The sequence below is a fragment of the Plectropomus leopardus genome, chromosome 9 (assembly GCF_026936395.1).
Source record: "Plectropomus leopardus strain MGB_pleo_1.0 chromosome 9, ASM2693639v1, whole genome shotgun sequence".
NCBI lineage: Eukaryota > Metazoa > Chordata > Actinopteri > Perciformes > Serranidae > Plectropomus > Plectropomus leopardus.
In genome coordinates this window covers 21950700-22382737 of record NC_142184.1, presented here as the reverse complement: position 1 = coordinate 22382737, position 432038 = coordinate 21950700, and the positions used below count along the sequence as shown (strand labels likewise).

Sequence of the window (432038 nt, the reverse complement as noted above, 5' to 3'; positions counted from 1 at the left end):
ATTTTTCTCTGCATGTTCACAAAGCCACTAAAAAACAACTTTATTTTTAAAAAGACGAACATTAACAGGAGCTTAAATCAGACATTAACTTTTAAACATATACACAGAGGTGGTCTGGATCACAGAGGTCACCGGCCACCTGATCTAACCATGACATCAGCCGCAGGTCCACACACTGTGTGTTTTATCTTCTTCTTGTGTGTCTAAATTCACCCACCTATTTGTTATACTCCACCTACAGTGACACCACCTTGCCCTCTCTCCCACAGCTTTCACTCACCTGCTGCGGCCTCTTCAGCAAGCCTTAAACTCTTCCACAGTGCTGTGTGCAGAGCTGTCAGTATTACCTTCTACATAAAGCTGTACATAAATGTCTCAGAACCTGAAAAATTGTTGTATTTAGTTTTTTAGGGCCTTCTTTCAGAAGTGCACTGTGAAACCTATTGATAACGAAGTAGTGGCAAAATTATGTTTCTAATTACAAAAACCTACAGAAAGTAGGTGTGATGCTGTATGCTGCTTACAAAAAGGGAGATGTTTTTCATTGAAATGGCAAAATGTTAAATCAGAATGGAGATGTGCTGTAGACTCTTAACACCGGGGGTGTGAGTCCTGAAGTTATTTTAAGAAATGAACTATGGGTGCATCCCACAGCTTGCTTGTCGGAGCGTACACCCTATGTACAAAAGGCTGAGTCCTTACCGCAGCGGCCTGGGTTCAGTTTCGGCCTGTGGCCCTTCACTGTGTGTCATTCCCTCTCTCTCTCTCCTGCCTCTCTTGTCTTCAACTGTCACATCGAAAAAGGAAAGAAAAAAACTTTGAGCAACATTTTGGCTCAACTTTAGTGCTTTGGTTGTTGAACAAGTTGTAATTTTACACTAACTAAAGGAGAAAGAAGAGAAAAACCACACTTCACACACTAGATTATCAGATATGAAGAGCATGTGACTCGAAACGTCACCGCTGTGGTAATTATGTTAAATATTCATGGGAGCATAATCTAGTGTGCAGACTCTTTTTCTGTAGTTTTAATAATAATACATTTTATTTATGAAGCACTTTTAAAGGAAATCAAAGATATTTAACACTGTAGTCTTGTGTCGAGCACCTAGCCTTTCGTCGTCTAGATGTGCGTGCTTTTGTGAACTTTTTGTACTAAAACCTAACCTTTATCAATGTTCCTAGACTAGTATTTAGAATAATTTTAAGTTGCAAGCAGCTGTAGACATAGAAAACTTCAAAAGAACATATAAATATGTGCAATAGTTGCTGCAGGTTTGTTGCTGTAGCTGAAGTAAAACCCCCTCAGCTAGGAACTGCATTTTCTGAAAGCACGTTCTCTGCACGCTGTCTGCAGAGCATGTTCCCCTGAGCTCCTGGAGCTCCTGAGCAGCACCACATCTGACCCCCATCAGTGGAGAACCACCCAGGTGGATCCACCACTAACACATGGAATAGCCATTCCAGCAGCCGAGGTGGGGTCCAGAGCGCCGTGTGTCGGGGGCCTATAAATCAGGCCAAACTGCCTCTGACATACACAGGAAGGAGGTGCGCCACACCGCAGGCGGAAGCGGTGCACGAGAAGGCCAGAGACCACAGCCTGGCCAGAACTGGTATAATGCCTACAGCCAGAACCAGGCGGGCAAACACACACGGCAGACATTTACAAAAACACATGCCGGCTACCTCACCAAAGACAGCGACGGGCCGTAGATTAACATTTTTCCTTTTGGAACTGAGGAGCTGAGTTGTCTGAGGGGAATGTAATGGAATTAGTGGCTTTGTGGATGAAGACGAGACCAAAACAGATTTCACACGAACAGCCAAGAAAAAAAGGTGACCTGAAATCACTTACCCAAAAGCTACCTTTAACGTGAGCGCCGTCTGAAAAATTCAAATTGAAAGGCAACATTTTTCAACTAAACAATCTAACCTCCCACATGTTGGTGAGTACACTGAACAGAAGCAGTGACATAAATCATGAGCCGCTGACATTTACAGCGTGTGTTTACAAAGTCGTTTCTAGGAAGTGGAACACTACATTTCAGATGAGAAGCTCTTTGATTCTCTCTTTATCAAACCAGCCCTCACCACAACGAAATGTCTCGATGGAAACCTTGTTGATGCGTGCGTTGGCGCTTCAGGTTGCACCATTGGGAGAGCCCTGATGAAACCAGTCATAAAGGGGACACCCATGCCCACTCCTACACCCACTCCCCTTCCCTGATCGTGACTCATTCTCAATGGCTCAGTGCAGAGGGGTTCCCCAAACTTGTACAGTGACGACACTTCGACTTTCATATCTTCAAAAATCGGTTCATTGTAAACTGAGTAGATTTTTCCATCTGGCTTGTGTCTCTTTCTTAAAAATGTTTGATGTTATGGGGAAACCTTGTTTAAACTTTCTACCGCAACCTTTTCTGACTTTTTGCTTCTTTTAATAGTGGGACAGAGTCCTGTGAATTTAAAAAGAAAGACAGAGTAACCACAGACACGCCCACACCTCCTCGTAAACCCCACAAAATTAAAATGAATTAGGAAATATCAGCACATAACTATATAACATTAAACAGGTAGCATACTACTTCTGTAGCCAGTTACTTCTCATTGCTAATGTGTTCTCACATGTCACAAGTGAAAGGTTTTAATTTTATTCCAATCTAAAACAGTGGGGAAAAAAAACTATAAACATAAATTCTTATAATCCATATATAACAGTCTGTTAGATTTAATATTATACGACGTTTTAACAGAACAGGTGTGTACTTACATTTTACTGTAAAACTGATGAACCTAAAGGGAAAATGTGAGACTATTACTCAAAATGCAAAAATACAAGCCACTCTGGACAGAGCCACCAGTGTCTCCTCTTTCTCTTTCAATTACTGAAAGCAGTTTCAAGTGTGATTCATCTGGTAGGTCTAAAAACTCCTAACTCTGATTCGCAGGGTCTGTAATCAAAGTCATCAGTTTGAACTTTTTTTTTGTTTTTAGCATTGTCATATCATATATTATGAATATCTATAATAAAACTAATCTATGAAGCAAAAAAAAAACAATTCATAAGTATAAAGGTTTTTAGGATGAAGTTTTTAGGTGTGACAAATAATCAGTACTAAGAGACATCATAATACTGCTTATCGACTCTGGGTGTCAATTTCATTGGAGGCGCAGGGGGCACATCCCACTCAGTATTTAGAGCATGTGCATTTCCCCCCCAAATAAAAACAACAGAGAAGCAGTAAGTATCATTAAGACCTATTTTGGCAAATTTTAAGGCATTAACACCATAAATTGATGCAGAAAAGGCATACATATGTAAAAAAAAAAATCAGCAGACTGCAGGAGATTAAGTTTATATTGCTAAAAAATTTCCATGAGAGGATCATTAAACCCCACGTTTCATCAGCACATAGATACTGAATAATAATAGTTCACATAGTATATAGCTGTCTTGCAGTATTATGGAAAATGTATGGTGGTATCATGAATATTATCATGGATAGAGATACACAATCATATCGCCATGTTATCGGTATCAGCCGATATTGGCTTTCAAATGAAATATCGGAATTGGACAAAATGCTGATTTCATGCCGATATAGCAAACTGACATTTTATTTTAATTCAAAAGGAAAACATGTACAAAGCATCATATTATTGTTATTTTGCACAATAAATGAATATTACAAAGCTTACTGTATGTCTGTATCTGCTGGTGGACCATCAGGATAAGAGTATGTATCATATGATGTTAATTCCACTTTGCAGGAGACGTGATCATCACTGAAATTAGGTGGAGAAAAAAGTGAGTATATCAATATTGGTATCAGTTATCAGCCAAACAAGCTGATATAAACCGGCATATTGGATATCGGCAAATAATGCAATATACTGTATCCCTAATTATTTCCATTATTAATTAATTTGTTGATTATTTATTTCTCATTCAGCCTATAACTTGTCAGCAAAAAGTCAAAAATAGTCATTGTAATAAATGCTTGTTAAATGTAACCAATTGTTCAAAACCCAAGATATTTAATTAATAGAAAACAGAGTAAAGCGTCAAATCCTTCCATTTGATCTTAATGACTAATTAAGTATCAAAACTGTCTGCAATTCATTTTCTGCTGTTTTAACAGTCAGTTAATTAAATTGCTGTTTCAGCTCTAAATTAATACTATAACCCAGATATACTATGTTTCAGTAGTTTCAGGTAAAAAAATTAAAAAAAAAAAAACAGGACTAAAGTTAATACACAAACAAACAATTCAGTCTCGTTTACTCCTGGTTTTGACATCAGTCTGCAAACTATAAAGGATGTTGACTAAAAATGTCGAGGACGGTTACTCTGCCATGTAATAAGCCTGAAATTCTGTCCGTCCTCAAAATGCATTTCATGTCCTTTCCCTTCCCCTCATCGTCCGATGGGAACCCCCCTAATGCGGCCCCCGCCTCTGCGCCGTTGTTGGCAGCGGCCCCGGAGCCGCAGCGCTGCCGGCGGGGGAGAGAGGTAATAAATAACCCGGGGAGAGGAGCGGAGACCGCCGGGCGGTGCACAGTCTGACCTGACAAATACTCACTGGAAAACCATCAGAGAGCGAGAGCCCACCCCTAGCGCTTGGAGCCAGCCTTTCAGACATGAGCTGCAAAATATATAGGCCTGCCCCTATTGGAAAAAAAAGAAAGGAAGACAGACAGAAGCGTCTCCGTCTCTCCCCCCATCCACATCCAGACACCGCCGGAGACACGGCGAGAGTAATTAACTATTTAAAGCAGAGTATTCTTTAGAAAGCCTACGCAGTAAGTCTCCCCATAGAAGTTAAAGAGATGATGAAGACGCTGGAGGAAGTTCAAGAAAAGGAGAGCAACTTAAGTTTTGTGTGAGGTGTTTAGCCAAAAACTGGAGATTGAATCCAATTAGAGTAAATTTAACCCATGAGTTCTACTTTTCAGGAGCCTAGACAACATCCAGACAGCTTTTCTCCAGTTCTGCTCTGCCAATCAGATCCTAAATTTGAAATCAGTGCTTGAGGAGTTAACACTGATTAGGAATTGGCATGTTTTCTGGCCTTCCGGGCTGTCTACATATATGAGACACTTACATTTATTGCTTTCTAAGACCTTTTCAAGAACTTTCTTTATTTTTTATTTTTTTATTTTTTTAATCAAATTGGGACTGATTTTTGGATGGTAAATGGACTGTATAGAGCTTTTCTTGTCTCATTGACCACTCAATTAATCATTATTTTTTAAATTTAGGTACTGCATGTAAATATAAAGGTAAATAGCTTAATACATATAATGTCTGTGGATATGTAGTCCCATGCAGAGGGAGCTTTTATGTGGGAATATGGTTATTAGAGTGACTTAGGTTAATCTACATTTTGCCCACTAAAATTAGAGCAAAGTATTCGGTTCAGAGGTAGATTTAAAGATTTGTTACATCAGAAATGTGCACTTCCACACAGAAGAGTATGACTCAAAAAGAAATTAAAAGATTGATGGATGAAATTAGATTTTAAAAATATCTGTGATATTTAAGACCTCACAAATTCAAATTTGAGTATATTTAATTACTTCTAAGGACGAATATTTACTAAATTGAATTCAAGACATTTTAAGACTTTTTAAGGACCTGCAGACACCCTGCTTCCTCCAGTAGAGATATCTTATCTGGTGAAAATCACAAATCCTGATTCAGATCACTTTGTCCAAGGGTTGTGAAATACATCCGTGTTATACCGATACAGTGATACAAGACTAGTTGTTGTCTTGGATTTTGGATATCGATCAAGGTATTTGGTCATAAATATCAAATTTGATTTTCTTTATATTGCCCAGCCCTATCCCTCCATTTCCGCTTCGTAGCCAAAATGCTGACCATTGGGGGTGAGACATGTCCAGCTTTCAACACTCAAATTTTTTGATCGTCATGAGCAGTGAGCAGCACTGCCGGAGCCTTTTTATGTGAATCTACCAGAAATGCCCTTCGTTGCATATATGTATAATCGAGATTCCACATTGGCAAGTTGGATTTGAACATTATTACGTCAGTGCTTATGTTGCTAATGTATGTCAACATCAATATTATCATGGCATCGGCCGTGAACATCTCGGAACTGACTTTGCAAAATTGGTCTCTTGCATGAACTGGACACGCTACAGCTCATCCATCACTCAGACCTCTACAGTCTACTTCTGCCATACATGAGTTCCTGTAATGGGCATGATGCACCAAATATCTGGGCCAGGATGAAGATGTCACATGGTTAATTTACACATTACAGTGGATCACCTTCATAATTTATGGATCAACATTTCATCGTTCTCTGTTCCTTATACCACTTCTCATTTCAGCACCATTTGATAAAATCAGAGTATAAAGAGCTAGACAACACTTCTCACTTCAGATCAGCCTTCTGTTAGTCATTAATACTGGTTAAATCTATTAGCTCCCCTGCCTCTTTTTGCTGACTCATTCTCATTTCATCTAGACATGATACTTCACAGGGGTCCTGGAGGGAGTTTAGCTCTCCTAAGTTGGAATTTGTGGAATTTAATATCACAATTTTTTTCAGGGGATACATTCTTTGGGCTTTGAGTGTACTATGTTAGCGGACATGGAGAAACATCACACATTAGAGGGGGGGAAAAATGAGGATCAGAGTGCTGAATTTCTGACAGGAGTCTTTGGAAAGCACCAAATTTGGCATTTCAATACCCTCCATCTGGTAGTAGTGCTAAACACCACATCGTATTTCAAAACTTTTTTATGCTCAGTATGTGTGTCTAATTGCTCACCAGGCTGTGTTTTTTTGGCCACTATGTACAATCTCTAAACACCAGCAACCGCACCAGCCCCTTTTCAATAAGGTTTAAGTCAAATTTCCCCTTCGAATTAAGTTTCAAAACATTTTTTAACAGTGTACAGCCCTGGAAGCACAGAGAGACCTTGGTGCTATTTTTGTGGTATAACCTAGGCCTTAAGCTAAATCTTTGCTCAAGCACTCTTCCAAAAATTCCCCCCAAATCTGTTTTAAAACTGAACTAGTGTGGGACCAACACAGTCCTCTAACTCCAGAATTTCAGAGTTGGCAAGCAGGCAGAGTAACATTAGACCCCGGAGCTGGTGGGGTGGTGGGGTGGGGGGCTGAGGGGGGGTTATGCTGTCGTGCCGGCGCCCTTGGCCTCCCCCGTCGGATCTGGGGGGTCAGGCGGCTGTCTGTGATCCCACACAGCGGCTCTTCCACATGGGATTTATTTTCTTGCTGGATGGGCAGGCAGGCGGCCCAAGAGGATTCTCATTTTAGACCAGCGTCTGTAGCTGTCAACGCCAGCCGACAGAGGCGAGCGGACACCCGACCCCGAGTATCCTCCCTCAACACTCCCCTTTGGACTCCCTCCCCTCCTCCTCCTATTCCCTGTTCACACACAAACACACAGCACACCATCAGCACACACACACACACACACACACACACACACAGAAAATAATGGTTTTCACAGCCTCTCATTTTGTCTAAATGAAACTTTCAGTCACATTATGATGAGGCTGGAAATTATAAAATTAAAAATCCTTCATGATTGTTTATTCAGTTTTCACTTCAAGAGTCCTTATCTTTGATTATAAAGCACTGTGGTGAACTCAAAGCTTCAACAAGCAATGAGCCAGGTCTATCTAGCAAAAAAATGCACAGCGTCTACCCTTCCTCCCCAGTGCCGTTAATAATTTGTGCAGTAAAAGATAGCGTGCCTCTCTGAGTTTGTGGGAGTTATTGGCACAGTATTCCCCACCATATTTGTGCGAGGCAGTGATAGGAACATAAATTATTTCTTATCTCTTCCGCAATCCATTTTTCAAAGGGCTCACTCTGTGTTTGAAGGGTAGCAGCACCAGCAGCCAAAGCCCAGATAGTAGGCTACATTAGCCTTCAGGAGATCCGACTTAGTGATTTCAAACAATGCAATAAGAACAGAACTCATTGATATGGGCAGTGCCATATATGACAATCATTTAATACCAAATTAAGCCCCTGGAATCCAACAAAAGATCAAAACAATGGCCAATATTGCCACCATTACAAAGGCAGCAGACTTTGTTGTGGGGCTATTTAGTTAAATGCATGGCAGTATAATTGAGGATCTAAGTGGAAAGGACTTGGATGTTAAATGACGTTTGAAAGATTCAATGATATAAAGTGGTAGACCAAAGTGGACAGAGTGAGTACCAAAAAAAGAATTTTTTAATGTATTGTAGAAGTTAACATTTTCTTTAAATTGGAAATGTTGAATCAGCCATCCTCTGTCACAGAATTGCAGGATTATCACATAATACAGAGTTCTAGTAGCCACCAATCTACACTAAAATAAAAAGTCTACAAGCAAATTAAAGCCTTTGGAAAACTGCAAAAGTATCAGCCTTCTGAATTGTGCTGCGCTGAAAGCAAAGTCCCTGTAAATCACATGAGCCACTTTTCCATAACGAGGCCCCGTTGGCGCTCACCAGAGGTCAAGAGTGTTTCTCTCTGTTAAAAACATGTGCCGAAAAAAAAGTTTTGATGGGAATTTAAAAAAAAAAAAGCTGCACAGTGACTTGGCTTGGCCAACTCTGTGAACACTGTTCTGGACATTCAAACCACACTCTTTTTTGGAAGCTCCTCACAAGCCGTGTCGGCTACCACTCTCAGAAATTTAGATATATTCTACAGCTCAGGATGATTTGCAGAGACAAAATGACAAATGATAAATATCAAACCCTCCTCTGCAAAGCATTAATGTCTGCTTGCAAAGAATAAACCCTAGCTCTCCCAGCTACTATTGATTTTTTTCCCTGTGTGATGTGAAACCAGCAATCAGCACTGCGGTTCGAAATAGCCCTGAAACTGGAGCCGAGACGTCGATGAGTCGCCAACACATTTCAATTAGCGAGCCGCCCTGGCCGATCTCTCCCCCGGGGCACAAAGCACAGAGGGTCGGGCACGCCCAGTCCAAGTCCACATATGGTCCTGGGTTGGCTCAAATGAATCTGATAAGACACCAGGGGAGAATTTATGATGCTACAGCCGACTATTTGTCTTTTTCTACATCTTTTCTATTAAGTGCAAAACACAAACTTATGAATTTGCAAGTCAAACCAACCTCAACCTATAAAAAGTGTGGTTTGTTTGACACTGGCTTTTTCTGGTGGAGAGAAACAGACGGAGCAGCGGAACAGGACTTCACTGCTGCAATATGAACCAGTAGCTTCTCACATTGCATGATTTTGAGATTTAAAATAATGGTCTGCCAACTGTTTAACTTTTGTTTATTTAAACAGCCCATCCAGAAAATGGTTTTCACTTATAGTGTGCCCATGGCAATACCATCTAACGCCTACAGGAGGAGGGACCACTTACAGCTTAATGTTCTGTACTTGTGCAGATTTTCAGTGTCAGCTACTTTTGTAAAACTTGACTTTTGCTTCTCCTTCAGTATTGCTGTGAAAAACTTTGTTTATTTTGTCACATATGTGTACCGAGTATAAGGACATCTCACATTTGCAGTACTGAATTTGGCTTTGTTCATGCATTAAAGGTCCAGTGTGTAGGATTTAGGGAGATATATTGGCAGAAATTGAATATAATAAAATAAGTATGTTTTCTTCAGTGTATAATCACCTGAAAATAAGAATCATTGTGTTTTTGTTACCTTCGAATGAGCTGTTTATATCTACATTGGAAGCGGGCCCTCATCCATGGAATACGCAAGGTGGCACTGCCATGTTTCTACAGTAGCCCATAACAGAACAAACCAAACTGGCTTTTGATAAGGCCATATACGTTTAAGCATTGGCCCTCCTAGCCAGCAGCCCCTCCAAAACAAGCAGCATTGGGAAAACACTGATTTGCAACGAGAAACTGCTTTATTTAGGGTTTTTAAGGTTTGAATTACCAGGTGTGTTTTGGAAAGTAGGAGACCTCTGCGGATAATTCAGCTCCCCCTAAAAACCTCCTGAAAGTCTGGATCTTGAGATATCAGAGAAAGAAATGGAGCACATATTAGCAGGTGCTGGGCTAGCGGCCCATTGGCAACGAGCCAAACAGCATCGAATATATACTGATTTGTAACATGACACTGCTTTATTCAGTGTTTTAACCAGTTCAATCACCTGGTCCATTTGTTTTGGGAAGGTGGAGACCTTTGGGGATTATTCAGCTCCTGGTAAGCCTCCTTCTAAGCCTCCTAAACAATAAACACTCAAGGAAGTCCAAGCAATATCCCTTTTCCACTCAGATTAGCATGTGTACGTGGGTTTTTAAACATTGGAAAATACACAAAAATAGGCTTTATACTCCTATCCCATTGCCAGTGGACCAGAGCTGTGTACACAGCTCTGCAGCAGACAAATATGCCTGTCTGTTTTTTGTTTTGTTTTTTTACTGGTGTATATTATTTGACGTCACTGGCTGGAAAACAGGTTAGTAAACAACAGAAAGCAGCATGGAGGCCAGTGAAAATGTTACAGTGGTCAATTCTTTTTTATATCTCATAATAATTCAGTGTCTCTTTCAAACTCGGTGCAGACCAATTTGGAACAATGTTTTATCACTGTATCGAAAGGAACTGATGGCATTTTGTGTCACTGAGTCTCACAAGTAAAGGGGTTAAAATTAGCACGTACACACAGGTGCTGTCTTTCCATCACTGCTGATTGGAGCCATACCCATGTCTACTGCAGTCATTTGATCCAGGTGTAAATGCCAACTGTAGCCTTTTCCATTACACACAAAAGCCAGATGTTAGCAGGTGTTAGTGGGTTTTTTGTGAAGTGGGAAAGAGGCTCAAGACTTCAGCATACAGGAGAAGTTATAGTCTGAAATCCTCACAGCTAAATGCCACTAAATCCTACACACTGTTCCTTTAAAAGGGGATAGCATACCACAAGTCTGTTGTTTGAGTATTTAAAAAAAGGTCAACAAGTTTAATGATTAATGCTGAAAATTAAAATATGAAAGGGAAATGATTGTTCTATGCAATCATCAATAATTCATAACAGTATTGTTATGGACGGTCTCATCGTTTAAAAGAAAATTAACATTATGAAAATATAACATCATATTAAAGCAAATCCTGTTTTAAAGTAACTGCGACTAGTAATATTTATCTTATATTTTTTTGGGTGTTCGGCAAAGTTCTTGTAGTGCTTGCGTTTAGCAAATGTTAAAAGAACTTTTGCTTTTGTTGTTACAGGTTGGTTTTGTGGAAAAAACAAAGCAAGATGTTGGGAAAAAAAATATATGTGCAGTAGTATAAAAAAATTTCAAATGATACACAGTCCTAAAAGTAACACAAGATAACTGGATGAAAAATGTTTTGTGTGTTTGTCTTGCGCTCTCTCGCTTTCACTCGTAGCCTTGGTGTTTCATTCTCTGACAGCTCGCATCAACAACTGCAGACTGGTGTTGGTGGTGTGTGTGTGTGTGTGTGTGTGTGTGGGTGCGTGTGTGTGTGTGTGTGTGTGTGTGTGTGTGTGCATGCGTGTTTGGGTGTGTGTACGTGCTGTACATTCTCCACTGAGGGGCCAGGGGGTTATGGTGGAGCCACGGGGCCACAGCGACAACTCGCTGCCCCCCTCTCTCAGCCCCCGTACCCCTCTGGCCTTTTACTCCTCGCCTGGCTGGCAGCCCTGCATCAGGCAGACACACCACAGGCTCTGCCCCCCCTCCACCAACACACATACAACACTCGCTCCACCACCACCCCCACCTCGCTCTGGGCCGATCGATACAGCTCTTCGCCTTTCATCTGACCAGAGCTTTGGAGGAGCCGCACTTCCTGAAGAAAACCCAATACAGCACTCCCTCTCTGGGTAGCTTATTCTGTGTGTGTAAATGTGTGTGTGCATTGATGCTTGTGTACATGTTCATGTGTTTGTGAATGAGAATGTGTGGGTGTGAGAGACGGAGAAGCAAAGGCTTTGTGAGAGTTGGCACATGATAAATCAATTAAAGGACAAAAATAGGGTTTGCTTGATTGGATGTAAATTTGTATGAGAGACATATGACCAAGTCTTGTGCAAAAACATGCACAAGCTTGAAGGGATGTTAAGGTGAGAAAAGTACTGTTTGATCGGTGCAATATGAGAGTTGCTCTGTCAGGATGCCCTGAATCACAGAAAATCTTCCTTGCTCATTTTATGGGTTAATTTTTCGCTGCCCTTAATGTTATCGAAATATGAATATCTTAAAGCTCCAGTGGGTGAAATAATTCTACCTGGGCAGATGCTCACATCTGTGAGAGGGGAGTTCAGTCTTAGTGGATGGTCCTCATAAATACTTAAAAAGCAGGAGAGGCAACATTCATTTCTTTTTCTCAATTTCTCCTCTGCTTATCCGACAGCTTCCTGTGTTGTTTGAGGATTGGGAGTCTTAACTCTCTCTCTCTCTCTCTCTCTCTTCTTTGCTTATCCTACAGATTTCTGTGTTGTTTGTAGAAAGGGAATCCTAACTTCCTGTGTGGGAGAGGGAGAGACTGAACCTCCTCACTCAGCGCCCAGGTGTTAAACAAGAGAGGCTGCTCAGGTCATGCACAGGTCAAGTAAAAACACCACCTCCCAGGACGAAAACGTGCCATGTGTGGAAAGCAGCTTAGAAAGGCTCATAATATTTTACAAAAAGACAGGTTTATGACGGAGCTCTTCATGGGTCCAAAAACACGTATCCAACTTGAATTGTGCTCTACACTTACTCAAAGTCTAGATGGATTCTGAAAACTGCTCTCAAACTTGAACTTAACTCGAATGAGACCAAAATCTGAAAGAACTTAGTATATTTGCGCTAGTAAGTTTCAACCTATTGAAATTGAGTTGTATTACTCAATTAATGTACAGAAACAGATCTAGCAAGTAGAGGGTCGGATAAAAAAATAGGCTAAACTATAGTTCTAGTTAAGTTTGAAATCAGTCGTCTGCACTGTCACACTCAAGTTTGTGCTTGTTGTCACAGCAAACTGTCAGTCAGGGAACTACTCCACTCACTGCTGGTGGCTAAAAGACAAAACCACTTCAGCAGTCAGAACAAGCCGAAAATTCACTTCACGTTGATGTTTAATCTAGACCTGGCCACTAACAAACTCTGTTTGAGTGCCAACGACACTGCCATCCACCTTCCAACTCCATAATGCTAGTCATTTTTTTCAAATGTTACATATTTTATTACTATATTAAGGCTGCCCCTAAAAGTTGGAGAATTGATTCATCAGTCGGAGACCCCACAGTTGATTGAGATTGCTTAAAGATTGCTTCACCTCCTCCTCTTTTTTTTGTTTGTTTTGTTTGTATTTTGATTTTGTTTTTTTTGCTAGTCAGTGTGTACAGCCCCTCTGGGGATGTTTCGGTTCCCAGAATTTGCGGTGGAGTGAGCACTCTTGACTTTCATGCCACTCTTTGGTACAGGGAACTGCAGACATGCAGACATTGGCACAAAGGACGAGGAGAGTGAAAACATATTCTCTCCTCAGTAAATTTACAGCTCAAGGCAACTTCATACGAAACAGTCTCTGGCTTTTGTTTGATATACAGTGTCGGTAAAAAATGTTGTTGCACATTTCCCATCATTAGCACAATTAGTTTGCTTATTGCATGAGGTGAATGTCTCTTTCACATTCAATGTCCTGCTGAGCCCGTTTAAACTTTAAAACTTCATATTGAAAAATGAATCGAATATTTGTATTGAATGGCCAAATCTGATTCGACTGTCATAATTCTTAATTGGGTACTGCCCTACACTATAAATTGTTAAAGCCCTTATTATAAGTGCTTCAGAGATAGTTAATAAACCATAAAGGAGCAAAAAATATTTTAGCATAACAGGAACTTAAATGAATTTTTTTTGTATCAGCTTATTTTGTCTGTTAGAAACAGGCAGAAACAGACCGAACTACCACTGTAGAAGCTAAGTTTTGCAATAAAACGGACTTTAGCCACTTAATAAAAATAGCCTACCTAAAAAAATCATTATCAGTCTAAGTGGACACTCTATTTGCACCGCTTTACTTTGCCATCAGACAGCCCTTTCCTTTGGTGCTACATTTTCTCAACCACATAAGTTCCATATTCCTACGCAAAAAGACCCAACTGTGTTGTGCACTGTATTACGCCAGTATGCTGCTGAGTTTATTTTATGACAGGTTATTTTCTAATGTAGGCTGAAAATGCAGTCAGGCAGGGACAGACAGGAGTATCATGTTCAGACGTTAAGCGACAGACCGGTCATTCCAGATGTTATTTTCTTCCGCAAATTTTGATTTAATACTTATCCGCTCTCGAAAGTATTTTGGGTTTATTATTTCACGTCATTGCAAGCATGTGAAATGTAATGTATGCATTAGAGTGGGGTGTGCACAGAAATACGGGACAAATGCGTCCCGTATTGATTCAGTAAGGGACAGGGCAGTGGAAAGCACACCCAAACTTTGTCAAAAAAATATTGTCGCCTCATCTTTCCACCAAATAATAGAAAAAAAACGATAGTTACATCAATAAGGAATTGCATCGTTAAGGACTCTCGATAATAGTATCAATATCAATAAAAATTAACAGTCCCCATTCCTAACCATGATTGGACAAGACAAATTGGCAGCAAGGTGATGGCACTATATCCCAGCTCTCTTTATACATCCATGTTTGGATCTGACAATAATAAAACCCAAGTCGTGTAGATATCAGAAATTTCAGACAGCTGCATTAACTTGCAATCAAAATTCGCTGGCACAAAGAGCATCCAAAGTTAACACTATTGAAATCAATGAAGTGGATTAAAAAGGAGCTGTTTGCATCTGGTTTCACTTGTTAGAAAACTATAAATACAGTATAATACAATAAAGCCAGATAATTCAGGCATAACCACAGGGCGAGCAATGGGGATAACTTTTTGTGATTAATGCATGAAGTTTCCAAAGTTTGAACAATAATGGGTTTTCCCTTTCTTTCCATTATGCTGATGTAACATAATGCATTAAATAAAGTGATAAACGCCCCTAAAATCCAATTCACAATTGTAGAATTTGCTTACCAGTCTGGATCTACCAAAAACAAAAAATAAAACCTAACTGGTATCTAAAAAAATGGATTTCCTTCCATTTTGCTGGAAAAGGTGCAAGCTGTTTTTATGCAGGTGCGTGTGGATGCACATGCTTGCACACCAGCCACTCAGAAAAACTCAGTCAGGATGTTGTCCGAACAGATGTTTAGTCTGCTCTGAGCAGCGGACTACCTTGTGTTTTTATTGGCCCTCTGAATCTCCTGGCTTTCCACAGACGCACCATTGCCTTGGTCACTACGTCCCCCCCAACCCGACCCACACATACGTGCCAAGCCTTTGAGGTAGAACGTCAAAGGGTGGAGGAGCACAGACGGGGACAGAGGTAGGAAGCAAGTGAGCTGCTGCCAGATCCACAAGGCCGTGGACGGGGCCTTATAAACAAGACTGAGTATGGCCACCAGGGATTGGTACATTGTCCCAGTGGAAACGTCTGGCCCCGGATGACTCAGCCTCCGACACAGCACAGGAGGAGCGGAGAGACACTGTTCTGTCCCAAACAGTTTCCAGACTATCCAAAATAGGCCTGTTAATCCCCAACTGATGGTAACTAAATGTCAAGTGGTGGATAAGAGTGTTTGTCGGTTATAGCATAATTTCCTAGTCAAGGCAGAAAACTTCCAAACCTGTGTTCTTCACTGCAGTACATGACCAGAGGCCATAAATATGTAGCAGGCATGTTCATCCTGTAGTTATTTACAGTGAGCATAAATCAGCTGATAGCATGGCATCTGATTTATGCATTTATATGTAGGTGTGTATCCTGCATATGTGTTTGCAAGCAGGAACATTTCTAAATTCTGCATTCCTCAGGATCAAATATAAGAAAATTTAATTATACTGTACTGGGATCGTTTTGGTGTTCTTATAAAACTACAGCTGTCGTGCATTTTTCCAAAGGACCATCTGCTCATTTCACATGATATATGAGTGCCAATCAGACGCCCCAGCACTGAGTTAAGTGCAGCCCTGCTCCCTGGTCTGAGTCAGGTGCGAGTTAAGGACACCCACTGTTCCCCACAGTCAGAGGAAAGGAGGACAGGGTTTTGGGAGGGGAGGAAGAGGGGAGGGGATCCAGGAATGCATGGCAGGGCGGCTGCCTTGGCAGGTAGATGAAGTGAGGATCACACAGACCGGCGTCGGGGTGATTAATGCGCAGGGGAACGCATGGGAAGGAAAACAAGGCCATAAATCAGCCGCTGGGCCTCCATGCTAATTGTAATTGAAATGAATTTGTCTGGCCCATAGAGCAGGGAATTGCAATTGCTATTGACCAATAGGGCCCAAGTGGTCCGAGGAAAATGAAACAGGGAGTGTGGCGTGTATGTGCCAAGATCAATGCGTAACCCAGCGTTGGTATTTGTGTCCCGTAAATAAAGGTGGTTTGTGGAGGAAAACATGAAACAGGTGAGTTATTATGGCTGCTGTGGTAACTTTGGTCAGTGTGATGATGAAGCCGTTACTCAGGGTGGAGGCTTCTCTGACTTTTGGCCACAATTTAGATGTGAGCTGGAATTGTCTAAAAAAAACTAATGTGAAAAACAAAGAGGTAAGGCAACAAAGGGGAATCACTCCTGAGATTGCTTTAACCCAGCTGATTTTTTTTCACTGTTGCCTAAAATTAAAAAGTATGCAAAAATGCCCTTTAAGGGCAGAAAAAACTTCATGTATTGGCATCTATAAAGCCTGCATGTAGAAATGTCAAGGCGTCAGCCTTCCAGTGTGTGTTTTTAAAAACCCCTACCCCCCAGTTCACCTCTCACAAACACGCAGGTAGTTCCCCATTCATTACCAAACCACTCACTAACTAATTAGGACATGCACAGGCCTGTCTGTGTGTTGGTGTGTATTTAAACAAATCAGAAATCAGAAAGCAGAAAAGAAAAGAAAAGAAAAGAAAAGAAAAGAAAAGAAAAGAAAAGAAAAGAAAAGAAAAGAAAAGAAAAGAAAAGAAAAGAAAAGAAAAGAAAAGAAAATTATGGGACAGTTGCTTACAAAATAGTACATTTTTACAGACAGAATCATTTGTCTTTCAGTTAAAGTAACAATATATTTCTCAAATTGATTAGATGACTGTCATGAAATTAAACTCTAAATTAAAAACTTTGCTCAAAGCTACAAGCAAAAGTAGCCTTGGATAAGACATAAGAGAGATCCATGTTGTGTTGAGCACCCAGCAGAGTATTCCCTGCTCTTTTCTCTCTGGGATTCGGTCTGCTTGTTGTGATCCAATGACATTCCCCCATGAGACTGCAGATAGCATCCCAACCTCGCTGCAGGAAAATAACATCCTCTTCCATTCATACACAGAGGAATACTGAGTTTCATAACATACCCTCATCAGGACACGCTTAAATGAAACCATAACTACACAGGCTACTCATTCACACTGGTATTGAAGATGCACTTTCAGAAACACAACGTGAGCAGGAACTGTAGTGAGTTTTGCGCTTCACATTCTCCGATTCTGCGAAAACGCTTTAGAAGATTTCACATGTTTGGTGACAAACTACACAACAAGCATTCACCCTGGCAATTCATTACTCTTTGAACCATGCGGGTGCAATAGGAACAAAGCACTGTTTTTCAATTGTCTGTGACAGTGTGGGCTGCTCAGCGCAGAGGCCTTCGCCCTAACTACTGGGGCTGTGTTTGCTAAACGAGCCAGAGCAACACCACGGAGCCCACAAGGCTCCACGCTCTCTGATACGACCAGGGGCTTTTCTCTGCCTGCACACTCCCTCCTCCACCACCTTGCCTCCCCCCCCCCCTCCATCCTTCCCCTCCGTCAGGAATCTATATTTCATAAGCGAGCTGTGGAGCTCCAGTGCCCAATTATCAGCAGATAAGGCGCAGGAAGCCCTGGAGCGCCGGCACGGCTATTTAGACGGGGAGGGGGGAAGGAGCTGGAGAACGAAAGGCAGGCAGGCAGGCAGGCAGGGACCCAACCCCCCAGGGGCACTTCGCCCTCACCACGCTATTTTTTTTCTTCCTTCTCTTTTTTTTTTCTTTTCTCTCCCTCGCTGACAGCCTCCTCCTCCCCCCCTTACCTTAGCGGCAGGGTTCAATTAGTGCCGGCGGCAGCTAGCACCCGCAGCCCCACTCAGCCCGGGAGCTGGAGCCTCTATCAGCACACACCAACAACACGCAAGGCTGAGTCCAACTAGCAAACTAACGTCAAGGCAAGTTCTGTGTTCACACATACACATGATCGCACATGTACGTATGCACACACACACGCACAATCTGAGAGGCTTTTAGTATCTCAGCCACGAGCACAACAGGGCCATCCATATAAAATTTTAAGTAAAAACTGAGGTAAACTTATTTTTTGGTGCTTTTTTTTCCTGAAACCACAACATGGAGGTGTGATTCCACTGCTAGCTTTAAAACTACAATCTTTCCAAGTAGATTCATTACTGATATTCATTGTTGTATTTTATAATCATATCGGAATAATCTCTGGGGCTATACTTTGAACTATACTTTGACCAACTGGCAACTACGCCAAGTATTTCGTGTTATTTCACCATTTCTCAGCTATGTTGTTGTTGCTGCTTCTTCAGACTGGCACATTTAAGTCAGGACTTTTCACACTCTTCGTGGCCCCGGACCTCTATTAGCAAGGGGGTAAAACTCGATGTGCCTCTCACATTTTCAGACCCCAACAAAAAAAAACACACTCCAAGCACCAATGCTGAGCAAGGTCAGCCAGGGGTCAGGCACAGCTCACGGATACGAGACGGATATCGATTTGCTGGGACAGGCCGCAAGCACACATACACACACACACGCTTTCTTTCCCCTCCTCTTTTTCTCTCTTTCTCTACAGTCACAGGGCAGGCATCAGCCAATAGATCAGCCAGGGGCAGGAAACGGCCTGGGTCAGAGGGGACAGTGTGTATGTGCATGTGTGTGTGTGTGCGATAAGACTAACAGCCTGCTGAAAGCCGCTCTCACCTAGAGCTATGCAGGACCTTCAGGCTGCGCTGATGCACCTCGAAGCAGCACAGAAAAAGAAAATAGCCTTGACCAAACATTAATGGAGAATTCATCTTACTACCAATAATAAACATGCATCTACACGCACATGCAACACACTGTGGCCCATGTTTATGATCTGCTGTAATCGTCCTGTTTTAGTGCCACCCAAGTCGTTGTTGTTTGTCTCTCTATCAGTTCGAAGTTGATATTATAGAACACTTGTCACCGCAGGAGGGTTTGTGGGTGTGTTGTTGTTGCTGTCGCCTAGTGGTCTGTGTTAGAGGATCCGCCAATGGCAGAGAGACTGGGGTAAGACCGAGGCGCGGCTCCCGCAGCCTCGAGTAGACTGGAGGCTCAGCTGGAGTCATGCACATACAGCATCAGTGGTGCATGGGTCGTCATGTGTGTGCACGTGCCATGTATGATTGCTGTGCATGAGTGAATAAGTATATGAGTATGTGTATGTGTGTGTGTGTGTGTGTGTGTGTGTGTGTGCAAGCGCACGTGTGCTTCAATGTGCGTGTTTGTGTGTCTGCACTGTATATGTGAGAGAAAGTCAGGGGGCAGTGAAGCAGAGGAGGGCAGGCGATGCTCCCAGGCATAGAAAGCAGGCCAACTCCATCTCCCACTATGGAGAGCTTCAAAGAGATGGGGTAGTAAAATGAGAGATGGTAGCGTAGGCTTGGTTATATCAGTTGTGTGAGATGAGCTGTTGCATTCACACAACTGCAGCACACAGCAATTCTTCAATACAATCACATATTTGAATGGTGCACCTCATAGTTTCTATGATCTTTTAATGTTTTTAGTTTCCACATAAGAATTAAAGCTCTACCATTTTTTGATTATGCAGGATGTGCAAAAAGAAAATAATTTTCTCTTGGCCTGGCTATTTTATTCAGCCCACGCTGCAGAGTCTTTCAGCTGTTCTAACCTCAAACTACTGATAAATCAAGAAGTTTTGACAGAGAGAAAGGAGGAAATGACCCAAAGACAAAAGATTCAAAGATACAGACAGACTGAGAAGAAGGCAAGACAGTCAGGGGGAAGTGAACTTCCCCCGCTGACGCTCTTGTTCCACGGTGAGAATCCCCCGGCCGGTAGCCTCAGACATCTGGTTCCAGTTAGCTCTCAGCGCTTTGACGCGTTTCCTGTGCTGCTGCTCCACGCAGCCACGGCCACGACGCAGCCCTCCCAACGCCACGACAGCCAAACTCTCTGGAGATAATGTGCTATAACTCACACATACACACACAAATACACAATCAACCACACAGCTAGTGTGTGTTGAAAAAGGCCAGATGAGGCTGTATTCTGCTATTTCTTCATACGTAACTGTAATTCAATGTTGCTAAAAAGTTTCTCAAAGGTCTCAAACAGTATGTTACAGGTCTAAAAGAAAAAGTCACAGTGGTAGTGATATCATAACCAGAGTTACACTATTCATCTGACATTTACAATTAAATGTCTATTTTGATGCTATCAAATATTTATATAAAGGATGAGTGGGTGATACTCCTCTAATCAGAGTGGCAACCATTGTCCTGTATAAATAAGCAAGCGAGAAGGAAGTGGCATATTTTATCAGAGTATCTTTATCAGGAAAACACAGAATTATTCACAGAAAAGCCAGCAGGCAGAGAAAGTAGAAACCAAACAAAGATTGAGCAGAAGTAAACTAACAAGATCAAAATCACAAATGTGATGTAACCGAGAAGTGATTTTACACTATTCTTACAGTAAATCTGTCAGTTATTAGTCTAAATGAACCATTTTCACAGCAGACAATTTGACTTTTCATAGCAGGAAAGGCACAGGTGTCACTAACATTAACAATGGTTCAGTTCCATCATGTGTCCCAGTAAGCTTTTGACAGTGAGCCAGTATGCACAATACCAGCTAGGTCCCTGAAACTGGGTCACCTAAACTGAATGCAGTTGTTAATAATGTTATTAATTACACCTGTGTTTCTGCTCCTTCGACATGTCAGAATGTCTGCTGCCCTGTTGAATAACTTATCACTGTGGGCCAAAATAGAAATTCGGTTTGTTTTATAGCTAGGGACTGATACATTTCTGTCAAATGACTTTTCAGTTCAGTATTTGTGTATAACCTTAAACTATAACACATAATCAGTAATGACATAACTTAATATAATTTTTAAAATATGTATAATTAGTATTTAGGGGTATTACTATCCCTTTAGGGATAATAAATCTTGAGCACCTTTTAAAATCTAAAATCTGCTATCATAGTCAACACTTGTGCTTGTTTGTTTGTGGGTGTAAAAGGTACTGTTGGTCCACAATAAGGATTCAAAATGACAAACATTAAAGAGGACAAAAATCTATTCACTTAGCATTTTAACATGACAGGTCTCTAGTCTTAAATGCTGAAGCATGTTGGCTGTATTTTCCTAATTGTCCTAATTTTATTGGGTTTTATTTCAGTACTTTGATTATTAAAATGTATTGTTAAAGCTGTTGTTGGAAACTTCAAAAAAATAATAAATATTTGGTGAAACTGTCATTATATTCACACAGCACTAAATGAGACAAATAGTCTATTAAAAAACATCTTATCTCTATTCCTATTTCCTCGTAGCATTTGTATTGTCCTAATTACACTTGAACAAAAACAACCAATAAGAGCCGAGGAGTCTTTAACACAACTGGCAATCATGTCAATCACAGCATGTGAACTGCAGTCAAACTGTCAAACTAGGCAACGCTGATCAAATATGAATCAAGATTCTGTTGCTGCATTGCGTATTTCTCCCCAAAAATGCTTTCAGAGACATTGTGTACTACTGAGCAGTAAAATGATACAGTTGGCCTGCCCTTTGGGCGTTGCTCTGTACTTTGGTCGACTATTTCCAACATGGCAGCCGGATCACAAATTCTGGCTGCCGTCCATTTTAGTGAATGCAATTAGTAGTTGTAGGAAGAGGAGAAGGTAGATTTTTTTTTTTACAGACTGTCTCATCACGTACTTCTTTCAAAATATAATGTGTCAGCAAATATGACAGTTATTGTCATAATTTATCATTTGTAGCTTTGTGAGGTATTGTTTTAGTCATATGTGCTTTTTTTATATTTCTTGTGTCGCAATAAGTTACTTTAAAAAGAAAGATACATTTCCATTAATTTTTCCACATGGTATTCTTAAAAATAAACACACTTTGTCTTCTCACAGAAAATGTGTGTTTATTTGTATGAACCTTTTATCTCATACACTACCTATACTATATGAAAAATGATGGATTGCATGAATTCAACCTTATCCAAATTACTGCTACCTATCATAAAGTTAAAAAAAAAGATTTAGATTTGGTGTTTATTATCAAAAACAGACACCAAAAACACTTATTACACTTACTGGCTGTCACTCAAAAGGATTCATAGGATCATCAGACACACAATCCACTGTGACATCTGTTGGACTATGACAGCAGCTGTGTACAGCATTGTGCAGCAAATGTCTGCTGCCATTTACAGTTCGTACCTGAGCTGCACTGAGGCAAATTCCTGCCATCGACGTCGATATGGCAATAAAGAACTGAAGGCTGAGTCTGATACACAGTAACAAGGATGCTCTAAGGCATACGCTGTATTTTGACCTGTCAGTTTTGGGAACTAACAGCACAGCATGTCATGTCACTCACGCTGTGGAGGTTTCAGTGCAACTACCCACTAAATCAACCACAATGCCTCTCAGGGAGGTGATTCCCTGTGTGGGGGAGTGGAAAAGGGTGACCCCAGAATGAAGAAATACATATGAGGTATCCAAAAAAAAAAAAAAACATGAGCCCACACAGCCTTGCTGCTTAGCAAAGGAATACGGTAACTTCGTAGGCCACAGTGGGGATTACGGGGAATGAAAGTGAGAATGAGGGGGTGAGAGGAGAGAAAGAAACAAAAGTGCAATGAAGAGGAGGTGAAGAGACAGGAAGGAGCTTCTCAAAGGCTTTCCTGCGTTGGAGGGACTCCCTACACCACGCAGGTTCTTTATAAACACAGTACAAAGAGCTTTCTGTGAAATCTGAGTGTAACTGGAAATTTACCAACCTCAAATTTATCTACTTCAAGACAAAGGCCATGCTAGTTCACATTTTGAAATAATACAGTAAATGTACAAAATTCAGTCCCTTCTTACAGTTTCATAACAGAAATGTGTAAAATCATGCACCACTTATGTAATTCCTTTAAATGCTCTCAACTCATAGGAAGTTACAACGCACAAACAACTCTATCCAAATTCAATTTAAGCTAAAAACATTTTTTTTTCATTTCAGACTCGCCTTTAATTGCTCCCTATCGGGGGTGAGCGCAAGCAAACGAGGACAAATGAAAGTTTAAGGAGGCAGTATTGATTTGTGTGGAGGTCAGGGGTAGGTCACCCCTATCAGAGAATCAACAAACAGCCGCCTGCACCCTCCTCAGCTAAGCCAATCACCTTCTGACCTGGTCCACCGTTACCATGGCAAATGACCCTGAACCACACAGACCATATACTCGGCTTCTTACGGAGTGAAAGCAGCAAAGCAGAGATGGTGAAGCGACAACAAATCCTTTACTAAAGGCTGTTAACTATGCTGTCGTGCTTCGAATAAGATATGTTTTGTAAGTTCAATCTTTTTTGCATCACTCTCCAGCGCCGCGGGATACTCCTGTATCATCACTTATTGACTCTCAGTTTTATCATGCTGTCATGATTTGATCTTATTTTACTGTTTTACACATCTGTGCACAACTGATTAAGTATTCTAACTGAACTGTAATTACAAAATATAGGGGTTTAAAAGACACACGACGTACTGAAGTTCCTTTTTTACGTCTGAAGAGGGCTTCTTTGGTGTAAAGCATAACAGCGGGAAACACATCATTGCAATAAACATGAATCAAAATATGTATAATACATGTATTTGTGCATGAATTAGCCATTTTTGATATGCATTGCCATCAGAAAAAAATATTAGTACTAATATTGTGATACAGACTGTAACCATACAGCCCAGCAAAATCACTCCCATGTCTTGCCCTTCCCATGATCCTCCTTCTTTAGCCATTTTGGAGGACAAAATCTCAGATTTTCTTTCCAGCTTATACCCCCTCCCTCCCTGGGAGGCAGGCAGGCGGTGGTGGTAACCAAGCCTCTGGCAGTGTGTTCCTATCCTGCAGGAGCCCTCAGGTTCCAACCTGTCAATATCCCAGGCAGCGTCTTGGCTCTGCTGTGGCTCAGTTAACCTCCTCACCCACTGCAACCGCACAAGGGGCTCCTGTCCCTCTGCCAACCCAGAGACAAGCACGATCACCCCCCCCCATGCCCCACTCCTCCTCCTCCTCCCACCCAGCTCCCAAACCACACACACCGTGCTCACATCCGTAAAGGGCAGCACCCTGGCAGCAACAGCAAGCAATATGGCAGCTGACGGCAGTTTTCTGCTCACTGACGTCTTAGATGTTTTGGATGATGGTCACGTTGGAAGCTCACAGAGGGTAAAAAGGGAGAAGATATTGGAGAAAAGTCTAAAGCCTGAAGGAGAGAAAAGCTCAGTGACTCTGTGACAAAGGTCTCGTCATCTCGTCATCTGTATCAATTTCAGGGAGAGGAAGGGTCAATGTGAAAAAGAATCGATGCATGAACACGTTGCTGAAAGGAATATTACAGTGATTTAGGGGATGTGTGTGTGTAAAGTTGTGAGAAAGTCAACGGGAGGTCTCAGTTTTGGTGTGTCTGTAATCTACACATGCACATAGGCCTGATCCCGAGCGTGGTAACAAGCGTGTGGCAGCATGTCACCCGTCCTCTTGCACTCACACTCAAAACACACACACACAAAAACACAGACACACACACACACTCCTCCGTGCCTGACTGCAAGGCACCGCGGCTGTCTGCTGGGAGCTCAGGTTACGGCCGACCGGCGGGACAGACTTTATGGAAGCCTCTCTCCCACACCCACTCTCCCCCTCCGCACGGCTCCGGAGGAGGTATCGGGTTGCCGGTTCAGCGCCGGCCAGGCTTGGCGCTGGCGGCAGCTTGTGATCTTGGATGCCTCTGTGAGTGTGTGTCTGTGTGTGTATGCGTGTGTGTTTTATCTCCCACTCTTTGAGGGTATCGGCACACAACGCTGCTGTCTCCTCCAGGTATGTAGGTGTGATTTACAGCGTAGACGCTTCACACTCTTGCGCGCACACACACACACACACAAATTTCGACTGCTCCAAAGCACCTAGAATATTCTATACTGCATTAAACAGGAATATAAGAAGAGATAGGGAGTTTTAAACTCACAGATAGTAAGATAGTTTTGGTTTTATTTTTATTTTGAGATATCAATCTCTGAGATTTTGCTGTCATCTGTGTACAGTTGAGGTAAATTAAATTTTACTGCATTTCCAGAGACAATGTCTGGTCACTGGATAATTTACAGATCTTGCTGTCACCTGGCTGTCACTGAAACCATTTTCTACTGCAAAAGCATTCTCTATGAAAACTGTTGATAAGAGTGTTTAGTGGATGGTCAGGGACATTATTGATCTTCAAGAAACAGATTCTGCTTATGTAGGCAAAGGGACAAGAGTTTGATATCAGATGTTTTCTGGTTTCCATTTGTAGTCTGAGGAATATTGACCAATCACTTTCGAACAGCAGGGAAGATTGCTGAAGCTGATTGGCTGAAATGCATTGTCAGAACACCTCAGCTATAGGCTGATGACAAGTGAGCTTTATCTTCTATTTTGAACAATTAATCATAGAAAAAATAATGCGATAAAAAAATTCGAGCTGATTAATCCTTTTCTGTGGTGCGCTTTGACCTATGAGTCATTGAAGGCCACAGCGGCTTTGTAACATGAATTTTTGTATCATCGGAGTGCTTCGAGCCTGAAATATCACCTCAACGCAAAGCATTTAGCAGCAAACCCGGAGGTCCAAGCAAGCAAAACCCTTTTACAATGACGCTACCTCTGCAAAAAGGTTTATTAACACAACCTCTGTCACCTCGTTTGCTGTTGTCTAAAACTTCTGACTACCCTCTCTCGTGCCATCTATTGGCTGTGTCCATTCCATCATAAAAGACGCATGGAAGTATGAGGGCAGTGACGTTTACAATGTTTGAAACAGATGCCTTTATTTTCATATGTAAAGGGACTATGAATGAGCCCTTACACTGGCATAAAATTGCGGTGTGTGCAAGGGACATAAAAAAATAAATGAATAAATAAAGATTGATCAAAATCAATGCAGTAAGGGCCAATATGACAAATTGCAAAAACTTACACTTCCCATAATGTGCGCTCAGATTGAAGGTGCTTCTCTTGAGCCAAAGAAGACATAACTATTTGAAAGTCTGTGGTACTCGATGGTGTCACTTTAAAAAATTATATTTTGTAATTACCACAATTATTCGTACTACACAGAGGAACATGACCAACATCTATGTGGCTTCCAAATCCCATGATGCCATCCACGATCCGAATGAGCAACTCGCAGCTCTCCGTCTCTCAAGCTTACTGTAGTCTATTAGCAGGAAGAAGTTGCAGGAAAGGTGCACTCGCAGGTCATCATGGAAGAGACCCCCTATATGCAAGGACCTTGTGACGGTTCTGCCGCTGGCTCGCTTGCTAGCCCGGCATGGAACGGCACTCATGAATAATGCACAGGGACATCTGCCACCTCTGAATTATAGATCTGTGGAGGCCCAGCATATGGGAACAGCCCAGCAAGTGCTAATGGCTAACTCCCCAAGACAAAATATGGGTTAGAGAAATGTGAATGATAGTCGGGTCATACAACCTTTCAGTCATGTGAGTGTGAGGTGGATTGTAAATGTGATTATGTACATTTCTGTGTACGTGTGTTCGCATGTGTGTTCGTCTATCTGATATGAGGGAAAGCTCCAACGGATAGGGGATATCCGCTGCAGAACCACCAGACTACGGAGCAGCTTCTTTCCCAAGGCTGTGAGACTCCTCCTTTGATGCCAAAAGATGTAGCAGGATTTAGGATCACCTTAAAATTTCATTTCTGCTTAAACGTAATTTGAGAAAAGTGACAATAAAGTTACCATGTAACTTGTATAAACAAGTTAATGTGACCAGAAACAAGCATGTATTGTTTGAGCAAGGCACTACATAACCACATTTCAGAGATGTAGCTCTATAGCTACTTTCCCATGGAGAAAAAGCAACTTGAGAATTTCCATACAGGCATCAAATAAGTCACTGTTACATTACAATACACCATTATGTTTTTTCTTAACCAAAGTCAACTAAACCAAGAATACGGCTTTAAAATAGCTTCAAAAACCCTCAGTCTAACAAGCAATGGCTAATGTCTTTTATGTAGGCTTCCTCCTGCTGAAGTGCAGCCTGCTTGAATATTCTATACTCTCTGGATGCAAGTCCTCCTCTTTAAAGAAGCAGAGACGGGACGGGGGGCTGGAGGAGTGGGCGGGGGGTTCTTCCAGCCCAGTCAAACAGGAGGCCCGGTCTACTGGGGACCAGTTCGATCTCCGCCTTTCTCTCCAGGATTATCCTCTTATCAGCGCCGCAAAAGCCAGGCTAAGAAGCACCAGTAATTAGCCTATCTTTAATTAACGAGCACCTCGCTCCAAAACCACCCACGGTCCATGTAGGCTCCCACTTGGAAGGCAGTCAGTGCGGCGTAAAGATGAGCAGACTTAATCTTGTTTTTGTCTGAGTAAGAGAGAGTGAACGTGTAGAAAAGGCCAAAGTTCATCCTCAAGTAGTTGGGGAGTCGCAGCATGCAGAACGTCCCTCATGCTTGCATGCTCGCAAACAAGCCTTTCTACACCGCAGGTTTCAAAGGGAATCCTACCACCCACCACTGTTCCACTTTGTTGTGCAAGGGTGTTTGTGATGTGTCTGTGTGTTCATTTGAGTGTATACTCAAGTGTGTGGATTACTGCACCCAAATTATGCTACCACTCACCATCACTCACAGACTCAAATTTCCAGTCTTGCTAAAGCCTCCTCCGAATCTACAGCGGAAACATGTGTAGGAGAAGATGAGGGACAGAAATCACCTCCACAAGCTTCAATAAGGTTTAGAAGGTACAAGGTTCACAACCCCACTCTACCACTGCACCCTTTGGAGAGGCCTCTCGACTGCAAGGAGTAATGTATTGTATACTGTTGCATACATTTCAATACTTTCAGTGAAGTAACATGGTAAATAATAAAGCAAACTTCAGCATCACTGGTCGACTAATTATTGTGCTAATAGAATCAGAGAGGACCGGGTCATCTGAAGGGGAGTGAGAGCAAGATGACGGCCAGCAGATGAAAAGAGACAAGCGGAGACAGGGAGAGAGAACGCCGACAGTGCCCTGGTCGGGCACCGTCAAAGCAGGAGGGGCGGTGGCGGCCCCAGCATGCATACATTAGCGGTGCTTAGGCGCACTAATTGCTTCTCACTTAGACAAATCTCCTGCAAATCACGGCTGCGCCGCCAGCTCTGCCCGAGCCCCCCGGGAAGGAGAGACGGCAGGCAGGCGGACGGAGCGAGAGGCAGAAGACGAGGAGGAGGAGGGGGGGGTGGCGAGTGGAGCGTGTGTACCAGAGGCGCCTCGGAGGAGGATGGAGGAGGAAGGAGAGGAGGAGGAGGGAGGGAGGGGGGGCACTCCCATGAGAATGGAGAGAAACGAAGAGAGGGAGAGGGAGAGAGAGAGAGAGAGAAAAAAGCTCCAACACTTCAAGAGTGCCTCTTTCTCTCTGCTCATCCATAGTCCAGGCTGAGTGCCCCCCCAACCTCTTACACCCCTACCCTCAGAAGCCCCACCACTGCTCCGCTCCTCCAACGCTCCATCCCTTCCTCCCCCCTCTTCTACCAGCTCTCAGATCTCTGCTCTGCCCCCTTGCTTGCCCCTCCTTTCTCTCTCGCACTACCTCCCTCTCCATCGTTCTATAGAAAAGTGGAGGAAAGATGAAACTCTACAAAGAGGGAAAAAAAATCAATAACACAGATGGATAGCTGGATAACAGGGTCCGGCATGCTTCGGCGGTGAGGCAATCCAGAGGGTGCCCACACAACTTCCACACAGGCGGAGAGACGGGCAAAAACAAGACGCTGGGAAGAGGGTGGTAATCAGCCTCAGGAAGCTAACATCACCCGCAACACACAAGTACACACTTGTTCACACACAAGATCATACCACAACATACGGCCACATGCATGCATACATCGACATATGTACATGAGGGAACACATGCAAAATATAAACAAAAACAACTACAATTGTTTGAAATAACAGACAGATCCACAAAAGCATTGTATCCTCAGACAAATGCAGCTAATTGGGGAAACACTACAAAACAGTAAAAGGTATCAGGTAACCTGAGGTGAAATAAAATAGCTGTTTGTAATGATAACATAGATATCATACAAAGGATCAATATTATTGCAGGGTCTGCATTTTTCTACCAGGGTTACTGAGATATTGTGTGGCTGAAGGCAACATTTCTCTTGTTAGCAGTGGTTTAAGGTACCACAGGGCCCCATCAACAACAATGTATACAATATACTACAAAAACATCGCCTGGATTTTAGTATTCATTATCAAGATAGGGAAGCAAGGAGCTCGAGCTAATTCACCTGAGTGTATTTCTGCATTACTTTTTACGAGTTTCTGTGGTTATTACTATTTCTTAAACTTTTTTGCGGTGTTAGTGGGAGCACACGGCTCTGCAGACATTGACGACTGGAGAAGGGCAGAGACGCAGAGGGCTCTGTTGTCGTACCTTAATCCAATAAAAGTAGGAGAGGTGAGGGCAGAGCCCATCGCTAGTCCTCGCCAAAGAGGAAATCTTAACTCAAACCAAACAAAAAACAAAAGCAAAAGCCACAATTTTGAAGAATGTTCTACCTCAAAGAAAATCAAATTACTTTCTCAAGCCTTCAAAGGTTTACCTGCACAAAATTACCTCTGTTCACTCAGGCCTCTGTGGCCTTCACGTTACAGATTTGGGTAGGCAAAATAATCTTATTTCAAACCCCTTAGGTAAGTGGGGTGTGGTTATCCTTAATGCCTGTTTTTCATTGTTTGAGTAGCTCATCAGTATTTTTAGACAATAAAATTAAACCCAGTGTTCAAATTTGAACATCACATGTGGAATGTAGCTGATATTATCTTCATGTAAATTTATAAACTTGCTTGGATGCATTTTGATTTAAGATAGTGTTATCAAAAACAGTGATTTTTCCATAGATGGATATTTTCTACAGTATCATTTCACCAATGCCAGCTGCCATTTCTCGCTCTCTCGTTACTGTTTATGACTGTCATTCTGCTGTCCTCTGCTACTGACCAAGTAAAGAAAAGTTGCGGCTGACGTGTTACAGCCTTGCTATATTCATCTGTCCTCTTATTAATTTTCCCCGTGGGATCTAAAATGATACTGAATATTGTTATTTTTCAATTCATTGTGTTGAAGTTAAAGATTATAGTATTGTGGCAACACAAGGTTAAAATTCATGCTTAGAAAAGCAATTAGTGTAGGACAGACGTATTACATTCGTGGCACCAAAATTATATGATAACTACTGCAAGTAAAATAGAAATTTTTTTTAAAAATATATCGAGAAAAGGGAGGAGGGAGTGATTGATGAGGGGCAGAAACACATTTCTTAAGTCTGTGATCAGGACAGAAATTCTCTGGATCTAATGTGTAGGATTTAGTGGCATCTAGCGGTGAGGTTGCAAACTCATAATTAACACTATGTTAACTATAACATTACTAGATACTGGACCCCTGGATGGCACTTTTTTATTCCAATAAAGTGTCTAGCTTCTAGGTTTACTTCCATGATATGCCGCCCACTGAACATGCGCAGTAGTGTTTTTCAAAATGACCCCACCAGCAAGTTGCTGCTTGGCTTTTACACTGTGATGATGTCTCAGATTTCTTAACTGCTTTTCTCAAGGATAGTTTAACACATACAAGGCCGCGATGAATCAAAAATTCACAAAAGAGAAAACTTGAAAATAAAATTGAATTTATTTGCAGTTTTACAGGCGTCTCTTTTATAATGGTGGTCTATGCAGGAAATGCCTTTTGGGCTGCAGGTTGTTTTTTTTTTTTGATGCAATACAGCAAGTGGCCACTGGGAAAAATTGAAAGCAAGGCTAAGTGGTATTCCTGGGGGCCTGGTTAAGCGTGTAGGAGAACTGCAGTGGCCTGCCAAAAACAGGGATGATCCTATCTAGAGCCAGTGATTAAATTGTCCATTCTTGGCTATTGTAAAAACAGCAACTCTATACAACCGGCTCATTCTGAGGTAATGAAAACACAACAATACTAAGTTTCAGGTGATTATACACTAATAAAACATAGTTATCATCATCATCATTTATCTTATTTAAAACCTCAGAAAACACATTGAGGGTAAACCCTCATTTTCAATGGTGCCGAGGTACAAACAACAAACAGTAAAACAGAAAAATACAAGGCTTTCACGATATATATATATATATATATATATATATATACACTACCGTTCAAAAGTTTGGGGTCACTTAGAAATTTCCTTATTTTTGAAAGAAAAGCACTTTTTTTTTCAATGAAGATAACTCAAAACTAATCAGAAATACACTCTATACATTGCTAATGTGGTAAATGACTATTCTAGCTGCAAATGTCTGGTTTTTGGTGCAATATCTACATAGGTGTATAGAGGCCCATTTCCAGCAACTACCACTCCAGTGTTCTAATGGTACAATGTGTTTGCTCATTGCGTCAGAAGGCTAATGGATGATTAGAAAACCCTTCTGCAATCATCTTAGCACAGCTGAAAACAGTTTAGCTGGTTAGAGAAGCTATAAAACTGACCTTCCTTTGAGCAGGTTGAGTATCTGGAATATCACATTTGTGGGGTCGATTAAATGCTCAAAATGTCCAGAAAAAGAGAACTTTCATGTGAAACTCGACAGTCTATTCTTGTTCTTAGAAATGAAGGCTATTCCATGCGAGAAATTGCCAAGAAACTGAAGATTTCCTACAATGGTGTGTACTACTCCCTTCAGAGAACATCACAAACAGGCTCTAACCAGGGTAGAAAGAGAAGTGGGAGGCCCCGCTGCACAACTGAGCAAGAAGATAAGTACATTAGAGTCTCTAGTTTGAGAAATAGACACCTCACAGGTCCTCAACTGGCAGCTTCATTAAATAGTACCCGCAAAACGCCAGTGTCAACATCTACAGAGAAGAGGCGACTCCGGGATGCTGGCCTTCAGGGCAGAGTGGCAAAGAAAAAGCCATATCTGAGACTGGCCAATAAAAGAAAAAGATTAATATGGGCAAAAGAACACAGACATTGGACAGAGGAAGACTGCAAAAAATGTTATGACGGATGAATCGAAGTTTGAGGTGTTTGGATCACACAGAAGAACATTTGTGAGACGCAGAACAACTGAAAAGATGCTGGAAGAGTGCCTGCCGCCATCTGTCAAGCATGGTGGGGGTAACGTGATGGTCTGGGGTTGCTTTGGTGCTGGTAATGTGGGAGATTTGTTCAGGGTAGAAGGGATTTTGAATAAGGAAGGCTATCACTCCATTTTGCAACGCCATGCCACACCCTGTGGACAGTGCTTGATTGGAGCCAATTTCATCCTACAACAGGACAATGACCCAAAGCACACCTCCAAATTGTGCAAGAACTATTTAGAGAAGAAACAGGCAGCTGCTCTTCTATCTGTAATGGAGAGGCCAGCGCAGTCACCAGATCTAAACCCCATTGAGCTGTTGTGGGAGCAGCTTGACCGTATGGTATGCAAGAAGTGCCCATCCAGCCAATCCAACTTGTGGGAGGGGCTTCTAGAAGTGTGGGGTGAAATTTCTTCAGATTACCTCAACAAATTAACAGCTAGAATGCCAAAGGTCTGCAATGCTGTAATTGCTGCAAATGGAGGATTCTTTGACGAAAGCAAAGTTTGAAGGAAAAAATTATTATTTCAAATACAAATCATTATTTCTAACCTTGTCAATGTCTTGACTATATTTTCTATTCATTTTACAACTCATGGTGGTAAATAAAAGTGACTTTTCATGGAAAACACAAAATTGTCCGGGTGACCCCAAACTTTTGAACGGTAGTGTATATAAGAATTAAAAAAACAAACAAACAAACAAATAAAAACAAAAAATCTAAAAACAATGACGGTCACAATCACTGAGATCACATATTAAACCTTGGAGTATTCCAGGTATTAGCGGCATAGTTGGAAAAGGCTGTTCTTCCTAGCTCAGTGCAAATTTTTGGAACTTGGAGGGTGAGCAGCAACTTTGAACAGGTACAATAACTACCAATAGTCCATGATAGCATGGTTGAAAGATAGGAGGGGAGCTTTTGTAGAACAGCTTCATAAATAAATAAGAATAAATGCTGGTCCCTCCTCACAGAGAGAGCAGAGGCCAGTTTTTTGATAAGGAAGACAGTGGTGTGTCTCATATCACCAGTGATGAATCTTAAGGCTGAATGATAAACTGCATTTAACGGTTGGACAGTGGAACTGGATGCAAGCCATTAAATAACATCAACAAAGTATGAGTATGATACACCATTTCTGCCAATATATCCCCCTAAATTCAACTCACTGGACCTTAAAAGTTCTGTTTCAATTAGGCAAAAGAGTTATGATACAGTGTTATAAAGCAACCTAGATCACTGAAACCTTGCTTCTTATAACCAAATCAAGTAAACTCAGCAGTAGGGCTGGACAATAAAACAATCTCGAAACAGGATTGTGATAGACAATTGCATCGGTGGCGGTAAATTATGGTCATTTTTACTCAATATGGATAGATTTACTCTGCTCCGCTTGAGTGCAGCCACAGCGGTCGCTGAGGCGAAAACCCAGGCATGGAAGGAGTTCGGTGAGGCCATGGAGAACGAGTTCAAGACAGTTTCAAAGAGGTTCTGGACCACCATCCGGCGCATCAGAAGGGGGAAGCAGTGCTCTGTCAACACTGTGTATGGTGGGGACAGTGTGCTGCTGACCTTGACTCTGCTGACCAGCTCTGGACCCTTGGCAGGATCCTTGAGGGTGCATGGGAGTTTGCCCAGCCAGTCCGCATGTGCTTTGTGGACTTGGAGAAGGGACCATGTCCCTCTGGGAGTCCTGTGGGGGGTTCTTCGGGAGTATGGGGTATCAGACCCCCTGATACGGGCCATCCGTTCCCTGTACGACCGGTGTCAGATCTTGGTCCACATTGTTCCTCGTTTCCAGCGTTGGTTGGACTCCACCAGGGCTACCCTTTGTCACCGATTCGGTTCATAACTTTTATGGACAGAATTTCTAGGTGCAGCCAGGGCATTGAGGGGGTCCGGTTTGGTGACCTCAGGATTGGGTGGCTGCTTTTTGCAGATGATGTGGTCCTGTTGGCTTCATCAGGCTGTGACCTTCAGCTCTCACCGGATAGGTTCGCAGCCAAGTGTGAAGCGGCCGGGATGAGAACCACTATCTTCAAATCCGAGGCCATGGTTCTTAGCCGGAAAAGGTTGGAGTGCCCTCTCCAGATCGGGAAGGAGATCCTGCCCCAAGTGGAGGAGTTTAAGTACCTCGGGGTCTTGTTCACGAGTGAAGGAAGGATGGAGCGGGAGATCGACATGCGGATCGGTGCAGCATCTGCAGTAATGCAGACTCTGCACCGATCTGTCGTGGTGAAGAGGGAGCTGAGCCGAAAGGCAAAGCTCTCGATTTACTGGTCGATCTTCGTTCCTACCCTCACCTATGGTCATGAGCTTTGGGTAGTGACCAAAAGAACAAGATCACGGGTACAAGCGGCCGAAAAGAGCTTCCTCCGCAGGGTGGCTGGGCTCTCCCTTAGAGATAGGGTGAGAAGCTCGGTCATCCGGGAGGAGTTCAGAATAAAGCGCTGCTCCTTCGCATTGAGAGGAGCCAGATGAGGTGGCTCGGGCACCTAATTAGGATGCCTCCCCGGCGCCTCCCTGGTGAGGTGTTCAGGGCACATCCCACCGGTAGGAGACCCTGGGGAAGACTCAGGACACGCTGGAGAGACTATGTCTCTCAGCTGGCCTGGGAACGCCTCTGGATCCCCTGGGAAGAGCTGGACAAAGTGGCCAGAGAGGGGGGCTACGAATGCAAGTTTATAGTTTGTGCTGAGGTGAGGAGAAATTCAAAACAGCATGCCAGCAAAACGCAGTGCCATGTGGAGTCTTTGGACATAACAAAAAGAGGAGAAAACAAGTGGAAGTGAGGAGCAAAGCGGTAGTGAAGGTAAACTAGAAGTCATGTTCCTTAAAAAACAGAAGAAACTGTGGATAAACGAGGGGTTTCCCTCAGTCCCTCAGACAACATTTCTATGTCCAAAAACAAACGAACAAGATGATCTAAGGTCCCAGGGTGACGGGAGAAGAGGACTACTAATGTGCCGACTTTATCGCTAGTTAGCGGCTTTCCGGACCCTCTCAGCTGCGTTATTTTCAAAAATTGCAACTGGAGAAATATTTAGCAATGGATTTAGAACATCACAGAACAAGGAGGAAATATACTGTCATTTATTACTATGCTTGCTGCTCTCAGTAACCATAGAACACCGCTGACAGCGTCCGTCAGGCCAGGTCAAGGTCAGATGAAGGTGACATAAGAAAATAAAAGGGGAAAAAAAAAAGTAAAAATGAAATTGATTTTGCTTTCTTTCACAAAACTGTAATTTTTTAAATGTGTTTTTTGTGTATGAAAGCTGAAGATCTGTTTTTTATCCTGATGTGTTCATTGTTGATATATTCAAAATTTTCTGCAGGTCTTGAAAGATTGGTAAATATGACCAAAAATGCTGGCACTGGCTGATAACTACATAAAAGTACTCTGATGCGGAAAGAGTTAAAGAGGTTTATAGACTCCAGTCATAGCGGGGCGGTTGAACATAAATAATTTGAAAGCTCAACGGCAATATCGTTTGGTCAATGTGACTACATCTCTGTGGGCCACCCTTAGGACATTATCAGAATACTTTTCAAAACGGTAGCATTATTGAATTATATATATCATGGTAGACAGCGATATCGATCAATATGGGGAACAGTATCGCCATAATATTTTTTGCGATATAGCCCAGCCCTACTTAGCAGTGCTCGGTCATAATAAGACTGGATGATCCAGTCAGTTTCTTGTAAAACCCTCAGTGGCATGCACTGTAAAATGTCAAATGAAAGCCAAATACTACCTCGTCCTCTTTGTACTGGTCTCATGTTCTTGGATAATCAGGCTGACACCTAATTTTTAATGTGGTAACAAATTAGCTGTAACATTTATACATATCAAAATCTGTCTTACTGTACCTTATGGCAGACCTCTAGACTGTGACGTATTTTGGTTTCAGGTCAGGCGTGAGGTCATGTAGATCAGCTTGGTCTTTCCTCCCACTGGAACAAGTGCTGCTAGGTTGCGATGCTCATAGAAACTGTGGGAGAGGTGAACGGGTGAAGATTTTATTATAATGAATGTCAATGATGACCCCCATCCCCCATACACACATCACACATAAACATGCAAAGACACACACAGCTTCCACCCCACTCTCCTCCTACAGTCCAATCTTTGTGGAAATTACTATAATCCTCTCTTGGGCATACTGGTGATTTTCTGACTCGGCAAAGAGCCATATGACTGTGAGGTGGCCACATTGAAATTCACCTCTGGAAGCTGAGGGAAGCCTGTTACAATCAGTTTGAGACAAACCTGACATTTGTTTGGTAAATTCATTTGAGTGAAAATAATTTCTCAACTTGAATGATTTCATAAGATTGAATTTAAAGTCTCCTTTCCTTCGCTAAAAAACACTTAAATGTGGAGATGGTTTGTTTAAGTGAATTGCTTTAAACTTGAATTGAATCTCATCAATTCAAGTCATGTGTAGGCTACACAATGTGGACAAGAGAGCTGAAAGTAAGTGGTAGTCAGAGTTCAGTACAGTTAAAACACTTGCTTGAATTTTGTCCAGTTATAACAATCCAACCTATTAATAAGTCACTACTATAAATCATAAGGTACACCAGTTATGAAAGTGATGATACATTCAATTTCTGGATTTTAAACAATTAATTTCAGTTAATCAACAGAAACATTTAAGTTTTTTTGTTTTTTGCTTATTCATTGCTTAACCTCCAATTATGTTCTCAACAACATCTTTGCTAACATGATGAATCACTAGCACCACCTTCTGTATACTATAATCCTGGCATGAGTGTTTCCTGGTTCTAATCTTCTCAGAGGAGCAACAAGCGCCACCAAACTGAAAACAATATATATGGTTAGAGCTCCATCTTGTGGTGAGAGACAAACATCTCATCCTCCAGCTGTCACAGAATATATATATTTTTAATAATCTGACAGGGGGAGCTTTTAATTTTACCACTATTTATTATTGTTAATATTACATACTCAGACACTGTTATTATTATGGATAAAAGATCAAACATATACAGTAAAATGACATATAGTAATAATTACAGTTATATTAAAAACATAATATAAATGCTGAAATCCCCAAGGACAATTTTATTTTGGTGACCCATATAAAAAAATAAAACAGAGTCACTTGCCCTTACCCAGGTGTGCTCAACAATGATTCCCATTTGATCATAAGTCACGTATCAGCATAGGTAACGCCCCCTAAACACTATATAAGGGCATGTTTTGGTCCAAATGCAAAGACTCATGAACGCACATGAGCAAGACTAGAGACATGATGCCAAAAAAGGTTGCAAGAAGAAGAACTTCTGCCGAGTGAAATTGATGTAGGTCTACTGTGAAATAAACTTAAATGAAATAAATGTGATTTCAAGGAAATATAATGAAGTATTAAGTGATAGCACTCATGCAAAATGGTTTAAATACATTTAATAAATCAAAATAATTAAAGTCCTCATAAATGCAGCACATATGAGAAGCTGGAACCATGAAATGTTTTTTGCATGAAAAACACCTCGCACAATGAAAGAAATAATAATTAATCAGCTAATTGTTTCAGCTAAACTTATATTTTCATAATTTTGGTTTGTGCGTAAAAAAAAAAAAAAAAGATTATTTTTTGGGCCTTCTTTCAGATAGAACAGTAAGTGTGAAAGGGGCAGAGAGAGGGGATGACATGCAGTAAAGGGCTGAGGTTAGAGTCGAACCCACAGCCACTGCAGCGAGGACACAGCCTCTGTACACGGGGTTCCCACTCTACCAGGTGAGCTAGTGGGTGCACAGTGCGTGAAAAAAAAGTTATCTTATAATACATGTGGAGTAAAAAGTACAGTATTTCCCTCTGAAGTGCAATGAAGTAGCGGAAAAAAGTGGCATGACATTAGAATACTCAAGTAACGTAAAGTTCTTGATTTTTGTACTAAAGGAGAGAACTTGAGTAAATGTACTCAGTTAAATCACACCACTGGTCAGCAGAGGGACGCACAGTAACTGAAATCCCAGTAATTGGGATCAGTGCACCAAGTATAGCAGTATTGCTTTAGCCCTGAAATTTATTATTATTAATCCAGTCATTATAAATATTCTAAAACAACATCTAAATTTGATTAAATGATTTTTTAAATGTTCCTCAAATACAGAACGTTTTTTTCCTTGTGTCAGACAGTGATTTGTGGAGAGTGAAATCAAGATGTTTTTCTATTATTTGGTACAAGTGCTCTCAACTACTTGTAAAAAGTTCTCTTACCTAAGAGAAAAAGCAAACAAAAGAAAACACTGGTGAATCCCCAAACACCAATGGGTACTACTAACAAAATAAGTACAAATCCTGTATATGAGCAAAAATAAGAGAAAATTTGTTTGTACATTGTTCCCTGCATGAGGTCAAATGTTTGTCATCTTTTTTCTTAGAGCTCAAAATATTGAATTGATTTTAAATATTTTAAAGGTCCAATGTCTAGGATTACGGGGGATTTATTGGCAGAAAGGGAATCTAAAATATTTACAGTTTTCTTACTGTATAATCACCTGAAAAAGAATTTTGTTTCCATTACCTTCGAATGAGCCATTAATAGCTACATAGGGTGTCCTCCTTTGCAGAGATTGTCATGTTGTACCACCCAGAATGAACGAGCCCAACGTGGCTCTAGATAGGGCCAGTCATGTTTTCGGGTCAGCCACCATATTTATAAGCCCCATCTGTGATGAGCAGTGTCGAAAAAACAAAGATTTCTTAACATGAAACTTTCTCATTCTGTGTCTTCACTGGTAGAAATCACTGGGGTCTGTTTAATTTATAGAGGAATCTCCCAGTAAAAACTTCCTGAACATCTAGATCTTAAGTTATCAGAGAAAAAAGGTGAGCGCACATTAGCAGGTGCTAGGCTACGAGCCATCTCCAACATGCCGAGCTACGTAGGAGAAACACTAATTTGTTACGTGAAAGTTCTTTATTCTGTGCTTTTACCTGTTTAAATCAACGTGGTTGTATGTTTTGGAGAAGAGACCTCTGCGGATAGTGCGGCTCATGGTAAAAACCTCTTGAACATCTGGAACAGAAAAAAGGTGAGCACACATTCAGTTATCAGACAAAAAAAGTAAAAATATTTAGCCGACCTTGGGCGAGCGGCCAGTCTGCAACGTGCCAAACAGCTGAGGACAAACAGACATTTGTAACGTGAAACTGTTTTATTCAGTGTTTTTGCCGGTTTTCATCACCCGGTCAATGTGTTTTGGAGAGGAAGAGACCTCCTGAATAATGAAAACCAAAGGAATTCTATATATGAGAAGTTTCAGTCGGTTGTAATTTGCAGTCCTCACTGCTAGATGCCACTCTCTTTAAGTCCTCCATACTGCTTCTTTAGGAGGAAGAGAACTGGCTCAATAATACAAGGCAGAGACATCTTCCTTTGTTTTGCAAACAGGACGATGGCCAAAAAAAAAAAGATTTTCTAACCAACGTAAAAATTTAAAGGTGGTGGACTAACAAGACACTTTTGCCAATGCTGATATGTCACCAAAGTAAAACATAAAAGGGCTGTGAAAATACATATATTTGCTTATGATGTATATGTGCTGGCAAAAAAGATGTGTGGTGAGAAAGTGTTAAACGATAATATGAAGAAAGGCCTGGAAAAGATGCCAAACTGGGCAAACTGGCTTCATTTATTTTGAAAACATGGGAAAAAGGCAATGATCAACTTGGCAAGATATGCCCCATAAATTACAACACATTTTACCTAAAATTCGTATTTTTTTTTCAAAAAAGGGGAGGCTTATTGGATTTTTTTAAATGGGAAAATGTCCAGAAAACTGTGTCTATAATTATGATTTCATATTTAAATTACGTTACAGAAAAAAGGGGATTGATACATATTTTATTTCCAACTTATTGCTAACCTGCTCTAAGTAACTCTGGTGTTACGTCAAAATGTGTTTCCCCCGTTAAAAAGTGTTCTCCACATATTAATGCAAGCGCCTCCCTCAGTGGTTAGGGTAAGGGACAGTTTGTTATTTATGAGGGGGTAAGGGGTGGTGCAAAATGGGTAAGACATTTAAAAAAATAAATAATAAGCACTGGGGAGGGACTTGTGTTTTATATTTTGGCTTAGGTGAGGGACATACAACTTTAAATGGTAGTATTTTGCATTTAATTTTTAACCTCTGAACACCAAATCCTTTTAGCGGGTTTAAAGGCATCTTTTCTTTAAAAGTTTGCAAAATCACTACATTTTTCATAGCCTGGCACTGTAAAAACAGAAAAACTAAATTTCCAACAGTCCTTTAACAAATAATTTTTAAGGAGGATTTGCATTTTGCTTCAGAAATTAGATGTTTGTTTGGTGATAACTAACACCCATGCTGTTTGCTAGTTGCATTGGGGACATACATTTGACGTGAATTAAAAATAAAAACTGTTACTTATGGTAGAGGGAGGGTGATTGATTAGGAAGAACATTCACACCCCAGCCACCCCCCTCCTCTGATAAACAAAGTACAGTCCTAAGGGTTTGGGTCAGGTTTCAATTGGAAGAAACACATATTAACACAAAAACAGTTAAGGTCTATGACAGTTCACTACCTGACCGTAAAACTTCATATAAAAGCCAAGTCCTTAGGTTGTTGGCTACCCACTGGAGATAACATTAGTTTACTGCTTAGATCACGCATACTATATATATATGTATGTGTGTGTGTGTGTGTGTGTGTGTGTATATATGTTTAAGATTTTGTCAATATAGACATACTAGACACAATGTCAGCTTGGTAAGAGTCTTCACAATTCAGTCATTCAGTTAATTTCAGTGACACCATGAGCACCAAAGAAGACAGTATTACTGGCATAGTAAACACAAGAGATGCAAAAAAGAAACGATTAGTATATGTAGAAGACTATTTTTAAAAACACTAAGGAAAAATGTCTAGTGAAATAAAGTCACATTTATATATTTAAAATTCTTTCACAGAATTCTTTAAATTTTTAAGCAATTTTAGGTCATTTCTCAGTTTTTATTTCTTATTTTTGTTTTACTGTCTTATTTTGTGGCAATTTTTTGTATTAATTATACTAATTATACATTTTTGGGGGGAAAAAGCCAATTTGTCAAGGTTTCAAAAGGTTAAATGAATAATTTGACTGTATTTGCTATCTTTGCTGGGCAACAGGCTCCTTGTTAGAGGAATTAAAAGTCAGTCCCATATAAACGCCTGTCCAAAATATTAGCCTGTTTAGTTCCCTGGTTTAAGCAAAGGATAGTCCGGGCTATTAATTAAAGTGTTATTGTATGTAGTTAGTTGACTACATTTTCGAAAATGTTGTACATGTTTTGAGATTAAACTACAAGATTTAAAAAGAAAAGTGGCGGCGTTTTATTTTAAACGACGGTCCTCGTCACCATAACTGTGTTTTAAGAGAAACTGTGAGAAAAATTAAAGCTAGCGTTAGCTGGCTAACGTAGAGATACTGGCTGTCGGCGTGTACGTTTGTTGGCGCTCGGCGACAAAGACAAACCAACGTTAGCTTTTAACAACCGGCTAACTGTTTACTTCTGCTCTTCATGTTGTTTCATTACCTGTGTGACTAATACTTTGCGTTAAACGTTAGCTACTTGCCGTTTGTTGATAAAGGTAGTCCACTGATTCATTCACCCATTTGACATATGAGCTGTCAGCAGCTGTGTGTACCGGCGTTGCAGTCCCGTCAGGTGAGCGACAGGTGATGTTGGTTTGCTACTGCTTCTTCTTCTTCTTCTGTGCGTTTTACGGCAGTTGCATTACTGCCCCCTGCTGGATACAGCCGAACTCTTTCATCCTAATCTGTCACAACCATAGACTGTAAATAACGATACAGTCTTTAAATACAGTCTATGGTCACAGCCCTCTAATGAGTCCTCTTACTGCCAAATACCTAAAAAAACAATCTCCTCCCTTCCCTCGTGCAGAAACACTCAATCACTCCTTTCACTCCTTCGTCCTTCCCTCTGCAGTCCCGTCATCAATACCTGTCTTTCCACCCCATATTTTCTGCAGAAAATAAGCTCATGCTCCGCTGTCTCCCCCTCCTCACACTGGCTACCGGTGTACTTCCGTTTTCGGCCACTATGTAAATTTAGCATCATGTCGCACTTCCTGGGGGCTTGGGTTACACAGCAGGCCACTGGGATGTTTCCCTACAACAAAGAGTGTATTGTTAAGGTTGTTGTGACCAGTTCTCAACCTACTAATAATCACCTGTTCTCGTCTATTACTTCCACTATTTCCATCCCCTCCCACTTTGTTCAGTATAGCATGTAAATATGCTGGTACCATTACAGTCTGGGCCTGCACCAACTTTCTTATAATATATCCATGACAGGTGACATCATTCATAGTATTTGCTACTTCCGGTCACCGCCGATTTGAATCAACTACAATTCCGGTTAGTTTTTAATGTAAAATATTTATCTGCTGTGTGTTTGTTTTTTCAATGACCCATAGAAAAGTATAGACTTTTAATGTGAAGGCAACGTCTTCATTTCCCAGTCTCGTTTTAAATGTTTTCTGTTTAATTATAAACGCCTAACAAACATTTAAAAATATTTCCAAATTTTCATATACTGTATTTAAATGTAGTAGCCTGGTGTTTTGTTTTGTTTTAAAATAAATTAAAGGTAAAGGTTTTATGTGGAACTAAAAGATAAGATAAGATAAGATAAGATAAGATAAGATAAGATAAGATAAGATAAGATAAGATAAGATAAGATAAGATAAGATAAGATAAGATAAGATAAGATAAGATAAGATAAGATAAAACTTAATTTTAAATTTCTGTGCAGTTGAAATACTAAGTTAGAGGAGTGCAGATATAAAGCGTGCAATAATGACTAACATGACAAAATATAAAAGCATGTTTTGTGATTAAACTACAAGATTAGCCTGTACGAGCAATATGAGAAAATCAGGGTTCATCAAAAAAAAAAAAAAAACAAGACCCCCCTCCAGAGCCCCCAATGTTCTCAAATCCGAGAAGCACGCCTGCTTTTACTGATCACCTAAAACTGACACTGACACAGTCCCATTTCGACAAATTTAATTACAGACACAGCATAAAACATTTAGCCAACATTAACACATAAACCATTTTCTTCAACTATCCCTCATTCCTGAATTTCTTTTCTAAAACATATTAACTCCTCTGTGGACCCTTGAAGGTGCAGATGCCCTCAATCCTGTGATAAACAGTTGAGGTGTTGTTTTGTACAAAAACTGTGGCTTCTGGCTGCTGTTGTAAAATAAAAGATACAGATATACATTACAGCGGTAAAATAAATGAGCAATATACAAATGATATGGTCTTATGGTAAGACACTTTCCCCTTTGTAACCTGTTTCTCTTCAGCTGCACTTTCTGTCGTCACACTGTGAAGTAAGTGAGGCGCACACAGAGGCAGTGACGCTGGGTGGTTGGTGAGGGGGCGAGAGGCTCGCAGACAAACAGAGTGTGACGGGTCCGCTCAGCCAAGTCGGGACAGAGGGTCACGCTTTCAGCAGAGCTAGAGACAAGGTCGGCCATGATGAGACCGACAAGCAACACTGGTGGAGATTACACATGATAAGCCTTTGTTCACCCTGTGGCCTCTCGCTTGGTCTCATTTTCTCTTCATTCTCCTTCACCGGCTGCCCTCTCATATCTCTCTTCAACAAAGTCAAATGTTTACTATTTTATTTGCTTCCACTGAAAGTAATTTGGTTTGTTTAAACATCTCTGCCTCCCTGCTGTGTAGCTTGTGCAAGGACATTTTTCTTTCCTTTAATGAGGGCAAGGAGGCAATGCAAGAGACAGCTTTTACTACCTACTTTTATTCATGCACGCACGCACATACACAAAGAGCAGCTTCCTTGATTTAGAGAGCTTGTACTGTACTGTTACAAGAACAGACAGTTAGCAAACCTGCCACACTTGACTCCCACACAGTCACTGAGCTGTTTCTGTCAGCAGTGAGTGGGAGAACATGGCACCGCAGTGTGTTTGCTAACAGTTAGGAAGCCGAGCAAAACACACACTCACTCACACACACACATAGACATACACACACTGCACAAACACAACATTATCACTGTTTACACATACTGCCTGTTGAAGCTCATATATTCACAGAGCAACTGTGCAAACTGCAATAAAACTTACATCAGCCTGTGTGTGCCCACAACAGCTGGTAATTGTGGAAGTAACCAGACTGTGAAGGCCAGATATACGTGTAGAAAAAGTATCTGTGCAGTTTGTCAAATTGTGCAGGAAATACTGTATGCAGTATTGAATAATACTATAATAAAGCAGAGTGATAATAATGGAATAATTGTTTATTCTGCTAATTAAACCAGAAAAAAAGGTGTTGAGTATCACATATTTGCCAGAATTCATTAGTTTCCAGCTAACAATCTGATCATATTTAAAGTGGAGCACGTCGCCAAATCAAACAAAAAATGCCACGGGCAGAAAATTTAAATTAGTTCATTCAGATTTTGTTGCCTCTCCCTTTTGAAAATAGAGAAATGAGAGTTAAACTTTATACTGTCATTTATTTGATGAACATGTCAGCAAAGGTAAAACTGTGTCCGTTTGCATAAAAAACAGATAAACTTTTCTTTCTTTCTTTTCTTTCTTTTTACAAAGCCGTTTGTGTCTATTTCCACTAGAGGACTCTCTGCACCACTTTCTATCTTAACAGCATCACAGAGCACATTGAAAGCAGACGTGTTGGAGGGGTTTCAGCTCTCCCTGAAGAGGGCGGCCTTGTCAAGAGCCTTTAAAGAAGCTTTGAAATACACCATTTTCCACTCTCATTTTATGAATTAACAGCATACACACCTACTGTAATATCTTACACACTAAAAACAAAGCAGCCTTGCAAACATGCTAAAAAAAAAACACCTAAAAAGACAATATTCTTTGAATTATTTTGTGAGAAATGATCAAAAACACTAATAACAGCACACAAAAACCAGAGCAGCACATTAACAAAAAGTCAATCAAATAAACTGAATGAACACAAGCTGTAAAACGTTTAACTGCAGCCCCTGTGGCAGCGCTGCGCTCAGCTCAGGCAGTTGCAGCTCATGTGGTGTGTGCTCGCTGCTCTTTGTTCTAACCAGAGCATATGCCACAAGCCCTCACTGCTTTTCCTCAACAGCTGCTAAGCCCATTAAATCTGCAGCCAGCCACCGGAGTGGAGGGCTTGCGGGGAGGGAGGAGGGCTCGACTAAACCATGCACTGTTCCTCCATAACCCCAGGGGCTGCACCACAGAAATGTTCAACATGAATGTAGATAATCAGAATGAGCCGTGTGCATCCCGCTTGATGCATCTGCTCTGTGTGCAATAGCAAAGCCATGTCTATTGATCAAATTCAATTTAAATCAGATTATTATAATTTTATTTCTGTCATGTGCTTGGATCATATGGTGAGATGATTACCTGGGCAGTATATTGACGTAGTCTAGACTTCAGAAAGTGCAGTCAGTCTATTCTACGAGGTGCCTTTAAAGGAGAATTTATGAGCAGTGTGGTGATTACCCAGCATCCATTCTGCATCATTTAGTGAACCAACACTCTGCCTGTTTGCTCTGCAGTCCTGAGCCTCAGGCTCTGAAGCTCAATGGCTCCCAGTGCTTCTATTTGCTGTGCTGCAGGATATCACAACACTATTCATTTCCAGGCTTCACATCACCTCATTAAACTGACCTGTCCCTCTGCGTGGTATTAAAGCTTTATGAAGACTTTCCCTCCTTAGAGAAAAATGCAGTATGTGTCACTTTTATTTTCGTCTCCGTTTGGCTCATTTCGAGGCTCGGTGATTTGCCTGGATTTGCTTCACACCTCCATCTTGAGGGGGCTCCAGTTTGTCCATAACCTCACTGCACTCAGCTGGTGAGACGCGCCACAGCCAAGGGATTAACCACAGCTTCTGATTACCAGCCCACTGCTGCACCCGAAGGAGGATTTTGTACTCAAATCCCAAACAACTGCCGACAAACGTCTGGATCACAATGCTCATACTATGTCATATTCATTTAAATCATTGTGGAGATATCAACCGTTTCCTGCCATTAGGATGCAGTTTTATAATACAGCTATTGGCAGACAGCATAAGTGTCGCAGCCTGACCCCCCTAATTTTATCAGGTCAAATATTACACCACTATATGAAGGCAGTAATTATGGTATAAAATGGGGGGTGGGGGGCATCACTTCCCAATATTCAAATATGCACAAAATGCCCCCACCCTCATCCCTGCCAATATACTGATTTTAAAACATGATGTTAATTACAAAAATACTGCTATGCTTTATCAGTAAACCATGCTCAACCAATCCAAAATAATTATTAGCAAATGAAATAAGAATTGACAATAACCTTTACAAATTGCTGCCAGTATTATTGCTACCATATCTAGTATAGAGTGCCCCAGGGATGATGTTTTTCTTTGAGCCAACCTGAAAACTAATGTCACCCTGCTGTGTGTAGGTGCAATCAATGTCTAACACTGCAGTGTCTCTCTATAAAGTCCTTCTGGAATTATGTCTTTTTCTATCTAGACCAACCTGGAACTTAATGTCCTGGTTCTCTCATCAAAAATCCAATGGGATGTTTTTCGCCGGATGTTGAATTAAAGCAAAAAATAAGCACTGTGACAAAGTTTATGAAACTTGGGCTACATATTTTGTTTAGCAAGATAATCTTCACAAATGAACATCACTTTTTTGTTTTTTGAAGTGTAAATACAATCACAAGAAGTAAAAAGCTAAAGTTAGGCTATATACAAACTACACTATGGATCCATGATTTAACTTCACCACCACAAGGCTGTATGTTCGGCATGATGCCGTTCTGTAGCATCAGTTAGCTGCTTGTTAGCAACCATCTTTTTTAAGACACATAAAAGCCTGAGGGAGTTGGGTACTAACTGACATTTTATGTTGTAGAACAAAACGTGAAAGTCTCTTCAGCTTGTGTTAACCACATACTTTATTTAAGGCTTCTAACTAAAAACTCATTCAAAAATACCATTGACTTTGAGACGAGGGAACCAGTGGTGCTGAAAAGCGAATGAGTTTCTAGGTTTTAGGGCTCATTACTGGGGTTCTCTATTGGCAAGGGACCCAAGACCATGGATTTATAAAGCGACCTAAATACAGCATTCACTGTGGGGCCTGGTTTATTCCTATGAAAGTTACTCAGTGGCACATGAAGCCAAAAAGGTTTTGTTTCGGAGGTATGAATACTCAGATCTTCTGCATTATAGGGCCCATTGAACAAGCGGAGTGGAGACTAACAGCACCCAAACACTGGCAAATGCAGCCAAGCAGCTAACTTAGGCCAGCTGAACAGCTAACTTCTGGTAAAGCGCTCTGCTAACTTGAATGGAGATAAAACTAATTAATCTTGTGGCTTTTCTAGACTTTTCGAATGTTATCTGACTAAATGGATCAAATCCTAATAGTGAATAGTTTTTTTTGTGATCAAAAATGTATCCATTGATTTACAGATGTCTCTTTCACAAAGTAAGTCTATGGTAAAAAAGTTTTTTTATGGTCCCATGACATCACATGTCAGTGTAATTCCACTTTTGGTCATTATGAAAAATTACTTTCAAAGCCAGACGCTTTGACGGCCTTTGTTGAACCAATCCTCACCAATCTGCAGTATTCATACTGATAAACTCAAACTGAATATTAAAAAAAATAGCTGCACAGATTTGTTCATTTACTTTAAGCCATGTTAGCCCACAGCCTTATTATCTTGTGAAATGGAGCAGAGAACATGGGGTGTGGGTGAAACAACAGGTAGAGAGAAACCAGGCTTCAGTGTAAAATGTGTGGTGGTGGTGGTGCTGGAGAGGGTCTATTACTGCTGAATCTTCCCAGAGATGCTATTTTCATTCAAGATAAATTGTACTGTGGAGCAGGGACAAATATTGTGCTTGTCGCCTCTTCTTTTGATAACCAAGGTTAGGGAGGAGGCCTGGAGCGGCATGCATTTAAACATCTTCTTTTGCCATCTCCGAGGTGGTGCCTGTCCTCGGGGCCTTGAAAGCTGCCTCTACCTGCCTTCCGGTGAGTTTATCGGCCTGCAGCCCACAGAGCACTCTCTTCCATAGACTCACACTGGAGATTAATTACACAGCGGAGGTGAGGGAAAAAACAAAGGCCAATCCATCTGCGTCAGGACAAGTGGACAGCGCCATGGTGCAGTGGGTGAGTGCTTTGACAACACCATCTATCACAGGGACGACCATTACGCAAACACAAGGTCAGGGTGCTACCTGTGTCTTTTGCCCCTGAGCCACAGCACTGCAACCCTGGTTGCACCTCTAAGCTTGTTGGCCTTCTGGTCACCTTTTCCTTTTTCATCCTAGTCCTCAGAACATCAGGTGAGGCCGACCCGTTGCCACACTGCAGAGAAAGCCACTATGGGTTCTCCAAGGTAGCAGGCGACTGACAGCGGGCTATCAGTCCCGGCCCGCAGACTGATGATAGATAACTGAGGAAATTGCTGAGGAGTAGGAGCCATTTACCGGCTGTGATTTATTTAGCGTTGGTGCTGTTGCTACCCTGAGACAGGCAGGCTTTATAAAGCCAGCACAGCAAGTGTGACAGGCCAGGGTCGAGCCGGGGTTATCTGCATGATGGGACACTGTGTGGAGCTGCTGAGCTATAGCATATTAGGTCAGTCAGTTAATGATATCGGCATTTGATCTCCAAATCTAATCTGTCGGGCCATCACTGAAATTAAGTTGCACACTCCACCTTAACCCTTAACTGTGTTTCAGGGTTTAGATCTTTAATTTAAAGGGCACTCCAACAATTTAACACACCAAAGGCTGTTTTCATTTCACAGGTAGTAGGCATCTGTATACGTGACTAAAGTTGCATAAAGCATTTTGTGGCTTGAGAGAGCTACGTGAAATCTAATCATCTGCATCAAGTGATGTCACTTGAAACAGTTGGGACTGAAGACTACAAGTATGAGCATGAAACAAACCTGCTGGTATGGAGTTAGTCAGAAGTGATCTTACCAGATCTGTATCCTGCTCCTTGTCTCTACTTGAGCCCCAAAGCTACGTGAACTACTTCTAGCATAACAAACCTGAATCTACCAACTCAACTGTTTGCAATCAAGTTGCACAGTAGGTAATGTAGGCACCAGGTTTTAACAAAGAAGAAGAATGTCTTTATAACAGACAATTGCCTAGAAGTAATACAAGCAGCAAGTAAAAAGTATAAAAAATAAACATCTTATCATACAGAATGGCCCCTTTCAGTCTTATTTGATAGTATACCCAGTGTTCAGGAGTAACTAGTTAAATTTAACTGAATTACAAAATAAATGCCAGAGTAATCATGTAAAGTTACGTTATATTTTGAATTACAGTAACTTAGTAAATTGGCGATTACAAAGAGGTTACATCCGGATATATTATTTTCAGTAAAAAGCACATATGTAAAAAAAGACAACAAAAAAAAAACCTTGAACAAGCACAACAAGTTTCAGCTTCTCAGTCCAGAGGATTTGTTCCTTTGCTACTTATACCTCTCTAAATCTTTGGGTTTTGGACTGACACATTTTTACAGATAATGCAGACACTGGAGCTTGTGGAGCAGAAATTAGCAGCCAGCAGACACTATTATAATACATCATCTAAATGTGGGCAGCCAATATATGTGCTGCGTCCCACTTCCATAATACCTAACTTATTGTACACAGTAGACTTATATATACTAACTGACAGAGTATAGGCAACTGATTTTACTTATTCTGCAAAACATCTGACACTTTTATACTAAATGAAAATGATACATTATTTGCACCCAAGCATGTCAACCAAACATTGAAATATCACAGCTAACTTCACAAATAGAGATCAAAATGTTTCTCCAAGACTTTAATTATGTATTTTATATATTCCTGGAGCACCATTCAAATTTTGCTTTCATCTTTTCCAGCTGTGAGCAGCTCCTCCATTTCCTATGTTTAATACATTGTGGGACAATAATGTCCATCAACACAAAAAACGAAGGCCTTTTTTAATATGCATACTGACTTCTTGAGTATACTTACTACATTTCCAATGAGAATACAAATCTAACTCAGATCAAGTATGTATGCTGCAGCTATCATCCGTGTTGGTAGCAACACGTGTTTACAACGGCGCAGTAGAGCAAAAGCGTTAATGGGTTGAATAGCCTGCCTTACTGCAAAAGATGTGATGAATATATATTACAGCAAGCAGCAGATTTTACTGTAGCAGTGCAACTCCAGTTGCCTGAACAAGCGGGCAGGCTGTGGTCCATAAATGTGATTTGCAAAACAGGAAGCTCACAAGACTGTAAAGTATACATGTGTTCTGCTCATAAAAACTGGCTCACAAATCTTATCGATCAGGTTTAACTAACCTCGTTTCTCTGGGCTGTATGTGCTCCTATAGAAAGAAGCTAAAAGTATACTATGTAGAATTTATTAAAAACAAACAAACAAAAAAACCCCAATGTTCCTGAGTTTAATTGAGTAATGGCAGGAAAAGTGTTTCTGCAAAGCATTATGATGTCTTAGAGAAGTTGACCTTTGACCTTCCAGATATAAAAGGTCATCACTTTATCATTTTGTACTATGAGATGTTTGTGTAAAACTTTGTTATTAGCATCTGAATTCTTGAGTTAAGGCCAAAAACATGTTTTGGGAGGTCACAGTGACCTTTGACCTTTGACCATTAAATGCTAATCAGTTCATTCATGAGTCTAAATGGACGTTTGTGCCAAATTTGAGGAAACCCACTCAGTGCCTTGTCTAGATTTTTTTCACTGGGTGGCCCGAGTGGGGCGCTGACTGATGCAGGGATTACATGAAGGACGAACGCTGCTGTGGGCACACGCGTCAGCAAAGCTTCAATTTACCATTTTTGTCTCCACTACCCATACCTGCTTTTCTGTCACATTACTGCCTCTCAGGTTTAAAACTGAATTGCACCTATAAATGAAAATTCAGTTTACTTGTAAATGAGCTCAAACTGACCGGGCAGAAAGCCAGTCATGATGGGGAGACACCTGATGTGGCCAATCAGATTTGAGGGGTAGCCTGTGCCACCCTAGGCTACTCAAAGCCTTCTTGAGATGTTGTGTTCATGACAATGAGATGGACGGACAACCCGAAAACATAACGGCTCCAGCCATGACTATTGCCGACGTAGAGGCATAAAAAGAAAAACTACGACCACCTGCGTGAAGTACCAGAGCAAACTGAAGTACATCAGGTACATGCTGCTATTTTTGTTGCTGATAATGTCAAATAGACTCATCTATCGTAAGCATATCATTAAGCCAGTGTCTGTGCACATTTGTCAGGGATTTATTATATACTTTCTGGCTTAAGGGCTAAAATAATTTGTTTGTATATGCAGGAGTACAACAAATCTGTTTCTGTGTTATAAAAGGTTATGAAACCCTCATGACTATACTAAAGGGGTTAAGGGTAAGCCACATGGCAGCATGCAGACTGTTTCTTCAATTCATTCTGAATTTATTTCCCCTTTAAGCAGAGGAGAAGTAAATCAGATGACTGCCTGAAGTCTTCTTTTCATCTGAAAACTAAATTTAAGGGAGTGGATTGCCAAAAGAACCAGTATCCCTCCACTGTCCCAATATACTGAGATGACAGTAGAGGACATTTTTGTGGACTGTAGCCCCAGCAGTCTCCTTTCTCTCTCAGATTTTCCACTGGGCGAGCGGTGAATTGAAATGTTGTGCTGTAAGGAATCTGAAATGTCAGGTCTGTGTGACTCTGACGGTGCACAGACGTTTGCACAAAGAAACATGCATGGGGACAGTTGGGAGGGCAAAACCCAGGGCTCAGCGTGCTGCAGCCGCACACAGTCCCACCGAACGTTAAGTCTCTGCCAGCTGCATGTTTTATGACAACACATTAAAGAGGAGCCTGGAAGTCTAGCGTGCGAGCCTTGCATTGTCTATCCTCTGCCAGCGAGGAACCAAACCTGGCACGCTTTAGTGAACAAAGAGTTCCAAAGACTCTGGCTACAGGCTGTTCCCTTGAAATCTAACTCGAGACAATAGAAACAGAAGGGAGAGGAGTGTAGGAGAACGAGAGGCTGTGTGTGTGTGTGAAGTTTGCGGTAGGCGTCGGCAAAGGCCTCCTGAGGGCGTGTGTGTGTTGGGAGTGGGTGAGGAATGCTCGGGTCGGGCCAGTGGCTGAACTGGGTTGATCTGCTGGTGCAGACAAGGGGGAATCCAGATCGGCGATGACAGGAATGTGAGAGCAGGATATCATTAGACGCATGGGAGCTGCAGCCCAGGCCTCAAACACACAGCAGGCAGCAATGCAAACAGATACACAGAGATAAACTGACACACACACACACACACTGGGAGAGTTATTGCAGCACACATGCAGGGATTGAACATTAAGGTGGATCAAAATGGCAGCCGCCTCATGGACCTGAAACATTACGCTGTGGTATGCAGAGCTGTCGTATCCTCCCCTGCTTCTATTTCAAAAATCTTTTCATTCGTGTCCAACCTAGATGTAATGTAGAGCCACAGTGTTCTTATGATGTTAGTTAAACTTCTCAAAAACAACTTGAGCACTCCACCTCAGCCCTCTACTGCATAGTAAAGTCTAGCCAGCTAGATTACTGTAATGTGCTGCTCACAGGAATACCTAAAATAAAAACTACATCTCTTCTAAAATGCAACTGCCAGAGTTTTAACCACACATAACACCTGTGCTGAAGTCACTACACTGGCTTCAGGTGAACTTTGAACATGTTACCTGATGACAAAAGAAGTGCTCAAACAGTATTATCTATTAAAGTTAATTTGAAGACATTCCTTATGCTGCACATTATTATCCTCTTCTGTTGGTCTAATTTGAGTTTTTATTGATTTTAACAACTTTTTTTTTTTTTTTTTTTACCAGTGGTCACTGGCATGTCTTTGTATCTCTTTTTTTGTTTTTTCTTCATCTTAATTATTATGTTATGAGTTTTAATTTTAATGGATTTGATTCACTTGTATGGTCTGTTGACATCACATTGTGCTTCACCCTGGAATGAAATGTGCTATATAAATTTTGCTTGCTTGGTTGCCAGTAGTATTCAGATCTTTTATTCAAAGGACACTCCAACAATTGAACACACCAAAGGTTGTTTTCAGGTTTCAGGTGGCAACTGCGTACGTGAAAAAAAAAATGTGCATGAAGCCTTTTGTGGCTCCAGAGAGAGCAACATGAAATCTGATCAGTGGCTAAAGTCACTTGTGTCAGTGCTGGTTGGAGCTGAAGACTACAAGTTTGAAAATCAAACCAACTTGGTGTGGAGTTAGAAAGAAGTGATCTTACCAGACACCTGTAGTCTGCTCCTCATCTCTGCAAGAGGCTAGCAGCCTGAAGCTACACGAGCTACCTCTAGCATAACACGCCTGAATCTAATGACTCAACTGTTGGTGATCAAGTTGCATTGTGGGTAATGTAGGCACCAGGTTTTGACAAAGAAGGAGACTCCTTACATGCTCTTTATATCTTATAACAGAACATAAAATTAAAGAATGTTGGTCTAAGTAGATATAGCTATACATTTAATGCATGTCAGAAATAAAAAGTAATGCTTTTATTTTTATTTTTTTAAGGATAATATTTTACACTGAAATTAAATGTAGTAGGAGATTAAAGCAGTGGTGAAGGAATATGCAGATCAGTCACTTAAAGGAACAGTGCACCCCAAAATAAAAATACATTCATTCCTCTTACCTTCAGAAAACCCTCATTCAACAGTAAAAGCAAGAATTGCTTCAAGTTTCCTATTTGCTGGTTATGAAGTAGCTCCAGTGTCTAAATCTTGATGATATGACTGATAAGACTCATGTTTCTTTAGTTTCAAGGTTTAAAGTTAATCCCACAATCAAAATGACATATTTTTCCTCTTACCTGTAGTGCTATTTATCAGTCTAGTTCTGGTTTGAAGTACAAAGTGTTGTGTGAGATATCGGCTGTAGAAATGTTACTCATCTACTGCTAGCTCACCTTGCACCACTGAGGTAGCAAAAGTTATAGTTTAGCAGAGGAGGACGCCATTGATGTTCACATCTTCTGTGGTCATGAACACGAGCCTCTCATCCATGAGTAGATGTAAACTCTCTTGAGTGGAGTAATACAGTTCTGTAGATGGGTAGAAAAAATAGTTCGCACATGAACCTACTCACAAAGTCTTTGGATTATCTTAAGTAACCGGATCATGGTTTCTGTAAGAGACATTGCTGCTGAGTTTTTCAAATATATGTTTTTTTGGCGCTTCGAGCACCATGAGCCAAGTTTCATCTAGTTCCATTATATTGGAGAGAAGGCAGACATCTCTACTGCAGATACCTCCAACAGACAGCCACTCACACAAAACAATCCAGACTGATGAATAACACGACAGGTAAGAGCAAATATATGTAGTTTTCCCTTTAAGTAAAAGGAGCAACACCGAAACACTAAAAGTAAACTTTGCAGTTAATTACTAAAAGTTTACCTAAAGAGATCCCCGGACCATGAAAAATGTCCTGGCAGGTTGTTCCATCTGTTTCCTTTTCATTTTTACAATCACATTAAACTTCTGAACTCACAGACCACACACTGATACACACAACTGAAGTGTACAGAGTTGAAGAAGAAACCTGGCCTGGGACGAAGCCATGAGTCATGTTTGGTGAGGAGGGAGATGATTTTAACTGAGGTAGAGGATGAGAGGGTCAGAGACACTGCACAAACTTTGGGTCTTTTATCTGTATATCTGAGGGATGTTTCTGTCTTTTGTGAAGCAGCAGGCTTGTTTGGCAGACCTTTTTCTCTGACTTTACAGTGCCTGAAAGCAGACTGCAACATGAGTATTTCACCACATAGCAGGCTTTAAAAGTTTATTCCCGCAGGTGTAGTTATCATTCCAGTGCTTTATAGGAAAACCTTGCTTTAACCTTTCCTTGGAAATTGAAGGTTGTTTCGTTGCTATACATATTCAGATGCTTGAAATGCAGGGACCAACCTTGTTTTAAATAAAATGCATGTATGCGTATCTGAGATGAGCTCATTTGCAATTTAGATGTGCTTAATTACCTTTATTTGCATGCATCAAATTCCTACAGCTGGGCTCAATTTATTGAATGGATTTTTTTTACATAACCACGGGTTGCTTGTTTTCTAACCCACTGAATATTGATTCAGAAACCACAGAGCCAGTGATTTTAAAGATCCCATATTGTGAGAAGTCAGAATCTAAAGTTTTGTTTTTTATTATAAAGCAGATATAGCTACTATAAAAATACTACTGAAGTATCAAAACACTCAACCCACAGAGAAATACAGTCTGTATTCATGAATTATGCTTTTAAACAAGCCGTCCAAACTTCTGTGAAGTTGTGATGTCACAATTATACTATATAAAGGTATAAAGTGCTGCCGTATCATATATCATAGACTTTATATATAGATGGACGATGAGTCCCCACTTAATCTCACTATACACACTGAAGCCAAAATATCCCCCAGACAGCTGCTGACATCTTGGTTGAGTTCCCGCCCATACACCCATCCGTCCAATCACGAACAGCACCATTGAATGCGGGCACACTGCAGCATTAAATAACATAGCATTAAATAACTACTTAAGACCAAACTTATCAGAAAAACAAACAACTGAACAAACATCAGAGGGATAAGAACAACATAGAATGAAAGAAACCATCTTTGGGGAAAAAATTACTTGGTCTGTAGTAGTGTAGTTTTTAGTTTGGCCCATGTCCCATTCACTATATGGAGGGAGTGGGATTTATGACCTATACAGCAGTCACGGGATGATCGAGATGTTTTGGCTTCAGTTTTGGGAGCTGTCATGTCGTCCATCTTTATTATACAATCTATGGCTGTTACAGTGCAGATGTGGCAGACCTGGAAAAGCTGACCAATCAGAGCATTAAAAGCTTTAAAAGACAGGCACTAAAACATTTCACACACACACACGCACAGCATTTCAGATAAGAGTGAACACAATCATATTCAGGCAGACAGTATGAGAGAGCTAATTTGTATTTCGAACATTAACGCATGGAAACATGCTCAAGTAGAAACCACACAAACAAATATGAATCTGAGAATGAGCATAATATGGGACCTTTAATTCTGCAGAAACACATAAAACTAACAGAACAAGGTGATGGTCTCTGGGAGAATTACACACAACATGTAGTATCACGTCTCTGGTATCTAATTCAGACAGTGGGTGAGGAATAACACCAACAGTAGATTTGCTTTCTGTGTCAGCACAGCTCATTTTAAGATAAACAGGGCGGCCGCAGAGCTACCCGCTGAAGGAACACAGCTACCTTCCGACTGAACGCACTAATAGCATGTAGGCTCCTCTCTGCCACTGAGCATCACACTCTGCAGCAGGAAGGCCCAGTGGAGCGAGAGGGATGACAGGAGGACGGAGGAGATGAGGAGGCTCTGTGTCCGAGACCTGCTGCAACAGATACAATAACACTGCGAGAACAGCACAAGGCATATTGCTATTCAGACAGAAAGAGCAGATTTTTTTTGAGACTACGTATCCCTGTGTGCCTGCCTGAGGGTTACACACAGTATTATGAGAAGGATTTGAGTTGACACAAGTCACAGTCGCTTCATCGCCGGTGTGGAGGAGGAAGAGGAGGAGGAGGAGGGGAGATGAATTATTCAACCAGCCTGCGCTGCTCGGCTCTGACGTCTTGTTGTGTCTTATGGGGAGGTGAGGGGAGCTGGCGACAACAAGCAGCACCTCCTCGCAAGGCGGCCGTCACATGACAGCCCCAGGATAGAGCATCCAAGGAACCTCAATTTTCCCGAGGACAGGGCATCATTTCAGAGAGCAGCAGTAGAATAATAGCTCCCTCTCAAAATGACAGCCATCGCTGCGGCACACCATCACAGATTGCTGGTCTATCACTCCCCACACACACAGGATGAAATGACAGCCCTGCCCCGCTGATAGCAAGGCATCTCAGCCTGAGTAAGTGTTCCTTCTGGCTTAGCCCGGCTTTGATGTTATTATACCATAGCAGTGCAATATTCAGCTCCAAGATTTACTACCTGCTGCTGGGGTGATCTCTTAAAGCTCAGTGTTTGTGAAGCTGAGAAAATGGAAGCCTGAAAAAAAAAGACGAAACAGGAACGCTTGATCTATTCTGTAACACATTTCTCCCGTCAAGCAGAAACTCTATTATTCAAGAGCAAATGTAGGACATGAGTATTATCAAAACAGACCCAGCATCAGTCTCTCTGCTCAGCTGGAGAATTACAAACGTAAAAAAGAAAACAGAGAATTAAGCGTGTTTTCTGCTTTCCCTCTTTCTTTTCCATTTAGCGAATGAGCAGTGAGAAATCAAAATTGTTTACCCTTAAAACAGGATTATTGTGTCTCGCGGTTGATGGGATTTAGCAGTCTGCTCTACCTCAGCACACAAACAAATATGTTTATCAGAAGGCATAAAAAAAGAGAGAGAAAGTCGTTTCTTGTGGTGTAACTTAGTCGTTTATTTTAATTCCACAAATTTTTCAAAAAAATTACAAAATACTCAAATGGAGAGAACACAGGACTCACAATTTTTCTTATTATTTCTACTTTTTGTTTACATTGTGTCATCCCATGGCGACTACTCATATATACAATAAGCTTCAAGATACCAGTATATATATAAATCTTAGCAGTCAGAATTTACATTCTGCTATTGCCGCTTTGAAACAAGAAGCTAAACCATTGACAACACTTAACATCAAAGGTTTTGGAGACACAAAAAGAGGGAGTAAAAGGCAAGGGAACCGTCAGGAAAACGAGGCAAAGGTGACGATGAGGAGTACGTCGTCGGGAGAGAGACAGAAATCGATGGGAGATGGCAAGACAAAGTGACAGGTTTCTTGTCGGGGCTTCAGAGACTTTTTTGGATTTTTAAAAAGGGGGGAGTGGTGCATGAATTTGATGTTTGCAAGCGTTTAAATGTAAATTATAGTGCTCCAAGGGAAGATATGGTCACTTTTAAAATGCAAGTACAGTTTCTTCATTTGGTTAACTGAAATTTAAAAAAAAAAAAGCCACAGTTTTCTAAATGTCCATGACGGTCAAACAGTCTTAGTGCATGGAACAAAAGCGAAACTCATGTCATGGCTACAGCGAAAAAACAAAACTTGGGCTCGTGTGCACTCGTATGACAGGTCAGCACAACTTTTAACAGTCAGTGGCACACACACAAACACACACCGCTCCTGAGGCCCAGGAGTGTGTGCGTGTATCCCTAAGGAACCAAGGCAAAACATTGTGACGAAAAACACACGCGCGCTCACACACAGTCATCGACCCTCTACCTCCTGGTGGTCACGTGTTGGCAGGCCCCCCTCTAGTGTCACAGTGAACATTATTACAGCCTAGTTGGAGGATGACTCAGTCGCATGTGAGCCCTGCAACAAACGTGACGTGACTGGACCAGGTGGAGAAGAGGGGACACCCACAACACAGACTCATAACCATTCACACTTTTAAAACAATCCTGAAGTCCTGTTCAGCTCCTGATATTGTGAAGTTAAAATTCAGGTCCTGGTAATTAAAAAAAAAAAAAAAAAAACTTGTGGCAATGTCAGATTTCTTCAGTTGAGCCAAATGTGTTTCTGGCGTCCACATGTTTAAAATCATAATTAAAATCATTCTCTGTTAAAACAAAAAATTTATGACGAATCACTCCAACGTGTTGACTTAAATATTGATTTTAGGCAAAAGGATAAAAACCAATCGGGTGGAGCTCGAGCTCTCAGTGCAAACTTTAGTTTTTCTTTTGAATCCACGGCTTCAGCGTGCACTCCGCAGAGGCCTCGGTGACGGCTGCGTCACCTCTTCAAGTGTTTCAAATCATCAACTCAACACGTTGAGTTTACACATTCTGACAACCTGCTGCGTGTCAAAGGTGTGTGATGAATGGATGTGGGTGTGACAGCTTTATGGTTTACATCATGTATGTGGGACTAAATCTAACACAGTGATGTCAGAGGAACGTCACAACCGAACCACAACTCTCTCAGAAACTGCTCGTATAATGCCATGGTGATCCCCTCTGAAACAAGGGATAATGCTTCAAAACAATTATATTGGAGGTTGAAACGACTTGGTTTGGAGTCCACACCTAGTAATAATAATAATTATAATAATAATTATATGTTTATATATACTATTTACAGACTCAAAAACGCCATGCTGTAGCTTTTCTTAAAATTATGAAAAACCTCCAACAATGTATTAAAATAAATGTTGAGTTTAAGATAGCACTTGTTATTTTTCCATAAACGGCCTGACCGGTTTTGTCTTTTTTTTTTTGTTTATAAGCACAGTGTCTTGTTCTAGCACCTACAAAAAAACGTCAGGGAAGCTTGTCATGCAGGAGTCTTGAGGACGTTGTCACTACTGGCTATATACCAAAGAAAGTCAATGTCTTGAAAAATAATAATTAAAAAAAAAGTCCTTGACAGGAACCAAAAAAAAAAAAAAAAAAGAAAAAAAAAAAGAAAATATCAGAAGAATTCTCAGACGATCCACTTGGCCTTTTTCTGTTCTTCAAATTGAATGATGAAATCTGTAACAACTTCCCGTGTCCTGCACCTGTCGGTTGCTGCCTCCCCTGGCTGGTTACAGCTGCTTGTCGCTTTCCTTCTTCAGCCGGCTGAAACACAAATAAAGTATTAACATTTGGACACACGCACTCAGTTTATCTCAATGTTTTTTGGTCTAATCTGTGTTGCTTATCTGACCTGTAGTAGTCCTCCTGGCCGGGGAGTGGTCCTCCGTGCATGTGATGATGTCCGTGGAGCCACTGCTGCTCCATGGCCAGCCTCTGGAGCTCAGCGGACTGGGCATGCATGGCCTGCAGCTGGTGGGCTGCGGACATGGGTGGTGGCAGACCTCCTGGTAGGTCCCGTGGGTATGGAGTACCTGGACGAGGCACAGACCAAAGATTTGATCAGGCGATCTGGCAGAGCTCAGATTGATAGATTGGATGTGATACTGCTGTTAATGAGAGATGATGTTGGCAGAGAGCCTTACCGAAGACTGGGTGGCGCAGCATCTCGTGTTCATGTGGCGGCTGACCAAGGAGAGGGTTGGGGATGGCGCCGGGCGGGTAAGGGAAGCGAGCCAGGTGAGGTCCTGCTGCCAGGGGATCTACTGCCAGTGGATGGCCCCCCGAGCCTGGAGGACACACAAGACATTCACCACCACCTTCTGGGCGTCAGAGTCTTAGGTTCAGGGTGCACTCATTTCACGACAGTGTATCACAAACAGTGCATGCTGCAGGCATTAGTGATACACAGCTTAATATAATGTTACTCCTCTCAAGGTTGACCAAAAGAGTGCAGGGACGACTTTACTATATTTATCCACTGTGAAGCATCTGCTGGCTCCATCAGAAATGTAATGAGGACATAATGATGCTTTAATCCAATCTCATATGTCAATGCTGTACGTTAATACAGAGACAATAAAATATGAGGTAGAATGTCAGATCATGCGGTTAAATACCGAAACTAGAAAAGGTGGAATGAATTATTCCGAATTCAAGTCCCTTCTGTTCACTCCTCACTGTTATGAGAGAAGTAATATATATTAAATGTATAATTGTATTCACAGACAACTTGATTCAAATCACAACACAAGATATTTAAGTTATAATAACCTCCTCAAAACTTTCTTATTGAACATTATTTAACTTATAACAAACACAGGGCACCCTAATTCCTATCTGTCCTATTTCTCATCCGTCTTTTAGTTTTCTTTAAGATTCCTAAAAAAAACTTTTTCCTAAAAACTTGAAGCACAGAGTTGAACTGGTTAGCAACATTTCGACTCTCTCTAATCAGTGTTGTCAAAAATATTGATTTATTGATACATAGATTCTGAATATTGAGGATTTCAGTGTTTATTTTCTGCAGTACCAATACAGCAGTACTAACTGCACTTTCTCGCTCTCTCTTTTTGTTCACGTTTATTAAAGTTAATGTCATGCTAAAATCGTGTTATATTTATCTTTCAGTACAAAGTTTAACCTGTATGGACCCAATGTCAATTTTGTCCATTAAATGTTTTGGGGGGAAACAGTTTTGAGGATCTAAAGACAGCTCTGTGAGGCAAAACTGTGATTTGTGATACTGAGCTATATAAATAAAATTGAATTGAATTTCCCCCTTGGAAACAAAAAATGGAATAAAATATCAGTATTTTTTAAGGTATTGTGTTAAAGTTAGAATTTCCAGCATTGTGACAACACTACTTCTGATTAAAAATGTGACCCCATCAATCATCCCAATATTCTCATTGAAAAAATAATGTATATAATAATGTTTTACTAAAATGGTTTGCTCTCGGTTTAAATAACAAATGAATTTGTGTCCTAAAATTGCTGCATTTTGTATATGTAACAACTAATTATTGGAGTGTCCAAGGTTGGGTCCTCTACTTCTTTAATTTAATATATTTATTATATTTAATATATTATTTTTTTCTCATCTTTGTGTTGATAACACAATCTCCCTTTCCACATAAAATGCATAAGTAAAGACATTACACATTAACATCCATATCACACATTAAAACATTCAGAAAAAGGAGCTAAATTATTCATAAATCCTTTTACAAATATACAAATACATAAAAGAATAATGCATTAAAAACATGTTGAATATGTCTGTAAAAGTGTGTGGAAGATACTGAAATGTTTGAATTTGATTTTTCATTGATCCCATTTCTAAATGCTGTTACAGCAACATTTCTGTTTGATAAACATAAAGAGAATACTAGACTGCAAAAATGTCTCAATAAGATATCTATTACAGGAAATATAAAAAGCAACTCTTAAAAAATGGTTGTAATTGCGAGAGTTAAGACCAGAAAAGAAAAATCTTAACAACACTTGCAATTTGCAACCTGACCAAACACATTTTTGATATCACGACTGCATTTGCTAAACAATCAGCAATTTACAGCCTGAAATCTTCCCAGAATTGATAATATTATGTCTTATTTCAATACGTATATTTACATAGACTAAAATATATGATATTGTTGTACAGTTGTTATGTGTTGTATGGTGGTGACATAAGCGTGTATTCATGTGAGCAGGGCTTTCGTTTACCTTGATGAAGAGGGTCTTGCTGGTGGAGGTGGAGGTGCGAGTGAATGTGCGAGTGCTGGTGGTGGTGTGGCGTGACGTTGAACATCTGTAGACGGGCGATGGGGTCGTTGGCCACCGTGGCCATCCTCTCAGCATGGAGTCTCTCTGCAGCCAGCCTCTCTGGGTAGCTCATTTCTGGCCGCAGCTGGGGCCCAGCGAGGGCCAGCCGCTCACGCTCTAATGGGTTCAGGCCAGGATGGAAGGAGGCGAAAGGGTGAGGGCCGGCCATGGGGGGCAACGTGATGGCCCCATGCCGGGCAAAGTGCTCCATGGGGTTTGTGGAGGGGTGGAGCGTGTCCATCTCTGGAGGCTTAACCTCGAAACCAGGTTTCATCCTTTCTCTCAACTCCCTCTCACGAATCTCCCTCTCACGCATCTCCCGCTCTCGTAGCTCGCGCTCCCGCATGGCCGGGTCGGCGTTGTATAAGCTGGGCATGTGATAGGCCAGCAGCGGGTCCGCAGGGTTGAGGGACACAAAGAAGGGGTGGTTTCGATTGGTGGGGGACATGACGTGGGGTCGGGCGTATTCGCTGAGGGTGCGCAGGGCAGGGGTGTCGGGGCCGATGTATGGAGGCACAGCTGCGATCGTTGTGGGGGGGCCGTCGAAGGGTGGACGCATGTGGGCGGGGCCGGCCATCTGAGGTTCACCCATTCTGCCCTCATGAGAGGAACTGGAGGCTTTCTGTGAGGAGAGAACAGCATGTTTAGTCACATTTAAAGGAAAAAAAATTGACCACTGGCAAACTAAAGGGAGACAAACAAAACCACTCACCGCAGCTCGCTCCGCTTCCTTTTCCCGTTCCCGCTCTCTTTCTCGCTCTTTTTCCCTCTCCCTCTCTCTCTCTTTCTCTTCTCTTGCTTTCTGCTCTGCTTCCCTCTTAGCTTTCTCCAGCGCCTCCTCTCGCTTCTTGGCCAGTTTGGACGAAGCCAGTGGAGTGAAGTAGTAATCTGTCCTAGCACACGAGTTGTAACCCCGGTCCAGGTGCTTGTAGAACCTGTGGTCGTGGCGGAGATAAAACATTCAATATTTACTCAGAAAAATGGAGGGATGTTCTAGTTCATAAATGAATACTTGTTACAAAGAAAACAAAATGGGCTGGAGAGATATTCCTGTTAATTTTGCGCGCTGAATGGCAGGATAATGTCCCATTAGATGAAAAGACAGCTTGTATTAGCTTACACTGGTCCATTATTCAAAAGGAAACAAACTCCCTTGGCATTCACTTTTGCTGCTACGTTGAGTATGTATTAAAACCCTCATTGCTATTCATTGGCAGTCTGAGAGCCACTTAAGCACAAGGCAACTACAGATACTCATATTCAGATGCCTCGGTTCACCCGCATCTCACTGTAATTAATCTCCCTGCTCTCCATCCCCGATAATTCCTCGCCATCAGCCCCTCAGAGCTCAGGGCTAATTGTGGCCTTGGATGCCTGTTTTGCTGAGGACATTCGATTTGTTGCTTACATCAAAGCCTTAAAATCTGAAGGCAGACACTCTTTGTTGTTGGATGTGTTTGAGAGCTAATCAGCATCCCCAGACAAGACAGCAAGCAGCTCAACAGACTGCTGATAAATAACAGCTTGTGCAGGTGTCGTTTCTCTTTTTCAGAGATTCATTTACTCTGCCTGTTTAAGGCGGAAATATCAGGTCGTTATGCTGCCTCGCTGTTCTGTATGTACAAGAGACAGGAGACAGCAACCAGCAAGGAGACAGCCAGAGAGACGCGGCGATGGGTGGCACAGGTGGAACGTTTTGACGTTGTGTTTGTGTGTTTGCGACCCACCGCGGGAGATTTAAAAAGCAGTTGATAGCAATTAGCAGCTAATATAATAAAAGAACAGCGGCCGTAAATGTCTGCAAACTGGGAAAACAATAAGATTTTGGGCTTCTTCCCCTCTGAGCAGACGACCAGATCAGCCGCCATATAACAGAAGGCAAATGATTGTTATCGATATGTTATGCCTTTGTTATTGTTTAGAAAGCTCTGCTGCTGCATATATTTTATATCACAGTACAGGTCGCTGCTGCTGTGTTACACGTCACGCCCGTCATGCCTCTTTTGACTGCAGGATACTGTGAAGCTGTGTTTTCACACACAGAAGCAGTGTGACGCTGCTGTCGTTTGGTTCTGTAAAAACAGGGTTCCTACAGCTTTAAGAAGGTGTGATGTCAGACTTTTTATGACTTTTCTTTTTAAACCACTCAGAAATAAATGTAACAACAATTTTACGGTAACCAAAACTGAAGAAAAAACATGAATCGAACATATTTATTCTGACATAAAACTTTTTTTTTAACTTTTTGATGTTAATGCGAGAGGCATTCTTTACTATTTTGAGTTTACAATGCAACATCAGGAAAATAATTTAAAAATATTACTTCCTGTCTTTTCTTTTTTAAGACTTTTGAAAGATCTATTTAAGAACATTTTAATGCTAAGGCTTTATTTTTAGATTAATGGATTCAATGCCTTTTAAGACTTTTTAAGGATCTGTGGAAACCCTGTGTAATAATGCAAGGGCAGTGCACGGGGGACTTCATGCAGGCCTATGTCATGATGTCGCTGTAAAAGCGACGATTGTTTTGGTAGTTTTTGTGTTTGTACACGCACCGTGCTGACTGGCTGGCGTGGCTGGGCGTGTTGACGACGGTAGGCTCGGGGGAGGGGCTTCTCTGTGGGGGTGGAGGACTCTCTGGCTCTTCTGTCTCGTCCAGAGGCTCCTCTTTGATGTGTACAGGTGGGAGTACCGGTCCCGGGCCGGCACAAGTGACCGAGGCAGGCAGTGGCATGGAGATGGAAGAGGGCGGAGCGGAGGAAGATGGAGGCTGTATACCGGGTATAGAGTTTGATGAGGATGGAGGAGGGCCGGTTGGAGGTAGAACTGTATTGAAAGGATGAGACGAGAATGGCGGCTGTGGTGGCCCGTTGGGGTGTGAGGCTGCTGCGGAGGGCGGCAAAGGAGGAGGCGGAGGAGGTTGGTGGCTGGCTGATGGTGGGAGACTCTGGGACTGAGTGAGAACTGGAGGCTGGGCTGGCGGAGGCTGAAGCTGCTGCCCCTGAGGCATGAGCTGCAGGGGAGGCGGGTGTGCTGATGGAGGATGGTGGGTGGATAAAGAGCTGAGGGGCTTGAGGGCGGGAGGTGGAGGCAGGTTTGAAGGCATCTGAGGGAATGGAGGCGCCGACACGTGGGGTGGGTGTTTGTGGGACTGTGGGTTGGGTATCTGAGGGATGGGTGTGGTTGGCGGGGGCTTGATGTGAGGCATGGACATTGGGGCGGGGGGCAGCGGCTGCTCTCTGGGAGGCTGACCTCCACTCTGAGCGGATGACTGGGACTGGGAAGGAGGCGTGTGCGGCCTCTGCTGTGATTGGCCGGGGATTGGCAGGGGTGGGACCTGAGACTGACCCACAGGGAAGCCCTGAGGGGGCATGGAGTGAGGGTGAGGCATGTGTGAGGGGCCAGGCTGCAGTGGATGCGGCATGGGCGGCATGGGCCCGTGATGCGAGCTGGGTAATGACTGAGGTGGGACTGGGGGGCCAGGAGGTGGAGCCTGAGTCAAAGGTGAATGTGGAGAGGGAAGCCTTTGAGGGTGAAGGGACGCTCCTGACTGGATGAGAGACATCGGGCTTGCCTGGGGCAGAGGCTGGGGAGGTAGAGAGGTGGAGGCCGCTGTGGGGGAGACCTGTGGGGGCAGTGAGGGGGCTGAGGCTGCAGGTGGAGGAGGTGCCGAGGAGGCGGCGGATGTGCCTGGCTGACACTGGATGACTGGAGGGTGCTGGCTCTGCAGGAGCTGCTGCTGCTGGGCTGACGAGTCTGAATCGCTCTCATTGTCTCGGGGGCTGGGGATGCTCGGGGAGGAGCTCCGGTTATCCTGGTCAATGTCTTTAGGATCGCTACTGAGCTCCTCGTTGATGCTGCGCCCATCAGAGCTCTCGCCCTCGCCTTCCCCTTCCCCCTCTCCTTCTGAGGGCGAGTCTGGCCGACTCAGCTCCTGAGGGACGGAGGAGAGAGAAGGATGAGTATCAACACACCAGGTCTCTGCATTCCACTGAAACGCATCCCAATAGCAAAACAAGCACCAGACTCACTTGTGTCTTGGACTTTTTGGCGCTGGCTCTCTCGGGCTCCTCTGTGTCTGAGGCGCCCTTCTCTCGCTGCCGTTTGGCACTCTTCAAAGGTGAAGGAGCCTCCTCTTTAATCTTCTGTGGAGCCAAAGCAGCAGAGCCATTAGGGTACATTTAACAGAGATAAATGGGTATAAAAATAAAGTTTATTCTTTGTTTACCTTGCTCGGCTTCTTCATGGAGTCTGTCTTGCTGTCAGTGCTGTCCGTACTTGCAGCGCTGGGAGAGGTACGTCCGCTGGAACGCAAATCCTCGTTGGTTGGGGAGGCTCTGCCATCAGGACTGGCTGTCTGCTTCTTACGACCACTACGTAGCGTCGACATCTAATAACAACAGATGCAACAGTAATATTAGAGCTCCATATGATTTGAAATTAAGATATATACCCTCTCAAGTCCAAATTCAACTTTTCAGAATATTTTACTGAGTTCCCACACATTTTCATGGACAAAATTTCAAAACTTTACTACCCATAGTAATGTTTTTGTTACCTAACTTGCTTGGTGTTTTTTTTTTTTAATTATCAGATTGAAAGTCTATTCAAACTTAATTTCAACTTGCTGGCATACAGCAAGGGAGAGATAGAATAAAGGGAGAAAATGAAGAAACGTACATGATGGTAAACAAAACATCACACATTTACGCACATTAGAGCTGCAAAACATTAGCAGTAAGGGTGGGAATCACCAGAGGCCCACACAATGCTATTATCATGATACCCAGCTCTAAATACAATGTTACTGTGATTGTAAATGTTTTGTGATATGATGAAAATTGTGATAACTGATACTATAATTTATTTTTTAAACTGCAAATGAATGGAAAACTTTATCAAAATCTGTTTTTGTCTAAAGAAATTGATTTATTATTCTAGAAGGCTTCCAAAAGTTTAATTTGTTTTTGCAACATTAACAATTTATATAATAAAATATCAATGCTTGGTGTTGATTTGATTCGATAACGCCACGCAAAAATATCCTGACAGTATACCATAACAAGTTTCCCCCCACCTGTAATCGACAGCTACAGAAAATAAATTTGCTGTTATGTTACATAAGAAAGGTTATCCCCAGAGGATTACACTAACAACTTCATTACACACAACAAAATGTAATGACTTTTCCAAAAGGTTTTTAACTTTGTCCATTCCTTTTCCAGGCCTGGAAAGCATAATTGAGAAATTTCATGACTTTTCCAGAAACCCTGTTTATAAAAGCAAATGCATGAAACAATGCATGTCCCAACACTTCTTGTCTTGAGATGATAGCTTTTGTGGTCTGGCTCCGGGGATGACTCTGAGGTCATGGTTCCTGAAGGGGAAAATAGATGGATAGATGAGTGCACGCACCGAGCCTCGGTTCCGTCGGGTCCTCATGCTATGCTTCCCGCTGAGTCCATCCTCTTCCTCTTTGACAGGTTTGAACATAAATGGCGGCGGGTCCACAGGCTTCTCTATGGGGGGCAGCTCACCGTACTTCTTGAAGTGAATGCGGCAGTCTGTGCACAGCAAGATGTTCTCCCGGCCCCCGTGGTGCCAGTCCTTGGAGGCTGAGGAAAGCCATTTACAGTTGTGAAATAACACACTCTCGCAGGCGGTGAGGGGTACACACAACACAAAGAAATGATCTCAGAACTACAGTATTACTGCAGAATATAGAGGACATCATTGAGTAACTTTGTTGTTTAACATCTAATGAGATAAATCACTTTCGTGCTGGAGATGAATCGATGATGATACATGTGCTCTGCGACAGACTGCATTCAAATGTTCAGTGATAAACTAATAAGGTCTACGTGGGTTAACACTATAAAGCTAAAGCTATTAGCCACCCTAGTTGTGATGGCAGTAACCTAAGTGTGATCAGATGGGAGCCTGGCACTGGGAGCCAGCTGTGTGGAGAGAGGGGAAAGATAATGAGGTGGAGAGAGTGAACGAGCTGTGGGCTCATGTCTGATTTGATCAAATTAGTCCTGACATCTTCTGATGCCCATCTGTCACACAGCGCTGTGTTGTGCAGCTTCACACTGATCCTAATCAGAACAGGAATAGCCAAACAAGTCCATACGACCAGTGAGAGTGTCTGTAAATGTGGACTGTGGTGTCTTACTGGTCGTGAAACAGTGGCGGCAGGCGTAGCCCTTCAGCTCCTGTTCGCTGTCTTCGCTGTCAAAGTCATCTTCGCTGGCTGAGCTGAGGTCCACTGGAAGAAAGAGAAAAAACTCTTCATATAGGTCGCTCTAACACCAGAACGTATCAGGTCATTTCTTTTGTGGCTGTCATTGTGGGGGTCGAATATACGTACAGAACTCGCTGGAGGGGGGGCGCGAGGGAGTGTTGACAGGAGTTGAAGCGGTTCGCGTCTTGATGCGGCGGAAGACGGGCTGGCGGCGGTGTCTGCGGTGGGCTCGACAACTGGCTGCCTCGGGGGTCTTTTTCCAATAGTAGTAGAAGGTAATAAGCTCCCCCTGTAATGACACCCAGAACAAATTCAGTTAAAATGAGCAAATAAATCACAAGAGCACTGACAGGAGAAGGAGGCATCACTTTTGAAGTGACTGAATTTAGAGGAATTAAAGGTCTATTTGTCCAGGTTGTTGAAAAATAGTCACTGTGAAATATCTGCAGTTCGGCTGAAAAAAATATGTGGAAAACACACATTAGCAGTCAGCACAGTATTTCACAGTGAAAGGCCATGGAGTGGGCAAGTCCATGCCAGGATTTGTAGCTGGCCAGGCATGTTTATGCTGTGGCCCTGTCTGTCCCAGGATTAGGCGAGGAGGCTCGCTGAATGCAGGGATATTAGGATCAGTGCATTGGTGGCTGCCTGGGTGGCAGGAGCTTGAATGGGAACAAAAGAACATGTCAGGCAGAGCTTTGGCGCTACAAATAGGGAGTGAAATGGCTCCTCGCCCCTTCACTGGAAGAGTCAATTGAACTTTAATCAAACATTCGGAGGGGCGCGCTTGCCAGCGAGCGAGGCGGATAAATCCAGTGTACAAAAGGCCGCCAGGAAATCAATACCCAACTGAAACATTAACACACGCAATCATGGATCAGAAAGCACTTTGCTGAAGCAGCCTGTGCATATTAACTGCCGCTTTCCGGCCACACTCATAACACACAAGCCTTGAAAATTGGCGACAGGAGTCAGGCACAATTATGTTGTTTCCTTTGGGGCTTTGCCCTGCTCCGCCACGCCATGAACTAGTGGTCCTATAACAAATTCATGAAGGTGTGGTGTGACTGTTGGGTGAGCAGTAAGTCACCTGTAATCTTTACAGCCCAGAGGGCACCCATCCACTGTCTGAGGTCTGTTAAACTGCTGCTCAACAAAGCTCCCAGGGTTTAATGGCTATCGATTGTTTTCCTTCTCCACCTCAGCTGAGAAACTTGACATAAATTAGTCAGTGCGTTGCTCTCTGAAATGCATTAACAGCTTTTCAGCAACAGCTTAACATCGTGTATCAAAATGTTGCAAGACAAACAACGGTAGGAAAAGATATGATGAAATGGAGCAAAGTTGTAAGTAGCTACAAAATGCTCACTTAAAGGAATACTTCAACTTTAAAATGACCATTTGCTGATTAATAAATCATGTTGTGTTTACTTGAATTTGTAATGAAAACTTTGTTGTTCTCACATGCCTCCACGCAAAACTGAGAACATATTGATTTATGATTGATTGGGGACCATAAGAGATATAAAAATGAAAATATATGTGTTTGGGAAGCACTGAGCTTAGGACTGGATAAAGGAGACTCAGATTATTCGGCACGAGATGTTAGAGAGTTAGTTGTTTTGATATACTAGTTTTGCTGTAGTTAGATGTGGTCCCAAATCAATCAATAATTCAATATGATCCCATTTTGTGCGGAGTCATATTAATTCAAGGTAACACCACATGACTAACTGATATACAAATTTTGATTTCATTTAATTTTTTTGCCAGAAAAAAATTGAAATTTGTCTTGCTTCCCAGGACATCAACAGTCAACTTAAATAGAAAAAAAAAAGAATTAACGAAACAAAATCATACAACAGATGTTACAAATCACAACAAACATTACAAAAAGTGGATGCAGTACAACATATTACTCATTACGTAATACACTCAGAGTTCCACCTAAGTTACCTGAAGCCATACTCTGATTTAATAGGTTGACAGACTGAGGGGACAAATAACCTGTTGAAATGCTCATTTTGTGTATAAAATATTCCTTTAACACTCTTTGAACAAGAAGAGGACTTAACATTGTAATAAAGCCAGCTATTTCAAAGTATTAAAGGCTGGTATTAGAAGAAACATAAAGGTAACTGCAACTTTAATTTCTTATCTCATTAAATGCAACACTACTTGAGGCTAGCTGTTTTTTTTTTTTTGTTGTGTACTGTGAGGAAACACAGGTCAGGGATTGACCGGTGTTTGCTCCTTTATCGCCTCAACAAGTCGTGTGAGTATCTGACATTAAGAAACTCAATCACCACTTTGATTGGCAGAAAAGGCTCCACTCAGTGGGCTTAGGCTTGTTTAATAAGATCTCCCTTCATGTGCCTCTTAGGGGTAATTCATATCTACCAGTGGCTGTAGGACTCTGTCTTATCAGGCAAAGCAGTGCTGGGAACATTTACTGAGGGTGTCTGAGCTCAGTGAAACTTTCTCATATTTCAGGGTAAATTAAGGTGCTGCTCCCTGCGATGGCAGAGTCAGTGCTCCCGAGTAAAACTGTCCCGAGCCCCACAGCTTGTGCGAGGGTTTTTTAAGACCTCAAGACTGCTGCAGATGAGCACATCTGGATACTGGGAACGGTTCCACATGTAGAAGCTCAGCAGAGACAAATCAGTACTTTAAAACAGAGAAATCAGTCGGATAAAGAAGAAAAAATTAACCTTCTACTTATGGAAATTCTTTTTAATGTTCACAGTCATGGCAAGAACAGAGCAGCTAGTAACGTCTGTATCACCGGAACAGCTCTATTAAGTTGCCATGTGTTCATGCATCTATTTTAGCCTGCTAAAGAGAACTTTCTTGTTGTTTCCTGTGCGCCTCCCTCTTCAGCCTGCGCCGGCCAGTTGGGAAGGCAGGGCGCAGGTGCTAACTGAGGGAAGGCAGGCGTCCTGATGTGAAATCTAATTGAAATGTGCAGATCAAAAGTGTCGAGTGGTGCCGAGCGCTGGCTTTGCTCTGTGCTTAATGACTGTTCTCAGCAGTGCCTCTCTGGCTCCTCGCTGCAGGCTGACAACTACACGGCCTCAACAACAGCTTGGCAGACACGGGGAAAGGTCACCCTGCCTCTCCATCACTTACACTGTGTCAAGTACCATTACATTAAGCAGGGGCTAATGAAAACATTAACTTGGGCTTTTGAATGGGAATTAACAGGTGCACCGATGAACTGGTGTAGCAGGATATTAGCGGTTGGTGGAAAACAAAAGAAGGAGCCTTGAATTTGAGTGAATTTATTGAGTTGAAAAGTGAATACATTTAATTAAAAAAAACAAAAAAAAACAAAGAGGAAATACTATCTGGGCCCTGGGCTTTCCCTCAATTAACCTTCAAAAATATGGAAGAAATGGCTATAAAATGAGCAAGAAATTAGCAAAAAGTTACAAGGAAATTACAAAAAAATTGTTTTTCTGTAACATAATTTTAAAGATATAATCATAAGAATTATAAATGTAGTTTTCTGGATAGGTTTTCTTGATATTTTTGATCCCCCCCATCTATTTTTTAGGTAATTTCCTTGTAACCTTTGACTTTTTTTTTTGTAATTTGCACAAAATTTCTTGCCAAGTTGCACATTATGTTTTCCCCCATGTTTGCTAAAAAAAATTAAACCAATTCTCTTAGGTTTCAGAGGTTTAAATGCCCTTCTGAACACAGCACAGAAAAACTGATGTTGTCCAGATGTTTAAAGGTTACATTGTAAAAAAAAAAGCTAACTTTTTGTAATGTTTGTTTTCTAATTTACCTTTACAGTCTGAATGCAGATTTTGAACACGATGATGGAGGTAAAGCTTGATGTGGAGTTGCATAACGATGTCTGTGAGTGAAGTGCAGTTAAATATGAACACAGCGTTCCCGTGGTTGAGAAAGGCTTTGTGTTGTAAATTAGTGTCAAACAGAGATTGATAGAGTACCTCTTTCAGCCTGCCTGCACGTCAAATTCAGTTCCCCTGAAGTCACATATGTCCGATCTCACACACTGACTGCCTACTTTTCTCTATCAAAGTCACTTTGTCATGCTGCCATATGCCCACAGCAACACTTTCATTTACCTTGTGTTTCTTCCCCATGATTGGGTGTTTAGCCAGTTGTGTGTGCGAGGCTTCTAAGCAAAGTTGGCATTTTTACTTCAAATAAAGACAACAGTAAATCAGACCTTATTGCACAAACCTGCATCTAAAACAGTTCACCAGTACCCGCTAAAAATTCATGGAGATACTTGAAATAGAAATCTAGATTGGCCCCGGCCTCCGCACCATAATTTTCCTCCAGTCCACTAAATCACTGCAGAGCGGTACAGAGTGTGCTGCCGCTCCGCAGTACATGAGATAGTGACAACATAAGCTCAGTATTATAAGGCCTTTTAGACTGCTTCCATCTGCAGGAGCTTTCTGGCCAGTGGATTATCCGACAAGGAAAGGGCTTACCCTCCTATCACGACACTCAGGGCTTCCATTTCGCTTATTGCCACTTAAAATGGTCGTCTACATAAAAGTGCGTGTGAAATGGGAGTTCAAGATTATGCACAGCAATGTTTTCTTGAGATGAGCTGAGAAACAAGTTCATCATCTGTCGTGCATTGACTTGCACTCATCTTCTGTTCATTGTAATTAGCATAAATTAATTTAAAAATAATCTGTGCTCTTTAGGGTAGCAGCTGAAAGACTGCACATAAGTCGTGTGCTGGCACATAAATAGAGTTTCATGTTTATTTATGGATTTAAAAAGACTTTTTTAACCTCATTATTTGAATAAAATGAGATTGCATTGAGATGAGAGCAAGTGCTTTGTTTTGTAACGTAAGTCAACAGGTTTTTTACTCAGCCATCTTCTGTTCCTGTTTGTAGGCTTCAGACTGAATATGGTTAACCATGAAACCTCTGCAGACTACAGCTTAATTGCGGGTGGGAGTGCAGGTTGAGGCTGAGTGGGAGTGCAGGCTCCTCTGCTGGGCTCGGTGGTCCTGTGTGCGCGGGCAGGGCTGAGGGCGAGGGCTAAACTTGTGTATTTACACCCTCATCCCCTCTCAGGCCCAGGCCTGAACAGATGGTTTCTGTTTTTCCTGGCAGATTTGTGACAGAGCCACAAAAGGCCCCTGCTTTGACATGAAGCCAAACGGTTAAGGCCGTTACTGGCAAGAGCAGGGGAAGGAGGAGAGAACAGGGGAGAGCTGAGGAGGGGGAGGGCCGAGCGTGGAGGAGAGCCGAGAGGGAGGAATAAAGAGCCAGCGGAGGATAACAATGGACAATCAACATCGAATCCAACCACAACCCTTCCCTAATAAAAAAAATCTCCTCGCAAATATCTGCTAAATACCCGAGGCTGCAGCACGCAGGGAGCATGTGATTTCTGGGTTCTGGTGGCCGATGGTGAGTTGTGTAAACATCCATTAGTGCAGCATGAACCTGTGCTCCTCCTGCTGCCTCCACAGTCTGCAGCCGGAGGAGGGAGGACTGCTTCCTGATTCATTTCGGCGAGGTGAAGGGGGATGTATTTCTCTGAGCTAAATCAAACCAGGGTTTAATTATGTATGTGCTCGACCCCTGGACTCGGTATTCTTCATCGGCCATGACAGGTTTTACAGCGTATCGTTTCAGTGAGTGGTGCTTGACTTTTCTGTCATCCTCAGGCTGACTGTAGTGGTCGGGAGGAACTTTGTTGACGCTTGTGTGTGACGCCTGCAGGACCTTCTGGCATGTTTATTTATCTTGAGTCTTTAAACAGCATTACTATTCATGTTTAATCTGTAATTAATAGCATCTTTTTGTGATGCAGATGAGATAAAAATTTGTCACATAATATGCAGGTAAAACGTTCCTGCGACATGACGAGGTACCCGGTGAATTCTGGGCAAGTTAAAATAATTTTCTCAGTCCTCTTTAGACTTTAGACGACTGAATAGTGAAAGGACCTTGGCTGGTGGAGTAGGGTGCATGTGAAAGGCGGTTAAATAGACAGCCGTTCCCTGCTGCGCGGCGCCTTTCTGCTGGAGAATGACTGAATAAGCTCTGCTTTCACAGGTCAGGGATGCACATGCTGAAGAATCAGCACTCGTGTTTTTCCCGCTGTAAGCGCTTTTGCCAGTGAAAGCAGATTGGATGGCAACAGTGCCTTTTTGCTGGAGGGTCGATCCTGCGTGTTCTGCTGATAAGCTAGTCCCCAAAAAACCACAACATGAAGCTTACCAAAGAACTCAATTACACAGGGAGCTCCAGCTCTCCGAGCTCCATCTATTAGGCTGGGGAAAGGGGGGGAAAAAGAAAAGATTTTGCCCGCACTCTGCCGCGCTAAATTGCCTGTGGTCTGCTAAAAGAACATCAATACGCGCTGGTTGAGCTTCCGTCAGCCGACAGCGATTTCACTGCCTAAACAAGTTATATCATTTACCAAACACGAAAGCTGTTCTGTCACGCTGGTGACAGCTGCTGCCAACTGGACCAGGCCCTGTAGTTTGTAGCTGGTTTAATTAGTGTTTGAACCAAAGCATTTATAATCACAGTCATCCCCAAGGTTCTGGCTGCTGAGCTAAGGACACGGCAATGAATTCAATTTGACGTTTGTACAGATTGTACCGGGGCAAACATCTGCTGTGAGGTTGTGTTGAGAACACTGTTCTCCTGTTGGCCATCCTGTAAATGACAGGGCCTGGAGGGAGGAGGGGCGGGGGGTGCTCTCTTTTCTCCGAGAGAACAAGATGCTGCGAGAGCCACCGAGCACATCACCTCATCACCAGTAAAGCAGTGTTTTTAAAATCAGACATGCAGCTCAGGTCAGCTATGTGCCCGTACGTCCTTACGACCACAACACGCTCTAAAGTCAAAGTGACTTTTGTGCCCTGCGCAGCTCCGTCACCTGCCACAGTCAAGAGCTACCAAGAAACACAAACCACGAGAGGACGCTAGACAGAGACACGACTTCTGCTGAGAAATGTGTTTTTTTTATATGACTGCTGCTACCTGGCCAGCTGCTAGCATCAAACTGTTTGCCATCTGAGGACACTTGTTTGACTTGTGACGCTAACACGAAAGCACAAACACACCGTGGCTTCACCTTTGTTAGCTTTGCCACTGCACCTTTCTGTCTTTTCCACCTCTGTGTCAAAACAACGCAGGAACCAGCAGCATAAAAATGTCTCTTTGGATCAGTTTAGTGTTTGTTTTTTTTCCTGCCCTGCAAGCTGCAGCTGATGTTGTGCTGTGCAAGTCCCAGCTCACTGTACTAAAACTGTGACATATTACTATACAGATTCATATCCATTATTTTTTTTGTTCCTTTTTTCCTCTAAATCTTCAGTCTTAATGATTTTTACCAAGTTTGAGTAAAATACAAATAGTGAACTATGTTGGAGATCAGGTTAACTCTGTGCTGACACACTGTATGAACTTTAATATTTAAACATGGCGTACAGGGGAGCAGTCACGAGAGAATAAACGACAGGATGCAGAAATGGGGCCTCGAGGGAAAACTCAACCGATAAACATTCCCACACACACACACACACACACACACACACACACACACACACACACACACACACACACGCCGAGCTTTTGTTCTATGCTTGTAAATTCTTTGCCATTACTTCATCAAGTTTATGAGATTATGGCTGCTCTGTTTTATGGAGAAACACTTTTTATGGGCTATAAATACATAAATACACTAATATATGACAATGAAGTCAATAAACTACTTGTATTTCCAGAGTCAGAATCAGATTCATTGCCAAGTAGGTTTTCTTTTTTCTTTTTTTAATTTGCTTTGATTTTTTGTGCAAAAATTAAACATATAATAAACATATTAAGAGGTATAAATATATCATAATAATCCTAAAAAAATATAGGGCAAATACTGCAACACTCAAGAACTTAAATATAGAATAGAAACATTTACAATAAAAATATGGTAGAGATACTTTTCAAAGTACAATAACAAGACAAATATGCACACGGAAACTGACAGCTGTACAGTTTTGTGCAGGATGTGCAAAGGTGTTCGGCAGGGAATGTGCGAAAGTTCACGGTAGAACAAATAAGCAATGTGCAATTTTTGTGCAGATTTCATGAAATTTAAAATCTCTTATTGGACAGTCAAAGTAGTTTTAGGTACGAGTTGATTTAGCAGTGTTTCACTAAGTAATGCATAATTATAATAGCCTTGTCCCTGAAATATTAAAATTCCAGTTGTGCATTAATTTTTACACCATTTAATGTGCAAATTAACTGTAGTACCTTTTCCCCACCACTGAATTGTTTTGGGCTCAGTTCTTTCTGTAAAAAAAAAAAAACCATAAAAACTTTCTAATTTGATCCAATTTTCAAACTGTCAATTTCTCTGTTTGGCTGCACAGCAAACAGAGCCGAAACAAATCTGCTCAGCAAATACTGCGTGTTGATCTCCCCTAAAACCACATTTTTATGAAAACCCCTACAGTGAAAATATCAGCAGCCGAGTTATCTGTGATCTGCCGTTTCAGCATATTTAGCTGTTTAAACACTGGAAGCAGAAAGCTCATGTTCCATGACGTCCTCTCTGGAGTGAAGGAAATGGTGGCAGCACAGTTAGCTGCAGACGGTCAGACGACACACCCACTTCCCCCTCTGGGCCTTTATGTGACTTTATATAAAGCATTCCTGAGTGCTAGTCGGGCCTGGTGTGTTTACACAGCGCTGGGTGCTTACCCTTGGCACTGGGTGTTCTGAGCCGCGCTGGCACTTCAGGGGCAGAGCAGCTAATAGGGGCTAGCGGGAGGAACAGTGAGGAGCAGACACACTGTACTGGACCTTTGGATATCAGCCCGAAGGGTTTCACGCTCTGAACTCCGCATCAACAACAGTGGTACGGCAATGACTTAGGGCAGGGACACCCTCATTTCTGCAACACGCTCCTTTTTTTCGATTGCTTAGCATGCAAGAGGAATGACAGAAATGTGCGCCTGTGACTGGAGATAATGGGAAGGACCTAAAATATCTTGTTGCGCTCATGTTCCACATTTGGGAATGAGCAGGTAGAAAATAAACGGAGCTGTCCTCGGGGTATTGACTGGCACTCGCTTATATCAGTCTCACAGCACAAAAGCAAGTTCAATCATAAGCAAAGAGTTTTATTTTTTTCCTGTGCAACAACCCCGGCTTTTCAGCGACTATATTGAGCTCCACCTTACCCCTGCTCCTCCAGTCGCTGCTACCCTCCCCGTGCTCTCCCAGTCATTTTCTCCTCTTTTCATATGTTTAAAGGGCAGTTTATTTTCCATTTGTAGAGGGAAAATTAATCTCTCTCTGCTCTGTAGTGGTGGCAGGCCCAGATCCTGGAGGAGGTCTATTACTTCTCCTGCCAAGTAGACTCCCCCTCCAGGTTGAATTACATTAATACCTCCTTTATAGCCAATCAACTGGACTAGTCGTATATTTCAAAACCAGTAAAAATAATTGAAGAAACCTCTGTGAGGAAACTGTGTTCATACACTTTAATCTCTTATTCAAGAGGTTCAAATTGGTTTGGAGGAATAAAAATGTAGCACAAAGGAGGCGACACTAAAGAGATTTTGAGTAAAGAAAAAAAATATATATCACATGATCTGTAGGGGGTGTTTGAGGAGCAGGGGCTGACATCTCCTCAGCTCACAGCAGACAAGGAAATGAAGTGGCGAGAAGTTATGACAAACACCTTTGATTTTCCTTTGATGTCTGTGTCAGCACTGTAGCGGCACACTTCCAGCAGGAGCGGCCTCGCAGAAACAGCAAGGTCTGCACTGCTTTCTGAATCAAAATGCAGATCTGAGAATAATTTAACAGCTAAGTCAAAGGTGCGGAGGGCTTTGAAGCAACATGTACATGTACAGCATGTTCCCTTTATTGCCGGTTAGAGCAGAGATAAAACTCTGAAGCGCACACAGGTTTACTTGCGCAGATATAAAGAGACAAAGATTACAGTAAAATGCTGTAGCTCAGCTTAAAGAGACAACACACAGTCTGTGTGGTTGCTTTGTTTTGTTTCCAGTGTAATGATCACATTTAATAAGCTTAAGTGGTGTTTGTCATTGTTAGTGCTGGATTTGACCCATTTGCACCATGAAACAAGTTGCACAGTTGTGCAGGGATGATTAACACATCGACGCGTGCGCACACTCACGAACACAGAGGAGGGAAACTCTGACAAGCTTCTGTCTGCATACATAAACAAGCACTTACATCAGTCCCTTAAAGCGCAGCTGTTATTAAATTGTGTTCTCCCCTTTAATCCAAAATGAACAAGCCTTAAAACTACCACGATAGAAGGAATTTAAATTATAGTTTAATCCTAATCATAGTTAAAGGCTCAATAATCTGTGCTCCACAAGTGAATAAAAGACTGAGTAAATTCAAAGTACAAATTAGGAGCCTACTTTCACTTTCAGGTACTTTTCAATACATTAAAACAGCAACAAAATCTGTCATTTATATTTTTTGATGCTGTTTAAGGTTGGTTGACAGTATTGATGTTAGCAAACAAAAGAAGCGTGTATTTTTAGCTATAATCAGTTGAGAACAAACACCGGTTTGACATCTTTAACTCTTTAATATCTTGGTTTAAGAATGGACAAAAACCCTCTAATTTATATGACCAAAAATAATTGATTGGGCCTGCGTTTCTGTCGATATAATCCAATTTCAATTTGCCACTTTAAGACCCCCAGATAAAACTGTTTCCTTTAAAAGCACAACTATTAGAGAGTTTGCATTTGTAGTTATTTCGCTTAAAAGGCTCTCATCGTAACCTGCTTTCTAATCCTCGTGTACGCCATGATGCTGCACTTTAGAGTTCACTACTTTGAAAGTTTGTGAAAATGTAAAAAAAAAAAAAACAAAAAGAAAATCTCAAGTGCTGATATAACACTTGAGCACAAACACAAACATGAGATGAAGCAGGCTGCTCTTGAGACCTGAGATGTGCTGCAAACACAGCGGCTCACATCACATCTGCACAACTTGTTTACCGCTTGCTAAGAGAGAGTGCTAATTAATGTTCAGCGTGTCTCTTTTAAGGTTTCGGTGGCCGTCTGTGCAGCACATTTAGCCTTTTTTTCCTCTCAGGTATAACAATATGCTTTCTTCAAAACAGCCAGAAGGAGGATCTGACAATACTGCAGCACATTTGTTGGCAGGCAGCACTTACTTCTTATCAATAAGGCCCATGGTTAAAAACCCGCCACGCTCAAAATATCACACCAGAAAATGTTTTACTGCTCACGCTGTACATTAGTTACGAGCAAACCACATGTACCTCGTTTCATATGCCCCAGTTCAATAAAACAAGTGACACACGCTGAAAAAGTTCGGCAGTATGGAGGGAATTAAATCGTCTTACCGTTTCTTTGTTGGGCAGCAGCTCTTTCCGGATCCTGAAGAAGTTTTTGCCGAACTGTCTCAACCCTTTAATGAAGCGCTTCTGCAATTTTTTCACAGAGGAAGAGAGAGAAAAAAAGAGACCAGTTAGTATGTGTGAAGTCAGCTTAGCTGTGGCTGCATAAAGTTACAGGCTAACACCAAGGCAAAAGCATTGTTTTCATTTCGTCAGTCTGCGGTTGGGGAGGTTTGATGTGTATCTAGAAATCTCTGTCGCCGTTTAAACTCCGGAGAAAATACAGCCATGTCAGAGCAAAACTAGAGAGGAAATGACAAGTAAGGCAGGGACAGACGCTGAGCTAAGCTTGTCTTTTCATGTGGAGAGAAAATACAGTTAAAAAAACCTCATAAAATGATATAAAAACATGCTTGCTGGTATACATGTTGAATGTGTTGTCAGTGAAAAGTTCAAAGCCTTAACTTGAGCGCTGAAAAGCAAGAAAATGTCTCACTGTGCACGCTGGACAGTTTCTATTTTTGCCTTTACATTTTGGCAATTTTAACAGCAAAGAAGACATGTCAAAATTTAAAATCTACAAATATACCCTCACACGAGTGAAAAGAGAGGAACAGTATGATGACAGAAACTGCTTCTTCAATAACATCGGGTTTATTCTGGCATGAAAACTCAATGTGAACACACCACCTCACCTCAGCGCGCACAAAAACAACATCAGAAAGGAACAAATACCAAAAAGCTGAAAAACCTAAATGTATTTCTTCTCCTTTAAGAGCCACAGACCGCGAGCCATGAAAAGCGGAGGCTGAAAACATTCATAACCAGCGAAGCAGACAACCAACAGATTTACTTTCTTGTTCCAGAGGCGAGCCCCGTTCCTCAGTGATCTCAGCCAACCGTTTCCACCAAGTAACTCCAGCAAAAAGCAGGGAAAAGTCCTCAGGGAGCACAGCACCAATCTCTACATCCAGCCACAGGTAAAGGAAAAATTAGGAGGCAAATCCACAATGTCTCCGATGGTACATTGCTTTTTTTTCCTCTGTTTTTTTACAAGCAAGAAATAGCTTGTCACTCTCTGCTCTTCCACTACAAAGGGGAAGGCTTTACATGTGATCTTTCTGCAAGAGAGCCTCTGGTTCGCGGCAGGCTGGAAAACCCGGAGTGGAGTCTTGTGCTTCATGTTAGTGTCGGGCACGGCTCTTAAATCAGCCTGATCTCGATCCTCTAAAACTGCACAAGCAGGCGTCATGTCACTACGACCGTCACAGGAAAAGCCAAGCCACTGTTTGTTGTTAAAACTGCACCATAGCAGCATGCTAGACTGAAAGAGCAACTAGAGCAGTCCTTTAAATGCATTCAGAGCTTTGGGGTGAGCACACACACACACACACACACACACACACACACAAACACAGCCACAAACTCAACTAGCTGCCAGCCTGAGAGGGGAGGCAGCTCTTGGACATGGTGAGAGGAGACAAGGGAGAGAGAAAATCAGGCATGGAGCCTCTTCTGAGTGTCAGGAGTTCATTTTCCATGCCATGTACAGTGCGTTATGTAACCACAGATTGTTTACATACCCAGATTTTGGTGGGGAACAAAGGCCAAATTTACAGAAGTAACACAGCCAGCTGCAAAACACAACTGTCTCTCAGGAGGGAAAATTACAGGCGAGAAAGACAGACCTATCTCAACAACAGGAATGAATGGCTGTATTTATCTATATTACGCAAACAAACTCAACAGTCCCAAGTTTTAGAGTTTAACAGCATAATTGTGAGGAACAAAACATATAAGTACAAGTCTGAGTTAAAGTAGACTAAATAAACATACGAGGTCTGACCAAAAGTCAGATGTAAAGGAGCTGACAGCTGAACAAAAAAAAAAAGCCTCATCAGTGACATGAGACAGCAGTTAATTTGCATTAATCAGACTGAAGGTGTAGCGGATGATTAGCCAGTAGATGGAGCCGTCTCCAACACAAGCGCTCCCCCACATCCAAGCACCCGTCTCTAACCACTCGAGGGGTTAAGAGCAGATTATCATTTGGGCTGTCAGTCAAAGTTTCACAGAGGTGCACACGACCAGATGAACACTAGTGCTGAGATTCAGAGGATCAACATCACAGGGCTTGTTTGACAGGCGATGACAAAAGTAGGTAAATATTTACTTGAAATACTGGCTTCGAGAAGAAATATCACTTTCTGAAATGTTTGTGAAAAAAGTTTCAAGAGGATGAAACGGTCTTTAAATAATGTCAAAGTGGAGTTAGTCCTGAGGACGAGTTGGGGTAAATGAATTAGAATATAAATGACATACATTAATTTAGGAGACAATTTTTTTCCAAAGCAAAAGAAGAAAAAGTGCCTCTACACTCAGCTCCACCTGACACACGAGTCACAAAGCCGCAGGTGCATAAAGTATGAAGTGCCTAGAAAATGACATTTTATTTTTATTTTTATTTTTTTTAGAAAAAGCTGAAGAAGGATGGAGAGATAGAATAAGAAAGAGCGTAAAAGGGGTGTAAGTATTTTCAGAAAAGGTAGGATTCTGCTGACTGAATCGAGTCAGTATTTGACTTCTGAGGGACCACACAAGAGAAGAGTTTGGATTGAGATTTCCAGCCTCGCAGTAACGACAGGACTAGTCAATAATTAGACCAGCTCATGCAGCCTGTGTGTCTGTCCTAATTATGTCACCTTAATTATGTTCCCCAACTGTACTATTTACACAGTCTGTCCGTCCGTCTCTATAGAGGAGCTGTGTGCATGCTCCCTCTCTCCCCCTCCCTTCCGTTTTTTTTCTCTCGCTGGCTCCCTCCTCCCCTCTCTACACGTCGGCTCCAGTTTAAGGCTCCATTTCAGCTGCCTGGGCTCACTGCTCTCCAGCCCAGCTAATAAATCATCCGCCAATCTGCTCCCTGAATCGCTCTGCCCCTGCTCCGATTGCTCCAGCCCTCCGTTGCTAGGCAACACAGCGGCGGAGGAGGGGCTGAGAGGGCCAGAGCGAGCAAGCCAGAGAGAGAGAGAGAGAGAGAGAGAGGAGGAGGAAGAGGAGGAAGGGGGGCTGGGTGGAAGCGCTACCAAATGGCCATCCGCTGTGCAGAAACAACAGGCTTCTCTCTCCGAGTGTGTTCCAGAAAACTGGCGTTTTTTCACCCGCCCCAAGTTTCCCCTCGGAGACTAACAGAGCACTATTGTGAGGCTGGAGAGCAGACATATAAAAGGAGGAGGAGAAGGAGAAAAAATGATTCAATAGGCCATTGTTGTGCGTGCGCACTTCCTGCTTGAGAGTTGATTGTTGGGAGTTGTAAAACTGGTTAAGATAATGCAGACATATGCACAACGATGGTATCATGATGACCGGCGGGGCGCAGGCTCACACATGGAACATAACTCCTGCTAAATGTCATTGCATGAAAACACTGACGCAAGACCGTCCAACGGCAAACAAAGCCACTTTCACTCAATATGGAGTCATTAGACTTGACTTGTTGTTAAAAGCTGACCTTTCAGAGCCTGCGGTGGATAAACCCCGAGGGCCGAGCACAATCAGACAGCAAACCAAAACCAGAGGGGAAAACACAGTGCTGTCTGTTATGAAATATCAGCTAGTAATAAGATTGGCCACGGTGAGCAGAGAGGAAATCACAACATGCTTGAAGAAGCGAGGGAGAGACCGCATTGACAGACACTTGTCTTGCCCACATCCTCTTTGTATTGACGCTATACGTGAAGACAGAAATCTATCTTTAGAACAATGTATGCAGATGTGAAAGGCGATACACCTTTTGATTAGAAACCTTGAAAAACAGAGAAAATACTCTGACAGATGGAAATTCCTGTTCTTATACTCTGCTAACTTTCAGCAGGCAAACTAACGTCCTCTGCTTCCCTTTGCTTGTACTGACACAAAAGGTGACAGGAAATTCCAGCACACGCCCATCCTGCCTGCTATTTAGTTACTAAACAACCCTAAAAAGCATTGCTGGCACTGTACCATCAGGGTGATAAAAATGCACTGTTTACACTAAATCTTCAGTGTAGCAGGCAGAGCTCCCTCTGCAGACGAAAACCCACGAAGCAAAGCTGCTCATCTAACTTTAAAATAATCTACAGCCTGCAGCAGAGGATGCAGGGCGGCGTGTTGTGTTTTATCTGCCTGTGGTGTTTTTGGTTGGGCAGTGTGTCTCAGGTTTGCAGGCTTGTGTTCAACCACTGGGGGGCCGCTACTCTCTCCTCTCCTCTCCCTCCCACCTCAGTGCTGTGGGCAGCCCGCTTCAGTCATCCATCAGCTGAAGACGCAGCCGGAGATAAGCCACGGCACGGCGCAGCTGGCTGAGGAATAGACCTGCCGCCCCGCAGCAGTCATAGATCAGCCTCTCTGTGTCTGACATGGCGACACGCAGCACGACGGCTGCTGCCGCTGCTTCTGATTGTTTATATGGCACCTCCTGTTGGCCGATGCATTATCAGCACCGCTTATTTACAAGAATGACAGTAGCTTCATGTGGAGAGACGATTTCATTAAATCAAATTCACGAGTGCAAGAGTCTCTTGATGATGACCTTCACTGACTCTGCAGGTAGGGCAGGTACAGGTGATGTAATACTGACCTTAGCTTGGATTTTATCTTTTTATCCGTGTTAATACATAACTTTTAGAAGAAAATCAATTCATTTGATACTCTTGAGATTTACTGAGGCAGATGATGAAGCTCATGTTCACTAAGTAGTGCATCTGAGGGTAGGTGAGAATTTAATATTTGCGCGCGGAACAAGATATAATGTAGTTGTTGTGTGACTTTAAGTTAAGACTTAAATGCATTTTTGGTCAAATCTCTTGTTTTAAATGTATTCTTTTATCACAGTTAATCAACTTACTGAACTCAATATATTCCTATTTTATTATCGCGATGAAGATTTGGGTGGGAGAAGAGGTGGACATTAGAGAGCTTTGATGGGTGGGAAACTACATATAATTGCTAAAATTTTCCAGACACTTATTATCCTGTTTATCAAAAATTTAATATTCAATACAGATCATCTAATGGTGCAAATAATAAGGCTTATCATCAACATCCATGTATAGTAATATGACACATCTATAGAACAGATTGTAAATAACTAAATAAAATTACAAATACGCAACACATTATTACTGCAACAACAGCGATGACTGTATATTGTGTAGCTTCTAGGTTTTCCAACACCGTCTGTCAAACTATTCAATAATCATATTATTAATATTAACCAACAAATCTGGCTTTATCAATTTAAAGGAGCTGTACATGACCTTTAGTGTCTCTCTGTGACTTAGAGGTTGCTGGCACACAACTCTTAACATGGAGGTGGCTGAGCTGGCTGCTAACAGCTAATGGTGCTAACAGTGCTAAAAAACAGTAGCAGATGTAGCTAACGTCGGGTTAGGGGGCCAGAGGGTGGGCGTAAAACTTTTGCAGAAACTCTGTTTTGCCACCATGCAACATTATCGGCGGTAACTACTGTGTGGTTGCAGTGCAGAGTGGCGTCTAGCTAGCCAGTGGGATACACATGCAGGGACTCACATGCCCTAACATGCACGCGCGGCCGGCCCGTCCACCATAACAAAGAACAGAGAAGCTCAGACTACAATAAACACAGTGGGAGGGTGACGCCGTTACTACTTACTTCACTATATTTTAACACAGTGTGGTTTGCAGCTATATGCTCTAAATGTCGCACACAGCTTCTTCAAAGATCTTCGCAACTTAATTTCATGACGCGGAACATGTGCAAGTATTTCAATCTAAAACACGTTTCCGTAGTTACCCAGAAAGCGTCAGCAGAGGCAAATACAACCCAAGAGTCACCTAAAAGTGTTCATTTACATCTGTAACTGGACTTTCTGATCTGAACAGCAGAATTTGTTCTCACTGTTGATGATCATATCCTGTCAGCTTATTGTGGTTTCACTGTGTTAACCAGGCATTATTTAGACAGGAGAACTACTCAGTGATGTAACGTTATTGCTATTTTGTATTAAGGCCTCAGTGGAGAGACCATTAAAGGCAACAAAAAGAAACAACCTGTATGCTTTTCACTTGAAGTGCTTTTTGTTCCCGTTTTAAAAGGATTTATTTTTGCCGTTGTGACTATTGCACAATCAAAAGGATGGGAAGAGTTGTGTGTGGGCAGCGCACATTGATTTGGCTCCTGATAAAACACACATAGAGAAGTGTGTGGTGGGATTGCCTCTCTCAGTTAGACTTTAGAGAACTACTCCACGTCTGACTGTCTGCCATAATAACACATCACATTTTCCCTTTTCTTGGTTGTTAAATAACAACTGAGCTATCCTCAACAGACTGTAAGTGCACAACAACTACAAGACTGCTCCGGAGACGATTATGGTGAAATATTTATAGTTTTATATTTAATTTATTTGAGATTTTTCTTTGGTATAACCTATAGTTATCACCTTACTGATGCATGAAAATGGTTTGAGTGGTGCTCACATCAAGGTGATGGATTTTCAATTTCTGAAAGCTGTACTAATAATTTCACAGTGAAAGATCATTCAGGGGTTGACTGCAACACATCTTACTGAGGTGAAATTATTTTCTGTGCCTGAGAGAGGACAATAAAAATGAAACAAACACTCCCCTTCACAGTGTTGTCGCTTCCTCCGTCGCAGTAATGAAACGGCTTACAAATGATGGCAGCGGTTTTATCTTTCTGTGGGAGGTGTGTGGGGAGAAATTATAAATATTTTTCTAGAGTTAGAGAAGAGACGAGGTTTAGGATTATGTGGCAGCAGCTGCAGACAGAGAGAGGAGAGGTGGGGTGGAGGGGCAAGAGAAGTCAAAAGGGGGAGGGGAGGGTGACAAGTGACCCTGCAGACAGGCGGATTCTGTCATTTCAGCAGCCCCCGCTGTCACTTTTATTCACATCTCTAAAAGAATGCAGGGGTGGAGTGAAAAAAGAGCAGGCAGGAATAACGAAGCTAGTCCTGCAGGGGATGAGAGGGGAGAGAGAGGCAGAGGGAAGGGGTGATAAATAAATGAAGAGCAGCGGGGCTGCTTTCTGTGAGTGTGTCAAGGTTGGAGCTGCATTTACACCTGTCCCTCAAGGCTGCAGGGCTGAAAAGGCACAACTGGTGATCGGATCACCAGGAGCCGTGTCCTTGGCTGGCCAGAGTCAAGCTGCTGCTTCTCCAGGCTGCGGACACTGTGGGGCAGGTGGAGCACTAATGGCCTGCTGAGCCCCTCCACCCGCAGACACAAAACACACCCGCCACTGAACATGGCTGACAGAGTGTACTGGACTCCCTGACAGCTCCCACACTTCAGTTACATAATGCTGTCTGAACATGATGAAACTCCTCTGTGAAAGTGGGGATGAAGTCGCCATGACCTAGGTTACAGAAATATTACGGCATTAATTAAACGGGCTGAGGATGCAGGGCTGGGTAATGATTCAATGTCATTGTCTTCCAGTGGAATTTTTAACAATAGCATTTTATCTTTTATAATATTCCGTTGTCAAAATTGCATGCAAACATTGTTTCTTAGTGAGTTGTACAGATTTTTGTTTTTCATTTTAGAGTTTCATTTGACATAATAAAACAGTGGAACACATTTCGGTAATTCACTGTTAGCTTTTTTTTTTAAAAAAAAACATGACATTTAGCCATCACATGAATTAGCTGATTTATATATAATTTGAATACATTTACTATACTGTGGTTTTAGGGCTGGGTAGTCACTTGATTTGTATTTTCAATTATGATTTTGGCTTCCAAAGACTATGAAAACAAGAAAATCACAATTAAACGATTATTGTGCCACATTCTGTTTCGCCGTGATGCACCTGTTTAGTCGTTCCCCTTTCCTTCAAAGCTGTGTGCTTTCGCCCTTTCGTAAAAGCTCAAACTAGCTCTCAACCAGGCTGTGGTATGTTTAACTTGAGCCTGCTTTTTAGTCAAATTATATTTAAAGCTCAAGAAAATCCACAGTCAAAAGACTTTTTTTTTAAAATTAAATAAAGGCATCTTCCAAAGTCAATGAGAAATTGTTTTAAATAATCGTAATCTCAATATTGACCAAAATAATGGTGATTTTGATTTCAGCCATAACCGAGCAGTCCTTTGTAGTATACGGCAGGACCAATATATCAATATTGGCGTGTGTATCAGCCGATAAGAAACAAGAAACTGCAGTACAGAATTGCCAAACTAGATTTGAGGTCATTAAGTTACATAGTTTTAAAAAAGTTGGCAAGCCTGGAGGGGATTGTGCATTTGGTCCTGTCTGTTTGTGTGTGTGTGTGTGTGTGTGTGTGTGTGTTGAGACTAATCTCTCAAACTACCAGAACAATGAGCCGAATAATTTGTGTGCAGATTTATGACTGTATGATAAAAGGATCTTTCAGGGTTGATATCATTAACAAGTCATGATAAACCTGTTTTATTGACTGTTTTACACCTTCATTGTGTGCCGACTTTTCTTATCCAGTCAGTGAGGCCGCAAGTTTTCCAGAATCGGCTCAAATAAAAACATCAAACCTTACCAAAAGTAGGCAGTTAAATGGTTTCTTTCTTTCCTGTATTGGGCAAGTTTATTTAAATAGCGTATAGCAGAGACAAAGGAAATTCAAGGAAATTGTGTTTATCAACATTATTTCCTACTTTATTGTGTTGTAACCTAAAAAAAAGTTCATACCACCTAAAGTCTAGTTATGAATAATCGGCTTTAAATACTTGTGGCTGTTTTTGTATTAGAAACGCAATAATCCTCATAATTACATTGTATCTTTTGAAACATACTGCTGCACATTTGCCGGAAATAAAAGAATTGTTTCGAAAGGCAGCTTGAAAGCATGAACTTTTCTATTTTCTATACTGGAAAATGTCCTGCTCAGTATGTATTTTGGTGTAAATTCTATCACAAAACAAATGTAAGGGATCCCTGTCTAGACTGAGCGTTTATATTATACTTTTATGTTAAAGAAAATAAACGGTCTATATGTTGTTATCAAACTTCCACATATTTATAGCATCGCTCCGATTTTAAGAATATATTTGTTCGTATCATTCCAGATAAATAACACTGTAGAGCATATTTCCTCTTTGATTAATAATAAAAAAAAGTGAATAACTGAAGTGATCATTTTATTTTCTGAATCAAGTTATTTACAGCTCCAACTGTCGAGCCCCTACTGTGCTTTTTTGACAAGAGGTCTGTGGTAGACCTGCTGTGGTGGAGCATGGCAATAAAGCTTCCCATCAACATGCCCGGCCCCCGCTCTGATCATCTTCGCACAGCAGTTGAGCTTGGCGCCAGCAAGCATGCATAAATAAAGGCGAACTCATAACCAGTCCACAAAAGGATGGCTGACTTAATTTGTTGTGATTCGCCGTGGTCATGCCGTGAGCCCTGGCTTTATTCAAATGTACCCATCACGTTCAATTACGAGACAAATACACCCATTTACTTCCACTGGATCCGAGCTGCTGGATTCAAAGCTCAACAAAAACGACTGCGAAGCTTCAGCATTACCAAACAATATCAAAGCGGGGGAAAAAAGATGATTCTCAGCGGAGGAGGAAAACCAACACTGAAGAATTTAAGTGTTTTTCTAAGATCTTCAGTGAGATCTGTCAGGAGTCGTATCTTTAAAAGGAGCGTGTGTACAAACATGTAGTGCAGCGCGTCATAAAGCATCAAGGCCAAAGCTGCAGCTCTCACTCGTTTTGACACGGCGTTATCCAGCACTTTCATTCCTCCCTCCTCTCCTGCCCGTTCATGATGTGCTGTTTGATCAGAGAGACAGGCTGCCATTTTCTGATTCCAGCCCTTCAACAGCTGTGGTGAAATTCACATCGAAATTCAAATGGAGGCTAACATTACCAGCCCTCAATCTTTTTCCCCTTTCCAGACTTCCACTCTCAAGATTTATTCTGTGGGTGATAAACAGGATGCAGCTGCTCTTGGGCCTTGGAGGAGCTGGAAACTGACGAGTGTTTTTTTTTTTTACTGATGTCTTGTGAGACGGGGCCAAGAGTCCTGTTTTAACTCTCAACAGCTCCCTCTAAAGACACAAGCGAGGCTCTGACACACAGCAGGTACCCACACAAGACATACCAATATCAAGAAAACCATAGATAACCATTAGCTGTGCGTGCTAACATGTACTTAAAATATTTTTAAGCATGCTGTCTTTGTTAAAGAAATATTTCTTCCCAAAAAATGACAATTTAATCTTTGCTCTCGTCAAAACTAGACTCTAATGCTAAGGTTTTACAGCAAAAATGCATGAGTTTGGGGAGTACTGAGCATAAGGCTGTTTAAATGAGACTATAATATACTGCATGAGTTGTGTGAGAGTTTATAAACTAATGTTTTGATATAGTTTTGCTGTTGTTAAATGTGGTCTGTAATCAATCAAATCAATATGTTTGCAGTTTTCCACAGAGGCATGCGAGAAAATGAAAGTTTCTTCACAAATTCAAGGTAACACGGCATGACTAATTGATATACAAATGCTCATTTTTGTGGGGTGAAGTATTCATTTGCTGCATTTTCAAATAAAAGCGCTGTTCTCTTACCACTTCATCCTCAGACCAGCACTTCTCTATCAGTTTGGGTACAGGCTTCTTCACCAGACGCTGGAGAGCTTTTCCTGCATCGTAGCTGCTCTCGTGAAGCTGAGGATCACAACAGAAATATCGGCTTATCATTCTGATTATAAACCGGTGCATGAATCTGTATCCGCACACATTTTCACAGGAAAAATTCCCACGAAAAAATTCTTTTTCTTGCTCAACTAGCCCGGTGTTTTTCAAACATATACAATTCAAACAGATGGAAACTCTTTGCAAATATAATTTCAGCTGCTAGGCAAACAGGAAGGGAGAGACGAAAGCAGAGCAAAAACAACTAAACATAGGGGACGGTCAACAAAACGCTGTCACACATCGTTGCATATTAGAGCTACAGAGTATTAATTTGCCACTCCGTTACATTACATCGGAAGGGTATCCACTGAAGATTGTTGTGACTGAATTTAATTATAAAAAAAAAAAAAAGGCTTTTCCCAAAGTTTCAAGGATCTTGTCTAATTCCATGACTTTTCCAGGCCTGTAAAATGTGATTGTGAAATTCCATGACCGTGGGAACCCTGATGAATGTATTTTTTTTTTAAAAGAACATTTGCAAAGCTGCCAACTTTCTTTGCAGCGACACAAAGGGACATTTTGTGCAGCACTGACACATTTTATGGAGCTGATTTGTTTTACAAACAGACTTTATATCAAGGAGTGGCCTGAACCTTTTACTGGCGATCTTACAGCGTCAGAGGGAATGCTGTGCTAAGATCCAACAACAAGCCTGGAAATAAACAACGCAGTGACAAAGGCAATCGCAGAGCAGCTTTAAGCCCTGTGTAATATTCAGTTGGGTGAAACAGGCAGCGCTGGAGCTCTTCCTCTCAGAATAAACAAGCATTACTCATTGGAATTGCAAATAGCGAGGAAGGTCGAGAGACAATGACCTGCCCGCTATGTTAATTTTCCAGTTTATAGAGTCGGAATATAAATGCCCTGTTTATGATGATTCTAATCTCTTTCTTGTGCTTGATTCCTCGGTATTCATTGTCAATGTGACAGACAAATCTCTCATTACGCCTAATGTATTGTAAGCCTCTGAGGCTGGGTTTACTACAGGGGGCTACTCTACTGGCTCCGGGGCCTTATCATTGCCCATCACTGCACAGCTGCCTCATAGAAAAATAACACCCTGTAATTTAAACAAAACATTTCAGGTTTGTTTTCAATAGAGTGCACTTGGTTTCTCGTGTTAGACTTGTTGCATAGTTACTTACAGTGTTAAGTGCGTTTAATGTAGTGTCATCTCGAGAGGCAGCTAAACACCCATCTTCTGTTGAGCCTCCGTCGCACATCCCTGCAAAGGCAGCCATGCTCCTGTGGGCAAAACACACATGAAATCAACACTAAAACAGCCACAGACACCTGCTTACACAACTGCATTCCTGACTTTAATGGCTTTGATGGTAATAAGAGAAAAGTCTAACAGTAGGGCTGCCAGATATGAGTAAAATGTGCGATATGTGTAAACGTTGAATATTGGGATAACAATAATGCGATAAATAAATACATATTAAAGTGCACTCAGTTCTGGCTTTCTGCTGCTTTCAGTATATTGCTTTTTGAATCAAATAAATAAATAAAAGCATTGTTTTACTGAAAACTGAATTTAACACAAAAGGCTCCAACACTAAAAAGAATGATAGTCGCAATTTAAAGTGCAGTTTTCTACTAATATTCTTTATCCACTAACAACCCCCCCCCCAAATCCCTGAGTACAATACTGAAGTGTTTAAAGATGTTTATTGCAATGTCGTTGATGTCGATAAAAAAAAATCTACAATTTGCAGCTCTATTTCATTTACCAAACTTTCAAAACACTGACAAGTAATTACAGATGGCATTTTTTAATACATATAGATATCAAACTATTGCTGACAGTGCAAATAAAGCAAATATTGGAAAACAAGCAAACGTGTACTTTATAAGCATGAAATGTAGTAGAGATGCAAAATTAATCTATTATTTGAGCATCCATTAAAATTAATTGGCAACTATTTTGATAATTGATTGATATTTTAAGTTTCTTTTTTGTAAAAATGACAAAAAATATTTGATGCTTTCAGATTCTTAAATGTGAGAATATACTGCTTTTCCGTGTCTAATACATTACAGTAAATTGAATAATTTGGGCTTTTGGACTGTTGTCAGACAAAACAAAACATTTCATGACATTACCTTGAGCTCTTGGATACAGTCAGTTTTCTGATGTTTCATAGATCAAATGATTAATCAAATAAATCAAGAAAAAAATAGCATGTGAAGTTACGATAATAACTGCTCTTTTCTCCTTTTTCACACTGCAGTAAATTGTATTTCGCATGAACTTCTGATGCGGCATGCTAGAGGCATATATTAGTAACCATCTTTGCTACACTGCAGGCAATACACTGTTTTGGTGTCCTTGAAACAAGCACATTTGCTATAACCTGCTCATTCCAGGAAAAAAACAAACTTTTTTAAAGTGCAGCTGTTACTTAGAGCACGTGATGCAAAGCATATCTACATAAATGTAACACAGTATGAGTCTGTGTAAAGCTAATAAGCTTGAAAACAAATACGATGGATAAATATAGACTTTGATGGGATTTCCAGAACACTGTCTGTCACAGTGACAGATTGTGATTAATTACACTGTGGCCCCCAACTACAACATAACACAGAAACCTGTTAACATGTATCACTTTCACTGCAACAACATCTCAGGGAACACTGATGAATGATGGATTAGTTTGTCCCATGACACCTGATGAAGTGTAACATTGATAAGTAGCATTAATATGCCACTCTTGAGACTACAAACATTTACAGACATTTAGTTTGACTGATCCTGACTGCAGAGAAAGGGTTATAGTGTATTTTGTGCTGAATTCATGCAACTACATTCAGATCAATACAGTGAGGGCAATGGGCAGTTAGGGGTTACATATTTTTAAAAGAACTTTGACCTCCCTGATGATAGTTTTCCCTTTAACTTAGTAGGTCAGACCTTGCAGCCCCTCCGTGGGCTGAACTTGTGTGTTTCTCTGGGCTCACCTTGCGGCTCTGAGGTACATGAGAAGATCACAGTCATTGACCCCTGGCATCCAGACCAGCTCCTCATTCTCGGTCACGGCCTGGCCACCAGGAGAGGGGAAAGGCTGCAGCTCGGGGAGCTTGGCCTAATTAGGTCCAGGGAGACGGAAAGGGACAGATGGTGTCACACTACAAATAGCAGGCAAGCTCAAAAAAATATCAGCTTTCAGCCCCCTGTCATCAACTTTTCACTGAGAGGCTGGCTGCAGGCAGCAGGGACAATTATTCAGTATCTAAACACAACACAGAACTACAGATGACTTTCTATTTTTATATGACAACGAGCAGATCCTCCTTGAATTAAGTGGAATCCCAAATAACTTTCTGATACATCTGACACAACTGACCCCGCCAAAAACTGCAGTTCCTTGAATAGCCACATGAGGCTGGCTCCAAAAGCAAGTCAATACATAGTCATACTCATAGATGCCCATGTTAAAATGCCAAACTTTACAGCAGAAATAAACACTTTTACAGCCTGGTTACAAAAAACATTTTTATCCAAACAAGGTCACTCGTGGCTCCAATAAATCCGGACTGCTAAAATGCCAAAGTTAAGGCTTCACTGAGTGACGTGACAGGGGCTCCATTATTTTTTATACAGGCCATGATCTAAACGTAAGCATGTGTGTACCATAAACTGTATAAATAATGGATTTAGTTTTGTGGACGCCCATTATGCAGCCTCAAGCTCTGCATTTTGGCCGTCACCATCTTGGTTTTTTGGAGCCAGAAGTGACCATGACTGGGCGAGAGGCTAGTGCTGTAAGGGAGCGAGGGTTGGATCTGACTGAGAAGCTGATGACATTATTAGCTGACAGCCTGTTGCCGCCCTTAATTAAGCACCTATACTGTTGTTATGAACGAGGAAATTAGCTATAAAGACCAAAGCCGTTTTTTTAACAGGAGGTAAACATGTTTATTTCTGCTGAAAAGGGCATTTTAACATAGAGGTCTGTGGGGACTGAATGGCTTCTGGAGCCAGCCTCATGTGGACATTAAAGAAACTGCAGTTTTCAGCACTTGGTGTTGTCTTCATTTTTCAGCCCTGGAGGTTGCTGCTTGGTTTGTACAAGCACAAGTACATCACAGTTTCACAACAGCTCTGCTGGCAGATGCAAACATTACTGTAAATCATAATCACAAACTTATATGTAGATTGCATGTCTAATTTCGTAAAAGCGGCACGTTGTCCACTTGCATCATCACTACCTAATAAAACTGCTCTTGTATTTTTTGTTTTAACATTTGAATTGAAAGTTTTAGTTGTAATGCATTTGAAAGTATTAAATGTCTTGTGAGAACAGCGCTGCACAATTGTGGTCAAGTGTTAAAACGATACTACATCTTAAATGAGAAACAATGCTGTGAATCAGACTAAATGGCATCTATGATGTAAGAGAAGAGTTGCCCTATTTTAGCTTATTGTGTGATAATAAAATCCACACACAACGCGGCAAAAAAACTTTTAACAACATCATAGAAATCTGAACAGCTGGTTGATGTGTGCTGTACGATGACTTACTTGGTGACTGGGTCCCACTCGGATTTCCCCTTGTGTGCTGTTTAGTCGCCTGCAAAGAGACAAAGAGAGCAGATTGAAACAAATATTTACTTGGCAATATTTCAATGCTAGCTGAAAGAAATCAGGCAGCATTGTGCCTTTTGAATCAGCTAAACAACTGCACAAAGTCACAACTGGGTATCATGACTGACTGAAGAATTCAAAAGAAAATGTCAGAAAACATGAAATTGACGAGATCAAACACAGTGCGAGGGAACAAGGACTGTATTTTCTATTGCGGACGTCTTTACAGGCATGTGAGAAAAGCACACAATGTTTTATTCTGAAAAGCAAATAAAGATTTCAGAAGAATATTCCTGGTCGACTGCTCCTGCACGACGAGCTGAGCAGAGCACATTTACAGGCCTGATATTGTGGATGCAGCAATAAAACAGAATCCCCTAAAAGGAGGAGGAGGTGGGGGGAGCTGGCTCTGGATATGCAGGGCGAGCGCCTCTGAAAAACGGCTGCTGGTACAAATGTTGGTAGTCATAGCAACTGCAATTTAATAATAGTGTTCCGAATCTCCAGCTGCAGTGGATTAAAGAAAATGACAAGATGTTCCTTTTGAAAAGCCTTTCCCTCCGTTGCCTAGGTAACAGCGCCAATTTTCATACAGTCGAGCGGGGCGGCCCAGAATCTGTCAGCGTGATTTGCACCCAGAGAAGCTCGCACTCCATCATGGAGACCCAGCAGAAACCTGAGAGGCCGCAGCCCTCTGGTCTCTTTACAGTCGTCCAACCACAAAACACTATGACGGCACATATTTGACCCAACTCCCCATTTCCCCTTCTAAAACAGACCTCCGCCTCCTCTCAAGGCAGGAGAGAGCGATTAGAGGAGTAATCCATACTGTTATGAACTATGGCTGACAGAAGCACTGGCACACGCGATATCACCACAGGCCAAAAACGCTGCAGTAAATGACCCCGGGCCTGCCAGGACGCTGTGCTGCTCCAGAAACATGTCGAAATACTTTCATTTTGTTGCACACGTTCTCGGCAAACTAAACATAAAGCAATCAGAATTTGGCATAGTGCGAAAACCCGCAGCGATGCATAGTGTTGATAAAGACAGAATATATGTTTCCTGCATCATTAGCACTTCAGATTACATCTGAAAGGTTTCATAACAGTTTTAGAACATCAAAATCCTACTTTAGGCCGTTATTGTGCCATTATTTCACTCAAAGTTATGAATAAAGCTTGAAACAAAGAAATACATTCTCCTGCCTTTTTTTTTTTTTTTTTACAAACATACTGTCTCACAGCTAGTGTTGCAGCGATATAACAGTTTCAAGTATACCACAGTGTGAAAACTGATGCTTATCATAGCACATGCCTTGACATTTGCTTATCTATAGTATTGAAAATAATGCAGCTGGACAGAGAATCTGAGAAGTTAGTTATTGTCAAAAGGGAGACTTTACATAAATAAACATACATTTATTTTGAAAATGGTTTCAATTACAATAATAAAATGTTTGCTGATTTAAAAAAACTTTCATTTTCATTCCTTTTAGAGTCATTTAAACTGATAATAATAATAATAATTTTACATTGACAAAGGTGCTCAAAATGGAGAACAGTGGAAGTCTCAAATCATTACAACCCTGCCCATAGCATACACTTACATGCAGATATACTGTACTTTCTATCTCCAAATAAGTAAGTGTATAAGTAAGTAAAATTTTATTTATAGCCGCTTTCAAAACATAGGTTCAGCGTCAGCAATGATAAAACACACAACCAAATTGACAGATTAAGTGCCCTATATAATAAAAATAAAATGGGTCCAAGAATTGATCCCTGAGGCACCCCACAGGTTAAAGGGGCACAGGTGGATACCTCATCATCAGTGGACACCAGGAACTTACGGTTGGCCTAATGAGAAGAAAACCAGTTAAATGCTACCCATTAATTTGCTTTAATAAGAATAGCGTGCTCAATTGTGTCAAAGGCTGAAGACAAATCTAAGACAACTAAAATTGCTATTTCACAGTGCTGAATGGGTGAATTAAGAGAATGTCTGCGTGCAGGCTACAAACAAAATGATTGTTTATCTGATTTGTGTTCCTGCAGAGAAAAAGTTCTGCAAACGTGTTCCTGACAATGTGCAGTCGGCCAGGTCCGTTTGGCAGGAAGCTGTAAGGATGACAAATGAGGACCTGTGCACCAGAACCAGAACGACGTCTTAAGACATCCATGTTTTACTCTCAAGCAAATCCTGAGAGCAGACGCTCGACATTCAGATGGAATGCTGCTCAGGTCCTGAGAGAGGAGGCAGAATACAGATGTCTCGCAGCAGGAGGCTCTCAGGAGTTTCCATAAAGGCTGCAGGTACAGCTGAACAGAAACAGCCTTTGGAGCAAAGTACTGACAAATATGTGATAAAACTAGGGCCATGCCAGTAATATTAACATCTCCAGCAAACAATAGCCATGTTTAAAGTTTAATTTCTGGAAATCTGGAAAAAGACTCCTAAGCTTGTCATTTAATTATCTGTCTCTTAATGTAGATAAGAAAGACAAACAAGCATTGTCTCGAAGTTCTTAGTTATAATACTGACTTCCTGTAATAATGGTTCTTTTATTCCCTCCAATAATCTGCACAAAGCCTGTTGCCTAGCACAATAAATAGTGTAAAACATGCCCAGTTGTTCCACACAGCAAGCTCAGATCTATCTCCGCATTACCACACAGTCTTGCCAAATAATTACAGGCTTACTTATTAAACCCAAACAACAACAACGTGACAGTCTGGTCAACTTTGTGTGTGTGCAATCAAGGATAGCCCCGCCCCCCTCCATCAATTTCAGCCAATCACGGCGCGAGTCTGTGGCACACTGACATAATTGCAGCACAGCAAAAACAGACCCAAGTTGATGGTATTTAAGTGCCAGGACAAGCAACGTGCACACATCGCAGCTGGTCGCAGGAGGTGAGCAGAGCCGGCTGAGCTTTGTGTGCAGAGCAGCATTGCTCCATACGCCATGTCGTCTCGATAGTAAACAGGAGCTGCAAAATGGAGCCAGGGTAGCCGCTCCGGTCCTTATAACCGTCATAAAAGCACACCGGGTGCACATTTCTAAACCGTGTGCTCGCAGATTCATCGCAAACACTATGCATTTATTGGGATTTTGTTGGAAACATGTTAATAAAGGTGTGATCCAGCGGTGCTTACCCTTACGGTAGCGCAAACGCGTAACGGTATGCGCTCTGCAATGACAGCCTCTGTGTTCAACAGCATTCAATTCTCCTGCTTCTGACACAATGTGCACACTCGCTTTCTTCCTCCCCGACACAAACACAGCCGGTTAACACAATGACAGTGATGCGGGCAGCTCGCAAACATCACACAGTTGGAATGCGACTCGTGAAAATAAGACAACACTCGCGCAGCAACTAATAACGGCACGAGAAAGCACGAGAAGATGAGCGCACACCTACCTCCGGGGACTGAACAAATCGTCCATTTCTGACATCGAGCCCTAAGGTTGGGTGGTGACACTGTGTGTATAATGCTCGTTGGAATTAACTCCCCTCTCCCACCTATTTCTAGGTGCTCAAAATGGAGAACCACGCATTCGCTCCGGAGAGGTATTCACTGAGCTTGTGCTGTGACCTCAGCCTGCACGTACAGCGTCGCGAGCTCGCCTCGCTCCTCTATAGACACTACTGAGCATGTGCTGCGACCTCACACAAGCACACACACGCACAGACACACACGGAGGCAGGCAGACACGCATGCAGGATACGGAATTCATCTCTCCTCGTATGTCTGCGCCATAATAAACAAGAGTGAAATTGCAAGGCTGCAGACAGCCCGCTCAGAATACCAAACGAGCGGAGCGCAGGAGGGAGGGAGGGAGCGGAAGACTGAGACTGAACAGGGCCCTGAACGAGGGGGTTCCCAACTGGCAACCCTGTGCCAATAACAGGGACAGCTGTCACTGCAACACGTGAGACACTCCAATCACCAACAGTGGATAATGACAATCACCAAATTTGCTCGAGCACCCAAATTAATTCACAATTATGCAACCAACATGCCCTGCATATTTTTCTTATTTAAGTATAAAGTGGCAGTTACTGTATAATGAAGCTGGACAATATGGAGAAAAATCAAATATCATGACATTTTTAACCAAATACCTCAATATTAATATTGTGGCAATATTGTTGTGTTGACTATAGGTGCTTTCACAAAATATTCACACAATGAGATTTTTAATAAATAATCATCAGTAATGTGAATATAATGACAACATGTGTAAAGGCAAACAATAACAAACTGGTAAATTTTGAAAATTCTATCATTTTACTGAAATGCTGCATTTAAAACCAGGAAAAGTCATAATATCTATTCAGTCTAATATCACTGTAGTAATATAGCCTAATATGGACGTATTGCTCATTCCTATAATTATATATAAAACATAAATGATACAAAGGTAAATAGTAAGATATAAATTAGATGTTGAAATGTTAAAATATCTAAATTAAGAAAAAAAACCTATGTCTTGATGTTTACCATACACTTTACTTCTGCATTTAAACAAAAAATCTGCTGGCATGAACAATCCCTATCTGTCTGTCTTTAGAGTTCACGACACTTATTACAAACAAAGCGGTTTTTCCATTTCACAATGCAACAGAGCAGGTCTTATAAAGACAAATTAAAAAAACATCTACTATAAATCGAAAGTTCATTTTTGCACACATCAGCACTCAACTGGGGGGCGATGTTATAATTGTCAGTGTAATTAAAATACACAGAATATGGTATAAAACTATAGCACTTCAATCATATTAAATTGCACTGATAACCCTAAACTAAATCATTATTCTCATGATTTATTGTTATTATTATACTATCACTGATGATAATAATGAGTAATAATCAACAATGCCACTATGAGGAAACAAATGAAGTATATAAATATGAAAGGTTAGGTGTTTTCAAAGCGGACATTTTTACTTTTCATAGCAGAAGCACACAAGTTATGAATAAAATTAATGATGGCTTCCTTCTCAGTAAGCGGCGACAGTGAGCCGGCGTGCACAATACCACAAACCTAAACCTGAAGAAGCTAAATGGAATCTAGCCATCTTTGATTTTATCCTTCACAACTTTGTTTTTCCTATTGTGGCATGTTAAAAAGTCTCATCCTGATACAAAACTTAAAATACCATTAATGAGCTTCTTGAAGTTTTCTCCATTTGAATCTTAATGTTAACATAAAGGATCAGTAATTAAAACTCGACATGCAACTTGACAAATATCGACAAACGCCCGGACAATTATAAAACCATGGGGGGTTCATTCCCCATAATTACATCACATTAGGACCATTCTTTGTGCACTGATAAAATTGACAGCATTAATGAGCAGAAAGCATCATTAGACAAAACACTTAGTAACCAAAGCCAAAAAGCAGGAAGCTCATGTGTTATGAAACTAAGAAAAAAGACTTGCTCATCTCCTGTTTTATATTATTATTATATTAACAGTATTTATTCTGCTCCTGAGTGGTAACGAGAAAAGCAAATATGCCAATAATTTTTTGTACCTTAAAGCTTGATCTAAATAACTTTATAGAAATTTTAAGTTGTCCACTGGAGCCACCAAACACTATTTACTCCTACGAGATTTATTATAGGGTAATTAGTGTGATATTACTTAATACCATCTTATCTCATATCATTTTATATTGTTCAGTGATAAATAAAGGCTGTCATTTTTTATTGCAAAATAAAATTTAATAAACCTACCCATGTACTTTATAGTTGCAACATTAGCCAATAAAATGGAGAGAAAATTAATATTCTGTGGTTATTCTATTTTGATAATCAATTAATTATTTGAATCTAGGGCTATACACAGTATGATAGTTCCTTTATTTTTTGGCATCATTGATTCCCTTCAAACCCAGCATTTCTGTACAGTTGTAGACAGGGCGAGACTTACCACATCGTATGCCCACAACAGAAAGTTTAATTTTGGCAATCTAACAGCACTATGAATTACATTTATAAATTAAAGAAAGATTTAAGAAATTTAACACAAGACAATAACTATTTTTATTTAACCGAAGAATACGTTATTATGTCATTATTGACATAGTAACATGGAAATTCTAAATATTTCAATTGTGAGCTGCTTTTCTTTGTATTATGTGATAATAAACTGAGTATTTGGAGTTTTGTAGTGTATATCAGGAAAAACAAGGAATTTTGAAGACATAATCATGGGCTTTAGAAATTTTCACTATATTTGACATTCACATTTTACAGACCAAAAAGATGATTGATTCATGAAGATCATAGTCATGCGTCAGAGTTGCAGAGAGATGAACCTGCGTTTGTGTCCCGCGGGAGGACTAAAAAGGGAACTGTGTCAATGGAACAGAGCGGACAGAAAGCTCCTCACCTGGTCTCTGGGTTATATCCGAGGATATAGAAAAAGGAGTCGATGCGGGCTTTGAACTCCCTGGCAGCAAAAATGTCGGAGAAATGGGAAATGTTGCATTTCCCCCTGTGAGAGAGAAGACAGGCTTTATTAGACAAAAACAACCACATGACAAAGTGATGCCCTAGCAGGAGCAGACGTGGCCCTAATTAGAAGCTCTTGGGGTGCTCGTCTATTGGAGGTGACAAATACAGCAGCAGGTATGTGGAGCCTGTCAGTGCCTGCTGACTCTGCGGTGAGACATCACGCTCTGGCTACTGAACCTATAAACACCAGCTGAACATGTCAGTCCTGCCTCGTCTGCTGCAGCTGAGGCGTGGGAGACAGACGCTACAGAGATTTGGACAGGAATTCAACCTGTGCGTCTCCCTCCCAACACGATGACCCTTCCTATGAGCCGAGCCTCTGACCATAAACCATTTCCTGTTTCCAGCACCCCTGGTGTCTGGCTCTATCTGAAAAACAGATATCACAGGCATATGAAGCCGGGCTGCCTTGCAGAGAAGCAGTATCTTCCTCCCCCTGAAAAGATTAAAGGGTGCTAAGGAGGGCTGTCTTCGGAGAGCCGCAGCATTACAACATCCCACTGGAATTCCCTCGCGTTTATCTAAAGCCTGGAAAATAAGTCAAATCAAAGGGTGCTCTGTGGAGGAGAGGTTGCCGCTAATTTGCCCTGAAATCAGTGGTTTCTGGGAGACATGGCTTTGACTGCCCGCTGCCGTGCTGCTCACAGATGGTTTTGGTTAAAGAAAAGGGGAAGTGAGAGAGGTGGGAGGGGTGGTGAGACAGGAATGGATGAAGAGGAACACAGAATTTCTCATTTCAGACCAAGATGATTAAGCCTGTATTCCCTTCTCCATCATGCACAGAGAGAGTGAGTGCCATCAGTTGACTCTGGAGGCTCATGTTCTGACAGGTGTGTGTGTGTGTGTGTGTGTGTGTGTGTGTGTGTGTGTGTGTGTGTGTGTGTGTGTGTGTGTGTGTGTGTGTGTGTGTGTGTGTGTGTGTGTGAGAGAGTCGAAGCACAGCCATTTCAATCAGCGTTTTAATGCGAGACAGCTTGAGGCATGCGGTCTCATTTATAGCTTTGCATCTTTACACATCTGGACTATTTCTGCAGCACCTGCTCACAGCAGTAAAGCATGGTATATCATTTTAAATTAATACAACTATCACTGTGATTTCTTTCAAAGTCAGCTTATGACAGAAGTAATGTAGAACTATTACTATTATGTTGCCAAGGTTTGGAAAAACATTTACATCTGGATAAACATGGTACATTGTAATGAGGAGTCATTCTTTTGTCTCCTTATCTGGATCACAGCAGGCCAGTATTTTGCGATAGTGGTGATTCTATTAAAACACAGATGGTGTTTGTCATTAGTTTGTTTGCATATACAAAAAGTATTTAGCTTACAAGATTAAATGTTTGCATTATAGCACAAAATATCCTTTTTATGAAATAGAATTATACCCATGTGGATAACTTTAACTAATGTCCAACTTGGCAGCAAATCTCCAAAGCCAAATCACGACTCAAGGTGCCATAAAAAGAGTTTTCCATATGGTGACAAAAAATAAAACCTCAGTTAGAGCGTTGTTATATTAGGTACGATTGATTCATACCGTGCCTCAGAAAGACTATCCCCGTCTCCACGCCGCCGCCGCTGCTCAGCCGTCACATCAGATGTGATGGCGTTATATAGCAGTCCACTTATGTGTATATTTGGTATACTTGTATAGTTGGTGTTCACAGATGATGTATACTATACTGCAGTACGCATGAACCGTACTCGAGACCACATTTCAAGTGGACTTGAGAACAGATCAGCATACTGTGCCTGAGTACGATACACAGTGTTTACACTATATTAACAGACTGGACATTTGGGTTAAGTGTACTCAGACCCGGGCCAAGGTCTCTGACATGAAAGCCCCCTTTAATAAGGAGTTTTTATTTAACTCGACACGCAAATGCAACAAAACACCACAAATAAAGGCAGAGTGGTGAGTCCTCCTGTGCTACAGATACAAGCACTGCAATCGCAGCAGTCGTGATGTTACTGGATATTTAGAGGTGGACCTTGAGGTGATTCTATTTTCTACCACAGCTGAGACTATTAAGCTCCCAGTCTTTGTGTGTGTACATACAGATGTGTGTGTGAGTGTTTGTTTACCTGAGAGCAGCAGCATGATAAGTGTCCACGTAGTCAGAGATAAAGAGTTCTCGACTCCTGACCACCGGGTCTGTGATGACCAGCTCCCGGCCAGAGTCTGGAGGAAGAAAAACACAGTTGAAATAAATACATATCTGCATGATATGTAATGCAGAGGACAACCCTACTCATTCATCTATGACAAAGAGGGAGCAGAGATAAAGTAGCTCAGGTATTTAATCTTACTAATGAAAATCCTGATCACAGTTCTCCGTAAGTAACAAGTGCCTCTGCAGAGGTCAATATTATGCCACAATAATTCAATAAAGCCAATAAAGTGCGGTCCCCTGGGGAGAGGACATAATGCTCAGTTCTCAAGTGAAATGACCCTTTCGGGGGTTAAGACGCATCAGCAGCACCAAGAAAGGCCGGTACTTGTCTTTGACAAATGACCTGAGTTGTGGCGCGCTGTGGCCACTGCGCTCTGGCCTTGTGACATCAATTCTAATAATCCTGAGTCCCTGCTGGAAGGACAGACTGCAGATAGAGGAGCGCTGCGCTTTCAGGAGGAAACATCACGCAGTGTGTTTGGCTGATAACGACATATATAAACTAAACTTTCCCTCTGACACAGGTGACACTTTGATTATTGTGAAAAGGGAAAACAGCATAACATCCCACTAAGTAATAACTGTGACTGCATGTGCATATGTTCTCTGGTTACACAGCTGTTTTTACACAGTAGATGATTTGAGTTGACTGTAATCTGTGATGCAAACTGAGGAGAGCTCGGCCATAAGGGAGCTGGTAGCTAACTGCCAACAGGATGTGTCAACAGGTGAGTGTGTGTGTGTGTGTGTGTGTGTCACTCTATAGTGCTGCATTCCTGAGGGTGGGGCTGTGTCTTGGCAAGAAGCTGATCCAATCTATATCACGATACAGGGGTTAAGATTGAACATATTGCGATGTATTGCCGTAAATACTGTAGGAAAGCTGACATATTGTGATTCTTTACAATCTAATTTCAGGACAACTGACACAGAATAAAGAAAACACCTAAATATGTGTACAAAAGTTTACTTTTTATGCAGTCAACACAGTGGGATTTGCATTGTATTAACCCTTTTAAACTTGATTTGACATCAGTTTTCTTGGTCTCTCACAAGCTATTTAACCCGTTGAAACCTGTGCAAATTGGTTTGATTTCTTTCAGAAACGTGGGGAAAAAGACAACGACCAACTTGGCAAGAAATGTCCCACAAATTGCAAGAAATTAGTAAAAGGTGACAAAAAAATGACCTGAAAGTTAGTTGTTTTTTTTTAAAAAGGGGTGGGGGCTATTAAAAATAATCAAAAACTAGGGAAAGATTTCCAGAGAAATATATATGTGTTGTCATTTTAATTATATATTTAAAATTATGTTATAGGAAAAAAATTATACAATTTTTTTGGAATTTTCATTTCCTGTGTAATTCTGTTCTTACTTTTTTTTGCTTATCGTCAGTTAATTTTCTTGTAACCATTCACTAATTTCTTGCTATTTTTGGGGTAATGTGATGTTTCTCATTGCCTCCGCCCTTTGTTTTTTTAGTAGATATAAAACCAATTTGCTCAGGTTTTAAAAGGGTTAATCATAGTCTTAATATCCATCATCACAGCACTACTTTTTGTCCAATCAGAGCAAAGGAATAAACATATGCTACATCAGTAAAAAATCAAATAAAAGTGCTTGCAGCATTTTTTAGGTAAACAAATTTAGAAAATATAAAATTGTAAACAATTAAAAAATGATAGAGAATTGACAAGGAATCCCAAAACATGGTATAGCGGTACTAAAGTGTATCGATATTTTCTTTGACTCATCTGTAAGAGCACGACAACCAAAAATGTACATCTTTACAACAAATACAAAAAATCAAAATCTAACCACAAGTTGCTGTACATTGAAAAACTGATCATAGCAAGACGACCGAGTGCTTTCTGCCATATCAGCAAAGTATCAAACACTTTCAAGCAGGGCTCCAAAACATTTTTTACCAAATAATTTTTCAAAACTTTTTAGTATTTCAAGTTATGCTAGACATGTTTAAGGATTTCTATGAACATATTACTCTCAAATTTTCATGACGGATATTAGTAACCAGTGAATTAATTAATTGAACCAACCTGTTGAGGGCAAACTCAGTTTAGAGATTTACTTACACAACTATGTGGTGGCCACATTAATTAGGAATTTGCTAAAAAAAAAAAAAAAAAACAACCAAAAAAGATAATAAAATAAAAAACAACAATATACATGCCCACACATTTTCACTGACAAAATTTCATTACTTTTCAAGAACCCATAATACTTTTTTTTCATTCAAACTCTATTCAGAACATAACTGAAGTGAGCTGGCAAAAATAAAGGGAGAGACGGAGCGTGAGGAGAAAATGAAGAAAAGTATGTAAATGTTCTTTGATGTTACATTACATGGAAGGTTATCCACGGAAGATGTCATTACGCACAACAAGATTCTATGACTTTTCCAAAACCTTCAATGATTTTTACTATTTCCTCAACTTTCCCAGGCCTGGGAAATGTGATTGTGACATTCCATGACTTTTCCAGGTTTTCCATGACCATGGGGACCCTGGATATAATGGTTTTTGGTTCAACATAGGCTATTTTATAAAATCCAAATATTTATTCATTAACTTATTATTCCTACTTTTACGAGTCAATGTTGATTCAGATTTTCCTCTGTGACATTTCCTTCTTGTCGTCACGGTTTGACCCTCAGCTGCTAAAAACACAGTGACAGTGCGTATGTTCCTGTTGATGTGTATGTGCGAGAGTGTGATGAGCCCACTGACACTTATGGTGTTGCGAGTGTGTGCTCAAAGGCCACATGACACTGTGGGTTATTAACACTTGACAGCGCTGCTGTCTGGCCTGAAGGAGCGTTACCGGGGGAACAGAGCAGAGCCACAGGATTGGCTTGGCTGCCTGGGACACTGTCTTCTAGTTTCTGTTTGAAATGGAATTCACAGCTAGCTCTTATAACCCCCCCAACAGTCTGGAGAACTGAGACAGGTGTGTGTGTGTGTGTGTGTGTGTGTGTGTGTGTGTGTGTGTGTGTGTGTGTGTGTGTGTGTGTGAGAAGGAGAGAGACTGAGTATTGTGAGAGTATTGTGTTACAGAGCGAATAAGTATATTGACTTTCTATGTGTGTGTGTGTGTGTGTGTGTGTTAACTGTATTCATGCACATATGGGATGTGTTTCAGTGAACAAAAGGCAGCCTCACCGTTCTCATTGTTGCGATCCTGCACCAGGTGCTGGTAGACAGAGTCAGGCACCTCTGACTGGCGGTAGTACCATTTCACATTCATCAGCAGATGGTCCCGTTTACTCTGAAACATAGAGAGACACGGAGCGAATGAGCAGGAGACAAAAAAACAGAAAGAGATCCCACACTAAGATAAACAGGCATCATTTTGTTTGATTACGACGTCACAAACTGGCCTCTTGGCAAACAGTGAAGCTGTGCAGGCACGCTGTTTATGACTCGCACAGGCTGATGCCAAAAAGCACGCAGAGAGACCAAGTCAATTAAAAAGGGATTGCAGAGCATTTAGAGCCTTAATAAAGTAAACAGTGAGATGGCCATTGCTGGAGGAAGTGTGGAGAGAGAGGAACCATGAGGGGGGATGGATCTCCAACAAATCAATCCTCTGTCTTCTCTTCACTTAATGACAATACTTTAATGATCTTAACACACTATTAGGGCTTTTAAAGTTTGCTCATGAACAGGCACTGTATCCCTTTACAGTGATTTGGTCTTAATACTCTTTAAGTGCTGCCTCCCACTGGCCTTTTTTTAAAGTGCAAGTCAGCAAAGGCTTGTAATGCCTCAAAATACCAGCAAGTGGCAGCACTGGGGTGAGCAGAGAGCTTTTCCAGGGCCAGTCAATGAAAAACCAGAGAGGAGAGGGGGAAAAAGTGGGGGGGGCGGTGGTAGAAACTGAGGCCAGCTCTAAGGTGAGAGATGAAAAGGGCAAAATAGTGTTTTCATTTCATGTTATAAAATATTTATTGTGCCTTCACATAAGCCCGACTGACCGTCACAGTGGTTTGAAAGAACATTAGAGAGAGCGCTGGGGCTGGGTGCTGGACTGCGACACAATCCTATTGGCCCCAGCCATCTTTATTAGGGACTCGGCTACGCTGCACTGCACGAGCCGGCTGAGACACCTGCACCACCACTGACGCCACCCGTGGAGCAAAGGAGGAATGAGCATATGGAAAAAATGGAAGAAAGGAAAATCTATGGTAATCGAAGACAGACAGTTTAACATCCGCTCTTTCCAGGCTCTTAACTGTATCTGTGTGTGTGTGTGTGTGCAGGAACATGAGGTCAGAGTAAAGATATTTAAAGCCTTTAGAGTACATTGTTCTGTTATGTCACTGGGGAGGAGGCTGAGCACACGCAGCCAAGCAAATCATCACCTCCCTAAACCCTCAAGCCCACCTCTGGTTTTCCCATTCTCTCCATTCCTTCCTCCTCTCACTCCCTCCCCTCCTTCTCCATCTCTCTCATTCCAGCCCTCCACCTCTCCATTTTCTTCCCCTTGTTCCTCCCTTTCTCCAACCTTGAACAGGGAGGAGGAATGACTGAGTAAGTGAGCCTGGACGTGTTAAACAGCAGCTGGCACGCAGTCAGTCAGCTGCATTTACTGCTCTGGATGATTGTGTGTGTGAGCATGAACATGCAAGTATCACACAACCGCACACACTCTGTGATTCAACAGAGCGCCATACAGATGGACTGAGACACACAACGACCCCCTGAGCACGTAGACATACCGTGTGTGAAGAAATGTGTGCAATGACGTCATGTCACTCCCCCTGCCTCCCTCCCTCCCTCCCAGCAGTTAGCCCACCCATCCCAACCTCTTGTCTATCCAGTGTACAGACACTGTCGCCTTCCAGACTTAACAGGCTGCCTGCAACAGCAGAGCGAGTCGTTATCCGCCGCTTATACATAATTAATACTTTAAGGAGACTGTAAATGCTGCCAGTGTGCTACCTGAACGTTTCATTTTCTGCCTGTAAAACCACAAAATCAAAGGGATTTCAACAGAGATGGAAACGTAGAGTCTGATGCAAACAGAAAAGCATGAGCAGGTGGAAAGACGCAGACACAAACACACATGTGGGGTTTTTTTTGGTTTTTTTTACACCTTATTCGTGCGCCTGCATTGTTTTAAACCCACCAAAGGAAGCAAAGCAGAGAGCGAACCCTCAGCTATCCTCAGTGTCCTCGTCACTACAGAGAGGCTGTCGCTCTCCCGAGCAGATTGCTGTTTAGAAGCTCACAGTGGCGTTAAGCCCTCTCAGGCAAGAGGGGAGGGAGATGGAGAGAATGACTGAGAGCGCAACATATGGAGCACGTAGTGGGAGTGAAGCATAGCTTTCAATTATCACAATTCTATAAACATGCGGGGTGGAAAAATGAGTAGATAACGCAAGGAGAAAATGAAGGGGGATGATAGACAGCTCAGACTCGCCATATGAAACACTAGTTGTATTGTCTGGGTTTCTCTTTTTTTCTAAGCTTGCCATAGAAAATCACAGAGAGAGGACATATAAGAAGGAACCACAATGCTGAATTGATTAGAGACATTCCACGCTGCCTGTAGAGAGCTGAGCCCCGCACAATGTCAGCCATCTTTGTCTGTCCTGCCAGAGGCTAAACATGGCCCTGCCCTCCCTCCTCCTGGGCCCTAAACCCTGGGAATGCTGCTCACCGCCGAGAGGCCAAAAGACTTACTAACCCACTACTGAGGGAAAGAAATGAAACAAGAAGAGGGAAAAAAGAGAAAGTGCAAGGGAGCAGAGCAAAAGGAGATAGAGAGGAGGGGAGGGTGAGGAGAGGGGAAAGAGGGTTGGATTAAGGTAGGAGGAGCAAGACCTTCTCATTTCCTCAGATTTAAAATTACAACTATCCTCCTCCTGCTTTACCAAAACCCCCAGGGTACAAGGCTACCCCTTTATTCATTGAGCAGATATAAATCTGAGAGTCATGCTTTGGGGCCGAGCACAATGGGACCCCTCCTCCCTCCGCTGGCTCAGCCTGGCCTGTGGCATTCTTGGGCACACTCATCAGACAAGGGTTGGCTTATAGGAGGGAGGGCCCCTTCTCACAAGGTTATATACAGGGGACATATAAGTACATTTCTTGTAGAATGAATCCAAAATACAGCACCGGGCAAAAGTCTTAGTCCACCACAGATTTGTTGTTTTAGCAAAGTTGTAATGAGGATATATATTTATTTCTTTATCAGTTTCTTTATTAAGATGCAACCAAGGAATACAGAGAACATGTGCAATGCAGTAAAATATAAAAAAAAGTCAGATCAAAATGACTCCCTTAGACTGAAGTCAATTTTTAGTGCAAAACATGGAATCGAACAGTCATAGGTAGCTCAAACAGTCAATATTGAGCTTGGACATGTCTCAAATGCAAACTGTTGTAAACACACCAGTAGATTAGTATTGCAAATCTCATATATTAAGACAGGTCACACTAAATACTTGCAACTTTAGCATGTTAAAGGTGTTTTATTCTGAAATATTTGTGTTTTTAATACTGTATGCACATTTCCTGTATGTTCTGGTTGTATTTTAGTAAAGAGACTACAGAGAAATAAATATGTATGATTATTAAAACCTTGCTAAAATAACAAAGTTTAAGGTAGCCTTAGACTTGTGCACAGTACTGTATATAATTATCAATAAGAAACAAATTAAAGCATCTGTTCTAAAAGCAGCCGAGACAAGCCATGCATTGTGCGAGTCCGTTAATTCTCCCTTTGACAAGCTAAAGGTGGCTGGCCCCTTGGATCCATAATGGCTGTGCAGTTTTCTTTGTGTGGCTGCATGTGTGTGCAGTCAACTTTGGAGCTGGGGCCCCTGTGTACGACCACACCACTACAAAGACTGGGGGGAAAAGAGGGAAACGCAGAGGGCAGACTTTCCTTTTAACAAGAACAGGCTTTAAATGTGAAAAGCTCTGTTAGGCGTACACTTAAAAGATGCACTGGGATTAATTCCATGTTTTCTACTGAGAGAGTGTGAAATCAGTACAGTGCTTATTCAATTCAAAACCAATGACAACAGTAATTCCATTCAATGTTACGGAGAGTGCACGGCGGTAGCGGCGAGCCCAGACTTTTTCCCACATCTGTTCACACAGTGGCCTTTGCAAAACGGTCATCGCTTGCAGCCAAGTTGAGCTGTGACAAAACTCAGAACGTTGTTACAACCTGTAACCCTCAAACCTAATGCCCTGTTCCTCCTCCTCCTCCTGCTCTCCGCACTGTAACACAAGAGCTTTGCTTTAAACAAAACCAGACCCTCCCGCTCCCACACGACAGGCCCCCAGTGCACCTCGTTAACAGGAAACCTCTGTTTATTTTCTCTGCTTTTCAAACACTCTCTTCTTCCTCTGCTAACCCTGTTAGTGACCCCCGCCTCCCCTCGCTGGTGACATCAGCAGCCAGGATCTATGACTTCCTTCAGGAGGTGGCAGCCAGAAGTAAGGATGGAAAGACAGATCCCAAACACACAGACAAAAGAGACAGCAGAGAGCAAGGGAGGGAGGGAGGGAGGGAGGGGGAGGTCAAACAGACAAGAGCAGCAGCAGCAGCTCTGTGTTAGCAAGGAATGTCAAGCAGTTCAGCTAGGCTAGCTCGGCTGCTGAGCTAACAGCTTAGTTAGCTAACGCCCCAGGGGCAAGAGGAGGCTCGAGTGCGGTGGATCAGGGCTGGTAGCAGTGTGACATTGACAGGCAGAGGCTCAAAATGGCAACGGAGAGCGTGGATTGTGGGAGTGTTCACCTCTCCTGCCACAAGGGGAGAGTAAGCACAACCAAAGAACAAAAGGCTGATTGTGGCATTTGGAGGCAGAGATGGGATCTGGGAGGACTAATCTGCTGCTCCGACATGATAAGATTAGAGAGGGGAGGCAGGAAGAGCTGGCTGGGAAGATCACACATACACTCCCATAAACACACAAACACACAAAGATGACGGATCTGATTGGAAGGGTTTTCCACTCGGCTTTCTCTCTTCCTCATTTCCCTGCTTTCGCTCCCTTATTTTCTGCTGCTCTCTCCGAGACAGAGATATCTGCCAGCACACCAGCACTCAATAAGCACTTCCATCTGGACGACACACAACACACACAGGAACTGGATGTGTGCGCGCGAACGTACACTGGCGAGGTACAAGAGATCTGCTGTGCTCACGCAATCTACGACATCTCAGTGACTGACAAAGGAGGTTGTTAAAAAGAAATGCCAGCATGCTGTGTGAGCAAACACACACATACAAGCCAATGCACTCTCTCTCTCTTTCTCTCTCACACACACACACACACACAAATGCACACAAATAACAGGCTTTCAGGATAAGCACCACTATTCTTCTCCCAACCCTGCAGTAGAGCGGGGCAGGCTGGGACTCTGTGTCAGAGGTAAGAAAAAGCACCTCTAAATCAGGCTGTCAGAGCCGGCAGCAGCAGGATTCCACTCTGCAATCCTCCTCTCCTTATGGGCTTCACTTGGAGCACTTGGCTACTTGGACGAAGGAAGGATAACCTGCCCCTCAAGCCTCCTTCGCTTAGGCACATATAATAACACTAAACAAATGCTGATTACAATGTTTGCGAGGAACGCAGCCTGCTTCCCCGCCTGGCAACAAGAACAAATGGAGAGAGTGTGGGAGGCAGAGGGAGGAGGAGGAGGGGGGGTGAGGTGAGTCCCAGCTGTGGTGGCGGTGCTGGCAAGACCTTTGCGCCGTGCCTACACAGGGGTGTCTCTCTCTCTGCCTCTCTTTGGCTTGACCTGTTTGGATATTAAATCGGCGCCCTCTGCTTTGAACACACTGGGCCCATCTGTCAGCCCGGCTCCATATTGGATTGGATGAGCATTAGCCGTTTCAAAGTGGGCAGATTTGCTCTTGTTGCTCTATGTGTGTGTCGTGTGTGTGCCTTTGAACATGAGCGACCACGCCTGCCTTAAATTTAACATCCTCTCATTTAAAAAAAATAAAAAAATCAAGCATAAATCACTTGTTCAGGGTGGGAATATTGTGCCGTTGTGCGTCATTCTGTATAGAAGGTTCGATTGCGGGATGGGAAGACAGAGTGGTCTCGCCTCTAAGCCACCACATGGGTAGTAACAGCACCAACACAGTTTCTGTATAAACAGGGCAGCTGGTAGAACGGGCCAAAAGGCAACACAGATGTGACATTTTGACGATGTGTTATGTGCGTGACCTACGACGGGAAATTTAAAAATAGCCCTTTTCAACCAAAATCAGCGTGTGAGTGTTTTTTTTTGTTTTAAACATGGGTAAATCTGCTTACAATAGGCTATACTGCTTTCCCATTGCCAGTAGAGCAGAGCCGTGTACACCCGGGTGTGAATCTTTCCCATTGCATAAAAAAGCCAGATGTTAGCAGGTTTTTTGTACAGTGTGAATGGGGATAAAGTGGCTGTTAGCAGTTAGTAGCTACCTCATACAAGAACAGCGGCCTTAAATGTCTCCAACTTGGGGAAACAATGAGGTCCAGTAGCTCCTTACCCTCCGAGCAGAAGATGAGATGAGACGCCATATAACAGAGACAGTAAATGATTGTTATTGTAGCCATCTTACGCCATTGTTATTATTTATAAAGCGCTGCCAACACATGTATTTTGTGTCACCTCTTTTGTTTCCACGATGCTGCATGCAGTCTATTATCACACACTGGAGTGGCAGTTGATTAATTCCATGTAAAAATACAAAGTAGGCATGAAGAAGGGACTTCGTAGCTGCCCCGTAGTGCGATCTCTGAGTTAAAAGGACCATGGAGAGAAAAAGAGGAGAGGGGTTGAGTCACGTGGAACTCTCAGATGATGCTAATTAAGACTTGAGGGCTGAGGGCCACTACTGCAGGATCACTCTGCCAACCACGGGCACACTTTACACACTGGAGAGTCACAAGCACCACACATGACTGCTGCATCTGAGGTCTATCTCGTCCAACGCTGTTTCGCTCGACGCTGATAACAAACAGGGCTAATTGCACCAGCCTTTGCTTCATCTCTACTTTATTTCAAAAATGTCTCAGTGGGATCGAGTAAATTAGCAGCAGAAATAATAAGAAAAATGTATGATGCTGACCACATTGCCCTCCTTTTAGACAAGAGAGTGGCGGTGAGAATCGAGAACATCAGCCTCGGCTGCTCGCTCCATAAAATAGCAATTCTGTGTCCAACTCAAATATTTGTCTTTGCCTCCAACACACTTCTGCTGCACGGCAGGATTTAGCCAAGACATTTAAGACAAGTTAAGTGATGGTACAAAGAGCAGCACCGTGAAAGGCAAAAGGAGAGAGAGGATATATAAAAATACATGCGCTAATGATGATCATTATCTGCAGACCACAGACATGGAGCACCGGGGACCTGACAACTTGTGTTCAGTGATTTAGGCTACACACAAATACACAGGAACTTTGCTTTCTTTTCTTTTCTCTTTTTTTGAGGACAAAGACAGAAATCCTTGCAGCACTAGCAGGGTATAGACTAGAATGCAGATCCAAGTGAGACTTCAAACGTAGGCTGTGCGAAGAGGACAGATGGAGGCGGTTAGGAGAGCTCATATCTGGGTGTTCAGATCATAATACTGACTTTATTTCCCAAGCCCTCCCTCTCAGCCAGACGTACAGTTATAGCCTGCCAGAAAACATTGTCATTTCTGCCTTCAGCCTTTCATTTAGCCGCTTCAAAGCCATCTCGCTTTGATACCTGGCTTCCTGTGTGTGTCAGTGTGTTTGCCAGTGTGTGTGTGTGTGTGTGTGTGTGTGTGTGTGTGTGTGTGTGTGTGTGTGTGCGTGTGCGTGCGTGTGTGTTTGCGTGTAGCCTGGGATGTTCTCTTGAGAGCACAGACTTGTCTGGTCTCAAGGTAATACCCATGAGTCAGGATTCAGAGTGAGGCGCAGACACTGGAGAAAAGACTGAAGAATGCTGGCGTTTCTGGACAACGTAGGCTTTCTTTGTGTTGTGCAGAGTGTTTAAACGGCCTGGTGTTTTGTTTGGAAGGTCGTTTGCCTGTGATCTGTCGGTTTAGCTTTGCCTTGTTAGCATAGCCTGGTGAGCTAATGAGACATCTTACTAATACTGACTGGATGACTGCTGAGGAGGAAGAGAGGGGGGACTGCTCACTGAGAGGGGCGTGCAGAAAAGGATATGAATATTAGGCTGTGTGTGTGGATGTCATATTGGACGTCTGCCCAGCCAGCTAATCCGGACCCTGCGAGTGTGTCTATGTGTGTGTGTTTGTACGACTACCAGTGGCAGCCTCGTGAGCAGGGCATGGGCAGAGAAGGAGCTGTGGGCTGATTGAGTGCTGTAATGGAAGACAGGAAATGAGAAGGCTTACTTAAGCCAAAGCTAATCGACCCCCCACCCCCAGTATAAGTCACACACACACACACACACACACACACACACACACAGATATATACACACACATACACAAACACGTACACATTTAACTTTCAGGCTAAAGTGTAGGTTAATGCTCTAGTAATAACCGTGCAAAGCAAATAAGATTTAGGTTGTGTGTGTGTGTGTGTGTGTGTGTGTGTGTGTGTGTTGTGAGAAGAGTGGACAGGTTGTGTGTGTGTGTGTGTGTGTGTGTGTGTGTGTGTGTGTGTGTGTGTGTGTGTGTAGTACAACTCTGCCAACAACTCACTGGGTGAGTCAAAAAGGTGTTGAATGTGTAAGTGTGTGTGTGTGTGTGTGTGTGTGTGTGTGTGTGTGTGTGTGTGTGTGTGCGTGTGTGTGCGCGTGTGTGCACGTGAGCCACTTCAAAGACTGATGGGGTGTGTGCTTTGAGACGAAAGATGGAGGGCTGGTTAAAAAAAAGAGGGAACATAGTGTGTATTTATGTGGATGCTTTAGAGGTCTTCCATGTAAGAGCAGCTGTCAGGCCATGAGAAGTGTGTGTATGGGGAGTGTGTGTGTGAGAGTGACACAGATACACAGACATCCAGAGCACATTTTATGCTACACTTCTTATCTGACGGCCAATATAGTGATTAATATTCCAGAATTAGATATATGTTTTAGATAGGCATATAATGCCTTACATTTAAACGTCAATAAAACACTAAATAACTAAAAAAAAATAAGCTTGAGGAAGAAGTGGCCTATTGAACAGAGTGACTGATCAGAGGTTTAGTGGCAGAGGCAAAGGACTCAGTGTGCCAAGCGTCACCTTAAATCACCAATCCTACTCGCTGTGAAGTGAAACATATCTCCGTTCTGATCTACGAGGAGAACTGCAGTGTGTTGAATGTCTTAGTGGAGAACATCATGCTGTCACATATCTACACACAGCATGCAAAGAGCTAGATGGTGCCTGCCATGGAGGTGGCATATGATCTGTATGACTCTGGCCGATAATCAGTCAGCAATTAGAATCCTAAAATCAGGTCTGCATGGTATACATTTTTTATTCAAGCTGTGTTGGCAACATATCTTATAGTTCATGCAATGTTAGGCTTCTTAACCCTGAAACCTGAGCAAATTGCTGGACATTTTTCACAGCTTTTAAAAAAATATTTTTTTTTCTACTAATTTCTTGCTATTTTCTGTACAGTCCTTGCCAAGTTGCTCATTGCCTTATTTTTTTTCCCATTTTCAAAAGAATTCAAACCAATTTGCTCCGATTTCAAAGGTTTAAATACCTGTGAAAGTGTCTGAACACAGCCCGAGGAAAGTGATGTCAACCAGGTTTCAAAGGGTTAATAGGCTAATAATGAATTTATTTATTTGGGTTATTTCCCACCATACATTTTGGCCAACAAAAAGCAAGCATATACCAGCTTTTTTTTTCCCCACAGGCTTCGTGTGTGTGTGTGTGTGTTACTCTGTATGGTCAACACATATCAATACACAGCTGATGGAATATTTCTGATCCCTCTAACACACACCAAAGCTCCTTTCTGCACACACACATGCATGTAACCGTTTCTGTGTAAGAACACAAACACACACACGCCCAGGGGAAAGAGGAGTGGCGACACACAGCCGGAGATGGAGGCAAATAAGCAGAGATGAAGAGTGTGAGCACAAAAAAACAGATCTTAACGCTGTGCGTGAAACCGGACAGTCGGCATTGCAAACGGCCTCGAAGAGCTCATATCACCATGAGCTCAACCAGCTGTGATTGCATTGTTTTATCTGGACACTGCTTCTGAAGATATCCATCTCTCTGTGTCTCTCGCCCCCCCCTCTATCTCTTCGTCTGAAGGTGACCTTGCCTGTCTGTCAGTCTCTAGTGATGACACTGGCCCTATCAGTAATACATCATGTAAGCGGTGTATCAGCCAGATGCCGCACTAGCAGAGCAGTGGGTGGTCTGTCAGGCACGCTTGCTTTGTACAATATGCAAATAATCACATGCAAATTACCTACCCATGTGTGTGACGATACTTCAGTGCGGATGCAAATGCGGTAGGCTATCAGACGTGTGTGTTAAAACAAAGATTCAAAGAAGTTACAGGCCTTCAACCCAAATACAGTTACAGCTCACAAAATCAAAAGGCTACTCGCAGCAACTGTAGTCTGACTGCTGGGGAAGAATGTGATTATAACACATGTGCACACATACTCACACACACACACACACACACACACACACACACACACACACACACACACACATACACACACACACACACACACACACACACACACACACACACACACACACACACACAGAGGCCAGAGGCTTTGAGCAGCCTCCCGCTGTGCTGCAACAAGAGATGTATTGTAGACAACACAGCTGCAATAACAAGGCTGGCCCAGTGCTAGAAGGAGCTGTGCTGCATGACTCTCAGTCTAGACCGGCAATAACAGCCGCCATATTGTAACATGATCATGGACTGAGTTTGTGAGAGTGTCAGAAAGACACATTTCAGTCCATTTGGAACATGTTTAGCACGACCGGAAAATGGATTTAAATTTACAGTGACACAGCACTCATTTCACTTCCTTAATTCAGTCGTTACAGAATTTAAATCTGGTATCAGTTAGGAAATCCAAAGCACTTTTAAAACTGATGGGAAAGTATGATTTGTTCACCTCTCTGTGATAGTATCACTGGTTGAAATTTTTTATGTATTCCTCCTACGCAATTAACTCACCACTAGAGGTTTTTAAATATACTAGCGCATGAACAATCAAGGACAGTTTTGCCGTTTGTTTATCTTAGACTGCTAACTGGGTTTATGGTATAACAAGTAGGATGAGCTAATGAGAGAAAATAATCAGAATTTAAAAGAGCAAACCAGTGCTTTTAATCGGATGTGATCGATTAATATTCTGCAACTAAAAATGGGAGGTGTTAGGTAGGTTATTAACACAGCAGGAAAAAATGAAATACACTTTTAGACACTTTCTGTTGAGACTTTAAGAACCTTCTGATATCCTCCATAATGCAATAGGTGGTAAAATATTTTTGCAAGCCATAAAAGTCCTTCATAGGAAGAAGGTAGCAAAGTAAAGATGGGTAAAATGGATCTATGAATAACCTTTCCATTCTATTTTGGCCCACTGACTCAAATAACGTCAATTTGCGTTTCTATTAACCAGTTTAAACATGCTGAGTTGTGGTGAACTGTGCCAAGCCGTGCCTCAGATGAACCATCTCCAGAGACAGGCCAAAGAACACCTGACCGCTTCCAAGCAGGTTGTGGTGATGTCAGATGAGTTTCATCGTCATTATTCAAAACACAATTAAAGAAACTGTGAGAAGAGTGATACATATTTCACATCAGTTCAAATAATTTAATTCCCTCTGCCGCTCAAAGGCTACCGGCAGGTACGTTTATAAGATTGAATCCTATCTTGCCTGTCAGTCAATGCATCAATACATGCATCAATCAATTTTGTTTGTTTTTATTAACTCTATTGCATGAGATAGGCTTTATTGATGATTGATGATTGGCTCCTTAAGAACTTAAAAACTGTGAATTTCAACCTGATTATGCAAAGTGTGAATTAGTCTGTGAAACTGTGAATACTCTATTTCCTCACTTGGAGAAAAAAGTGACAAAGCATCATTTCAGCGCACTCCATCAGCACTACACCCAGTGTTGGGGAGTATTGAACTTCATGTAATTTAACTAGTAGTTTCACAACATCTTGCAGTAGCTTACAGGAAGTTCAACTATAATCATAGTATAATCAAGTAGTTTAATTACTTCTTTTCTTAGTATTAGTGTCATTAACTACTGAAACTACAACTTTGACCACAATTAGCCAGAAGCACCGATTACGGCTATTTGTGGAAAATCATCTCCTCTCCTGACTCTGCTCCCTGGATAGGCTGCAGCCAGCTCACCTGTGTCAGATCCTTTTGAGAATAAAGAGCTGGCTCGCCACATGGATGCCTCATCCCCCAAGTTTGTAAACGAACTGTACATTTCCTTTTCCTTTAAATGCATTTGTAGCAGCTTCAGCAGTTTGATTTATTTGCTGTATTGATTTGTTTAATAAATTTAGAGTTTCCTCTTCATGCTCCAAGTTTACACTGTGATTATGTTGATTAAGTTTGTAAGATAAATTGCCTTTGTTGGATTGTTCATTCATTTAAATCAGGAATTATGTCGATATTAATATCCATTGTTCTTCTGTTACCAGATAATCAGTCAAACTACACTAAAATAAAAGATTGGACTGGATCCCCGAGACTTGGCTCATTTGTCCTGATCAACATACCATACATCTGTATATATTCCTGCAATCCGAGTATCCTAAAATGTAAATCAGCCTTCATTCACTAAATACTCTTCACTATTCTACAAATGCTTGGAGATGTTGTTGCGTCACCTGGGCTCTAGTTTCTGAAGGCAGGTGTCTGACCATTGGACATTGTGTACAAAACCAAAGCTGACATTGCTTGCACCCTCCCAAACATAGTGGGGTGTTTTATTTTTTGGTTTATGGCCTGTGAACAAGTGGGCAATTTTGCAATAAACTCAATTAAATGGCATTTTATGCTGGCATGGGGGTTGTCTTGTTCTATTTTCTGTTATATATTAGTATCACATGTACATTGTCATTTTGATCATTTTTTTCTTTAGTTAACCAAACTAGAATTCTCCCTAGAGTAGCTTTTCTGCGGACCAACTTCTTCCTGTGTGAGGTAATTGGTAGCTTGCAAAGCAGTGCTTCCAAAGTAGACAAACACTGACGACACCTATGCCCGAGACACGGCCATCTGGCGTATGTTCGTGCAGTGCTGAGAGAAAATCTAAAAACTCCAACAACAGCACAAGAAAGCGGTTGACCACAATAACACCAGCGGGCAGACAGAAAAACGTTCACAAGCACGTCATCACTTAAGGACACATCTTCAAGTGGGTAGCTCTGTTGTAAGGAGATGTAAATCCCTGCTGCGCTGGGCTGACAGGCAGTCAGACAAAATCAAGCTAAGCCAGCACATGCGTATGGAAAAGACCTACAATTAGATCAATGGGTGACTAAGAACAACAGAAAATAGCATCTTGACTTTTAATCCCTGCTAATTAAAACTGCAGTCCCTTGTAATGTGTCTCTGCAGCTCACTTCCCAAACTGTAACACACGATGAAATATACATGGTTAAGTAAACAACTGCTCACTGATTCAGAACAAGAGGAAAACATTGGAGTCATGATGAGCATGGAGTGTCAAACATATTGGTTATCATTCACACACTCACACACACAGACAAGAGCGCCCACCGAGAGAGAGAGAGAGAGAGAAAGAGAGAGAGAGCGAGACAAAGAGGTTGAACAACACACCAACATCTCTTCTCTCTGCAACTGAGGCACATCAAAGCCTTCTCCGCCCATTTATCTGTGTGTGTGCCTGTAAATCAAAAGGCATACTTTGAACATGCGCACGCGCACGCGCACGCACACACACACACACACACACACACACACACACACAAGCTCAGACTGCATTTGCTTTGTGCAGCAGCATCCAGGGTTGGGTAAGGGAGGTAAAGGATTTTGCTGTAGACGGGGGAATTACTTGCCTCAGCTCACTCTGTCAGGGAGGAGAGGGGGATGACTGTTTACCCGCAGTGGGTGAGAGAAGGAGGGAGAGGGAGAAAAAGACAGAAAGAAGAGACAGGGAGGTCAGTGCTGTGTCTGAGATGGTGCTTTCTTCTCTGCACGTCACCTATTGCTTCACTTTCACCCCTCACTTGCCCTCGCCGTCATCACTGAAAGGTGACACATACGCACATCTGCCTCTGTCTTTAAAAATGGCTGTGAGGTGTGCGTTAGATAAGAGGCCGGCTGGGTCAATGTAATTAGTTGTAACAGCATGTTCAGGGTAAGATACTATATACAGGAATAAATGCACAAACAAAAATGCACATTCAGAAACCCATGGAGAGGATAACCAAGGAATGCACCCCCCTCCCCACACATACACACACACTCACAGATGATCTGTGCATCCCAGTGTGACCATATGGTTTGGCGGGGACTTCCTACCCACCGCAGAGGAAGTGTCCGTTTACAGTGCACAGCTCAGTTGTCCGCCATCACATCCTGTCTCCCAGCTCTAAACGGCAATGCGAAGCCTGCTCGGCTCAGCCCAGTCACGGCTTTGAAGTTAAATCAAGCAGAAAGGAGACACAGTTCACCATACCATGCAATCAGCATCAGCATGAGATCTGGTGCTGCACACGCAACCTCAAACGACAAAGCCGTGGCGACACACAGAGAGCGCTTTATGTACTATAGCTTGTGTGTGAAGCCAGTCTGCTCTCTGTTGGCAGATTCTCGCCTTTCCTGCTCCATTGTTGCTGTGTGATTGACATCCACCTGTCCTTGGGTGGAGGTGATTAGGTGTTCTTACAGCTGGCTCTTTGTAACAGAGTGGATGCTTGTAATAGATTGTGTGTGGAGAGTGATATGATAGGCTGATGATGGAATGATCCAGCTGACATTGACTAACAGTCTGTGGAATACAACAGGGCGGGGTTATTGATGACTCTCTTAAACAGCGGGTATCATTGCCATGGCAGCCCATACATTATCGCCGCACAGCCACACCCCGTCACAGGGCTGGACCAATGGGCGGGCAGCTGCCGTGCAAACAATCCCCGGCAGTGTTGGAATGGTGGAGGGAGAGAGGAGAATGCTAAATGTGCCACTTCATCTGGTGATTGACACAAAGCCTCTTGTTTACCGGCGCCACGGAGATTTGCATCTTTTTACCATTGCCCCTCCCTCTCCTCTTCTCTCTCATTTCTGTTCTTCTCCTCTGCGTCCCCAGCTTCACTCCCACAATCCTCCCTGTTTGTGGCGGCGCTGCATGAAGTGGATATTACCCCACCCTGCTGCTATGATATTGATCAGCCTCCTCCCTCCCTCTCCTCCTTTCTCTCTCCTCTCTTCATAGCCCACTGCATTGATTCCACCTCTCCCTCTGAGCCCGCCAGCTAGGAGTGATTACACACGCTGCTCACACATAGTGATGTGGGCACACACACACACACACACACAAACACACACATTAGAGCCTCTGGTAGGGATGTGGGGATGTGTAGCCTTGCTTTACTTTAAAGGCTATAAAGCTCAGCGACTGCTGCACCAGCCCTGTGAAAACACTGTTTCTTTTCATTCAAGGCAACCAATGACTGCAAGCTTAGCATGACATATTACCATAATAAATATCGTTGTTATTGCATGTTAGCATAGCACATCAGCAGGCTGGCGTACAGCCGGCTGTGCTCTGGTGGTTTTTGTCAGGCTGGTGCTAAAGATGGCTGTGGTAGGGCTTGACAGGTGGGCTCCAGACACCTTGTGATTCTGTGCAGAACCGCACAGAGCTGATACACACACCTTATATGGGCCTGCAGGGCTCACAAGCGACAGACTAGCAGCTAGCCCAATAAAGTCAAAGCAGTTAAATGAGACCGCACAGAGTGCTACGTAGACAAAAGACTTTATCAAATAGCCACAATCAGCTGCAGGAGATTTGAGGTTGTGTTTGGAAAGCTGCACGGCCTCAGTGAATTTCCACACCAAAAGCTGAGCTTGGCTAAACTGCGGCTAAACATTAATTAGTTAAATACCCACACTCTCCTGTTTACCAGACAGCATCTCTGCTAACAATAGCGGCTGGAGTGCGAAAGGTTTTGGATGAGGAGTCCTTGCTGATGAGCTAATGCAGCCAGTGAAAGCTGAAGCCGCAAGAACAACCACTTATCTCTGTGTAACCTCTCTCTGGCAGCGGCAACAATCCAGCAGAGTGTCCACAGAAACAGGCCCGAGATCCCACGTATTATACACACCCTAACTGCCATTTGGCATTTAAATGGCATTTTAGCGTGGCAGCAAACAGTTTGCACCTAATTATGGCTGGTTGCTGCTGTGTCCCGAGTTAAGCGGGAAGTCTCAAACAGCCATCCACACAAGAGCAGGGCTGTTAAATCTGCTCTCTTCAGAATAACCAATACCTCTGCCTTTAGGCTCGATACTGAGGTGGACTGGATGCGAGTGTTGATAAGGAGGCTCTACAGCATGTAAAATGTTAACAGTCCAAACAAAGACAAGAGTGGAGAGCAAGGACAGTGTGAGTGTGATCAATAGTAGTAATCAATATTCTCCCTCTGTACCTTTCACTGTTTGAATTAGTACTTGTATAGCACTGCAATATAACCTCTTAGACAGGCTCAAAGTGACTTTATTTCACTTGTGTGATCTAGTGAGCAGAAAGTCTTAAATTAACCTACATGAAACATTCAATTAGCAGCTTCAAAGAAGCTAAAGCAGTGCTCTGACAAACAAATAACATTACGTCCCATTATCACTCAAAGTAATCTCATATAAAAACACCCTCTAATGATCCAGCGAGGCGTCTTTAGAGATGACGTTTTGGGCCAAAATGACTCCAAGAGACAGTAAGCCATCTGTTAACAGCAAGCTCCGTCAGTCCCCTACAGGTCCTGTCACAAGTCTACAGCTAGAGGAGTGTAAGCACAAGTTGCACTGCGGCAAACACACCGAAGAAATGGGCCGTGTGTTTTGTGTAAGTGTGTGTCTTGGCTCTGCAGGGAGGAGAGGACGTGGGGGTCACTGTCTTTTCAAGGAGCAAACCTGGACAGAGGGGGGCTCAATCACCTCCAACACCCCTCCACACCCTCAGATGGAGGGAGCCTCCTGCACTCATCCTCCAACTCCATTACCCACTCCGACAGGGCCGCACATTAAATCATTCCATTTCACCTGGAGAGGAGGGTGAAGGTAGGAGACGGAAAGGTGGGAGGAAGACAGGTTTTTTTTTCCCCCTGCTGTCCTTTCTAGCTCGTGTGTGAACCCATTCGGACATGCCCACGTGCTGGGCCACCATCAGTAATGGACCCAAATCAGCCCCCTCTCCCATATCCCGCCATGCCTTGAGGCATGAGATTCATCACAAGGACCAGACAGTAGAGGAGAGGAAGAAAGGAGTCGAAGAGAAATAATGTGGAAGAAGACGAGGAATGCCGTAAGATATGAAAAGAGCAAATGACGGGAGCCTATAAAGAGTTATTCACCCTCAAATGGGGAGGGCATTATGGCGATCTATAAATGGGCTGTTAAGCTCAATAGCCCAAGGTTAGCTTGCCGTGATGCTGCAGTCAAAGTCCACACAGCAGACTGTGTTAGTCCTACCATAAACACTCAGCCAGTACCATCTGGGTTGAAAAAAATATATTTAAAAAATGCTGTGATTATTTCAATTAGCTCCCGAGCGAGTAAGAAGAGGAAATTAAGCAGCACATCAGACAAAGCTCCAAACACAGATTGCCTTGCACTGCAGCAGCTTGCCTTAACAACAGCACAGGGGTAGAGGAGAGACCACTGGATAAAGAACGTGGGGATTTGACAACTGTAAAAAAAAAAAAAAAAAAAAAAAAAAAAGGGGGGGGACTTATGGGAGGTCTGTATTTTCTTAATCATTTCATTAAGATAGTGCTTAGGCTAATTTAACAGTAGGCTTAATAACGCAGATTTTCCTCCCTCTGCTCTGTGCACAAGTGTTAACTGCCTGCTGGAACAAAGGCGGCTCTGTTCACAAACACAACACTGCCAAACTGTTAAGTACATTCCTATAAAGAGAAGAACAAAGAGCGTTTGAGCGTAGCGGGAGTAGAAATGAATACAGCTACTGAGGGGATAGCACAGCTCGGCCCTTTGATGCCAGGAAATGTCTTTACCATCACAGATAGTGTTTATGTTGCTTCACAGCGTACTGTTTAAGATCGAAGCAACAATAAAATCAACTGGTAGTACCATGAAATCTCAGCAGAGATGATGTTCGGGAGAGAAACGGGGCTGAGAGGGAGGGAGATGGGGGTTGAGGTATGTGCTGCGAAACAGCAGACGAGTGAAGGAGATGGTGGAGAATTTTGAGGATTTGACTGGATGGTTTTGTGGGAAGCACAACAGCGGATTTGGGGGTTACACAAGGCAAGAATAATGAAGTGTGCAATGTTTTAGCTTGTGTGGACGCAAGTCACAAAAATGCCCAAACACCTATGTGCAGAATAAATGAAGTGTGTGTGTGTGTTTATGCGCGGTGAAGCATCTCCAAGCCCTCGCAGCTGTGGTTCTCTCGGTCCACGTGATCCATTGGCGGTGACAGACAAGCAAACACAATTTAGACTTGCCCATCAAAGCACATGCAACACCAGTCGCAGCCACTGCGGGTGGAAATGTGACGTACTGAACAGAAAACACACAATCCTCCGTCTGTGCTCAAGGAAAGACCAGTCTAAATTTATCATTACTGCAAATCTGGGAAAACCTGTTTGTCCTGCTTTTCTACCCTTTTTCTAATCTTATATATTTTACTGTACACACAAGCATAGATACTCATCTTTTTGTGCGACAGAAGGTGAGGCTGCGCTGAGTTAATCTCTGGGGATACTGGTGTATTTTATGGTTCAGGGGATTTTTACAAATCTACAAAAAAATTCTTTTTCGACAGTAAAAGCTCGAAGTTGTGAGCCCTTCAGTTCTACTTTGTGTTGGTTATGAAGCAGCTGCAGTGTCTAAAGCTTGATGACATAACTGATAAGAGTCTTGGCTCTTTGGTTTCTAGGTTTAAAGGGACAGTTCACCCAAAAATAAATAATATGTATTTTTACTTTTACTTGTAGTGCCATGTATCAGTTTAGATTGTTTTTATGTGAGATGCTGAGTGTTGCAGATATCAGCCATAGAGATGTCTGCCTTCCCTCAAAATATAATGGAACTCGGTGGCAAACGGCTTGTGTTTCTCAAAGCGCCAAAAATCCATTTGGAAAAAATCAACAGCAATGTGTCTTTCCAGAAACCATGACCCAGTTACTCAAGATAGTCTGCAGACCTTGTTGTGAGCAGTTTCATGTAGGAATCATTTTTACCAAACTACACCCACCAACCGAATCACCACGCAGCAGAGAGCGTGCATCTGCTGCTAGCTCACCCCTGAGACAGCTAACGATACGGCTCAGCCGAGGAGGACGGCAGTGTTGTTTACACCTCGCACTGTCACAAGCGTGAACATGTCATTCATGAGTAGATGCACGCTTCCTTCTGCATGGTGATATGGAAGGAAACGTTGGGTATTGTTTGTTTTTTTTCCGATACCAGTGCCTCAACAGATGCTAAAACAGATAAATACATAAAATGATGTCAATGATACTAAAGAAAGACTTTTTTTTAATTGCAAAGGCAAATCTGAATGTGAAATTGAACAATGTAATACCTTTTAACAATTTAAAGTTTACTTAAATATATAAACACGACTAAATAAAAAATCACGTAATAAATCAAACATAACCCAACTAAAGTAATTTAATATTAAATAACAATTACAGTACTAAAAACAGTAAAATAATTTTTGTTTTAGTACCATTTGCCTCCTTAACTCAGGAGTATCTGTTTTGGAGCTCTTAAATTGTCACTACAATAAAAATAGGCGGCCCACCTTGACAATCTTTACGAGTCCTTAACAGACCTCATTACACACATAATATGATGCTAAAATGAGGCACCAAATTCTGGTGTGTGTGATGGTCCGACAGACACCGGTTTCTGATACCCAAACCGAATGGTTGGCTGGTATAGTCTGGTAGAGAGAAAATAGTTCCTACATGAAACTGCTCACATTAAGGTCTGTGGATTATCTTTAGTTACCCGGTCATGATTTCTGGAAATAGAATTTGCTGTTAAGTTTTTTTAAATGTATTTTTTTGGTGCTTTCAGCACCACAAGCCGAGAGCCATCTAGTTCCATCATATTGGAGTGAAGGCAGACGTCTCTACAGCTGACATCTCTAACGCTCAGCAACTCACACTAAAACATTTTCGCTTGATAAATAGCACTACAGGTAAGAGGTAAAATATGTATTTTGGATTTTGAGCTGAACTGTCCCTTTAAAGAGGGTTTTCTTGCTCGCATTAACTGACTGGACGGCGTTGTGTTAGAGAAATAACATATGAGAGCCCTAAAACAGAGCAATATTTCCCTTTCATAATCAAAGCACAAGCATATGTGAGTCAGTTGCGTTGCATTAGAAGAACAAGCGTTCAAAGATGGAGAATAGATAAAGCGAGCAGTGAGTCAAGCTGTAGCACATGTACAGAATGTCAGAGGGTCTGTATGAGATTGCAGTGCTGCTGCAGGGGAGCCGCTGGAGATGGCAGCCTGTGGTGATGTTGCTGTTGTTTTAAGGGCTGTGTGAGGCAGCGGGCTTCAAGGTACAAAGTGTCGACATTCCTCAGACCTCACAGCAATCCCTGAAATTTCCTCCTCTCGTGTCTACTCCTCTCTCTGACCAATGCCCTTCATCCCCCCTTTTCCTTCCTCCCTCTGCTCTCTCTACTGGTGAGAGTTAATTTGCACCATGTGTTCTTTAACAGAGAAAGAGGGGAAAAATAGGGCCCTGGTAGAAGCGTGTGAACCCGATACCACTGTAAATCTCCACTTCCACAGCTCTCGCCCCTCCTCCTCCTCCTCCTCCTCGTCCTCCTCCTCTCCTGTTCTCTCTCATTCTTTTTTTATTGGCATGTCACACATTGGACAAGCTGGAAATTACACCGAGCTGAGCTGAGAACCAGCGGTGAAGCACGCCAGATACCCACTTAAGCTGAGAGAGCGGGAAAAAAAGTGGAGGGGAAGAGAGGAGAAAAATAGGGGACAGGAGGGAAGTTGGAGATGTAAAGTGGGAGAGGATGAGGAGGTGGGGTAAAATTAGCCGTCCATTTTCAGAGCAGAGGCCAATCCAATTAAAGCTTGACCAATCCACGTAAATGTGTTTAGTGTCTGGTTACTACACTCAGCGCTGGGTGGCCAGACAGAGATTCTCCTCTAAACACAAAACACACAAATACTTCCTCACGACTGAAAATGATTAACAAAGACGTGATGAAGAGGCTCATCTTCGATTCTACGGTACCTACTGAGGAAACCATCTAGCTCCAGTGATTGTATGAACATTAGCCTACTTCAAAGGAGCCTTCACCCTCTAATTTAGCGTGCACCCCCCTATGTAGGAGTCGACTGTTTTCATTTCAAAGGAAGACCTGGTCAGGTAATTAACAGGCTCTGTCATTATTTCAACATTCAACGACCGGGCTGGGTGTCCTGTAGGTTTTCGGAGATCTACCTGCCTTTCTCCACGTCGAAGCTACATTTGTTTTCAGACTTTCCCATCAAAGCCGGTGCCAAAGACGATCGCACGATCGTCTCTTTGCTCCCCTGCTTTAAAGATAAAATGAAGTGCTCCACGCCAGAGCGCTCTGAATTTGCTTCAGATGTTAGTGAAGACATCACAGGAGACATTTTCACTTGTGATGTGCCAAAAAAAAAGAGAAAAGTGTGTGAGGAGCCGCTGAATATTTCAACAACTCGGCAACAAGGGGTGAAATTAGCGCTTGGATATAACTGCAAGGCCCAAATGTCATCTGTCACTGAAAAATGACTTGACAAATCTGCATGCATCTGTGTGCGTGCGTGTGTGCCTGTGTCTTTGTGTGTGTTTGTGTGTGTGTGTGTGTGTGTGTGTGTGTGTGTGTGTGTGTGTGTGTGTTTGTGTGTGGGAAAGATGCAGCCAAGCCAGTGAAAGTAAACTCAACTAATGAAACTCCTAGGGGGGAAGAGTGGGCAAAAGGCTTCTATGCTGAATAATTTAGCAGAGGCGGGTCAAAGAAGTGGCTATTGATTGAGCTTTTAAAGAGTCTTATGAAAATGCTATGGCCGCTAGCCTGATCCTTCAACACCAACCAACCCCCACTGTCCAGAGGCTGCACCCTCTCCATCTGGGAAGGTAATCACCTCTCATAAAAACACACAGAAAACCCCATTCTGATTTCAGTCTGTCTCTACTTCCCTCTCCTCCCGTCTTCTATCCAAGAGAAAGAGATCATCCTATTGGCTGAACAACTAGTTTCCATAGCAGCATTTAGCTAATGCACAAGGAGGGCAGTGAGGGTGAGAGAAAAAAGTGTTATCTGTCCAAAAAGATGAAAAGAAGGGGATACGAGGGAGAGTGGAAGCGAGGAGCCAGGGGGAGGGTTGGGTAGGTTTGGTTTAATACCCACGAGCGGAGCTGAATACAGCCTCCTGCACTCGCCGAGTCTGAACTGTGTTGTTATCTCAACCTTGCCATTTGTATTGCTTTATTTATTCATCGCTGCGCTGTGCTGGACAATCAATCTTACCTGCCTCCCCAAAGAGAGACAGAGCTGTGTAGCTGCCTGAGAGATGCGTGCCTGTCTCCATCTGATTTGAAAAATGCACCGAGCTTACGAACTGACACCAGAGAGGGACTAGCACTTGTCAGTCTTGAGGATTGTGTCCGCTTAAGAACATGCTTGCGTAGAAACAGCAGCTGCTGCAGCCAGTGACCCCGACACCTCGGTTAAATGACCTAATGTTACCACAAAGAACAGCATTAATAGCTCCACCTCAATGAAATTTCAAGTGTGCGGAGAAAGCCAAGGAGGGAGGGAATGGGGGGGGGTGCATACCTCCTCATGGAGGAGCATTAATCAGCGCGGTCATAATGGGGAAAGTCACCTGATACTGCCAAAGCAGCAGTAAAATATCCTTTGCTCAAAGGGTCTACTCACAGCCAACTGTGAGGGGAGGAGAGGGAGGGGGCTATTTGTCAAATAAATGGAGGTAATCTGAACATGATTTGGTTTGTTCAGATTGAAAAAAATGATTCCACTTCATGTGTTAGTCGGCTCCAGCCGACCACAGTTAAGACGTATAATGTCAGCAACAATTTCTGGTCTGTTTTCCTTTCGCAGGTAAGTGACAATGAGCAGCCATTCAGCGTTTAGTAGCTGTTGTGCGGCGGTTCTATTGCTTTAAGGCTGCTGCTCAATGGGGAACATTACAGGCAGAACGCTTCAATCAAACAGCTTGCGGCGGCTCGGCTGGTCGGCCATGTCTATAGATGCCTAGATGCCCTTGTCAAAGCTGCTTCCTCGCAGAGTGCAGACACTTAAGTCAGCCCCACAGAAAACGGTGAAAGGCTGCACCTCCACATGTTCATGTCTGTAAAATGTACCAGCTCACTTAAGGCAGCTGAGTGGACCGTGGAATGAAAGGAAGAGCTGAGGATCACACAAACACACACACATGCACATACGCACACATACAAAATTGCCCCTAATGAGGGTAGCGCCCCTCTCTCAAGAGACGGCAGCGGCTGCTGCTCTACTCGATAAATATTAACAAGAAGTGCGACTGATGGCGGTGCTCACTGATCCATAATTGCATTTCAAAATGTTCGATGGGGTGGGGTGGGGGGGGGTGGGGGCTGGTCGCGAAGGGAGAAATGGGAAGATAAAAAGAGGAAACTCAGCCTTCTAGGCAGTGACAAGAGACAAGTGATGCCTGTCTAGTCAACCTTCTACTATCATCTCGGTGGCTCAGCACCAATCACAGACTTTGTGGAGAAAGAGACGCACAGGTTGTGTGTTACAGTCTGACGTTTCTCCTTTCATTGGCTCGCTGCTGCATGCATCAGAGCACTTTGACACTGCAGCTTTACATAGAGGCAGGAATCTGGAGAAGAATCAGAGGCACGGCAGGAACCTTCACTCACCAACACCACACTGTAAATTAAGTGTTTTTTTAGTTTTTTTGCACAGATCACAATATGCACAGACAAGCTAGCCCCGAGCTAATTAACGCATGGATCTCATTGTTAAGCTAATTCTCAGCACTTTGGATTCCATTAGGACTGTACTCATGATCCACAGAAAACCTAATAACTGCTCATGTTAAGCATGCGTATTTATGCACATATATTTGCATCTTTATCAAACAGTTTTAATTATGGGCTTTGAAAAGGTGGCATTTTCCAAGGCTGTATGATAAGCACCAGCTAAAACCATCAGGAAACAGTTGTGTGAGATACAATTACCATTTGGTATGTGTGTGTGGTGGAGGTGTACACATGCTGTTTACATGACAACTGGGAGCGCTACGCGGTTATATCCATCCAACACAAACATACATTTGAATACACATGTAACCACACATGGACGGTGAAAATGACCCGAGTACGCACTGAGAACTGTGAATGTTTGGAAGTAATCAATGATTTTTTTATAAGCTGATCACACAAAGTTTAACATCTTATTTGTATAATTTGAACTGAACTGAACTATACGGCAAACTCTATTATAGTGCTAGAAATAATTGCACCATGTTGCAATGTTAATCGAAAATGTAGAAAACTACAAATTGCTCTTTTAAATCATTAATTTTCAAGCTTTCTGCTAATTAATTGTTTTGGCTTCCCCATCAATCGTTTAAACAAGTTTTAAAACATAAATGAGGTGATATCTTTTGACAAAATCTTAACAAATTTTAATGTCAACCAATTTTTTTTTTTTAATAAATGCAGGGCTAAGAATAATTTTGAAAGATATCTTAATCATTTCTCTGCTTTGTTTTATAGTTCCAAGTTAGGAGAAAGTGAATATGAGGAAAGGCTGATACAATAAAAATAAATGGTAACAATGCGAGTGAGCAGGATGCCTTTGATTGTTTTTTTGTTTCTTAGCATCAGTTAAAACTATTTACCATGTGTATTAGTGCAGAAGCTAACAACTATTTCCCATTAATCTTCCCATTACATTCTCATTTGTTCAGGTAATGGTTTTGTCAATAAAATGCAAGAAAATAATGAAACATGCCACGTGGCTTTTTTTGCTTACAAGTATTACTAAAACAATTATGTGATCATCAAAATAGCTGCTGATTCACTTTCTATCAATGACCTAATTGGTTAATTGACTTATTGTTGCAGCTCTGGAGTGTATCCTTGCTCATTAGGCAGCGAGAGGTCACACGACCCCACGTGAACAAATCCTGCATGTGAGATGTTCTGCCAAATGCTAATCAATAAGAGCTAAGGTTTATAGGCTATTATTTTTCTTTTCCCGGCACATCTTTTGTTTTAACACGCTGCATCGCTTAGAGTGACAAAACATTTATTACTTTCTGACATATACAGTGTGCCTGCTATTTGCCAGTGCTAGAAGCCTTAACACGCGCGTGCATGCACAACATATCACAGATTTGCATACACACATCTCACAGTGCAAACAGAGCACGCTCAACCTTGAGATGGCTATAACCTTACACGGTGATTTTAAACTGATGCCAGGGTGAGGAGCACACGATGAAAACCAGAGGACACACACAGTATACCAGCTATATGACAAAGAAAATCTCAAATCCTTTTAAGCTAAATTGGACCTGCAACATATGAGATGGTCTCCTGGCAAGATAATTGCATTGTACATGGCATCTAATTAAATGTCCATAAGCAGGGAGATCCAGGAGTAGAGATGTGTGTGTGCGCGACAGAGATGTGTGTGTGTGTGTGTGTGTGTGTGTGTGTGTGTGTGTGTGTGTGTGTGTGTGTGTGTGTGTGTGTTGGTGTACTGGGCTCCTCAATCCTGCGTTCCCGGAGGGAGAAGCGCTGCAATCACTCCATTAGCGAAAGAGGGAGGGAGAGAGGGATGCTGGAGGAAAGCAGAGAGTAGGAGAGAGGGATGTGGGGAAGGAAGAGAAGGAAGGGAGGGAGGACAGAACACAGCTGACTTGGCCAATAACAGCAAATGAGGTTAGATACAAGCAGCGAGGGAAGCAGGGAGGGGGGGTCAATGAGCATTGAGGACATGGACACAATGACTAGAACATGGGCTGGGAGGAGCGAGGGAGGGAGGTGAGTGACAGCAGATAAAGAGGAGTGTGGGGATGAGGGGGGAATGAAGTGTAGAAACAGACAGATGAGAGAGGGAGAGGCAGAGAAATGGAGACGGAGGAGACAATCGAGGTAAGAAAAGCAGGATGGATTGGGGGAGCCAGGGTCAATGGGCAGATATGGCTGCAGATTGTTCAGTGCTCAGTCGCTGTCAGATGGCTTATTGTCTCACAACAACTCACACAGTGTGCATGTGCAGTACTGCACCAGATGTACACACACTGCATGAGCATAATACAAGTTACATGTAAACAAAACACACACACACACACCCACACACACTAGACACACGTCCACAGTTGGCTGACTCACTGCATTACTCTCATCAAATATAGATTGTAAACACATTACAAGGTCATGACACCGGGTGTAAACTGAGACTAGCTCTTGTGGGGAAACACACTGGAGGATTGTTGGCCCTTAATTGACAGAATTGATCACAACAGAGGGAATAAAAGCCAGATTTTTTTTAAAATGCATCTTTAAACACATTTTTAATGCCTAGTTCTCCGTGCATCTGTAAGTACCAGCTCCCTAATCCACTCAAATGCACATTTTATGTTGAACTGTTCTATCATATATTTCTCCCACTGTGCTTTTATTGTACTGCTTAAATGTTTTATCTTGTTACGGTGCCGATGACGTCGTAGCCCTGATTTCTTCTGGCATTTTGGGGCTTTTTTTAAAAAAGAATAATGAATTTGTGACATATTCATAATTGTGTAAAGTTTAAAGATTCTTTTACCTGTTATAATCGACAGACCTTTAAGGTTTTTGGCCTCCATTGAATATTCTGTAATTATTTACATTTTTTTTTCAACGTTCTCATTCATGTACTATTCAAGAAATCGATCAATCAAGGTGTCCTATTGAGTTTTGCAAATCATTTTTACTATGGTTGTTACATATATTCCATCTCTAATAATTTAATAATTTAAACATGAGCAGGAGAGCATCAGTAATTTACTTGCTGAATTTCTATGTTTTGTTTCAACTCCTGATTTTGTTTAATTCCTCCAACAGTTAAAATGGCGTCCTACTGGTCACCTCTGTATCTGGGCAGACATTTTAGGTAAGAAGGCAGGAGGCTGAAATCTATATGGCTGGATCAATATGTCACAGAGGTTACACTGGGCACCACAGCTGCCACTGTTGAGTACACAAACTAGAGAAACTGATGTGAAAATGTTCAAAATGATCCCTGTAATGCTTCGGAATGGATTTTTTTTTCTGCATGCGTTATAGCTGAATGACCGTGTGTGCGTGTGTGCGTGTGTATAAAAGCAACGGGGAAGCACACACATGCAACAAGACTAGTCTCAGAATCACAGCGAGAGGAAAAAAGATATAGAGACACTGAGAGGCGGGCTTCAATCCTTGTTCTTCCCCACGCAGCAGAGATTGATGGCTGCATTCAGGATTTCTACACACCACTAATTGGATTCACAGGTCATTAGATAAAGTACACGAGTGAGACTGTTACAGCCTAAAGACTAAGGGAGAAGAGAGAGAGACAGAAAAGAGGAGAAGGGTGAGAGACGGGCAGTATTGATGAGGTTGTTTGGTTCAGGACCAATGAAATTTCCTCCCCCTCTGCTGCGCCTTCCAAAGCCCTGTTCCCCCACACAGAGGGGGGTTGATCGATAATTCGTGCAGCAAGAAAAAGTGGGGGTCGAAGACAGAGGCAGGGAGAGATGAGAGGGAAGGAAATAAAGAGAGTGACGTCTAATACGAGCTTCACTTACATGGATCTCAAGTCGCCTGTTGTCTCTCCTTTTCAATATATTGTGGCGAGAGGAGGAAATGAGATTACACTGGCCATTATGTACCACAAAAGAGCAGGATGAGTGTATGATTTTGTTTTTTTTTCCCAGAGGCACAAGTCTGTGCCCCAGTTTTGAGAGCAGGGTGACAGGGTGGATTCAGTGCTGGCCGGCTGGATGGTACTTAAAACATGTGCAATTACAATCTAAATCAGCTATCATCCTGAAAAGAGGATTTTGCGTTGGTGTAGTAAATAGAGATTACGAGTTTTCAACGTGGCTAGCGTTGTGTCAATATCTTTTGTGATTGTGGTGACAAAGTATGCTCATTGAAAAAACACTGTGCATGTTTAGAGAGCCAGCGGGGCTTGTTGTTTTAACATAGGAGGACAAGGGTACAGTCTGCTCAAACACATACAGGCATGCAGATGGCTGTTCATTAATTACAGATGGATTGGGGGGGAGGGAGAAACAGAGAGCGAGCGACTGAGAGAGAGAAAAGAGTGAAAAGAGAGAAAGAGGGGTCAGCTAATGGAGCCAGTTTTCTCTCTCTCTCTCTCTCTCCCTGGACAATTACCTCAGTCTGCCCTGGACCTCTTCTGGCGCTCTTAATCAAGGTGCAGGTGCGTGGGTTTTTCTGTGTGTGCGCATGTGCGTGCACAAGGAGGGGTTCCTGCCGTCCTCAGCACTCTCTAGCAGCAATCCGATTAAAGCCCTGCTGCTGTGGGGCCTGGCTGTCCTCCCCTCTGTGAGGCCTCCAGCTCACCTTAAAGCCCCTTCTACACACAACAACTGCCCTTCACACACAAAAGTATTCACACATGCCAGTGCCAACACACCTATGTCAACTGCACACACACACATACACACAAGTACACCTTTTCCAAAATTGGTGTGTGTGTGTGTGTGTGTGTGTGTGGCCTCTGAGCTGACCTCCCATCATCACCCTGGCTGTTGGCAGCCATTACTTTGGCCCCCTGGGGCCTGGCCGCCCCTCACCGAGCCCTCTGCACTCTGCTTAGACAACCAATCTGTTAAAAGACAGGCAACGCTCGCTCTAGCAGGGTAAGATGCTGCTTCATTTGGCATCACGGGCCCATCGATTACACGTTCTTTGCACGTCAAAGTCCCTTCGAAAAGGAAGTAAGAATATCTTTTAATTCAATCCTTTAAATTTGAAGCCCCTACCAGAGGCCCCCACTATATGATATGATCATTATCACGATAATTAGGTAACGATACAATATTCGATTTTAAACATGTTGTAATATGCCCAGTACTGCGGTAACATTTACTGTTATTTGTTCTGGTTTTTTTTTAACTGCAAATTATGACCACAAAGGAAAACTTTTCATGTCAATATCTGATCCAGTCTCTTCATCCCCCTTCGATCATTTCTACTGCAGCAAATTGTATCTCGTAGACTGAAAAAGAAATTGACGGTGTTTTTAACCAAAAGTTTAATTTTTATTTATAGTATTAATAATTTACATAATTAAAAAAAAAAACTTGGGGTTCGAGTATTGGGATCGCAATTTTTCACCCCACCTTTATTTCTCAATTTTAGATCAGGAGGAGGAGGAGGGAGAAAAAAATTAGACATATAAACAAAGGTTTTGCCCACTGATATCCAAACACACATCTATCTCTCTCTCCATATTGCTCTGTGAGCAATGAGATGCTCTTTTATTTGACGCATGTGGCTAGCTAGTTATTGAAAGTCTCATTTTATTGGATGACCTTTTGTAAATGCTCCTGAGTGCAGGATGTGTTATCAAGCATTTGATACTATTTTACCTGCTTTTACAGAGAGAGAAAGGACAAAATTGATGTAAAAATACTATCAAACTGATTTTAAATATATATATATCTATATATTTGACTTACAACAAGTGAAAAATTATCAAATAAATCAGGGACTTGGGATTAAAACTTGTTGTATTTTTCATTTCATAGGGACTTTAATGCGGTCACATTACTGCAAACCTGCAAACCTGCAAAGAAACGTGTTTCATTGGCCATTCATGGCAGTTGGAAACTAAACAAAAGGCCAATTAAAAACAATTGATTTCAGCTCACATTTGGTGAACTTTGACCAGCAGTGAAAAGAAACATTTGTTTGGTTGCACTGACTTCTGAGAAAAGCCAGCCATTATTACTAGATGTGTAAAAACTCTTGATAATACAGTACATTAAAGTCATTATTGATTTTTATTTATTTTTTAATAATTTGAATGGCGTGCGTTTAACTGAGACAGGATTTCTAAAATTGTGCAGGGAGTCTTTAAAGTCGACTACAGAGTAGCAAATCTAACCACATCTCTCAAACCTTGAGGTTACATCCCTTTTCATCAGCATGAACAAAGACAAATCTGTCGGGTGAACTCAAATGCAACTTCCCCCTTTAGCAAACAGAGAATGCAGTGTGGGAAAATCAATTTGTCTGTGTGCGAGTGTGTGTATGTGTGTGTGTGTGATACATTTTCGGTGTCCCATTGCAGAGAAAACAAGCCCCACTTCACTAAACTGACTGAGCCTGATGAATCAGCCATTCTCTGTAGCAAATTAAAAACTAATTTCTTTCTTTATTCAGCAAAAGAGGCAATTTGGCCACATTAGGTTGTAAAAAAATCAATTGAAATCTGGTGACGGTCTCCTTCATTAAATCAATTAAGTGCATCGACAAACATCTTTATTTCCATTACAAGCATTATTATACTGCCAGTGGATCGCAAAGGTGGTTAATATTCAAGCCTGGCTCTCAGAGGGATTTTTATTTTTCCACAAGACCCTTTCAAAACAAACCTCAGGATACAAACTGATTAGAAATTGTATTTCGCTAAGATTTGTATTCTCATCAGACGACCACAGTGTAAGAAAAAATGTGCAACTCTGCAACTATATCTCCTAATTATGGTGCACATTGTAGCCCTGATTTCTTCTGGCATTTTTGCTCACTAGGAACAACAGTGGTTTGTTTTCCCGCTTGAGACGCGGGATGGGCGGGCGGATTAGCGGTGAACCTCAGGCCAGCGTGAGGACATGAAACAGGACAGACAGGAAGTGAAAATGTACTCACCAGCTTGAAATCCTGAATGCTACAAATGAAGTAGGGAGTGTTGGGCCGCCGACTTTCAATGTACACACAATCTGCAAAAGAGAGAGAAGAAAAAGAAAAGTGAGTTTGAAGGAAGATGTTCATACTTCCCAGAGCTTTAATGTTTTTATGCAGCCAGACTCAGTAATATATTATTTTGGGTGCTGTTACCTCTGCTGAAAAGACATTTTTTCTCCTTGAGTCAAATTCAATTGGAATGCAAGTAATAGGATTAAGGACTTTTGGAGCGCTACAAGGTTGCCTTTCCAAAGCAAACATTACGCCCAAGGGGAATTATGTTATTGTTCCACTCCATTTATACACCAGTGAGTAATACTGGCTTTAACCCCTTTCCACCCCCCAGTCATCACTGTAACTCGTTGCAACAAAATGACAATCTCCGTCATCGCACCTCCATACTGAACATGTCCAGTTAACTTTGGGTTAGCTTAGCAGTGAAACAAAGAAATTCACCTTCTGTCCTCTCATGTTTTAAAATGTGGCCAAATTACATAACCCTCCCGAGTGTTAAAAGCAGCCCCCTCACATTGTGTGTGAGGAGGTGGCCTTGGCCGGCTGTGCTGTTAAATTGAATGTGACTGGTGGTATGGCCAGGTCGTGAACCCTCATCTCCTTAACAAAAACATTCACGCTGCAGAGGACAAAAACACACAGCCACTTCTGTGGAGAAGAAAAGGGAGGAGGAGGTGGGGGTGAGGGTGGGGGTTGGGGGGGGTGCATGGCTAATGGTTACCGCTAAGCTTGGCACAGTACTTTCCAGAAACAGCCAAGGGTTAGAATTATTATAGTAGAAGAGATTTGAATCCACAAAAGTCCAATTAGCATAATAGTCTCCCATTCACCTTTTGCTTTTAGCTGAAACACAACACCAGGAGAGTGATCAAACTGAGAGAAAAAATGGATGTGTTCTGGTTAAAATAATAACCTGTAAAAAGACGGCTCTTGCTTGCTCAACGGGCAAAGCAATCAAAAACCACTGACACATAATTGATTGAAAAATACATCACACACTAAAAACTGACCTTCTATTCAGATGGAAGCAATGTAACAAGCTATTTGACTGCTCCCAAGGCTGGTTGTGTCTGCAGTTTGGTGCAACGGAGCGTAGCACTCCTGCTTACATTATCACACACACAAAGGGCCGTGAGGAGTGAAGACGGACTTTATCTTGCAGCTCTGTGAGCTCTGATTTATAGGTGAGATTTGCACTGACGACACAAACTTCTGGTGCTCATTTCACCGAGCTGAGCTGCTCCTTGCAGAAGAACTTAGCAACGCTTTCCCTAACAAAAGATGAGCGGCTAGCTCCCTTTTTTTTTTTTTCTGTGACTGACAGTGCCGTCATCTGTTATTTATTTGTTTGTGTCAACAGAGTTATCGATCTGGCTGTGGTTTATCTTACCGCTTGCAGAGGAAAAGAGGGGCGGCAAAGATATTAAATGGCTCTGACACCCAAGATACCATTTGTAGAGGGGCTGGTGTGTACGAGTGCGTCTGTGACATCATAGGCTTTGTTTTTTGAGAGGCTCTGTATGTGTGTGTGTGTGTGTGTGTGTGTGTGTGTGTGTGTGTGTGTGTGTTCGTGTAACCCCAGGGTGGGCTTGTTATCTGCTGTGGGCTGAATGAGCTGTTCTAAGGGGGGGGGTTTATCGCCCTTGCTGGCTCTGAGTGACGCATTATATCTCTCTCACTGCTGCCCTCTTCTCGTTTTTCCCCTCTCCCTCCTTTTCTCCCTCCTCTACACCATCCCTGGAAGTCATTTACAAGATAACATGAATGAAAATATCCATCAGTGCTATTGTGTGATCTGTGAGCAACACTGTGTGTGTGTGTGGGTGTGTGTGTGTGTGTGTGTGTGTGTGTGTGTGTGTGTGTGTTGAGAGAGACAGAGAGAAGCGGGTGGAGGAGGAGGGAGCAAAGAGGGAGGGAGTGGGGGGAGGGCCGAGAACAAAAGAGACTAATCTGAATGAGATGACATGTTTCGGAGGAGTCAAATCGGGGGAATTAGGGTTTAGTGTCCCTTCACCTCGTCGGCACATTCATTTAGAGGGGCCAGATCTCCGTGTCTACACCCCAGAGCACATCAACAGGCATAAAGAGCAGACAGCGAGAGTGAAAAAGATAGGTGGTGGGAAAAAAAAGAGACAGGGATCTAGTTTAATCATTCACAGACAGCAAGCGAGTCTATTCTTCGAACGTCAAAAGCACATTTTGAATTCATCCTGGGCACTAAAAGTCGACTACCTCAAGGGCATTTCTCTGAAAGCGACTATAACACGATTCTCAATGAATGTGAAAGTTAAAACCCAGTTAATGCTTCCGACTCTGCCGTTTGCTTGACGAAAAAGGAGGCAACGGAGCTCGGGGGAGGCCGGGCGGGGTGAGGGTTGGGGGGCTCGTGGAAGCGGGCCACAAGGTTCCTCCAGGGTCTGCCTGGCTTGTTAAACATTCCTGCCATTTTGCGCGCTTGGAAGTGGGTCTCCTCGCTCAAGTGGAGAAGTGGAAAAGGGAGGGACGAGCTGCGGCGGGGGTCTGTGAGGGGGGGGGGATGGGCAGTTTTTTTAAGGGTTGAAGTGTGTGCTCGTTGGATGGATGTAGCCTTCGCTGCAGGAGAGAGAACCACAGCAGGGCCTTTGTAATAAAGTGCTCTCACTCCCTCCGCAGCCGTTAAGTTTAACTTCTTCTACTCGCCTCCACCCTACAATCCACTACAGACCGCCACGCCACCCAGACAGATACGGAGCGAGAGAAAGTTCAATACTTTGACACCGGGAGATAATCATGAAGCTACTGAGCACTTCACTGAAACCTGATCCACGCGGTCACCGTGTCTCCAATTACATTGTCACTGCCGAGTTCAGGCGACGGAATATTCATCGTTGTAACCTCGTCACCCACACACACACACACACACATATACACGCAGCAATTTTCTCAGCTGCATTGTTCAGCCAGCCATTCTCTTATGGCTGCCAAGCATGTCTAATCTAAAACACACCTAGCCTCAGCAAAAGAGCCGCGTCCTCCTCTCTCTGTATCAAGCAAATAAGATGCTGTTTAATTTGCTGCAGCGCTTCAGCAGAGGGGAGGGGGAGGTCTTAGATAATATCAGCTCGGCTTTCTTTTACGAGCCACCAACAATGGAAAAGTCACATTGTGAACACAGTCATATATGCCAATGTTTTGTAAACAGTGATGGGGGGTGTGTGTGAAATGAGATTACCTAAACGCAGCAAAGATATATGAGCATATTTTAAAAAACAAGGCAGGCTTATGAAATCAAGACGAGCGACTGTTTAAGGCGTGCTTGCAGGTGGTGAGTGTTAGCCATGCAGCAGGACGCACCTGCATTGTTAAAAGGGGTGCTAGGCTCAAACTGGCAGAGCACACATGCGCAGACGCACAGGCACACACGCAGAGACGCAGCGGAGTAGTGCACGGCTTTAGCAAAGCCCCCCCCCCCTCGAGTGTACTGATCCTAAAATTAAATAGCACAAGGAATGCAATAATGGAACCACAGGGGTGTGAGGGGACTGGAGGGCCAAGAGAGACACGGAGCTTGGGAGAAAGAGGGAAACCGGTGTTATTACTGATCCAGCACCAACCGCAACACCTCCGCCAGGGAGACCAGCTGATGACCAAGGCTGCCTTGTGCCATTTCCTGCTGGGCCGGTCCCAGTGGGGTGGCGTAACAGGCAGTCAAGGCCTGGAGGCACACGGACACTTTGATTCTTCCACCAACTTTCCTCCTTCCTCTCTCCTCATCCACAAGCCCAACAACTCTTCGTTCTTCGCACTGGAAAAGCAGTGGGAAATACCTGGCAAGCGATACCATCAGCTCTCTACAATGGGGCAGGCCTACAGCTGACTGAGCTCCTCGGGGAGAACAGAGGCTCTTTGACAACAACCCCCCCATCCCCTCCTCCTCTGCTTTCCCTCTCGGCTAGCCCACGCTTTCTCATTTAGCAGTCGGCAGGTGGTTGGATTTCACTAAAAAGCCCTTTTCCCAGAGTCTCTAGTGTGGGGAGAGATGGGAGAGCAGAGAGGGCTTTTTAAAAATAGATCTGTTCAGTTAGCGACAGGCTACAGATTCACACTGCTGTGTTTCAATATGAGATGACTCCAAGGGCTTGTCCCTCATGTTAGCTTGACTGGAAACAGCAAACTGATCGACAGCTAGCCTTTGTAGCGCAGGGGATGTGCTATGCTAATCGAGCACTAGCCTACGGTGTCTTGGCTCTAGAATAGCCGATCTAACACATACTGAATCACATTATACTGGCTTCTCAAGAGGATCTGTGCTGAAAGCAGAACTCAGATACATTTTGTTCCAATGAAGTGTGATTTACTTTACTCCGAATCAAATATTCATCTGAAAAACACAGATGTGTTGAGCAGAAATCTATGGTGAGTACCTTACATTACATTACACTTCACTTTTCAAGGTGCTGAAGGAAGGTCAGGTTTTCCCAACTCAGAATGATGGACTGTGACTCTATCTGAAGGTCTGGTGTATGAGGGCAAATGCAAAAAAAGCTGGTCAACTCAGCTGGTGCAAAATTCATTTGTATTATTTAAGAAGTAATAAAACAGAGAAAAAGGTGTCTTTTGCTAAAGAGGTAGAAAACATACAACTACCAGAATGCTCTGCGCCTAACGTAACGTGGAAAGGTCCGTCTGAAACAACAGCAACCGGCCAGATCTTGTTTTACAATTTAACAGTAAGCTAAAACATGCTTCTGAAAACATCTGAGGTGAAAAATATATACAGCACTTACTGAATCTTGGTTAATACTTGATCAGCACTACTTAATTTTACCGTATGATCTCCTTTTTTCGGCCTCCATTGTCACTGTGCAGGAAGCAGTATGATGCCGACTTCCTGTTCACAAACTCTAGCCATTGCAGCCAAAGGGGGCATAAAAATAAGTTTCCGAAAACATTTTAGATTAGAAACAGACAGTGCAGTAACTTAATCTTGATTAAAGTCGATCGGCGCTGTCTAGTTTTACTGTTTGTTTGGATTTCGGATTTCCGTTAGTTTGAGAGATAGAGAGATGGTTGGGTGTGTTTTATGATCAGCTGCATACTTTCTGAGTACTTCCTGGTGGCAGCAGGGTTGGCAACTGTTGGCGGGAAACACAAAATGTGAAAGTACAGCCCGTAGTTTGAGCAACAGCCCTAAGAGCCAGCAAAACACCACCAAATGATGGAAATTACGGAATTTGGAGAAGTGTCGCTGGGGGAGGAGGGATATCTAGGTGCTGGTTAGATGGAGGGAAGTTTACCACAGTTCATCTACACATACTACCCACACTGTCTTGATACAAGGCTGGTTGAAAATCAACAAAGTACATTAATGCTCTGAATGTTTTATACAGTTAAAATGTATAACTGATGTGACTAAGAAAATGTGTTTTAATGTGAATCTGCCGCATCAAGTCAATACCTGGCGTGGTTTATAAATGTTAACATTTGCAGCTATACAGTTACCGTTTACGATTAGCAGTAATGGTGATATACATCACAAACAACATGAGGAAAATTACAGCAGACATGTTCAAGATGGAATAACTAAAGCCTGTGCAAACATAAGGAACACGGCAGGTTTGTGTGACCGCCAACAGTTGATCCTGGGTTTGAATAAAGGAGGAGGAGGGAGGGCCGGTTATCCAGCTCTACATGTGTGTGTCAGACGTACTCCTGCTGCACAGTTTACTGTGAGTGCACATGACACATACTGTGACACACACACACTCCCTAGGGTTCTGTGGTGGCTGCGGCAAAAAAGCACCAGCTGTCCACATCAACAACTCCCCCAACACTCATACACACAAGGTGTTTTTCTCAGACTAGCCCTGCTCTATAGACTGCACTCACTACACACACTTATCGCTCTCTAAGAGGAAATTAGTGAATCTAATCAAGTCTTGTCTCGATCACCCTGAGACTCAGTGAGTTGGCTGTGGCAGCCATGTTGTGTGACATAAACTGAGGTAGAAGGGCAGAAGAAGTGGAGGGGGGGGGGGGCAGGTGGTTTCCATTAGCTCTCTCCATTTTAAACAGACCAGCCAGCCAGCCAGTCAGTTAGAAGGAAGGAGACATGCTATGGCAGCCCGCCGCCTGCAGCGCCAAGCAGAGTCCTGCTGCAGTGGAGAGAAGGGATGAGCAATGTAGAGAGCACTGTGTGTATTTGAATGAGCCTGTGTGTGTGTGTTACACGAGTGTGCTTGTCAGATAGGAACCGTGTCTATGTCTGTTAACAGCATGCCTTGTATTTGTGTTAGTTTGTGCATGTATATGTGTTAGAGTACACTTGTGAGTGTGCAGAAATACTGGTTATCAGTGTGCCGCGTATGTGTGTGCACTGACAAGTTTTTTTGTGTGTCTCTGTGCTTCTAGGGTGTCTCCTATTGATCCCCCCATGGCAGTGTGTATAATCTCCAGAGAGAGGATCTATAATCTAGGGTGGGGGGAGGACGAGTGCAGAGAACAGGCTCTGGAGGTGTCTGGCCCGGCCTGGGGAAGTGGTGAGAGCTCAGCCACGGGGCACAGATCGATTTGGCATGTCTGTTTGCACTGCATCAGGCTCTTCAGCCCAGCAGTCGACCATACCAATGGCCCGGGACAGAGTCCCCTGGCCACCATCACCGCAGACACACTCCTCCATCCTTTTTAAACAGCAGCAGAGCTACAGTTAGCTGCAGGCCCACCTATTGGCCGATTGCACTTCTCCTTCCACCCTTCCCCAACCAATCGATGTGCACTAAGCTGCCTGAACCCATCTTCAAGGGATAGAAAGGCTGAGCAGAGAGATTGGAAGATGGCTGGAGATTGGGAGTGTGCAGACGGTTTCAATACTAGTTTACCTGTTATTTCTTATGAGATGACATGGGCCTGTATGTTTCTAAAGCTCCCCTTGACAAAAGCAATCAAAACACTATTTTGGTTCTCAATTTCTTTCCGTTTCTTCACTGCTTTCCATCGCTGACTTCTTCCCTCTCCCCATGTCTGGGGCGGTACAAATCCCTCTCCAGGGGTGGTTAGTTTTACATATTGTGTGTCACTAGACGGCTATAAAGGGATTTAACATTTAGTAAAGCATAATCCATTGCAGGCTTTGTGCCTGCCTAAGCTGCACACATCAAATCTGATTGCAAGAAGGCTGCTACCAATGACCAAGCAGGAGGAGGAAAGCACACGGTGCTGTTCGCACACACACACACACACACACACACACACACACACACACACACACACACACACACACAAAGCTTTTATCACTTGAACAATGAGCGGGGGAGACAGCAGGAGGTCACTAGCTGAGGTGGAGGATCTTCTACATTGACAATAGGTGGTAAATTACAAACTAGTGTACCAGTGCTGGGGCCACCCACCGCCTATCCAGGCTCATCCCTAATCTAAACCAATCAAACGGCTCCAGTCTATGTGGTGGGAGCAGGTTGTGACACTCGGGCCCCTCTAGACCTGTCAAATTAATTGAAGGAGAAGACAGGAAACATAAATATTCCCCATCAACCAGACACTGGCTGTGCAGTGCGCTCGGATGTGGAAATATAAATATTCGGCAGGGCTAATCCACTGAGACGGTCGACTTTGTTTATATGCCTTTTGAATGTTTCATTGATGTGACTGACTGCTTCGTTTTTTTCCCCCACCCCCCCTCCTTCTCTCCCTCTCTGCTCCCCCCCTCTCCGCATGGTTAACTAAGAGACAAAGCGCCGGTGCTCTCTCTATTAAACATGAAACGCGCCGCAAAAAAAATGCTTCAATGGAGTCCATTGCAGAGAGTTAGAGAGACGGAAATAGGGAGTCAGCGACAACAAGACTTGGGTTCAGTGTGACTGCTTGCTCGAGGACCTCCACTGATACCAGCACAGAGATAATTTAGCCAACAAGATTACGCAGCTAGACGGAAAGTGTGGGGTGGGGAGGTCTGACTGTTTCACTGTACCTGCTTGAAGCTGTCTCTTTAGTAGTTATAAAAGAAAAAAAAGGAACGTTTGTGTGGATGTGTGATTAGATAGGTAGTTTAAGAGAAAAAACCTAACACACTGACTGTAGTTTTCTTACGTCTTCCTTTTAAGTAAGCCAGCAATATAGGCCACCCCCCCACTACCTGACCTTTTGCTAGCTGCTTGATAAACGAAAAGACATGGCGGTAATGATTCAGTTGCATGGTGGATAGCACTGAGCAGTAATCAAGCGAGAGCAGACTACACACACACTCAGCTAGCCTGGCTTCCTTCCGACAGCGAGTGTTGACATTCCCCCCACTAATACAACCAATTTCTAAACAGTGGGTGAAAGAGAGGCCATGTTTACAGCTGTGGAAAAGGTTGATTCTCTTTTTAGCCTTTTGCATCAGACTTGATAAAGACACTGTACCACAGCTCAAACATCTCTCGAGGAAACTAGAGCACTTTTTGGCCCCATAGGAGACAGCATACTTTCAGTGAGTCAGATAGTGTTGGGATGAAATCATTAACATGGCTGTCGTCACTATCACATCATCTAGTGAAGCACCACTTTGCTTTATTGACTTAGGCCAAGACAAAGCACAGAGTGGGTCAACTTGGAATTGATTGTATGATGCATTGGCCTCTCGCCTGAGGGAGTACTTCTGCTGTTACAGAGTCGCTACTCTGGAGACTCTGCAATCCTTCCGCAGTTTACAGCAACAGAGCAGACTGTTTCTTTGAGAACTCAGAAATGTAACACTGAGTAGTTAAAAACGTGTCTTAAAACCCCACTCCAGTGTATTGTGGCTTTTTTTAAAATTCTTTATATTATTTCGCAACAATGTGGATTAGCCACACTATTTCATACTAATCTAATTTAGTGCTCAGAATTTTTTTTAAAAAAAAGGCATTTTTGCTAAAATGGAAAAATGATGTAAGATTGTAGTGGAAGGCACATCATCTTTCAAACTTGCACAAGTGCCCTGTCATGGGCCAGCTAGTCTTGTATTTTACCTACATGAAAGATGTAAAGGATGCCTGTAGTTCGGAGAGCAAATGTGCCACAAATTGTATGCTTTTACTGCCTTCACCTGCAGCACTCATAATGTGTGAGTCACAGGCAAAACAAGGCAGTGGTCTTTCCTTTTGGGATTGTACAGGATTTATTGGGCCTATTACAGTGTTCATGAGGAAAAAAATAACGTCTGCACACTTACTCAACACCATGCAATTTTAGTGAAGAAAATTTTTTGATTCTACTCGGATCTTGATGGCGTTGCATCTACGTGATGTGCATATAACGATCCTCTCTCAACCTATTACAGCGTGTCAAACTTGTTCACAAAGTCTGTGTGATTTGGGTAAGCTAACATCCACAGACTACAGTATGCTATATGAGGGATAGAATTACTAGGCAACTGCCAGCTGGTGCTGGCAACATCAGTGCTGACAGAGTGAGCAAGACTAGCATTGTCTAAAATCTCACTTTACTGATACATAATAATTCAAATTATTTCCAGTGGTTTCAATATTCATTTTCCACAGAAAGGAAACACCCATACCAGCTCAATTTCTCGCTCAATCTTATTGTTGTTTACTACAATGATTCTTTTGTTTTCTGCCAGTTACCAAGAAAATAGAAGTTGTCGTCACCGTGTTACAGCCCTGTAGTATTTATCTTTTAATAAAGAATTTAACTCGTTTGACCTCAATGTCAATACTTCCCTGTGGTATCAAATATTGTTATTTTTCATTGTGTTATATGACAGAAATTTCAGCATGGAAACAACACTAATCAAGAGCCCAAATTCGAAGCCCTGTTTGATACAAAGTAGTTGATGTACACTAAGAATAACTTTCTCATCAATTACAGATTGACACGAAATATTGGTTTAAAAAATGAGGTATTTCATTAACTAGTTGTTGGCGTTACAGGAATCATCACACAGGCAACTGTCAGTTAAATAGTTAAGCTAAGCTGTCGTTCAGAAGTAACTGAATTCCAGCTAATGCTGAAGTTCATATTCATTCATATTTCCTTCAAATTCAAGTGAAAGTGTGGAGGAAAATCCACAAAGACCATTATCTCTATCTGTGCTATCCCTCTGACACATACAACAGAAGAGGAAACTCGTTGCCATGGTCATGGATAAGCACACTGCCATTCTGTGTTTGAGAGAGAACTCAATCCAAAAACAGGAAGTAAAGCTGGCTGGAAAACACTTCTTGGGAACACACAGGAATATAGTGAATGTGATGTTAAGAGGATGGGTTGACGATTATCAGTAAACTGGAAGAGTGACTAATAAAGATTTACTGGTGTTCACTGCAGCTGGTGACCATGATGAGTGCGGCCCACCTGCTGACACAATTACACTATGTCTTCAACTCACCTCCGGGTCTGTAAACAACATCGTCTTCTGTGATGAAGGACGTGATTTCTCCATTCTCTGTGCGCTCGTAGCGTGACTTCTTCTTAGGCGTCTTCTTCTTGCCCTTTTTGCCGGCCTCCTCGGCCGTGCCGCTGCCTCCACCTGTGCTGCCATTGTCGTTGTCCTCATCCTCGCTGTGTTCACTCTCTGCATAGTTCTTGGCCCCACCCTCCAGCGTACAGCTGCGTCGGGGCCTGGAGCTCTCACTCTCACGGTCGCCCCTGTCCCCGTCCTGCCGGCGGGACTTACCAGCTTCTCTCTTGTCCCGGTCCCTGTCTCTGTCTCTGTCCCGCTCTTTCTCCCTCTCCTTCTCTTTGTCGGCCGTCATGATCCGCCACGTGCCTTCCTCAGTCCTCTCACGGCTGGGCCTCCGTGAAAGGTAGACTGTGAGCCTGGGCTTCAGTCTTCTGAATTTACCAGTCAAATCCAGGGAAAATTTGGCCACACCAACAACCCCAGTGTTTCAGAAAAGCTGCAGAGAACAGAAAAAGGACAATTAGCATAACTATATGTCAATAACCATTATCCTTACAGAACATATGCTATGTCTACTAAGCAAAAAAAAAAAAAAAAGTTATTTTTGCTGAAGGAGATCTTCAGTGGGTGAGAAATACAAGAATAGTTCCTAGAGATCAGGCAGCTGTGCTGACTCTTCTCCACATCACAGTAATTGTTGGCACTCCCCTTCACAACCATGTATACTCTGGAGAGCACCGAGTAGCTCTATCAAAGAACAAAACCTCGTAGCTTCCTGCTCAAACATATTTCCATTCTTTCACAGAGGCAGTAAAACAGAGTTATTAAAGGGTGGAGGAATGGAAAAAAAGAGAGTAAGTAAAGTAGAATGACAAGAGCTGCATGCGCAGTATTTGTAACACAATAAGCTAAAGGGAAGTCAGTAACTGAATAAGCAATAAGAGGCAGCGCTGCATTGAGGATGAGGCTGGCAGCCAATAGAATTCCTTGGAGATAATGTGTCTTTTCGGCACAAGACTCTGCTTGTCGTTTGCAATGCCACGGCAGAGACACAGCATAAAGCTCAATGACAGAGTTAACTGGCTAGCTTCTCAGCAGACCATCTGTGGTGACACCAGGCTCAATTTTACTCATCTGTGTGTGGTTGTGTGAGTGTGTGTGTTTGTGTGTACTCTGGCTTACTGGACTGCACCCCGGCCCAACCCTCTGCCCTGGCTGACAGTCACCACTGTGTTAATGTGAAGTGACAGCTCTGGAGGGAAGAACACAGCAATCCACTGGGTACGGAGAGGGAGTGCAGAGAGGCTGAGCCAGTCATTTTGCCATGCCCAGTCCACTGCCATTTTCAGCTATCGTCGTTACTCAAAGGAACCCAGCTACCACCTTCTCATGCCATAATGAAATCCTCCATAAACAGTGAAGTGGGCAAAGCTGAAGCAGCACGCTGTCTGCACTACACTGCCCCTACACACTGCGCCTACAAAGGAGGCTTCTCATTTACTGCCAGTGTTTACCCCTCCACCCCCACTGCAACAAATTAACTAGAAATAGTCATTACTGCCCCCAGAGGGATCAGACCAGGCAATCGGCACCCGCGTTACCATGGTGGTGATAGCGGGGTGGGAGAGGGAGAGTGAAAAAGAAGGACGGGTAGGGATGGAGCCAGGTAGAGCAGACCCAGCTCAGAGTGAAAATTATACAGCTTGTCTGCAAGTGGACGTGTGTTTTTATTGAGAGGGCTAGAGAGAATGTGAGGGGAAGAATAGAGGGGAAGAGGAAGGTGGAAGAAAGGATTTTGGCAGGCACATACACATGCAGACACACACTCAAACACACACACAATGAAGCGCTTTTGACAACGGCGCTCCTCAGCAGCGGGTGCTGTCATCTCATGAGCAGACACCAACTGACAGGGCAGCTGCTCTTGTCGTCGGCTTCAACACAAACACCGGGCCTGATTAAACCGCAGCCTCGTCACAGCCCCATTAATCACCTAATGATGAGTTACCACGGCGACCACTGGGCTGCCAGCATATATACACACACACACAAGAACACATTAGTGCACACACAGGACGCAAGGGCTTGGGAGAGATCTAACGCGCATGTCTGTGCAAGGACACACACACACACACACCCAGCTCTTATACACACCTCCATTGGGTGTGCCAAAATACATACTGTGCACCCCTCCTGTGTCCATATCCAGCAGCATGTCTGTGAGGTGTGAGGAACATGAAAACATTGATGAAGGTACCATTTGATAGCACAGCTCTAATCCTGGGAGCTGCCAGAATCTGTGTATGAGCTAAGCACCTCTTCTCTGCTCTAATCAGTAACATAAGCCTCTTGCACTGAGAGCAAGGAGGACCCTGAACTGTTGCAAATGAAGGGTTGGCCAATTCTCCTTTGATGTTGTGGGCTGCTATAAGCCTCTATAAGTGTCTTTACAATCTAGGTGCTATTAGTTTGCATCTGGAAACACTTTGCGCAACCGCCTCATACCAAATTCTGTTACTCCAATTACCGTGCTGAAGTTCACGTAATTGTATTTACTTTTAAAAAAATTTCCTTATTCATACGGACATGCTTGCTTTTTATTAGCCCCTTGTTAAGCCCCGCCCCTTCGATGTCAGCCGCTGCTAGCTCTGTCAAGCTATCGGAGCTAGCATGGAGCCCACATTGTCACCACCTGCAATGCCTGAAGATATCTTATTTTTGTAAAATGCAAATTGTTTCTGAATATTTAAAATGGTTTCATCACTGAGTTTTTGTGGTATCAATACTACTCTCTCGCTCACTCTTCTTCCAAACGAGTTGACACACACACACACACACACACACACACACACACACACACACACACACACACACACACACACACACACAGTTGCAGCGCCCCCACAGACCCATCTCTTGTCAGTCACTCACAGCGCTGTCCTCTCATCACTCACCTCATTCTCTCCGGTTGCAAAAAGGTTTTTGCAGCACAGATTTGTTTTTTACTCGTAACTTATGGCCATTTGCATTGTGACAATCCCAGGGGCTTTTGAACGTGTGCGCTAATGCAAAAATTATATCATTCATTTCATTCCTAAATATAATTAATAAAAATGTACATTCTTGTTCATGTTTACTGCAGTCAGTCTGTTCTCTGCTACTAACCAATGAAGAAAATCATAATATTACAGCCTTGCTATGAATACCTTTTAATAAAAAAGTCAAATTTTCCCTGTTTTGGTTTTTTTTTTGGTTTAGGTTTTGTATTGAAGCTAGAAATTCCGTTATTGTGTCAACACAACTCAGCATCGAATACAGGTTTAAAGGTAAGAGATAGACACTAAAGGCTACAAATCACAGTGTAAAAATGAACCACCACATCACCACGCAATGGAGACAGAAGATGACAACATTAACTGGCAACAACCGGGTTAGATCTCGGATAGCACAGCTAACATTAATCTAACTCAGATTTGTTTCCTCCAGACCTTAGTCATATTAGATCAGCTGGCTACTGATAACTAACCGTATACTTATTTGAGTTGACCAGTCGATATCTGCTAAAAACCACAAAACAGCGTTATTATAAGGGCTAAAAAAGTAATTGCACTTTTATCTAGGAGTGTGCATGACTAGTCCATTATATGTTGCCATCTTTGCTAGTTTCTACCAGTAATACTATTCACTTAAATTTATCTTTAAAATTATTTGTTTTAATTGAAGATTTATTTTTCCTAAGCTATATTGTTTTCAGTAATTGTTATTTGTCAACCTTTTGTGTGTCCTGTTCATAATGCACGATGCAAAGTGCTCATTTTAGCCACGGCCTTCACTTTTTCAGTGTTTGATCTCGGTTTTGGAACGGGGCATCACTGTGTATATCTGTCTTCTCACTGTTACATGTGCCTCGGGCAAAGGGTTTAATCATAACTAGCTTGAAATCCACAAAACTAGCCTAAGAATGAAAACAATCTGAAACGATAGCCTGAGATTAGGTGAAACACAGTCGAATCGTTGTTGGATCCTGGTTGAAGCTGCCTGACGCTACGCTTTGAGTGACCGGTCTGCATTCGGTGGTCGGGATTTAGCAATGGGTAAATTGTGTTTATACTTTCACTAGTCAATATACCTGTGGTGAATTTGTTGCAGATCGGCAGCTGCAGTTTGATGCAGATAAAAGAGCAATTTGAAGCAGAACAAATTGAGTGAGTAAAAAGGAGTGAGTCAGTGTGAAGTGAAGTAGTAACACTGTGGTAGTGAAAAGTCATAATGTATTGATGGCTGACAGCGAAGAGAAGGAGAAAGTGAGACGGAGAAAAAAAGCGAGGGGGGAAGGCTCTCCACCCACAACCCAGGAAACAAAGTGCTCAGTAGAAAGCGGTGCTGGCTGCCTGGCCGATGAATAACGCTGTGAGGGGGCAGGTGAGGCTTGGAGCTATTACACATCAATCACTAGGCCAGGACCCTTTGAAAGATACCAGCTGTCTTAATGGAAAAGAGAAGGAGGGGGCAGTGGCTGGAGAGGGGCTGGGAGGGGGGTCCCAGCCAACGTCACCTAATCCACCATTTACATTACTGCAATGGAGTCAAGGGCTAGCAGCCAGCGGGGCCCTGCTCAAATACATTTCTCTTTTCCGAGCCTGTTTAAATGAGACCTCTGGCCTGAAAAACCACACAGTTTGTGGCTCGATTAACACATCATCCCCCACAATGGCCACACAGCAGGTTTCTGTTACTAAACACAGCTTTTTTCCCCCCTTTCTCTCTCTCTCTCTCTGTCTCCAAAACAGCCTTTTTAAAAGCCATGTTTTATTCATTCCAATCACTCCCACATTTACCCAAATCCATGCTCATCTCTGTAGTTTTAATCAAAACCTGTCTAAGGATAAACATCCAAATTATCACGCTTTGCTTGAGTACCTATACAGCTGTAGGATTCCTTTTTTTCCCCCCTGTATGCCGCCAAATTTTAGTAATTGATTATCTGGTATTATAAATATGCAAAAGCTGGACGTTTATTCATACCACACTTTATAGAACAAATAATAGAGAAACTAGATTTTTTTTTTTTTACATTTAAATGCAAAATAGAATCTAACAACAATATAACCAGCACAGTGATCCACTCAGTTTGGGGAGAGAGACTGAAAAAGTCATTCATGGCATATTCAATTGGAGAATTATGAAGTAGCAAAATGTGATTGGCAAGGATTTAGGGCCGGCTTTGCGGAGGGATTGAATGAAATACTCGCATGAATACAGATTAGAGGAGAACAATGTTAGCATGAATATACACAGGGTTATTAACAATGAGGGCAACTCAAATTGATCCGAATAAACCAGCCAGATCCTCAGCAGTGCACGGATCCTAGCTGCGGTGATGTCGAGCTGCAGCAGGTTTTCGTCAGCTCCAATCCATTACTCAGTGCGATCTAATCTAAGCTGCCATCCAAGCCCCCTAGAAACAACAGCACAATGAAAGGCTCAGCTGGAGGCAAGGGGTAGGCCACTTCATAAGGGATTCTCTGTGGTCTCTGCACGCTGCCTCCTTTCTCTTACCTGGTGCAATCATGGCTTGCTTTATTCTCGGAGGTCCTCTCTGTTTTAGTTCACATTGGCAGGGCAAAGACACTTGTCTGCTCCACTTGTTTTTCAATTCACTGATGAGTAACCACATCTTTTTTTCCCCCTTTGCTAAAGCTGCGTACACAAAGGCTCTATTTTTAGCCGGCATCCGGGGTTAGTTTAGTAGGTAAAAGCCATGCTCGAGAGAAGATAGCTTGGGGCTTTCCGACATCAACATTTAAACCTGCCTAGAGACTCCCATGGTAAAAGGCAAAGCACTGCAGCACATGAACAGATTCTCATGCACAATGACACTGTGTGCAACAGTAAACTATCACTGTCTAAAAAGATTAAGACAATTTACAAAACCACCCCCCAGGCTAACAATAGCATCAGTTACCTTCTCTCTGCAATATAAACTGATACTCACTAAGTCAAACATATTCTCTGTCCATGAATCCGCAGGTACTTTCAACCACAGACATGAGGATCAGACTGTGCACTCCACATTGTCTAAGCCGCTTCTCCATCTATAAAGGAAGGCTAAATCCTCCTCTAGTCCCTGTTTGTGTGCTCTCTCTGCAAGAGCTCCGAATGGACCTGAGGGGGGCCGCTCCACAACCCAAGATGTCCATTATCTACAGCGTCTGTGTGCAGGACTTCAATTCCTAGCCTAATACCAGATACTCCAAGACATCTGGGCTGCTCAATTATGGCAAAAAAAAAAAAACATCACAATCATTTTACACAATTCTCAATAGAGGCTCAGTCACAAAGGACTTTCAGCAGCATCCTCCCTGCCGCTCACCCAGTGCCTGCACAGTGAGAGAGGAGACGGGGGGAGATGGGAGAGACTCAGCAGAGGAACCATGAACTGTCCTGTGCAGCGTGTTTGGGAATGACAAAAATATTATATACTTGAATACATTTATTGCGTACCCTAGTTGGCAACACTGATTTACAAAAGAAAAAGACAAAACAGGAGGAACATTGGGAGAGCCGTCATGTACAAAAGTACAAAATCATTTTTTTATTTCGATCATCTGGTTTTAAAAATCTAAGGAAGCCAAATTTATAATCAAAAATAAAATCCAATTTATCGGCCCACCCTCCGAGACACACTCCCTCTCAGTCTGTTTGTCCAGCGGGAGCAAAGCTGGAGGCCATTTCAGCAGCTCTGACTGCTTCAGCAGGCATCATGTTTGGACACGGCTCCTAAGGGAAATGCCGGGGTTGTCCGTTGTCACCCTTCCCCTTTCCTCTAAATGAGGCACTCTTGAGAAATGTAATCGCACGCAGGCCAGTAAAGGACCTCTCCCAATGTGTCATTGATAAGAGAAGCAGGAGAATGTGAGGTATGTGGCGGCAGACAGCACTATCATGAATGTGGCTCTTAATTGAGTTTCCCTGTAGATCTGTAGGACGCTTTTTTTTTTTGCAGTGTGAATTAAGTGCCTGATCTGAAAGGATTTCTGGTGTCTTCCACCTCTGGAGAGGCACTGACAGGTTTTTTTTTTTTTTTGGTGGATTATGCTGTTGTAATGGAAATTTACTCAAAGGTAAAGCCGGGGTCAGGAGAGGTATAAATACACACTGGGGACACATTCAAGCCTGACTTGCACTAAAAAATATCTGCATCATATATGTATCTTCAAACATTTATCTCTATAAAAAGGAGCAGAGCTGAAGCTGGGGAGGGGGGGGGGTGGTGAGTGAAATACATGACATTTTCTCAATCAGATGTATATAGTAAAAAGATTTACTGGGGAAAGGGGGAAAAAAAACTCAACAGTGATTTTGTCGTCTGTTGAAATGAAAGGACTCTTGAGATTTTAATATTTGAGCACTCAATCATGCACCACTTGCACTGATATTCTGCAATCAAACATACCCACTCTTCCTCCCCAGATCTGCCTATCAGCTTAACGATCCCATCCGTCAGTTCAACTCCGACTGGTAGTCTAAATGAGCGTGGGTGAGGAGGAAATGTATTCATATGGCTGCCCTACATCCTCCAGCTACTCTAATCACTATGCCACACGAGTGACATGCCAACACGGAGGAAAAAAAATAACATAAATAGATTAGAGTGACAGATCAGACAGCTCTGAGGTTTCAGACTGACAGCGCAGGCCGGCAGGGGCACTGAAGGATGTCTTCAAGAACAGCTCCCGAAAACAAAGCCATTAGGTCAGTACACAAAAACATTTTTTCCGCCTAAATTATTTAGCTACGTGGTAGCAAACTCTGCTCCATCCTCGAGCAGATGGCCGGGGGGGGGACAATCCCTCCATTCAACGTCTTATAATGATCCCAGCCAAAAAAACACCTCCACCTCTAGATACCACAGGATGGTATTACCTCTAATTAGGCAGGGCTATTATTTCATATGCAAACGCCTCTCCTCTAACCACCAACCGCCACCCAACCAAACATCACGATTGACTGCCGTTACAAAATAAATACAACAAAAAGGATTCTACGCACAACATCCCGCTTTTGTTTGTTACCCTCCGTGCTAATTTCAGCTCTCGCAACCGGAGCTATAACTCACGAGTCGATGTGTAAGCACTGTAAATAGACGGCGTTGGCGAACGTTCTCCAGTTGGAGATGTGTTTGCTCAAGGAAAAGGACAGCTTTAGAAAACAGTCAGCGGGGGAGGTGACTGGGGAAGTGGAATATTCAGTGCAGCGTTCAGCCTTGTCATGCACCATCTCAGTCGTGCAGGCCAGTGATCCTCGGCAGAGGGGAAAGCACCCTCTGCAGTGCGCATGGGGAGAATAATATGAATCATGATTCTGTAGGGCCTTTAGCAAGCTAGCCGCGCTACAGCCACAAACGGGGCTGTGTTGTAAATATTGCCTTATTCTGGATGCGTTTCCTCTCCCTCATCAAAAAGGAGAAAAAAACAGCTAGGGGGAAGTGGCCAGGAGTGATGAAAACGCTGCTGGAACAAGCAGGATCTGAGCACAGAGCTCCCATATCCTCTGAGGACAGCTCATAAAACATGCAGTGGCTGGGACTGGGCCTCTTACAGCAGTGGCATTTTAGTGCACCCTGCCGCAAACACACAGGCCACACACATACACACACACACACACACACACACACACACACACACACACACACATGCAGGTAGTCTACAAATACACACAATTAATTTTAAAGAGTCTGAACAAGTCAGACCTGCATGGTTTACTACCTGGACCACAAGCGAAAGCTTAGGTCTTAACCTAAAAATACACAGCAGCTACAAAAAGGTAACTATTTTCCTAAAACATTAGCAACAGGGGCCTAGAACAATGGGCTTTTGGAAAAAATATGAGAATAGAGGCTGGATATTACGCAGTGTACTGTAGTGATCCACAGATTAACTCTGCCTGTTCATGTGTGAAATGGAGACTTGATCCCTGACTGATAGTGTGCTATGCCTCAAGCAAACACAAGCTGCATATTTTTCATCTTTCCAAACACCTAGCAACTGCAATATATTGGATTACACATCGCATCCGTCACTGTGCAACAACAACAGCGCATTAAAAATACCGCCCGGCCCGACACAACATAGCTCAGGCTGTCTATAGGCCTGCTGTCTTTTTTTAAGGCGAAGGTGGACGCAGCTGGCTGTGCGGCTGAGTTGCTGTGAATAAGCCTCAGATATTCTTGGAATGTTAATGTTAGGCTTTGACCATGGCAGTCTCACCGACTTCTCCTGTCATCACTGGGCCATTAATGACAATGAAAATACAACTTAGGGCTGCCTGTGCCAATAACACGCTTCTTTAAAATATGGAGGACATCATCTAGATGATTTGTTTTTTATATTAAGCACAGTAAAAGCAGGAGAAGAAATGTCTTTGGAGTAACCATTTCTTCTGCACTCTCCCGCAATGTTGTGAGACACAATTGTTAACTAATCCCATGCTTGCATTGTGTTTAAGCGCACCATATGCTGTGCTCATGCATAGGAAATCAGCCTCTAGTGCTTTTGCCATCTCAGTCGCTTAGTGGAAATCTAGCAGGACAGCTTTGTGGAGCTACAGCCTTGTTAAAATAGCTTCCCACTGCATCTGCAAGCTTATAAAAAGCCACTGAGAGCGTATTCACTACAGTACGGCATTCATCTAAGTGTATACACACGTGTCAATCTAAAATGTGTAGGCCATTGACACACACAAGCACACACATACATATATAAACCAAAAAAAAAAAAAGCTGCTACTGCTGAGCAACTGTATTTGCAGTCCAGGTCAGACTTTGTGCTCAGCCAATAAATGGCTGGAGTGTAATGTGCCTTGACCTTCTATCTTTCTTTCAGCAGCTCCTTACATATATTGCTGTCTCTCCTCATATATCACTCGGGCAAATGGCGCCCTTCACCCTACTCCCCTCCTGTCCCCTCCTTAAAAGGCTGAGGGGACATCTTTGCCTGCTGTACTCAACTGACAGCCCTGGCAGCTTCCTCGCTAAGCACAAGAGGAAAGGGGGGGGGGGGCAAGGCTGGTTGTGGGGGAAATGCTGCAATGAATAATTATGTTTCATAACATGCCCCATCCCCCCTCCTTTATTAGCATCAAACAATAATTAATGGAGAACAAGGGGCACTGAAGAGTCTGCTTTTCGCTTTCCAGAACAAGAGGGTCAATATGCCCTTCAACCCCTTTTCTCCCTGCTCGCGTCAACGCAGGAGACGCCTCATCCCTCTAAAAACACGCTCTTAGCTTATTTATGATGCCAGTTGCTCTGCTGGAGAAAAGGCGGCATTCCTGCTACACTCAGCAAAACTGGCCGGATCACTTTACGCAGCAGTTCACTACTTCCATCTCCACACCTCTTCTCAGCAGGCCAACTCAACAATTCAATAATGAATATGAAATGCCTCCTAATTGATGTCTATGGGAGTTAGAGCAGCTGAAAATACGGGGCTATTGGACATGGGCTTGACTTGATTAAGTTTTTGTTTCACGTGAAAAAAAAATAATCTCTGATCAGCAGTAGCAAAGCCAGTCCTGATCGAATTAGCTTTGCACTAAGAGCTCCATTGATCTTGGCACTCATCTGTGCAGATGAGACCCGGAAAGGCAGCTGGTAATCCAATAGCAGGGATGGGAAGTGCTTCAAGGACTATGCTGTGTTTACTCACCTATTTCCTACACAAAGAGGCACAATGTTAGCGCACGCCACTCACTGGACTGGATTGGAAGCCACGGGGTCTTGGGAGCTCCAGTGAAATGAGTAAGAGCCGCAGTGTGACCAAAAGCAAGGTACTTGAAAGCTGAAAGTAATTGCTTTCGCCATAGCTATCATGTAATGAGTAAACAGGATGAATCAAGTCGAGCCAAGATCAGTGTTTAAATGAGCGGTGCAGTAACATTCAAGTCTTAATACAGGCTTCATTTCATAATCCGAGCCAAAAAATCTAAAAGCGAAGCTGACATCAATTTAAGGGTTCCATTCACTCAAGTGTGAAAGTGTAAGGTTAGGAGAATCAATGTAGGGAAATCTGTCTTTACACTGTAATAACTTCATTGCAGCGCGCATTGATGCGAGCCTTTGCAATCAATTTTGCATGACATGAATGACATCAAACAAGAACCCAGAGGGCAGGGAGCATGTAGAACGAAACAGAGCAAAACTAAGGTAGTAAAGGGCAAAGTATACAGCTGTTTCGCTTGTGGAAGTAGCTCAAGTAGCGTGCGCCTGAATAGTATCGCTGTCGTGCATTAGCGCTCACACACACACACACACACACACACACACACACACACACACACACACACACACACACACACACACACACACACACACACACACACCCGTAATCCATCAAGGATTCATGAGTGAATGCTCAATAACAAACTGAGTGCATTTCTCTCCTTCATATCACTGCAGCGAGAAAAAAGAGTGAGAACTCTTCAGCAACCCACAGACACACCACAAACACACACTACTCTCATACCACACTAATAACCTTGGGCTGTCTACCAATGCCATGACTTTATGGAATAGTATGGGCTCTAAATAGAAGCTCCATTTCTCACCAGTAGTCAGTAACGGCTCTATTTCAGCCCCCCTGTCATTAAATATTTATCTTAGCAGAGTTGCCGATCATACCAAGGTGATAACCGTTTCAAAATCAAAATCTGGAACTTTTCTTCTGCCCTACCTCACCTCAATCCTACCGCAATGAAGACCCTATTTTTAAAAAGGATTATCTACAAGTGTTCCTTTAATCAGCGCGTGGCAGAAGTGTAGAAATCCCTCAACAACAGTCCCAGAGGAATACCTTTCTCTGAAGCCCTATCAGGCAGAGGATCTCCTTCACCGACAGCAGACTGAGTGAGTGGGAGTGAGTGTGTTTGAGGATGAAAAGATGTGCTGCTACCTTGCTATGATGTCCTCTCCAACAATCTCAGAACAAAGGCCTCCATTTTGAAGTGGAGTTATGATGGCACGGCGCTCTTAAGGTCCTCTGTTGCTGTGTGTGTCCTATTGCTTTCCATCCTCTTTGTTAGGCCGCTGTTTGTTATGCTAGCGAGATAAGCCACTGTTGTGGGTGGCTGGGTGTACTACAGCAACCGGTGTACTGCTCGAGTGCCAAAGCCGACAGTCTGTGGGAGGGATTGTGGGCGTTATAGATCACTGGGAGACAGATGTCCAGTCTTGCCCCGACGCTGACTCAAACACTAACCCCAAAAACCGTGTGTTTGCAAACTGGACTGCTTCCTGGTGGGTCTTAAGTTGATCTTTATCAGGCCGGTAGAGTCAGCTCTCTTTATCATACCTTCCTCTTTTTACTGGCGCAGGAGCTGAGCAGCTTTGTTATTTATGAAACATAAGAGGTGGAACTCTGCTACAGCCTGATAAACATTACAAGCTGTCTTGTGCAGGCAAACAAGCAACCTGTTTCAGAAAAAATGACACCAGGCTCGAGCAAACAAAGAAAGGTTTAGATGAATGCAAAAAAAAAAAAAAAACATTAAATGAATATTGTGAATGCCTCTAGAGAACAGATGACTGGCAGGGCACTGGCAAGACACAGCATCATTGTCTACCACGGACGCATTGAGATTCTCCGCCGCACTAAGTAAGTGTCATGCTCCAATAAGCAGAATCAAACCCTTTGAGCATCTGTTGTCTTTAACTCTACTTCTCTTTGTTTTTATGGTGCGCCGTCACAGTTAATGATTTCCTCAAGATCTCCATTTTCCACATATGATTTACATGTTTGAAATGCTTAATTGAGCAGGTTTTTGTAAAGCAACTGTTACTGCCGAGTTGAATCCAAACGAGTGTTTTTGGGCAGAGCTTAGAAATTTCATCTCATAGAGGCAAGGTTGATCAAGAGGAAACAGACAAGGTATCAGCATATTGCCTTTCAGTTTCCTCTGGTTTACATATCTGGATTGTGCAGTCATCCCTTCCAGAGAGAATCACCGCCAGCAAAAACAATTACACCCCCCCCCCATACCCGAGCGCGAGCCTCTCACTGACTGCCTCGACTCAGCTTGACAATCAAGCCCATTAGATCTTTCTGTGAATTAAGGCTAGTTAACTAAAAGCACTGACACACATCAAGAATAGTCATTAGCCTGTCTTTTTAGCATAAAAAACAGGAATGATTTGCCGGTTCAGAGAGATCATCTCCCTACATGCAGCCTGGGGCAGCCCTTACTGTCTACCTCATTATTTTTGGAAGAACAAGGCTGCTGATGAATCCTGTTGGGTTAAATGTAAGGTGCTCTTGTTATGACCTGGTTCACACACACACACACTTGCGCACACACACAGTAGGAGCAGACTGCTTTAAGTCACTCTTACAGACAAAAGAAAATGGAGCAACCTACCAACACTGTAAATATACGGATAAATCTCACTCAAATAAGCCTGTAAAATCAAAGTGGAATTGTTGGAGTACATCCCTCCCACGCAGCTGCACACTCTGCAGTGAGAAAAGCTGTCAAATGTTGGCTTTTTGTGGATACTAGCTGAGCTGACAAGTGCCAATGCTACAACGTGAGTGATAAAGACATTCATTCCTGCTTAGAGAGAGGTTTTCCAGATGTGATAGTCTGCAATGCTCCAGTGCTTCATTACTGGATAGAGCGAGGCTGTTGCTGTGTTTTCCCCCATTTACGTTGCCACGGTGACAAATGAAAAGCAGAATCACCCGCACAACTAATCAAATGAGTGAGTGACAACAAGTCAATATTTTCTCATTGTGCGGACAAGCAATATATCTGCACAGTAACGAGCTGTGCTTCAAGGCTTAGGCAATGCTAGAGTCGCAGCATTATACGGATAATGTGCCAATAATCTGGCTCGGTGCGGCTGTTAAAACCAGTGCCAATAAAGACGTGCTATCAAAAGACAACCTTTACCAAGTATGGGCTGAATTATCAACTCAGCAGACATCGTCTAGACTACTTCAAACAAACGCACCCTGTCGTGTAAGGGCTACAAGCCAACAAAGACAAAACTGTAATTGGACATTGATCTGTCGAGGTCTAAAGATAAATAAGTCATCCTAAGAGCAGCCATGAAGAGAGCGGTATGTAAACACACCAACCTTTCCAAAATGTAAGAGAAAATGGTGAATTGAGAACTACAAGTACTAAGTAGTACGTGCTCAAAGAACTCCGATTATATCGATTTCGCTTTAATTCCTCTGGGCTCATTTGTCATTTTTAAAAGACATGTCATTATAAAAAAAAGAACCCCAGACAATTATCTTGCTTTTGATTACATCCTTGACAAAAAAAAAACCTCCCTAAACACAAAATGGAGCAAACATCATCTCTACAAGCCTGGTTAAACACAAGCAAGATCAATGGGTAAATTTATCAGCAAATATTACCATTCGCTGCCTGGCAAGTAATCATTAAGGAATGGCACTGATGCATTATTCATTGGCTAATGTATAATTCAGACTTAACAGCAGATTCTATGCATAAATAAAGCCGTGATACATTTAAACACATTAAATGTTTACTTGCTAAAATAGGATATGAATGCGCAGCGTGAGCGCTTCCCTGCTGCTGTCACTCGATTTTCTGCTGCCGCTCCTGAGGATGCTGGGACGTAAGGTGGATGCTGAAGTATAGATTCTGACAGCCCACTCATCATAACACATACACCTAATGGACGAGGGCTACTGATATCAAATATGTGGTGGGGGAAAAATGAGCTGTTCCTGTGTAGGTGATTGCTGAATCCCACAGAGCGCTCATTTCTTTGTTGTAAGTAAATGAATATTAGGGTTGGTCAGTAAAACTGCACATTAGAACATTACAGTAGACACCAGGGATGAGACGATGATTTTATCATGCATCATGATAAAAAAACACTCAGTAAGTTGGTGGTAATTTTCCATTATCATTATAATGGATACATATATTGTGTCCAGTAGCACCCAGAGACACTGCTGGGTAACCAACAATAACAGAGACTCTGCAAAAAACGGCTGCATGCATAGCAACCCAGAAAATACAGAAAAGAGGAATCGACTTATTTCATGGAGAAAGAAATAATGTGATATAAAATAGTTAAAAAGCGTGGCTTTTTAAAAGGATGTTCTGTGTGTCCTATCTGTGATGAAATAAAAATATTTGTTCCTTAGCCGAATGTAAGGTGAAATAATTCTTGTTTTATCGCCTTTTTAAAGGTGCAGTGTGGAGGATTTAGCGGCATCTACAAATGAGAATTGCGGATTTTGACCAGCTGACCAGCATCGTACAATCCTAACGATTAAAAAAGCAATAAAAACACTCAACAAAGCAGTTTAACATTACAAAGAAGTGTTTTTCCAATGCTCTTTGGCTTATCATTGAAGGAATAATAACTACAAGGGCCAACCAGAAAACACGAATGGTCCCATCTCGAGTCAATGTTTGGTTTGTGCATTCGGGACTACTGTTGATGGTGCAACATTGCGGACTGAATGGTCGAGGACCCACTCTGTGTAAAAATGGCTCATTCTAAGGTAATTAAAACATGACGTTTCTTATTTTTAGGTGATTACATTCTAAAGAAAACAAAATATCCTTGTATTTCTGCAAATACATCCCCCTAAATCCTACACATAGGACCTTTAAAGGTTTTAAGCAAATTCTGGTGCTTATCGGGATTGTGAATCGCATTATTTTACCCAGGATGATCGTAACATGCAATTTTCATATTGTCCAGTGCCAAGGTACACAATTTTCTTTTCTGGCAAATAAAGATTTATGTACTGTCGTTTTATCTCTCTCGGACATCAGCGTGTGTGTTAAACCACCACAGCGAGATTGCTAGGATGTTCTTGTTGAAGTGTCAGAGCTGGTGTCAGAGGGACAGTCAACAGGGAGGACGAGGAGCCAGTGAGGACGCACAGGCTCCATCTGACGGTGTTCGGAGCGGGCGGCCCTGTGGGGACCGCCATTCCACTTTATGACCATGCACTGAATTAACAAGGCCAGATGTCCCCCCACTTAACATGTGTGAAAGTGCCCTCCGATGGGCTCAGCTGCTTTAAGGATGTACCGACAGAGTGGGGGGAAAAAGGAGACAGGGCCTATTTTCAATTATCCCAATTTCTCACTCATCGTTGGCTCCCGAGGTTTATGTTAATTAAAAGATATCGGCCCTTCCTCCGTGCACACAACAAATGAGATGGAATTTTCTTCGAACAATCAAAGCACCTCTCTTCATCACTCTCTGTTTCAGTAGTCACCCACCAGAGGGTACTGCCTCCTTAGCAGAGCTACCACTGTTTCATGTGTACTATGTCAATCAGTGGCTAATGTATTCTAAATGCGTCACTGGTGAACCACTATCTGCAAGGACAATAGGTCAGGAAGTGGCGAGCTGGCTTGTTCCATTTAGAAATGAAACCCGTCTAAAGAATCAACAAGACCTGAAGAGATTTATCATCGCTCCTCAAAAACATGAGTCTGCTCCTGTGTTTAGGGGGGCAACAATGGTATGGAAGCCATGACTTCTCATTGATTTTCCGCCCGGCTTTCTATGAAAAGGCGGCTCTTGCATTTCTGTATTGCTGGGGTCAAAAGTGGGAGGGTAATTGTGAGCCATACCCTTTATGTGGCTGAGAGAAGCCACATTCACACAACCAAAGAGCCAGAGTTGTAATTTACCTACATTTATCTAATCAACATCTTGCAAACAGTTTGTTTTTAATAGGTCAAATATCACATCTGTTTTCAGTTATGTAGCTTATTATAACAACAATTGGGTCATTTCTTTGTAATTACAATAGGATACAGTTGAGTCATTCAGACTATTACCCCAATGGAAAAGATATCAAGACCCCAGCCGACTTACTCATTAGAAAGACAATTAGAGGCCCGCCAACATTGCATCAATTACAATTTTTTGTATTCTTTATGCATTACATCATGCCTCAAGAAAAAAACCAACAAGAAAACACACCGACAACCTCTGTGTGTTTTTCTACCAGCCAGCAACTGCCATCATCCTGACACAGGGAGGAAAAAAGGGGGCAGAGACGCAGCGTGGTGCAATCCCAGTGAGGGCCATCATGCGAGCAGATTAAATAACGTTTTTCCAATGCCCTGTCAAACATTCAGCCACCTCTGAGCAGCTAGACAGCCGTTACAGCCTCACTCTATGAAGCATCTCTCCCTCTGTATGGTCGGAAACAGCCTCTTTGATCCGGATATCGCCCCTCAGATTCCTCAGAGGTGACACTCATACACGCGCCTGTATGTGAGCTGAATGTTTACTAGCTCTCTGTACCTTGTCAGCGGTGAGACTTGTGTTTATGAAGGGGGGTGACTCACACCGCTACTATGATTCCCTTGGTTTACATGAATCAACAGCGCAGACTGCGGACTCAGACCCAGATCAAATTGCACATCAGATTTAATTTCCTACAAACACTGATATGAAGCACTGCAAATATAGATGATGCGAAATGATACCGACAGCAGTATGGTGGTGTGTACATAATTAAGATTAAGACTGCTATATTCTCATTTTGATAGCAGCCTTACCGTGAAGCCCTCAATGCTCTCTTCCCATACAAATCCCACACTGCAGAACAACTCGGGCTCTTGTGTACAACTCCATTAAGAGATCTGACCACTTCCTCTTTCATACACTCCACAAGCAGTGAAACTAAATGGATATCCAAACCTCTGGGGAAGTAAGGAAGATGGCATTTCTAAATGTGTTTGGAAAGACAAGCTATGCAAGTTTTCCCACATATAAGTGTGCGTTTAGCATGACATCGCCACACCAAATCGCAAATGTGCGTTAGTCTGGAAACTCTGAGCTCATTTTCGATTTCGTAGCGATGCTATCACAGGCAGTAGACCTAAATGCCTCTGGGCGCAATTGGAAACACCTTCAACTATGGTTGCAACAGTTAACCACAAAACGCATCTCCCTTCCTCCTTCACTTCCTGTTTTTACACATACTTCCATTTAAAATGGGTTTAAAGTTTACATTTTTGCTAACTATACGGTGTTTGTTCATCCGAAAAAACATTCTATTTTAACTGAAAGTAATAATGATTGTCTAAAACTGTATACTCTGATACTGGGGAAACCAAGATATTTTTGAGAGTGTTATCCTACCGTAAATCTCATACCCTTGTAACCCTACCTATGAATGTACAAATGTAAAATGACTTCAGTGTGCAGAGGAAAGCTATTATGGTGTAGCATCAATATGTCTGTGAACTAATTTGAAAATTGCTTCAAACAGAAAGTTCCACATCAGCTGCAGCCATCTTGGTTGTTTTTAAAAATGCCTCAATGGCGCTCCTCTTCACTAAGCTAGATTTTTGCTCACAGTGTCGCCACGCAAGGGTTCACGAGCCAAAAATGCCAAAAAGTGCGAGGGCTCCACAACTTGTAAGTCTCAAACAAACCCAATATTAGGTAAATGGTTGTGACTGACCAGAAGCAGGCCAGGCCAGAGAGAGATCCGTCTGAACAGGAGGGCCACCAGGCGTATATGCCAGAGCAAATAAAACATGAGCTTGCAGATCTGCCTGGTTCATTGGCTAGTGCATGTTACCCGCATAGCCAAAATTATTTCTGTCACACTACTGGTTACCATTTCAGAGACAGGCCTATTCCTCAAATAAAGGACTTATTCTCCTCATTCAGTGACCACAAAACAACAGAAAAACATTTATGATCTGAAAGGTAAAAGCTCTCTACAAATCACCCAAAGAGGAAAAAAAAAAAGCCTCGGGGTCAATTTTGTTGGCTGAAATAAACTCATATGACAAGTGACATCACCTTAAAATCATCATTAAAAACAGAAGCAAAGTGTGTTGTGAATAAAATCTTCACACTCCGTCTGTTAACGATATCTAAATCAAAGATCACTCCCTTTTAAGTTTAGAGAGCACCAGCTGCCAGTTGAGTGTTGTTAGTCACAGGGGCACTAAAAGACAACAACCGCTGTTAACTTTTTCACTAGAATTGCACCTCATGACTTAAACAATGCCTCACATTAACAGTCATATGACTTTTAAAACCAAATGAGCCTCGAATGTTCAAACCATGTTTGGATGGAGCAAATGTCCTTTCTATGTTCCAACAGTCGCCCATTATCCGCCGTGCCTGTGCCATACATTAGCCCATGCAGTGTCGTCCCACTCAAGTGGATTAATCACATCTGAATCATTAAGCTAGAGGTCACTTCTCAGCTAGCAGGGGGACAAAAAAATACCACAGGAAGCTGTGTATGGTGGAGATTAGCTCCTCACAATTAGCAATGCAACATCTGAGTCTATGTAATAGCTGAGTAAAAAACTGCAGCAGCAGGGGGGAAGGATTTCAGGAAGGGATTGTTTTATGGTGGAGATTGAAGGCAATCACTGCCCCCCCCCCCCGGCTTCGATTTGTATCTTGTTTCAGGGCCTTTGCTTTCTTTGTGCTTATGTGGCCACATACCCTGTGGATCCAGCTTCTGACTGGAGTCACATGAAGACTTACTATGACCAATTTTACAGTAATTTAAGTAAACAAGCACTCCTCCTCCCCCCTCTTCCACTATAACTGGAAAACATTAGATAAGCTGCCTTTCAGACAAATAACTGTAGTCTGCTTTCAAATCCTAAGCTCCCCCTTCCAAACACACACACACACACACACACACACACACACACCACCACCACCACCAGCCCCCTTATTCTTTTCAACAACAGCCCCCCAACACACACACACACACACACACACACACACACACACACACACACACACACACACAGTGAGAGCTGCATGTGCTTGGGCCAGAGTTCATAGCCTCTGGGGTGCTGAAGGGGGGAAGTCAAGTTAATTTGGTGGTCCTTCAACAGTTTGCTGCTTCAGCCAGAGCTCGATGCCCTAAAACACTCAACTTCTTTCCATTATTACACTCCAATAATCAATTTATGACAAGAGCAAGGCTGTAAATCCAACAGCCAATCCTTTTTATGTGAAACTTGGGGAAATCCCACCCGTACAAAATGTATGCACCACTGACTCATCCAGAACGTTTTTTTTTTTTTTCCTGTCAAAATGCAACTTTTTTTCGAAGAAGCTGATTGATGGCTTAAATACACACAGTTTGAACGACTTTGATGTTTGTTTCCTGTGCAGCAAGGTTGCTATTTAAGCTTTGTTGACGTTATTATTAGTGCTTTTAAAAGCATTAGCTGCTGAAGCCTTGTTACAGGCTGGTCAGGTCATGGAGGTTGCCTGAGGGGTCTGCTACACAGTCCAGAGAGAGGAGCCAAGTTTTACAACAATGCAGCCAACTTTCAGCTCGCCGGAGCACTCAAAAACATTTGACTGGAGGTCACACGCGCTTCCTACTCTGCCTATAAACACAAACAGGACACTTTTAGCTTAAACTCTAAGTGCCACCCGGCTTTATTCAGCACTATTGCTCAAATTCCGTTTCTTTTATCACCCTCACATTGCTCTCCCTGTCTGCGCCCCCCCACCTCCTCCTCCTCCTCCTCCTCCAACCACAACCGTCCTGCAATCTTTTTTTGTATTCAACTACTCACCCGCCAGTCTGGTGATTCTTGGAGTCCCAGAGACTGCTGCAAACAAGTTCAAAACGCGATCCTTGCCCGAGATGACCCACCGAACTTAAAGCCAGCTGGGCCAAATCCAAGAACCGGGACAAAACCAAGCGGACACTTCAAAAAAAAAAAAAAAATCACCCAGCGTTTTTTTTTCCTCTCTCTTTTAAACCCACGGAGGGGCTCGGGTGAACACTTGCTTCAACAAAAGACGGTTTCACTTTACTGCTTTACTGTTCGGGTCCGAAATTTGCCGAGCAATATCGTCGGAAACTGCTCGTATTCCCTCCGGCCGTGTTGTTGTCGATGATAGTGTCCACATGAAAAGTAACACGGCGCTGTTAGTTGTTTCGAGGGGTAGGAAACCAGCGAGTTCGCCGTTTACAGGCTCCGCTTCCTTTTTCCACACACACACACAAGCATACACACACACGCGCTCTCTCTCTCTCTCTCTCTTCTCTCTGTGCACACACTCTCCACGCTCTCCCTATCGCTCCCTCCGTCTCTGTAACCCCCCTTCTCCTCCTCCCCTCCTCCACCTCCTCCTCCTCTTCAGCTGTTCAACAGACGCATCCACATGGCTGACCTAGTCTTTCTTTATCCAGACACTAGTGAAGGAGAATTACCCCGACCACACTAAAAAAAAAAGAGAAAAAAACGAGCGAAACAAAAACATGGACTGGATTCAAATAATCGTCGGGGACAAAAGGGTGGTGGTGGTGGTGGTGGTGGTTGGGGGGACGCCAATGGGGCTGCTGATTGATGGCAACCCCGTAGGGAAACGTTGTGTGTGTGTTTTTGTGTGTGTGTGTGTGTGTGTGTGTGTGTGTGTGTGTGTGTGTTTGCACCAGGAAGCGAGATGCACGGCAGCCAAAGTGGCCCGACCTACAATCATCAACCGATCAATGGTAACGCTTATGGGAATGTGACTGAAACACTAAAGCGAGACAATGAAAAGCAATGAAAGCTTGTAGTAGTAGTGCCTTGTTAATAATGGCTTAATAGCACACTACATTTCTCTTTTCCCATTCTGCACAACGCCACCAAGCAATGGCACGTTTTAATGTTAGATAAATAAATACATCTGTAATACATGCTGATGTCTATCTGAAAACATTAGCTATATGCATCTGCTGGAAAAAAAAAAAAAATACACAAGAGAAAAGCGGATGAATGCTGCTCAGGCTTGTGGAGCTCATTTGCATTTTTTGGATAATGAATTAATTAGTCACCCCACCCATTTAAAAGCCAGAAACAAGCGAGGATGATAATGTGAATAGTCCATTAGCAATATTTGGGAGGGTGATTTTAATGGCTAGTCTGCACATCACATCAAATGTGCACTGTAAAATCTGACAAGTTGATCTTACTTAAAATTATCAATAAGGATTCTGCTCATGATGAGGTTAGGAGATCTGCTTTGTTAACATGTTAAAGAATATATAAATATAACATAGTTTGCAACCAGCAGGATACAGATATATAATAGTAAACTTGGTTTACTGAAGTTATATAAACTTAGAAAGACTGGTGTGATTGAACTTTTCGCTTTTAAGTTGAAACAACTTCACAAACTTAAGTACACTGTAAAGATTTACTGGCAGGGTCACCAATATATTCAAGTAAAATTAACTTTCTTTTTTCCTGTTGTTACATTTAAAAGTTTCTTTAACTGTTAATGTAAAAACAGCATGAGCTGGGTTTTTTTCCACAGCATTTTATTAAACCTATTTAAAAATACATCATATAGCGGTTTATTTCTATTTTTCATTTACAGTATCTTACATTTGACTTATTTGTTTTTATTCACTATTTGGTTTGTATTTTTATAACCACATTTTAAGCAAACTTAACTAATTAGATATAAAGTAAACATAAATGAAGACTAATAGCTGTATTTACTTCCATTTTTAAAGGCAATCCGTTTCCTAGATTTCTTTCAAGTAAAATAATCTTGTCAGATTTCACAATGTCGCTATTTTTCAAGGTCTCATTTTGTGGGAGAAAAAAATGCATTACTGTCTGTTTCCTCTTTATCTCAATGCTACCAGTGAAAATACATCTGACAATCTCCCTTACACATAAGAGCAGGGTGCAAACAAAGATGACCTGCATTAAGTTATAAATTAATAGGGTTAGATTTCCATTTCACCGAGCAAGTAGCTTGACACATTTTCATTGTCATAAAACATGATATTATTGGATCACTGTCAAAATCCAATTAACTAAAGCAAATAGTTTGGGCTCTTTTTGCACTAAAGCCAAACACGGGCAGCAGGAAAGACAGGCAGTGAGGATCAATAGCAATTGAGTTGAGGGGTGGTGTGCAGGGGGTCTTTCATTGTGCTGCAAACCATGTTGGTCGTCTTCGTTTCAAAAGCAAAGGGTGGGAGTGAGCAACAAAGTGCTGGTAAAAACCTTTTCCAGCTCCTGAGGCATCACTCCTGAGTACCCCCCACCCCCACCTCCCTTATAGTAACCTAACACCATGGCAGCCACAGCTCCTCCCTTATCACTGTATGTATACATTTCACAAGGTCAATGTTTATGATATTTACACACAGTCTGCCTCCTTTCCTGAGTTACACAAACAACCAGAGGATACACGAATGATAAGAAATGCATGTCTTTTTTTTCCTGATGCACAATCACGGCGTTAATTCTATCATGTGTTACGCAAGACAAAGTCAGCCATCGTTTTTTCAGTGGGGCTGTGAGGCTTAAGTTGGGCCAAGACAGCATTGAAGGGTGAGTGTAGTGAATCCTCTCTGAAGGCAGTGCAGAGCAAAGCTGGATTGGCTGGCGGGGCAGGCTCCCCTCCCTGGCAGATGAGATCCCATTATCAGGCAGACGAGAACTCCACCTCCAGGATTTCACAGCTCCTCTGTTTATCACATGGCTCTGTCAAGTTGGGCACCATTAACCGATAATGAAAGGAGACAACCGGTGCAGTTACAAGCAAAGCACTCCACATTCTACAGGCCTAAGCATGTATCTGGGAAGCTGACTGTGTCTATTCAATTCTGTTCAGCATTCAAACAGCCCATCACAATACCTTTTCCCTGAGCACCCCCCCTCCCACAGCTTACAGTGCCTTCGATCCCGACAGAACAAAAACTGGTTTCTTGGTGCCTCTTTCTCAATTCAGAGGAAATGAAATCTAACGGAGCTCCGCGTTTGCTCGAAAGAGAAAATGACACTTTTCTGCAGCCGCCTTTTTCCTAAAGATTATTAAAGGAGAACAATTCCATATAAGAGCTAACAAAACCAGAGGGGGCGTATGAGAGGGGGAAAAAAGGCACAGAAAAAAAGCAACACAAACTATCATTTTGAAATATGTTTTCTTCACCCACATCAAACATAATTAGTACAAGTGTTACTAAACAAAAAGACTGCAAGACAGCCACTGAATCAAAGGCCAGCGCGGCCCCCTCCCCGGTCTGACTACTCCATTTATGGTTTATAGGATTCTGTAGCCACTTACGCTCATTAAAAATGAATACTTAACAAAAGCTGTGGCTGACACACACTGTTTGCTTTAGCCTGATTTCTCCACACTGGAGAAAAACAAGCCACTCAGAGGCAGCAAACACAGAGAGTGAACGAGGGAGAGAAAGAGAGAAAGTGCTCGGCGATACAAGTAAGTCAGCCAGTAGCTGAAACAACAGAAAAAAGCGACATGGATGACTGAGCCAAGCCTGTGAGAGACTTGGCAAGCCTCAGAGGCCCTGGCCTCTTAAGCACTCATATCTAGTAACTTCATTTAATACATTCACCAGGGATGAGCAGACAAGTTGAAGGAAAAAGGGATTGAGAGAAGAAAACAGACTTGTAAACCAAAAGGAGGGTTAGGTTGTGGCGGTGGTGGGGGTGTACTTCAGAAGCTCGACTTTAACACATGACTAAATCTCCACTGTGTAACAAGCTAACTTCCCTGCTGCCAAAACATTATGCGAGGAGGGGAAAAAAAAAACGGATGTGCTAGATTGAACCTTGAGACCATTTTACCATTCTCGGGCAGGTATTATCTACAGAAGCTGTTCCTCTCATATTAAAAACTTGAGCAGCGCTTTTCCAGATGGGGCTTTAAAGCAGTGACTCTCTTCGCCACACGTACTAAATCCATAAAGAACAAAGACTCTGTGTGACTGCTGCTTGAAGTTACTGTTCCTCATACTGACGGCAAGTGCTGATAGGCCTCTCCCTTCACTGCTGGCAGGCAAGCAAAAAAAAAAAGAAAAAAAAAAGGCTGACTTCAAATCATTCATTGCCCCTTTTAGCCTTCATGGATTCTTAAGAGAGTACTTTACAAGTTGGGGGAATCCAAAGGGAAAATAGGGTCTTACACGACTAATTAAAACACAGACTTTGCCTGGAGGGGGTTGAGAGAAGGGGAAGCAATAAAACAATCCTCTCCAATCTCCCAACAAAGTAACTCAAGGAAATTACTCAACTAAATATGGTTAACTGCACGCTTGTGGATATGAAGATTCAAGGACTATTGCTTTTACTAAAAAGAACAGTACTCGACAGAGTAAAATTTCATTAACTATAAAAGCAAAAAATGGACCTTTAATAGAATAGAGGTTACACTTTTCTCCACACAAGCAAACAGCCCTATTATGGTGACAAAAGACTAACTGGAAATCAAGATGCCCTCTGGAGGCAATCCAAACAGACAGCTAGTAATTAACCTGCTACCTAGCGAGCCTTTATTTGCGATCATTAACACAGTTGTAAAAATGTGAAAGAAGCCAAGGAATGGTATTTCACTTCAGGCAATCAGTGCAAGGTCTAGCCTTGCATAGCTATCTTGTTTACATAGCTATTCACAGTCACATTTGGCAGCCTCGCAACACTCTGAAAACCAAGACACTTGTAGGCTACATATGTCTAATCTCTTTGCCAAGCTACACAAGCTACTCAAGAGAGTGAAACTTGCTTGCAGCAGCCATTTGGTAAAACTATTGCATATTTAAAAAAAAAAATGAATGTAAGTAAACCTTATTCCAGATGGAAGAATCTGCCACCTGGCAGACAAATTGATCAAATGTTAGTGAGAGGAATCACAGCATTTTCTCTTTATAAAATACAGCAAAACCTGATTGCTCATTTGCAGACTTTGATATGTAAGAGCAGAAAAACAAACTGCTTTCAGTAATAGCTCACACTGTCATCAGTTTCCATTAAATGACAGCGTGCTAAAATGTAGAATAAAGCTGAGCTAACAGATCAGTGTGTGAAATGCTTATGAACCAGAAAAAAAAACTCTGTATGGCCGTGAACTCACACGTGTGGGAAGTAACACTAAAATGCACACGTGTAATAACTTCCATGCTATTTCACTAAAGCCCCTGATTTTCCACAGACATTCTTCAAGCTCTCACATGGACCGTCTGTGTCTGTCTGATTCTCCAGGCAAAACAGGGCCTCATTCATCTGAATAAAAGAGCAGTTCAGCCTGCCGTGGCTGTACCGAGAACAGACTCTGAGGAATGAGACTGTATTTCCAAAAAGGGCCGCAGAGAGAGAGAGAGAGAGAGAGAGAGAGACAGAGTGCGGGCTGTGGCGAAAAAGAGGAAGTTTACATTTCAGGCAAATCCTTCTGTGAACAAAGACACAGCAGGATAAACAAACAGTGCATGTGTCTGATGCTCAGCTCTGGAAGCAGTTAGAAGAATCCTACTGCAGCAGGATGAAACTGTGTTTAAAAGTCATCAGCAGTCAGCAAAGCACATGTGATCTGTTGTCTTGAAAGCAAAAAAAAAAAAAAAAAGAAAAGAGAGAGAGAGAGTGGCGGTTGGGGTGTGTGTGTGTGTGTGATTCCTGTGTGGTTACTGTCTGCAAGCTAATCTGCTCAAATAGCCAGTGACTGCTCCATTTCACACAGAGCACATGGCTGTCTCACCTCCACACACTGCCACCCTATGGACAGAGAGCTGAAGTGCAGCTCAAGTGCTGTTGCTGTGCTAAAAGAGGAGGTGGAGTGGGGGAGGAGAGAGTCATAATGTGTAAAACAAAAAAAAAAAAATTAACTCCCCACACTATAATTCATGACATGCGTATTAAGATGCTCAATATGGCGCGATGGCCCACAACGCTGTGGCTTCTTTTTTTTTTTTTTTTCCCCAGTACCAATGCTTATTCAGAAATCAATTACTCTCCTCTGGTCACACTTGGCTGCTCTCAGTGTGTAAGCTAATGATTCAACCATCTCGTTTACAGATAGATAGTGATAACCAGAATAAGCACATCCATTATAGGTCAAGTCATTCAAGCTAATTTTTCACATCTTGAATTTTTCCATCTCCTCACATTCCTCTTTTTTTCCAGTTTGGCATGAATAACAGCAGAGAGAAGTAATCTCAAAGGCAAATGTACGGTCAGCGTGTCAACACTGGGTGCGGTGAGAAAAGGATGTGTTATTTAAAAAGACAGCACACAGACAGGGTGTTGAGGCTGTGTTATGAGATTAGACTGTTTTTTCGCAGGAGCGAATGGGTAAAAATCTGTCTGTGTGCAGTCGGAGCAGACAGTTGGGAGATCAGTGCTGAGGTCAAGAGGAGCCACTTAGCTGTGCTTTGGCCTTCCAACCCCTACAGCGTTCAGAATCAACCGCTCAACTGTGGGAGTAGATAAAAAGCTTGGCAGCAGTCTTGCAACTGGAGACGGCTACATTTACTAATGCATGCAGGCTATATTTATGGATTTTTAAAGGTACAAAATGGAAATTAATGGGAGTAGGTAGGAAGGTGGGAAGCTTGCTCATTAGCCAGAGTATATATTAGGTTAGCCTCACTAGTCCAGATCCCAATAGGCACTACATCTAGAGGCTTGTTATAAACAAACAAAACAATAAGCAATCCAAACTAAAACCATACCTCTCCCATTTACAAGTAAACCATGAAGGTCTTTTTTTCCCCTTCAACTATTATCACTATAATTTAATACATGCCTTAATGAGATTTAAACCAGATGTGATGATGTTTTACCCCCCCCCCCCTACCGCACACATTATTACAACAGCAATGAGACAAGAAGAATAGCTGTCCCTTTCATGTCTCTGGTGAGGAGATAATGTGCTGAAATCTGAGAATAATATGTTAGGTGTCATTTATGATTACATGGCGAGCCCGCTATTCTTTGTCTTTATTGTTTGGACTTATGAATCAACTGAGCATGGAAGTGTGTTTCTCATTATGCTGTTGTGGACACACAGAGAATTACTACTCAGAAGTGGTGAGCTGGAAATTCTGCAAATTGCTTGTTTGGATGCACATACTCTGCATAATGCATGAAGCATCTAACATATAATAGATAGCGTGTGTGTGTGTGTGTGTGTGTGTGTGTGTGTGTGTGTGTGTGAGAGAGAGAGAGAAAACGAGAGCAAACAAGTGGGAGAGAAAAGGGGATTGTGAGGTGGGCCAATGTTGTTGATATTTGACATTGAGCAGAGTGGAGACCTAACATGCAGCACGCTAACTTGTCTTTTTAAAAGGAGCAGTGGGGAATAGATAGCGTAGACTTGGTGCAGCACTGGCTCCTTGAGTCAGCTCGTGGAAGAGCGATGGATGGAAGTAAAGATGGATGGGTCGCGTGAGGGAAGGAAAGACTGAGCGAGGGAGTGCAAGCTGTGGCGCTCTCCCTGTTCCTGCACACATCAGCAGCAGGAGGGCAGGGATGCGCGGAGGCCACAGCGAGCCAATTACCAAACTCATTAAGTAACCTGCTAGTCGGCTTTGAACTGCAGCCCCCCCTTTTTTCATATCGTGACTGGATTCTCTGCCGCTGTTCTGGACATTTAGATAGGCGCTGCTCTCACTCTTGCAACTCCTTTTTTTTTTTTTTAAATGGCAGGAAAGGAGAAAGTAAATGGCAAGACGGTAATCACATTTTGACATGCGTTCATTGGAATTAAAAGTGCAACACAGAGTTACATTAATCACGTTGCCAAAGATAGCATTGCACTGGCTTCAAAAACGGACAAAGGTGTTCTTAGCCTAATGCTAAAAGCAAATAATAAGGCCTGACCCAAATGTTTCAAAGCTTCAATCGTTATATAGTATAATAATTGATTTTCAAATCCAGACAGCCCATAAATTAAGAATTAGTAATCCAACATGATTCATTATGCATCAACATTAATTATAGGTTATTCTCAGGAAAGGACGTTTAAACGTAGTGACAGACATAGTTTTGTGGTTACAGTTTAACAAATCAGATAAAAATCTGTTCCAGCATGATTTCTAGTAGCTGGCATACATGAAGGGAGAGACAGCACTGAGTCAAAAAAAAACACAAAATGTTACGAATCAACGCACATTAGAGCTACGTTACGTCACCAGCCACGGGGAAAAAATTGCTGTTATGTAACATAATGTGGAAGATTATCTACAGAAGATTACTGTTATGATTTCATTGCACAAAACAAAATCCCATGACTTTTCGAAATCTTTCAATGATTTTTACTAATTCCATGACTTTTCCAGGTTTTCCATGTCTGTACAAAACCTGTTGTGGATGGGACATTAGCCATAATAAATTAAAAAAAAAAAAGTTTGGTTTGAGATGGTTACTTGAACCTATAAAAGGGGATTTAACATCATGATAGACAGCGATTTGTGCTAATCACTGTGCTCAAAATCAATTTTGAAGCTAGAAATTGGTCGGTCAGGTCTAAGTAAAGACGCATCCTCCATCTTTATATACAGTCTTTGGTATGAAATAGTTTCAAAATTTACAAAGATGACCCCCAAAAAGTCGAGTGCCAGATATGCCAAAGGCACCTGAGGTATCACAAATCTACAACAAGCTAAATAAATTAAGTATCAGCTCAGCCAGATTGCAAGGAGCTCCTTTTTTCTAGCTACTATGCAGAATGTTAATGCCCCCGCATGCTAACAAAGTGTCCGACTGTCATGATATTTTAGATGCAACACTGAAAACTGATGTTTCAAAAAATGTCCTCTCGTCCCCTCTTCCCCTGCTCCCACAGAGCTTCAATTAATCGTGCACATTTCTAAGAATCAATGCCCCCAAAACTGGTGATCTGGACAGCCCTAGAAATAATGCATCCAGACACTAACACAGGAGAGGGTTAGCATGAGTTAGCAGTAGAGGGATGAATGAGTGCTGACAGGGTTGAGCCTTTATCTCCAGTGGAACAGAAAGAAAGAGAAAGATGGCTGCGGGGGGGAGGAAGAGAGTGGAGGAGCACAATGAGGGGTGAGGATGATGATGATGGAGAGAAATAAGACTGAGAGCACCAAGGGCAGGTAGAGAACATGACCAAGGTCCACAGGGTGAGCAGGAATAGAAACATTTTGGGGGAAGGAAGGGGGGAGGGGGGGGTTAGAAAACGCTGTGTTAGTCAGCGCTCCAGTGTCACAAAGCATTGTTGACTAACCTTGACTGCATTCACCTCCTAGCTCACTGCCACACTGCCTCTCAACAAGTATTGACACAACGACAGTCTGCAAGAGAAAAACTGAAGGGGAAGAACAGACGCACACAGAGGACAAGGGGGGGAAAAACATAAATGATGTGCAAATGGAACAAACGAGGTGATAACAGCTTGACAGTAGAGGTGTATGCATGGGTGAAGACGGCAGCCATATTTGGCATCATGTTGAACACATGGTGAGTGTAGCCACTAAAAGAAAAAAAAAAAAAAATACCCCTCACAGTGCAGTTAACATTTTCTACGAGAAGATTGTGAGCATTTATTTTAAGCCAGTATTCATTTCCCTCTTCACAATAAACCTCTCTGGATACACACAGATCTAGACACTCATACCTGCTACACACACTGCTACACACACACACACACACACACTCACAGTCCCCCCACCCCTGAACCTCCCCCATTATCCCATGAGCCCTCTCTTCTCTGCCTTGCTTGACAAGAGCTTGGAAATAAAAACATCACAGCTCTGCCTCGCAGCACCTGTTCAATAACATTGACATTTCACATTCAGCATCCGCACACCGAGAGATTCCCTGCATTTACTCTCTTTAACACCCAGAAACGCAACACACACACACACACACACACACACACACACACGCACACGCACGCTATCAATCTGCTACATTTCAATGCAAGAATTTTAATACTGTACAGACTGGGGATGTGTACAAGTGTGCATTTCTGTCCTGCATGCATGTGTGTGTGCGCCTGCAGTTATGTACCATATGTAACAATGTGAATAAATTGTTGAGTGGAGATCTAGATTTTAAGAAACATTTTTAAATAACAACTCAGTGATTAAACGTCCACTGTGTGGGATTCAGGGGGACATAGTGGCAAAAATGGAAAGACATAAGTATGTTTTCTTTCAGGCTGTTCTCCCAAATGGTTTGTACGTTTTCCAACAAAAAATAATGGAACTAAATTTGTAGGGCTGCCCCTTGAAAGTCGGAGACCCTCCGAGATAGCTTCAAGTCGAGCTTATCCTGTGCAGTGCTCTTCTGGGGACTTTTTGATCCCCAGATTTTGCTGCAGAGTGAGTGCTCTCTACTTTCATGCCTCTCTTTGATGCTGCGGATATGCAGGCAGCGGCACAGAGGGAGAGAGACGGTGAAGAAGTGGCGAATTAACAGTCACAGCAAGTTAATAAGAACACAGTTTGTGGCTTTTGTTGAAGTCTAGTGTCAGCAAAAATGTTGTGCATTTAGACCATGGCGGGCCGCCATAGTCTAATTTGTCCTGCCACAGTCTAAATGGAGCTGGACTGTTAATTAAGAGCTGTATTAAAACATTCATGGGTTATTTATAGCTCAGTAGATGCAAAGACGTGCAGAAGAAGGTCAGGCTGATTAAAAGTGAAGCTAAACCTCTCCACTGTGCCTAAAACTCTCTGTCACTTACAAAAATAGGCAATTAGAGTGAGACCACCGAGAGTGTATAATCACCTTAAAATAAATACTTTTGTTACCTTGAATGAGTTGTGTATATATACATTTGGAGCGGGTCCTCATCTACGCAAATCTCCACGTTGAACCGTCATGTTTCCGCAGTAGCCCAGAACGGACAAACCCGACACTGGCTCTACATACGGCCATTTGCCTTCTAGAGTTTTAAATTGGCCACCATAGTTAGTTCAATTTCTGAATCCTCACCGTATACCACTAAGTCCTCCTAAATCGTGCACATTGGACCTTTAAAAATTTTGTAGAAATAGTGTAGTGTGGAGTTGTGTCCTTTTCTGTTCATGTGATTCAATTTTTTTTTTTTTGCCCCTTTTTTGGTTTGTTGCAAACCCAAATTAATGATTAGAATAATTTAAGTGATACATTTTGGTTAAGAATAATATATGGTACGTAGTAATTTGCGGAGGAGCAGATTAAGGACAGGACACCCTACAGACAAGACAAAATAATGAGCGACTGATGAATATGTAGGGCACAGTATGATGAATACATGTAGGAGTTTGTCTGAGCTATTTTTCTTGAAAGGATGTTGTGGCTGGTTTCTTAACCAATTATTTCTCCACGTCAAAGCTAGAACAAAACAAGGCATCCCATGATATTTACCAGATGTACAAAAATGATACTGTTTGTTATTATTCGTTCGCTGCCTCTGATGCAATACGCCTCCTGAATTCAGCCTGCATTTTGAAGTGAAATGGTGTGTTCCCTTTTTGAATTTGAAAATAACACCAGGTGTGCAGTGAATAAAATCCAAGTATTTCTGTCCGTGCAATCTCAGCACTGTACAACGGCACAGCGAGCAGAGCAAGCTGTCAAAAATAGCACAAATGCACACAACAACATCACTCCCGATAAGCACATAACATTTAAATTTACGCCACGATCAAACTCACCAAAGAGGATTTGGGGGGAGGGGGGTTCTAGATGTTTGATGTCAACATTTGGCTCGATATTCTTTTAGCTGCATCGTGGCACTATAATGCATGTTTTTATACAACAGTCACCACCTGAGGAGAAGATGAAATGCACAGTGGGCCACCTAGTGCCAATGTGCTCCATGGTGTCACCAGGTGCAGCCTAACCTGGGTGGCTGAGCAGGGACATCTGTTTGACAGCATTAGAGCCATCAGAGCGCTGCCATAACCACAGATTAAATGGCAGTAAATCTGAGGATTAGATCTGTGTATGAATAGCTCACATTGATTTCACAATCCCTTCAGTAACTCTGGAATTTCCACAGGGACAGACAATGTGGCCATCAAGCACACACACACACACACACACACACACACACACATAATCAAAGACTCATCTGTCTCCCAGTTTTTATATAAAAAAAAAATCATTCTGTGACTAGCCCATCTTCATCTTATTCTGCTCATATCTCGGCCTTGAGGCTGTATCCAAATAGCACGAGGCATGCAACATCATTCCTTTAACTAACTGCCCATCCATCCAGTCTCTCTCACAATAGAGCAACTAAAACAAGCTCAACAGGCCTAGAAATGTCCACTCCTATATTCCAGTATGTGTGCTCATGTGAGAGCAGGATCACTTCCATGCTCTGCAAGTAGAGGGATATTATATGTGAGCACCGTGATACGGTGGTCAACAAGGGTGAACTCGCTGCAAAACATTCGCATTAGGAGAAAACGTGCTGTAGCTTCAGCAATAATGCCAATTCAAACATAAAAATCCCAAACAAATACAACAACGAAAAATGTGCTGCAAATTAAAAAAATGTGACACAGAAAGCAAAAACAAATTTTAACAGCAACATGCTGCAAATACAGAAATAATGCAAAGTAAATAAAAACACACAAACCCCCAAAACAAATGCAACAGAAATGTGCTCAAGGGTCCAGGGTTAAGTTCAACTTCCTGTTTTTTTTTGTCTTGTGTATGTTCCTTTTTATCATTCTGTGCGCACTCTAAATTCGGACCTTTCTGCGAGTCTGTGAATGCAGCGCAGGTGGAGCTCTCCATGAGTTATTTTTTTTCCTCAGCAGCAGTTTGAGTAGGGGGTTGGATGGTTGATCTGCTGATCTGGTCAGAGCTGATCAAAACAAATCAATGGATAAGATAAGGAGTTGCTGCAGCAAAGTGACAGCAAACTTGAAAAAGAGACCAGACGAGGGAGTGTGTTTTTGGCACAGAAAAATACATTTTGGCCTTAGTCTTTTACAATATTTTAAAAGAGCAATAGATTTATATAGCTAGTGTTAGCATGAGGCTAACCTGCCGAACTCCTGTTGTGTTGACTGGATATGCAACATTGTTTTTTGTTTTTTTTTTTTATTTTATTTTGGAGGTTTGTGTGCTTTCCATCGTGCCTGTATTTGTAGCATGTTTGCTGTTAATGTTCTTGTTTTGGCTTTCTGCAGCACATTTTGTCATATCCAGAATGTTTCTGTTGTGTTAGTTTTGGATTTTCTTTTGTGTCTTTGAACTGGCATAATTTCTGAAGATGCAGCATGTTTCTCCTAATGGAAATATTTTGAATGCATTTGCCCTTGCAGGCCACCGAACCACGGGATGATGAGGATGATGACAAAGACAATCTGGACTTTCCTTCTTTAACTGTCTGGTCTCTGTCTAAGTATGTGAACATGCACAGTTCTCTCTCTCTCTCTCTCTCTCTCTCTCTCTCTCTCACACACACACACACACACACACACACACACACACACACACACACACACACACACACACACACACACACACACACACACACACAACCTCAGCCCCTCTGAGACCCTTCTGACACAACAATCCCCAAATCCCGCACTGAAACCTCAATCCCCTCCGACCACCATGTCCGTTTGGAAGCTGGCTGACATCAAAGACAACTGCTTCGCTTTCATGACTTTAGTCGGCTTCTCAGTCTGTCAGTGTCTCTGGCTGTCCGGCACATGCTCATCAGAAAAGCCACTATTTTAACACCAGGCTCAAGCTAACCACTTCAAACACCTCCACAGCACAACACGGAGAAACCAAAGAAAGCATGTGCTGCATCTTCACTATTTCCACTCTAAGAGGCAGGGTGGCAAGTGTGTTAGGATATAAGCAATGATTCCAAAACGGGTGTCTAAGTGGAAGACAACACACCACTACAAGGAATTAAGTCCAAACTTCACAACCATATTTGGCGACCTGACTCTCTCTCTCCCCAAAAGGGCTGCTCTGGTCATCATAGCTGACCGTAGCTACCTATCAAACCAAACGAAAGCGATTACCTGGTGATTAGTGTGCGTTGTGAGGCAGCTCCATTAACCTTTGAGAAACAGTGTGGAGGCTGCAGTGTCTAACCAAGTGGAACGCTCTTCTTACTACCTCCGAAAAAAGACATGAGTGAGGTGAGCGAGAGAGAGAGACTGAGAAAGTCGGTGTGACAGAAGAGCAGCTCCTGTTAGGTAAGCACATTGAGCCGTCAGGCCGGCACATTCATCAACACACAGAATGCCAGTCAGCAGCACCAGCAGGCTCACCCGCCTCTCTGCCACGCTACTGTTACTGTGGTGAGGTGGGGAAGGAGGGAGAGTGACAGGGAGGCATTTGCAAAGCAGATTTGGACCATTCGCCCAAGCATTTGGCAGTGCAAATGTTTCTATGCATGGTTCGGGTGGTTTTTACTAGCGTTTCCCCTGCCCTAATAGATCAGCAATGGGCTGCTAATGATATCATTATCATACATAGACTGTAATAGTTTGGAACCAGGGTGTGCCAAGATCAATGGACGGCAAAATCTGGATCAATTGATTAGTCTGCCGCTGTTAAGCTGCTAAAACATATTTTGCACACAGTCAATGTGTTGCTGGAGAGGCTGTGAATGAATTGGGTCCCTGCCTGTTTTCAGAGTGCAGCATCCAGACATGGGGTTATGCAAGTGGATCTGTGCCATATGAGAAGTGAGCCGAATTGGCAGGGCTGATGAGCTTCCTGGGCTCTTCTTAATGTCAACCACAGCCACTACTATTACACACAAAGTTCCAAATTAGGGCTAAAATGACTATTTAACAATCCTGACGAAGTGAAAACAAATGTCATTTCTGTTGTCGCTTTGTCACTGTGAAAGTCATGCCACCACAATATCAAAGTGGTTTAATTTAAAAAAAAAACATGTAACCAGCAACAAGCCTGCAAGTTGGGAAAATGTGTTTTAACTTGCACATGGTGCAAAGGAAAATTGGTTTTGTTCAACATACATGGTTAAGCATTAAAAGACTATTCATCCTTGTGTGGAAGAAGGAAAAGTATCATCATAGTAAATCAAAATTACAATTATAGGACATGGTGCGATGTCAGATGTTTTTAATCTTGAAGCATACGGCCAAGGTTGAGGACTTGCGAGTTAGTTTGAGTTTGTATCAGCAGAAACATTTAAATAGCACGTAACATTTTCAAACATTTCCTCATTTCTTTAGCAGCATGATGTGAGATTTGATTCCTGAATAATTTTGTGATTTATGCAATCAGTGACAATTTATGTTGACATTTTAATGTGTGGGTATGACTAAAGAGTAGGCCTGGTAAGGAATATTAAACTTGTTGTGTTTATTTTTATTTATTTTAGACCTGCAACAAATAGTCAATTAAGCAATTAGTTAATAGACAGAAAACGTATCTGCGTTCATTTTTTTATGGATTTATAGCAAAAATGTTTTAGCTTCTCAGTTGCAAGGACTTTCTGGTTTTCTGACTCTGTTATGACAGTATAATGAAAAAGTTTGGATTTTGGACTGTTGATCAAACACAAAGCAAGACAATTGTCCCTGTGGGCTCTGGGAACTTGCTCATGGTCATTTTACCCAATTTACAATTGAACAATTAATTCATTAGAAGATTAATTGGTAGTATAGTTGAGTTGAATCAACACCTCTCTCATAAAATGAATTTTCCAAGCATGACAAAGGTGCCATTTATTGCAGGGCTATTGCATTGAACTGCATTATATTTTAAAGATATTAATTTGTCGCGTCCACCTCCTGGACAGCGTTGAATCATACCCGCTCCTGTTGTTTCCTCCGACCGACTTGGTCTCAATCAGGACTGTAATTTGAGAGCAGGCTGATTGTATTAGGAGGTAGCTGATTGTGCTGATGAGCAGAGAGCTGCTGAAGAGAAGAAAGTGGGCCAAGCACGCTGAACAAATACTGCCATCAATGACAGGTGGGATGATGTAAGGTTGTCAAAAAGACTGTTCATTTTGAAAAAAATATGCAAACTGGGCAAAACAATACTGTCTGAATTAGTCCAACTTTGAGATAGGGGACTTGGCAACAGCAACACTTTTTCCAATGCAGCAACACCACCTAAATCACATTTAAGTGAGGACAATCTATCCACAGGGTTAACTCGATCTGCAGCATGATGCAACGTATTCCACTATACAAAGGCTAATGCAGGTAAATCAACCTAGTGGACTTGAATGCTTGACACTAAGCTTCCTAGCACACTAGCTAGCTCGAGTGGGCGAGAAATGAACCCTGTTATGTGTCCTGACACTGGGCCCTGCTCCCCGGCAAATAAAAACATGCCTCTCACTTACTGGCTGCCTGCGCCCACAGCCCCATACATCAGCATTATAAAGGAGCTCGGCAGCCTCAAGGTCAGCTCAATTTCCTCCTGCCGTTATGAAGTATCAGAATCACAGCGAGAGGGGGCACCCACACACATGTAAAGAAATGATTTAGGGAGCGAGGGAGGGGAGGGAGAGAAAGAAAAGGGGGGTGAGGAGGGATTTGGAGTGTGAAGGAGAGGTGGTGTGTAATACAATGGGGAACTGTGACAAATCACCAGGAGAGAACCAGCCTCTTCTACAGTAAGGATGTGTGAGTGCGGGCATTTGTGAGAAAACGTAGAGAGCATTAAGCCTACTTCATTCCACACGCTAAGAGAACATAGTAGTCTGTAGTATAAGTAATAGGATTGAACATTTTTTTTGTCTAACAAGCCGATTCCACTCGTGTACTAATCGCTCAAGTGTAAGTCTGAAACTACAAAGCAATTAGACCTACTGAATTATTGTTTCAGAAAATGTGAATACGATGTTTACCATTTACTGTAATTAAATTCTAAGCTGTTACATGGGCATAACAGCGACCTAATGCAAACTAAATGTCTTTTTTTCCTTTTGAGATCTGGGCCCATTCATCACATGCCCAAGCAATTTGATAAATTACACAGAAGCATGAAAGCTGATCATTTGCGTAGCAGAGAGTGTTGTGCATGTGTGTGTGTGTGTGTGTGTGTTTGTTTGTGTGTGTGTGTGAGTGTTTGCCTCTGCCTGAGTCGGCAGTCATCCTTGGCTGCCTCGCTGGCTGAGGTTTGACATCTTCAGCTAAGAGCCTGGGGAAATAACAGCAAATTCACTTAATGGCACCACCTCATCTATTCCTCATACAGGGAGAGGAGGGAGAGTTCCTTGAGGTGTTACAAAATGGCTGTGTGCTCTCGGCTGTGCTTGCCGTCTCTCCCATCCGTGGGGGTGCAGGTGTGTGGGTAAACACAGAGCGCATTGAGATCCATCACCGGCCTTGGTCAGCCACCAGCTGTAATTTGCAGTCAACTCTGACCCTTTGTGAAAAGCCAACCTGCCTGTGCTGCCGCTACGAAGCTTTTTGTAGTGACAGAGTAATCTGGTTTGATGTGTGTGTGGTCGCATATGTGTGTGTGATGATCTGATGCAAAGACAAACATATGTGGACACTGATGCAGCGTATGGCTGCAGGTACGTGCATGCATGTCTGTGCAGGTGTAAGTAAGCATGTGTGTGTTTGCAGGGAGTGCTACAGAGCCAGAGGTGTAATGGCCCCACTCCATCTTTGCGTGAGGTATTGCAGAACAATCCAAAGCAGCTGGGAGGGGGCCGGAGCAGGCCTGCAGTTGGATAACATCTCAGCGTAACAGCAGGTATGCTATCAGTGCAGCCCGAATCCCCTTAGGGCTATTTTCAGAGCCTCTGACCCCAGTGTGACTGGCTGGATGACGTCCCTGTGCCAACAACACAGGAAGAGCAAGACCCAAAAGCATGCTGCTGCTTCCTCTCGACTGCACAACATTTCACTTCAACAGCCCCGAACAGCTCTGCTATTGTTCAGACGTTTCACTAAAAAAGACTCAACGGCTCGATGACTAAGCTCACAAGGGCCGCAGTTTTTCAATAATTTACCCAACTCAGACAATGAATTATAAATCACCATGTAAACACACTTTTCCAATTACCCTAACCTGAACACCTTCATATTCAGAGAAAGCATAATCACATTAAGACATGCATTCCAATTGCTTTACACAACAGCATTTAAGATGTGTGTACACCTTAATGGAGTGATGAATCACAATCAGAGCTTTGACAATATTTTGCAGAAATCCAAATGCTCAGCCGTCTGACTCAGCCTTCATGTAGCTGCAGGATGAATAGTACAAAGCACAGTGTTATTCCAGGATCTGTTCAAAGGCTATAAAACAGAAGCAACATGACGGAGAGATATGAGGCTGAACACTGAAGGGAAACTGATGTTGCAACATAATGTGGAGGAGGCGTCTAAAGATATTAATTGGGCTAATATGCCGGGTAGCATGTAAATGGAAATTAGTAGCCCACATAAAGTAGCATAAAAATACATAAGCAGAATAAGGTCAGCTGTGAGATTGCTGCAGGCAGTGCAAATGTAGTTGAAAACACAATTGAAATCAGGGCTGCAACATTTTCATTGTCAATTCAGCGGCTGATTATTTTCTCAATTAATCAGTTCTTTGTTCGAAAAATGTAAAAATTCACATTTCCTGGAGTCTGAGGCGACATAGGCTGTGTTTGAAATCACACTATACATACTATTCATACTAAGCATGAGGTAAAATTGAGTATATAGTGAGTCACACTGCATGTAAATTCTGTGTATGCGAGAATGGTGGATGTGAGCTACATTAGCAAGAATGAGATGTGAGCTTACTGGACAACTGGCCTTGCAATGCACAACCATTGTCACCTGTGGAAAATTTGGGTCTGGCCATATAGACTGAGTATGTAGTAGGCCCTACGCTTGTATGTGATTCCGATCGCAGCCCGGGGTTTCCTAACATTCATTTGTTTGTGGTGGGCTGCAACAATTAAAACATCTGCTGCTACAAGTAGATTTTCTATTGGACTATATATACACCGCGCAGTTATTCATTGCACCACACTCTCAGAGCACCGAGCGTACTGTTGTTACCATAGACTGTGGCTGTAAGCGACGGAGCAGCAGAGCACCAGGAGCAGTGAGAGTGAAACTTAACCGTTCATTGTGCTGGGTCTAAAAGTTTGCATTCATTTACTCTGCTTCTCCTCTCATTCATCAATCTGATCAGCTCTAACCAAACTCATTAATTATCCACACCTTGAATCTTACTGCATATGAGTTTTTCCTGTGCTGCGTTCAGGGACCTGCGAAAACCTCTGAATTTACAGAGGAGGCAGAGTGATATAAAAAGGGGGGAAAACATGTATATGGGGAGACAAGGAAAAGAACAAAATCTCACATTTAGATTAGGAATCAAGCGTTTTTGCTTCAGAATTACCAAAATAATTTATTATCAGACAGACCCTTATGATTTAAAAGGTGACCAGGATTGAAGATGTTTTGTCCAATAGACAGTTGGGGCGACGCACTCTACAAGTCCCGCAACAACAAAATCCTCTCTGAACAAAAAGACTTCTATCAGTGGCAGTGCACAGAAAAAATCTGGTACTGTTGTACCACCAAGGCCACATTGTGCTCTTTGCATAAATTTCCAGCAGTGGTGTCTGTTAATAGACCTACTGATAACAGCTGAATAATATGTATCAGTGAGTGCAGTGGTGCTGGAGCAGGGTGATGGATGCCTCCCGTGTGCTTTCCTCTTATATAAAGCTCTCTCTCCTCTCCCATCTGAGTGAGTGGCTTCCCACTACTTGGCTCCCCACGGTTAGCTTGTCAGCAACCTCTCCATCTCTTTTCTCCACACCTGCACCTGACACTGCGAGCGCCTTGTCACCCACCTCTCCTCACCCCCCTGGAGAAAATGTTCAGCCCCGCCCAGCTAGCTCCCAGCAGCCCCTGGGGCACGGGACAATTAAAAAACGAGGCAGGAGCTCAGTCGAGCTGTCACACTGAGTCTCAGATGGGACCTTGCTCGTATTGCTGCAGAGGTTGGGGGAGTTTGGCGTCGGAGCCTGAAGAAAATAGTACACTATGTCTGTTGTAGTTGAGATCAACACTTGGTTTAGTGCAAGGTGATGGCAGCATATCAACACCCTGAAAGAAGTCTGGCTGGAGCGATATATTTGGCTTTACAGTATTCAGATACTGTCTGACTGCACAGAGAGGGAGAGACACACACACACACACACACACACACACAAATCCACTGCTATATTCTGGTGTCAGCCAATTACAAGCCTGCCCTGACTGCCCTTGACTACACTCCCTAACCTTCCTCCACAATCCATGTCAAACCCTCTGCACTGATTTTTTTTACCCGTCCTGCTCCCCTCTTTGCTTCTTCTTCCTTCACTTCTTTTACTTGTCTGTCTTTAGGGTGTGAAATTTTTAGCAGCCCCATCTAAATACACCTTCAGGCACAGAGTCAGAGCCATCTGCCTCCTCAGGTAAGAAGTAATGAGCGGAGAGAGGGGGAGACAGTGGACGAAGGGGTTGGTGTAATACCTCATCAACATTATTAAATCATTTCTCCCCTCGGCAGTCCCTGGGTGGTCCTGGGTTGTGTTATTTCTTAGTCAGGGTTCAGTGGCCTCGGCTCCTAGGGTTGAGTTTGGCTGCTTTGCTAGCCTAGCGCTGCGCTAAGCAGGTGTCAGGGGAGTTTCCCCTCAATTAAGCAAAGGTAAAGTAATGCCTCTCACCGTGGCGGCACCATGAATACATTAGTCTTGCTGTCACCACAGGCTACAGCATCGAGACGCATGAAGAAGACAGACAGCTGGTTGCTTGAAACGCTGCTGAAGCAGATTAAGCAAACCAGGATTGTACAGCACTGTATTTAATAAAGGCTTATTTCAGACCTCTGATACCGAGCAGATGAAATGGCCTACAGGATATGATCTGAAAACCTTAATTTATGTGGATGAATACATCAGCATAATCAATTCTAATATATACCAAAACAGTAAACAGTGTAATAACATTTTGTTTCAGAGTTGCTGGGAGTTAGGCTAATGAGTTTGTATTAGCTGTCTGAGTGGATGACACTGGAGGACACCGAATCCTTGTTGTGTTAATTAAAGCTCAATGAAATGATGCCGATGAAAAATTAGCATGACCCCACAGCCACAGTGAGGGATACTGCCAGGAAAATGGATCTCTCTGTTAAGTTGTTTTCAAGGCGAGGCTTAGAGAGGAAGCACTTTTTAGAAATCAAAATAAATCATTTTAACCAATTATCTAATTAACTAGAAGTGGCAAACATCTGAGGAATCAATTACACACAAGATGGGAGTAGGGCTGCAACCAACGATTAGTTTTATCAGCGATTAATCTGACTATTATTTTCTCGATTAATCGCTCTGTCAATAAAATGTCAGAAATGAGTGAAGCATGCCCTGAGTCTACGGTGACGTCTTCAGATGGTATGTTTCATCTGTCCAAATATCCAAAAATCCAAAAATCTAAAGCTGTTCAGTTTATTATCATGTATGACAAAAAACAGCATCAAATTCTTACATTTAAAGGAGGAGACACTTTGATGATTTTCAACCAGCTCTGTATCAAAACAATGTGGGTCGTGTGTGTCAAAGAATGATGTAAAATGCGTCCTTCAGCAGACTTTCGTTGCCTCTTTAGCTATTACTCAAACTACATGTTGTCCTGCATTTTTATATTTCCTGCCACAACAGACACGAAGAGTGAAGAAATGGACCAAGAGACTGACGCCTCCTCTCGCTCTCTCTCTATCAAAATCAGATCAAAATCCAGTCAAACGATAAAACTAGCCAGTGCTGATCAAACCTACATGAAGATTCTTTAACTGTGCCACCTATTTCTTGTCTAAAATGTTTTCAGAAACACAATTTAGTACCCCGTTTAGCTGTAATTGTGAGAGTTTGCACACAGGGTACCATACTGTTTTCTGCATAGTTAAGACAACAGCTGAAAAAACTGAGGTCAAACAGTAAACTAAGCAGCAGTGACTGAATATAAACCATATTCCGTTACTATGTCTATTTTACATGTTTTAGTTTACTGCTCATCTGTAATACGAGATCATTTGTTACCAGCGGGCTGCCACTGTGTCAAACTGACAAGTCTGCATTACATCAACTACCAGTATTATTTGTCACCAGTATTTATTGGTCTTATAGGTGCAGAGCATTCTGGTAGTTGTAGGTTTTTTACATCTTGAGCAAAAGTGACTGCCACAGCTATTTTTCTTTTGCTTTCTCTAGTCATGTAGTAGTATTTGCATCTTTCTACTGCATTGACAGCTTAGATTTAGGAAGAGACCATCTTTCCAGCAGGTAATGCTTCTTTAAAAAGCATGAAACCAGTAAATGTTTACATTTTTTGCTTAATTAAAAAGCATGAAACCAGTAAATGTTTACATTTTTTGCTTAATTAAAAAGCATGAAACCAGTAAATGTTTAACTTTTTTGCTTAAAAAATACTAAAACACTAATTCTATGAATAAAAAATAGTTCCTCTGTCAATCTACTTGTGGATTATTCGATAAATTGTTGCAGCTCGAAAGCACATCTTATCACAAATCTATAAACATAGGATGATTTTGTCATTTTTATGTTTGTTCACCAACGATGATATCAATCAACATCGTCTCAGTGAAAAAATAAAAATGCTCTCTTGACATTTTAAGCCATCACACTAAAATCACCCTACTATTTTACTCCATCTGACAAAGCCAACTGAAAGAGGGGTTTATAAAAATATGTCAACAGTAGCAATAATGCCTTCTTTTGTCAGTTGGTACGTGTAAGTACTACAGTGTGCTGGACAGGCCTATTGAAAAGGGCTGATTGATGGCTTCACTGTAGACTGTCTGTCCACCTCTTTCCCTGATGAGACATGTCAATGTAAAGACACATGAATGCAGCAGCCTGTCCTCCATTTTCTCCTCCTCTCCTCCTCCTCCCTTGTCAGAGGCAGCGAGAATGACGCAGTAAATACAGATGCTGTGTGCGCCGTAATTCTGGGGCCCGCTGCCTTTTATCTGCCATGACAGCTTCTGCTGCTGTCGAAAATCAAACGCCCGGGCACAAGGAAAAAGCTAGTATTCCCTTTAATAAACTGCCAGGCAGAGCAGAGTGAGAGTAGAAAAGGAGGCACTCAGCTCTGCTCGGCACTGGCCAGGCTTGGCTAAGCAGCAGCTGAGGGGGAGAAGCAAGATAGAAATGGGGAGAGCACTCCTTCAGGCATTAGTTGGTATTATGCCGCTCACGCAGGCTCAGGCATCCAGCATCATTGCACTTAGCAAGAGCCAATCGGTCAGCGGGGAGCGATGGGCACTCGGCAGAGATATGCACACTGAGATGAGGACCACTGAAAGAGACGGTGGGCAGCACAGTCAGCACCTGCTCCCCGACTCGACCACAGCCCCTCTGAGCTGCCAGGGTCAATTAATTATATCCCTCTCTCAACGCTCTCCATTAGGATAAACAGAAATAAATGAAGAGCAGCCTGACAACAAGTGGAGCGCTGAACCTCCAACCCCCAGCAACACAGCTGACCAGCTCCTCCTTCTGTTGATAAATCAATTACTCATCTACAGAAATAACTGCTTTATAATAGCTTAAATCATATGATCCATTAATCAAATAAAAACATTACAAGTTATGGCTTCTCAAATGAGAGGATTTGCTGTTTTCATTTCATTGTAAATTAAAAACTTTTCTTTTTGCTTTAAATGGTGGTTAGACAAATGACACACTGAAATACATCACTCTGAGCTCGGGGTGTCGGGATTGATGATAATTAAGATATTTCAAAGTGAAATATTAATATTGTCTTAATAATAGAGAAATGATAATGTGTAAAAATTCTAGCACCTATTAAATCATTTCCATTTCTTAACGTTCTCTGTTTGTCTTCCTCCCCCAACACCCCCTGGTTTCCTTTTCACTATGCATTAGGTGTAATTGCTCTTTTTGTACTATTTTATACACTTAATGGTTACACACTTTGTCTCCATCGCTTTACACTTGTATTAAATGTGTCCATTTGCCAAAAACAAGAGACAAAACTACCAAATAATAAAAAAGTTAAGGATGAATTTGACCGGCAAGATTGTCATTACTTCAAATTTCCAGTAGATAAATAGGAGTGGGGATGTGGGCGCTGCAGCACCCCCTATTGACAAGGTGTGGAACAACATATCCAGAAGGTAGTTGGGTATTTTACAATAGCTAATGACCTATCTGAACATTTGTAGTAATACTGAACAGCATATGATAAAGTGCCTGTCGGCAAATCTATGAATAAATATGTGTTTAAAATGTGCGAATTAAAAAATTTCTCCTCTATTTGATCTGATATCGTCGTCACATCAGGCCACACTTGAGGGGTCAGCTAAACTTAGGGAGACATTTTCCTGCAACAGGAGCTAATAATCCAGAGCGAAATTGTGTCCAACAGCTGATGGAGCCACCGATGTTAAGTACATCTGAGCAGCTTTCCTGTAGCTCCTGTGTTAGCGCATGCACATACTGTACAGTGCAGCATCCCTCAGTGAAAATCTTTCCTCGCGCATATGTTCAGATGTCAGGTTAGTATTATTATCGTGATCTCTTTTGGCCGCGATAATCGTAGAGTGAAAATGCGGATTGTGAAAGCCCGACTTTAAGCTGTGGTGTGTTGTGAAGGGAAGGTTATAGAGACTAAATTAGGAAAACATAATATATAAGATTAATAAGATAATTGCTTATGAAAATAAGCTTTAGTCACAGCCTTGTTCAGCAATGCAGCTACTGTAGAACAGACATATTTCATCTTCCCAAATTCTCCTACTGACTCATTGTATGTGCATGTGTGTGTGTGTGTGTGTGTGTGTGTGTGTGTGTGCGTGCGTGTGTGTGTTGGACAAGAGGATGAGGAGGGCTGCTGCTTTGGAAATAGACAGCTTTTTGTTCTGACCCCACAGCTGTCACTACCATAAGAGAGCCAGTTACTGGCAGCTCACATAAGCATTTTACTTCTACACACACACACACACACACACACACACACACACACACACACACACACACACACACACCCCCATCCTTGACATGCAGAGGGGGGGTGAGACAAGAGGGTTGTGCTTTAGGTGCCAAGCCCCCTGAGGATACTGTTGTGATGCACAACTGCATTAGATGAGGAGGCAGGAGGGCTAAATCACTAAATACCTGGGCAGTGTTTGGGATCCCGCTCCGCCATGACGCCCCTCACACCATTAACGTCCTTCCTTATAATCCAATTATAAGCCATGTGTGTCCACATCAATCAGCCATTTTCATTTGAGCCCCTGGTCTTCTTTATCACCATTACAGCTGCAGTAATTGAGGCGGCGCTATGGAGAGGGCTGTGCAGTTTACCTCCATCTGGGAGGTCAAGAGGAATGCAATTGGTTGACAATGATTATGTTCTGGCTGATTAGGCTATGGGCTACTGCTGAATATTTAGCACTGATTAGACTAAGCCCTGCAGAGAGCCATGTGGCTCACTAACAAAAGGAGCGAGCCATAGGGGCAGAGAGAGAGAGAGAGGACTACCAATCGGCCCCGGCTAGTCCAAACAGGCCATCGCAGACTTTTAATGGCTGGATCAATGTGAAGCCTAAAGACAACATTGTTTTTATGATGATGTTATTGCGGAGAGAAGGAAAAACAACAGCTGTGAATAACAAATAATTAACCATATATCCAATCGAAGTGTAACACTGACAAATCCTTACAGGTAAGAAATCCATCGGAGTGCTGACATTTATTACAACAGTGAAATTTTTAGTGCTAACTCTTCAAACTACTATGGAGATAAAGTGCTGCCAAAAAGATTTATGTTTGCCTCCCTGACAGAAAACAACACCATACAGCTCAGGGGGAGGAAGGGGATGTAGCAAAAAAAAAAAAAAGACAGAGAGATGGACACATTAATAACTGATACACAAAATGGCTCCTCTAATCCCCTTGTGGAGATGCCAGCACTTTTTCCTCATCAGTGATTGTGATATTTACACAGAAACCGAAGTGCACTCCTGATTGAAACAGGAGGAGAGGGTGGACGAAGAAAGAGGGGGGTGAGGGGGGGTGTTGAGAGAGCGAGAAAGACAAGCGCAGTGAAAGTGGGAAGAGAGAAGGAGAAATGACCAGGAGAAATGACAGCAGGGAGAGCTGAGGAGGGTGGGAGAGAAGGAAAAACAGATGGAGGAAGGCAAGGAAGACGCGCACTTATTTGCAGAGGATTTAACAGTCTTGATCCTCAATAAAGAGGTGAAACTGATTAGGTTTATATCAAACGCCTGCTTGTAACACGGTCCCTGTCGCTGAGAGCACAAATCACAGTCAAGTCAGGTTTTTCCTTTTTTTTCTCCATTTGAAAGAGCCAGCTCTCTCCCCACTTGTCTCTCACTCTCTCCTTTATTCAACGCAGCGCAGCCTCCTAAAGCGGCAGCTTGTCAGAGTGACAGATGCAGACACGACCACTGACCTAAATCACTCTTTTCCAGCACATTAACCCCCGTGTCCCTACACTTTTTACGCAAAACACAAAACATCAACACTCCTTGCGACACACTGCACAATGAGAGCGACCCAAAAAACCCCACCCTGTTGTATTAGCACCCTCCTCCCTAAATGAAGGCTATTCTTGAAATGCCTAAACAGGAGGGGGGGGAAAAAAAATTCACACCGTCAGGCTAAATAAATCACCGTCTGCTTTTCCTAGAGGGACTTTTTCTACACACACACAAAAAAGATGTGTGAAGAGGAGGGGTAACAAAAAAAAAAACATTTTTTGTCCACCTCAGAACCAACATAGAAAGGATCAATAACACTTTAATTACTGTAGTCCATGTTTATGAAATGCAATAATCATTCATTAAAGATGCAGACAGCGGCAAGCAGGCGGCCGGCCGGGCGTCAAGGCTTCGTGCGAGGGTAGGAGAAGGGAGGGGAGGGGAGGACTGGCGTAAATGATTCATGGTTTGATATCTCTCCTGTATAATAGGCTCCTCCGGGGAGCTGCTGGGGCTCCACTGCAGCGACTGACTGCCTGGCTGGCTGGCTGGATGGCTGCCTGGCTCACTCTGACTCTGCCCCGGCTGCTTCTGCCACCGCTTCCTGCTGCCCAAGATTAAAAAGCCTTGTCTATCCCTGAAAAGCGGCTCAGTGAAAACAGAGAGGCGGGGACGTGCACATATACACATAAAAGGAAGCGACTTGATTCAATATCGTCTGACAAAGTATCTGGGGGCACGCAGACAGAGGGGGGAGTGAAGGAGGGGAGACAAGAAAATATCAAAATCCTTCTATATAGAAACACTGGCTGCAGAGATACTTGTAACATCTAATGGGAATATGGGAGCATATCTACCCCCCCACACCCCCACCTCCTCACATCAGCCTCCTTCACCAGCCTATCAACTCCCCCTCCACCCCCTCCACCCTGTACCAACCTCCTCACCCACAGAAAGAGAGAGGGGAAAAAATGAAGAGATTAAGGTTGTAACGTGTTGGGCTAATCATAACATAGACAGTTTAGTGCCATCTCGCATAATTAAATGCTTTGCACTAACCACCTAATGCATACTAATTTGGAACAATCCACTCCTGGAGTTGGCAGACCATGAAGCTCTCTGCAAAGGAGGTGCTCGTTTCCCTCTCTGCATGTGCATGTGTTTGTGCGAGACACACACACACACACACACATACACACACATACACACACATACACACACACACACACTGATTTGCTGAGGAGTAAGGTGCTAAAGGTCAGGCTGTGGACTTGAAAGAAAAGGTCAAGCATTATTACAACATGACTAAATAAACAGGCTGCGCACAGCCCCCAGCCCAGCCGCTGCTGCGAGCGCTGCAAGTCTTTACCTACACGCCGCGCTACCTGCCTGTCTGGCTGGTTGGGATTCAGTTTCATCCCTTGTCTTTATCCACATATCCCTCCAGCTCTAAGACAGCTGACATGGGGACTGTCATATCCTGCCTAGATTCTTATCCCCTGCTGGCTTTATTGCTCTCTTCCTCCTGAGTCACAAACACACACACACACACACACAAAGCGAAGAGAGAGAGGGAGAGAGAGAGAGAGAGAGAGGGAAGCAGGGCTGCTGGAGCGTGCTTTAAAGCACATTAATATTAATTGCAGCACTAGCTGGAGTGATAACACAGACAAGATGCCCCTGTGAGGGAGCTGGGCGCAGGCAGCCCCTGCTTTTTGTTCGCAGCACTACTCATCTGTTGGATGGCCATGGTGAGGCAGCAGAATGATGAGCATTTCATCTTTGAATCGCTTGTTTTATATTAGTGGGGGCCTACCCTCACCGGTGAGGGGAATTTGTGTTTGTGAGTAGTTACTATGTGTGGGCGTGCGTGTGTGTGTGTGTGTGTGTGTGTGTGTGCATGAGCGTGGGCGTGCACTGAGTGATAAAAACTAGGCAAGATGAATTATTAGGCTAGTGGCTACATCAACAGCAGCAGAAATGTGCCTCAAATAACACTGAGTGCTTAAGCGATCCTGCTTTTATCTCCCCCACTACTCCTGGCTTGGCTACCTTTTATGTCCTCCACACTGAACTCAATATTCTGTGAGCAATGAGCTCTGCTAAAGATGTAAATAATCTGCTGTCCTGGAGAGAGTAGCCGCTTTTTCAGTGCACTGGAGTAAAAATACAAATGGAGTCGAAGCCTGGGTGCTGAAGCCCATCTCCACCTCTACGCTTTTTTTTTTTTCCTTCTCCCGCTGCAGGAAGAGCGGGCGGCCGTAGGCATCAACAGATGACAGCTATATCTCCAACAGTCCTCCATTTTTACCTCGCCCTCTCTTTTTGTCAATTGCTATTGAGAAACCTGACGCTGTCTTTACTGCCGCCTCACAGTAGTAGCTTTTCGCTGTATGGTTTTGTGCTCCTTTTCCCGATTTCCCCCAAGACTCATCAATGCCCCATTACCAAGTCAAATCAGGTGGTGCTGCAGAGATTTGCAGAGAACCAGGGCTGCGAGCGCAGACACACACACACACGCACATACACACACTAAAGAGGATTCATTGAAGGAGCCTGGGAGGTTTTCCACCAGCAGCTCCACAGGATCAAGAACAGGGCGAGGAGGTGAACAGAGGAGAAATCACTGCTGGCTAAATGCTCGTGAGTGGTTTATGGCTCAGGGGGGCAGAAAGGGAGACAAAGATGTGGTAATGCATCTCTCTGACACTCCTTTAAGCGGCTGACCAGATTGTAATCTCCTGGGCCCACTAGTCACACATTATTGTTTCTCATTTCACATGTCACAAACAATTAAAACATGTCTATTCCTGCCCCCCCCCGAGCTTTCGTACTTTGAACAAAATGTGCACAAATCTATAAAAGAAAATCCACTCATATGACCTCCCTCCTCCCCGCCATACACCCACACGTACACCCGCGTTCCTAAGCCAAATTCCCAAAGAACGTCACACGTATTTCTCACTTTCATCATCTTTATCTCTCTGCTACAGCAAATACAAGGTGGACGAGCCCTGTGTAATGTAAGCAGCTTCTTACAGGGAAGCGAAAAGAGAAAAGAAAAGGGGGGTGGGGGTAAAGACGACGTGTCCTTTTAGTTTTCTCTGCCTGTTGTCATCCTCTTCACAGCAACAGCTGCACAGGCAAGACAAAAAAAAACTCTGGGGAAGAGTCAGGCAGAGGGAAAGAGGAAAAAAAGAAATAAAGCAGCATTGTGCATTGTTTTATGTAGAGATTTTCACAAGGCTGTCGTTGATTAGAGGAAAAGGCTGAGTGCTAAATACAGAGGGAAACAAGGAGAAGAAAAGGAGGACTGCTGGTTCTCAAAGGAAAGGTCTCTGAGGGCTGCCAGAGGTGGTGGTGAATCTCTTCTCTGTGACAAAGCTGTCGCACTGAGGAGTGAAATTTAAACTCCCGCTGTCAGGAGAATTTTTTGGCTTTCATTACACCCAGTGCATGTGTCTGTGTGCTTGTGCATGCATCTACGTGCATGTGCGGGAGCGTGCTACGAAAGCCACACGCCACCTTGCTCTGCTGCTTACTACATTTGGGTTTTGCAGCGAGCTCGTGCTGGCTTTGTGCCGAGCAGATCGTTTGCTTTGTGCCAAGAATAAAAGGAGGAGACTGAAACTCTGACAGTGTTCTCCTCGCGCTCAATCACAATCATGAAATCTGTGCACAAAACAAAACATCTCCAACCCTGATGAGAGATTCAGGCACCATCTCGCCTGCCAGTCGTGTTGTTTAAATTTAACCAGAGCAAATCAAGATGGAACACTGCTCACTAGACCCTTCCACAAGCACTTAATCAAGTCGTCATCAGAAGCACCCCACTAATGTATAACTGAAGAGGCAAAAAAGGAAGAAAAAAGCTTTTGGGGAGCCAGACTGGAATAAGCTCATCTATACAGAGAACCGGGCCTCAGCAATGCCATGCCAAATAGCATTTTCTTCATTTGAGAAGGCGGTGAAATGGGGAGATGAGGAGGAGGAGGATTTGGCCTCCTAGTGCGCTGCTATGCCCCAGCTCGGCTAAGTGACAGTGATTCCTACAGTGAGTCGATTTGCTGCTTTTGAGTGCCTGGAAACTTGTCTGGCAGAGTGCTCGCAAGGGAGAGAGATAGATGGGAGAACAGGGGGACCGAGCCTCACCTCTCGCTGTCTTCTATTTGTCTGTTCATCCCTGGAGGCCTTTGGGCTGCTTGGTACAACAAAGAGGGGGGAGAGGCGACAGAGAAAGAGCTCTGCGGCCTTATACAGACAAAGCAAAAGCAGAGAGGACAAGTTTACAGGTAAATAGTGAGGAGCAGCTGGCTGGGAGAGCTGAGGCAAGCTCAGGTTTCAAACAATCAATCATCACTCACTCCTTCACAACAACAAAGATGTGGCTTATGGCACAGTGTTCACTACACAGAGCGTATCTTATTTTCTATTAAAGCTGTTGAGCAGGGCTGTAAACTCTGAAGCGGGGGTGTCAAACATACGGCCCACAGGCCAGGACTAGCCCACCAAAGGGTCCATTGGGCCCTCTGGATGATTTGTGAAGTGTGAAATTTTAAAGGAGTCATTAATACAATAGGGTGATCAATTTTTATTTTTGACAAAAGTAAAAGTAAAAAGTAAATTCCACTAAACTATGAGAAAATTGTCTTTATAATTCGATTTGTTGGGTTGCTGGAAATAAAAAATTAGAAAAAGAACATTCCTGACATTTGAGGACATTTCTGGCTATATACAGACACAAAAATCAAGCATTTTATTTGCAGAAATTTAGAAATATTCAAATCAAAAATTTCTATCTTGAAATCAAAGCACTATCAAAATAAAATTCATTACTCCACAATACCTGACAATGACCATAAATATTTGACTTTAGGACATCTCAAACTACACCCAGACTATAAATTGAGCATTTTTTTACTGTATCAGAGTTTGTTAAACTGTAAAATATCCAATACTGTCCCATAACACCCCTGAAGGGTTTCGGTCAAAACAAAGCACAGTAATACATAACCAACTTATTACTGAAAGACATGTTCAAAGACATGTGGCGCTGCTGCAAAGACAAACAAATATCCGCTGTGCAAAGCAAGATTTAACCTGACTTTCAACTCCACGAAAGGATCACACAATGCTGCTGGAATATGGGCGGCTGATGACAGGAATAATTTGCCACATCGCTGATTTGAAAAGGAGCACTTGAAGATGACACAGAAAGACAACTTTATTGTCATCTTAAAGAGGATCTATGAAATCAATGGGAGGAGATCAATGCTGTCTCTCCCGCTCTTCTCACAGCCTTTTACATAAGCAGCAATAAGAATCACAGAGGCCATCATCTAGCTCACCGATTTCCTGTGCAGGACTCCCAGACACCTCCAGGCAACAAAGCTCCCCTCACTCCATCAGTGCAACAGTCACATCCACAACTTCACTCACAGGGAAGGAGGAGGCAGCGAAGGAGAGGAGCTAAGAGAAAATACCTCAGGCAAGCCAGATAGAGAGGGCTGGAAGGAAGGAAGGAAGGAGAGAGAAAGAAAGAAAGAGAGAGAGAGGTTGCAGGCGGCTAACAGAGCATCTTCATTAGAGTATAGCAGCTAGCTCTGGCACCGAGTAGCCGAGCGCTGGAGTAAGAGCTGCTCATCCTCTCAGTTAATTAGGATTTCTGCTGCTTCATTTTGGGGCGAGGGACAGGATGTTGGAGGCTTGATTGCCTTTTATTTCCCAGCCTAACGGCTCGGCTGCCTCTGCCGCTTTATTAACAAGAGATCTTGCAGATTTACAGCTTCGCAGCAAACATCAATTTCAATAATTACAAGAAAACTGTTAGCGGGGACACAATGAAACGCACACACACACACACGCACACACTCCTTTTTTTCCTCTCCCTCTCTCTCCACCGTCACCACTCCAGCGCCCCTCCTCTCCTTCACAGGATCTAATTTCCATAGATGTGCCCTTTTCGTGATTGCATATTATAAACACGTTAAAACACACACTGATTTGCCTCAGTCACACTTAGCACTTCAAACGCTTTACAACCAATCGCTGGCCCGAAGGGCACAGCAAATACTGTGAATGTCACATTTACATTCAAACCTCAGCATTTGTGTTGTCACGAAACATAATGGATGATAGGCGATTTCTCTGTGGAGCAATTACAGCTGGCTTAATGTGGTCAGAATCAGAAGCTATCTCCTTGAAAAATCATCATGTGAATTAACAGGATAAAACATCTTTGGAGATATATGGAATTACAAGAGCAAGTCCTCTTTTTAGCTTTATCTTTATTTGTTGGCATTATGCCTAGAATTAGAGAGTTTACCACTTGACAAAAAGCATGTGAGACACTGAACTGAATCCTGCTCTCCGACAACAGCTACAATCGGGAAAAGAAATAATAGAAATTATACTTTAAAAGGCGTCTAACATCAGTTTCAGAACAGAGAACCACAGATTTCATTTGAATAAAATCAATAATTGTGTTGACTTGCAGTGCATTGCCTTCCTGTCTTCTCATCTTGCTCACTAATGTTTCTTTCATGAGCCAGCCCACTGCTGGTGACATTATAGCTACAGCACTTCCACAAGTCCCCAATGGATCGGTGAAAATGGTTGGCGTAAAACACAATTAGTACGGTCCATATGGCTGCTGGTGGAGGAGGAGCAGGAGAGGTCCCATGTGGTCCTTATAGAGGCCCGCTCTTTTGTTACCTTAAAGATCAAACTGTTGTCATAATAATGGGGCCATTTCAATTCTGCCGCTTGCTTTTTTGTGAAGCGGCACTACTTCAACAGATACGCACATTGTGGAATGACTCTTGGCAAATAAATTGACCAACCTTGGCTGATAGCCTAATCAATAGCTCCTTCATCATGATTAATGGCTCATATTGAATAATGGGGAAATTTAATGTGAGGGGAGCGTTACTTCCTCATTTCAGCGCTCAGCCCCATCGATTGGTTATAACCCCTCTTTTTGACCAATGGAATGTGCTGATAAGAGAGCGATGTGTTCGACCTATGTAAACTGAGCAAAGAGAAAATGATTTACTGTGCTTTAGGCGCGTCTCATTCACTGATAGCTCTGTATGCCCTGCCTGACAAGCATTTTCTTGCCTGAGAAACGCAGACACCTTTTACTGAGTAGAAGCGAACAACAACAGCTTGAGGCAACAGATTTATTACAAATTGATCTATTAGATAGCACTGCTGTGCTTCGCTGTTTTCTCTTTCTCCCCCCCCTCACCCTCTTTCTCTCTCTCTCTCTGACAGCCTTCCCCTGATGGTAGCTAGAGTGTATCAGAGTTGAAGTGCTACAGTGGCAAATCTAAACCCAATCCTCAGAACTCATTTTCTCCGTGCCGGCTGCTGGAACTGGGGTACGCACAGAGACAAGATGTCCATCCTTAAACCTACGGTCGATCCAGCCGTAAGTCCCAGCGCCTAAACTGAGGGCTCAGCGGACTCAATAGGTGCGCCTAACCTGCAAGGGTGAGCAAGGACACAGTTTACCAGAGGCACCTCTTGAACAGGGGAGTGGAGAGTGCCACAATGTCACCAGGGTCATTTCCTTACGGCTGCATGAACCCTAAGCTCACCACTGGCTTGCATTCCCTCTCCATTAAAACATCAGTCACAGGTCTGGGCTTTGCAGCCCTGCAAACAAACTGTGCCTCATGTGCAGTGCAGTCACAACATCAGTGCAATACCTGCATTAGTCACAGAGGCCAGGCCACAGAGCACAGCCAGAGCATTGTAAAAAGATGTATGTATGATTTGTCTCAGTGTCACAGTGTTGAAAATCAATGCCCTTCATATTGTTCAAACACGACACAACGAGCAACTACAGCCACTCTTATTAAGACATATGTTTATCTGGACAATAGACAGATGTTATTGACAGATCTCTCTATAAAACAATCGATTAAATCAGCTGTATCGTTTAGACTTGCTAATCAAAGTGGCTCCTTATAATTACAACAAATTGACTATTTATTTAAATCACGGTCAAGAAACACCATAGATCACTTCCTGTGCATTTTTTCCTGTACAATGTGAACCTTTGATATGGAGCTATGCATTTAAAGTATTAAAAAAATAGTAAAACTGACACAGTGTTTTTGAGAAGTGATATAGCATCACACAAGGTAGCAATAATCAAGTGTATTGATATTTTCTTACACCCATTATGAAGTGCTGCAGAAATTAGTCCTAAAACACAGAAATGTGTTGGCATTTTTGCACTTTCTGTTTCCCCATCTTAAAGTCAGTTTTGGACAGATGCCTGAAATAAGGCCTGTGCTTAAAACAAGCTTAAGAGACTTACACATGCATGCGCCCATAAATACTGACTGTAAAGACTGCAAAAACCAGGGGGTGGGGATTGACGCAGCACAGTATCACAATATTTTTGTGTGGCAATATTGTATCAATACATGGACGCCAAGTACCATTTTTTTTATTATAGAAATCATTAATTGAACAAATACAAATTAAACTTATGGTAGCCTTTTACAATAATAAAAATCTATTTTTTGGATCCACTACATACAATTTGCTGTAAAAAAACTGCAATGTAAAACTGATTGAAGTGAGATGAACAGACAAAGTTTTTCTTTGGAGAAATATTTAGCGGTTTAAAAAAGGTAATAAAATGCAATGTATATGTTATCACAATATCCAGTACATAACACATTAAAAACTGCAGTAATATTGTATTGTGAATTAAGAATCATAATAGTATCGTATCGCGGCCCCTCTGGTGATTCCCACCAGTACTAACTACCCCACTTCTGCATTTTTTAATCTATTACAAAGGGACGGTTGCTTACAAGTGGCTAAATAAGACTACAGAGGTTGTCTGGGACATTTAAAGTCATCACACCAAACACACCTTTACAGCCTCATTGTACTGAAGTCATGTGACCACAGTGTAGTTCGTTTATAGCCTAATGATATTGCTTGTTACTTCTAGTGATTGTAGTTACGCATCAAAAAACATAAAAGTGGCAATTATTTGTAAAGATTATCTCACTGAACAAAACGTGTAGGTACCATAAACTTTTTTTGACACTGCTTATTTTTTGCAATGATCTAGAAGCCAACTGAAAAATCCCATTAGCTTTTTGCTGAGGGAACCAGGGCAACACCAAACTTCCAGGTGAGTATAAACAGCCATCCCTGCAGCACTGCATTAGACTAAAGTATGTCTACTATTAGCCAATCTAATGGATGAGAACTCAGTTAATACTGCTGTGTATAAACAGTCTGATGCATCAAAGGAAACCTTAACTCTCACCAGCAGGAACAAAATATGACTTGATCCCTTTTATGCTTAAGGTTCAGCTAACAGAGCGAAGTGCTTGTCAGGTTATGTAGTCTACTTAACAACACACATCTGTGCTGAAAAATATTGCCGTCAATACAGTCAAAATAAGCGCTGATAGAAAACTGCACAGACCCTATTGTGCCCCTTTCCTTTAATCACCTCCATCTTTCATCTGTGCTAGAGAGGAAAAGAGCACACAGAGAAAAGGGCTATTGGCTTCCGAACAGCGTAAATGTCACTGAAAAAAAAAAAAAGGGGCATCATCTAAAAAGATGTTGAAATATTCTAGGGAGCGAGTATATGTCTATATAAACATCTTCAGGCAGGCAGCTGCAGGGGGTGTGCGCAGTAAAACACTGGTATGCATTGTTTGTGTTTCTGCACCACTAGCGCCATGCCGTGTCATTACATGAGGCAATCTCTTACCTAATCAGCACTGACACACACAGCAGCAAAGCACTCCTCCTCCTCCGCCTCATCTCTCTCCCCCCTTTCTCTCCCTCTCCTCAGGGGCCAGCCAGCTGATCCTACACCATTTCATTTTCCTCTTTTACAGAGATGGCAAATGGCTGACTGTTATTTTTGAACACTTTCGATTCATGCTTTTTGTCACTGTAATTGACTAAGCGCTATTATTAGCCAATCTTGCGCTAATGCTGAAAGAAATAGGCTGTCATCTGCATGTTAGGGTGTGATTTAACTAATAATTAGTGAGATACATGAGAAATCTCACAGCGTTTTAAGACTCCCAGATATTGGAGACAAAAAAAAAAAAAAATCTGCTGTGCAACCAGTATCATCATAACTACAACACTACTATGTATTCATTGCCCTATGTTTGCTGTTGCTTCACAACTCCTGCAAATGTTAGCCAAGCATCCATTTCCAGTTTCCTCACACTCCATTGTACAACCCCTCATGTACATAAATCACAGACAATGCTGAAATGTGGTGAGTTGCAACACTTCGCAGTCTCATAGCCCCAAAGTCACATACAAAACTGAACAAGGCAAATATGGAGAAAACTTATTTTTTGCTGTACCTAGGACCTGCCAAGTGGCTGGCAACAACACAAAACACAATGTGCCTGATCAGTTAAGATGTGAATCCATGCCAAGCCAGCCCAATAAGACACAGGCGGCGTTTGCAGGATGAAGTGAGTCCGACTTCACCATGGCTGAGCTCACAGAGAAAGCAGATTTGATCACATCTCGTACATCAAATACCACCAGCAGTATGCAGCAAGACAGCTCACAATTGTTAACACGAGGTAGCGTTTGCCGATACTATCTCCTTGGCACAATTGTGGAGCTGCAGAGTTAGGCCTGAATCAAACAAAGATGAGATATGATGCAGCATGCTTGGATCTCCTCTTATGAGAGGTGAAGGGAAGATGTCAGAGAACACAAAACACATCCAGCATCTTGCCTCCACTGACTTGCCAGGATAAGCCAGGAAGAGGAGGAGGAGGAGGGGGGAGGGGGAGAAGTGTGCTTGCCTCATTTCTGCCAGTGTGCCCTGTGCGTGTCAGTCCAATATCTTAAAACAACACATGCAAGGCTTTGCTACAGCCAATTACCCAGCTCTTGGCACGGGAACTGAAAAACATCTTCGGAGAACAATAAAGAGAGCTTGGCTTGTTGTGCGTGCTGTCAGTAAGTGCTGACAGATTGTTATTTTTAATGAATATACAGCACTTGAATGGCCCATCAAGAGGTCTTTGAGCGAACATTGCTCCTTTGTTCAGAGCATTAATTTTCTATGTAACAGCCAGATATCTTGCAATGAAACTGATATCAAGCACTGTACAGGAAAAAGCTAAATCAGTTTGCCTCCCTATTGCACCCTCTTTGCTGCAACTACGCAAAGCCGTTAGAGTATAAACACAAGGCGGCACACTTTCTTAATTACAAATCTGATGTCTAAAGATGCTCAATTACACATCCTTTCCTGTGTTGGATCTTTGGAGCAAACATTTCACCACTTGCCGTCCCCTCCTGCCAACATAATTTCATACCGTATATGAGCAAAAGTCACAATAAATCCACCTAATCACCTTTATTTGAAACACAATAGCCTTGCTGAGAGTAAAATGCCCCTTTTAAAATACAGACTTGCCACACCGATGACAGGTTATAGCACCATCTCACAGTGGAACACCATGCCTCACTCAGTATACAGCATGAAGTAGCTCTGTGACTAGACCCAGGTATTATTACGGGGAATCATCTTTCATGACAATTCATGGCGAGGGAAAGAAGTAGTGACGGCATCTTGGTGAAAAACAGCAAGATGCCATTCGAGAGCAGCATGTAAACATTGAATTCCCGAGCATGTGTATTGACAAATCATCCCACAAAGAGGTGTCAGTGCGCAGTGAAAAGGGATTTTCCTTAACATTGTCTGGCCTTCTATTTGCCACATATTACTCATAAAGAGGGCTGCCATTACTCAAACGCACATTAGTCATTAAAGGAAAATAGCTGGGTTATTACATTTCTCTTATCATTACTCTGCCGCTGCTACTACAGCCACCCAGCTAGATTAACATTCGACGGATGGGGTGTGTCATTGGATATGTGACTCAAAGTAATTTTACCCACTGCTGCTCTTGAGATCCCTTTTCAAATTGAAACACTATAAAACACCCTGACCTCCTCTGACCCCTGGGCTAACCCGATAATGTGGATTTAAAAAGGAATCTGCACATTTATACATAAACACCACAAATGTTCTGTTTAAAGTTATTCTAAATTACACTCTTGGCTAAACCTGAAAAATTCCCTTTCTACAAAAACTAAACATTAAGGTGCTTTTCTGTCAGAGCTGTGCTAAAGTAGTAATCAACGTATAGCCTATAATGGCAGACGTCTGTGACCTAACCTTGCAAGTTTACAGCCTAAGTGGTAGTTGAAGAAAATCGAAATCACAACCACTAAGCTACTGCCAGCAGGAGAAGCATCTAAAACATCACATGTCCCATACGCACAATGTATGGAGCGAAAAAGGTGTATGCAGGGTTCCCACTGACTTTCTTGAACAAAATTTCAAAACCTTTCCATAACTTGTCAAGGACCATCATAACATCTTTTTTTCTACATGCCCAGCGTTTTTCAAACATGTCAGGCTGAAACATAATTTCATCTAGCTTGCATACACAGAGGGAGAGATGAACGCAGGTAGAAAATGAAGAAACCTATGTGATGGTAAATGAAGCATCACACATTTACGCATATTAGAGCAACGTTACGTTGACAGCTGCAGAAAATACATTTGCTGTTATGTTACGTTGTGTGGAAGGTTATTTACAGATGATCAATGTCACATTTTCATTACACACAACAACATTGGCCTGGAAGACATGACTGTAAAATTCCATGACTTTCCAGGTTTTTCATGATCATGGGAACCCTATGTATGACAGTGCAGCTTAAGTCACATCTGCAATGACTTGATATAGTTAAATCTAAAGCATACTGAATATGTTTTGGTTTAACAGGTGTATTTTTTCAAAGCAACACATGAATATTACCTGTTAACCTTTTAATTTTAATTTTTAACTCACTGTGTAAAAACATTGCTGCAGTATTCTTCTCAAAACTGTATGGGCGCATGCATGTGTAAGTGTGTTTTCTTATGTAACCCTCTATTGCTCAACTATAGTGTGTAACACTCACTACAGACGTAAATATGTGTATGAAGGTTTTCCAGTTCAGTGACCTCTCTCTACACTGTCATGTCATTACCAGGAGGCCTGAACAAGTGTCAACTGAATAGAGACAGGGTTCCCGTGCATTTTATGGACACAATTTCAAGACTTTTCCATGACTTTTCAAGGACCCGTAATAAAATTTCAAATTTGGAAAAGCATGCTATAGTGGTTTTCTGCACTCACACACGCAGGAGAGTCTTGATTTCCATAACAAATGCTGCCACACTATGACACATATGCAAGTAACCTGTCTTAAAAAGGAAGGCTTGGCTGGTACTGTGAGTTTTTCATTTGTATCAAGCAGCAAATAATTTGAGTCAATTTGTCTAACTTGACATCACACCTGCTTCAATGCTGAAACTATATACCATGCAGCCCTGAGTCGCATGCATATAAGAGCTACATTATGTCGACTGATTTATATAGAATAAAATTGCCATTATGTTATGTGGTTATCCCTGCTTGATTATTGTGACTACGTGTGACTTTGCGTTATAATTTATTTTATAACACAAAATTCCATGACTTTTCCAGGTTTTCCATGACAGTGGGAGCCCTGTAGAGAGAGGTTGCTTACAGTCAACCAAAATAATGTGTGGATGTCTATGCTTTACAACACAATGCTGTCAGGATATCAGATAATATATTAAACATTTCCTCACACCCAGCTTAATGTTGTGGCACTTTGACAAGTATAGAAATGCAGGCTTTGTTGTTAACATTAAATTACATTCTTTCAGTGGACTTAAAATAGCTTGGCATTTATGGAGCAAATCAAATGTTTCCTGCGTCTTTGATCATTGTGCACAGTGTATATTTATTAGTTATGGTGAAGACCACTATTGTGAAGGGCTATGTAGCCTGTAAGGCTGAGAATTAGTCAGGAGTGAGTCATAAGCACTTAATAAATATAAATCACTAGCTGTGCCTTTTTAAATTACAGAAATTAAGACGAAAAAAAACCCTTTGGAATCTCATTTAAAGAACTGATTATGCAGGATGTCTGCAGCCAAAGAGTGTCTTTTGTTTACTATTTTCAAACTTACAATTCATCATAAACTCGTGCATAAAAATCCATCTCTCTGATAACAACATAAACCCAGCAAATATCGCTATCCATGTGCCTTGTGTAGTCACTACTACAAATGTTTTGAATTACCCAGCCTGCCAGAGGTGAAAAGTGTTCATGCCAATTCTGCTGATTCTATTTGTTGACAAATGTCTCCCATGAAGATTTTAACAAGCCTTGCATCTTTGTTTCCAAAAGCCAACACGAGTGAGCCCTTATCCAGCGTTAGCTTCGCTTAAAACCAGCCATGACCAGGCTCGTAAATAATCACAAACTGTAAGCTATGTAACAATAATTGACCACAAGTCAAGCACACAAAGACAGCAAGTTAGCTTCGCCAGCTAACCATGAGCTAATGACAATAGCTGAATGGGCTCAGGCTACTCCCTGGAACAGAGCTACTACACTGGGTGATTTAAAATGGGAAAACGCTTGTTGTGAGGTATTGCAAGGTTACGTGCACGTTAAAACCACAAAACGTTTGATAAAACGAAGTCATGTTGTGGATGTTGCAAGTGCTCTGCGCTAACCGGTGTCAACGAGCTATTTGTAACCAGACATTACACTGCTCCCAGCTGGCATTCCCAATCAGTGCTAGTCACTGGCGCTAGCCGCTAACGTTAGTCCATGGTAACCATCAACAGTAAGGGGCAAACAAGTCTATCAGCTAACTAGCTAGCTGATGCTAATAGGCAAATTAGCCAAATAGCTAGCAAGCAAGGGTGTACGTTAACAGCCCAACGTTCCCAAACTGCTCCTTTATATTTGTCATTTCTTGCTCGCTTGCTGATAAAAGTCAAAAGCAAAGAAGAAGGCTGGTTGAAGCTCACAGCACTTACCTTAAAGAGCTTGATCTACAACATCTGTGATTTGTTTGATGAGAGACTGCAACAACAAACAATAGCAGCAGCAGCAGCAGCAGCAGCAGCAGGGGCAATTAGCCAACGTTAGTTAGCCAAGTGTCGCCACTACACAGAGTAGCACGGCAGCTGCAGTGCCACCTGTATATCTTCTCTTATGTAGCTATAACGGAGCGGACCACGGTGGATATAATGCTGTCATAAATGATGGACTTGAGAATAAAGAGGGAGTAATCGTTGCCGGAATGCTCAGACTAGTGTGTGTGAGGGGCACTCAGCATGACAGCATCCTTCTTCATCTTGGGGTGAGAACAGTTGGGGGGTTCTCAAAGTTCAACCGGTAAAATATCGTCACCCACTGGCCAAAACTGGGAACATCCACACACACACACACACACACACACACACACACACACACACACACACACACACACACACACACACACATACAGAGCGAGAGAAAAATAGTGAGAGAGGAGGTGTGGGAGACCTCGGGGTGTCTATTCTGTAGCAACACTTGGTCTATCTTCATCCTTATAAACCTGTGATACTGCCAGACTATATTTGGACTGTCACTGAGCCCAGCAGAATAGAACACAATAGAATAGAATCTCTTTCAGGAGATTTGAGCACGCTGCAGAATTTAACATGATGTCAATAGAACAGATGTGGTACATTATAGGGCATAAAGGAAACAAATCACAGAACAAACCAACAAATCAATATTTAGAATGTAGAAATCCTTAATGAGGAATACAATAAACTAGAATAGAAGAGTAGGTGGTCTATCTATCTATCTATCTATCTATCTATCTGTCTATCTGTCTATCTGTCTTTTTAATTACAGCATTGAATATACATTTTATTAAAGATAAACACCGTATATCCTATGTTTTATGTATGGGGCCGACACAGAATAGAATAAAATAGTTGAAGATTTATGAAAAGATTTATGAAAAGTGTGTGTGTGTCACACACACACACAAAACATGTGTTTAGTGTGTGTGAGTGACAATTTCTTATTCCTATGTATTTATATATCCATCTTGTATTATACCTGATGCTGTGGCAATATTGTTCAAACATGCCAATAAAACAATTTGAATTTGAAAAAAAACTGAAAAGGCAGCAGCAACCTCATTCAATGACTGATCATCCAAACACATGTTTCATAAAAGCAGAAACAGTCATCCTCTTCACTGGCATTTTGGTGCTGTTTTCTATTTTAAACTGTTTGTTGATGTAAAACTGTTCATGTTTAAATAATTAGTATAGTATGCCAGTGCAGTAACCCTGTTTAAGCCTGTATAAAATAATCATGTAGCAACTGACAGGCAGATAGTGATTGGATCATGAAGGCCTACTGAGCACAGGTCTGGGTGCCCAGAGTCTCAGGGGGCCCCCTGGCCTTCACCTGTCAAATGTCAAAATGTGAAATTAACACATATTCAGAAGGAAAAGACTCAAAATGACCACCAAGAGACACAAACCTACAAAAAGATGCATAACAACTACAGAGAGACGTAAAACCAACAAATACTCTGTGTCTTGTTTCTGTGTAGGAGAGATGGTGGGGCCCTTTCCACATCTGTGCCCAGGGGCCCATTGTCTCATAATCTACCCATGGATTAGAAATTATAATAAATGCTGCAGAATTATTTTATTTAGTCAGTGTTTGTGTTGGAGGTAAAGACAGAGTGTATGGTTTAACTACATTTAAATGGGTTTGTTTACAACCTCTTGTTCCTTTGGCACGTTTCTGCCTCATTTCAGCACCAGTAACTGTCTCTAGTATGTTCAGTAGTCCAAATCAGTATCAGTTTGGGCTTTACGTTTCTATTGTTTAACCACAGGAACCTGTATTTTTTATGAAGCTCAATAAAATAAACTTTAAAAATTCAACGTGTAGGATTATTATTAGTATTTAGTAGCATCTCGCACGGAGGATTGCAGATTGTAAACAGCTGAAACTTCTCCCGGTTAGAATTCCCTCAGTGTTCATTGTTCTGGAGGTTTTTGGCTGAAGCTGAATTATCCGCAGAAGTCTCCTCTACTCCAAAACAAGCGGACCACATGATTTAAAATGACAAAAACACAGACTAAAGCAGTTTCACGTTAAAAAAATCAGTGTGTCTTCGATGCTGCTTGGCAATCTGGAGACAGGCAGCTTGCAACACAAAATGCTAAACTGAACTCAGCTTTCCTCTGATCCAGATGTTCTGTAGATTTTTACCAGGAGCTGAGTTACCCACAGAGGTTTACTCCTTTCTGAAACTGATGGACCTATGATTTAAAAAGGTATAAACACTGAATAAAGAAGTCTCATCTTACAAGTCAGTGTTTCTCTGACACTGTTTAACTGTGAGACAGGCTGCTTACCACCACATGCTTTTGTGTGCTCATCTTTTTTCTCTGATAACCTAATATCCAGACATTCAGGAGGTTTTCACCTGGAGCCAAATTATCCGCAGAGATGTATTCCTCTTTAAAATAATCTGCCCTAGTGATTTAAACTGGTATAAACACTGAATAAAGCAGTTTCACGTTAAAAATCTAACTACAGCGGCGGACATGAAAATGCAAATGGCCAGATCTAGAGCTAGTCTTTGGTTTGTCCATTCTGGGCTACTGTAGTAACATGATTGTGATCTCTTAAAAAAAAGGGTCGCTCCATATGTAGATATGAGGGTCATTCTAAGGTAACGAAAACACAAGGATTCTTTTTTTCCAGGTGATTTTTCACTAAAGATTACATATTTATTATATTTCATGTCAGCCAATATCTCTTCCTAAATCCCACACACTGGACCTTTTAATGGCATTTTGGTGGCTTTTATTTTTCAACAAGGAACATGTCAATGTAGTGTATAGATGTGGCCACTAGATGGCACAGGTCTCAAGGAAAAGAAATGAAACCCTGCCTATAGGCTGCAATCCAGGCTGTGATATCAATTTACTAGTCACCCAGATTTACCCTCTTAACTCTTTGAACCTCCTGTGCAAACATTATTGAAGAGTGAAGATGCTAAAGGAAATCTGCAGCAGATGATAGCTGCAGGATGTTTATAGCCTCTCTTATATACGCTAGGTAGTTTCTTTGTACCGGTGATTTGTAATACATCTCCTTGGTGACGGCTAAACAATGGAGGCAGGTTCAGACAGGGCTCACACAAAGTGAATTGGTGTGGCACAGGCCCAGCTGGCAATCCCCCCTGGTACCATACCACTGGTGAATAGACCCTCATTTATCTTGGCAAGGCTCAGTACAAAAAGAGCCTGCAGAGAGCTTCGGGATTCTTTTACCCAGGGGGACAGAAATGGCGTCCCCCAAGCCCTGAGCTCATGTTTCTGCCTCTCAGTGGCACTCAGATTACATCACAGGCCTCAAACAGACCTGAAGATACTCTCATTTTCTCTGCAAGACAGCTATGGTTTGTGATTAGAAATGTGTTTAACTTCAGTATCTTTGAACTGATATGGGAATTTTAAGTAAAACGTATAATTGAAGCTCTATCCCACAGTACACTCCTGAGAGTGTACAGTACTGTGCAAAAGTCTTAGGCCACCATAGAGTTGTTGTATTAGTAAAGTTGTAATGAGGCTATACTGTATAAATATATTTTTTTCCTCAGTCTTTATTGAGATACAAAGAAAATTAAGATTAAGGACATTAAGACACCAGAAAAGTCAGAAGAAAATGGCTTCTGTAGACTAAAGTCAATTCTTAGTGTGAAACGTGGAATTGTAACAACAAAAAGGTAGCTCAAACAATACACACTGAGCTTTGGACGTCTCTTGAATGCAACCCGGTTGTAAATACACCAGATTAGTATTGTAAATCTCATATTGTCTGCCCAAGAGAGTTCAAGCAAAGTGAAAATGAAGGTCACACTAAAAAGTTTGGCCTCTTGAAGTTGTTTTATTCTGAAATATTTGTGTTTTATACATACTTCCTGTATGTTCTGGTTGTATTTTAGTAAAGAGACTACTGAGAAATAAATATGTATGATCATTATAACCTTGCTAAGATAACAAAGTTTAAGGTGGCCTCTGTCTTTTGCACAATACAGTAGATTAAAAGAAATTACGAAAACGTTTCAAACTATGTTGTTTATTACATTTTCCTGCCAACGCTTACAGCAACACAAGACCGTGTCAGATGGGACACATTGCACATACAGTACTGTTACCACTGCTCGAGGCAGAGCCGGACTACACTTACAGTAGCTCGAATACTCTGTAGAGGACCAAAAAATCACTACAACTCACGAGAAGCTTAACAAAAATCTCTCACACATTTACACGGACACAAACATAGGGACCAACACTATTCAGGAGCGTAAGCATAGTTTGAGGATGAGCTGAGCTGTGGTCGCACTAGGACGTACTGTAGCTTCTCCACGCCACAGACCACAGACTTGGACCTTGGATTTCAGCAGTTATCTTTCCACCTTCTCTCCAGACAAGGCAGGCAACCTAGCGTGGCGTATATGTGTGTGGGGATTATTTATGAGCAGTGAACACACGGAGCCCTGAGGAGGCAGACCAGCTCAGATGGGGTGCCTGAAATTCTGGCCGGCAAAACGGGCTTTGTCGCCGAGCTCCTCTTCGATCCTGAGAAAGTGATGACAGTTTGTTATCAATCGATAGCCTTAGAAAATCAGCAAGAACACACAGCTTACATTCAAAGTTCCTACAGATGACATTTTTTCAAAATTTCACTGGGAATTAAATTTGAGACCAATTTTGCCAAGACTGAAGAAGAAAAAAAAAATCAACCAACATCATTTTCTTAGGGTTTTGTCAAGTTTTAATGTTAAAAATATGATCTACTTCAAATTTTCCAAAATAAATGAATAAATCTTTCTGGAGCACACGTGGAAAACAATGAAAATCTTCTTGGTTTGCCTTGAAAAAAGCTTGTTCATTCTGATTGATGTGGTAAATGTATATGAGTGTAGTTGGCTCCTCTATCCTGATCTGTGTGACATTAATGTAGTTGGCATGTGGTAAATTATTTTTAAAAAATTGACATTACCAATTATTTTTTATATTTTTACAATGCAATGTCAGAAAAAGGACTCATTATATCCTACACCCCATGTCTTAGCATTTAGACTTCTCACAGAGAGATTAAAGCTATTTTTAATGCGAATTAAGGCCTTTTTTTTTTAAATCAATGAATTCAGTGCCTTTCAAGACTTTTTAAGGATCCGAGAGAGCCCCGTATACCGTTGCTAAAGGTCAGTGGCACTGTAAAGATGTGACGTAAGAAGTAAGCATATATTTTTGGACTGGACTCACCTGAGCAGCTGATTGTACTTGGCCAAGCGCTCAGAACGGCAAGGTGCACCTGTCTTGATCTGGGAGAGGAATTAAACAACATATAAGACTCAATCTTTGATATTAAAGCTACATCTGTGGTACGGTTTGAATAGTCAGCTTTAAAGGCCCCATATTATGCTAATTTTGAGGTCCATGCTTGTATTTTCAGGTTTCTACTAGAGCGTTTCTACATCTCGCAATTTCTGCCTGAATGTGCCTGTGTTCACCCTCTGTCTGAAACGCTCATTTTAGTGCCTGCTTCTTTAAGCCCCCCTCCTGAAAAAAGCCCACTCTGCTCTGGTTGTTAACCAGCTCTGAGTCTGCCACATCTATGTTCTCTGCGTCTCTGCACCGTTATTGCACCATTCCTGCCAGCTGATGTCATACACATACACTGCAAAGTATTTCAAAAGGAAATACAGAGGGACCTATTTAAAATTTTATGTTTCAAGTCTTAAACAGTCTATATTGTGTTTGTGACATCACAAATTCACATTAGCTACAACGGCTTGTTTTAAAAGCACAATTTCTGAATTCACTTAGTGCGCATGTCTCTTTGCATTGAACGTTTTAAAGTTTTGCAGTATTTGTATAGTCCCTTAAGCTGCTTTATATTAAAAAATGTTGTGGAAATCTGACTTTTTACAATATGGGACCTTTAAAAATCTCAACTTTAGTGACACAGAGCAGATAATTGCCAGAATAAGAATGAAAAAATGACTGGTATGTGAAAGTATCACCTGTCCAGTGCAGAGTCCGACCACCAAGTCAGCGATGAAGGTGTCCTCTGTCTCTCCAGAGCGATGGCTGACCATCACACCCCAGCCGTTCTTCTGGGCCAACTGGCAGCTAAAAGCAAGACACATTTCAGCCCTATGAGCCAGCTTGTTTACTTTCTTGGATTTTAAGTGAGTTCACAACTGCTCTGTTGTCGACACTTACGCCTGCAGGGACTCTGTGACGGAGCCAATCTGGTTAACTTTAAGCAGCAGGCAGTTGCAGGCCTTGTCAGTCACACCCTTCTGGATGCGTTTGGGGTTGGTGACTGTGAGGTCATCACCCACCACCTGGATGCTGGTGCTGGCCGTGAATTTGGACCACGCCTCCCAGTCATCCTGGTCAAAGGGGTCCTCAATGGACACCACTGTAAGATAAGCAGGTGATAATAACATTACAGTCAATTTTAAGTCCAACATGAAAGCGTTGCTGAACAGTCACTATCTACAGAAATATGCCAAAACTAATGTTTTTGACCACATGGTGGCAGCAGACACAAGCTGCTAAATGCTCCACTATGTTCACAGGCTCTCTGCTAACTTTGACACTAATGTACAGTGGTTTTCTTCAGGGTGTTGCTGAAAACAATGCTTATGAGACTAGTGAAGGTGAACCAAAAGACTGCATTTGCAGACAGAGGCGGCATGTGCACATAAGCTTCTACACATACTATACTTCATGTCTGTACAGGTCCACATTTTTGTACATGTCCTTGCATGCAGTGTTTGAGTCTGTCATCCATGCTTTGTTGCGGCTGCAAGACATGCTAAAAAATATCATATCATGATTATTTTTCACTGCATTTTCTCAAAAAATAAATAAATAAATAAATAAAAATTATGATGTGATTTTTGTCAGGTTTGTACCAAACTAGCATGTTCATTTATGTCTGGAATATGATTTGGAGGCTTGGGCATCCTAATAGCACCACAATGGTTTGTTTTAAGAAGTATGTTGAGACAAATTTCCACTTAAAAACACCTGGCTGTATTGCAATTACATTAATATATTTCAAGTAACTGTAAATTCCAAGCTGTGGCCTTTTCTTGTTATATTAAATGGATCTCAATAATATCTTTGCTATGCTGCATAATTGGGAGCAGTAAGGAGTATGAGTTTTCAGGCTCTGTGTTAAAAACCCACCAGGGTAATCTTTGACAAAGCCCCTGTAGAGGTCAGCCAGCTGATCAGGGGTGATGTAGCGGCTGGGGTCGTCAGGAGACTTGAAGTCCAGGTCGTACTTGCCAGCCTTGTAGAACTCGGAGGCAGCCACATCCATGCCAATGACAATCTTATCAGTGTATCCGGCCTTGGCGATGGCATTCTTCAGCAGCTCCAGAGCTGAGACAAAAACAACATGCTACGTTAAAAACATGACTAGAGATGTTGCTAATAAAATCAAAACATTCACTTTTCACAAATGAGTCACCACTGAGGACTCTGCTCCAGTGGGGGCATTTGCCATATCAGCACCTCGACCTGACACTGGAGTCACAGGCTGGCAGTCAGTGTGCACGGTGCAGTGCTGCGGCCTTAATTTAGAAACCATATGTCAGCCTAGGAGTGACATGATAAGTGAAGTGCTTCCCTGAGAGGTCTAAGAATGTTATGCTTTCAAGACACTCCTATCGGTCAAGTCAAGGCACACAGTAACAGCTTCTATGATCAGCTTCTTCCTCAAAAAAAAAAAAACAATCCCCCAGCAGTGTCCTAAAATAACTATTTACATAGCCAATGTTTAATGTTTCCTCTCACCTTCCTTGTTCTCCAGGATGTTGGGGGCAAAGCCTCCCTCGTCTCCTACATTAGTGGCATCCTTGCCGTATTTCTCTTTGATGACATTCTTTAGGTTATGGTAGACTTCAGCACCGATACGCATGGCCTCCTTGAAGTTGCTGGCTCCCACAGGCAGGATCATGAACTCCTGCATGGCCAGCTTGTTGCCTGCATGGGAGCCGCCGTTGATGACATTGAAAGCCTGAGAGGAAGCAGAGAGGATCGGCTTTCAGCCTAATGGAATCTCGACTGAATTTACGACTCTTTGGATCAAACATTAAAAGGCACACGTTTGTCAGGAGGACTATTAGCAATAAGCTCTTAATTAGGTGACTGCGGTGTTGTGCTCACAGGGACAGGGAGGATGACTTCAGGGTTGCCAGCCAGGTCAGCGATGTGGCGGTAGAGGGGAACGCCCTTCTCTGCTGCACCAGCCTTGCACACAGCCAGGGAGACGCCCAGGATGGCATTAGCACCAAACTTAGCTGAGGGAGAGTAGACAACGATATTTCAATATATTGTGTATACTGTGTGTAGACTGCATTTATGAAACATTACTGTCTTCTGATATCGATATTCTTCATTTTCTGGGCTAATTGGTCAAAAATCAATAATGCATGATCCTGAAGTTGATTTGACTTTTCTGTTGCATAAATACAACATATGCTTTTTCGAGGAGCTGAAACCCTATTGTTTTTGGGCTGTTTAATATTTTCCTTAAAAAAATGTTTTTGTAAATTCTTGTGAAGTGGTAAATCATGGCATTACTTTTTAATTTTTTTTTTTAACCAATCATTGAAAGTTGTGACCAAATGCTGGTTAACAACTATGTTATGAAACTCAGTTGTAGTACGTGAAGTAGCATCTTACACTTGTTTTCTGTGCCATCCATGTCAAGCATCAGCTGGTCGATCTTGGTCTGCTCCAGTACGCTCACATTCTGTAGAAGACATGACATGACAAGTTATAATGTACATTTAGAAATAAAAGATTAAATATGTTTAATTCTGACTCATTAGTTCAGAAGAACACACTGAAATCGTGTTAGAAAAAATCACAGCATCCAAAAGTTATATCACTGGAGCTCTGCTAATAAAGTGGTTATAGATACTTTAGATGTATTATTTTCATAGATGCAAAGGTAAAAAACAATGAGTTCAATAAAACAGGGAAGAACAACCAACAGATTAATGTGTCAGTTTGATGCAATATCTTACCACTTGTTTAATAATAAGACTGTCAGTGCTGCTGCCAAGTTATTAATATTTTTGTGTAAACATTTTCAACTGAATTTTTAAGATAAACAAAAACTAATTTAAGAGACTGATCCATCGATATGAGTCTCTTGAAACTAGTACACAGTAAAATTAGTCAAACAATAAATGGTCCTACCTTGGAAACCAGTGCAGGTGCAATTACTGTATTGATATTCTCAACAGCTTTTTTGACACCTGCAAAGGAACAAGCAGACCATGACTGATTCAGACAGAAGACCATGCAGAGCAGGCGAGGCAGATGTCCACAGAGCACCTCGTCCAATCTCACGTGGGTGCGTAAGTAATTCTGAGGAATTTTCTTTTTAGGTCTGTGAACTTCTGCTGGTGCCCGTCAAGGTTAGTTTTCAACGGCAAAGCCATTCTTCATGCTGCTGTGCACACGGATATGTAAGAGAATCATCCTGTTATGCCACACTATATTTACCTGGTTACACAATGCAGGGGCCAAGAATTCATTTACATATTTAACTGCTCTTTTGACGCCTAACAGGAGGAAGAAACGGAAATGAAGGTAGGAGGAGATGAGGACAGACAACAGAACATATAGTCATGTTGAAATGACGTGAAAAATAGCAGCAGAATAGAGGAAAAACTGTGCACTGTGTATCAAGATGGATGAAGCATCTCCACTTCCTCCCACTGTACAAAAATGAAGCCAAAATACCCTAGATACGACCGTCGTCATCTTGCTCTGGAGCCATCATTTGGATCCAGAGTCTGCGCAGTATTGATCTCAGCAGTATCAAGGTCCCGCCCATTTACCAATCCAACTAATTATGAGCAGCACCACTAGTCACGAGTGCACCAATTGGCACACATAACTGTCAATCAGGACGTCAACCCTGCTTTTAATAGCACCAAATACTAATTCCAGCCAAAAACAAACACTATCTAAAATGACAGAAACCATCTTTAGGATAAATTAATTTGCCAGGCACTTTGAATTTTTAGTTTGTCTCATATTGTATCTATTAAAATGAGGCCCCCAGGCCCCATTCATTCCTACGGGGGGTGCTCAGTGGAGCATTAAGCCAAAATGGTTCAACTGCTGAATGTGAAATTATCCAGATGATCCGGGGATTATCGGCACTACTTTCTATACTGTGCGGCCCACAGAGTATGTGTACTACAGACTTACAGCAGCTGAGCCGCTGACTTCTGGTTTGGCACTCCACTAACTGGAACGGGAATAAAGCATTTACAGCTCTCCGAGACTTTCCAAATGTTATCGGACCGAATGGATCAAATCTTGGAAATGAAACGAGTAATTTCACAGGGGTTATCACACTCACAAAAATGTACCCACTAATTTCTTGTTTCGGCCACACGGCATCATGGGACAGTGTAATTACACTGTTCGGCCACTACGAAAATTGGCTTCAGAGTCCACAGGGCCTGGATGTTTTGGCTTCACTTTTGGGGAGCTGACATATCGTCCATCTTTATATACAGTCTATGAGGAAAACAGAAACATTTAAGAGTGAATCAGTACAGACGGCTCACCTTTGCCCATGTAACGTGTTGGGTCCTTGTCACGGAGCTCCAGAGCCTCGTAGACGCCTGTGGAGGCTCCGCTGGGCACTGCAGCTCTGAAAAGACCTTGAGACACAGAGGACATTTTGTAAAAGTCATTTCCTAAAGTGCTGTGTCATGCCCGACAAGACGCAAAGGACTGACTGCAGTTTGATTAATGTCGAAATGTAATTTTCCCTATTAGCCATTAACTGTGTAAACTTTGTGATTGCTATGTGATATTTACACAGCACAGACTCCGCAAACATAAACATGTCTGATAGAGCATTAAGTGCAGGAGGGGCTCCTTGATATTCAATAAGCAGCAGCAACTACAAAGCACTAGGGGACGCCATCGCCATCTAATCAGCTAAAGGCCGTCCCAGTGTCCATCTTTTTTTTCTTCCTGTCCACAGAGAGAAATAAAGCATGTGTGGAGGAAGTTGTCCTGGGTGTGCGGCAGAGGGCTGTGATGTAACAGAGGACGACAGGCTGCCAACCGAGCATGTGCAATGCATCTGTGGAAGGATGCCAAGCCACGCCCCGTACAGAAGAGGATGGCCATTTTGGATTCAACCTAGTGAGGAAGAACTGGGGATGAGCAGGAAACTATTCAGTTTGCTCAGTGAACCGGCAGAGATGGTGCGAGTCTGAGGGGATTTACGGCTTAGGACAGGAGCTTAGCAAATCATCTGCATCAAGACATCACCTGGCTGCAGCTGGGGGATGCTGGCAACAGTCCATCAGGCTATCACATCATATTAACATTTTATCTGGATAAAATCCATGGCCCAAATGCAATAAAAAATAAAGCACATAACAGTAGCAGTGATGTAAATGTATCTCTAGATCACTAGGGATACTGTAACAAGAACAGGAGGTTTTCTAGTATGACTGTGACCGCGAGACAACCTGGTTACATAACACAGCAAAACACATTACAGTAACTATGACAGACATGCTCTGGGAGCAGCATACTCTTTTTTGGTGTGTGCTGTTAATGATGCCATAATAGGCCTGACTGGCAGACTTGAAAGGGAATCTTGAAAAAAAAGAAGAAAGGTGCTATTTACAGTAAACTGGAGCCCTTAGCAAACATCCCACACTCGTGAAAAGACGACAGGGCTGCAGAGGAGAACAGCTGATTTAAAGCCACTGTATTCAGGGCAGTGCAGCCACTCACTTCCATGTCAGTGCTCATTCAGGTTGCTTCATTAACATTCTCAGGACATTTCATTGGGTTGAGCTGTTCCTTTGTTTTAGCTCTCAGAGCAGAGCGCCTCGCCAAAAAACTTCAATTACAGTCAAGCCATTAGTTAATTGATCTCAACTGTAGGCAGACATGTCAGACATTGCAGGGTTTCGATGCTTTATGCTCTACAGCTTTATTGTGTAATCTAGCATACAATTAGGTGAGGGAAGCATACTGAAGATTGAATTTACTCGACATCTCCACCTTGCAAGGATTGAACTTAACTTATATGTTTTTGCAAGAGGTACATACTGTAAGAGCTCTCAAAAGGAACCATTACAGTAACAGAGTGCTGTAGAGGCAGTGTGATATTACAGGAGCTATTTTCACACTTCCACCATCTGATCTGATCCACTCTGGGCCTGAGTCTGGCAACAGCAAGGGGCAACAGCGTAGGGTAAGACGCTGGCTTGACCATCCAAATCCAGTTTCCAGTAGCTACATAATTGGGCAAGACGCATAATGTGATAATCTCACTGCAGCATCGCACATACTGAGAAATAAAGACATGTGGATGAGTTTGAATAACCTGTTAAACAATGTGTAGCAGTTGAAAAGTTTGAAGCTAGTTGTGCCACCCTTGACCACAATTTGTGAACATATACAGTACATGAAATACATTAGCCATACGATACCTTTCTTGGTGTACAGATCAACCTCCACAGTGGGGTTTCCACGGGAGTCGAAAATCTCACGAGCGTGAATCTTCAGGATGGACATGATTCTGGATCTGCAGATGAAATGACAGAAGAGACATCAGTATGTTGCCGTTCCACAGGTCACGCACGCAGACGACAGCACTGTTACTTACTGAATTAAAGCTTCAAGTTAAAAGAGTGAGTTGGCGATAATTTCAGTGCTCAATATCGCAGGCGAGACCAAATGTAATCTAATTTATAGCTTGAGTTTGGAGCAGTACACCATCTAAGGGATTCTCTAGTTAAACATATATACGAGCAGCCATGAGCACCACCTGCACCAACTGATGCAGGCAGGCCAGCATGGCAGATATATGACTCAGAGAGAGGTGTGGCTTATGCAGCAAGAAAAAAATCTCTGCAACTCCTCTGAGTTTACTTAATATATCAGATTATAAAACGACATTGCAAAACGCTTGCAAAACTGAGCTGAGAGCACTGCTGTCAAACAGGGAAGTCCTGATAGCAGTAGTGAAAAGCCACTCAGAGTAACAATAGGTGAATGACTTTGCAAATTTCACATATGGCTCCATTTTTGTCCGAGTTGCACAGCACTGATATGGGTTAAAAACCTGACTAGTGGTGTAATCTCACAGAGCCTTCGTTATCTTTCCAAATTCCAGCAGTGGAGGTCAGAGAGAGTTTTAAGCCAGACAGTCTGGCCTGTACTATTGATTTTTACTTATTTTATCTAACTTGCCCTGTATCCACGCAACTTTCTCATCTACACACTCTGAATACACGAGTGAACTCCGAGTACAGTTTAACTAGTTAAATAAATCAAACTAAAGCCCCAGTTAAGTATTTCCATTTAATGGACTTTCCATAATTTCTTCTATAGCTGCACTCTAGTTTTTCTTGCAAAGCTACCATAGTTTAATTTACATTACTATCCTAGTTTAACTTGTTTTAACAGAAAGCATCTACTTTAGTGAAACTCATTGAACTAGCTGCTACAGAGGAATGAATGGAAACAAGTTTAACTAGAGGGCAGCTACAGCACAATCAATTAAAAGTCCTCTAAATGGAAAAACTTTACAGTTTACTGGAGCAAGGTATTGAACTTCAATACATTTTTGATACAGATGGAAATGTGGCCCTGGTGCAGAGTATTGGAAACTGTCAAGTTTGCATTTCATGTCTGGTCAGATTTGTAATCTTGTTTAGCTATTCTCTGATCAGATAGTCAGTGATTTAATTAAAAGTTTAACAAAGTTTAGGGTATTTTATCGAGTCAGTGTTCTCGTAAGGTTGTTTTCTATTGAGACAAAGAGATGCGTATACCACGTATACCTATGACAGAGAAATTTCAGCTTATAACCCCCCACCCCCATTAAACTTCCCCACCTCCACTGAATTTATAACACTAACAACAACACAAACAAAGCAGACATGAAACAATAAGACTATTAATACACTGTCTGACAGCAATAATCCATTAATCATTTAAATCATTTTTCAATTAAAAATGCCCCAAATCTCCAACTTCCAGCAATTGTGAGATTGCATATCTGCATGCCATTTTTTAACTAAGATCAAAGATGAAACATCTTTGAGTTTTGGACTGCTTAACATTACAAAGAAAGCTATTTTTAAAAAAATGTAATGTTGTTTTCCCACTATTTTCTGACATTGTATACACCAAGCGATTGATTGATTCATGGAAAATGAAATTGACAAATTCATCATTACTGAAAATAATTGTTAGTGGCGGCCCTAACATACAGAACCCACGTTATATTTTGGTCATGGATGTCTCTCATACACACTGCAGTAGATTTCTGTTCCTTTTTGCTGCCAGATCATTGCAAAGAGCAGGGAGGTAATCTGGGAGCACAAAATGGCACCCACAGATAAATAAATAATTGAGGATTGATACCGGATATGCTTGTAGCATGGTAGTTTGGTTTCAATTAGGCAACATTAGGGTCTGCCAGCAAGCCTTGTGTGTGTGTGTTAATTATCAGTATAATAATTATTGATAATAAAAGAAAAACTTTAAACTGCAGTAATAAATAAACTAACAATCTATTGACTTCAGTGGAATGACTTCTCAAAAGTATCTTTTGGGAGTCTGCTAAGTAGATAAATGGCTTACATCACATAGAGACACCTAAAGACACACTAAAGACTTTTTTCCTTTCACAAACAGTAATTTTCCTACAGTCGGTGGACACACCCCCATGTCTGCTGCAAGCAACTGGTCCATTAGCTCACTGCCTGAGCCAGCATGTGCAGCCTTGTCCCTCATACCCTCACTTATTTTAAAGCTTTGGACAAAAAAAGACACTAATAGTGGTTCTTTAACACATGGAGGGGACTGCTAGAAGTTGGACTTGCAACTTGACGCCCTTTTCCCACACACCCTGCAGCTCTAAATGGAGTGACATCTCGCCAGCTGACGGCCTGGTTTAAAAATAGATGGTGGTCAAACGAACTACTCCATCCCGTCAGCCACAAAACCGACAATTAACTGGCGTTTATAATCAACTCTAATAAAACATTTATCCGCTGACACGAGCACAAGTCTATGATGTGACCGGAACACCATGTACACATTTAAAAAAAGGAGAAAAGTTGTTTATATTAACACACACTGTCTTTGAATGTGCTCTTCAAATCTTCGTTGCTGTTGTTGGACACAAAATGCGCATTTAAAAGCAGAAATAGCGATATAAAAGTTACCTTTTTCCGGCCTAACTGTGTGCAAGGACGGTGCTGTGTCTCTCTCGTGCAGGCAGGCAGAGAAGGCGCTCGTGAGGCTTCGGGCTCGATGATAAGTGAATGGAAACGGGAAGTAAAGGCGCGACGGAGCAACGCTATTGGCTGGGACGAACTCACGAGGCAGACGAGTGCGAGGAAGGATGCACGTTCACCATCGGGAGACAGACGGACTTCACATCCATAATGAGGAGGATGCGGATATTTTAAATCGTAGAAAAAGCATCAGTTTTAGTAGACACTGAACATATAAACACGTAGAGGACAAGGATGTTTTAGTTTGAGGTGAATTATGGGTAATGTATTTTTCCGTGTGGGGATGAAAAGAGGCAGTATGCGGAAAGATGACGCATTGTGAGTACGTGCAGAGCGGCAGGCAGAGATCTCCGATGCAGTGGTTCGTTGTTGGTCACATGTCACCTGTGGTCACGTTTTTTGGCACTGACTTTTCTTTTCCCATCGCTAATATTGACAGAAAATATGTGACGATGGAGAGGTGTGTGCTTTCCTTGCAAGATCAAAAACCAAGATAGATGATGAGATGGTTTGCAGAATGTCTACATATTTAGAGTAAAACTGGTTGGGAAAAAAAGCACTTTTTTATAGCTGTATATCAACACGTAGCCTCTATAGAAGACCTGTTACATAAGATAGCCTATACCGTCCTAAAAAGGCTTATTGAACACGATGATTACATATAGCATACATTTAAAAACTTTTTTTTTTAACGGTTTACCGTTTTTAATATCGTCTTTTGACCTGCAAGTCACCAAATAAGTGATTAATGGGAAACTAAAGACGCGGTGATCTAAATATAACCCAATTTAAACTTTTGAAACCTGAGTAAATTTGTTATGTATAATGCATTTATGATATATTTTTATTTTTATTTTATTTATTGTCAACAACTTATTTTGCCTTAATTTCATTTTTGATTAAATATAACCATGCGTTTTCTGCGTATTTTAGTATGAAAAGTGTGAGAATGTAGAACTATTGCATTTGCACGAATACTTGCACAATTATGTACTAGTAAGAGTGACTCGAAGGTAATGCATGTGGACATTGCAGTAATGAATCATAACATGAGTGCATAGTGGGTTTCCCCCTCTGATGTCTCATCCATTACAGGACATTACAGGGGGGGAGTTCTGAATCACATACTTTTTCCTTTTACTTTTAGTAGGTACTATGGCTGCCCTTGCAAAGTATGCACTATTGCATGCGGTATACACACAATCAGGACATACTACTTCTTCATATTACTGCACCCTGAACTTTGACCCTCTTTCTCATATAACTGTTACCATGGAGATAAAACAAATCGCCATTTGCCAAACTCAACAGAGATGGAGGCTGCTATTGTTACTTAACAACATTTAACTTTAAAGTTATAACTGCATACATTGTGGATTCTAACATAGTATATTCATTTTATTAGCCTACATTTGCATTTCTCTACCACTGATATTTTCCTTTTTTTTTTGTTGGTGGCTATCTGTGAAATTTATTTTGTTCACTTAAACAATATATATTGCTATTATTACTGTGTGGTCATCAGTCCCTTGAATGCACTGTCATCATCATTGTGGCTTCTTTCAGCTGTCACCCAGCTGTCAAGATGTAAGGAAGCGGCAGCTACGCTGAGGATTGTGGGTAAGAATAGCCAGAAAAGCATACTGGCTTGCGTACTGCAAAATACGGCCGGATGTAGGAGGACATCCTGGTATTTTTGGCGTACTGCATTTTACATACTTTGTATTGGGACATACTAAATCTTTTTCTGCCGTACTAAATAGTTTGGCAGTAAGGGTATTGAAACGCAGGGAGGGTTTCACGCAGCAGCGCGTGCGCAGTGCAGCGAGCGCAGCAGCATCTAGAGCCGCTGCACGAGCTCCAGTGTGATGATGACAGCCTGCTGCAGTGACCTTGAGACTCTGTCAGTGGTAAATCCAACTGCGCCATCTGGTGCCCACATGCTCTCATTAAAATTTCACTGCAACAAGTGCCTCCAGCAGACATGTGCCAGCCTGTATGGAGTTCATTAGAAATGTAAGGATGGAGGAATTTATTGACTCAGTATTTATCCAAGAAGTGCCCAAATTGTCAGTCAAAGGGAAAAACATCTCTGGTATTTTGTTGTGATTACTCCCACGAGGAATCCTGTCCTTTTTAAGAATAAAAGCATGTGTATTAAAGAACAGCTATATTGGCAACACTGTAAAAACTAGTAAAAGTAGCAATACCATGCAATAACATCACTAAAAAGTAATAATCTTGCATTAAAAAGTGGCAGACGTTACTAAAAACATTAACAATGACTCCTATCAAGTGTCCCAGTGAGCCCAGACAGCGAGCCAGCAGTAACAATAGGACCCTGAAATTGAAGTGGCTAAAGAAAATTCATCCATTACTTATTTTATTATTCACACCTGTTTTTTCCCTAGTGTAATGTTTACAATGTTCTATGTTACATACAAGTAATAAGTCATGTTTTCACTAATTGTTAACTTGTCCCTGATACCTGCTGCACTCTGTACAGTCTCTTTGTTGACTGTGTGGAGGATTTTTAGCTGACATCTATACTGAAAACTCTCACGCAGCGGCTTTGCTGTAAACTTGACCCCAAATGGAATCTAACATAGTCACACATTGTTCCTCCCCTTACAGCGTGTTTGAGCAGGAAAGACTCCCATCTGGAACACTGACAACACTATGAACATCTATTTTCATTAAGAACTGAGTAAAGTCTAATCTGGTCCTAAAGAAGATTACTGGGTACCACTCTCTAATGATCATTGTAAAGGTTAATAAGTAATTCACTTGTGCTGTATGAATCAGTTCAAACAAATTTCAAAGAACAAACTGCTCTGTAGTTCATCAGAGAGGATAATCCAGTGGATTATTTGACACCTGACCTTCAGGAAAACTCCTGCTGAGCATCTGGACCACAACATATTTATAACTGCATATCTTATTTTACATTTAAAGCAGCAGAATTGATTATTTATGGCCTGGTAGTCTAATGGTTAAGGTGAAGTGGCAAAATGCAAAGGAGAAAAAAAAAGACAGAGCTAAAAAATGTTTTTTATTATTGGCTTACTATCTTTTATAGTTTGATGTATAAATATAAACTGAGAAACTCATGGCCCATATTAATGACTGTGTTGTATCAGCTGAATTGATGAGATAGACTATTATAAATGTATTTTTATTTTATTAATGAGGAAGAAAATTAACAGCAAAAGGGGTTCATCAAAACCTAAAATGTGTTTTTATTAATGGCTTATAAATGATTTATATTAATAAAGCATTAATAGATGTTAATCATTACTGAGCCTTAGTTATAACGTATAAACCCTTTATGAAAAGGTGACATTATTGCTTTGTCACTAGTTTAGGTTTAGGGTTTTGGATTACATTTTCAAAGAAAAGTTCAACATGTGGAGTACATGTTATGCTTATGTACCTTTCTGAGAGTTAAACAGACAGATTGATACCACTCCCATGTTCGTAATGTAAATGTTAAACTACAGCCTCTTAGCTTTGTTTAGTACAACAACTGGAAACTGGGAAAAGCAAGCCTGTTTCTGCCTGAAGGTAACAAAATCCCCCTGCCAGCACCTCTAATTAACATGTTATATCTTGTTTGTTCATTCAGTAGAAAAAATAGAAGAGTGAAAATGCCAATTTGCTGTCTTATTTTAGATTCTTTATTGACTGAGTACAGTAACTTTCCACTCTTTTTTCAGCTGAATTCTGCTCCAGGTCCAGGGGCATCTTGCAAAATGCTTGTGTTTACCGAAATATTAGTCTCCTCCCTTCAGTCACACATTTACCTTCATTTAGTTTGCCTCCAGTCTGTCCCCTGCAGGTATCTAAAGTTTCTACCCCCTGTGTGTTGAACTGGGCCCAACTCACACCATCCACCTGCTAATCTGCTGGTCAACATCAAAAAGCTGCGCCGGGATGTGAGAAAACATAACAGAGTCGGTGATCTGTAGCAAGTTTGCTCTCCGTCGGTTTAAAATATTTCCCATAACTAAAGCAGCAACAGTCTCTGATGGCAGGCAGCCTGCGTGGAGGGTGGGATGCCGAGCAAAGTAAAAGCTGCATATTTTTGAGGAATTGGCTGAACATGAACTCCTCTGTCGTCTTTGCCCTCTGGGTCCAACTAATCCCCAGTTGAGGAATCTACACCTGCTGTGACATTGTAAGAAAATATGACATGCATACATTCACATTTCCATGATGGTGACAGTAAAATCCTACCACCTTAATTCTTCAGAGAAAGCCTTATGGTCTATTAAAATGTTAAGCCGCCCTTAATGTCAGACTAATTTGCTCCAGTAGAGCTTCTCAGTGACTCAGTGGTTGTACTGGGCAGCTTCCAGGTGTGAACATCTGTAACTGAGCGAGCAGGCCTGGAAAGAGCATTCATGCTCAATGGACCCTGGTTGAAAAAAAGTAAATAAAGACTTAAGACCCATCAGTTCACATGTCATAATGGCTCAGTATGCTTTCATGCATACAAAATAACTCGGGTAACTGTGACAGATATGTTTTTTTTAACACAACCACATGATTCTAAGAAATACTACTTCTCCACATGTCTGAGTGTGCATGATCTCTGTGGTCGTCTGATGGATAGAAACTTCTTAGTAACACAGATAAAAGAAAAATGACAATGGTTGTCATTTATCATCGAAATTAGGCAATAGTACGCACAGTTTCAGTTGCACAGTTAAAGTTATTTGACTGTCACACAAAAAAAGTGCCATTTTTTCAAGTGCAGTTCATTTCCTCTTTCTCACTCAAGAACAGAACCTGTCCCATCCACATGGTGGCTCTGTTGGAAGGCCTTATATTCGTTAAAGGTGTCAAGGAGCTCAGAAATCGCAAGCGGGTGGGGCGGTGGATGGATCCAGCAAACCCCAGACTTTTGTTAACGTCATGTTAGCGGCAAATTGTGTCAAAACAGTGTAGAATTACAAAAAAATTATGAAAAGGAAAATCTTTTAGAGGCAGTAGCACAAAATGTGTAGACTAAAAATAGTAACCCAGGCTTTGAACTTTGAAAGACAAATAGGCCAGTAACATAAACTCTTTGTTTTGCATGAACAAGGGTTGATTGGTGTTAAAACAGATGTTAACCACAGTTCACAGCTGATGGTGGAAGATACTGACGTGTTGCAGATGAGAGAAATGTGTGCAGCACAGCCAGCAGTAACTTTAAGCTACCAGCTGTTTGCAGTTAGAAACAAACACATTGCGAACATAATGAACATCTTCACGCTCACTAGTTAGTTGTTAGTTTGTAAAGTGTTTTTATATGTGTCGTATGTGTTGCTAGCACGTGTGTACAAATCATAAGCATATTTTTTCTTCTTATCAGTGTGATTTGTTGTTCATTCGGTCATTTCTGTCATATTGATCCATTCTTAACCCTTTGAAACCTGGGTAAATTGATTTGATTTCTTTTTAAAAACATCAGAAGTAGGCAATTAGCAGCTTGATAACCCAAAAATTAAAAAGAAATTAAGAAAAATTTACAGAAAAAAATGATGGAAAAAAAAATATAAGGAAATGGACCTGAAAAATTATAACAACTCTGTCAAATTATTTTAAAAATAATTATGATAAAACTTTTTTTGAAAAAAACTCTAAATTTTAACGCAGAAATTATGCTTTACTTATCTTCTTGCAATTTGCAGGACATTTTTTCCAAGTTTCTCATTTTCCCCATGTTTTCAAAAGAAGTCAAAGGTTTTAATACTTGTGAAAGGCGTCTGAATTCAGCACAAAAAAAGCGATGTCAATCCCGGTTTCAAAGGATTTACAACTTTCACCTTATCATCACAACCAAGAAACTTTAAATCAAACTGTAGTCGGGCAACAAAGACTTGTTCTCATAGTGGATATAAGTAACTGTATACTGGATGAAAAGTCTAGCCACCGGGAGTCATGTGGTTTGAATTGGTCTGTTAACTGCATCGCCATCACACATCATCAAAATTAAATTATTAAGCAGTAGGTTCTTGTTTTTTCCCCAACAGGGCACTGGGAGAACGTTGAACAAGAGCCCTCCAGTGTAATAAAATCTGACTCATAAAAATGCAAGAGGACATCTTAAAGGTCAAACTCAGGATCCCTGTGATGAAACGTGGTATCGTAGGAGTTTGCAGCACTCACTTTTTGTAAATTTCATCCTGCACTTGCGCATTTGTACTCAAGAAAAATTTACTTTTGTTAATTTCTCACGACAGAATTTAGCTTTGTGTATCTCTTAAATGGTTTTGTCTCCTCGTCACCAAGACCAACACAAGACACGGTACATACAGCCTGCAGCTTAAACATACATATGTCAAGCTCACCCTATGTGGGCTTTAAATTACTAGGCTTGCTCTTTGCCGCACGTCATTTAAGTCACAGAGACCTTAAAAACTATTATTGTCCTCGGGGCAAAGATAAACAGTGATTTACTATGGAAAAAGACAGCTTCATTTCTAAGTGCTGGTTTATGCAAGTTGAGCGCCGGGGGGCATCAAACCTGCAGCTTCTTAATGATCTCAGACTTTGTGTGAGGAGAAAACACTCTCCTGTCACTTTATCTGAAAAGGTCAGCTCTGTTTTCTCCACCTGGGCTTGTTTAAAGCTGTTTTTATCAGCCTTTAGGTGTTGATAGCCAAACACAGAGACAACTGGTATCAATCAGGAGCAGGCCAACGAGAAGCCGTAACTCTATTATAGAGAGGCAGGATGTGAGTGAAACAATGAGAGTCTTAAATCAAGGTGGGCCCTTTGATCATTTTGTAACCCAAGCAGGTCACACAAACTCTCACTCTCAAGAGATTTGTGTTACTACATTTATGAGGACACTCTGCGACTAAATATTTCCAAACTTAGTTTACCTTGGCCTTTGTTTAAGTGCACAGGTCAAATCCCAGTCCTAAATTACATAAAACCCAACAATAATTCCAGTTTAAACCCTAAATTAAAGAAATAATTCAACATTTTGGGTAATATACTTATTTACTTTCTTGCTGAGAGTAAGATGAGAAGATCAATACTGACCTGTGATAAATATGAAGCCACAGTGAGGAGCCAGAAAATTAAGCTTTGCATAAAGACTAGAAAACGGTGGAAAAGCTAGCCTAGCTCTGTCAAAAATGTAACAAAATAGAGGACTTACCAGACTTGGCAAAGCACAGTAACTTTCTGGAGTCCCAAATGTTTGCCCAACATCATGGTGGAAGACACTCATGGCCCAAAAATGTGCAATGCATAACTCCTCGTAAAACTCGTAACTTTGCTTTTCTTCAGCAAAATAACCAGAATAAATGTCAGCATCATAGGTTGCAGCCTCGCAGGGGACACGTCCCCTCAATATTTAGAATGTGCATTTGCCCCATTTGTCGCCACTAGTTCTTTGATGTCGGTTTGGTGTGTCTGGGCCTTTAGAGGCTGTTTTTTGTTCAGCTTGAACAAACAACATATGGGGTGTTAATAAATGAGCTCTTTTCAGTCTTAATGCTAAGCTAAAATAACCTTGCTGAAGCCTTATATTTACCAGACAGATGCGAGAGTGGTATCAATCTTTTTCATCCAATTCTCACTAAAAAAGTGATTAAGCATATTTCCCAACAATTCATTTGAAATCCCGACCAAAATTCCCCCTCTGAAGAGAAGCAAACTGTTTTACTTTCCCTTATTTGTACGCCATTGTGAGGACATTTCTCTTCCTGGGCAAACTGTACACTCACACACCTCAGAGTCAAACAGCTCTGGCATGTACTGCTGAGTTGTTGGACATGTTGCAACTAGTGTGAATGAACAGGTGATACATGTCATATTATACTATTTCTTACAACCATAGGCTCTCATGTTGTTTTATCAGAAGCGATCAGCATTTTCTCAGAATGACTTGGAGCTTTACCAACAAGTGACAGTGGTATGAGTGTGCTTGTAGCATTTCCTGTGAAGTCAAATGACAAGTTATTTAACAAAAGGGCTGCAAGTAAAAGATACTTAAATTTTGAAACCTAAATTGCTTGATTGGATGAAGGCAATGAGGAAGGAAAGAAGAAATGGCCCCCAAATTATCAAGAAATCAGTAAAAGTACAAGAAAATTACAAGAAAATGAGTTTAGAAAAATGACATAAAAAGAAAGTTAAAAAAAATAAGGCACGCAAAACGTAAAACATTTTACCCATGCTTTAAAAAAATAAATTGCTAAATCTGCTATTTTTAAACACACACACACAAGCACACACACACACACACACACACACACACACACACACACACACACACATATACACACACATACATACATATACATATACACACATATATTGACTTTCACACCAGTCACAAAAGCAAATGATCAAATACTTGTGAAAGGTAGGTCTGAGAGCAGCAAAAGGAAAGTGATGTAGCTCCAGGTTTCAAAGGGTAAAAGTAAAATAAATATCGAAAAAAACGTCAAACACAGAGTGATGACTGTGATGCTATATGATGATATTCCAAAGTCAAACATGAGACTAAACTTTGATCCTGGTATGAATTATTAGGGGTATTTACCTGAGGTGATTACCTGTAGTCTGATCCTGTAACAGGAGCAGAATAATCTGCAATCAGTTGTTTCACACGGAGAGATAAAATTTCAACTCTTTTTTTAATATCATTCATCAGATGAGACAGACAGTCCTTTCCTGGCACTTTGGGGCTGCTGGGTAGAGCTCTGGGCGTTTTCATCAGAGGTTTGTTTCAACACCTCCCTCCACTCGCAGTTTAAATCCAGAGAGAAAACCTCTGTGAGGTGCCAGTGTCCTGCGTGAAGAGCAGAGACGCAGCGATGGAGTTTCTCTCTGTGTTTGTCTCCGCTGTTTTGGTGTGTGTTGTTAGTGCTGGGATTCCTCATGATGGAATACACTGGACATACACAGGTAGGCGCTTTTTTACTTAGATTGAAGAATTTACATCAACTGTTACGTATAATTTAAACACCAAAAGTGGCAGGATTATATTGGATTAAAAGATGCGTAAAACGCACGTGAAAACCTATCCAGTACGTTTTTGTTTTATATATATATATATATGATAATGATATATAAAACATGAAATGATATGATATGATATGATAATATGAAAGGGCTCTCATTATTATTGGACATCCACCCGAGGCACTTGGATGCAATGTTTTCTGTGTTGCGCGCAGCAACAAACATTTGCCAAATGCCCCGGTGGATAATCACAGTCAGACTGTGCGGTTACACCAAGAGCTCGTGAAGACAGCCACAGAGACAAATTATCAGGTGTATACAAACAGCGCAGCAGTACGAAATAATTTGGGAGTGAGTGTCACTGGGACATACACAGCCAGCTGTCACAATCTTATCCAGTTGAGCAAGTCTTGTGCGTGCCAGTTTAACCAACATGTGACCAAGGTTTAATGAGCACTGATATCTTGCAATAGTTCGAACAAGGTCGCACCCTAATTTCAGTTATCTGTGGGTGATTTTCACAATGTGATGATTTTGGTTTTCGCCGCACAGAGGGAGATTTGGACCAGATGCACTGGGCGACCAAGTACCCCGCATGTGGCGGTAAGAAGCAGTCACCAATAGACATCCAGCGGCGGAGTGTGAGACACAACCCAGACATGCTGCAGCTGGAGCTCACAGGATATGATGCCCAGAAAGGAAATTTCCAAATGACCAACAACGGGCACTCCGGTAAGAGACATTGGGATGAGGAGAATTTATAAATTACTCAAGCACAAAGGTCCCAGTTAAAGGACCATGCCACTGTTTCTGTTGCTGAACTATAAACTAAACTTTATGTGACCACTGCTGATCATTTTAATATCAAGAGTCCCCTTTAATTTCTGCGCAGTAAGACTCAATTAGCACATTCTCAAACCTTTACCCTGAACTTCAAGTCTGCACCTTTTTCCTCCAAAGCACCAATATTATTACATGACATTCATCTGATTTTACAAATATGCACTGCACCACTTCTCATTCGTTTGAATTATTGCAGACTTCGTGTTCACTGGGGTGGACTACAGAACCTCTCACTGTAACTCTAACACAAAAAACAATTCAGTTTACAGTAAACAATATTGCTCAAAGGCTAACTTTTACCCATGGATCCTTGTGTGATCAGTTGAGCTGGCTAACGCTTGATCCCTGTGCTGCACCTAATACATATTGGACAGTCAGCTGTATTATTACCGGTATGTCAAGTTTAGGGATATTCTCGTGAGTCACAATAGATTGTCTTGTAACTTTTTTGAGTAAGAAACTCTGACACACCTTCCTCCTCAGAAACCACTGAGGAAAGTCCATCATGAGGGTAATGCACCTAACCATGCTACAACTGATACTGATTTAGCAGATACAGGCAAATGAGATAAGACCTGAAAATACTCAGAGGATTTGCTCAATTCCAATTCAGTTTTATGCAGCATGTGTAGTAGGGGGTCCCTGCTCTGTCTCTTTTTGAGCAAACCTTTTTTTCAACCAGGAAGTCTCTGGAGATTAAAATCTATTCTTTGAAAATCTGAAACTCTACAGCCTTGCTGAATTTTGAGTGTTTTCATTGATGTATCACTGAATATCTTTATATTTGCAACAGTTCAAATCGACCTGCCTTCCACTATGGTGATCACCAAGGGCCTCCCAGGAAAATACACAGCTGTCCAGATGCACCTGCACTGGGGCGGCTGGGACCTGGAGGCCAGCGGAGCAGAGCACACCATAGACGGCATCCGTTACATGGCAGAGGTTGGCTTTAAAAAAGAGTTTAAAAATGAATTTGTGGCTTGATAAACAAAGATGGGGCAGAAACTAATCTGGTTTCACCTTTGCAGTGATGACAGGCCTGACATCCTCTATTCATCAAAGCCTGCACTAATCAAACAGAGAGTTTCTAAAGACAGACCCGTGCAGCTTTAAAATGCACAAGCGAAACAAGTTACAACGAAGCATGGAAACAGCAGTTGCACAGCATGTAGAGCAACAGATTATCTTAACAGTCCATCAAAGTAAAGTAAGCATTACATTAGTACGGATATCAGAACATCTTTAATTTGAAAACTGATCCTCACATTCTTCTCTGATTCCATTTTTGAGCCGTCTTTGCAAATTTATTTCATAGAAGCCTTTATTTTCATCTGAATATCTGGTGCTCAGTCATATTTTGGCACCTAACCTGTTCTGCACTTTCACCTTGCCTTTCAGCTCCATGTCGTCCATTACAACTCTGACAAGTACAAGAGCTTTACTGAAGCCAGAGATAAGCCAGACGGGCTGGCAGTGCTCGCCTTTTTCTATGATGTAAGTAAGCCATAAACATTTTTGTTCCCTTTACTCCACTTTGTCTGACCACCATGTTGTTTGCCATACACACCGGATGCCAGCCCTATTTCTAATGAATGATCATCACTTCTGCAATAGGAAGTTTACAGAAAAGGTCTTTGTAGTGTAAAATGGTTACCAAATGGCCTTTGAAGTGTATGGTACTTTGTTTCGGTCATCCTGCTGTGTTAAAGGCTCCATTGAGTGTTCATTTGCACAGCGACATGTTGAATGAGTACTTGTTTCCAGAGGAATGCTCTGGACCTCAGACAGTCAGCGGCCGTCAGCAGCGAGACGTCAACGCTGGCATCCACAGTGATAGCGGCACAGAGTGGCTGAGAGTTAGTGCTGCTTGAAAAAACTCATTTAGTAACAAATGATTCAGATTCACAGGAGGCGCATTCCAGTTCATTACATCTGGGAACATCACTCAAAAGAAGTCCAACAGACATCAGACAGGATGTGAACCAAGTTAGCTGTAACAATGTTAAACGATGTGTACAATAAAATCATCCATCACAGTTAAGAGACCAACATCACGGTTCAGCTTTGACCTTTTATATTCAACACACGGGGAGATTATAATGGACATCTTATATCCCATTGAGGATTAATCAATTATGCCTTCCTCTTATGTGCACTCACTTTCAGTTTTTACCCCTCATAAAGTGATTTAAAGACTCATAAAAGAAAAACATTTTCACTCAGTCCCACCAAGTGGGGCACAGTATTTCACCCTTTAAATGTCAGTCTGTGTCCATGCAACCGCAATTTACAGTCATCAGTCATAATTAAAGGAAACTTATAACTGACAGCGGAGCAAGAATACAGCCAGTCAAAAATAAGACTGCTATCTTATGATGAGTGTGTTGTCATTAGTCACACTAAAGATATGTTTCTGTAAATAGTGCATATATCGCAATAAATATTACTTACTTGTCAAAAAGAAGTGTTGCGAGTTCAGCATCAAACTGATATTTACTCTACTTTTGCGCCCTCTTACATTGCTTCTTGTCTTTGCTGTGGAATGTTGCTTCTTTCTGGGAGCTGCTTGTGATAATGGTCATTTTCCTGGACCTTCTGCCATTGCTGTGTTTTTTACACATTAACTAATTCATTGACCAAGACTGTAACTTCTACGCTGTATCCATTGACTCTGTGCTCCGGCTGGCTCAACTTATTCTTCCTCTCCTGTGGCACACTAGAGGCTACAGTGACTAACTATCGCCTCTCAGCCCAGGATGTGTTATTACAGAAGGAACAGCCCGTCCCTGGCTGCTTATCAGTGCATATCTCTGCAATACAATACATTGGCATCTTTAACATACCGTCAAAGGTGTTACTTCTTTACACTCAGTTGATAGAGTTAGTTCATTTTTTTGATGTTTTAAACTAAAATTATGTCCAGATTGTACATAATGCACCTTTAAAGTGTTGTACCCAGATCTTGAAAATTACTTGGTGAATACAATGTTAATATAACATAGCCTATAAATAAAATGACAAAAAAAAGAATAACCAGAATGATAATGTACACACTTATGCCATGTGTTTTGACAGAGGATTTAATCTTCAGCTTTGGTTTACTTTCAGGATGGGCATTTTGAGAACACCTACTACAGTGATTTCATCTCCAATCTGGAAAAAATTAAATATGCAGGTCAGTTACTGCACGCATAAATCAACCGAATGTCGTCTTTTGGTCTTATGTGAAATTAAAGGAATAGTTCACCTGTCACTTACTCACATTTCCACAGTGAATGAAGAATCCAAAAACAGAAAATTCTAGATGAATTTGGACCACACTACAAGGGGGCCACACTTAACAACAGAAAAACTTTATCAAAACATCTGTTTACAAACTCCCACAGAACTTATGCAGTATAATCTGAGTCTCATTACTCCACTCAGGTGCTCAGTACTTCCCAAACACATGCATTTTTACTGAATCATTACACTTACGCACATGTGTAACATTTATCGGCAAGCGAGGTGAAGCACATTCGCTTGCCCAGACGTGTTTCTCATCTGGGAATGAGACTGATGGTGCAGAAGGGTTTTAAATAGTAAGGTTGTAAAGAAAATGCATGTGTTTACTGAGCATGTTAAAAAACAACCCCTTTAACTAAATGTATCAAGAATTTTCTCCATTTTTGGATTGTTCGCTCATTGTTTAGGTATGTAAGAAAAAGCAAGTTTTCTTCACAAATTTGCCCTAAAACAGGTGAGTAATTGATAAAAATAATCATTTTGAAATTGAAGTATTCCTCTTATGTGATTCCGACAGGTCAGTCGATGCAGATATCAAGCATCGATGTGCGCTCTATGCTGCCCGAGAACCTCAACCATTTCTTCAGATATCAGGGTTCCCTCACCACTCCACCCTGCTACGAGAGCATCCTCTGGACTGTGTTTGACACTCCCATTACACTCTCTCACAACCAGGTACAGCAGACCGCAGGGCCTTTGTTCCAAAAATTGAGAAATTATGGGAAATAAACCTACTTTATAATGTTACAGCTGATAAATAAAGTAAAACTTTCAACTATTCCATCATATATGGAACCAGACTGTCACCATTTGAGGGCAATTGGCTTCTTTTGCAATGTCATGGCTTTATTTTCTCTGTTTTGTTCAGATCAGGAAACTGGAGAGCACTCTGATGGACATGAACAACAAGACACTGTGGAATGACTATCGCATCGCTCAGCCTCTCAACGACCGTGTGGTGGAGTCTTCTTTCCTGCCACGCCTTGGCAAAGGAAGTATGTTGCTTGTTGCAACAGTGTGATTACATGATATCATTTTTTTGTCAGAACTGACATTGTGTATGACCAAAGTCTGAGTCTAATCCACGTCACTTTTTGCCTTTTCAGCTTTTTGTCGACAAGATGAGATTGAATCCAAGCTCCTGAAGATCGAGGGTCTGATAACGTCTCTTGGAAAGCATATGCATTCAGGTGAGTCATAAAACCTGCCATAGATGGCAAGATGTGAAATGAAAGTGCACATATTTACCCTTTTTTTTTTTAACTTTGTTACTATAAGGTGGACTTCGCAACTCAAGGCCCACTATATATGGTGAGTCCTTGGTTTATATTCTGATTGACTGAGACTGTATGATTCAAGGTATGGATATTTCTCGCTTTCCGGTCTGATTCTAGTGTTTCTGTTTCCCTCAGAACCTCGCGCTCTGTTTCCTCTGGTGCTGAACTTCCATGAGAAAAATACTGGAAGTTACGCTTTGGCCCGCCTCAGTCATGCCATGGAGCTACACTCCTTCACTGTCTGCATGCATGTCCTGCCTCAGGCCGATGGCATCAACACTGTCATCTCCTACGCCAGTAACAGCAACGACAACGAACTGATGATCTCCATCAACGAGGACAGAGATGCAAGAGATGTTGGCCTCTGGATTGGCAATGAGTTTGTCAACCTACCACACAACTTCAAGTCCCACGACTGGGCAAACTACTGCATCACCTGGTCGTCCCACACAGGCGGCGCGGAGCTGTGGATCAACGGCATGGTGGGGGAGCAGCGGTACCTGAGGAGCGGGTACACAATCAGCCCTGGTGGTGAGTTCATCCTGGGCAAAGACCAGGATGGATTACTGGGCATCTCCAACTCAGACGCCTTTGTGGGAAAGATGACTGATGTCAACGTGTGGGACTATGTGCTGACCACAGCAGATATCCGGGACCAGATGTCATGTGAGAGAAACAGCACCGCGATAGGAAATGTGTTCAGCTGGGGAACCACCAAACTCAGTCTGTACGGAGGGCTGGAGCTGGACAGCCAGTACAGATGCTCCTGAAGAGGCACTGCTGCTTCTGTTCGCATGAGCTTTCAAATGCTGCAATAAACCAAAATATCACTGCTGATGGTGGAGGTTTAAAATGTGTTTGAGATATGTAATGAAGGATGAAATGTGTATTAGGCCCCTGTAAGTCATTCATTAATGTAACGTAGGGCTTCAGCCATGTATTGTATTCATACCTTTGCATCATTAATAAAGGCTTACAAGTGACTTGTTGGTTTATTTGGTTTCTTAAGCACCCATTCACATCTTGATAATGCTGCATGCAGACTGTAGCACTTTACTTGCGGTTTTAAACTGGATCCAAGAGCAAGACCACAAAACAAGGGGAAAAGGAGTAAAAAGGAGTTTATTGCAGAGTTTAGCATGTGGATGAAGCAGTAAGACTGAAGTGAGGCTGAGGCTGATGGTGAGAGGCTGGAAAACCGTGTGGCTTACAGCACTAAAAGAGCTGTGGCTGATGGCACAGGTGTTGAGAGGCTAGCCAGCATGTGGCTGGAAATGGAGAAGACAGCAATTTGTCGTGAACCAAAAACACAGGAGAATTACACTGGAAGGCTGTTTCCTGAAAACAACACTGGAGATGAGCCAACAGTGCCAGTATGAAGAGCAGAAACAATCTGGCAGCATGGAAGAGAGAGACCAGGGTTTTGAGTTGCAGTTGAGTGTGAAATGAGTAACAGGTGTGCATGCAGTGCTCCAGCACCAGGAAGCCACATCCAGCCTCTGAAGACACACAGAAACACAGCAGCAGCACAAAATCCAAATCCAGGAAAAAATATGACCCCCCCCAAACCATACCAATATACAATGCACACATCAAGGATTAGTCCCAGTACATTCCTAGTCCCTACCACCAAGCTTTTGCCTTTACCTTGCGTGTTTTTGTCCAAGGGTAGGAGGTTACAATTCTTGCTGGCATGGAGGGGTACAGTGAAGAGTAAAGGCACACTGAGTCTGTTTTTTTGTTATGTGTCTTTTAAATTTGTAATCCGAAAGCAAAAGTTATGCGCAGAAACCTTGTGCACACAGTCCCATGTGTTTTTTTTTTTGTTGTTCGATTTGACTCATTTGCAATATGAGACAAAATGTAAGGACGCAGGAGATACCTCCTTGGCAGTCACCACTTTCTCACTGTGTCTTGTACTTGTACCACAGCAGCATAAATGGACTGAGCCACCCCCCTCCCTGTCTCCTCATTGTTGCTTTCTCTGTATGTTTATGGTCCACATCCTCCTTCTTGTCATCATCATCCACTTAAAATAGTTGTAGAAAGTGACCTATCTGAGTTATGAAAGGACACTGTGCGACCCGCTCCTCTCTCTTGTTGTGGATGTGTCCCACCACCACATTTTCTTCTCCAATTCTTGACCAAACAACCCTGTGAAGGCTTTTAATGGATGCAGAAAAACAAAGAAAATCCAACTGGTTCTGAAAACTTCAATGACAGACTAAAGTATCGGACTCTGTATGCAAACATGATTGACACAACCTGAGGTTGTATTTATTTTTAGATGTGCCACAATTCCAGACAAAAACAATGGACTCAGTGTGCAAAGGCCTTAAGGCCTACAGACCAAGTGTAATTATAAATCATTGGCAGGGTGACTGCACAAGCAACGAGGAAACCCACAATTGTAGTTTCTTTGTAATAAAGATCTTAATTATGATACCATCATATTATCTTACTTTAATGTTTCAGTGCATTATGGTCCTTTTTCTTTTAACAAGCATAACAAAAGAAACTTCTAGCATGCATATGTCACAATTGGAAACCAGTTGGCTAGCTGTTACATTGATATTGATGATTTGTGAATGCAAGTTCCATATTTGACATATTTCCATGTAGCATTCCCCCCAATTGGGCATTGGGCGCTTGACATTTAACTAAAGTCCAGCAGTAACGTTAATGCACATATCAGGGCTCCTCTAATATCAGTACAGGCTGGCAGGGTAGGAGCATGACTTGCTAAGGTCATTCTACAGAGAAAACATTAATGGCCTGGTGATGAAGCAGTGCTCTTTTTTTATTTGATGGCTTGTTTGATTAGTTGATAGCATGAAACTTAAGTTGTAAACAAAATCCTAAAATGCGGACGCGAGCTAGAATTTTAGCACGTCACCTCAAAATCAGTGGGTTTTTGGATAGATGCCTGAAATAAGGTCTGTTGTTAACAAGAGACCTTTACATTTTCTTCTTAAACACATTAGTAAATACCCCTCATAAATTGTAATTTTATCTCACATCTCTAAAAAGGTGGTTGCATCAAGTGGTTACATGAAACTAGACATGCCTGTCATTAAGTCAAACAGCACCAAACTGCTTTAAAACCTTGTTGTGGTGGAGATGTTGAAGTCATGCAGCCATGGTGTAGTTCATTTGTAGCCTAACATTAGCTTTTTACTTTCATTTTCTTCGGAAATTATTTGTGAAAATTGTCTTGCTAAACAAAATGAATCATAAACTTCAGTTTGCCACAGGGCTTGTGTTATGCAATCAACACCACTCAAACGCAAAAATCTCATTGTTATTTTTGTTGAGTTAACCAGTGCAATTCTGATTCCAGGGCTAGCCTGCTAATAACTTCATCCCTGCACAACTCTCTCGCAAGCTTCCTGACAGTCGCAAAAGGAAGCCTAAAGCCTGCACAAGAGGCATCGCCACAGCAGAAGACGGCATATTGACATCAGGCAACGCACATGCATCTGCGTAAACATCAGCAACTACGATTTCTGATGACATATCGGGGTCTTGAGGGATTGTCCCATTTCACAGGGGAAGACTTCAAACGCAGCCACTTCTAACTCTGTCCTGAGGTTGTACTTTAAAAATAAGAAATGGGATGCTTTGTAGCCACAAACAATACAAAAACAGATTATGTAAAGATCCCTTAGAAAATAGAGGCGAAATTAAAACATTTCCAGTCTGTTACAGTTGTCCCCAGAGTGAAGACTTCCTGTCCTCTGAATGATCTCATTTTTCTTCAGAAGGCTGTGACCCTCACTGCGTCCTCTAGGCTTTCTCTGCTCTCTTTCAGTGGCAGATCCCCATCACCCAGTTTAATCTCAGCTTTGTTCCTCTTGGCAAACATCTGGCTGATCTCCAGGAAGGTTTTGTTCTTGGTCTCCGGGACCACCAGCCATATGTAGATCAGTGTGACCAGACAGATGCCGGAAAAGATGACAAAGCTGAAGGAGCCCAGACCTCTCTGGAGGGAGGAGGAGGGAGAGGAAATGTGATGAGTGAGTCCTCAAGATGAAACTATGCTGTAAATATATTAAAATGGTTGGGCTTAAACAGCAGCCAAGGTGGCTTATTTTATTAGAATGCTCTTTTTTGGGTTTCTCCTATTCAAACTAAATTCCTCCATTGTTTGCTTTGTGGTTTGAAGATCTGATCTCGAGAGGAAGTAAACATGACACTGGGTAATGGTTGTGTTTATCTCTTTAGATTACACCACTCAGTCCATCGGAAAAAACACACCAACCAAAGTGTTTGTCATAAACCGGGACTAATGCCACCTGTGCTAGAGCATCACACTTGTTTTAGTAACATAGTGGACCATGATTAGTTTCTACAGGTGAAATGATACATCAGTCTGAATGGATCAGTTATCCACAGTCCGATATTATCAATGCAAAGTGTTAACACTGAAACATATCAGCATCTTTAAGATATGCCTTTGTTATGACAGTATAACAGTATGACAGGTGGTTGGCTAACTTGGGGCTAAGAGAACCACATCATCATTGAAGAACCTTTTCTTCAAAAAAGGTACTTCAGAGGCAAATAGTTCTGGGCAGAACCTTGGCCCTTCAGGAAGAACTCTGGAACTCTGGAAACCTTATTATTAAATAAAAAAAATGAAGACATTATTCACAAGTGCTTTTAACTAAACATTTTTAAAACCTTAGGTCTTATTATCAGAATCAGAAATACTTCATTGAACCCCAGGGGGGAAGTTCTGGTTTGTTACAGTCACTCTGATGACAGTATAGAGAATTATTGCAAATAGAAAAAAAGTACAAACACATCATAATATATCTGTATCTATATATATATATATTAAGTAATTACTTTTATTGTTATTTTTGCTTATTTTTTAATTGTTATATCGCTCTCTCTTTCATTTTTAATCAGATTGTTTTAATCTCTCTGTGTATGAAATGTGCTTTATAAATGCCTTATTTCTAAGAGTGAAGTAGAAGATGGTTGCCAATAAGTAAAAAAACAAACAAAAATCAGATAAGTTCCCAAACTGTTGCTTTAAAATATATTTGATCTCATTATGAATATGTTTATTGTCAATAAGTGATAATATTTTTGTCTCAGGTGTGCATGATCCTAACATATAGATACAGTATGTACATGATGTTAATGAGGTTTATCCTGGTTATGATCATATTCGGGTATGGTCTTTACGTGAGCATATTGAAAAAAGGCTATTCATATTCTCTGTATACATCCCAGTTTCCTTCAGAGTACTCCATCTTTAGGTTTCTCAATAACGAAATACTATTGAAACACATGAACGCTAAACCAATCAGAAGTGAGATATTCATGTCCATGTAATTGCACTCGTTGTTTTATACAGTGAGTTTGATGCTTGACGACGATCCATGACTGAAAAGTTGTATTTTTAGTCCACTTGGCACAAAAAGTGTTGAGGAATTCATATTCATTTTTACTGGATTATATTAAAGCTTTTATGCCAATTTTAAAACAGACATACCGTACATACTGAAGTAAAGTAATTCAAAATAAAGTTTAAGTTATCATATCACAGTCAGGATGTGAGCGAGATTGCTCTGCTGTTTACACTTTAAAAAACATCTGTAACTAATTACTAATTTCAAAATAATAATCAATCATTCCCCCAATGAAAGAGTTCTTAGAAGTTGTGTAACTGACCTCTAGGAAGGGGAAAATGAGGCCAACAGTGAAGTTGGAGAGCCAGTGGACGGAGCCTGCGACCATGAAGGCGGCGGGCCTGGCCGACTGCCTGAACATCTCGGTGGTCACCACATAAGGAATGGGACCTAGAGAGCACAGATGTGGTTAACCACAACCAAAACACCCGAGACACATCATCACTCTTAAGGGTCACACTGAGGATGTCTCAGTGCAGATTTACGACATACATCATTACATGTCTGAACACATCCAAACAACACTTCAGCTAATGGAGCACCCTGTTGTAATCAGTATGTGTGTAAATAACCACCGGTGGGGTCAGACTCACTGGGTCCTATGGCGTGCCCTATGACATAGATGATGACACAGGTGATGCTGACGTAGGGCATCCACGTCACGGTCTCCTGTCAACACAGAGAAACAGCTGCTGTTATCATTAATTAGTCATGTTGATGTTTCCAAACATGGACAAAAACGTAACAAATGGCTGCTCTGTGTGGGAAGATTTAAACCCCCTGTGATGTTGAAAGCGATGCCTGTCTGAAAATGTTGGGTCCAGGTGAGATTACAGGGTTACGGGAGGGCACAGCTAGTTTTGTGGTTGTCTGAATGCCAGTGCTTTCTCATACTTCAGTGGTGGGCGACTCTGTTTTCATGTCGCCATATTCTCATGACCCCGGCAAATGCAGACGTCAAGTCATCACATTTATTTTCCAGATGGTGCTTCAATATATGATATATTTAAATTATAGCCCAGTAAAAATGCAGCACGGTGACGCATTTCCTGTTGTTTTGGCTTTGTATTCCAGCACACTGGCACACGAGGTTAAAGTGCTGACCATGGAAATGAATGTGTTTATGTTTCAGGTCATTTTAGTTGTATGGCGCTGACTTTCAGCTTTACAGCAATGGTTCTCTCCCTCAGGACGACAGCTAATTCATTAAAGTTCCCCTCCAGGCGCGTTTTAAAGTATGTGAAAATAGTCTGCTATGATTAATATTTAGTTTAACATGGTTTTTCCATATAAAAAGTTTAAAAAAAAAATCTGAAGAGGGGCCAGATGCAGATCAACTCTTTTTCCCTCATTGAGAATTTCTAGAACTGGTCACGCGAACACAAAAGGTAACTTCTGGCGTCCGGATCATGTGTCGAAATCACAAAGCTGCAGCATTTGATGACTTCAGAATAAGAACGGCTGAAAGAGCAGTGCGCCTCAAGATGTCTTATGTTAAAGAAACCAAAGAGCCATACATGCTTGAGTCTCAGTCAAACTCAGATGAGGAGTCTACTGTGTATCAATTTGGCGACTAGCAGACGTATCAGAATAGTAAAGTGTATTACGTATCTTTTATATGTTTATGTTATTTGATTGCTTGTTGGTTTGTAAGTGGCAGTGACTGACACAGTGCTAGTGGTTGTGAAACATACAACAATATCTGCTTCTATGGTGTTTTTGGCCCGGCCAGGCATTACAAGAAACATAAACATTAGTGTAGTAGAACCTTTTTTGGCACCTTTTGGGCTCTTTTGTAATCTGTCATCCACTCATTTTATCTCAGGAAAAATATAAAGTGTTTGCTGATCTGTGGGTTGGAGATTTGCAATCAGTTATGATGATTTAAAATAAATGCATCTCAATTTCCACTACAAATTTTGTCTCCTAAAAATATGACTCATGCACACCAAAGAGGAAAATCCCGAACACAGTTCACGAGATATGGATGTAATCCTCCTCGAATTAAAGCTAAATGTCAGGACTTTCATCTCATTGTTTCAAATACAATGTTATTATGTGTCACATGTTTTAAAAATCTCCCATGACAGTCTCCATAACAAATCTCCTGACCTCAAAGTTGAGAAACTGTAGTTGGTTTGGTCTGCTAAACCACTAGAGGACAGCAGAGTAACATGTTGAGGATGTGAGAAACACTAACGCTTTCGCATGGTACCTGGAGGTTGAGAGCGACAGTGAGCAGCACACAAGCTCCACAGCAGATCCCAAAACCACAGAGGAGGAGCAGCCGTCGTCCCAAAGCTTCCACAATAAAGACCTGGTGAAACAAATTAACTGTTCAGAACAATTTCTCCGGCCAATACGATCAAGCAAGTAGATATATTAGCAGGGTACCTACAGCGGCTATGGTCATGAAGACATTGACTGTGCCTGTTCCCACTGTGACGTACTGGATGTCATTCTGCTTGACTCCTGCAGTGGCATATATGCTATCTGCATAGTAGTAAATCTGAGGAGGGAGAGAGAAATGCATTATGGTTAAATTATACGCTAGGAGTTAAAGGACAGAGTTAAAACATGAGAAGGCAGATGCAACAGTGCTTGAATAGAGTTAAAGCAGCATTATATCTGAGTCATCAGTGGGTCAGAGTGGAGGAGAACAGGCCCAGCTCACCGCGTTGACCCCTGACAGCTGCTGGCCCATGTTCATGACAATAATGGAGACCAGCTGCCAGCGCAGAGAGCGTTGGGACAGCAGGTTGAGCACAGACAGGTGGCCCTCAGCTCTCTCCGACTGGTCCTCCAGATGCATCTCTGACAGCTCTGCATCCACGTCGTCCCAGCCACGCAGGCGCTGCAGAGCTTTCTTTGCTGTCTTCTCATCTCCTCTCTGGATGAGCATGTACCTGGGGCTCTCTGGGAAGAAAGGCAGCAGCAGGAGCTCCATCAGGGCAGGGATGCCGGTCAGACCCAGCATGAGGGGCCAACCTGGACACAAGGAGAAAAGACACATTAAAAGATCTCTCCTTAGAGTCAGCTGTCAAGGATTCAACATCTAAGGAATGAAGATGTCTAACATTTACCTGTGCTGTTGCCCAGTATATTTCTGATGCCCAGCACTTGTGCACTGAGGATGCCAATGGTGATGAAGAGCTGTGGTATGATGCCGAGGGCTCCCCTCAGGTTTTTGGGAGCGAGTTCTCCCAGATACATGGGCACCACATTGGATGAGAGACCTTCAGATAGTAAACGTATATACAATCAAGCACCAACACAAGTATATGCAAATAGAAATATTATTTCTATTAATAGAAATAATAGAAATACAGTAAGAGTAAACAATTAGCACAGTATGTAAGTATTTAAATATTTAAAATAAAGAATGTATAATATGGTTAGTATGCAAGTGTGTAAAAATATAAATGTAATAATGTAAGAACAATTAGCACTAATATGTGAATATTTAAATTATAATATGGATAATGTGCAGAGTGAGTAAAGTGTGTAAATTATACAAATGTGCCTTATGCTACAATGCAATATATAAAACTAGTACGTAAGGTAAAAATATAAAAATATCAATATATATGCAAAGCTACAACAATGAATAACAAGACATAAGCAAGAATAACAATAAGAATATATAAAATATGTACAATGTGTAACATATTTAATATGGCCTTCATTAAAGAGTTAGAAGAAAATTTAAATAATTGCACAGTGTCAAGACAGTGATATAAAGAATCATTGCCCTTCAATAAATATTACAAAGGATAGCACTCATCCTGGTTTCGCCTCTTTGACCTGTTGCCCTCTAGCAGGCGCTACAGGTCCATACGGTCCAGAATGAATAGACTCAGGAACAGCTTCTTCCCCAAAGCTGTCACCATACTCAACTTAAACCTGCACTGAAACTGTGAATGCAACCTGCAGTGTCACTTCTATGCGTATAAAATCAACCTCACTCTGTGCAATACCCAACTACCACTCTGCTATGGCAATTGTTTTTTAAATCATGTTTTATAGTGATTTTATAGGGTTGTAAAAAGTCTTATAATATATGTCTTGAATGTTTTATAGTGTATATTGCTGGTGCAACTCGGGAGCAGCTCTTTAAATTTCATTGTACTTGTATAATGACAATAAAGACTTTCTAGTCTTTCTATTCTATTTAATTCTATTAAAAGCCTTTTTGCACATTTGAAGTATAATAAATAAAATATGGAATTTTAATTGTAGATAGATGTATGAAGTCCAAATGCCAAACAGTTGTTAGAACAGTCAAACATATCTGACCTGCACAGATGCCCACTATAAACCTCGCCACAATGATGATCTCATAAGATTTGGCGATCTCACTGACACCCATCATCACAGCGGGGACGATGGAGAAGATATTGTTGAAGAGGAGGGTGCCCTTCCTTTCACAGGGAGAGTGCATTTAAAGTCATGTTAGACAAACAAGTGTACAGTTTTTAATGTGCATGACGATAAAAAGGACATATTACCTCCCTAGTTTGTTGACCAGAGGGGCCACCATCAGAGACCCAAAGAAGCCTCCCAGAGGGTACATGGACACAGAGAGGGACCACAGCAGAGTTAGGAAGTTCTCCTCCATCGCTCTGTTGTAACGCTCCATGTAGGTGGTGTTATAGAACTGCTGCATGAACTGAAGAGAGCAGGACAAGACTGATAGAAACACATCATCATGTATGTGACACTGGCTGCTAAATCACTGTGTGTTAAAGCTTTTGTGTCTTTGCTTGTGTTACCGGTGATGGAGAGTTGACCACAGCCACATTGTAACCATACTGGAAGGATGAACCAAATGCAGATATGAGCGTTGCCAAAGCCAGCACCACAGTTAATCTCTGTCGGGGACATCAGCACACTGTGTGAAGCCTCTTTGTGCAACACAAACACCATCCATCATGATTACGCCACATTTGCACACTGTCAGGGAGCAGACAAAACAAACACCGATGTGATGGTGGTGATAATCACACCTGATGTTTAACTCACCCCTCTCCTCTCCTCAGGCTTTCCCCATTCCTCATTCTTTGCCATGGCTGTGTTTAGACTCTCTTTCAGCAATAATAGCAGCACACTTGGTTATTATTGCTGCACCACCGGATTCTGCCCTTTGGACACGAGATCAGAGAGCACTGCAGTGGTTTACGGCTCGGCTTGTTTTAATGTTGCTGACTGTGCCCTCAGGTACAGGAAGTTTTGTATGCAACACACTCAATATATTAAACACTGCCTCATGCTAGATGTTCATATCTGATGTTTTTATTGCACCTTCAACTAAATTTGTTAAATTGATGAAATCTAAAGCTGTCATTATGAAGTTATGTAATCACAAAAATGATAACGCCACATGAGCGTCTTTATTGCTCATTCACCTGCAGACTGGATTACAGAGGAGGTGTTAGTGCAGAGTGGGGACACAATGCTGAAATCACAGACAGTGGGCAAAGACTTCACTGTTGATCCTTGTACAATTTGAAGGATTTAGCTGAAGACACTTCATCTCACACTGATTACTGAACGGATTAATTTTCGGCACAAACACCACAGCTGTGAATCTCTTCTATGTTTATTTTGTCTGGGATTTGTCACGTGCTGCACTGCCTTTTATCTCTGAAGCAGAGTCCGCTTGTCAATACAAAGGCCTCGAGGCTGTTTGCTCTTAAAGCTGGATGTTATGTGCTTCAGGCATGCCTCGCTGCAAAAACAAAGCTGATACTCAGTATGTGTCTGTGAGGGGATAATGCTGGTGGGAAACGGCAATTATTAGAAGTCAAAATTATGTGTGTCACAAAAGATATAGTTTTAAGTAAAGCAAGATGAGCTGTGAGAATTTAACTGAAACACAAGTCAACTTTCTTTTTTGTTAGGCCCCTCATTTAAATACAGTATTTATACAGTTAATTATTTATTAATTTAGTTTTTTACAAAAAATTATAAGAATCAACAGACTTTTTAAAATACAAGTTGTGCTTATATATACTGCCAAACAGCTTGTTAACAGATACATTTTTTCATCAACAAAAATAAAATACTTTATATCCAACACTTCTAAACCACATAATTAGACAAATAAAATGTTGTCTTGATGATTGCACTGAAGAAAAGTTAAGGATCCATCCTAAGGGGAACATTAAATTCTCCACCGAATTTGTCATCTATCTTCCATAATATTGCCACACTCACAGTGGACCGGAGATATCATACTCTTTTATTACACACATTCTTCCTTGTCAAAATAAGGCACCTATAGTTTCCCATAATGCAACTGGACTGCACACAGTTCAGCCAGAGACTGGGGTAGGTTATGCAGCAAATGTAGCTCCGAGCTGTAAGCCTTAGAGGTCTGGTAGCTTTACTGTGGACTTTAGAAAAAACATCACAATCAGCTCATGAGATTCAGTTTTTTCATGCATTCTCATTGTGTGTTTATGATATGAGACTTTTAAATGTATACTAGACAGGAACTGTGAGTTATGATAATAATTTTCAATATGGAGGAGGGGAAAAAAGGGGAAGGATTTCTGAGGCCCAGCTGCAAGGGGAGACCATGGAGGCCAGCAATAATCATGTTCATCCTAAATATAAGCAATGACAACCAAATTTTATTTTTGAACTAAAATATTCACAATTACTTGTTAAAACAAACAAAAATAATGAATAAATATGAAAAGTATTTCTTTTTTTAAAACCTATGTGTAAAACTAACTTTTTTAGGTTAAAACAAATAGTTTCTGTTCACAGTGCTGGCCTGGTTTTTGTGAGCGCTATCACCACCAAGACTGAAAGTGAGTGCCAATGCAAAATTTGCTCTTGTGCGCTATATTTGCAGTTTTTCAGCTCTGTGTTCATGTTTTTCTTAGCTCCCTCGTGAAGAATGTTGATTCCAAAAAGGCACCTGCAGGGTGCTACCTTTTCATAAAGACCCACCTCACCTATGAACTGTGCCCCAAAACATCCCAAACACAGCAAAATAAGAAGAAAATAAGAGAATACAGGCAGAGGGGCAGAGTCTCTGCAGATATATACACCGTCACACACTTCTAGTGGGTCATAAGTGATGATTAAGGGGGAATACATACTAAGGAAAATTCTGCATGGTATACCTTTTATTAGTATATGTGCAGCAGTTGCAGTGTTAGCAGTTAACAGTTGTTGAAGCTGATGCTGTGGTTGGTAGCATCTGAAAATTCAAAAAGAAGGAGAAGAAAAAAGACGTGTCAGTATGTAAGAGGCAAAGTGCAGCTCCACTGTGTCATTTTAATATATTAATTATTCACACACACAGAATCTGTAGCAGCAGCCTCTGTCTTTGTGTATCTGATGTTTTCTGCATGTATTAAATGTTCTTTCACCTCTAACTTAAATAGACTGCTGCAGCTCTGAACTATCGCCCATTAGCTTTTGTTGGACAGTGTGTGTTTGAGAATTGGCTCTGAGAAACACTGACGCAGCCAAATGAACAGCCCGCGTTGTGAAAAAATGACTTCCATTATCTTGACTGGTGAATGGTCACCCCGTGCAGCGTGGTACGGCTCGCTGGTACTCTTTAACTTAATAAATTAAGTGGGCAGAGAGCCAGCGGAGGAGAGAGCAGAAACCCCTTCCTTAAATGTTTCCCCGGGCTTCTGTTACTTCAAAGTCAGCCAAATCTCAGAGCCTGCACAATGGATTAATTCCTGCAGGAAATACAGCACAGTGTCGGTCGTCTGTGCGGCCTCTGCTGTCCTCAAGGACGAAAAACTGTTCACTGGCAGTTTTGGATGTCATCAGCATAAACAGCATTCACTTCCTCTCTTTTCCCAGATGTTGTATCCAGTGCTGTCTGAGAGTGACCTCTGCACTGTGTCACATTACTTTAGACTGCAGATAAAATTAGACTCACGGAAAAATCTTTATCTTATAAAAACTGTGTATTTATGTTTTTAATATTTTTAGTGTAAACAGTATAAAGTCTCCATGTTCTTGAATGATGCATGAGAACTAACTGCCCTCATAACATTACAGTGTAATGAAAACTCTGCCTGACATGATATAAAGGCTTAATACAACAATATTACCCACTTCTGCACTGCCTAATTCATCAAACAGACCACACAAGTGCCATAAATCCACTTACTATAATGCCACCTTCACAACCCAAACAGGTGCATGCCCTCTGTGAGAGCCAAGCAAACAATAATCACTTGAGGATAAGAGAAAATTGGCTTTCAACAAGGTGGAATTTCTCTGTCCTCGCCTTTCCAAACATACACCGCAGTAATGAATCTTATTTTAATGTAGCTCATCATCACCGTGGCAGGCTCATTAAAACTCAATGGATCTCAGACAAGCTGAAGGAACTATGGGAAGTGTTTTTGTAAGCCAGGTTGGTTCCATGAGCCCTCGTGGAGTTCAGAGGGTTCACACTCCTCGTTGGTATGCGCCCGGTCAGTAGCTCAGACGAGGAAACGGGAGCCAACAACAGCAGGGGTCAAAGGAGAAGTGAGGCTCACAGAGAAGGCTCGGGTTTCAAGGAGGAAGGATAGCATGTGATGACACGTCACGCAACCTTACCACGATGACAGAGATGATTTTGAGTTAATTTTGGTGTCATGTCAAACACTGATGGGGTTTTGCAACTGCTGTCAGAAAAATGTTGAAACTATGAAGTTAGGCAACAGGTAAAGACAAAGACATCAAGGGAATTAATACTGGACATGAGCATTATAGTTTAAGATTTCAATGTAACTTTTAATGCATTTTAAGTAAATTGACCTCTGACAGAAAACTGACCCATATAATGTCACTTTTCTTTAAAGAGACAATCAAATGTTATCAAGTTTCTTGCACAAAAACCTTTCACACACCAAAGTTAAATGGGACATAAGTTGGAATTTGATATGTAAGTTACATTGCACAACATATTACAGGGAATACTACCCAAAATGTAAACAAACACAAAGAAAAAAACACTCTTTTTTATATCTTGCTTAAAAGATGGCTGTAAAAAGTTTGCAGTTTGCCCAATAACAGAAGAACAGCTGTGGGCAACTTCATGCCAGTTATGAAGGATAGTAATGGGGACAGGTTTTCACTTTGGAAATAAAAGTTCATTGTAACATTTTCCCCTTAAATGGTCTTGTTCAGTGTTTGGTTGCACTAAAAGTACCTCTAAGGACTTGGATGTTCGGTTTTTCAGGTAGCTACAATTTGTCTGAAAGGTATTAAGCCTGTTTTCTGCCAGTGAAAATTAGCATTGGCATTATTACGGTTAGGCTATCCATCTATGTAAATTCACTGCGCTATCCAAACTAGCAGGAAATGTTAGGGTTAAATCCATCCTCTTGTCAAAATATAATCACTTCTAGCTCCAAAAATCCAAGATGGTGACAGCAGAAATTTAAACTCCACAAACCTATGGGTGGGTCACAGTGGCTTTGCTCAGTATTTTATACAAATGATGATCACACCAGCGGCATTATTTTCTTCTACATTATTGATCCACAACTTTGTATAACTCTGATTCACCAAAATATGACTAAAGCTCTGTAATAAGCAGACTACTGAGCCATATTTTAGCATAACAATGAGTAGAGAAGTATTGTACTGACTCTGAGATAAACTAAAACTGACCAAAAACTGGAGCCACAACAACAGATGGATTAATCAATTAGTTGTCAACTATTAAATTAATCTCCAATAAATGTGATAATCAGTAAATGGGTTTAATCTTTCTTCAACATGAAAATAACCAAAAATTCTCTGATTCTAGCTTCTCAAATATCAGTATTTGAATAATGTATATTTACTTCTTTACTCTGGGCTTTGGTAAACACTGAAACACTGATTGACTTTTTTTTTTTTTATCAGATTATTCAACAATGAAGATAATTGTTGCTTGCAGCCGTACCACAAATGTTTCACACCCATCTTTCAAGCCAACAGACTGTTCGATAGTTGAAAGATCAGCTTTTGGTTGGATCATCATTCAAAGCTTTCTGTGAAAGTTCAGTATCAGTTCATCACTTAAAGGAAGAATCTTGTACCGGCACTGAAATGTGGGTAATTTTTTCCCATAAATATAGTATCTGGATACTCAACGGAAAAAAACAAAAACGGAACATTAACTCAGAATGTAAGTGAATCCACACAGTACGTGATAAATAAAGCTGAAAACTGTCTTTTAAATGAGTGACCAGCCTGTCAAAATTCAGAAAACATGTATAAAAAAAACAAACTTAAAGTGAGACGGCACTTTAAACTACAGCACACCTGTAAAACTACCGTATCCATGTGCAACATATTCAGAATGCAACACTTCAAATGCTTCATCAAATGCTGGTGCATAGTTTGGCTGCATCTGCTCATCACCCAAAGTGCACACATGTGACTGTTTCTGTGAAACAGATGTGCATGCACCTGCAGAATCTCCAACCCTCATAACAGGCACTTGCTGTAATAAGGCTCAATGTAAGGCAGAGACCTCCACTGCTACCTTCACGTCAACCTTAGTTCGTCCTCTCGTCAACAGGATATCATCTATCAGCCCCGGATCGACCGGTGCTGTCTGCCTCTCTCTGTGTGGTGGTGTCCTGTCCCGGCAGCAGCCTGTGGGGGGTGTCATGCGAGCGCTGCACATCTGCTTGACGCTTGGAGCAGCAGCAGAGCGCGGTGCAGAGGCGAGTGCGGATTGGCCTTGTAAGTAACACAAACATGATGCAGTTGGCTGCTCCCTGTGAGGTGTTGCCAATTCCCTGTTGGGTCCAAACAAAAGACTGTTATAGGAGGAGTGTAGCAGAAATAAATTATCACATTGGAATAGTGTCCCTTAATGGATGTAAAATGTTACAAAACATCTTCATGTTATTAAATGACAAAGAGAAAACATCATGTTATGAGTTCAGCTACTCTGTCATATGATAACGTTTTTTATATTACTATAATATTTGTTTGAATTGATTGGTTTAAAAAAAAAGCACATTTTCTAACAAACTATTTAATTGTATCAAATAAAACACATGGAAACAATACGATGTAATGAAAATGTCCAGGAAAGTATTACATTATTAAGGCTTCATTCCATTTCTAACCCATTTAAGTTATTATGGTACTTTCAGATGTCCAAAATACCAGTTTAAAAGGAACTTTTCATAATGAATGTGTAATGATTCACAGACTTAACAGAATGCAATCATGACATCACACAAAGCAATTCACACACACACACACACACACACACACACACACACACACACACACACACACACACAATTTATAACAGTATCAACAGAAGAACATATCAAATATGATAAATTTGAGATTCAAAATAGAGATTAATGGAGCTTAGTAGACATCTTCTTCACAGGACATTAATGGCTTAAAAGAAACTCACATGTAGAGTGACCAGCACTGGGTTCTGTCTGGCCGAAGAGCCGGCTAGCAGCAGAATAAAGCGCACTGTGCTCCAAATGCGGAGGACAATAAAGATGATGGGAATGAGTGTTAGCTTCATATCAGCCATGGAGGAGAAGGAGTGTGACAGCGGCCTGTTGGCCAAGATGGGACGGTACTCGGACAGGGCAGCATGCTGCGTCAGAGAAAGTACACAGTGTGACACCAGATTTCATAATTGCAAAAAATGTATTATTTCAAAACATGAAGCATAAATAAATTGATGTTTAGAATGTGGAGAATGGTAGCAGATGATTTTCTTACAATATGACACCTGCTTGAGGCAGATATGACCAAAGAACAAATATTTGCTGTAAATTGGGTATTTGTGTAAAGAGGCTGGCAAATTAGATTTTTTTTCTTTTCCGTGCTTCTTTTTTGGCCATGGAATGTGTATTACAGTCAGTTTGATTGTGATTCTGACTGTTGTGCTTTGCCATGAACAGAAGAAATAAAAATTAGACAAATGCAAAAAATCAAGTATCATGAAAAACAACAATGGGGGGGAAGGGCTAGCTAACAACTTTGTGTTTTTTTTGGTCTTTTTTAAATTAATTCTTAACATTGGAGAAAGAAAATTAGTATGTCAATGTTTTTATTATTATTATCTATCACTATGTGTATTTTGATGGTGATCCAAACCCAGATGCAGATTTAAAAATTCTGAACATTTTTTATGTCCATATCTGTTTCTTTAAACAATTTAAAATATGTGCTTTCTTTTTTCAACTGTATAATATGATAATATAAATGTAAACTCTACTACTACTACCACTACTAATATTAATAATAATAATATATAAAATATATTTTATATTGTTTATTTCGGTGACTTTCAAATCGGGGTGCAGGTACCAGTAGGGATGCTCTGGAGTATTGCAAGGGGTACATGAGATTTAAGAAAAATAATCACATTTAATCTCAGGCATTCCTATTGCAATCATTCATAGCTGTAAAAACTGTCACCTGCTGCAACAAACGCAATCACATTTACATTTATTCGCTGTGTGCTTCTACCTAAAATGTTTTGTGCTGGTCAGGAGGTACTCTACTGAAAAACTATTTCATCGGGGCTACTTTATTACCACCAATTATTACTATAACCACCAATTTATTTAAGCTACACAGAAACAATACAGCTACTAGCTGGTTAACCTTACCGCTACGTGGATGTGCCTCTTGATCAGGATGTAGAGGACCGGCAGGGTGAGGTACGCCAGGAACTCCCAGATCTTTCCTGTCAGCAGCATCCACAGGACCCGGTCGGGAGCGTGGATACTGACCCAGCACCAGCCCACCGACACCTCTGACGCGTCATAGCCAATCTTGTTCAGGCAAACGGCTGCAACAGTGATGGCTAGAGGTACGCCCCAGCTACAACACAACACAGAGGGTTTAGAGAGGATTAGACATAACTTCCTCAAAGGTCAGCTTCCTATCTTTATAAAGTTTGTACATAGATGTTTGGTGGATTCAGCATCCACAAATGTGGAAAAGACATGTGACACCATGTGATAGATTATCTTGTGCTTAAGGCCTGTTTGTGTAACAGTGCACAGAGCAGAGTCATACCAGTTGTGTTGCTTTGTCTTAGTATGAAACCACAAAATGATTTCAGCACTTTTGCATGCAATGCTTCCCCCTGAAGCATTATCCCTTCCCTAAAAACACCAATTTAAAAGAATACTATACTTTTATAGCAGCACATGGCTGATCACTATAAATACCACAGTGCTTTGGGCCTTGTATGTGTGTGTTATATATACAAACCTCGGTGAATGGCTCTGTTGTGTAATCTTCAGTTCAATGGAGCATTTGAACATTCACAGAAACAAAATTAGAATGACAACCGCAGACACTGTTGAGGCGCACCCAGGGGGGAAAATGTTCTTGTGTCCAAAAATAGATCAATTATACAACGCTACACCACAGTGAATCAGCTCCCTCCTTACATCTTCACAATAAACATGGACAGCTCGTTAATGTGCAGAAGGAAAACGGGCACAAAGGATGAAACACATATGCCGATCAAGAGCACACACAGGAACGATAAAACAAGTGTTCAGCTGAACCTGTTAACAACCTTCAAATAGATGCTTAGAAACAACAGGACCTCGTGTGATGATGTTTTTAGCTGGTCGGCTCATACGTGATAATTATGCATAAAAACAATGAAATACGTCAAAATTCTGTCCCACGTCGATATCATAAATCATGATTTCACTTTAAATCTAATCATTTTTGGAATCTAATCTGTTTAAGAGAGACACAAATAAACTAAAAATGACTACTGTTAATGTTTACATTTCTGTGCCTTTAAATACATTCATGATAATTTAAGGGAGTCAATTTTTCCCATTTTGTTATTTGAAAACTTTGTTGAAGTTTTCCCTTCACGCGATAACTGCTAAGGCATCTGAATGTGACGCTCTCAAGAATCCACCTGCTGTAGAACAAATACAAGAGCAAATATGATGAAAATGTAATTTCTTAATTCATATAATTGGTGCATTATCCTGAAAGTAGAAAAGCACAGAAAGAAAACTATAAGAGAAAGAAAAGTCGTGATGCTAGGGACAACACTGTCTGGCAGCTGCATCTCATGTCCCTGTTGCAGACCCATAATGTTTGGAGACCAATAATAAGGAAAAGAACGTGCATATTTAGATAAAATAAATGTCAGTAAGCGTCATTTAATGTGTTTTTTTTTTATTCTGGTGGAGGGATTTTACAGTCAAAGTCAAAACAAATAAGATATGATGGCCGATAGTGTGATTTAACATGCCCACTCCATTGACTTCAATAGAACTGACACCAAAGTGAGGCTCTTTGAATGCTGTCACTGACTTCATGGCCTTTACTTCTTTTAAATTTTTCTTCAGAAATAGCAGGAAGTTTCTGTGCATCCACAATTTTAATTCTCTTTTTTGTTCTGTTTTAATCAAATTTATCTTATGTCTTTGTCTTCTGTTTCATTTCACTCTTTTCAACTACCAGAGCCTATTATTTGTCTTTTTGTATTGTCGTGTGTCCATTTATCTCTCGTCTTAATGTATTTTTATGTCTTAAAGAAAGCTCCAATTTGCCTTGTTGTTGAAAGGTGCTGTATGACCTGGCCTTGTGTAATGAGACATCAGGTTTAGACCATTTTACAAAGGTAACTCAGAGCTAACACTCTTAATCAAGTCTAGTTTAAAGTATATTAAGTAATTAAGTATATCAAGTATATTAGATTATTCAATCATGGCAGACTACAGTAGAAATACAATTTAAACACCCTTTACATTGGTTGTCTGACTTATTACCATAGAAGATAAACAACTGGGGGAAATCTTTTGAGAGTCAGGTTTTTATTGTCCTGCTAAGAGATTGAGGTTAAATACTGCTAAATTAAACTGCCAAGCACCAAATTAGTTTGTGCATCATTATGAGCACGTACTGATGTTCAGATTAGATTTGAAGCAGGGCCAGAATCACTTCTTTAACAATTGGTGGCAATGGTGGTAGAGACAGCTTCTGCAACCAAACCCTCATATCTGGGGGTCCCTCCCCCCCAGAGGAATTTTTTTGGAACCTAACACCCGAACTACCCATTTCAGAGGACTTTGAAACAAAAGTCTTCTCACAAAGATTTGATGAATTAATGCATTTTTAAGGAAGACAGCATGTGATTGGGCTGCGCAGAAAAAGTGCATACTCTATGCCATTTTATGTAACATACATCTTTACAAAAAGTATAAAAATCAACAGTGATTAACTCTACATTATGAATGTAATAAAATGATTCTTTACATTGATTGGATCTATTCACAACTTGGACAAACCATATGTAGAAATGCAGCACACCACAATACAAGACTAGAACAGTTAGTGATAATAATGAAAGCAATTTGTTGAGTTTATTTATGATTATGGTTACATTTCCTAATGATCATTTAGGCGGTTCTTTGGCTTTTTAGACTATATTAGGAGCACATTTTGAGCATATTTGAATATATTCTTAATATATATTGTACAGGCCTTTATATTATATGCAATAAACAATATATTGTACATATACATTACAATTAGTGCCTAGGGTTTTAGTCGTAAAACCAGGACAATAAATCCAGGATGTGAAGACAGGTCCAATAATTCGCCAATTAGTTGCACGCGGAGCCCCTTTGTGGTGGACTATAACGTGTTACCATGGAAACATAGCTCGAAGCGCTGCTTGGAGTAGCTAGACTAACTTTGTCGTTTTACATTCAGTCTTCATTTTCTTCTGAGTTAACTAAACCAGTATAACACAGAAAACTACTTCAAACAAAATACCGTCCAAAATTGGGCGAGCTCTAGTCTTCACCAGGTTAATTTCCCAAAATGCATCAGGATACAATTTGGCGGCATCCCACTTCATCGATACAAACTTATGTGACCGTTAGCCCAGAAAATTCAGAAACAGTTAGCGTGGCAGCTGAAAAGACAGGTACAGGTAACAAACGTACTTACTTACCTAATAAGATGGAAAAACACCACCAAGCTGTCAGCGACCCTCTGGCTGGACCTCACGATAAAAACATACAGGTAAACAGCGATGGCCACGGTCCAGAAAAAGGAGCTGGTGTTGGCGAAAGTAGATATGGCTCCTTGAGCGACGCACTCCAGCGAGTCGGTGTGGAAAACTCTCCAGACCCCGAAGGCGTAGGAGACGGCGGACAGCCAGTCGGACACCGAGAGGTACACCAGCAGTCTCCTCGGAGTCGTTCTCAAGTCTGACCAAATAACGAAGGTGAGGATGATAAGCGAAGAGCCCAGAAACGACAGCGCACACGAACACAACACTATCACCTGCTCAGACAAGTACACAACCGTCCGATTTCCATCTGCCATCGCTCAGTGTGATTAGATGCCGTTAAACGTCTAGCGACATTTGTAAACACTCCTCCCCCGAGCAGACTAGGCTATCGTGTTGTACGTTTTAGTCATTACTAGTATGTAGTCTTTCCGCATTTTTTTTCTTAGTAAACCAGGCGAGTCGAGCTATATGATTTAACAAACTCCGTCCATTGCTTTTGAGGCAGCCAAACAAACTTTTCTCCCCGTGTTTCACCCCTCCCTCTCCGCTTTATCCTCTTGCGCCAACCGGAACCCAAAGCAGAAGTCAGCTTATGGGCAGACTCATAGATGGCTATTTGTAGCTTCAGTGGTCTTAACGTGTAATCCTTGTAAAGCTATGACAAGTTTATCCCATAAACACAGAGTACATCTTGTATATTTTTCCATTCCTGGCATGATAATAAAAAGCAAAAGACTTTCAATTCATACATGCCGAACACAAAGCACCAGCAACATTTAGCAGGCACGTATAGAATATTGCCTCCTGATTTATTCATTTATTTTAACAAGGAAAATGGACAAAAAGTGCCCATTAACCTTTAGATCTCTGTCCTGTTGCACATAAAGCCTGTCAAAACAGTAAAAGTGTTTTACAAAGCACAAGATAATAAAACAGTCATATAAAAACAAATAACTTACAACAGTAAAAATAGAAAAGAGTAAATAAAAACATAAAATGAGACAAGCTAAGGCAGTAAAATGATAAGAGTATTGAAAAATCACATTTGCGCAAGGCTTTGATTTATTAATACATTTTAAAAGGTATCAGTGTTATTTTGTGTAGTGAAAGCCTATGAGCAGACTGAGCTGTAGAGAGATTTTCTTTTGCTAATGTCATGTGTGTTCCTGTGTTTAAATATATAAAAGCACCAATAGTCATCCCAAAAATATATTTAGGACTGCAACTAGCAAATTTTGATTATAAATAAATCTTTCAATTACCTTTTGTGTTAGCTAGATTAATTGTATACTCATTAAGATAAATTGATAAATAAAAAATGCAGTCACAGTTTTTGAGATTCTGAGGTAAATTGTTTTGTCCAATGAATACTGCAACATCTAAAGGTTTTAATTTAAAGTTGCGTACCACAGTGAAAAGAGCAAATCCCCCACTTTTAGGACCTGGAGACAGTGAGTGATTTTTGATAAGTAAATGTCAATGTCAAATGTCAATATTCCCTTACTCTGTAATTTATTGCTAACTGATCTGAATTCATACTGAAACACAATTAAACAATGTAGATGAAGCACATACTTCATTTTTAAAAAGGCCAAAATAAATAAATAATAAATAACACATAGCATCAAAAATGTAAGCTCTCTATTGTAGAAAACCTGAGACTGACACCCTCAGTGAACGGAGACATGTCTGCATTCTGGGTAATAAAAGACTTTTTTAAATGAAATCATAATACAGATTTAATTAAAATGTGCTGCTGGCGCTCACCTTTTACCTCAAAATAGATGTCCTACTTCTTAAGCAGTTCATAAGGATCACATAATAAGGTACACATTTGAGACGTTTTTGAGTAATGAATTATGTCTGCTGCGCTTTGTGTCGAGCAGCTGTTAATTTTTTGGTGGCCTTGTAATTGTAGTTTAAGATTTAAAGTTTAGGAAGATTGAAAGCCATAAAGCAGCGACCTTGTGTGAGAGCAGGATTTTACTGCTACTGCACTGCTGCAGCCCTGTACAAACTGCAACCCCTTTTTGTGTTTGCAGCAATGCAGTGGCTTTTCCCTGCAGTCTGCAGCAAACACATCTGCATTATCATCAGATTCACAAATGACCAAAATACAGAGCATTCTCCATCAAGTGTTAACAATGAAGCAGCTAAAGATTTTGTGATTCTGAAGACAAAGCATTTTGCATCTTAAATCAGGAGCACACTTTACAGCCAGCTGCGTTTGCTCTGTGCGTCTGTGAAAGCCTAAATTAGTGTGCACCTGGTATCTAGGCCTTACTGCCTCATCTGCACTCATTAGGTCTACTGTGTTTGTGTGGAAACGTTATTTTTTCAAGGGTCTGAAAGTGCTGCTTTTGCACAGTGCAAAGTGGTTTATAAAACAACTTTTCCATAATTACGAAATGCGTGTACACTGTGAAAACAAACAACACAAATGAATAAATCAGTCTTTATGTAACTTTTATTAACCCTCTTTACAGACATACTTAAGAAATTAGGCTGCAACTGAAAAATTAGGAGTGAATCTTAGAAAATGTACTTAGGGACTGTTTGTTACTTATGAGAGTTGCGGCGGTGGTGCACAATGTGGGAGGCACTTCAGATAATTTTTCAAGCTATGGGGAGGGAGTTATGATTTTTGATTTAACTTAGGGTTAAGACATTAAGATTTAAATGGTTGTATTTTGTATTTATTTTAAATACCCTCAGAACCCCAAAACCTGCAAGTGGGTTGTAATGTAAAGGCATGTTTTCTTTAAATTTCTCCAAAATCCCACCATTATCATAGCCAGAAACTGATGGTGAAAAGATGCATGCAGTGAAGTACTGGGGGTAGTTCCTTATATCTCATGAAGCAAAATTAAATTTGGTGACAAAAACATGCTTTTGCAACTGAAAAATAAGGAATCTGAAGTAATGGTGAGCCAAAAGGGATTTTAAATTGTCTCAGTGAGGGGGAAAAGTATAGGCAGTAAAAATTTGCTGCAGTGTTAAATAGACAAAAGCATGCTGGGAGGTTGCGTTCAGTCACAAGATGGCAGCAGAGGACCGTAAAAGAACAAGACAGTGTTGAAGTTTGATGCTTTGATCCAATTGTAAACACTGTAGAGGCTGTTAACAAGAAAAAGGCTATGCGCTCAGGTGATCTATCTTCAGTTAATTCTGCATCAGGTCCTCAGCTCTTGGTAAGTTCTACAGTGTCAGCACACGTGTAAAAACTTACAGTAGCAGCAGGATCCATGTTTGCTACAGTGCTGATTCGGTGCTTTTTCCCCTCCTCTCGTGACGGCTGTGATCCCAGGGCCTCTTATTGCGAAGAATTTCTGCGGCAGTATACTTGCTGATTGCTTCGTTCTCACTCCTCACAACAACCAGCTAAGACACTGCCAGAGAAACACCCACAGCAGCCGCGTCCAACCGTCTGCCCCTCCGCTCGCCTCTCCCCAGCAGGTTTACTGGCTGGTGTTTGCCGCACACTTCACCTGTGAGTCTGGCACTACAGGGTTGCCCACACTTTTCGTGCCAAGCTTCCTGGTGGTGGTGGTGTTTGATGGAAGGCAACAGTCTCTCACTAAAAGCCCCTGGGGGTGGTGCGGTCCAATGCCAACAGCCGGAAGCTCTATAAGAGAAGTAGGAAATTATTATTGAGTAACAATTGGTCCATTGAAAAAAATGTATTTGGCTCAATAAATTGTAAAAAAATAAATTGTAAAATTAAAATAAATGTTTCTTTTTCGGAGTGTTGGAGTACAATTTAAAGCAGCACTCTCTCCAGCCAAACTCAGTTTTTTATTACTGCGATACAAAGATGAGTCTACGCTCAGATGCCCAAAGTGACCCAAAGCTTGTTCCCAAACAGATTCTTGATACTCCTTTAGCCTTTTACGCAGCATCACTTCAAGTGCACACAACTTGGGCAAACACAAACACCCCCGAACTAAGAATAGACTTGCCATGACTCATGATTTTGCAACAAAAAGCTCCATTTGATTTAACTGACATCTATTTGCATGTTGCTATCTGTTCACACTAGTAATGCATTTGTTTGCGTGTTTATGGACGTTAGGGACTAAAATCCCCTTGCTATCAGTTGCATTTGCTCGCTGCAGTGCTATTTTGGGCCGGCTGACCACTCCATACTGTCGTCTCCCTGTGGACTCTGCTTTGCTGACAGGACAACATGGATACCAGAGAGCGATCTGCAGTCACTAACAAATGAAGGAACAGAGGGAATTATGAGAGCGATAGAGAGGTGTCAAGAGGAATGTTCGGATGACGTGCAGTATGAGGAACGTCCTCTGTCTAGTGAATCTTCGCTGCTGAAATCTGCAGCAAGGCTATTTGTAGCTCTCCATGTCTGCTTTTGCTGCATTTTATGACGCATTTTTGGTTGTATAACTGGAAATTCCTCGCCCATTGGCTGGTTGGAACATCTTGACCTTATCTGATGCCAAAGACAGAATTAAGAGACTTCTAAGAAAACAGTTTGTTATTCTCTGACGCTGATACAAACAGTAAATATTTATTTGTCGGCCCCTGTCTTACACGCGCAGACATAAGTGATATGAAACACAGAAACACCTCTTCTTGACCTGTTTTCAGTTTGCCAAACGGCTGCATCAGTGTCCCTTTGTGGCGAGCCAAATGCTGCATTCACTGAACACATGATGACAGGAATTCCTTCCTGCTCAGGGCTTGATGTAATCCCTAATACAGGATTGAGGAATGCCAGTGAAAACAACACCCTGCTTGCTAAATGAATGACTGGCTGCCTCACTGCATCACACAGCAAACAGCAGCAGCAGGAGCAGCAACGCGCCTTGACTCACAAACCTGTCCACAAATATGCTTCAGGCCTCAGGCTGGCTTCAGCTTCACAGCAAGGATGTTGTCTTCCTATTTTTGTACCATCGGACAAACAAATGAAAAAAGGCAGTGGGAAATTGTTTACAAATATTATTGTGAGGTGTTGATGAATATTGAATGAATTAATTCAGCTTTTCAGGGTTTGCCGGATTTAAAGTTATGATAAATAAATACACCCTTATCGAGACTATTCTTGGCTACACTATGACCTTGGTGTGAGCTTAAATTAAAGACATGAATATACCCGTAGTTTGCAATCAATTACTTATGTGTCCTAAAATATGCAATATTCATCACTAAGTTAGTGTGCTGATGCAGGAGCCGGATACTGGCGCAGATATGATGGAAAGTTCGGGAGTTATTCAGGTGAAACAACACGATCATGGCTGTGACTAATAATTCATTTTATCAGTGATTAATAGGCCAATAATTTTCTCAAGTAATTGATTGATCACCTTTTCTTAAATCCAAGGTCAAATGTTGTATTTTGTCCAACCAGCAGTCAAAAACCCAAAGATTTTCAGTTTACTGTCAAATAGAATGAAGGAAAATCTGCACAAAAAAAGAAGCATAAGCAAGGATTGATTTTTCTCTTACTTGAAAAATTACAGATTGATTTCTGTTAATTAAGGAATCGTATCAGCTTTTAAATGGATAGAAGTTAAATAAACTTGATATTGACATTAAATTTAACAGATGCTAAAAAATAATATTCAAATTCGTAAACTCCTTAACCTACTTTAATCAGATATTTCCTTTTCCTTGCTTTGAGTCATAATTTTTAACTAGTCATGTTTAAGTAATTTAATAGTATTTATAAATAAAAATATATAAAATAAATAATATATTTGAAATTTAAAAAATAATAATTCTTGCATTCTTGCAGTTGGTTACTTTTATAAAAATAACATTTGTTATTTTTGCCGAAACTTTTACGTTGGCAAAGTATTATAAAAAATCATATTCCTCCTCCTCCTCTGATGGAATTCTCTAGAATCTACTGCGGGGTGCTGAAAACAACCAATCAGAGCTGAGGAGTCTCTAATGCAGCTCTCCGTGATGTCAATCACAGCTTGTGAACTGCAGTGAAATTATCAGAAAGTTTGTGACCTGGCCACCATGTTGGAAATATTCGAGTCATGCACCAAGATTCTGCCACCAGACAACTTTCTCATTTTACAAAACATGTTTTTAAAAACATTTGAAGTGACAAATAGGCAACGCAGTAACAGAGTCTTAATACAAATTTGATCGGTGCTGCCTGATTTAACAGTTTGACTGCAGTTCTCAGCTCTGGTTGCTTTCATTTGCACGTGTTAAATTCATTCATGGAAATACCAAGAGCCAGAGGATTATGATTTTTTTTTTTTTTTACAGATCATCCATCTAATTATCTACTGCATGGATATAATGACAGCTTCAGCAAATGTAACAAATGTTATTTATTGATAAAAGTTCCCAACTACAGCTTTTAGAATCCCTGAAAAACACGACTGCAGCGTTACAGTAATTTTGTAGAGATGATCGGTTAGAGACCAAAAAATGGTTTCTAAAAAAATAGTGCTTTGTTAATTGTTCTGATTTAACAAACAGTTGCACCCGTGCACAGAAACTGGAAGGTTTAATTTTTTATATTCCTCATTCTTTAGAGTTTAAATTTGCCAATTTATGTAATATTAGTGATGTTGCATCTACAGTGTCACATGTAATAGTAAACAAATCGCAGTGTTTGTTTTAGACTGGCATTTGTTTAGGCAACCATGTGACTCTGACATGGTATGCTCCTTAATAGTTCATGACATGTTTAACCTCCAGGCAACAATACTCCTCAGTAGTACGGTACGTTTCCCATCACATTACCAGAAAAGACTCACATACGCACATCTATTACACATCCCAGACCCACCTACACATCCTGAAAATGCTGCGTTCCTCTGCTGTCAGGCCTCAGATATTGAAAAACACACTGTCCCAGCTACCCAACACCACCATCCTCGTGCACTATACTTCACCTCCTCCCCTCTCTCCGCTGTGCATTTCTCGGTTGTTCCAGTGTCAACTAACGACGCTCAAACAGTCATGCTTCCTTGCTCCAGTCTCATTCCATGAACATAATAATCTCATGGCTAACAATGACACCAGTATTTACTGTAGAGCCATGTTTCTGAACAATGCTACACATGACACGCACCCTGATGGCACGCCTGGTGCCAGAGCTTAGCCTCCCCTGAGGTTTATTTAGAAATAAGTATCGATCGAGCTTTTTAGATGTTTTAATTGCAATTTAAAAATTCAAAACCGCTGCTGGAGGCATTTTACAGCGGTAAAACATGATTAGCAACTATAAAGGCTTAGTCACAATGTTAATTCTCTACCTTTTGTTGTTTAGTTTTTTGATTGTTTGGGGTGAGAATTGGCTTCATAAGTATACACTTATCAGTAGTGTATGCAAACTGCAGTGTGTTATTAATTCAATGGTTTTGAGTCTTACCCACTGTGCTCACTACCCCTGGTTACTAGAAAACACAGTTGCCCCAGTAACTATCTGCAGGCACACAAGTAAAACACACAAATCATAGTACACAAGACACTAAATGGCTATCATTTGAGTCACTTGGGTGATGAATGTATTTGACATTTGACAGGCACATATGAGTTTTTACCATAGTGCTAATCAGTGTGACAGCGTGGAGAATAAGGTTGTCTTTATCTGCTTTTCTACGTACAGTTATCATCCTTACTCAATCACTGATTGTCCCACTTGTATTCAACCAGATAAAAATCAGAAATTGAAAAACTCTTTATCTCTGGTTTCTGCTTTTTAGGAAGGAGAAGCCGCCTGCTGAGTCACCTGATGGAGAAAACAACAACAAAAACAGCTGTCCTTCTCTGTGAGGATGAAGCTGTGGCTGGACAATGATGGCCGTGTCCCTGAGGATTTGTCGGAGGGTCACTGGTGTTGCTCTGTGTGGGCAGAGGTTAGTGTGCCACTGTGTGATTGGTGTTTGGGTGTATCGCTTCCGTGGCAGTTTCCGTGGCATCATGTTAGCATCAGGACTCAGCTTTAGACGCCTTCAGCACTTAAAGCTGTGCACTTCAAATTAACATTTTCTCATTTATACTTCAATCACTTTACAGGCCTTATTAAGCAGATCTGAAGGCCTCATTTCAGCATATTTTGATTTCCCCACACTAATTAGTGTTTCTGAAGTTTTACTCAAAGTAAAGGCACACTATGCTCCTCTCTGCAATAACAATTAACCTCACAGAAGTGCTCAGTTGCAATATTATATTTCAGAGGTCTTTATTCACACACAGTTCTGACACTCACCCACAAGCAGCGACGGCAGCAGTGGAGCTCCTTCATCTGCGCTTGTCCTCAGGGGAGTGCACTCTGGTGTTGACATCTCCAGGAGCCTGTCCACGGCTGCAGCAGCTCACTGTGTGGGTCACTTCACACTGGCAAACTGTTGACCACAAGCCTCTTCTCTCTCTCTGCCTCTCTGCTTCACTCAGGCTGCACACAACAAGTCAAGGCATGTTCCAACACGCCACCAACAGCCAGACCGGGTGTATGAGCCTGCTCCTAGACCAGAGGGGGAGGAGCAAAGGATCAGAGAGGGGGGAAACCCAGAAAAAAAAACCCAAGCATGACTCAGCCTGCTGCTTCAATTGGTGAGCACACACAGCTTTTACTTTTAGCACTTTTAATGCATGAAGGAGTTATTGTTTGAAGGTACATTAAGGTTGATTCTCAGTGTGACACAAAGTTGATTTTTTTTTTTTTTTACAAAAGCAGAAATGATTTGAGGCAACCGACTGAAAAAGTTTTAAAGAGAGAAGCACTTTTGAATTGGACTGGCTTGTCAGATCATCTTTGCTGTGCCATAGATCATAAAGAAGTACGGTTTCTCTGCAGACAGTGACTTCTCTCTCTCTACACCCTCTCCACCCAGCGGGGGGAAGCACTCCACAATGTTGACTGTCTTTCCAGGCAAATGCGAAAACCTCAGTCTACACTGGTTAGAAGTTGAATGGAAGCAAGTTAAATTAATATCTTTAAATCAGCTACAATATTTTTTTCATCCTTACTTTTATAGGCAAGTAGTCCTGTTTCTCTTTACCACAGCAGAATGAGTAGTTTACAGAAGCTGTAACCAGCACCAGCACAGCATGCTAATGAAAGCTGCTGATTCATTAAATCATCTTACACAGTAGCCCACAGTAGGTCACATCAATTACAGATGAAGCCCATCAGTATGAATTACATGACTGTGAAAATCTGAGGGAATGCATTAGCAAAGCAACGGAAAACCTGTTAAATATTAATATTTTCCCATATCTGTGATGTTTAATAACAGCTATGGATTTAAAGCGACCTTTTTAATGCAGCAGAGAAAGAGTCCTTTATGTGATCCATCAGAGAGATATATACAAATATAAATGTCAGTCTTTTTTGTTACTGACACATTTAACTGAATCAAATGTGCAGAATCATCACCATCCATGAGTGCTAATTATTCAGAGCTGCTCTGATGAAAGCTGTTTTTTTTTTTTTACTAGAGGAGGGGTGATGCCAGTTCATCACTGCTGTAGTGGAAGTTGATCACTAGGCAGATTCTGGGTGCAGCGGCAGGAACCAGCTCAGCAAAACTCACCTGCTACAATATGGTCTCAATCTGGCTGCCTTAGCATCTCGAAAGCACTGTACTGTACATCACTGGTGCTGCTCTCCACTGCAGCCTGTCAACTGACTGATGACCTTATCAATGAAAGAGCAAAGTCACTATGATGTTACGCCCAGAAAGAACTCAAAGCACTTCGCTGCAGCTTGGAGTTTGTCTTTTCCCCGCTGACAGCAACTGAAGAAGCTGCACAACTTTGTAAAAAAGCAGAGGAGGTATATTTGCCCGCAGATAGTTGCTTTAATTTATTGGAAGTGGTGATGCGGCACTGCACTGCACAGCAGCGTCTTGACAAAGTGCCAGCAGTAGTTTCACCAACTGAGTTGGTTCTTAATTTATGGAAACACGAGCTGATCGTCTGTTTGCACAAGAGTGAAATATAGACAGACGTCCAGCTGCCCACTCACAGGAAATTATTTCTCCGCACTTTAATAGCTAAATCATCACATAAAAGTGTAATTTATTCTTCTTCCTACCTGGGACACAGTCTGCAGCTCAGGCCTCACACTTGCATCTGTGTTAGTCGGGGGGAGTCGGGGGGAGGAAGGAGCCCCCAGCCCAGCAAGTTCAAAGCTTGCTGCATTGATTACATCATCGGAACTGGAGTGCTGGAACGGGACAATGCACCATCGGGGGGTTGGGGAGGGGGGCAACCGGCTAATCTCACCATTGCCTCCCTGTGGAGCTCCATGAGCAGAGTGAGTGTGTGTGTGTGTGTGTGTGTGTGTGTGTGTGTGTCTATCTATCTCTCGCTCCTCTGTCTCTAAATTCAGCTTAGTCCGGTCCAGAGTGAGACGGCCTGCTCTCCCTCACATTTACCACCACTGTGTCATGTGACTGAAGGACTGCCTGTGTCTGAGAGAGAATGATGTTCATCCCTGTGTGTGTGTGTGTGTGTGTGTGTGTGTGTGTGTGTGTGTGTGTGTGTGTGAGACAGAGAGAGATAGATAGAGAGAGAGAGAGAGAGATTGTGTGTGCATGTGTGCTATTAGAGGCCAGCACTGCAGGAACTCAGCTGCTGCAGGACACTGCAGGATTGCTGCTCTGCTGCTGGCTCACTGGCTCTTGCTTTTTTTTCTCTATCTCTCTCCTCTCTCTATTCACTCAGGCAAATTGCTCAAGGAGGATGGTGAGAGCATGTGCTGCATACTTTTTCAGCAGGGGAGAGGGGGAGGAGGGGGATGAGTGGAGGAGAAAGGAGGGGGGGAGGCAGAATCACAGAGGTGCAAAGCATGCCGGTGAGGTGCTGTGCTGGGCAACTGTACCTCTGAGGGAGACTACAGTAGAGAAATTGGAGACGAGTAAGGAGGAGGGAAGAGGAGGAGAGCTGGTGTGAGGTGGGGGGAGGGCAGGAGTGAGGTGCAAGGAACATCAGGTGAGTGCGGCAATTTCCTTTGCTGGCAGTGCAGCACCCACCCTCAGTGAAAGTGTGAGCAGGAGAACTGCAGATGTTCCAAGATGATGTCAGGCTCCGGATGTGGCACGGACCTGATGTACAGTTTGCTATCACTCTGTTCCCTCGCGCTCGCCTGCCTCCCTGCAGTGGGGAGAAAACCAAAGGCCTTAAAGATGCTTTGGACTTCTGCCTCACAAAGCTGACGATGCAGGGCCGTCTTTTTCAAGGTCTTAGCACAGTTACCTGAGGTGAACTCAGAGCTGACCGTGCCTGCATGCAGGCGAACTGACCTGGCTGGATCCATCATCCAGACCTCCCAGACAGGTTTGAGAGCACAGTTTGAACACTGACTCACTTTTATATGAAGCTTTTTCGCCCACAAACTATTTTTACATGGCCTTTGAAAAGACTGGTAGTTGAGCGTAGACAGTGCAATATGGCATAAAAGACAGAAGTAGCAACATCGACTTTTAGAACGAGAACTGCTGAGAGACTGCTGTTGCAGAGATATTATAAGTATACGAGTATTTCTGCTCTTACACGAGATCTTTTCATTTTTGTGTTTATCCGAAATACAAACAAAAACGTATCTAAATGCATGCACAAACATCTCATTACTTTCTCTCACACACTTTGTGCAAAACTGCCAAAAAGAATCATAAAAAGCTGGACTCTGCCCTGGTATCCACTTTTAGGACAGCAGAAAAGTCCCACTAGCTAGAGCACAACTTCATGACTGCACCACAGCTCCCCTGTCCCATGCAGGCCACTGTAGCCTCATTCTCATCCCTTCCATTTTCAGCACTCACCGACAGCCCAGGAACACTGGTACAATAGATTCTTCTCACCGGTATCCAGCATCATATTCACAACTAGCACATGCTGCTAGATATAAACCCACAACTACCAGAGAAAAGTAGCCTGTCTCCTAAAAGCTAAATCAGCAAAGATGAAAGTCCCCTCTGGTGGAGGGAACTCTTTGCATCCTGGTTAGTCTTTTTGTCCTTGTGTCAAATGCAGAGTCTTCTCGACCAGCCGCTATCTGACACGCCGGCTGCTATTTCCAGCCTGTACCATGTGTTAAACATGGATGAGGGAGCAGTGGAGCCTGACTGCTAACTGACTGGCTGTCTGGCTGGCTGCTGCCTGGTTATTACTGGTGCAGAGGAGGCTGACACTGATGAGACAGAAGCAGCCGGGAGCTTCCACACTGCAGGCATGCACACCAACAGTCCTATAAGGCTGATTTAAGAAGTACACCATCCTATGCAAAGACATACAGAGGCGACATAAAAGGTAAATAAGACTAGAGAGGAAATAAATGTTTACCTACAGATGAGTCTCGGACGGCATCACACACGGGGCGTAGAGGAAGAAAACTTCTCTGCACTCACTCTGAGCCTCTTGGTTGCTGGTGATGTGCTTTCATGGCGCGGCAAAGTTGACTGCAGCATTGCCTCCTGAACAGAATGACATTGTTTGCACTCTCTCTCTCCCTCTCTCCTCCTCCTCCTCCTGTACGCGCTCGCTCCCCCTCCTCTTCTTTGCACGCTTGCTGGCAGCATAAACTGCACAGCTCAGCAGTGTTCCCCCACTGCCGCAGCAGATCCTGCATGAGCTCTGCGTATCTGAGTGGGATGGGACTTTTAAAGGGGAACGCAACCTCCAGGGTCAGTGTGTGTGCACATCCTCAGTCTGCCCTCCGCTCCTCCTCTCTGTCCTCCTCTGCAACACCCCAACCCCCAACCCCCACAAGAATCATCAATGTAAAGGACTCCTCACAAGAGAGACCCCCTCCATGCACACATAACTCTCCATCCGCCTTTATTCATTTTCACACTACAGCAAAAGCTGCTTTGAGATATGAGTGTGCTCAAACCTCATTGAAGAACAGTTTGCGAGGCCATCTCCTCTGGTGTGCTTTGAAACTTGTCACAATATCTCTGAAAGCTAATTTCCTCAGAAATTGCCTGGAAGAATTTCTCCAGGTATGAGTTTCAAAAAGATGTATTTAAGACCATTTAATTTAAAAAAAAAAAAAAAAAAGGGCACATGCAAGATCAGAAAATGTCACACTGCGTCAGACTAAATTTAGAAAATCACAGGCTTAGTCACCGTTTTTCAATCAAAATAAGCTTTTCTCACCTGGTGATATCATAAAAAAAAGTGGCTAATTTATTTTACCCGAAAGCAATTGTTAAGAATTATATTACAAACATGTATGCCAACAAAAGTGGAGCACACCCCAGAATTACTGCACACAGATCACCACATATTTTTAACAAATACACAGTAATCATGTAACCAGTGAGTAAATGTCGCTATTTAAAAGCTGCTTTCTCAACACTCAAAGTTTCAAATTCCCAAAGGTACAAAATCACCTTCAGTAAAGTGAAACGACCTTAATCTGCAATCCCTTATTACCTGCCTTTCATTACCCAAGCTGCACTTCCCTACAGGTGCTATTCTGCATTGCGCTAAAATATAGAAATGTCTTTACCAACCGAATTTGTCTTTTGCGCGTTGCACAACTCTGTGAGAGTGAGATCATCCATCATTTAGTTTGCCAATGAGGTTGAACTTCTCTTTCTGCAATCTCTTTACTTCACACATAAAACGCACTTGACAGTATGCGTCCCAGCTTTCTCTGATGATGTTTGCGTTGCATGGGCTTTGGATGGGTGATGGTGGCTCCATTATAAATTCTGTGCGTTTTAAGCATCAGCGTCTTGGCTTTTCTCTGCAGCAGCGCACCGCTCTCTGCTTCTCACTGCAGGAGCAAGGCTTTTTTTTTTTTTTTCTCTATGACTTTATTCCCCCAGATGAACCCTGCGATTTTTCGTCCTCTGCTGCAAAATTAGGAGCTGCATGGTTCTCGTATTAACCCTGAATCCATCAAGTCAAGGTGTGTGCTCACCTGTTTGGAGTACATTAGAGCACATGTATTATATCAAGCTTTTTATTAGCTTGTATCTCTGCCCTTTTAAAATACGCCACTGACGGTACACATTGCTGAATCAGCAAAAACTCATATAATGGAACATCTCTGACTGCTGGGGATCAGCTACACGAGGCTGTCCATATCACTCAGTGTCAGTATGAATCACAGGTATGCATCGTGTAAATTATCCATCAGCTGAGAGTGAAACATCTTCCCCTGCATGTGCGATCTGCATGCAGTGCTGCTACTGCATCAGTCTGCTGAGCCTCACAGCATCTGTCCTCTCCTCTGTACTCTATGACACCAGGGGAAAATGCTCCTGCCAGCATATCCCTCACATAGCCAACGCCATTCTCAGTAATGGCATCCCCTGTGATGAATAAGCCATGAGGAGGGGCCCTTTTACATGTCCTATTAGATTACCTTCCTATGCTTTACCTGGCTACTGTCACCTCATCGCCTCTGGCTCTGCACTCTTCTTAATATTCTCTGTGGTTAGCCCAGCCAAGGGCAGAGTGTGTAAATGTGTGTTAAGGCTCATAGATCATATGAAAGATTTGGAGTTGAGTCATCTTATGCAGTTCATTGAATGTGTACATACTCGGCTCTCGCTCATGTTTATGATTTGCTTTAAGGTCTGGGAAAACTGCCCAACGATTAGCATATCTTTCAGTTGATAGGAAATGTTTGCATAAATAGGTGATTGATTTTTATTTTTTTTGTGCTTGGTATCAAACCTGACGTTATGCTCAAATGAAAGAAAAAGTGTTATCTATCAAGTATGGACAGTCTTGACATGAGCAGATAATGGAGTCAAGTCTAACCCTCGGCTGGTGAGTTTGCGTCTTTTTTTTTTCTCATTCACAGCCCATTCCTCGGCTCCATTGATCTGTCCGGAAAAGATAATAGACACATTGATTCACAAGCTCAGCAGCTTGCTTGGTTTACACATCAATTCAGACTAATTCTCAGTAGTCCTCAGTCAAGGAGGAGAATTGCCTTGACTGACGACTGACTCCTGAGTCTTTTGAAACCGTAGATTAAAAAGCTGTGCTGTGAAGAATTTCCGTCTCTTTTGGGTGTACAGCATAGCAAAATGTATGTCTAAAAATCTGATATGATGTAAAATAAAACATGATTTCAAGGTATCCAAAGGACCAAAGGATATTCTCAGGGGAAACCTGACCTTGCAAATAGAAACCAGCAATGAATTAAATTCACAAAAAACTTTCTCTCCCTGCTCATTTCGGTCAGTCTGGTGCAGAGATAGTCTGACTGATGGCATCCTGATTTTGTAGAAGGTGTGTGGTATGTTTCACTGCGCCAATGCTTCTTTGTTGACCTCATTTTGTAAAGCTGAGCAGATTCCTTGCAAGGCCATGTCGAGTGAAAAAGACACTCTGTCAAACAATAAAGGCCAAAGTGGTTGTTAAGAAAGACTGTAAGGACACAAACTGTTCAGTATTCAGAATTGTGAGTTAATTATTCCTGATATCATTTATCTCACAGACAAGAGAGCACTCTTTTTTTATTTGAACAAAGAATCACTCACAACATCACTCACCATAATATTAAACATCCTGTTTTGAAAGGCAGAGTTCGATATGTGAGATAAATAAAGTGCGAGGAGTTATCAGTTTCTCCCTTGTTATGAGAGATTGTAGTAAAAGTTCTATGATGGATTGGCATTATGGTGAATGGCTGAACTTCTGACAGCTGGCTGCTGAGTTGTGGCGAATGAGCAGTGGCTCCATCAGCTGTCGGTGTCAGCTGCAGGCAGTCTGCTTTCTACAGAGGTGTTGTAACAAAGCATAACGCGCAGATCAGCTTCAACTCAGAGAGACTGCAGCCTTGATTAGTACTTTACACACTTATAATATCAATTTCAAGCATCCCTATTTCAGGAAAAAAAACTGTTTATGTAATTTTCTTTTGGAATCCACTTCAGCATTGTGTGTGTTTAAAGAGACAGTTCATCCCAGAATCAAAAATACATATTTTTCCTTTTACCTGTAGTGCTATTTATCTAGATTCTTAAGGTTTGAGTTGCTGATTGCTGGAGATATCAGCTGTAGAGATGTCTGTCTTCTCTCCGGTATGATGATACTAGATGGCACTCAGCTTGCAGTGCTCAGAGTGCCAAAAATATACATTTGAAAAACTCAACAGCAATGTCTCTTTCCAGAAATCATGACCTGATTACTCAAAATAATCCGCAGACCTTGTTGTGAGCAGTGTCATGTAGGAACTATTTTCTTTTTAATAAACTACACCCACCACCCAAATCACGACACTGGTCTTCCACAATACACCCCACTAAGGGACTGAAGGTGGAGGGAATTTAGAGCTCAGCCTAGGGGGACGCCATTAGGCACTGTGTCAACCAAAGCATTTTTTTACGGGCTGAAAACGCCAGGTGCTCCTCATGAAGCGCCCAGCTGGGAGCGCTTTGGAGCGCTTTGGAGGGGCAGTGTTTTTTCAGCTGAGACCCTTTAGTTGCATCTGATTGCTATGATACAGAATATTCACAGGTTATGATGCGGAATATTCACGGAAGTGCTTTCTCACTGCGAGTCGCATTCACCTTTTTACACACACACACACACACACACACACACTCACTCTCACACTGGTGGCTGAAACTACCACACAAGGTGCCACTAAGTTTTTTAATAAACATTCATACACATTCAAACTCTACAGCCATCTGGGGTAATTTGGGGTTTAGTATCTTGCCCAAGGGTAAGTTGACATGTTAAGTGAAGAAGCGGGGGATCGAACCGCCAATCTTCTGACCTGCTCTATCTCCTGAGCCACAGCTACCCCTGGACAGCAGAATAAAAAGTTACAGTGACGAGTGCAGTGTTTCACCAACATATTTTAACTTTCAGTGCTCAGATAAAAACACTGCACCTACAACAGTTAGCATCTCATCTCAGCACCTCATCACACAGCTGCTGTTTGCAGTGTAGTATAAAGATGTGGTGCTCCTTGTTTGTATGTGTGTGAGGGTTGTTTTTTTTTTTTTTTGTTGTTATTGTTTATTTTGCACTTTGAGCACCACAAGCAGAGTGCCATCTAGCTCCATTATACTGGAGAGAAGGCCAACATCTTCTCTGCAGATATGTCCAACACTTGGCAACTCACACCAAAACAATCTAGATGGATAAATAGCACTACAGGCAAGAGGAAAAATGTGTAATTTGATTTTGGGGTGAACAGTCCCTTTAAAATGACTGTTTAAATGTTCAGGTAAAGTATGTAGTATGTATTGCAGGTAAAGTAAATACTTCTCTGAATAGAGAATAAAGACTTTGGACTTTGTGTTCATCTTATCTGTGGCAGTAGTATGTAGATGCCAGTAAGCTGTAAATTATACCTGTAGATATTCAGTGTCACAGCAGAGTTGCACTTCTTTAAGCTGAACAAATTCAAGGCAGAGGAAAAAAAATACCAAAATGATGATCTTGAAAGCACTCAAGGACCTCACTTTGATGAAAAAAATCCTTTACAGGGAACTGCCACAGTCCATCACTGTAATGCTTCTCTGTTTTTAATGAAATAACATTTGTGTGTTTAAAAGAAAATGGGGCAGTACTGAATATAGTTTCCACTGTTATGTTTGTCATTTTTGTCTGCAGAGATGGCTAGCAGCTTGTTATTTTGGTCTTTTTCCCTGCTGCATTGTGTTCTGTGTTTCAGGTTCTTGGAGGAGTGTTGCATATCCTCCACAACAATCCGTGTCATCTGGAGATGTGTGTTGACTCCTGGCCTACATTCACTACTGCCATTTGTTACCGTCAAAAACAGGTATGGCACACAGGGACAAAGGCAACTTAAAGGCTCCTGCAGAGTGGCCTGTTGACGTCTATATCTGCCTGTGAAGCATTTCAGGAGCAGCAGCATCTCTGGGGTGATTCCTGACATCTGCACAGTCTTCACCAAAAACCCAGAAACTCTGAGAAGTCTGCTGCTTAATGAGAGAGTCGTAAAGTGGAGGAGCGGACTCATATTCAGAGGTAGTGTGGCAGAATGAAGGCATTTCCAGTGAAAGGCAGGAACCAACAATGCAGTGGTCATGAATCTGTTCTTTGTACTTTTCTTCTCTAGCACTCAGCCCCAACCTCATTAGTTGCTAGCAAAGGCAATTTTTTATAGATAGTACACAAACATACTGTATATTTTAAGTTTTTTGGTTTTTTTTGTCATTTTTTAATTAAATGTTACACACACAGAAGTGAATCGTGCTTTTGCTGGGAACCACATTCGTTTTGCTAGTGAACATTTCCAGCTGCAGGACGCTGTATGTAGGACTAACTCAAAATAAATTAGAATAGCTGTATTCACTGTAATGAAAGGACATGTCACTCAGCAGCAGCTCATTGTTGTGTTTGGAAGAGGGGAATATGGGGAAAATCAAATTTTTTACCAAACACCTCAATATCAATATTGCAAAAAATATTGTAGTGTGACTATTGGTGCTTTTACAAAATATTTACACAGTGAGATTTTTTCTGATAATCATCAGTAAGGTGGATATAATGATTATGTGGGTACAGGTAAATAATAAAACAGAGCAGTTTGGTAAGTTAAGAAAATTACATTACTTAATTGTGAAGTGATGATATTTAATGATTTTTTTCTGGTACAGGGTGTAAATCCTCCACACCAGACTCACATACTACAACAAACAAATTATACAAAAAAAAACACACATCACAATATACTTACAATAATTACCCATTTTTTGGCCAGAATTTATCCAATCTTTTTTTAAAAGAGTTAACTGAAGGAGCCGACACTATGTCCTCTGGAAGCTCTTTCCTCGCTTTTACTGTACAAAGTTTAATAAAGATTTTTCTCTTTTCAGAGTGATGCTAGGAAAATTATTGCAGACCTCTTCCATGTCCTCTATTAAAAATACAAACTGTTCGCATCAGGGAGATGCTATTGGGTTCCAAATACATACAGCAGGAGATGCCTGAATAGGTATAGAAACTCTTTCATTCCTCTCTCAGGGAATCTCCTAAACTCAGGACATGGGGAGGGTGTGAAATGAGGAGCAGTGTTGTATTTAAATGCACTTTACATTTGTTATTGCACTGCTCTGCTACTGCACTGCTCTGCTAATGCACTGCACTGCACTGCTCTGTTACTGCACTGCACTGCTCTGCTACTGCACTGCTCTGTTACTGCACTGCACTGCTCTGCTACTGCACTGCTCTGTTACTGCACTGCACTGCTCTGTTACTGAACTGCACTGCTCTGTTACTGCACTGCACTGCTCTGTTACTGCACTGCTCTGCTACTGCACTACTCTGTTACTGCACTGCTCTGCTCTGTTACTGCACTGCTCTGCTACTGCACTACTCTGTTACTGCACTGCTCTGCTCTGTTACTGCCCTGTTCTGCTACTGCACTACAATTCTGTTCATCTTTATGTGGCAGCCTTTATGTCCAAGAAAAATGTCCCTAAGGTAGAATTAAATCATCATGAACCTCCAGTGATGCAGCCTTTAAATCCAGGAAAATACAACACTTACCATATTACAATATCCAAAATCCAAGACAATAAGGCAACTACCCGACCCCTGTAGCTTTGGTGACATTTAGTTTAGCAGGATCAATTTGTTTCTGGTTTTCGTCTTCTTGTGGAATTATTTTTGACAAGAAGAAATATATTAAAAAAATTGCTTGACTTATTCTGGTTAACCTAAATGTGGAACGCACCGATATGTTTCGCTATTCAGCCTTGCATTTTTAAACATTTGTTTGTGCAAATATATTTTGTAGTAAATGTTATCACTTATTGAGACATTTTTATCTGCCTCACAGCAGTCTGTCAATTAAAGTCTTAACTTAGTCATTATAATGCAGCAGACCGGGCAGTTTTAATATCAGTGCAAATACAATACATTTAAAAACAACACCAACATTATGTAATATTTTTCTTAATCAGATGTTCTGTAACATGTAATTTTGTTGAGCATGATTAGGGATGCACTGATGGGATATGCTGGAATAATATTGGCGCAGACACTGACCTTATTAAAGGGATCAGATATCACAATTGATCTACACTAAATACAGTGTCTATAACAATTCTGTGTTTCTGCTGTGAGTCACACTCTTTCTGTCACGGAGAGGCACCGACTCATGTTTCCTTATATAAAAATGATTCCAGTGAGTTCAGTACAGCGTAGGTGTGCAACAAATTATTATTTTCATTGTAGATTAATCTTTCATTTATCTTTTTCAATTAACAGATTAGTTGTTTAGTCTATAAAATGTCAGAAAATTAAGTCAGTCAGTGTTTTTCAAAGTGCAAGATGACGTCCTCACGTGTACGTAAAGCTCTGTTTATGTTGCACTTCTTAAAAACACAGTTACAAGGTGCTTCACACACACACACATACACACGCACATACACACACATGAAAAATGTACATGAACAAAGAAAAATACATTACAATCTAAAACACAGCACAATGAGGGACAGACCAAACTAAAACAAAGACATAACTGTAGATCATTTATAAAAAGGCTTGCTCATTCAAGTGTGTTCTGATGAGCCAAAGATTCAGCAAATCTGATAGATTGGTTAAGATTGCTCCAGACAGTTAGGGCTAAAACGGCAGATGCATGTTGACTTTTGTTTTGCAGTTGGAGCGAGTGGAGGATCAATAAAAGGCCAAGATTTGAGGATGGGAGTGGTCAAGAAGTAGAATAAGGAATAGTAGTAGAACAAGGATAACAGAAATGTAACTGGGGGCAAAATCGTGCAAAATTTTTTTTCATTCACAACCCAAAGATATTCAGTTTGCTATCAAAGAGGAGTAAAGAAACCAGAAAACATTCACATTTAAAAAGCTGGAATCAGAGAATTTAAATTTTTTTAATTAAAAATATACTCAAACCAATCATGAGATTATAAAAGAAGTTGGCAGTTAATTTCATAGTTTAATAATTGCAGCTTTCGTGCAGTGTGGTACGCAGATTTTAAATATGGGAAAAAGAGCTCAGGTATCAGACTGGTATTCTGTACAGGTAGATACCCGGAGTTTGTAATACTGGTACAGCCACGGTGATGAAGGTAAATTAAAACAAACTTTACTTCTGTGTCTCTGAAAGGTATACCCAGATCACATTGTCATCTCATCAAAGATCTCGCCGTTCTCAGAGGGCTTGATATCACAGAATATGGGGGTTATAACACCTTTATCTACCACAACCAGCAGAATATGGACCGTCAAGAGTAAGTCTCTGAAATGTCTTCATGACCTCAGCGCAAGGCTGCTCCATTATCTTTTAAAACTGATGATTAGAGAATATAATATACATTTCCTTGATTTATGAATTTCCAGTCGCATTTTTCTTCTCTGCCGTCCAGGAAGGTGTTGCCACTGCCAATATCCACTCTGGATGAATCCCACGCGGAGCTCGTCGACACACACTTGCCTTACGGAGGCAACCAGGAGAGCCTCAGCCACGTGAGAGCCTGTATCCGCCATCTGCCAAACCACTGTGTGACGGATGAGACAGGCCGGCCCGTGTCCTGGATGCTGTCTGACGAGCTGTGTGAGCTGAGGATGGCTTACACCCTACCAGAGTACAGACGGGCCGGTCACCTCCTGGCTCTGTCTCTGGCTCTGATGCGCAGGATGGGCTCTGCGGGTTTGCCCATCTACTGTCACATCAACCAGCAGAACCAGGCCACCATTAATGCCGTGACCTCACTCGGCTTCTCCGCTTGTCCCAGTATGGAGGAGATGTCAGTGCTGCTAATATGCAAGGACAGAGTGTGAGTGAGTCAAACTAATGACAATAAAGTTGGCTGGACGATTGAAACCACGCTGGAAAAGCAATGTTTTAATATAAAAGCTGAAAATGCAATAACTGCTCTTCTTGTTCTGTGAATTCTGTTTCCCTGCAGTACTCCGGGAATGCAGAGAGTTTAGTCCATTTCTGACAGTGAACTGCAAGTAGAGCAAACTCAGAAATAAGGTTTTCTGTGGCTTAAGGGTGGAATTGATGAATATGCCAGTCATGCTGCTCCTTTAAAACAATGTGAAAAAATCCCTCAATTTAAAATCTTTCTGTGCGGATGAAACAAAACTTCAGTTTGACTCTCTCGCACGTCAAATGAGGACAAGACCCTGTAATCTGCAGATCACCCACAGAGGCTCTCGTCCACCTGGGACCCCTCCCTGGAGGTGTGCTGATCCACTGCTGATTGCCTCTCTGTGTTTTAGCAGCAATGCACCATTCAAGTCTGCAGGCAACTTGACAAATGAGCAGCGATCTGAGCAGAGGGGATGCTCGTACTGCACCACACACTCCTGTCCCATCCACATCCCCCCGTCCCGCAGTGGTGCACTTCTTTTAACTGACACCCTTTCCTTTCTCTGAAGTGCTCGTCTTCTCAATGTCACACAAGTACAATACACTAAATACATGCTTGCTGACGCGCGTGCATCCAAATACACTGCTAAGCCTGTGTATTTCTAATGTGGCTTCTTTATAGAAATGTTGATCTGTTATCGAACTGCATCCTTTTAATACTTAAAATAATTAGTGAGCGTTTATGTTGCATCTTTTAGAATATTAAAAATTATCATAACTGCATGTTGGTACTTGAAAACAGAGCTGAAACAAGTCAAGTCAGGCTTATTTACACAGCACATGTAAAAACAAATGCACACCAAGGTGCTTTACAAAGAGGTGGAATAAAACAGGCATGATCAAATAAAAACAGCCATAAATAAGAGAATAAGTAAATTTATAAAAAACAGTACAATATCTTGATAAAATTATAACACAAAAACAGCAAAAATTAATTTGAAAAAAGCAAATAAAGACAATTAGTTGATTAATTGAATTTGCAATTTTTTTTATATCAATCTTTTATGTCACTTCTAAAGAAGATAAATTTTTTTTTACAAACACTTGCTTTTTCCAGCTTTCCACTGTAAATTGAATATATTTTGTTTGGCAAAACAAAATATCTAAGTTTGTCACTTTTGGTTCTGGGAAACTGTGAAAGGCTTTTTAAATTATTATTATTTTCTGACATTTTAGAGAAAAGTAAGGGCTCCCTTTTCTATCATTGAGTAAAACGATGACCACTGGATTAGTAACAAATTTTCTGAATTTATTCTATTTAGTGCATAACAATAATAGTACAGGACAGCTGATAAACTGTACAATTAACCCATATAGTATATGTAATAACTGCAGGGAAGTTTGTGTAAAGCATGCCATCTGGGTGAATTTTGAGCGGAATATTTCCTATATTGGACATTTTTATACAACTCTGTATTATGTTTCGGGGTATTTTTAGATTATTTTTTAGGCTTTTTTTGCCTTTATTCAGACAGGACAGTTTAAGTTTGAAAAGGGGAGATAGAGAGAGACAGAATGACATGCAGCAAAGGGCCAAGGCCGGAAACAAACCCACGGCTGCTGTGGCGAGGACACAGCCTCTGCACCTGGGGACAAATTCAGTGTTTTTTTCCCTCTCTGACTCTACATACTTCTTTAATGCAGGATGAGGATGTTTAGCAGAGAGGGAGGGCTCTGTGAATATAGTTTATGTTAAAGTCTTCACTGTGCCCTTACCCTGTGAGTTTCCTTTTATGTGTATATCTTTAATAATATCTAAAAGTTAAAAATAATTTTATTCAAAGAAATGAATAAAATGCTGAGATACAGGCTTCCTGCAGAGGCAGATCTTCCTACAGGCAACAGCTTTGGTTATCCGCAAAGGGGTTGGGACCCCCAGGCTGGGAACCAGTGGGTTAAAATGATTAATCGATTAATTGTTAAAAAATGTAATGCGATTAACTCACCATTTTTAAAAAAGTTGTTAGTTGCAGCAGCATTTTTAAATTTAGTGAACAGTCAAAAATATAAGTGGGATTATCAAAAATATAAGTGGGAGTGAATGATTTTCTACACCGCACTCTCCAATGTCCACCACTCTAAGAACTGTGGATTATTTATATAGCTGTCCAAAGATTTCTGCTTTACAAAGCTAGACTGCACAGGTCTTATATTGCAAGCCATCTACTGAAATAGGAGAAGTCTCCTCACCTACAGCATGAATCTATTTGAGTGCCCAACCTCCAATACAGTCAAAGAGGTGTAGGACGATTCGGGGAGAAAAAAAAGGCATCAGGAGGGGTTTATGCAAGCTGCATTGGTTGCAGATCTTCACTCTTCTCAATGCAGAATTGTGAGTCAGCGTAGAGGCAAAAAAAACTGAACATAAGGTACCTGGCAGCTGAACTAGTTCTGCTTCATCAGTATGTTGCCTGCAACTGCAACCATCACTTGAGGACAGCATCCACCCACTGGTCCTCCTCAGAAACTGCATCTCGGATCAAGTGAGGAGCCGAGTGTCTGACGCAGCATGCGATCATTCACCTTGGCTGCGAGTGCTGCTCGGACTTGCCTTGGTGCAGCTGTCCACACATAACCCCCACCAACCCCCCTATAGAGGCAGTGCACTCTGCCAGCCGTGGAGTGGGACGTACTATCGATCCTGCTGAAATGATGGTTTCTAAAAGGGAGGCAGTAAGCATGTCTGCACTTCCCCCCTCCACTGTGGAGGGGCCCTGAGATATCACCAAGCTCAGCACATTGCACCATCACCGCATGGGAAAATGGGATTTTCACTGGGAGACGAGCTGAGGGGAAAGTAATTCAAACCGCCGAGCTATGTTCCCCACTGAGGATGTAAAACGAGCCATATTACCTTCAGATGCCTCGCACAGTGGACAAATAAGGTCATTTTAAATGTCCTATTAATTCCGGTCCTTGTCACAGAAAAATCAGATGCTGAATGGGAGAAAAATCTGCATGAGTGCTTAAGTTAAGAAGGAAGTGAGGAGGAGAAGGATGTTAATTCAGCAGTCAACCATTCATCTTTCCAGCTTTTAGCACTTGTTCAGGATGAGCACATGTGCCACTTGTATTATGATTCAAGCAAAGCAATGTTACTCTGAATGAGTGATGAATGAATGAGCGTTATGCAGACTGAGTTAATAACCTAATGTGAGGCTCTAAGCTCAAGCAGGAGGTGTCTAATCCAGAGAAACCACTAGATGGCAACAGTGTCCTGATATTTCCCAATACTCAGGTGAAATTTGGTGCATGTGTTCGCTGTGAGTCACACCAGGCTGCAGATTTAGGGGAAATTCTGAGCAGGCTACACAAAATAACACTAAAAACGAGTTGACAATTTTTTGCTTGGTCGCTATTATGGGAAAAATGACTGTGCTTGTTTCCATTCCCTTTTATGAATGGACTTTGTTTTTTATAAAGAAGCTCGTGTTACTGGAGATATTTGCTTGAAAGATTAGGAGTGACTGCATCAGTTGTCCTGCGCATGAAGGTCATGCATGCAGCTTGCATCATCCTTGTCAGTCCAAATCGGCCGTCAGTCACCATACTTGACATTCCCCTGGGGGTCAGTGTGTCAGTCAGGGGAGTATGATCCTGACTTACTGATCAGCAGTGACGGACGTTTAGGATCTCCACTCGTCTTAACGTTATTCTGTTTTTTTTAAACTGTGTCAGCGAGGGACTGAATGGCCTGAAGGTCAAGTCAAACAAAAAAGTGCCCCAGTGTGTCAGTGTGTGAGCAATCATGGTTCACTGGTGCTGTCGATAATGTCATGCCCCTGCTGGAGTTGGTCATGTGATGTGTGTGTGTGTGTGTGTGAGAGAGAGAGGGAGAGAGGCTGGAGTGTGAATTAGCAATTATGTTTTTTTTTCGCCATCACACATCAAACGCATGCCCTCAGCACAGACCATAATACTGTCCAACAAAGCATTTTAGTAGGACACAAGCACGCCACAAAACAGAAATATATATTTTGCATAGCTACACAGTAGATACCAAGAACATACAATGAACTTAAACCCGTCACCACTTTAGGTTTAAGCCTAAAGCAGCCTAAAGCAGCTTTTCATCAACCAGGGAAGCGAAAGTATCCGCAGCTTATGTTTTATTTAATCTTGCAGATGTGTATTGTCCCACTCTAGAGTTGTGCCGTTTGCTTACATTTTATTTAAAAGAACAGGTCTTTTGGGTGAGCGAACTAAGTGACGACCTCCAAAACCAATGTGGATGTGCCAAAAACTGCAATTCATTGACTGGACGCTTGAGGCTGGCTCCAAAACAGTGTCAATCCCATGAGACCTACAGGTTAAAATGCCCAATATAAGAGCAGAAATAAACATGTTTACATAATTACGTGTCATGAAAATGTACATGTTACACGTAATAGGGTAAAACTTCAGCTTGCGGGTCAGTAATATGTATAGGTGGCCGGTTTGGTGAAAAAATCTCTTGAACAATTCTTTCTAATAAACAAATTTGAGTGATTCAGTGCACCAAAAAGACCTATTATCCTGTTTAAACAGATTCCAGGTCACCTTGCCCGCTTTGGGCCAGTCCCAACTGTTGTCTAATATGGGCTAGATTTGATACAATGACTGATTGCAGTTGAGACATTTTCATAAACAACCAAAATGTCATATATCCCTGCATATCAAATAAACTTCCAGCAATCTACCTGGAAGTGATTGTTGTTATTAATACAACATCCCAGATGATTTGTTGTACAGGCGTACATTTTCTGTTCAGAACTGATAATGCCACGATAGAATAAAGCTCATTTAGGTAAATAAAAGACAAACACTCTGTGGGTCCTCAAAATCAGGCTACCATTCATTGTCTATGGAGCAGCTCCAGACTTTACACTTGATGATGTCACAAGTTGAGACTTAGTTTGGTTTCTGCTTTGAGAGAGAGTAACCCATCTTAACAAATTTTGATCGAGATTTCGTAGGATGTTGAAATATGATGTTGGAATTCTTAAATTTGGGGGTGTTCCCCTTTAAGAATCTTTAAAAAAAACCAAAAAAAAAACCAACAAAAACACACATTTGTTGGGGAATCTAACATCAATACCATTGATAACGCCTCCTTGGTTATAAATTAATGTAAATTTTCTTGCCTCTCTGTCGAACTCTCAAAGATGTAAATAGACAGTGTTTGATTTCCTACCTGACAGCGTGTGAGCCCAGTGCTGCTCGGTTACTCATTAAAAGGGTCCTGTGCTGGTGATGCACTGCACTGAAGTTAGTTTTATATTGGGAAGAGCTTTTCACTAAACAACTGAAGTCATGGATAAACAAATGACAATCAGCATATATTTCACTGCGATGGGAAAAATGAAAAACGACATTTATTGTATGTTTTTATTGTAGCCATGTTAATACTTTGGGTATGAAGTAGCTACCACCACATATTCTAAATTTAATAACAAGTCTTACTTTTCCGATTAGTTGAAGCTGTGAACCATTTTGTTCTCTCTCTCGGTATGTTTCCTTTTTTCTCTTTACATAAACATAAACGTGCATTATTATTATTATTATTATTATTATTATCATCATCATTATTATTATTATAACAACTACGCTGCCAAAAGGGCTTTTCAGATGATAAAAAACACTTAAGAAAAATATATGTTGAAAGTTTTGAGAGAAAACATTGCAAAAGGTAATAAATGATAAAAAATATATGAGTGTAAGGCCCCTTGCATAGAAAGTATTAGTGAATGTGACTTAGGCTAAATCAATGAGAAAGATTACATTTTTCAGATTTATAGATTCCAAATCAAAGTTTACATGCCAACTGTGAAAATGAAATATGTGCATAGTTTAATAAATAAAACAACGACACACACAAAGAAACATAACATCTGCATTAACTGCAATGCCAACATGAAGCGAACTTTTCTTAGACCGTCAGTAGGGAGGTCCTAATCTAGCATAGCAGCTGGGAGCATTTTACCACGTGATGCGAGAGATGTTAGAGAGCAGCCATCATCATTTCACCTAATTCATGTCCAGCCTGAAATGGTAAAAGGTAATTAAGACGACAAGGAAACAGAAAACTACGATGGAGTAGGTGAAGCCTCTGACGCCTCTCCCGGTCTCGTCCACCCCGTTGTCCCCCAACTCAACAAGGTCTGTTTGCCGTGTGCTTTTCACCTCCTTCTCCCCCTGTTTTCTGCTCATATGGTGGCTGCCGAAGCGCTTATTTCGGTTTCTGTGTTTCTCTGCGCATCATATTTACACACTCGATATCGACAACAACACCTTTAATGGGTTGTCTCTTTAAAATCGTCCAGTTTTGAAAGAGCGACGAGTTGTTTTTGTCTTGGCTCCTCATTGACATTAGCTATGTTGTGTTGCTGTTTATGCTAACACGGTTTCTGCTGCTTGTTGTATAACAAACGTTTCGAACGCGCTCGAGCTTCAGGTTTAACAGAAACAACGTTCCAAATCAACCTTTGGTAACGTTCGATTCACGCGCTGCTCCTGTCGGTGGTCGCGCGTGGACGTACCACGAGCCTGAAGCACACGGCTACCTGGCCCACGAGAGCTTATTTGAAGATTAGGCTACTTTTACATTAGCTAGCATGACAAGCTATTATATGGGGTAACTTGTCTAGAGGGCCTATACACTCAGTTAGCCGTTTTTTGCGATACATTTATCTTTTAATAATGAAAACAACACGCTATATATATTTACTTTATTATGGTCACTTTAAGTGTATTTTTAAAAGAGGTGTTGGTTTGATGTTATAGTATTTTTGAAGTTAATGCTACTGTTGACATGTATTGCTTGCATTATACTCAAAGGTGTCTTGATATAGTATTTTCTGTCCTAAGAACTGATATCAGCGAGGATAGAGCAAATATTAGAAAACAAGTCTCACTTTAGGCTAATGTGTTACTGTAAAATCGCCATAGATTACACCCTCCAAAATTACCTGTAGGAATAAACAGAAAACTTGCAACACAAAATGTGTTGGCCCCTTTCAAGCCTCAAATATGGTTTTAATTTTATGATAGGACACAGAAATGACTGTGTTTGGCAACAGTTTTCTGTGTAACACTTGAAAGCTTTGCACCCATACAATGGATGACTTTATCTTTGGTAAATCTTGAGCTTTATGTACTCAACAGGTCAACAAACAAGCTTGAGCTTAAGTTCAGGTGGGCTCGGTCTAAATTAGGCCTTACAATAGAGACAAGTGTTTCCTTGGCTCAGCAAATCCAGCGAGCCCTTCCTCTTGCATTTTAATAAGCTCCAAACCATCCCAGGGGCCCAGGAACCCCAACCATGCTGGGCCAGGATCCCAGCCCAAATATATCCCTCTACAAGCCACCTTTTAAGCTACTAATGGGCATGTTTGTTTTGAAGTCCAAGGTAAATGTGGGAAGACCTCTTATTGTTCTGTTAGTTTTGATTTACTGTTGTGTTGGAAGGTGGGCCCTTTGCCACGGGGAGAGGAGTGGTAAACTCCTGCCTCAAAGAGTGTGCAAATTAACATGTTTCACTCTGCCCTGAATGTTGGACAGGCATTGAAAAAGAGATTGTTTACATTCAGATGCTGGCCACCCGCTGCTTGCTTTTTCTTCCCTCCTGTTTTCCAATCACTGAGGAGACATGACCCATTTAAATGGTTGTTTACTTGTATTAGAAGAAGAGCCAAAGCACTTCTCAATGAACTCTTGTCTACAATTCAATTAGAGTGGCCTTCCCAGCAGCACCGTTTTCCACATTACACAATGCTCTCTTCAGCCTAGCTGCAACACAGGCAGTAGCACCAAGACCAAAGAGCAGCAGTAGTCACACCTGCGGCCACAAAAAGTCACATTATATGTCTCTGGGATATTGATACTTTATTCTGAGGGTGGGGTTTCTGACTAAGCTCAGTTTTTACGATAAAAGAATGCCCTGCTTGTTGAACTGAGTCAGTCCAATTGGCATTCATTTCAACTCTCAAATGAAATGTAAAAATTAGCTGTCGTTCAACAGCTAGATTTAGGCTCTACAAAAAGTGCCTGTCACAGCTGCAGTCTATTGTAATTGAGACAGTGAAGTCAAGCGCGGCAGGTTATTTCTTTAGGCTTTTATTGTCAAGTTTCTGCGTTCCTGAAACTGCTCCGGCTTCAAAAGAGCTGAGTCCCTCAGTGTTTCCCTCAAACACGTCAGAACTTTTTTATTTCTTTAAGCCAGACGTTTTATTACTGCTCTTCCTGTTGCCTTCTGACTAGACAACCATATAATGAGAAATGGCTGGAGTTTTTCCCCTCTTTTTTTCTGTTGTGGCTGTTTGATAACTGGTCCAAATTGGCAACCTCGTGTTATCACGATTTCTAGAATTGACTCTGCTTGATCAAAAAATGCCTGAAACTGAGGACAGCTAATCAAATCAGGTTTGAATGTTTGTTTGTTTTTCATGTTATTTGTCATCCCTCATTCAAAATGAGTCACCAAGCAATATAATAACATGGGTGTGTAATGGTTACATATGTAACGGTAACATAAACTGGGAGGAGCCGATGATCAGAATATTGGCTCAAGGTATGATGTTACTCTTCTTTCAGTTGGTTGTGTTATAATTAATGGATCCTTGTTTTGTACAGCTCTTTGATCTGTGGATGAGGTACATTTAAATTCATATGAAAATGTAATCTTGACATGTTTCATGGTCTTATGTGGGTCTGCAGTTGTCCCTAAATAGGAAAACTTGCTCATAACTATTTTTAGTTGATTATCCAACATGTCTTATGTCTACAAGTGCACATCTGTGGAATTCTAATGATGAAAATTGAATTTTCCCCCACAGTAATTACAGCTCAGCAATCGAATCAGATGTTTTCTTTTATTGTTACAATTATAGTTGGATAACTCAAAAACAGAATTAAAGTACAGTGAAGCAAACATAATGCTTTAAAGCGCAATTTCAAATATTTATGCCAAAATTGGACCACTGTTGGATAATGTATTTTTGTTTTAACTGTGGGTAAACAAAAAAATCAAATAAGCACAGTCCTCTTCAGTTGATACATTTACGTATTTTTTAGCAGGAACCTTACTAATTTTTCATGCTGATATTGTTAAGCATATGAATGAGTGCTGTATGAATACAATGCTTATCGAGGTATACGTAATTTGATGTCGCAATATTTTAAAGAAAAATAGATTTGGGAAAAGGTCCAATAATCAGACAGACTGTTTTTTGGTTTTATCCAGAAAATTCAATTCCAGACTTACTATGATTTACTATTATTTTCAAGTTCTGCGTGTATGCAAAAATGCCTCATTGATTGGTAACATAAACAGTGTGGTATGATGGTTAACACATTCATATTGTCTTATAGTATATATTGTCATACAAGCACAGTTACCCGTGTGTTAAGAAAGCCTGTGGGTAAACAGCAGCTAACATGAATCATTTTACATGTTGAACTGTTGCCTTTCAATGGGACACTGTATATAGGCCACACCATTGTCTGTAAATAGCCCAATCCATTATACATAATCTTTTCAATCAATGGCAAATACGTTTTTGACTGAGTGGCAGAAACTGGATGGTCTTGTTTGTCTTGGTCGGCTTGATGTTATAGTTGAACTAGTAGGGAGTGAAAACGAGGCCATACAGTGTGACTGATTCAGACTTTATATTCACTTCAGATGGTTTTTTTAAAAAGTATCTCACACCAGTCGTGCGTCTCTGACCCAGTCAGCAGATACGTGTTTTCTTGCTGATGTGTAATGATAATGTTATCCGTGTAATTCTGTATTCAATCAGTACATCTCAGATTTTTGAGGCCATGGGACACTGCCGCCTTTATGTTTTATACACTAAACATCACATGAGTACAAAGACACTTTTGAGGATGCTTAACAGCCCTGCAGCTAATATTAGTTGTTGTCTGCTGATAATCAAATGAGGCTAGTTAAACCATTGAGGAAATTTACCATTAGATGTAAACATGCACTGTAACATTTCCAATAAATGCAGTATGATGTAATTACGGCAGATGTACCATTTTGTGGCCATTATAGAGCATTTTTAAAGACAGACTCAGAATGCACCTTGTGTTCAGGTTGCTGTTTTTGTAGGATTTGATGCTAAGGTTTTCTGGTCTGAACCAAGGAAACTAAAAAAAAAAGGAAAGGTCATGAGCAAGTGCCAGCATTTGAGGAATCAAACACGGCAAAGTACACCATAACCCATCATATATATTTTTTATTTATTATTATTCGTGTAAACAAATGCACATATTTAGATAAAAATGCCAGGAAACATCACGTACTGTGTGCTTTTTAATCCAGTGGAAGGGTTTTTCTGTCAAAGCTGCAACAAGAGGTGCCTATTAGCTCACTTGGTAGAGCGAGCGCCCCATATACAGAGGCCTCAGCAGCCGCCTGTTCGACTCCAGCCTGCCAGCCTGCCAGTCTGTGGGCCTTTGCTGCATGTTGTTCCTGCTCTCACACTTAGTCTGTCCTATGTAATAAAGGCAAAAATGCCAAAAAGTAATCTTAAAAGAAGTTGCAAATACAAGAATATGATGGGTTATAATGTCATTTTCAGCGCTTGCCCCATTTCATTCCATTACAGATATGCACAAAAATTAAGCTTTATTTTTGAAATATCAATACAACGCAATTGCAGGATGACAGCGTTTCCACTGAATGATGTTATGCGACTTCTCTCGGGATGTTACGTGACTTCATTGCGAAATATGTTTTTTTTTTTTCAAATCATCTCAAACATTACATCTCGAAAGTACAAACTTTTTTGCGATAAGTGGGTTTCAAGAGTTTTTTCGAAATTGATGCGTTTCCATTAGGTGTATTTTATAGTCACAATTTCAATTTGCGCAAATCATTTTTAATGGAAACCCACTGACTGACTCATGGCTGCTCCTTCTTTTTAGTTTCCTTGGATCCAAACAGAAAGAATGCTGATTAGATTAGTTAATGCTGAACTGGTTTCTTATCTGCTTTATCTCCTTTAATCTGTCCAGGTAGGCTCCAAAAAACATCTGGTGCGACCTTCGCTGTCTGCAGTGATAAGGGGGAGCAACAAACCTCCTTCTTGGGGTTGCAGGAGCACAGTGGAGGAGAGGGTCTGAGGCTGTTTACTCCCCCCATTAGTCTCTGTGGAGGGGGGAGGAGGAGGAGGAGGAGGAGGAGGAGGAAGAGGGAGCTGCTATAACCACCCAGAGCATGGGGCAGAAAGTCCCAGGTGGCATTAAAACCATTGATATGCGGGATCCGGCGTTCAGCCCCCTGAAGCTGGAGCTACAGGCCCTGAGTCACACCAAGCCGTCTCGACTGGATCTGCTGCTGGACATGCCACCCGCCAGTGTGGACGTCCAGGTCCAGCACTCGTGGAACAACGACGACCGCTCCCTCAACATCTTCGTCAAGGACGACAACAAGTTGGTGTTTCACAGGCACCCCGTGGCGCAGAGCACGGACGCCATCCGGGGCCGTGTTGGCTACACGAGGGGACTGCATGTGTGGGAAATCAGCTGGGCTATGCGTCAGAGGGGCACGCACGCTGTGGTCGGAGTGGCTACAAGTGACGCCCCGCTACACTCGGTGGGCTACACAGCTTTGGTGGGAAGCAATGCAGAGTCCTGGGGCTGGGACCTGTGCAGGAGTAAACTCTTCCACGACGGCAAGAATCACCCAGGAATAACCTACCCGGCCTTCCTCGAGCCAGACGACACCTTCATAATACCAGACTCGCTCTTAGTAGTCTTGGACATGGATGAGGGGACTCTTGGTTACATAGTGGACGGACATTATCTAGGGGTAGCATTCAGAGGACTAAAGGGCAGGAAGCTGTACCCAGTGGTGAGCGCCGTGTGGGGACACTGTGAAATAAGAATCCGGTACATAAACGGACTTGATCGTAAGTACAAACTTTAATAATACTCTGTTTTTCTTTTCTCTCAGGAGCGACAGTGTTTTGCCATGTATGATGTCTTGTGTTCGGCTCTTACATAAGCAGTGGCAGTATTTATTAATGCAATAAACAAAGGTGAGACAGTTAAGGGTTTGTCACACTGTCCAAGCGGGACGTATTACTGCAGAGGTTACTGTAGAGCAGACTTACATCAGCGTTGCTGGCTCCCCACCTATTATGTAAAGCCGTTACACAGCACATTCATATAAATTAATATTTAACTGAATCCATGATTCACCTTTCATTATAACGATGTCACAGTGCCCTGATCTAACTAAGGATCTTTGCTTTTTGTTTTAAACTGAGCTATGGCGCCTTCGTTATAGATGTTAGTGTTTATGGCCTTAAAAACATCCAGTGGTCCTTAAAGGGATACTACTGCTGATTTTCAACCAGCTTTGTATTATAGCAGTGTAGGTAGTATGTGTCAGTCAACTCTGGTCATCTTCCCTCCATCTAACCAGTGCCCAGATCCTCCCCTCTCCATATAAGTAAGTAAATAAAATGTATTCACACAGCGCTTTTCACAGACATGGGTTACAAAGTGCTTCACAAGTGCAATATGCAACACGCATCAAGCAAGCACAGAGAAATAGGTGACAACCCGAGCTACGCATTTAAAAATACAAAACTGTTTTGCACAGTTCATAAAAATATAATACACAACAAGAACACACTAAAAACACAACAGAATACGGAGCTAGTGCACAAGTTAGCTATTTTACTCAACGGGTATGTTTTAAGCTGACTTTTAAAAGAAACCACAGTCAGCAGACTGTAACGGTGCAGGGAGAGCATTCCAAAATTTAGGTGCAACAGCCTAAAAAACCTCGATGACCACATGTTTAAGGAGAGGGACAGACAACAAATTTTGCATATTTGATTGAAGAGAGGCGAGCTGTAGAATATGCTGTGAAGAAATTCAGCCACATAAGGGGGGGGGGGTGACTGTGTAGTGCTCTGTAAGTGAGAATGAGAACTCTGAACTGGATTCAATACTCAACAGCTCGCCAGTGGAGGGATTTTTGTATAGGAAGTATACATGGTGTACTACTTATGCTTTTTGTGGCCACCACCCATGCTGCCACTGCAGATCAAGAGACCTTCCTGATCCTCTCTCTCTCTCAAACTTGGACCAAACTCAGATCAGATGGTAAAAGCAGGCTGTACTGACAAAATGTAAACCAAGATTAAATTACTGCACTGCCAATTTCTCCCCTAAATGTTTTCAGAAACAAATTTCAGTGCTGTGATTGGCTGTAACAGCAAATGTTTGTGAAAAGGAAGTGGGTGCCTGTTTTCTGTATTGTGTAAACGTTTAAAAAAAAACTAATATTAGACAGCAAAACTGATCAAATGTAAACCAACTGCACCGCATATTTCTCGCCCCTATTGTTTTTAGAAATATGTTTCAATTTACCGTTTAACTGTAATACGACATTGTGTGTTACCAGCCAGCTGCCATTGTGTGAAATGCATGAGCTCCTATAACATCAACCACCATTGGGAGTGTTTATTGGTACGTTGTGGCGCAGTGCATTGTGGTAGTTGTAGGTTTTCTGCCTCTTAAGCAAAAGCAAATGCCACATTTCCCTTTCTCTGTTTTCTCTGGTCACATAGCACCAGTGTAAAAAGTATTTACCTCTCTCTGCTGCATAGACGGCCTAGTTTTATAACGGGCCATCTTTGCAGCAGTGAAAAACCTCTTAAATATTTATGCACAAAAAACAAGCTGCTTGTTTTTCCCCCAGACAAATATAAATTGATTTTTAATTGGATTAATCCCATCTATTTCATGGTGAAAGGGTCATGAGTTTTAAATGAGGAAACATAGGTGCTCATCACAACATGCTGCACTACCCACACGTCCCAAGTGCTGTGTGCTCATTAGATTTTTATGTTCAGCTCAGATCCCTTGACCTAGTTTGGGCCTGTGGAAAAGAAGCAGTACAGATGCAGTGATATGCACAACAGCCAGCTTCAACTGTACGACATTCCTCTTGCTGTTGGATGTAGAGCGGGGAAATCCCTGATCTTATATGTTGATGTTATAAACCGTTTGTGTTGCAAAATGTAGTTAATCTGTGGCTGTTTGGGTCCAAAAAGCAGTGTTGGCATTGCAGCTAAAGAATACAGATTTCTTTTTTCTGGCTCAGTTTTTAGATCTAAAGCCAAAAAATAATGGGAAAATACCTCACAGGGCTGGATAGTGAACATCAATACTCTTTAAAGGCACAACAAAATCTCTCTATAGCACAAAACGTCAAATACTAAAATATGCTGCTGAACATCTTGTTTGTTTATTCTCTGATCATATATTTCCTTATTTAAACACATTTGATTAATTTTAGACAGTATTTGCAATTAATATATGGCTGCTTAAAAATAAGCAACTGTATTTAAGATTTTTGGTTAATTTATGAAATTAAAAGGGATTTGTCAGGTTTCCAAAAAGTATTGTTTTGGTGAAAATAGTGAAACTTAGATATTGTATTGGAAATGCATTTTTGCATGCATGCAAATTTTTTAGGCGTCTAACTAGGTGTCTATCATCATTAGAGCTGCAGCAATTAATCAATGAGTTATAGACTATTAAGTTAATTACCAATTAATTTGATGATCGATTAATTAGTTTGAGTATTTTTTAAAGAAATAAAAATCTATAAAATTCTTTTTTTTTCTGCTTTCTTTAATCGTCTTTGACAGTTAACTGAATGTCTTGGGTTATGGACAAATCAATACATTTTAGGATGTCATCTTGGGCTTTGGGAAACAATTCAACAATCAACATTAATCATTCTGACATTTTATGGACCAAACAACTAATCAATTAATTGAGAAAATTACTGACATTATTGATTATGATTAATAGATAATGGAAATAATTATTATTTGCAGCCCTGATAAGAAGTATATATATATATATATATATATATATATATATCACATCAGTGTGAATTCTCTCCTTGAACATCCTTCCTTTCGTGGAGGCTGCATGCACTGAGGCCGTTTAAAATGACAATTTTCGCAATTATTTGCTAAATTTTAAAGCACAAAACAGATGAAATGTTGCGCATCAAATCGACTGGTGGCGACAACAAAATTTCATGCAAATCCTTTCAGAAGATTTTGGTTAATTTTTATCACATACAACAGCGACTTTATGGCCCACAGAAGCTCGTATTGAGCTCTCCGTGGCAATAGAGAGGATAAAGGTTGTAATGCTGTTACATCCTCTTTTGTAACAGGTCACTCATACGCTGTGTTCGCTTTATGTGTCTGACACATCATACGCTGTGCCTCTCAGATCAGACACACTCCTGAAATGAGATTCAGTCACTGCTAACACATGAAACATGCTCCTCCTCACACCTCCTCCCTCCTTGTCTCCCCCACAGCTGAACCCCTCTCTCTGATGGACCTGTGTAGGCGTTCTGTGAGGGTGGCATTAGGACGAGACCGTCTGAGCGAAATCCATAGACTGCCCCTGCCAGCCTCTCTCAAGAACTACCTGCTCTACCAATGACGGCGCTGATGGTTGCAACATACTCGGCACACCCCTGTCTCTCTCTCTCGTGTTTCTCTGGGATCCTTCTTGGGTTTAACCCGTTTGACAACATTGCTCCAGGACTGACTCAGCCTTCAACAAGTATGCTTCTGTGTCAGCAGCTGGGCACCCTTATGAGTTTCTTATCATGTTTTTATGACTCTTTGCAATTGTATTCTCTAACTTTATAAAATCAGGAATCACTGAACACTATGCACATGCTGATCCAGACGATGCCCTGACAGTCACCATGTTGGTGTACCTCCTCCAGTTTGTAGGTGAATGTGGCATATGTGGTCAGTATCTCTGCTGTGTGACCTCAAGACTGTATGATAATGAATTTCTATACTGTAGCCTTTTTTTAAAAATGTTATTGGTTGTGCTAAAACAAAATAGTGTGGTGGAAATGACACTTTGAAAGTTGGTGCAGAAGTGCACTGCCAGTGCCTGACCACAAGGTGGCAGAAGACACACATCAACCTCTCAAATTACAAACATGAAATCCTAGTTGTTTTTAGAAATTGTGGTTTTTAAATGGACACTAAATAACACTTCAGTTCACACCACACAGAAAGATGCTGACCACTCCACCGTTAGTCTGTAGTGCAGTGTGGATAAATGCACTGTGAGGCAGCTGAAGAGCAGCTCCGACTACCCACTGCACTATCAGGTTTCTCTGCGATATGGAAGTGTGCCCCATTGCTTACCATCAAGGCATCCGACAGGAACAACATCAGCAGAAATTTTAACGGAAGGCTAATGTCACTGTGATTATTTGTAGCATGCATCTGCAGGAAATCTTTCTCAATACAGTCACGTCTTTTTTTAAAAAAAAAAAAAATCTACTCTGTCACTCCTGCTTTTTGTAGAACAGTAGTTTTCAACCACATGCTGTAGGGGCCCAAGAGTGCTGTTTTTTTTGTTGTTTTTTTCATCAGTTGATTTCACTGGTTTGCACATATTCAGCCAGAGAATGGAAACTAACCAATGAAATATTCACATCAACCTGCTACTCTTGGGTCTCACTGGCACATAGCTGAGAACCATTGATGTAGTGTTTGTGTTTTTTGACATGTTAAGGGAAGAAAAGGGGGTTCGGGGAACAGTAGTTGAACAATGTTGTGCCTGAATCTGCAAAGTTCAGATTTAGGGGAACACAACTACAGAAAAAGACAATCCACAAAGTGCTGCACAAATGTAATAAAAGATCAGATTGCCAACACATTGTCAAATGCCATATCGTAGACCTGTTGACTAGTATTTTTAAATGTGCAGATGTGGTCTGTGTTCAGCACTCAGCTGGATGTGGACACACTGTGCCACACCTTATTCTCCTTGCTTGCAGCTTCCATTTTATTTTGTATTCCTTGTTGTAGATTTTGTTTGCAAGTATCTATTAAAGTTTATTTCAAAGTATTTTTTGTGTATTGTGTATCGTACGGGAATCTACATTGAACATTTCAACAAGCTACAGGGGATGGACAAAATATTGCAAATGATGGCTTCAAAAGATACTAAAGAGGAGAATAAAAACCTGAAACCTATTAAGGAAGTTTCTAACTTCCTTAAAAGGTAGTGTAATTACATTACGTGAACTTGATAGATTAGATTACTTAAGGCTGGTTGGTGTCTCATCTGTTCCTAATTTTGTTTAACCATCTTAAGTCAAGAACAATTAGCACTGTTATAATAATGCAATGATTGAGGTAATGTCTATATAACGTTCAATACTGCCCATGTGTTTGTTTATAAGAATGTCACCAAAATTTTATCCACCATGATGCATGAATAAACAGGGTTTTCCAACATTGTAAAACTTGGACGCAGCATCTAAATGTCTTTTCACAGTGCCTGACTGGAATGAATAAGGAAAACTATGCTGAGACACATACTTGCATTGTATTTCTGTTGTTATGCGATAATATTAAATAAGCGGCTTAAAATGGTGTTAAAAGGATAATTATGTTCTTTATCGCATTGTTTATCCAACAAACGTAGTTATTGTGACAGACCTTGCAACAATACATATGACCAATTTTGAGGTACCTTGCTGCTATCCTTAGAAACAAATATTTAATTTTCTGAAACCTGGAGCAACATCACTTTTCTTGTGATTCTTCCAGTTGCCTTTCAAATTATATAAACCTTTAAAAGTAAAGCAAATTGGTGCGATTTCATTCAAAAACATGTGAAAAAAGGCAATTGGCAACTTGGTGAGAAATGACTAACAAATTGCGAAAAACTTTGTAGATTTTAAAAATGTTAGATTTAAAAACCTATGGAAAAATGCCAAGTAAAAGAAAAAGAAAAAAGCAAGGGGGAAATTATCATAATGACACATTTAACATTATGTTACAAAATTATTTTCATTTTTAAAAAACTTTTTTAAGGTCATTTCTGTTTTTTAAAAGTCTCTCTTTTATTTTTCAGCATTTTTTTAGGTAATTTCTTGTACTTTTTCAAAATTTCTTTTGGCAAAGTTTTGGGTCATTTCTTCTTTCGTTGCTCATTGCCTTCTTCCCATGATTTTGAAAAAGCAATAAAGCCTGTTTGCTCAGGTTTCAAGGGGTTAAAGCCATTTCTAAAGAAACCAAAACTTCTTTCAGACATGCATCCTTCTTAAAACTGACTGCAATTTAAAGAAGTGGATTTAATTCATTTAGACATAGGCTTCTTGTATGTAAATGTTCCTGACCGCACAGTTTTACCAAAAACTGGGAAATACGAATAAGTAGTCCAGGACAGCTTGCACCCTGAAAATCAGTACATGGAGTTTCGTGACCTCACTCAACCTGAGCAGAGGTGTAATCAGCCAGAATGATGGAAAACACCGATGTGGATGTGCAGGGTCTTTACCCTCTGGAAATAAGGCAAGTTTTTGTTTGTATAGTGCCTTTCTACATAAGAAATAAAAGGCATTAATACAAGATATTAAACAAAGAGTAAAATAAAAATCCAGCTACTCTCAGCGGAGGCATAATAAAATAACCCCCCCACCCCGTCCATAAGGACCACTGCTGTTAGACACTTACTGATGTATTTTATGTATTTTAAGCTTTACTTTCTGTTTTTATGCTGTGCTGCCAGAGTGCCAATTTTCCATTTCATGTAATGTAATGGACATTATATTTTTTCTTATTTTATGGATAGCTATAGTTTCAGTGCATACAGAAACAGGCAGGCAGTGAATTTACACACACACACACACACACACACACACACACACACACACACACACACACACACACACACACACACACACACACACACACACACACACACACAGGCTGCACACAGTATTTACCATGCAAAAGTCTTCAGCCACTCTTGAGCAGAACAAAAACAATCACACTGTCCTTTTTTAGTCACACCACAGCACACCGAAGCCGAATCCTTTCACTGCTTGACTTTCAATTCATACATAGTACAATTCCAAATATTTTTTTTTTATATATAGCACCTTTTATACAAACATAATCCAAACAATATCAAATGAAATAAAATAAAATACAAACAACATGATATTACAAGACTAAATTTTACACCATCAAAACCATAAAATGTTAAAAACAAACATGGAAAGAAATAAGTTATAGTTAGAAGTTACAGTTATAAAAACCTTTAAAAATAAGGGAAATAACATTAGTCCAAATTAAACGCCAGATTAAAAAGAGAGGTTTTTCATTTCCTTATAATAACACAGAGAGAGCTTTGCCGTTCTGATATCCAGAGGCGGTGAGTTCCACAGTTAAGGGACATAAAAATAGAAAGCACTCTCTCTGGTACTCTTATGGGATGCATAAAAAACATCTAAAAGAAAAGCGATGAAGGACCTTAGTGATCTGGCTGGAATAAAAAAATGACAGAAAGTCTCAAAAGCATGGGGGAGCGAGGTCATATAAAGCTTTAGAAACAAATAAAAAGAATCATAAGGTAACTCCTTCCTGTCAGAGAGAGATGGAGCAACAACATAAAGCTGTCGGAAAATGTCCTCTGCTCTACAGCTGGTCCTGTGAGTACACGATGTGATTCTGAACAAAATGTAAAGTAGAGACCCTGTTCAATAACCAACACGTTTAAAACTGTTAACCTTCCAAAATGTGTAAGTGGACTGTACAGGCACACTGGAATTTGTGTGTGTGTCTCTCAAATAAGCTTGTTAGAAAAAAGGCAACGAAAGGCAGGTTTAAAGAGCAGCATATACACAGAAGCACATTATTAACCATAAGAGGTATACACTACATGTTATATAAAAATTAACAGTCAAATTATATACAATTAAAAATACACACTTTGAATTATTGCACAAACAATAGGCTGGGAAGAGACTTCATATATGACACAGTCCTGGTGAGTGAGAGGGGCTGAAAACAGGAACACAGTTTTTATGCATAAATTTAACTTATTTCTAATTATCTATCTTCTTTTGTGTATGAAGGAAGGAAAGACTTAAGAGAAATTTACCAAGCAGCAAGCTACACGGAACAAATATAATACAGTGCTTGAAAATTAAATGTCACACACTTTAAAGATTAATCAACACTTGAAGGTTATAAGATAATCAAAAAGCAGAGATATTATGGCACACTGGGTTATGCTAAATTGCAATTTAAACCTGAGCAAATTGATTTAATTTCCTTAGAAAAACCTGGGTAGAAGTTAATGAGTAAATTAATAAGACATGGCTCAAAGATCAGCAAGAAATCTACCTGGAAATAAGCCAAAAAAGTAAAAAAAAATAAATAAAAGTGCTGAAAATTGAGATATAGCCTTTATGTATCCTTTTTGTCTGTAATGTGGATTTAAAAATATAATTATGACAATTCTAATTATAAATGTAGTTTTCTGAACATTATTCTCCGGGCTTCTTTTTTTAGTTCCTTTTTCAATTTTAGTTTGAATTTTGTTCAGGTCATTTTCTTTTACTAATTTCTTGCAACTTGTGTGACATTTCTTGCTCGTTGCCCCGATGAGCGTACGACTTTAAACTCCATGTGCAATTTATTTTTGTTTTTACTTTTACTTTTAAACATTATTATTTACTATTTACTTAACATTATTACATTATTATTGCTAGACAACATTTTCACTGTTTGGTGCTCTGTTGTATTCTTTTTGCTACTGTATTTCTGGAGCAATCTGGCACAAGAATTTCCTTTGGGATTAATAAAGTTCTATCTTATCTTATCACATCTTATCTCTTAACATTTAACATCCTGTTTTAATATATGCGCACACATGTCAGGAGATTCATTGGTGCTCAGATAGATAGAAATCGACTTGTGTTCTGTCAAAAACATTGGAAAAAAAGGTAATAAGCAAAATGTAAAAAAAAAAAACCAAACAAACAAAAACAAAACAAAACAAAAAAAAAACCACCCTCAAAATTTAATTTAAAAAAAAAAGGCAAAGAAGAGGTGGCCTCTAGCTCAGTGAGTAGGAGGCCGTCCCATGTAGGCTGAGTCCTTTCTGGCTCATGGCCCTTTGCTGCGTGTCATCCCCATTCTCTCTCCCCCTTTCCTATCACTCTATGACTGCACTATAATAAAGGCAATCTTTTTTCTTTTTTTTTTAAATTTAAAACAAAGAAACAAAAACAACAAAGAAAAAAGTAAAATACCTGGAGGAGAAAAACTCTGATAATAACAGTAATTCTGTAAAATAATTTTAAATATATAGTTATGATAATTGTTATAAAACTTTATGAAACACGTCTTGCCAAGTTGCTCATTGCCTTTCCCCTCGTGTTTTTGAAAGAAATAAACCAATGCTAAGGTTTCAAAGGGTTAAACAGCTTTTGAAACTGAACACAGCAAAAAACGGATGTTGATCCAAGTTTCAAAGGCTTAAAAAGACAAATATACAGCTTTAATGTGAAGGGGTAGGCCTGCATTGATTGTAAGGAGGGGCGAGTCATGGGCACGTCAAGATTTTATTCAACGAGTCAGTTTAAAATGTTACTGAAGGTAAGGCAAACAAGCTGTATGGTTTTAAATGTAGGCTACGTGAGTCAAACACTGATTGAATTTAATATTAAAGGGGGCAGGGAGTGATGGGAGTCTCTTGGGGGGATTTGAGTCTCTTACTGATGCATCCGTCTCCAGCTACTGTGACAGGTTTACTGATACAGAAACTGAGACACTTTAATCCCTGTGATGGTTTATCTTTTTATGTGAGGCACAGGATTAGGTTTAGCTACATTTATTTGCACACACACACACACACACACACACACACACACACACACACTCGTACAAGAGATTTCTGAAAGTGCCCAGCAACCCCAATGGGATCTAAATCGCAACTTCAATTTAACAAGGCTAGCGAGTCAAAAACAATAATGATTAAAAATAAAACAAAAAGCAAAGCTGTCCTGTAGCTGCGTGTTTCATATTTGGTCACTTGGTGTCAGCATTTCCAACCTCTACATAACCATGACAGTCAAAATCACCCAGTCTCATGGTCGAACACATCAGGAATCCCAGTGTGACTATCAGAGGTGCATATTTAGATCCAGAATCCAGAGAAGTACTAATACAACAATGTATAAATACTCTGTTACAAGTCCTTAATTAAAAAAAAAATTGTACTTTAGAAGTTGTATTAGCAAAATGTACTTAAAGTATCAAAACACCAGTACTCCCTCTGCAGAAAAGCCGCCCATGTGAGGGATTTTATTATTATAAATAATATCATTTGACTGTTAATGCTGAGGCGTTGATGTGTAAGCAGCATTTAACAGTTGGAGGCAGCCAGAGGGTCATGAGATGATTAATGGAGCAGGGACGAGGAAAAAACAAAGTCCTGCTTTTAGACACATTTGTATTCATTTGTAAGACTTTGGACCTCAAGTTAGCCTTTTTAAATGAAACTATCATAAATGTTTAGAGGGACAATGTCTCCTTGATAGAACGGCCAACGTCTGAGTTGTGACAATGAACTCCAACCAGACGTTTTTTTTTTTTAAAAAATTAATTTAAGGTCTCAGGATCCCAAATGTTTGGCACCATTGTTTTAGTCTTTAACTGTATATTATATTTTATAAGCACACCCATATTTTTTATGCAAACATTTAGTTGTAAAAAAAAAACAATATACAAGTACAATAAAAATACAAGTACAATATTTCCTTATAAAATGTTATGGAGAACGAGTATGGAGTAGAATAAAATGCAAATATTGTAGTATTCAATTAAAATACAACTACCTCAAGATTGTACTTAACCCTCTGAAACCTATGCAAATTGGCTTGATTTCTTTAAAAAAAAAAAGAAGAAAAGAAAGCAATGAACACTTTAACAAGAAATATCCCAAAGAATAAACAAAAACTTGGTAAAAAAAAAGAAAATTACCTTGAAATTAATAGTAATAATAATAATAATAATAATAATAGGGTAAAAATCTCAAAAAAGTGCTAAAAATTAAAATACTTTTTTCTGTAACATAGTTTTAAATATATAATTACATTTTTCCCTCTTATTTTTTTTTTGGATAATATCTGCCGATCCCCCCAACTAATTTTCAGATGATTTCCTTATCACCTTTTACTATTTTTAGTTGTTCGGGATAATATCTTGACAAGTTGCTCATCACATTTCTGAAATAAATCAAACCAATTTTCTCACATTTCTCTGTTTTAAAAGCTAATAAAAGGCATCTGAATGCTGCACAAGAAAACTGATGTTGATCCAGGTGTTAAAGACTGACGTTCACCTATAATGAATGTCATTTTTACCAACCGCTGCCAATAGTCAGATCTTTTTATCAGTTCTCAGTTCATGTAAAGACTTGTTCATGTTGGCAGGAATCATACAAAGGAGATCCAAACCTTGTTATGCAATATGTGAAATATATGCTCCTCTTTGCCTCTCACTTTGTTTGTTTGCATGTGAACCACAGAATTAATGAAGAATGCCCACACAGGATGAAAAACATGTTATTATGAATGATTGCAAAACAAGACTAAAAGCAAGTTCAGCTGGTTTTAGGGGACTGTTGTGATACAATGACATAGACGTTACTGTGCTGACAAACATGGAGCTGATAGCCTAATTTATCCTCCTGTAGCTTTAAAATCCAGATATCTTCAGGGTGACAGCAGAAGTTACATAACCTACTTTTATTGCTCATGTCTCATTGGTGGACGCCAGCCTAACATAACATCACATGGCCATTTCAGTACAGTTAACAGTGGAGGAGTCATATTTCCTTTCCAATTAAATTCAAGGTCTCTGTTGTTCTGCTGAAAAAGATGAGGTCTCTTATCTGGATTGTTTTTATCTTACTGTGTCCAGTTTCTTATCAGAGTAGGAAAAGTCTCTGTAAAGGTAGGTTGCAGCTATAACAGCAAGAGGTGTAAATAGAAGATAACTGGCTTCAGAACAGATCTCAGTGTACTAATGTGACAGTGATTTGCAAAAACATGTTAGTTCTGACACACCTCTCCAGACTTTGATTAACAACCCTGACAAAGTAATTTTCCATTTGTTATTTTTGCCCCCATCTCACATTCTGTGTTAGGGACTGTTTGTTATGTAATGAGAGGTGAAAAAAAGAGAGGCATAACAAATAATACTTTTGCACAGGGAAGAGATTTGTACTTTTTATTTGTCTTTGAGGAGGGACATATGACTTTAAGTAATTGTATTTATTTAAAAAAATCAACCAGAAGCATAGAATAGTGGTATTTGACCAATATCATTTTATTCAACGCGTCTCATTTAAAGTTTCACCAAAAAAAAACACAACAAAAATACAAACATTTGCACAAGCCAGAACCTCTTAAAATATTAAATTATGCACATGCATGACATGTAAGGTTACTGACAAATGTGAATATTTATGGTGTAGGGGAGGTCATGCATTATCACCCAGTCACTCAGGGAGGCTCAGCGAATAATATTTGTAATTTTGGGCAGGGTCAAAATATAATTAAAAAAGAAAAAGAATGTCACACCCCACCTCCACTGTAAAACAGAGAACGGACCCTTAGTGATTCATATCTACTTCACAAAAGGGAAAATGTTTATGCAGATACTCCAGGGTCTTTGTGTAATAAGTTAATTATATTAATATAGTCAATTAAACAAATTAAACAGAAATATTTTAACCATTATATGAATTCCTGAAATCTCATCTTGACCTAAGTAAGTTTGGTCTGGTTTCCTTATAAATTAAAATATGTAGAAAAAAAAGAAGAAAATTCAGAGAAAGGCTATTAAAATTCCATGTCTGAAAGAGGTGTCATATAAGGAAAGGTTAAGTAAATTACATTTACCAACTCAAGCACAGAGGAGACACAGAGGTGAAATGATTGAGCTTTTTTACAAAATATTATATATCGACTGTGCCTGTCATCCACTTTTGGAATAATAGGCATGATTTAAGAGGGAACTCCTTAAAATTATATCCACTGAGATGTTTCTCTGAAATGAGAATAAAACTTCTTCACACTTTGTGCAGTAAAGTAGGGAATGAGTTTCCAGAGGATGTGGTACAGGCTTCTTAAATTAACTGTTATACTTGATAATTCTGGTAAACAAAGGATATTTTGTAGATTCAAGATTTAAGATTCAAAGTGTTTATTGTCATATGCACAGTATGGAAACATGTTTCCCTGTACAATGAAATTCTTACTTTGCTGTCCACAGAATGCCTAACGTTTAGCAAATATAAAAGAAATATGAAATAGAAATTTAAAAATTTACAATAGAAGAAATTTAGAAATTTACAATAGAAGTAGAAAGAACAGTGCAAATAAAACAGTACAGTGCAAATTCGAACAGTATAAATTTATAAAGCAATTTTGTGATTATTTCTATTTCAGAAAAGTATATTGTGGTGTTTATTTCTTGCATGGTTTGTGTGTTATAGTTGGAGAGTAATACAGTAGGTGTGCAGGTTCTGTAGCCTGTAACAGACAATTTCCATTAAATAAAAAATGTTGTGTGATGCAGACAGAAAAGTGTTTATTTTACACTAAAACCAATGAAGGTCAAGAGGGCCTCCGAGGTTCAGTGTCGCTGTCTTGTTTGCTTGTTTTTGGAGCTTTGCTGCTGGTATATATATAATTGTGCAACAAAGGTGAAGAACAGACCAATAGCGTTTAGCGCGAGCACATGTTCCTACGTCACGGACAACACCCCCGTCCGGCCCTCTGACGTCAATGTTGAGCAGCTCTTGAGTTCAGCGCCGCTCCGCCCTCCGCTGAGAGCTCCGACAAGACACCGGCACGCAGACAGAGAGCACGGCTCAACACCGGGACCATAAAACCGGAGCTCCAGTCTTTATCTTTACATACAAACGCATTTTTTTAAAAAAGCCCATATAATTCGAGTATGGTGGCTGCTTGAAAAAAAGAAAAGGATGGCACAGAAAGACACGTTGCTGAATCTCTTCGCCGGGGGGTGAGTCACTTGAATGCCTTACAACTGGAGTAGTTATTAATAACTCCAAGGTTAATGCAACACCAAGAGGTTACCTTGGGTAACACGTATCTTTTCTACATAAGTGCTTACTTTAAATCCTATCTGAAACCAGATATAGATGAATTTCACGAATATTCGGCATCATAGAGCCGTTAGCCAGCATGCTAGCGTGTGTTAGCATAGCACGATATGCATCTATCTCTATGTCCTTACCTAGCTGACTTCATTATCGGGTAAAATGGCTCATGATATGTGAAATTTATTACAGCAGTTTGTATTTGTTTTTATATCTCAAACCAAACCGTAATATGACGTTGTTGTCTTGGACAATGAACCATACGTATGTCTTTCTATTGACCAGCTAGCGCTACAGCCGTGCGGAAGTCCACCTGCTAGCTATCGTTAGCTAGCACAATAGCGCTAATGTTTGTTGTTTTTATTTTGGTCATGGACTTCGCATTCGCGTAGCAATTGATGTATTAGATAATACATGATGTCAGAACTGACACTGTGTTGTACCCAATGACTCTTAGATAGCGGTTCTTGGTTGTCTCGTCGCGGTCTTGGCTGTCCTTGGTGTTATGTAATAGTGTGCCAGCAGCCACAGCGCGAGCAGATCATCACCACACCACCTGAGCCAAAACGGCTATTTTTAATGTTAACCCCGAATAATATTATGTAGCACTGTGATATAACGACGAGCCACGTGGCATTCAATTGGTGTTAAGGTCACATTTGGACAACACTGGCTTATTAAATATGACGCCATTTTACCCTTGAAGTATTATGATGAGTCTTTAGGTTCACGTGAGCTCCCCCTCTGACACCACGATTTCAAAATGTGTAATCAAAAAAATATGCAATGATCTGATGAGGATGTTCACCAATTGTGGTCTTTCTATTGAAAAAATAATCTTAATTTCAAACGTATAAGATGTGAGGAGAAACAGTATGTAAACAAAATCACTCTTAATAGAATATTGAGGGAGCAAGACAGACAGAAAAGGACACATACACAAAAAAAAACCTAACCACAACTAAAAGATAAAGACACCAGTGACTTGTGACAAAATGTTCACTTGGAATTTTTGAAGAATTTGAAGAATTTTGTGATGAAGAAAGCTTTGTGTAATTAGACTAAATTTCCCTTATATACAAAGAATGGAGTTTTTTGTGTGTATATTTACATTTGTGACTGTAAAATTTAACAAAAAGTAAAATTAGATTGATAAGGAAAAATGCAATAGTATCTTTGGCACAGTAATCATAGCATCCAAACATAATAATTCTGTAGTAAAATCTGAAAGAATATTGTCAACTATAAATTTAGTTAAATCTTTGCACAGCACATGTGTAACACAAATGTTACACAAGTATTTTGTTCTGTGGATCAATTTAAATAAAACTTTATCGGTTTTTTTCTCGCAGGAACTTTTGTACTTAAAGACCAAACTTTTCTCCCTTCAATATGGTGACCAAAGTAAATGTTGCAGCAAGATTACAAAACACATCCTCATGAAACAAAGCCCTTTTTCTGGAGTCAATACTTCTATTAAGGGAAAAACTGGATCTAACGGAGATTGAATGAACATTTTGTTGTAAGATTAATAGTACCCTGCTGCATCGCATTAAAGTGACATGCTTAAACATGCCAAACATGCAGAGAAAACACGTATGTTTACCTCTTAACATTGACTCAGAAAACCAGCAGAACTTGTACAGCAGCCTTTGAAAACAATTCCAAGCGACACCGATATTTAATGCACACAATGTTACGTTATTGGTGGGCTTTCAGAGGGCCAAAACTCCTGCACCCTTTCCCCAAATTTCTTATCTTTGGGGTCAGAGGTCACGGCCAGAACAACTCCACAACACATTAATTCAACATTGTTACGTGCGTTTTTTTGTCAGATTAAGTTGTGCAAAACGGAAAAAGTATAAGGAATATCATTAATTCTCTCTATAATTAACCAGTCAAGCACTGGGATAACAATGGATAGTTGATTAATCATCCAGTTAATGGAGAATTAGGACAGGTGTTACTTTTGCTAAGACGTTTGACTCTCTCTCTGACACAAGCAGTACAGAGGCTTAGTCTAATCTGTTCTAGACTTCTAAGCTTGTCACAGACAAGGTTACAGACAACGTTTATACAGGATGTGAACGGTAAAGAATAAAATAAATGAAAGTTTGTGCCAACATAGGAAGAGTGTACTCTAAAAATAGTCTTTCAACGGGCAAATAATGCTGTATAAGTGCAATTAGAGCATCTGAGCCATAAAATCCCTGTGAGCCAGGTGTTTTGGGTTAACTCTAAGTGTTTCCACCGCAGAGCCCGAGACTGGTTTATGACCATAATTGTTCATTGCACTTGGTCAGTAGTTCCTCAGCTTTGTTATGATGGGAAACACGCTTCTTAGTCAAAGCTGATATAACCAACCTTGCAAATAATAGAACCACTCTGCTTTAAGCAGGTTGGCCACTGTATTACAGTTTTCAGAACATATATATTGTATGGGGATATTGCCGTTGCTCGTTTGTAGGATTTAAAACTTCTTAAGGCCCATAATACTTATTTCTGCCTGTTCAATTTACAGATGTAGTGGTACGGTGGGAGCCATCGTGACATGTCCCCTGGAGGTGTTGAAGACACGGTTGCAGTCCTCTGGCCTCACCCTCCGACCAGTCTTCCAGGTCCACCTGGGCACCCTAAGTGGCACCGGTATTATTCGACCAGGAACTGTTACACCGGGACTGCTGCAGGTCCTACGGTAAGATATCTGTTTGTGTTGTTGTCAGGCAAACAGTGCAGCTGCATGCTGTGTGGGCTGTCCCTTGAGATAATTGGGGTTTTCATCCTGCAGGCAGAGGGACAAAGTGTTCCCTCCGCACAGCTGGAGCACTTTGCTGTTATTTAGCATGTCTCTATAGGGACTGGTGTGATTGTTACTGAGTTTTGCCCTGTGAAGACCTCAGTGTTTAAGGCATATCTTAAGTGTTGACGTCATAAGACATACTTATCAAAATAACCATTTTTGTTTGGAACAATTTTTCTGTGTGGTTTTCGTGATTCAGTCCATACTGCAGACAGCCTGTCATTTGGTTTCTGCTTCCACAGTCTTAACATTCAGGCCTCAAATCCTGTCCCACATAAACTGAGGATTAAGTACATAGTGTCCTGTTCATATTTAGTGTCTTAAACCAGCTGTCTGTGGCAACATAAAACAATCTTTTCCTACAGGGCTTTAGAGATGCACAAAACAAGGTTTCTTTTTTCTTTTTCGGAGTCTTTGAAATATGACTCCTCTTAATTTGGGAGGAACTACAGGCAGCCCTGAAACAACACATTATGTAACAAAACCACAAACTGTTCGGGGCCAAGGGGGAGGAGGGAGGGTTTTCACCAGTGTGCTAGGTTAGTGTTATATTACACTCACAGGGCCAGGGCCACCAACTGAACTGGTCTAGACTGGTCAGCAGTGGCTGTTAAAGTTACATATGTCTAAAGACAATTTATTGTCTTTGAAGAACACACATTTTCTCGTCAGATTGGATTTTATAGTTGTTTCTCAACTTACTTTAGCTGATGCAAATTTGTTTTTCAGAGCTGTCAGTGAGTTCTCTTTGCATTTACAGGCTTATATTTACGAAAACTAACTACGGACCATAAACCCTGTGACCTGAAAAAAGGCTATGATTGTGTTTTAAAACTCTTCGTTGAGAAGGGGCGTGGGGTATTCGGGAGAGAGGGGTGGAATGTGTGAGCAGTGTCTGAGAGATGTGGTTTGCAGACACCAACACCAATTGCAGTTGCACTCCTCCCCCTTCGTTGCCCCAGGCAGACCAGACTGTCATCTGGAGACTGAAGTTCACTACTTGTAAAGAGTTAAAAAAAAAAAAAAGAAAAGAAAAGTGGGAATGTGGCGGACGTGACAAGGCAAGCAACGCAAATGGAACTGGCTTTCATTTATAAACCTAAGCAAAACCAGCTCAAGTGAACAGGAGCGGTCTAACACCTGGAATGATTGCATGAGATGTTATACTCAGAGCCCGGGGTGTTGTCCTAAAAAGACCTTTGCTGTAACATACAGATGGTTAAATATGCACAAGAATAAAAGTTTCTAATATATCAGTGTTTTTCATAGTTGTTTTTACTTTTGTTTCAGATCAATCCTAGAAAAAGAGGGACCAAGATCACTCTTCCGTGGCCTGGGGCCGAACCTTGTTGGTGTGGCCCCTTCAAGGTACAGTGAAATGTCACCGAGTGAATCAAAGTGGTGGTTTCGCAGTAGAGTCTGTTGTTTTCATGTGTCAGAACACATGCCTGCTCAGCAAAGAAAACAAAAGAGGAGGAGGCTGTGTTTACATTTTTTGAACTTAAATGGCTGAAAGCATTAACAGGCCATGTAAACAGGAAGCTGTTACCATCGCAACATCTTCCTAGTTTCCCCGCAAGCCTTAGAGTTTTTTGAGTCATCATATTTGGTTTGTGAAGGCCACAGAGTCAGTCAACATGAAGCTTGTAATTGATTCTTAACACATGACACATAAGATAAAGGAATAAGGAAGTATGTTTGTAGTTTCAGTGTCACGGAGTTTAACAGACACAGTGATAAGGCTGGCTGGATAATAAATGGTCTTGTTTAAGTCAAAAAAGTTCAGTGGTGTGTAGGTACACCTTGTAAAGTTTCATTCTCACATTTGCTTTTACTTTACTATCTTCAAAGTCTTCTAAACGACAGTGACACGGTGATTAAAATGAACAGTCTAGAAACATTTGCCAAGAAATGTTGATTTAGACTTTGAGACTCTCGTTCGACTGAAAAAGGTCACGGGTTACATATACTTTCCCCATCGTTAATGAGTAGCCGCTCCGCAATCCTTTTCCCAGTAATTCGACCGGCCCTCCTTTCTACTGGCCAACTTGGATGCGCTCACATTCAGAGCAGCTCTGTGGGCATCAGTGGTGCCCAGTGCTTATTCAGCCCATTCTGGTGCAGTGACAGTTTGTTCCAGAAGCCTAGCAGAGAGAGTGGGCACTGGGGAACAGACTGCTCTGGATACACGCTGTCAAAGGCCAGCACAAGTCTAAATGCAATCAATTGCATAATTGTCCAGCTGTTATGAAACCAAATTCACATTTTGAAAATGCTGTCATATTTGTATCACTTTGTGTTCATCTGTGCACCTGCTTCTGTGTGGAGTTCTCACTAGTTTGTTCTCTGGTGTTTCAGAGCCATTTACTTTGCTGCATATTCAAAATCTAAAGAGATGTTCAATGGGCTGTTCGTCCCTAACAGCGGAGTGGTGCACATGTCCTCAGCTGGTGTTGCAGGTGAGCTGTTATATACATGCAAAGCAGCTGCAAAATGTGTTCCACAGAAATATAATTTCTAAAGCTTTTATGTGTTTGCATACCACGTCAGTAAAATCATAGAATGCCAACATGAATCTTTTTCAAGTCAGTAGTATAGAAGAAACATTATAGGATGGAAAAAGGCCATAGTTATTATAAGACAAGTATATCTGACTTCAGAATACAGATGTTATGTTGCGTTATATATCCTCTGTAATTCCCCTAAGTTAATTAAAGTGCAACAACGACAATATACTTACAACTTTGTTATGAGTTGCATTAAGGGGATGAAATTAATCTTGTGTTTTACTGCAGTGTAAAAACTGAACATGCTTCTTCTGTCCCCCGTCCTCAGCTTTCGTTACGAACTCTCTGATGAACCCCATCTGGATGGTCAAGACCAGGATGCAGCTAGAGAAAAAGTGTGTACCATCTTAATTTCACCTGTCCTCTGTGTACTTATATTTTTAGCTCTGGTATGACTGTGACATTCTGTGTTAGATATTTGTAAAACAATCTGACTTGTTTGGGAGACATTGCGAGTGAAAAGGTACTCTGTATAATGTGACCTTTAACGGAGCCGTCTTCAGTGTCTTTGGGGTTGTGCAGTTTGTGACACTGAGCGTGTGACCCAGCTCCATAAATACTCAGTGCTGACGCGCTGTCCTGCACGCAGAAGAGGAGTCTATATTTACCTTACTGAGTACAGGGCAGTAGTATCATGTGGGGACAGAAACGAGTCTGTCCACTCTTATTTGAAGAACACCTGTCCTGCAGCACAAAATGGAGGCTTTATGAATGACGGAGGAAAAAGAATGAGTAACTTCAAACAAAATTCAGTTACGTTTGTACTAGTCAATCATTCAACCCAGTAAGCAAACTCTTACAGGGTTGAAAGATAACCGATCACTAAAGTATTAATCAGAAAAAAAGAAGATTCCTGTTTTGATATAATACATCTTGAAAAAATGCTGAACACTGCTTACTTTTCTAAAAAAAAAAAATAGAGTTTAAAAAAATATCATGACTTGAGCCGTTTGTCGGACTTGTCATGCACCTGTAACACGGGATGGACATTGGTTATTTTTGGCTTTTTGTTGATGAGGATTAATTGATAAACACAGGGTTCCCACCGCTATGGAAAACCTGGAAAACTCATTTAATTCCGCAATTTTGTTTTTTGAGGACTGAAAAAGTCACATTTGCAATTTTTGCAGGTTTTGAAAAAAATCATGGAACTTTTTTTGCATAAAGAAATTGTTAAAGAATATTATTCTGTTGACAACCACATAACAATGTGACATAACGGCAAATTAATTTTTTGTAGCTGTTGAAATTTGGAATTTTATTATGGGTCCTTGAAAAGTCATGGAAAAGTTTTTAAATGTCAGTGAAAATGTATGGGAACCCTGTGATTAAAAGTAGAGAGATGATCATCAGCAGTTAGATTTGTTGTTAGTTTCAATCCCCCCAACCAAATGTGATTTTGGCACTAATGCGCCTGACCTGTGTGACTTTTTAGAGCCAAAGGAGAGAAGAAGATGAACGCACTGCAGTGTGCCCGCTATGTTTACAAAACGGAGGGGATTCGGGGCTTCTACCGAGGCCTGACTGCATCTTACGCCGGCATCTCAGAGACCATGATCTGCTTCCTGATCTATGAGACACTGAAGAAACACCTCGCCGAGAGCCAGCTCTCCTCCCCGAACAGTGAAAAGGAGAAAGGAGCGTCGGACTTCCTGGGTCTGATGATGGCAGCTGCTGTTTCAAAGGGCTGTGCGTCCTGCATAGCATATCCACACGGTAAACATTTAGATTCAGTGTTGGTCTCTTGCAACACAACAACCTATTATCAGGGTGGAGTATTTTTTTTTAAATGACTAATACTGTTTTGTTTTCTGTTTTTTTTTTTTTTTTTTTTGGTCTCCACAGAGGTAATTCGGACAAGGCTGCGTGAAGAAGGCAGCAAGTACAAGTATTTCTTCCAGACGGGGAGGTTAATAGCGGTGGAGGAAGGCTACGCTGCTTTTTATAGAGGACTCATTCCACAGCTAATTAGACAAATCCCCAACACAGCCATTGTGCTCTCCACGTATGAACTCATTGTCCATCTGCTGGGAGACTCCAAGTGAAGAAAACACTTGAAAGTTCTCGACAAGCGATGGATGGCACAAAAAACCCAAATATCACTGGGCAAGAGACTGTTGAAAACGCAGCACACACAATTTTTGGGTTGTGGTGCTACAGAGACTTTTACGGGGGAACCGAAGCAGGTTGAACTGTTATCCAAAGAGCTAAACGCATTATTTTATTGAAAGCTTGTCATTTAGGAGTTTATCAAAAATATCTGAAGAATACTTGGTACTTATTTAAACTCCAAACCTGTGAAAAAAGGTCATCTTCTTAGAGGACTAGTGTTAAGTTAAATAAATTATTTTATGTTTTTTGTTATTTTATGACAGTGTTTGTTTCCTATTATCAGTGGTAAATGTACCAGCACAATGACTGCACGGTTGACTCTTTTAGTTAATGAAGGGAAATAATTCAGATAAAGTGCTACTAATAGTGCTTTTCCTTAATATTCATGACCACACGGATCATTTTGACATTTCTGTTTCACAACGTGCTGGGTTTGAAGTTGGAATTACAGAGAAATTTGTTATTTTTCATTAATATATATTCATATATTATGTACAGGTTTATCTGTATGTTTTCTTTGTGGGGAAAAAAGATCACCTTTTACAATATAATGAGAACTTGGATGCTTATTTGACCAGTGGCTCAATAAAATGCTCCAAGAAACTTCATCATTTGGTGATTCACCTCAATACTGACGATTCTGTTAATGCAAAAAAATATACATTTACTGTAATATGAGCACAAAGGCAAAGCAGGGTTGCTGCACTGTAAAGATGGAAAAATCAGAGTATATGAGGGACCAGTTGGCTGGTTCTTTTGGATTAATTTAATTAGAAGTTTCTACCTGGTGCTACCATTACGACCTGGCTAATAAGAAATTCACGTTCATCCAGCCTGAAATGCACAATTAAGACTTTCCTTTGCTCTCCACTTGAAACACAAGGTAGTCTGTTGATGCTTTGATTCAATATCAGGATGTGTTTTCTGAGCGTTCTTGTCCACGTGCTGTTAGTTGCAAAGAATGTGGTTTTTTTTTTTTTTCTCAGTGATTCCTGCTTCACGCACAGTCACGGATCTGGAAACAAGTCTTCCTCAAATCATGCCTATAAAAGTTATTCAGCCCCATGAACTTGTTCTATGCTTTATTGTTTTACAATTGAGTAACAGTAGAGCTCAGCTTCTCTGACCTTAAGCAACATAAAGAAAAAAATTTAATAGATTATTTTTTTGCCAGCTGCTGAAGGAAATGTGTACATATTGACCGTAAAGGTCCCCTGCTTAGGATTTAGGGGGATATATTGGCGGAAATTAAATCTAAGTATGTTTTCTTTAGTGTATTATCACCTGAAAATAAGAGTAATTACATTTTAATTACCTAAGAATGAGCTGTACTCATTTTTCCGGCATGCTATAGCTCCATGTCTCTACAGTAGCCCAGATTGGACAAATCATGTTTTTAGCATCTCACATTTGCCACCGCAGGTAGAAGCTCATCTGCAATGAGCAGTGTCATTTAATTTGTAATTTTGGAGGCACTGTAATTTGCCTCCCAGTAAAATCCTCCCAAATGTCTGAATCTTAAGCCATCAGAGAAGAAGATATGAGCACACATTAGCAGGTGGACGAGACGCTTGCACCGACAGGCCAAACAGTGTCTTAGAATCACTGATTTTTAACGTGAACACTTCACTCACTGTTTTTATGGGGTTTTAATCAATTCGGTGCATATGTGTTGCTGAGGAGGATACTTTAATGGATAATTTGACACCGGAAAATCTTCTTGAACAATGAATGCTGAAGGAAATCTAACCAGGAGAAGTTTCACCTGGTTGCAGTCTGCAATCCTCACTTCTAGATGCCACAGATCTACGGAAATATGACACACTGTCCCTTTAAGTACAAAATATACAGTCCTAAACCAGGCTAGATAATAGGTCTGTTCTTGTTTTGCACATCTAGTTTAATATTTGTCCCCGCTCTTTGTATACCTGATCATGGCCTGTCAGGCTGCACAGATTCCACAAATTCTGGATCGGACTGAGCTCCGGACTCTGAGCCTGTTTGTACCTGGTAATAACATGAGTTTTAGATCCGAACACAACTGGACAGCGATGGCACATTGCTGTTCAGACCTGTGTCTATCATGTCTCTCTAGCTGACCACTTGTATTTAGACTTTGTTAGTGCCCTGCCTTACAGTTATTACAGGGTTCCCTCAGATCTTTAAAAAGTCTTAAAGGGCATTTAATTAATCTGAATGTAAGCCATTAATTGTTATGAATGTGAATGTGAATATGAATGTTATGCCTTAAATCAATCTTTCAAAAGTCTTAAAAAATTGGGTGACATGAGAAGTAGGATTTTATAAATTGTTTTTTTCTGATGTTGCATTGTAATTTTTCATAATAATTGGTAACATTCATTTGTTGTTAAATCATTTACCAAAAATCTCTTCTTAAGCTCATCATGATGGGATCCAGGCAGTGGTATCTCACATGTAGAGTGGAATAAACAAAATCGCCAAGAAAACCAGCCAACAAATGGCAGATATTTCCAACTTCGGTTTGTAAACTAAATAATTATTATAATATGTTCATTGTCTTCCATGTCTTCCACTCTTAAAAGGGATTTTTTTTAGTATAGATTATCTAAAGTTTTTACAGGACAAAAAAATATCATGTGTTATGTTAATGGATGTATCTTTACAACTGGAGATATCAGTCAGCAGAATTAAACACGTCTCCTACAATAGGGCAAAACAATGGACACTCACGCCATGACCCCACCCCCAGTGTATTGATAAAAACCATAAAAACTGCCTGGCTATAACAAGTAACTAGGCACTGCCATGTAAAATAATTAGCAAATGTAATCATAAATAAATGTGACAAATCGCCATAATTATTACTACTGGTTCTAGTATTACAGTGTACAAGTGTATGGCATAATTATGTGGTATACTGTATATCTGTTGTTACTTAGGATAAATAATATGATATAAAATGGACTTAGTTGTCTAATTTTTTTTTTTTTTTCAGATGGGGGACTCGGCGGATTTGGTCCCCCTTAACAATGACTCAGTGGCCACGGCCTCGAGTCATGCAACACTTTCTCCGACTCCACATAAAATGGGTAAGTTATAGATCATTAACAAACTGTCACCAAAACAACCAGCATGTCCTGAACTGATGACGCTGTCCTTGTTGGGGACACATTATGACACACTGAAGTTTACATTACAAAAGATATGTGGTCCAACATGTCCAGGCCTAAACAGAGCCTGAGAATTTGGTCATTTTTAGGACTCTGACATCGTTGCTTTGAAGCCTTTGTCTCCCAAGTCACAGTTCTCTTTCAGACTGAAGCAAGTTCAAGGATATCTTTGTTTTTTACAGGTTTAATTTTTACCCTCTGCCCTTACTGCCTCTCTGGGCCAAGGTTTGCCTTAAAGGAAGTATCTGCTCATGATGACTCACAGTCAATCACAGACACAAATGAAGTACTTAAAATGCAAACACAGTTTTGCTTACGATACATAAAAGGCAGGAAAGCAACCTCATCCACAGGAAAGCTTAGTCATCTCTATCAGGAAATATAAATGGGGAAAAAAGGCTTTGAGGCATCTATTGGGTTTGTCACTCGGTGTGTGATATAATTTCACAACTCATACATGAATCAACAAGAATGTCCTCTGCTAAATGTGGTTTTGGGTTGATTCATCCACATTATTCTCCCCAACCGGGAAGAACTGGCTCATAAACAAAATGCTTTAGAGGGGGCGGATTGCAGGAGAAGTGTGTTGATGTGGACTATCCTCACTGAATGTGTGGATATTTGTCTACAATAGCAACTGAGGTGAAGGTCATCTCTGAGCTGCTGGTCTCCTATTGATACTCTGAAATGAACACAACAGGGTTACAACAATTGGGCTGCCAGGTTGTATAAAATCCCTTCTGCTGTTGTTTCTGCTCCTTCTTAGTAAGGGTTCATGGGTCTAAATTTAGAAAGACGTCATCAATTCTTTAAATAAAAATGTTAGGGGGAGAAAAGTCCTTAATACAATATGATTACATCAATCTGTCTTATTAGTTAGAAATTCTCTCTTTGTGCCTCCACAGTGTGTCCTTGTTGAGCCATAGCACAGGGATAACAATAATAAAGAGGAATTTGGATAGTAATAAGTCCTTTTTAACCCTGACTAACATAATAAAAACCCTAATGTTCCACAAAGAAGACACCCACCTGATGTGGCTGATTCATCTGCAAAGTGTCACTCAAATTACTTAACCTGTACAAACCAGGAAAGACTCAACATGACCGAAACTACTCCTTTTACCAGCATATGACTGGTTCCAATCCAGTTCCTGCACCTAATTTTAAACCGCTCAGGGCATTTCTTTACTGGAACCAAAAAATAGCAGATTTTCCCTGACCTGAAGTGCAAACTGTGACAACATAATTGGGTGTCTCCTATTCTGCAGACCGATAAGAGTGGACAGAGAAGACAACAACAGAGACATTAAGTAAGAAATTGTCAGGCAAAAAAGAGCGTGCAGTGGTCTCATTAATAGCTGGTATGTGCTTGTTTTTGGGGTACAGTCAAATATCTGTAACAGAAAAAAGACTGGAAGTAATCAATGAGATCCATGATTTAGCTGCTTTGTTTACTTCTGTTGTGCAAAATGCAACGCCCTCCCTTTATGACACATCATTGATTGCAAAGTGTCTAAATGCGGGCTGGTTCATTGGATAGCGCCATGGTTGCATCATTGTCAATGTGTGTCAGCCCAAAGCCTTCCTCAGGGTGTCGATGTAAAATAGAGACACAGTCAAAACCCACTCAGTACTGGCCACCTGTCTAAGTTCACAAAAAATCCAAACTGGTAGAAAATATTTCCACACACACATACATCTGTGCAGTGTTTCACTTAATACTCGAGCTTTCCATCTATCAGACCTTACTAAGAACATACATGAATCAACTATGGACAGGAAGGTAAAAATAACCCATCTCAGTCAAATCATTCACAGTATGCAACACGCTGAATTGTTTGGTACTATTATAAGGTGCTTCTGATTGTATGTACTGTAATCACTGTGTTCCAACTAGAATGGCTTTCATTTGTATGCTTCACAGTACTTTAGTCAGTACCCAAAAAACTACAATTCCCAGGAGGCAGAGCTTCTACCACTAGGGTTGTGCACAGGTGTGTTGCATAGTGACAGTGATTTGTCTGAAATCGGTTACTTTAACCTCCCTGTCCATTGTTGATTGGGATGTATAAAATTGGGTTGTTGGAGCTGACCTTAGTCAGCTTAGATCATGCATACAAATACTGGTATATATGTTTGAACTTTTTTTCAATATGGACATACTGCTTATAATGTTAGCTTGGTAAGGTTCTCCACAATTCAGTCATTCAGTTAATTTTACTGACACTGTGAGCACCAAAGAGGACAGCATTACAAAAAAAAGGGAGGGAGATTAGTAGAGGACTATTTTAAAAAAGCTAAGGAAAAATGTCCAATGAACTGTATTTGTAATCAGCAAAATTATGTATTTCAAATTATTTTACAGAGTTTAAAAAAAGCATATATCTTCCATTTCATTTCTGGCTTTGTAATTACTTTTTTACTTTCTCGTTTTTTTCCTTTTTTTTTTTTTACACTATTTTTGGAAATTTTTCAGGTTAATATCTTTTACATTCCACAGATTTCATACTAACTTCTGGGTCATTTCTTCTTTTGTTGCTCAGTTACCTTCTTCCTAAAAAAGGCCAATTTGATCTCAAAAGGTTAAATAAATGATTTAATTGTGTTTCCATCTTTGCTGAGCAACAGTTTTGTGTAAAAAGAAAATAAAAGCCCGTCCCATATAGATGCCTATCCCAAATATAAGCCTGCTAAGTTCAACGATTTAAGAAAATAATAGCCCGCGCTATTAATTGAAGTTTTACGGTATATTTTTATTTTTATAGAAATAGTTTTGTTGGGTCCATAGAGCGTATGATTTTCAGATATGCTGCATGCAGTGACATTGAAGGTATTTGTAGCTCCGGCCTTGCGACCTTCCGTAAATAGTGAGGTAATGGGTTTAAAGCGGCTCTGCGGCTTGTGGTGACCTCTGCCTGCCGCAGAGAGAACAGCTCCGCACCGGGACAAACACCCTGACCGTGGCGGCCCGAAGGCATCCTGCATTCCCAGCGTTTTCCTGACAGTCTCATGGACATCATGTTGTGGTGACAGCCGCCTGGGCTGGACTCATCAGCAGCCTCGCTCTGACAACTTTTAATAGTTCACTCACTGCGTGAGCGTCGCCCAGCTCTCGAGAATGTCTTTGCACGCGCGTCGTTAGTGTCAGTTGGTTAAAGTTGTCTAGCCGTTAGCTCTCTGTTTAGTTAGCATATACAAGCGTTTGTAGCACACAAGCTAGCTAATGTCTTGTGTGGTCACCAGCTTTAAGCGGCTGTCAGCATCATCATTGGGACCACGGGTATCTTTCATACCCGGCCGTCTGATGGAAGGGTGACGGGAATGATGCTGAGCTTCCTCCGTATCATTTTAACAGGTGAGCTAAAAATGGCTAGCTACGCTGATTAGCAAGCTAACTCTGAAGCAGCACCAGCTAGGTAGCTTATGGTTTGTGTGGTTATGCAACGGGATAATTTACCTGGCAATTCACTTTAGTTTGCGCTGTTACATATAGGCGACTACATTATATTCAACAAAGGAAAATATAAAAGTGTTTTCTCGTGTTTGTACCGTCTAAAACTTTGTCTCAAAAAGATGACCCAATGCTAGCACCCTGCAGCTGAATTGTCTTACAACGTTAATTAAAGTAAGAGACTGATCAGTCGGCAAATACAGTGAGCTGAAATTACAGTAGACACTGGAATACAGCCATTGCAATATAAAAAATACTGTGCAAATTGAAAAATTTGTAGCATCTGAAGTGCACAAAGGTAAATAAAGTGCATGGTGATCCTGTAAAATGAGCAGGATAGATTAAGAGATAAACATCTCTCCATCATGACGTTGTTGTCAACATAAAAGACAAGAAACAATATAAAAACACCCTAGGTGTCATATTTATATATAACGTAATCAACAGAAGCATCCATAGTCATTATCATCAACATCACCATCAATCATCACATAAACATACCAAAAATAACAACTTGCCAAGAGATTAGCCTCTACTTAATGTGACTCTTCCCCTACTCTGTATTCAAAAGAGAAATAAATGAAGGGAGGAGACTTAAAAAATTATTTCAGTTGAGCATGCTGGGCAGTTTGTACAATGGTTTATTTTTGCATTATTTTGTTTATTTTTATGTGAGACATGTAAAGTCATTTTGATGAAATATCACCATTCTAAGCTTAGATTTGGTTATGTGTTTTCTAATGGTGAGTTTTCATCTCATAAAGTGTTCAAGGACTGTTGCAAATTTGAAAATCCAACAATAATTTCTGTTTTCACAGTTTTTGGCTATGATAAATGGTGTCATTTTGTTGAATTTTAAAGATAACATACCTTCAGTATGGGAATTTCTCTGTAAGATATCCATCCCAGAAAACACTGTGGTTTCATGGTATTACAAAATTATTATTATTATCAGTTACGCTTACCCTTAAAGGAATTTTAAAAAAAAGATTTTTAAAACAAATTTTAAAAATTGAATTTTAAAAATTCCTTTTGAAAATAACTACAGATTTGATTCTCTGTCCAGTTGTATTTTTCCAAAACCATAGATAAATAAATGTACACGGTGTGATAACAAATAATTGATGTTAATGTTAATAGATGTACCTAATAAACGAGCAACTGAGTGTAAATAGCTGCTATTGTTGAAATTTGAAGTATGTTTGAATCTGTGTTTGTCTCATAATAATTCCATGTTTGTAATTTTCTCTCAGGCCTGTTAGGAGTTCTCTGGGATGGAGTTACGGCTTTTGGTAAGATTTGGATCGATATAAACCTGCTGCATCCATAGCTGTTCATAACACTTTTGGTTTCTCAGTAATTTTTCTGTGGTCCACAGGTGGAGTGAGATTAGTGGATGGGGAGAACAAGTGTTCTGGCAGAGTTGAAGTACGCCGCCATGACCAGTGGGGGACAGTTTGTGACCACGGGTGGGACCTCCGAGAAGCTGATGTGGTGTGCCTGGAGCTGGGCTGTGGCTTAGCTGTGTCACCTGTACATGGTGCAGTATTTGGTGCAGGCAGTGGAGAGATCTGGCTGAGGCATGTCCAGTGCACAGGACACGAGTCCAGTTTGACACGCTGTGCTGTCGTCCTCCACAGTAATGAACACTGCACCCATGAGAATGATGCAGGGGTGAAATGCTCAGGTGAGACTCAGCTCTGTCGAGGTATTTTATCTGCTGTGGAGCAGAGCCACATGGTTGACGTGAGTGATTTCTGCTGGTTGGATTCATAGAGGCTATTCTGGTTATTGACAGGGTTCCCACAAACCTGGAAATGTCACGGAATTTAACTCATTTTTAAGGCCTGAAATAGTCATGAAATTAGTAAAAAGCATTGAATGTTTGGAAAAAACATGGAATTGTTGTGTTTAAAAAAAATAATTGTTACAGTAATTTGGGGCCTCAACGTAATGTTATAACAGCAAATGTATCTTCTTTAAGTTAGCTGTTAACATAATGTAGCTCTAATATGTGTTGACTTAGGACAACATGATGTGTCTTTTCTGCACAGATATTGCGATGCGTAATGGTTGCATCAATGGACATCAAACAGGGATGCACAATATTGGATTTTTTGCCGATATCCGATATGCTGATATATAACAACTCATTTTGCTGGTAACTGATACCTATATCGATGTATACACTTTTTTCCCACCTAATTTTAGTGATCATCAAGTCTCTTCTGTTGTGGAATTATATGCATATGCATACGCTTTGTTGTGATGGCTCACCAGCAGATGGAGACATTAAATGCAATGCTTTTTAATGGATGTAATATTCATTCATTGTGCAAAATTTAAAAAAAAAAAAACTGTGACTACGGGTTGATTTTTGTACGTTTTACTTTTCGATAAAACAAAAATTTTAATTGGTTTGTGATACTGGCAGATATCGGCATGTTGGCGGATTCCGATATTTCATTTTAAAGCCAAAATCTGCTGATACTGATGACATACCAATATTATTGTGCATCCCTAGGGTGCATTGTCAAATAAGGCAAATTAGCTTAAACAAATAATTTGCTGCTTCATACAAATGGAAAAGTTGCACCGTTCTCATTGTGACCAATATCAGACAAGCCTTTCAGGTTATGTGTCTGTGACATTATGGGAAGTTAGACTTAGCCGGCAAGTGCTGAATGCACAGTGAAATGCATGCTGTTCCAAAATGGAAATTTTATCATGTGTCTTTGAAAAGTCATTGAAAAATTTTGAAATTTTGTCAGTGCCAGTATAACTGCCACTGCCTTATTCACATTTTGGGATTGTTTTTTTTTGCTCACAGGTACCCTTTTAATGCCCACCCTCACCCTGCTGTCACCTCACACTGTGTTCTCTCCCGGCGAGGCTGTCCGCTTTGGCTGCAGTGTACTGCTGGGTCACCACCTCAGTGACTTCCACCTGTACAAGCATGGAGTTTCCACGCCACTGGTTACACAGAGGGCGGACCAGACCCTGACCAGAGTAGAGCTCACACTGTCCGACATAGAGACGTTCCACCAGGGCAGCTACAGTTGTCGGTACAGGATCAAGAGTGGTTTCCCTTCTCAGTTGCTCGAATCTCCACCCAGCAACTCCATCAACATCACTGTTGGTAAGTTGTAACTGCGTTGTCTAATCCATATCAGCTGTTAGTGCCCACTCTCATGGCACTTTGTTTTGTTGTGAAATCTATCTTAGACAATTGTTTCTCTGCCCAAGTCGACATAATGGGTGTGTGTCAATGCCATGCCACTTAAGTTTAATTAGACAGTGTTTGAATCCTTGGATCTTCGTCAGGTTAAGAAATTGATTGAATGCACATTTCCAGTACATGTATGTCTGTTTAATGTTATTACATATTTTTATTTATATGGCACTCTGTATTGTCATTCTTTCATTCATTGTAGTAGTGTTACATATACTGTAATTATCATCAACTAATTTTGATTTATTTAATTTTCCATATTCATTGTGGTATTGGCAATTACATTCTGCACGTAATGGTATTTTTTAATCTGATGTTCTGATTTTTGACTTTTTTTTATATGACTCTCACAGATTATTAATTAGTATAAATCTCGAGTATAACCCTACCGAAAAGGCTTTTTTATTTTAGAATATTTTATAAAGAAATGGTTATAAGTAAAATTCTAATTTTACAGTTAAGGCCCAATTTGGTTTTGAACAAAATCCACATCTTTAACCTGATGAAACCTCTGTATTACCCTAAATAACCTTTTTAATTCTTTTTTGACTGATCCCACAGTGGAACTCTTGACTCCCCAACACTGGTACAACACGTCCACCGAGGCCCCGGCTGGTTCCGTCATTAAAGGCCACAATTTCAACATCACCTGCTCCACCCCGCAGCAGTACCCTGGAGGTTCCTTCCAGCTGCGTCTGATCCGCTCCAATGGCACAGTGCGCCAGTCCCTGCCTGCCCTCACCCCGTCCGTCACTTTCACCTTTCCCAACGCCCAGAGCTCCAACGAGGGCTACTACTACTGCCTGTATCGGGTCCAGCTGGGTGGACGCACCTTTGTCTCCAGAGAGAGCCAGCCCCTGCCTATAGCCATCAGAGGTGACACTGATAATAATAATCCGTGAGATTCTATGTAGATATTCCTAAAGTGTACAGCTTTTTACTGGTTGCATGTAACTTATACATTGCTCCACTCCCCCTCAGACCCAGATCCAGTACTGAGTCCAATGGTGATCAGCTGGCTTGTGTCCGGCCTGACATTTGTTGTGGCTGTCATCATTATAATCATTGTGGCCAAGGTGCTGTGTAACAAAGAGAAGAAGCCCACTGAACTGGAGCGAGAGACCAGAACCTGTAAGTTCCTCTTTCCAACAGAAGCTTTTGAGCTCAGAAAATATCCTGTATGTGGACCCAGAATAATAGATGTGTGTCTGTCCTCAGGTGTGGACAACACTTATGTTGCCTTATCAATCAACAAGCTATGACGGAGTATGCAGGCAAAAGATCACTAAAGGTATTGAAGGTCATACATAATACTTGCACATTTGGTGCCTATAAAATAGTATTTACCCTCCTTGGAGGTTTCGTGTTTTATTCTTTTATGAAAATTAATCAAAGGAGATTTGATTTTTTTCTTGTATCTTTGGAGGTAGGGCTGGGCGTTATTAATATAGGATGAAACGATATTTATTATATAAAGATAGTTTGATATTGTGTTATGTAATATATGTTTACAACTGATCTGATCAGAACAATGGATGAGAGGAGCAGCTGTTTGTGAGTGAAAGCAAACTTTTAGACCCAGCAGAATGAAAGGTTTCACTTTCAATAGGCCTAAATATCTAGTGCTCCGCCTCTTCCCAGAGTATGCTCAGTGACGACAGTGTGGTGCTGAAAATAACTAAACAGTATATATATATTCCCATCCAGCTCCAAAAATATCTTGTGCCGCCAGGTTTTTTAATTTAGTGGCCAGCCAAAAATAAAATTATGTATAAAAAATTTTAAAGCATATCCTCATAAAATAGTTACCATGATATTTTACAAAAATGCACATACAATTGTTCATATATCTAATAAAGTAGTACCCCTTGTTATTATGTTACATACTTAACGCAAAGTTTCGTTCTTAAAGTGAAGATCAATACTGTGGGTTGAGTTGAGAAAAGGAAGCACGCCACAGAATTCACCGTGATTTAATATTGTGAACAAATGTATCTGTAATACTTTCAAGGAGGGGTGAATACTTTTCATAGGCACTGTAATATTTGATTTTTCATCTCCTGTGTCCATTTTCTTACTTGTGCCACATTAATGAAGTCAAGTGAAGCATTTTGTTTCATGTTTTTCGCAGAATCACAATTGGGTGGACAGTTAGAGGGCTCTCACTGCGTCCATCGTGAATTCAGTCTGCAGGACTGCTTGGTCGGTCATCCACCACATCTTTGGCAAAAGGCACCACCTGGACCCAGTTCAGTACAGTTTAGATGAGGCACAATTTTGACTGAACTCTAATAGATCTCCATCACACTGAACTTCAGGCTAGTGTCACTGCTGGGAAATAATGGATATAATGGTGAGACGTGATCTATCAGCCACAGAAGACCGACAGTAGTATGTATTTCCAGTTCAAAGTCTGTAGTGGTTCTAGCTAGACTCAGACTTGGCTACTGCCATGACACCAGATGTATGAAATGTAAAATCGCTACTAAAAGTTAAAGGGGGGGGGGACTGTTATGTGGGCCCCTCTGGTCTGTATAAATGCAGTTTAAAAACATTTTGTATTTATTACCAGGTAACACTAATGATAGGCTCCACTAGCTTAAGATGTACGTGCTTCTACAGATCAATGATCCTTAAAGGATTAGATGTTTTTGTATTTAAGTCTAACCCTACTATGCATCTTATGTCATTTAAAATATGTACATAATTGCACTTAAAGTTGGTAAATAGAAGCTGTAGTTGATTAAAATGCTGCTGTTGTTGGAGCTTCTTGGTTCAATGAGTTTTGTTTGGCAGTCTACAAATAGGTTGATTTATAGCATTAGATCAAACTACATATGCTTTTAACATAATGTAAAATTCAATAGATTTTTTTAACCTCTATTATTTAAACAGCTAAAATGAATTTGTTGCTCTTGAATAAATTACTCTGTGCGTCAAGTGTTTACATATACAAGCTTTTTAATAGTTTGAATTATGTAACAGCAATATAAAACACATCACATCAAACTCTACAGGATGTAAAGTTTGTTTTGTGTCGTACAAATGAGTGATATCTATTGAAACAAAGCACAAACATGGCAATACAGCTCATATAAATTGTTCAATTTTTAAATTTTCAGCCGAGATAAAATGTCTCTCTAACTACTTATTAAACACTGAAACACAACATCAATAATAAAATCCCGATTATTCCTACAAAACCACTGAGGCACTTGCATTACAGCTGGTCTGCAAACAGTCCCAACTGTACTTCATTTTAATGATTTCTGATAACTGACAAAAGGAAGCATTGTTGTACCCCAAGGTTATATCAAATGCATGGATTTACTCAATCCTCATATCAACAATATACACAGAACCAAAGACACCCTTACAATCAACACTGAAAAAAGGAAAAATTTGTCCAGGTGTTAGACACATTCTGGTCTATGTGTTTTAGTGCAAAGAAAAATAAGAAAATATTTCATAAAATCTGGTGAAATGAAAATTTTGCCTCGAAATCTAAAATATAAACAATGTCTATTAAGTCTAATAAGAGATTTGTGTTGTCTAATTTGGGTGTGAAATTAAAGGATATTGCTCATTAATAATTGTATGATGTTGATTAAAAAAGTCATCTTCCCAGGCGGACAGTCACTGTGAATAACTGAAGCTTAGAGTAGATACCTCAAAACAGAAGCATTTTGTAATGCGTTATGTGCTTAACAAAATCACAGTCAACATAAGAATGCCCCTTCTTAAACGAGACATTTTATCATAATCCACAGACCTCAAAGGGATAGCTCTTTTATAAAAACAAAACAAAACAGGGTTGTATACGGTGCGTTACCCACAGCGGATGTCAGTCAGCATGCCACCAGTTTAGAGAAGCTGGCTGGTGCCTGTGCTGGAGGCTAAGAAACACCCTGCTGTGGAGCCTTATTTTAGCCACCTAAAAACAAAGTCTGTACACTATGTAAAGACAATGCAGCTGTTATACTGCTCTCTTCAAAGTCAAACTCAACTGAGAAAAACCGTGATTTAACATTGCTGATCACAGGAGCTGCTGGTCTACCACTGTGGCTTTGACGAGAGCATAGACGGAGAGCTAAAGCTGTTACAGCTTTCCCGTTGGAACAGGCTGTCTGACGGAAAGGTTTTGTTTTTGTTTTTGTTTTTTTTTTAAAGGTGGCTAAAATGCATTTTGTTGCTGACTCATCCAAGCCGTAAATCGCTTTGCCTCCTTGTCCGACCCCACTCTGCTTCAGCAATGTGGGGCATGCCAACTGACATCTACTGTATGTAATATATACCTCATACAACCCCACTTCAAAAAATTTGAACTATGCCTTTAAATTGCTGAAACCAAGATCTGTGGTTCTTTAATGTACAACTGTGGTGTAATATTTGGAGCAAGTTTTTCAAATGTAATTTCTTGACACGTGCATCACTGTAGGCCAGACACCTGTGGATTCACTGAGCTGTGGAGGAGCTGAGGATGATGAAAACTTCAACGGATCACACTGCAAATGTCGAGGTGAGAGGAAGAAGGATTAGTTTGTATTTTTGAGCTAAACGCCCTCTTAAAATTCCCTCTTCATCTATTGTAAGAGCAATGTTGTAGTAAGGCTGGGTGACAATTTTACCTATTAACATAAGCAAACCATCAAACTGCAATTATAAAGCATAAAAATATTGCATAAATCCCAATTTCAGCAATGTCTAAAGTAAAGGCATTGACCAAAATACATTCATCCAATTAAAAAGCACAAAGTATAATATCCCCATAAACTGAACACAAATTATAAAACCATCATTCTATTACTTTGATGGATTCATTTGTCTCCATGTTTGAAAAAACTAAGTAGAGGAAGACGGCCACTGCCAGGAAGAACACAAACTGAACCCAGAGAGGGATGAGGCGAGACGACTCTGGCGCTGTCTTTGGAGCTTCTTTAGTTTTCATGGGTGGCGAATTCAAATAGGAACTTCTGTAAGTGGACGGCGTGTCGTACATGTAAGGCCTGAAAGGAAATTCAGAGCTTTAGTACATGATTAAAATTCTCCATCACAAACTAGCCTTCAATGTGACCTGCTTTTTGCGCTCTGTCTCCATGGAATATGACTTTGCATAAAAACGCTTACTTGTCAACAAATTCCCGTCCTCTGTATTCAGGCTTTGACCTTGCGTAGCCTGAGTAGGCTGTCCTGTAGAGAGCGACATAAAATATAATTTCACGCCTTCTCACCAACCGAGACATCAGTTAATACTGCAAAGATTTATTTTAGAACTTACTCATGTTCAAAGTCCCTCTCACTCCACTCTGGTCTAGACCTCAGGTAAGACCCACTAAACAGACAAAAGAAAAAAAGTAATCAGTATATTAGACTTAGTTGTATTTCTTGATTACACTGAAATAGAAGAAATATAATAAGTATTTGAAAGTGATTATAGAGGATTTGTTCAAAAAAACAGACCTGTCTCCTGCACCATCACTCCTGGGCTGCAAAATAAGAAGCAATGATAATAAGTAGAGACGTTTTACAACACTGCTGATATAAACAATGCATGCATATCTGCCCAACTGCTTTGACTGTTGCTGCATTTAATTAACATTGCAATTAGTAAGTGCTGCCATCAAATCATTAATCTGAGACCCCTCAGTCAACTAAAGTTGCTTCAAGTCAAACAGTCATATTTTGTTGCTGTTTTTTATTCTAGTCAGTTTGCTGTGCAGTGTGCTTCAGGGGACGTTTTTGGTCCCCAGACTTTGCTGTGGAGACGAAGTGCTCTTGACCGTCACGCTCTTCTTTGATAGAGAGTGCAGCAGCACAGAGGAAGAGAGACAGCACTGTAAGGCACAGAAATAATATTGTCTTCTCTCGTCTGCTTACTAGTGGTGAATTTTCAGCAGCTTATCATGATTAAGTCTCTGGCTTTTGTTGATATCTAGTGTTCGCATTTGTGATCTCGCTCCTACAGAGCCTGTTCAAACTGAAAACTTTATTTGGGGAAGAAAAAGAATCCTTGTATTTAATGGCCGAATCTGATTCGACTGACATGCAGACATGCACATTTGGGCTATGTGAGGGATAATGTACAGTGAGCAGGTCATTATTGAAAAATAAACCCCAACAGGGTGATACATAACCCAATGAGTAGCATCACCCTGTCTGTGGTTATTTCACAATGAGTCGCTTGCCGCACATTATCTGCTTATAATACTTAATTAAGAATCAATCATTTGACACAAAATACTGATTTAAAATGTATTTAATTGTTTCTGCTAAGCATCTATGATCGATATGCTTCCATAGCAGTAGTCTGCTATTCAGAAATAACAAACCATATTGACCAATCAGAACTGAGTATTCAACAAAGATATTTTAAATAAATATAATCAGCTTGATTATTTTGTTGTTTAAACAAGCAACAAAATCTCTCAGACACTGACTGGACATTTGAGCCATAAGGTTAGGAGCTCGTAGCAGCATTTGTCATAATGACTGACCTGTTGATTTTCCAACTATCACTACAGTTTTTGTACACAAATTGTCATTATTCATCATATATTTATCTTTATTTATTAGTATTTATTTAATAGGCAAGTAATGACAAAATAAAACAAAACAGCTGGACAGATACTTACAGGTGTCCTGTAAACATAGGTGATTTCCTCTTCTGAAATGAAAACACAAATATGAAGCTTAGTGTCAGTTTCCATTTCCCTTGTGGCCTACACAAGAACAGTATCTGCTGCACAGTTATGTTTTGTAGCCCTTTAACAAATGCAGAGGTTCATTAATACAGTTAAGAATCCATCCATTTAGCGGTGAACCACCTGATTAACGTTCAGTTTAAACACAAGAGCAACACAGAGGATTCCAGTTGTTTTCCTGGGCTTTATTTATCTGATATTATCATACAATGATAAAACTTAAAAATTGGTTTGTAAAAATACAGTTATAAATGGCTAAATATCACAGTTACAATTGTAGATTTGTAAAGTCTTTCTGCATTTCTCCTGCATTTAAAGGGGGGCAATATATTTTGGGTTCAAGGTGAAAGCTACATTATGGGAAGTGTAATATGCAATGGTTTTATTACTATTTTTATTCCTCTGCACCAGAGACAGCTGTGGCCGAAGACATTATGTTTTTTTGGTTATCTGTCCGTGATATCTTCTCAAGGATGCCTCAAGGGAATTTCTTCAAATTTGGCACAAACGTCCACTTGGACTCAACAGTGAACTGACTGCATATTGGTGGTCAAAGTCACTATGATCTAAGTCCCATTCTTAGCAATGCAATATATTAAAAAAGGCCTTGAGGGAATTTTCTCAAATGTGGTAAAAATCTCCACTTGGACTCAAGAGGAGGAACTGATTAGAATTTGGTGGTTGAAGGTCAAAGGTCACGGTGACATCACAAAACATGTTTTTGGTCATAACTCAAAAATTTAAGTGCTAATTATGACAACATTTTACACAAATGTCTAATAGAATAAAATGATGATGTGCTGACATTTTATATCCAAAAGGTCAAAGGTCGACTTCACTGAAACATCATAATGTTCTGCAAAAACACTTTTCTGGCCTTTATTTTACACCATAACTACGAAACAGAAAGGGTATAATAATGTATAATAATTATATATATAAAATAATTTTAAATACAAAATTATGATCATTCTGAATACAGAGTCTGGACATTTTTCCCTAGCGCCTAGAAAAAATAGTCTTCTACGCCTACTAATCTCTCTTTTTTCCATCCCTCTTGCATACTAAGCCAGTAATACTGTCTTCTTTGGTGCTCATGGTGTCGATAACATTATCTGAATGATTTTTTTGATTGCTGAGAATCTTACCAAGCTACAAAAGCAAGAATTTAGACTTAAGGAAAAAACCCTTAGTAAGTGCAAAAAGTGCCTCAGGTGTGATTGGTCACAGGTATTGCCGTCTAGTGGCAGAAGAAGTGCCGCACAGCCCCCCCCCCTTTATTTTTTGGAAACCAAAGTAATAACCAGTGGTGATCTCAGCATCTGAGATTCAACAATCTCAGTATCACTACTTAACAATCTCAGTATCACTACTTGCTACATCATGAGTAGTATGGTTAGTACCAGTGGGCAGCCAACAAGTGGCTTTTATACATCCAAAGAACTTTTATAAAAATGAACTGCATGGTAACCAAATCGAGCCTTTAATTGCCTTTATTTGTCTAAATGTGTAGCCTAATTGAGCTCATTCTTGAAGTTTCACACCACACTTGTGGCCCTGTGTCTGTACTGTACACGTGTTTATCACAGTATAGCTTTCATATTCAAAGCTGTTCAGAGTGTAAACAGATAAAAGTTACCCTCTTCTCTGTAGTAGGTTTTGTCAGATGACGGCTTGGCTCTTTTCCCTTTGGCCATGGCCTCTTTCAGCTTTCTCTCATACAGACTTCTGGTGGAGTCTGACGACAGAAAAAAACAGTCCCACATAACGCATATTTGAGACATACTGATCAAATGTACACAGAAAAACAGAGATGTCCAACCACTACCACAGGGGTGCCGTCAGCAGCACGGACAGAGGACAGGCCCGTGAAGTTTATCTGTGGCGGCCGGTGATTCAAAAACGGTGACGGTTGACCGTGAGCCACTCACCGACCACAGGCCCGTGCTTTATCCCGTACTCATCCAGCAGCTCGCTGATCTCCTGCGCTGATTTGCCGCTTAGCGAGGACATTGTTGTCGGGACTTGATTGACTCGGTTAGATTTCTGTGTTGTGTTACTTTGGCGGGTTCTTGTTTCGGTCCTGGTGGTAGTTTCGGTTGATAAAAACAGCAAACAATCGTAACTCCTCCCACCGTTAATGCCCGGGAGCTCGTTTCGTTGCGCGGGCGGAAGAGACGATCCTCTGTGGAGTCTGTTTGGAGCATGTTTGGAAGCACAGAGAGTAAACACCGCCCTCCTGTGTTGACCCGGGTGTTAAAAAATAAGCGCGTCTTCCGTTAAACGTACGTCATTTCCGTTTCCTTTTAGCGCATTCTTTCTTTTCTTTTTCTTTTTTATTTAAAGACCAAAAATGCATTTACAGTTTGTACATGCAGAACTGTCTTTATCAGGGGTACGTATTCAAAGTTAATAAAGAGAAAGGAAAAAAGGAGAAACATATATATTAAGATGAAACAAATCCGAAATAATGTGTTAATGGTAGTTTCTTATTTCTACACTGGTTTAGTTTCAGAACTAAAGCAACGTCATCAGCTGGTTAATAATATTTAGATTTACTAATACAAACGCTTATGCTAATGATAGTGGTGAGCTAATAATTAATAAACATTTCTTTAGAAGTGGAAGCTATCCCACACCAGCCACCCCCCAATTCTGCTAAATAAAGTTCCACAGTATGAAAAATTCTCAATTACAAGTAAAAGTTATGCCAGTTAAGCAGAAGCACATCAGTAAAGTATTACATAAAACAACTCGTTATGCGGAATCTGTAATAATGATCTGCATATTTGAAGCTCAGTTTTTTATATTCTGTATAAAGACTTTCATCTGTAAAGTGCAAGCAAAAAAAAAAACCAAAACAAAACAAAAAACAAACAAATGATATTGCTAATTATTAATGCTAAAGCTTATGCACATTATAGTGGTAAGCTAATTCTTAATACTAACCTCACTAGCAGTGGCTGAAGAATTATGTACATCATTTACTTAAGGACTGTTCATTATTTATCAGAGGGAAGAGGGTGGTGCAAGATGGGGGAGGCTTTTCAAATAATTCTGGGAAGGGAGGTATGTCTTTTATTTGGCTTAGGGGAGAGACATTCAGCTTCCAATGGTCGTATTTTGTATTAATTTTTACCCTCAGAAACCCAAAACCTGCATGATGGTTTCAAAGGCATGTTTTCTTTCTCCAAAATCACACCATTTATCCTCAGAAATTGTAATTAATGGTTATTTATGGTGTGGGAAGGGTCATGCATTTTCTCCCACTCACTTATTATTATTACTGGAGGGTCGTGATACACACACACACACACACACACACACACACATCTACATACTGTATATATATAACAAAACAAAAAAGCAAGTATGTAAGTAGTACAACATAAAAATACTTAATTACAAGTAAAAGTTATATAAAAGTAAAAGTACATCAGTATGATCACAAAAACTATTATTTGAAACAACTCATTATGTAATAATGATCTGAATATTTAAAGTTCAGGTTTGTAAATAAAAAAATCTGTAAAATGATAAGTAAATATAACTGTCAGGTAATATATAAAAATTTCAATATTTTCCTCTTTGGTGATGTGGCAAAAATGCAGAAAACCACCAAGTGGCACAAGTATCTTAAAACTACTTCTTAAGTTAAAAAAAGAGCAAATGATCTGATTTATTGTCCACCACATTATGTTTAAATGCAATAGATTTGGACATGTTTATCTCGGATATAACCTACATATCTTACAAAAAAGGAAGAAGCATAATTTATATGCAGTTCATAAAAATACATCAGCATCATTGTAAACAAAGATAGATTTTTATTAAGCACAAAATTGCATATTACAGATAATAGAACACAAGTTTGAATGTTTGCACTTTACATTGCATTTTTGCAGGAAAATGTTGTCAATTTGGATTTTTCTTTTTTATCATCTATAGGCATGTTAACAAAATTTATGGACAAAAATGTATAATTTTTTTGCCCTAAATGAATGGCAGGTGGCTGAACCAGCCCTCTTGGTCTGTGGCCCACCAGAACATCAGCAGCCCCATCAGTACCACCACACCCATCTTCAGTGTCAGCTTCAGCATGTTGAAACACTGCGGGGACAAAAGACAGCATGAAGAGGTAAAAGCTGCCAAACCATTCGGGAACAAATGAACAAAGTGGATGTTCAGTAAAGGCTGGTGAGTACACACTTTGTGTTTCCTGGTACAGACGTGTGTGTCGCTGATATCTGGCACAGTCTCTGGTAGCTGAACGTCCGGCGGATCACAAGCTGGTGTTATTTGCATGGTGTCGTCAGGCTCCTTCAGTTCCTGGTCAATGGCAAATCACATAAAAAGTCAGCTTTATCTCATATATATCTTTATATATATGTTTTCATGTGCGCTCATATGTGTCGACATGCAAACCTCAGATGTCTCTGTAGAGCTCTGGTCCTCCTCTCCCTCTGTGGAACTGCTAAGCGAGTGTACGTCACTGCTGGGAAACAAGCACATAGTTGTTTGTTTTGGTCTGTCACCGGTCAGGATATTGATATAGTTCAAGAAAAAAACAACTTTTAATGAATACTAGGATTGATGCTCACCTGTTAGTTTCATAGTGAATGACTTGAGACAACGGATCTGCACAAAACTGAACTTTTATCTGTCTCCCTGTAAAAATCCACAAATGGACACTGATGAATTATTTAAAACTTTTATTCCACATCGAGATAGTAATCATGATTTTCACTCACCTTCATTCTCCCCGTCGCTGTCATCATAAAACTCGTAGAAAGCCTTTATTCTCTCCTGCTCTTGTTCCCAGTTCCTCTCCTCTTCGTACTCGTCGTCTCCCAGCTGTCCCAGCTCGGTGATCTCGGCGGCTTCCTGTTCAGTGTTAAAGAAGAAGCTGTCATCCAGGGATCCCTGATTAGAGGGGTTTGTTGTTCTTCTTTCTGAGTAGCTGCTGACAACTTCTGCAGGCGGCTGAGTCACATCTAAAAATGGTGTTTCCGCTTCGTCTGTGGTTAACAGGTCTTCAGACAGAAAGGTCTCAGTTGTTAACACGTCCAGATTCCAGTTTATGTTGAAACCAGCTGGATACGTGCTGTTGTAGTCTTCAGAAAACGCTGCAGTGCTCCCACTGAGAGTCTCCTCTTCTCGCTTGTTGCTTTCTTGTACACACATACTGTTAGAGAGTTCCTCACTGCTCCTCTTTTCTTGGACGTCATCGTCGTCACTGGAGCTGTAGGAGTCGCTCTCACCTGTCTCACCTCCATCATCACACCCTACTGCAGCTTCATCTTCTGACACGTTCTCAATAATCTCTTTTTCTTCGGTTGCAACATCAAGGCTTCCGAACTTACCAACGTCCTCTAAATCTTTGCTGTACAGATACCCGTCTGCCTCCTCATCAATGTCCTCAGCTCCTTCCATCCATGTTACAGTCGCCACAGCTCTTTCCAGGCAGGTGTCCTGCCTTTCAATTGAACTGCTGTCGAATGCACAAGCCAATGCACTGGACTGATGATTTCTCTCCTGATTTTCTCCCCCTTCTTCTACATATTCACATGAAGAAAAGTCTGAGGGATAATCTGCAAAGCTCTCACCTGCATCTTGATGCTCCTCACCTGAGAAATCCTTCATTTTCTCTCCACATTCCTCACTCTCAACTTCAGCAATAAGATCCTGCAGACTTTGCACCGATATTTCTGGAAACTCCAAACTGGCTTTCGCTGGGTCGTCTCTACAAGGATTGTCAGGCTCCAAGCACGGAGCGAGAACATTTTCTTCTTGTTCGATTTTCATGCCCTCGCACTCAGACAAGCCCTCTTCCTTTTCTTCTTCACTCTGCTGCTTATCCTCTTCACTCCCGTCACCTCTTATCATCATCTCACTGCCACCTTCAGGGACTCTCTCAAAATAGGACACCTCCTCATCACTCTCACCTTGCTCCTCATTTCTAAATTGAGGGTTTTCAGCACCCTCCGGGGCCAGAGGTTGTCCCTCAGCAAAGATCTTCTCCTCTTTCTTACCATCGCAAATGTTGTCGTCGCAGAAAACTGACCTCAGCAAATCCCCTGGTTTCTCTCCTGGTCCTGAATCCTCTTCCTCATCCTCTTCATCTTCTCCAGAGACAGAGCCTTCCTGTTCAGAGCTTGTGTAATCCTCCTCTGGTTTTTTGTCCATGCACATGACCCCTTCAGAATCTTCCTCATCGCTTTTATCATCACATTGCTCTTCACGAATCTGTTCATCCATGAATGTAACATTGTCTATGCTGGACAGAACTGTTGCCTGTGCATCTTTTTCAACATTAGACAAAACTACAGTTGCTTCCTGGTGCAGAGCCTCGTCTTCCTTTGTTGGTAAGTTTTCTTGTGTTTTGTCCTCCCTAAACTTTTCATCAAAATTCAAATTCTCAAAATCCAAATCTTCATCAGGAAAAGACAGAACAGCTGTTTCTGTAACAACATCATAATTTTGAAATTAAATACTTTAATGACTAGGTAGAAAAAGTAAAAAAAAAAACTAAATACCATTACATATTTCTTACCTGAAAAAGCATCACTAAGCACATCAGCAAAACTTTGTTCCATCTTTGCAAATAGCAAAAACAGTAGTTTTGTAAAGTAGAAGTTATATCAAGACAAACATTACTGCACTGCCACATATAATCTCTCCTCTCAGAAAGGAAGAGAGCGCGAAGTTGCTCTCATCTGTTGTCGCTGCAAGTGGTTTCCTGTCAAACAGACAGTGCACAATTACATATTAAACTAATGTATTTGGTTAAATACATATAACTGCAAATGATCACATTATATAAGCCCAACTGTAACACCGAAGATAATCAAAATGTGTTCAAAAGTCTCTCTAAAAAGGTGAAATCACAAAAGTAATGTTTTGTGTTGCTGCAGGAACTCACCTTTATGAGTGCATGAAATTATGTCAGCTTTGATGTGGTTTTGGTTTCAGATGCACGATATAAACTCCAGCAGCTGAACACTCAGTTCCTCCATGCAGAAACAACTCATGTTTATTGTCTTATTCAACTGAGATGAGTGTGGTGGACCAGGCGTCAGATACCGTGTTACATCGAATGCTCTCTGTCCACACTGCATCCGTTAAAATAGAACTCTGTCATGTCATGTAAACAAACTCCTCACAGATTAGCGCTGCAGTCAGAGCACACTCAGATATATGTAAAGTTAGATAAGCTGAACCACAGTGTTATACCAATTGTATATCTTTAAACATTAGAGTTGCGGCTGAAGATGACAATAGAAATTAACAAGTTTGCTGACTTTACACATCGCTGTAATTTAAATGATTGCCAGTTGTCTCCCTGGAAGTGATTTTTGTTGTTAATGGGACGTCACAGTGATTCAGCCTACAGTAATCCCCAAAATTAGGGATTTATATAGCATGAGGCAACTGTATTAAGATGTAAGAGATTGTACTCTGCTGGACTGTATTGAATAGTAATCAAAGAATGAACTACTTCAGTTGTTAATGTGCGATCACAGTGATTTCCTCCATAATATTTCCAAAATTAGGAATTTATTACATAAAAGTTTAGTCATCAAGATCAAGATCAATCTCAGAGAAGACCAGAATGACGGGACGCAACACAGATATCTGGCAGAAGTAATCAAATTCAATTGGCAGAATAGAAACTCCAATAAATGTCTACCTGAGTGAACTGAAGGAACAGGTTTGCTGTGAACTTAATGATGAAGAGGCGAGACTCAGAATTCTGCTGAAGGGAGAGTCCACCTGGACATCCAGAAGACGTTCTCACCAACTGTTTTGATTTGCTCCCGAGCAGAGGGTCAGTGATTTCTGGAACCCGGCTAAGTTTGGCTAAACATTATACATTATACTAGGCCCACAATATTAGGCTTCTGCAATTCAGTTTGGCGCAGAGTGAGGGAGAGAAACAGGCCCTTGAGAAAAAGTTGGAGGCAATGAGGCTTGAGCTCTCTTGTCAAATGCAATTTTTTTTTTTTTGCAGTGTCTAGAATCAACATAGAGTTGGAGTTAGAGAGCCTCCTCATAGTTGAGAGGGTTCAAGCTCAAAATAACATGAGCAGCAGACCTCCATTATTAAGCTCCTGCAAGACAGATTGGAGCAGAGAAAAAGGCCCTTCAGAGCAAAACTGAAGCAATAAAGTTGGAGCTTCGTACTTAAAGAGAAACAGCAGAATCTGAAGCTTAAGAGCAGAATTGTTTGAAAATGATCCAGCATTTGAGAGGGCTCAGATTTTTAAAAAAAAATGCAGCCCCCAATGTTCTAAAATCCTAGAAATGCCCCTGGTGCAGTGCTTCTTTAAAGATGAGTTACAGTCATTATTAAAATAGTAATAATAATAATAATTATCCGCGAATATTCTGTTGGGAACTTTGATTTATTTAAAATATTAAATCAAGTAAAACTGCGGTTAAAATCAATTCATCCTGGTGTGTCGATGGTTGTCTTACAGCTCATTGCGGAGGAGGTAGCGGTGGTTGGGCTTCAGCTCAACTTCTACAGGAAAATGATCACTCACCTCAAGAGCCTAAAAGTGCCATTAGAAGAACCAGATTAATGCTCATTTTAAGTAAATAACTGAGCTTAAAAGGTTTATTTTTCACATGTTTACCTCTTCCTCTGTGAGATGGAAACTCTCTTTAAAGTTGAATGGTTGAGCTGAACCTGGCACGATACTAGAAATCATCTCACGTCCATGGACAATAATCCTGAAAATGTCACAAACATATTGTAAGGCATTTGAGTGTTGAGTTCTGCATCAGTTTCTCTGAGTAATTTGGCTCTCAGCAGTCACCGACCTGTCATAAGCACAGTGTGTCTTCTGACGGACAGTAGTGTCCTGCTCATCTCCAATTAACCACCAAAATTTGGGGTCACTCCTCAAACGCACAGTTCTCCAGCCCTTTATGGTGACGTAGTTGCAGCCAGCATTGAGGTCCCCTAAGATCATCACATTCTGGGTGAATGAAAGGAAGCAAAAGGGGAAGTTCAACACATCGAAGATAAATCATATCATACATCTCGTCATATGTGGGAGAGAGAAACCAGTATGAGGCAAAGCTGAGGATCTCTGACATAGGTATACATTAAAAAACTGATCGAAATGAGTAAAACAAATTCTCTCTAAATGATGATGTTTAACCTACATCAGTCTTCCACTTTTTGTGAATTCCTTTGAAGACAGTATACAGTTCATCAATCTCCTTCATGGCATTTCTGGGACATGTGTGCTGTCCAATCAAGACAAAATCCTTCACCACTAGAAAAACAAAAAAAGATAAAATATTTATGACACATCTTCATTGACTGTGCTCACATACAGACTTCAGTATTTCTTGGTTACTATGTTTGTGATACAATGTTTACATGGAACACAGGCAAACCTCATTATATACATATCCCTGTGTACAGAGTGGTGGAATTCAACCGAATACATTTACTTACACATATATTTGAGGTACTTGTACTTTACTTAAGTATTTCCATTTTATACTACTTTCTGCTTCTACTCCACTACATTTTAGACTGAAAGGCTATAGTTACTTTGCAGATTTAATTATTAATACAAAATAAAGTGACTTTGAATCAACTAATAAAATCTAATGTAATACCATAGGTTCATCAACCTTGTAGTATACAAAGCTGTTAGTATTAGACCTGACTTTAGCAGGTGTGGTATCAAAGTGGTGAACACATGAATGCATCATTAATTATAATGCAGTGAGATGTTGAAATGGGTACTCTTATTAGTGCTCTTATTTTAGTAAGTAAGTTTTGATGCTAATACTTTTATACTTTCACTTAAGTAACATGTTTATTGCAGGACTTCAGCTTGTAATAGAGTAAATTTACACTTTAGCGTTGCTATTTTTTCTGAAATAAAGTAGTAATCTAAATACTAGTTCCACCACTGTGTACATGATTATGATATTATCCAGGATTCTGATTGTCAGAGTGCAGCCGCCTCTTTTATTCTTCAAAATCCAGTAAATGTCTTATTTCCTCCGAGCTATTATAACTATAACTCTTATTAATGAACCCAGCAGCTTGGTTTCTGGCTGCTTAAGCTGCATTTATCACTTTGCTGTATTTAGCTTTTCATTTGATCATCAGTAGTGAAAGAGAATTAGTAGGAACCTGGATATGGTGTGATCCACCGAGCATCCAGGTTTTTCTGAACCAGGAAAAGCAATTCTGTCTTTGTGAAACTGGCCTCAGATCATAGCTGCAGTCTGTGCTAATTTATTTTCTTTCATAAGTCCAAAGATGCCTTTTCTTTTATCATACATGTCGTGGGGGAGTGAAAGCGGACGATGAACGGCTCTCTGGAGAAAACATCAGTTTCATTGGTTCCCTCTCCCTCAAGTTTAGGATACTGGTAGTGCTCTTTGACTGTCAGCACATTGTTTCTGGAGAACACAAGAGAAGAAAAATGAGACATTATGGATATTAAACTGACTGTCAACATCAGCAGGCTGTGTTTCATATGTGTTACCTGTAAATGTAGACATACTGCTCCTTGTAGGTCTTCCTCCCCAGCCTTTCACTCTCCACATAGGAATATGAGTTTGATTTGTCAAATCTGCTGAAAACAACATACATTTTATGAGATGAAGATGTGACAGAGACTTTACCAGATCCTTTAAATGAGCAATTTTTGGACCAAAGAAAGCTCTTACCCGTTAAGAGCTTTAACCAGAGCTTGTATTGCTGCTCCTTTAGAGTCTCGGACCTCCTGAATAAGACTCAAGTCACACCGAGAAAGAATCTTGGGAGCAAAAGGAAAACATATATATACATACTATCTATTTAGTTTTGTGTGGGTTGTGCTCTATATTTACTGTACACATAAAGTAGAGTACCTGTAGTAAAATTCCCATAACCTTCTTGTTGTTGGCCTTTGATTCACCAAAGCTCTGAACGTTGAAAGCGCAGATCTTCAGGGAAGATGTGACGTTCAACACACACAACCCCGCAACAAACAGCAGAACTGCAGCCCTCATCTTGCAGACGATTACCACCCTGTAAGTAAAACGGAATTTGGCAAGATCCTCTCAGCGATGTTGTGACATATGTTACTAAAACCTCTTCACTCATCTGCACTTATACTTTTCAGCCTCTTACCTTCAGTGTCAGTTTGACCAGGAGACTGACCTCCAGTCCAGCAGAGATCCATCTCTTCAATGAGCTGCGCTGTATTTGGGGAACATGCAGGTAAAAGAAAGATCAGTGTGGTGGATGTGCTGTGTCAGTGCCTAGTGAGAATGGAGCTTTATCTGGAACAGTTAAAACCAATGAATACAATGAACAATAGTGTGTTTTGTCTCTGAGTTGGAGTGTTATCAGACAATAGACGGTGCCGTGTGTCATGTCTGTCAGTTTCATGAACATTTGTGTAGAATTTACAACATATCATTCAGTCGTTTTAGCACTGACATGAGCAGCTGGTAGTTACCACACAGTGCCATCACATCACTGACACAATCAGTGCTGAACACTGTGACGAGGATGGTTCTCACAGATGTCATGCTGCTGATATTTGCAGAGACTGTGGACTCATGTCAGACTCCAGTCACAAATTTGATGACTTTTGACTCGATTTGACAAAATATTCAAAATATACTTGCAACTCAACTTTGACTTTAACAACAGTGACTCATGACTTCACTTGGACTTGAGCCTTTTGACTTGAAAATACTTGATATGTTCCCCACCAGCCAATTTTTGAGGAGAAAGTTATAGACTTTTTCCAATACAAGATGTGTTAAGATAAAATAAGATAAGATAGATAAGATAATCCTTTATTGATCCCCAGAAGGAAATTCAATACAAAGAATACAAACAATAAATACAACAAATAAATAAGACATAATAGTAACATACAAAATTCATGCTGTTGTGGTACTAGTTAATAGTGCTATTATGCTATGAAAATGCAAAGTCAGCCCTGTGTTTTTTTGAGGACAGTCACTCTTGTTTTAACAAATAAATACAAATGTTTAAAAAGCATTCATGATTTTAGAACATTTAGTACATTGTTACTTTTAAATTGGCATTCAATTTGGCAAAGAGCAGATTATGTCTTGTTTAGGACTTAAAAGTCACATTTAAGGATGTGAGACCTGACCTTGGACTTGAGTGCAAAGATTTTAGAATTAAATGTGACTTGCAGAACAATGACTCTACTACTATGTGCCTGTGTTTGGCTTGAGAACTTCAAATACAGGCTCCATCGATATAAATAGTCATTTAAATTGCTCTAATGCAGACAGGATAGGAGTATTTAACCTCTGACAGCTCCTACATTTTAATGCCATTGTAAACATCATATGTTAGTGTCTTCAATTAAGTATTGTGTTGCTCATAGTCAAAATTTTATTTCAATAAGATTTTCAGTTTTAGAGCTGAGAGAATATTTTGATTTTAAGTAGCACAAAAATTATCACCCATAGTGCTTCAGGTACTCCCGCAAGAATGCTGCTATTACATCTTGCCATTTTTAATATGGGTTGTTTTGTCTCATTGCATGGCATGTCTAACAGCAGCTTTCATTTCAACTCAATCTCACTAAGATTAAAAATGTTTTTCAAGAAAACCCACCAGACAGTATTTGTTATAGTAACAATGTTTATTTCTTATAATATCGAAGTCTAATGGCTCTTTCATTGAGTTCTTATCCCTTCTTTCTTTTATTGAGACCAACAACTGACTAACCTTTTGTCTTTATTGTAATTGCTTGGTGGTTTTGACTAAATAAGCTGTTTACAGTACAAAGGATACTTCCTGTATTTCTTCTCCTGGCTATTGTTATTATTGACTCACAGTTTAAAAATATTATTCATATCAGCCATCTCGTGATAGTGCTTTAACAAATTTTCAATGTTGCAAACATCACAAACATTTGTCACACTGGAAGTGTTCACTTGTATCTGAACTTTCTGCAAACATCCCACACATCAGAACAACATTTTCACACACACTTTGAGTTCCAAGTCTAAAACTGTAGGGGGATACAAAAATATCAACTACATCCTAGAAAACAATATCTTATTTTAAAACACATGCAACAAAACAACAAAAATAATGTTCCTGAGCAGTAACATTCTCATATCGGTCTAAAACAGCCTGAGTGTTGAGGGGAGGCCATGTCCATGAGATAGTCTTCGATTCGTCTCTCTATGTCTGTGTACAGGTCTTCAATTTGCTCTCTGAAAGGAGGATGCCACAGCCACAACATGGCAACCCCCGCCACAGCCAGGAGAAGAAGGAAGAACACACACAACTTCCACCAGAAACCACATCGACTCTAAACAAAGAGGGAAGAAATGCCAAAGTTAAATACAATTTTATATATATATGTATATATATATGAATGTGTATATGAAGAAATGTCTAAAGTTAAATAGTATATATATGAATGTACGTATGAGTATGTAGCTGATTTTGGTCACTGCAGCAAAAAAGACAATGACAATGTAAGGGCAAATCAAAGCATTTGAGTATAGCAAGGACATTTACTTTCTAATTCACTTGACACACACACACACACACACACACACACACACACACACACACACACACACACACACACACACACACACAGAGCTCACCGGTCTCCTGCAGCGGTGGCTGAGTTGTCGGAGCTCGTCCCTGCACTGCGACAGCCGGGCCTGGCTGGACTGACACTCCTGCTCCATGGCCTGCAGCTCTGTCTGCAGCTCCTCGCACTGCACACACACACACACACACACACACACACACGCGACATATGGAAGGGGCATGTATGTAGATCATATCTGCCTGCAACCTATTTAAAATAAATTTACAATGCAGGTGATCTTTAGAGAGATGAAAGGATAGCTAGATATGACAAATTGTACCTTAAGCTTTTCCAGAAATGAGGGCATGTAATGTGAAAAACATCTTGTTTAATTAAAAAAAAACAAGGTACTCATTTAAAATATGTTAGTGAAGCTAGTAAGTGGAAGCTTTAAGAGTTAATTTTTTCAGATTTTTTTCTGGCAAAACAATGAGAATTAGATTTTTCTGAACAGTCTTATGTCCCTTTTTTCCAATAATATTTTGAATTCATTTTCAACAATTTTTAATAAATATAAAGTCTCATTATACATCCGGCTCTGCACAACACTGTAAATGAGGGGGATAACATCTTTGAATCATATACTGTTTATTCATGAGTATCTAATTTTGTGAAGTTCAGCTGTAATTATCAACTGTGAGGCAGCTTGAAATCTAACAAAAGCTTGTGATGTGCTGCAGTACGCTGTGACATCTCCACTTTACCTCTCTCTCTTTGAGTCGGAGTTTCTCCTGAGTGTGACGGAGCTGCTCCTCCACCTGAGGGTCTCTCCTGACCGTCAGTTGTGGCTCTGCTTCCTCTGACGTCAGATGCCCCTGCATCATAAAGTCCTGGCTCTCATTGCTGCCATCTAAGAAATAGAAAGCAGTTAAAATGACCCATGTTGCCTCTGCAGTCTTTTAAATGCTACAACGAGTAGTTTGTGTTAAAAAATGATCAGAAGGTGTAAGTGGCTTGCCTCTGAGGTGCTGTATTTCCTCTCTTAAAATCTGGTTGTCCTCTTCCAGCAGATAAATGTTGTACTGTAGCTCCTGCTTCTCTTGTCTCATTGACACTACCTCGTCCCTCAGCTCAGCTTCCCTGGCTTTGGACAGCTGCAGAGAACACACGTGCCTCTAACAACAATTTACAGTGAAACTTCAAGCCATCGACATGGTCACAAACTGTACTGTACCTCCACTTGGCTGTGCAGCTGCTGCAGCTGATCATTACTGAAGTGTTGGTTCTCCCTGAGTTGTGCAGAGTTCAGCTTCAGCTCCTCATAAAGGTGCTGCCATCTCAGTGCCTCTGCCTTTGTTGTAATTAACGCTTCCTGCTGGCAAAACACACAAAATATCTTTAAGATTAATGGATTAAACCTGACTTTTTGATATTTCAACAGCAACATATATCACCAGATGCCCTACATAGGTAAGTGACCTTAAAAAGACTTTCCCCATAGTCAAATAGATACACCAAGCTTTTTCACTATTCTATTTAACAGCTAGATATTTGACCTGCATTGTCTGAGCCTTGCTGAGCGCTTCCGTTTTCTCTTGTGTGATCTTCTGCAGGGCGACCAGGGCTCTCTCCTCATACACCAGCTTCTGCTTCTCCATCTGTATCACCAGTTTCTTCACTCCATCCTTGGGAAACTTCTAAAAGGACGCAACACTGCTGAGTTAAGCCTACAAAGGCTCACAGGGTAAGATGCTAACAGAAAAACCACATAGAAGCACGCTTATTAGACACTGCACTGTCACTGCATGACAGAGTGAGAGTGCAGAGCAGGTTGGCTATTTTAGGAAGGACACTGTTTAAATTGTTGCAAGACATTATATTAAAAACAGATTAAAATCACTCAGTGGTTGTTTTTTGTACCTCCAGCTGCAGTTCTTACCTGCAGGCAGACTTGCAGCTGCGCCTCCAAAGCCTTGATCTTGTTTCTCAGCAGGTCCTCACTGCAGCGAGCCTGTGTGGGTTAGAGAGGAAATGACTGACTGTCACGCTGTCACTTGCAGATGGAAAACTAATAGTTCATCTACCAAAATCTGTGACAGTATGTTCTTTTACTGTCTGCGCTCACTGGTTCACAGAGGGAACATGGCGCATCAGTGAGCATCAAGAAAGATCACAGTGTTTGCATGTGCTGCAGCATTACTCGGTCATTAGTGAGGAAAATAGCATATAAGTTGCCTGATGATAACATACCTGAGTGAAAATGACAAAGCATGAATCAGATTTTCAGCTGCTCAAATTAAATTAAAAAACAGTAAAAGGGAAACACCAATAGTTCCCCTTCATGAATTACAGCCAGCTTAACTAAAAGAGAGCTAATGAGATGTATGGCATCTATAACAGCTGCTGACTGTCACGCCCTTCCTTTGTAAGAATGACAGCTCGCATTTGCCCTGTGTGCTATATGTTAGAGCGGAAGCAGGAAGCTCCAAACCACAGACTGCATAGGCCTTCCTGAGGTAGCAGCTGCCATACACTGCTGTATGCACGACTGCGACAAACCCATTTTGGAGTGTCACATCAACCGGGAAACTTAAGAAACAACATGACCTAATCAAATAAGAGATATGTGTTTGGTATTTGGAAACTGACTCTACTAAACACTGGGGGTGTTTGATGTCAGTAAATAGCTGCAATACAGATGGAGAGTCTTACCATCCATATTTTGTTGGAGGAGTTCATGAGGTTTGACGTGTTCTCCTGCAGCGCTGCCAGCTTCTTCTCCACAGCCTCCTCTCTCCACAGGGCCTCCTGGCACAAAACACACAGCAGAGGAGAGAGTGAGCTAAAACAGCATGCAACTACCAAGTGTAGCTAACCAGATATTTAGAAGAAATGATGCTCACCACATCATTTATCATCTAATGCACAGGCTGAATATAAAACTGTAATGTTGTATTTTTGGATTAGAGTAGCTGTGGAAAATATTAACAATGCAGAGAAGAGACATTGAGTCATAAATGTGTTGTGTCAGTTACAACGCTACAAATCTAGCAAACATAAGCAACCATAAGCTACAGGCCATACAGTAGCTTCAGATCATATAAAAAACACAACCCCAATTTCAAAAAAGTTGAGACACTGTGTAAAACATATATAAAACAGAATGCAATGATTTGCATTTTTTTTTACCTGTATATATATATATATATATATATATATATATATATATGTGTGTGTGTGTCTATTTGTAAATGTGCATTTATTCTGATTTAGACACTTGCAACATAGCTCAAAAAAGTTGGGACAGGAGCATTATTATCACTGTGTGACATCACCTTTTCACAGTTTTGAAAGTGAATGTTCCCCATTCTTGCTTGATATACATTTTTATTTACTCAGCAGTCCAGGGTCTCCATTGTGGAATTTTTCGCTTCATAATGTGCCACAAATTTTCAACGTGAGATCTGGGCTGCAGGCAGGGCTTTGAACTTTTCGCTGGTAACAATCTGGATGCTTTTTCTTTTTTAGCCTGGAGGACACGATTACCAAAAACAATTTAAAGAGTGGACTCGTCAGATCACAGCACACTTTTTCACTTCGTGTCGGTCCATCTCAGATGAGCTCAAGTCCAGAGAAGTCGGCGGTGTTTCTGGATGTTGTTCATATATGGCTTTAACTTTGCATGGTAGAGTCAGAACTTGAACTTACACATGCAGCAAAAAACTGTGTTTACTGACAGTGTTTTTCCAAAGTGTTCCTATACCTGTGTAGTAATATCCTTTATGCAACCATATTGATTTTTAATGCTGCGCAGCCTGAGCGGTCAAAGGTCACCTGCATTTGATATTGCTTTTCGGCTTTGCCCCTTACCTGCTGAGATTTCTCCAGATTCTCTGAATCTTTTTATGACATTATGGATTGTAGATGGTGAATTCCATTAATTCTTTGCAATTATGATTTGAGAAATGCTGTTCTTAAATTGTTGGATTGTTTTCCCTCACAGTTTTTCATAAAGGCATCAAATTCAAAACAAGTGTATATTTACAAAGTATAAGTACAAGGTTTATAGGTTTGAATATTGAATATCTTGTCTGTGTACTCTATTCAACTGAATATAAGTCAAAATGAATTTACAAATCATAGCATTCTGTTTTTATTTTATTTTACACAGATTTCCTGACAGTTTGGTTTTGGAATTGTAAAACTATTCAAATTTTGGAACCGCTGTAGCCACAAGATACAATTATTTGATAGTTCTAAATGCTAAAATAGTCTAACAGCACAAGCAGAAAAAAAGTCACCAACTTTTTTTCCAGTAATCTCAGTTACACAGTAAAATCTAGCTCACATTGGCTAATATTAGCCACCATAAGCTCCTAATCATACCAGACCAAGTAGACGCTGTGTAAGTGTTTAACTGTATTTAATTTCTTTGTTTTTATTTGTAAGAGGAAGAATGTGTTATTTTATCTGTCCAAAGTGACATAACAAAACAGCACAGAAATGACTCGAGGAAAAAAAAGATTGGTTTACCTGCAAGTAATCAGTTAAAAGCTGGAGATCCTATTTTGTGAGAGATAAGAGACAAAAAACAGTTACATTTTATTAAATCTTATTTTGTAAACCTGCAATTTTGATTAAAAAAAATAGTGAATAAAGCAACAGTTTGAAACTTACTGACTCCTTGATAGTGACGAAACCAGACCTGCACAGAAGAAAATATTTCATTATAGAAATAGCCATAAAACTCCAATCTGATGATAATTTTAGATTTAAATTCAACTCACTCTGTCTGCGCACTGCTCTCATGCACAATCTTTTTTTGGATAATTTTTTCAGTTTGGACTGAGAACTTTTGACGAGTCACTTCTGTTTGGATGGCAGTTTTGATGCATGTCTTTTGAGCTTTTAGACGAATTAAAAAAAGAAAAAAAAACAGCATTATTGGTATTTCAGATAATTTGACAGTCTCTGGTGAAAAAAAATGCTATGCAAATAAATAATTTTACCATTGATACTATTCTCTCTTTTATCTGTGTTTTTTGTCCGGTGCTGGTTTGATTCCTTCGCCGCTGCTGTGGAGGTAAATGCTTGCCTCCTTGCATGATCTTTCTCTTGTGTCATCACTGTTACCTGTTCTGACCATAAGGAGGCCTGAGGGTGTGAGGACAGAGACGCAGACGCAGGTGTTATTTTCTATGAACGGGAAAAGATGAACGGGAAAAGATGAAACATTAAAATATTCCTTATAACGTCAGAGGACATTTACCCAGTTGCTGGTGCTTGGGCCGTCACTTATGCTGCTGTTTGGTGTTAAAGTCATCTTTAGATGTCTCTCATTGCTGGTGGGAGTATTGTACGTGCTTGTATGCAAAGTCTGCGACTTGCTGATTGAACTGTGGTGTTTCATTGAAAATGTCCTTGGTGAAGGTTTTCTTATTGAAGAATAGTTTGTAGTTTTCAAACCACACGGCTCTGGGCTCACTGATCTCCTCCTCAGAAATTCAAGCTGCCTCTTTTCCTTCAGTTCATTCTTTATCAGTCTTGTGTCAAACCCTCTCGTGGGGCTGCGGCAGGAAGTCACGTTGTTACGTCCTCGCAGGTGTTCACGTTTTTGTGCTCTGATGTCCACGATTTGGTCAAAGGGTTTCACTGGGGAGAGCTGTATTTCACTGACAGCCAGGGCGTCCATGGCAGCTCCTCTGGCTGTTACAGTGCCTTGAGCCTACAACATATCAGGAAATGGATGTAAGCTAAGATAAGACTTTAACATTCCCACAAACATTAAATTCACATGTTACAGCAGCTCAAGAGTAGGGCAGAAAGAAATGGAAAAAAAGTAAGTGAGTGTGAAATAAAATAAAAATATTCCCAAAATACAAATCAGATCAAATAAAAATAAAATAAAACAAAATCTATATACGCTATACACAGCTCTTATTTATACAGATACTGTATGTCCATGATTGATAGTTGCACAGGACAACTGTAATACACACTATAACATTGTAATGCTTAAAAAATACTGATGTGTATTAAGTAAGTGTGTTATAGTCAGCTGAAAAAAAATGATTTTTAGGTGTTGCACGTGCAAACTGATGGCTGTGCATATGATGCAGTTCAGTTTTCTTTCTTCATATACATAGAAAACACTGTGTTTGAAATAGACCTTCTTATTTGCGTGGTATAACTTTGTATTTCTGAAACACTGCCCTGATATTTTAATCTCAAGAGATTCGTACATGCTTAAACAGAGGAAAAGAAAAAAAAAAAAAGAAAGTAAGTGGTTGTACTCCTAAAGTATGCAAGCAGTACATGGGCGTAGATTACCCACAAATAAGACGATAGAAAAGACACTTACACCGTACATTGTAGAAGAAAATGCATAAAGTGATGCATAAAAAACCCTCAGACCCCCGTTGCTCATGTGTCCCTCCAAATATTAAAATGAAACTTGCAGCAATGTGTGTAAAATAAAGCAAAATGCAAAGGGATAGCTGTATCTTTCACATTAGTGATGTTCTGTATACAGAGCTGAATTTTCTTCATGAACCATGCAGGTCAGTTGTTGTGGAAGCAGCTCGTATAGTTGTACTTTTTATTGCAGTGATAGTAAATATAGTAGTAAATGTTGCAGCGGATGCATTGTATGTCAGAGAGCTCCTTTAACACCAGAGTTATCAAAGACAGACTAGGCCCGGCAAGTGTTGATTGAGGTTATGGAAGGAATTTTTGCAAGATAATGCAAAGACAAAATATTGCTTAAGAAGCTGAAAAACCTGACAGAGCTTACCTACAACGCCATTTCATTCAGTGGGGACAAGGCTTCATGAGGTCGTTTAGAAGTCATCCATTTTATCACTCTTCTGAAATAGTTTCCCCGGGTTTTTGTCTGTTTCACATGTAGCTGTTTCTGTTGAGCATAATTTTACAGGAAGTGAAGAGAACCACAGCGTCATATGTTCCTCTATCTCACCAGCCACTCGCATCAAACTGATGCCACACACGGGTGGGCCTGAAGATTACACACAGAGCAGGGCAATCCCCCTGAACACACCACACGGCAGAGAGAGCTGTGAGTGTGTGTGTGTGTGTGGTTGGAAATAAAACTTATTTTAGCAGTGTCATTTTTCAAAAAATGTTTTGATAGCCTCAATCTGATGGAGCTGTGAATGACATCAGCTTCATCATTGGCTGGTGTGTGTGTGTGTGTGTGTGTGTGTGTGTGTGTGTGTGTGTGTTATTTGCATTAAGCTAAGTGACCAAATGCTTTGTCAGCTTTGAATAAAGTCATGAGTACTTTTAAGAATATTTAACTTGAAACATTGGATCTTGGCATCATGTATAAATAAACCGTCAGGACAGTGACAAATTGTACAAATTCTGTCTTCATAGTAAAGTTAAAGAGGTTTTCTTTAAAATTTTGCATTGGAAATATCCAGCAAAAAAGACATTCAGACTTTATATTGAATATTCTTGTACTTTATATGAATTAGAAAAAGAAACAATATGCCATTTATTTTATTAATTAATGTATACCAGAATATTTTAGGTGGACGCTGAACTTCATGTAAGAGTGAAAATTCAGTAAACAGTTCAATGAAAGGATAAAGAAAATTTTATGTGTCCTGTAAGTGAAGGGGTTGAAAAATATATTATTTTTTCCACAATTTTATTATTGGGAAAATTACACAAAAATTACACATTACACATTCACAAGAAGAGGTGGATGGACTCTAAACCAAAGTTTAAACTTTTCCTTAAAGAATGAAAGCAATATGGACACAGTAAGAGCCCTTACGAATAAAAAGGCATTAAAAACTATTGAATAGTTTAATTAATTGATTAATTCAATATGAACAGATAATACATTATATTATTATTTTTTATCTTTCTTATTTATATTTATATTTTCATTTTGTTTTTATCTGTATACATATAAATGCCCTTGGTATTGGCAAAGCTATATGTATGTAATGTTATAGTATATTATGGTTGTGTAAGGGACTGTACGTTATTTATGAGAGGGGAGGGGGTGGTGCAAAAAAGGGAGGCATGTCAAATAATTTTTAATCACTGGGTAGGGTTTTTTTTTAGTTTTAGCTTATGGGAGGAGCATACAAATGTATTTATTTTCTGCATTTCTTTTACCACCAATTTTTATAAAGAAAACATGCCTTTTAAATGGCATATTTTACTGTTAAAAATCACCAAAATTACACTATTTGTCATAGTCAGTAACTGTGAAAAACATAAATTATGGTTGAATTTCCAAATTTCCAAAGCTCTTTGGACACTTCATGTGCAATAAACACTTTAGAAAAAGCTGATAGTTCATCATTTTATTCTACATCTCAATGTAACTAGTATGAACAATGTCATGTATTTTCCTCAGTCACTCGGGGAGGCTCAAGGGAAAATATTTGTAGCTCTGGAGAGGCTCAAAATGATAATTTAAAAAAATGAGTCACACCCAGCCACTCCCCTCCTCTGATAAATAAAGAACAGTCCCTAATAAATATTGTGTCTTTGCGTAAAACACATGGATGTATTATAAGGTATAACACCATCTAGCGCTCTTTTCCTGTAACAACTCTAAAAATAGGAGCTCTCCTGTACTCTCGCGATGTTTCAGGGCAATATCTCGTGTTTCCGCCATCCTTGTGGCTCTCTGCAGAAGGGCACGAAGAGGCCGAAACAAGTGCCCGGTGTAGCAAGAAGTCGGCACTACATCCTTCAAACATGCTGTCCAGGCTCGTTTTACTGTCGGGTATGCATTAATCTTGCTTTTATAGACAGATAAAACTCACTTAACTCTGGAATAACCAAGCTGTCAAGCTAGAGAAACAGAAATTGTAAAGTGAATGTGAAGCTGAAGGGTAAAGTGAAGGCCGCACAGTGAATGAGAGACATGCTAATGCTAGCTTTAGCTGCCTGTCTTGATCACAAGCAAGGTGGACTCTCTGAAAATGCAGCTACTTTATTGTTTGTGTGTTTGTGCTGTCATTTGTTGTGCCATTTACGGTGTGTTGTTTTCAGCATTTCTAGCAAACATCACCATCAGTTGGTAACAGTAAGGTTAGATGGCGATAGCTAACGGCAACAAGCCAAAGTGACTTAAGCTAGCGTTAGCTATGCACGCCTGCAAATGTCACCTTTTTGACTGCTAGCATTAGCTGTTTTCACGTTTGTACAGAGGATAAATTAAACTATCTTTACAGTGCAAGCCCAAACAAAGCGTGTTCTCAATTTAAGTATTCAAAGAAAGTCTAATTGCGACCGGACATTTATAGTAGTTGTCATCATGCTGTCATGGGTGAAGAACTGGTCTCATCTTGTAACAGGGTTTCTGTTGAAATGTGTTGTACAGTGAAGATGTCTACTCTTCATTCATGCTTTAAGAGTCACACTTGGTTAATACGACGCTCCTGCAGTTGACCCAACTTTCATGGAGGTTATAATACGTCAGCTTTTGTCGAAGCAGCTTTAGAGAGGTGTTGTTTAATAAAGGAAATAATCAACAGATAAACATGAATGAATACTCTGATTTATGTTATGATCTTATCTATTTACAGCCAATGGCCTGAAAAGCAGCACCCCTCTTGGAGCTGGGTATGTGGTGTTTTAAAGTTGTTTTGTGAGCTCTTTTTGAATCATTGTAAATACTGGTTTACATCTATTTGTAATTTATTGTTTGCACCTTACTGGTAGGGGTTTTTGTTTGTTTTATTTAATGACTTAACTGTTTGATTTTTTTTGTTAGATTGAACACCTTAGTCTATTTTTTATTTTATTTACATTTTACACCTTTTACACCTGATATATTTTACACCTTATTGTATGCTGTTTTGATATATCTTAAACCCTATATCTTACTGTTTGCTATTTTTTTGTTACATTTAATGCCTTACTGTCAGCTATTTTACACCCGGCTGTTTGCTACTTTTTGTTATATTTTACAATTTACTGTTAGCTATTTTTGTTATATTTTGCACCTTACTGTTTGCTGTTTTTGTTAGATTTTACACCCAGCAGTTTGCTACTTTTGGTTATATTTTGCACCTTACTGTTGGCTAGTTCTTGTATTTTGGACTTTACTGCTATCTAGTGTTAAATTCAGTTTCAGTTTATATTTGGTATATGTTGTATTTTTTTATTATGCATTTGCCTTTTCTGCTATGTTACTTTACTCCTTGTGTATTGCACACTTTGTATCTGCACTTCTCTAAGTTAGTATTGCAACTGCTGGACAGGACTTTCCCTCACGATGAATTCAGTTGTATCTTATTGTATCCTGATACTAAGATGATAATACAATATAACAAATAAAAAGCTTATGTCCTAAATAAAATCTATTAATAATGTTGTCTTCCACAGTCTGGTCCAGGCATCTCGCTCCCTACACACATCGTCCCAGAGTCAGGCCCCAGTGCCCCCTCTGCCAGAGACAGGAGGCAAAGTCCGTTATGGCATCATCCCAGAGGAGCTTTTCCAGTTTCTGTACCCCAAAACTGGAGTTACAGGTCAGTAGGCAGAAGCAAGACTCAATTTTGGCTATTTCATTTGTATAATGAAAGGCAATAATGGTAGCACTGAGTATAAAGTATTGAACAGCAATTTTTTAACATGACTAGCTACAAAACGCAAACATACAGCCAGATTGAACTTCAGTCTTGTTTCTAGATTAACAATGCAGCATCATGGCTGTAATTTAAAATGTCAACTTTGAATAAATTGTTCCAAATAGGCATTGGCAAACAGGAAAGTCTTAATCTACGATTTAAAAGAATTAAGAGTAGACTTCAAGTTGTCTGCAAATTTGTTTGGATATGTGGTGCATACAAACTGGATGCTGCTCATCCATTTTTAGTTTTGACTCTGGCACAGTTTGCACACAAGGCTGATAGTTGTGGTGTAAAAAATGTAAAACAGGTTTGGTCTCTCATTAGACATGCGTGTCAGTTGAAAGTTAACATGTTTTCTCAAGATCAACTTACAGTAATTGTGTGTGCAGTCATTTAGTATGTACTAGTAGTATGTAGTCATGTAGTAATAATGTGATTTAATTTTAAATACTAACATTAATTATACAACCTTGGTACAACATGACCCAAACTACATAAACAATATTTTTAGACTGTATGAGACAGGGCCATGTGTGGTCTGGGTCTGCGCCTCCCTCGTGTTATTGTTTATGTGATTTACTTGCTTTGTGTCTCCCTGTATTTTTAAATAGAAAAAAAATTTACGTTTCTCTTTTTCTTTGAAGGTCCCTACATGCTGGGCACTGGACTCCTTGTTTATATGCTTTCCAAGGAAATCTATGTCATCAACCATGAGACTATCGCTGCCGCCTCCATCCTTGGCGTCATCATCTATGGTGTCAAGAAATTTGGTCCAAGTGTTGCAGCTTATGCTGACAAAGTGAACGATGTACGTCGGCTACCATGTGGATTTGTGTATTTACCTTTTTTCTGGCTAATAATTGGATCCTGATTAGAGTTTATTTGTTTTGTTTTGTGTAATGTCATTGGCCATTGGTCGTCTCTTTTGTGCACCACCTTTGCAAGCACCCCTGTGATCCTGCGTCTGTGTGTGTGCTTGTTTTTTGCAGGAGAAAGTGGCCAAGGTTCAGAAGGTGAAGGATGAATCCATGGCCAACCTGACTGATGCTATTGAGGATGAGAAGAAGGAACAGTGGAGAGTAGAGGGAAGATCAATGCTCTTCGATGCTAAGAGGGTAAGCAGCACCGACTTGTCCAAGTTCATGTATTTTCACTTTTTCGATGCACTGCTTCATTTCTACACAGCAATCCATTTTGACCACCCAGTATTGTAACTTTGGCATTTATCAACCTCTGCTGGTAAGGAGTAGAAACTGCAACAACATCACAGAGGGGCTAAAAGAAACCTGCAGCAGCTCCTATCAATGTGTGGAACTGCAACACAAAGAGAAAAAGTAAAAAAATGTTGTAAAATAAGAATCCATAAATAAATAAAGGTCACTGAAGTCAACACTGATCTATGCAACACACCAACCAGCTGTGAAGTAACCAATCCTATATCATGTTGTTAAGTAGACAAGCTTAACAAAAAGAGACATGGAGACACCAGTTAATTCGTATTTGGGTGCAGCAGTTATCATCACATAACTATTTGATGGAAGGATATATTATGAACTGTTGTATGAACTCTTGTGAACGATGTCTCTTTCTGCCCTTTGAATCCTCAGTCTGGTTTAACTTTTGTACAGTATTTAGATCTACATGTGGAAAAAAATGTAATTAATTCTAAATAACATCTATTTGTAAAGAGGACTTTCCACAATCTAAAAGCAGAAAAGAGCATTTCAAAAATATAGAGTAGTCTCTTCAGCTATCTGACTACCCAATCAGGCTTTTGTTGAAGAAATTCCAAACTTTTGAACTTTAATAATTTCTTCATAGGTGCTATAAAAACAGAATCAGATATAATGTTTGTTATAATGACTATTCTTTGTCACCTACATTGATTTTACAGGAACGTAAAGAAGGAATTGAAACTGCTTAAAATGAATATGGAAGATACATTAAATATCAATTGTAGCAACCAAAGCGTATATCAGATATTTCTACAGTGTGATTACAAAGACTGGACTCCTCTTTTCCTCCCAGAACAATGTGGCCATGCTGTTGGAGACCAACTACAGAGAGAGGCTACACATGGTGACCAATGAGGTGAAGAGACGCCTGGACTACCAGATCGCCCTGCAGCATCTCCAGACCCGCATGGAGCAGGAGCACATGGTCAACTGGGTGGAGAAGAGTGTCGTCGGCAGCATCACTCCTCAGCAGGTCAGTCATTTTTTTTTAATTGTCAAACTGTTTTGTAGCCTCCAGCTTTATGATAATTCTCAGTTTGTGGTGTTGAAAGGAGTACATTAACCCCCAAATGACTATTTGTATATTAGTTACTCACAACCTTTGGCTTTTGTCAAATGGTAACAAATAGGGAAAAGACAAAGAATTGTTTGGATTGTATCAACACTAGTGCAGGAAACTTACCAGCCCTGTTCATTTTTATCTCGTTGGTTAGTGTGTGTGTGTCTGTCCGCAGCTAATCAGTCTAATGTGTTTTGTGCACATGTATGACTGTCTGCTCAAGAAATTCAAAATGTTGCAGTGATTCACAATTGTTGAAAAAGTTTTCCTGAAATTGGCAAGGCCTAAAAAACATGCCCACCGTCTGTTGCAGGCCACATTTTGTCTTTGTCATGGCCCAAAAACGGGCATCCATAGAAAGGTTTGGTCTCACTCTGAACCGGCGCATTTACAGATCAATTGCATACCTGATATGTTTTGATTCATTAAAGTAGAGCACGATATGAGATAAATATTTTTGTTATCTTGTCTATCTTTACTGTAATATTGTGTTCGCACTATGAGCGACACAGCAACAGGCTAAAAGTCATTTTCAATGGAAGTCAGTCACATGAAGCTACGAACTGATGCCCAACGCTTGTCGCTGCAGATGCTATAAATCAGAGTTGAGCTGTTGTCAACCGTATCTAGTGCTCAAATTACGCCGTGAAGTCAACCAATCTTTTTTTTTTTTTCTAGCTTTTGTTCTATGTTATTTCGCTTGATTAGCTGACAGTATGCTAGCTTTCTGTCTATTAGCAGCACACAGGGATGCAATGGGGATCAAATGTGGTGTTAAAATGGGGCTCAGACATTGATTGCATACATATATTTTTGACAAACTTTAAATAACGTTCAGCTGAGTTGCTTTGCTGCAAGCAGCAGGCACACAGCACGTAACAACGCAACCATGTAAATGAGCTCTTGAGCAACGCTGTCGAAATCTGCGATTACGTAGCTGGCCTCGATGTTGCTGTGTCACCCGTTAAGTGAACACATTAGGGAGCTGGGAGGGACAACTGAGTGAGATTCCACTCATCTGTGTTTTGGAGGCAAGAGGCAGGTAGGGAGGGTTTTATTGGACATTGTGTCATATGTTTTTCTCCATATCATCAGTCTACTCCAGTTACACCTTGATAATGTAACCTGCATTTTGTCTCCTCTTCATTCCAATACTGTCATGCATACGTGCTGGACACACAGCCTGCCCTGCACTCCCTGTCCCCAACCTACATGTCCCCACACACCTGGGGGAGATCTTCCCTCGACTGAGTGCACTTTTTTAGTTTCATTGATTTACTTCCAGCATCAGACAACAACTTAAAAATGAATCTCTTTCCGAAGAAACAAACAAAAAAAAAATATATTAGATTTTTTTATGTGTTCTTCTGGTTTTGTTCATACGTTAACAAGGTGACACTGCTGGGCTTTATATCTGTGTCCATGTTTTTCTGTTTTTTAGGAGAAAGAGAGCATCGCCAAGTGCATCACAGACCTGAAGGCTCTGGCGAAGGCAACTCAGGTCAAAGCCACAGCCTAAACAAGTCTTCAGAGAAGACATCTCTAGTCCCCAACTCATGGCTCTAAGACGAGACGTTCACTTTCCTTTACAGAATTTCCTCCTCAAAGATTGTCTCTGTCAACATGTAATGGGTGTGTACAGTATTTACACGTCAGCAGATGGTAAAATAAATGGTTCTCTTATTCAACTTCAACTGACTTTTGTGTTTTTTCCACTCTAAGAAAAATGTTTTCTTTTTTCAGTGTTTTGTTTAACCTTTGCCTAGGTGTTTTGTCGATGACGTTAGGTGTGAATCTGAAACGTTATTACCGTCACCATTTTTATAGCCATAATAGATTACGCTTGAGCGAGATAATTGCCTGTGAGCATTTTTCTGGAGCACTTTGATCACTCTGAAGAAGATACTGCGAAGCATTTTCAAACCTTTGGACTCATAATGAGCCACAGATACGCAGCCTTTCACCATGCCTCAAATACTAATCCTCAAACGACAAATCAGGGCCAGGCCTCTTGATCCGTCACTCCCCGTCACATTGTTGCACTTTGATCCTGGTGCCTTCAAGCAGGAAGTCAAGGAAATTTTCTCGGTAGTCTGTGCGAGGAGCAGATGCTTTCTGCTAGTTAGAAAATCTATTGAAAAGAAGGGAAAGATGACACCGGAGCAGAGCAGATACTGACAGGTAATGAATAAATTATGTGAAGGTGGTGTGATTAGAGGTTATTATGGAGGGAGATTAAATAAATCTTGACTGATGGTGGCATTACGTCCTGTTTAGAAATGCGAATGTGTTTGCCCCTGCTGACAGGAAACTCATCTTTCAGCCTACATTCAACCCAGGGTGTGTGTGACAGTTTTAATTTCAGCAGTAATCTGTGTATTTTTCACATCTTGTTGCTGAATTGCAGCAGGAGTTTGTAAAATTTGTCTTAAGTTCAAAATACCCTTCACTGATAGATCGTTAATTCTCGAGGAGTTGAAATCTTCTTAACACAGATTAATGATTACTAAATCTTTGTTTTTTGTTTTTTTTGTTAGCCATAAATGGTGTAAATGGTTTGCTACTAACTGGGAATTTCCCGTATAGTAACTTATTACCTTTGTGCAATTAAGTTAGTTTTTCAGTAAAATGATGTAACTTTTGCAAAATAACAGCCACAAGTGACAACCATGAAGTAATGGTAAATAGTACAATGCTGTGTTATCATAATCATAGCAATTTATTTGTTTTTTTTTTTTTTTGCTGTAAACTTTCAAAATATTTGTCAGTATCCCGACTGTATAAACAAGTCCTCAATGTAAATGAGTGTATGCAACCATCTGTCCTGTTTTTTTTTATCTCGTGTTAGATAACCAGTGAGAAACTTCTTTTCTTACAGGTTCGAGTGGCTTTAAAACTTTCTTGCCAGTCTGAAGTTTTTTTCTCTTTCTGAAGCAGTTTGAAAATGTTTGGAAACACTGGAGCTTTCTCGTATTCCCCGAGGTTAGTATTTTTAATTTCACTTTGAATTTCAGCAGTCACTGGGGCTGATTTGGTTTGAGCACTTATTAGACTTTTCACAACATCACGCACACCTTTTACCATTGTAAAACACGTGTTGTGGTCAGTAAATAAGAATATTTACTTTGCAACTTCATATGCAACTTTATATTTCTCCTCCACCGAATCTCCAAGTCAAATATTTTACTTTTTAGTCGAGTACACTACACTCTGACACAGCTGTGAATCATGTGAATCACTGATCGTGAACTATGGTCAAACTGGGCAGTGCTGATGAAAATGAAAGTGCAGCTGGCGGTTCATCTTTAAATCACTTTGCTTTTTATTCTACCTCAGGGGTTTCTCACAGGACGACTTTCCTCAGCAGAGACAAGCTTTCCAACAAGACGACCTCAGGGGTTCTCCACTGCAGAGAAACAACATGTCCAGACCCAGTGGAAAATCAATATACAGTATGTTCAGACATAAACAAACGTCTTCTAATAACATATCTGGTGGGAAAAATGTTTTTGAAATCTTTTTTTTCCCACCAGTGCAGAGGAAGGAGTACTCTGAGGAGCTGAGCAGACATCCTGACAACTTTCATGTCAGAGTGGAGGTAAATGTAATCTGCACCAGCATGGTGACACAGTACAATCCACAGCTCTCTGCAGTCACTGACCTCTTCACTTTGACTCCACAGCACCTGTTCACCTGTGAGCTGGACGGCCGGGACGTGAAGACGATGGACGACTGCTTGGCTAAGCTCAAGAGGCTGGATGCCAAAGGTCGCCTGTGGCCTCAGGAGATGATCATGGAGGTTCAGGGTGGATATCTGCTGCTCAGTGACATTGAGACCAAGGTCAGTGCCTACACACTTCAAATTCTCCCTCAGTTATTGAACGTGTAATTTCAAAGGTTATGTTAAGTTTATATATGAAATGACAAGCTAACACAAATAAAGTATGTTTAGTGTGCAGAAGGAAAGTGTATGAGGGGAAAAAATCTTAAAGATGGAAAAAATTTGAATATTTCTAATGAGTTCAGCAAGTACTACATTCGCAAAAGTAGGTCTTATTTAAAGCATTTTACTAAGATACACAAACATAGAAAGTATTGATAAATATACAAATGCAAATGCAGCATGAATATAATTAGTGCATTTACATAACTAATATAGATACTGCTCTTCTCCAGGTTTTTTTTTTAAATTATAAAAAATAAAATTAAAATAAAAGTAAGACATAAGGAAAAAAAAGTGGAAACAAATAAACAAAAAAATCAACAATAAAACAAAACCAAAACCAAAACGCATAACCCACCCAACCTAGACACCCAATACCAAATCAAAGGATCCTATATTCAGTTGATAGCAAAATCATCAAATGGCATAACACTGTTGTTTTCTCCAAATATTTATTAAAAGCTTGTCAGAAGGCATAAAATAATTTCACCTGCTCATTTTTACTGATAAAGTATGACAAAAGCAGGTCATGATAATTTTCATTTTTATTATTTTTGTGTGTACAAATATTTTTGCTTTTATTTTCATTTTGAAAAAGTAAGAAGAAATTCTACTCCTGACTGTATTTCTGATTGTGATTCATGTTACATTAGTAATACAAATTTGTTTTTTGCAAATCATGTGAGCTACAACCCCAACACGGAGGCAGTTGTCTTGAATTTGGCAAATAAAAGACCTTTACTTCCTGAATATAACTGATAATAATGGTGGTTAACATGTCAGATTGTGCAAACAATGAGTTTGTCAGTTATTGATCTTGTTGAAGATGTAGAGGCCTAAAAAAATTGTATTAAATATGATACCGATGATGTTGTAGGGTTAGGTTAATGATTAATAATCTATCTCTAATACTAACATTGGTTGTATTAATATTTACTGTGTATTTCTAAACCTGTGGTCATAATGTTTCTCCTGGTTAATTGTATTCTAAAGTCAGAGCTGGAGTCGCTGCCTTTGAACTGCATCCTGCAGACCAAAGCTGTGCTGGATAGTTGTGCCTACAACTCTCTGCTGACAGTCACTGTGCAGGAACGCAACAAACGCATCCCCCAGGTCTTTATCTTCCAGTGCGAGGAGACCGGGGTGAGTCACATTTAACCAGAGCACCTGAGTGACCTTAACTTTAAGGGGGGAGGATGTTATGCTGAGATGTGCAGTCCATAAAATCAAGGCTGCTCTATGAAACCATCCCTTTTCTGGTGTCATGTTGGAGTATGACTCATAGCAGGTCTGTTTTACCAGGCGGGGCTCGTCAAGAGTGATCTGGATAAGGCAGTCCAAACAGGAGGTGATGTTGTGGAACCACGCAGAGACAGAGACAGAGACAGAGAACGAGAACGAGAACGAGAACGAGAACGAGAGCGAGAACGAGAGCGAGAGCGAGAGCGAGAGCGAGAGCGAGAGCAGTCTGACATCAGGTATAGTGTCACATTATTTGTATATGAAAGCAAAAATCACATTAATGAGGGGAAAACTGAGCAGTAAAATGCATTAACTGCTGTCTGTCGTAAATGTTCTCAGGAGTAATCTTGAAAATATCCTCGGGCAACATGTTCCGGGAAGTTTTCGGCAGGCTGGGCCTCGTCCTATGCAGCAAGAGACACCCCCACCACCACCAGACCACCAGCCCCCACAGTGGAGGAACAGAGAAACTGGTACGGCTTGATTGAATCCACTGAAAACTTTTGCTTGAGACCCAGAAAAAGTGTTTTATTAGTAAGATTTTTTAAAACATTAAAACATCAGCTCGGTCTTTTCCACAAAATTTACATTACAGTACAGTAACATTATGTGATTAAATGTAATAAGAAATGTAGTTTTAAAGGTACTGTGCATGGTTTTAACTTGTGAGTGTAAAAGATAAATAATCTGCCTGACTCCTCCTGAATAAGTTTTAACTAAATCTTTTCTGTGTTACTCAGTGCTTTGTTTCCTGAAGTTTTGAAAATGTTAAAAAAAAAAAAAAGATAAGCAATTCCCACTGTCCCTCGCTATTTAAAGTCATGGAAGTGGAGGAAATATTATGGAAAAGTTATATGAGATATATGTTTAGTTATATAATAAAGTTAGATGATTTTTTAAAATTAATAAGTAAAAATGGGGAACTCTGTTTCTACCTTACTGCCATTAAACACATTTGCTTTAATTCCCTCTTTTTGAAAGACAAAAGTTGTGTTCTGTTGGTGACATCCCCTGTGTTACATGTGTTACATCACCTAAAAGCCCAGGATTTTCTTTATATTAAGACACAAACAGACAGAAAATTATAACAGAAGAGAAACTCTACAACTGACATTTTTAATTTCCTCAAAAATCTCAAAGGTTTAGTGATGTGTTCTGTACAAACAAGATCAGCAATAAACTATTTCCAGTATGTTTTATACACTGTCACACTGATATTTGTCTCCAACCAATTACTTTGTTGCCTTCTAGGAAATATGCCGCCTCCGCTGGTCTACACCCCACAAGAACCAATGATGCACCATCCTGATGTGCACGAGTTACAGAGCGGCCCAGAGGTCGCCCAGCAAACGGACACAGAGAGAAACACGGTCAGCATTGCCAGTTCAACTGTTTATCTGCGTCATAGGCTGTGGATCTGAGACGTTGTCTTATAGTCTGTCTTATCTCGAGGAAAAACATGCTCCTTTATGCTCAGTTTATGTTTTGCTTGTGATCCTTTTCACAGGACATCTTAAACCACGTTTTAAATGATTTGGAGATCTTCACGGGCAAAGTGTCCGCTGCAGCAAATGCAGCTTCTTTACCACAAGACAACAAGAGTAAGAAGAAAAGTGGGCTGAGGAAGAAAAAATCAAAGAAAGCTGGTAATATCCTTTTTCCTCGCAGGGCACATACAATAATTAAGGAAGTGATTACTGTAGAAGTGACCTCCTGTATGTGCAAACATGCTGGTAGTGCAGATGTTTGTGTATGATATGTTTTTCTCTCCTGCAGCTTCGGCTGTCAGTCTGCCACCGTGGCAGGAATACATCTCATGTCTTCAGAAAATCAAATATGGATTCAATCTGCTGGTAATTCAGATCTTTAGTTTATAAATTGACCGAAAGATTTTGCATGAACGCTCTGATGTGTTGATGACTGGAGTGTGCGATTGCAGCAGGAAGCAGTGGAGTGTAACTGAAAAGCTCTTTGTATTTCAGGGCCAGCTGGACGGGACTCTGACCAGCCCCACTGCTGCTGACTTTGTCCACATCTTCTTCACTACTTTAGGCATGGTGAGCTCTTGTGTACTTGTTTTTCACTCGATGAAATCACATCCAGGGCACCAATTATTCAAAGTGATTGTCACTCCGCTATAATATATGTGTTTATATTTTTCATCACCCCGTCAGTTAATACTTTCTCCATATGTCCACAGTTACTGCCTCAGTATCCTGCAGACCTGCCTCCCACTGTACTCTCACCCCTGCTGACAGAGGCGGCCCTGCAACTGCTCAGTCAGGTCGTTGACCCGGAAGAAGACTTCCTGTGGAGGTCTCTGGGAGACTGCTGGAACATCCCCAGGTAGGACGGCCTTTATAACCCTCACAAACTTACACAAGTCTTTTTATTTCTCATATACAGCCCTCTGATTGTAAGCACCTATACCGGCCCTGACACACCTTTACCAGGGGCGTAGTGTGTATGTTTGCTGATATGTAAATATATAGGTCAGAGTTCATGCTGCATTCATGTCCTGCTGAACAGTGGTTCTCAACCAGAGGTCCCAGAAAATGGGGAATAGTTTATTTTCACTATTCAATTCAGTATAGAAGTGACCCCGATGTCAGTAAGAGTCATTAGAGCGACCATTGTGATACGTTTCACTTCCTCCGCTGTTATCTCCTCAACTGTTGTTGACAACTATAGAATTCTGCTCTTAATCATAACTAACAACCAAATGTTTTCAGGTGGAGGTCAGCTGTGGGTCTGTGGCCTGATGTTTATCGATTTAGGGGTCCTTGACATGAAAAAGGTTTAGAACCACTACTATAGAAAAGATGATCAACAGGAGTGTTTTAATGGGAAACTACTGCTAATTTAAGGTTTAACATGGTAAATTCTACTTTAGACCTTAAGTTTGGCAATGAGCAAGGAAAATACAGTGAAGGACATGAAATGTATTACTTTACCATGCTCTATGGAAAACGTTATTTTCCTCGCATGCCTTCTCAGTAAATGAAGACAACAGAGAAAAACAGAGAAAATTCTTGATGAATTAGACTAAAAGGTGGCTACGTTTAACAACAGCAAGCTATATCAAAACACCCATTTACACAATACAAGTCTCATTTATCAAGTCCTACACTCAGTAAATCCCAAACACATGACATCTTGATGTAAGTAAAAGGGGTTGTGATAAACAACAGTGAAACTCTATCAAAACATTCATTAATTCATTCATTGTCTGTAACTGCTTGTCCTTGTAAGGGTTGCAGGGGGGCTGAAGCCAATCCCAGCTGTCATCAGGGGAAAGGCAGGGTACACCCTGGACAGGTCACCAGACTATCGCAGGGCAGACACATGTAGACAGACAACCTTTCACGCTCACAGTCACACCTAAGGGCAATTTAGAGTCACCAATCAACCTGGAATGTGGGAGGAAGCTGGAGACCTCGGAGAGAACCCACGCGGGCACAGGGAGAACATGCAAACTCTGCCCTGGATTGAGCCCCGTTCCAACCCAGGATTGAACCAGGGACCCTCTTGCTGTGAGGAAACAGTGCTAACCATGACGCCACCGTGCCGCCCCTCTATCAAAACATTAATTTACAAATTTTCACACAATATAAAGTGAAATAGTGAAATCCAAGTCCTACTTATCAAGTGGTATCAGTGCTTTCCAAGCATGTGCATTTTTGCTAAAACCCTACCTCTTGAAGTCAGTCTCATGCACGGATGTATACAGCACCAGGGCAAGCATGTGCATTGACACACTGTTCATACATTTCCTTGAGCAGAATTCAAATGCATGTGCTACTTGTATGTGGATGCGTTTTAAACCAAGGTTTTAGTGAAAATGCATGTGTTTGGAAAATATTGAGGAGACAACTAGATATTAATGATGCTACCCCCCCTTTTATCCAAATCATCAAGAATTTTCTCAGATTTTTCAGGTTGCCCAGTAGCTCAGTTGGTAGAGTGGGTGCTCCATGCACAGAGGCTAATTCCTTGCTGCAGTGGCTGCAGGTTCGATTCCAGCCTTGGCCCTTTGCTGCATGTCCTCCTGTCTCTCTCCCCCTTTCACACTTACACAGGCCTGACAAATAAAGGCAAAAGCCTGAAAAATTATCTTTTTGTGGGTGAAATATAGCTTTACCTTCCTCCAGCAGGACACTTACTTTGGCTTTTAATATCAGTTGCTTATCAACAACAATGCTCTCATTAACTGTTTGACCACCTTAATCTTATCAACATTTTTGCTACATAATGGAGAGGATAAACACATGAATATAATTTTTATTCACCTTTGTGCAAGCCAGCTCTTTTCCCCATTTCTTGTCTTTATGTTAAGCTAAGATAACCATCCACCTTATATTTAGCATGCAGACGTGTGGTATTGAGCTCACCTGACTCTGCATGATAGCAAAAAAGTGTATTCCCTAAAATTCACCATTGCCTTCACTATGGTCAAGAGCTTTCAACTCTTTAAGAAGGGTGCCTTATTAGAGAGTGGTTTCATAACATTTTATGATCACAGCTGCCATAACCTGACTTCTGAGTGTTTCCTTTGTTGTGTTTTGTGTGTGGTTCAAATGATTTCAAATCCATCACTCACAGATGTGTCTGAACGCTCTTTAAAGTCAAGTTAAGAGGTCACTTCAGCATCAGGCCTTTCCTTTTTGTTTTTAAATTGACTCTTGTGACCTTGTAGGTCCAGATGGCCGGACGATGAGGTCCCACTTTACATCCCAGAATTCTACGATGGCTGGCAGCCGCCGCCCCCACCTCGCATGCCTCCCTCGCTGCCTCACCAGAACGGTCCAATGAGCAGGAGCAACAGCCAGCGCCTCCCACCTGGCCCCCGTGAGCCACCCCTGTATATGCGGGTCATGTATGACTTCATGGCCAGGAACAACCGAGAGCTGAGCATTATGAAGGGTGATGTTGTTCAGGTGAGATTAATTTTTAACATTTAAGTGTTTGCGTCATTACCACAGTCTCTTACTACCAGCATCACATCACAACATCCATGTGTTTGAGTTCCGGTTCTTTGCTGTTTTCACAGGTGGTTCAGAAATCAAAGCAGTGGTGGCTCGTTCGTAACGCCCGCAATGAGGAAGGCAATGTTCCTCAGAATGTTCTGGAGCCGATGAAGAGTGGCGGCCCGATGGAAGATCAGGTGAGCTGAGTGACACGAAGCTCTGCTGAATAACCACTCAGAATATTTCATGAGACATTTTATTCACTCTTTCTTACAGTTGGACTCTCATGCTCCTGTGACTGTGGACATGAACTCCTCACCTGCAGAGGTCAAAGCCTGGCTGGAGTTTAAAGGTTTCTCCAAAATGTGAGTGAAATGATGCACAGAGGGACTGGGATGGAGCTAAACATTGGGCCTCATGCAAGAAACTATATACTAACAAGTTGTCTCTAATTTTTGCTTGTATCCACAATTTGTTTGTATTTTGTTAGTACCCATTGATTTTTGGGATTCACCAATGTTTTCTTATTGTTGCTTTTCTCATAGATGGGAGAAAATTTTTACCAAGATAAGAGAAAAACGTCTCACTTTCACAGTCCACAAATTGTTCCAACACAAGGAAAAATAATTTTCAAAATGCATTTATCAAATTTATAACAAATATCAAATTATACACATTCAATGCTCACGTTGGCAGCGACAGTGAGACCTTGAGGGGCATGATCTGGAGGAATGGCCCCCCCGATCTGAACCTGAGTAGTGTTTTGTTATTGGACTTCTGTGCTTGCCACAGATTGTCTATAACAAACACCATGTTCAGGCATAAAGGTGTCCACTTGGCATCAGGACACCCTAGGCCGCAGTTAAATGATTGACTTTGTAGTTGTGTCGTCAGACTTGCGGCTGCATGTCTTGGACACTCGGGTGAAGAGAGGGGCGGAGCTGTCAACCGATCACCACCTGGTGGTGAGTTGGTTCCCATGGTGGGGGAGGACGCCGGTCAGACCTGGCAGACCCAAACGCATTGTGAGGGTCTGCTGGGAATGTCTGGCAGAGTCTCCAGTCAGAAGGAGCTTCAACTCCCACCTCCGGGGGAGCTTCGACCATGTCCCGGGGGAGGCGGGGGACATTGAGTCCAAGTGGGCCATGTTCAGGGCCTCCATTGTTGAGGCGGCTGATCAGTGCTGTGGCCGTAAGGTGGTTGGTGCCTGTCGTGGCGGCAACACCCGAACTCGTTGGTGGATGCTGGCGGTGAGGGATGCCATCAAGCTGAAGAAGGAGTCCAATTGGGCCTTCTTGGCCTGTGGGACTCCAGAGGCAGCAGACAGGTACCGGCAGGCAAGCGGAGTGCAGCTACGGCAGTCGCCGAGGCAAAACCCAGGTGTGGGAGGAGTTCGGTGAGGCCATGAAGAACAACTTCCAGATGGCTTCAAAGAGGTTCTGGACCACCATCCGGCATTTCAGGAGGGGGAAGCAGTGCTCTGTCAACACTGTGTATGGTGGGGACGGTGTGCTGGTGACCTCGACTCAGGACGTTGTGTATTGGTGGATGGAATACTTTGAAGACCTCCTCAATCCCACCGACACGCCTTCTGGTGAGGAAGCAGGGCCTGGGGACTCGGGGGTGGGCTCTCCCATCTCTGGGGCTGAGGTTGCAGTGGTGATCAAAAAGCTCTTCGGTGGCAGGGCCCCAGGGGTGGATGAGATCTGCCCAAAGTACCTTAAGGCCCTGGATGTTGTGGGGCTGTCATTGTTGACACGACTCTGCAACATTGCGTGGACATCGGGGGCAGTGCCTCTGGACTGGCAGACTGGGGTGGTGGTGCCTTTTTTTAAGAAGGGGTACCGGAGGGTGTGTTTCCAATTATAGGGGGATCACACTCCTCAGCCTCCCTGGTAAGGTCTATTCATGGGTACTGGAGTGGAGGGTCCGCTGGATAGTTGAACCTCAGATCCAGGAGGAGCAATGCAGTTTTCGTCCTGGTCATGGAACTGTGGACCAGCTCTGGACCCTTGGCAGGATCTTTGAGGGTGCATGGGAGTTTGCCCAACCAGTCCACATGTGCTTTGTGGACTTGGAGAAGACATTCGACCGTGTCCCTTGGGGAGTCCTGTGGGGGGTTCTCTGGGAGTATGGAGTATCGGACCCCCTGATACAGGCCATCCGTTCCCTGTGCGACCGGTGCCGGAGCTTGGTCCACATTGCTGGCACCGGTCGCACAGGAAGTCGGACTTGTTTCCAGTGAGGGTTGGACTCTGCCAGGGCTGCCCTTTGTCACGGATTCTATTCATAATTTTTATGGACAGAATTTCTAGGTGCAGCCAGGGCGTTGAGGGGATCTGGTTTGGTGACCTCAGGATTGGGTGGCTGCTTTTTGCAGCTGATGTAGTCTTGTTGGCTTCATCAGGCCGTGACCTTCAGCTCTCACTGGATCGGTTCACAGCTGAGTGTGAAGCGGCCAGGATGAGAATCAGCACCTCCGAATCTGAGGCCATGGTTCTCAGCCGGAAAAGGTTGGAGTGCCCTCTCCACATCGGGGAAGAGATCCTGCCCCAAGTGGAGGAGTTTAAGTACCTTGGGGTCTTGTTCATGAGTGAGGGAAGGATGGAGCGGGAGATTGACAGGCAGATCGGTGTAGTGTCTGCAGTAATGCGGACTCTGCACCGATCTGTCGTGGTGAAGAGGGAGCTGAGCCGAAAGGCAAAGCTCTTGATTTACCGGTCGATCTTCGTTCCTACCCTCAGCTATGGTCAAGAGCTTTTGGTAGTGACCAAAAGAACAAGATCGTGGGTACAAGTGGTCGAAATGAGCTTCCTCCGTAGGGTGGCTGGGCTCTCCCTTAGAGATAGGGTGAGAAGCTCGGTCATCCGGGAGGAGCTCAGAGTAGAGCTGCTGCTCCTCCACGTTGAGAAGAGCCAGATGAGGAAGCTTGGGCATTTAAGTAGGATGCCTCCCCGACGCCTCCCTGGTGAGGTGTTCAGGGCACGTCCCACCAGTAGGAGACCCCGGGGAAGACCCAGGACATGCTGGAGAGACTATGTCTCCCAGCTGGCCTGGGAATGCCTCGAGATCCCCTGGGGAGAGCTGGACGAAGTGGCCAGGAGGGGGAAGTCTGGGCTTCCCTGCTTAGGCTGCTGCCCCGCGACTCGACTCCATTTACTTTGTTTAAGTTTATGAAACAGCAGGCCTACATCAATTTCACTACTGCAGAAGACCTCCTTCTTACAACCTTTTCTGGCGTCATGTCTTCAGTCTTGTGCCTGAGTCTTTGCACATGGCACAAAACATGCCCTTATGTATTACCTGTGCTATTAAGTCACTTATGATAAACTGGGATTGAACATTCAGCACATTTGGGTAAGAGCAGATTTGGATGTTTAAAAACATTTGGTGCATCTGGAGTTCAATTCTCTTATTTTTTCTCTCACCAGAAAACCAAGAGAAAACGTGAGAAAAATTAAGAAAATGTTGCTGCATTTGGCCCAATGTTTCTACTATGAATAAGAGTTGTAAAGCATGATGAAGTCAGATGTTCTTTGTTTTATGTTTCAGCACTGTGGCCAGCCTTGGGGTGCTGACTGGTAAACTGCTTCTGGGGATGACCAAGGATGAGATTAGGACTGTGTGTCCAGAGGAGGGAGGCAGGGTCTTCTTCCAGCTGCAGGCCATTAAGTCAGCTATTGCAGTAAGTAATGAGTCATTTGATACACACACTCTTTGAGGGAGAGTTTGGACCTTTTTAAGTGGGGTTTTATGATGTACTTGGGGCTAATTTGTACTCCCTTTATGGATGAAAATATATTTGGCCATTTCAGATGTTGTTCATGCCTCAGTCTTCCAAGCATTCCTTTATGACGGCATAGATACAGCAAATACATGACACTAGAGGGTGTAGTCAAATGTTTCTGACAACAATAGAGGCAGCCGTGGAGGCTGTAATAACGTACCTATTAACTGAGACAGTCTTTTGGATGGCATTAGTCTGTGATGTCATTAAATGCATTCAAAGATGTATTATACTAAGGCTTTTTTTTTTTTTTTAATTTCCTGTTTTTTTGACATGCTATACTATGATTTTTTTGACATGCTATCCTGTGACTTTTTTGGCATCTTATACTGTGACTTACAGTTTTGGCTACATGCTATACTCTGACTCATATTACAGTTTGACTGTTTTTGTTTTTTTTCTGTTTTTATCACCATACTAAGCCAAGAAGTTTTTTTTGACATACTATTGATTTGGTTCATACATACATTGACACATAAACATACTATAGTATGACTCTTTTATGGCATTTTGGATAACATACTTTAGTATGACTTTTTTGATATTTTGGAAGCCATAGTAAAGTATGGCTTTTTTATGCCATTTTGGATAATTTACCCAAGCGTGACTTTTATATGGTATTTTCAACAAAATACTAACGTGTAACATTTTTGTGCTATTTATGACGACATACTATACTATGACTTTTATATGGCATTTTGGATGAAGTCCTAATGTATGACTTTTTAATGGTATCTTGGATGAGATAGTATAGTATGACTTTTTTATGCTATGTTGGAGGACATACTATATTATGACTTGTTATGCCATTTTGGACAATTTTATATAGTATGTCTTTTTTAATCTCATTATAGATGACATACTATAATATGACATTTTTTCTTCTGCTATTTTGGAAGACATACTACATAATGACTTTTAAATGCCATTTTGGACGAAATATCATAGTATGGGTCTTTCTTGGCATTTTGGGCAACTAGTACAGTATTTTATGGCATTTTGAACGACACTTTACTATGAGTTTTTTAGGTTTTTGGAAGACATATTATAGTATGACTTTTTTATGCAACTTTGGACAACATACTATAGTATGACTTTTTCATGTAGCAGCAATGCTGCTAAAAACACAGTGAGACAAGTGCAAAAAATGCAAAACCAGAACCGATGAACATACAATACTATGACTTTTTGACGCTATTTTGGAAGACACACTACAGTATGCCTTTTTAAAGCTATTTTTGAAGACATACTATACTATGACCTTTTCATGGAATTTTGGACGACATATTGTAGTGTGACTTTTTTATGTGGTAATGTGGACGACTTACTAGAGAATTATTTTTTTATGCCATTTTGGACGACATACTATAGTATGATTTTTTCGTGTAGTAGCAATGCTGCTGAAAACATGGAGAGACAAGTGACAAAGAACATAAAACCAGAACCGTCGAAAAATCGACAATATGCAGACACACACAGTATACCATGTGGAAAAATCTCAAATTTTGACATGTAAAAAAATGGAAAACGAAAACGAAATATTATAGCTTGTCGAGACACTTCAGAATATACCATGTTAGGGCCCAAAAAGACAAAATATAGCATGTTGAAAAAAAGGCCAAAATGTCAAAATGTAGCATGTCGAAAAAATGGCAGAAAATGGCATAGTATAGTATGTATGCTGAAAACAACATAGCTAGTAGAGACACATCATAGTATACAATGTCAAAAAAAAAGCCAAAACGTTATAATCTAGCGTGTCGAAAAAATGTCCACAAACGCCAAGTATATATATATATATATATAGTATGTCAAAAAATCGCAAATTTTGACATGTTGAAAAAATAGCTGAAAACTGCATATTATACCTTGTAGACACACCTCATAGTATAGCATGTCGAAAAAAGGCCAAAAACATCATAGTATAGTATGTCAAAAAGTGTCAAATTTGACATGTCAAAAAAAACCCCAAAAATGACATATTATTGCTTGTAGAGAAGGCTCATAGTATACAAAGGGGAAACAAAAGCCAAAAAAAGCCGTCATAATTTAAAAAACGTCATAATTTAGCATGTCAAAAGAATGGCCAAAATCGTCATAATATAGTATGTCAAAAGGTGTCATATTTGACATGTCAAAAAAATGGCAGAAAATGATATATTCTAGCTTGTTGAGACACGACATAGTATACAAAGTTAAAACAATGCCCAAAAAAGTTATAATTTAGCATGTCGAAAACATGGCTGAAAACGTCATAGTATGTCAAAAAGTCTCAAATCTGACATGTCAAAAAAAAGCCAAAAAATGACATTAGCTTGTAGAGACGGTTCATAGTATACAAAGGGGAAACAAAGGCCAAAAAAAGCCAAAAACGTCATAATTTAGCATGACGAAAAAATGGCCAAAAAAACGTAATAGTATAGTATGAGGAAAAATACCAAATTTTGACGTCATAAAAATGGCTGATAACCACATATTATAGCTTATTGAAACACGTCATAGTATGCAAAGAGGAAACAAACCTCCAAAAAGGCCGAAAATGTTGTAATTTAGCATGTCGAAAAAATGGCTGAAAACGTCATAGTATAGTATGTCGAAAAACGTCAAATTTTGACATGTCAAAAAAATGGATGAAAATAACATATTATAGCTTGTAGAGATGTGTCATAGTATACAAAGTGGAAACAACACCCAAAAAAGTTATAATTTAGCATGTCAAAAAAATGGCCAAAAACGTCATAGTGTAGTATGTCAAAAAACGTCAAATTTGACTTGTCAAAAAACCCCGCCAAAAATGACATATTTTAGCTTGTAGAAATGGTTAATAGTATACAAAGGGGAAACAAAGGCCAAAAAAGCCCAAAACTTCATAATTTAGCATGACCTGAAAATGGCCAAAAACGTCATAGTATAGTACAGTATGTCATAAAAATGGCTGAAAACAACATATCAGAGCTTGTAGAGACGCATCATATTATACAAAGTAGATACAAAGGCCAAAAATGTCATAATTTACCATGTCACAAAAATGGCAGAAAATGACGTTTTAATTTATGTCCATGAATCGCAAACCCCAAATTTGAAAGTGTTTTCCATTTACAGTGTTTTTTAACAAATCAGACACTGATGGCACACCGCTCTGTTGTACCTCTTTTTTTTCTGCCAAAAACGTTTTGCGCTGGTCAGGGGGTACTTGGCTGAAAAAATATTTCAAAGGGGATACATTAATGAAAAAAGTTTGAGAACGACTATGCTATGGTATACTATGAATTCTTTGACTTTTTTTCTTAAAGAAATACTATCACTTTATTTGACATGATTTTTTTTTTACATGCTACACTACAACTTTCTTTTCAACCCATTATTGTATGGCATTTTTTCTTCACGCTAGGATTCTTTACACTTTTAGACATGCTATATAATGTATGAAATGCACTGACTATGGCTTTTGACCTCATAAAAAACAACTTAAAAAGATCCAAACAATCCCATGACATTCACCTGCCGCACATCAGTAATGTATTAACCTTTTCCCTACAGCTGGCCAGTGAACCATCAGGCATGTACAGCGGCCGCTACTAAGGACCGGAGTCACTTCGTTTGTCTCCTGAATTTTCATCCACAGATCAACATCTGAAATCTTTATGTCTTGATCTTTTTGTCAGAAAATCTTTGCTTTCAGAATTTCTGTTATTTAAGGGAAACTCTTCTATTGAATGAAACTTTTCTGTATAATTCATCGCTGGCTGTAATGGTTATGTTACTCAGTCCTATTGCATCTTCTCTAATCATAATGTACCACTAGTTATTTCAAGTACATTGTGTAATAGTTTTTCCCAACTGTGATTAACTCAAAGTATGTAGATTTCTGTTCAATCTAGCATCATTCCCTCTTGATAATTACAGTTAACCAAGTTTTGTGTCATTGTTAGATGTATACTCTGAAAACTGAGTGTATTGTTCTCTGCTGCATTACCTTAAAAACTTACACTGTCTTCTAATCAATGCTTGGATGTCATGTATTGACAGACAGAAACAAAGTCAGAGCAAAATGTACTTTAATCTGTCCAAAAAAGTCCATCAAATGTTATAATTAAGTGCTTTAACTGAAATTAAAGTCCATATTTGTCTTCATATAATCTTTACAAAGTTGGATTTCATTTTACGCAAAATTCAAAATGCGTTTCAAACTTGCAAAAGTGAAGCATGATTTAAGAATATGAAACCTACAAAAACTTGGTAAAATGCTTATAAAAATGATATACTACGCTTTTTTCTAGTCCTGAATTACAAATTGTCGAGTCAGTTGCACTTGTGAACATTATTTATTTTGTTATTTTCATTTTTTTTTACGTGTAAGTGCACTGTTTTTTTTTTTACTCTTTCTTGTGTCCCCACTTGGCCATCTTGTTGTTGACGGGAGTCTTCATGAATCTGTCTGACTTCATGTAGGCAGCAATATTCTGCAGAGCCTAGGATGATATCATACCAAGTCAGTAAATACAACTCTGCCAGACCAGCAGTACCTTTCGCCTGTTACAGCACCACAGAGAAGATAAAAGGGTGCTGGAGTGCAGGACTTTATGACACCTGAATGTAACTTTCAGAGGTAAATGAAGTGTTGCGGTTTGTATTTGAAAAACAGTTGAGTGTTCTTACCTCAAAACGGTCTAGAAGATCTTTGAGGTTCTTGAAGTCATCCAGGCACGTTGGATGAAACATTCTGTGTTGATCCAACAGTTCATACATGAGGAAGTCCACAAAAGTGATCTATTGTAAAGAAAAGTTACAAAAATAGTTGAAAGGAAAATAATGCTGAAACGAGACCTTGAAGGTGCGCTAATCGATTGTTTTATCCAAGCAGTCAGTCAAATGACTTGATCACTTCTGGCAACTCTTTTTCAAAATGAAAGCATCGCTGAAATCTGCTTGTCTCCCTTTTCTTCTGTGAGACTTTTTTAAAATGTAATTTTGGACGACATAGTATACTATGATGTTTTAATGCTATTTTTAATGACATACTTTAGTAGGACTTTTTATGGCATTTTGAATGACATACTATAGTATGACCTGTGTTTACCATTTTGGACGACATATTTTACGATGTCTTTTTTATGCTATTTTGGACCACATACTATACTATTGAGTTTGTTTAAATGCAATGAGCTCTGGCCTCCTTTTTATACCCCCTTACCTAACCTCTCTTTTAAAATTTCATCTTAATCTCATCACACACGCTCACAGGAATTTTTATCCCTTGGAATCAATCAATCCCTCAGATCAGTACTGAGCTTGGTAAACTAGCTTTTAGTTTTTTGCACTATTTAAATGGAACAAGTTACACGAGGTACTAAAATTAAATAGGTACGTGTCTGTAAATCATTTTAGGTGAACGCTAGATAATATACTTATTGTCCAGTGCTCCTGCTTTGGTTACTTCACAGACAGATCATTATTTATTGATATTGTTTGCAATGTCATCATTTTTACATTCTTTTCTTCTGTTGTGTTATGTGCTGTGCCGGTTAAATTTCTTGACATGTCAAAATTTGACATTGTTTCGACATATTTACTATGGTGTTTTTGGCCATTTTTTGAACATGCTAAATTAGATTGTTTTTGCCACTTTTTGGTCTTTATTTCCACTTTGTATGCAACATTCTATGCTTTGGCTTGTCTTGGCACACTATTTTATGCTGTTTTGAAGTGTTTTCAACAGTTTTAGAGACATGTCCTATTTTGACATTTTTGCCATACTATAGCCTTACCTTCTTTGTCCTTCATTCTGTGTGTTATCTGATGTGTTATAAAGGTGTTTTGAGTTGTTTTAGGGACATTCTATGCTATGGCATGTCTTGGCACGATATTTTATGCTGCTAGGAGGTGTTTTCAGCTGTATTTGGGACATGTCATATTTTGACATTTTTGCCATACTATAGCCTTGCTTTTAGGGGTCATTTTTTCAACATGCATTATTATGGTGTTTTTGGCCCTTTTTGCAATATTCTATACTATGGCATGTCTTGGCACGCTATTTTATGCTGTTTTGAGGTGTTTTCAACAGTTTTTGGGACATGTCATATTTTGACATTTTTGCCATACTATAGCCTTGCTTTTTCGGGTCATTTTTTCAACATGCATTATTATGATGTTTTTGGCAATTCCTGCAACATTCTATGCTATGGCATGTCTTGGCACGCTATTTTATGCTGTTTTGAGCTGTTTTGAGCTGTTTTTTGGTCAGGTCATATTTTGACATTTTTGCCATACTATAGCCTTGCTTTTTCGAGTCATTTTTTCAACATGCATTATTATGATGTTTTTGGCCCTTTTTGCAATATTCTATACTATGGCATGTCTTGGCACACTATTTTATGCTGTTTTGAGTTGTTTTCAACTGTTTTTGGGACATGTCATATTTTGACATTTTTGCCATACTATAGCCTTGCTTTTTCGGGTCATTTTTTCAACATGCATTATTGTGATGTTTTTAGCAATTCCTGCAACATTCTATGCTATGGCATGTCTTGGCACGCTATTTTATGCTGTTTTGAGGTGTTTTGAGCCCTTTTTTGGAAAGGTCATATTTTGACATTTTTGCCATACTATAGCCTTGCCTTTTCGGGTTATTTTTTCAACATGCATTATTATGGTGTTTTTGGCAATTCCTGCAACATTCTATACTATGGCATGTCTTGGCACACTATTTTATGCTGTTTTGAGGTGTTTTGAGCTGTTTTTTGGTCAGGTCATATTTTGAAATTTTTGCCATACTATAGCCTTGCTTTTTTGGATAATTTTTTCATCATGCATTATTATGGTGTTTTTGGCAATTCCTGCAACATTCTATACTATGGCATGTCTTGGCACACTATTTTATGCTGTTTTGAAGTATTTTGAGCTGTTCTTTGGACAGGTCATATTTTGAAATTTTTGCCATACTATAGCCTTGCTTTTAGGGGTCATTTTTTTCAACATGCATTATTATGATGTTTTTGGCAATTCCTGCAACATTTTATGCTATGGCATGTCTTGGCACACTATTTTATGCTGTTTTGAAGTGTTTTGAGCTGTTTTTTGGACAGGTCATATTTTGACATTTTTGCCATACTATAGCCTTTCTTTTTCGGATAATTTTTTCATCATGCATTATTATGGTGTTTTTGGCAATTCCTGCAACATTCTATACTATGGCATGTTTTGGCACGCTATTTTATGCTGTTTTGAGGTGTTTTGAGCAGTTTTTGGGACATGTCATATTTTGACATTTTTGCCATACTATAGCCTTGCTTTCTTTGTCATTTTTTCAACATGCATTATTATGGTGTTTTTGGCCCTTTTTGCAATCTTCTATACTATGGCATGTCTTGGCATGCTATTTTATGCTGTTTTGAGGTGTTTTGAGCTGTTTTTTGGTCAGGTCATATTTTGACATTTTTGCCTTGCTTTCTTTGTCATTTTTTCAACATGCATTATTATGATGTTTTTGGCAATTCCTGCAACATTCTATACTATGGCATGTCTTGGCACACTATTTTATGCTGTTTTGAGTCGTTTTCAGCTGTTTTTGGGACAGGTCATATTTTGACATTTTTGCCATACTATAGCCTTGCTTTTTCGGATAATTTTTTCATCATGCATTATTATGGTGTTTTTGGCAATTCCTGCAACATTCTATGCTATGGCATGTTTTGGCACACTATTTTATGCTGATTTGAGGTGTTTTCAACAGTTTTTGGGACAGGTCATATTTTGACATTTTTGCCATACTATAGCCTTGCTTTCTTTGTCATTTTTTCAACATGCATTATTATGATGTTTTTGGCAATTCCTGCAACATTCTATGCTATGGCATGTTTTGGCACACTATTTTATGCTGATTTGAGGTGTTTTCAACAGTTTTTGGGACAGGTCATATTTTGACATTTTTGCCATACTATAGCCTTGCTTTTTCGGATAATTTTTTCAACATGCATTATTATGATGTTTTTGGCCCTTTTTGCAATATTCTATACTATGGCATGTCTTGGCACACTATTTTATGCTGTTTTGAGTCGTTTTCAACAGTTTTTGGGACAGGTCATATTTTGACATTTTTGCCATACTATAGCCTTGCTTTTTCAGATAATTTTTTCATCATGCATTATTATGGTGTTTTTGGCAATTCCTACAATATTCTATACTATGGCATGTCTTGGCACACTATTTTATGCTGTTTTGAAGTGTTTTGAGCTGTTCTTTGGACAGGTCATATTTTGACATTTTTGCCATACTATAGCCTTGCTTTTAGGGGTCATTTTTTCAACATGCATTATTATGATGTTTTTGGCAATTCCTGCAACATTTTATACTATGGCATGTCTTGGCACGCTATTTTATGCTGCTTTGAGGTGTTTTGAGCTGTTTTTGGGACATGTCATATTTTGACATTTTTGCCATACTATAGCCTTGCTTTCTTTGTCATTTTTTCAACATGCATTATTATGGTGTTTTTGGCCCTTTTTGCAATCTTCTATACTATGGCATGTCTTGGCACTCTATTTTATGCTGTTTTGAGTTGTTTTCAACTGTTTTTGGGACATGTCATATTTTGACATTTTTGCCATACTATAGCCTTGCTTTTTCGGGTCATTTTTTCAACATGCATTATTGTGATGTTTTTAGCAATTCCTGCAACATTCTATGCTATGGCTTGTTTTGGCACACTATTTTATGCTGTTTTGAGGTGTTTTCAACAGTTTTTGGGACAGATCATATTTTGACATTTTTGCCATACTATAGCCTTGCTTTTTCGGATAATTTTTTCATCATGCATTATTATGGTGTTTTTGGCAATTCCTGCAACATTCTATACTATGGCATGTCTTGGCACACTATTTTATGCTGTTTTGAGTTGTTTTCAACTGTTTTTGGGACATTTCATATTTTAACATTTTTGCCATACTATAGCCTTGCTTTTTCAGGTCATTTTTTCAACATGCATTATTGTGATGTTTTTAGCAATTCCTGCAATTTTCTATGCTATGGAATGTCTTGGCACGCTATTTTATGCTGTTTTGAGGTGTTTTGAGCTGTTTTTGGGTCAGGTCATATTTTGACATTTTTGCCATACTATAGCCTTGCTTTTTCGGATAATTTTTTCATCATGCATTATTATGGTGTTTTTGGCAATTCCTGCAACATTCTATACTATGGCATGTTTTGGCACGCTATTTTATGCTGTTTTGAGGTGTTTTGAGCTGTTTTTGGGACATGTCATATTTTGACATTTTTGCCATACTATAGCCTTGCTTTTTCGGGTCATTTTTTCAACATGCATTATTGTGATGTTTTTAGCAATTCCTGCAACATTCTATGCTATGGCTTGTTTTGGCACACTATTTTATGCTGTTTTGAGTTGTTTTCAACTGTTTTTGGGACATGTCATATTTTGACATTTTTGCCATACTATAGCCTTGCTTTTAGGGGTCATTTTTTTCAACATGCATTATTATGGTGTTTTTGGCCCTTTTTGCAATATTCTATACTATGGCATGTCTTGGCACAGTATTTTTTGCTGTTTTGAGTTGTTTTCAACTGTTTTTGGGACAGGTCATATTTTGACATTTTTGCCATACTATAGCCTTGCTTTTTCGGGTCATTTTTTCAACATGCGTTATTGTGATGTTTTTAGCAATTCCTGCAACATTCTATGCTATGGCATGTCTTGGCACGCTATTTTATGCTGTTTTGAGGTGTTTTGAGCTGTTTTTTGGACAGGTCATATTTTGACATTTTTGCCATACTATAGCCTTGCTTTTTCGGGTCATTTTTTCAACATGCATTATTATGGTGTTTTTGGCAATTCCTGCAACATTCTATACCGTGGCATGTCTTGGCACACTATTTTATGTTGTTTTGAAGTGTTTTGAGCTGTTTTTTGGACAGGTCATATTTTGACATTTTTGCCATACTATAGCCTTGCTTTTAGGGGTCATTTTTTTCAACATGCATTATTATGATTTTTTTGGCAATTCCTGCAACATTTTATGCTATGGCATGTCTTGGCACGCTATTTTATGCTGCTTTGAGATGTTTTGAGCTGTTTTTGGGACATGTCATATTTTGACATTTTTGCCATACTATAGCCTTGCTTTCTTTGTCATTTTTTCAACATGCATTATTATGATGTTTTTGGCAATTCCTGCAACATTCTATGCTATGGCTTGTTTTGGCACACTATTTTATGCTGTTTTGAGGTGTTTTCAACAGTTTTTGGGACAGGTCATATTTTGACATTTTTGCCATACTATAGCCTTGCTTTTTCGGATAATTTTTTCATCATGCATTATTATGGTGTTTTTGGCAATTCCTGCAACATTCTATACTATGGCATGTCTTGGCACACCATTTTATGCTCTTTTGAGGTGTTTTCAACAGTTTTTGGGACAGGTCATATTTTGACATTTTTGCCATACTATAGCCTTGCTTTCTTTGTCATTTTTTCAACATGCATTATGATGATGTTTTTGGCAATTCCTGCAACATTCTATACTATGGCATGTCTTGGCACACCATTTTATGCTCTTTTGAGGTGTTTTCAACAGTTTTTTGGACAGGTCATATTTTGAAATTTTTGCCATACTATAGCCCTGCTTTTAGGGGTCATTTTTTCAACATGCATTATTATGATGTTTTTGGCAATTCCTGCAACATTTTATGCTATGGCATGTCTTGGCACGCTATTTTATGCTGTTTTGAGGTGTTTTGAGCAGTTTTTGGGACATGTCATATTTTGACATTTTTGCCATACTATAGCCTTGCTTTTTCGGGTCATTTTTTCAACATGCATTATTACGATGTTTTTGGCAATTCCTGCAACATTCTATGCTATGGCTTGTTTTGGCACACTATTTTATGCTGTTTTGAGTTGTTTTCAACTGTTTTTGGGACATGTCATATTTTGACATTTTTGCCATACTATAGCCTTGCTTTTAGGGGTCATTTTTTTCAACATGCATTATTATGGTGTTTTTGGCCCTTTTTGCAATATTCTATACTATGGCATGTCTTGGCACAGTATTTTTTGCTGTTTTGAGTTGTTTTCAACTGTTTTTGGGACAGGTCATATTTTGACATTTTTGCCATACTATAGCCTTGCTTTTTCGGGTCATTTTTTCAACATGCATTATTATGGTGTTTTTGGCAATTCCTGCAACATTCTATACCGTGGCATGTCTTGGCACACTATTTTATGTTGTTTTGAAGTGTTTTGAGCTGTTTTTTGGACAGGTCATATTTTGACATTTTTGCCATACTATAGCCTTGCTTTTAGGGGTCATTTTTTTCAACATGCATTATTATGATTTTTTTGGCAATTCCTGCAACATTCTATGCTATGGCATGTCTTGGCACGGTATTTTGTGCTGTTTTGAGGTGTTTTCAACTGTTTTTGGGACAGGTCATATTTTGACATTTTTGCCATACTATAGCCTTGCTTTCTTTGTCATTTTTTTCAACATGCATTATTATGATGTTTTTGGCAATTCCTGCAACATTTTATGCTATGGCATGTCTTGGCACGCTATTTTATGCTGCTTTGAGATGTTTTGAGCTGTTTTTGGGACATGTCATATTTTGACATTTTTGCCATACTATAGCCTTGCTTTCTTTGTCATTTTTTCAACATGCATTATTATGATGTTTTTGGCAATTCCTGCAAAATTCTATGCTATGGCTTGTTTTGGCACACTATTTTATGCTGCTAGGAGGTGTTTTCAACAGTTTTTGGGACAGGTCATATTTTGACATTTTTGCCATACTATAGCCTTGCTTTCTTTGTCATTTTTTCAACATGCATTATTATGATGTTTTTGGCAATTCCTGCAACATTCTATACTATGGCATGTCTCGGCACACTATCTTATGCTGTTTTGAGGTGTTTTCAGCTGTTTTTGGGACATGTCATATTTTGACATTTTTGCCATACTATAGCCTTGCTTTTTCGGATAATTTTTTCATCATGCATTATTATGATATTTTTGGCAATTCCTGCAACATTCTATACTGTGGCATGTCTTGGCACACTATTTTATGCTGTTTTGAAGTGTTTTGAGCTGTTCTTTGGACAGGTCATATTTTGAATTTTTTGCCATACTATAGCCTTGCTTTTAGGGGTCATTTTTTCAACATGCATTATTATGATGTTTTTGGCTATTCCTGCAACCTTTTATACTATGGCATGTCTTGGCACACTATTTTATGCTGTTTTGAGTTGTTTTCAACTGTTTTTGGGACATGTCATATTTTGACATTTTTGCCATACTATAGCCTTGCTTTCTTTGTCATTTTTTCAACATGCATTATTATGATGTTTTTGGCAATTCCTGCAATATTCTATGCTATGGCTTGTTTTGGCACACTATTTTATGCTGTTTTGAGGTGTTTTCAACAGTTTTTGGGACAGGTCATATTTTGACATTTTTGCCATACTATAGCCTTGCTTTCTTTGTCATTTTTTCAACATGCATTATTATGATGTTTTTGGCAATTCCTGCAACATTCTATACTATGGCATGTCTTGGCACACTATTTTATGCTGTTTTGAAGTGTTTTGAGCTGTTTTTTGGACAGGTCATATTTTGAAATTTTTGCCATACTATAGCCTTGCTTTTTCGGGTCATTTTTTCAACATGCATTATTATGATGTTTTTGGCAATTCCTGCAACATTCTATGCTATGGCTTGTTTTGGCACACTATTTTATGCTGTTTTGAGGTGTTTTCAACAGTTTTTGGGACAGGTCATATTTTGACATTTTTGCCATGCTATAGCCTTGCTTTTTCGGGTCATTTTTTCAACATGCATTATTATGGTGTTTTTGGCAATTCCTGCAACATTCTATGCTATGGCATGTCTTGGCACACCATTTTATGCTCTTTTGAGGTGTTTTCAACAGTTTTTGGGACAGGTCATATTTTGACATTTTTGCCATACTATAGCCTTGCTTTTAGGGGTCATTTTTTCAACATGCATTATGATGATGTTTTTGGCAATTCCTGCAACATTCTATACTATGGCATGTCTTGGCACACTATTTTATGCTGTTTTGAAGTGTTTTGAGCTGTTTTTGGGACATGTCATATTTTGAAATTTTTGCCATACTATAGCCTTGCTTTTAGGGGTCATTTTTTCAACATGCATTATTATGATGTTTTTGGCAATTCCTGCAACATTTTATGCTATGGCATGTCTTGGCACGCTATTTTATGCTGTTTTGAGGTGTTTTGAGCTGTTTTTTGGTCAGGTCATATTTTGACATTTTTGCCATACTATAGCCTTGCTTTTTCAGATAATTTTTTCATCATGCATTATTATGGTGTTTTTGGCAATTCCTGCAACATTCTATACTGTGGCATGTCTTGGCACACTATTTTATGTTGTTTTGAAGTGTTTTGAGCTGTTTTTTGGACAGGTCATATTTTGACATTTTTGCCATACTATAGCCTTGCTTTTTCGGATAATTTTTTCAACATGCATTATTATGATGTTTTTGGCCCTTTTTGCAATATTCTATGCTATGGCATATCTTGGCACGCTATTTTATGCTGTTTTGAGTCGTTTTCAACTGTTCTTGGGACATGTCATATTTTGACATTTTTGCCATACTATAGCCTTGCTTTTTCGGATAATTTTTTCATCATGCATTATTATGATATTTTTGGCAATTCCTGCAACATTCTATACTGTGGCATGTCTTGGCACACTATTTTATGCTGTTTTGAAGTGTTTTGAGCTGTTTTTTGGACAGGTCATATTTTGACATTTTTGCCATACTATAGCCTTGCTTTTAGGGGTCATTTTTTTCAACATGCATTATTATGATTTTTTTGGCAATTCCTGCAACATTCTATGCTATGGCATGTCTTGGCACGGTATTTTGTGCTGTTTTGAGGTGTTTTCAACTATTTTTGGGACATGTCATATTTTGACATTTTTGCCATACTATAGCCTTGCTTTCTTTGTCATTTTTTCAACATGCATTATTATGATGTTTTTGGCAATTCCTGCAACATTCTATGCTATGGCTTGTTTTGGCACACTATTTTATGCTGTTTTGAGGTGTTTTCAACAGTTTTTGGGACAGGTCATATTTTGACATTTTTGCCATACTATAGCCTTGCTTTTTCGGATAATTTTTTCAACATGCATTATTATGATGTTTTTGGCCCTTTTTGCAATATTCTATGCTATGGCATATCTTGGCACGCTATTTTATGCTGTTTTGAGTCGTTTTCAACTGTTCTTGGGACATGTCATATTTTGACATTTTTGCCATACTATAGCCTTGCTTTTTCGGATAATTTTTTCATCATGCATTATTATGATATTTTTGGCAATTCCTGCAACATTCTATACTGTGGCATGTCTTGGCACACTATTTTATGCTGTTTTGAAGTGTTTTGAGCTGTTTTTTGGACAGGTCATATTTTGACATTTTTGCCATACTATAGCCTTGCTTTTTCGGATAATTTTTTCATCATGCATTATTATGGTGTTTTTGGCAATTCCTGCAACATTCTATACTATGGCATGTTTTGGCACGCTATTTTATGCTGTTTTGAGGTGTTTTGAGCTGTTTTTGGGACATGTCATATTTTGACATTTTTGCCATACTATAGCCTTGCTTTCTTTGTCATTTTTTCAACATGCATTATTATGGTGTTTTTGGCCCTTTTTGCAATCTTCTATACTATGGCATGTCTTGGCACACTATTTTATGCTGTTTTGAGTTGTTTTCAACTGTTTTTGGGACATGTCATATTTTGACATTTTTGCCATACTATAGCCTTGCTTTTTCGGGTCATTTTTTCAACATGCGTTATTGTGATGTTTTTAGCAATTCCTGCAACATTCTATGCTATGGCATGTCTTGGCACGCTATTTTATGCTGTTTTGAGGTGTTTTGAGCTGTTTTTTGGTCAGGTCATATTTTGACATTTTTGCCATACTATAGCCTTGCTTTTTCAGATAATTTTTTCATCATGCATTATTATGGTGTTTTTGGCAATTCCTGCAACATTCTATACTGTGGCATGTCTTGGCACACTATTTTATGTTGTTTTGAAGTGTTTTGAGCTGTTTTTTGGACAGGTCATATTTTGACATTTTTGCCATACTATAGCCTTGCTTTTAGGGGTCATTTTTTTCAACATGCATTATTATGATTTTTTTGGCAATTCCTGCAACATTTTATGCTATGGCATGTCTTGGCACGGTATTTTGTGCTGTTTTGAGGTGTTTTCAACTGTTTTTGGGACATGTCATATTTTGACATTTTTGCCATACTATAGCCTTGCTTTCTTTGTCATTTTTTTCAACATGCATTATTATGATGTTTTTGGCAATTCCTGCAACATTTTATGCTATGGCATGTCTTGGCACGCTATTTTATGCTGCTTTGAGATGTTTTGAGCTGTTTTTGGGACATGTCATATTTTGACATTTTTGCCATACTATAGCCTTGCTTTCTTTGTCATTTTTTCAACATGCATTATTATGATGTTTTTGGCAATTCCTGCAACATTCTATGCTATGGCTTGTTTTGGCACACTATTTTATGCTGTTTTGAGGTGTTTTCAACAGTTTTTGGGACAGGTCATATTTTGACATTTTTGCCATACTATAGCCTTGCTTTTAGGGGTCATTTTTTCAACATGCATTATTATGATGTTTTTGGCAATTCCTGCAACATTTTATGCTATGGCATGTCTTGGCACGCTATTTTATGCTGTTTTGAGGTGTTTTGAGCAGTTTTTTGGACAGGTCATATTTTGAAATTTTTGCCATACTATAGCCTTGCTTTTAGGGGTCATTTTTTCAACATGCATTATTATGATGTTTTTGGCAATTCCTGCAACATTCTATACTGTGGCATGTCTTGGCACACTATTTTATGTTGTTTTGAAGTGTTTTGAGCTGTTTTTTGGACAGGTCATATTTTGACATTTTTGCCATACTATAGCCTTGCTTTTTTGGGTCATTTTTTCAACATGCATTATTATGATGTTTTTGGCAATTCCTGCAACATTTTATGCTATGGCATGTCTTGGCACGCTATTTTATGCTGTTTTGAGGTGTTTTGAGCTGTTTTTGGGACATGTCATATTTTGACATTTTTGCCATACTATAGCCTTGCTTTCTTTGTCATTTTTTCAACATGCATTATTATGGTGTTTTTGGCCCTTTTTGCAATATTCTATACTATGGCATGTCTTGGCACACTATTTTATGCTGTTTTGAGGTGTTTTCAACTGTTTTTGGGACATGTCATATTTTGACATTTTTGCCATACTATAGCCTTGCTTTTTCAGATAATTTTTTCATCATGCATTATTATGGTGTTTTTGGCAATTCCTGCAACATTCTATACTGTGGCATGTCTTGGCATACTATTTTATGTTGTTTTGAAGTGTTTTGAGCTGTTTTTTGGACATGTCATATTTTGACATTTTTGCCATACTATAGCCTTGCTTTTAGGGGTCATTTTTTTCAACATGCATTATTATGATTTTTTGGCAATTCCTGCAACTTTCTATGCTATGGCATGTCTTGGCACGGTATTTTGTGCTGTTTTGAGGTGTCTTCAACTGTTTTTGGGACAGGTCATATTTTGACATTTTTGCCATACTATAGCCTTGCTTTCTTTGTCATTTTTTTCAACATGCATTATTATGATGTTTTTGGCAATTCCTGCAACATTCTATGCTATGGCATGTCTTGGCACACTATTTTATGCTGTTTTGAGGTGTTTTGAGCTGTTTTTTCGTCAGGTCATATTTTGACATTTTTGCCATACTATAGCCTTGCTTTTTCAGATAATTTTTTCATCATGCATTATTATGGTGTTTTTGGCAATTCCTGCAACATTCTATCCTGTGGCATGTCTTGGCATACTATTTTATGTTGTTTTGAAGTGTTTTGAGCTGTTTTTTGGACAGGTCATATTTTGACATTTTTGCCATACTATAGCCTTGCTTTTTTGGGTCATTTTTTCAACATGCATTATTATGATGTTTTTGGCCCTTTTTGCAACATTCTATGCCATGGCATGTCTTGGCACGCTATTTTATGCTGTTTTGAGGTGTTTTGAGCTGTTTTTTGGTCAGGTCATATTTTGACATTTTTGCCATACTATAGCCTTGCTTTTTCAGATAATTTTTTCATCATGCATTATTATGGTGTTTTTGGCAATTCCTGCAACATTCTATACTGTGGCATGTCTTGGCATACTATTTTATGTTGTTTTGAAGTGTTTTGAGCTGTTTTTTGGACAGGTCATATTTTGACATTTTTGCCATACTATAGCCTTGCTTTTAGGGGTCATTTTTTTCAACATGCATTATTATGATTTTTTTGGCAATTCCTGCAACATTTTATGCTATGGCATGTCTTGGCACGGTATTTTGTGCTGTTTTGAGGTGTTTTCAACTGTTTTTGGGACATGTCATATTTTGACATTTTTGCCATACTATAGCCTTGCTTTCTTTGTCATTTTTTTCAACATGCATTATTATGATGTTTTTGGCAATTCCTGCAACATTCTATGCTATGGCTTGTTTTGGCACACTATTTTATGCTGTTTTGAGGTGTTTTCAACAGTTTTTGGGACAGGTCATATTTTGAAATTTTTGCCATACTATAGCCTTGCTTTTTCGGATAATTTTTTCAACATGCATTATTATGATGTTTTTGGCCCTTTTTGCATCGTTCTATGGTATGGCATGTCTTGGCACACTATTTTATGCAGTTTTGAAAACTTTTCAGCTGGTTTTGGGACATGTGATTTTTGACATTTTTTGCCTTACTATAGTCTTGCTTTTTCGGATAATTTTTTCATCATGCATTATTATGATATTTTTGGCAATTCCTGCAACATTCTATACTGTGGCATGTCTTGGCACACTATTTTATGCTGTTTTGAAGTGTTTTGAGCTGTTTTTTGGACAGGTCATATTTTGACATTTTTGCCATACTATAGCCTTGCTTTTAGGGGTCATTTTTTCAACATGCATTATTATGATGTTTTTGGCAATTCCTGCAACATTCTATGCTATGGCATGTCTTGGCACACTATTTTATGCTGTTTTGAGGTGTTTTGAGCTGTTTTTTGGACAGGTCATATTTTGACATTTTTGCCATACTATAGCCTTGCTTTCTTTGTCATTTTTTTAAACATGCATTATTATGATGTTTTTGGCAATTCCTGCAACATTCTATGCTATGGCTTGTTTTGGCACACTATTTTATGCTGTTTTGAGGTGTTTTCAACAGTTTTTGGGACAGGTCATATTTTGACATTTTTGCCATACTATAGCCTTGCTTTTAGATAATTTTTCAACATGCATTATTATGATGTTTTTGGCAATTTTTGCAATATTCTATGCTATGGCATATCTTGGCACGCTTATTTTATGCTGTTTTGAGGTGTTTTCAACTGTTCTTGGGACATGTCATATTTTGACATTTTTGCCATACTATAGCCTTGCTTTTTCGGGTCATTTTTTCAACATGCATTATTATGATGTTTTTGGCAATTCCTGCAACATTCTATACTGTGGCATGTCTTGGCACACTATTTTATGTTGTTTTGAAGTGTTTTGAGCTGTTTTTTGGACAGGTCATATTTTGACATTTTTGCCATACTATAGCCTTGCTTTTAGGGGTCATTTTTTTCAACATGCATTATTATGATTTTTTTGGCAATTCCTGCAACATTCTATGCAATGGCGTGTCTTGGCACGGTATTTTGTGCTGTTTTGAGGTGTTTTCAACTGTTTTTGGGACATGTCATATTTTGACATTTTTGCCATACTATAGCCTTGCTTTCTTTGTCATTTTTTTCAACATGCATTATTATGATGTTTTTGGCAATTCCTGCAACATTTTATGCTATGGCATGTCTTGGCACGCTATTTTATGCTGCTTTGAGATGTTTTGAGCTGTTTTTGGGACATGTCATATTTTGACATTTTTGCCATACTATAGCCTTGCTTTCTTTGTCATTTTTTCAACATGCATTATTATGATGTTTTTGGCAATTCCTGCAACATTCTATGCTATGGCTTGTTTTGGCACACTATTTTATGCTGTTTTGAGGTGTTTTCAACAGTTTTTGGGACAGGTCATATTTTGACATTTTTGCCATACTATAGCCTTGCTTTTTCGGATAATTTTTTCAACATGCATTATTATGATGTTTTTGGCCCTTTTTGCAATATTCTATGCTATGGCATATCTTGGCACGCTATTTTATGCTGTTTTGAGTCGTTTTCAACTGTTCTTGGGACATGTCATATTTTGACATTTTTGCCATACTATAGCCTTGCTTTTTCGGATAATTTTTTCATCATGCATTATTATGATATTTTTGGCAATTCCTGCAACATTCTATACTGTGGCATGTCTTGGCACACTATTTTATGCTGTTTTGAAGTGTTTTGAGCTGTTTTTTGGACAGGTCATATTTTGACATTTTTGCCATACTATAGCCTTGCTTTCTTTGTCATTTTTTCAACATGCATTATTGTGATGTTTTTAGCAATTCCTGCAGCATTCTATGCTATGGCATGTCTTGGCATGCTATTTTATGCTGTTTTGAAGTGTTTTGAGTTCTTTTTATGACAGGTAATATTTTGACATTTTTGCCATACTATAGCCTTGCTTTTAGGGGTCATTTTTTCAACATGCATTATTATGATGTTTTTGGCAATTCCTGCAACATTTTATGCTATGGCATGTCTTGGCACGCTATTTTATGCTGTTTTGAGGTGTTTTGAGCTGTTTTTGAGACATGTCATATTTTGACATTTTTGCCATACTATAGCCTTGCTTTTTCGGATAATTTTTTCAACATGCATTATTATGGTGTTTTTGGCCCTTTTTGCAATCTTCTATACTATGGCATGTCTTGGCACACTATTTTATGCTGTTTTGAGTTGTTTTCAACTGTTTTTGGGACATGTCATATTTTGACATTTTTGCCATACTATAGCCTTGCTTTTAGGGGTCATTTTTTCAACATGCATTATTATGATGTTTTTGGCAATTCCTGCAACATTCTATACTATGGCATGTCTTGGCACTCTATTTTATGCTGCTTTGAAGTGTTTTGAGCTGTTTTTTGGACAGGTCATATTTTGACATTTTTGTCATACTATAGCCTTGCTTTTAGGGGTCATTTTTTTCAACATGCATTATTATGATTTTTTTGGCAATTCCTGCAACATTCTATGCTATGGCATGTCTTGGCACGGTATTTTGTGCTGTTTTGAGGTGTTTTCAACTGTTTTTGGGACATGTCATATTTTGACATTTTTGCCATACTATAGCCTTGCTTTCTTTGTCATTTTTTTCAACATGCATTATTATGATGTTTTTGGCAATTCCTGCAACATTTTATGCTATGGCATGTCTTGGCACGCTATTTTATGCTGCTTTGAGATGTTTTGAGCTGTTTTTGGGACATGTCATATTTTGACATTTTTGCCATACTATAGCCTTGCTTTCTTTGTCATTTTTTCAACATGCATTATTATGATGTTTTTGGCAATTCCTGCAACATTCTATGCTATGGCTTGTTTTGGCACACTATTTTATGCTGTTTTGAGGTGTTTTCAACAGTTTTTGGGACAGGTCATATTTTGACATTTTTGCCATACTATAGCCTTGCTTTTTCGGATAATTTTTTCAACATGCATTATTATGATGTTTTTGGCCCTTTTTGCAATATTCTATGCTATGGCATATCTTGGCACGCTATTTTATGCTGTTTTGAGTCGTTTTCAACTGTTCTTGGGACATGTCATATTTTGACATTTTTGCCATACTATAGCCTTGCTTTTTCGGATAATTTTTTCATCATGCATTATTATGATATTTTTGGCAATTCCTGCAACATTCTATACTGTGGCATGTCTTGGCACACTATTTTATGCTGTTTTGAAGTGTTTTGAGCTGTTTTTTGGACAGGTCATATTTTGAAATTTTTGCCATACTATAGCCTTGCTTTCTTTGTCATTTTTTCAACATGCATTATTGTGATGTTTTTAGCAATTCCTGCAGCATTCTATGCTATGGCATGTCTTGGCACGCTATTTTATGCTGTTTTGAAGTGTTTTGAGTTCTTTTTATGACAGGTAATATTTTGACATTTTTGCCATACTATAGCCTTGCTTTTAGGGGTCATTTTTTCAACATGCATTATTATGATGTTTTTGGCAATTCCTGCAACATTTTATGCTATGGCATGTCTTGGCACGCTATTTTATGCTGTTTTGAGGTGTTTTGAGCTGTTTTTGAGACATGTCATATTTTGACATTTTTGCCATACTATAGCCTTGCTTTTTCGGATAATTTTTTCAACATGCATTATTATGGTGTTTTTGGCCCTTTTTGCAATCTTCTATACTATGGCATGTCTTGGCACACTATTTTATGCTGTTTTGAGTTGTTTTCAACTGTTTTTGGGACATGTCATATTTTGACATTTTTGCCATACTATAGCCTTGCTTTTAGGGGTCATTTTTTCAACATGCATTATTATGATGTTTTTGGCAATTCCTGCAACATTCTATACTATGGCATGTCTTGGCACTCTATTTTATGCTGCTTTGAAGTGTTTTGAGCTGTTTTTTGGACAGGTCATATTTTGAAATTTTTGCCATACTATAGCCTTGCTTTTAGGGGTCATTTTTTCAACATGCATTATTATGATGTTTTTGGCAATTCCTGCAACATTTTATGCTATGGCATGTCTTGGCATGCTATTTTATGCTGTTTTGAGGTGTTTTGAGCAGTTTTTGGGACATGTCATATTTTGACATTTTTGCCATACTATAGCCTTGCTTTTTTGGGTCATTTTTTCAACATGCATTATTATGATGTTTTTGGCAATTCCTGCAACATTTTATGCTATGGCATGTCTTGGCACGCTATTTTATGCTGTTTTGAGGTGTTTTGAGCTGTTTTTGGGACATGTCATATTTTGACATTTTTGCCATACTATAGCCTTGCTTTCTTTGTCATTTTTTCAACATGCATTATTATGGTGTTTTTGGCCCTTTTTGCAATATTCTATACTATGGCATGTCTTGGCACACTATTTTATGCTGTTTTGAGGTGTTTTCAACTGTTTTTGGGACATGTCATATTTTGACATTTTTGCCATACTATAGCCTTGCTTTTTCAGATAATTTTTTCATCATGCATTATTATGGTGTTTTTGGCAATTCCTGCAACATTCTATACTGTGGCATGTCTTGGCATACTATTTTATGTTGTTTTGAAGTGTTTTGAGCTGTTTTTTGGACAGGTCATATTTTGACATTTTTGCCATACTATAGCCTTGCTTTTAGGGGTCATTTTTTTCAACATGCATTATTATGATTTTTTGGCAATTCCTGCAACTTTCTATGCTATGGCATGTCTTGGCACGGTATTTTGTGCTGTTTTGAGGTGTCTTCAACTGTTTTTGGGACAGGTCATATTTTGACATTTTTGCCATACTATAGCCTTGCTTTCTTTGTCATTTTTTTCAACATGCATTATTATGATGTTTTTGGCAATTCCTGCAACATTCTATGCTATGGCATGTCTTGGCACATTATTTTATGTTGTTTTGAGGTGTTTTGAGCTGTTTTTTCGTCAGGTCATATTTTGACATTTTTGCCATACTATAGCCTTGCTTTTTCAGATAATTTTTTCATCATGCATTATTATGGTGTTTTTGGCAATTCCTGCAACATTCTATACTGTGGCATGTCTTGGCATACTATTTTATGTTGTTTTGAAGTGTTTTGAGCTGTTTTTTGGACAGGTCATATTTTGACATTTTTGCCATACTATAGCCTTGCTTTTTTGGGTCATTTTTTCAACATGCATTATTATGATGTTTTTGGCCCTTTTTGCAACATTCTATGCCATGGCATGTCTTGGCACGCTATTTTATGCTGTTTTGAGGTGTTTTGAGCTGTTTTTTGGTCAGGTCATATTTTGACATTTTTGCCATACTATAGCCTTGCTTTTTCAGATAATTTTTTCATCATGCATTATTATGGTGTTTTTGGCAATTCCTGCAACATTCTATACTGTGGCATGTCTTGGCATACTATTTTATGTTGTTTTGAAGTGTTTTGAGCTGTTTTTTGGACAGGTCATATTTTGACATTTTTGCCATACTATAGCCTTGCTTTTAGGGGTCATTTTTTTCAACATGCATTATTATGATTTTTTTGGCAATTCCTGCAACTTTCTATGCTATGGCATGTCTTGGCACGGTATTTTGTGCTGTTTTGAGGTGTCTTCAACTGTTTTTGGGACAGGTCATATTTTGACATTTTTGCCATACTATAGCCTTGCTTTTAGGGGTCATTTTTTTCAACATGCATTATTATGATTTTTTTGGCAATTCCTGCAACATTCTATGCTATGGCATGTCTTGGCACACTATTTTATGCTGTTTTGAGGTGTTTTGAGCTGTTTTTTCGTCAGGTCATATTTTGACATTTTTGCCATACTATAGCCTTGCTTTTTCAGATAATTTTTTCATCATGCATTATTATGGTGTTTTTGGCAATTCCTGCAACATTCTATGCTATGGCATGTCTTGGCACACTATTTTATGCTGTTTTGAGGTGTTTTGAGCTGTTTTTTCGTCAGGTCATATTTTGACATTTTTGCCATACTATAGCCTTGCTTTTTCAGATAATTTTTTCATCATGCATTATTATGGTGTTTTTGGCAATTCCTGCAACATTTTATGCTATGGCATGTCTTGGCACGCTATTTTATGCTGTTTTGAGGTGTTTTGAGCAGTTTTTTGGACAGGTCATATTTTGAAATTTTTGCCATACTATAGCCTTGCTTTTAGGGGTCATTTTTTCAACATGCATTATTATGATGTTTTTGGCAATTCCTGCAACATTCTATACTGTGGCATGTCTTGGCACACTATTTTATGTTGTTTTGAAGTGTTTTGAGCTGTTTTTTGGACAGGTCATATTTTGACATTTTTGCCATACTATAGCCTTGCTTTTAGGGGTCATTTTTTTCAACATGCATTATTATGATTTTTTTGGCAATTCCTGCAACATTCTATGCTATGGCATGTCTTGGCACGGTATTTTGTGCTGTTTTGAGGTGTTTTCAACTGTTTTTGGGACATGTCATATTTTGACATTTTTGCCATACTATAGCCTTGCTTTTTCAGATAATTTTTTCATCATGCATTATTATGGTGTTTTTGGCAATTCCTGCAACATTCTATACTGTGGCATGTCTTGGCATACTATTTTATGTTGTTTTGAAGTGTTTTGAGCTGTTTTTTGGACAGGTCATATTTTGACATTTTTGCCATACTATAGCCTTGCTTTTAGGGGTCATTTTTTTCAACATGCATTATTATGATTTTTTTGGCAATTCCTGCAACTTTCTATGCTATGGCATGTCTTGGCACGGTATTTTGTGCTGTTTTGAGGTGTCTTCAACTGTTTTTGGGACAGGTCATATTTTGACATTTTTGCCATACTATAGCCTTGCTTTCTTTGTCATTTTTTTCAACATGCATTATTATGATGTTTTTGGCAATTCCTGCAACATTCTATGCTATGGCATGTCTTGGCACACTATTTTATGCTGTTTTGAGGTGTTTTGAGCTGTTTTTTCGTCAGGTCATATTTTGACATTTTTGCCATACTATAGCCTTGCTTTTTCAGATAATTTTTTCATCATGCATTATTATGGTGTTTTTGGCAATTCCTGCAACATTCTATACTGTGGCATGTCTTGGCATACTATTTTATGTTGTTTTGAAGTGTTTTGAGCTGTTTTTTGGACAGGTCATATTTTGACATTTTTGCCATACTATAGCCTTGCTTTTTTGGGTCATTTTTTCAACATGCATTATTATGATGTTTTTGGCCCTTTTTGCAACATTCTATGCCATGGCATGTCTTGGCACGCTATTTTATGCTGTTTTGAGGTGTTTTGAGCTGTTTTTTGGTCAGGTCATATTTTGACATTTTTGCCATACTATAGCCTTGCTTTTTCAGATAATTTTTTCATCATGCATTATTATGGTGTTTTTGGCAATTCCTGCAACATTCTATACTGTGGCATGTCTTGGCATACTATTTTATGTTGTTTTGAAGTGTTTTGAGCTGTTTTTTGGACAGGTCATATTTTGACATTTTTGCCATACTATAGCCTTGCTTTTAGGGGTCATTTTTTTCAACATGCATTATTATGATTTTTTTGGCAATTCCTGCAACTTTCTATGCTATGGCATGTCTTGGCACAGTATTTTGTGCTGTTTTGAGGTGTCTTCAACTGTTTTTGGGACAGGTCATATTTTGACATTTTTGCCATACTATAGCCTTGCTTTTAGGGGTCATTTTTTTCAACATGCATTATTATGATTTTTTTGGCAATTCCTGCAACATTCTATGCTATGGCATGTCTTGGCACACTATTTTATGCTGTTTTGAGGTGTTTTGAGCTGTTTTTTCGTCAGGTCATATTTTGACATTTTTGCCATACTATAGCCTTGCTTTTTCAGATAATTTTTTCATCATGCATTATTATGGTGTTTTTGGCAATTCCTGCAACATTCTATACTGTGGCATGTCTTGGCACACTATTTTATGTTGTTTTGAAGTGTTTTGAGCTGTTTTTTGGACAGGTCATATTTTGACATTTTTGCCATACTATAGCCTTGCTTTTTTTGGTCATTTTTTCAACATGCATTATTATGATGTTTTTGGCCCTTTTTGCAACATTCTATGCCATGGCATGTCTTGGCAAGCTATTTTATGCTGTCTATACGTTTGACCTGAAAAATCTCATCAGTTCATTGCTTAGTCTAGGTGAATGTTTAGCATGGGTATCGCCGACCCAGAGGGGTAAAGAATATCAAATTAAAAAAAAACAAACAAAGAAGAAGCAACACATAAACTTCAAGATCTGTTTTTGTTTTGGTCCAATTGTGAATGCTTATTTTTCCTCATAAAGTCATAATTTGCCAAATGTGTGAGACTTTCAGGTTGTTGTGGCTTAAAAAAAACATAAGTAATGCAGCTTTAGAAACCACGTGCTTCACATATTAATCTTTCTGTAAAGGGCAAACATACCTTTTCACCAGCAAACCACTTCCTGTCTCCCAAGAAATCGGAAAACTGCTTCAGCAGGCCTGGCAGCATCTGAAGGTACCCCGGCTTCATCTTGTCCTGATGCCAAAATGATGATGTTTGTATAAGTGAAGATTCAATCACTATTTAAATGCTATTAAATGTTTAATGTAGTACTCACAAAGTCAGTGTAGCACAATCTCACAAAGCCGTTTCTGAAGTCCATTGCCTGGTTCTCCATGATGTCCACGCGGACCTTCTCATCCTCTGTCTCACCGCCTGTGATCAGATCAGATGCAGTGACACACTCAGTGAACAAAGTCTGAGATACTACGCCCAAACCCTGTGTTAAATTGTTTGATACCATGGGTATCGAAAATAAGATGTTCACAATATGGGAAAAAGGGTAAAGTATTAATATGTGGAAAAAACACACAATACTTACACATATTGTGCTTTCGAGCAATGTATCTCATGATAGCATTACTCTGCACTATCTTCCTGTCTCCATCCTCCAAGTAGGGCAGCTATAGTGAGGTGTCAACAATACCATTATTAGATGTTTTAAAACTTGCCAGCTTCACATTTTAAACATTATTCACTTACATTGGGAAAGTCCATTTCAAGTTTGTGTTTATTATCAAACCAGCAGCTCTTGTCAAAGTTGGGGGCTATGTGAGAGAAATGTGGGTTAGATCATTAAGTAGGTATGATGTATGGACACTTGTGTATCTGTTAGTGGAATTGGAAAGTTACCTTCACCACAGACGTAAAACTTGTTCTCATACTTGGTGCCGGTGTACTCCAGCAGCAGGCGAGCCGGCTGGGCGAGCTGCATGAGTGTGCAAAAATTAGAGATTGGATAACAGTTGTGGATTTTTCAACTTTTAAATCAACGCATTTCAGTTTTGAGGTTCTCACATGTGAAGATGACATGCACTGACATACATTAGCATTAAACATCATGTTGTGTGATAGAAAATTCTTAGCTGATTAATGGTAACTGGACAAACTGATCATGATAAACAACATAAACACAGCATGTTGTGCCCTCACATTATCTATTTGTCATTTGTTTAAAAAAAAAAAAGGTGACTTACAAGTACGTTTATTATTTATTATTTAAGAACACCAGTTGTGAACATTTCATTTTATCCTCAGCTGATTTTAACCAACTGCTGTATTGATTATGTGCACTTTGTATCACCAAAATTACATAACTATAAGCAATCTATCTTGAAAAATACAAAACATTTGCTGCAGATTCTCAAATGTGAGGGTTTGCTCAGCTGTTTAACATACTTTTAACCAGTCAGTTGTTGTTTTCTAAAGTCTAAAGTATACTGCTTCGTTACTTAGGACCTGCAAAAATGATGCCTCCTGACTGTCTGGTTTTGAGAACTTAACATTAACAATTTTCAGATGAGTAAAGTGGTGACTTGTTAAGGTGATTTCATGATATTTTTTGAAGGCAGATTAATCTATTAAACATATGAAAATATGAGTTGCTTGTAAAGCTCCACCTGAGTGCTTGTGGTTAAGCTTTAGAGACTTGACCTTTCACCGGTTGAACTGGGTGTGCACAAAAGAGTCAACACTATGAGGCATGCCGGTCCTGAGACCTGTGAGCAGTCAGATCATGTGACCCAGGAGCCGACTCTCTCAACAAGTTGCTGTGGTTTGTGAGGGTCACAAAATCTGACAGGTCACAGATTTCATTGTAACACCGGTGTTCTGACAATTTTAGCTGCTTTCTGTTAGGAACCGTATTGTGCCACTTGCAAGTGGATAACTGCTTGCATAAAGCACATTTACTGGTTTATTTTAAAACATATTTGCTACCTAACTAACTTTGCAGCCCTTTAATTTCACTGGTAACATTGAGCATCCAGATAGAGCACTGATAATTAACACTGCTGCTCATAACAATTTGGTTATTTGAGCTATTTTAGCATCTATTTTAATCTTAATTTCTATTTGAATTTTAATTCCTATTTTAATTTGTCTTTCTTAATTCATCTATTTTAATTGTTAGTTATTTATTTTAGTTTGTATTTTATTTTTAATTATTTATTATTTATAATTATTTAATTATTTGTATTTAATCTTTTAATTCATTCTTTATTCTGCCCCGATTGTGTTTAATTCTACTATCATTATTATTGTTATTATTATTATTATTATTATTATTATAGTAATATTATTTCTGTGTTCACCACCAATAATCTTCGAACAGCATCCTCTCTTATTGGTATGGCTTGTTGTTATTTTTGCTTGGTATTATTGTTGGCTAACATTATCATGTTCTGCTGCAAGTGACCCCTCTTACTTCTGCTTTGCTCTATTTGTCAAAGCACTTTATAAACTCTCCTTTTAAAGGCGCTTTATAAATAAAGCTATTAATGTCATTATTCGCATTTAACGTCAGAAACAGTCGCTAACGTCCCTGATAATTACCAGCACGTGCACACGCAGCAGCGCCGGGGTTAACGTTTCATAACAATGAAACTACAGATTCGCCGTCAACTATATGCTTACAAAACCAAATGCCGTTATTTAGTACACCTAACATTGCGGAAGTTAACGTTAAACACAAAGAGCTCACGCGGTGTTTGTTAGGTCGGTGTCTGGTGCATTTCCAGCGGGAGCCGTTAACATCCACAGCGATGCAAAAAAAAACAAGCGACTTTACCAGTAAAATGGTCGAGCTGGACTCACCCCGCGAATATCCCAGTAAGCCAGAATCATGGTCATTTTGAACCACTTTCCGAGACAAAAGTTGCCGATAGTACGCTGAGCAGCAGCTGCTGTGGAGACGCTGACAGAGGGAGAAAGAGGCTGGTCTGAGTCTGCAGCCTGTGAGGGGACAGGCGGAGGAGGTAGGCGGGGTGAACCGGGCGGACCCATGTTCACCGTGAACCGGTTCTTTTGTTGGCACAAACATATTTTCATGGTGTGTGACTATGGATACCCTCGGCTGCAACGCTTCAAGCAATATGTACATGCAAATCCTGTTTTATAAATGTTCACTCATGCAATCTGTAAGTCAAGACTTTTCTATCACAAAGAGAAACCAAAATAAAAGCTACTGTATATCTGTACAACAATTATTTATGCAGGGATTAAGCCTTTTATCGGTGGTGGAGGAAGTATTCAGACTTTTTAATTAAGTAAAAGTACTGATACCACACCATGAAAGTACTTTGTTACAAGTCTTGCATTAAACAAGCCATATAACAATTGAAAACCTGAGAAAATTGGCTTGGTTTATTTCAAGGCGGCAATGAGCAAGTTAAGAGGAAATGACCCTGAAATTAGCAAGAAATTATTTTTTAAAAGTACAAGAAAATTTCCCGAACAAACTATCCAAAAATGCCCCCCCAACAAACAAAAATAAAAATACACTGCTATAAAAAATATATACATTTTGTTGAAAAACATATAAAGTTATAATAATTTTAAATATAGTTATCTGGAAATATATTCCTAGTTTAAAAAAAAAAGCTTTTCTAAATCCACTAATTTCTACTTGATGTATTTTAAGTGAAAGATCAAAATCGTTAATACGATAATAAATCTACCTTGTACCTTGTACCTTGTAATTCATTTATTGACTATTCATGTCAGCTGTGGTTGTATAAACCACTGGGTAGTTGGGTAATTGTAACAAACATCACGTTTTATATATGCTTCCTATGTGTTTTTATATAGTAGTAGTAGTTGTAGTAGTAGTAGTTTTAAATTGTAAACTAACTTGTGAGTACAGCTTTAAGATAATTGTACTGAGGTAAAAAGTACAATATTTCCATCTGAAATGTAGTGGAGTAGAAGTATAACCTGACTTGAAACTCAAAGTAGAAGTACCTCAAATTCAAGCAAATTTCACCACTGCGTTTCAAATAACACGACAGAGTAATCTTCACACAAATTAGTTGTAAATCATTTGGAGAACTGTGTACAATCATTTGCTACCACACAAAAACTAACAGATAAAGATGAAAGTTCATTTTGACCTTGAAAATGTTAAAACTATACCAACTCAAGGTTTAGTTACTAGCGTTATCTTTTCTGGACCCTCCAACCATAGTGCACAGTCTTTATCAGCAGACAGCAGCTGTCTGCAAGCTCAGTAACTTTTATAATTTTATCCATGGCACTTTTTCAAGTGTGTCACAGTTGGAAGCTCTGCTTGAGCGTGCCTCATAGACCAGGACTGACTCTTGTTGCAAAGAACCATTCATAGCTGAGGGCATGAAGGCCTGTTTGCTTTATGTCGACACGTGATCTGAAATAATCAGGTGATCAGGGCACACTATACTTTGCAGCGTAGTTTATCGTCACAAATAGGCACAAGTAGGTCAAATCACAAAACAGCATGAATGTATGAGTGTTAAGTCAAAAACGTGAGTCAGGCTGCCCATTAAGTCCTTTTTTACAAAGGGTTAAGTTGCCCATACACATGAGCATATTTCAGGAGTGCACGGGTCACATATCATCAAACCAGCATACAACAGTAACTGCCTAATTTTATACATGATTCATGATGATGAAGACACAGAAAACAGAAAAATAGAGATAGAAAATAGAGATGCATGGCAAAATAGCATGTTATCACTGTTTTAAAGACTCCCAAAATTTCACTAATCATATTTACAGAGGATCCCAAACTCATCCTACCCCTCATTTGCACCTTGCTTCTTGAGTTAAGATTGTTCTGTCAAAAAAGCACTGGTACTATACTGAGTACCACAAATAAGCCCGGTTTTGTTGGTGATTAACACATTAATTATGTTTTAATTGTGGAAAAACATGCAAAAAATAACAATTAGAGACTCAAGTCATAAGAATTTGAATATTCATGCACATTAGTTGCATTTTAACTAAAAGAAAATACCATTTAGGCTACAGTGATGCAATTACCAAAATGCATGCAATTATTTTAATGTGTATTTATTCTTTTCAGCTAGACCTCAGTTAGGTCAGACAGTTCAGTTGTAGACTTTATTCTGTTTGATTTTTGTGTTGAACTTTCTGCTCACTTTGACCCAAATTGGTAATGAGCCGTGAGGAGCAGAATGCAGCAACACCAGACAATACACCCTTTGTTTGACTTCTCACAACTCACTCACACAAGTGACCACAGAAAACCTACAGTTGAAACTCAAACAGAACTTATTTCTATTGATAAATTAATTATTCTTTTTGACTTTATTGCTTTTGTAACATGCAGTTTTCAGTTTCAGAAGACATTCATTTACTTTTGGTATTTAAAAACTGCAGCAAGTCAAGCACTACAATGTAAATAACATTTATTTTTTCATAGACACAAAAGCATTTAAATAATATTTCACAAACAGCACATATAATTCTCTTAAGGAGACACGTAGTTCTTCTGAATAACAACAAGTTGCCCCACAGATAACACCAGGACCAAAGCTGAAGGGAGAAGTTCGAGAAGGGTTTGTCCAGTTAATCAACTTTCAGTTCTCTAATTTTTTTCATGAATTTGGCACCAGCTGAACTGCAAAGAGTGACAACTGAAGGAACAGATCATGCATTGTTGACTGTACTATGACCCAGAGATCGATGTATTTTAAATATCTGTGTGTAAAGGACAGATGGTATTAGATCACAGTCACTGTTCAGACTGTCAGGAGAAACAATGCCACAAAATAATAACAAGATGCCACAAATATGTAGCTTTACTGCACACCAGAAACAAATATTGACGTGCCTTCATGCAACTCTACTGAATAACTGTAAAGACTGCAAAAAAATGGCAAGAATATGACAATTTAAGAACAGCTGAGGGAAATTTGTTGTTATTATTCTCAATAGCAGAAATACTGAAGATGAGAGATTTTTCTGCCAGTCAAACAGTATGAGGTATTTTCCTGTGGATTATTATAGTAGAAAAGGTCAACCAAAAAGACACGGGGTGTTTCTAATAATTTGTCTTTGGATTTCCTTAAAGGTTTTTGCATCACGTAAAAAAAAATTGCTGCAAAACTTTGATTTGATAAGTAGTCTGGGCTGTAGCCAGGATTCCAAGAATACTGAGGTCATCACTTGTAGTCTACCTCACTCATTAATCACCTCGAGACACACACACACACACACACACACACACACACACACACACACACACACACACACACACAGTTATTCAATTCACTAATGATTTATATTTTTGTGTTTTAGTTAAACGGGGTGGTGCTTTCAAAGAAAAGTCAGAATAAGAGGGTAAGACTTTAGAAATGCTTCAGCTAGCCAGTGAAAACTTTAGTGGGGTTGTAAATCAGTTGTTACGAGAGATTCATAGCGCATTTCACTCAAAAACAAGCAGTTATGTAAACAGGAGGTGAGGTGACTGTTATATCGCTTAATATAAGCTTGCATTGTTCTGAGTAGCAAAGAACAACACATCTTATTTGTAGCATTCATGTTGTTTCCACAGTGTGACTTAAAACTCATTAACACAAAAAAAAAAATTCAAAGAATGACTTCCCAACTCAGGAAACGGGATAATCTGTGGAGCATATGAATGCAGCATAACTCCCAGAAAATAATAGTTTTAAGAGGCCTAACAATCTTTTACAAACTTGGCCTAACTTGTGTGCTGTAACTTGTTCTGCTTTAATGATGTATACATTTTCACTTTGTTACAACTAAAGTAATAGTTACACTAAATTAAAAAGTTAGTTTAAAAGTTTGAACTTCATAGTAGTAGGTGAAACCGGCTCCTGAAATGAACTAAAGTAGACAAAACCATCTCAAGGCTTTGTCTCCACTCTCCCTCTGCTTGGAAATTAGTATCACTGCTTTATCTCTGAAAATGATGGTCCTAATTCTGTTTTGAAGCCTGTTCTGTGCTGCACATTTGTTCATTTTGTTGGGGTAAAGGTAGACAAATTGAAATATGTGAAGTCTACAAATGCTGGAATTAGCCCCCCAAAACACACACCATGTGCACATTTTTAACTGTGTAAACTTCTCAAAAAGAACCCCGGCGATTACCAAAGAAGATAACGAGAGCGTGACCTCAGTGTTCTCAACAGTAGCTACAGCCCTTTACAAAGTTAGAGGATCTTTGCTTTGCAAAATTGTTCCAGATTGTCTTCTTACTTTAATTGGTCAGTGCTGTATCCAGTTTATACGTTTTATTAATGGGTTGAATCCTGAATGTTGATATTATCCAATGTTTGGTTTAGGAAATACAGATTTAGCACAGAAACACTGACAACATGAAGTCACAAACCATACAAATTGAATAATTAAAAAATAAATAGATCAAGAGACATCATGAAATCACCATTACAAATTAAAGAATGACACAAGAAACTAAAGCAAGTAAACACCTCGGTGTACAGATTGTAGGTCCTCTCTCATACCGCCACAGTAGCAACTCTCATAATCTTCTTGCAACAAAGCTTTTCTCACAGGTGTGATATGTCGATATGTAAATCTGTACATAGTCCTGACGTGAAAACAGGGAATGTAGTGAGAGTTATGAGTTATTACTTGTGGTGCATGTTCACTTCTCTCCCTGCACAGCTCCCATGCACAGACTACCCTCCTCCTCGATGGTCTCCAGCTCATCTGTGCGAATGGCCTGTGTGATTAAATTCAACTCCTCACACATGGTCTCATAACGGTACGCAACACGGATGTCAGGAACGTTTGTGCGCCTGATGTCATTACTCTCCTGCCCCTCCATGACGTACTTTGGGCCGAGCCAGGAGCTCTTCACCTGAGCCAGGAGAGGAGTTAATTTAAACTTTTTGCAGAACAATAGACTGAAGAGAGTGTGATATAGTTGTAGGAAGTACAAGTGGATAAGGTGTAAAGTGCTAGAAAGATAATTGATACCCTATGAGAGAATCCGCTCATCAGCACGCTGTTTCTGGCCAGTTCACACATGTCACAGGAACTCAGCTTCCACACCTGAGCAGCGATGCTGTACTCTTCCATCAAGGGCTCCTTCTCACAGCGCAAAAGAAATATATACACAGCTTGTTCAAGGAAATATACTACAATGTAGTACAGTTGTCGGGTTTTAGTTCAGTAGAAAGAAAACAGTTCCTACATGAATCTGCTCGCGACAAGGTGAAGGCAGACATCTCTACAGCTAACATCTCCAACGCTCTGAAACTCACACCAAAACAATCTAGACTGATAAATGGCATGACCGTTAAAAGGAGAAAATCTATTTTCAATTTTGGGGGGAACTGAAACTTTAAAGGAGATGATTTGGCAAAACCCGTGCATACTGGTCATAACAGAATTTTGGTGAGACGGGTCTCAGAGTTTTGTCTCAAATAATATGGCAGAAGACAAACTTATGAATCTTAACTGCGCACCAAAAAGTGGCGGCTGAGAGGATTCATCATCCGACATTGTTTTAATAGGGAGACAGTTAATAGCGTCACTAGCAGCTTTTGTCCAGTACATGCACTCATTGTTTCCTGTGAATTCGTTGTGAGTGGATAAACATTTCTAAAGCAGACACTGTCAGTTACAATGTAAACTATCATTTGGAGAAGCAATGAAATACATTAAATGACTATTGCTGAATACATTCTGGCAATAAAAAATATAAAAAATAGGATTGTTATCTGTGAAATAAATAAATGAAAAATAACAACTCACTTTCTCCTAGGACCTATCAAGTGTCAAATTCCTTTTTTACTGAAGACAGTTGTGCAGGAGGAGTACATTAATTAAGCCACTACACCTAAAGATGTGTAGACAGCCCTGACATTAATTACAATACAGTTATGCAGCATGTGTGTCAGACTCATGTACCTAATTAGAGTGATCAAGATGTAGAGTGTTTCTTTTAGAATATAATAAAAACTCCTCACTTCATATCTATCCCTTAGTCCCACTGTTATAGCATTTTACTTATATTCCCTTTTTTCACATTTTGGAGGATTAACAATAAACTCACATAAAATCTAAAACTCGAAGTGAAGGATGTCACAGATGCTTGATTGGCTGTGCACACTGACCTTGGTGAAGTGAAACTGCAGAGGGTCGTCTGTGGAGAGAGAAACCATAAGGCCTCTGGACAGGTACTCCGGCAGCGGGTTACGATGGTAGCTGAGGAACAGGCTGTTATTGCTGAGAGGGGACATGGCGATACCTATCTGGGCCAAGTAGTACAGATACTGCAGCACAGGGGCCTGCAGGAGCAGAAGACATAATGGTGTGTGCTATAATAAACAATCAGTGATCTAGTTTAGGAGTACATTAATACTGAAGCCCTGAGCTGTAATGAAAGAGATTGTAACTAAATCATGACTCATGAACAAACATATGTCAGATGACCGAGCTGAGTCGAGGCCTTGCACAATTGTTTTTTATGAAATTCATAAGTTCCTCAAAAAGTCTTTGAATAATAAACTCTGAAAGATAAGCAGCCGTTGTGATATCGAGGTCACACCTTTCTAAGCAGCAGCCCGTGAGAAATGTTCTCTGACAGCATGAAACCAGACACCAGGTGATGTATCGGCCCCGCCTCCCCACAGTGAGGACGAAGGACGAGCGTGTGAAACCCCCGCAGCCTGAGGGAAAAAAAAAAAACCAACAAAAACACAGAGTTATTTAATGGATTAAAGGGGATAACATATTTTAGCTTTGTTATGGGTGTAAACAATTAGTTTAGTTTAAAAAGTGTGGTCTGCATTAAATGAACATTCACTGCTGTTCCTCAGTGACTCAATTATAAAAACAGACGAATCTTTAAGGATAAGAGTATATTTTGTCGTTTGTTACTCTTTGTACTACAGTAATATTAAGCTAATCTGCACCAGCACACATGCACAAACTGTACTTGTTATGAAGGTTTTTATATTCTGATCCGAAAGTGTTAGGAGACGAGTTTTTATTTTTTTTTTAAATTTTGACTTATCAATATGAAATCGATGTTGATTGCACAGTTTAATGGCTGTAGAATAATGACATTATTAGTTGCAAATAAACTTGCGTGTGTTTGGATATTTAAAATATTTTAAAACTGGTTTTGTGTCTCAGTGATAAAAATAAATAAATGAATTGATAAAATTTAGCATTTTAAAATTTCAGTGTCACTTCAATTTTCCTTCATAACAAAATGAGGTAACCGAGGATTGTATTTTGTGACACTGAAATAATTTCCCTTTTTATTTTGTTTTTTGCAAAATCTGAAAGCATAACAGATACATTTTGCTAACAAACACGTCATGCTTTCTAAGAATCTTAAAACAAGCCTATACATTGAATCGGAGAAATATGCTAGTTAAAAAATAACACCTCATTATGATCAACCCTTAAATGACTGTATACACCTTAACATATAATCATGGAAATGAGCAGATTACGGCAGCCTCTTGGACCTGATTGTAGTGATGTACCTGCGCAGGTGATTCAACACCGTCATGTTTGCATACATATAGTAGAGGTAGTAGGAGTAGGGAGGGTTGTCCTCCTCTGTCCAGTTGACTGGCAGTGGACTGTCCAGGTTGAAGATATGTTGCTCTGGTTTTGACTCATCGTCCACACTATCAAAACCCACAACCTGTGTGAAGAACCAACGAGAGAGTAACAAAACACTGCTGTCTGTATACTTGTGAATAATAGAAATTCACGATTGCACAACGAACGACTTCATACGTGCTGAAGGAAGAGGTGCAGCTCTGGATGGCTGCCGGGGTCGACTGTAACCTCAAACAGAGGCATGAAGATGTTCTCCAGCATCTCTTGGAAGTTGCAAAGCTGTTTCTTGGTGTGGTAAACATCACTTGGGGAGGAAAATACAAATTATTTGTCAGATTGTGGTTGTATTGATAAAATGTAACCCTTGTGGTCTTTTTACTCATGCATGCTGCAGAAATTTTAATGATGCATCAGAATGATACAGCTGGTTGCAGACCTCTATAAGGTCTACTCAGTGGTGGAGGAGGAGTAGTCAGATGGAGGAGTATGTTCGTGAAGTAACAGTGGAAATATCAAAATCATTTTTGATCTTTTTACAAATAAAAGTCGTGTATTCAAATCTTTACAGAGGTACTCAAGTGTGAAGCGTAAATTGCAGGAATTTTCAGCCTGGATCTTATTTTTCCATGTTTTTGTGTCTTAAGTAACCATTGGAAACAACAATTTTTGAATTAAGCGACATGGCGGCAGACTCAGTGGAATAGCTCACCGTCAATTTATGTTCACTAAATGTACTTGTTTTTGCCACTGACAGGCTCAGAATATTATTCTAAATGACTGAAAACATTATGAAAAGGATCCCTACAGAGATTTGCCATTGTTAAAGAGAAAGATCCTTTTTGTTTAACCAGAAACAGCCCCGAAATCAACATTGACAAAGTCACCAGACCCTATTTAAATGAACGGCAATTTTATCCTCATAAAACACAATTCATTCAAAGTTGACAGAAACAAAATAAAACTTACAAAAAACAGTCTTGTCTTGCTACTCTTCCAGCAATCACCAGCTCTGGTTAGGTTGAAATTAACCTTTAATTCACCCAGTTAGATGTGACAATATGTGGGCTCTATACATGCTAAAAATTACAGTTTATTTACATGAAGTCTGGTGGGTTTGGCAATGGCGATTACAAGGCTGTTTCTGGTTATACAAAAAGGATCTCACTCTTTAACAAAAGGTCCGACTGTAGCCCTCTCACCCAATGCTGGACCAGTTTCAAAAATTCTAGTTTCCATTAGTCACTTAAACACAAAAACATGGGAAAAACAAATAAACAAACAAAGTTGCCCTTTATTGCTCCAGGACAGTCATCCTTATAAAGGTTACAGACCCTTTACCTCTTATCCAAGTCAGTCCACAGACTGTTACATTTAATGCTGCAATAACATGCAGCATTTTATGTTAACTACTTTCTGTTCTAAAGGGTGGTTTAAACTTTGACAAATCATATTATATCATATCTATTTTATGTTTTGTTTATAAATTTAAATGTGTACTGTAACTAAAAATATATTGTAGTAGAAGCATAAAGTGGCATAAAGTTGAAATGCCTAAATACTGTATCACACTTCCAACCACTGGGGTTACTTACAAGAGTCGTGGCACTTGCACAAGCCAGCGCACATTACTGGAGTACACTCGATGTTTCACAGCCCACTTGGCCAGTTTGTCCCACTCGTCTCTGGAGCGTCCGTATATCGACAGCCTGAGCTCCACATTCTGGTACTTGCTCTCCTCCAGGTCTGCCATCACCTCCTGAAAAGCAGCCACAGAAACAGTCAGCAGAGGGCACTGATGTCTCATGCACTTATTCTGCAGGGATCAGTGGTAATGAAAAGGTTTCAGGTGCAGAGTGAGCACCTTAATGATGTGACCAAAATATTTCCCCTCAATGTAGTTGTCTGTTTTGATGAAGATTTCTCTCAGGATGGACTCGCCGATGGGATTGTATTTGGCGTTGAACTTGTCAAAGCGATGGAAAGTGTTACGGTCCTGCAAGAGTTGAAAAACTGACTCAGTCTGTCGTTAACTGTTGTCTGGTTGAACCACTATTAGGCATTTCATCAGTGTGGTACATTTTCTGAACAGCTAATTGGCTTTTGAACTGTTACTTACTGCATGCATGTCCAGGGTGTCTACGCTGAGGTCAAAGGCGGTCAGGTTCATGGACTCAAACACCTCCATGAGCGTCTGACCTTTTCCTCTTTCCACATGCACAATCTCTTTCGGATACTTCTTCATGGCCCTTTTGATAAAACGAAGAAGGTGCTTCTGGTTCATGCAGGATGAAGCGTGAATGTGTGTGTCAACCTGTAAAACAGACAAGAAATTATATTTTCTAGTTCTGGATCAAAATAAATAATCCTGATTAGACTCCATAGAAACAGCTCTCAAGTTCACCTTACGGATATTGTAAAAGTCTCGATGTGGGACTTTCTTCTGTGCTGCCAGCTCTTTCATCTCATTTAGCAGGATGTGCATCTGGAACTTGGAGCTAAGATACTGCAGACGACGGTAGCAGAACGACTTTCTGTGACAAATGGAAACAAAGGCATGGGTACTTTATGAAAATGTGGTTCAGATGGTTCAAAGGACAGAGACATCAAAGCCTTGAGGACAATTTGTACAGTCAGGTGTCATTTTAAAGGGAACCCATTTGGGTTTCTATTAGAACGTGTTTACATCATTTATTGGTAACATTTCATTTTCCTCAAACTGTCTGTGCTGAAACACCTGTATTCATCCTCTGCCTGAAATGGTCCATTTTAGCATCGGTCTCTTTGAGCCCCCCTCCAAAAAAACCCAGTCTGCTCTGCTTGGACAGTGTTTTTTGGGTTTTCCACATGGTGGTGTCTCTGCATAGTTATTGCAGTTGGAAGTGACTTTAGGAGAACAGCATTGCTTTCTATCATTAAAAAAAAAATCAACAATGAAGCTTCTAAGCCAAAATCTTCACAATCAGCAATGTTCAGCCAGACTATGATCCGAAATTGGGGAGGAATTAACATTAGCAAAAAAGATGACATTTTTCCCTGATGCTAGCATGTAGCTTCATGTAGCAGTGTGCGCTTGCAGCTCAAAGGAATGACTGTAACAGAAAATTATAAAAATAACGAAACATACACTGGTCCGTTGATAATGAGGGCCATCATGACGTTCATATCAGCGATGTACTCCTGCAGGTCTGGATAAGGCAGCTCCAGCTCTGTGCTCCTGTTAGCAATATCAAAATTAAGCAGAAAACTCTCTGCTGCCAATAAAATGTGTGAACCAAGGCTAAAAACAGACAGCAAGGACGACAGGGTAAAGCATGCAAGTGATTCATCATAAATATCTCACTTTTCCATAATGTTCCTTGTGGTGTACACATGCATGACACCATCCACCATCTTGCAGCCGTAACCCATGTCATGGGGCATGCTGGCAGGGTCCTGGTTCTCATAGGGGTGTGTTTCAGAAACAGGTGGGTGCACTGTGGCATCTGAGAGGAAACAGAATGTCGCACTGTGTCATGGCTCTGAACGAGGCGGGAACACACATGCAACTTACGTCTGCTTTTAACAGACTGCACATTGTGACTGTCGGTTAGGGGTGTGTGACAGATGGATAGTGAATCTGTGGGTGTGCCCGTTTATATCTTAATGTGAGAGAATGGTACATGATATTGGACATGAATTACATTCCCATATCAACATGGGATTGCTAATTCTGTTTGAGTAATAGGAATAGTTATTATGTCAATCGTCATTTCGATTTTTTGACTTAATTGTTTTTTTGTTCTCCTAATATGATATCTGTGACAAGTCTGTGTGTTTTGGAGAAGACACATTGTGATTTTTTCAAACTCAGAAAATATTCAGTTTACAATAATAGAAAACAAAGACTACAATGGTAAGAATGTCTTCTTCAGAATTAGGGCAAAACCAGAATATTTTGTACATGTAAACGTAGAGGAGCAGCAAATTCTCAAATCTGAGAAGCTAAAACATGAAGATCAATCAGTCAATAATGATTCAATCAGTCTACTAATCAGAATTGTAGGGGGAATAATTTTCCCTCTACTAATCAGCACAAATCAGGGCCTATGATTTGTTTGTGATATGCATGAATGTTTTTTACTGTGCATTATATTAAGAGATCAGTTTGGTGGTTTTAGATGTGTCCACGTGAGTGTACCTGCAGTGACTGCGGTCTCTGGGATCTCCTCCTCATAGATATCTAAGTCCAGAGGTCTCTCACTCAGCTCCTGAAGATAACGAGCGGTGGTTCTGCAGAAACTCTGCAGCGACAGACCCATATACTTCTGTCTGATGAACAGAGCCTTAACCACACATTTGGCTGCATCCAACAGATCTGTGAAGGGAACCTTGATGGAAGAACAATAGAATAAAAATGAATGAGGACAGAAAAAATAAGGTGTCTTTTTCAGAGAGGAAGTGTTATTTAGTTGTAAAACATTAAAAAAAAGTGTTTCACCTAAGATATCATTTTATTTCTTTTCTAATTCTTCATGCATTACTGGGACTCTGACTTACCCCACATTTCTCCTCTCCAGAAATAGAGACTCGCTGGTACTCTCTCTCTGGAACCAGCTCTCTCTCCTGCAGGTCGGGTGCTTGACTCTGCTCCTTCATGTATCTTTTAAAAGATTAAAAGAAAATTACTGCTTTTGGTCATTTTAGATACACATGCTGGATAATGTCTGTGGCCAGGTGACACACTCACTCAAGATCTGTGGCGCTGTCAGTCTTCATGAACTCCTGTTTGGCTCGTAGGAGGATGTCAGGTTCAAACCTGAGCACAGAGATGTTCATCATAGTTTGGGATTATCAGATCAGAGTTTGGCTGCAAATACACTCACATGTGTTTGTCCCTCCTCTTTACTTTCTCTGCACTTACTTTACATCTTGGCTGATCTGTCGCTCAAGTCGATGACGTCTCTCTTCCAGCTGTTCAATGGGACTATCTTCAGGGAATTCATAGGGGGCGCTGCGCATCTCACTCTCTGCCAGAGTGCGGGAGAACAGCTCCTTCACACAGACAGAAAACAAAATATGAATTTCTACACATCTGGACCTCATGTCAGTTTAAAGTAGATCATAATTACTGACCTCAGCAATCTCCTTGTACTTCCCGTCCATAGATGTACGCAGGTCAATGGATTGTTTTAAGGCCACAGGGATCCCAGGCAAGGAATGCTGGGTAGTGAGGAGGTGGCGGGCGCCACGGAGATCAGCTGGAGATAAAGAAGCAGAGAAAGAGGGAGAGAAATCATAAAATGGGTCAGGAAATTATGTATCTTTGGAAGTAATAAAGATTGTCTTTCCCAAGAATAATCCAGGCCTTAATGTGAGGCTCAGTACATCAGGGGGACAGTTCACCCCAAAATAAAAAAAACCTACATTTTTCTCTTACCTGTAATCTTATTTATCAGTCTAAATTGTTTGGTGTGAGTGTTGGCGATATGAGCCATAGAGATGTTTGCTTTCTCTCCAATATAATAGAACTGGATGGCTTGTGGTGCTAAACGTGCCGAAAAAAATACATTTGAAAAAGTCAACATTAATGTCTCTTTGCAGAAATCATGACCTGTTTACTCAAGATAATCCACAGACCTTGTTGCAGTTTCATGTAGGAACTATTTTCTTTCCACTGAACTACACCCGCCAACGGTATCACTGTGCAGAGGGAAGCGTGTATCCACTCATGGACAAGAGGCTCGTGCTCGTGACAGTGCATGTAAACATTAATGGCATCCTCCTCAGCTGAGCTGTAATATTAGCTAAGTGCTAAGTGCTAAGCAGTAGCAGTAGATTTGCTTCCCTCTGCACAGTGATACTGTTGGCGGGTGTAGTTCAGTGGAAAGAAAATAGTTCCTACATGAAGCTGCTCAAAACAAGGTCTGTGGATTATCTTGAGTAACCAGGCAATGATTCATGGAAAAAGACATAGCTATTGAGTTTTTCAAGTGTATTTTTTGAGGGAAAATATGTATTTTTGGTTTTAGGTGATATTGTCCCTTTAAGGTCTCAGTATATTCTAATTATAGTCAGACAAATAACCCCTACCTTCAGTAGCTCTAGAGACACACAGCAACTAATTTCAGTTCAGACAGCTCATGAATCAGTTTGCTTGCAGCAGCTGCATCCTATTAACTGTCAATAAGATTATCAACCCTGATAAAAATAGCAGAAGTCTTCTCATTTCACCCGGCATGGAAAAGTGTTCTTCATATGAATATGAATCAGCTTAACTAAATCAGTTTGATTAGAGTACTCTGGCTTAATTGTTTTGCTTACTTTTAACATAAAATTAAGTCACAGCGACCAAAACAGTCTGCAGAGGCTTGTTGTTCCTCCGTCAGTGGGACTTTACACAACAGTGGAGGTCTGAGCTCAGCGGCTGTTTATGCCTCGAGACACAATGGACCATTCAGGTGCAGAGCCCATCAGCACATACACCGGCTAATACCCTCCATTGTTGCCACTGCAAGACTCAAGTTTTATACAAACCCAGTTGTCATGGAAAGAAGGGAGAAAAAGGGGGATGGTGATTGAAAAAAAGAAATGGGACGAGGACGGCTGGTGAGTGGATGCTCAGAGGGAAGGTTGTCAACAGCGGTGCGGAAACAGAGATGTTTGGCAACAGTGAGGAGAAACAATGCCTTCACTGCTGTGTGTGTGTGTGCGCCCCCCCAGTGTATATTTAGCAGTCTGTCTGCAATGATATTAATCTTTCCCCTCCAAACGACGCACCTGCCACTGAAATATTCATCACCCTGGTGAATATTTCATCCTGTGTGTGCTAGAGTGTCATCGGGCCTGTCGTCCGTCAGCATTTATAGACCATACACACAGGAAGGTCATACTGTAGGATACCTGCAGTCTTTGTACTACTGTGTCCGTCTAAATTAAGAGTCTGATTTATTTAACACAGTATGTCTGAGTTGGTCTGCTCTACAGGGACAGTAAAGGAGACCAGAGAGGCCAATTAACTGGGCCGATGAGGACTCAACAAAAAGCTTCACTAAAAGGTACAAAAGCACTTGAAGAGGCAGACAGAATAGTGGCTATAAAGAGAACAGACATGATGGTGTAATCACTACAACTCGCCATGTTGTTTATCACCTTCTGCTTAACACCGTCCAATCAACACATCCCACTCAACAAAAGTTTGCCTGCGCCACAAGACGTCGAATACATACACAAGTATCTCGGGCTGAAACACTTTGGCAAACATGGGAAGAAACAGACTTCATTAGTGTTTAAATATTTAAGTGGGCTCATGCTTTGACATTTTAAAGGCTGAAAAGTTGAGCGCCAACACTGAGCTTTGAGTCTGAGTAAATTAAAATCAAACATGATGTAAAGGATGAGAACAACAAAATTAAATGTCAAAGGAGATCACCTCGACATTTCAACAGTTTATCTGTGACGCTGTTTAAAAATAATACACGAAACTGCCTGAAATATTTTCCTCTCTCGATTGTATATGATACATAAAGGTACATATTTGGAAAACATTTATACAAATATTAATTATACATTTCTGAAATAAAAAAGGCACTGCACGAATTTGAACAGATTGGGATTATAACAATTTGTTTTGAAAATGTTACACAATGTTTCAGAATATGTAAAGTCTATATGAATTTGTTAACTATGAGTGAAAAGGAACCGTGGATTTAGACAGTGATTGATCACTTACTAACATAATCAATGCACTCTGTCCACCTTAAGCTGTCATCATAGCAATGACAAGTTGTAGCTGTGACATTAGTCTCCAGTGAATGTGCTTTTTAGGCCCTGAGAGGCAAGTGAGGAAAAAATCCTGATGATCAGTTTTCTAAATCTGATCTAAATAATTTTCTCTTCTGTGTTTATGACTGAAGAGCAGGTTAAAAAATAAGTTTCCTTTTTTTTTAAAAAAACAAAATGTATAACAGGTGAAAAAAAGGTTCAGGCAGGTGACTGTTTTTGAAAGACAGGATCATTTTTCAAGTGTTTGTTTTTGTAACACTCATTTCAACCACTAGAGGCAGTGCACCAATACCACATATTCTAAATATGACTTAAAGCAGTCATGTTTTCCTCCAGATGAGTTTTAATTTTTCCATGTACCGTATACACAAGGTATGTTAGGATGTGTATAAAATAACATAATGTCATGTCTTTTTTAGTCCAAAATAATAAAAAAAAACTTACCAATTTTTCACCAGTTTTCACAGATGAAAAAAAATTAAGGAACTTAAAAAAGATCACTCTGGCAAAAACTTATTTCACCTACTGTCGCAGGACAGAAAATATTTAATTACATCTAATAACAATATTATAGAATAGATCACCAGAATGCTTTTTTCTCACATGCCTTTGAGGGTGTCTGTAGTTTTGTCACGAGTTGTATTTTTCAGTATTTATTGACAACAGATTTATTTTGAACCATTTTGCAACACTAGTTGCAGCCCTTGTAAAAATTTAAATGCAAAAAAGAAAATAAAAAATTGCATCATCTGCAAACATCGGGGAAGAACTTTCACTGGACACATTTGTTAAATAAATAATACCATTGTAACTTCATTCAACGTAAAGCCAGCTTGAATAAATAAAAATGAGAACACATGCTGTGTTGCCAGACTGTCCTCCAGTCTGTTTCACACTGTCCACAAAGTCAAGCCATAGACGCTCCTCCGGTGACAGAGAGGAGTACGTCTGTGCAACGGCTGGGTAAGATCTCCACTGTCGGTTAGGGTGCACATCATCTGCTGTGATAATAGTGGACACTGGTGTGGAGGGCAGAAGGTGACCAGCGGCAAAAACATCCATGCTGGGCTGCAGCAAAGCCGACCCTAGCCAAGCCTACTGGGCCCGCAGCTAATCCCCTAATGGCTGCTATATTTGGATCGGTAGCATCTATGGTTACATAACAACTCATCCCCCCCACAGTTTGAGAGCAAACCACTCAGAAATAAAAGTCGGCCATGTTTCACTTGAGCGTACACCAAATAATCTAGTTGGCTGAAGCTTTGATTGACCTAATAGGAGCAGGAGGAAAGCAGCATGAGTGGTGAATGCAACATGAGTAAAACATGTGAAATCAAAGATAATGCAACACATCATCTTCCACAGTCTCAAAAAGAGGTCAAATAGTATCAGCTTGCAGGGGGACTTCCACTGCATGCATATTTCAGCAGCAATACAGAGTACAGAGAGGCCCAACTGCGATCTAACTCAAACCGGATGGTGTGGCGTAAAAGGTCCTCAGGGATGAGATTACATGTGGAAAGTTATCTGAAGCCTACACAGGCCAGAGGGGATTGAGAGGTCAGCGCTAAGGGGACATCATGTGGAACTTCATCTACTTTTTTGTCAGACAACAAGAATCCCTGCATATACATTTCCTCTTCTTTTACCCCCACCTATCTCCGTTTTCTACCATCAGACAGGTCATGCGTCATCAACCGCTGTCTACCTGCTCCCATTGACTATGCAAATTTGGTACTCAGCCCAAAAGAAATGCCAGTGACTCACAGACTCTGTGGCAAATGTCTCACAGTGAGAAACCACTACTTACTCACAGCTCACATGCGTCAGTGCTGCAGCAGGAATGTCAATATAAACAAAGCCGCACCGGAGGTTCATTCTGAGTAAGATTGGGTATCATTTGAAATTTGTCAATACTGGTGCTGATATACCACCTCAGTTTAAGTACAGATAATAAAACCATACTCTTTTCAGTACCTTATTTTGAATAATGTTTTCCACTTTGACACACAAAATATCAGATCTGATTGGCTGTTCTGCAAGCACCCTTCTAAATGTATCCAACAAAGGCAAAGGTCTCAATGTTACAAGTTGTAAAAGGTGTAAAGGTATTTTAAATGATGTGAAACTGGCTATATTTTGATTTCATTCAGGAGCCCTAAAGATGACAAATTATACCAGGTATTTAAAGACAGCTGTTAGTATTTAAGAGTTTTTGATACTTTATGCTTTGGGCATACAAAAAATAATCAGTGTTCAATACCCAGTCCAGCAGGCACAGCCAAAGTTACATGCATACTTGGTTGATTTTAGGTTGTTAGGTCAGGTGACCAAAATTCAATGTCAAGACAACATAAAATGCAAAAGTCATTTTAATGTAGGATACTGATGAAAGATGACGTTGATATTTTGTTGCTTTTAAGTTGGTGTTGTTGAGTGAAATCTAACATCTTCCAAACATCTCATGACAACGTATTCGTTACATAGAATAACAACATTTAGTTGTAAGTTAAGGAGGACAAAACCAAACATCTAAAAAAAATGTCATAATATTCACATCCATGCAACATGGAATTTAATATCATCAGACATTTAAAATATAGTCAACATCCATTGTCTTTCTGTGTTGAAATATTAAATCAAAGCAGGTTGGCTTGCACAACTAACATTTACGTAAAATTAGAAAGAAAAATGTGACCTTTCTTAACACCCCAGTGTCACACAAGAAAATACTTCTGACACACAGTTGAGCAAATAAATGACACCTGATTGCTCACTATCACATATGTGTCCAAAGGACAAACACAAGTGCATTGCACAGAGAATGCAGTAGGATTTAACGCACTCCTCTGCTCCTCTAAAAGGAAGGATGCTTACTTCTCTAGCATCTCTCAATGGGTCTGCATCGAACAGCTGACTTCTCTCAATGAAGTGTAATCAAAATCTTTGGTTCAGTCTCCGCAGCATCATGAACTGCTCATCTGCAGGATGGTGCTGGTATTCAAGTAGAAACTCCTTTCCTGTGTTTTTTTTTTACTGCCGGCAGCCTTCTCACTTGAACCATAAAGAAATGCTATAAATATAAAGGCAGGATGCCCGCCAGCCTTGAAAACAACCCTCTCGATCAAATCAGATCCCACAGTTGCAGGTGTAGTCAGAACAATTGATCGATCTGCTCTGCTTCTTTGTGCACAGTTGCACCTTTTACACCATCTCCAAAAGACACGAGAAAGCCAGTTTGTGGGGCAATCAATTGACACACATTCTCCTCAGCACACTAAAGACAGCACTGCTCAGGGCTATTACACAAAGCCGTCAAGGGACAGGCAGAGGAGAGTGGCTCTGAGTGTAAAAGAGGGAAAGGGAAAAGGGGGGAGGGTTAGAGGGGGAGAGGGGGAGAGCGTTATTTGTGCTTTTGCACAGGATGAGGTTAGTTGAGCATACCTGTCTCCTCAGAGCCTGCGTTAACCAGCAGCTAGCAGGGCTGAGAGAGGAGAGAAAGACAGAGAGAGGGAGAGAGGCTGTCCTGGCAGGGAGATGGAGCATGCCAAACAGCAAATGGCCCAGGATGACATTTGCTGTCCTTTCAAGACGGTTAAACATGATAGGAGGGGGGATTGGAGAGAAACAAGAAAGAAACACTTCAAACACTCAATCAAATGACAAAACTGGCAAAACACACAAACACACACATACGCTCTCACATAAACACACTCACAGAGTCAAAGAGTCATCTCCTCTGATCCCTTAATCTGTCCCTGTCATACATACAAAGAGCTGGTCCAGCAGATCCATGAACTCCCCCTCACATCCCAGTGTGTGACCCCCCTCTGCTCTGTCTGCCTCCTGGTTCAGGCCAGCTGTCGCTGCACTAGCTGCCTCTGGAGCTGATCCTCCTCATTTAAATGCCTCTGACATCTATGTGGAACGTACCACAGGAGGCAGAGGAGGCGGGGGGAGATGTCGTATATCTTCAGCTGATGTGGGTTTTCCTGATGTGAGTTTCTGCGGCAGCACCCCCTTGTCCTCTATGTTATCTAGTGTGCTGTGTTTTGCTGAGGGGACCATGTGTTTTGGATGTTTGTGTCGTCTGTGTATGTGCGAATAAAATTGTGCTCGCTCAGCATTAAGGTTTGAGATGTCATGGTCTTTTTTTTTGGCTGTATGAATAGCGGCAGTCTGAAGGAGATGACTGTCTAATAAATGAGACCTTGCCTCCATGTCCTCTCACATGAATGAAATTAAAGGGCCAGCACGTTGTCCCCATTACGGTTGCAGCAGTAATTTCTGGAACATGCTTTTCCCATGCTATAAACACAGGGCTGTCTGTATGCTGAAAATGATGATATTACATTAATAATTCAGTAAACTGATGCAGTTTCATAACAGAAAGATTTGTGAAATCTGTCATTGTGTCTGCAGTCACATCTCTCCTATTATTCTACTCCTACACTGAGCGTAAATTTGCTATGGATAACAGCAACAGCTGCATATTCGAGTTGCAAAAATGTTTCAGGATTTCACTGGACTGAAATTTTATTTCTGTTGAATTCTAAATGCTAAAATAATGTGTTCTGAGTTTGTTACATCATAGAAAGATGTACTATTAACCACTAAGCCAAATTTCAATGATTTAAAAAAATCGGCGGGTAAATATAATTAGGTTTCAAGAACGTAAAAAAAAAAGAAACACTGTGTCCACTTAAGGAACTGAAGCGATGATCGATGTGAAGCAACAAACTCAGCAATCAACATTAGAACAAAGCACACACCCGTAGCAGTGAGCAGGAACTGGGTAACTAATTTGGGCTGAAAGACTGAAGGTTATATTAGTAACAAATATTATTCTTGCATCTATATGCTTGTGGCATTTCACAAAGAGGTTTATTTGTGTATTTCTTTATACGTGAAACAGCTAAGAGATGTTTATTGTAGCTCACACAAAGGGGGATTAACAAGAGGACATTAATGCTATGCGCGCTTACATTAGTAGTAATGTAGTTTTTATACAGTAGGGAAGTCAGTTATGTTATGGATTGATCCTGTGCATCATCGAGCCACGATTTCAGGCCTGCCCAAAAACTCCTAGACACAGAGATAGGGTCAGTCTAACTCCATAATTTAGTGCTTTTCAGTTCCCAGTCTTTTTACATGTTTTCAACAAGTATTTTCTAACATGTATAATTTGTTGAGAGAAAATTCGTGATATGACTTCACCTAGACTTTAAGATCCGAGTCAAAACTTCCAGTCATGGCAGATCAAAACGATGAGTGATTTATTCGAAGTTCCTGACCTCCAGAAAGATTTTTAAAAATATGCCCTTTACAGAGTGCCTAGCTGAGGTTTTTCTGAGCGTTACAAGCCTTATAGAAGAAATATATTGATTGAATCTGTTGCTAGCTAAGACTGAATTCCACAAATTTGCAACCAATAAGTAAAAGAGCACAATCAACATCATCTTGTGTAAAGTGTTTGTGCCGCATGCCTTATCTTCTCTTGCTCAACACTGTCAAGAGTTCAACTTAAGTTGCTTAACCTGGAACTTAAAGTTTAATAAGAAGTCTTCACCTTTTACGACCCCAACACAGTATCTTCTTCAAGCATTTGTGCTGTTTTCTTAACGTTTCATATAAATAAGGCAGATTTCTTTGTCTAAAAAATAAGTAAATAGTGAATTTGTTTGGGACCATTTTTTGTATGCTAGTGAGTATTTACAGCAGCAGCAGCACAGTGTGTCAGATGGAGTCAAAATAAACTACAGTTTTCAGGGTCATTGTTATGAAAGAAGATGTCCCCCAGTGCAACATTCTTTGATGTGACAACAGCAGAGGTCTGTGAGAGTGAGGAAAGCTATATTTGGCTTTGGCTACACAGACAATACCACATCAATTGATTGCTGTTGGGTTTTTTTTTTTGGGTCTTTTTATAAGATTTGTTGACAGTAAGAAAATTACAATGCAATATTGAAAAATACAATAGAATATTGCAAGCCTTACTCTTTAACCAATAATATATGAAGCAAAAAGAAAGTGCTTTTTTTATTTAAGGACCCTGAGCATTTTATCAGAATTTTCATAATACTCTATATAATACACATAGAGCTACAACTGTATGGAAATACAAACCAATGGCTAAAAATCTCCAGACAGTCAGAACATCATATGCAGCAAACAGAACACACGTTTATCCTCCTTACAAGCTTATGAAGAGAGATGCTGGAGCAATCCAGTTTAAAAATCATTGCTGACAAACCGCAAGGAAAAAACCCTGTGAGCACTACAGAGAGTCAAACACAATCTGACCACAAGCAAATTACCGCTCTGCCTCTCAAGGTTAAATCACTGTGTTTCATTTCAAGGCACTTAAAGCCAAAATTGCTTTCAAGATAACTAATCAAATTGATGTTGCCCCAAGAGCACAATAAACAGGACTGCTGTTCATTGATTCATTAGCAGCATTTATTCAGGCCAGGCTCCCTCTAATGGCCAAACGCTGCATCACACACAAATCAAGCTCGTCATGAAAGGCGTTCAGTTGAAGAACAAATAAAACTCTAGAGACTGGCAAACCCAAACTAAAATTATTATTAGAGTAAATTCAAAAGTCCTGCACTCCAAGTGTTACTAAAGTAAAAGCATATAAGTAAAATATACACATGAAAAGTAGAAGTACTCACCATTTATCCCTTTCAGAGGTTTATAAAAAATACATTATTTTATTACATTATTATTGTGATACATTTAACATTAAATGCCTCTTCATTTTACATTTGGTTGACATGGAGCCAATTTAACCTGCTTCATGTGGTGATTTCATATTCAGTGATATATCATATTTTATGACATTATGACATGTTTTGTCTAATGATTAATTTAATCATCAGTTAACTTACTGATTATTTGATAGATTCATCTCTTAATCTAAATGGGAAAAACAGCATTCATAATTTCTTAGAATTACATTCAGGAATTTTCTGGGTGGGATTTCAGACCAACAAGTCTGGAAGATTTATAATTGTCACTTAAGACAAAGACAAGTAGCAAATTCTCAGACTGAAAAGCTTGAACCACTTAACATTTAGCATCTTTTTGAAAAATAACTGAAATAATGAAATTGAAATAGTCAATTATTAAAATAGTTGCCAATTAATTTTGTGTCGACTGACGAATTGATTAATGGACTAATTGTTGTAGCTCTACAAAAACATATCTGAAAGGAAATAGTAACTAGTTTTAAGATAAATGTAGTTGAGTAAAGACTACACCAGGCTTTGAGGCCATTTTCTGTAGTGCCCAAACAGTGGAATTACAACCTTTAAGCACATAATGTGACATCATGGACCTAAAAAGACTTTCTACCAGAGATCTACAGTGGATAAATTTTTCAGCTTTAAGACCGCCATGAAATAATTCATTTTACCCTGAGGATCTTATCCATTCTGTCTGCTGACATTTGTCTAGAGGAAACAAAAACTACAAGAGCCACACAGTAAAAACATTTTTATCACCATTCAAGATAGCAGAGCGCTTAACTGGTGCTCTGTGGGCCCAAAAATATGGATGCAGCACCGATCATCCAGGTAATTTTAAATTCTGTAATTTAACAGATTTGCATTTGATTTTAGACATGCATCAAGTAGTAACTATGTAGGTGAAACTAATGTGTTTTCATAAACAGACGGTAAACAAGCAAAGTAACGGGTACCTGACACCGGATATTTTCTGCAAGGTAACAGACATGGGCACGGCAAAGACGCATGAAGTTGACAGCGAGGGCCTCCGCTTTCAGGAGGGGTGGAAAGTTGAACTAAAAAAATGAAACAGTTGCATTTGTGTCATTTGTATTTAATTAAAAAAAAAATATCTCATATTATGCGAGAAGCAGCTGGCCTCCAGGTATTTTCATGTTATCTAATCTGGCCCCCATTCAAGAAAGTTTGGACACCCCGACTTAAGTATACGTACATAGTTACTCTCCAAAACTGAATAAAAGGAGCGAATAGATAAAACACCGCAATATTTTATCCATGAGACATTTACTTTCATTTCAGATTACGTCCCCAGCAGCATGCACTTTACCTTTCAAACAAGGCTCTGGCTCTCCTAAGGTCGATGTGTTGCTTGTGCAGGAGCTGGCATCAGTTATCTCTATAACTCCTGCATCACCACACCATTGAGGAGGAGCAACAATAAAATAAGAGGTGGTCGCACCCACAGGGCACAAGTCCATGAGACCACTTATAGGTCAGATGTTGCGTCAAATGAGCAGCAGAGACGCAGACAACTAAAAAACAGTGTTGATGCACACGAGGAGTGACTCAGTAAAGGTTATCGTAAGAAGGTGTGTCTGGGTGGGAGTTCCAAGTCAATCATTATTCATACAGATTGCATTACTATGGGGAGAGACGGGGCTTGACATTTAATTATTGCTTATTTGTTAATGGCACAGACCCCAACTATTTGGCCACATAACGATGACAGGAAGAATAACGGAGGCGTGAACACTATGTGGGCGAAGTACAATGTGTTCAAAGGTCCATCATCAACTTCCTGATGATTCCCTCTGATTGTAAATCACGGTATTTCATATTTTCTGTTATTGCAGTGTTGCTTGTCTACTTAGCTGGAAAGTAAATCTATACTTACATTATACTTTTTTACTTTACAACATTTATCTGGCAGCCATTCTTACTTGGTACTTTGCAGATTACAATTTTAGATTCAAAACATATCGTCTGTTTATAAAACATGATGGATTAATACATGTTAACTAAGCAACAATATATAAAGCTATAAAATTACAGTGCTGCTTACACATTAATGCATCAGTGATAATAATAATAATCTAAAATTTAATACATTATTACAAAATATAACACTGGCAGGAGCCCCTCTGTTGTATAATGTGTACTTTTACTTTTTAAACTTTTATTTCTTTTATTTAATTTAATTTAACTTTTATTTTCTTTTTCTTTATATATATATATATATATATATATATATATATATATATATATGTGTGTGTATGTGTATATGTGTGTGTGTATATATATATATATAGGATAAATATTTGTTACTTGTACCTCAGATCTGACACTTACAAGCATATTTTTAAGCAACGATACTTCATTTATTATTCATACTAGTAACCTGTTTGTTTATTATACTGTTCACTATATGTTTTGGATTGCGTCTTACTTTCATGTTAGCGTTGGGTTTTTCTTTTGCTTTTTTTTTAAAAAAATATTTCTTTATATTTTGCACTCTACTCTCATCTAGATTTAAATTTAGCTTTACATTTACTTTTAGACTGTTATTTTAGTCCTTGTATTGCTTTTTATCTGCAGTCTTCTACCTTCGTTTTGCAATTGCTGCACAATAATTTCATATTTTTTTCCCTTGAGAGAAATACAGTTGTCTGTGGTCTTGTTAATAGATATTATTACAGTGTCTTTATCTGTTTATATATTTGTAATGTACTTTGTAAATTTGTTTGAAAATTGCTTTATGATAAAATTTATAATTATTATGATTGTATTTTCCAAGACAGGTTGTGTCTTTGCAATTAGTGTATGTAATTATGGCTGTGCAATGGGTGTTATAAATTTACTGCAACATAAATTTTTTATGATTTTTTTTATGATTTAAGTTGTTCAACAAGTGTAAAACAGCATAGAATAGGCTAACTGGTGAGGGGGTGGTGCTCTAATCTCAGAACCACCTTCTCACAGCCAGAGATGTGATTCACACACTGCTGCTCTACACAGAGTTCACTCCACAAAGCCTGCAATAATGTGCTAAATATGGACAACACTGGGCCTCTGCTCTTCACATGATAACTGCACAGGAGACAACTGGGCTGGAACAGTATATAATGTACACAGGGGATTTATAACCTTTAGAGAAAGCAATTTATTGCTGATTAGATGATGTTGCAAGCTTCCACATCTATTCCACTCGGCTGATCAATCGGCACATTAGACTGGATCGAAGGTTCAAGATTCTCACTGAAACAATCTAATAAGATAAAGCTCCCCAGCCACACGAGTGTCGATTTAGACAATCTAAAGGCAGACAAGTGCAATGAAAGTGTCAGACATTAAATAATTTATGATCCTGTTATGAGTAACTGCAGCAGATTCAATATTAGGGATTGCTTTATTAAATATTCATTGAGCATTTAAAGACACAACACTGGCAATTATTCAAAACAGCCTATCTAAGTACAGTCAAATGACTGTGTATCTGCTGCCTGCTTTCACTGCACATATTACTGTTTACACAGACTGTGCTGTATAATCTGCCAAAAACTAGATTTGTGCCCTTTAAAAAACACAAAACAAAAGATGATGAGTCACCTAAATGTCATATTTGCCACTCAGACAGTCCCAGGATACTTTAACAACATAAAATGTGAATTTGATCTCAATATGTTTCTGCAGGGACATTCTAAATAAAATCCCTGAGGCACAGTGTGTGCACAGTCCTCTAAAAAACAGAACAAGAAATTTGTCTGTCGAATACAAAAGCCAAGACTGCCTTTCATTATTCCAGAGACTATTTACTCCCACAGAGCAATCTTTGTGATAACCACCGTCGGCTACAATACGAACTATAAAAGAGGGTAATCACAGAGAACATCCTGATTGGAGGGAGGGGAGTGGGTGAATCATTCAGACCTCCAGCTGTTGCATTTTTGTCAGGGTTAGAAATCAATCTCTGAACATCTTGACAGCCATCGTAATGCCACAGTGTGTCACTGTCGGTCATACGTGTCCCCAAGTGGTGACATGACCTGGGTGATTTTTAAAGATGCGGCTTATTATTAGATCTGCATGTGTTATGTAATCCTAATATTAAAAAAAACTACCAATAGAGGGAGATATTATCATCCGCTCTTAACACAAGTAGAATCAACATATCAAGACTTCCCAGACAAGACATCATGAATCAGGTGTCATTTTCTTCATACAAACACACCCATATGTCTCACTACATTCTTGATATTAATATAAATTTGTGAGAAAATGAGTTTAGATTGAGAGATGACACGGGCTGAACAGAGGGAGGGGTGTTTAAATGGGTGGTATTTCCTCATATGATCACTCTACACTCTTTGTAGTTTGGATGAAAGGCCGACCCATGTGTGCATACATCAGAGTGGTGGCTAATCCTCTCATTCAGTGGGGGATCAAGTCCCTGAGGTACCAACCTACATATTCTCTCTAGGCCACACACTGCCATCAGGCTGAATAGAAAACACTGTCATCACATTTGTCTGCAACACATCGCTGGGGAAAAGCCGGTGTGTATGTAAATAAAGTCACATTTTTAACCTTTAAACATGTTTGAAAGGGTGTCACAAGCCAAAAGTTCACCAGGACATTAATTAAAACATGAAAACTCATGAAGTATGAGTTATCACCTCAGAACAAGTCAGGCAACATTTCAGTAATGTCAAAATGTTTGCCTAGAGCACTGGCTGAAACTACTGCAAATTAACTTCCTGCCGATGCTACAGAATGCAAGTATGCAAGTGAAAATAAGGGTTGAAAGTACAAGCCAGAAGCCAGCATACTGACATGACACTGCAGAGTATGAATTCCGAAATCTTCACAGAGAGCATCATCTGCTACACCTCCTTAATCAACAGGTTTGCATTTCCCCAAACTCCCAGAGAAAAAGTACTGCACCCTGAGTCTTCTTCTGAGTGCTTTCTTTCATTGATAAATATTCAGAAATACAATCTTTCAAAAAGTAAGAATTCATATAACAATGCACAGTCCAGAGCCACAGCACCTCGGGCTCCTTTCATGTAAGAGTCCCTCTGTTACAAGACAAACAGACATAAACCATCCTCCCTCTGTATCCCCGTGGTCCCTCCACTCACCTGTGCTGGCTGCATACTGCAGGCTGCCCCGCTTTCTGAAGGGGGAGAGGGGCTTGCTTTTGGCCCCGGTTGTGGTCCCTGGGGGTAGGTTGGAGGACATGATCGGAGGTTGTGCAGTTCAGCTTGGCACGGAAGGGAAGGAAGAGCTGAGTGAGTCAGAGCTGCAGAGGACTGAGCGTCGGAGAGCTACAGAGTGAGAAAGACGGAGGATAGGAGAGAGGAGAGGGAAGAGATGTAGCGCAGATGCTGTGAGCTGGAGGGGGTTTTATTGCAGTCAGCGCAAGTGTGCGTACGTGAGTGAGTGTGTGTGTGTGTGTGTGTGTGTGTGTGTGTGTGTGTGTGTGTGTGTGTGTGTGTGTGTGTGTGCTACGTGCCTGAGAGCAGGTATTGGTCGGTCCAGTGTGGGGCTGCGGAGCATCCCTCTGCAGCGAAACACACCCCGCCCACTCCGAGAGGTTCTCGTGCATGAGCTGCAGCGATGATGGAGGGGCTCGGCTTCCCCCTGCCACACACACACACACACACACACACACACACACACACACACACACTCATACTCATAGCAGCCGGCAGTTCTGCTGTTGCCATGACAACCACAAATCTGAGTGGGCAACCCGACTGGGAGGAAAGTTGTGGTTACAGTAGATGTGACAATAAAAGTAAATGCTAAAAAGTAATATCACACAAATGTTTGTGAGAAATAGACTTGTGCAATAAAAAATAATGACAATGATACTGTTACTGTTACTCTTACTACCAATACACCCTGTGGGCTCAGGAGGCAGATTCTGAAGACTCAGGGGAACCTTCCCATATCCCTGGCAGAGGCCACTGAGGTGGTCAAAGATTTCTTCAGTGGCAAGGCGCCAGGTGTGGATGAGATTCGCCCTGAGAGGCTGAAGGCTCTGGACATTGTAGGGCTGTCTTGGCTGACACGCCTGTTCAATGTTGCATGGAGGTCGGGTACAATGCCTGTAAAGTGGCAGACCGAGCTGGTGGGAGGGTGTGCTCGTACTATCAGGGTATTACACTGTTCAGGATCCCTGGCAAAGTGTACTCCAGGGTGCTGGAAAGGAGACTCC

The 432038-nt window shown here is 40.6% G+C and overlaps 17 protein-coding genes and 2 long non-coding RNA genes across 40 annotated transcripts; 8 read left to right on the top strand and 11 right to left on the bottom strand.

Annotated features, from left to right (window-relative positions):
• Positions 1 to 58082: 58082 nt before the first annotated feature.
• On the bottom strand, positions 58083 to 211490 carry rerea (arginine-glutamic acid dipeptide (RE) repeats a). Of its 6 annotated transcripts, XM_088082237.1 has the most exons (23): positions 211216 to 211490; positions 179040 to 179120; positions 149006 to 149516; positions 138592 to 138662; positions 107666 to 107771; positions 104399 to 104495; positions 102183 to 102287; positions 95713 to 95761; positions 94149 to 94273; positions 92330 to 92429; positions 91056 to 91154; positions 80473 to 80553; positions 69208 to 69370; positions 69013 to 69105; positions 68253 to 68452; positions 67066 to 67227; positions 66869 to 66982; positions 65393 to 66771; positions 63550 to 63772; positions 62739 to 63459; positions 60656 to 60829; positions 60364 to 60544; positions 58083 to 60275 (listed from the first exon to the last, which is right to left on the bottom strand). In XM_088082237.1, the coding sequence occupies exons 3-23, from the start codon at positions 149370 to 149372 to the stop codon at positions 60242 to 60244; spliced, it is 4644 nt and encodes a 1547-aa protein (XP_087938363.1). In that variant the 5' UTR covers positions 149373 to 149516; positions 179040 to 179120; positions 211216 to 211490; the 3' UTR covers positions 58083 to 60241. The 6 variants fall into 6 exon arrangements, with proteins under 6 accessions (XP_087938363.1, XP_042347131.2, XP_042347130.2 ...); XM_042491197.2 differs by lacking the exon at positions 179040 to 179120; XM_042491196.2 differs by lacking the exons at positions 179040 to 179120; positions 211216 to 211490 and adding an exon at positions 169616 to 170122.
• A 3841-nt stretch (positions 211491 to 215331) lies between these two features.
• Positions 215332 to 226688, bottom strand: eno1a (enolase 1a, (alpha)). 3 transcript variants are annotated; one of them, XM_042491377.2, is made up of 12 exons: positions 226539 to 226688; positions 223791 to 223885; positions 221895 to 221990; positions 220816 to 220874; positions 219985 to 220054; positions 219466 to 219599; positions 219094 to 219316; positions 218482 to 218679; positions 217504 to 217705; positions 217302 to 217410; positions 216541 to 216599; positions 215332 to 215850 (listed from the first exon to the last, which is right to left on the bottom strand). In XM_042491377.2, exons 2-12 carry the CDS (start codon positions 223873 to 223875, stop codon positions 215787 to 215789), a joined length of 1299 nt encoding a protein of 432 aa, XP_042347311.1. In that variant the 5' UTR covers positions 223876 to 223885; positions 226539 to 226688; the 3' UTR covers positions 215332 to 215786. The 3 variants fall into 3 exon arrangements, with proteins under 3 accessions (XP_042347311.1, XP_042347310.1, XP_087938362.1); XM_042491376.2 differs by lacking the exon at positions 220816 to 220874 and adding an exon at positions 220507 to 220565 and having other exon boundaries at positions 226539 to 226687; XM_088082236.1 differs by lacking the exons at positions 220816 to 220874; positions 226539 to 226688 and adding exons at positions 220507 to 220565; positions 223967 to 223986.
• An 8675-nt stretch (positions 226689 to 235363) lies between these two features.
• ca6 (carbonic anhydrase 6) lies at positions 235364 to 241968 on the top strand. Its single transcript, XM_042490958.2, has 10 exons — positions 235364 to 235523; positions 236133 to 236312; positions 237217 to 237365; positions 237822 to 237917; positions 239532 to 239598; positions 240226 to 240383; positions 240577 to 240703; positions 240815 to 240898; positions 240987 to 241019; positions 241121 to 241968. Exons 1-10 carry the CDS (start codon positions 235433 to 235435, stop codon positions 241753 to 241755), a joined length of 1620 nt encoding a protein of 539 aa, XP_042346892.1. The 5' UTR covers positions 235364 to 235432; the 3' UTR covers positions 241756 to 241968.
• A 1269-nt stretch (positions 241969 to 243237) lies between these two features.
• On the bottom strand, positions 243238 to 251569 carry slc2a5 (solute carrier family 2 member 5). Its single transcript, XM_042492352.2, has 11 exons — positions 251431 to 251569; positions 251181 to 251279; positions 250917 to 251077; positions 250705 to 250829; positions 249492 to 249644; positions 249083 to 249396; positions 248807 to 248917; positions 248624 to 248725; positions 247002 to 247077; positions 246671 to 246798; positions 243238 to 244967 (listed from the first exon to the last, which is right to left on the bottom strand). The coding sequence occupies exons 1-11, from the start codon at positions 251473 to 251475 to the stop codon at positions 244743 to 244745; spliced, it is 1539 nt and encodes a 512-aa protein (XP_042348286.2). The 5' UTR covers positions 251476 to 251569; the 3' UTR covers positions 243238 to 244742.
• Positions 251570 to 255150: 3581 nt separating this feature from the next.
• gpr157 (G protein-coupled receptor 157) lies at positions 255151 to 262977 on the bottom strand. The gene is made up of 4 exons (XM_042491018.2): positions 262367 to 262977; positions 259032 to 259245; positions 257813 to 258007; positions 255151 to 257174 (listed from the first exon to the last, which is right to left on the bottom strand). The coding sequence occupies exons 1-4, from the start codon at positions 262741 to 262743 to the stop codon at positions 256956 to 256958; spliced, it is 1005 nt and encodes a 334-aa protein (XP_042346952.2). The 5' UTR covers positions 262744 to 262977; the 3' UTR covers positions 255151 to 256955.
• On the top strand, positions 262505 to 284219 carry LOC121947170 (glycine N-acyltransferase-like protein 2). Its single transcript, XM_042492104.2, has 7 exons — positions 262505 to 262642; positions 270127 to 270279; positions 270818 to 270976; positions 280026 to 280133; positions 280210 to 280342; positions 283455 to 283578; positions 283714 to 284219. Exons 4-7 carry the CDS (start codon positions 280077 to 280079, stop codon positions 284126 to 284128), a joined length of 729 nt encoding a protein of 242 aa, XP_042348038.1. The 5' UTR covers positions 262505 to 262642; positions 270127 to 270279; positions 270818 to 270976; positions 280026 to 280076; the 3' UTR covers positions 284129 to 284219.
• LOC148188738 (uncharacterized) lies at positions 263220 to 275138 on the bottom strand. 2 transcript variants are annotated; one of them, XR_015777519.1, is made up of 3 exons: positions 274712 to 275138; positions 270633 to 270887; positions 263220 to 266054 (listed from the first exon to the last, which is right to left on the bottom strand). It is a non-coding gene; the product is annotated as an uncharacterized LOC148188738 (long non-coding RNA). The 2 variants fall into 2 exon arrangements; XR_015777520.1 differs by having other exon boundaries at positions 274716 to 275137.
• Positions 284220 to 290180: 5961 nt separating the features above from the next.
• spsb1 (splA/ryanodine receptor domain and SOCS box containing 1) lies at positions 290181 to 301139 on the top strand. Of its 2 annotated transcripts, none has more exons than XM_042492197.2 (3): positions 290181 to 290363; positions 295231 to 296122; positions 299575 to 301139. In XM_042492197.2, the coding sequence occupies exons 2-3, from the start codon at positions 295429 to 295431 to the stop codon at positions 299700 to 299702; spliced, it is 822 nt and encodes a 273-aa protein (XP_042348131.1). In that variant the 5' UTR covers positions 290181 to 290363; positions 295231 to 295428; the 3' UTR covers positions 299703 to 301139. The 2 variants fall into 2 exon arrangements, with proteins under 2 accessions (XP_042348131.1, XP_042348130.1); XM_042492196.2 differs by having other exon boundaries at positions 295227 to 296122.
• An 8782-nt stretch (positions 301140 to 309921) lies between these two features.
• slc25a33 (solute carrier family 25 member 33) lies at positions 309922 to 318770 on the top strand. The gene is made up of 7 exons (XM_042491750.2): positions 309922 to 310129; positions 312748 to 312921; positions 314317 to 314394; positions 315385 to 315485; positions 315862 to 315928; positions 317029 to 317309; positions 317439 to 318770. Exons 1-7 carry the CDS (start codon positions 310089 to 310091, stop codon positions 317636 to 317638), a joined length of 942 nt encoding a protein of 313 aa, XP_042347684.1. The 5' UTR covers positions 309922 to 310088; the 3' UTR covers positions 317639 to 318770.
• Positions 318771 to 323754: 4984 nt separating this feature from the next.
• Positions 323755 to 330305, top strand: LOC121946745 (uncharacterized). Its single transcript, XM_042491472.2, has 8 exons — positions 323755 to 324212; positions 325562 to 325600; positions 325687 to 325995; positions 327139 to 327447; positions 328102 to 328416; positions 328522 to 328671; positions 328759 to 328831; positions 329672 to 330305. The coding sequence occupies exons 1-7, from the start codon at positions 324179 to 324181 to the stop codon at positions 328800 to 328802; spliced, it is 1200 nt and encodes a 399-aa protein (XP_042347406.1). The 5' UTR covers positions 323755 to 324178; the 3' UTR covers positions 328803 to 328831; positions 329672 to 330305.
• Positions 330306 to 330483: 178 nt separating this feature from the next.
• LOC148188737 (uncharacterized) lies at positions 330484 to 336464 on the bottom strand. The gene is made up of 7 exons (XM_088082235.1): positions 336173 to 336464; positions 335881 to 335979; positions 334173 to 334204; positions 333001 to 333026; positions 332819 to 332872; positions 332668 to 332730; positions 330484 to 332546 (listed from the first exon to the last, which is right to left on the bottom strand). Exons 1-7 carry the CDS (start codon positions 336252 to 336254, stop codon positions 332336 to 332338), a joined length of 567 nt encoding a protein of 188 aa, XP_087938361.1. The 5' UTR covers positions 336255 to 336464; the 3' UTR covers positions 330484 to 332335.
• Positions 336465 to 338045: 1581 nt separating this feature from the next.
• Positions 338046 to 341296, bottom strand: LOC121946742 (uncharacterized). Of its 3 annotated transcripts, none has more exons than XM_042491467.2 (7): positions 341164 to 341296; positions 340795 to 340980; positions 338993 to 340702; positions 338843 to 338909; positions 338667 to 338736; positions 338451 to 338570; positions 338046 to 338351 (listed from the first exon to the last, which is right to left on the bottom strand). In XM_042491467.2, exons 2-7 carry the CDS (start codon positions 340835 to 340837, stop codon positions 338235 to 338237), a joined length of 2127 nt encoding a protein of 708 aa, XP_042347401.2. In that variant the 5' UTR covers positions 340838 to 340980; positions 341164 to 341296; the 3' UTR covers positions 338046 to 338234. The 3 variants fall into 3 exon arrangements, with proteins under 3 accessions (XP_042347401.2, XP_042347402.2, XP_087938356.1); XM_042491468.2 differs by having other exon boundaries at positions 338667 to 338733; XM_088082230.1 differs by lacking the exon at positions 341164 to 341296 and having other exon boundaries at positions 340795 to 341130.
• A 1326-nt stretch (positions 341297 to 342622) lies between these two features.
• Positions 342623 to 345477, bottom strand: dnase1l1l (deoxyribonuclease I-like 1-like). Of its 2 annotated transcripts, none has more exons than XM_088082233.1 (9): positions 345394 to 345477; positions 345132 to 345291; positions 344949 to 345037; positions 344765 to 344854; positions 344557 to 344678; positions 343416 to 343528; positions 343068 to 343225; positions 342881 to 342977; positions 342623 to 342796 (listed from the first exon to the last, which is right to left on the bottom strand). In XM_088082233.1, the coding sequence occupies exons 2-9, from the start codon at positions 345270 to 345272 to the stop codon at positions 342716 to 342718; spliced, it is 891 nt and encodes a 296-aa protein (XP_087938359.1). In that variant the 5' UTR covers positions 345273 to 345291; positions 345394 to 345477; the 3' UTR covers positions 342623 to 342715. The 2 variants fall into 2 exon arrangements, with proteins under 2 accessions (XP_087938359.1, XP_042347405.2); XM_042491471.2 differs by having other exon boundaries at positions 342627 to 342796; positions 344765 to 344851; positions 345394 to 345473.
• A 1401-nt stretch (positions 345478 to 346878) lies between these two features.
• On the bottom strand, positions 346879 to 354778 carry traf3ip3 (TRAF3 interacting protein 3). 2 transcript variants are annotated; one of them, XM_042491469.2, is made up of 14 exons: positions 354603 to 354778; positions 353079 to 353534; positions 352819 to 352963; positions 352597 to 352714; positions 352487 to 352514; positions 352343 to 352372; positions 350522 to 350617; positions 349749 to 349820; positions 349366 to 349506; positions 349044 to 349184; positions 348828 to 348963; positions 348574 to 348719; positions 347880 to 347996; positions 346879 to 347575 (listed from the first exon to the last, which is right to left on the bottom strand). In XM_042491469.2, the coding sequence occupies exons 2-14, from the start codon at positions 353499 to 353501 to the stop codon at positions 347375 to 347377; spliced, it is 1794 nt and encodes a 597-aa protein (XP_042347403.2). In that variant the 5' UTR covers positions 353502 to 353534; positions 354603 to 354778; the 3' UTR covers positions 346879 to 347374. The 2 variants fall into 2 exon arrangements, with proteins under 2 accessions (XP_042347403.2, XP_042347404.2); XM_042491470.2 differs by having other exon boundaries at positions 349044 to 349181; positions 354603 to 354775.
• On the top strand, positions 348962 to 351938 carry LOC121946747 (uncharacterized). Its single transcript, XR_006106040.2, has 4 exons — positions 348962 to 349136; positions 349251 to 349279; positions 349423 to 349553; positions 351338 to 351938. It is a non-coding gene; the product is annotated as an uncharacterized LOC121946747 (long non-coding RNA).
• A 1659-nt stretch (positions 354779 to 356437) lies between the features above and the next one.
• atp5pb (ATP synthase peripheral stalk-membrane subunit b) lies at positions 356438 to 362423 on the top strand. Its single transcript, XM_042491474.2, has 7 exons — positions 356438 to 356579; positions 357385 to 357421; positions 358187 to 358332; positions 359079 to 359242; positions 359424 to 359549; positions 360463 to 360642; positions 362171 to 362423. The coding sequence occupies exons 1-7, from the start codon at positions 356552 to 356554 to the stop codon at positions 362246 to 362248; spliced, it is 759 nt and encodes a 252-aa protein (XP_042347408.1). The 5' UTR covers positions 356438 to 356551; the 3' UTR covers positions 362249 to 362423.
• Positions 362424 to 362771: 348 nt separating this feature from the next.
• Positions 362772 to 378817, top strand: eps8l3b (EPS8 signaling adaptor L3b). Of its 2 annotated transcripts, none has more exons than XM_088082231.1 (18): positions 362772 to 362910; positions 363608 to 363711; positions 364066 to 364181; positions 364263 to 364327; positions 364412 to 364570; positions 365666 to 365815; positions 365975 to 366150; positions 366254 to 366387; positions 367166 to 367284; positions 367422 to 367560; positions 367691 to 367767; positions 367897 to 367971; positions 368115 to 368260; positions 370611 to 370851; positions 370965 to 371078; positions 371158 to 371246; positions 374434 to 374566; positions 378209 to 378817. In XM_088082231.1, exons 2-18 carry the CDS (start codon positions 363674 to 363676, stop codon positions 378248 to 378250), a joined length of 2013 nt encoding a protein of 670 aa, XP_087938357.1. In that variant the 5' UTR covers positions 362772 to 362910; positions 363608 to 363673; the 3' UTR covers positions 378251 to 378817. The 2 variants fall into 2 exon arrangements, with proteins under 2 accessions (XP_087938357.1, XP_087938358.1); XM_088082232.1 differs by having other exon boundaries at positions 362803 to 362910; positions 363664 to 363711.
• Positions 378710 to 403709, bottom strand: LOC148188736 (glutathione S-transferase Mu 3-like). The gene is made up of 8 exons (XM_088082234.1): positions 403548 to 403709; positions 401586 to 401661; positions 401436 to 401500; positions 401275 to 401356; positions 401011 to 401108; positions 400833 to 400928; positions 379328 to 379438; positions 378710 to 379140 (listed from the first exon to the last, which is right to left on the bottom strand). The coding sequence occupies exons 1-8, from the start codon at positions 403581 to 403583 to the stop codon at positions 379045 to 379047; spliced, it is 660 nt and encodes a 219-aa protein (XP_087938360.1). The 5' UTR covers positions 403584 to 403709; the 3' UTR covers positions 378710 to 379044.
• A 2313-nt stretch (positions 403710 to 406022) lies between these two features.
• Positions 406023 to 431479, bottom strand: ampd2b (adenosine monophosphate deaminase 2b). 8 transcript variants are annotated; one of them, XM_088082222.1, is made up of 19 exons: positions 431331 to 431479; positions 430957 to 431142; positions 416418 to 416542; positions 416206 to 416336; positions 416032 to 416100; positions 415842 to 415944; positions 415483 to 415672; positions 414646 to 414787; positions 414430 to 414519; positions 413707 to 413836; positions 413422 to 413616; positions 413167 to 413298; positions 412898 to 413061; positions 411483 to 411609; positions 411224 to 411387; positions 410275 to 410395; positions 409841 to 410014; positions 408699 to 408809; positions 406023 to 408579 (listed from the first exon to the last, which is right to left on the bottom strand). In XM_088082222.1, the coding sequence occupies exons 2-19, from the start codon at positions 431054 to 431056 to the stop codon at positions 408364 to 408366; spliced, it is 2484 nt and encodes an 827-aa protein (XP_087938348.1). In that variant the 5' UTR covers positions 431057 to 431142; positions 431331 to 431479; the 3' UTR covers positions 406023 to 408363. The 8 variants fall into 8 exon arrangements, with proteins under 8 accessions (XP_087938348.1, XP_087938349.1, XP_087938350.1 ...); XM_088082223.1 differs by lacking the exons at positions 430957 to 431142; positions 431331 to 431479 and adding exons at positions 422511 to 422649; positions 422785 to 422937; XM_088082224.1 differs by lacking the exons at positions 430957 to 431142; positions 431331 to 431479 and adding exons at positions 422511 to 422644; positions 422785 to 422936.
• Between the last annotated feature and the right edge of the window lie 559 nt (positions 431480 to 432038).

What these genes read in the sequence shown, in the direction of transcription:
- slc2a5 (XM_042492352.2), bottom strand. Translation starts at nt 251,475, where the DNA reads ATGGCAAAGAATGAGGAATGGGGAAAGCCTGAGGAGAGGAGAGGG. An exon ending in TCTTCATGACCATAGCCGCT is followed by an intron (nt 248,726 to 248,806) that starts GTAGGTACCCTG and finishes TTGTTTCACCAG; the next exon opens with GTCTTTATTGTGGAAGCTTT. An exon ending in CTGTCGCTCTCAACCTCCAG is followed by an intron (nt 247,078 to 248,623) that starts GTACCATGCGAA and finishes CTGTGTTGACAG; the next exon opens with GAGACCGTGACGTGGATGCC.
- slc25a33 (XM_042491750.2), top strand. Translation starts at nt 310,089, where the DNA reads ATGGCACAGAAAGACACGTTGCTGAATCTCTTCGCCGGGGG. An exon ending in AGGATGCAGCTAGAGAAAAA is followed by an intron (nt 315,929 to 317,028) that starts GTGTGTACCATC and finishes GTGACTTTTTAG; the next exon opens with AGCCAAAGGAGAGAAGAAGA. An exon ending in CTGCATAGCATATCCACACG is followed by an intron (nt 317,310 to 317,438) that starts GTAAACATTTAG and finishes TGGTCTCCACAG; the next exon opens with AGGTAATTCGGACAAGGCTG.
- rerea (XM_088082237.1), bottom strand. Translation starts at nt 149,372, where the DNA reads ATGACGGCCGACAAAGAGAAGGAGAGGGAGAAAGAGCGGGACAGAGAC. An exon ending in TATCATGCTGCTGCTCTCAG is followed by an intron (nt 102,288 to 104,398) that starts GTAAACAAACAC and finishes TCTCTCTCACAG; the next exon opens with GGGGAAATGCAACATTTCCC. An exon ending in CCAAAAAGTCCAAGACACAA is followed by an intron (nt 66,772 to 66,868) that starts GTGAGTCTGGTG and finishes TCCGTCCCTCAG; the next exon opens with GAGCTGAGTCGGCCAGACTC.
- dnase1l1l (XM_088082233.1), bottom strand. Translation starts at nt 345,272, where the DNA reads ATGAGGGCTGCAGTTCTGCTGTTTGTTGCGGGGTTGTGTGTGTTGAAC. An exon ending in CTGGTTAAAGCTCTTAACGG is followed by an intron (nt 344,855 to 344,948) that starts GTAAGAGCTTTC and finishes TGTTGTTTTCAG; the next exon opens with CAGATTTGACAAATCAAACT. An exon ending in ACACACTGTGCTTATGACAG is followed by an intron (nt 342,978 to 343,067) that starts GTCGGTGACTGC and finishes TGACATTTTCAG; the next exon opens with GATTATTGTCCATGGACGTG.
- gpr157 (XM_042491018.2), bottom strand. Translation starts at nt 262,743, where the DNA reads ATGGCAGATGGAAATCGGACGGTTGTGTACTTGTCTGAGCAGGTGATA. An exon ending in AGAGGCACATCCACGTAGCG is followed by an intron (nt 258,008 to 259,031) that starts GTAAGGTTAACC and finishes TCTCTGACGCAG; the next exon opens with CATGCTGCCCTGTCCGAGTA. An exon ending in CAGTGCTGGTCACTCTACAT is followed by an intron (nt 257,175 to 257,812) that starts GTGAGTTTCTTT and finishes TGGACCCAACAG; the next exon opens with GGAATTGGCAACACCTCACA.
- spsb1 (XM_042492197.2), top strand. Translation starts at nt 295,429, where the DNA reads ATGGGGCAGAAAGTCCCAGGTGGCATTAAAACCATTGATATGCGGGAT. An exon ending in GTACATAAACGGACTTGATC is followed by an intron (nt 296,123 to 299,574) that starts GTAAGTACAAAC and finishes TCTCCCCCACAG; the next exon opens with CTGAACCCCTCTCTCTGATG.
- LOC121946745 (XM_042491472.2), top strand. Translation starts at nt 324,179, where the DNA reads ATGATGCTGAGCTTCCTCCGTATCATTTTAACAG. An exon ending in TGCAGGGGTGAAATGCTCAG is followed by an intron (nt 325,996 to 327,138) that starts GTGAGACTCAGC and finishes TTTTGCTCACAG; the next exon opens with GTACCCTTTTAATGCCCACC. An exon ending in CTCCATCAACATCACTGTTG is followed by an intron (nt 327,448 to 328,101) that starts GTAAGTTGTAAC and finishes CTGATCCCACAG; the next exon opens with TGGAACTCTTGACTCCCCAA.
- LOC148188737 (XM_088082235.1), bottom strand. Translation starts at nt 336,254, where the DNA reads ATGTCCTCGCTAAGCGGCAAATCAGCGCAGGAGATCAGCGAGCTGCTG. An exon ending in GAGAGGGACTTTGAACATGA is followed by an intron (nt 332,731 to 332,818) that starts GTAAGTTCTAAA and finishes CGCTCTCTACAG; the next exon opens with GACAGCCTACTCAGGCTACG. An exon ending in GGACGGGAATTTGTTGACAA is followed by an intron (nt 332,547 to 332,667) that starts GTAAGCGTTTTT and finishes ATTTCCTTTCAG; the next exon opens with GCCTTACATGTACGACACGC.
- LOC121946742 (XM_042491467.2), bottom strand. Translation starts at nt 340,837, where the DNA reads ATGGAACAAAGTTTTGCTGATGTGCTTAGTGATGCTTTTTCAG. An exon ending in GCTTAGTGATGCTTTTTCAG is followed by an intron (nt 340,703 to 340,794) that starts GTAAGAAATATG and finishes ATGTTGTTACAG; the next exon opens with AAACAGCTGTTCTGTCTTTT. An exon ending in GCTCTACAGAGACATCTGAG is followed by an intron (nt 338,571 to 338,666) that starts GTTTGCATGTCG and finishes GCCATTGACCAG; the next exon opens with GAACTGAAGGAGCCTGACGA.
- LOC148188736 (XM_088082234.1), bottom strand. Translation starts at nt 403,583, where the DNA reads ATGACCATGATTCTGGCTTACTGGGATATTCGCGGG. An exon ending in GATTGTGCTACACTGACTTT is followed by an intron (nt 400,929 to 401,010) that starts GTGAGTACTACA and finishes TTTTGGCATCAG; the next exon opens with GACAAGATGAAGCCGGGGTA. An exon ending in AGTGGTTTGCTGGTGAAAAG is followed by an intron (nt 379,439 to 400,832) that starts GTATGTTTGCCC and finishes TCTTTACAATAG; the next exon opens with ATCACTTTTGTGGACTTCCT.
- eps8l3b (XM_088082231.1), top strand. Translation starts at nt 363,674, where the DNA reads ATGTTTGGAAACACTGGAGCTTTCTCGTATTCCCCGAG. An exon ending in ACTTTCATGTCAGAGTGGAG is followed by an intron (nt 364,328 to 364,411) that starts GTAAATGTAATC and finishes TTGACTCCACAG; the next exon opens with CACCTGTTCACCTGTGAGCT. An exon ending in CCATTAAGTCAGCTATTGCA is followed by an intron (nt 374,567 to 378,208) that starts GTAAGTAATGAG and finishes TTTTCCCTACAG; the next exon opens with CTGGCCAGTGAACCATCAGG.
- ampd2b (XM_088082222.1), bottom strand. Translation starts at nt 431,056, where the DNA reads ATGTCCTCCAACCTACCCCCAGGGACCACAACCGGGGCCAAAAGCAAG. An exon ending in ATTTTGGTCACATCATTAAG is followed by an intron (nt 413,062 to 413,166) that starts GTGCTCACTCTG and finishes GCTGCTTTTCAG; the next exon opens with GAGGTGATGGCAGACCTGGA. An exon ending in GTGCAAGTGCCACGACTCTT is followed by an intron (nt 411,610 to 412,897) that starts GTAAGTAACCCC and finishes TTCCTCCCCAAG; the next exon opens with TGATGTTTACCACACCAAGA.
- LOC121947170 (XM_042492104.2), top strand. Translation starts at nt 280,077, where the DNA reads ATGTGTGTTGACTCCTGGCCTACATTCACTACTGCCATTTGTTACCGT. An exon ending in TTTGTTACCGTCAAAAACAG is followed by an intron (nt 280,134 to 280,209) that starts GTATGGCACACA and finishes CTGCCTGTGAAG; the next exon opens with CATTTCAGGAGCAGCAGCAT. An exon ending in GAGCGGACTCATATTCAGAG is followed by an intron (nt 280,343 to 283,454) that starts GTAGTGTGGCAG and finishes TGTCTCTGAAAG; the next exon opens with GTATACCCAGATCACATTGT.
- eno1a (XM_042491377.2), bottom strand. Translation starts at nt 223,875, where the DNA reads ATGTCCATCCTGAAGATTCACGCTCGTGAGATTTTCGACTCCCGTGGA. An exon ending in AACACGTTACATGGGCAAAG is followed by an intron (nt 220,875 to 221,894) that starts GTGAGCCGTCTG and finishes TCCTCCTGTTAG; the next exon opens with GCGTCAAAAGAGCAGTTAAA. An exon ending in CCCCTGCATTGTGTAACCAG is followed by an intron (nt 220,055 to 220,815) that starts GTAAATATAGTG and finishes TGTCTTCTACAG; the next exon opens with AATGTGAGCGTACTGGAGCA.
- ca6 (XM_042490958.2), top strand. Translation starts at nt 235,433, where the DNA reads ATGGAGTTTCTCTCTGTGTTTGTCTCCGCTGTTTTGGTGTGTGTTGTT. An exon ending in GGAAAAAATTAAATATGCAG is followed by an intron (nt 239,599 to 240,225) that starts GTCAGTTACTGC and finishes TGATTCCGACAG; the next exon opens with GTCAGTCGATGCAGATATCA. An exon ending in CTCAAGGCCCACTATATATG is followed by an intron (nt 241,020 to 241,120) that starts GTGAGTCCTTGG and finishes TGTTTCCCTCAG; the next exon opens with AACCTCGCGCTCTGTTTCCT.
- traf3ip3 (XM_042491469.2), bottom strand. Translation starts at nt 353,501, where the DNA reads ATGGACGCCCTGGCTGTCAGTGAAATACAGCTCTCCCCAGTGAAACCC. An exon ending in CCTCCAACAAAATATGGATG is followed by an intron (nt 349,821 to 350,521) that starts GTAAGACTCTCC and finishes TAACCCACACAG; the next exon opens with GCTCGCTGCAGTGAGGACCT. An exon ending in GGAAATACAGCACCTCAGAG is followed by an intron (nt 348,720 to 348,827) that starts GCAAGCCACTTA and finishes TCTATTTCTTAG; the next exon opens with ATGGCAGCAATGAGAGCCAG.
- atp5pb (XM_042491474.2), top strand. Translation starts at nt 356,552, where the DNA reads ATGCTGTCCAGGCTCGTTTTACTGTCGG. An exon ending in ATGCTGACAAAGTGAACGAT is followed by an intron (nt 359,243 to 359,423) that starts GTACGTCGGCTA and finishes TGTTTTTTGCAG; the next exon opens with GAGAAAGTGGCCAAGGTTCA. An exon ending in TGCTCTTCGATGCTAAGAGG is followed by an intron (nt 359,550 to 360,462) that starts GTAAGCAGCACC and finishes TTTTCCTCCCAG; the next exon opens with AACAATGTGGCCATGCTGTT.